Here is a 510690-nt window from a genome sequence, read left to right on the forward strand (position 1 = left end):
TATTAGGAGTTACATAAATACAATAAATATGGCTTGTAAAATTGTCTATAAAAGTAATTTTCTTTAATTCTTAACTCCCATAACATACTTAATCACCTTAAAGCACACTTGGTCCAAATTGACATGAACTTTTAATGGTCTTCTCTCATCAGCTGAAACTATGCGCTTTGGTGTATTAAAAGCATTCCAGAAATATTTTGTTTGCAAAAAAGCGTTGAAGGGCTTTACATTTTATTACTCATACGCAATGTTGCCTTTGATATAATAAGTGACTTAAAGTGACTTACCTAAATCATCTTGCACTAAATAGAGGAGGCAAATTTAAAATTTACAATTAATTTAATTGCTACTCAAAAAAAACGGAAAATTTATTATGTTATTTTTACTTTGTAGCTGGTACCATCTGCCCTCCACGTCGGCGCACATCTATATAGGAACGACCAGCAGCGGCGGTGCCGCGGGCAGCACTCCCTATCCCCCGTATCCGTACCGCAGCGTGGGCGGCTATTCCGGCGGCGGTTATCCGGCGGCGGCGCTGATCAACTTCGATGCCTCGCCCACGCCGCTGTTAGCGTCAGCGGGAAGCTCGCCGGGCTATCTGCCACCGTTGGCCATTCCGGCCGCTCTACCGCCACCACCGCCGGCGCCGAGTGTAGCCACCGACTATTATTTCAGCAGTCGCAGCACCCGGACTGTTCCGCCCCCCATACCGCCCACTCCGGCGGCCGTTGCAGCAGCGGCATCGACAGCAGCGGTCTCCACCTCGCCGTTCCGGGAGTACGGCGGAAGTGCGGCGGAGGAGCTGCAAGCTGGCGGCTATCGCTACAAGGCCACGCCCCGCAGGCGGTACGACGCCTACGACAACTACGGCTATCTGCCGGGCTTCGCCAGCACCACTGAGGACGAGGAGGACCTGCTCGAGGAGTGCCTGCCGCAGGCCCTGCTCTCCACGGACTGCTCGAGTCTCGAGGAACTGCGCTTCTTCCACCTGCAGGAGAAGGAGGACGAGGACGAGGAGGACGACGAGGAGGTGGCCACGCAGCTGGCGCACATCCTTGACCTGCCGGACTTTCTGCACCCCTACGGCAGCAGCGGCCGGGACAGCCTGCACAGCCACAAGACGCCGCCGCAACACGAGTACCAAACGGAGCACGGCTCAGCCGCAGCGGGTGGAGCAGCGGGATCAGCGGGATCGGCAGGATCGGCAGCGGGTAGGAGTGTCCAGGAGGACCAGCGCTATCAGCCCTACCAATACCAACAGCAGCAGCAGCAGCAGCAGCATCAGCAGCAACACCAGCAACATCAGCAACATCAGCAACACAGCAACACCAGCAACACCAGCGACAGCAGCAGCATCAGTCGCACTACCCACAGCAACACCAGCAATTCCAGCCGACGCAGCAGCAACTGCAGCAGCAGTCCTACCACTCCTACCAATACCCTTCGCAGGACAGCTGCGAGGGCTTCAACCAGTTCGCCACCAACGCCGGCAGCTGCCTGGGCAACCAGAGAATGATGGTTAGCAAATTGTGGAACAGCTGCTTCCCGGAGTTCACTCCGGACCATGTGCATCGCCACAACTTTTACCTGTGCCAGGTGAGCTCTTGAAAATTCATTATTGAATATCAGGAATAAAACTCCGCAGTCGGTTGATTTAATATACTTTATTATCGATTTCATCTTAGAAAATAACAGAATTAAAAATAAGAGAATACAAATTACCAAAACTAAAAATACAACTTTATTTATTAGACAATCTTAGTTTTATTATTAAAAAAATGAACAAAAAATAATGAACAATATTAATAAAATATAATTTCCTAAAGGATTACAAAATTGCAAGATATAAACCTCAAATAACGATTAAGTCAAATTTTTGAGTTACAAAGTAGTAGTCAATAATACATTCTTCAGCTAATTAAATTTTTGAATTGTGGTTCAGCCAAGACTTCCAGGGAATCGTGCAATTTTGAAAGCTTTTTTTCTTAATTTAGTGGCAGCGCAACACGCAGGTGCGCATCGTGTACCTGTTCTACCGCTGGATAACGGCCATCACCTGCCTGGCGGCGCTGGTCTGCTCTTTGCTGGACATCGGGCGCACGGACGAGCACTTCGAGCACCACTACGCCAAGTGGTGGATCTACCTGACCCACTGGGGCCTGCTCTTCTGCACGGTGCAGGCCTGGCTGGCCGCCTGGATAGTCACCCAGGGCATGATGGTGGAGCGCGAGGACTTCGAGATCGTGCGCCAGGCGAAGAAGAGCCGCCTGCACCACCTCTACTGGGTGCTCTACACCTGTGCCACTGTCTATGCTTTCATCGTCACCATGTGCTACTGGCTCTTGGTCCACAATCCCGGTAAGTGAGCCAAACTGTTTCTAAAGAAATCTTTTTCCATCAAGATTCGACCGAAAGTAAAATTTCGGTGTGCCAGGAAAAAAGTATTAAACCCTATCTATCCATAACTTTTATTTCCGGCATCCGATTTTCAAGCGGTATATCTTTAAAGTCTTGTGGCTTAAGCCTCTAAAAATCTGCATTAAAACTTGGTTTGTAATTTCGGGTCGATTTTTTGCCATTTTTATGATGTACCCCCTTTCTAAATTTCTGAAAAATGGCTTTGCAGAAAAAGGCCAAAAAGCTGCAGTTCTAATTCTATAACTTTTCTTATAGTCATCCGATTTCGAAGTGGTATATCTTTAAAGTCTTGTGGCTTAAATCTCTAAAAATCTGCATTAAAAACTTGGTTTGTGATTTCGGGTCGATTTTTTGCCATTTTTTATGATGTACCCCCCTTTCTAAATTTCTGAAAAATGGCTTTGCAGAAAAAAGGCCAAAAAGCTGCAGTTCTAATTCTATAACTTTCTTATAGTCATCCGATTTCGAAGTGGTATATCTTTAAGGTCTTGTGGCTTAAATCTCTAAAATCTGCATTTAAAACTTGGTTTGTGATTTCGGGTCGATTTTTTGCCATTTTTATGATGTACCCCCTTTCTAAATTTCTGAAAAATGGCTTTGCAGAAAAAAGGCCAAAAAGCTGCAGTTCTAATTCTATAACTTTTCTTATAGTCATCCGATTTCGAAGTGGTATATCTTTAAGTCTTGTGGCTTAAGCCTCTAAAATCTGCATTTAAAACTGGTTTGTAATTTCGGGTCGATTTTTTTGCCATTTTTATGATGTACCCCCTTTCTAAATTTCTGAAAAATGGCTTTGCAGAAAAAAGGCCAAAAGCTGCAGTTCTAATTCTATAACTTTTCTTATAGTCATCCGATTTCGAAGTGGTATATCTTAAGGTCTTGTGGCTTAAATCTCTAAAAATCTGCATTTTAAAACTGGTTTGTGATTTCGGGTCGATTTTTTGCCATTTTTATGATGTACCCCCTTTCTAAATTTCTGAAAAATGGCTTTGCAGAAAAAAAAGGTCAAAAAGTTGCACTTATAATTCTATTACTTTTCTTATAGAAACCCGATTTCGAAGTGGTATATCTTTAAAGTCTTGTGGCTTTAATCTCTAAAAATCTGCATTTAAAACTTGGTTTTGTAAAATCGGGCCGATTTTTGCCATTTTTATGATGTACCCCCTTTCTAAATTTCTGAAAAATGGCTTTGCAGAAAAAAGGCCAAAAAGCTGCAGTTCTAATTCTATAACTTTTCTTATAGTCATCCGATTTCGAAGTGGTATATCTTTAAAGTCTTGTGGCTTAAATCTCTAAAAATCTGCATTAAAAACTTGGTTGTGATTTCGGGTCGATTTTTTGCCATTTTTATGATGTACCCCCTTTCTAAATTTCTGAAAAATGGCTTTGCAGAAAAAGGCCAAAAAGCTGCAGTTCTAATTCTATAACTTTTCTTATAGTCATCCGATTTCGAAGTGGTATATCTTTAAGGTCTTGTGGCTTAAATCTCTAAAAATCTGCATTTAAAACTTGGTTGTGATTTCGGGTCGATTTTTTTGCCATTTTTATGATGTACCCCCTTTCTAAATTTCTGAAAAATGGCTTTGCAGAAAAAAGGCCAAAAAGCTGCAGTCCTAATTCTATAACTTTTCTTATAGTCATCCGATTTCGAAGTGGTATATCTTTAAAGTCTTGTGGCTTAAGCCTCTAAAATCTGCATTTTAAACTTGGTTTGTAATTTCGGGTCGATTTTTTGCCATTTTTATGATGTACCCCCTTTCTAAATTTCTGAAAAATGGCTTTGCAGAAAAAAGGCCAAAAGCTGCAGTTCTAATTCTATAACTTTTCTTATAGAAACCCGATTTCGAAGTGGTATATCTTTAAAGTCTTGTGGCTTTAATCTCTAAAAATCTGCATTTAAAACTTGGTTTGTAATTTCGGGTCGATTTTTTGCCATTTTTATGATGTAACCCTTTCTAAATTTCTGAAAAATGGGCTTTGCAGAAAAAAAGGTCAAAAAGTTGCACTATAATTCTATAACTTTTCTTATAGAAAACCCGATTTCGAAGTGGTATATCTTTAAAGTCTTGTGGCTTTAATCTCTAAAAATCTGCATTTAAAACTTGGTTTGTAATTTCGGGTCGATTTTTTGCCATTTTTATGATGTAACCCCTTTCTAAATTTCTGAAAAATGGCTTTGCAGAAAAGTGTCCAAAAAGCTGCAGTAATAATTCTATAACTTTTCTTATAGAAACCCGATTTTCGAAGTGGTATATCTTTAAAGTCTTGTGGCTTAAATCTCTAAAATCTGCATTAAAACTTGGTTTGTAATTTCGGGTCGATTTTTTTGCCATTTTTATGATGTACCCCCTTTCTAAATTTCTGGAAAAATGGCTTTGCAGAAAAAAGGCCAAAAAGCTGCAGTTCTAATTCTATAACTTTTCTTATAGTCATCCGATTTCGAAGTGGTATATCTTTAAAGTCTTGTGGCTTTAATCTCTAAAAATCTGCATTTAAAACTTGGTTTGTAATTTCGGGTCGATTTTTTGCCATTTTTATGATGTTACCCCTTTCTAAATTTCCAAAAAGTCGTGTTTGCAGAAAAATTACCAAAACCCTGCACCTCTAAATACATAACTTTTCTTTCCGGCATCCGATTTCCAAGCGGTATATCTTTAAAGTCTTGGCTTAAAAATCTGCATTTAAAACTTGGTTTGTAATTTCGGGTCGATTTTTTGCCATTTTTATGATGTACCCCCTTTCTAAATTTCTGAAAAATGGCTTTGCAGAAAAAAGGCCAAAAAGCTGCAGTTCTAATTCTATAACTTTTCTTATAGTCATCCGATTTCGAAGTGGTATATCTTAAAGTCTTGTGGCTTAAATCTCTAAAAATCTGCATTAAAAACTTGGTTTGTAATTCGGGTCGATTTTTTGCCATTTTATGATGTACCCCCTTTCTAAATTTCTGAAAAATGGCTTTGCAGAAAAAAGGCCAAAAAGCTGCAGTTCTAATTCTATAACTTTTCCTTATAGTCATCCGATTTCGAAGTGGTATATCTTTAAAGTCTTGTGGCTTTAATCTCTAAAAATCTGCATTTAAAACTTGGTTGTAAGTTCGGGTCGATTTTTTTTTGCCATTTTTTATGATGTTACCCCTTTCTAAATTTCCAAAAGTCGTGTTTGCAGAAAATTACCAAAACCCTGCACCTCTAAATACATAACTTTTCTTTCCGGCATCCGATTTCCAAGCGGTATATCTTTAAAGTCTTGTGGCTTAAAAATCTGCATTTAAAACTTGGTTTGTAATTTCGGGTCGATTTTTTGCCATTTTTATGATGTACCCCCTTTCTAAATTTCTGAAAAATGGCTTTGCAGAAAAAAAAGGTCAAAAAGTTGCACTTATAATTCTATTACTTTTCTTATAGAAACCCGATTTCGAAGTGGTATATCTTTAAAGTCTTGTGGCTTTAATCTCTAAAATCTGCATTTAAAACTTGGTTTGTAAAATCGGGCCGATTTTTTGCCATTTTTATGATGTACCCCCTTTCTAAATTTCTGAAAAATGGCTTTGCAGAAAAAAGGCCAAAAAGCTGCAGTTCTAATTCTATAACTTTTCTTATAGTCATCCGATTTCGAATTGGTATATCTTTAAAGTCTTGTGGCTTTAATCTCTAAAAATCTGCATTTAAAACTTGGTTTGTAAGTTCGGGTCGATTTTTTGCAATTTTTATGATGTTACCCCTTTCTAAATTTCCAAAAAGTCGTGTTTGCAGAAAAATTACCAAAACCCTGCACCTCTAAATACATAACTTTTCTTTCCGGCATCCGATTTCCAAGCGGTATATCTTTAAAGTCTTGTGGCTTAAGCCTCTAAAAATCTGCGTTTAAAGTTTGTTTTATTATTGTGAGTTGTTTTTTTTAACGATATAAATCCATTAATTTCCCATAAATAGCTTTGCAGAAAAGTGACAAAAAACTTGCAGTTTTAATTCTATAACTTTTCTTTTAGGCATCCGATTTCAAAGTGGTATAACTTAAATGTCTCGTGGCTTAATCTCTAAACATTGCATTTAAAACTTGGTTTGTAATTTCGGGTCGATTTTTTGCCATTTTTATGATGTTACCCCTTTCTAAATTTCCAAAAGTCAGTGTTTGCAGAAAAATTACCAAAACCCTGCACCTCTAATACATAACTTTTCTTTCCGGCATCCGATTTCCAAGCGGTATATCTTTAAAGTCTTGTGGCTTAAGCCTCTAAAAATCTGCGTTTAAAGTTTGTTTTATTATTGTGAGTTGTTTTTTTTAACGATATAAATCCATTAATTTCCCATAAATAGCTTTGCAGAAAAGTGACAAAAAACTTGCAGTTTTAATTCTATAACTTTTCTTTTAGGCATCCGATTTCAAAGTGGTATAACTTAAATGTCTCGAGGCTTAGTTCTCTAAAAAACTGCGTTTAAAACTTGGTTTGTAGTTCGGGTTGATTTTTTTGCAATTTTTATGATGTTACCCCTTTCTAAATTTCCAAAAAATCGTAGTTTGCAGAAAAATGACCTAAACCCTGCACCTCTAAATACATAACTTTTCTTTCCGGCATCCGATTTCCAAGCGGTATATCTTTAAAGTCTTGTGACTTAAGCCTCTAAAAATCTGCGTTTAAAGTTTGTTTTAATATTGTGAGTAGTTTTTTTTTAACGCTATAAATGCATTAATTTCCGATAAAATAGCTTTGCAGAAAAGTGACCAAAAAGCTGCAGCTATAATTCTATAACTTTTCTTATAGACATCCGATTGCGAAGTGATATATCTTTAAAGTCTTGTGTCTTAAGTCTCTAAAAGTCTGCATCTAAAAATTGGTTTGTAATATGGAGGCGATTTTTTGAAATTTTTATGATGTAATTATTTCAATACATTAACAAAATTAACCATTACATTTATTTATGAAATTTCACAAAAGCTAAACTAATAAACTATAATGTAAAGCAAGGAATTCATTAAGTCAATTGCTAAAAATAAACACGTGACAATTTAATGAAATATGCACAGCATATAGAAAGACTTACAAAAAACATAAGAACCAAAAGGATCAGCACCAGACCCCCATTGATCACTCAAATCTTGACCTGATAATCCCGGCTAGCCGCCGTGGGCATCCAAAGTGTCCACAGAAATGCGGTGGGCAAAAATAACGCCGCTCACGGTGCATGCAAAGTTGATGAACATTTTGGCGGCCGCCTCCAAGTACTGGTGGGCCAAGTAGCCGGTCCGCCTGCTGGGCAGGAAGAGCTTCTGGGAGTTGTACATGGCCCAAGGTCCGAAGAAGACCAGGCAAATGCTGGCCGGAACATAGTAGCGCATTTGCAGGCGGCAGCCCAGGGCCACGGAGGAGACCACGAAGACGACCATGCTGGCCAGGATGAGGATCCAGAGGTTGGCGGTGAGGAAGCCGGGCACCCACAGTCCCAGCAGCGTGTACACGACCAGCACTCCGATGCCGATCAGGATGAATGGCCAGGTCAGATCCTGTTCGAGGATGTGCAGGCACACCACCAGCAGCGTGAGGCTCTCGAAGATGCAGCCGAACACTATCCAGTTGAGGGGGAAGGTGAACTGCAGCCGCCGGAAGCCGACGAAGGCCAGCGTCAGGTTGATCCACGAGAGCAGGAGCAGCAGCACGGACAGGCTGCGATTGGCAGGATTCAGTTGCGGTCGCCAGCGGTACGTGGAGCCCAACCACTGCAGCGAGGCCAGTGCCACCTGGATGCCCAGCAGCAGGCAGACGTAGCTGCGAAAGAGACACTGGGATCGCTCCCGCCTCGGCGGGAATATGTTGTACGATGTGCCCGCCTCCACCACCGAATCCTCCACATCCGCTTGACTGGACTCCGTCTCCACGTATCGAGTGTTTTCGGAGAGAGAGGATCCAACGGATCGCACGCTGAAATTCGGGGCTGATACTGATCTGGTTATACCTGACATACTGGCTGTCAGGCCGAGCTCTCACCTTTGACACTTAAAAAACAGGCCCTGGAAAACACCGATAACCAAAAGAAAGAAAGGAAAACACCCACATCGATGAGTGATCAGGAGCCGGGAGATGGCCTCCAGCGCCTTCGTCTCAGGGTGCGTCTGTGGATCTACGGCATCGCTATCGTGTTCATTGTCCTGGCCATCGGACTGCTCATCCTGCCGGACCTGATCAAGGGATATCCCCTGGTGCCGGACAGCGTGGCCACCTATTGTTTCTTTGGCATTGGCTTGGTTTCCCTGTGTGTCTTTGTGTCCGTGACCTGGCTGCGTCGCAATTCCCCATCAATTGGATTATGAGCTGCTCCATTGCAGCCTGTCTAGCCTTGGGAACCGTCTGTGTCCTGTCCGAGCAGCCAGCTGGACATGCTCTGCTCTTGAGTCTGGAAATCCTCATAATGATGGCCCTTCTACTGCTGATTGGCTCCCTGCTGCTGCCCCAGTGTCCCAAGTTGGCCTACCTATTCCTCACCTGGTTCATATTCGTGGTGCTGTCCAGTGTCCTCATGGTCGCAGTGGCTGTCCACCTGGAAGATCGCTTACTCGTCTACGAAGTAGCCGTTCACTTTGTGCTCTGGCAAGTCGGATTCCCGGTGGTAGTGTTCCAGGCTCAGGTGATCTCCGGTTATTGGGACAACCTGCCGCCGCTCCTCGACAAGCCGCTCTGCTCCACCATGCTGCTGTTCGACTTCCTCGCCTGCTACGCCGTTCTGGACTCCGCCGGTGACATTGGATACGAACTCTTCTACGTCAGCCGAGCGTCGAACCAGAAGTTTATGGCCAGAGTCATTGAGAGCCAAATGTGAGAAGGAGCAGGGACTTTTCAAATTGGAGAGTTCTGCAACAGCCTGCCCAGAAGGGGGAAATAGCTTACACATATAAATTTATGGAAATTACGAAGCGCTAGATAAAGTTACAAAGATATATTGAAGAGTAAAATGGTTAAACATTTTGAAAACAAGAACTTTCTAAACTGTAGCACAAGAACTACAAGATAGAAGACAACCTTTGTACGTACTCAATTTTATACAAAATTTGTAGTTTTTAGATTAAATTGAATGAGATTGTCTTCTTAAAAACAATGAAAATAATAAAAAGCTAGCAATAGATCTCAGTTTAAAGTATTATATTTTAAGAACAATCAAAATCTTGGGAAAAATACTTTACATAAGCGTACACTTGTTTCTATTTGAATTAAGTGCATTTTATATTAAAATATTAATATATTTAAAATAACTAAAAACCGCAAAGGATGAAAATATATACTAAACAAATTATAAACAATTAAATATTACTGCGGTCTAACAAAACTTTTACTCTTTCAGAGATTCACAAGATTGATGCGCTGAACATAATGGTGCATGTGCTCAACACGATTATAATGCTGATCGATTTGGCCATTGTGGGGCACCCGATAAAGATGAGCCACGCCTACTTCACCACCGGCATTGGCCTGGCCTATGCCATATTCACGGGCATCTACTTCTTGGCCGGCGGCACAGACAGGTGAGTTTGCCAGGTGGCTAGGGAGGATTGAGCATGGCTTACAATAACTAATACTCTCTTATAGGAAAAACCAAACTGCCATCTATCCGATGATGGACTGGACCAAGCCGGGCAAGGCGATCATTGTGACGGCCTGTGCGATCATCTTCACCTTTTTTGTGCACTTCTGCTGCTACCTCTTGTACCGCGGCAGGGTGTGGCTCTTCACCAAGCTGTGCATCCGCGGGCGTCACAATCGCGATGGGGAAATGGGTGAGGGTCTCAACGACGACTCCGGATCCCGCATGGGTGGCGCAGGCGGAGGGGGAGTTGGAGGAGGAGTTGGAGGAGTCGGAGGCGGAGGAGTATCCTCCAGTGGCGGAGGAACAGCTGGTGGCCTGGTGGCTGCCGCTGGCGCTGTGGGCAGCAGCCAGGACTACGCCCACCAGCAGCAGTATCCCATTGCCCACACGGAGCAGCCGAGGGCGGGCAGCCACAGCCACCACCACCAACAGCAGCAGCAGCAGCAGCAGCAGCCGCCGGGCAGCTACCAGCTGCCGCCGCAGTACTCCGGATATCTGCAGCAGCCGGTGGTGGCCGGGGTCAATGTGGGCGTGATCAGTGCCGAGGGCGTGTACCAGCCCATTGGCACGGACACTGGACGCACCAGTGGCGGTGGTCCGGACGGCAAGCACAAGTCATCCGCCTCGGTATCGGCCACTGGAGGAGCTGGTCCCGGATCTGGAGCAGGAGCAGGAGCCGGATCTGGTGCGGGATCGGGATCGGGATCGGGCTCGGCCTTGACGCGCACCGTGGCCCACCTGGAGGCGTCGCAGCGGGAGCAGTTCCTCAACCCCAACAAGATCGTCGAGTACAAGATGTAAAGGCGTTGCACCCGGCACCGGTATACGTTCCACTTGTCCATGAAGTTTCTGGAGAAGCACTGTGCCCAGTGCGAGCAGCAGCGCCACTTGGCCTGAGCATCGAGCACCGAGCACCGAGCACTGAGCACAGTGGTTAGTTCTTAGAGTATTGCTTTCGAAAGTCGTCTAGTTTTCGAATACCTGCCAGGCCAAATCGATTGATCGGATCGATTGATCGGCTCAAATCAGTATTGCACTTGGTATTTGCTTTTTTTTTTGGCAAAGTAGTTTGTAACCGTAGTAGTTTCGTAATTTTGTAAAAGCTTTGCCAATTTTTTGAATGTGTGTAGACGCTTTTCAAATGTAGCACCGCAAAGGTCTAGAAATATTAGAGAATGTTCCTTTTTAGCGAGGGATTACCGCTGAGTGTTTTCTGAACTTTTTCGTTATTTTTGTGGGGTAATCCTTTCGGCAAGTCGTTCCACAACAATTTAAAACATTTTAATGGACTAAGTTGAACATGATATTTGTATTTAACAACTCATAGCATTTTATTTGAAGCTCAGTTTTAATTATTGTCTTGATAAAACAATTGTGTTCACAAAATGTACACACTATTCAACAGTTACTTTCGACCCAAACAAACAACAGCTAGAGAAAACAGAAAACAAAATGACATACTGCCTACAATGATTTAAGTTAAGAACTTTTTTTACATAGCTAATTTAACCATTTATCCACAAAAATTTTATATATCGGTGCAGGTGTAAAGCCAGCTCATGCCTCGAAATCCGGAGAGAAATTATAAATTATTGATTTCTGAGCATGGAGCAATGGCAAATAAAATTGGCAGTTTTTTAATGGAGCTAAACGGCGCCGAAAAAAAGAAGTAGAGCAAAAAACATTAATTTAAGGATATGCTTGGCATTGGTTTGCTTAGTAATTAGTGAATTGATAACATAAAATACGTTTCTTTATATGAATATTTTCCCAGCTAGCTCAATCGCTGCTAGAACACCCTAATAAACATTATTCTACAAGGCACGACGTAAAGTATTACGGATAACAATATCAGAAATAAATATTTTAGCATACGATGTTGAAAAGTATGTTGCAAAAAGTTTTACTTTCGACTCCAAACTAAATAAACAGCCTACAAAAACTCAGAAGTTTTGCTTTTGTAGGTTTCTGCATGAATGTGACACATACTGCGATCAGTGATTAGATTTATAACCAACGGAAAGCTATATGTGTATACGGGTTTATGTATTATGTATTATGTGTAATGTAAATAGTTGATTTCGTTTATGTTGATCGATTTCTATCTATATTCAAATGCATAGGCAAAATTGAGGAATCTGTTGCAGAAAACTACAGATCACGTGAAAAGGTATAGCCAACTTGAGTAAAAATTCAGAAACAGCAATGAAAGACAAAATAAAAATCAAATGCATTGAATAAAACTCGTCAAGAGGAATGTGTTAACAAGCAAAAGCAAAAAATAACAAACTATTTAACTAAATATACAGAAACAAATGCAAAGCAAATAGCATGCCCTAACTATACTTACATAATACAGTATACATGTAAAGCATAGCAAGGTAAAGTAAACAAGCATTAATTTTTGATAGATTTACATAATTAAACACCTCCTCCTTTATAAAACAGATCATCCGCAGATCTTCGAGTATTCTTATTTCCCCATTATTTGAATCCAATTTCTTTTTAGAGAAATTTTACCAGTTTTGGTTGAGGAACTGAATTTGTGCATCAGTTTTGTGTCAGTTTCGCACGTTTCTCCCGTTTTGTTTTCCAAAAATTTAGTATAAATGTATAAATGAATGTTTATATAGACTGAATATTATTAACACGAAGATAAATCGAAAACAAAATAAAACCGAAATTACACATAAAAGAACGCGGTTAAAGTTCAACCTTTTCGGAAATGTATAAATATAAATCAAAAGAAATACCTTCATATTAGCCACAACATAAAACAGTAAACACATATCAACAATTAGACAAGATCATTATTAAAATAAAGATATTTAAATAGATCAAAACCGAAAGTTTCAAATAAAACAAATCAAGTTGACCTCATCAAGAACCACACATAAGAACAAAGTATGAAATTAAAACTTGCATAAAAAGATATGTATAAATGTTAAACAATCATTATAAAGTACGTATATGCAGAATATATTTAGCAGAGAAAAAGAATTAAAACATTATATTTTGTAGATTTTTAGTAAATTAGAAGTGAACGATTACGAAACCCGATGTCACACACATGCATATGTCTACAAAATATTTATCCCAAATATATACATCGCCCATACCCCTTCAAAGTAGCTCAGCTCTCTGTAACCAAGTTGAGAATTAGTGTTGAAATTGTTGATTGAACAAATGAGGAAATGGAAAAGCTTTAAGAAACCCAAATGGATGGAACTTTTATACACCGACATAAAAGTTGAAGAAAATTGCTCGAATGAGTTCTTAGCACGGAGTTGGCTCAACAGAAAGAATATAGATGGCTCAACAGAATTCAGTATTAGCAAAGGCAAATTAATGCGAGTATACAATGGAAATCAAAATGTTATTAACAAAGCACACCAAAAGTAAAACCTTAAAAAACTGCATGTGTTGATGAAGAAATAAAATTTCAATGTTGAGAAATTTGAACAAATAAAAAAAAACAAGCAAATTGTTTACTTCAAAAGTATTTCTGCGCATTTAAGCAAAATCGTAAAACAATGCTTCATCATTTCAAACTATAATGAGTCGAAGTTTTGCTAAGCAATTAAAAACAAAGTAACGAAACCAGATTTCAATAAACAACAAACAAAACCAAGCTAAGAAAAGAAAATACGAAATAATAAATTGTTAGAAAAACCATGAAAGTGTAAACGCTAATGGATGTCATGCATTTTAAAAGCATAGCAAAAGCTAAACTATTATATTACCAAGAAAAAAGACAACACAAAATTCATTAACTTACGTACGCAAGTATGTTTGTATGTGCGTACATGCATAATATAATATATTATTAAAATTATTATGTATTTCAAGCAAAGAATTGTGAATTAGTAATAAACAAAAACAAAATGTCAAGCAAATGGTAAATAAAAAATGTACAATACAAAAATGATCATCGTTTAGTGGTTTAACCTAAAGTTTTGTCCTTTTTTTTTAAGAGAGATTTGTCACAAAAAAACTTTTTGTCTAAAAATTTGATCTTACCTAGTTTCAATTTATGTCCCCGCATAATAAATCACAGTTTTTTACATTACTTTATATATGTTAATTTATTTATATTTTTTATTTCACAATTCAATGCGATTTTTAAATCCTTATACAAAATCTATTTTTTCTTTTCCATCTTTTTATACCATTGTAATTGATTTATTTTTTAGTCATAGATACATTTATTATTAATTTATTTTATCATTAAATAATTAGTAACATAATTTGGTTTTCTGCGACTTAAATATTAATCAAATACATTCAGGTATACAAAACTGAAGTATATTGAAACAGTTACGCCTCGAGTTTACAAATAAGAATCGGTTTCATTTAAATTACAATAATCGAATCACTTTGTCTCTTTTTTTTGTGTAATTTAACAAATTAAGCAAAAAATATCATCAAGCTAAAGTGTAGTGTCGAGGATGGGGAGTTTAACCTGATATCACGTATATTTGGGGTAAGTGCGGGTATTGGCAAAACGATGGACAGTTGTGGGATGGCTGCTCAGTTAAAAAAAACAACGCATCAAGTGCTTAATAATAAGGAAGTTTAAATTGTGAACAGAACGCATTGAAAACTATAATGTCTGAAGGAATTAATTTGTAAATTTTCTGCAAAGCCACCATCTAAGAGAGCTTCAAGTAAGAGGGCGGCGAACATTTTTTACGCAAGAACTTGATTATGTACAATGGTAAGCAGGAGACCAGGGTGATGAGGGAAACCTTCCATAGAAAATCGTACGACCAAATAAATTCCCAGTCTATAAAGAACAGAGTTCAAATTATATAAAATTGTGTTAAATTATTGAGTTTAAAGCGAACTTACCGAAATACTCATGTAACACGGCCAACGAAATGAGATAGAGCGCTAAACTGAATAGTTCCGCTAGCACCATTAACCTGCAAAGATATTTAATTATAAAGTTAATAAGATAAGCAAAACAATCAATGTTTTGAAAAGGCATTTTTAAGTGGATATCGAAATAAAGTTTAAAGTAGAAAAAGTGCCCAAGACTTACCTATGCCAAGTGCGCACAGTGAGAGCCACCATTATAAGCTCTGTCATGATCAAAGCCGAGAAACTGATTGCCACAATGTGGATAAACTCGTCCACAAAGAGTATCAGAGCTCCGTACATAATGACGCCGCCTTGGTATATGCTGATCAGTACCCATATAAAGAAGGTCTTGTAACTGAGACTGCGTCCTTTTGACAGATCCTTGTAAAGCTCCGGGTAAGTGACGGCCGTCTCGGATGTGATGTCCTGGTCTAGCACCAATGAGAACACCGGGAACATGGTGTACAGTGTCGAATATCCGACCATGAGAAAGCCCTGGTACAAGGCCACCGAGCTGAGGTAGAAAACCGCCGAGAAGACCGCCTGCAAGGTGGTTATGATCAGACCGCGGTGAATGACGAACTGGGAGAGGGCCGCCGAACGTTTGTAGCTGCGCCGGCCGTGGATGAGCAGCAGCTTGGCGATGTGCGAGAACTGCGGAATGCTAAAGTCGCCGGCCAGCGAGGCCTGTCTTCCCTCGCGTCCCTCAATTCCAACACCGGCGTCCGCCTGCTGAATCATGCTGACATCGTTGCCACCATCTCCCACGGCGCAGGTTCGCTTGCCTGTGTGCTTTTGGATGAGGGCCACCACCTGGGCCTTCTGCGTGGGCGAGCAGCGGCAGCAGACAACGGCCGGCGAGGCCGTGGCCAGCTCCAGGAACTCTGGTCTGTAATACTGCAGGCAGACCTCCAGGGATTCGCCCGAAATGACCAGGGCATGCCCTTGCTTGCGCCGGAAACTGTTCAGCTCCTGGTGGGCATCCGTACGAGTCTTCACGGAGCGCAGAACGTGCAGCCCCTGATTTCGACCGATCAGCTGCGATGACTTGGCAATACAACACGCAGTCTCCAGCTTGTCGCCCGTTAGCATCCAAACGCGAACGCCTGCATTGCGGAGCAGCTCCAGCGTGGGACGCACGTTCTCCTGCAGGCGATCCTCCACGCCAGTTAGACAGAGCAGTTCCAGCTCACGCTCAAGGGATTCCGTGACTGCCGCCACCTTGGCGACGCGATCGGTAATGCTAAGCCGAGCCGCATTGTAGCGCGTCTCAAAGTCGGAATACTGTTCCTCGGTGAGCACCTTCTTGGCCACCACAAGCGTGCGAAGGCCTTCCCGCGCCATATTGCCCGACTCCTCGCTCAGCCAGTCGTTGTACTGCACGATGCTGGACATAACCACATCGGCACCCTTCAGGTAAAACGTTATCTGGCCCGATTTGCTCTCGCGTACTATAATACCCATGCGCTTGCTCTCACTGGTGAAGGGAAATAGCTGCAGAATCTGGTAATGCAGCAGAATGTCATCTGCATAGGACAGAAAATTGTTTATTACTTGCAGTTAAGGAGTATTATGTAGGGTAACTTACTGTCCTCGCTGGGGGTCTTCACCTGCAACGTCATCGTATTGAGATCTCTGGCAATCAGGGTCAGGCCCACCTGCTCGGTCCATTTGACCAGAGCTATCTCATCTGGAGATGCAGCCTGATACTGATGCTCCGTGTCTGTGCTGCCAGGTGCCTCGATGTTTATCACAGATTTGGTGGGCGAGTTATTACCTCCGGTGACGGTCGACGCCGTGGACACGGATCGGTTGTCCTCGTCATCGCTCACCGGCGTAACATTGTGGCACAGGGCCAGTGCCCGCACCGCCTCCCATTCCCGCCATCCCTCCGGTCGACGCATCCTGTTGCCTGCGAACATAATCGGTTTGTTCGATTCCCCGCCGCTGCTCGAGCTGGACACGCTGCCCTGTTGCTGTTGGAGTATGTTGCCCGACAACTTCTGTATCATCTGTCCAATGTGATGGAAGGTGTCCGCATCGTGCGATACAATGCCTAAGTGGATCTTCTTAAAGACCATCTCATTCTGGGTAAGAGTGCCCGTCTTGTCCGTCAGCACGTACGAGATCCGGCCCAGTTCCTCTGGTATGGTCGTGGATCTCACAACAGTTCCCTGGATATTGGAGTCGTTCTGCATTTGCCACGAGTAGAAGGCCTTTCCCATGTCCAAATTCACGCGCAGACTGATTGGAATGATGTAGGAGAAGAGTAGCACGAAACGGAACATGTATCGGTACCAGGGACCACCGAATCCCTTCAGCATCATCATGACTAGCGAGAGGCCCAGCACGGCACAGAACAGAACCTGATGGAGATAATAAGACATAAGATTATAGTTTCAATTAAAGAAAATGTGTAGTTACTGATGACCACTGCTAACATATGGGTTATATTATTTACAGTGGATCATAGCATTCGTTCAATGAACCAGATTTGCATGCACATCTTCATTATTTTCAAGATTACTAGCTTATCTAACCACTTGTCTGATTAAATGGATAGCTACCTTGGTCAATCCGTTGATCTCCATGTCCAGCAGGCCCACCTTGGACCTCGGCTGTGAATTGTTCATCACACTGCGCGTTTCGCAGCCCGTGTAGATGACGATTCCGGTGGCTGTGCCGGCGGCTACCACGGTGTTGGCCCACAATGTGTTCTCCACACTGAGGCCGGTGTCCTCGCTGCCGTCCGCCATGCAGAAGGTGGCAATAAAGCTGTGTATATCGTTCTGTGGCTTCTCCACGTAGAAGCTGGCATCGATGCTGTGCAGCTCCGAGTCGCGACTGAGCTTCTGGGTGTAGGGAACGGCCAGACGGGGCTTCCAGTCCGTCTCGCCGTCCAGTTGATCTGTGCGCACAAAGACCGAACCGCTGCGATCGCTGGTGCGCAGCAGGATCAGATCCGAGGGCACACGCTCGTTCTTCTCCACAATTATAACGTCACCGACCTTCAGCTTGGAGCTGGGCACCATCTCGTAGCCACTGCCGTTGGTGGCCGACAGCCGCTTGTACTTCTGTGAGTTGACCTCGTGATCCCGCTGATGGCGGCGCAGATCGTCGACTGCCTCCCGGCAAATGGTGACCATCAGGACGAAGCCGAGCGGACCCCAGTAGGTGTATGGGTAGCCGATCCGGATGTCCGGAATGAACTGCGACAGCGCCATCAGCAGGAAGTACAGGTTAAGGAAGAAGCGAAACTGCTCGAACAGCACCAGCGGCAGGAAGGTGATGAAGTTGTACTTCTGGTTCCGGATCTCGTTCGGCGGGAACTTCTCCGTGTTGACCCGGCCCAGGTTGACGGTGCGGGCCCTCAGTTCGCGTGGCCGGAACCATTTGCGCCAGCAGCTGTAAAGACAGACGAGGATCAGTATCGCGCTGGTCTCGGTCAGAGTGTGAGCCAGGAACATCCTTCCGGCCGATCTCTCCAGTCGCCCATAAAACCGTCTTATGGTTGCAATATAAAATCATAAAACGGGCGGGGGACGAGCTTAAAGTTTATTTGAGCGATGTCATCAAACAAACGTAGTTGCTTATTGTTTCACATTAAATTTTTGTAAAATTTCAAAACATTACAACAAAAGGTGTCAAAAATGTTGAAATTACAAAGTCTGCCAAAGTCTTAAAGAAGTTTTACTTTAACAGTACGGGTTTCTAAGCCCTAACCGATAGTATGGTCTGGTAAATCAAGTTCGTAAGTAAAATTCATGCTTGAATTAACACATAAAAATAGAACACAAACTTAAAATTCTTTGACTTAAAAATTTAATGAAATGATTAAAATTGATTCATCAAATTAATTATTCTAAAATAAGCCGAAATTTCCAGTTTTCGCTGGATCTACAAAATATACTGCAATGAGTAGTGGCTAATAAATATAGAAAAAAATATTGATTTCCATATTTAAACAAAATCCCACGAACCACAAACCTTTTACGGCACTTTCAATTGTTGTTAAACCTATAATATTCATATTCTGATGTGAAAACCCTATTTGGCAGCAAGTGGTTCGTTAAGCGAATTAAAATTTCAATCACAAAGTCTGAGGCCATAAAAAGAGGAGGCGACCTTGAGTGGAAAATCAATAATAAAAACTCGAAAAATAAACAAAAGTGAAAATCCCAGACGACAATAACATCAAGGGAATGTGTATGCATCTGTGTGGGAGTGTGTGTGGGTGTAAGTTTGAGTGGGAGAGAGTGTGCGAGTGGAAGGTGACAAGCCTGGCTTTCCGTGTGTTAGAGCGAGAGCCCCCCAACACAACCGATTAACTGTAATTGCTTGGCACTGCAAAAAGTTGATAAGAAAACAAGAGAAAATGCCCCATAAAAGTGGGACAATTCTGATGATTCATACCTAAAAAGATACCAGCGGTTTCGCTGGCGATTCAGCAGCGGAATATTCTCTCGCGTCATGGGCGTTGCAGCCGAGTTTTGGGAGGCAGCATCATCCATTTTGGCTAGCCGAGATTTGCGATTCTTTTAGCTTTGCTAATTTACTTTTGTAGTCTATTGCTAGTGCAGCCTGTGCGGCCTTTGTTCTCTGCTTGTGCAGCGTCAATTTCGATTCGCTGTTTTCTGTCTGTGGTTCTCACATAATCACAAACGCGGCTCATGGCACACGCATTCACTCGCACGCCGAAATCAAAATTAATCAGGTGAAATTCTTATGCACAAAACAAATGCGAATGTGAAAATTCCGAATGAAAACTGCGTCGTCTACGCGTTTAACAACCCTGTTTTGGACCCCCAAGAGAAATCAATAAGCGGGAAAGAGACAACCATATGTGTACGTTTAGCCAGAGCTGCCACTAGGTTATTCTCCTTGTATCTGGCAAGGCTCCGGATGGCGCGTAATTTAAATGACCCATCAGGCGGATGTTCAAATGTATGGCCCCTTTATTGCTCAGTGAGCAATCGCAATCTTCTCGTCGCTTTCGTTAGCACTCAGATGTTAATTAAATAAGCTCTTGCCGGGCGACTGCGTTTCAGCTGCTTAGATCAGCGCTACGCTGCTCCTCCTATTTGTTTGCAAACAGCAAACTCGTTTTTCTCCAGCTTTTTATTACGGCCATTCTACTTGGTCGCTTGCGCTAGGCGTGTGCGAATAGAGCGCGCTTCAAAGTTTTGTCAATATAGCACACACATTCATTGGCGAGACGGTTTCGTGCCATGATCTCATAAGAAAAAGTTGCCAAAAAGTGCTCAAGCGAAAGTTCAACGACTTGTCTACAGAGGCAAAGACAAAACAAAAAGGGCCAGCAGAATAAGCTCACCTGAGTGACTCACGTTGCACTTCAAAGTCAGCGATTGTACCGTCAAAGCCTTCAGGTTTCTCCATAATCCCAAAGTGTGTCAAGCTAGTTAAATACGCCTAGATGCGTTTTAATGTATTTTTCCCTTTCGCAAATCGCGCTTATCGGTCGAAATGTGATTCAGCCGAGGCTTCCTGCATTCTGTTTGAGTTGAAATGCAGTCGCCATAACAAACAATTGCCGCAATTCGTTTCGTTCTGAGCAATTAACTGGAAATTTCAAAACGACTTGTAGACCTCAGCAGATTCGATTGCATAGCACTGCACTAGCAAATAACGCTTTCCGCCTTTCCCATTAAAAACAGCCTTTGAACAGCTGTCACTATTGAGATCTGTGAAAGTGTGCACTTTTACTGCATAATACATTTTGAAATTTTATAAACATTTTTGGTTTATTGAACGATCATAAAGACCTTCTCCCAATTATGATTGTTTTTTGAAAACACTTTGCCAAATATTTTATATAATTTCAAAACAAATTAAATAAACCCATCGATTACAGTCGAAAATATTAACACAGATTTAAGTGATTAATTTCAGGTAACTAAATATTAATCCATTTTACTGAAAGTAATACTCCTTCTAAAGCCAGGTAAATGAAAAATGCTTTTACAATCTTATTTCTCCATGGTTTATTACCAAGCAAAAATCAATCATTTCCATTTGACCTAGAATATAACAATAATAAACCATTCCGCAAATGGTTCTTCGATATAGATCTGATTTGGGAAAGATAGATAGGTGACTGATTGCATAAATATTGTTTAGAAAGAAACCCCAATATGTGTACACTAATTCTTCGATTAGTTTCATGACCTATAATATTTTATCTATTGACACAAAAATTGTGCGTCACTGAATTCGATAACAGAAGCAAGATTCTTAGTCATGTGCTATTTTACTATAACGCGGGCCTAATTTTATCAGCTTATTTACCTTAAATATACTGGCTTTAGTGAAGTAAAGCCAATTTATTCCCCGCGTTAAAAAATGTGTTAGTCGTTAGACGGAAATACAGTTTACCGCACATAAAGAGCAACGAAGACGCCTGAAACGGCAAAGAGAAAATTGTTTCTCACAAAAAATAGTTGTTTCCAATGAGCGATTGTAAAACTGAGCACATGATTTGTTTAATTTATGCATCACCTAATGGCGGTAACTCACTAAACCTCCTCCAAACTCACTCAAGCTATTTCTTTTAACGGCTGTGTGTCACACTTCAAATAAACTAGTTTAGAGCTTTATGCCAAAGATATGCGTTAAGTAATTTGTTTTTGAAGTTTATAACTAGAAGTTGGTTGTTTGAGGCATACTAATTGTTTCCCCTTGAAGTTTATTAGATATATTTACGTCATTAATTGCGCTGTACAAAATTATCAAGTTTCTAAATCTCTGTCCAATACTCGGCATTGACATATCGGGCACAGAAAAACTTAAATATTATCATCCCCTCGGGAAACAAAAATATCTTGTTTCATTAATTGTAATATTACATTCGAAAGCTTAAAAAAGGAGAATTGCTTGTAAGAAAAAAATGTATAAAATATTTTAAACCTGAATACAATGAGAAGCGTCACAGATAAATGATTAAGTTTAGTCGAGTTTTGTATAGAAAATAACAGAACAGTATTTTTATTTTATGCACATATGTTTGTTGCGGATAAAGACAAATATGGTTGCTTAGGGAGTGGACACACGTGTACAACATATACCCTTTCATGGGTAACCGGAATGGAAAGAGGTGAGCCATGAAAAGTGTGACTTGCGCTGCCTTCAGGCTTTTGGTTATTAACCCACATTGCCGGTGGGTGGAAAACAATGCCAGGCCAACTTGCGGGCGGCAATCGCTGTCGCATTTTACCGCTCAGCTCACTTCGCCACTTTTTTCTTTTTCCCAACCATTTGCATTTAGTCGCAACAGCAGCAACTAGATAAACAGCTAACGGCGAATAGAAAATAATAACACTAGGCGTTACCATTGACAGTTTGTGGCGTTTCAGGGATGGGCCAAGGGGGCGGATGGGTGGCGGTCTAATTTGCATGCGGTAAAGTGGAAAAAAAGCTTGGGAAATGTCTGTTGTCAATGGCCAATGGCTATATTTAATGAAATTTCAATCAGATCAATGATGATTGATTCAGACCGCTCAAAACTGAAATATTTAATTGAACTTTGAAGCAGTGAATTTATGAATTTGAGTTTAATGGTGTCACTTTTTAAAATATAAAAAAAAATATATTTGTATGTCCAAAAAACAAACAGTTATTTTAATTATAAACTACATAAAGGAAAGCAATAAACTAAATATTTTTTTACTATAATTGACACTAAAACTGGAACGTTATCAGTAGCTCTCCACTTAGGTAGAGTAATGGAAAAAACATCGTTTTGAGGGGAAATAGGGAAGTATAAACGCCGAGTTGGTTCCAAGCCACTGGCCACTGTGGCAGCAACAATCACACCAACGAACTGTGCCGCATGGCGCCTCACTTTGCAATTCTAATCGGCCTGTCGAAATCTTTGAGCCTCATATAACCGAAACGGCAATCGGAGTTGAGCGCCGAAAACGAAACGAAAAACCAGAGAAAAGTTTCAAACTGGCGAAAGGCAAGGCTCTTGATGAAGAAAACCTTCAGAAAACCCAAGCCGGGTGTCGAATAATTGAAGAGAGCTTGAATCTGTAAAGACCTCAAGTTATGTTCGTGGTCAGAGGGCGATAAGTGGTCTGTGAAGTATAAAATACACACTTTTAAATAAAAAGATGACATTGGGGCATCGGATTAGGAAACAAATTTTATTTAATGTTGAAAATAAACAGCACACAACACATATAATAATTAACAGGCGTAGTATGTGTTCAATATACCGCTTTTTAAGTAGAGTATTTTACCTACGACATTTAAGACTCTATAGCTTATATTATTTGTGAGTTCATTTCCATACACCAATATTAACTTAGACAGTAGATTTGTTACATGACCAATAAGATAACAACATTTACTTTTCCCACAATAAAGTCAGAATAAGATTTCCGTATACACAAGACTATTTCGTCTTTTTCAAAAGCTTTGCTTTGTCACAGTTTTTTTTTTTGCTCAATTGCAAATTCTCTTGAAACCTTTTTATGCTTAACGATTTTGTAAACACTTATAAAATTTTTCTATTTAAAAGAAAGTGCTGAACTCAGCGAAATGTAATTTTTGAGTTTAAGCTTTATATCAACAGGCCGATCTAATGACGCATTGCGGAGTTTGTGGCTTCGTTTGTTTTTGGTAGACAATCGACACTCGATTCTGATAAGCCACGACCAAAATAGCAGAGAAACTTTCAGTTTTCGACACAAAAAGCGAAGTCTGACCGAAAAAAAGCCCTAAAGCGACTTCTTCTGTGCAACTCGTTTGTATTTTTTAGAAACCTTGAAAACACAAACGTGTAGCCAAACCAGCTGAGGTACCGTCGGGAACTGGTTTTGGAATTTTTAGCATTTCTTGGTGACTTCTTGGGCCGATTTTTTTTTTGCTCGCCCACCAATCTGGTTTCAAGTAACACGGCAAACATCGATTAAAAATGCACAGGCAACGGGTGGAGTTGTGTGTTTTTGGGCAAAGTTTTGCGGCAATTAGAGTTCCACCATAACGCTCAGTGGGTGTGGGAAGAAAAATGTGGGGGGCCAACTATTGAGTTTGCTTTCTGCCTTGTCACCCGACTCGCTCGCTTGTCTTGGGCCACTATTTATAGCCGTGTTTTTGTTATTATTTTTTCCATTCGTACAAATCTTCCCCGCAGACCTGAAAGACGACTGTGGGGGTCCCGTCACGTTTATCGATTTGCAGCTCGTCGCGGAAACCGAAATGTTTTTAATTTTCTTTCTCCGATCCACTTACAGACGACGTGTGTGCTTGTTCGCATGGCTCGCATGTGCGGCCTTTCTCAAAAGTTCTCTCTGTTTCCCTCTCTAATTAGCTAAATTACAAATATATCTCGGAATCGCCGTATATGTATACAGATGCATTCATTGTGTTTGTCATGTGTGGCCCATACATCAGCACTTAACATTATAGCTAGAAACATTTTCTTGGAAATGTGTTTCGTAAAAGATCCTATTTAAAAGTAACATAAAATTGCAACACAACAAAATTTGGCTTACTCCGTCGTACAAACCTCTACCAATAATATGCGCCTCAAAAAGATTTTGCTCAGGCCAAAAAATAATAAACAAATTCCAAGTGCCAAAAGCGAAACAACAACTTGTTCGCTATAATTCTGTTGAAATTTGAATGTGATAGAATGGCTGGCAGAGGTCAATGTTTCTCTTCATTTCTTTGGCAAATATTTAATATTACAAATTTATTTATAGAATTATTATGAAAACTATTTGTAAGTTTGTACAGCTGGGTTTAAAATTAAAGTATTACAAAAATGCTTTAAAAAACTAAACGAATTTCTTGTAAAGTAATCTCAAATATTTATGTATATGTGGAGCACTTAGAAAATTTAAAATGTAATTTTTATGCAATCAGAAGTTATTAAATTTTTAAAACCAATTCTAAATGTTTAGAAATGAGAAATTGTAAAGTAGTTTGTCAAATGCCGATTAATTATTATTACTTTTTAAGAAGTTTATAAATCGAATCTTTAATTCTCAAACCTACTTTTGTCCGTTAATCGATTGGCATTATTTTTAGAACTGAACATTATTTTTTCTCACTACTATTATTTGTTGGTTTTTTAAAGACAGAGCCAGTAGGTCAGGAAAAGAATAGGTTAAATAAAATATGGTTTATTTTATACCTACAACTTTTGCTTCTTTTCTCTATGTATGACTACATTTTTAGCAATATTTTGCTGGCTAGTGAACAGCTGTTGTTTTGTTATTTACTTTCCCACAACTCCCGCACTGCCACTGTTGCAGCAGTGAAATGGAAATGTTGCGCATACGCAGCGTTGGCGGAGGGTAACGGATCGCTCCGAAAGTGGACTCACCTGCAGAGGCACAACTTGCAGACGTTGCCAATGCTGCGGCTCTTGCTCTTCCGCCGATTGTGCTGGTAGAAGACCGTGGAGGAGCCGTTTTCCGGATCGACGACTGTGCTGTGCGTCCCGCCATTGCCGAGATCCCCAGAAGCGGCGGCAGCTGCCGCAGCAGCTGCACTTTCTGCAGTGGTTACTCCATTACTGCCACCGCAGCCACTACCACCGACCGCTCCCGTCCCGGCCCCCGCGACGCCCGCTGACGTGTGCGTTAATTGCGCCAGTTTCGAAATGCTGCTATAGCTGCCGTTTGAGTTTTTGGCGCGCTCGCGACTCCGCTCATTTCTATAACGTATCTGGCCGGCGGCAGAGCCAAAAGTGTTGCCTCCGAAGAGATTGCCCAGAAAGCTGCCAGCGCCGATGCCGGCGTCGGCGTCGACGCCGCTGTAGCCCGTCGAGCTTTTGCGCCGCCTGCCCCTGTGACTGCTGTTGTTTTTGTTACCGCTGGGGACATCGCGGCGTATGAGCAATTCCGTCTCAGAGTCCGTTTCGCTCTCTTCGTCGAAATCGCGTAGCGGCACATTGCTCTCAGCCATTTCTCGGAGCAAAGAGAGTGCAAGCGTAGTTAGCTTAAGTTTAAGTCAGGTTAAGAGAGCGTTTAAGAGAGCGGATAGCTTAAGTCAAACTAAGAGAGCGTAGGCAGGTGTTGACTTCTGGCGCCTCAATTGAACTTATTTCACACTTAATTAGAAATGCACTTATCTTCACACTAATATTTACTTCTTATTACCCAAATAAAAGTAAATGCTGACTACGTTTATTTAACTCTATTGCCACGTTTCCATTGAGCAATTAGGGTGTAAAAGTCACCTTATCACACCTGAGTTTTCTGTTTGAGCTGTAAACAGGTAGGGTAAACAATATAAACGCATAAATCACAGGCATTCCCCGTAGTGGAATTCCAACAGTCAGTCCCGCTTATCAGTCTAATACAGTTGCCGGCTACTCAATCGTCACCAAGTGCTTTTTATTGCTAAACGTTTTAATTGATACGAATTCGATAAATATAAGGCCAAGGCCCGGGCCAAGTACACACACACTCTCACACCTCATCTGCCACTCGAATTTTAAGCTTTTCGCGTTGTCACTCATCGAAACGATTATTGCTCTACTTCTGGCCCCGCTTTTGGCCTCTGCCTGCACATTTTTTATTTATTATTAGCCAGGATGTCGCTCGAATAACTTCCAAATCCCGGACGCAAGTTGCCAGCGAAATAATTTTGGCCAAACGATAATCAGCTGGCTTTACAGAGTACTGTTAACGGAACAAAGCGGTGTGCAACACTGGCTATGTCGTGGCTGTTTGAATTTTGAATTATAATTTAAATAGTATCTCTCTAATTCATACTTGAAGTAACACCATAAAAATAAAAAAGTTTATAACAAGACTATGTACAACGTTTGAATTATTCAACCAAAAAAATTACCTCCTATGTAATGAAGCAACAATTGCTTTCCAAACTTCTCAACACTAATTGGCGGCACATTTAAGCGTACAAATGTTGTGTAAAAAACTAATACTTTTAAAGTAGTTAATCAATACCTCTTAGAAAGAAAAGTAACTGCGCATTTTACGTATATAAAATATTAATTGTTTATTCGTAGCTTACAGTAGCAAACAAACAATAAACGGGAATTTACATAGAGATCTTAAACTACTAAAAATAATATGCCCGCAGTGGACGCGTTTTTTTTACCTTACCGTTGACTTTTATAATTTAAAAGTTTACAAATTATTTCCAACTAATACGGGACCAATCCACAATAACAGCCGCCAGAGCAGGCTGCTGATTTCTTGGATATTAGATATTTGGATAAGCTGCACTAGCTCAGCTACGCTCCGTCTGCAGCGTTATGTTGGAGTCCGAATTAGAATAATTGTGCTCCATCCGGGGCCGAAATTCGTCCTCACCGTCCGAATAGGAGCCCACCGAACGACAAATGCTGCAAGAGATTAAATAGTTAATTTAAAGTTTTTTTTTTTAGGAATTTTGCAATTTAAGAATATAACATTTTTCGTCGCCTGATACGATTTATACATAAGAAGAGATTGAGCTAATGATTCATAAATCAAGTCATTTCAATAACTATATATATATGAAATTAACAACTATATTACCGTTGGGTTGACGCATAGCCCTCGATGGCCAGGGCTTGACTCACGCCCGGAGGCAGCAGCTGCTGGAGCAACGCATCCTTGACCGCATTGGCGCTGGTCGGCAGTGGCACGTGGTTTATGTCCACCGACGAGTGCGACTGCGAGAGGTGCGGTGCAGTCAGGCCGTTGGCCAGGCGTGCTCCTCCACCACTAGCATCCACTTTATCCCCTTCCCGTTCGTCGCTCTCATCCCTCTGCGTTCGTTCGATGTAGCGAAGAGTACTAAACAGCTCCAGTAGATTGCCAAAGGTATTGCGCAGATCGCAGTGACCGGTGATGTCGAAGCACAGCTGGGAAACATTCTGACGCAGCAGATAAATGGCATACTTGGTCTGCTGCGACGGCAAAATGGAGCGCGTGTACAGGGGAAATCTGTAATGAGATTCATATGGTTTAGAGAATTCATTTATGCGGTTAATGAAATACTAGCTGGCTGCACTTACTCCCTGGTGGTGTAGGTCAACTCCTTGATATCGTCCACAATCCTTGCCCTCGATGGCTCGTATACAATTCGGTTCCTCAGCGGCCGATCCATGATGATGGCTAGCATCTGCACCAAATGGGCCACGTAGCCTAGGGCCGCACTCACCGCCAGCGGCGAGACGTTTTCCAGCAGCTGTGCGTTGGCCGCCTGGCGGGACTCGCTTGTATATTGTTCCATGTGGGGGAAGGCAATGCCGCAGATGCTGAACTGCTGTCCGCCCACGTTCTTGATGTTGTAGATCTCCTGTAGCTCCAGAACCAGTGTGGACATTCGACGCTCCACCTTTATAAGGTAGTTATTGGCAGTTGTTATTTATACTCGTTAAGCTTTTAAGTTATTTTCCTCACCTGCCGAACTATCTGTCGTCTTTGATCTCGCTGTGCAATATGTTGGGGTGCCAAGGTGCGCAGTTCCAGGCGTTCGGACTCCAGGCTATGAAGCTGAAAGTGAAGCTGGTGCTGCAGTGCCTCACGTTGTTCCCGCATCTCTTCCAGACGTTGACGCGCCCGCTCGTTGCGCTGGCGAAACGTCTCCCGTTCCGCTTGTAGCAGTCGTTTCTGGCTGCTTAGCGCTTCGATCCTTCTGGTCAGCTGCTGGGCATTGTAAAGCGTGAGGGGCGCGATCTGCTGCTGCTCGGCAAGCAGCACGCTCAGGGCGCGACCCATGGAATGGTGATGGTGGGCGGAGTGGTCCCCTGAAAGAGATGTGGTGCGGGGCTTCAGGCGCAGTTCGTTTCTGGTCACACAGTGGACACTAAGACGGGCGATTTCCCGGCCGATTTCTGTCATCTGACGTTGTTTCTGCTGCTGCAAACGCTGCAGACGTTGCAGCATGAGCAGTTTCTCCAGGTTGTTGCTGCGCCGGATCTCCTGCTGTTGGCACTTTAGCTGGGCATAACGCATGGTGCTCATCCGCAGCACGGGACTGGAACTGCGACTGACGGCCGGGGAGTTGATGCCCTCATCCTGCGGCTCCTCCCGCTCCTCATCAGCCGCATAGTTTTGATAGTGCAAATGCAGCTGCGACTGCAAACCTTGTTCGCTTATCATCGACGGCGAGGCAAACTGCTCGCCATTTAACTGGAAAACCAGACAATTTGAGCCACACTGGGCCAGGGTGAGGGGTGACAGGGGTATGAGGCCGGAGAAGTAGACGCCCCAGCTGAAGAGCAGCTCAGGTGGGCGTGGCAGCCTGCTGGGCGTTAGTTGGGACCTCCTGGAAACAGGCGAAGTGTTAGGGAGGTTAAGGTTGTAAGCCAGGCTTTGTAGATACCCGCACATCTCCTTAGTCCTGTGGTCAGTCTCAGCCGGTTGGCCATCTCTCCTCTCCGCCGAAAAATGCTTCCAGACCTTGACGCACACACACTGCGCATTGGTTTTCCGCCAGGCCTCGTCATCCGCACAGATCTCCGCCCACTTTTGCTGCTGGTGCCGCAGTGGCAGCTTTTCGCTGGTGTAGAATGCCTCGCTGGCCTTGTCCGTGTGCAGAGTGTAGTAGAGGAGCACATCCTCCGGTTCCACCTGCTCCAACGACCGTTCCTGCGGCTCGGACACAATGTTGAATCCCTGAATTCGCGCCAGGTTCCGCAGTCGAAGCTGCTGGGTGGCCAGTGGCAGCCACTTGCGGCAGCGCGGCCGCAGATTCATCTCGGTTCGCGGTGCCTGGGGGGCGTACGGATTACGCGGAGCCCGCAGCTCAGTTCATGGTACACTAACACTACGTTTGTTGAAGTTTTTCCTTAAGAACTTCTCACAAAAAAAAACTATTCGCCCGAACAGCTGTTTTCTAATGCAGAAAGTGGTGTTGGAAAATGCTAAAAACCGTCAACAGAGGTGGCAAGTCTAGAGTTGATTGAAGTGCGTGCTATTTTCTAGCTGAATTTAACTATTTTATCCTATTTTATCAATGAAACTTTTGTTTGCTTAGTTTAGTCAGCCGGTTTTGGACAGGCTGAAATTATACGTTAGGGCCTATTGGAGCTATAGGGTTGTAACGAGTTGATTGCAAACGTCTGAAGTTCTTTTAAACTGAAAGATAAACATTAAAACTTTGGCTATTTAAAGCTAGAATTTCCACGCAGCTTGAACCCATATAAGACGCTGCCCAGCACACAAAAATAATCTTCCCTTACCCAACACTGGGTACTTCATTTATTTTGCTTTGTCCGCTCAAAAGGAAACTTGCTGCAAGGACTTCACTCCAAAGTTGACTTTACTATGAGCCAGCACGATGCTCAACTACATTAGAGATGCAATCATGGCTCCGACGACACGCAGCAGTCCCAAGAACAACAACAGCAGCAGCCAGAAACCAGGAGTGGCTGTCAAGGATGTGAACTCATCCGAATCCAGGCAAACATCAAGTGCTCCAATGCGCGGCTACAAGGTTACTGATAACGAGCGGACCAGAAAATACGGCATTGGAGCCAATTCCCTGGAAATGCTAATAACCAAGGCGAACAGCAAGTTTCCGGTAAGAAAAACAGGGAAAAACTCCTGCGTAAAAGCGCGCAGAGTGATACCCACCCACTCATAATGTGGCAGCAAGTCCCTGTCCCTGACAGTTTCAAGGCCACGTCCCTGGCAGTGGCTTCCGCGTTTGTTTGGCTCTCTTTCAATGCCACTACGTACGACCATTGCGCATGTCCTGTGCTAGGAGCTAACAACCTGTTGCATCCACCCTTCCTTGTCCAGCCAAAAAAAACACTTGCTGAAGGCCACTGAACCAGGAATTCGGGCGAGACTCCGTCACCCTGGCCTCGTTATAATTGGGCCATGTCAAGGGCAGTTCATCTAATTCAATTTGTTCCTTTTAGCTGCTCGAATTGCATTTGTATTTGGCGTCCGATGGCTTTGAAGTGTCCGATGACGAGTACTTGGACAGCCTGCCCGCCCAAACTCTTTTCATTGCGGCTGGACCGGATGCTGTTATCACAACAGGTGAGTTCGAATGAGATTACCAAATCAGTCCCTTACTTATCACTGTAATTCTTAGATGCCGACTTTGAGTTTGAGAAAATGAGACAGCAATCGCCCCTGCTGAAGGTGGCCGATATATTCTACGAATTTATCGAACAGCATCCGGAAAAGTTCCGCCGCATGATCACGGAGTATGAGCACCAGAAGCAGCGACGTGTCCTCGACAACACCAAGGCCCACCTCAGCCTAAAGGCCGAGCACGTGGAGTGGTTCGAGGGCGGAGAGGAACGCTTTCACTCGAAGGAGGAGGCCATGGCCATGCGGGCTCAGACACGGGTGCGCGGCTACTACTATAAGGCCAAGGAGGAGCTGACCCGCAATCCCCTGTACCGTCAAAATGCCAAGGCACGGCAGGTGATTAATTCGGTGCTGGAACAGTTTCGATACCTGCTCATTGGCTGCGACTATTTTTCCATGATGTTTGACAGGAAGTGCCAACAAAAGCACGAGTTCCTGCAGCAGAAGCTGGGCGAGGAGGAAACGGACGCCGGCAGTCTGCCCAGCAAGAGACTAAGGCAGGTGATCAAGGAGTACACCAAGGAGAACTGCATACTCGACGAGTGGTCAGTGTCCTTGTGCTCGGACCTGGGTGACTTCTATTGCCAGGGCTCCTTCTCCGAGAATGGCAACTGCTGCTCCATGCAGCACACTATCAATCCGTACGCCTCGCGGGAGAATCTGATTTTGTTCCAGGTCTGGAACCTGGACCACCAAATTGAACTATGCCGCACGATTCTGCCCGCTCTGGTGGTCAATGTGGAGGACCTTGTTAGCAATCCGCAGCGCAAGTGCTCTCTTCACAAGAAGCAAGTCGTCGACATCTCTGTGCTAGAGTATTTCCTGGAAATATTCTCGTTGAAGAACCTCAAACTTGTTCACATAGTTTGCCACGAGAAGGTTCAGCGCTCAAATCGTTCCAATGGTCGTTTGCTATGTCCAGACTGCCATGAGTATCGGATTGTGCAAGAACTTATGGAAGTACAGGCTGACAGTCCAACTATTTAAATGGTATGTTATACACATTTAGCAAACAGTTACCTAGCCAAGCAATATTGTAAACAATAACTATACAAACATACATTTGACTTTAGTTGTCCTTGTTTTCCAAATACTATCTCTATTAGTTTTGGAGCCTTTATATTTCTGATCTCAAATGAGATTTGTTGTACAAATGAAAATTATCTCAAAGTTAACTACAGAATCGTACTGTTGAAAGTATTTACATATAAAATACGTAAACTATTAACATACTTATAGGTATGCATTTAATGTTAAAAATGCTTGTCAGAATATTAGAATTATGTGGCTATGCAATATAACGATATAACCTAGATTTAAATGTTTGTTGTATGTAACGCTTGTAGCTGAGAATTCCAAATGTTTTGTTGGCGTTACATCGATCAGCAAGTCCGAACAATGAACTATTGGTATAAACATATATACTACACCCAGTTTTGATTAGAAATAAGTAATATGAGAGGTTTAAATACTTATTCCATGTACCTCGGTTTAAACAAAGGTAATATAACATATTATGTCGAATTTACACTGAATTTAAACCTAAACTAAACTGGATAAAACATGTTTTGCTACACTTGGCTTCTCTTTACCTCTACGATTTTTCTATAAGCGTCTAAGGAATAATTTCTTTCCAATATGCCAAAGCCTCAAAATATATACAAAACCTTCCAAACGCCCGAAAAAATGTTTGGTTCAGTCCATTGATTGATTTTACTTCTCTTTATTTACTAAAAATGTTTATTGCATAAAAAATTATACAACACAAAATATATTTTAAATATATATCAAATAATAATAATCAAAAATATTTAAATTTAAAGAACATTCGTATGCATACGAATTGTGTAAATGAATAAATATTGATGAAAAACATAAAAGAATCTTTAAGAATGAAATTATAATGTTCGCAAGTAACAAAAATATTGTATAATATGTTATTAGTCGTGTTTGATGTGCGCTTTCGTGTTATCCGGATACATATCAAGCATAGTCGGTTTCTTAGATTTTGTTTCGTTTCGTTGTTACCTCATTGCACCTGCATTCTTCATCTTAACGTTTAGGATTAGTAAATATTCGCTTTCGCTATTTGCTTCGTAATTGTGTTAGAATTCTTTTGTTTGGTTTTAGTGCTGCTACCAAATCGCGTTAAACAAAAAAAAACGTTCCTCTTCAGCTACAATGGTGTTGTTTAGTGTAAAGAAATTTTACTAAAAACTTGTTCCCGTTCCCAAGTTATTTGATTGTGGCGATCCTTAGAGTGTCTGGTACTTAAACTAGATAACTATAACAAGCAATCTGATTGATTTTCAGTATCGTTTTCTGTTTGCTGCTGTTGAGTTGCTATAATTGATTTCTATGGCGTTGAGAAATAATTATAGATCCGATTGTCCAGGTCCTGAAAAAGATCAAATCGAGAAGAGTGTTACTTTGGATTGACTTTGGCAAGCAGAAACAAACAGATAAAGCTAACAATAAGTTGTGGAAACTTTCAAGTCTTGACTTGACCATGAACACTGATCCAGGTTCAGACTTACATATAAAGAAAACGTCAAAAGTAAATAAATAAATATATAATAAATAAAAAACTGAAGCGGCAACTAAAAAAGTGCAAATGCCAGGCAGCCAAATCAATTTTGAGAGAAAACTTCACCTTTTTTGTTCAACTTTTGTTTGCTTTGTTCATTCAATTCAAGTCAGTTCAATTCAATTTAAGTTTTGGGGTAAAAGCCATTCATTGTCATTATTAAAGTTAACGATTAATTTTTGTTAAAAATATATATATTTCTTATTGTGTGTATAAAACAAGTTAATTGAGTATAAGAGAAAGAAACATTTAATTATGCATTTGTAAACTCATGAATGGTTAATGTAACGAACGACTTTTCGACAAGTTATATTGTACAATTTTCCATTTTATGTTTTTCCACTCAATTATTTTTATTGTATTTATTTATAGTCACAACAACAAAAAAGTAATCTTCATTCGTTGTTCTTTGCAAGGTGGAGTTTGCTCTCCAAGCTCAAGTTTATAGGGGAAAGCATTTGGGAAAGGAACTACAATAATTCAATAAAAATATTTGCGATTTAACAATATGTGTTGGGAAATGTTAAACATTTAAATTGCTACTTTTTACTTTAATTTTGTGATCATTTGCTTGCATACAAACCTGTGTTAGATTTATTTTAAATTCTATCGCAAATATTTTTATGGACAAATTAAAAAGAAATACGGCACACAGAATTAAAGTCAAATAGCAGCGAAAATAAAAGTAAATACATAGATAGAGGACAATTTTTGGAATATAATGAAAACATTCAATTAGTTAAAATTTGTTTTTGGGTAATTTTTTTTTTGTTTGGTTTTTTAATAAAATTGCAATTTTTAGGTACCTTAGGATTTTGAACGAGTTTTACAAAATCATTGAGTTGAGATGAAATTGGTTTTTATTTTGTTGTTTATTGGTGCGTTTGATAGATTTTTTGTTTTCAGTTTTATATGCTTGTTATTATTTGGTTCGATTTCATGAGTTACTGTTTACAAATTTTGAAATACTCATGTAGTTTTAGAAAATGATTTTGGTTGGTTTTTTTTGTTTTGGTTTTGCGCTTTACTGAGGTAACAAACGAACGAACGAATGAACGATTTCCTTTCATTGGTTTCAATTGGTTTATTTACATGTTTAATTAGATTTAGTTTTAATAATGTATTGAGTGTATTCGATATTCATAATGTACAATGTTGGATGATAAGGGATGATAGTGATGAGAAATGCAATAACTGGCTCTATTATATCACCTCATTCCCAGGGGCAGTGATTATCATGGCCAAATGCAGAAGGTGCTTAGTGTTACCAAAAGTTCGGGAGTGAAATCCGGTTCGGAAATGGACTAGCTTCAAGCTTTACCGCCTTAATACTGGCTATACTTTAACCAGAAGTAGGGTTTACCAAATCGATTTAAGTTCGCTTTTTATGTCGTTCGAATTTATGGGCTTCTCTTGGCGAGATTCGATCTCCCATTTGAACCGGTCTCACATCCCAGCTAAAGACTATAGACCCGCCCTGTTATGTACAATAGGCAATCCTTTGCCCTATCCTAGACCCTGCGCCAACTGCTCACGGATCGTTCCCGGGACTGTGAGTGTGAGTTCTGGCGGAAGCACTCCGGACTCTTGCTGCCCCGTCCGTTGGCGATTTCCGGTGACTCTGTGACCCGAGCCAAGTCCCGGTTGATTGTCTTCGAGCTGAGCACCCGCGGACAACGCACTGTCCAGGGACTACGACGCGGATCCTGCAGCGAACGGAAGCTCTTGGAGGCCACCGCCTCATCCCCGCTGGCCTCGCACCAGCTGTTGTAGTAGTCGGAGTACTCCTTGTCCTGCTTGGGCGTGGGCGCCGGCGTGCTGTCCAGCGAGCTGTTCTCCTGCGCCGAGTCCATCTCCTCCACCAGCGCTCTCTTGGCGGCCGCCTGCAGGCGTTCCATGGGCAGATTCCTCAGGTGCGTGCTGTCGCTCTTGAGGAGCAGACTCTGGACCAGTTCGTTGACCAGCTTGTCGCTCACCACGCGCTGGTTCTTGGCCGAAGGTCCCATAATGGGTGAGGCCGGACTATTTGGCGTCGATGGGTTGTCCGCATCGATGCTGGTGTTCTTACGCAGCGGCAGCGAAAGGCGTTCCCTGCGCTGTGTCATGGTCTCCGCATCATTGAGGGCTCCAGGATTCTGCCTCCTTGTGATGGACACATTGTGCACGATCTTCCTGCGGCTGGGTTTCAACTGGAACTCATCGGCCGGTTGGGCTCCCGCCTCGGGAACATCGTTCTCGTCCTGCAGCAGCTTGAAGAGCCTGGAATGTGTGGCCGCCCGCTGGTAGCTGGTCATCTTTCGCAGCTCCGGGAAACTTTCCGACTCGGTGTCGGTTTCGGAAAGCTGTCGATTCATGTCTGTCACCCCGGAGTCATCCTCCTCAATCTCTGACTCGGATCGCTGGGTGCTGCTGTTGCGCGAGAGGGTTCCCTTGCCATAAGCACTGTCAACGGACAGGGATTGCTTGGTCAAGCCCTTGGAGCCATCAGTTCCCGGCGTGGGTATAACCTCAAAAGCACTGATCCGATCACGCACTGAAATCTTGGGCGCGTCACTGAACTTCTCCACCTCCAGATCGGGTAATCCATTCGACAGGCGCTTAACTTCCGGCTCGGGTTCCACATAGACCTCTGGTAGTTGTGGCTCCATGTTTGTGGGAGTTGCAGCTCCTCGCTCCTCTTCTTCGGTTTCGGTTATTGCTTGCCTATGCTCCTCCACGATGAGGCCATCCTCGCCCACTAACTGGTACTCACCAGGTGGTCCCAAGTCCACTTCTTGTGGTTCCTCGACTTCCAGGATAACACTGCTGCGATTCGGACTGGAGTTCTGTTGTGGCGGCGTCTGCTGACCATCGATTGAGGTGTTGAAGAAGGCCATGGCCTGGCGGTAATTCTGACGTTTTTGCTCGGCCTCCTCGAACTGCTCCTTCGTGGATCGTTCTTGTTCCATGTCCGCCCAGAAATCGGTTTCCTCCTCGGTGTCTTTGGTGTCCTGCGGTGGAGGAGCCCAGGTGTAGACGGTGGCTGGCTCGTGCATCGAAGCCAGGGACATGGTGTCCATGTGACTTAGATTGCTCTCAAGGATCTCTGCATGGGGTTTCTCCACAATCTCTTCAATTTGCTCCTCCTCTTCCTCCTCCTCAGAACTGTCGTGTTCGAGTTCCTCGAATTGCTCGGCGAGAACTTTTTCCTCCTCCACCACGGGATCCACGATTTCGGGCTCGTGACCCCTGGCTGCCTCCAAAGTAGCCCATACATCAATCTCCACAGCTGCTTCGTCGGGTAATTTGGCCCTAAAAGCCTTGATCTCGACGGGCTTGTAAGGTGTCTCCTCCACCGAATTCTGGCGTTCTTTGCGGGCCCAAAAGGTGGCTGACTTATGGAACGTGACATCCTCATCATCGTCTTCGCCTGGCTTGCGCTTGGCTTCGATTTCGGCCCAGAAATCGATCTCTTCATCGGTATCCACTTCTCGTGGTTCCTCGGGGTATTTAGTTGGATCGTATGTGTACTCGTTGGGTTTCTCTTCATCTTGGTAGCTGGTAGTTGATTCAATTTCGGCCTCTGCCCAGAATTCTTGTTCTTCTTGGGTTGGTTCCTCTGTCACTTCCTGAGCAGCCCAGATATCAATTTCCGGTTCATTCTGCGTCTCTGAATTGTAAGTTGTGGGTTCCCAGCTTGAGCTTACTGTGTTTTCCACCTTGGTTTGGTTTACCGAGGCCCAGAAGTTTTCCTCTTCGACCTGATCCTGATCTTGTGGTTGCACAATTTCCTTAGGCTTCTCCTCAACAACAAAATGCACCTCAGCTTTTTGAGGAACAGGCAGTGATTCCACCTGAGCACTGAGCGTTGTTGTCCAGTGCTCCACTTTAACGACTGACTCTTTTTTCAGGGGAGTATAGGTTACGGTTTTCTTTTTCTTGGTCCACTGCTTATCCTCCTCATCGATGGTTTCTTTCTTTTCTAAGCTGGCCCAAAAGTCGACTTCCTCAGTTTTTTCCTTCTCCTCGGCTTCAGGTTCTTTTTCTTTAGAGGTTGTAGCAAAGGTAGACCAGAAGCTATTTTTGGCTGCCTCCAGGGAAGCCTGAGTCTTGGACATATCACCAGACATGGGTCTTGGTGGCTTGGTCGCAGATATATTCTCCTTGGGTCGAAGATTTGGTGTTTCAGCTGCCGCCTCCTCTGGCTTAGATTCAGGAGTTTTCCAGAAGTTTTTCGACTGCTCCATCATTTTCTGAGCCTGCATTTTGGTGGCCATTAAAGTGGCAAAGAAATCGAATTCTTCTTTTGGGGAACTTGCAACTTCTTTAACTTCTGCGATGTTTTCCTTTGGTTTATTTTGCGAAATAATATTGGTAACATCGTTGGCTATTGTTTCGCTTATGAATTTTTACGCATGCCTAGTGAGAATGAAGCAGAGACATCTTCTTCACTGGCTTTGAGGGGTGTACTGATCTCCTCCACGGGATAGGCATTGGAGGGCTTGTACGGCTGCGTTGACTTTTCGACTGAGTTTGAACGCGAAGAGTTCGACAAACTGATGGTCACACTGACCTCACAGTCATCGTCTTCGTCCTCACTTTCCACTTTGGCCACACTGAACGTGCTGACAATGCTGGGTTGCTTTTCTTCGATTTGAGTGGTATTGCCCACTTCAACAGTGGCGATGTTTTCATCATTGGAGCTGCGGCTGAAGGAGAAGCGAAGTGGCAGTCGAACTGTTACCGAATTGGACTCCTCATCGTCATCATCATCATTTTCCTCGATTTGTTTTTCAATATCATCGACTATGGTGGATCTGGAGTCATCCCTTCGAATGACTGTCTTGGCGTATTCACTGCTGCGTTCCAGTTCGCTCTCCTCCTCGTAGATGACACTCAAATCCTCCTCTACAATGTAGTCATCCTCCATTTCCTCGACCAGGCCCTCCTCTTGCTCTTCCTCGATCTGTTCCTCTTCATCGTACATCTCATCCGCCGTGGTCACATCATCTTCGTCCTCACTGCTCTCGGAATCCAGATGCTGCTCTAAGGTCTTACCCTTGTAGACTTGGACATTGGTCACCGATTTGATGGACTGCAAGGCAGCTGGACGAGCTCCAAGCTTGGGGGTATCCTCTTCGTCCTCGTCACTGCTCTCCTCCTCCGATTCGCTATCGGAATTGGAGGCATTCTCGCTGGGGGATCTCTCGCCCAGCTCCTTGGACTTCTCGCCTGCATAGTTTTTGTGCAATTGCTTGGAGAGATTGGCCTGGGTGTTTCCACTGGCAATTTTGTTGATGCTCGCCAAACGTTGGCTCAGCACATCGATGACCTGGTGCTTGGTGGTGCAGATATTCCGGGCCTTTGGCTTGCTGACCAGCTCCTCGATCTCCACGGAGTGCGCCCGTTTCGGCGGCTCTCGGGGCTCCACTCGGATGTGGTGTTGCATGATCACCTGCGAGGGAATATCGTCGGTACTGGGCGTGATGATAATGTCCGGCAGAACACTGCTGGCTCTGCTCTCCTCCGTGGAACTCTGGCTATAACTGGGTGCCACTGGATAGGGATAAGGATGGCCATAGGGTGGCATGGCATGGTACTGGGGATAGCCAGGGGATTCACCCGGCTGTTGTCCATAGGGTGGCATGGGTGGTGGATAATAGGGGTAGTAATATGGGTAAGGGGCAAATCCCTCCGCCGGTTTGCCGTCCACCAACGATTGTTGTGGCGGCGGTGGTGGCGGGGGATATGAATAGGGATATGGCCAAGGCGCCGCGTCACTATTCATAGACGGAGGAGGAGGAGGCATGTACCAGGGATATGGGTAGCCATAGGCATAGGGATAATGCGGGGGCACCGACTGCGAGCGAGGGGTCTGCGGGGTGGAAGAGCTATCCGAATTGAGGGATGAGTTTGATGAGTGGGTGGTGGGATCTGTGCAGGATGGTGGTGGCGGGGGTGTAGGTGTAGGTGTGGGTGTGGCTGATGTGTAGCTATGACGTTTATTGGTTTTACTGTTAATCTTATTATGATTATTATTATTGTTTTCAGTATTTCCGTTGTTGTTATTATTATTATTATTATTATTATTTGGGGTTTCGTTCAATTCAACATTTTCCAAATCCGAGTCCAGCTCGGTGTGAATTTTATGGTCTGAGGTCGGTTTTGTGGTACACGGTTATCAAATATAAAAGAAGAAAAAGAGAAATAGACACGGTGAGAGTGCGAACATAATGTTGTTATTTGTATGTGATCCTTTTTGTCAAATTGCTCCAAACAAATCCGATCTGATTGATTGTTTGACTGATTGATTGGTTAAATGGTTAAGCAAGCTATGTACAAGTAAGTGGCGCATGTGGAATGCAAAATGGTGGCTCTGAAGGATGCTCAAGGTTAATATCAAATGCCATTGGGATTAAGTCAAACTATTGTCTGGACACCATACAGCCAAAAAAAGGTGAAATCTCTCAAAAAGGGTTTTTCATTAAAATTACGATCCTTGATGCAATGCTCCATGTGCTTGTGTTTTGGATGAGCGTGAGATCGTTAGGGTTAGTGATGCGCAATGGGTTCTGAGTGTATATATACAGCCATGATTTCTGTCTGATGTATGTATTGGATTCAAAACTGGTAACTAAATATCCGAGAACGATTTCTCCTTCCAAGTGCTCTTTCGGGACACTGAGTTCCTGACACAGCTTTACTTACCGGCATTTTCAGGTGTTGTCATTGCCTGTAGAATTTTGAATGATCGACTGGGTATAGCGCTGCCGGTGTATTTTTTGGGTTCCGGAGCCTGCTGTTCACTTGGCGGCACATATTGCTGTTGCTGGGGTGTATCTATAGAAAAATAATTTATTATATTAAAAGTGGTAATTTATAGTTTTTAATATAAAAAACTGTATTTATTTTCAAACAAATCCAAAAGTATTTTTTTCTTTTACTTCTCTCTAAAGTAGATTGAAAGACAAACACATTCATTTCTTACCATATCGTTGTTGTGTGAATCGATTCTGTGCTGAGACGCCATTACCTGAAAAAAAACATTAAGTTTGTTAGATTAAATTAAATTGATAAATTGGCATTTTAACAATTTTAATTATTAGTTTTCTACTTAGTAGTGCTGCAGAATTAAGTGGCACCAATACTTGTAAATCTATTCAGGACTGACACAGGAAGCTCGTTAGTTTCTGTCAACCAAAAGGTGTTCTTGTGGCTTAAAGCGGCTTTATTAGTATAGATTCCCAAGTTTACCCAAGGATAAGGCACTTTCACCACGACCAGACTCTTACCCACCGATAGATACGGTAATATGGAAATGAGGGATCTGAGGATGGACCAGGGGCAATGAGGACAACCTATCAGATCTCACCTTGCGGGGACCAAGCTAGTGGCGTACCCGACTGCTGATGATTATTCTGCTGATCCTGGGCGATTTGGAGGCGTCGCATCTGCTCGATGGTCGGACTGTTCCTGGCCTGCTGGGCACTCATCTGGCGGGCGAACTGCGGCCTCTGCAACTCCGCCTCCTGGGGCGTCTGCTGCAGGTCCTGCCGCGACTCCTGCCGCAAGTCACCATTACCATGCCCGCTGCCATCGTCCACGGTGTCGGTTATCTTTTGCAATATTCTAAACGATTTCGATTGGATGGGCGGTGAGCGTGGATCGCTGCAAGTAGATATAGGCGTGTGTTAGGTTAGGTTGTTGGTTAGCATGCCGTCGAAGATGTATTGAAATTATAACCAAATTACAACAATTTTGTTTTGTGCAATAACGAAACATTTGGATTAATGGTTAGGCTCGATTTGGATTGGATTTGTGATGACTAAACGAAGCCAAGTCTTATAAAATTTTGCAAAAATGTACGAAATTGTACTTTAAGCCAGTATGCGAATGCAGTGAATGAGGGGTTAAATACAATATTTACTTATTATATATTTTAAACAACTTTTGTAACCATCTCTTCCTTTTTAAGCTTAAGACATAGAAAAAATATTTTTTTGTACATTTAACACATCTATTAACTATACTATATTACAACTATAACTATATTACAAAGAAAAAGTTGTCTCTGCTAAATATGTCTAAATCTTTTTGTCCAAATTTTAAAATAAGAATTTTAATAACAAAATTACAAAATCACATACGTATTTAGAATTTAAATAGATATATCTATCTATATATATCACTTTGCCTTTATTAAATCCCTTAGGTTTAAAAATTTGTTTGAAAATACTTTTTCAGTTGGTTTAAATATAATTTTAAAAGATTTATCTACCGTTTAATTGCTGTTCTTTTTGGTTTTATGACAACATTTAATAATGCATGGCATGAACGTTTGATGTTATTCGAGGTGCTTTCGTGGGCACAGTGATCTAGAACTACCTGAGACGATTCTTTCGGTAGAGAATCTCCGCCTCGAGCGGACACTGGTGCACATACAAATTGTAATTGGCACTAAATAGTCGGTTTAGTTGGTAGAAAAGTACAAAATTAATACGCATTAGTGCGGGCCAATTATTTGGTGTTTGGTAAAGCACAAAGATAGCCAACATTTGGGGTACTAATCCACTGCAAACAAAAGTCTACTTACTTTTGCAGCAGCACCGGCGACTGGGAAACTGGACCGCCGCGTCCTCCTTCGATTGCAATGGGGATTATCCTGGTGGCATTACCATTTCCATTACCATTGGTGTTGTTCATGTTGTTGGCACTGGTGGGTGGCTGATGGGTGGGCGACAGGACTCGCTGACCTTGAGCTGGGTAATTTTGGTAACCTTGATCGACAAATTGATTAGCTGAGCGTATTATGTGACCTGCAGGCGCTTTCGTGGGAAAGAAAGAGTATACATAGACACATGGTGATGTAGAAAATTGGAGAGTTTCACATTTTGGACGAGAGCAGGGAGATTGGGAAAATCATACACAGGTGGAGAGTCATTCCTTTGGAGCGGAGAGTGCACGGGGATATTTGGGTTTTGGGTGGGAACAAACTACGTGGGGTTTTAGTCACAAACATTTAGGAGTTTTAAGGAAAGCGCCACACATATCGTACAGAACACATAAAAGCAAGAGGCTCTCTCTTAAAGACTTACCACCAAAGTTGGGCTGGGCTGCGGCATAGGTCGGCGTCTGCTCTAAGGTTATGGGTATGATACGCTCCTAAAAAATTAAAATAATAAAATAAAAATTATAATAACAAAATAAAATTTACAAAAAGGGAAACAAAGTTTAAATTTAAGTTTTACCATCTCTGCTTTATATATAAATTTTGTAACTTAAATAGGACACATTATTTAAAAATAATAAGAAGTAGAGCTACAAAGCTGACTATATTTGAAATACTTAATGCAACTTCCAAGACTTTTGAACAGATATCTAAATATAGACGAAGTTAAATAATAATTTGACTTTTAAATTTGTAAGCTGCTAAATATGTGCTCAAATAAAATAAAAGTTTGCATTATCATACTCAAATAAAACCTATACTTCTTAAAAAATTATAAAAAAGTAAACCAAAACCTGATTGTGTTTAAAATACTTTTTTATAATTATAATTTTCCTAAGCAAATTTCCTAATCTTAAGATAAGTTTCAAAAACCAGAACTTACCCTTGGAGCACTTTGATTTCCATTATTGCTGCTGCCATTGGTGTTCAAATTGATCTGCAAACGCAGTCCTCCAGGCTGGGGATTGGATCCGAAATTCTGCTGACTAATAGAAGCAGCCGAAATCGGAGTTTGTCCAAAGCCATTTCCTTGGACCAACTGTGGCTGATAGAAGGATGTCTGCTGCTGTTGCTGCTGTGGCTGCGATTGAGGTACGACTTGGGGCTGCGGGGCCGGAGTGGTCTGTCGCAGAGTGGAGGGCAGGACGTTGCCGTTCTCCTCGGGACGAGCCCAGGGAGCCTGCTCCTTGCTGGCCGGCTGGGAGCTGAGCCATCGCATCGGCTGGTTGGCCTGCGGCTGCTGCTGCTGCTGCTGCTGCTGTGGCAATTGGCGCATCGGGGAATCCCGGGCAGATGCCTGCTGCTGCTGCAGAAGAATTCGCTGAGCCTGTGGCTCTGTGGGCTGGGCCAAAGGAGCTATGTAGAGCGAGCCCACATTGGTCTGTACACAAAAATATATGGAACAAAATTTAAATATTTAGTTTAGATTTTGCTAATCATCATTGTTTTCCCAACTTGTTTATTCAAATTTTTACAATATTTTCCCATGAATTTTCTCGCTTGCCAATCGCCTCAAGTTCAAAATTCGTGTTTGGCCTTTGCAAGTGCCTAATTTTAGACGCTGCACTTGGTGAATGCATTCAATGTTCGGTTTAATGTGTGAATCGAACACTCTCGCTCAAAGTTTTTGGTTTAAAAATATCTTTATGTACTTCCGCGCGAAAATTGCTTGTCAGACAGTTGACTTGATTTGAGGCATTCCATTAATTTGGATATTACTCGTGGTAAATAGGTGTTTTAACAATTAGCAGTGACCAGTTTATTTGAGTATTACTCATTGGCCATTCAGGGGCTTGCTCAATGAGGCGAATGAGTAATAAAGCTAAAGGTCAATTCGATATGGAAATAACACAAAAATTAGTGGGCCAATTTGCATGATGCACATATGCAAATATGCGTAATAATATTGCTGATCTTGAGTAACTTGTTAAAGATTTTTGGTAAATTTTGCGAAATTCAACAGGACTTACTTATATGGTATTTGCATTAAGTGAGTAATTAAATTAAATAAAAATAATAAAATAAAATGGATGGTCTCTGTTTTGGGACTCAATACATAAATAATATTTGACTTTACTTAAACTCTTATTTTCTAAGTCACTCACCGGCTTTGTTGCTCCTGCAAATTGGTTTTGTTGAGTGCCAAAGTTCTGCTGTTGCTGCTGTGAATTGAACGTGTTTGCTGCTGGTGCTTCAGTTCTTGCCGGACTGAAGACATCGCGAGATCTTTGTTGCTGCTGCTGCTGCTGAACATTGTTGTAGATGGGCTGCGGATGCAATTCCTGTTGCTGTTGTGCTGCAGGCTGAGCGCGTTGCGTACGCCAGGGCACAGATTGAGCTGCCTGTTGCTGTTGAAGCTGTAGCTGCTGCAGTTGTTGCTGCTGTAGCTGTTGCTGCTGTAGTTGTTGTTGCTGCAATTGTTGTTGCTGTAGCTGTTGCTGCAGTTGCTGCTGCTGCAATTGCTGTTGCTGCTGCTGCTGCTGCACCTGAGCCAGTGGCGATATCGCAGTTGGTGGACGTAGCTGTGGTGACTGTTGCTGTTGCTGCTGTGCAAATCGGAAGGGGCTTTCAGTGGATCGCTGTTGTTGCTGCTGCTGCTGCTGCTGCTGCTGCTGCTGTTGCTCGAAGGGCGATCTAGGACTGTCCGTCTGACGAGTGTAGACACTTACAGCCGGCGATGTGGGCATGGCCACACTGCGGAACTGTGTTGCAGATTGCTGCTCCGACTGTTGCTGCTGTTGCTGCTGTTGCGGCGGTGTTGCCGGCGGCGTTGGCTGTTGCTGTGGCACCGTCACCTGCTGAGTGGCTGCATAGGGGCTATAACTGCTTTCCACCGATGGTTTTGGTCCTACATTTTAAAGAAAATATCTTATCAATTAACTAAATTTCGTTTTATATATCCAAAAATATATTTTAGTGCAGTTAGTGGGAGGTTTGCCGGCCCATTTGTAGGGCCTTTGGATGTCGGGTTAGTCGAATGGGGTTTTTAGAAGAAGCAACCTCAACCGCTTAGTAAGAGCTGGCGATGTGTGATGAGAGTCGGTATTGTATCGAATCGGGATCAGTAGCGGAACCAAAAAAAACACCCAAAAGTAAAGCGAGCCAAATCCTTGGGGGCTCTGCTCACCATCAACGGCATCTGCTCCATTCTGGCCTCCAGATTCCGCCGCGGGCAGCGGACTCTTGGAGCGGTCCTTGCGGTACTCGTCCTTCCAGAACGTGTTCTTCTCGACGGGCGGCGCCACCTTGCGGAGTGCGGCCATGGGATTCGGCGGTATCTTGATCTCCGGCCGGAATCCCAATGGCGGTGGCTCAAAACGCTGTGGCGTCGGCGACTTGCGGGCCGTAGCCGGCGAACCGGGTGCACTGAGTCGGCCGGCGGCGGGTGGCGCTAACGAGCTGGGTGGTTGTTGTGGGGGTGGTGGTGGGGGTGCAGCACTAGTGGCACTAGCAGCACCGGGGGTGCCATTCTTACCCGACTGCATCGGTGGCGGCGGTGGTGGTGGCAGCACCTGGAACGGCATGCCCATGGCAGCGGCACCCATCGTACTGGTGGCCGTCGGTGCAGCGGCACCGGCACCGCCACCGCCTGGCGACAGCGGCTGAGCGGGTCTGTTCTGCTGGGCCGCTCCGGTGGCCCCCTCCGACTGGGCGTTGCGCGCCAGCCGCTTGGCCATCCGCTCGGACCGGATCTGGGAGAGATCGATGCCGCCGGGCGTGTAGGTGAAGGGCTTCTTGTCTTTTGTCATCATCGCGTTCTGCACGCAGGCTGGCGCCTCGTAGCCGCCGTTTCCGGATCCGCCTCCTCCGCGCTGTCCATACCTAAAAAGATGAACGTATAAAAATAGCATCAGAGAGATAAAAAAATAGAGCTCTATACTTTTTAAAAAGTAAAACAAAATATTGTAGTTCAAATAAATAGCTATAAAGTGTTTTACTTTTTAAAACATTTCGATCCTGTTTTTTTTTTCACCTAAAACTTTTGCTTGTTTTCTCTATGTATAAAAAAGTCATTGTAACGACAAACTTCATTTTAAAGAGTTTGTGCTTAAAATTTAAATATATTTATTTTTATAGTTTACAGATTTTTTCTTTTTTTCCCACATCATATACGAAATATATATTATATATATATATATATATCAAGCTTCACAAGTTTTTTTAGTAAGATACATGATTAAATAGTAAATGAAGCTAGCTTAGATTAATCATGGTATGTGGTTGTTGAATTATGATAATTAATCATTGCAGCCAGCGATCTCTAAAATGTATAGAGGTTTTTTTTTAGTGTACAGTTTCATTTTCGCAATGCCCCCGGGTCATGCTAATCTGGCTTCCATCTCCACTTTGTTTCGGCTATTTATCATATTTTTGGTTAAATCTTTTTCTAATTTATTGTTTCGCTCTTGGTCGCCTGCAAAAGCACTCATTTGCGTTTGTATTTTCCTTTCTTTGCTGCTGCTTGACTAATGAGTCGCTCATCGATAGTTCAATGAGCCAATGTTTTGATTTTTAAACGATCAAGGGGGAAAGTGAGTTGAAGTTGTTACGGACGACCGGCCATAAAAGGTGAGGCGACCGATGAAGTGCCAAATTTGAAAGGTTGAAAGTGAGAAGTTATGGTATCATGGCAAAAAATGAAGGTCTATTGAAAAAATTGGCTGAATTAGTTTGATTAAAATAAACTCAATAGAGAAATTAAGTAATCATTTTGATGTGCAAAATGTAAATTTATGAAATTAACTGGTGGACAAATCATTTTTAATGTTATTTTTTAATGTTTGACTTTTACAAATTGTTTTAAAGTTAATTGCTTGGACTTGAAGATGTTTTAATACTTTTTAAATAAATTGCAAATAAAATTAAATAGAAAAGTTAAAAAAATTAAGCGCCGTTGTTAAACAACTACAACATCTCTTAAGATTACTGGTACATCTCTGAAAAATAAAAAATGGTAATAAATATAAAGTATAATGCCTGTCACGTTTTTATGCCTTGAATTTATTTCATGTAGTTTTTAGCTGGGAAAACTTTCCTATTCGCACTTTCTCAGTACCGTTGAGTACGTATTTATGAACATACAAGTACATCCCACTTGCCAGTTAGTGTCGACTTTTCTCCGCATAATTTGCTTATTTTAAATGCGCTAAACGTTAACAATTCGCTAATTAAAAGCGAAAATCGAAGATGGGGTTCTCGTTTAAGTTGGCTCAGCCCGAAAGCCTGAAAGCCTGAAAGCCTGTTATGTCGAAAGAAAGTGATGGAGTTCGGGATCGGGTTCTGGAAAAAAGTTGTCAGGCCTGTTGTGATGAGTGTGCGTGTGCGTGTGTGGATGATTCGCATCCAAGTGGGTCAGGCGAACAGGAACAGGTGATGTCTGCAGTGATCAGTCGTTCCATAAAGTTGACACGGCCAAAAGGCTGCAATCTGCAATCTGCGGTCTGCAGTCTCGCCAAATCCATTCAATATTGGGCCAGAGACACAAACCGCAAATGCGAAGGCCAAATGATGTGGGAAAAACGGTTGCGAAACTCCCCCACAACTGGCTTACATGCAAATTGGAGCGCGTGCATCAAAGTCAAATGCAAATGACGTAACTCTGTCGCCGAGTCTGCGGTTAGATGACAGAATCGCATTTAAATCGCAAAGCAAAAGCAAAACAAATCAACTCAGAGCAAATCATTGATTGCCCCCCATATTCGGTGGGATCGAAGAAATGCCGTCCAGCTCCTTTTAAATGGCAGGAAAAACTATGGTTAGATATTGCCCGGACAGGTTTTGCCTTGAACTTGCCATTGATTATGTGCGAATTAAAGGCTTGAACACAGCTTCCATAATTGCCGAGCCAAGCCCAAAATTGTGAGGTCGTTCAGTTCAGTTCAGATCGGGTGTACAATGTACCCCGCGTTTATTGACTCCATCGAAGTGTTTTATGGTCGGGTAGGAAATTCAATTTACACAACCGTTTTGTTAACTGTTTTGCCCGCCTTATTCGGCTCGGTTATGAAAGTTATTAAAACACACCGTGACAAGCCTGGAAAAATGTCACTTTTGTGCATTAAACATTTCCTGCAATATTGCTAGTTCAATCCCATTCACTGTTCTCAATTCGAATAATCGCCACGCATGGCTGAACTAAAAAATTCTTTGCCAAAAAATATTCGCAGGTCGAAAAACATTAAAAACTAAAAAATACACGCGCTAAAAGCACAGATGTCGCCTGATGACGTCAATGGCTGGGACATGGCGTCAGTACTCGGGGTACTTGGGGATTCGGCTGGCCAGTAATTGACCACAAGACAAGACCGCCAACTGTTTGCTCCTCTGACAGATTTGGCAATTAAAATGTCAGACCCCAAACTGCGTGGAACCAGGAAGAGTGGACCAACATAGTTCGCTTTTAATCATAATGCAACATGACTAATTAACTGGCACATTTTGCATATGTATTGCTAGTGAATCACCTGTAATAGCGATTGCACTTTGCGCCTTAAACTAATAAACTTTTCTAGATATATTTATTGAATCTGCGGAATTTTACTTATAGTAAAATGCAAAACAGCTCGTGCGTGAGTTGAAAACATGCAACGGTAACAAAAAAGCTCAATTTAAAAATGAAATGATAGAAAAATATCTGTGCAATTCGCATTTTCACTTTTCCTATTTGCTTTTGTTTTTGATTTAGCCTTTTCGCATGCAAATGAGCGTGCAGAAATGTATCTGCTGAGGCAACTGACACTAACTTGGAAACTGGTGGATCCGCAAGATACGGGAGAATGTTTGTATCTGTGAATTGTAAATTTCGACTTTTTGTATACCCATTTATTTGTGTGGGTTTGGCTATTAATGATATATGATTCCTTTGTCGTATAAATTAATTCAGTTGATTAAACCTCAAATTAAAACTATAAAAGAAAAATAATTGTTTCAATAAAAATTACGGCTGTTATTAATAATTATATATAGTTATTAATAAATATTATATTATTATTATATGGAATATAAAAATGAAATTATATTTTTCAAAACATTTTAATAACATTTTAAATATATATAATTTTATGAAAGTTATAAAAATGCATATATAAATTATTTTTCTGAAATCTTGCATTTGCAGTTGCAGTTTTAATACATTTTATAAAGGGTAATATTTGGCAGTTACCGTTCACATTAAATTTTGATCGATTAAATGAACTAGTTATTAATTAACAATTTTTTTAAATAAGATAACAAACAACTTAAAATAATGCAATATTATGACAGTTATATTATAAATTGAAAACCCTTGAAAAACCAAATTCCAATTAAAATCAAATTTAAATGTTTTAATATCTATTCCAGGCCCAGTTCCATCACAACCCCGATTACCCTTTAGCAAAAGCAAACTTGTTGCCTAGAAGCATCTGCAGTTGCAGCTGGCCGCGCATATTTCAAGATCAAGGGCAGCCAAGCCAGCAACTTCAGCAACTTCAGCACCATCAGCAGTGCAGCAGAAGTAAGAACTTGAAAGCTGCCACATGCAACATGACATAATGATAGTCATTGTCCGCCCGTCTCGGCTATAAATAGCTGGATGGGATGCGAAGATCCGCAGATCCGAAGACGGGGTACAGGGTGCTCCATCCAGCCGCCCACATTCCGCAGTTGAGCTAATCTAGCGATAAATATTTACTTTGAAATGGCTTTTGCCCTGGCATTCCAGCTCTTTACTTTTGCTCTGGCTATTGCGCGTTAAGTGTTTTGTGTTTTGTGTTTTGTTAGGTTTGGCTGAGACTTACGACGATTCCAGGGCCATCTTGGCATCCCCATTCGCGGCCAGCTCTGACAGCTGAAATCCGCGATCCTGACGAACCATATAAGCGGGCAGCGTGTCGATGATGGCATTGGCCTTATCATTGTACGACCCGAGCAGCTCCCGATACTTGGAGTAGACGACGCGCTTCAGCTGCGGATTCTTGGCCGACGGCGACGGAGATTGCAGCGTGGAGGTGGCCATTGCTTGTGGTTTTTCTTATATTTATTTATTTATATATTTCTTATTTTATATTTTTCTTTTTCTTATATTTCAGTGCACTTTTTATCTTAAGGTTGTTTTCGAAATTACACTGGCATAGCACGGATGTGAGTCAAGTCTCTTTAGTATTCTGCTCTATCTGCGGATGGGCCAAGCAAATGATTTTGTAAATGGAAATAGCTTTTCTTTTTGAGGTCAAGATATTTGTTTAATTTGAACAGCTTTTAAATATCTGCCTTTAAAGGGTGGCACAATTTTTTTTGTTGAAAATATCTAATAATGAAAAATTATCTATCCTAACAATATTTGGTTCAACTTATTTTTAATTTAATATTGACAAAAAATTGTATTTGATAGTAACAAAAGCATTAAGTTACCCATTCAGATAACTAAACTACGTAGGAAATTACTGATAGCCTCTAAGTATGTCTACATTGGTTACTTTAATTAATAAATTTATGACTTTGTCTGCAATCTTTGTTGTCTAGATCTGTTTTTAATCGATTCAAGAGTTAAACAATTGAAAGAAAAATATTAACAACACATTTGCCAGGTTACAGTGCCCTTATCAGAGAATGTGCACTGAATAAGCGAAGCCAAAACAAAGAGTGTCAATAGAACCAGCCACAATGGGTTGTACAATTGGTTTACAAATGTTGGAAAACAAAGGTGCTGGCTTGGAAGCTAGGCTGTGGAATGACTCAACGATCGATCGATCGATTGCGGGCAGTCAATTTAACCTTTTTTGACACAGGGCAGCCGGCAAATGCTCATGTTGCCGATGACTCACAACGAATTTTCGGCGGAATCGAATACAGAATCAGTGTGTGAGGACCAGCTGTTTTCCATCTGCAGAGAGATACGCTCACGCACGTTAATTATAATTATTTTTAGGTATGAGCTAAAGAGTTGCTCTAAATTAGACAAACATTTGCTTGGCCTCCGCGGGGGGCGAGAGATATCTAAAAAATTGGGACTTTTCTCGGAGCTTTAATCACACCTTGGTCACTCACTAGTTGAAAACACACGCGGCGCGAGAAAAGTATCTCGTAGGTTCGTTTGTATCTGAGGAGCGCACTGGGGCGACTGAACGCAGCGGACTCTCGAGGCGCATTGAAGTCGGGTTCGCTGGAGGTTGGACGGCGGAGCTGAGTCGCGCTGATCGGTCGGCAACTTGTTGCAGATACATTTCCAGCCGTTCAGCAGTGCCGCAAAAGGAAAACCAAGCGAGCTCTTGACAAACGGTCGACTGGCACGCGGACTGCGCAGCAATTTATACGTCTGTCAATGCGGTTCGATGATGGCGACAAATTTCCAGCCAGCAAACGCAAAAAGCAAAAAAACAACAGACGCTCTGGACGCTTTCGTTTATCTGTATCTTTTCGGCTGTATCTTTTGGCTGTATCTGCATCTCTTATCGTGCGACTAATTGTTTTCAGTCTGCTGTCATGTCGCCTGCTTATTAGTTTTGTCGCTTTTCATAATTAAACCGAAAATGATGGCAGCCACTATCTTGGTTTGGCGGGGATTTCTTTATCGAATCCGCACTCGTTTTTGCTCTAATTAACTCAGCCGAACAAGCATCTGCGGAAATGTGGCCCACTAGCCTTGACAGACAAATAAGTTGTTATCTTTACTGCTGCTTTTGGCGACTGCTTTGTGCCCTGTTAAATAATAATTGGCAAGAAAGCGTTAAGGAATTTAAAACGCAGAATGACTGAGCTGAAATCATTTTTTTTTGCAGTTTGACAGCTACAATTTGTGCGAATCAAGAAAAAAATAAACTAAAAACAGGCACAAAGAAGGGGAAAGTTAAGAGACAACATCGAAAAGCTCATCGGCAAACGGTTATAATAGATGGTTCTGCTCATCAGAAAGACTTTCGTTTGATCCCATTATTGGTAATTACAAAAATAGTTTATGGTTTGGTCAAATATTTCATTTATCACAAGGTCTGTAGATAAACCTCTTAAATATTTTTTGAATAAGTCATTTGCGCTTTCAGTTGTTTTACTTTTCTGGTATGGTTTTGTGTACTCTGCTTACAATTTTATATACTTTTACTTAAATGTCTTAGTGACAGAATTTTTGAATTTAAAGTCAATTTAAAAGAGTTCCCTTTCACTCACTGGCTTAGTTTTCAGTGATAATTGTGCTCTACTATAAACTGACGATATCAATCCTATATCCGCTGCTATATTCAGAGAAAACAATTAAGGCCAGTCCGAAATTATGGTAAGTTAGAAACAGATCGAGAAAAAGCGGTTTGGCACTAAGCATTCCATAATTCCCCGTCTAGAACAACCGGTTGGCCCATTTGGATCTGGAGGCACTCTTTGGGATTCCCCTGATGTGTCCAGTGGCAGAGTGCGAGTCGGAGATGTCGCCGCTCGAGATGCTGACCCATCTGCTTATGCACCACAAGCCGCAGGATTCGATGACCGAGATTGGAGCCGAGTTGCCGTTGCAGTTTGAGGTCGAGCTGGATAAGCTGACGCCGGGAAGGAACCATGTGGTGGGCGTGATTGCCTACGGGGGATCCCCCAAGACGGGACTCAGCCGTGCGGTTACTCCAGAGCTGCAGATTGTCCACAATTTGCCCATCATCCTCATGTTATATGTGAGTCTGCCTGTGCTCAATATGGGTCAGGTCTATATCTTCTATCTGGTGAGTCCGGTGGCCTCCAGGCGTGTGAATGCCGACATTTCACTTCTGGATGGATCACATGGCCACGAGACGCGTAGATTTCGCTTCTTGCGGAATTCCCTGGACACTCCTCTGAACGACAACGATGAGATGCTCTACTGCAACATGAACTTCCTCATGTACACGGCCATCGATATCCGGACACTGTGCCTGACTGGCTCGCCGATGAGGATCTTCGTGAAGATCATCCTCCACGGCGAACCCGACCTCTTCGATGTGGCTGCCCAGCAAAAGGTGGCCGACTAAGTGACTCACGTGGCCCATTGCGATAAACACTTAAGTGCTGCGCCGCCAATTGACGCACACTTGAAATTCGAGTGGCTGTCAATAATATTCTTTCCTCAAAGAAATGTCCGAAAATTTGTCTTCCCCCCATTCATTCAATAATTTTGTTTTGGCTCGCGTGAAACTGGGTCACACCGATAGATATTCGGTGTTGTGAAGACATCAATCATCAGGGCCAAATAATTAGTTAGCCACAGGCCTCTTATTGTGGGAAATACTAGAATGATTTCTTCTAAACGTGAAGAATGGGATTTTTAATTATGTGTTAAATGTGGCTCTGGTCTTTTTGAAAACAAAATTTAAGTTTCTCTGTAGCTCTTTTCCTTGCGTTTTATACATTGACCCACTTTGTTGCAGTGGGATAAAATTTAATTTTAATAATTCCATGCAACGACATTCAGTGCAATTACATGCTATATTTATTTTGTAAATTATTTGGTCAATGTCAGAAATTTGTCATTACTGTCATTAACTGCAAAGATCTAGTTATGCTAAAGCTAAAAAGTAATTTATGCCTCTATTATGCAGACTTGTTTAAAACAAAGGTATCCTTTTTTTTGCCACAATTATAATTTGCTCACACCAAATGCCGAAATTAACGCCTGTGGGTCTGGCGATTAATCTCATAAATTAGCCTAAACTATACGGGCATCAAAGAGACGCAAACAAAAAACATAAATACATACATATACAAAGATACGATGCTATTTATACGAAACTTAAATTTGCAAACATAAACGAACTAAATTTATAGCCCATTAGATACAACAACAGCAAAGCAATCTTTCGGGGAAAAAAGTAAAACAAAAAACAAAGAAAGCTAATCCAATAAAGTAGCTTTTCCCCTCAACACCCACTGCCAAAGACACAAGCATGTGTAAAAAACTATGATATTTTTTGTTGGAACTGACCTTGAAAAACTATCCAAATGGCAGGGGTAAAAACATTTTACGTATAAAAGAGGGAGAAAAGACGCAATCAGGGAACTCATTCATCACTTTCTACGACTACTTGAGTGTGCAACTCGTTTTGCATTTGTCATTTGGCTTTGCCGCTGCGTTGATTGCATGACATGAGCACATCAGACAGGGATTGGGTTTGGGTTTGGTTCGTACCCGTTCCCGTACTTGCACTCGTAATTATTTATATTAATCTGGCCCGCGATCCCAGGTGAAAGCGAAACGCAGGCTCTGCCCCAAGCCCGTTGCACAATCGATGGCGGTAATATTTCTTCTTCAGCTGATTGCGGGATATATGCGCATACAAACGTGAATTTCTGTACATTTTTCCTACCATGACCACATGTCGTCATTTATCGTTTATGGCCAGATAGGCAACCGAATCCCGCCAGCGCCTTTTTTCGATTTTTACTATATTTTTTTACAGTCCGAATTGGTGCTGGTTGAAAAATTGCCATGGGTATTGATTTGTGGAAACCAAAAAATACAGAGGCAGGAAAATGAGATTTTGGCATGGAGAAAGTTACAAAAATTAAGCCATTTTCCGAGAAAAAAAATTAATAAGGAAAATAAAGATTAAGAAATAATGTAATTATTAAAATGACTTAAAATGTTTTCATTACCTTAAAATTGTATGTTAATTTCTATTATTTCGTTCAAAAACTTTTGAAAACATTTTCCAAACACTGAAGTTAATTTATTTTGGCGGCGAAAAAAAGACGATTTCCAAAATTCTAGCTAATATTATGAGTGTACAAGAGAAAAGGCGCGAAACAAAGTAAATCATTAAGTCAACTATCATGGGAACGATCTAAGTCCATTCACATGGCTGCCCAATAATCAATTCCCAATGCTGTTGAACTGTCATATGGGTGTGGTTTTATTTCTTCTGTCTTATCCACTTGGGAATCTTCCTTTAATTTTAATTCCTTTTCTCACATTCAAATTTCACGGTCAACTGCGACCAACTTGAACTTCGGAAAAAAATCTGTTTACGAATTAAAAAAATGCAAAAATGTATTAAATAAATAAACTCACACCTGATTTACGCAATCAACAAAACGAAAAAAACCGACAAAGAAGTGTGAAAATAATTGTCGTTGACAAAAATCAAAGTCATGTCTGGTAATGCATCACAGGCCGAGACATTAAAATGCGAAAAATAATTTAAGCTAAAATAAACGTTAACACTTCGGTATACATGGTCAATATTGATTTCAAGTTCACACGTAAAAATTGTAAGTGCTTGTAGTTTTTTGAATGTCTTTCTTACAAGATAATTTTGAAAAACTGTGTACATTAAATTAAATGTATACATATATAGCAAATAATGGAAAGTTTTTGTTATTAATCTTTTATTAAGAACATAAAAACGATGAAATTCTTGTAAAATCTAATTTTGAAATGCTTATTATAAACGTGGCGTATACTTAACGTTGGGTTGTAGAGCGCAGGAAATTTATTTGTTTTTCTATGTGTAATGGCTTTTTTATGTGTAGGTTTTTTATTGCATTTCCTAAATAAGTCATATATATGCTCGACTCTTTTAGCAGGGCGTGGAAAAAGGAATTTTTGTCGTTAAAAGTATTATGTCAAGTTTGATAATAAAGAAAATATAAACAAAGTAAATAAGACACTTCGAAATTTAATATTCGCGAAGAGGTTCTAGTTTTTTTCAACACAGTAAATACTTTTTTTTGCAGTTTGACCCAATTTTCTCAATATATTATCGCAGATTTCCGTGGGTGCTTAAAATTTATGCGCCACACATCAACGTCAACAAAGAAATGCAAAAAAAAATTCAAGTGTCTGAGGAAAGAGATTTGAAAAAAGAAACTCAATAATGAATAAAATGCATTTTATGCCAAATTCTTTTGGCTTTTTGTTTTGAAAGGTTCTTGAGAATTTGTTTTATGATGTGCGTGGTGGCTTCGAGAGAAACTTCCGGTGAATGCCGTCAGCCGTCTAAATTCCCGACACGTGTGCCAATTGCCACTAGACAAAGCCAAGAGACAGCTGCTGGCCGGGGCTAAGACATAAAATTGTGCACCACCACAGGCCGAGTAAAATGTTGTTGAAAAATAGGAAATTTAATTAATTAATTCGCTGCGCAGTGGGGCCAGGAAATGGCAGGGCAGGGAAGGGAAAACACAGAAAGTGTCGCCTGCCAAAAAGCGCGTGCAGCATGGGGCCAAAAGAGATTTGGATGTGGGCGTGGGCCAACGATGGCCTTCAAAAAGCTCATGAGTGAGCCTTAATTGTAGCAGAGATCATAAAGATGTTCAGGGTATATGTATAGGCATATATAGCACAGCTGTGATCAAAAAAATAGCTGTGGGCATAGTATTTTTAAAAAACTTTTTAACGAACTCAAGCCAAGAAAATGATTTTTAAGATTAAATAAACAAAAAGAGATTTCCTTTGAAAATAAAACTGTGTTATCGTTTCGATTAAAACTATTCTTGCTGGCAATGTATTGGACATCCAAATATCACTATTTAATTGAACTCATCTGTATATACATCTGCTTTATTTATATTTGTTCATTTTAACAATTTTCCCGGCATAAGATTCGCATGTGTTTTTTATTAGTTTTCGAATAACACTCGAAAAGTTATGATAAATAGTCAAAAAAAAAAGAAAGGCAGATGCCCTGACAAGTATTTTACTGAGATCCATTTTTGAAACTTGCCAAAAATTATTTTCTTAAAAATTTTAGCTTAAATGTAATAATAAAACGTAGCCTATTATTTTGAATTCAGTAAGACTTGAGGTTTAAAGGTGTACACTACTTTAATGTTCGTTGTAGAACATGCATTCTTATTTTTTTACTTACCCAGAACTCATTCTAGCCGCTTTCTATGTATTTCAAGTTCAACTCCAAAACACTTTTACACACCGCCTACACACAGTCACCAGTCGGAGGAAATCGCGTTTTTTCGATTTTGTCGTAGGCGTTGGTTTTCGCCAAACGCACGCAAGTTCTATGAAAAGATTTTGCAAACGACGCCTATGCACACAGAAACACTGAAAAATTTATGGAAATTAAAAGGAAATTATGAATATAATATCGAGAATTGTTTTGCACCGAACATCACGCGTTCTTATATAATTTGCGGCACAGACACTAGAAATCCATTTGGAAATAGTTTTTTCACATGTACATATACTATAAGTTCAGAATCGTTATGATACTTATATTTGAAAAGAGATTACTGTAGCTTATATTTAAGGGTTTTGCACTGTCTCGAAAACTAGAAAACCCTTTTTCACAAATGTTCTTTTGAGAATTTTGTAATTTGCTATTTATAAAACGCGGCACGACGCATTGCTCACTTTTGCCAGAGAAAATACTCGTATCTATATCTATATATATATCCGTATATATAGACAGCCCAGCTAGATGGTATAGATGTATATATCTATGTGTTAGTTTCTAGTTGAAAATTTCTTTATTTCGGATGGTTTTCTCGTTTGCAACGCGTTCAAGTTAGCAGCCCAAGTCGCACTGAATTCGCACACGAAATTTTCTCGGCCGAAAAGCCGAAAAGCACATTTCACATTTCGAAATATATTCTCCTTCTTTCTTGGTACATATTCTTTTCGACCATCGGTCATGTCCGTGTCTATATCGGTTTGTATGTGGTGGTACTTGCGAGCATGTGTAAAGTGCGTCTGCTTGGAAAATTCTATGAATTTTGAGTTTATTTAAAAGAAATCTAAATGTTGAGAAAGCCCGCGGACGTTTGTACTTATTGTTTTCCTCTTTCCGATCAGCCGAAACATTTCTAATGTATTTACAACAAGGCAAATGCGTAATGCAATCAGCACATTAGATATATTATTGGTACTCCTATATTTTGATCGTCAGCACATAGTATCTATAAATTTACATCGTTTTCCTTTTGTTCCATTAAAAACATCAAACCAATCGTCAACTGTATGGAATTATGAATGAAATATATAATTTTGGTATACAAATTAAAATTTTTAGAAATATTTTTGGTTACTTTATAATCTAGTAACAAAGACTGAGACTGAACAAATGTACTTATTAAATATATTGTAGGAAATTTTCTAAAAAAACAAATAGTTCTCCAATGCCTTTAATACTCAGACAATTTTTAGCTATGAGCAGCACTTGTGTTCAATTTATTAAGTGCCAAAGTAGAAAACTGCATCCTGAGAGTTATATGTACCCCATTTAAAGTGTTATCGCAGACAAAAAGAGAACAGACAAGACGTGAATGATACCATTTGGTTGTTCTAGCCCTGCCTTGTGGGCAAATGTGATGATAAATCATTATAAATCACACATGCTTGAAAAATAAATAATAGAAAAAGACCGCTAAACAAACATCCAGTGTATATGTGTAAATGTGGAATATATATGTACCCTAAACAAGGGAAAAAGAGCTATACTGGGGAATTAGCAAATCATTTATCTTTTAGGCGGCTAGACGATTTTCATATTTCGCTCTAGTATTTTACATTAACAGGTCCTCCATCATTTTGACTGGACCACCTGTCCAGGCAGAAGGAAAAACATAACAAAGTTGGCTGATGCTCTCGATTATAAATAGATCTCTATGCCTCCTTACCAATATAATGTGCGCTTACATATAAATGTATATATATACATATAAAGACAAATATCGGCTAGTACTTTTATTTATTTTTGTGCAAAATGCGCCATTAAATTGTATAAATAGATCTTTGAAAAGCGCACAGGGCGCTGAGTCAACGAGTGCCTCGAACATTAACCTCATTAGAGGATCGAGAAATAATTTTCGATTCTTGTGCGCGGAGGCTTTCCACTGTCCGGTTTTATTATGTTTATCGGGAGTGGTCTATGGCCACCAGAAACCCTGACAATGAACCGAAGAAATAAATTATTTTTCATTCAATTTAAAAGCCAATAAAGTATGCGTACGAAACGGATTTTGACAAATGCTTGAAATTTAACTTCAATTTCAATTATTCAGAAAGCATTTTTTTTTTCAAAATGTCTAGTTTTCGGGAGATGCGTTTCGATGATTTATTCAAAATTAATTCTTTAGTTTTCGATGCACAAACCGAGGTTTATAGCTTGACCTTGTTTATCAAGCATTTGCTGGAATTTTCAGGACTTACACAGATTGCTGAGGCTCCTGATAGCAGACGAATTGGCTATATATTTGGTTACCTGGCTGAGCATAATAAAGAACCATATACCCATGTGGCCTCATTGACTGTATCTGCGGAATATCGACGCATTGGTCTGGCCACCGCATTAATGGACTGCTTTTTTCTGAAGTCCGATCACAAAGGATCTTCTTTTGTCAACCTCTTTATGCGAGCCGGCAATGAGGCTGCCCATCGACTGTACTGTTCCTTGGGCTATGCTCATTGCAAAACTTTAATCGACTACTACGCGGATCGCCCGGAACCAGAGAATGCCTACGAGATGATAAAGTACATACCCCGCTCCATGGAGGTTTAATACGAAGAACTTCCGCGGTGCCAACACCATGTGTTTTCAGTATAGATTTTAGTTTCTTTCAAACTAAACAGCTAATTAAAGAAATTCAATTGAGGTGAATTTTAAGGAAAGATCAGTTTCCGTTGACGCACAGAGGCTATTGGTACAGAGCTATTGGTACGAAATTAGACAAAATATTTAATAGGGCGAACCTCAGTAGTATGAAAAAGCGATTAGGGCCACTTATTACTCATACGTAGTGTTGCCATTTTACTTTGGCTTTTGCAAAAAAAGGTTAGAGCTCTCATAACGAAATTATTAAGAAATAAATTAATATGCATGCAATTATAAATTGGTATTTAAAGTCTATCAAAAACTTTAGCCTCAAGAGAGCTACCATTTGTAACGTTCCCTTAACTAAGGTCCACCCTAATGTTCACAGTGCATATATTTTCCGCCAAACGCATTGATGTTCGTCTCCTTTGCCAAACAAATCCAATTGCAAATTTCCGTTTCGAGATGGTCAAGGCTTTCGTTGTTGTCTTTTTTATTAGCTACATTTTTCAAAGCAAACAAATTAGAATATATATATAAATATAAAGTGTAGTCTGGTCGGGGCATGTGTCTAAAGCACACGCGCAATGATTTTCACAATTTGGCATTTTGCGCAACTTGAAACGCAGAGCATTTGAAAATTCTGGTTCAATGTTGTCATATAAACAAATCTTGTTTCCATATGCTTTCTGACATCAATTTTCTAGTTTTCATTTTTTATTTTGAGCGACTTGCTCAAACTTTTAGTTGAATTTCGCTGGCCGAGTGCAATGAACTTTTTCTGGGTGTTTCCTAAATGGCATAATTTATATTTTTTTTCTGGCAAACGAATAAAACATGTGGTTTTATGGATTAAAGAGTAGATATTGACTAGCAATGTGATTGGATATTATATATTTATAAATCGAGCCCTTTGTCACTGCCACCTATCAAAAAAGTCCCAATAAATAGTGCTCTAACATAATTCCAAAGCTATAGAGCTTGTTGACCAAAATTCCCTCCAATGATTTTTTGTCCACATCGCGGTTTAGGGGCAGCCTCATATTATAACCATGATCGTTGACGTAGAAATGTGGCATCCAGCGATACTTTACGTATCCCAAGGAGTTATAGAGCCTGATGGCGTTTTCATTCTTCTCCCGCACAAATAAATCAATATACCAGTCCCCTTTACGATCCATTATATCCCTAAGAGTAGTCAATAGACGAGTAGCCAGTCCCAGTTTTCGGTAATCCTGAGCAACAGCTAGAGCGGAGATGTGCCCATTATTCCAACTTATGTTCCTTCCATCACCATTGTTGCCTTTGGCATCCACTATACGTGTTCCCAAAATGAAACCAATCAGACGATCGTCAGGCGCATCAATCGCAAGAACCAGTTCCGGATATTCCAAGATTTTTGGTAGAAAAAATGGCAGAGAATAAACTTCCACCAAAGGATCCAACACAATGTGATTAAACTTAAACAGATCTTTGAGAACAAAAGCTCGTGGGGAAGTCATTACTTGATTTGAATTTAGCTTGGGAGCAGATTTTAAATCGCCAACTTGAGTTAATGTTTAATACTATTGTTGTGTTTTTGTTTTTTAAAAATATAAGATTGGTAAAAAATGCCCATTTAATATTTAAAATACTCCCCCAAATGAATGGCAACCAAAAACTAAAAAAAGTTTCTTGTTAATAAAGGCATACTTTTAGGCATTCGAAAAAGTATCAATCGATAATGGTTTTGTCATTTTATTAAATCGTTCGCTCTTATATTGCTGCATATCACGTCTTAGACTAATCGGAATCCTATGTTTACTTGATATTCTTGTAGATCCAGGGCAGCAGCGAAGTGACACGAGTATACACGCCAGGATATTGACCCTTGCCGCAGCCAATGCCCCAGGATACGATTCCCACCTGAGTGTAGCGTCCGCCTTCGTTGATGATCATGGGGCCACCAGAATCGCCCTATAGATGAAACCAAAATCATATAAGTGTTATATCAATTTAAATATATTCAAGGCGGTATAGCTTACACTGCAGGAATCCTTGGCCGCCTGACCAGCGCAGATCATGGACTCAATGATGCCGCCTGGCGCTGCTCGTCCGTATTTCCTGGCACACTCGGCATTCGCCCAGATGGGAATGTCCACCTTCTGCAGAATGGAGGGCTGGGGTCCGTTCTCCCGCAGACTGCCCCATCCGGCCACGGTGGCCACCTGACCACTATACGAGCGGGATTGCTGCGCCGGCGAGGTGGGCAGGCAAATGGGCTGGATCTCCCGGGTGAAGGGGACCGCCTCACTCAGCGTGAGTACGGCTACGTCGTTGTGCTAGACAAAAATTTGTAAATTACACAGCTTTGTTAAGAATTTTATATCTGGAAGAGCCCTTAATTCAATATTTCCAGATATACCATCAACACAAATAAAATCCATAGTGATTTTATAACTTTAAATTCAAGGTGAATGTAAAATGTAAATGTAAAAAAAATTGTACAGATCCTCAAATGTAAAACGTATTTAAAATTTGTTTAAATCCATTTATAAAAAATACAAATTTAATATCTTTGAATTATAGTACGTCTTCTTGGTAATTTAATACTATTGAGTGTATAAAAGTTTATGAGTATATAAAAACAAATGTTAACCAGAGAAAAAAATGTAACAGGTTAAGATACCTAAAAGTTTTGTTAATTTTTTAAAACATTTATAATAATATGTTTTCTTTAAAATAAATAACTATTAAATAGAATAGAAAATCCCTTATAGGCTACTTCAATATTGGTATTTCTTGAACCTAATAAACCTTAAGTTTACTTACCAATGTGCTAAATTCGAATCCTTTGTGACGCACCAGTCGCTTAATCCTGCGCGAGACATGTTGGACCTCAAAATCAGTGCCTATATTGTAGTCACCCAGATGGGCAGTCAAGGCCGCCACGTCCCAGGAGGTCATGCTGGAATTAAAAATTAAAAAAATATTAAAATAAAACAATGTAGAGTAGTTTCACCCATTTTACCGTGCCACACAATGAGCTGCGGTCAGGATGTGACTGTTGGTAATGAGACTGCCGCCGCAGAATTGTTTGCCCGACTTGAAAAGCACTGCTATCCAGGGAAACTCATGCGGACTGGCATTGATGCCCCCGACAATCCGCTCCTGGTCGGGCGTCACGGGATTCTTGTTGCCGCACTGCAGCGGAAGTCCTTCGGGACTGCTTCCGCTCGAGGGACGCCTCGTGGTGGTCGTGGTGGTTGTGGTAGCCGTGGGATAACTAGGATAACTGGGACGTCTGGTGGTGGTGGGCGGTCTGCTAATAATAGTGGGTCTCAGAGTGGTGCGCTTTGTACTGGGCACACCACCTGCGGTGGGATGCGTGGGATAATGGTGATTCGGCGGATGGGTGGGTAGCGGTGGTGGCCAGCCGCCAGTTGTGGGTGGATGTGTGGGCAGAGCCGGTGGCCACTGGGCCACTCCACCAGCAAAGGAGCCAAATGGCCACTGGTAGGGGTTAATGGTAGAGGCTGGCTGGGCGGGAATAGGTTGCTCCATCGGTTGCTCCATCGGCTGCTCCATCGGTTGCTCCATCGGCTGTTCCATCGGTTCCTCTTCGGGTTGGGACTCCACTTCTGGAGCATGACCCTCGATAGTGTTGACATCCTGAAAATCGGGCATGTCCTCCACACTGTTCACATTATCAATGGGGTCCTCCGGTCGGGGACCTTCCATTAGGACTTCCTCCTCTTCAGGATTCACATCCACCCTATCCTCCTCATCAGCTGCCATCGAAGGCTTCTCCGTTGTTGTTGTTGTTGTTGGTGTTGTGCCCGGCAGTGGAAACACTCCAAAAGTATTGGCATCAATGTCCGTACAGCAAATTCCATTATTCACTCTGCCCAGCAGATCGAAAAAGTTGCACATATTGCCATTTAGGCCAAGACCATTTTGTGGCCATTGGCGCAGGGTGATGATGGAAAGCTGGCGGGCCAGCCTGTAATACTGCCGACAACCATCGATGCGGACACACACTCCCGGCTGGCCACGAGATGTGAGGCACTTGGACCCCTCGCCAGGACCCCAGCCACCTGGTATTCCAGAGCCACCAAATCCTCCCTGCCACAGCAAAATACTCGGATCGAAGAAGAACTGACGTCGCTGGCGGCTCAGATTTGGCGGAGAAGAATCTACGGATTATTACAGAAATGTTGTGTCTTAAATAGCAATAAATTATTTGTAATAATTAATTAACTAAATGTTGATCGAAATAAAAACATTATATATTATTATATTATATACCCTCAAATATTTATATTATATACAATAAAATATTCGAGTGGTTCACAAGTTCAAGAAAAAAAATAAACAAGTATGATTTATTACAGACATATATTTCTTACAGGGGCTTAATCGAAATTATCCACCTTAAAAAAAAAAAAAAAACAAAATTGAAGTTTTAAAAACATATAATTAAATGAATAAAAGAAATATAAGTTTAAAAAAATGAATTATCAAATTATGGACAACAGATAAAAAGTGTAAATCTGTATGGCACTCTGGAGAACCACACTTAAGATCAGAGTTTGTTGACCTCTGGAAAGATTTGAGCTACATACGCAATGGTCTAGCCAAAACTGTGGTACTTTACAACCCATTTTTTTTGGCAATCTGTTGCGCTATTGACAAAGCACCCAAATAACAAAGAAGAACAAAAATGAGCGGAGAAAAGACCAAGCCAATATTTGCCTAACATTCGTTCACGTTTCGAGTTTCGGGTCCACGCTTCTCCGCCAGTCGAGAGTGATTACTCAATATTTTGACATATTTCGTTGCCCAGAATATTGACAATAAACTTAAGCCTTTTCCACACGGAATGACAATTGCTGTGCCATTTCGGAGATGCTGGACTGCGACTTGCCCCCCACTGCGGCAACTTTCTACTGTCAATTGTCATATATTTGTCATGTCCGTTGGCAGCTTCTTAAAATTGGTCTAGGCTTTTGTTTAGTTCTCCTTTGATTTGGTTTTGTTATTTTTGTTTTGTTTTGTGTGTGCTGTGTGACGGTTGTTGTTGCTATTTAGCATGAACTTGCCATATTTTTAATTTATTACGAATGTTTTGGTCTGCTTTTGGCCCACATATACAGTTGAATCGTTCGGCAGCGCATAAAATTTGACTAAATAAGCCATTTCGCCGTTTATCTTGGACTTTTATTCTTAACGAGCCATTTGCTTTTGTGGCGATTAATTTTTAACGAGCTTATTGACAGCCTGAAACTTTAATGCCTTCGCTAAGGTGTAAGTTTTATTGATTCTAAATCGAGTATTAAAGTGATTTTTCAGAGGAAGCGCTGCGAAGACTCACAAATCTGCACGTGGCTTTTGCTTCACTGACACAACTCGTAATGAAGAATACGTTCAGGGCGTGCTACGAATCGGTAATGAATATGCATATTTTTGGCTTCAATTTTCATTTTACAAAGTAACGCGTACACCCAGCGAAAAAATGTTAATCCACTTGTGAGTCACTCTGCCTTCAATTGTTAGCCGAAATTTATGTTATCCCAAAAGAAAGTCATCGAAGTATTACTCATTTGCCCCAAATAATGTCTTAAATTGGTGCTTTAATGTTTATGGCTTATTGGGCATCACTTTGATTCTTTTTAAATTGTTATGACAAGCTGTCAGCCGAAAATCAGCGCAACAAATTTACTTTGATTGATCGATGGAATTTGTTACACTTGACAACTTAAAAGAATACAAATTGTATAATATTTTATTGCAAAACTAAACAAAATTGCAAATAAAATATATTATTATAGTTTGTTGCCTTGGCTAAAATAAATATATCTTTTTTTCTTGGAAGTTCTTATTACTCTAAGGGTCCCATGCCAAGATGCAACTGGTTTTCTCTGCTCAGAGCAAACACTTGATGCTAAAGATTCGCAAAGCATTTATTAAGAATCAGGGGCAAGTTACAAGTTCAAGGTCTGCAAGACCGTTACAACCTGAATGCTACTGAAAACCGGAATTCCAACGCAGGATCACAAAAAACTCAAGTAGGTAGGAGGTCTACTTTATGGCACCTCTTAAACTTTATATGACCAACAGCCATATAAATGATATTTACCGCGATTCCGATTGCAAACGTTGTTAACAGCGATCGAGCAAAGTGGACAAAATGCTAATAAAAATTAATTTTTAATGAATATCGCTGGTTAAATCTGTGAAAGGTGTCGGCTTATTGTTTTATATATGGTGTATGTTTATGGGCCAATCTGCGAGGCATCCCAAATTAATAGGCTTATGTCGTCGGCCCGAAAAGACATCACCATCGGTCACGCCTCTCCATCAAAAGTGCTGTCTAATTGTTTGGCCATAAATAAGAGAGAATAGATTGGCGGGGACTTTGACAGGCGACAGAACACGATCGACAAGCGATGAAGTTGATCTGAAAATTCACGCCTACAAGAGTTCTCGATTTGATATGCGCTAGAACGCTTTCTATATCTGGCCTAAAGGGCCGGGCCTAACAACAAGCCATCGCATTCGGAACTATAAGGTAAACAATGTTGAGAACACTCGCAGAACCGAAATTCGCATTTCCCCTCTAATCCTATAAACAATTTATAGATTTGTGAAGGTCAAACAAGTAATGCTCGGTGCGTGCCATGCATAAATTCTACTGTCGAATCAGAAAAATGTTACTTCGATGTCGTTGAACTTAAATTTATAATAGTGACGTATATAGAAGACGAGCTATTGATAATGCATATATCTATTATTCAGACGTATTTTTTTCTAGACTTTAAGCTAATTTGTTTGTTGTGGTATTTAAAGTCTATCATGTATATGTTCTTAAGAAATTTTCTAATAAAAAAGTTTTAAGTCGCTTATTTAATGTTATTTTCTTTAACAAACAAAACATGTATTCATTTTGTGATAAAATCTAAATATTATTTCATAAACTTTCTAATTTGTTTTTATAATGCTCCTAACCTTTTAGTGTTTTTTAACGTTACTAAAATTGTTTTTAAATATTTACAAATTATAATGATTACATAAAAATATTCTTAGGTGAACTATATTTACATCTAAATATTTAAAAAGTTTGTGTCCTAAGTCTTTCGAACCGAATTTAATCAGACATATTTTTTTCACAAAGCTGCCTGAATCCAATAAATTAACTTACCCTCCGCAGCTCCACCAATGTTTTCCTCAGCAGTGGCATTCGTCTTAAAAAATCCTGCCTGGGGTGCCGCATTTAGTTCACCATTTTGCCACACAGGAACTGGAGCTTGTGGCACTCCCGAAACGGATGGCAGATCTACTCCAGAGATTATTTTAAAATGCAGCAAATGCACACAAAGTAATAAAACTGGCAAAAATGCAAACATTTTTGACTTTTGTTGCTTTCGCTGCGGTTATATCTTCCCAATTTGTTTTCGTTTTGAACGGGGCAGACCGACCATATATAAATTGGCTGCTATACACGAATCGCGGATTAATATATCGAATATATCTTTGAATGCCAGGCACGTTGCCCCGATGGCATTCACCTGACCACTACGACTACGAACGCGAAGAGGCGAAGTTCTCGGACTTGGACTTGCTCTGGATCTCAGTGCTCGATACTCGATTCTCGGGACTCGATTCTTGATTGTTTGCGTTAGACGGACAGGACCGTCTGTTGGGCTGGGAGGTCCGATCGCTTCTGAGCCAACAGAGGTTCTGGGCTTTGGTTAACAGCTCCGTTGCCAAACGACGACGGCTAAGACGGCAGCAGAGCCGGCGACAGCGACGCCGGCAGCAATGTTGTTTCGGTCGGAGCAGCCGAAATGTCAATTATGAACGCGTTTCGTACGCTGGATCACTTTTGGCCAACATATTGGGCCGCCTTCTAATGCACACGCGATGCTGGCCGCTATTAAACTAGTTCCAGCAACGCCTCCGTTCCGTTTGCCCACCAGGCAGCCAGCAGGCATAGAGTCTTCCTCCAATTCCAACCCGAATCCGATCCGGAACACGCACCAACTCAGACTGAACAGGGCGGGCTACTCTACTCTATTCCACAGCAGCCGCCGGGAAGTTGTGCGACTACTAATAAAAGAAAAATCAAACTGCGGTTGCATCTTCTCATTGGCTATTATTATGCACTTAAAAAAAATTAAGGAAACAAAATTTGGAAATGAATGAATGAATAAAAACTCCATTTGGTAATGGCATGGTAAATAAAGGGACAAATTTAAACGGTATATTAAATATTTATATACAAGTCATATGAAAAGGATATAATTATTATTTTTTTAATCATTTATTACTGGTTGTAATATTGTTACTTTTTAAGATCGATTAAATAGTGTAATTATGTTGAACTCTATAAAATAATGATATTACTTAAATAAACAAACTCTTGTAAAAAACATTACCAGTAAGATTTTATTTAAATATAAATTTAAAACCATCTTTTACCATATTTACAACTTTTTATTAACTTATAATGCCCATAATATTTTTCTTAACTTTTATTTTTCACTGTTCAACCAGATAGAATTTCCATTTAAATTCCATGGAGCACATTGCATTTGATACTTCATTTTCCACTTGGCCAGTTGAAGTAGACCCGTTTGAATTCTCCATCTGATGTAAGTGTTTTTACCAAATAATATGCAAAACTTACTACGTCTGGTCGGGCCAGTTCGAGCAATGAACTGGTGACAGGAACAAAGCACCTCTTGACTCAGGATTCAATTAAAATGGACATTAATCAGGGCTCTGTTCCAATCGCATTATCCACGCTGAGATCAGGCGGCGCCCTGGGTGTTAGAAATATCACAAATTAAGTCAATTGTTTCCTGAGAATCGGTCAGATCATTTCAATAAAGGCACTCGATTCGTTGATCGATGGAAAGTTAAGTGTCACGGCCTGGACCTTTTCGCGGGATAATTGTATTTCAATATTTTGCCAACTAATTGTCTGTAATTGGGAGCCTTGGGGCACATTGGCCCCTTTGATTGATCGACAAGTGGGAGTGTTGAATATTATTCTTGAAAAGCATTTCAATGGCGTTGGTATCGATCGAGTTTGCAGTTCTCAGCATCTTCAAGCTCATTCAGTTTGGGAGTCAATTGGATGTTCTGACAAGGGAACTTCGCCCACTCAGTGTTAAGTTAACCACTTGAAATTTGGAACCGTTGAAATATTTATTTATAGGACAATTAGCTGCTTTTATTTCTTTCTGGCTATTCATTCACATAATTTAAGTCTATTTCAACGTAGGACATTGACTGCCAACTTACGTTTTATGCATTGTAAAAATAATTTATTTATAAGTTTCATAAGTTTTAATATTTACCTTAATAGTGCCACCAACTTTAAATGTTTTTAGTCATTTGTATTGGGGAATAAAAATCTTCATGCCCAGACCGAATCTAAAAATACATTTATTTTACCTGGCAAATGTATTTTGTAGAATGCGGTAATCTAAAAGAAAGCATACTTTTAGGATGCATTATTAAAAAAATATAAATTCGAAATAATTAAACTGCGGAAACACTTTTTGAAAAAAACATTTATTTTGAAATTTTCACACGTTTCAATTTTTTGTTCAGATTGGATGACATAAATAAATACAAATTGGTTATGTTGAAAATCACTCCGAATGGTTGCCAAATCGTTTGTGCATAGAAAATTATTTGGAGACAGCGCTTAAGATATATTTGTAATTGTACACATTAGGTTAAAACTAACTAGGAGCTAAGTTTTTCTTGAGGATAGATTAAGTGCATCATTCAACCAGGAACTTTTCGATGGGAACCTTGGCGAAGAACTCGTTGATGTGGGCAATCAAAATGGGAGCCCACTGTTCGCGGGTGGCGGGAATTCCAACGCGAGTGATTTCGGGGAGGTTCTCATTGACCAAATTGAGAATCATGGCATCTAGAGTCGAAAGTCTGTCAGAAATGCAAAAAAATAAGAAGGGGAATAGTTAACTTACTCAGGTTGCGATCGGAGAAGATGCCATTGGCCACCACCTTGGCATCGCCGATATTGACATTGGCATTCAGGCGATGTAAACTGAGACGCTTCTGACCACTGGGCAGCTGTTCAATGTGGCCGTCGGTCAGAATGGTGGCCTTGATGTTGTCTGGGGAATGTAAAAGTGTCAGGCAACTGGTGCACTATTCGGAGCACGCTGCCACTCACCTATGGTGATGTTGAACGGTCCCTTGGGCACCAGACGCAGTCCGCCGAACTTTACGTCCGCCTTGAAGTGTCCACCTGCTTTCAGTTGCGGCAACTCAACGCCCAACTTAATTATAAAGCCAGTGTCCGTGAAATTGGCAGCCACACTGTTGACCTGCAACTGGCTGATCCCGTAGATCTCCATGTTCTTGATCAGCAGTCCTCCCTGGATGCCATCGTTGGTGTACCGGAAGATGCCCCGCTTGTAGAAGTATGGGTCAATTGAGTCCATGTTGAACTCCGGCACTCCCTGGTATCTCAACTTGGGCGCAAATGTTTGAATCAAGCCGCGCACGCATTCGTTCAACTCCGGCGAGCTGAGACTACAGGGTGTCACCTCATTCGAGCCACCAGACAAGACGGCTGGCGGTGGTGCAACTGCAAGGCGAAAGTTATGGGAGATTAGTTCACAGCTCAGTTAAGTCATGGTTAACCTCAGTTGTAAGGTTCATCGAGGCATGGCATAGCATAGCGTCTGACCAAGGCAGATTATAACTATTATAACTATATTTATTTCATTTTTCGGTATTGTGCCAGCCAACCGGGCATGACAAAGTTCACGTGTCCCTGTCACCACCTGTCTTCTGTCACATGCGAATGGGGTTTGTGTCAGGGTGATGCCTGACTAGGTCTTGGGCAGTTGTCTTCACGAATTAGGAAACGTATTTAAAGCCTAATAGATTCTACAAGCTAACGTACTTAAAATGTATTTATTTCTCACCAGAAACTTTTTTGTAATATATGAAACAAATAATTTACATATTTACTGATTTTTAATTTATTTGAGCTTGGTTGCCTCAAATTTGATTTGGAAGATTTAAGTTTATTTTATTACAAAGAAGCAATGCAATTAAAAAAAAAAACAATTCAAATCGATTAAAATATTTAGGCACTGGACAGCTATCTATAAAAAGGTGTACCTTTGCATATACGTTTATTTCTGTTAAAAAAAAGTGTTGCCTATTCCCTTTTCTGAATTTGCCAATTCTTTGTTTTAAACAGCAATTCTTAGAAACGAAGTCAATAGAGCCATTGAATACTAATTAAAAGCAAATACAAAAATAAAATTTTTCGTTATTGTTTGGTCTTTAGTCTTTTTATACAAATTTTTCACTAACCAAAGTAATTCTACAATATTAAACTTAGGAACTTTTTTCTCATTAAAAACTTGGTACTAAAAAATAATTTTATTTAAAATGATATTAAGTCTCGCCACTAAATGTTTTTATCTTCGCCTTCTGATGACGAGCGAAAAGCAATTATTTAAATGTTCCTTGGCAAGACAATCCAAAATTTAAAAGATATAAAAACGATTGTAATTAAGCTTTTGAAGAATGAGACAAACTTTGGTTAATTCAGAGGCGAATTAGGCACGTGAACAGCGCCTATTAAGTAATTTGGCTTGAGTGCCCAAATTTGTTTCCCACTGTTTTGTTTTGCATTTTTCACTTTGTTTCGCCCGACAAGTTCAATGTCAAAGGTGAGCCGAACCGCATGTTATAATGGCATGAAGCAAATCAGCGCTCGAAATGTCAAAACTGAGAGGTGACAGAAAAGGGTTGGTGTCGAAGTGAAGTTCGTTGCCTAAGTCCTTCGTTTGCACAAGCGCATGTAAATAAGTTTGCTGCCCGTCATGTGTTTAGTACTTGTTGCTGACGGTTTTCTTTGCGCAATAAGAGGCAAGTTACAATTGCAGCTTTTAGTTTGGCACAAGCCCAGCAGCGCCGCTTACGCATTGATGTAGGTCAGTTTTTCAGCTTCAGCTTCGGCTTCAGCTTTTCGCTTCATGTCAGCAGCTTGGCAGTAGTAGTCTTGGTAGTTTGGGTAGTCTTGTTGTCTTGGTAGCGACAGCAGCCGGTTTCGGATCGGATTTAAGCCTCGTTGTTGGCTTTGTTGACGCTGAACTCTTTTCGCAAGAGCACAAACAACACACCGATAAATAAAGCACGCACACTGGCCAACACCTCGTGCTCGATTATATTAATGTAATTGGCAATATTTCAAAGTCTGCATTATCTCGTGTTTATTCTGCATTTATTACTCTCCGCCTCGACTTGCGTCACAATTTCTATTTGCCCAGAGTTTTGCGCCTCGGCGCTGCTTTATAACTTTTACCCAAAAGCAGGTGTAAGTGTGTCAAGTTCAAGTGGCACAGGCGATGACTTGCTTGTCGCTTTTTTTTTACATATTCCACTTGCCATTTCAAAAGCGTTAAAAAACCAAATAAATAAAAAGATTTTACTGCAAATCCACTTGCTAATTTCTATTGCAATTTAATTTTCTATAGCTCGGCGGACTTGGCTCTTAGCAAATCTCATTAAAAAGTACTCTTTTACGATTGCAGTTTCTCAGTATTTTTCCCAATTTTGTTTGTTTCTGAAGGTTACAGGCCTATAAAAGCGGTGTTAAGTGTATGCATAATACACGTAAACATGTTCAAGAAGCTTACAATGAGTAATCTGGGCGGATTGGCATGGAAGGCACTGCGGACAAGGCCTGTGCTGAATTTAAACGAAAAAATCAAATTGTTGGTAAAGAGTATAGAGAAAATGAGTATGATTGAAAACAGGAAGTTAGCAGTTTGTGACGAATAAGTGAATAACGTAGTTTGCAGATAAAATTTCCGAGACAAACAACATTAAAACATATTATTTGAATATTTTATGACTTTTATTTTCTGGAGGGAACTAAAGTTTCAATAACAACATATACATTTAATGTTCTTTTTGTTAGTATTTTGTGTTTGCTCATTTATATTTTTTCTGTACCTACTTAATAAATATAAAAAAAGCCCTAAGAACCAAAACAAAACATTTATCTAAATTAAGTTGTACATTAGGAAATACTAGAATTAATGAACAATTCAACAAATAAAAAAATTAAGTTGAGTTACATATGCCTTTTTGATAAAATAAATATAAAAATAATATTTAATTTCAGTCACATATGCATTTTTTGTTTGAATGGCACACGCTGCTGAATTTTCGCTTGACACAACTTGGCAAACAAAAGACTTAGACAACGAACTTTTTATCTTGTGCTGCTCGAGTCACGTCTATTTACTTTTGAGGGCGTGGGCTGGGAGTGACATTTGGTTTGAATATCAAGTTCTTGTCTTGGTTGCATAAGCCACCTTACCTGCATCTGCATCGCCGAAATCGATTGACCCTGCGGGCAAAGCCAGCTCGCTGGCGGAAAAGCTGGCAGGCTCCGCTACGACATACTCCTCGCCCGGATTGGAATTCGGATTGGGGTTGGGATTGGGATCGCTGCTGAACACACTGGGTGCGGAGGCTGGCAGCGTGGCCGCATAGCCACTTCCGAGTGCCAAGGCGGCCAAAATGGTTAGCGAGATGCAAAGCAATTGCATTTTCGGGACTGGCTTTTTTGGATTTCCTCTGCACAATGGGCCGATGCCGATGTCGATGCCGATGCCGATGCAAACTCGTTTCAATTGAATTGACTGGACTTTTTCTATTGACTATTTTCGTGTGACTCGATTTAACGAACGAATACAGTCCAGACGGTAATTTGGTTGTCTCCGTTTTTTTCTTTTTTATTTGCGTAATTTTTTGCAAACCGGCTTCACTTTTATTTCTTCACGAGCGCTTTTTTTACAGTTTGCTTTTTTGTTGGCTTTTCGGTTTTCTCGGTTAACTGCAATTGTTGCTGCAATTGCTGCACACACGGACACAGATATGCACACAACCTCAGCCAGCTAATTGCCAAACTTATCCGCAAAAAAAGTGGACAAACGAATTTTTTGGGTTGACGCCGCGATGCTAGCAAATCTTGAAATGAGCGCTGCATAAAACTCACGTTTATTTATAGTTTTCGAGCTGTCCGATTTTTGAGCTCGTTCAAAAGTTTTTCCATGCGGCTGCCGAAGCCCAAGCAAACAGCAACAACATATAGCTATAGACCCCAACGAAATCGCTCGTTTCGAAGGCTTTAGGCCGTCACCGAAGTTAAAGCCGAACTCGAAAGCTCATCCGGCCAAAATTAAAAGCTTATTCAGGAGAACCACTGAACGGCAGTTTGAGAGTCACAAGTTCCAGCATATTGATATTTTAAAGGGTTATCATACAATAAATACTTAATTATTACGTCAAAAACGTTTAGACAAGAATTAGGATTACAACAAAGTTACCTTAATATATTTAAGAATAATAATAAGAATAATAATAATAATAAGAATAATGCAAAATACAAAAATTTGTATTCCATTTTATATACTCTTGGCAAATTTAATTAATTTTTCCTCACATTCTTTATTTTTTTGGTAAATTCTATAAAATTTTTCTTGTTACATTTGACAATGTTTTTGTTAGGGATATTATTAACCATGAATTCATTTGAAATACCGTCTGTATAAGTAAAATTCCTAACCCTATAATATATATGCATCCGTAGATTGTTCCCACAAATCTGTCAAACAGAGCCAACAATGAGGAAACTGTTAAAGCATTTCCCATTCCACATTCAATCCAATCCAATCCCTGTTTTCTGTCAAAGTGCAGGGCACGTTTTCAGTTTGAGACGCATTGTGGCAGTCGAAGTGAAGCCCTCCGAGTGTTCATGTAAAATGTGGGTCAGTTATAAATCTTTGCAGCTCTTTATGCCACATAAAATTATTCATGAACCTGTGACTTTGTGGGTGTACAAATCGATGTTCAAGGTTGTCTAGTACGTGACATCTTCGGAAATTTTGCTGACCATGTATGAAACCTTAGAGCAACTAACTAATGTTAGAACTTAGCATCAATTAAAATTTGTGTACGGAAACAATCTAATCAGTGTGCACAATTTTTCTCTAAAAGATATATAATTAAATAGCTAAAAATACTCAATTAATATGATGGGCTTGTCTTCGGACAAGCGACAGTCGCGTGTTTATTTGGATATTGTATCCAACGCTGCGCTACTGTTTTGCATGCCCAGCACGGAACAATCCAGTCACCATAGGCATTAAGAATATTTAATTGACTGCAATATTATAGACCGATTTATGGCATACTTAGCGCCGACAACGGTTTAAGCTAGAGTCAAGTACAATTTCATCACTCTTAAATTAACAAAAGGTAATTCAATCTAGTAAATTATGAAATTTATTCCTTATGGCCCGGCAACCGAAGCTACGAGGCACTACAAAAAATTATTTTAGACTCATTAGAGTGCTCCTCTCCACGGAAATCTTTAGTAAAAGGCGAAAGATTTATTCGACAATTGAAGAGAAACCAGAGTGACATTGCACAGTAAACAATCTACCCTACCACTTATGGCAAGCTATAACCAGTTGGGAATTATAAGATACTTTCTTAGCCCTTAAACACCCCTAAAAATTTTCCGCCCTATCAATCGTCGACCTGTGACTAGACTATGACTACCTTAAATAAATAACATGTGATTCTGAACCCTTAAAATAGGCTAACAATTTCTCCCTACAGATAAAAAGTACTCCCCTACTTTCACAATTAAAATTCTCAACTGGTTCTGGCAGTTTGCTTGAATAGAGCCTGTTCAATTTGCAGTTCTAGTTATCGCTTCTCGGCCTTATGGCTAAGATCAAAGTGTAGTATCTGTTCTTATCAGCTTAACATCTGATAGTTCCTCCATTGGAGGACAACAAATGTTAAACTGATTTTTGGAATCAGACGGAGTGCTAGGAGCTTGCTCCACCTCTGTCGCGGGTTGGCCCGGTATTGCAGTACCGCCGGGATTTCGGCCCAACTGAATAATAAATTTCCCACACTTCACAACTTAAAATATTGTTGTGCTGTTGAGTCTTGCTCAATTTCACTGAAATTGCTATTTCACCGCGTGTCAAGGTCAAATGTCGGGGTGCACTTAACCTATTAACGCTATTATCATTAGGTCAGCTGTAGCGGGCATAGTTTTACTACAAAAAGAGTGTTACATTTGCGCTTAACTAGGGCATGACAAATCCAATAAAACTTGAACTTAATTTCCAATTCATCCCATTAAGAGGGCCAGTCAAATGGCGCCTAGAATAAATGTTTATTAATATAAACAAATATTACCATTTAATAGCAAGCTATGGAACCGTTTATGTTCTATTAAACAATCATCACAAGTTAATTGAGCTACTCCTTGAGAAACTGGTCGATGGGAACCAGTTCGAAAGCCTCGTTGAACATTCGTAGCATAAGGGGTTGCCAAAACTGTCTGGTCTCGGGCAACATGATGCCGTAGATATCGCGCCAATACTGATTAGCCACATTCAAAGCAATTTTATCTGTAATGAAAAGCAATTATAAGCTTAGATCAGTGATCAGATTAAATTGAAAAAGTTGTCCATAAAGAACTACAGTTGTTTGTGGTTTGCCTTTAGAACAATTGATTTTAAATCTGTTGTACAGCTTGCGTTACAAATAATTTAACTATTTACAAATCGATCAACGTGCTTGTGTAGAAAACTTATTTGATGATCTCTGTTTATAAACTTTACAAAATAGTAATGTTTTATAAAAAATACTTAGCAGTTTTCCAAATATTAATTTTAACGTTTATATTCCCTTTTAATTATATCAATGGTCAAAAAAAGTTTGTATCAATAATGTCAAGTTCAATAACAAATATATGTTTGATTTTTAAGTTTTAAGAGGCTTAATTAGATAATCTGATATTTATTCAAGCAGAATACATTGCCTAATTAAATTGATTATTGGAAATAATAATAAAAATGAATAAAAATGTTTTAATACTAACAAAAAAAACAACTGATTGAGTAACTCGCCTTAAATAAAAGCTAAAATAAAGCTAAACTCACCGAGTTCTGGATCTGCAAATATTCCATTGGCCTTAATGTCCAAATCTCTAACCTTTGGCTTTGAATCGATATTCTTGAGGCGGAAATACCGGTGACCATCCTTTTCGTAGATTTCACCATCAGTGACAGTTGTTGCCTCCACGTCGACTGCAAAAGAATTGATAAGTAAACATTTGTAGAAGCAAATCGATATACTCACATAGCGTTACGTTGAAATCTCCCTTTGGCTTCAATTGCAGCTGATTCACCTGCATATCGGCCTTATAGCTGCCCACAATATTCATCTTGGGCATTTGGGTAACCATGCGCAGTTTGACCTTGTCCCCATTTAATTTGACGGACACTTCTTTGGCCCGATTGGAGGCGAATCCGTAGATCTTGGCGTTCTTCATTGTAATCCGGCCATTTACGTTGCCACTGGAGTACTGGAAGCTAGTGCGATTGAGGATCAAAGGTTCGTAGGGCTCGATCCTCAGCTCGGGATTGCCGTCCTTGAGACGAGGCGTCAGCGTGTTGAATATCTCCTTGACGCATTCCCCCAGCTGATCCTCATCCGTCGAACACTTTGGCAGGTCTTCAAAGTAGAATTTTAGAGAAATTCAAATAGCAAAAATATATATTATATTTACCACCAAAGAATTTGGTGTCAGCGGGGGCTGCATTGACGCCCAAGGCCAGCAGGCTTAGCAATCCAATTATGTAATGCATTCCGTTTAGCTATACTATACTACTACCAAACTATAATTCCTTTTTGGGGGTGTCCGACCGCTTTCAACCTGCTGCTAGAACGTTAGAGAACAACTGAAGCTCCCAGATTTCAAGTCAAGCTATTTTATTCTCAAAATTAGCACACCGCTGCACAATGCAAGTCAGAAACTAGCTTAGTACATTTAACTTGTAAGTCAGTAAAACATTAGCCGGCAAACAGCTAGACTTTGACTGAACGCAAAACCGGCTCCGTCTGTCTGATTTATAATGTCGTATTATTAAATGGAAAAAAATGTATTGAAGGTATGATTCTAGATAGCAGCGATGATTTGCCATAAATTCTTTTAATAATTACCCAGTACGTGTACTAATTACGGAATTCTTATTTTGGCTTTTTGGTGGGTCGCACAATGACAATGTCGAAGGGCTGCCAAATCGAGCCTGAAGAGTATTCCTCATCAAGTGAGTCAAACTTGAGTTAGTTATGAGTACTATGAACTTTAGACGTTAATTATCTAAGAGAGCTTATTTAAGTTTTTACAAACCAGAAACTTAAATAAGCTTCATTTGTCTCTGAGGACGTTACGTTCTACAGCAAGCACTTTTTAATGTCCACTCAAGGTACAAACAATTGATTCAGTTTATTATTAATGCGAGCTCAATTTTCTTATTTAACACCATTAATCTGTTGATTTATGGCTAATGGAATAATTGCTAATTAATTACTTTTAAATTTCTATCCACAGGGAGAACTAGTACCTTTCTGAACTATCTATAACAGAAACTCATACTTATACTACAATGTCAATTTTATTGCAAAGTTTTCCCTATTTTTATTAGTCTTTAACTGCAATCGCACGGAAATATTTGTTTGCTAAAGTACAAAAAACAATTTAATTATTTGTGCAGTAAATACCCAAAGTTCATTCAAATTTCCCTATGGTCCGGTATTAACTACTATAAGCAAAGGGAATTTTGGCAAATATTTTAAGAACTTTTATCTTTATTTCAGTACAAACTATGTTAACACCTTGAGTAGAACAGATGGAACCGGAGGATATAAATAATACAACAATATAAAAGTCAGTAATATCAATTCTTGGTCACAAGTATATCGAATGGTAACGCAGCGAAGAAGTCATTCGTGGACTTCAAGATCAGGGGCTGCCATGTGGCCAAAGTTTCGGGAAGCATGGCCTGATAGAGCTGACGCCAGTACTGGTTGATGAAATCCAAGATGACATCGTCTAAACAGAAATGAAGAGTTTAGTTGGAATACTAAGATCAGAGATTGGCAAACACTTACTAAGCACCGGATCGGGAACCAGTCCATTGGCGTAAAATTTCAGGTCACCCACCTTGGGCTCAGTCTCCAGTTTGGTCAGACGCAGATAGGTGTGACCATCACGCTCATATAGCTCGCCAATGGGTCTCGCCCTCATCGAGACATCAGCTAATGGTAAATTAGAGCAAAATAAATAATTAAATAAAATCATCAAAGCATTATAATGTTATCATTGGCTCAAAGTGCAATTAAATCAAATTTATCTTGCATTCAAAAATATAAAATCATAACAAGTAAAAGGAAAACTTTTCAATCTTAAAACCAATTTATATGTTTTATATTTTTAATCCCGTACTCATATTTAAAAGTGCGAAAGCTTAAACATCCTACAGCTCCTGTTTTTAATAATAGAGAAATTTATTTATAGTATAATAAATTCAGAAAAATAAATGAAATTGTTAGGGCTTAAGGGAAAATTAGTTAAGTAAACTTATAAGATGATTGCTTAGAACACATTGGAGTATAGGAAAATACAGGCAATCAAGTCAACATAATTAAAAGCAAATGAAACATTCTTCAAGGCCTACACAAGAAATTAATGGCTATTTGGTAATTTGCCAAAGGGGTAAAGCAGGTGCTCAAAATGGGACCAGTCTTGACGGTAAACATACGGAAGCGGAACGAGTTTGGTTCGGATTCTAAGACTTTACTTACTCATGGTAATGTTGAAGGTTCCTTTTGGGTTGAGTTTGAGGTCGTTGAGCTTGATGTCCGCCTTGTAGAAGCCCTCAACGAACATTTGCGGCACATGCGAGAGGATCTCCATGCGGACACGGCCGTTCTTCAGCCGGAAGTCGACCTTGTCCACGATGCCCTCGCTGAGTCCGTGGACGACCACGTTCTTCATCGAGATGCGACCCTGGAGCAGGCCAGAATTGTAGCTGTAGGAGCTCTTGCCCATCTCGAAGGGATCGAGGGGCGGGATGTTCAGCTCGCTGATGCCGTACTTCATGCGTGGCGTTATCTGCTGGAGGCCCTGCTTGATGCACTCGTTGATGTTGATGTCGCCCTCCCGACAGGTCGGAATATCGTTAGCTGTCGAATGCCAAACAAGTTTAATTAGTGCGCACCAGCCTTGACATATTTATGTAGTTCAGCATAGGCGTTAGTCATATCGCGTACGATCTATGTGCCTATGCTCAGAACGTGACATATTTCTACACCAAAAAAAAAGGATTAAACTTTATAAGCCTTAAAAATAAACTTAACGTAGAATTAGTAATTAAATGTTAGTTGGATCTAATGTTCTGAACTCGTAATTTCCTAAGTCTCTTTAACTCAAACTGGTATAATTGGCATAAAAAGTATAAATATATCAGTTTTTTAACTCGAACTTATTTTATTGAAAAATGGTGAGTCGTGTTTTTGGAAATTCGATTGTTATAAAAAGCCTTCATTTTGTTCTGGGGTATAAATTTAATATCTTAGGTCCTATTAAAAAAGATTCATTTAATATTTGTTATTAAAAAGTTTTTAATTTTCTTTTACTTCAAAAAAAATTTTTTTTTCGGTGTGGTTGAGAACTATTGTGTTCGCTTAAACGTTTTGCTGCTCACATAATTGTCAACGTCATGCGCAATTTATTTGTTGATTAGATTTGATTTTGTCAACGAGTTAAGCGAAAATTCCTGCATTTAATTAAAAGAGTTTTGTACTGTAGTCTCAAGATCGTTTCGGTTTGAATACGCTGACAATTAAAACTTTTTCCATTGGTCTACCTTGGGAGTGGGTCGTTAGCGGAAGTGACAAATCCGGACAAAAGACTAAAGCGGCGAACTTGTCTTTTATTTTTTATATTCTCCCATAAAAATGTTGTATTTTTATCCACAGCAACATATGACTCGGTCAGTAAATAACGTTTAAAAATAGCATGTGCAATTGTTGTTATGACAATGAAGAAATTCAAATGGCAATGTTTTGCCACCAGTTTTATTTTTGGCTAAATCTGTTTGAAGCCAAGACTTATCAGCATGACAATCAAAGTTTTATGTTTGTCATGGTCTAAGTATAAAACTTGAAATCGATTTAAGTAAAGCTAAATATATAATTTCTTAATTGAATAGTAACTTATATTATACTAGAAGTACCATTTCTATATAAGATTTTATTAGAGAATTATAAACCGCTCACGGATCCAAGTATTATTATACTTTGAAGAGTAGAATATAAATTGTTTTATTATACATCTATTTACAGCTTTCTGAGTATAGATTGTATAACTCATAAAAAAATCCTTAAAAAGATCAACCACGATATGTCGTTCTAAATTCAAATTTATTCCAAAGAAAATTTCGTGTAATTTGACACAATTTATTGCAATCTATTAAGCATTGTGCAATGCTATTGTTTTAAAGAAATCTGGGTTTGAACTTTGACTCTCAGATGTTTAAATTGCTTTGTTATAAAATTCACACAAAATTGCGTGCTTCACACAATTATTGCTTTCGTGATATTCTATTCTGTGTTACTCAAAATTTTTTATTTAGCTGATAATATCACAAATTAAATAGCTACGTCTCAAGAGTCTACTAAAGTGTCAAATGAATAATTTGTATTTTGAAAACTAAAATTCTAAAATTTTCTTATGTAATGTATAGTTCTTAAATAAAAGGTAATGTAATGTAAATTGTCAGAGAAGCCTTTTTTTTTATATTTTTATAGTTAAAACACATTCCAAATAAAAAAAAGTAAGTATTTATATAGCTTTAAATATAATTTTTATAATGTAAATAAATAAATAAATATAAATATTTATATAAATTATTTTTGAGCACAGAAATAAGCTATTCCGTTTTCTTAATTTAAATATTAGTTTTTTTTTCCACACTTAATGGCTTTCAACACTCACGCAGTTCTCGGACCGGCTTAAACTCAACTGGAGGCAACTCAGCTCCAATATCCGCTGCCAGACTTAAGCCCGAAATCGAGATTAGAACAACAGCGCAGAAGATTCGACCCATTTTTAGAATGTGTGTTTTCTAGTTGCTTTTATTAGTTTAACAGTGCAATATATTATTGGCTTTTACTTTCGGTGAAATTATCTACGAACTGACAGGTAGTCGGAACCTGGCCGATGCAAATGCGAATCAACGTCTGAGAGCTGCGGTGGGAGCCGGCCTTTTATTTATGGGAAGAAAACAAAACAAATCCAATCAAATCGAAATTGCAAAGGCAAACGCAAAAAAAAAATAAAAAGAGGCACAAACACAGATGCTCAGCATTAGCAAATAATAGGGATTTGGGGGCGGAGCGGTGGGCGGAAAACAAAAATAGCTTGGAACTAATGACGACTACGTCGCCGTTGCCGTTGCCGCTATAGAAAACAAAGCAAATGCAAAAGTCAATAGACAGCAGTGAAATACAAACGACATTATTAAATTCCCCCACAGAGTCGTGAAGTGGAAGCCACCCAGCCATCCGATTTGACTTATCGCGACCCAAGTCCGACCCGACTTACCCATCACAACCTGAAACTACCGGCAGCTGTCCCAAGTGCTCTTCCAAGCCGCTTTTTTTGTTTCCTAGTCTTGGCTCTGGTGACTGGAGATCTTGCCCAGATCTTGGTCCCAATTCCCTCCCAGCCGGGTAATTAAAACAGGCCACTTACTAACTGGATACTAGCCAGACTTTCCAGTATATAGTGGAATATCAACACTAATCATTTTAAGAAACACCTTTACAAAGTCTTTAGAACTTTATGTTCCCGGACTTAAAAAAAAAAAAATTTATTCAAAGTTTACCTAATTTAGATATTAAATAATATTATTTTACCTTAATTAATACAGTATAATAAATTCGATCAATTAAAATGTCAAGACAACTATAGGGTTTTTGAAAATCGTTTTTTGCACACACCCTTAACTAAGTAATGAAAATATAACCCAAACATTTGAACTCAACTGTGGACGTGTTAATAGCTAATGCTAATTCTGGTTTTTGCACTCTAAAACAATATTTAAAGTACTTGATTAGTGGATGTTTAGTCACGTGTGTCTAGTAAGCAATCTACGAGGAAACTATAAAATCTAAACCGCTAAAAGTGAGTTCACATTTAATGAATTTATTAGTTACATTTAAAAAATCTAATTTTTTAGGGGCAAAGCTAGTGTATTAAGTTACTTTAAATTTAATTGTAGTTTGTATTTTTCTCAACATTCTAGTCTACCTGATTGGCAAATCTTATCTATTTCAGGGACAGTATCAAGTCAAGATGTATTGGACCTGGCACAAGATACATAGATATAAGCCTTATCGGTAGACGTACTCTGCCCTTTTGCAACCCCAAATAGAAGTCATCTTATCAACATCTTGGGCAGTAAGGTTGCAGTAACCCAGGATTGGCACTCTCAGTTCCAAGAACCGATATCTTTGGAAACTAAAAAAACAACTGAAGAACAAAAGATCAGTGCCACACACACCTTATCAACAGCAGAGAACAAAAGGAGTTGGACAAATGAGCCCGCAAAATACTTTAGGATGGAAACCAATTGAACAAGAGTAACCCAACCCAAAATACCATGACTTCAACAAAAGGCGGCGACATTGAAAAAGTCTGCAGATTATCAGTTTTGGAAGAGGAACAAACACGAATTGAATGAACCAGACAATCGATGGGCGCGTATTTCGCCACCTACTGACTTGGATGGTATTGTATCTGTATCTATAGCTGTATCTGTATCTATAGCTTTGAAGATCCCAACGGAACGCACGCAAGAACAAACACGATTGGGATGCCCAACGGGTGGGCTTATGTATAGTGGCTTATAAGTAGGTAAAGATGGGGTGGCGTGTACGCGTGCGCAGGCAAATCGAGCGGTTTTATGATCTTGTTTTCGTTTTGCAAAAAGAAAATTCGGCGTCGATTTGTGTAAACAAAGTTATAAAATTGTTGGCGGATTATGAGGCGAAGCCAGATAAGACTTTCCCCCATATAAACCAGTGCGAAAGGCCACAGGATAGCATTCAATCCAGACACTTCGAGCAGAATACACATAATCAGCCATGGAGAACCATCATATCTATCGACACAAGAAGTTCGATGTTGGTCGCAAAGTTGAGAAAGACGAGCTGCTCCTCAAGGAGGAGCTCATCTCACGGAGCGGCACACCCTACACCCAGGCGGATCAGTCCATCAGTCTGAGCTTCAGTGACCAAGATACCGATTTTCCTCCTTTGCCAAAACGCCGTCGCCTGGGATCCTCCTCCTCCAGCGTTTCCTACCACTCGGCCAGTCCGATCATCACCGAGGCCCTCCAAGACATCTTTAAATACCACGTCAATATGGTAAGGAAGTTTCCCAAGAAGGAGCGATCGCCAAAGGATCAGGAGCGCCGGAACAAGAACACCATTGCCTGCCGGATGAGTCGGCGGAAGAAGAAGTTCGATGACCTCCAGATCGAACAGCAGTACAAGGAGTGCTCCAGCGAGCATCTCAAGATCGCCGAGCAAAGTCTGCGGGCCAGGGTCTATCTGAATCACCTCAAGGAGCTGGTCAAGCAGGAGGACCACCCGCAGCCAACTCCAAGGAACAATTTCAGCATCGACTACCTGATCGGTGGTATAAAACAGGAGCATGCTTAAGTCGACCTAATGTAAAGATTGTATTATATAGTTAAGTATTACCTTAATACTAAGTTGTTAAGTTTCTTCAAGAAATTCTAGATATATTTAAAGGTACTTTAAGTTGAAGCAAGTACTCCTTAATAAATAAAATTAACTTTATACTTAAAGAAAGTTGAATGCGTGTTTTATTTCCTGTATGGATGCTATGAATGGTAATACTTACCAAAACTCCGTGACAAAAACTGTTCAGTCATAGGTCAGTAGCTCAATGACTCCAATGAATCATAAGTTATACATAGTTTTAATGACGTTATGCACAACTAAAGTTTGCGGTTGATCGCTTTTTACCATGCATTTACGTGATTAAAATTAAATTTCCTTTACATCTTAACACTAAGTCGTATGGGCTGCATTGCAATGCATTTTTGTTACGTGTTTTAACTTTTTGTAAACATATTTAAAATTATATTTTAATATTATAATTGTGAAATCTTGTTTACCTTACAGTCAATATATTTTAGTTTATTTTGAAAGGAATTTAAATATTATAACCTAGGTTTTATGTTATTATTTCCCAAACAAAAATGTGAAACGTAATACATAAAACTTTAGGCATTTAAATTTATCGCAATTTTTATTAACTTATCGCAGTCTTTTATCATTATTAAAAGTATTGTTTACATATCATCCGGATCAACTGTTAATTGGCCATATCGACCGGTGGCATAGATCTTGTACTCGTCCACCAGAGCAAAAAAGAATGGATGTGAAGCATAAAAGTGGTTCTGGGTCTCACCATCATGTCGAACTAGAGTTTCTGTTGAAATTAAAAGTATACAATTAATAGAAATTAAATTAAAATACTATTTTCCGAAGTGTGAAAATCGATGTGAAAACAAATATGCGGAGGTATTGAAGTGTTAGTTACTTAGCAATCAAATACCTTCAAGTTGTTTGATTTTATTATTTTGAGTACCAGGAATATTAAGTTAATTTCCCATAGTATAAGAAATCAAACTTACTCAAGTCAAATTTATGAAAATTGATTCCCTGCTCGTTCAGTTCGAAATGGGTCAAATGTGAGAATCGGCGCACTCGGAGGTGTTGTTTTTTACCCGTGATTCGACTGAGATCGGCTTGCTTGGGATTGAAAACCTTGCGGATGCCCAGAAAGCCCAGATTGTCGGCCAGTTCAATGTTGGTCACGACATTCATCACGGGCAGACGAACATCGAACCTTCGGGTGTCCATCTTCTTTCTGAGTAAGCTGCGCAGATCCACAAATTCCAGTTCTTTTTCGAGCTGTCGCAGTCCATTGACTTGATCCGGCAACAGGACCATGAACTTCACCCGACTTCCTTTCAGTGGGAGAAGCAGCATGGTGGCTCTTAATTCATGCAAATGGGCCAACTGACGCCTCTTGGCCAGGCTGTACAGTGTATCCACATAGGTGCGTCGTCGCTCGTCCACATTGAACTCCCTCATCCGCCGATTCTCGTTGTGGAACTCTGCATCCGCCCAAACCGCTTTAAAGGAGGCGGCTGTCACAACGAAGACTTCGGGATGCTGTTTCAGTTCGTAGGGCAGATCATCAGAGGATGTGGCGTCTTTCAGCTCGGAACTGATGGCTTCTAGCTTCTTCGAGAGCGTTTCCAATGTGTTGTTGCGAAGCGCAGGCACCAATTCCACACCCATGTCCCTAATTTTGTCCTCATAGTCCGGTCTTACACTCAATTGGGGTGGTATATAAACGCCTGAGTAGCTGAACTCCTTGAATTTATCCGATACTGGTATCAAATGACGGGGTTCTGTATTGGCAAGCCGATCCAGAGCTGATTTCTGGGAAGGCATGGGCACACTCATGGCCTCCCCGATCTCATCCGCCGTGGAGCCATCGGAACTGGCCAGCAGGGCGCCAAAGGCTGTCATGAGGCTGTCATGGGCGATCATCAGGCCATTGGGCACTTCATTAGTGGCCACTCCATCCACAATCGCCCGGTGGAGCGTTGTGGGATATTGTCGAGCTGGCCAGCCAGCCGGGTAAAGTTCACTGGGGATTAACCCTTCACCCGGGGCGATCCACCACTGGCACACCAGCAGCAGTAAGCCGATCGAAACCGCAACTACGGGAAAATGTGAGCTTAAAAGCTAACTACTACCACTCCGGTTCCCGGTCATCACTCACCTGCCATCGTCCCACTTAAAGTTAAACTAACTAGACACTTTAGCTAGTTGCCGCTACGACATTTTGTAAGCCATTATAATCGATTTGGTCACGCCTAAGGCTCTGACTTGCATAACACCTAAATATATAATGAGGATTTTAATCTTTAAATATGTCAAGAAAATACTAAATAGTGGTATTCCAATTATTTAAATCGGATTAGTTTATTTAGCACTTTCAGGCGAATTCAGCTTTATAATTATTTAACAGAATTCAAATTTAATAGATGTGATATCAGCTATTGACAATTCCTTCAAAATCGTGCAAGTATTTCTTACATAATTTAAGTATTTAAAATAAATTTACTCTAATATTTAATTTAATAATATAACATTAAGGATTTAATAGTTAGGGTTTTTTTTACTGTTCCATTTTTTTGTCAGTGTATACATCTTGTATTAAGAGAGTTAAAATAAAAAAAGAAAAGTGTATTAACAAGAGAATTTTTTAAATATAACGCTTTAATGAAAGGGCCCAGAAAACTTTTATAACATTTATAACGAAACCAACAATTTGATATGATTTTTGAGTAGCATTTCCTCTCATTGGCGTGCTTAATGTCCACCTGTGGAGGGATTGGTGTCAACATCGGACGCATCATTGCCCGGCATTCCACTGCCACTTGGTCCCTGGTCCATCAAGTCATCATCGCTCATCCCATCAGCCTCAGTCAGAGCATCTTGATCCCCGGTAAATGGTTGACCCAAAACATTGGCCATATTAAGATAGCTCTGGTTCTCGGCATCGGTGAACATTTTGAAGGGCAAGTCCTTGCCCACAATGGCCACGTTGATGGTGAGATCGGAGCTGTCATCGTGACCCAAAGATCCTCGAATGGCCTGAATGCCGTGGCAGATCAGTTCGTCCATGCTGCACTCCTCGAAACTCTCCATGTTCCGCTCCAAATAGGTGCGGGCACTCTGCGAACGTGCTCCAATGGCCATGGCCTTGCAGCTGAGCACATTGGCCGTGGGCATCACCTGGAAGATGTGCGGTCCCTGCTCGTCGTAGCCCGCCACCAGCATTCCCACTCCATAGGGACGTCGATCGTAACGCTGGGTGGTGGCCTGCAACTTGTTGCCCAGATTGCCCACCAAACGACGCACTGGAAACTCCGAGTCGTAGGAGTGCCGGTAGGCCATGCACTCGGTCCTCATGTATTGGCAAACTTGACGGGCATCCGCCGTCAATCCGGCGATGGACATCCCCACATGACCGTCCACCGGCATGATCTTCCTCTGCAGCGTGTTCGTCTCCTTCGAAGTGCGGCACAGGGCAATGAGCACTGCGAAGTCGGTGCTCTTCAGTCCCACCGTTGCCGCTCCCTGCTTCACTGCCTCCATGGCGTACTCCACCTGGAAGAGGCGGCCCTGGGGACTCCACACCGTCGTGTCGTTGTCATACTGATTCCGGAACATCGTTTAGGTTTGGATTTTAAACTTATCTTATAAATATGTTAGTGGTCTTGAAGGGATTTTTTCGGTAAATTATAAACGGGGATTTTATTATGTTTGATTTAAAAGTATTGGCAAACTGATCTACTGGCAATTTTCAGACCTCGAAATCTGTATTTAAACATTTATGAGGCCGCGATGCCTATCTGAAAAAAAAAACAGTTTAAATAAAGTTATTTATTTAAAAACTTTAAATTTTATTTTTACTTCCAGCCTATTTTCTGTTTTTATGCAACATATCATTTATGCTAAATAAAATTTTTAGAAATAAAAAAAATAAAAACAGGAATAATTGTATTCTTTATTTTTACGTATATATAAATCAGTTGCTGATTAACTACCATTAATAGCCAACGATACTAAGTGAGGTCGCAAACGTACGGCAATCAAAAAAAAACTTTTAGTTTATTAGCATATAATGAAACCTAAACATATATAAAATAATTTAAACCTTTTATGTTTATTTATTATAATATAACATCTTTAAAAGCCACCAAACTTATCAATGTGGAACAGTTTGATAAATTGGAAAGTCTATTGTTTAGGTACTTTTCACAGTTTTTCTATAATTTTTTTTAATAAGGTCAAAAAAATAAAAGTACAATTAGTGTTAAAGACTTACAAAATTGATTTGCAGTCTATTCGTATGTCTCACAATGCTTTCACTCTAGTTAACGGCAAGGCTCTTGGCCAGCCCAACTTGCATAATGCCTAGCCAAGTAGAAAATCAACGGTCTACAAGGAAGTTCAACTGATCAGATGAACAAAACATAAAGGCATGGACAAAACTTATGTTTGACTTTGAGTGCTCCCGCCGAAAAGTGCAGCCAACTGAATCAGTGAGTGGAAAAAAGAGCTTTAAGTAGGGAAAATCCCCTCCATATAATTAACTCCTATTTTTTGCATTGCGCAACCGCAGTTAATTACTTTTAATTTTCATTGATAATACTTTGGCAGACCGACTTCCTATGGAAAATGCAACTGTTGAAAATTCCGTCGCTGCCACCAACAACCCAGTAAACCACTTTGCACTTGTACCATGCAGCCAACATGAATTTCAGTTAATTGTCAGGTTTTTTAGTAACTCTTTTTGCCTTTTAGCTGGCCTAACATTGAAAATTGCACTTCTGCGCTTTGAGTTTTGCGGTTGCAAAACTCTGTTTCGCTGCCCAACTGAACTTGAAGCTTTGTCGGGCTCTAAAACATAAAATCTCTGGGTGTACTTTGGCCATATCTCCACATCCGATCTCTGTCAATATTTGCCCAACTCGTTGAAGGCGATGGCAAAAGCTCAGCCCAGTCAAAAAATATTGTTCTTTGTGCGAAGTTGAAACCTTGACGAAAACTGCTGCGAAATGAGAACGCCATGAAAATTAGTTAGACAACAATTAGTTGAACTTTGCTGGGTAATGGGCTTTGGTAAATGGTTTCTGGGAAATATACCTAGCAATGGGTGGCTAAGAATGACATTGAAATCTTCGTTACCCAATAATAAAAAAATATATAAAAAATTATATTGTTTTCTCTTTGCTGAGAGAAACAACCTTTTAATTTGGATGCATTTGATAGAGTACTTGAAAATCGATTTCTGTCTTCAAAAATAAAATAATATGTATAAAAGAAGATATTTGCTTGTACCAACCAGATTGTACCCTTAGGTATTTCATTTTCAGTAATTTATTTTATAAGTTAAAAAATTTATGCTTACATTAAAAACCTTAATTCTAATCTCGCCCCGGGAGTTAGGAGTTCTTTTTAACTATTTACAAATGTTTTAGGTATATACATATTATATACATATATGTATGCAAAATCAACCGGTATGAACCCGTTCGACCTTTCGGACGACTAGGAGTCCTACCAGGCATTTGGGAATTCCGGTCCATCGTCTTCGGTCATAAGTCATGGTCAGACGCTTTGAACCCAGTTGCTGACCTTTGGCCTCGCGCTATGCCATGGACTTGTTGGGAATAGGATCCTCGCACCCCGTCTTAATTATCGTTTCTTGGTCTTCAGGCACAGTCAATTCTTCTTTAAAGCCAGGGTCACAAACCTAAAACAAAAAATTTTATTTTTCTAGTAAAAAATACTATAACTATTTTTCTTAGTTTGAAACATTTGCAAAAAGTTATAAGATGCAATAACAAAATTACTTTTTTTTTCATATAAATCTGCCTATAAATCGATTTTTTCCCTTATGCGGATGTAATAGGTGTTAAGCAATATCACAACATGCAATCTGTCATTATCTAATAAATATCAAACATGTTATTAATTTATATAGCGCTCGTGCGATCCCCTGACCTTTTGTAATCTTTTGATCTTAAGTTGCCAGCACAGAAAGTGCCAAGAAAACGAACTGGTAAATTTAATTAAATGCTTATTCATTTTATTTCAAAGTCAACAATAAATAAATTAGTGCTTATAAACTAAATCACATTTTAGGGCTATCCATAGTCGCTGATTATGATATATGATGTATGATGGGTCGGTGGTCAGAGGTCAATGCTGGCCACCAAAGATGAGCATCTGCTGAGAGAGGGCCATCTGCTGGAGGAACTGCTGTTGCTGTTGGGGCAGGACATGACCGGATGACGGGGTGATGGCTCTCTGGAAGACGGCCTGCTGGAGGATCTGGCGGTAGTAGAGGCTCAGGCGGATCTGCTGCTCCAACATGGCGGCATGGTGGCTCCTGTACTGCTCGTACTGGCGACCCACCTGCTCCTCCTGGGCCTGCTTGGCCCGTCGACTGAGGAGGCAGGCCAGGGTGTTCCGATCCCGACGCAGCTGCTCCTTGGGGCTGCGCTGCCGCCTCGTCTGGCTGTGACGCACCATATTGGCATGGTACTGACTGACCGGCGATCCCTGGCCACTTGGCTTGTCCACTGGCAACTCCTTCTGCTGATTCTGCTCATTATCCAGCCAGGGTCGGAAGAATCCCTGTGTCTGGCGGCGCTTGGTAATCGGTGGCTCCATTTCCTGTGTGAAGTTCTCCTTGTCCTCAACCAAATCTCGCTTCCTTTTGCTCACGGCAAACTTCTTGTGGGTGTAGCTGGTTGTATTCTCCATTTTGTTTAGGTAATATAATATTTATTTGATTTTAACACAAATAATATCACTGCTGTTGTGAAGTGACTCGTTGGACGATCGCTTGCTGAATGATTGGCTCTGAGATTGATATCCTGTTTATATGGACACATGGGCTGACTTCACAGGTAGCCAAAAAAATAAGGGGAATCCGCTTTTTTTGGGTCTGTCAACACAAGGGATTAGCGCATCCCGTGTTAGGTAATCGTTGTGGATTAAGCACTATTTTATGACCTGCTCTATCACTATCGCTAATTGCCGTCGCAGCATTGCCTCATTATCCTTTTTTTGTGGATTACCTGGATTATCGGACTAAGGTGGCCACCGGAACAGGAAAGTTCTGGACTGTGGAGAGCAACTGTTATGCAGACTAAGGGTTTTTTATTGACCTGCATGACACAATTCGTAGTGAGTGCGTGTGTGGTGGTCCCTTGGCTCCTATTTTCACCACCACAATTTGTTTCAATTCCCTGGAAATTCTCGAGGGTCCTTTTGCACACATTTTCACTGAAGAATGACAATGGGAAAAAAAATGACCTGATCGCTGGTTAGGAAATGCCGTCGATCTTTTAAAACTTCTGCCAGATGTGACTTACGACTATAGAAAAGGAATTGCATTAATGAAAATCGATCTCAAGGCAGTTTATTATATATTAAATATATATTATGTTATATACTAAGTTATTTTTTAAATTTAAACTAAATGTATCACGAAATACTTTTTTATTAATAATACAATAGCTACGTTGAAAAACGTACAAAATGCAACATTATGTATTATCTAATCTAATTAATAATCACTTTTATTTGGAATTTGAATATAGAATATATATAACAGATGTTTATTATTTAAGTTGGCCTAAAACTGAAAATATTTCAGTTTTCTCATAACTATGATTAACCTATAATATCCCTGGTAAATATTCAAACCCCCCATTAACAATTTTCGCAGGTTGTAATATTTATTGCGTTGTTATCACTGTCGCAATAGGATGATTTCATTTTTTGGAAAACCACAAAGGCGGATCTTGTTGTCACAATCTTTAAATATTGTCTCTATTCGTTTGCAATGCAGATTTGATTATAAATTAGGTAATTGAACTTATCTTAAATAAATAGGTATTTTGTTCCTATAGTATGTCACTTGAGTTTAAACAATTCAAACATTTTACTCTTAGTATGAATCACTTGCACTGTGATGTGTACAATAGTATTTATTTTAAATTAGCATTGCAAATTACACTTCCAAGAATTTGATTATATAATTTTGTGTTGAACAATGAAAATTAACGTAATGATATAAATCTGATGTAATTTTGCTTCCGGTAAATTTGATCTGCAATAAATCAACAAGCAACTGAATTTATTAAAAGAAATGTTTTTTTACTTTTAAATTAAAGTATGAACTGCCATTGCAAAGCGGGAAAACAAATGTCCTTTTATCGAGGTTTTTGATATTGATGTTTAGCAATGTGAAACCAAAATTCCAATATAAAAAATAATATGAAAATTTTAGGCAAAACATGCATAATATCGTTTAATTCGACGATGTTGAGTTAAATATTTTACCTAATCTTTTTTATGGAAGGTATAGTAGTTTGATTGTCCGATAGAGGGATTTTCAAAGCTTAAAGTAAATAGCCTTGAACAATTATGACCTGATGATGCTGATTGATAATATCTTGTGTTCAAAATTGTGTCATGATTATACAAAATAAATAATGTAGGCCCATTAAGTAAAGAAATACCTTTTCAATAAAAATGTCAATTAATTTCAATAACAATTTTAGCGTTTATTGTTTAGTCAACCAAATAAATAAATTCAACTTTAAAAGTAATCACAAGGCTATTCTAGCGGAATACAATAATTTACAATAGTTTAGAGCGCTGGTAGAGCGCCAAAGTCGAGGGTCCACCCTTCAAGGATGCTGGGTGGTGGTCTGGCGAGGCGGAAGCACCGGCTTGGGCTGCGTGGGAGTCAGTGGCTCCATGGAGGCCATCGACTGCTGCAGGAAGCGCACGTAGTAGAGGCTCAGGCGGATCTGCTGCTGCAGCTGGGCCTCGTGCTGGATGCGACTGCTCAAGTACTCCTGCTCGATGATCTGCTGCTGTTGCTGCTGGGATCGCCGATGGCGCAGGCTGGCCAAGGTGTTCCGATCGCGACGCAGTTGCTCCTGGGGACTGCGATGGCGACGCTTGTGGTGGTTGCGCACCATATTGGCATGGTAGGCGGTGTCCTTTGGTGGGGGTGTGGTGGTCACTATCTTTCGCGGAGGCTCTGGCTGAACCTCCTTCTCTGCAGGCTCGTCCAGCCAGGGTCGGAAAAAGCGACGCTTGGCCTGCGGCTGCTGCTCCGGAGTTCGGTGAACTGGCTGCTGCTGCTCCATGACGAAGACCACATCGTCATCCGATTCCCCATCCGTGCTGCGCTTGCGCTTCAGAGCTCCAGTGAACTTCTTGTGGCTATAGTTCTCCATTCTTTGATCTTGATCGATTAATTTATTGATTGATTGTGAGGGAGTTGTGTGTGCTTTGCTGTCCTTGAGACGACTGTGCTGCCCCTCCTCCTGGCGACCATTTTTATGCAACATTAGGTAATCACAAGAGGAGCTAGCCCGCAATCCCTAAGATTTTCCCACCATTGGTACCTGGGGCAGGTATTTCCCCAAAGCAGTTCATTCATTGCCGAAAAAACATGGCCCAAACTAATCGGATCGGCTTGTTACCTGGGGTATTTCGGCCATTGGAAAAGGGAGTCCCTAATCCGCCGGCTGCTTTCGAGGGTGTCATAAACCAGTTGTTGTCCTTCCTCCGTCTGTTTACATGGCCTGCGATTTTCGGCGGAATTACCTGTTGAGAGCGGACCGTGTCGATCCAGGATCTCTGTAATCCTGGCGCTCAATTCGGCCAGGCTGTCTGCCGACCCGCTTTTGTTTCGGCTTTCTCTTTGTGGCACCTGAATAGCCGGCACCGAACCAAGGCAGAAACAAGCATTTATGACTTCAGCTTGGCCAGCTGAAAAACGGTCTGGTCTGGTCTGTCTTTGGTTCGACCCAAATCCAAAGTGCCAGTCCCAGAACCTCGGCAATTACTGAATGCTCCTTCTTCTCCTGATAGTTGTCGGCTGGCATTATGTCGGATTTCTTGTTTCATTCAATGTCTTTTGTTCATTGATTTATGCAGTCAGGCAATGTATATATATATATATATATGGTAGAACGGGCTGGTTCTCACATTTCATCGTTACCTTCCACCGCCTAAGCGGATTTATTTCAGGTGGGCTTGAGACCAGCCCCTCAAGAAAACCAAAGTCAATAAGCAGGAGCAGGAGCAGGAGTGGGAGTTGATATTTGTTCAGTTGAAGTATTACAGTGAAAGATTGTCGCATTGTTTGATTGTTTCCCCCTATTGTGTATTGATCAATTTCCATCTGTTCTGGAACGGAAAGAATCGATTGCATGGGGCCCTCGAAGGTGTTTCCTTTTTGGCAGGGGGAATGACCTTAGAAGGGATAAGATTTGTCAATACCCTACCAGGAAGTGCTTTCACCGATGATACAATTAAATTTCACATTGTATCATTTATTTGGTGCATGGGAAACTTCATCCACATACATATATAGCTTTAGTGAAAAAAAAACACACATAGGCGTATATCTGTTCAAGGATGGCAAACCGTTTGTTCTTGATTTTTTATGTATATATGATTAATCTGATTTTAAGATTAGAAAAACTAGTCTTAATGTAATTAAATTATTATCACACATATTTATTTATTGATCTGATTTATTTACGGGAATTATTAAAGAGACAATAAAAGCTCGTATATAAAATTAAAAGTAAATTATATGTTATATATAAAAAATTTAAAAAAATCAATATACACCAAGATGAAAAAATCATAGAATAATACTAGCATATGTTGCAGGTTAATTCTTTTAAAAATATTAATTTGATAAACTAGTTTAATATGCTTTTTACCATGGCCAACTAAATTACAAAATGGAGTTGGAGCTCATTTAATAGTGAACTCAGTTACAAGAAGAAATTTTTATATGAAAATTACCAAAGGTACCTTTTTTATTTTCTTTTAAATCAAGGTAAACAACAAATATAGTATGGCAAAATACCATTTTAAAAAATGGTTTTAATTATAGTTCAGTGCCACAAATTTTTTAATTAAATGAGTAATTAAAAGATTTAATATATAAAGATTTTGTTGATCTTGTATTTCTATTAGACCGCTTGAAATTCTGCCGTTTTTCATAGAAAATCGGACTTTTTTCTTATGAATGACAAATCAATTATATGCAACTAGAATACTAAAATCGAATCTGTCTAATCGCATAGATCAGTAAATGGTGAAGAGCTCAAGCTGGAAAATAAAATAAACGCGAAGAGAAGCTGAGACATCGAATTAAATCCCTCTGGCGGACTAGGACGAGCACACACGCAACATTTCGGGAAAATCCCAATAAATTTCCATTCAATGACCATTGTGACTAAGCAGCGGCTGGCACTTTCTGTTTTCCCATTTTCTCGAAGGCATCCCCGAATACCCTGGACGAGAACTTAATGAGCCAGATTAGCGGTGAGCGAGATAAGCATCCAGATTCCGATGCGTCGAGCCAACTTGCGACCGATCTTCAAAGAGTGGCAAGCGCAGGCGCTGGATGAAGATCTAGAGGTAGTGGATTGTTCTCGGGAAAAGTGCCGGGGAAAATTCCGAGAAAAACCGTAGAGACCTGGGCGAAGACAAAAGAAGGTGCGAGCCCGTTGCAGCAAATGAAAAATTAATTACAAAGGACTTTCGAGGCGATGGCAGGTAGTGGTAGTCGCTGGCAGGTAGTGTAGGTGTTGCCCAAAATCCTTTTTGTCCCTACGACAATGCCAACCTTTTGTCAACGAAGATTTTCCCATAAACAAGACAGCCGTCGGCCTTAATGATAATTTCAGGTAGGACATCGGGGTATAAAAGCCAGGTTGCGCAGCAGCAGGAGCAACAGTCGAGCCTTAACAGCCGTCGTGACAACATCAACCTTAACGAAAACGAAACTCAGAAGAGCAAGTCTTAAAACACCAATCATGGCACCTTCGAACATGGATTACCACAACGAGTCGGAAGTCAGTGAGAGCTACACCCACAAGAAGTTCAAGACATCGGCCTATACGCACAAAAAGTTTGGCAAGAAGAGCGGCAAGGAGTTGGCCCCCACACCGGTAGCCACGCCTCTTTTCCGGCCATACGCCCTCAGCGAGAACACGCCACGAAAGCGTCGCCAGGAGACGGAGCGGGAAATCCAGCAGCAGCAACAGCAGCAGTTTCACCATCACTCCCTGCCTCCCACTCCGCCCACAACACCACCGCAGCAACAGTACCAGCAATATCATTCCGGCACACTTCCGGCTACCCAAATTCCAATGACACAACTTCCGGCCGCCCAACATACCCACATCACCCACTCACCGGTTTTCAATCACCAGGCCTACGCCTACATGCTGCAAAAGCAGCGGGCCGTGCTCCAGATGCGCCAACTGTTGAGCATCAATCCGGATGCCAACACCTGGCCACTGGAATGGAAACAGGCCCTTCAGGCACTGCTCCAAAAGTAATCATCGCAATGGAGACTGACAAAGAAGTTGAAGAAATTCTGAACGGAGTGATTTGCCTAGCAACCAGTGATATAGACCTTTAAGTAACCGCTGACAGATTGTCCAATATGAACGGAAGCGCAGCCCTAGCACATAATTGTACATAACTCTAATATTAGGCAAAATAAATAAGTACTTAATCATATATTTAAAGACTTTTGAATAGTTTGCAATGGATACTAAGGGGAAAGATTAATAGGAACCTTGACTTTACATTTCTTAATGGATATATTGAATCTAAGTCAACAGAACTGTTTATAAATTCCCTGGTTGTCATGGTGCCCTTTCTTCAATATAATAGAATTTTAAAAAGAAACCACATAAATTATTCCTACTGATAATTTTCTGTCTCTTTTTGGAATATTTGAAACAGATAGCTGATTGAATTCGAACATTTACTGGTTAATTAGGGGCATTGAACTTAAAACAAATTTAAGAGGGACACATTACATATACTTTACATAGAGTTGTTGAAGCCTAGGCGGTCAAATACAGATCCAGATTGATCTCGCGGTTTATTATGGCCCGCATTCATGCTGTTGTACCGCCTTGGCGGGATGTACTTCTTCTTTTGCTGCTCCGGTCGCTGCTGACGGTGCGGCACTGCTGGCGGAGCTCTGATGGGGGCGGAGGACGAGTTGTTACCCAGCCTTTTGTGGACGGGTAGCGAGTCCTGGCGGGTCATCAGGTCGTCGCTTCGCATACGGATGGCCTTGCCCTTGACTGGACTGAGGCGACCCTGCGGTTTCTTCGATGGCGATGCCTTCAAATTGTAGGTCTTCTTGGTGGCATGAAGTTTGGATACTAAAACAAGATAATACATTGAATGTTTCGTAAGCAGGAGTTGTGATCCAAACATACCCATTCCCAGCCTCGCTTTGATGTTATGGGCAAAGTTTTTGCCTTGCCTGGCTTTGTAGGACGACTCCGGTGCAATTTCTCGAACCTCGGCTGTGGAGGCGAACTTCACAATCTTCTCGCCGGACCCCATTTCGAAGTCTTCGCTCTCCCCGGTGGAGATATAGTCGTCCTCATCGCTTCCAAAATCATCCATGCTCTCATCCTCATCGTCGCCACGTTTTAGAGGCACCTTGTGCACGAGCATAACCTTCTGCTGCGGCACAGCGGACGTGGCCACCTTCTTGGCCTTGACAATGGGCGAGTTCTTGGTGACGCCGCTTGCCACCGTACGTTGGGTGTTCTTTAGGATTGACTTGATTCCTTTGTTAAGAGTTACATCATCAGAAAGGCTAGACTGCTTGCCGCCGAGCCGCGCGAATACCGAATGGTTGCTAGAGGTGTCTGCCGCCTTTGACACACCGGTGATGTGGACGCGAACATTGTTCTCGCCGGAGCTGGAGACAATGCCCTCCTGGGCCTCGTCCTCGCCGGTTTGCAGGCGTGAGAAGATGTCCGACTTCTTGGAGCTGGTCACACGATCGGAGTACACTGAAAGGGTTAACAGAAGGGGTTAAATTTGGATCTCAAAGTTGGGTAAACTTTGATCTTACACTTCTCCCGCTTGGCCAGTATCTGTTTGCTTCGCTCGGTGGTTCCCGTGGGCAGTGTCACCTTGTACTTGCCCTCATGCTCGGGGAGCACCCGTCTCGCCGGTTTGGCGGGCGGCGAAGCCTTCGATTTGGCTGGCACCGGTATCTTGACCTTTGGCGACACCGGCCGGGCAACTGGTTGGACCACCTCGGTGGTGAGAACCTGATCCCGGGCATTCTGCTCGCAGACGGTCTTCGAGTGCCGCAGGATGGCAATTATGTCACCCATCAGGGTGATGCCCATTTCCCGCAAATACTCCTTGTTGAGATCCAGTAGCATGTCATCCTGGATCCGGTTCTCCACGAAGACGTGGGCGTAGCCGGCGGCCGCTGGAGATGGTATTCCCGCCGCATTGAAGAACTTTACCCAGCGTGCTGTGAAATCCGGAAGCATATCGGTTATTTTGAAAGAGTTTTTTTTTTGAGTCTCTATTTTTGTTTTGCGATCACCCGGAAGCGTCTGCTCCGTTTGATCGGTTTTTCGCACTGATGCTAACCCACCTGCACTTGACTTAGACATTGTGCGGCTTTGTGGTGCTATTAAGCACTATTTTTCAAACAATTCAAATAATATTTATCTACTTTATTGCCATAAATACAGAGTTTTTGCACTCAGCAGCTATTTATATATTTTAGGGTTGCCACTTTAATGGACACTTATCGATTAAATAATATCGATAACCGATTCCCACCGAATTTCTACCAGTGTTGTTAAATGTAAAAAGTAAATATCTAGTTGGGGTACTCCAGAATATTGCAATTATAAAATAAAAATTGAATTGGAATTCATTTTATATATAATTTAATATTTAGAGTTTTAAAAAATGTGAAATTTTTTGTTTGTTTTAAGTTGTTTCGAACGAAATAATATGTATATTTTTTCTAAGAAGACTGAGGTAATCGAACAATGTTTATAAGTAATGTGTTTATTATTTTCATATTTTAATACAAACAATATACTTGTGTTTATTAATTAAATTAACTATATTTACAGTGTTAATAGGAGATTAGGTACATGTTATTTAGATTGTACCTGAAAAGTAATAATTATGTGTTTACCATTACTGGTTTTGTATCGCCATCCTCATCTTCCAGCACTGCCAAAAAAAGTAAACAAACCGCTCCGCACGTGCATTGTTTATATATATTAAAAATAGTTTTATTTTGAAAGCCAGAAGAGATGGCCAGCAACTTTGAACTTCTTAGCGAGCAGGGTCTGCGTCTGGACGGACGTCGTCCGCACGAGTTGCGCCACATCAAATGCAAACTGGGAGTTTTTGAGCAGCCTGATGGAAGTGCGTACATGGAGCAGGGAAACACCAAGGTCCTGGCCGCCGTTTATGGTCCCCACCAGGCCAAGGGCAAGAAAACGGAGTCCAACGACGTGATCATCAACTGCCAGTACAGCCAGGCCACTTTCTCCACGGCGGAGCGCAAGAATCGCCCGCGCGGCGATCGCAAATCCCTGGAGTTCAAGATGTACTTGCAGCAGGCGCTGAGTGCAGCCATCAAATCGGAGCTGTATCCCCGCTCCCAGATAGACATCTACGTGGAGGTGCTTCAGGCCGACGGGGCCAACTATGCTGTGGCTCTCAATGCCGCCACATTGGCCCTGATTGATGCAGGAATCTGCCTGAATGAGTTCATCGTCGCCTGCACCGCCTCACTGAGCAAGTCGAACATCCCACTCACGGACATCTCACACTTCGAAGAGGTCTCCGGCGGACCCAAGCTGACGGTGGCTGCCCTACCCACCGCCGAGAAGATCGCTTTTCTGGAGATGAGCGAGCGGTTCCACATCGACCATTTGGAGACGGTCATTGAGACCGCGATGGCCGGATGCCGTGAGATCCGGGATATTCTGGAGGCGGCAGTCAAGGAGCACCTGCTGCACATGGGCAGCGCTGCCGATTGGGCAAGAGTTTGTTGAAATAAACTAGATGTTGCCATTGATAGAGTAGTTCTTCTTTCTTCTTTTTCAATCGCAAACGTATAAATGTATTAACAAAATAGATCTAGTTCTTTTTAACGGCCTCCTTTGGTGGTTGCCACGTTTCCAGCAGCTCCTTCAGTCGTTCCTTTCGCTGCTCTAGTTGCAGCTTCTCGATGAGTCCACTGAGTTGTTCGCCGCCCTTGAGGAAACCGTTTAGGTTGTGCAGCGTGCCGCCCTGAACCCTGTGGTCTGTGATGCGGTCTTGGACAAAATTGTAGGTGCGAATCTTTTCGTTGCGGTTGAGGCTTCCCTGTTGGGCCTTCTTGGTGGCCATTTTACTGGCCTCCGCGCTCTCCAGTTGCTGCTGCACGAGTCGTGAGCGCAGACGCTTCATGGCCAGCTCCCGGTTCTTCAGCTGCGAGCGCTCCGATTGCGCCTCCACTGCCAGACCGGTGGGCAGGTGGACAATTCGCACCGCGGAGTCAGTGGTGTTCACATGCTGGCCCCCAGCGCCACTCGCCCGCTTTGTTTCGATCTTCAGATCCTTCTCGGCAATGTGCACCTGAACGTCGGCGGGCCGGGGAATCACGGTGATCGAGGCGGTGCTAGTGTGCATCCGGCCAGACTTCTCCGTGGCTGGCACCCGTTGAACCCGATGGACGCCCGCCTCGTAGCGTAGCCAACGGAAGGCGTCCTCACCGCTCACCATCAGGCTGGCATGGCGCAGGCCACCAATGTCGGTGGACTCGCTGGCAAACTCTTCCCAATCCCAGCCCATGTGCTCAAAGAAGCCGGTATACATATCGTACAACTCCTGGGCGAATAGCATGGCCTCCTGGCCACCGGCGCCGGCATTCAGTCCAAAGATCAGTGCCGGATACACCTCGTCATCCGACAGGGCGAGCAGTTCCTGCAGCAGAGTGTGATCCTGCTTGCCCAGCAGATCTACATAAACTTCGTTTTCTTCTTGCATCAGTTGACGCATATCCTCGTCCTTCTCCAGTTCCATGTCCTTGGCACTCGTGATATGGCGCTCCAGGACGCGTCGCTGCTCCAAGGCGCTGACCACGCCCTCTAACTGAGCGAGGCGGGCGTAGGATTTGCTGTTTCCGGCGGCGTTTACCCGAACGGCATAGTACTCCTGACGCAGGGACTCCAAATACGCCTGCAGCTTCTCATTCTGGATGCTCAGTGGGTCTGTGCTGTTCCAGCGGCGTGCCAGGTGGCCCAGGCGGAGGTTTAGTAATTTGCGCGATAGCATTTTGGAAGATTTTTCATTGAAAACCAAGTAAAGTTAAAAATTAAATAACAACAAGTTAGAGATGGCCAAGAAACGATAAGGGTAGGATTGTGTTATCGAAAAGTGCAAAAAAGTTTAAGCTATCGCTCACTATCGAAACTTAATCCCTTCCAATGTATCGATACTATCGTGGGTGGGTAGACCAGCTCTACTACCTGGGTCAACACATACAAAAGTGCATTGAAAAGTTTAAAGAAATATGCCAGTTTGTAAATGTTTAACTTTCTGTTTAGTTGTAATTGGCAAATAGAGTAAAAGTAGTTTTCGGTTGCTTGTGTACGTGAAATGTTAACTCCATTTGCCTGCTTTCGTTTATATTGCGGGGTGGGTGTGTGTGTGTTTGTTCGCCTTCTGATTGGAGAAAAATGAACGGACAACAACAACAGCGGATGAAGTGTGCAGAGTGCAGCAATTAAGTTTAATTAAGCCAAACAATTGGATGTGAATGGTCTGAGCTGTGCTGTTGCCCCCGAAAAGTGCATTTATTAAGGCGAGTTCCGATCTGTCTGTGAATCCAAAGTGAAGGCATCAACGCCGCAGAACAGACGAAATGCCACCGTTGAAAACATACCAGATACACCACCACGAATACAATGGCAATTCCAGTCCGAACGCGAACACGAATGCCAATCAGAACGCCAATCAGAATCCCACCGGTGATGGCGATGGTGACTTCTTTGGCCAAAATCTGGGACTGGGCGCTACGGCGGCCAGCCATCGCACAAATCTGCCCTCCTACTGCAACGCCCAGTATCCGTTTAAGGTGCTCTCGAATCTCAACCAGCTGCGCGAGCAGTCTCGCTTCTGCGACGTGGAGATCATCGCCGGAATGGCCACATTAAGTGCGCATCGAGCTGTTCTGAGTGCGGCCAGTGCATACTTCGAGGCCATGTTCCGACCCGAACTGGGACTGAACGAGGTCAAGCAGAAGTCCGTGGTGCTGCACACCATCGACGGCGACATACTGCACATTCTGCTCGACTTTATCTACACGGGTCGCTGTGAAATCACCCAGGTGAGCCTGGATTTCTGCTCCCAAAAGACTGCCATAATCTTCAATACCCCTCCCAATTGCAGTCCAATGTCCAGGAGCTGCTCGCCGCCGCCGACATGTTGCAGCTGAACGAGGTGGTCGACGGGTGCTGCGAGTTCCTCTGCCGCGAGCTGCACGCCTCCAACGCACTGGGCATTTTACGCTTCGCAGAGGCCCACAACTGCGAGTCGTTGGCCAAGAGTGCACTGAACTTTGTCCACGCCAATTTTCCAGCGGTGAGTTGGGTGCACTTAAAGGGCTTTGGCTCACAAGTGTACCAGTTAAAGACAAAAGAAAATCGGAGGAAAAACACAAAAGCTTTGAAATTATACAGTTTTTTCTTGAAACAATTACAAATACATTAAATATACCAAATATAATAATTGGTTTGTTTAGGAAAGAAAAAATCACATCTTTTCTAACTTAAAATAACAATTTCTATACGTTTGATTTACCAACTATATAAAATTTTATTATAATGCATTTAATAAACTGTGTATCCTTAAGCTATAATCCTTTAATCAAACTCCTCTAAAATATTTGTACTATGTTTCCTTATGTTCTCTATTAAATGCATTATTGTGTATGTAAAAGTACATAAATTGTTAGTTTTGTTCTTTATAGTTTTCACTATAAACAATGTAAATCCAAAGTAATTGTGATGTAAAGTACACAAAAATGGTTATTTGTCTTGTAAGCTTTTGATCTTGTAGTTTTACCAAGAGGAGAAACAAATAAAAATCTATACTCTTCCGAACAGATAACGCTGGAGGATGAGTTCCTAGAAACGCCACAGACTCTGCTCTCGCAGCTATTGAATTCGGAGCTGCTGCGCGTCGACTCGGAGTCGCAGGTGTTCCAGGCAGCTCTCCGCTGGATTAAGCACGATGTGACCCAGCGCCGTTGCTACGTCTTCGATGTCCTGTCCCACGTTCGCATGGCCCTCGTGCCGGTGAAGGTGATCGACAAGGCTCTCAAGGACGACTGTCGCGACATGTCGGTGAAAATAGCCTTGCGTTCCATTTGCCGGGACATTGCCTCCAAACGAGGCCAACTGGTGCCGCTGCGCGTCTGTCCTCGGCAACTGGCCAAGAAGAACATCTATATCATTGGCGGATCTCATCGGGACACGCCGCGCACCTGGAACTCGGCCGATTGCATCTTCGAGACGGTAGCCAAGTTCGACATATTCCGGCGCGAGTGGACGGAGACGGCGCCCATGGAGGTGGGCCGCATCCTGCCGGGCGTGTCGGCTTTGAATGGCAAGATCTATGTGGTCGGTGGAGAGCGGGGCTCACAGATTCTGGCCAATGGCGAGGTATACGATCCACAGAACGACGTGTGGCAACCGATAGCCCCGATGATTGTGCCGCGCTGCGAGTTTGGGCTCTGCACCATGGGCGGAAATCTGTTTGCAGTGGGCGGCTGGATTGGTGACGATATCGGCGGCTCCATGGAGTGCTATGATCCAGAGCAGGATCTCTGGAAATTAATGGGTAGCATGCCCCAGCCTCGATTCAGCATGGGTGTGGTTAGTTTCGAGGGTCTCATCTACATTGTAGGTGGCTGCACAACAACAACCCGTCATCTGCCGGATCTTATCAGGTATACTTAACGATTTAATTTTGCATTGTAGCTATAGCTAATGACATCGATTACAGCTTCAATCCGGTGACCAAAGAGTGGACCGAGCTGGCTCGCATGCAAACGGCCCGCTGCCAAATGGGCGTGGCCGTTCTGGATCGCTACTTGTATGTGGTTGGCGGCAGCAGTATCAGCCAGGACATTCTCAGCTCCGTGGAACGCTACAGCTTTGACGAGGACAAGTGGACGACTGTGTGTGCCCTGAACGTTCCCAGAGCCATTCCTGCCGTGGCCGCTGCCGATGGCCTACTTTACGTTGCTGGCGGTGATCAGGTATTAAAGATAAATTCTCAAGAATGTAGTAAAAGGATAAAAATTCAAAGTTTGAGGTGGGCTAACCCCTTATTGATATCATAAATGGTTTCTGTGACTAGTTTTTCCTTTAATTTCGGTTATAAATCAATCAAGCCAGACTACTTAAAAATTTAAATTTTTCAATTTGATTTGATCAAATATGAAATATTTAACCTCTAATATATTATATACTTCTTTATTTATAGCCCTGTGAGGTGAACTTTTACCGAGCACAAGTGACTATTAATGCTGTCGAATGCTATGATCCGCTATCGGACACCTGGAAAAATTGCCCCGATCTACCAGTTAGTCGTTCGGAGGCTGGGGCAGTGGTTGTTTAAAAACTGGAGGGAAAATGGTCAAAGTCGAACACAAAATCTCTTGTCGTTTTAAGCATAACCACCCACATGTAAAACACTCTTTAACTGTAGCTCTATGGCATTGTATACGTTACACACTCATCACAAGTCTCTTCCCTTTTTTTCGATTTAATTGAACGTAGTGGTCTCTCGCCAAAGATATGTAAGCGCGTTGTTACGGTTGATGTTGTTTGTGGGAGCATAGCGCAGCTATTCACCAGTTAGTACACATGCTAATAGTTAGCCACGAAAGAAGCAGCCAGCCTCAGATTGTTCCGTAGTTGAAGTTGTCGACCTTTATAAAAGCGAAACCAAACACCGAAAACTAAGCATTCACTTTGACAAAAAGTCTATTGAAGTATCGTAATTGCTGAACATTATTTGAATTGATTATTTGTTTACTTTCCAATTATGTATTTACTTTTATTGTTGAATGCTGAATGGAGTGTTAGGAACAATGTTTGAGGAGCCCTTGAGAAGAGCGTATCTCCACTGAACTTTGTAATTGTATGGATTTCAGGGCCGTTTTCTCATCTTCCTGTTAATTAAATTGCAGTATTTTTCGCACACTTCATATATTTACACTCATACGTTAGGGAAACTTATAGACATCCGATAATTCTTTGTTGTAAGAATTAATTTTCAATATTGTCTCCCTGGTTTTTCATTATATTAAAAAGTATAACATACCTTGACGGTTTAATTATCATCCCATCAAACAAGAATCGTTAGCCAGAAGATGAGAAGAATCCCTGTCTGTATCAAAGCAAATTAATACAAACAATCAAAAAAAAGCGAACTGTATTCATAATAGGTGTATTATCGAAATAAATATACGAATTATTAACTAACAACTTAAAAGTCGTAGTCTTAATAGGGGGTGATGGGTTAACTCTGCTGACGAGCGCAATCTTTATCAATTTTTTTTACACGAAACATTGGACGAAACTCTTTTGTCCACCTTCGCACATTACTTCATAAAATTTTGAAAATTTGGTAGATACTCCTACCAATTATTTCAGTTTTGATATTTATTATTCAGTTGGGCCGAAATCCCGGCGGTACTGCAATACCGGGCCAACCCGCGACAGAGGTGGAGCAAGCTCCTAGCACTCCGTCTGATTCCAAAAATCAGTTTAACATTTGTTGTCCTCCAATGGAGGAACTATCAGATGTTAAGCTGATAAGAACAGATACTACACTTTGATCTTAGCCATAAGGCCGAGAAGCGATAACTAGTACTGGAAATTAAACAAGCTCACCATTAGCAAACTGCTAGAACCAGTTGAGAATTGTAAGTACGCGCACACGAAAAAATATTGAGACGCAGCTGTTATTCATTTTTCGTAGCCTGCTTTTAGGGGTAGCTGTAATGATTTTCTTTAAAACTCGAGCAAGAATCGGTTTCCTTTTACTTTGTAACGGACAACAATAGAGCAAACAACCTGCTTAAAAAAGGAATTACCGACAACATTTATTTTAGTTTTTTCACTCATTTTTAAAGCTTAAAAAGTTAAGGTAATTTTATTTGATTCTATAAAATGTATTGATAATTTTAATAGCAATCATGTTTTTAGTGTTTCATCCTAATACTAGAAAAAATGTAAGCAAACCCCAATGAAAATAACAAAAACCCTCTGTTAATTTACGTTTAAAAGCAAGAAAGTGGGGCGACAACTGGACATGCGCCAATGTAGTATCTCTGTTAACAGTCTGGTAAATGGGGCAGTACAAAATTGGAAAAACAGTTGATGGATATACGCCGAGGTCTTTAGATGAATTTGTTTAGCACCAGCTTTTGGCGTGGCGGTATAATAAATTTTTATTGTTTCTCTATATCTGGTAAGCCAACAAAGTGCAGCTTTCTAGCCACGGCCAGTGTCAACTGCTCTACACGCCATTTGCCAGCGTTTTCATTTGATACCGATGAAAAGAAAGAAAACAGACAAAGTGGCCTTGAAGGGGTAGTCCCCTTGGGTAAGGTAATGGACGCCATGGGAATTCGATTTCATGCTAATATTGAGGGGGAAATTTGGGTAATTGAAAATAACAAACTTAGCACTCAGGATAAGTTTCAAATTTACAAAATAAGTTTACACTCTTTAATTTTATCAAAGAAGTAATAATTCGAGCATTTTCTTTGTACCTTATAGGATGGATTTTGACGGCCAAAACTTAAATGACTCTAAACATTGGACCTGAAGAATAATTAGTACTATAGTTTAGATGTGCGACAAACAATAACCCAGAATAACTGGGAAAGAGCTAGACCTTCCGTTCCTTAAAACCACTCAATGGCCAACAAGCTTAGCTTCAATCCATGTAGTCTTTCCTGCAAGCACCTGTCGCTACTCCTATTGAAATCCTACTGTTTGCTACTCATCCTTCGATGTGCCGGTGCAGACTGGCTGATGGACTGCGGAAATTGTCACTGCAAGTGGAACTCTGGCAAAAAGACGGCCGATTGTCGCAATTTAAGCCTGAGTGGAGTACCAGAGTACCTTAGTCCGGAGGTTCAAGTACTGGATTTATCACACAACCACATATTTTACCTGGAGGAGAATGCATTTTCGATCACCCAGTTGCAGAACCTGCAGAAGCTTCTTATACGCAATGGCACTCTGAAACACATCCACCAGCAAAGTTTCAACCAACTGCAGATTTTGATTGAGCTCGACTTGTCCAATAATCTGCTGCGAGAGTTGCTGCCCAATGTTTTCGACTGTCTGTCCAAAGTGAGGGCCATATTGCTAAATGGCAACCTGATTCAAACAATACCCCAAGGAGTCTTTCGGAACCTCAAGTATCTGCACAAGATCGAACTGAAGCGCAATCGCCTGATTAGAATCGATTCTCGGGCTTTTGAGGGCGTGCCACTGCTGTCACAGATCTATCTGGACAACAATGAGCTCACAAAACTAAAAGTGGATAGTTTTCAGAGCCTTGGCAAACTCACAGCCCTGTCGCTGGCCGAGAATCCTTGGAATTGTACCTGCGACCTTCAATTGTTCCGTGATTTCGTCATAGACATGAACCTATATACCCCGCCAACATCATGTCATTATCCCCTGCAGTTGCGTGGTCGCCTGTGGATCGAGGATCAGCCAGAGGCTTTTGCCTGCAAGCCAAAGATTGTGTATCCTGCACTCAGTACTTCCATTAACACTTCCAAGGAGAATGTCACGCTCATATGCCGCGTTCACGGATCTCCCAATACGGTCATTGCCTGGGACTACAATAATCAAGTATACGAAACTCGCTCCAAGTCGGTACAAGGTCTGCAAAAACAGCGCGTTTATATAGAAATGTTGCGGGAAAATGAACCAAAGGTTCCAAAATTCGGGCATAATGTGTTTGTGTCACGTCTCACCATAGTGAATGCCAAGAAAACCGATGAGGGTGTCTATACATGTCTAGCGGAAAATCCGGGAGGCAAAGATTCGGTTCGAATAAGTGTGGTGGTACAAAAGGACCTTCAGCGGATACCGCTGATCGACACGAACCTCTTTGCCATAATCTGTCTCATAGCCATGGGGTTCCTCAGTATGTCGATCCTATTGTCATTGGTTACGTGCTTGATTTTCAAGCGATTCAAACCATTTCATCCCATTCAGCATTCTTTTATGCAACCAATAAGTTATCCCAGCCAGCAACTTGGATGCGATGATGTTGCCGGGACCGGGATCAGCGCCTTAAGTTCGGGTGTTGCCCAGGGCAAGAAGATTGTGTTGGATCCACTGAGTGCCGCCAATGGAACAGCAAGTAAAAATTACACATTATTCAAAACGACCAGTAGTAATGAAAACGAAATGTACCTAAACGAGCCCAATGCAACGAGAAAATATGAAGACGTGAGTTTGAATAGCAATCAGTACTTTGGATACCTTGACAATCAGGCAGGCCCTACTTCATCGCGGGATCAGGGGTTCTATACCGACAATAAACAGAAGTGTAAAAAATACCATTTAATTATAATACGTTGTTATTAAACCTTCTTACTTTTCTTCTAGATAAGCTCGATGAAAGCCTACGACATTTTGATGTTAAGAGTTCTTCACATTCCACTGGCAGCTCAAAAAAGAACATACAAATTGAAGAACAGCCAGACCTTTTGCCTTCCACTGACCCCGCTGCCTTTGTAAAGGTTAAGAGCAATGATGAAAAACAAGAAACGATTAATCCTCGTAGCAAGTACAATACAAATGTGCAAAAGTACCTTAAGGAGAAGTACGGCAGCGTTCGAATAAACGGCAAGAGCACTAAAAGGACATTAGTGACCAGTGTGAATGGCAGTCCCACAATGGTAAGAATTTCTTATATCAATATTAAACAATCTAATATTATATTTATTTGTTATTACTTAGCTGACATGGTAAAACCACCGACAGCTGCAAAGCCACCGTAACCTAGTGTCTCCCTGGATTTAAAATTTTATTCATCAACGGTAACCCTACCTCTATAAGTACTCGACGAGAAAAAAAAAAAAGAATTCAGAAGAATTACATCCCTTGAAACATAATCAAGAAGAAATGTACCTCGCCTTATTTCTGTCAGTAAATTCTGTATTTTAAAACTACTTATAAGAATATTTATTTACACAAATCTCAGTGTTTTAGCCCACGCACTTTAAGTGAAAAGATTTAAATAATAAAGATTTAAGTGATGCCTTGAAATTATAAGTCCATCAATTGGGAACTTGAACCTAATTGAAAAGCTAACTTTAAATAATTTAAAAATATTTAGATATAAAATGGTTTTTTTTTTAAAAATGTCAACATGCTCTTTTTGCTGTGGATTATTAACGATATTTCCGATGGTTAGCTGTGGTAAATACAAAATTCCCTACTGCATCTCCAGGTAAACTGCACATTCCCATGCGCAAAACTAGTCCATCAGCATATGCTTACAATTCCCAACTGGTTCTAGCAGTTTGCTCATGGATACCTTGTTAGTTTTCTATGTATAGTTATCGCTTCTCGGCCTTATGGCTAAGATCAAAGTGTAGTATCTGTTCTTATCAGCTTAACATCTGATAGTTCCTCCATTGGAGGACAACAAATGTTAAACTGATTTTTGGAATCAGACGGAGTGCTAGGAGCTTGCTCCACCTCTGTCGCGGGTTGGCCCGGTATTGCAGTACCGCCGGGATTTCGGCCCAACTGAATAATAAATATAAAAAACGAACATACATAATTGGTAGAATATCCTACGAACTTAATGATGAAGTATTAGTTGAAGAGCTATAAAACAAGTTTGTGGCCAAAAGAGATTTGTCCATTTTTCAATGCGCTCGTGCAGTTACCATCCAACACCCCCTAAGAACACTACGACTTTGAAGTTGTTAGTTCGTATGATTGTTATTTATTAATACAGTTTAACGTACATGGGTATTATTAATTTAGCTCTAGCTTGTTTATGCTTTTTAAATCAGAAGTATTTTAACATTTGTAAGTGCTAGTTTCACATTCTCATCAAAATTATGTCGTTCAATTAAAGCCTAAAATCCAACTCAAAACCGACCATGTCTTCTGCCGCCTCCTCCTCCCAATCCAAGCAGTCCCAGGCTCAACCCCTGTCCACCAATGGATTAAGCCGCAATAGAAAACGCCAGGAGCGGCGGAAGCAGCGCCTGCAGGAAATGCAAGGTCTGCTGTACTCCAAGCACTTCTCCAACTGCCGGCTGCCTGTGTCGGTGGCCTCATCCTCCGAACAGCAGCTGCTCCAGCTAAAGCGCTTCGAATCGCTGACCGAGCCGCCGTCCAGCAGCAGACAAAGTCCGCTCCTCACGAACCCGTCCAGCGATTCGCCGTGGGCTCGACTGCGCCTGGTGGCCTGTCCCTGTCAAGGATGCCGCTGCTCGTTGGAGCCCAGCGCTCTGTTGGGCCACTATTTGAGTGACCATCTGCCGGGCATGGGGGTCCCCTTCATCGAGCTGGAGGCGGGCAAGGTGACATCCCTCACCTGCCATTTCAGCAGCCTGGAGAAGGATGTCAACACGCTGCTGGGCGTCTATGGCTATCGGCGCACAGGCCTGAATCCGCTGAAATGCCACAGGAACACCCATCTGCCGGCGGAATACCGCCAGTTCTCGCAGCACAGCCCCCTCATGATCTTCGCCTGCCGCACCGAGCACTCAATGCTGTGGCAGAGGAAGCGGGTCAAGCAGGAGGTGCTGGCCATCTGGGTGGCCACTCCCCTGCAGGGTGTGGTCATCACTCTCCGCCTGCTGGTCCAACCGGCCAAATCCACACGCTACTGCTCCAAGCAGATCAAGGCACGTCCTATACTTCCCTGGTCAGCGAATCAGCCCTGCAGCGAGTTCATCAAAACGGACAGCAATGCAGTGCTGATCAGCCTCGAAGATCTCTGGCAGCTAATGGATCTGGATGTGTGGCAGCAGTTGGTAACCGTGGAACTCAAGGTGATCGGCGAGGCAAGGATTTAGTAAAGCAATAAATTTACCAACAACTTTGGAGCTTGCAGTATTTTTGGCCATGTATTTAAGTCTAAGATTAAACATTGAAACATAAAACTTGAACTTGCACTAAGAATATATGTATTAATAAATAAGGACAAAGTATCGGAGATTACATTGGATAAAAGCAGTTAAATTCCTGATCCGGACATTCTTCTTGCGTTACATTGCCGTGCGTGTATATATACATTTCAATTTTTGCCAACCGTTTTGGATAACATGTCACAGTTTATCTTTGTTATTCTCGCCTTACATATATGTCGTACAATTTTGTAAAGTTCTCATTTCAATCATGACTTGGGGTGAGTTTGTTTCTCAACACTTACAACATATACAAAGTAGAATTTACAAATTTTGAGCTTAGATACATAGAATTTAGATTTTAAATACGCTATATTAAGGTATTACAAATATATATATGTATATAACTTTATATCATTAAGGCTTGCCAAGAGCCGCCTGTGCGACCCGCAGCTATTCAAAAATTGTACTAGAAAACGAGCGAGCGGCACGCTGGGTCCGAGCCATTCTAAAATTTAGCGGCTGTACGTCATCTGACAGCGTCGCATCGCTTTGAACGCAACATAACAAACAAAAGCCGGTAACTAAACGAAAACGAACTAAAAGAATGCAACTAAAACATATAAAAACATCCGTCTCAGTGTGAGCAGCAGACGGAATCGGGTTCCGGCTAGCCCGCCTTCTGGGTCTGTTTTTGGCGTTGGAGAGCCTCGAAGGCCTCGATTTCCTTCTTTTCTTTGGCCTGGTTGCGACGCTCGTACTCCAGTCGATGCGAGATAATGCGCTCCACAATGCGCTCGGTAGTCATCTCGTTGCCGGAGTCGATCATCTCGAAGATGGCTCGCGTCTTGGGCACGGCATACGGATCGCTCTTGCCGTTCTCCAGCGCAATGGGTGTGCTGCCGTGGCAGACGACATCGATTTTGAAGTGTTCCAGCAGCTCCTCGGTGACGCAGTAGGGAGCCCCAATCACAACCTCATTGACAAACTAGGGGAAGGGTTTTAAGATTTGTGTTTAAAGATGCAATCTTTATGGATTTAGCTCTCCAATCTCACCTTGCAGGCCAAAACGCTGAGCACACGCTCGTGCAGATTCATAATTGGATAGTTGCTGCCCTTGTAGGAGTTCACCACGGGATCTGTGTGCAGGCCAACAATCAGGTAGTCGCCCAGTTTGCTCGCCTTCTCCAGGAAGTCCAGGTGGCCCACATGGAACAGATCGAAGGCACCAGCCACATAAACCTGAAAACATTGAACTTAGTCATTTGTAATTCACAGCCATAAATGGTAAACTTACAATTTTATCGCCAGGATTTGGTGACTTTCCATCGCTGAATTGTATGATCTTTTGGGTGGTGGGCAAGAACTGACTGCAGCCGGTCCATGGACTTTTGGCCGCTGAATCTTGACCCATGTTCGAAGAACCTGGATGGGATTTTATTTGTCGTTTTAAAATGTTCACTGTTTTGTTTTTTATTTATCGTATTTGGTATTGTAAAAGCAACACAGACAAATGAGCAGGTGTGTATTAAAGAGCAAAATTTACGTTTAGGATTTGTTTTGATTTCGATTTGGATGCGGATTTGGATATTTTGATTGCAGGTTGGTCGTTGGGTTTGGCATTTTTGCATTAATTTCGCGGGCGCGCACACGCACAAGACATTTCGCATTTTGAGGTTTTAGCATATTTTTCATAGGTTTCATACATTATACATTATATTTTGGTTAGTGGTAAACAGTGCGTACATAGAAATAAAAAGAAGAGAAATAGTAAAGTTGTAGAGAGCAACATAAACCAAGGAGTTATTTACGTTCAACTATTGCAAATAAAAAGTCAAACGGTTGGAAAGGAAACAAATTAATTAAAATCATAAAACTAGCGTGCGTGGCCCAGGTATAAACTCTATATATGAGTTCTATATTGTTTATACTTAGAGCTGATTGATCGACTTTTGTTTATGCACAGCATGCAGAGCAATATACAAGATCAACAGAAAGAGATGAAAGACAGGGAGAGTGCAAAAAAAATTATATCTTACAATTAAAGTTAGTAATTGTTAATTATTAGACACTAAAAAATAAAAACTATGAATATGGCGCACAAATCTGGAATTGTGCTCGCTGTGGTATTAGGACATTAAAATGAAACTTATATGTGCAAAAAAAGCATTTGGAAAAGCTGAAGCTACCTTCTTTCTCGATGTCGTATTCGGCGGATCCTTGGCGGAAGTGGTTGCGTGTCAGGAGCAACATGCGACCCACAAGGTCGGTGGTCGAAACGCCAGCAGTGCGTCTGACTTCCCTGCGGACGTCATAAGAAAATTGAAAGTCAGTATATATAGTAATCAAGTATAATCATTATACTAAAGACATACTGGCAGACATAAAAGTTAAAACATTTCAGGAATATTCAGAATGATATGTAAAAAGAAAACAATGTTAGGAATTCCAAACATCTTTAACCAGTCTATTACTTTACTTAACTCAATAATGCGACAAAATTATTTATCTATCAATTTAGGTTACACTTACTTATAGCGATTGGCCGACTTGACCAAATGATATGTGTCTACTCCTTCCGCTGTCATTGTAATATCATCTGTAAAGATTATAAATAAGTATTTTTGCCACCATAAATAAGTAATCATTTTACCCACCTCCATGCACACAGAAATCACAGTTGTTCTGGTCAAGCACCTCCAGTGTGGTGACATACGGAGCACCGAGCACCACCTCGTCCACCCATTTGATGCCCTTGACCATCTTGACGCGCTCCTCCTCGGTGAAGACAGGTGGTCCCTTGTGCTTGGTGATCTCCTCGTCGGTGTGTATGCCCACAATTACCTTGTCGCCAAGAGCTTTGGCTTGTCGCAGGGAGTTGGCATGCCCAAAGTGCACCATATCATAGCTGTTCGGAACAGATAAATACAATTACTTAATGTGTCAAGCTGTATCTACAGAAGCGTGCCCGGAGAACAAGCTAGCAAACTCCATTTGTTTCCCCCTTATCAAGACATGGCCGGGAAATGTCATCTCCTTTTCGAAGAAGTTGAACGATTTCTGGCAAACGGCGGCCTTGACGATTAGCTAATGGCAACCGATCTTGGCTCTACGAATATGACTCAGAAAATGGCATATACACTCTAAAATAAACAACTTTGTAAAGGCCGCGAGATAAGGCGCGTTAGAAGCCGAGCCTCGCGAAAGAAAAAAAAACAATTATCGCTGGGAATTTACCATGGAAAAACTCCAAAATAAGTTGAGGACAGATAGCACAACTATGTACTATAGTTAGAACTGCTTAAGCCCTGTAAAAATCCATATTTTGCTTAAAAACATGCAAACGCAACAGATATTTTTTGGTAAAGCAATAACTAAAGATATTTTGAATGCTATTACGCTCGGCTAAAATCTTGATATTAAAGTTAATGGTGAAAACCAAGTAACTTGAGATGAAACCTTTGCTCATGCAGTACCGCTTTCGTATGACCCAGACCAAAAAACAATAAACTTGTTCAAGCAGCCCATTTACATAATTTACATAAAGCGCTGTCGAGTGCGCTTAATGACCAGTAGCTTACTGGCTGACTGGCTGACTGACTGGCTGACGGCTATCCCCAGGCGGGTTTCGTGCTCCACATTGGAACGGAGCATTGGTCAAGATTGATCTTTGGACCCGATCATCAGAGTCGGTGCGCCAAACAGAAAAGCAATGTTGATATTGAGAGATGGTGCAACCTGAGCGGGATACGTTTTGCAATTCTAATTACAATTATGAACAACGCTACGTCAGCGATTCAGTGGCCACATATTCGCAAATAGCGCCATTCCATTCCACATTCTCGGTCGATTCTAGGCATTATGGTTATAGGCACACGTGCCCTGGCCTGCTTTTTATTTGGCTTGGGGTTGGGAAAGCGATAATACTTGTACATCTGGGCGACGTGAGGTGCTGCTCAAATTGCATTTAAAACCAATTACAGACGTATTAACTGCGGAACGGAATTTTTGCACCCAAACTAGTCGCACTTGTGGACATGGTCTTTAATAATGTTAATCATTAAGATTGTTTTTCGTCAAAGCGATTGATTGATTGCTATTCAAATACTTAATTATATTTGCTTGTAGGATATTTATTAGCTCATTAGCCATTTATATTGATAATATATTAGCTTTCTTTTTAATATGGATCCCACAATCTATGCTTATACTTTACATTTCATGTATTCTGTTATTCACAATATATCATATAATAATATATAGAAATATATTATGAAATTATTTTCGAAATGGGTCACGCATAAACCTATTATAACGTATGATGCAAATGGTAACACTTTACTAAATTGTTAACGATAAGAAGTGAAAACGTCATCATTATCACGCCCGTCTAAGCTCACTGTTATCGACTGTGAGCGAAATTGAAAATGGGTGGACGGAAACTAGTATAAGGACAACTCCCATTAAAGATTAGAGAACATACCTAAATAAAGATTAATACACGAACAAATTCGTGAGAATTTTAAGTGTGATTCTCCTTCACGACAAATAAAAGGTAACACTACTATAATCGGCAGCTACAAATCGACCTAGTATTCGCCTAAAAATAAACAATCGATTATGCAACAAAGTCCTATGATTAGTCCGATAGTAACAAACCGGAGACTGGAAAGCACCTAGTAAAAACGTGGATCATTCATTAATCGAAGCGAAAAACCTTTGCTCCCGGAGATTTTTGCAATAGAAAGAAATCTGTGCCGAATGTACATATATAGCATTGTACTCTATATGTAGAACAGACCCAGGGGCCGCTTAATCAATTGAGTGGGCAAAAAGCAGCGACACAAGCGACAGCAACGCCGACGCCCGTTTGCTGATTAAAAAAATATCACGCGATTCTCCGTAGAATTTGTGCTCTGACGACGGACCCCAGGCCTGACTTCCGAGGGGTAAACGTAAACCGTAGACCGTAGACGATAGACGGTAGACGGTAGACCCTATGCGTGAGGCCCTCACTGAGCTCTCTTACAGTAGTCCCATTCATTTGTTTTTCAACTTACTGGCAGCCAGACCAGTTCATTGACTTTGGTGGAAAGGAGGTAGCGAGTTCGGGAAAGACAAGTGATCGCGCACTTGCTTGCGTCAATGATCAATCTCTGCTGATTAGAATATTTGGGTCCAAGTCATACACATGTGCTGCTGCCGCCCATCTGCTGGGTTAATGGGCAGATTCCACACAATAATATTGTTTATATATTTTGTTTTTGCCGAAGAGCAGCTGATGTGGAATTTCAGAGTTTTTGTTAATCTGGTTGGGTTTGGGTTTGGGTTCGGACTCAGCGGTTTCTCGGTCGGTCTTATCGCATTCAGCTGGAGGACTTGCACACTGGCAAGGTGTGACCTATTGACAATGGGGCTAAGGGAGAATTGATTGCCAAAAATACCCGGAAATGCCTATGAACTTGATGGATGTATATTAGTTTAACCTCTAATTGCTTATCGTATAAATTAGGTGACAAGGGAGGCAATAAAAACATAAATAAATGGGCACTAAAGATTGTGATTGACTGGGAGTACAGTTTTCAAACTATACAACTACTAAGCTTATCTTTAAGGGTGTTTATTTAAATTTCCCATAGGACTTAAAAATTGTTGCACTATTATAAAATAACAAGTTATTCCAAAAATACATCCCTTTAAATTATAAGATTATGCTGACAGACGGTCCGGCAGATTGACCACTCTTCATGGTCATACGATGATACTGATTAAGAGGATTCAAATTTAGCATGTAATTCCTTTTCAAATGATCAGGTAAACGAGCAAGATGCTGGCTAAAAGTTCCATAAACTTTTTTATGGATTTGAACATATATAAACAGCCTTGTCCGGTACAAGTAGCGGCAATAATTTGAATAACCCCTAAAATAAGCCGGTCCCTTGCAATAATTCAGGGCAGGGGAAGCCCAGCGAAATGTCAATTAAATTAAGCACATAAAAGACCGCCAGACGATGACGACAATGCATTGTGGGTCAATGGCGATGGCGATGGCAATGGCAATGACGGCGGTGCTGCAGAATGTGTGTGGGCTTGGGGGCAAGAGGCAGATGTGGCAAGGCATGCGCAGGCCTGAATCACGTGATGTTTTGGGACAACCGCTAGTGGCAGCCACAGTCAACAAGGGCCACGTAAACGCAGCCCTCGAAAATCTAAGGCTCCTCGAAAATAAAATATGAAAGGAAAGCGGACGCTGCTGTTCCGATACAGTGGGTAAAGCTAGAATATATACACACATTTAGCTCTCGCGTGTATATACAGAGAATCGTACGATGATTTTATTATTGTTTGTTGGGCGTGTGCCATTGTTTATCGCCGAGTAGGATATATAGAAACAAAAAATAAAGAGAGAAAGACGGAGAGAGGTTTGAACATAAACAATAGATGTATTTTTATTTATAAAACGTTTGGCGGAAGCCACAATTGAGGAAATTTCAATCGTCTGATAGAGCAGACAAACTTGTTATGGTAGGCCATCTGTCCATATCGTCAAACGTCTAATGCGTCACTCCCGATAAAGATAAACCGGTTCTCGGTTATGCATTGCTTGGCATCAAATGATAATAGAGAATGAAGAGCGCAATGCTGATAGAACAATTTGATGGTCATCGAAAATGCTAAAGTGATTCAGTGGATATATATACATACATACATATGTATATCCAGCCCCCAATACTTGTGAACATTTTGTGTACAAAAAATTCTAGTTAATAAAATACTACGATCATTTAATCTACAGGCTAATTTTTGGATAGCTTTGCTTCTTATTTATAAGCACACAGATCTACACAGTTCTTAAGGAGCCTATTGTATATAATTTTAGGTTTTCTAATAATAGTTTTTGTTTGCTGAAGGAGGGAAAGGTTTCTAAACAAATCCTTTCTATTTCTTACATTTCAAAGTTCTTAAAAAAAAACAAAAGAGCAACAATGAGACATCAATTACACATCAATTTACAAATTTGTAAATAAATAGTATATAGATAATGCAAAATGTTCAGTCAACCGTGGAGCGTATAAATGTATATTTCGGTGCAGGTCGACCTTGAACCTGAAGTAAACATTTCAGCCGGACGACAATGGATGTCCATTAGAGCGGGAACTGATCGTCGTCAGTCCAGCAACACACATTCGCTAATCAATTCAGAAACCCTGAACACTTCTTAGCACGCCCCAAATGGGGTGGGCATAAATCGGTCGCTGATTAGGGGCGTATTGGAATTGCGTGGAATTGTTTGGAATCAATAGGACCGACGTGGAATTGTTCTGCTTTGACTCACTGTACATTCTACCGCTGAGTAACGAGTGACGTGACCCAATGGAAACCGTTATTCCACCGCTGGTCTGTTCTTAACGTATTCCCCAAGATTGTGACTCACCAGCCGTCGCACCAAACGCGAACATCCTTCTGCTTGGAATGGCCGTTGCAGGCGCTGGAATCGCCATTTGCCCGCTTGTCCTCCATTTCGCCGACTTATTGACTATTGACTATTGAATTTTCCAATCTTTAATTTTAAACCGGGTGTTCTCGACACTCAGCAGACGCACATTTAAAGAGGCGAGAGTGAGAAATTTATGTTATGTTGTTTTTTTTTTTCAAGGCGGAAACTGAAACTCGACGACGTTCACGCTGCGAGAGCTGGGTGTAATTTGTTCTGAGCTACGACGACGCCCGCTATATATTTATTCCCCGAGCTACTCAGTTTTCGGATTCGGATTCCGATTCGGTTTCTTTTTCGTTTTCCTCAGATTCTCAGACTGGCGTTATCAGCGCGCGGGCGCATGGGAACTTCTACTTCTGCGGGGTGTAAGTGCGGTGTACTTGGGTTTCGTTCGCCGTTGCCGTTGCCGTTGCCTTTTTTTCGATTCTTTCATTTCTTTTCTCGCAATGGCAAATACTGTGAGAGCAGAGTGGCCGTCGCGGTCTTCGCTAAAAATGCCAAAGACCGCGGTACTCTGCGATGAATACCAACTATCGCGTAATTGTAAACAAAAACAGCTGATTGTGCAGGCCACTGCAAATTTAAATCCTTTTTGATAAACGCTCATTTAATTTTATATTTATTAAAATAAAGTTAGCAATGTAGCAATTGACTATATAAACAGACGAATAATTTAAGGAACATTTGACCGTTATAAACGTTTCTGAAATTAAATTATTATTAAAATATGAATTTAAATTACCTGGGACGTATCTTAGCTTCATTACATAGTAGGTTAATTGGAAGGTCTGCACTCAAATAAAAAAAATAATGGGATACCAATCTAAACAAACAAAAGGCATTCTGAGAATAATTAAAAATAATGTGTAGCTACCAGAAAATTTAATGAGTCGGACATGATTATACTTTCAATATATTAAATAGATATGATCTCTGTTTTTTAACTGACACTTGCGTAAACAAAATTTTAAGTTTTCCTCAAAATTTAAAAAAATATCATGGATTTTGCGCGCGCTAAAAGCCATTGCTAATTTCTGTGGTATATTTATACGGTATTTTCTCTGAGCCCGATGTGGTATATTTGTACGGTCCGGCGACGGTCACACCGGATAAAGTAGCTAATCAAAAAAAAAATAAGGCTGCTTAATAAGAAATATACAACAAAAAACAAGCAGAAATACATAAAATAACAATCGAAGCAACCGACCAGGCCCCGATAATATAATCATGCACGGCCACAATCAGTTCCGGCACTGTTCTGTAGACAGCATCAAGTATATTTTTTAAATTTCACGTGCTAAATTCAGAAGAATTCTACCACAATTGCTACACAAATCGACCATTTGACCACCGCGGACTAGGGCTAGGGCTAGTAATCCCATCCAATCCAATCACCGACGGGATGTCCAAGAGAGGCGCCGGTCTGATGGCCTACGTGACGGCGGAGGAGCAACTGCTGAACTGCTACTCGCCACTGGAAGGCGACGAGGTGGATTCGGAGGTGGTCGCAGGTCCAGCCGCCGGATCGGGCGTGGCTGATCATCGAGTGGCGCGCCCAGATTCAGAGGCGGAACCCCCCGAACCGGAATCGGACCTGGACCCCGCCGTAGACAGCATGCTGCACGTCATCTCCGACAACTCGGACATCCACAGCCTCATCTCCAGTGGCAGTGGCTTCAAGGGCTGGCCGGAGGAGCATCCGTCCACCAGTTTTGTCAGCGCGGGAGAACGCCTCATCTTCGGACTCTGCCGGCACATGATGACCGCGGAGGAGGCCGCTCCAGCGCCTGAATGGACCACATGCACGCCCGCCAAGCGTCCGTGCAGCAGCCACGATGTCATTGAGATCAATGGTGGGTTAAGGTTTTAATGGGGAACCATATTACTCGTAGGGAAACTATACATACACTGTGTACAGTGATAAGAAAAGTAATTCTTTCATTACATCATAGTCGGGATAATTTAATTCGAACTTTTATAGATTATCTTTGTGATAGTTTAAAACTAGTGAGTTTTATGAGAAAAAAATGCATTGAAAATATTAGAAAAAGCAAGTGCGCAATATAATCGTTGACAGCAAAAGTGGCATATATCAGGCATACAAAATCAGACAATTCATTTAAAAATTCTTCTCTTTACACGTAGTGTAATACCAGAATTAAAGTGTTTTATAATCACTTAATAGTTAAAATGGTTCAGATATGTTTTCAATCTTTTTCAATAAGCCAGGGTTTGCAATATAATCTATGTATAACAGCCAAGTTAGCATTTCTTAAGCAAAAAAAGTCTCACATTTTGTTTTTTTTCCTAACTCTACATTATGATCTGCTTAGAAATGTGATAAAGCGTACAAATATAGTTTTCATAATCAGCTAGCATTATAACCATTTTACAATACAAAATCCTTTGTTTCCGTGTTTTACAGACTCGCCTGAATCAGCACAGGATCCGGCCATTGCTCTGATGCAGGCCGTGGTCAACAGTCCCGGCATCCTGCTGACCAACGGCAACGTCGACCAGTTCGCTATGGAGCAACATGGTGACGATGAGGAGGATGAACATGATCTTCAGGTGGCCGAGGAGGGAGAACAGTGCGTGATCTACGAGTCCGTGGATGGCGAGAATATGGTCGTGCTGGCGGAGGAGCACTGCTGCGAGATAATAGTGGCCACCCAGGGCGTGGCCTGCGAGCAGGAGTTCGCCAGGGCCATCCTGATGGCCGGAAACGGAACCGGGGCATTGCTGGGTCTGCTGCCGGAGGAAAGTGGTGGTGCGAATGATGAGTGCCTCAATGGGGCTGCCTACATTGAGGAGGTGGTGGAGGATTTGGGCGAGGACGAGGCACGTATGGCGGCTGGAAACAATGTGTACCTCAGCGATGCAGCGCTGGAGCAGCCACTGGTTCACCAGGAGCTGGTCGAGGACGAGGCGCCTGAGGAGAACGATAACGCCACATTTTTGGATGATACGCCCATGGAGGAAGAACGGCCTGACATTTGTCAGGTGTATGATCACGAATTGGAGGACCACGACGACGAAGAAGACGAGGACGGCATCATGCAGGCTCAAACACCAGGCCACCAGCCCATCGACATCAGTGTTCTGGAGGGGCAGGAGCCACCGCCCAGTAACAATGCGCTGAGGAAGTTGCCTCGCGAGCACAGCAGTCCCACGGAGTTCCCGGTCAGCTCCTCCTCGATGCCCAACGCTAGCTACAACTATGAGTTCGAAGACGATTTAATGGGCGGCGGCGGGCATTCTCCGTCCAAAGTGGCGCCGCTGAAACGCAAGTATCCGCCACTGATGAAGAACACACTCCACGGCGAGGCTATGGATCGCAGGCTGGCCAGCATCTGCCAGGCTCAGCCGCAGATGAGTCCCGCCGAGAAGGTCTCTAGTTGGGAGACGGCGGCCAGCGAGGAGTGTGCAGCCGTGGAGGACGTGGAGAGCTTTGAGGCCGCCTTCGACCAGTATGAGGCTGCCACGGCCCCACTTAAGCAGCTCAACTTTCTCGAGTTTCGCGAAACGCTGGCCCGCAACCTAGAGAAGATCAGCCGCGAAATCTTGCAGACCTCCGACGAATCCACGCAAGAGCAAGCTAGCTCCCAGTCAGCGGAGCGTCCGGTCCATCGACGTTTCCTGCACATCATGCCCACCGAAGAGACCATTGTGCTGGACGACGACGACGATGATTGCTATGAAGTGGTAGGCATGGAGAACGCCTCCGTCACCACATTGATTCCTGAGGAGGAGCTGCAGGTGGATCAACAAGCGGAGGAAGAAGAGGTTGTGCTTCACGATGCCTCCGATGTTAAGACCATGGAGACGCAAGCCTCTGAGCAGCGACAGCTTACCAAGGAGACCTCCACCACGGATTTGGAGAGCAGCGCGGCTGCACCAACAGCAGGATCATCCGCCGTCCATTTGGACCTGGTTGCATCTGCTTCCAATGCTCCACCTTGCCCCGCTGCCCCAGAAGAGGTAGTTGAGCTCATGCAGCCCAACTCCAGTGATCAGGTGCCCTCGGAGGGCCGGCAACTGGCCAATGCTGTCTTGGATGTGATGCGTCAGCAGGTGCAAATACAACAGCAGCAGTTTATGGAGCACAAGATGCAGCTGCAGCAACAACAGATGTATCGCTACCAGGAACAGCCACAAGCGCCGCAAGGTGAGATTTTTACTCTCCCAAAAATTTGCCCAAATTCGCATAAAAATCACATTATCAATGTGTTATTCTGTATACATCGTTTCTGCATTTTTAAATTAATGTTTCAAAGCTAAATTAACGCCTGCATTTAAGTATCTTACAATTATTTTCCTAATTCGTATCAAAATCAAATGAAAGTTTTAACTTCTAAGGTTTTATTCAATTTGGCATTGTTAGATAAATGTTCAAAAGTCAATTAACGCCTTAATTGAAGTACTTTGCAATTATGATCTCTAGTTTATTTGATTTGACCCATTTATTTATCTAAATCCAACTATTTCTTTCAGAGATGCCCATGCAAATGGCTGCGAATCAGGAGCTTACTTTCAGCTGCCCCAACGACAGCATGTTCTACGAGCAGCAGGAGTTCTGCAACTATCTGGGTCTCACTGAACTGGCCACGGCCAATGCGGTAGCTACTGCGATGCGGGAGCTGGCCAACAGCACGGTGGCCCGTCGATCGTTGCGGGTGCGACCCCAACAACAGCTGGACAGGATGCGCAGCGATGTGCGCGGCAAGCGGCGGGAGAGGGAACGCGATCGCCAGCAGGACAAGGAAAAGAAGCTGCCGCTGACCACCAGCAGTGAGCTTAGCACTGACAAAGAAGAATCCTCGTTGCCTCAGGTAACTGAAGCCGTTCCACGGGCGGATGGCGAGCTGAGTTTCATCTGCCAACTGCCTGCAACGAATGTGGAAGAGCAGCGCCAGTCCAAACACTTGTACGACACCTTTTTCCAGGAAAAGGGAAACCACTCAATGGTCACCCAGTCATCCAGAGAGAAAGAGCGACCCAAATCCCCCAAAGAAACGGGGACGCACCGGTCTTCAAAGGAGCGGGAGAGGTGCAAATCACCCAAGCAACTGGAGCACAGATCCCCCAAGAAGCAGGAGGCACACAAGGAACACGAGGATGATCGTGTGCACTCCGTTGAGGCAGCGTTTGCCAAGGTCTACGAGGCTGCCGCTCCTGCCCAGTCCAAGCTGCTGGAGAAGATGCAGCAACGCTTGCGCCAGGCGCGCGAGACCAAGCCATCGATCTACATCATCAAGGCAACGAGTAATGCCTCGCCGCAGACTCCATCGCCGGGAAGACAGCAGGAGTCACGCATTTCACCGGCACCCGCTCACTTGCTGGAAACTTTTGGAGGTGTGGGCGCCCCGTGTCCGTCTGCCGTGATTCCTCGACCTGCTAAGATAAATCTAACGAAGACCAGCCCAGTTAAAGATGTTCCATCACCCGTTATGGCAGCTGATTCGCCAAAAACGCCGAAGCATAGGAAAACCCATGGCGCTACCAAGCCAGCGACTGCCACAAAACGACGACGCACTACTGTGGGAGCTCCGAGCTCCGGGAAGCCTGCTCGCATCCGTGATCTGGTTACCCGTTCCACCACGCACCTCAACTCGAAGCTGCTGCGAAGCCGCAAGGTCAGTCTGCTCAAGAGCTACGCCCTCTCCGACGAAATGGCCCAGGGACGAGCCAAGCGGCTGAGCGGTGGCACAGCACAAGGTGTCAAAAAGGTTCAAATGCCCAAGGTTGTACGGGCGAACCTAAAGAGACCCGAACCCGCAGACAAGAGTCTTCCCGAGCAGCATCGCCTGCTGCAGCAGCAATTGGCTCCGCCGAACAGTCCGCGCAGGAAGAACAATGCCACTGTGACGACAAGTGCAACGAAATCTGTTAATCGACTGACTAAGCGCACCAAAGAGGATGCGTGCTAAATCTCTGCCTAGTAATCTTGAAGCAGTTGACCATGCCCCAGTCGCCGCTCCCAGGATCACAGATCCAGTGCCACTGGAAGTTCCCAAAGCTCTTGTGGATCCCCACAAACATGTGCTTGACTACGCCGCCGTACAGGTGGCTGCAGAACTGACCCACGTCCATTCCCCTGTGCCCGCTCAAACGCCTTATGCCCAGCCCGCGCTTATTTATCCGCCTTCGCCCACATCCCCGCCATTGAACTCGAAGCCGCCGCCGCATCGCCAGCATGCAGGACAAGTGGATCCTGCCCAAAAAGTGCTGGCCACGCCCCCCGGCGGTCTGCTACGCCTCAGCGAGGGCTCATCGACGCTAGCGAATCCACTTTCCGCCAAGCACGGCAAGGTCCTCTACATGTACTACGAGCTGGAACAGCTTATCGTGCTGCAGGAGAACTGCATCACCTTCTGGAAGTACTCCAAAGTGTTCAACGTGCTGCACCAACCACGTCGGCAGCCCTCCTTCGATGGTACGAGGAAGTCGCCCGCGGCACAGCTTCATCATCCATATGCACGCAACTCCAAGGATGAAGAACAGGAGCTGCAAGTTGGCCCGCGATGGGTGTACTTGGGTAGAGTGCGCCGGCTTACTAATGGTGGGTTGCAGACATTGAAGATTGGAGCCTTTAATAATTTTTTTTCTGTGACCCTTTACAGAAACTGAGATCTTTACACCGTTTGGCAGCCGCATCTGCGTACACAACTCCACACCGGTGTACCTGGAAATGAGGAGCAGACCACTGGATCACCACAAGCGGGAGGTGAAGCTGACATCGCTGCACGTGAATGTGTACTACTTCTGCGAGGAGGAACTAAGGCCCAGGATGCACTCTGTGCACTTGGACGCGGTTAACTGGTGAGTCCTTAAGCAAATTACCCCTGCAAACTTTGTTTAAAACACAAATTCCTGCTTTTAGCGAGTGGCCCAATGTCATATACACTACCATCACGGAGTCGCGCTACTTTGTGATGGCCTGGCAGCAGGAACTGGTGATGGGCAAGCCGCGCTCGGGCATCTGCAAGTACTCGCTGACGCCCACGCTGGATACGCTGGCCTCCATTCGGGAGTTCAAGCAGCTGCGCCACGAACTGCGCCACATCGAGTGCCTATCGGAGGATCGCCTGATCGGCTACGGACAGACGCGGGTCACGATTTGGGACCATCGCAGTGGTGACACTCTAATGAACTACGATCTGGGTCGTCCGCTGGGCAGCAGCCTGGCAGCCATGCACTATCCCAGCATTGACATTGACCAGAGCAGTATGCTGGTACTCTACCAGCATCTGAAGGAGCCAAACCGACCGGCTGAGGTGCATGTAATCGCCTGCGAACTTTCGCATGCCACGCCCTCGCACCGCCTGCTGCAGGTTCATCGCCTGCCATCTCCCCAGTTCGACGATACCACGGAGGCCATAAATACCGGCGACCATCTGATCATCAAGTCAGCAACGAACGACGAGGCCTGGATAAGTGCGGCCGATCCACGGCAGCTCACCTATTTGGCGCCGCAGGGCAATGGAGTGCAGCGATTTTACGCCCGCCACAAGTCCCAGGTGATCGAGATGTCGCCGCAATATCTGACGGTGGACAGCATCGCCAATCACATGCTGAAACTGGCTGTCCAACAGCAGCACTTGGCGTAGAACGTAGAAATCGAAAAGTGGAGTGTGTTAATGACCCCCTGAGCCAAGTTTTTGTTTTCTCACCATATAATCCTTGTTAAAAATCACCCACAAGACACAATACGAACAACGCCTTTAATGTAAACTCTAAGAACCCCTGGATATGCTTTGGCTGTCAGCCCAAAACATATAGTTCAAATATATACGAAACTATGTTTAATAAGTTGCGTATTAACCTAATCCATCATAAAATATCATCCAATAATATCGACATTTCGCCTAAGTCTTAAGTAAGTCAGACCCGATAAGCCTTTACTAAGCTGTCCGCCTATCATCGATTAAGTGTTTTTGTTTCTTTGGTTCTTTTTATTTTTTCTAAAAGAAAAACAAAACCCTAGCTTAAGGTAACATAGTGTTCTAGACCTAATTATGAATTCAAATATTTGATTTAATACTATCAACTGCAGCAGTGGATGTGTCATATTTTTAGTTCAAACGAAACACCAAAATGGAAACAAATGAATGTCATTAAAAGGAAATCTGTTTAAAAATATCATCCTTGTTTTATGAGTTGTCTTTAATTATTGATGGTAAGGTGTTGGAAATGGAGAGATTTATCTACCTAGTCAGTGATTCAAAATTTAAAATTGATTTGAAAAGAAGGCGACAATTGTCTGTCATTCTACATCAACAGTTCCTGAAAAGTGCCTTAAAAGAAATGTTTTTACTGCGAGTAATCGAGCTTATAGTTTGGCTCTTTTCATCGGTGCGCACAGAAAGTTTGTTGCTAATTTCAACACCGCCGACGAACTCACCCTCCTACTTCATTGGCTACGAAATCCCAGAAAACATGTACGAAGCGGCTTTAGCGGAGAAGCGTAAAGAAAAGCCATCCGCACCGTTGGACGCCAACACCTCAGTAACCAGGAAGATATCGGTTACTGTCAGTGTGGATAAAGAGTTAGTCATCCAGTCGGAAAAACACTCCACCGCCCTCGTCCTGTTCGAAAGGCTGGAGCCAAGTATGACAATCGATTCCATACTGGACCTCTTGAACAACCTCCTTTTGGCAGTGGCATTACCGATTCTGGCGAGCGAAGCATACGACATACTCCGCAGCACATGGAAGACCAGTGGAACTGAGTGTCAAGACGAGAAGAAGCAGGGCATTAAAGTGGAAACAGTGTCAGAGAATAGAATACCAATGGGATTTCCGGTGGACAAGATAAGGGAAGTATTCGCCCTTCGGATGGAGGACAACATTTACTACGGCTTAGAATGCAGGTTCCTTCCCGATGCGGAATGTCTAGCGCCACCATTGGATACCATTGGTTAAAATTCCTCAATCGAAGCTTAACCTTTTAACAATTATATTTGTAATAATTTTTCCTTAATGGATTTTTAGTAAAATTTTCATCAAGCTTTATGAAATTCATTGAAAGAATATAGCTTTCTGTTGTTTCATTATTTTTCATATATTTTAGACTACTTTTATAGTTGTATAAGAACTAAACAATTTCAACTACACATTTGTCGATCAATCTCCTGACTTGCTACATTATCAACTAATTTTTACTTAAAAATTAATCATTAATTAGTTGTTTAATTAGTTGCTAGGATCTAATGGTTTATGTACACAAGTTTTGCTTACACGAAAAAGTAAAATCCGTCTAAAAAATTGTGAGGTGGAGCAAATATACAATTAGAATGAACGCGAATGCGGATATCGGATGCAATTCGGTTATCATATTGCCACTAGGAAGCCAATTGCTAGCCTGAGAACCAACCACGAAATGCAAAAATCCCTAAGCTGAGGATTCCATCGTGCTTACATGTCTAGTAAAGTACAAGAATTTCAAAATTAGTTGCGATCGCTTACTGTACACTTTGCGAATATAGAAAGTATATCTATATTGTGGCGTTAACCATACTTTCAAGGCAGTTTCAAGCAGCCCCAAAACGATGGTTAACGCTGAGGGCGGTCCAGCAGCAGCAGCAGTCCACTACAACTCTTTGTCCGGTTTCGGTGTTGCCGTTGCGGTTTGATTCTGCCGCTGCGCCTTGGCCAGCTGCCATCGCTTGAACTCCACCATCTGCATGACACGGACGCGGAGCGGTTGCTTCCGCCGCTGCATCACCGCCGACAGCTTGCCGAACTCCACGCTGTACATGAAGACGACCGGAATGAGCACGTCGTCCTTGCCGTCGCCGGACATGGCGAACATGGGCTGCGTCTCGCCGGAAGAGCCCGGTACATTATCACAGACAATCAGCGCCGCCGCGCCCACCTTTTGGGCCAGCCGTGCCTTGCTCACGAACGTGCAGTCGCCGCGCTCGGCCACCAGGACCTTGCCCTTGGCCTCCTCCGCGTTCTCCAGCAGCTCATCGCAGGCACGCAGCGGTTTGGCTAGCACCACATCTCCCTGGACGAACTGGTCGCCGATTAGCTCGGGGCTGAAGTGCGAGGGCCCTGCCATCAGGGCGATCCATTCCTGAGCCTTCTCGTCGGTGGCATAGGCCACAGCCTATTAAATGGGTATTAAAACATACATGTTAAACATAAATTTATCATCTTCTTTAACGATCTACTAACCTGCAGTTGCGCCAGCTGATTTATGCTCTGCATCTTGGTCAGCTCAAGCATCTCCTGCATAAACTGCAGTCCCATTTCGCCTTCCTCATGGCTTTTGGCCTGAATAAAAGCAGATAAATTGAATATTGTGGGATTTAGTGGGGTAAGAGTCGTTGATGATGATCATGATGATGATGATAATGATAGGGTGATGGAGTTTGAGACAGCGGAAGAGCCAGGAAACCAGCCATAGTGTCAAACGAAATATGCAAACGAAACCAAAAAGCGGAACAGAAAAAAACTTACATTATAGAAACTATGAAACAGTCGCACCTTGCCTTGGCTGCGGTCGCCTACCGAAACCATGGTAATGCCCATGTCGTAAACAGCTCGCAGATGATCTGCATTGCTTGCCTGAAAATCCAGGGCGCTGAGTCGCTTTCCGGCGGTCGTTCGCGGACACGAGCCCGTAATGAAGTTGCGCAGTGGTTTGCGTACTTTCTCAGGAAAAAGCTTATTTGAACTGGGGCAGGTGCGCATGAAGTCGAGTACGTTGTGTTCGTCCGACTGCCGAAAGCCTGTAAAAAGATAAGGAATTTATTAAAAAATCTTGTAAACAATTATGCTTATGTTTAAATCTAGAAAATTCAGTTTCCCTAAAGCAAATCTGTAATAATAATATTTATAGGGCTAAACTCTTTAGCGACCTTATCATTCCAAAACTATGCAGAAAAAAGTAATTTGCTTTGAAATTAAATTACTTTATGACGCAGATAAGCTTTTAGCAATTGTTCAAATTCTCCAAGGGCTGTTTTAAAGTTTCTTAGCTAATTTTGTGATAAGGCAAAGTGCTTTAACGTTTTCAAGGCAGCAAAGATTAGAAAATACAATTTAGAAAATTAGTTTTAATAATTAACTTACTAAGGGAAATTTTTTTAAAAAATGTTTTTAGAATTACGACTAAACCCTCTATGATTTCGTGTAAAACACTTACTAAACGTGGCATTCCCTAGTTGGGCAATCGATAGGGGCAGCAGGTGAGCTTCGGTCGTGAAGACAAACTCATCGACGTTGATGATCAGATCCTGGGGATCGGCGAACATCAGGAAGAGGTACTTGATTGTCTCGGAGAGCACAAACGAGTCCATGCGATCCTCGTGCTTGCCAGTGCGCACATCATTGACGGCGGCATAGCCGCAGGAGACCTTGGCGTACTGCTGCAGTGTTTTCAGAGCCCGCTTGCCCACCTGCAGGTAGTGATGGTCGCCAGTGGCGCGGTAAAGGAAGTAGGTGGACTCGATGAACTCCGGGCGCAGTGGATGCTGGCCCCAGTGTATTTGGAAGTCTACGGTAAAAGCTTCTGGAATGAAGGTGTGCATCTGCATAACCTGTATGACAAAAAATATATATTTATAATATGTGAGAAATTATATAGGTTCAACTTTACCTGGTAGAGCATTTCGTGCGTCTGCACGGCTGGCTTGAGGTCGCCGGAAAGCACTTGCAGGCCAGGCCAAAAGGCCAGGAGTGAATCCATGAAGTTCTTTGACTTGGCATGTGGCCTGTGCATCAGGACGTCCAGCAGCATGGGCCCCTCGCTGACGTACTTCATCACGGCGTTGTAGTGGCGGTTGAAGCGGGCCAGGTACTTGTCGTCGCCCAGCAGGACGTACGACTTGAACAGGTACTCGTAGTAGCTGTCGATGCCGGCTCCGACTCCGGAATCCCGGCGCACCCAGTCGCCTGAGTGGACATTGAGCACTGTGCCCATGAGATCGGAGCCACGATGCCGTAGCTTCCATAACGCATCCATGGCAGCATGGGCTCGCACCTCAAAGATGGGATCGCCAGTAAGCCGCGACAGAGCTGCGAATTCAAGCAGAATGGTTCCCGCGCATGCAGTACAAGTCTCACGGGACTTCTTTAACTGGGGATCCTTCATGCCCAGTCGGAGATTAACCCGTGCATGCGGTATACCCGTGGATGTGTTGAATGCGGGCAACAATCGGTAGCCCAACTCGCGGGACATCTCCAGCAGCTCGCCCTTGTACCAGTGCATCGTGTCCGCATGCTTCTGCAGATACTCCGCCAGGATGTGGGCCGACAGCAGGCCACCGACCATGCGAATGTTCGTTTCAAACACCGACACAATAATGTCGCTGTCAAACTGAACGTCGCGGATAACCAGCTTCACCGCGTGCTCAAACTCGGTGAAATCTCCCAGCAGCACCAGGGTGTCCAGAGTGTCCACCAGAGTCATGGAGAAGCTGAAATAAAGTCTTGGTTAATATCCGCCTAAAATAGAACTGAATTGAACTCACTTTCCGAGGATATCGTCCATATCGCCTCGTGAGGGCGTCACTCCGCGATAGCGTCCTTTGCAGGAGAGCGGCATCAGCTCATCAGCCGGATAGGCGTTTTCCATGTAGGCGTTATATGCATGATAGAACATATCGCGGGCCTCTTCCCTGAAACCAGAAAAAACACACAAGTTTAAGTCTTAAATTTATTATAATATAAAAACTATGAATCTATGAGACTATTTTTAAGGTACTGTCCTACAAACATTTAAAGTAAAATGTTTATTATGAATATTTAATTTAAACAAAATGCAAGTATTAGGAAAATATAGAGGAAACACTGCATCAGTAAAATTTAAAAAGCATTGTAAAACATTGTAGAAAACTACCCTAATTTAGTTTAAATGTATGGTTACAACTATATAATATAGTCGTTTGATTCAAAAAAGTTGTAACATCCTCATGACTTTGTATAGAAAGGTCATATCTTAATTGATATGCATTTATATTTAAAGCGAGTTATGTAAATTTAACCTGCATAAGGCATATATTGGATGTTGATAAACAAATTGTAGTTATTGGTTTAAAAACCGTAGTAATGTTGGAAACATCATGATCATTTATATAATTATTTTGTTATATTAGCCGGGGATTTACCTGAGTTCAGCCCGCTCCTTGTTGGACATGTTCTGCGTGGGCATGGTGGTTTCGGTGGTCAGGACTTGGGCCACCAGGATGAGCAGGGCCACCAGGTTGGCGAGCATCCATCCTAGCCGCTTATTGGGAGCGAGGAATGCGGGTGAGGTGGATGCGGTGGCCATAACGCTGGCTTTGGCTATCTGGAGACGGAGGAGAGTACCGGTGTGGATAGTGGATCGCTTTGTCTTTTGGTTTCGGCCGCCAGACTTGCCGCTCCAATCGTTGTGACGTTGACCTTCACTTTGAACGTGTGCTGTTGCGCTGTTGAAACTACATATGTATTTTGTGTCTTGTGTTTCGACGTTTCTTTTGGCCGCTTCTTTGTTGACTCCGCTTTGGGCCCGTGGTTCGTCCGCTTGATTTAGCTGCTAAATCAGCGACTGCAGCTTAATTGAAACAGCCAACTCATAATTAGCTCATAATTTAACAAATTATTTCTTAGAGAGTGAGAAAAAGTCACCCGAAATATGCTTACCACTGTCCGAAATGTCGACCTAAATAGTTGATTTCACCCGGGTTGTGCGGTACTACGTAGTATGGGTAGTACTAGAACTTAAGGGGGGGGGATTCGGATTCCCCGGATAACACTTAGACGCACTGTATCCGCGAATCCACCTGCACTTGCATCCTCCCGAAACCGACACACATTTTTCGTGGCCCGTGCCTATTTATAATCTCGTTTGTCGTTTTTCCGCCCCAATAACAAAACACCACGACTGCAAAGCGAACGTCAGAAGGTTACTGCACTGCACTAGCTCTCTTCCAGCCGATCGGCGGGGCATTACGCTATATATTCTATATCCAGCTGGGCCTGGTGCTCCGCCTGCCCGTGGAGTGCTTTGCTGGCAATTATCAGATCGCTTATCAATGCCGAAATCGCGTTTCCTTAATTTTATCACGAAAAAACCACTTGCCCGCAGTTTAAGTGTGACCGGGTGTGCAGCGGGCGGATTAGGGTGGCCATTTTAGTTTAGCATTACAAATGTTGGTATATTTTGATGCGGTATATTTGAAGAGTATTCTTGATGTTAAATGTGTCCCCTGTGTTTAAAGTAATGGAAAAAGCGATATTACAAATTTATTTTTTTGAACTCTTAAAACTAAAAGCATTATTTTCAACATTTGTATTTAAAAAAACCATTGATCGACTATCAAAATACCGTTACCGAGGCAGAAAGTAATCGACTTTGTATTCGATAAATATTAGATGTAGCCCCATCGATTAAAAATCACCCGCGAAATTTGAAAACAATGGTTATGTTCTTTATTTTAAAATGTTTAGACATACACTTTGTTAAGCATACAAGTTACAAAGTTACAAATTACACAGGGGATATTACAAAAATAACAAACAGCACTACTCGGTGCTCATCCGGTAAATATAAGTGACAATTTGTAAAGCTCGAGAACTTGCTACGGATTAGTCGCTCAAACGATAAAGACTTCTTACTTTGATAATACCATTAACCATGTTAGAGTTGCACATATGGAAAATTCTTTGTATGATTCGGCTAACAAATAACATATCTAAATAAATTGGTACTAAATATATATAGTTATGGTGTGTGTGATACAAAGGATCGGTGGATCCAACAGAGCGCTCGTGTGGTTTGGTGGACTCACATCGGCAACAGCGAATGGCTGACACTGCTCTCGTGGGAGACGGGTCGCTCGATGGTCATGGACGACTGCGGCACCTGGCTGTCGGTGCTAATGCCCAGGCTGGCGTAGATCTCCTTCATCACGAAAAGGATCGTATCTTCGGAACCCCTGTGCGAAAGAAAGCATAATAAATGATTAGTAGGTCTATATGATAGTTGAAGACCGAGATGATCACTCACCAGTAGCACACATGGCTGCTCAGGGCAAAAATGTACTCGTTGATGAACTCCAGAGGCGCTTCCTGGAGTACATAGTCCACTCGCTTCGAATCGTTCAGCTTGCCCAGCGGGAAGTCAAGTTCTATGAACTCTGGTTCGGAAGCCGTGGTCGAGTTGGAATCGGTTCGATTTCGCAGTTTGCCGGAAGAGCTGGCCACAGAGAGCTCGTCCTGATCCTCCATTTGCTTTTGCAAGGCCTGTGAAGAGGTCTGAAATAAGGATGTTGCTTAAACTGGTCTGCGATGATAAAGATGTATGCATCCACCTGACTAGTCTCCTTTTCTAGCGACTCTTCGGCTTCCTTCTTCACCTTTGTCACTGTGGCCAGGAAGTTGACACTGTCCAGCGTGGTCTTAAACGTGTCCATGAACCTCTGCTTGATGTCCGCTCCCACCCGTGTCATCGTCTCCTTTAGCTCCAGATGCATCCGCTTGCGTCCCTTGTGGTGGGGAATCAACACCGGCCGAATGCCATTCATATCCGGATTGACGAGCGCCTCAATCCGATAGGCCACCGGATCGAAGGGATGGAATATGTTGTAGAAACCCGGACACGTGGGCAGGTGGAAGTCGAGGCCAAGCTTATCGATACCACGGATTGTCACAAACATTCCAATGGGCGAGCCCAGGGCAAAGAACTTCTTCGGGTGGAATATGAGCTGCGTGTACGTGATCACGGGCTGGCCCGTGCCCTCCGGTCCCATGGCGTAGCTGACTTGTTTGGGCAGAAGGTCACTGGTCGGCAGCTGGACCTTCTGGCTGACTTGCTTCTGCGGCAGTTGATCGGGATTCTCCTTGATGGATAATAATAACTCGCTTTAAAATATGTATAGATCGTAGCTAAAGATAAACCTACTTTATTTTCCTCCTCGCTTTCCTTGAGCGGCTCCTGATGGCACAGCAGATCGAACAGGATCAGCGAGCCGAGACTGTGTCCGGCCAGCGAGACCCCTCCGTTAAATTCCGGATGCCGCATTCGGTACTTTAGATAGACATCATTGAGTGCATCGGCCACTGTGTTCATGATCTTCTGGCAGTACTTTGGACTGGTGTAGAAGAGCACGTCGAGCAGTGTGTCGTTGGTGAAGTTTCGCAGGCGTGGAATCGACTCCAAAGTGATGGACTTGAGCTTTTCGTCGATGCCCAGCTCCTCGGAGTGCAGGTGACCGTGCCAGGAGATGGGCAAGACCTCAACGCGACCCACCAGGCCCATGTCCGTGGAGTTCTTATAGTGCGATTGAACCAATTGCTGGGCAATAACCCGGAAGTCGTCAACTGTGAAGTAAAGTAGGTAAAAGTTAAGTAAATGTGACACGTATTTTCCTTTATAAAAACCTACCAACTTCCTCCACCGAACGCATTTTCAAGTCACAAGCCGATCCAATGCCATGGACCATGAAGAGCAGGTGATCCACTCGCTGCGATTCGCCCTGTTCGATGGTGAAGTCATCCAGATCCCGTTTCACCACCCGCGGACGCATGGAGCCCTGCGTGCTGGCTCCCCAGGTGTCCGCATTCTGTTGCGGCAGGAAGTGCACGATGACGGTGGGTCCGTGGAAGACCACCTGCTCGCCGCCGGCCAGCATGATCTTCTGATGCCACTCGCCAGTCTCCGCGGATCGCTTGTACTCGGCCTCCAGCAGAGCGGCCGTATCCTCGGTGTAGGGCACGTACTTGGAGTCGACGCCCTTGTAGAACCAGGAGCAGCGCCTTACTTCGATGGCCTTTCCCTCCCAGTAGACGGGTGTCTTCGTGCGCTCCTTGATGTTCACATCGTAGCGGCCGCCCTCGACGGGAATTACCAGTGTGGAGTCGTCTGAAAATGAGGTCAATCTTGAGATGATTTCCTCCAACTATTTTATAGATGCTTACCCAGATTTAGGCCTGTTTCTAACAAGGCTGAATCATAGTGGCTGAATGGTGTCCAGATGAATTTCGTGTCCACACTGCGTTTGTAGAACCAATGAACCACCACTGGTGAGTAGGCCTACAAAGAATGATGATAAAATACCTTGTTCTTGCTTTTTTCAATATTTCATCAACTTACGATGGCCACTGGAGGTGTCGCCACCTGACCCTTATCGCTGCTGGCATTGGCCATCCTGAGTTCCCTGAGGATCTCCTCGGGCAATTCACCCAAGTGCTGCTGTAGTAGATCCTCGCCTGTCTGGCGATCGGTTTGCGTGGGAACAGGAGCAAGCGTTGAGAACTCAGAGCAGGCCGACGAGGGCGGCTCGACAAGATTAGAGATGGGTGTCTGCGAGCGCTCCTGCAGCTGCCTCACAGCCACTCCGCTGTGCACAATGTCGTACTTGAGTTCACCCGGACCAGCAGGTTGATCCTGCAATGGCGGATTGTTGAAGAAGTTCTGGATGCGCTGATCCTCGTTGGCTTGCTGGATTTGCGACTGCGTCTGGGGCACTTGATCGAAGAAGTTAACCGGATCGCAGTTCAAAGCTGGAGCAGCAGGTGCTGGAGCTGGCTCAGGTGCAGCGGATGCCGGTGGAGGGGCACTGGGGCCGCCAAAAAAGCCGGTGAAAGAGTTGACACTTGAATTTGGATACGAATTTTCGATTGAAGTTGGTGCCTGGTCTTGCGCTTGCTGAGATTGGCTCAGCAAATCGAATCCCAGAGGAGCTGTGGCAATTCCTGAGCCAACAGCCTGCGGAGGTGGCTCCTGGGCCAAAGGTGGCGGTGCAATTCCTTGCTGAACTGGCAAGTCCGGAAACGCACTGCTTGGTGCTGGAGGACTTCCAAAGAAACCAAAGTCCGCGGATGCAGCTGCTCCGGGTGCCGGGTTAAAAAAGCTTTGCAAGGGCGATGGAGCAAGTGGTGGGTGATTGGGTGCTTCGACCTCGGTCGGCTGTGCAAAGAATCCAATTGGAGGTGGAACCAGTTCCTGTCCCGTTTCCTGAATCAAAGGTGTAGCTTTAGTTTGCGCAAATGGACTAAAAACTGTTTGTGTTTCGGAGTTGCTCTGGAACAGATGTGAGGTGTTAGCCTCTGGTGTTCCAAGGAAACCAGGCGGAGCATCCACTAACTCAGACGAGGATTGGGTTGTTGATATAGGAGCAAACAACGTAGAGCTCGTTGATAAAATTGAAGAATTTGCAGCTGGAGGCGGAGCAAATAAGGAAGTAGTCGAATCGACTTGAGTGGGGGCAAAAAACGAAGAAACAGTTGAAGTTACAGGATCAGTAGCACTTGAAATTGCTGGTGGCGGAGCAAACAGACCGCTGCGATCGTTGGATCCAGTTGGTGGTGGTGGATATAAGGGTACACCCTGACTTTGTCCCGATAAAGCTGGCACTGGCACGAACAATGGAATCTTGCTTCCAATGGCGCAGATGGAGCTGTTTCTGGTTCTGATGGAGCACTCGTTTCCGAGATGGTCGGTGGAGTATCTTCCGAAACAGGTTCGATAACAGCAGGACAATATAATGGAACTTCCTGGGCCGCAAAGAAGGAACTGCTGGGAGTTGAAGATGGTGGTGCAGTTGACGAAACAACACTTTGAGTGGTTTCTGCTGGTGGTGCCCCTGTAATCTCTGACTGCTTGGATTCCTCTGTTGATTTTATATTCTCCTGTTCAATTTGCGGTGTAAAAAGATTTATACCCGTTGTCGCTGGAGGCGGTGGTGCAAAGAATGGGATTCCTTGAATCGATAATGGTTCTTCGATCAGTTGTTCACTTGCAGTTTCCTTTTCAATCAGAGCAGTTGGATACTTCTCCTTAGTTTCTGTCAACGGTGGAGGATTAAAGAAGGTACTGGCCGAGGATGTTGGAGCAAACAAGGGAATTCCTTGGTCTGATGCAGGCCCTTGGACCAGTGTTTCCAAAGCTGTCGAAGGTTCCTTTTGGATCAAAGCACTTGGTACTTCTTTGTCAATCGATTGGGGATTGAAAAAGGGAATGGCCGAGGAGGATGTTGGAGGAGCTGCGAAGTGGGGAACACTTGCAATGTCAACTGATGGATTAGCAACACTTGCTATTGATGTTGCTGGCGGAGGAGCAATAGATGCTGCTGGTGGAGGAGCAATAGATGCTGCTGGTGGAGGAGCAATAGATGCTGCTGGTGGGGGAGCAATAGATGCTGCTGGCGGAGGAGCAGCACTTGCAATGATAGCTGCTGGCGGAGCCGAGAATCCTACACCGATTTCAGCTACTTGTTCTGCGGTAGGAACTGCGGGACTGTAAACCGGCGGTGTATAGAGTGGCACTGCTTGGAGGCTTTGGCTTTCCAGTTGTGTACCTGAATTAAATGGTCCTCCAAATGGATTGAAAATTGCCGATGGCACAGATGTGGTTGGCAATGGAGCAGCAAAGCCAGTGGAAGCAGCAGTTTCCTGTGCCGTCAGTGGACTCTTGTAGAGACGAGTGCCCTTTTGCAGGCGATATGAAGCCTGACCAGCAGCTGGTGGTGGTGCAGCTGCAACGGGCGGTGCTCCTGGCAAGGGATTCGGATGTGAAGATGCTGGGACAGCAGGCTGCACAGCTGCGGGAGTGAAGAACGCTCCAACTGCAGGTGCTGGAGGAAGGTTTGCTGGTGGTAGTCCTGCTGTGGTTGAAGGGGGAACAGCTCCTGGATTGAAGAAAACTCCTACTGCGGACGTGGAAGGAAGATTTGCTGCTAATACTCCTGGTGTACTCAAAGGTACTGTTGGAACAGCTGGTAGGGCAGCTGGTGGAATGACTCCTCCAGTGAAAACGGAAGGATCTGTTGGCGGTACTACACCTGGGGCGATTGATGTCGCTGCAGGTGTAAAGAACCCTGCCACAGATGATGGAGCTCCAGACGGCGGAACAGGTGGTGCAAAGAAATTTCCCACAGAATTGGGAGCTACTACCTCGGTGGCGGCACTCGGCACGAAATAGTTACCTCCTGACGGCGGAGCTGGAGTAGGACCCCCAAATAAGTTGGTCGATGAAGTTGGCGCTCCTGTCGAAATGTCAAAGTAGCCTCCTGTTTGTGGCGGATTGGGTTGCGGAGTTGGCTCACTGATTAGACCAGTGGCGGATTGCACTAGGCCTGAGATGTTCTGCAAAACTCCCGTGGGCACAAGGCTGGTCAGTGAGAAAAGTCCTCCTTTGCGTTCCTCGACGGGATGGGGAGCAGGCTGAGCTGATATGTCAAAGGGAGCAGGAGCAAAAGCAGGGTTTGCTGCAGGAGTCGGCTGAAGCTGCGGAGGATACGGTGGCGTTTGGAACGATGGAGCCGCTTGAGGAGCCTGTGGAAGCTGTCCAGCTTGTCCGGATTGCTCGGAAAATCCGGGAATGGGAGCGTATGTCTTCTTTCTGGCCGTTAATCGATAAGTATTAGGATTTCCCGCTGCCGGCGTTGGTCCAGGAGGAAGTCCAATGTTCGGTGTCGGCACCTCAGTGGGTGCGTAAAACTTGGGCGGCTCGGGGGCAACCACTTCATGCGCCGCCGCTGGTGGAGCAGCGTAAAAGGGAGCCGGTACCGGAGCTACTGGCGGTGCGTAGCTAGCCTGCTGAATGTAATTGGGCTGGATTTCCAATCTGGGCTCCTCCGATGATTCCCTGCTGCCGCCGGCGTAGATTCGCTTCGAGAAGGTCGAGAACACGTTGGAGGCCACTGCGGGCAGGGCGGTGAAGGAGGAGGCCGCCTGGCTCAGCAGCGAATCGTTGCCCGCCTCCTGAGGTGGCTCCAACAGAGGATTGGCGTTCGGATCGCCTGCTCCTCGATATGGACTCGATCCTCCTCCTGCGCCAATTGAATCGTCGCTGCTGGTGTTCAAGTTAATCTCGTCGAGGGCTTCGCTGTCGTCGATGCTCGAAGGCTGGCCAACGGTTACCAATGATTTTGGTTCTGAAATATGAAAAAGAAATCTAAGATTAGAGTGGATTAAATATATAAGATACTAACACTTAGTTTAAGTATTTTTCGCTTTACTTTTCTTCCATTTTATATTTATTTTTATATTTTGGAAAAGATTTTGATATCTGAACTACTTAATTTCAATCTAAACCAATATTTTCAAACTAATTGAAAAAATTACCATTACCATTAAATTATGCGTATTATAATTTTATAGACACTTTTATTTTTACATGATATTGGGAGTTCAATAGCCACTCCATTTTTTTTTTGTCAGTAAAATATTAACTTATCCACAGATCTTAAGTCCTGCTCCATCGTAATACTTAATCGACTTTAGGTGCTAACTCGAAAGTGGTTTAGGTGGGTGGGGCCAGTTCCCCACTCTCATCATCATCTCATTGTGCACAGATAAACAACAAACATAAATCAAAACACAAAAGTAATGGGCTGTAATGAATGCAAATTGAAATCGACCAGTGGACAAACACAATTAAAAACGGAACCGCTTCAAACTGGTTTACGGGTTCGCACTTGGAACCAGAGGTGGATTTAGACTTGATGATATAGATTAAGAGGTATTCAAAAAAAAAAAAACAGCCAAAGACGCAGAAAATTCCGCGTCATTATAATTAGGCTACGAGCGCTCCCCCATTTACTTGCTTTTCATACTCTTTTCATTTGATATGCTCTCTAAAAATTGTTTCCGCCTTCAATTTTAAATGATTTTAATGGTTCAACCATTTGATTAACCCATAATAGACAGCAACAACCATGGGGGAGCAGGCAAATAAACAGGTCAGTTAACGTTTTGGAGCGGGCTTAGTCCACACACTCCAAATCCTCCAAATCGGGTTTTTTTCTAATGCATTCGGGGGTGTCATAAAAAGCCAAATCTTGACATTAGCGGCACCAAATGCCATGGCATTTGTTGGAGCTGAACTGCAAAGTTAGCGGATGAATGCGAAATGAAAGCAATTGGCCGTAAAACATGGCAAACGTGTCATCTGGCTAGCGAATACGTCAAAGAATTCACCTCGATCTTGAAACGTGATTGGATCCGAAGCGGGTATTTGCTGCCGAAAGGTTTTCACACCTCGACTATTTTAAGAACTGCATTGTTCACATACTTAAGAGCGAGTTTGGAATTTTTTTTGCCGCAGCTGCATAACCAGATTTGGCGTAACAGGCCATTGATTTAGAATTATGAATATGCTAAATTATGGGATTTAAAATGCGATCTTTGCATTAACAGATAGAGCTGAACACTTTAATTTCCTTTCTCCCGAGCAATTTCCATTTAGTTGAGTATAATCAACTCTATTAATCAATTTAATGAGTTAGTTAGTTAGTTACTTAAAACCGTTGTATGCATCCTATTAATATGTTAATATTATAACTATAGAATTGAAAAATTATACATTTTATAAGTGCATATTAAAACCTATGGATTCGTTGGAAATATGGTAAGAGTTCAAATAAATTATAGTTCTATTAACTTATTATCAATCATTAAAATAACTTGAGCACAAGGTACTCATAGAGTACAATTTCTGTGTACTTTACTACAGCGTTCATATATGTTTTAAATGTAAATTGAGTCATTTTTTTGGGTTTTACACTTTTGCTTTTAGCCTAATCTTTAAAACAACTCGAAAGAGTCAAATATTAACTTAGCCATGAAGGTTAATACAAATATTTTGTTTTTGTTGGAATTCCGATAAGAAAGTGATGAATGAAAAGTGTTATGATGCAACGTTTTAAAGCAAACAACAATTTTCAGATTATAGCTGAATGTATTTCTTATTTTAACTGATTAAAGCATTGTTGTTTCGATTTATAGAGAAATAAAAAGTATAGTTTTTCATTTCTTTAAACAACCGCCAAGTTAAAAAACTTAAAACCACCACTAACTTATTGTGATGTATTTTTTGCCACTTTAAAGCACTTGACATTGTCGACTTTGCTAGTTATGAGCGCGTCTCGTGAATTTTTGTTGTCACTTTTAGGGTCGTCATTTGTAACGGCTAGGCAAAGATTAGCTTTGGCAACTGCTTGGGGTGGGGCTTGGAAAATATTATTTAACGACGAAAAGTTTCCAGTTTTCAGTTTAGAGCTTGAGGTGGTTTTTTTTTTAATATTTACAAAATGCTCGCAATGACAATGACGCATTACAACAAATGTGTTAAAATAAATATAGACGGTCGCTTCGTCTAACCGCAAAGGTGGAAAAAGTAGAACAGCATAATTCATTCAAATTGCTCCCCCCAACAAAAAAAAAAGGCACACACATAAAAAAATGGAAGAATTTTTTTGTTTTACTTTTGGGCATGACATCATAACCAGATTTCGGGCACTTCAGCGCTCAAAAGAAGAAGCATCTGAAAGATCTTCAACTCCAACTCTGGGCTCAGTCCAGTCCGTCTTTCTGTCCCAAGTGCCTGCACATAATGGCACTCAAATAAAACAATTAAGGCCCACATGAGCACGTCAAGCACGATGAATCCATTTGCAGGATACCCAAGCATAATATGTATTCGACAAGGCAACAACAAACAATGCCACTATGCCCCCAAAGATTGCCATCAATTTGGGAATTTAAACGCTTGGCCAAAGGCTCGTGCAGGTCGCATGCCAAAAACGCGGTCCAAAAATCTCAAACAATACAAAAAAAAAAAAAAATCAAAAGACGGCAAAAATGTTTGGCATTGAACCCCCAGGCACAAAAAAAAAACAAAAATCAAAGATATAACACAGAAAAAGAGACCGAAATTAAATCAAAATAAATCTCAATAAAATGCGTGCTTTTTGGAAATTGCGCGACGCGTCGAAGATGCTGAAGAAGCTGCTCGAGACGACGGCCAGTCTGCGTCTGCCGGCGGCTAAATAATATAAATAAACTGGGCTCGACTGCCGATACTCTATCCCAAAGGTATTCCCGTTTAGGCCAGAGCATTGTTAGCCAACCAGTAATTATAGCGCTTTAAAATATTTATCCAATGTATTTCCTAACACAATTCTAAGAAAATAAAACTATTTTAATAAACAATTTTTTTTTATTGATCAAGTTGTTAGTCTATAATCTTCTCATATAAAAACCTTATGTTTCATGTCCAAAAAGATATTGTCTACTTCTAAAAATTGTTTTGCTGAATCTATCATCCAGTTTTTCGGAAACATTTATAAGTTTTCTGCTTAAGTGTGTAAGTTTATCTAGGGTTCTCTTAAATAAATGAATCATATTTTTCCCCAAATAAGTGTGAGTACGTGTTGGTTCCCTTTTGGCATGCATTTCTTGGTATTCAATAAATTCAAGGACGTACTGCATTTGTTCTTTTGTTGAAGAAATTGTCTTGGCGCGATCTAGACAGCTTTGAAGAAATTCCACTTGAGAGGCACATTTTTCAGAATATGATGCACGACTGATGGCGTCTTCCAAAGATTTCCTGATATTGTTGAATATATTTAACCATGAATCGTCTGTATCAACATGTTCCAAGAGTTCGCAATTATTTTCCAGTTCCGAGGGAAAGCCACTAACGAGACTCTAGGGTTATATTTTTAAATTAAACCTAATGATTATACTTTAATAGAAAAATTCTTACCAACAGAGTTAGCGAAATAAATATGAAGCAGAAACGCATATTTCAAAGTGTTTAAAAGAACTGAATACCCAAAGTAATATCCTTTCTATTTTATAGGAAGTCCTAAGTGTAGACTTTCGAAAAGGTCTCCAAATGTAGGTATAAATTACCTGAATTTGTTCCCAAACCTTTCAGTTCCTCTTACAAATTACTTCACCATTTAGTCCTTCATTCAAGGACAAAATAACAAAAGATTTAGGCAACAATAAACAATAAATAATAAATATTTAAAATTATATATTTAATATTTAAACTAAATATAAAATCACTATATCTTAGGCAATGCATAATAAATTACATGATTTTATATTTTTGTTAATGTGAACAAATTTTAGATTTAAAATAGTTTTAATTTAAATGCATTCAATCAACTCCAAATAAAAAATTAAAAAAAAAAATTTACTGTTTTTATATTTAAATTATTTGGTGTAGGCTAATTATACGTTTTATGACAATGTATTGATATAATTTTCGAAGGGTTTGAATTAAGTTTTCACAAAATTATAGTCTCAACCCTTAACAAAAATCACGTTACCCTTTAAGGGAAGTTTCAGGACCGACAAACAAAAGACTTAGGCAACAAACTCAGGTAGCCGCAGGTTCAGGTGAAAAAAAGGTGACGGGACTCGCATATTTTCGAAGGTATTATTCGGTTTTTTTCCCCGGGGCACATGAGGCACTTCGAAATATGCTAATTGTGTCAGCCGCCCTCTGCCACGCCCACTGACCCGTGACGCATCTGCCACAATCTCGCTGGCTCCGGGTAATTCCGATTGTGGACTTCTATGACACTATCTTATCGATTGAAGGTGTGGTGTTCCTTTTCAACTTTATCTACCTCCATTTGCAGCCAATTGTTCAATATTTAAACAATTTATGAGCCACAAAAGCACACACCACATTCGACTGCGACAAGTACAAAAAGGTCAGTAATTAGTGGAGTTTGTTTTAGTCAGTCGACATTCGTGCTCCAGTGAAAAACAAGTGCTCCAGTGAACTCCCAGTGTCAGTGAAATAATACCGAAAGGATTAAGGATAACAGTGAAGTAAAGGACTAAGTGAAATCATCAGCATTAAAAGTCTGAAAACAACCAAAAGCTGACACCGCCTTGCACCAGTTCGTTCTTCGAGAGGCTCGTTTGACTGCCACTGCGAAAACAAGTTGGTAATTTTTGATTAACACTCTTGGGACATGCGTACGTGTTTATATATTCATCATAAAATTAAATCAGCCTCGGCGGCTTCGATATGTGAACAGCAGCACAAACCAAATCACAGGCCGGGCAAAGCGGCAAATGGAACGATAATCAAAAAAATCGACACAAAACGATTGCCAAATATTTAATTTGCTTTATTGAAAGGGGTTTTCTTTTGCGTTCGATGCCGGAAAGTTGTTAATTGTAGCAATGCCCGAAAGCAGGATTAACTGCTAAAGAAGGCGAGCAACAAAATTGATTGCATAATTATTAACGAAAGCACAATAAAAGCGAAAAATTCGCAAAGTGAAAATTGCGTGAGCTGCATAAATTCTCATTGCAATAAATTTGATTTTAAAATGTGGGAAACTCCTTGGTTGTCTGTTTCGAATTTTATATACCCTTGCGTCATTTTTTCGTTTATGAGAAAGCAGTTTTACAATTATTTTATGTTTAACGATTAAGAATTTGTTACAATACTTAAATAAAAGTTTAATTTAATTTTTCACCAAGTTACACGATATTTACAAATACTTTAAAACATACAACTCTTACCAAACGAAAACTTTGACCAAATGTCCATTGTCTCCGCAGTGAAACCACAAACTTAGTACTTAATAACCCAATTCAATACCAAATATAGAGTGGTTCATTGGTTTCTGCCTAGCAGCGCAGTATTAGGAAGGCACGTAGGTCAAGATGGGCACGATTTTGCATGAAAAATACGTCAAGTCAAGCTCAAGACGCTTAACAATTTGTCTTACAAGCTTAAAAGCACCAGAATCATTGTGCTTAAGCCTCGTAGTTGTGTTTACACATTTTTGAACCGCCAAAGGTTCTGCAAAAATAACAAGAAAAACATCTTGTTTAGTGCCACACATTATTCATGGTCAAAATAATGGCATAGTTTCGTTCTATTCTCGGTACACACAGGTACTAGAGTGACAAGCCCACAATAAACGTTTGGCAAAACTAATTTCTTTGGAATTTATAAGGCCCAGGTAAAGGAAATAGTGCCGCTTAACCCATTCTTACTCACAGAAAGAGAGGGAGGAAGCCTCAACGTTTCCGCATACACTATTTAAATAAAGAAATATACACACTGGCCCACTATATATGTACGCGCTTGTATTTATTATGATTTTATTGATGCTATCAGCAGCGACTGACAGTCTGAGTTGTCATATTAAATTCATTTCACGCTCCATTTTAATGCGCCGGCCAGTCGGGTAGTCGAACTTCCTACACAAGTTCAGAGTCGCTCTGTTTTGCCTGAATTTTGACGACTGCCGATACGATTATTTATTCACTTTGCATGCCTCCAATGCGGTTCATTTTTGCCATAATTATTCCCTCAAAAAAAAAGGTCAACATGCAAAGAACTTTGTCAGTACAAAATCGCAAAAGTTTAATAACTTTAAACTTGAAAACATTTTGATTGAGTTTTTTGCTAAAAAAATAGGTTTAAGGACACGGTAATTCAGGGGTATTCTTGCGATAAAACTTAAGTTCAGTTTGGTGACCCATTGAATCCTGATATTCCTGGAGTTGATAATTAATTATATATATTAATATTCATGAATTTCTATAAAATCAGTGAAAAAATTGTTCCCAACATTACAATACGTTAAAATACGTTGCCTTCGCATCTTAATTTTTTTTCGCCCTACTGGTTAGAATTACGTCTTATAATTAGTTATATTTAAATCAATTTTTATTTGAAATATAGACCTTTGTAAGAACGATTATGTGGACATCGACATGAAATTAGTTTGCGAGTTTTTCAAACAAGTTACAGGTATTCAAAACGGAAAGTGGGAAAACTCATCTCAGCATTAAAGGACTTTTTTGGAGCAAAGTATGGTGGAATATAGAAAAGATATAACAGCTTTGAAAGAATTTCTTGATCGTGGAAAATTATTGAACAATAAAGTTCCATGCAAAAAAGATGGACTATGCTTAGGGATTTTGAGGAGTTTCTAAATATCCTTCAGTAGTGTGATAGCCACAAACCTAATGACAAAAATAATCTAAATACGGACATAATTAATTCGACTTATTATGAAGTTATGATAAATAACTATAAAACATTATCTTATAGTTAAACAGCTGATGATAAATATGTTAAATTAAAATGATATGTATTAATTACGTCTTAACAAGATAAGATCTTGACATTTCAGCTGTGATATCAGCATGTTTAGTGTTGAGAATGATACTGGTAATGGTTGCATAACAGGTTGATGATACTATGGGAACAGCCAACTGAGCAAAGATATTTCCATGGCGCTGCCACCAAACAATCGTGTCATGAACAAATCCAATTGTGGCATCAGCTCAGCTGCTCCAGCACGTTGCTTTTGGGTTTATCAGTGGCACGCTCTTCTAGATTCCAACCTGTGGCCATTATAGCCATGGCTATATACCTGCTCCGTCGGCCGAGTAAAGAGAGTCGAAACAACCGAATCAAATCGAGTTGAGTTGAGCTGAGCCGAGTTGATCAGAGCAGAGTAGCAATGAGCAATGAGCTGCGAGCTGCTCCGCTGGCCGCAGCTTGTGTTTCTGCTTTCAGTTTCATTTGAGACGTTGACGCGATCGCAAGCAAAAAAAGCAGCAGCTGCCAAAATCGCAGCCACAAACAGCAAATACAAGTCGCGCATGAGAAAAATATATTTAAACGGGTTAATCCAATACACAGCCGAAAATCGAACGCTCTTAATTTTATACATTTTTTGTTTCGGTCGCTTGCAGTTTGCCGAGCGTAAATTTTTAGCTGCAAGTGAATTTCTGTGTGGTGGAGTTTTATTGTTGTTGTCGTCGACGCAATTTGCATAATCTGCAAAGTTAATAAACAATGCAAAGAAGTGGGCAAAACTCATAAATAAAGTGCACCGCTTAAAGTGTAATTAAAATTCATTGAGATTTTTTCGTGCACAAGCAGCAAGGAGAAAACAAGTTTGTTGCCTAAGTTATTTGTTTTGAATTTCAAAAATTTACAAAAACATTTAATAATAAGTATTAAAGAAAAAAGCTGGAGAGTTGATTTGAGCCCAGGCCACGTCGACAAGGAGTTCCATAAAAGGCAAGTGAAAGAATAAATTTAAGCAGCTACAACCAAACGTAGGTAATCGTAACGAAATCTATAATTAGATATAGATCAAATAACAAAAGCGAGCCGGAACAAATCAAGTTCAGCAAAGAATAAAATGTGAATCAATTTATTGCACAAATCAAAGATCACACCAACATTTTGTTCTACGAACTGAATGCTATTAGTTTTATGGTTCTTACTTGTTATTCCTAACCCTTCAAAAGGCCGTTAAAATCAACAAAACAAATCAATTGGTTTTTCAATGTCAAGAAAATCAACAATAAATGCGCGTGGGTTCTCTAAAGGGTCTGCCCCCCGATTCCCCCATCCACAAGTATTCATCGCTGATGATCATCAAATAAAGCTGCCACAATTAGAGTGCATTTCAAGTCGATTCCGCTGACACGAAGGGGCTAGTCAGAACGAAAAGGGGGAACGGAAAGGGGGGGGTTTGCCAAGCAAACGCAATTTGAATTTATAATTTTCGCAATTATTTTTCATTAATTTGTTGAGGCCATAAAAACGGCAGAGTATCGTCCGAGTGATATAAAAATCATAGCGAAAATAAATGCTTACGCGCCTGTTAATCACATCTCGGCGACTCCACGTAATTGCAAAAGCAACAAAAAAGCGAAAAGAAATATGTAAATAAATAAAAACGGACAACGTGCTCGCCTCTGTAATTTGTTTATAGAACCTTTTTGTTAAAGCTGTATATTTTTTTATGAGCCCCAGCGAATCAGCTGCTGACGGCTATTGTCACTGATTAATGAACTGCCACGGCGGGATTTGTTTTTCGGTTTTTTATCTAAGCACCTTTCCTTGATTACAAAAAAAATGCCTATAAATAATGAATAACCTCATTGCTATAGAGATTAAGGTCTAATCTTATCATGTCAGAGCTTTAATCAACTGGGATTTAATAAATTTTTGGTTTAAATTTAAATACAAAGTATTGCAAACTGTTCATAAATTAAACATAATTATTATTAGGTTTGTCAATTATTATTCAAAGTTAAACTAACTATTTTTAGTTTTATTTATCATTACTGGCAGAAACATTTGGGTTATTAATTGTATTTCTAGCTTTGTATATCTTATCTTCCTTTTGCACTAATAAATCAATTTTGTTGTCTAAATCAGTCAGTAAATCGTTCAAAATGGTATTTATAGACAAAAATAAGTACCCCTCTTAGAAAAGAAAGTTTTCACCGTTTTTTTTTTTTTTATCATATTTTCATTTGTTCTTTGTCAAAATGTATTTCCTAGCGAAAAACTTTCTTTCCCCGAACAACTTTCAGTTTTTTACTTTGAACTTGTTAGACTCTCTGGGTTCGAAGTAATCTTCACCAGAACTACGTGACCTGCAGAGGCTAAGAATCTTAAAAATAAACGCTGCACAGCATTCACCTGAAGATGACTTGTGAATGGGAATTGTGCAATGGTTTTTAACATTTAAGCCGATAAAAACCAATGATGGAAACGACAGACAAACGTGTCTTTTACGTATATATCATGGCTAAGCTTTGTATAAATAAAAGAGAAAATACGAATGGGTAGACCTTAAGAGAGGCCTAAGCTCTGGCCATTAAATTGCATGATTCCCCTCTGACCGCCAACCGAGTGACCTTGCAACGCACAAAAATGTACAAATCAATTTGAAGCTGATTCAGGCAGCCTGCCAAACGAGAAAAACGAACGCAGAATATTTTAGCTTAATTTATTTCCATTTTACGCATCAATGCGATATATTTTGGATTTTAACTTGGCTGTATATTTCATTTTGTTTTACTTGTTTCTTATTTTTTATTTTGCGGCTTTGCATATGGTTAATTAATAGCAGCTGCTCGTTTCAAGGGGGTAAAACGCCCCTCTTCAGAGCTCTCTTCACGCTGCAAATCACGAGACGAGAGCCAAGAAATCAATCACTCAAATTGATTTGTGGGTAATTTGTTATTCAAACAACTCCAACACAAAAACGCCTGCAAAAATGCAACAATAAGTTTAAATACACAAACGATGAATGCACAGCAAAATAGCATATCGTAAAAACGTTTGCATGGCGAATTAACCAATGTGTTAATTACATTTGCTTAATTAAATTTTATGAATTAAGCAAATTGAAGCTACAAAGTTAGCGTGTTCCCTCCGACTTTAATCAAGTTTAAACATTTATTTTTATTCATAAATGAATTCACATGTATGAGCTTTACACATCCACGAGAAGTCGTTTTTTATGGCAAATTTGTTTTATTGTCAACGTCGTCTTCGTTTTCTGTGTTTCTATTTCCCTCACCTGCAGCAGGTTTAACAAAACCTTGACCATATCTTTTTATATATATTTTAAATACCTTACCCGGTTTTTTTTCAACGAGCTGCTTGGACTGTTAGTTGAATTTTGGCCACACTTTTCATAACATACAAGTGTTTTACTTTTATTTATGCCTGTTTTCACTTAATAATTTAGAGTTCTGTGCAATAAGGCCTGTTTTTATAATTTAGCATGCTCATAAATATGCATTTTGTAGCTCTATTAAAATCTCTCAATAGTTTTATTTTACGAAGCTACATTGTATTCCTTATTTAATAAAATTTAGCCACTTATAAAGTGTTATCGATCAAATTTTAGAATCGTTTTTCAACAAGGTAAACAGCAGATTAGATCAAAGTCACTTTTAATATAAAAATCGAATTATTATTTAATTTATTTCCTGAAAGTTCTAGTTTCGTTTTGATATTTATAGAAAGACCTTTCTTACAGCTTATATTTAATTATAATTGGCTAGGAAATAGAAAGGTCACGATGTACTTATTTGCTATTTAAGCAAATAAATAAAATAATAGAACTTTTTTTTGGAAATTAAAAAAAAATGGAGCTATTTTATTATTTTATTCAATAAGTTCAAAACCTTTCAAACTAATAAATTTTGCAGAATTTCAGAGTGCAATAGAAATTTCCTTGAATTTTTGCTCTGTTAATTTGCTATAAATGTTCAATTTGTCAGAGTTAATTATTTAAAATGATTTTAATAACAAACAAAATGATAATCGCAACGAGCAGTCATAACATTTCACTTTTCCACATTGCGAAAGTGTTGAAAAGAAGACAGAAAACCTATAGAAAAACTAAAAATAACAGTTGAACAAAAGTGAACTCGAAATAATAATGAATAATTGCGTCAATTAAGTAAGCGAAAGAAGTCAGCCAATCAATCAATCATTGAACCCGCAAAAGCTTTCCAAAAATTGTATATTGACATGTGTCTCGGTTGTTTTTTTCCGCAGACTTTGATGGTGACAAGTGAGGATTGGCTAGAGGCATAAATATCGAACGAAATGATTTTGAGAACGCAGCTCTGGCTGGGAGTGCTTCTGGTGGCACTGCACCTGAGTCCCACAGTTTCTGGCCTGGATGAGGATTACGGCGGGGAAATGGTTGGCTCAGCTTTGGGAGGCAACGATGAGATCTACGACCCGGCTCAACTGGACGCCGAGGTGGAATCGGAGATGCAGCAGCATCGCAATAGTTTGGACGAGGATCAAACCGAAAGTTCACACACCATAGAGCTGGAAATGAGCACCATGAGGCCCATGGAGGGTAGGATGAACACCATGGCTCCCTACTCCGAGGAGAACACAGATGCCGAGTTGATGGAGGATGCTCCAACGCAGGAGCGGGTAACGAAGGTCGACAAACCTTCTCGGGACTACTATTATGAGGACGCGGCCGAGGATGCGATGGTGGCCAGCACCACAGCAAGGGTAGTCACCACCATGATCCCCGAGTATGTGCGTCAGGCCAAGGCAGAGAGATATCCACAGCGAGATCAAGAGCACAATTCATCCGACGAGGAAGAGGCCACCAAATCTGTGGATGAAGAGCAAGTAGAGCAACATGAACCCATTCCGCAGGCCCAAATCCAGCAACTGCCCAGTCAGGACAAGCCCAATTCGTTCAAGTACTCCGCCGAGGAGGATTACTACGATGAGCCGGCGGAAGTGAAGTCACCTCCCACTACAACAACCACACCTTTGCCAATTCTGAGGGCTCGTTTTGGTGGATTCCCCTGGGCCACCACTCAGGCAGCCCCCAAACCTCCAGCTGCCAGTCCTACAACCTCAACTACTTCAACCACCACGACCACAACTACGACAACCACATCAACAACCACGCCCAGTCCCAGGAAACAACCCAAACAAATCCAAGTGAGCGGTGGCTCAAAGCCGGAATTACTGCCGGCGGATCAGCTCCGCAACTACATCAAGGATGTATACATTCGCATGCCATTGGCCGTGATTGTGGATCCTTCTTCCGCATCCCTGGAGCAGGCCAAACGACTTTACATCGATGCTTTGCAGGACAAGAACATCGACATCAAGATTGTCTTGGTTACGCTTAATGGAGCAGGTGAGTCAATATAACTGTTAGTCCCAAAATGTTATTATATATTCCTATATTTCCTAAAGCCCTATATCAGTTTTACATTCTTGTAACTAATTAAATGAACTGTAAAGTAGTCATTATTAATGCTTGAAACTAGTTTTCATTTTTAATTTAAAACCCTAAACCAGAAAAGTTTCTCTGTTTTTACATATACTAAACTAAAAACATTTAAAGTTCATATTTAAATAATGTAGCCAATATATGTATGTATTTTCTCGTTATAAACCAAATAGCTTTAAAGTTCTAAATATGAATAATAATATACACTACTAATTTTATTTAAATTTGTCTTACACATAAGCTTTAAATCTATTTGGTTTATAACTAGTAAAAAAATCAAATACCATGCCTGAACTTTAACTAATGGAATTTTCCTATTCAGGGGCTCCCTCTGCCTTTAGTTTCAACAATACCCGCGAGTTTATTGCCGGGTTGAATAGCACCAAGGAGCACGAGGGCGGCAACTCGTTTGTGGGCGTGCTCCATGCCGCCGAGCTGGTTCCCTACGACAGTGCCGTTTTCATCTCGACAGCAGCGATACCACCACACACGGAACTGGTCCAGGATGCGGCCATCACACTGCTCAAGAAGAGGATCAGGGTGAGTTGATCTAACGAATTCCTAGAGATATACCTTTACTAGCTTGACTAATCTCAAAATCTCCTGAAAACCCCTTCATATTTTCAGCTGTTCCTTCTTTGGTATGGTGAGCGATCGGGCAGCGAGAATGAAACGGAGGACGCAGTGGGCGGAATCCTGGGCGAGGTGGCCATCCGATCTGGTGGCGAGATCATCCACATTGTGAGCACCGAACATGGACAGCACATAGCTGGCAATACGGTGAGATATGAGCGCGATGATAGCGCTGGCAAACCCGACCCGCAATTGGGGTAATTAAATTGTGCGGGCCAGAGCCAGATTCGGCGGGGAAGGCCTAAGTGTTGAGAAACTGAAAGTGGCAACCAGATCCAGCCGAGTGTTGCCCAAGCAGCCAACTGAGACGGAGCCACTTGGATTACCTCCATCGCCAGTGGCCAGGCGGCAACGGAGGCAGGTGGTGCTCAACTTGTTGTCGATGATGGTGCATCTTTTGTTGCTGTGCGGCCACTGCAAAACTAGGTTATGGAAAGAAAAGTGAAGGGCAAATCTGTTGATAGAAAGGAAGCCTAGACAAAAATGCCGAAACTTAGCCCACACAGCGAAAATGGCAAATCAAGTATTTTGTACTCGAATTCTTAAATGCGGAACCAGAAATTAGCATATTGTGAATTTCCTGAATTCGAGGTTTTGGAAAGCTTCAAAGCAAGAGTATTTTTAATATATTTTGTATTGTTTAATGCGCAATTAATTAATTAAACATTTTTTTTACGAGCCTATAATTTTGAATTAGGGGACATCTTGGCCGATCAAGCCGGATTTATACCGAAAACAGTCCTAATCATTTTTTAAAGTATCTCTGTTTTTTCAGCTCACCCTGGTGGCGGACGCGTATCAGGGCGTCCAAGAGTTGGATCTGCCGGTGGACACGACGTTGTCCAGTCTCCATGTGCGCATCGATGCGAATATGAGACGGGCCTCGATGGAGACGCCGAATGGTGGTTAGTCTTTCTCGAAAACCGAGTTACCAAGCACCGACTCCAATTGCTCTACCGCACTTACTAACGCAGGGTTGTATTTTAGTGTTTAGCGACTTAAATGTGTAGGAGTCTGTGCCAAGCCTACCTAGATCCTAAGTCTAATCCTCTTGATAATGGCACAAGCTTTCAATAACTTCCCAGAAAGAACGACAACTGTACTACTGTGTAATTTATGTCCTTAGCTCGTAAGATCCTTGACTAACCCCTGAAGACCCGCTGCTCTCTAATCCCAAGTCAGCTATGCTGATTCTTGTAAATAGCCGAAGTCCCAACGCTTTCCTTAACCAAAACGCTAGTATAATAATAATGCTCAACAAAACAACACTAAACACTTAATTGTAGTACAAAGGAATTTTCAATATGTATGTTTACTGTTTTACAGATTTAAAGTAATCAATGTTTTAGCTTTTAAGGGTACACAAATAAAACGAAAATGATGAAAAGTAAACTGGTCTAACACTTAAACCACACAAAAGAAAACGATTTTAAATTAATATGTTATCAGAAACTCTTTAAGAATACTTTTATATAAATAATTGTAGCACAGTCTTAATTTTTAAAATCGATTCTTTTGTGTGTGAAGCTATAAAATTATGAATTTTCTGACTTCACCTTAACACTTTCTCAGCACTTTGTGTTCTAGTCCCTTTGTGTTTCGTCCTGAGTGGTGAGTATAAATATGTGTTTGTGATCCAATTTAATCGTAGAGCACTTTCAACTGTCCGGCACAAAATGTTACTGTTGACTAACTTAAACCGTAGAATGGTTATGAGAATGGATCAAATAAAACAAGCGTTCCCCCTAGATTAATCATACGCCACGTCGAACGGCCAGACAAAGTCCATTATTGTATATATATATAGGCAATGAAGTGGAGATTGCACGGGGTCAGACAAAAAATAATTATGACTCAAAAATGATGGAACAAAACGTTTCGAGTCAAAACAGCGACTTATCGGACAAGCTAAAAAAAACAAGCGAAAGTATTGCAATCTTTTAATAACTTTTGGAACAGCCGATTATAAACAAAGTTATCTCCCGGAAGTTACCAATACAAACGCGTTACTATACATGTCCACCCTGAAGAAATCAATTTTTCGGGGCGGTTTTTTCATTGCCTGCCTCAACTCCAAACTGATTGTGACCTTTCCAGCGAGATATTTAAATTTAAAACTCCATAAAAATCGCACACACAAACATGCTTGTTAGGTATTTGGCAATAATATTTGCAAACTCAAGATTGACAAATTAATAGGGGTATGGAAACCAGAATGGCCATTTTAATGGCATATTATGCCCCTTTGAGTCTTGATTCTGTAATAACTTTTTAACTAGTTTTTAAAATGTGTCTTTTCTGCAAATCACACACTGACATACATACATACATACGTTTTTTAACAACAAAATTAGACAATCCGCCTCACTGTCAAGGGCAAGTTCACAAACTGCCCAGTTTTCGTTGGATTTTTACACTTTAGGGCTATGTCGTCAACGTTGACTTAGACCGGCTTTTAAAATGCCTCTTGGCTAACAATTCGGCGGCGTTTAATCGTTCGTAATTCGCTGGTTTCACAAGGAAAAACAATTGTTTTTGTCGCGATTTTTTGTAGACGTGTTTTCTTTCACAACAACTACGGCGCAGCTGCCAGGCCAGGGTTGCCAAGGTCTCGCATTTGCAGCCCGACTAACGCTAAATTAGTTTATTTTGTGTTTGTTAATTAATAATTATCATTGTGGTTTAAAAAAACGACTTTTAGTGTCCAGCAAATTAAATGTTTATTGCACAATTTCAATGATTTAATTAATATCGAAACCAATTGTGAATGTGTGGCAACGCCAGGCAAACACCTGTAACAGCTGTCCGCGCTGCGTGGTGAATGGCAAACAGCTGTTCGATTTTTGTTTATTTTTGTGTTTACTTTTTTTAGAGATAAATTTGAAGAAACTGGCAAAATTTGTCGGAGTTAATGCCACTGAGACTTCAAATCCCCAAGAATTGGATGCCTACGTACCACTTAACAAGCTGCGACGCGCGGCAATCTTCAAATTAAAACTACAGCCCGAATTAAATGAGAAATACAATGTCTTCGTGCGCGCCGAGAGAAAAGCGGATGTGTTTTTGGGTAAGTGTTATAGAAACTGAGAAACAAACAACCTGGCGGTATTGATTGCCGCACCGAACTGAGCCTCCGTTAGCTAATGAATTGCTTTTGGGGCTCTGTTTCGAGTGATAAGATCCCCGGGATCTGTTCGGTTTGCCCCAATGAATACGAATCTCGGCTGATAACCGTGCTTCAACCTTGGACGAGAACGTCAGCGTTGACGCCATCATCGCTACATTTCCATATAATGACAAAAACACGTGTGCGCAGCTGATTCCCATTTGTTATTCCTCATTTCCCCACAGGCGACATTATCAAACGCATCGATAGCTACTACAAAAGCGGACAAACAAAGGCCAAGTCGGCCAAAATCCAGTTTCCCGACAAAGAAAAGGACACCGAGAAGCTAGAGGAAGATGTGGACTCGCCGAAGAACGAAATTGAAACCTTTTCGGAGAAGGAAATCCAAAGAACTCCGAATCTGAATCAAACCCTATTGGGTGCCACCACCGGACAGCCAAGAAGCACCCTAAATGCCATGCTTCTCCAGCGATGTGGCACCAAAATTGAACTGGGGACACAATCCCAGCTTCTGGTGACTGCTGGGCAGACAGCCTCGCTGCTTTTTGAGGTCACCAACATGAAATCGGAGGCGGTTTACTCCACCATTCAGGTCACCGACGAGCGGCGCTTCCTGGTGCAGCTGAATCCCACCAGGTTAGTTTACTTAAAACCAAACTCAGCCTGATATTTATGCGATTTTATCCTCTTTAGATTGAATCTGCGCGCTCTGGAGACGGCTACAGTGCGTTTGACCGTTTTGGTGCCCACGGGCACAGTTCAGGGCACCACTGATCGGATTACCTTCACCAACTATGGTCGCGAAACATCCACCCTGGCCGTTAATCTCAAAGTGGTGAGCAGCATAGATGCTCAGGTTTGTCAGAGATCAGATTTAAAAAAAAAAATTGTATTAACCCATTGCCTTATCATACTTTTCAGGACTCTACTGGTCCTACGTTGTCCTGGGAGTTTGGCAGCCGCTGTGATTACCTAACGCCCGAATCCCTTAATTGTGGTGAGCGCTTTTGGACGCTGGACGTCACCGCTCAGGATTGGCAGTCGGGCATGTTGCGTTTGCAGGCCACTCCGCCCGAGGGTCTTTTCTACAGGAACTACTTTACCGCTGGGAGCACGGAGCCGCTGAAGGCCACCTACATGGCCTCTTGCTGCGAGCCAAAGGTCTCGCTTGTTGCTTTCGATGCGGCAGGCAATCAGAGGAGCCTCACCATCGATGTAAGGGATGTGTATTTGAACGAGGCCGCCATTGCAGCCATATGTCTGGGAGTTATTCTACTTATTCTGCTGATCGCGGCCCTCATCTGGAGCATTGTGTGGTGCTGCCGGCGGAGGAAAACAACGCTAGAGCTGCCCACATATAGATCCCACTCCACCAGGAGCATGGAGTAGATTGTTGTTATGTTATATTGTGCCAAATGCTAATGCAATTCGAAGATGACTTGAAGAAGTCTAATAAAAATGCCACGGAAGACCATATTAGGAGTTTCGTCTCAAATGGACTTAAATTTAAATTAAGCTATCAGCTGAGATAAACCAGGAACAATATACTTTATGACTACCGTACTCGTTCGATCGCAAAGAAAGCTTACTTTCAATATTTGATAGAAGAGTCATAATCTATTTATAGGAAAGTTCGTTCTAGGAACTTTACTAGATGTAGAGTTGCTGGAGCAACAAGCTGCATTTAAATTTAGTATTAGTAACTAAGACTAATTTAGGGATATTACTATTTCCAGGTTTCATAATTGCTAGTTTTCTTTATTTAAACCAGACCCACGATTATTTTTGATGGTAAGCAAACTTGGTAGAAATCAAAACAAGTGCTGACCTGTCTTATTTTCCTATAGATTTTTCTAAGCGTTTCAAGTTTCTTGTTTTTGCTGATGTGAGACATAGTGAACCAAAAGGGGTTGAAGGTCAAGAGCCTGTCTTATCAGCTTATCACTGGCGCACCCGAGCAACAGGTGACCCCCACCCCGCGTTGGATTCCCGAGCGAACCGTGACCCACTTACCGCGGTTCAAGATGCCAGCGATGAGGGCGGGCGCCGGCGCCGGGGGCGTGGCATGGACCACGGGCGGGGCGGCGGGCAGCAGTTGCGGCTTGTTGGGAAAGTCGTCGAAACTGAGCCCGGTAACGGAGGCGCTTAAAAGTGGATTTTTAACGACACGCGTCGGGTTTGCATTGTTGTTTATGCGAGCGGACACGTCACCTTTCGATCTTTCCGACATGTTAGCGTCCGATGTGAGACTTTAAACTGTGTTTTTTCAATGCGTACGAGTGCTAAGGGTACTCAGCTAGCTTATAAACTTTTTTCTCAAAGGATTTTTACACCCACGACTGTTTTTTAGGCGGAAAACCCGAGAAAACTTCCAGGCAGGCAGCTAGCTGCTTCTTCCCGCGTTTGACATTCACCACGAAAAGCTTTCGACCAGGGCTACAATGGCTGCACAAAGATATGGTACTTTTTAGACGTATTTATTCTAAGAATTTTGTCATTGTGGCTTGATCAAATTGTCTGTTTTGGTGAAAAAAAAAATAAATCAATTTAAACAATATATTAAAAGTACTTTAACTGAGTAATTATTTTACGCTTTCTAAAGATGTATCGTTGCTGGGCTTTTTTTAAATCGCACCTGCACTAGCCCTTCTTTAACATTTTCCTGTGAGTGCCTGTTTGGCTTGAAGAAGAGTTAACTGATGTTGATAACTTGCGGAAATATCAGGCAACAAAAGTAAATTAATTAGTTTGTAGAAAGAAAAGCCAAACAAATTGAGTAAATAACTCGAAGAAAAGTATCTTCCGTCATGCCATTGCCTTAGGAAAAGTAAAAAAGCCTTAAATTATTTGTTTTTCGGGGTGGAAACCACAACAAAGCACACCCACCAAAAAATCCACGATTACTCATCGCCGGAATGTCTGGGAATCCTTTCGACAGCGATGAGGAACAAAGCTCGGCGAGCGGGGAGATCCTGGAGGGTTTCCTGTGTCCCATCTGCCGGGCTGACCTGAAGTCAATCGATGTGCTCACGGATCATTTTGCCCGTCAGCACGCCGAAGAGGAGGCGGCCCTAAGATCCTTCAAAGACATCTTCACCAAGGCCAAAAAGAAGATATTGAACCCCTTTGAGGACGAAAAGGTAGCCGCTGCAGCCGCGCCAGGAGGCTCATCCTCTTCGACGGCTGCCAAGAATCCCAATGGCAATGGCGATCGCAACGGACCCAGCAATGCTCGCTCTCGACTCAACGTATTCAACCACATGGCCAGGCAGCAGCCGGGTGCCGAGTGCTCCCACTTCGAGTACTTCCAGTCCATCCGAAATCCCCGCCTGGAGCGATATGCCAGCGAAACGAACAAGTTGATTATACGGCTGCACCGACTGCTAAAGGATCTGCCCGCGGATTCAGTGCAGCGGCGGCAGCACGAGCAGCAGACTGTGGCCTGGCTGGATGGCAGTTCCGTGAAGTTGTGCCCCAGCTGCGCCAAGAGTTTCCACATTGCCCGGAGACAGCACCATTGCCGCTTGTGTGGGGGAATCATGTGCAACGACTGCTCCAAGTTCCTGCCCCTGGAGGATGCCAGTTAGTCAGCTTAACAATTCAATTTTATTTGCATGCTCATCTCTTTTTAATCTTGCAGTGCAACTGGCCAGTCTCTCCACCACAAGAAGTGAGCCGCTCCAGCAGCTGCATCAACATGAGAACGCCATCCGGCTGTGCGAACACTGCCTCTGGCTGCTGGACACGCGAAGGGACATGCACGAGAGTCGCACCTGTCGCCCACTCCTCACACAGGTGTACGAACAGATCCGGCAGCTGCAGAAGGAAGTAACCCCCGATCTGGACATGTATCTGAAGATCATCAACAGCCTTAACGAAGGGGACACTATCTTCACGCTGGCGGATGCGGGTGCTTTGCGCGGCAAAATTGGACAAGTGGCCGAGGCAATGGACATGCGGAGCAAGCGCATCCTGGCTATATTTTGTGAGCCAGGCAGCCGAGAGGAGGCTTTGAAGAAGGCCATTCGGTTGGGCTGCATCCAAGCCATCAAGGAACGCATGCTGTCGCTGCCGCCGCTTCCGGAGGAGGCGCACATCCGTCAGATGCAGGAGCGTCGGCGCATGGAGACGCAGCAGCGCATCCTCACCGAGCAGCGCATGGCCATGGAAGCCTACGAGCGAAACAATCTGGCAGCAAATCAATCGGGAGTTGCAATTCCGGGTGCAGAAAGCGGTTCCTTCGCTCAGGGGGTAAGTTACCTATGATTTCTGGCAAAACTTCCCCTATACTTTCATCTGCTCCCCAGTCGGATCTTCAATCCTTGACCAACTGGTCGGCACCGCAGGCGGCCAGCAAGTCTAACCTAGACGATCCGCTGATTGAGCAGATCAACATCATCAAGGGCTACATTAAACAGGCGCGCCAGGACATGAACTTCGAGGTGGTGGAGACACTGGAGCTGAATCTTCGCGAGCTGCAACGCGAGGTGTACGAGCGGCAGCGCTATTCCCAGGGCAGCACGCCCGCCTCCCCCACGGAAGCCTAAGCAGTATCCTATATAGTAGAATATATAACCATTCCCGCTATGACAAATTAAATGCTCTATGTTACGCGTTATAGTGGTGCATATTGTGCGTGTACACTGGAAAATCGAAAATTGTGCGTTTGACGACAACTGAGATTTTAAAATGCAATATCAATGCAGTATCCTTTGGAGATTAAATCTAGGACTTGAGGCCCACGGCTGCGATCAAGGCCTTGACCTTAGTAATGTAGGCGGCCTGGGCGTCGGCATTGCTCAATCCCTTGCGGTTATTCCATGCCTCCCACTTGGCCTTGCCCTTGAAATCCAGGAAGCCGGGTTTATCTGAATTGGATTCCGATTTATTATTGTTAAACTATTGTTATATGATTTCCAAGACCCACCTGTATTGCAATCCCCCACTGTGGCCTGTTTGTACAGGCTGTATAGCTCCAAAAGGTCATTGTCCGCGGGTGTGGTGTTCAGATTCTTCACATCCTCGGCCGCCTGGTTGAATTCCTGTGGAATTACCATTTAGAGGGTTACACTTTGACAACGAGACAAATTGCAAGTAGTTTTCCCGACTTACCTGCAATTCGGACATATTTTCTAGTATTTCTATTTAGCGGAAGTGTATCTTTGGAAAAATATTGCAAAAAGGTAGGTCTATTATTTGGTGTGACCAATAGTTGGGGAATTAAACATGCCACACAATTTTTCGTTTCAGCACTCCGGCAATCCAACGATACTTATTTTGCCGGTCTGGCAATCTGTATCTAAGATTTAACTTGAGATACTTGTTGAGAAATGCATGCATCCAGGATGTTGATTTTATCATAGAATCGTCCAATCACAATTATATTAATTATTATATTAGTTCAGCAGCCGCACCACTGATATCAATGTTATCTTTAAATTTCGTTTGAAAAGGTGTAGAATTCTTAAAGTTTTTCAATTCAAATTCTTTTTGTGCGACAAAGAAATAAACAAGTTTTAATTACTTTATTAAAAATGTTAACTTATGTTTAATATTTCTTGTAAATTATTTTACAATAAACAAAAAATGTTCCCATGCCACTCGTTTTCTCGGACTTGAGCGCAAAAGAGAGAGAGAGAAACTTACTCATTTATGTTTATGCACTAAATTTTATGAACTATAAATTTAAATATTATATCAGATGTTTGTCGAAAAGTTCCGAGGTTAAAATACTTTTTTAACGTAAAACTTTAATCTTCTTAATTCCAACTTCTTGTTTAAAAGAGTCTCTTCTTGTTAGTTATCGCACCACATTCCTATTGGATCGCTTCTTATCGATATTTACATAATGGTGTTACCTTATCTCTAATATAATATAATATTTAAACCATTTACATTAATTTATTTATTAACATCGAAAATGTTTATGTTATTAAGCAACATAATTAAAATTATTTGTATGCTGACACGTACTTAACATGAGATGGGCTTCGTATAAACGCATTAAAAGAGCGGGAGAGCGAAAGAGAGTGTTTTTGAGTCGCTCTCACCGAGGGTATAAAAGGCGCCCGCAACGCTCAAACACCCACTCAAATCGAAATGTTTTCATCCGCGCTGTACGTGTTTTCGGTGCTCCGCTAAAAGTAACAAAAAAGTGCACAATTCGCCGGGAGGAAATGTTACATTAACGCCATTTGGGGTTCCTGCAAAGCACACGGATACTACGCTATACAGTTCTCAACCCAAATCGGTGAGCAAACGCGGATTCGCGCAACAGAACGCGTCGCCTGTAAAAATCGAAGCCGATTCGAAACAATAACAAATGCGCTAAGTGCTTACCAAATAATCCAAAGTTTTTTTGCACCGACAAAAAAAAGCGGTGAAAAGTGAGCAAAAGTGATCGAAAAAGATCTGAAAAGGTCATTAAAAGAAAGAAAGTTGATGGTTTAGAGTGCGTAAGGTTGATAAATCGGTAAAAATCGTTTTCGTTTGTTTTTGTTGTGGTCTCCTTCGCAGAGCTTATGCAAATGTGGTAAGACACCGTGCAAGTTACATGTTTTTTTTTTTTGTTTTGCTCAACTCCAACTGCCTAGCAACTCGAAAAGAGCGCTAAAAAGTGAAGGCCTTGTCGCTGGTTAACATATTCGAGATTTACAATGAACAAGCGTGAAGATCAAGCAAACGACAAACCACATTTGATTTTCCATTCTGATTTCCCATGTTCTAGTTCTTTGTGTTTTCCTTTATTCCCTTCTTGTTTTCCCCTGTTTGCTTTTGTTTGACTTTTCTGGCTACTTTTAATCGCCCTGTCTCTCTCACACACTGAGTATTTTCAGCTGTTGATCTATTTTTAATTTCATTAACGAACTGCAGGTTTTTTAGATTCATTCCTACGCGTTTATCTGTGTCAATTAGTTTGAGGAATTAGCGCAGGCACAAAAAGTGTCAAATCAGCGTAAATAACTTTCATTTATTTACACTTCACCGGGGAGACAAGCAGTTGAGTAGTTACCCCCTTCTTAAAACAACTATTCCCTTTCAAATGCGCCGATAACGCCGCCCCAAAACTGTTGACCCAGTAGCTTTTAAAGCCAGATTACTCATGGTCACGGATGAGGCGTTCAGAAGCGGGCGATAATCTAATCATACGTTGGGAATGCAATTGCCAACAAAATAGAAGATTTAAAAAAGAGAACAAATTTTTTAAATAATAGATTTTAAATTCCAATGTTGATATATCAATTTTTAAAATTTGCCTTAACTGGCCGATCCGTTTGTTGAAAAAAAACAATAGAATATTTAAATTGTATTTATATAAACTTGGGGTAGGCGTAGACGTCTATAAGACAAAATTAAAAATAATGTCTTACCGTCCAAAATATAAATTGAATTTATTCAAAAACTGAACGTACCATTTTATTGTTGAGAAATTCTTGCCCCACTTTAACTGTTTGATCACGTTCTAATAAAGAAAAGAGTTGAAATCACAAACCTTTCCTTTAGAAAGTGTTTAATTTTTCTTATATTCTATTTGGTAAACTAGGTAAACAAAATACTAGTATTCTGACTGCAGCTGTTATCCCACATACGTATGTATGAGTAAGAATATAAAAACAGAGGGTTCAGCGTTATCAGTCTTGAGCGCGCAGTCTTGAGCATATGGCTTGAAGCCCACGACCTGCCACTTGTTATTAGGGGGAATGCAACTCTTTGCATTTGTTTATTATTTACACACTTGAAGTAGGAACTAGTAGTCAGGTGATAAATTAGAACTTGTTCGCTCTCATTCAAAGATTGCTAATTATTTCTGAAATTACACTTTGTAGACTTCTTCTTAGGGTTACATCAATTTAAAATTCCCTACTTATTGCCTCATTTTCAAATGATGCATTGCATCCGATTTGGTTTTAGCTTTTGGCTTTGCAATCAATAAATGACGCATTTCATGCCGTGGGACCCTCGACTAGACCTGTGGCATTATCACGGCTTGGGAATTTATATGTATTTGTTTTCTGAATAAAACACTAATTCCAGATGCTACTGATGACTTCATGAATATTTTTAAAAATTACCATTTGCCTTTTTATATTTGATTCTTAATCAGATCAATGAAATTGAACTTTGATTTCGGCGCGGTTCTTCAGATCTGTTTAGTTTAACTACAAATTTTACGTTTTTTTGAACAACATTTGTTGTGATTGGCGGCTGTTTGCCTTTTCAGTTGGTTACCGAAAAATTCTTGTCAAAATTTTAATGATGGAAACTCAGAGATGAACACAAAATAAGCCGTTCAACTTGGATGCATGGGAGGAGCAATAGCCACATTGATTAATTGCCAACAAGAAGAAGAAGATCTTTAGTTTGCTATCATTAGTTCTCATTTCATTTATCAAAGTAGCTTTTTTGATTACTTCTTGGCTGCAGAGCGAACGGAAATGTTGTTGCAATTAGTTTATGTTGCCTTAGTGCAACGTCGGAAAAGTTATCCACAAACTGTTTCAGTGTCACTGCCTAACAGTCGTTACCGCCGAAGAACCCACCCGCCGTCAACAAAATTTGGCACGAGAAAATTTCACTTTTATTGTGGAGAGCAAACCAACCGAGCGACAACAGACCAGTCACTTCTACCCCCTTCTATAAGCTATATACCATGTACTATATGTGTGTGCAGATAGGATAGGTATCTTTTTTGGATGGGTGGCGAAGGGAGTAGGTTTTTGGGGAACCACATTTATAAAACTGCAACAGCTGCATCTATTTTTTCAGCTTGTTTTGTTTGTCGCTCGACGATGCCGCTGCGATTTTTCTTTTGTGTTCTCTGGCCCTCTTTTAACATATTTGGCTTTCGATTTGCACATAGAACCCGTTGCGAAAAAAAATCCACGTGGAATATATTGAATTGGCATATGGAGAAAATGAATTCACATTCGATTTGATGCCTGAAAAATGGTGTCCGGCTTCCACTGAAGCGTATAGAAATGTTCATTATTGTATGCTGGGAACAGAGTGGGCTTTAAAGCTTTGAAATTTCAGAGATATGAAACTTTGGTTTAAATTCATTTACCAATTTTTAATGCTGATAAATCTTTTTTACTGTCATAATACTTAACGGTCTAATTAGTGAATTAACGAGATTTAAGAAGCTTCGGCTTAAAAATATGAAAAATTTTCCAAAATAGTAATAACTAGTGAGTTCTAATAGACTAAAACCCTTTTTCTAACCCACCACGTCAAAAACATGACTCTGTCTTATCCGCAGTAGCATCCTCAGCTTTCCGGTTTTTCGGCCCATGACCTACAGGTAAAAGGATGCATTTTAAGGAGGCGATATGCAGCAGATGTTATTGTTTCCTCCTCGTTTTCCTACCTGCTCTCTTGTTTTTGCCTTGTCGTGGCCTTTTTTGAACTAAAATACTTCAACAAAATGCTGCTGCCAGAGGCGAGCAAGAAAAACAATATAAAGCAAACGAATTCCTTAACATTTTATGCGTTGTTGCGTCATCGCACACGGAACAGTAGTGGTATATGTACCCCCAAACACAGAGTCATGTATAAGCGTCTATTTAGGTACAATAAAACAAAACTCTCACACTGTCTGAGTCTGGTTTTGTATTTAGTCATCTGCCGGTTGGCACCACAGAACTCGTTTTTGATTTAGCTATATTTTAAAGCTTTAAGCACATACCAACAACATATTTTACAATATTTTTAATGCATGAATTTCCTTCTCTTCCACTCTAGCTGTCACCGGTTCTAAATGCCTTAATTAAATTTTAGTTTTATCGCAGACAGTTTTATTTCTATCAGAAACAAAATTAAATTCTGCTTATCGTCGCTTTGTGGGTGTGGGGCCTGCAATCAGAAAATAAAATAAATATTCGCTTGTATTGGCACACCACACATTTATTTAGATATATAGTCGGATAGTTCTTAGTACGGTGTATTTGTAGATGATTTCTAGCTGGTTGACTTCTCATGCGTGAATGTTTTTGTTTCGGATTATTTTGCAAAGTTTTTGAAGGCCGTGAGAATATGACAGAGTCTGGGTTTCGAATTTTCATTGAATTTTCTTCTCAGTTATCATTCACTTTATGTACTGCACTCTTCATTTTGCGATCTTGAATGCCTTCTTACAAAGTGTGCAATGGCGCGTTTAGCTGGCTGTGGCCACGCTTCACTGCCAGTCGGGCATTTATTTATAAAGAACATTTTCTGCATGTACGGCATCAAGTTCTCAGATAAAGAAAGATGCCCAAAATAGTTTAAAGCAATGTAGACTCAATAAGGGCCCTTAGTTATTGGTAACATAAAAGGTTGGACAATGCTTGCAAGAACATAAACAATTAAAATACGCCTTTGCACAGCTCCCAAAAATGATTTAGTTTTAAGAGTGAAAAAAGTCATATTTCTATGGCAGAGTGCAAGTAAATAAATAGCTAAATAAATATCATTTGAAAAACTTTGACTTGCCCAAAAGTTTTTAGCAAACTTGTTAGATAACTTTCGACGTACTATGGCAAGCCCTACCTCCACTTAAATAAAATGTTTCCCCTAACCTGTTGACTCAACTGTGTCCCTGAAGTCAACTATTTGCAAGCATGTTAATGTCAGGTCATAATCCTAAGGACCGCCTGTCAGGACGACACTCATTTGACAGCCTGCCCCGCATTCCCTGCCCACAAATTTCCAAAGAAAATTGTCTGGAAAAAACTGTTGCGTGTCTTCTCTGCGGAATTAAAGAATGGAATGAAGGTTGGACAAACTATTTCGTTGATGTATGATGATGAATGAGGGGAATATGACATTTTGCGGGCTATAATGGTGCTTTCAGCCAAAAGAATCCTCCTCTTTTTTTAACCGGGGTCAGAGAGTAATGAAATTAGCAAGTAAAAGGCAAAGGCAACTGTCATAGACCTTATAAAAAAGACTTTTACGACAGGCCAAATGAAATGGAAAGTGAAATGGATGTGCCAAAGGATATAGTCGTGACCAGTCCATTACCATTTTGCAACATTTGTCACGATTAATGTCGCGTTAGCTGGACGCGACAATTTTCAGGGCGGAGTAATTGCACACATGTCGGCGAGTGTACGTGCTACGCGCGCTTTAGCCTTTCAAATAGATTAAAAAAGGGCAAAGGAATAAAAAATCCCGTGAAAACGACAGAGTAACCTAACTGCTTCTGTTCTTTTGCCCGAATGCATCAACCAAATTGTTTGTTAATGGACAACATGCCAGAAGCAATGCCTTAGCTCTTCTCCTCTCGTTTTAGACACACACAGCACACATGGCGGATGTGTAATATGCTCTGACAGGTCAAACAGAGAAGCGCGCTGCACATTTTATGATATTTGCACACTATGGAGAATCCACAGGCCGCATCGTTTATTACCCCCTGCTGTTCTTTACCCTTTTGTGCACAGCAGGTGCCGTTTACCATGGGCCAAAGTCAACAAATGCCTCGTAAAATTGTGTGGGATGCGTACCAGTTTAGAGTTTACACTATAAGGGAATGGATTTTTAAACTTTTCGATGTATCAAAATTCACAATAATATAAAACAAACAAAAAACTTACATAATTTTTTAATATTTTGAACAAACTTGATTTAAATGAAATAAATAAAAATATAACTCCACTTATAAAAACTTATTTGTAACAAAAACTGGCGAGTTACTATTCATTTATTGTATTTAAAGATTATCTTATTATTTGTCCACGTCGTGTGCGGTTTTTGGGGGGCTCGGTCGCCAAGATAAATGTAGGCCAAGACCAAGAGACGAATATGCATTTTGGTTGTGCCGCCTCCACAGCTCCTGCGTCCCGCTTCCCGCTTCTTGGCCATCTCCTGTCACTTTGAGTGAAACGAAGGCGTTGGCCACAGCTTGTTGGGCCATTAGCTCACTCTTTCTGCCCTTCGCCATAAGTGTATGTGTGTGTCTGTGTCTGGGGTCGCAACCACTTTGAAATTAATTTCCCTTGTGAAATTTACGTATACGTAATTGTAGGAACTGCTTTTACCCTTATGCTTTGCATAAAAGAGCAAGGAAAACAACGCTGCAAGTGACCCAAATCTTGGCAGATGGCGTCGCAACTTCTTCCGGTGCATATGAAACAACCGATTCCATTTGGATTTATTAACCATAAATTGGGTGATTCAATTAACCCTTGTTGATTAATGCGGGCTGGAATGATACTCGAAATATAATTAATTTTGCTTGACACTCGTAATAAAATATATTGTGACCTTTTAAGCTGCTGGCTGCTTCTGCTCAGATAAGAAAATTGGCTTTAAAATTAAGAATTTGTTTCACGAATTCTATACAATTTTATTTTATTTCAAATTTTTTTTTACTAAAAATAAATAACTGAAAAACTTTGTTTTGTATTTCTTCTCCGTACATTCTTGATAAGCAGTTGACAAAAATGTATTGTTTTTAAGCCAACTTTTTAATAACTATCTAAAACATTTTCGGCTGCTTTTTTCTTGCTTTTTAGTTTTTGTTCAACTTAATGTAGAAAACTGGCATTAGATGTTTTTTGCTTTTTCCGCTTTTTGCGCTTTTAAGGGGCGAACTTACTTGTCAAACGCACACGAAGAATGTCAAACGAAATTTGTTCATTTTTTCGCTACTCCCTGTTTTTAGAGCGATTATTGCGTGTTTTTAAGTAATTATGCTTTGATTCTCGGATAGGTTATTCTTTTAAAGCTCCAGCCCGGCAACAAGGGGTTAACAATTGCCCGTTCAGTGACATTGACAGTCGTCAAACAAAGTGACGTCATCATCCGAAAAGTGGAACCAGAATCAGAAGCGTGTGACATGCACCCGTGTGACATAAATGTGTTTATAGCAACAATTGCAGCAAAAATTAAAAAAAAATTCAGGGAGAGCTAGTCCAACCCTCCACAACAGTTCTGAGATTACGAGACTCTAAAAAAGTACTAAACCCCAACATCAAAAAAAGTGGACACTATAAATAGAGCAAGTTGAAAATGGGCGGAAAAAGAAATGCTCAAGCCACTCGTCGTTGGACATTTGTAATTAATGGTCAATTAATGGGTCTCAGACACGCGGCAAGGGATAGAAAACCGACTAACTGGACAGAGATTAGTAGACTTTGTCAACGTTTTTCCGACTTTTCCGTTTCGCCCACTGCACTTGGTAAGATAGAATTGCAAATATTATTGCAAGACTTGTGCCCGGGGATGCCAACGCCCGGACAAAGTTCAAGTGGCTGGCAGACTTGGCAATGAAGCTGCGCTAATGAATGCCAGAAGTGTGGTGCGGGAGCGGCTTCCAAGACGAGGATGAAGGTCGGGTTGAGCGCGAGATGATAGCAGACTGGCAATTGCCAGTTCTCCGCTTGCAGCTCAATTTCGTTATTCATGTAAGCCGCTTAAGATAAGACATTTCATTTTAGTTATTCAGAAACTAAATGAAGGATTTAAAATGGAGTATTTCGTTAGAGCATTTAAAAAATTTAAACACTTGAGAAAAAAGGGGATTTAAAAAGCTTTCATCTTAATAAATTAAGAATTTTTAAACGATAAACACAGTCAAATGTATACAAAAGTGTGAGGGATAAGAATATCTCAAAACAAGGAAATAAAAAAAAAATACACTTGTTTTTGTGGCACTTTGCAACATTTTTGCAAATGCAACATTTTAATGTTTAAAAGTGATTTATTTGGATGAAGTACTTTTAAATCACGTATACGCCACATGGACCGCACTCTAAGACATTTCGCCACCAGCTGTCTGCGTTCCATCTAAAGCAAATGTTTATGTTTGTTTTCAAGTGCCAGAACATGCATTTCATGTTTTGACCATGCATTGACCATGTCCAACAATGGCACATCTCAATACCGACAACGACATTGAAGTGTCCGTTGCAAATATGTGTGCCAAGTTAACCCAATAAAAGCACATGCAAATGCCACTTATGTTTGATATTCTTTCTCTGGCGAATCAAATGGAAAGACAATAAACATTTGGAAATGTGAATTTAGTTTGAAATTGGAATAGCAAACGAAAACACAATATGTGGCAGCAACAGGCCACAGATAAAGGCACCCCCATCATTGCGAACAGACAACGGCAGCTGGCCCCCCAATTGACATATAGATATCTGCGTATTCATATACATTATAATGCTTATATTATAATGCCAACCAGCAGCAGTAGCAGCAGCAGCAGCAGCAGCAGCAGCTCAGCAATCGGCGATGCGTGCATGGCAAATGAATTAGTAGCGAATAACACGCTGGTTAAAGCCCCTTCTTCTGTCATTTCGTATTCATTGTCATTGCGGGTGGGATGGGCCCCAAAAAAGGGGGTGTGTGCCTTTAGGCCCATAATCAAGCCTCAAAAAGCATAGAAGCAACACGTGTCTCATTCGATTTTGATGAAACGATTCGACGTGCCGCTCACATCTTGCGGTCGGAAGTGGAAAAAAGTTCTGATTATGGGCTACACCGTTTCGGTAATGCCCCCAACAGTGGGTAAAAAAATGATGAAACCACGCGAAATTCTAAGTTTTTACCCCAGACTATTAAGAAAATTAGTATATCAAATAAATATATTAAAGAGCGTAATACAATTCGTAGGAAAAGTGTTCAACTCTAGAATCTTCAAGTTTATGATTCATTGCTCAGATATTGTGAGTCGTTATGAATAACATCTGCTAGCATTATCTTTTATAGAACATTTTTGCAAAAATCATCAACAAACTTATCTGCTTACTTATCAAGCAATCTCAAATTTAGACATCAACATACTTTCCTTCAAAGCTATCTCTCCTTTATCTTTGGTACGCAAACTTTTTGCTGTAATTGTGTGTTAAACATCCATATAGACAGACGCATTTCCATCAGCATTATTGTGCCATTAGACATCTGCTCAGGCAGGAATACCCTGCATCCCCCCTCGTCAAAAAGCCCTAACAACCAGCATTTATTTTGCCGGAATAGTAGAGTGTTTTTTTTTTGTTTTTTATATGCCTACAACTACTTTTTATCGTCATTTCAGGCTCTGCCGTCTGGTTGTTGTGGTTCTATCATTCTTTTTTTTTTTTTTATTTCTGTCTAGCTGAATCTGTTTGTTTGCAAAAGGGCGGCGGGTGGTTGTGGGGTTGTGGGGTTAGGTGTGGCACCACTTGAGGTCTGTCGGCTCGGTGGCTCAACTGCCAGACCCGCTCTTTTTCGAATTTTCTGCCTCTCTTATTAGCTGACATTATGTCGGATATATTTACGTTGGAGGCGTGGGCGGCTTCTCTTTTCCTCTCGAATTGTCATTCGTTGTAGCTTTCTTTGTTTGCTCTATTGTTGTTCTTGTTAACCCAGCCAAAAAAATTAAGAATTAAAAAGTGTTTGTACATGCCAAATTACGTCATTTGCTCTTGATCTTTTTTCGCCATTCACTGAGGTGTGCGAAATTAGCAGTTTTGTTGATGTTTTTGCTTGTTTTTTTGCCTCGTTTTGTATTTTGCATTAGTAATACCATTGAGAATGTGAGACATCAGGTCAGGAATTTATCAGACTTTTATGTGTTATCCAACCGATCGGATGTAACTGACCGATTGAAACGAATATGTAAATAAGCCAAAGAATTTTTACTGATTGATTCAACGAAATTTCAGCGTTCTTTTTGCTTTACCATGGCTCCATTAAGCAAATTCCTTATCTTGAGTGTAGAAAAGAAGAAGTATACAAGAAAGCTGAGTTTTATTTTTTTTTTATTTTTCAAATATTAAATGAGAGAAACAAAACAAGAGAGCAAGAGGTTTTGGCAGACCTTCTTTAGTAATTTGAAAAAAAATCGTTTCTTTTTTATAATGTTGTGAACAATACCTTGAAATATTTTGCAAGATTTAATATAACATTTACAAATAGCAACAGTTATAAAATAAATACATTTCAATAATATTTATTGACTTCTTTGCTACCTTATTTAACTTAGCTATTTATACAGAATGAAATATTTTCCTCCTGAAACGTTTGTCATGCTCGTTCACCATTATCCCTTCTGGATGGCTTCCTTCCATTGTCCCAGCAGTTTCTGCACCATTAGTTTAAAGCGTATTCGAATAAATGCCACATTATGTGCCATCGAATGTCAATTACACATTTATCCATAAACCAACTTGTCGGTGACCCGCGTCTCCTCGATTTACTCCATAAAGCTCGTGCTGCGTGGCCACTCCTCGCTTCTTTAGGAGCTGGAAAATGTGGAAATCGGAAGAAAAAGAGGAAAATTGAAACTAACCCCACCCAAGGCGGGGATAGCGTGTGACTACCGACTGCCACGCCCACTTCTTAGCACGGGCTTGATTTTATTTTGTGTTTTTTTCAGGTTTAATTAAAAGTGTGTCAATGTTTATATCCGTAAATTAGTTGGGTTTTTTTTTTGGGGTTCGCTTAGTTAAGGACTAATAAACTTTAAGTCTTAAAGTGGATATCAACAGGCTCCCCACGGTTCCTTTGACTGAAATAGTATTCTAATTTGTTTCCTTTCTTACCTACCAGCTGCTCTGCGCTGCTTGTGGCAACAAATTGCACTCGAAGCTGAGGCTTTTATGAATGCTACTGGGTCGGAGTCGGAGTCTGAGTCCGGAGACGCTTCTGGAGGAGAACGGAGGCGGGAGCATCCGTCAAAATGGTCTTCAGCTATGCGTGCATGGTGATCCAGCGCATCGTGGTGCCGGCGGTCCTGGTCCTCGGTAAGTATCAATCGAGCAAAGTCAATTTTATAATCTGGACTTCCCTGAAATTCTCCAATTACCAAAGAACTTTTCAACTGCAATTAAGACTACAAATGAGTTTCCAACATTTTAATAATTGAAAAACTAAAAATATATGTGTTTATTTAATGAGCTTTAAAATTATATCACATTTATTTATTTAATATTTTATTATTGATTTTTTAGTTTAGTTTTAATTTAAACTGGCCCAAAAGGCAGTTTAATATATTTTCAAATTTTAGACTTTAATAGAACTTGCATTTATGAACATCTTTTAAATTCTAGTCACAGCCATTTAGGGTTATTAGTTATTAATGATAACAAATATATATTTAATTGTTAAAGCTTAAGTGATTTATTCCCATTTTCTTGAATTTTTCAGCTGCGCTGATGCGACCAGTGGGCATATCCTTTGTGTACCTGCTGATGTTCTTTGTGTCGCCCTTTGTGCCTCTGGCCACGCGTCGCAACTTCAAAGGATCTGTTACCGCCTTCTTCATCATCCTGCTGACGTTGAGCACTCTGGTTCTTTTGGGTCACATAACGCTGCAGATTCTGGCGGTTAGCCTTACCCTACCGATCTACAACTGTTCGTTCAGTGAGCGCTTGCTGCGGCACATTGGCTTCGTGAGCTTTATCGATCTACAGTGGGTATTTTGGAGGTCACAAACTTCTCACTTATTGATTCTACGTTCGGTTTTCCAGGCCATTTGCCATTATCGAGTGGCTGGTGCCAGAGGTGCTGGTTTTTGCCACTTCCCTGGGATCTTATCTTACGGTGAAGCGTGTGGCCTCACAGCCCGTCGGTGCTGAGCAGCTGGAAAATGGCGAAGTGGTCGATGGACAGGCGGAAAACGCCCAATCCTCGACAGCGCCTGCCCCAGATGCCAATGGCGGTGATGTGCAACAGGCCACGGCCACCACGCCACTGCAGCAGCAGCAACAGCAGCTGAGGAAACGCGTGTCCATGATCAGCCAGCACATCCACTTCGAGGGATTGATCAAGATCTGTGAGTATATGAGGCTGCATGGGTGTGTCTCAGTAATCACTACCAACTTTCTAAGATAAAAGTTTAAAATAATGCCTCCAAAAGCGATAACTCTTTTAAGCCCTTTTTTTTAATTTCTGTATGGTCAGCAAATTTAATAGTATATTATTTAATAGTATATTTATTTATAAAAAGAGTCTGGTACATTATTTCAAAATTTAAATCTCTCTCTTAAATCATTGCAAATATATATAGCATACCTCAAAAAACTCTTTCTGCCAAATTCTAACCCCAGAAACCTTTTAGTAACGGTTAGAAACCCCTTAGTTATGGTTTTTAAGCCAACCAAATAGAAGTCTTTGGAAAACTGTCAAGAATCCAAGCTGTGGCTCTAAAAATTCTTGTGTCACCGAAGGATTTTTTATGATAACAAACCAAATTGTCAACTAAAAAGTATCGTTCACTTAATATTTTCTATGAAAAGTCATTAAAACTTTATTTCAAAATTCAAATCCCAAGTGTTTCTGGGGCACCAATGGATATTTCAGTAGTTTTTTTTAAACAACCGTCTAGGGAGTTCTGCAAAAGCCCTTGAATGAGATGTTTTTCAATAAAAATTAATGAATCGTTTCCATCGACACAGCTCCTCTGTTCTGCCTGGCCACGCTGTTCTTTGCGGCCGTGCTGCGTCCCTCGGTGCCAGGCGGCTTCTACTTTCTCATTTTCCTGCTGGCCGGCACCTACTGGGCAACCTGCCAGACGCTGCAACGGTGCGTGCCCCATCAGCGCCATCAATGGCAACGGACACATTTCTGACTTTCCCTTTGCTTTGTTCTCGCACCTTTTTTTTTGTGTTTTTTGGTTTGTGCAGGGGCTTTGCGTTGTTGCTGCGCTGCGTGATGGTCGTCCTGGTGCTGCACTCCCTGTCCATTGTGTCCTACCAGACGCCCTGGATGCAGAGCCACCTCAATCATACCACTTTGACAGCCCGGTAAGTTGAAGGCAGGAACGTGGCTTAGACTTACTCTACCGGGAATCATCTGACTTTTATCTGTCTCTGGCCATCAGTTTGATTGGATTGGAACCGCTCATTGAATCCTACTGCTCGCCGGACATCCGAGTATTTCTTTACAATAATAAGCTGTCTCTGGACTCGTACCTCAATCCGTTTGCATTGTTCTTTGCGTATTTCGCTCTGGCCCTGACGACCAAGCATCTCATTAAGCCACGGGTAAGTTTCAATTACGGTGTGCTTGAAGCTCTTTGGTTTCCGAACAGCTGGTTTAGAGAAACAGGGATTACCTTACCTTAATCACAGGCTTTAATTAATAAGACTGAAAATAAATGGTGTAAAATAGAACATAAATATAAAGGGTAGTAACAATGATATCCTTTTGTATATTAACATGTTTAAAATATCGTTTCTCAGTCTTGTTAATAACCACCAACCAATCTGAAGACATAGTTTTATCTGCTCTCAATTTCTGCTCTTCTTCTGCTGCCATTTGCAACCGGATAAACTACTTCAATTTCAATTTTTCTAACACAACACTCTCCCTGCACGGCTACAAATAACATACCAAACACTTTTAACACCTAACACTAAATTGTCACTAACACGCCACAACTGAACACCCAAAACACTTGAAAACCCGAACATCTGAACACCTGAACACCTGAAAGGTGGAATTGAAATCCGCCACCGCCTTTGGCCAGCAGCTAGATTGCAATAGCAGCAGCATCAGCAACACCACCGGCAACAAGGTCAACCGCCAGCTATCGCTGCTCACCTCGCAGACCTCGCGTGGTCGCCGGGATGGGTCCAATCCTGGCGGAGGTGGAGCCACCACTACCACCACCACCACCACTACCACCGCATCGACCACAGTCCGCAATCAGCGCTTGAGTGTAAGCGAGCGAGTGGATTGGGATTGGCATTGGGCATTGGGAATTGGGGTTTTATTTCGATCTGGGTTCGGCGTGTGAATGTTGAATATTTTTAAGGGATTAAGGGTGCACAATATTGAGTATCAGGGACAGAAAATTTCCAATAAGCCGACTTAAGCATATCACCGGAAAAGTGTTATCCATTTACATTATTTGATAAAAACTTTCAAGGCATGAACATTTTTAGTTGCATTGGCCTAATTTAAATTACGTTTTTTTGGGATTTATGTCTGTCTTGACATTCAAAAAAACTCTGTTCTAAATTCTTTTTTTTTTCGTTTTGGGGGACATCTAATAATCCAACTTAATTTACACTTTAATTAATTCTTGTTTGTTGCCAAAAGAATATTTTTATAGGATTTACTATTATTATTTATATCACTTCTTCAAATATGAAAATAAAGCCCTTAATAATTCTGCTAGCGGTTAAAAAAAATCTTTAATAATAAATATAAAACTAAAATGCTGTTTAGTTTATGCAGGACATTGATGTATTACAAACACTGTACACAACTAGTTGACCCGACTAAAACCCAACTAAATGTTTGTCTGTGCTTTAACGTTTAACCCCAAAACTCTGGCCAACTGGAGCTGATTTGTGTGCGCTTTTGCTGAAATCTGACTACTTGTTTAGCGATTTTTTCTGCCATTTCTGCCATTTTTGTTTACGTATGTTTGGTTTTCTTTTGATTTTTGTTTATGCTCTCTCTTTTATTACTTCCGCTTTAGGTTTCTTTGCGCCGTGATCAGCGTGCAACGTTGAATGAACCGACTGAGACGACGCCTGTACGTAAACTAACTCCACTTTGCGCCAATACTGTGTATCTTTCTGCCAGCCTAACCCCCTAATCACTAGATAGCTCTGCCTTTGTCTTTCTATGTATCATTTGGCTTAAGCTCTCCTAACTTTTCCCATTTGTCGATGTTCAATTGTTCTCGTCTAACATATCTAGCTCTCTATAGTACTAATCGCCCTAGTAATACCATCTGAAATTCTAACCAAATTCAAACTAAACATGATACTAACCGCGTAAGTGTGACTGTACATACGTGTGTGTGTGTGTTCTGGGTCATAGAGCACCGCTAAAGCGATCCAAAAATAGTTTGCAAACCTCACCCGGATAATAACCTATCGACATTAACACCCGTAGTTGCCCTAGAACTCTAGAACTCTTTGTATGTACATATTCAAATTAGTAAGCTGAACTTTATCCTCTATGTATGCATTGGTTGCTTTGATCACTAAGCTAATTCATTCCATTGCTTTTTATATAGTTGGTGCGTCAAAGCACACGAAAGTCGCGCACACCGCAACCGGTGGAGAGTGGATCCTCGGTGGCACCCAGTGCAATCCAACGGGGCAATGCAATTCAGCTGGACTCCATGGAGCAGCGGTCGGAGCAGGAGAACACCACCACCTCCATACTGGATCAGATATCGTATGGGTTCGTCAGCGTGGGAAGTTTCATCTATCAGAACAGCTATATATTCACCAATATTCTGATGATGGTAAGTTCTGTCTAACTAACTCTTAAAGGGTTCCCTTATAATTACATAATATTATATTATTTCTAGGCCTGGTCCATAGTCTACCACAGTTGGCTGACTTTTGTGCTGCTGCTTTGGGCCAATGTGCTGTGGATGATTCCCAATCAGCGGAAGGCCATGATGCGTTCTAGTCCATTTATTGTCCTATATGCTGAGGCGCTACTGGTGGCCCAGTACATATACGGCATGGATCTGAACAACAATGAACTTCCTACGAAGGTTTCCGTACGACTGTGTCACTTAAAAACGAATTTAAATTAATGTACCGACATATTTGCAGACGGCGGGCATTAACCTGCAGCAAATTGGCTTCGAACGACCCATCGAGAACCAGATGCGTCCGTGTGTGCCGCTGATCGTGAAGACTGCCTTTGTGCTGATGTTTTGGGTGACGTCGCGGCAGTTCTTCAAGGAGAAGCGCGATCGTCGGAGAGATAGCACCCTGGCGGACATCATTGCACCACTGCAAATCACCGTGGGATCGGCTGGTTCCAGCTACCTCATCAACGACGGCAAGAAGACCTCAAAGTTCCTAAAGAAGGCCGGCGATGTGATCAAGAATCTGCTGGTGCGCTTGTGGATTTGGCTGCTGGTGCTGGTGATCTTCCTCTGTGCGATCACTGGGGAGAACATGACCGTCTTCCGCATCTGCTACATGGCCCTGTTCCTATTCTTCTTGCTGGTCTTTCAATCCTCGTCCAAGGCCTGGGTTAAGATCATGTACGGCTTCTGGCTGTTCCTGATCTTCTACGCCATGTCCATACTCATATTGATCTATACATATCAGTTCGACAAGTTCGATACCTACTGGAATGACTATCTCAATGTGTCCAAGACGCTGTAAGTGATGATTATATTAAAATAAAATTAAATTAAATCATGTTTAAAAATATTAGAGCTTTAATTGATTACCAATTTGATACACTTTCTATCTAATTATGGATTTTATTTTTTTTTTTTTTGTTTAACAAAACGAATTCTTTTATAAAATACAAATCTTAATAATGATTTTTGATTCTCAGGCAAAACGACATTGGTCTTAAGCGCTATCAGACCAAGGATTTGTTCCTCCACTTGGTCTCGCCCACGATAATTGTGATTCTGACCGTGATCCAAGTGCACTACTTCCACAAACGCTTCATTGCCTCACTGCAGCAACAGCCAGCGGCGGCTGGCGGCTCGGCACAGCAGAAACCCACGGAGACAACTGCCCTGGAACCGGCGCCATCCAAGCGTCGTGGCAGCGCCGGTTCACTGCGTCGATCGCAGGGTCCTTCGGCGGAGGCTGCTCCCGGAGCCACCACCGATTTCGAGACATCTGTGCGGGATTTGGTGCGCATTTCGTTCCGCAAGATCAAGAACAAGTCGGAGTACATTTTCAAGAACTTCAAGGACGTCTTCTGGCGCTTCCTGGAGCTGCACATCATGAAGGCTGTCTATATCGCAGCCTTTGTCTGTAGTGTCAGCGAAGTTTGCGTCCTGCACATTGTCTTCGTGGGCTTCTGTGTGCTGGGCGCCACCTCGCGCAAGGCTGTCCAGGTGGTGATCAGCCGCCTCATCTCGTTCATTGTCACGATCATAGTGCTGTCCAAGATGATCTATCAGATCGGGTACCTCAGCCACTCACAGTATAATGTGGTTTGTGTAAGTAGCTGCTTAGTTAATAGGTGTTTTTGATGTTTTAACTTAATTTCAATTGTATTTCTCAGTCGGACAACCAGACAGCCAACAATGCCGAGTGGATAGGCCTTACCAAGGCCGACAAGGTAACGGGTGGACTGATGAGTCTGCTGCGCACCTACATCATCTACATGGTAATTGTGACCTTGCATGCAGTGATCACTCTGCGTCAGCTGCAAATGCGCGTCAAGATCGGTGCCTTGAATGCACCACCCACCAAGCTGCTGTTTCCCAACATTATTCGAGCTGATGCTGAAAAGGATCTGGTGGGATTGGTGAAGTATCTCCTCAACTTTGGCTTCTACAAGTTTGGCATCGAGATATCGCTGATCGCCCTGGTCTCCACCATCACATACCGCCAGGACATTGTGGCCGTGGCCTATGCTCTGTGGCTGGTGGTGCTGTTGCTCCTCAGGAGATCGCAGTGTGCCAAAATATGGGGCGTTTTCCAGGCCTTCTTTGCCATCTCCATACTGACACAGTATATGGTTTTGGTTGGCCTGCCGCCGAGCTCATGTCTGGGTAAGATCTACATTGCTTAGCCTAATGTAATAGATTATAATAGTGGAATATGTATTTCAGTTTATCCCTGGGATGAGGGCACCTTTGGCGAGGGCATCCAACGCTGGACAATGCTGCCGGGAGCCCTGCACTTCAACCACGTGCCCAAGCTGATCTTCGACTTCATTGTGCTTGTCATCCTGAATCGCCAGAAGAGCATCTTCTGCATCGAGCAGCGCTATGCCAGCAACGATGACTATCCCGGTGGCAGCAACCGCAGTGTGATCGCGGATATCGCTCAACTGGGTCGCGTTCCCTTCGACAATCCCACCCACGATTTCTGCTCGTACATACGCAACTACTCGGACATACTGAAGAACGGAGTGCTGTGCGGCTTCTACTGGTTCACCCTGGCGGTGGTTTTCCTGGCCGGCACCAATATTGCTGATCTGCTGGCCCTGGGCTATCTAATCGGGGCTTTTATATTCCTGTGGCAGGGCTCTGACTTCTATCTGCGACCCATCCACACCATCATCTGTCGCTGGAAGTGGCTGCTGGCCTTTAATGTGACGAATATACTGATCAAGACGACCTTCCAAATGGCCGGCTGTCTGTTTATGACACAACTGACCACCGATTGCTGCTGGCTGGTGCACATGTTGGGCATCACCTGCACGAGTAATGCTCCTAAGGAGCAGGTAATGCTGCCCGAGGACACGGTTTCGGTACTTTCGCCCGGCGAGTGCCCCAAGATCACCCATCAGGTGGTTCTGCTGTGGGACACCATCTGCTTTGCCTTCATCATCTTCCAGCTGCGCATCTTTAAGTCTCACTACTTCTGTCACATCATCACGGACACCAAGGCAAATAATATCCTGGCCTCAAGGTGGGTCTTCAAAGCCTTTATGTTTTATTGTTTAACCGATTGGAACACTTTTTATTACAGAGGAGCCGACATTATTGAGAGCCTGCGACACAAGCAGATTGCCCACCGCCACGACCATGAAAAGCAGGTGCTGCACAAGATCAAGCGGAAGATGGAGCGCATCCGAGCCACGCAGCAGAAGATGCTTCGTCCCCTGGACAAACAGACCCACTTTGATGGTAAGTTATCCTTCAAACTTCTTGGGGGTATTCTCCCCTCCTTTCTGTCTTTTTTTTGTCGGCCATCGTATTTCGCGTCGCGTTTCTTTGCAATTTTCCATTTTGTATTTTGATCGTTGGAAATTGTCGCGTGTGTGTCATACATTAATCCTTGGAATTCCTGAAGGGCAACGCACGCCCACGGAGCAGGCCATGTCCGAGGTGGCGCCTCTGGCCCACAACAGCAGCTTCACCTCCTGTCAGGGATCTGGATACCTGACCCCCGATGAGCACAGCTCCTCCAGCTCGGCCACTTCATCGCCGGCAAGGGCCTCGATCCTCTCCAGCAGTGGCAGCAGTTTGGAGAGCGTGGATAGTGCCGATGCGGCAGTGATCATCGAACCGGAGATCAATGTGATGCCTTGTGAGGAGATGGCGGACTATGTGGATGTGCAGTCGGTCAGTGAGGAGGAAACAACTATGGCCCCACCTAAAGATTCCCAGGGAAAGGAAAGCGCATTTAAAAGCCTGGATTCTTCAAAGCCCACCACGCCAAGTACGGATGCCTTGTCCACTCTTCTCACCGAAGGATTTTTGGAACCAAAGAGAATCTCTCTGGGATTAGCTCCCTCTGAGCTTAGTGCATCGGTGGGCATGCAAAGTCTGGCGCCTCCTTTGGCTGCCTATGCCACAGCCATGGCCTCCAGTTCCCTGCTGACCTCCAATATGACTCCGAATCTTCGCCGTAAACATCGCCGTCAGTCGTCGACCAATGCTGCTGTTTCCTGGAACGAAACCGTGTCCATCAAACGATCACCCATGAAAAAGCAAATGGTAAAGTGGGAAAATCAGGGATGCAAGGCCTTAAAATTATGTCAATGGATGGGGAATTTATTGATTTTTTAATTTATAATTTATACAAAAATAGTTAACATAAACATCTGGCTATTAAAAGCTAAATTTTGTAATCTAATATAAAATTCTGTGATTTACACTTTTCTTACCTGCGTAATTTTAAGGGTTTAGTATTTGTTATTTTATTTCTTAATTTTTTGTTATTATTTGTAAAGTTAAAAAGTGTTAAATTCGGCTTGCATCCCTGTAGAACAACTTCCTGCCCGATCATTTATTTCTCCCACACCCAAAACAGTCGGCGGATAAGGAGGAGGTGGTGACCATGCGCCACAAGTCGCTGCACCGCCGTCACCAGAGCATGGGAAATGCCAGCTACTCGCTGGATGAGGGCTCCCAGTCGCAATCGCAGCGCAAGCGACTGTCCGGCAACTTGTCCGGAACCAAAGATGAGACCTTCTTGAGGTCCGCCCAAAGACCACATAGCTGGGGACCCGTGGGTACGGCCTCCTATATGGAGTCGCTGATGTGCGCCTTCTACGAGCCCGCACTGCTGCATGGACCATGTATTGGATGAATCTTTACTCTCAAATAATAATAATAATTTTGCTAATGTTCAACGAAACTCTGTACAAAAAACAAACTGTTCAATGTGCGTGTTTTCCAAGCTAATGAAAATAAAAACGATTGGGGTCGTGTGTAGCAGACCCCAAGCAACTGCCTCTCCGAGTCTGACCTGTAAATAACACCAATTTAGATCTACTTTACTCCCAATTACTTCTTTATGGGTGAATGAAGGCGCGATCAGAGTGCCTGAGCGCTTCTACAAGTGTATTATAGCAAAACCTCTTCATCGATCTTGATGTGATTTCTAGAATCAGTTTCTTAACGCTTCTGGGGGTTGTTTACCCATGTTGTAAATCAAGATTTTTGATCTGCATGAAGAATCTCTAAAACTTTTCTAAATTTTCCTCAACGCTTTTTCTAGTACTTTTTAAAAATATCTCATTTATTTATTTAAAATGATATGGAATCTAATTTTATAATATTTCATTTGATTTACCAAGATTATAAGCATATTGAATGCCTTGGGATCGGTTCAGAAATATACAATTTACAACATTTCAAACTTCGGCCAGCCGTTGTTAGAGTTATTTATATCTTAATTTCAATTAAAACAAAACTTCTAAATTCTATTCGTTTTTTTTTTAATATTATTTTTTGATTTTTGTTTTATATATTTATATTTGATTATTTTTTAGAACATGGTTATCCACTTCCTGCACCAACAGTACGCAGAAGGAAGGAAATTAAATTACATCCACATGGTAAAGTTTTTGTTTGTTGTGCCTTATTTGTTCGATATTAACTCCTGCTATATAAGCTGCCCCCATGCCATGTATATAAATTGTACCCGATTAACTGCATGAAGTTCTGTGTGCTGCTCTGTAAATTGAATGCAACAAGAAAAGCCTACCCCTAGCAAATATTTACTAATAACCATCTGAATGTTGTTTAAACACTATAATTGCTATATTTTTGGGAAGAAATGATGTGTGCTAATGTTATTTTTGATGATCACCAACAGCTACACGTGCTGGTGATTACTACATGTTTGAGGAGATGGATGATAAGTTTGAACTCGACTTGATACACGATGAGATTGACTTTTTGGAGGAGGAGAACATCACCGAAAGTGAGATGAAGATGCAGCGCCGCAAGACACTCTACGACGTGAGTTTATAGATCAATTATATTGGGATTTCCTTTAAGATTAGGCCATGCTGCATGTTATCCCCCTTCGCATGACTTTTGAACCATATTTAAATTCTTGTAAATTCCCAAAAAAAAACAAAAAAAACCAAAAACAAATCCAAAATTGCCCCCACTTGTGATCGAAGGTGTGGAAGGATCTCAATGATGCCGAGTACCGTCGCCACTTCTATATGCGTGAGCGTTCGTACGCCTCAGAGCCGGGCTCTCGCATAGCCCTGAAGTTGGACGACGAGAAGGAGAAGGTGGGCCACGACCTGGGCCTGGCCACCACCAGCGACGACGACGAGGACGACGATACCATTGAGTGCGATCTGGGCATGCGCACCTCGACGCTGTCCGAGCCACTAGACTTTGGGCGTCGCAGCCAGTCGCTGCTCGAGGTTGTGAGTCTGAAGTGCAGAGCTTTCTACTACATATATTGTCTTTAATTGGCGCACTTCCCGTTGATTTCACTTTTTTTGCTGCGCCCGCAATATCTGCCTGCCGACCAGCAGTTGGGCGCACTCACCTCAAAATACTGTACAAACAACAAACGATTTCTTGTATCTGCATTATGTATAAGCTTGGATTTTCGTTAAAACGTGTAAATGTTTATTTTTAGTTAAAAAGACAGATATAGTCTAACTCCTTGTGCTTTTTTGGCCCCACAGAAGTCGAAGGATGCACCCACTGGCGACTTTCCGTCCACCAGCAAGGGCATCTCCAAGGAACGCGATGCGGCCACAGCTTCCAGTTCGGCCAGTCCAGCGCCCACCAGGGATGTGGCTGATCTGCCCGTGATACCGCCACCTTCAACTGGCCCGGGGCGAGAGGCCACCTCCAAGGAAACCTCGGATAGCAAGTCCAAAATGGAAGTCGATAGCGGCGAGGTGACGGCCAAGGATTCCGATGAGGACTTCGACACCAATCCCATTATCAGACTGCTCGAGGGCTTCTTGGTCACGCTGACCATAAGACTGAACCGCTTCTCGCGCAACTATCGTTTTGTCAATCGCATTTTGGCTGGCGAGAAGAAGACCCTTAAGGTGGGTTGGGAAATCCATCTAGAGTAACCTAAATAGCATAAAGTAGCATAAATATTCTTGACCAGAATCAATTGCCTAGTCCATCGTTCGTCTGTCTGTCCTAATGAAAATCTCTATCAATCAAAAACTATAAAAACCCATCGAAAAAAGAGTTTTGGAATTCAACATGCAGATTTTAGTTATGCCTCCGCAGTAGGTATATTTTGAGGCATGGTAGAGGCCAGTTAACAAGCTATATATATATATTCGGTCAATATCTATTGACTCCCAAAAAATTTTTTCAAATCGAACCATTATTTTAGAAGTTATTACCATAAATCTACATTTTTGGATATCTAAAATTTCGCTCTTCTTCTTTTTGCACGCTCTTAGCCTGTAGTAGTAACCCCACCGTTCGGTAGATGGCGCTACCGGAAGACCGATTATTTTGCTGGGGGCATATTAATTTTGAATTTGGTTAGCTATGAAACGGGTACCCAATAATCGGCCACTCGACTATAGCGATCCTTTAACTTGTTTAACTTACACTCCAATTTTAATTGTGTTCTTTTGCAGGAATCCAGCTCGTTGAATCGCTTGGGACTGTCCAGTGCCGCTGCCATGTTCCACTTCCTCAAGTCCAATCTCGAGAGGTATTTAGAAAGCGATTCTGGAGCCCAGGTCCAGTGTGCGCCGCTTGCGTTGAATTTGTATTAAGTTTTGATTTTTGGAAACTGGAAACCCCGAGCGTCCCTAGAGTAGCGTGTTCTGGTCGCGTTACGAAACGTTGATTTTATTTGTATACCTTAATTTTCGTTAAGAGTTGTGTTCAGTTTTTGATTCAATATTTATTTCGTATTCTTTTTCTTCTTTTTATTTGCATATCCGTTTTACTTTTGTGTTCCGTGTGTTTGATACTCTGTACCTGCTTCCACAACATACTATATACTATTCTCGAATCGAACAACACACCTGCAACAATGTCTCACCACCTCACCTCCATCATTTGTGCCACCATGTTGTCGTTGTTGAACTCGAACTCGATCGATTTTGCTGTTGTTGCTGCTGCTGATGCTGCTGCGGTTGAAGCGATGAAAGCGGCCCGCCCGCCTCCACATCCACCCCGCGGCGGGTGGTCATCGCACCACCGAATGCCACCGAGCACACAGATCCTACCAGCACCACACAGAACACAGACACGACAACCACACCGCTATCACCACCCGAACCACTGCAACCACTGCAACCACCAACAACAACCAGTACACCACAGCAACAGCATCAGCACATTCGCGCTGTCGACGAAATCATCGAACTGCCCGTAGATACCGTCGATGCAGTCACCTCTAGGTAACCAAAACCACCCGAAATTATTTTGTTTTTAATGCAGGGATTCCAAAGAATTTCAGATTATAACTTTGATTTTCTTTGAGAAGATGTAAATCCTGTTTTCTTTATATTTTAAAGAAATTCCTGCTTTAAATTTACCAGTATTAAAAGAAAATACATAGATTTAAATTGGCTATGTCAGTTAAATTTGTCTGACAAATATTAAATTAAAACAAACTAAATTGACAAACGCAATTAGAGTAACACATTTTCATTTTATTCAACTTATTTATCAAAGCAACTTTATCAAAATTTAAAATATGTTAGTAGTTAAAAATAAATAGTTCCTTACTATCTAATTGACTAGTGCTAATTTAAACTGCACAGTAAAACGTTTAAATTATTTTGAAGCGTACCTACATTCTTTTATCTGCACAATTCTGCTCAAATTTTATTTCACATTTACTTTCATATATTATTTTAAAAATAATAAATTCCCCACATTCCATTTGGCTAAAATAGAGCTAAAATAATTCGATGTGTTTATGTGTATGTCGAAAAACCAAAAAATCCACAATGAACAAAAAACAGATCCTTACTAATTTCTTTTTCTTACATTTTGCATTTTTCTGCGCGCATTTCTCGATCATCTGAATAAATTTTTGTTTTGTTAGAAAACAATCAATCAATTCATCGCCGCCAGCCAAGGGGTAAGTAAATCGAAGCATACTACAAATCTAAGACTAATACGAGATCAGTAAAAATCGACTAACAACACAAGACATATGTAAATCCATGTGTCTGCTCTTTACGACTCTCTACTAAGATCTAATACTTCAGCAATTTTCTCTCTATATATATATATATATATGTAACCCCATCTAAACTGCATTGGTACACCAATTTTCCATTTCACTCCATTCCATTCCTGTCGCCACCCCACCATCCCTGCGATGTGTCCTATATAAATCGTATATATATAGCACGATGCTCAGTCGAAAATCGGACTGTGGCCTGCCCGAGATCCGCATTAAAGCTCCATCTCTCGAGCGCGGTGCACATTATTACCATAATCACCACAGCGGCGGTGGCTCAGGATCCTTGAGCAAGCACTGGTCCTACGAGCAGGTGGACAGGTACTGGTCCCGCCCACTAACTATGCGTATTGCCCACTCTATCCCTTAGCCAATTGATGTGCCTATTAATGTGTTGATGTCTTTCGGTTTGTGTTCGTAACGCTCTGTACTAACTCTCTCTAAACATGTGGGTCGATTTAAATTGAATAAAAAATACTTTTGACCATCTAATGACCATCTAATGACCATCTTCTTTTGGCATAAAGTTTTGCAATATATTAAGTTCCTACACTAAATTTCCGTACTATAAAAAAAACTAATAAACTTGAAAATAATTTGAAGTTTAATTGTTAAACTTTTAAAATAAATTCAAGAAGACTTAAATTTAAAATCATAATGAGTATTATATAAATTCAGCCAAGAATTTTAAAATTTAAATCGATCCACCCTACTCAATATCTATATGTATCTTTCAAGCTCATGCCCATCTTCATGATCATGGTCCAGCCTCATGACTCTACTAAAAACATCTATCACGACTCTTTGTCTCTCCCTCTGTATCTTTTGGTAATACTGTAACTGCATCTGTTTCTGTATTTGTATTTGTATTTGTATCCGTATCTCTGCCTCTCCACTAAGTTGTGTTCGCTGCTATGATTTAAACCTATCTCTATGCGTTCTTTGCTAGTATGTACCGTTGTTGTCTGGCTTCGATTAACCCTAGTTGATAACTAGTTTTGTGTTCCACCGAACTCCACACGATGCACTCGCATGTAGACTGTGGAGCATGCAGCGCACACATTCCCAAAAAGAACAGCACCCGGCATGTCAAGTTGATAGATTCCACCAATCTGTATGGGAATCTGAATCTATAGTCTAATTACGTTTTGTACGATCTTCCAGCGCGGGGGAATTCAACCTGGAGGAGGAGAACTTTGCCATGCGAGATCATCATATCATTGTGGAGTTGCTGATCTCCTCGTGGTACGCCTTGTTGGCCAACACGGATCTCATCTGCTATATTGTGGTGTTCGTCAATCAGGTAAGAGGTATTTAATTCCCACTAAAAGCCTATTTAAATTGATTTTCGTTTTACAGGTGGTTAATGCCAGTCTTATTTCGCTGCCGCTGCCCATAATGGTGTTCTTGTGGGGCACCTTGTCTCTGCCACGCCCCACAAAAACTTTCTGGGTCACTCTGATTGCCTACACCCAGGCCATTGTGCTGATCAAGTGCATCTTCCAGTTCAAACTGATCTGGTCCAACTACCACCAACTGCCCAATCAGCCGCTGGCACCAGCCAAAATCTTTGGCGTGGAGAATAAGGCACACTATGCCATTTATGATCTGATCCTTTTGCTGGTACTGTTCCTGCATCGCTATCTGCTTAAGTCGCAGGGCCTGTGGAAATCGGGCTACAAGGATACGGATAATCAGTTCACCAAACCCACCGCTAGCATGTAGGTTACCAGAGGTTCTTTAGATAATTAAGTTACATGTTTTATTCTTTTGTTTTCCTTACTAAGTGATGATCGCGATGATAGCGACAATCTATCGCAACCCGACTCCCGCCAGCTGAACGAAGATGCTGCTCAGAAGATGAGTCTGCAAGTGAGTCAGGCTTCTTTGCCTGGATCGCCAGAGTTTAGCAAGAGTGGCATCAACCAGCTAGAGTAAGTGTCTAACTAGACTTTAAAGTAATTATCAATGGTAATAATAATTTGCTTGGCAGACGCACCAAGTACACCTCTTCGCTGTACAAGTTCTTCTTTAGTCTGGTTCACAAATCCCGCCTAGCCACTGATGTCTATGCCCTGATGTTCCTCTGCGATTTTGTGAACTTCTTTGTGCTGCTTTTTGGCTTCACTGCATTTGGAGTGAGTAAAACTAAATATATTTTAACAACTTAGTTCATCTTATTCCCTGTTTTTAGACCCAACAAACCGAAAGCGACGAGGGTGTGCAGACTTATCTGGCGGAGAACAAAGTGCCCATACCTTTCCTGATCATGCTACTGGTTCAGTTCCTGCTCATCGTTATAGATCGAGCCTTGTACCTGCGCAAAGCCCTGGTCAACAAGATCATCTTCCACTTCTTCTCGGTGATTGGCATACACATCTGGATGTTCTTCGTGGTGCCGGCTGTCACGGAGCGCACCTTCAACTCCCTGGCACCGCCCATCATTTTCTACGTGATCAAGTGCTTCTACATGCTGCTGAGCTCGTATCAAATCAAATCCGGCTACCCCAAGCGCATTCTGGGCAACTTCTTCACCAAGGGCTTCTCGATGGTCAACATGATCGCCTTCAAGGTGTATATGCAGATCCCATTCCTGTACGAGCTGCGAACGATCTTGGATTGGGTGTGCATCGACAGCACAATGACCATCTTTGACTGGCTGAAGATGGAGGACATTTTCTCAAACATCTATCTGATTCGCTGCACCAGGCAGTCGGAGACCGATTTTCCGGCGATGAGAGCCCAGAAGAAGGCCTCACTTTCCAAGCTAATCATGGGCGGCACCGTTGTCCTGCTGATTGTGATTTGCATTTGGGGACCACTGTGTCTGTTCGCTCTGGGCAATGCCGTCGGCACCTCGAATGTGCCCTATCAGGTGTCTCTGTCGATCCGAATTGGACCCTATGATCCCATCTACACCACGAATAACTACGATAGCATATACGAGATCAATCCCGAGATGTACTCTCAGATGACTAATGCCTATATTAAGGAAAAACAGGCTCTGACGTTTATAGCTGGCTATGATGCAACGGATGTGGCCGCAGTTCGACTGGCTGGGAACTCGCCATCCCTTTGGAATATAGCTCCACCGGATAGGCAGCGGTTGCTAAATGATTTGAGAAATAGTGAGATCAATCTACAAACTAATTTATTAATATTAAATATATAATATATATATTTTTTTTAACTATTTTAGACCACACACTGAAGGCCCGCTTTTCCTATTCCCTCACGCGAAAGGCACCCGCCAAGGGATTAAAGGAGACTGTTGGCGATGAGCATGCCATTTCCCTGGACGAATCCTTCGAGGGACGCGCGGCTCTTATCCATATGCTTAGCGAGACTCATGATGTGGAGCCGGTTCCTAGCAATACCACCACCACCAATGAAACCACTACCGCTCCCACTCCCAAAGTCGAAGAAGTTGTTGTGATACCCGGCATGATACCCAAGTTTATCAAGGTTCTCAATTCGGGCGATGCCGCTGTGGTTAGTGTGCTGAGTGAGAAACACCACGAATACCGACCGCTGGTCATCAAAATGCATCGAGACAACGAGACCAATGGCTTGTGGTGGGAGATCCGGGACTTTTGCAACGATACCTTCTACAACGAAACGCTGTCCAAGTTTGCCTACAGCAACTGCACATCGGGCATAGTGATGTACACATTCAACGACAAGAAGTTCCCATCGACGTTCAGTTTCCTCACAGCGGGAGGGTGAGTGGGCAGAAGATTTAGCATGAATTTAAACTCAAAATATAATATTTCTCCTCACAGCATCATTGGTTTGTACACCACCTTTGTGTTATTGGCCTCGCGCTTCATGAAGTCCTTCATTGGGGGTCAGAACCGAAAGATCATGTTTGAGGATCTGCCTTACGTTGATAGGGTACTGCAACTTTGTCTGGATATTTATCTGGTAATTTAAATAGCTATGCCTGTGAATAAAGATTACTCATATACTACACCAATTTGCAGGTACGAGAGGCTTTGGAATTCGCCCTGGAGGAAGATCTGTTTGCCAAATTGCTCTTCCTGTACCGATCGCCCGAGACGCTAATCAAGTGGACCCGTCCCAAGGAGGAGTACGTGGACGATGACGGCGACACCGACTCCATTCCCAGCCGAATGAGTGTACGTCGGCCAGAGCAGCTGCAGCAGCAGCAGCAGCAACTACAATAACATAGGCCTAACCCAAACGCTTTTGTAATTTAGAGTTTGTTTACGTATCTAGTACGTATTGCGTTATCGTAGGTTTCATAGTCTTTTTTAAACATTTTTATATGAAGGAAAGAAAAAAAAAAAAAAAAAAAAAACACAAATCAGAAACACAAACAAGTACACATCACCCATCTATACAGTCTACAGTTCGTTCGATTTTTTGTCAAAAGTACTGCCCTTGTGTGAAACCGTGTATTTAGTCCTAAGTAAGCGAAAAGTGTTGCTGTTGTTAGTTTAATCACATGAAAATACTAGTGAATTGTAATTGCCTAAACAAGCAAATTATTAAATTAAGTTACTTTTAGATATGTGTAAAAATTGAAGATTAAGTACGAAAATACTAATAATAATGATGAGAACTCATATTCAGGGAATTTAGCATTTTACAGAAACCGTAAATATAACAACTAAACTAAAGCATCCGAGTTAATAGGTAATATTTTATATTTATACGAAACAAAAATTTCATGTAATATTAACCGAATTGCTTCGAATCGCATACATTTCTATGCTATTTGCCTGTGTGTGCCCTTTACAAAACTGATTAAAGATATTAGGTATATGTTATACTGTTTGTTATAAAACTAAATCGATATGTTGCATATATATAGAGCGTTGACTTTAGTTATAGGCATATCATGTGACATATTTTTGTATTGAATGCAAACATAATTTGCTTGATCAACTATTTTCTAGGCAAATTCATATCAAAATTTCCTTTTGTATAATGCTAAAGTGCGTTGGCTTCGAACGTAAATCGATGAAGTTCACAAATATCTCCCATATGCAATCTCTTTAAATTAGTAAGCGCCAACAAAAATCTGTATGTTATATTTTATATGAATCGAAACAAAATTAAATTAATAAATGTAGAAACGAATGAATTTTTATACAAGGAAACGAACAACTTAAAACGTATATATAATATGTACCTATTTTTTAGCGTCTAATTTCCAAATTAAGCTTAATAACTACGTGGAATACATACGAACTAAAATAAAGCATCAAAATTGAATGTCATAAATAAAATACTGCCTCTTTTTAATAAATATTTTTATGAAGCTAAACTGTAAAAAGCGATTAAAAAACGGAGCGTTAAGGACTAGAACTGTGGGTGTTAACAAAGCCTGCCAAAATAGTTTGTAAGTTATTGAATTGAGCGATTAATTTTTGAGGTAGTTCATCAGTTTTCAAAGATGCAATTGCAAGTAAGTGTAGCCCCTTAAATCAAATTAAGCAGTGCATCCAAACAAGACGCCCTTCAATGACCAATATAAAAAATAAACTTTTGCTTAGTGGTTCTATGTTTTATTTTTAACTTAACACAGATAAAAATTTACAAATATTGCAACGTAGATTGAACAATTCAGGGAATTCGCGTGGCACAATTTCTGTAGTGGGTGAACCGCAGCTCACTGTCCTCACTCGTGGCACTTTCGCTGCTCTCCTGGCGCACAAACTTGACGGCCGGATAGACCTCCTCCCATTCCGATTCGCTGCGACTGAGGACGCCTCGTCGTCGCGGCGTTGTGAATGAGCTCTCCTGCTGCATTCTGGCGGTGGCAGCGGCTGGCGCCGGAGGCATCGGATTGTTCAGCATTTGGGTGACGCTCTTGGACAGACGAATCGACTGGATGCGGTTGTAGCCACTGCCCGTGGGCTTGTAGCGTTCCAGTCTCGATGTGAGGCGCGCCATCTCAGTGCTCATCCACTCGGGAGCGCGCATGATGGTCAAGTGCGACGACGACGACGACTGGTGGTCAAGTAAACCGAGTGGAGAATCGGTGCAGACCTTTTATAGCCAAGTGGTGAGTGTGACATAAGTGGGGGTGCAGCAAATCAATACGGCTTGCATTAAGCGAGGTTAGTTAGGGCCCAGCGGCTTGGGTTTCCACCCCCAGTGCTATTGACCTATTAACTAATCAAACACTCGCCCATGTAACACCTTCGATTATTGCAACAAAAACTATACATAACATTTAATTAAGAACTAGGCGAACGAAGAACGGCGAGGGACACAGAGAGAGACAAGTTAAATAAGAATAACAGAATAAAAAAGCCACTAAATTCGAGCTAATGGTGGGTCAGTGCATCGAAGATATGCCAAACTGTGCTATGTACATAGTCTAATGTCGAGGGTCCCTGCGTTTAGGACACCTTGCAGTTGTCGTCGTGCAAACGATCGCCATCGAGCTGAACATCCTCCTCGGTGGTGGAGAATATGCCGCCCTGCAAAACCTTGTTGACGGCGGCCCGAGCCAAGTAGCCCGTGGTCTCCGAATATGGCAGCGAGTAGAACGCCTTGAGATCCTCCTTCTTGGTCTGCTGAGGCTGCGGCTCTGGCTGGAGCTGTATGTTGTTGTCCTTGCAGTACATGGCAAACGCCTCCGCCAAGATGCCGTCCAAATCAAGAGCTTGTTTGAAGTGCAGCTCAGGATTGCTAAAATCAACAAACAAAATTAATGTTTAAGCTCTTCCATTTGAATTTAAATTGTATAAATAATTAAAAAAAATAATAATCTTATAAACCGGACTTTTAAATAGATTTAATAATTTATAAATGTTTGCTAAATACAACTTTTATAAGTATATAAAAAATTTCTTTTTTAGAGAATCTAGACTTTCATAGAAGTAATATATAAACATGCTATTAATTTAAAAGAATAAAACCATGTTCTTTAATATTTTCTTTAAATCTTACCGATTCAGAATAGTGGCCACAATGCACAGCAGTTCCACGGTTATTTGACGCCTTTCCGGTCGATCAATGCAAATCAAAGTCTCTTCGACCAGCAAATTAAAGGTCAGCTCGCCGCGACTCATGTTGGTTAGTGTGGGAGTGGCGGGCAGGTGATGACCCTGGGTCAAAATGCCCTGAGGTGTTCTCTGGAGGATCTCCCAGATTTTGTTGTAGAAATGTTTTGGCACACGGCACAAGCAGCCCTCCAGCTGACGGCGTTGCAGGGTAGTTAGCCTTTTTACAAGATATTAATTTATAACTTATCTAAATAACTTGGTATTTCCACTTACTTTTCCTCCACAGCCCACTCGCTGACGGTTAGAACTTTCTGAAGCAGTATGCGGACTTGGAAGGGCGACAGATTGTCCACATCGATGCTCTGCTGACCCGAGATTTTCAGATAGATTCGCATGGCCTCCAGCACCCAGCCAATGCGAATTTTCAGTATGCCACGGAACATGGACGGATTGGTGGCTATCAAGCGGCCACAATAGAGAACCACTTCCTGCTGCAGCACCGCTTGGATGACGTCGTACGGCTGGACACTCGTGTACATGACATTTTGAATCTCCGCCGGCGTCATGGGCTTGTCGAACACCGTCTCCTTCTGTCCAATGATGCCCACGGTGAGTTCCTTGCCATTCACCAGCACAGTGGTAATAAACGGACTGATGGAGTCCACGATGTGGTGGAGTAGAGAGGAGCAGTAGCGAACGGCACGCCAGTAGCGCAGGGAACCAGCGCGATGGTAGAGCTGCGTCAAGGCCGTGCTTACATTCAGACCATTCACCTCGAAGTGCGGACCCTCGCGGTTCAGAATAATACCCCATAGTTGGCACAAGCAGTAAATGGAATCGGTGTTTCGCAGTGCATTTATAATATCCGGCGTGGGTTTGGTATCGAAGTGCTGGAATAAAGATTAAGGAATCAGGAAGTTTAACAATCGTAGAATTCAATTACTTACCGCAACGGAAATCTTCTCCTCCACGTAAGTCAAAGCTTTGGGAACATCTGTCAGGGATTGGTAGCCAATGTACTCGTGGTTTATCTGCGAGAATGCATTCTCATTGTCGGTCAGATCGCTCTGGTTCATGAAATCCAAGTGCTCGATGCAAGAGCTGCTAATCAGGTTCTGCAGCCGACCGATGCGAACTTTCATGCCGTCACAGTAGCCCTTCTTGAGCATGGCCAGCAGGTCGAGCATCTCCTTGAACTGCGGATCCCGCATGTGCTCCTCCCGGATGAGCAGGCACACCGTGGGTCTGCCCGACAAGCGCCAATACTTGCCCACGAACTGCAGCTCCGTCTTGATGTCATCGATCAGCAGAGCCATGTCCCGATACAGATAGAAATCGGAGACCTCGAAGATCAGTGGATAACAGAGAACGGTCATGCCGCAGATGCGATACACCTTGCTGGTGCCCAACGACCCCACCGGTCTCGATGGACGACCGGACAAGCCAACCTTGTTGTTGACTCCCAGATGTTGATAGACTTTGATGAGCTCCGTGGAACTCCAGATTTGCACAGGTTCCACCTGGCCAAAGAAAAGTGGTTAAGAATGCTTTTTATTCTTCAAAGTTGATTGCGACTTACCTCATGTGGCGTCTGTGTTTGGATGCCATAGGTGGCCATCATGGCCTGCAGTCGCATGGACTCGGCAATCAGGACAATCTGCACCACAAGATCAGTGGCAGTTCCCTGTAAGGAATACCAAAATAATGTTACAAAGCATATAAGTTTCTTAGATTATGGATTAAAAATGTTAGGATGCAAGAGGCCAATTCAAGATTCTTGGTTTTTAATCACATGACAAGAAAATTTTGACTAGCCAAATGCCAAAATGCAAAAACACACAAAGGGGAATACAAAATGGGAAGAGGATCTAAGGGATTACTAGCAGAGGGGTAAAATTGTTGGATGTGGGATTAAAATAAAAGTTTAAGGATTTTAACATGCCAAACATATATATTAGATGGCATTAAAGCCGATCATGAATTTTAAAAGAATTTACAAAAGAATTTGGAAAACATTTTAGAACCTTCTAAAACCTTATTGTTTAATAAGTTATTAAGTGCAAATTGTAGGTGGTTATTATGAATTTTCATAGAAAAATCCAATTAATATAATTTCTGCGAATTTGTGCCCTAACAAAATTAGAAGACCCAGCCCAGGCCCAATAGTACAACCACCAATTACCTTTTTGTCATCCAATATAATAGGTATGCGTGGTTTCTTTATACATAGTATGCAATTTTTAGTAGAGGAACATATGGATATTTAGCAAACAGCGGTTAAACAGTAGTATAAAACATTTTCTAAGGGCTGAAGCAAAGCTGCTGTCTTTTGGCATTTTATTTTCAAGCACTGCCCCAAATAACATTTGCAACTAAGAATGCTTTGCAAATTGGCGGGCGTGATCAAGTTTTAGAACGTTTTAAAGCCAATTCCCAGTGTTAACACCTTGGTAAAAAGACATTTAGCCAAATCAAGCTTGATCGTTCTATGGCTTTTGGTTAATTACATGAATTAGGAACTGCAAACTACGTAAATAAACCCAATCGTCTGGTGACAAATTACTTACAGTGCCCGGTTTAGCCTATAGAGCGTGTGTTTATGTTGATTTTTAAACAAAATATGCAGTATATTGATAGGTATATAGAGAGGAAAGAAAACCGAAAAGAGTAAAGAGAAAACTTTTGATTTAGATACCAAAAAGAATTTGTTCACTATTATACAAATAAAACGGGAGTACAGAAATAATAATTCATACTGAAAATAAGCAAATAATCATTTCTATAGTGTAGGTGTGTGTTTTGATCGTTAAGCTATATTTTTTCGATCCGTGTGTCTTGCCGAACATAAAAAAGCCACAATAATGTAACTAGTGATCTTTGGTGCAGATGTGTCTGTGGTCTAAAAAAGCATAATTTAGTTTTTACACATACGAATTCTAAATAATTTTGAATTTTGATTTGCAGTATTTATGTTGATATAGCAGGACATCTACTTACTTTGTGTTTTTCGTCAATTGCTTTGCCCTGTTATTACGAAACCAATTAGTTTATAATTTGGGTTTTTTGAAGGATTTGATTTTGTTCATTTTGGATATAAAGTTGTGTGGTAGCAGTAGTATGTGGTAGTGGTTGGTAGTAGAGAATGAACAGAATGTAGATAGAATTAAATATCAAGAGCCAATTATTCACTTAACCCATACATAGTACTAAGGCAACAGAACAGAACTAATGTGTAATAGTTTCCAATTGGGAGCGAACGCAGACACACACGGCAGACACACAAAACTCATCAGCGGCAGCGGCAGCAGAAGCGGAGGCACCCAAAATGGGCAAGTCCAAAACCCTTTTTACTTTCAAAACCCCACGCTATGAAATGTGTGTTTCAAGCACCATGTATACAGGCATAGGCTAAGAATTTAAACCAAATGTTCTTATAATAAAGAGCTAGTTTATCTTGACTTAGATAATGAAGAAGTTAAAATTGGAAAACTCGCCTTTAAATTTAAGTTACAGTTATCACTTCATAGCGTTCAACACCCTACACATTCCCTGATTGCAACTCACCTGGAAGGCAGAATACCGACCCGCCCTTCTGGGGCGATTATAGCTTGGCAAATAGCGACGAATTGGATCCAATTCGTTGATGTGCAGCAGTCCTGCGGTCAGCAGTTGGGCTATGATGAAGAAGGATTGTCCCCAGAGGAACAGCGACTGCGAGGGAGCACGCATGTAGGAACCATCTCCGTCCGGGGCATAGTACATCGTCACCACGGGATCACCATTGACATCGGTGCGCAAACAGCGTCGCAGGTCGTACTGGAACTCTTCGATCTGTTCATTGTTGTTCTTGAACACGCCATCGATGATCATGGCTATGAAAAAGAGCGGCCATTCGCATTCCAGGCCTTCGAATTCCTTCAACTCGCCAGAGTGATAATAGCGACGCGATTTGTCCTCGTTTTTGCTGAGAAATCCATCGCGGGTGAAGCGCTTGAAGCCCATTTTGCAGCGCAAACGGTTGACAACATTTTGTTTGGTCTGCTCCACCAGGCGGTCCTCATGCGAGGCAAAAGCTGGGAAGGAAAGTGTGAGCAGCAGTGAGGCATCCACACCCTGGAAAAGAAGAAAACCAATTTAAAGTTTACGCATTACAAAATACAAAGTAGCTAACTTTAGAGCTGGACTCCCTGGGCAGCATGGTTTCGAAAATACTACGATTGCGGTTGTGCGCATCAATGTCAACATAAACGACGCTCCACGAAGCTCCCTTCTCGCCAAACAGGTTGCAGCCATTGATGGCCTCCAAGGCGGACTTGGCCATGCCAATGGACGAGGCATGGATCTCGGGGGTGCCATTGTTATACTTGGAGCCACGCTCCCACATGCCAAAGTCGGGCGTACGGTAGGCCCGCTCTACATAGTACACCAGATTCTGGACAAAGGCCACCTCGTCGTGGGTGTAGATGATCTGCAGGCCAGAGGTTATCATCTGGACGAGGAACAGCAGATAGAGAGATACCTAAGAGGGGGATAATGATTGTTTTTAGGTATATTTTGATCAGCAATATTCCTGCACTCACGCAATCGATCTGCAGGTGGTTGTAGAACTCATCCGGGTAGATCTTCTCGCCGGTGTGAAGCTGGAACTTGCTGTGCAGAGCATGTTGGTTGGACTGGCGCTGCTTGAAGAGCTCCACCCGCGATGCCTGCTTCACCCAGCACTCCAGAATGCCGCGCATGCACTTCACCGTGCTCTGGCCCAGTTCGTAGGATTTGCCTCGGTCGTCGTCGATGCGCCGGTAGGCCTGGTACAAACTCCAGACGGCGGAGGCACAGTAGACGCTGTCCCGCACGGATCCCACCACCTGGTCGGTGCTCATCACGGGAAACAGCCCGGTGATGGGGCTCTGGTAGCGCAGCAACTGGCGCTTCACTGCGGGAATAGAAAGTGTTAGTGGCTGCTACCGATTATCGCCGCTTGATTGGCAGTGCAAATAAACAAACGATTCTGTTTACAATCAAGCTTGGGGCGTCGACATTTCGCGATGATTATTAATAGACGCCTTCAATTGGTGCTCAATTGGTGGCCGCCCTACACACAGACAACTGTTCCAAGGTTATATAAATCCTCACCGATGCCATAGTAGATGTCCAGCTGCTTCACAGTGTCCTCGTAGTTGGAGGTCTTCAGGAACTGGTCCAGATTGATGTCCTCCAAGCTGTTGTGGCGTCCGCTGTCCGGAGCACCCGAACTGCCGCCTGGAGTTGTGACCGAGAGACCGAGGCTGGGGGATGAAGATTCAGATACTTATTTACTTCTAAGGTACGTTTTCAATGTTTTAGCACTTACGATTTCGGCACATTACGCATTGTTTGGTCCTTGCGCTTTAATTGCGCTCAAGAAAATGTATCAAAGTCAAAAAAAAGTCAAATGCTTCTAACAGCTGTTTTCCACAAGAGCAGCTTTTTGGAAACATCTGGCAACGCTATGCGTTTGAAATTGAAGATGGAAGTTTAAGGCGGTTAAATTTGAATCGTAATTCGGAGAGTTTAGGCTCTCATAATTTAAGTCATAAACATAATCAAATGGTAGTGTACCTATGTAATTCTTACAAAAATAAGAGTACTTCATTAATATTTGATAGAAATTTGCAAAGCTCGATAAGATTTAGGGTTACCCCCTTGACTTTGAGAAACCCTCGTCAAAAAGTCTCAGTTTACTCCGCTATGGTCACACTGCTACCGGCTTTCTTGTTGTATGCGATTTGTTTTTGTGCTATTTATGCGTTTGTCCTGATCTTCCTCCTGTCAAAATGCGTGCGCCTGATGCGCTCCTGTTCCTCCTCGCTGTCCTGCTTCTCCTGCTGACCTCCGTCCAGGGAACTCTCGCTCCGGACAGTCAGAAACCGAAGAGCAAGCACAGGGAAAGTACGCTGCGTGGCGGTCCCCAAGACAGCAATGTTTTCGATCTGGGATTGGTAAATCACGAACCCTTGGCCAAGGACATCGTGGCCAACCACAGGGGCTATTTCAGGGACACAGGACTAAGACGCTTCAATGGCACCACCTTGGGCTATGTGACCCCAGTAAGTACTACCACTTATTGTGTAGGTATTGTTATTGGAACTGCTTTGTTTACTTTACGTGTAGTGGAACTCCCATGGCTATGATGTGGCCAAGATCTTTGCCAAGAAGTTCGACATCATCTCGCCGGTTTGGCTGCAGATTGTGAAGCAGGGGGATCGCTATTCCGTGGCAGGAACCCATGACATCGATGCGGGCTGGGTGACCGACGTCCGGAGGAAGGGAAAGCAGGCCCACAACCAGCGAACAGTAAAGGGTACTACTGTATAATGCTCTGAGTTTCGTTATCTTATCTTACGTCCCTTAAATTTCAGTGTTTCCCCGCTTCATATTCGATCACTTCACCGATCGGGACATAAAGCTGCTGCTTAGCGATGCCCAGGAAAGGACGAAGGTGAACGATGCCCTGATCAAGTGCTGCAAGGACAATGGCTTCGATGGCCTGGTCCTGGAGGTTTGGTCCCAGCTGGCTGGGCGCATTGATGACAAAATTCTCTATGCACTGGTTTTGCAAATGGGTGGGTTTTGTAATGATTGCCCTTCTTAGTTATTAATGAGTTAAGGAAAACTATCTTATAATTTTTAAAGAAATTTCTTACCTTAAATCAGGGTTTAAGCAACATTCTTTAAGCATATTTATGAAATTCTTTCTTTTTTTCAGCCAAAGAACTCCAGAAGCAGCAGTTGCGCCTTATTCTAGTCATTCCTCCATTCCGCAAGGACACGGGCAATCTTTTTGGAGAGAAGCACATGGACAAGCTGTACAAGCACATATTCGCCTTCTCCCTTATGACCTACGATTTCTCCAGTGTGCAGCGTCCTGGAGCAAATGCACCACTCTATTTCGTCCGCAAGGCTGTAGAGACAATCGCACCAGAAGGATGTTCTGATATGGCGGCAAAACGTGCTAAAATTCTGATGGGTCTGAATATGTATGGCAATGATTACACACCCGATGGCGGAGGACCCATCACCTTCTCTCAGTACTTGGATTTGGTGAAGCATGTGAAGAGGCATCTGACTTATGATGAGCGGGATATTGAGAATTTCTTCGAAATCAAGTGAGTTTTTATTTGCTTATGTTTAATGTTGAGGGGGCTTATTTTGGACAACTTTCAGAAACGAAGACGGTCGTCACATTGTTTTCTATCCCACTCTCTACTCGATCAACGAGCGAATAAAGCTGGCCCAAGAGTTGGGCACTGGCGTTTCCATCTGGGAACTCGGGCAGGGACTGAACTATTTCTACGATCTCTTTTAGTTAGCTTGTAAGCAGCATGCAATGCACAACACATATTCCAAATAAACTGTCCGCTATTTTAGCTAATGCGCTTCTTACAAAACAGATTATGTACAATATGTTTTAATCTGGCTTTAAACTTTATATATTTCATGCTGAACTTAAACAAATTGCAATCAAACAACAATTTTTGATGAAATATTTTCAAATTAAGCGCCCAACTTTTCCAGCCCTCGTAAGACAACCTGCCGCCGCTTTACAACACTGGCAAAATTATCGAGTGTCGCTAAGCAAACATGGTTATCGAGTGATTCTCTATTGTTTTTAAGCTAAATTTGTTATTATTTTTTTAGCCGGTTGAAAAACGAAAGATGCGATTTCTGTACGCCTGCTTTGTGATCGTTCTGTGCGCCCTGATCTTCTGCGAATACGTGGCGGACTTTGTGGTCCTCCAGAAATGCAAGTGGCCGGAAATTAAAAGGAAAAAGTATGTGGATGATCCGCTGAGGGCGATGATACTGGCGGATCCCCATCTCCTGGGACCGCACCGTGGCCACTGGCTGGACAAGCTATACCGGGAGTGGCACATGACGCGTGCCTTCCAGGCGGCATCCCGGTTGTTCCAGCCGGATGTGGTCTTCGTCCTGGGGGATTTGTTCGATGAGGGCGACATGGTGAGCGACAAACAGTTCCAGGAGTATGTGTGGCGCTATCTGAAGATGTTCCACCTGCCGCCGGGGATTCCACTGATCAGCGTCGCCGGAAACCACGACGTGGGCTTCCACTACAAGTGAGTCAATCAAATATACAGACTCTTAATTTCCTTTAATCACATTAATAATCTTCCAGAATGCATCCATTCTTTATGACGCGTTTTGAGAACTATCTAAACAACTCCTCGGTGCACCTATACACCATCAAACAGATCCACTTTGTGGTGATAAACTCCATGGCCATGGAGGCAGATGGCTGCATGTTTTGTGACCAGGCCGAGGATGAGCTAAAGAATATCTCGCGGACGCTGCACTGCATGAAGTATCCGCTGGAGGCGGAGTGCGCCCGCACCAGGCGGCATCCCTATAGTCAGCCCATCCTGCTGCAGCACTTTCCCACATACCGAATATCGGATACCATATGCGAGGAGCACGATGCCCCGTACATCGAGACGTTCCGCGAACGCTTTCATGTGCTCTCCAAGGACGCCACGGATATGCTGGGGGAACTACTAAAGCCTAGACTGGCATTCGCCGGCCATTCACATCACTTCTGCCACAGTGTAAATCGACTGGGCATCGATGAGTACACGGTGGCCTCATTTAGCTGGCGGAACAAAGTCAATCCCAGCTTTATGCTGGTGGGTTCTTTTGTTTGCAAACTCTTGAAACTTGATTTAATAATCACCTATTTTCAGGCCACCATCACCCCCGACGATTATGTTGTTTCCAAGTGCAAAATGCTGCCGCAGCAGTTCGTCTTCAACAGCTACCTAAGTGCTGGCATGCTCTGCCTGATTGTCATCGCGTTCCAGGTTCGCAAATGCATCAAAAGCAGACGACAGTCTTCGGCCGCTGATCATCGGAAGGTCAATTAGTTTGTATGTACGAACGAGCCTACACGAGGCGCATCCTCTTTTGTGATTTACGCCTGATTGGGGCTTAGTTTAGACTAGATACAGCCAGAGTCCAGACTCAGATCCCAGATCCAGACAGTGGTCATATCATTCCTGCTGCTTTGCAATCGCTTAACTATATTCTAGGTGTAAAAAATTCGGACAATGTGTGTATGATCTATTTATTGAATTTATCACAGACATTATGCTTGTAAAGTCACACGGAATACATAATGAGACACAGTCTGCTGACTACAAATCGAAAATGCCAAAGAATAATGCTTGAACATAAGCTGGAAAGTGAAGAACGGATACGATCAGAAAAATTAAATAAAGCTATATTATAATACAATAATTACACTACGCTAATGATTGTGCACTCTGGATATGGAGATGCAGATTCATAGGTTCCTGTACTTCGGTTTGTGTTCACCAATTAAATAGCTGGATCACGTTGTACTAGACTAGGATATTTTTAAGATAACTACCAAAAAGCAACTATAAACTACGTACTAGGCCAACAAGAAAAGTGTGTGGAATACAATGCCACAAGTATAGGAGCTCGATTTCTCGATTGGTTCCATTAAGTTTGGCACAGGAAGTTATAACTCGCCAATTTTAGGAGACGTTTAGGAGGTTTTTGTGCGCCTGCGCATTAAGATTGCGACCGTTAAAGCATTCTTCTGGAAGGAATCTAAGAAAAAGAAATGTTTCGATTATAATTATACAGGATATGATAATAAGGCAAGCTGTATTCGAACCTGTGAATCACTGGCGATATAAGATCGGGATCCAGAGTCTTTATATTCGTCGGTTTGGTCACAAGGGAGACCAGTGCACCCACCACGACGACAGTGGCCACTCCAATGGGATTAATCCAGTGGTAGGACAGCCGATACAGTGGGAAAACTTGCTCCTCATCCACCCATACATTTTCCCGAAGGGTTACATTACCCACGCACCCCTCCACCGACACGGGAAGTTTTTGGGAATTCAATTCACCCGCTGCAATGGTAAACTGCGTTCCGAAGGATATCCATCCGGCGAGCAGAGCACTTGCAATTCCGCCCACAGCAGTGCCCACAGTATTGGCCCAGGGAACGAGCATTCCCAAAGTGAACAGGCCAAAAGTGGTCCCAGCTGCGATGGCCGTCATTGAAGTGCAAATGCTCAGAATTCCACTCAGTTGTTCCAGGACAAACACCAGTGAAAGGGCCACTATACCAAGAACTATAATAGTTGACTTGACCAAAATGGTGGATGCTCTTTCACTTGGTTGCATCTTGAAGCAGCCGCGAACTATATCCTCCAGGATCACCAAGGAAGTGGAGTTGAGAACTACGGAAAGAGAACTCAAGGCGGCTCCGAATATCCCAGCTATGAACAAACCAGACATTCCATAGATGTGACCCACGCTCTGGACGACAAAGAGCGGCAGAAGTTGATCGTCGTGCTGAAGACGAATAAAAGTAAGTAAAGATCAAAAGTTAATTATTATTTGCTCACCGTTATTAGGCCTGCACTTAGAGGATCACAATCCTTGTACATCTCAAAGATCAGTAGACCCACATAACAACAAACCGAGACAAAGGCAGCCACTCCAATTGTGAAAATAGCCATAGAAGCACGGGCTTTTTTCAGCGAGGGGAGAGACATGTATCGCTGTACCATGGTCTGATTGACGGCATTAAAAGATGTCCAGTAGGAGAATCCACCGATGAGAACGCTCCAAACAGTATGACGAACATATGGTGATGGATTTGTGTTGTTAAAAATCAATCGACCACCCTTGGCGGCATCGTCAAAAAGAACATTCAAGCCGTTGGCATATACTGTTGCCAATACCGCTACTGCCAAAACGGAAAGAAACATCACCAGCACCTGCCAGGCATCTGTGTGGACCACTGCCTTGATACCTCCCTGGAAATATTTAATTTAGTTAAGTGGCTAACCATGTATCATACCCTCTTAACCTTACCACAAAGGTGTAGAAAACACACACGACCACAATTACCACAGCAATCACATGGAGATTAATTCCAGAAACTGCAAGATTAGCAAAAGATTAGAGGAATGGTTTAAAAAGTAACAAATATAGCTTACCCTGATTCAGAGCTATGGCTGGAACATACACAATAAAGGGCAGAAACAGAATCTGAAATCAGATCAATAATAACTTAAGTCAAGAGTTCCATATTAACTCGGACTTTGACTTACCTCATCTAGTATAAACATAAAAGATGCTATGCTTCGAATGACCGAATGAAAACGCATCTCCAAGTACTGAAAGTAAAAATGTCTTTAAGCTTTTAAATAATTGGCTTGTAAGATTGGTTAGTCGCACTAAAACGAACGTCATTGGGACTTTTTTTCGGGCTATCTAATAGTTCGAACACAATTGTCAAGTGGCAGCAAAATACTTTACAATTAATCAGAACGGACCCATGGAGACAAAGCAAAAGCGTCGCAACAAGTGGGCGAGAGCAAAGTCCAAGAAATTCCACTTGAGGAGGGTGGTCTCCGACTCTTAGTTAATTAAAATGTTCACTACGATTTCCGTCAGTTGACGGCAAATAAATTAAAAAGTAAAATAGTAATAAAAATCAAGTTCCCATTTCTTAAATATTTCCATAAAGAATAGCTTCACTTTTACTGTAACCATAAGCTCCCCGACTTATAAGACTGTAAATCAATAAATCAGTTTCTAGCATTTACGAATGTCGTACCTCATACGAAGAGCCTACTTGAAGAGCCGAGAACACGGGTATGTAGACATAGGAGACGGCAATGCCTTGCAGCACGATTGCGATGGCTATAAACCAATACTGAGTGCCATAATTGTAGATTTCAGAGGTAGTTCCCAGTATCGTAACGCCCGATATATAGCTGGAAATCAAATGCTGCAGATTACAGGGATGCTTAGGGGGTGGTAAAATATCATCAACAATACCTGGCTATTAAACTCATAGCAACAGGAAAAACTTTCAGATTGCGTGACCCAAGTAGGTACTCGCTCATCTTCTCCGATCCGAAATCGTTTTTTCGCCTTTCTGGCATTGTGGTCGGCAAAGTGGGTTCCACCTCCTCGAGCTTCCTCTTGCTCTTCCTGCAATTAACACAATTGTTTGCCAATGTTTTCGTGGAATTGAAGGTCACTCACTTGATGCAACCGAAATAGATGCCCGTGCCGGTGGATAATACGATCATGCCTAGGAAAACTATATAGTCCACACTGCCAAACCTGTAGGACTCCATGCCTTTCTTGGCCACCTGTTGAACAAAAATAATTTAACTATGGTTTTCATAATCTTTCCGTTCTAAATGTACATTTAAGGTTAATGACATGTTATTTAATATCAGCTGGTTCTGAGATTCTCAAACTTAAATTATATATTCTGTGTGAACAAGTGCGCGAAATGGACTTATAACAATATAATGATTTGCACGTCTGGGATTATGGGCATAAAATTGTAATTGCCCTATGTTATCTGAATGAGTTGTAGAACGCAAATTAGATACACCCAGCTCTCATGAACAGACTGTCGCAGACCTTATATGTTTTCTTTTAGCAACGTTTATAAACTTTGAAATACCATGCTAATGATAATTATCCCGGCTTTTTTTTATTACCCCTTGTAACTTTTTTATCTCTGTTAATTCTCCTCATTTCATTCATTTCCCTATCAAAATGTCACGCTATAATCAGATTATTTAAACGGGCAGACTTTAGTCTGTAAAAGCGAAATCCACCAATCTCCATGTGGAGTCATGGGAATCAGGTCTTATCAACAGCTGCCAGTTTATTACTCATCAAATATCAAATCAAAGCGGCCTGGCCAATCTAAATGGGCCAGTGACTTTAACCCTGTATTGTTTATTCAACAACTTTTGCAACCGTATACAAATAACAAAAAATTTTTGAAATAGTAAAGACAACACCATTGTCACTAATAGATGTAAATGACATGTTCAGGCTACTTTAACCTTTTATATTTTTATTTATACGTTTCTATTTTAATCCATAAACTAACTTTTTTAATAATAATAATAAAATATATAACATTTTGTTTGTGATTTCAGTTCATTGACGCCTGGGCAATCTGACGCCAGGATCAATCGGAACCGATCAAATCTCAGTTCGACGAGATGAGACTTTAACCTTTTACGCAATATCTCGAGCGGCATTATCGCCCTGGACTTGGACTTTGTAACACAGATGCCGGGTCCCCGCTCCCCAGCTCATAAATAGCTTTGAATATTTGGGACCGGCGAAAGGTGCGAATACGTACCGATTCCATGTTGCTATAAACCGGCAACAATGGGTATTACGATGGTGGGGGTGGTGATTCCCGGAACTGGAGCAGCAAACCAAATGGAAAATTGTGCGTCCCCCACGAAAATCAACACCAAAGCAACACACGATAAACGGGCAGCTGCAGCAGCAAAGTACCAACCAATTCGCCAAACGTAATGTGAATTGTCTTGTGGCACAAAGGGTCAACGGATTTGGTTTAATACCATGGGTTTATTGGGAATGGTTTTATAATTGCAAATTAATTACACAAAAGCACACAACATTGTCTGAGCATAAAAACAAAACTCGAAAATGTAAATCGCGGCGCGGAAAGCGAGAGTGAGGGGAAAGTTTTATCGTTCTATTCTGTGTCGGTTCTTTCAAAAGCGAAATATTCCACGTCCGAGCCGAAGCAACGCAACAACATCAACCGATTCCGTTCCCGAACTGCAACTGATGTGAACGAGTGAATCGAAAATAAGAGCCACTGGGCCAGCTGCTTGGCTAAAAACAAGTAGGAACACAAATACATCAAGAGTTTCGACTGGCTTATACCCTCTACTCAACATTTAATACTCGAAATCTGTTGGAACTGGAAATATAAACACGGTAAAGATATGTTTGTTTTGTTCATCTGTTTTTTAAATATGCCTAATTTTGTCTGCTAATCACAAACAATATAACGAATTAAGCATACCCCTGCTTTCTCCGAGTACGGGGTGCAAAAAAGCTTCCTCTCCCACCCATTTATTCAGCCCGAGGGTAGAGAGACTAAAAGAGAGGCACCGTGTAACTGTGGGAGAGGGGTTTTGGCGAGAGCACAAGGTGGGTGAGTGAGGTTGGGAGAGAAAGCTTCCCACGGCTTTTGTAATCTTCGTTGTATTATGTCAATGCGAGTGGTCAGCTTGACCATTCGATCAGCAATTAAGGAAACTTAGGAGAAGAGTGATGCATTTTTATTTCCGTTCACCCATTTTTATGTTTTTGAAAGTATTCAAAAACTTTCAAATAATCCAAAATGATGAATCCATTAAATATTTATGTGACATCATTCAAAAGTGGCACTCGATCTAGCCATGTCCGTCTGTCCGTCTGTCCGTCCGTTTATATGCAAACTAGTCTCTCAGTTTTAAAGCTATCTGCATGAAACTTTCCCAAAAGTTGTCTTTCTATTGCAGGTAGTATATAAGTCGGAACGAGCCGGATCGGACGACTATAGCATATAGCTCCCATAGGAACAATCGGAAAAATAAATGAAAAAAAATTATAACTTTGCTGTTTTTTAATTTTTTGTTTAGTTCTTCGACATATAGTAATGGTAAAATATTTCCGATTTACGGTTTAAATTTCATCAAAATCGGACGACTATAGCATATAGCTCCCATAGGAACAATCGGAAAAATAAATGAAAAAAAATTATAACTTTGCTGTTTTTAATTTTTTGTTTAGTTCTTCGAGATATAGTAATGGTTTAATATTTCAGAATTACGGTTTTAATTTCATCAAAATCGGACGACTATAGCATATAGCTCCCATAGGAACAATCGGAAAAATAAATGAAAAAAATTATAACTTGTTTTTAATGTATTTTAAAAATAAAAATACATTCGTTTTTCTAAATTAAAAGTTAGTTAATTACTTACTTACTTACTTCCCTTATAGTTACTATGGGTTTTCTTAATTCATAATAACTGTGCACTTGTTTTTCGTATTTATTTAATATTAGAATGTAACATTTTAACATTCTATTGTCTTTGATCTTTAAAAGGCAAAATACTAACTACTTACTTGATCTATCATACACGACGACTAATAGGTTTTAGCTCCAGGATGTTAAAGGATATTTCATAGTAAGGTGTATGAATTGTATGTTCGAAGACATTTTTTATGGTTTTCCTTTCGGTCAAATCGGCAAATAGTCAATCAATAGCGAGTGTCAAGACTTCATGAGAGAACTATTTACAATGAGAAAGCACAACAGATAATTGAACAATTGTCAGTGTCAGACTTTTACCACCTCTCCATTGGCACTGCGCCGTGAGTTTCCATTGCGGAATGTAATTGGATTAGGCAGCAACCAAGTCCGATACCCAGTCTCAGTATCAGTCCCAATCGCGACGGGACCACCCGTTAGAGCTCCAGATAGCTTCGAATCCGTGGCCAAAGCTGGAGGATTGGAATTGCATAATCTGGAAACATGAGCAGGGCGAACAACTCGAAAATCGTTTTCAAGCCGAAAACGAGCATCGGAAGCAAGAGTAGCCAGCTAATCGACTATGAACGCATCCAAGGGGAGTTGGAAGCGGTGGCTCCGACAGCCTCGCCTCCACCAGCATTACCTCCCAATAGTGGTCAGGGAAAACTCATGTTGAAGCTGAGCTCCGCCAAGATTTCGCTTGGCAAGATCTCGCAGATTCCGCAAAATAGTCTTCAAGCTTCTTCCGCGACAGATGCAGTGCGTCGAAAATCGGCACCACAGGTCTTAGCCTTTACCATTGCCCCCAAAGTGGAAGCGATTTCGGAAACGCAGCCTCCATCAGTGCCCAAGCTGCCTGGATTTGCGCCAAGCAGCGGCATTCGACGTTCTAGGACATTGGGTTTGTCAAATGGCGACCAAGCAGGGACAACTGGTCTACCCACTGAGGACCTTGGGCTGCAGGACAGGGAAAGTTGCAGTGGCAGTGAGCCCACCAGCAGCTTGGCCGGAGGTGGTAGTTCCACCTCGCCAGAATCCCTACTAGATAATATCCTCAGTGGCGCCTCCTCCGTATCCGTCCAAAGTAGCAGCAGCAGTCAGGCGAGTAATGCTACGGTGGCACAGCCCATTAAAGCCAAGGAGCAATTGCTTCCGAAAAGGCTACTGAGCTTGAAGGCTTCTCCGCAGTTAAGGATCTCGCCTCCCACGCCGGACACTAGCCAACCCAAGCTGCAGATGCTCCCTCAACTCCTGCTGGCAGCCTCTCCAAGGCCAGAGATCTTCGAAGCCCCATCGCCGCTGGTCATGAGTCCCTCCCGGTCGCCCGCGGTCTCCCCAGCAGTTTCCCCATCACCAAGTATTACCTTGAGACCCAGTACTCCCCCCGAGAACACCATAACCTTTACGGATGATCTCAAGTGCGGCATATGCCTGGATGTTTACACGGACCCCAGAACCCTACACTGTCTGCACTCCTTTTGTCTGCAATGCCTGGTCAGCGAAAATTTCAAGGACGAGTCGTTCTGGGATCAGGATCAAGCCCGCAGCGAGGATCCCTCTTGCTATAGCCTAAAATCGGAGATGGGTGGATCTAGTGCGGAACTCACGGCTACGGTTTCGCCCGCCAGGCAGCGAGGAACAAGTTTCAGTCTTAGAAGAAAGAAGTCTATGGATCGCCTAGTGATCACGGTAAGATTGTGATATAATAGAGGATCGATCTACTCTAAATAACCCACATCTTATTAACCAGTCCAAGAGTGAAGGCAAGCGATCGACAAGCTCCTTTGGGACCCGGTTGACCGGAAGCTTTGTAAGCGAATCTCACACTCGATGCATCCGCTGCCAAAGCTGCAACTATCCCACAGATCTCCCATTGGGTGGAGTGCGTCAGCTTCCACAGAACTATTTGTTAGTCAGACGCATCGAGGCCTTGCGATTGCAGGCTGGGGAGGATGTAATCTCAAAGGTCTGGTGTTCTCTTTGCACCGACGAAATTAGTGTAAGTAGCTTGAAGTCATTAAGTAAAATCTATGTAAGGTCTTATCCCATGTTTCTTACTCCAGGCCACCTATCATTGTATCAGCTGCACCCTGAATTTGTGCACCTTGTGCAAGGAGGCACACGAGAGGCAAAGGACCACTGCAAATCACCGGATGAGGAGCATATTGGAGCTAAGACGCGCCAGGAAGCAAAAGCAACAGCAATTGGGATTGGGAGACAGTAGCAAGCTAGTTCTTCGATGTGGAATTCATACCAACTTCGAGCTGAAGGCTTTCTGTACCCAATGCCGTCAATTGGCCTGTACCGATTGTTTGGTGCTACTCCATAAGGGTCATCGACACGAGACTATATCCCGGGCGATTGGACATCAGGGAAAACTCCTTAAAGAAGCTACAGATCAAACTCGTCCGCTTTGTCAATATGCGGAACACTCCATCGAAAGGTTGAACGAGATCGCCCGTGGAATAAACGCTAGGTGCGACGACATCCAGAATCAAGTGGAGCGTTACATGCAAGAGTACATCGAGGCCTTGGAGGTGCATCGTAGAACCCTCATCCAACAAATCAGTAGAGCCAGGGAGTCCAAAGTGGAGGTTGTACTCAAGCAGCAACTGGATCTGGGTGAGATTTTTTTGTAATTTTAATTGTTTTTTAGTTAACTGGTTAGTTCCATAGAGAAACGCACACAGCAGGCTCTGGATGCAGTGCGATTTAGCCAAGAGCTGTGCGAGATTGGCGCCGATGTGGAGATTCTGAGTTATGCGGCTATACTTCTTAGGCGTTTGGAGTATTGTCAACAATTTAAACCGCCAGTCGATCCGAAGGTAGGGTGACCATGACTTTGCTTAAAAAAATGTTCTCTCCACTTTCTTTTCAGATCTCCGACTCGCTACACTTCTTACCCAAAATTCGGGCTCCGTCGACGAAGGACCAGCGTGATATTCCTCTATATGGCATCATCACCATGCAGGTGGTGGAACCCGGCTTGTGTACCTTGGAATGGCAGGGGTTTTCCCAGCTGCGACTCCACAAAAAGGCAGATCTTCTGTTGCACTCCAGAGATGCCGACGGAGTTTCCCTGTGCCACGGAGGTTTGGAGATTAACTGCATGCTTAAGTACAAGGAATCGAGCTCCAAGTTCCTGCCCGTGGAGGTTTCGGACAATAGGGATGGAACCTACAACATATCCTTTACGCCGGATGCCCAGGGTTCGCTGATCCTAACGATCACAATCAACGAGCGGCCCATCAAGGGAGGTCCTTTCACCTTTCAGGCGCGTCAAGTTCGTCCGCACACGGGCATTTACCACTGCTGCTCCTTCTGCTCCGGAAAGGGCAACCGAAGTGTGATGTGCTCGTGCGAGGGTCGAATGCCTGGATATAGTGGCTGCGGTCATGGACATGCTGGACATCCCGGGAGACGCCACTGGTCCTGCTGCGGAAATGTGCTTGAGAACTCCGAATGCAATGTGGCCAATAAACTTCTAAATACCTAAAATGTGTCACTAAGTATGGATCTATTAGTTTTGTTTTAAGCTTAAGTTAATTTTAGATCCAACTACAATGAATTGAAAAGATTAAAGTCGCATAACTAAGAGAGTATTTCAAGTCCACGAATGCATTACAAAACATAAGTTGTAAAATACCGGAGGATAAGGACAAACCCTACATATGCCAAAAAACCTGGCCTCAATACCCACACAACAGCGCCTAAACCCAAACGGCGACCTTGAAAATTTCTAGTGGGCAATAAAGAAAGAACTATACCTTCCTGCCACATGGTCAGCATGTGCTTTCGACCTAATCGGCCGGAACATAGTTTTGTTTATTCATTAAAAATTTTAATCATAAATTCAAGCGTAAATCATTCATAAAGTGGAAAGGCTCTCAGGATTGTCGGTTTTCTTGGACAAGAAAATCAGCAATTCTAAAAGCCTTTAATGTGCTGACGCCAGCATTTTTTATAAAATGATGACTGTAACAAAAAAAAAGTGTATACGAAGTATGTTTAAGGACCCCTAGCCAAAGAGTATGCCATTTAGCCTATATATCCCTATAGCCGTGTAGATATAGACCAGACCTCCATCTAGCCAAGTGTGCTATACAGTTCAATAATAAATTGACATAGTCAAAGTCTCAGGAATTAAGCCAAGCTTGTGGAATATCGTGCAACAATAAATATCACCACCCTTCTCTGCGCTTTTCACGCTTCACAGCTAAGTCTATCAACGAAACTCGACTGTCATTGATCTTGTTTATATTTATTTATGTCATTTTCTTTTTTTTTCGTCTTTTATTTATTGAAAATTGTAAACACAAATACAAACATGAATCCTGGACAGAAACATAAAGGTTTTACAAGGCTTCATTTTTAAATAAATGAAGAGGCATAGCCTCATTCTCGTTGTCTGAGTACCAGGACAGGCGCTCCTCGTAGAAGTGGATCACCATCTGCGGGATTTTCAGGTTGGCCACTGAAGAGGGCACCATTTCTGCCTGGTCCACTCCTTTGAACTGTATTAGGAATGTCAGGCGGCCGTTGTTGTCCGAGGCGCCCAGAATTTTTTCGGCCTCCAGACCACGGTCGAATCCGGTAGAGCCGGATGACAAGGAATCAGTGCTTTCCTGGTCCACCTCTGTTGTACGTTTTGATTTGTTGCTAGCTGGCGCTAAAGAATGCCAAAATGAAAACACAAAATAATAAGTAAGAGTATTGATGTGAGTATGCAGGATAAGTTTCTAGCAAATGAAGAAAACAGGGTGCTGTTGCTCCTTTAGACTTCTTTTTAGAGCTGTCTAAGCTATGGAAGTTTGACTGTAACGTCAGCTTTGCCCCAACCAAGAATGAGGTTGGCTTAGTTTACGGTTGGTACTTTTTGCGCGGCAAAACAAATCTTAGTGTAGAGAAAAAACATTTTTGTAGGTACTCTCTGGGAAGGGAAATTTTAAGGTTTACGGCTTAGTTCTATTTGGGATAGTGGCCTACCTGTTGGTTCCTCCGACTTTCTCTTGCTCGTAGTGGCCGACGATGTGCTAACGCGTCCCGGAGTTTCCTTGGTCTTGGCACTGCTGTTGGGTCGGTCCTTTTTGGAAGCCGCCGCCTTTTCCTGAGGATTAAGATCGGCTGTAGGCGGAACCCAAGCGAGCACAACTGTACGAAGTATCGCATTGCACTTACCTCGTCCTTGCGGCTCAGCTCATACTGCTGGATGAGATCCTGGCAGTCGAGATTGCTCTCGGGCTCCCAGGTGTTCTCTGTTTCGGCGTAGCCCTTCCATTTAAGGTAGTACTCCACCTGGGGGTGAAAAAGGCCGTAGTGGGACCCGAAGTTGGGGTAATTCTGACGCGGATTACTCACCTTGCCCTGGCGGACCCGCCGGTCGATGATCTTCTCCACTGCGAACTCCTCCTCGCCATCGGAACCCTGGCCGGAACTCTCAGGATTGTCGGATTTCTTTCCATGTTGCTTGTACTTTAAAAACTGAGCACGGGTAAAAAAAAATTTGCGCAAGGAAACGCACACAAGCACATGGACTCTTTGAGTCGGTTTGACTTAAACAAATTCAAATCAAGAACGTTAAGATAAACTCAACGCCTACTTTACAATAAGCCAAGGAGAAAAATGTGACACATTCGTCGCCTGCTGCAATGTGCGTCGTATGCCACTAAATCAAAGTAAAAGCCTATATTCCCTATAGCCGTTAGATATAGACCAGACCGCGGACTTAAGCCAAGCATGCTATTTATACAGTGCAACTATATATAGTCATTATCAAATCCCCAGAAATATCACCACCCTAAGCTAAGCTTCTCAACGGAAATCGAACAGCTATTATCGACTGCCATTGATCTTGTTTATCTTTATTAATGAAATCTTTTTCTTCGTCTGGACATAAGATCTTTTATTCATTGAAAATGTTGTTCATAAATACAAACATGAATCCTGGACAGAAATAGAAAGTTTGTCCGAGGCTGCATGAGTAGGGAGGGGGGTTTGTAATCGCCTGCACGGAGGCCAGAGATAAATCTAGTGTTGTTTTCTTCGTTGGATAAATGAGCGCTCTTGATATTGATGATGCAACTTCAGAGCATAGCCTAATCCTCGTTGTCTGAGTACCAGGACAGGCGCTCCTCGTAGAAGTGGATTACCATCTGCGGGATTTTCAGGTTGGCCACTGAAGAGGGCACCATTTCTGCCTGGTCCACTCCTTTGAACTGTATTAGGAATGTCAGGCGGCCGTTGTTGTCCGAGGCGCCCAGAATTTTTTCGGCCTCCAGACCACGGTCGAATCCAGTAGAGCCGGATGGCAAGGAATCAGTGCTTTCCTGGTCCACCTCTGTTGTACGTTTTGATTTGTTGCTAGCTGGCGCTAAAGAATGCAAAATGAAAACACAAAATAATAAGTAAGAGTTAGAGGGAAAAAAACGATGTGCCCCTCTACTATTCCTGTTTGGCAGCTGGGAAATCGGCATTGAGAAGAATTTACAATTTAACCTATTTGTGTAGGTATCTGGTATGTATGTATACCACTTTTGCATAAATTATGGGTGTAGTAAAATGTTATACTCTGTAAATATAACTAGGAGGTTCTTTGCAGGGTTCTCTAAAGAATAAACTCTCACTTGTTTGAATTGTTTTCGAGTTAAATTATTATTATTTTATTGATATTTAATTTCTGTGATATCTCGGCTTGATAGTAGGTTTCAAACTTTAAAATTACATACGTTTCCCAGCTGAAGACCTAATTTGTCAACTAAACAGTATACATATTGATGTGGGTATGCAGGATAAGTTTCTAGCAGATGAAGAAAACAGGGTGCTGTTGCTCCTTTAGACTTCTTTTTAGAGCTGTCTAAGCTATGGAAGTTTGACTGTAACTTCAGCTTTGCCCCAACCCGAATGAGGTTGTCTTTGTTTACTGTTGGTACTTTTTGCGCGGCAAAACAAATTTTAGAGTAGAGAAAAAACATTTTTTTGTAGGTACTCTTTGGGGAAGGAAATTTTAAGGTTTGAGATAGTGGCCTACCTGTTGGTTCCTCCGACTTTCTCTTGCTCGTAGTGGCCGACGATGTGCTAACGCGTCCCGGAGTTTCCTTGGTCTTGGCACTGCTGTTGGGTCGGTCCTTTTTGGAAGCCGCCGCCTTTTCCTGAGGATTAAGATCGGCTGTAGACGGAACCCAAGCGAGCACAACTGTACGAAGTATCGCATTGCACTTACCTCGTCCTTGCGGCTCAGCTCATACTGCTGGATGAGATCCTGGCAGTCGAGATTGCTCTCCGGCTCCCAGGTGTTCTCTGTTTCGGCGTAGCCCTTCCACTTGAGGTAGTACTCCACCTGAGGGTTGAAAATGCCGTAGTAGGACCCGAAGTTGGGGGAAATTCTGACGCGGATCACTCACCTTGCCCTTGCGGACCCGCCGATCGATAATCTTCTCCACTGCGAACTCCTCCTCCTCCTCGCCATCGGAACCCTTGCCGGAACTCTCAGGATTGTCGGATTTCTTTCCCATTTTGTTTGTACTTTAAAAACTTCACACGGATAAAAAAAAAAAATTGGCGCAGCCACACGCACACAAGCACATGCACTCTTTTAGTCGGATTTACTTAAACAAATCTTGCGGCTATTTGCCACTAGTTAAAACTATAGAAAAAGAACAACTAATCTTCACTTACACTAGTTAATTAATTTGCAGCAGCCGCAATGCTGACGCCAGGAGAATTTTTTATAAAATGATAAGTCTGCAAAAAAAATGCGCCTTCCAAAGTGACGCCGGTGAAACAGTGTGCGAAAATACGCGCTGTTTGCCAGCACTGCGCGAAAAATTATCGATTGTTGAAAAATTCGATATAATTTCGACATTCAAAATATTTTAAAATTTGAATTAAGTAAAGTGTTCAAAAATGTAAGCTAGAAAGTATAAATCTATCTGTTAATATTTATTTCGTCCTATAATGCTAAGCTAAACGCAAATTGTAAAATGAGATATACAGATATCAACGAAAATAACAATAAGTCGATGCTTCTAGCTACCTAAAAACATCGATGTATTAATAACGGAATCGATTTTACTTCCGGTTCTTTTTGATACGATTAACAACACTGCCTAACAAGCGCGAATTTTCACGCATTCTTCCTAATATATCTTTGTCGTGCATTTTTATAAAACTAATAGAAATCATGCCCAAGACAAAGAAGAAGCAAAAGGCCTCTTCCTCTGAGAGCGATAGCGGCCCGGAAGATGTAAGTAAAGCTCGAAAGAATAAACAAACTGGTCTTAATCAGTATGCATACAACAGCGCAATCAGCCGCCAAGCAAGAAAGCGAAGGAATCTTCAGCCCCGGCGGAGGGTAAATCCGCTTCCGGAGATTCGGCCGGAGGTGGGGCCACCACTTGGACCTTGGAGGGACTTCGCCAGGTGCGAATCAACGAGTTCCGCGGCCGCAAGATGGTGGACATCCGAGAATACTACGAGAAAGGCGGTGAGACCCTGCCCGGCAAAAAGGGCATCTCCCTGTCCATAAAGCAGTGGAAGAAACTTCTCGAAGTGGCGGAGGAGGTCACCCGCGCCGTTGAGAATTAAAATGTGTAAATCCACACCAAGCTCTAAGTCCTAAGGATATATGTAATTACTCTAAACTTTGTTAGCCAGCATTTAAGTGGGAACTTCCCAGTGAATAAACTACGACGTTACACGGATATTGGTAATAACCATAATATAATAATAATAGTTAATATCAATAAGCATCTAGATCGGAGTACTTAGGGGATGCGAGCTGTAATGCCAGCAATCTAAATCTAATTCCAGTTTAATGATCAATTAAAACGCGTATTATATTTCTTATCTGCCATATGATATGAAATCATTTATTGCACTTATTTACATACATACATAGATAACGCGTTGATGCCAAACTATCCACTAAACTATGCTGTTTTGCCAATCCACTTTTTAATGGTTTACATTTCCTTTTTATTAACTACACACTTTAACATGAATTTAATTCGAAATTACATGAAGAATATAAAATAAACGTAGTCCTAACCACTAAAAGTAGACGCCTAGCAGAATGCAAATGGTCAGGAGAATGGCAAACGGCAGCCAGGTCTTGACGAAGCCACCGATTCCGACGTAGCGTCCGCAGACAAAGAGCCACATGCTGAGGATGAGCATGTTCCATCCGGTGCTGTTCTTGTAACGCATGTTTATGAGCGCGGTGGCCACATGCGAGTGGCAGTTGTCGCAGAAGATGTTGTGGATGCGGGTGCCGTAGAGCACGGATGCCTTGGACACGGCCTCGTCCCAGGCATAGCTGCCGCCCTCCACGTACTTGGGATGCAATCTCAAGTAGCGGGTGGGTCGCCCAAAGGCCATGTTGTCCTCGGAGACGAAGTAGGGGCCGGCAAAGTCACGGATCACTCCGGCCGAGGTGCAAATGCCCATGTGACCGATCATGGGCAGCAGCCAGGTGAGCACCGGAATGGGAGTCCAAACGATGCAGTACGGGAAGCGCTGGCCTTCCACGCTTATAGGGGGCAATCTCTCCTGCACTCCATCGCCGGAACCACCTCCGGATCCACCCATCGAGACTTGCACGTCCTGTTGTGGCTGTTGTCTTGGGTGCGTCGTCATTATTACACTGAATTGGGAAGAAGGTCGTGCGGGGGAAACCACAAGAACAGCCACTCACGGTTTTTCCGGTCGTAATGCCCACCAAATCGGTCGCTAACTTTTCCAATCGGTGTTGAATTATACGATAAGAGAAAAAATTAAAGCAGACGCAATTCACGGGTTGCTGTGAGCAACCTATGTGTATGTGCAAACAAAATTCACCCACACATCTATTTGTATATTTATTACATGTTGGCAGTGTTGGAAATCGTTCTACAGAGTCAGGGGCGTCTCAGAAGGGTAATTCAAATATTGGAAATTTAAAAAACTTAGTTGTTATTTTAGCCAATCGATTTTATCATTTTCTGTTCACACTCGAAAATATAAAACTGCAATTTAAGTTACATTAAAAAGAAGTGCTTTGTTCTAAGTACAAAACAAGTTTTAATCAAATAATTTCAAGTAAGACTTTTTCTTTAATTGAAAAAGTTTATATTTAATTTGAAATATTCTAACTTGAATGTTTTGGAACTGAGGCTAACATATTGTAGTTAAAAAATTCGGTTCAGCGTAAACCTTTTAATTGTAAAAGATTATCACAATTTTATAAATAGAACGACAAAAAAAAAGATAGAAAAACATAACATTTTTACCTGAGGCTATTAACCCAAAAAAAAGTTCTAGCGTACGCCCCTGCCAAAAACAGCTGCTGCAGCCACAGCTTTTGTGGTGGCAGTGAGAATTGGAAGTGTTTATTTGCTGAGCTGCTTTTTCTATTGCGAAATATCTATTAACAATCGTTGGCCATGACACAGGTGTTTATCAATGGAGCAAGAGACGAGCCCAATGTGCGGGAGTTCGAGAGCTTGGGTACAAAGTTGCTGCAAAAAATCTTGATCAATTATCACCCTAATTTGTTGACGATCCCGCAGATCCTTCGATTCAAGAGCTCATCCTGGCAGCCACGGAAGCCAGGAAGCAGGCTTATTGTCCGTACAGCAACTTTGCCGTGGGAGCTGCTTTGAGGACCAGCGATGGCACCATCTACTCCGGTTGCAACATAGAGAACGGGGCGTATGCCACCTGCATTTGTGCGGAGCGCACTGCAGCCGTCAAGGCCATAAGGTCAGTAGGTCAATAGTCTGGAGGGTCACAGAAATCTAAACATATTTATAAATTCTCCCTGAAATCACAGAACCTGTAGCGATTTCGGAAATTTCTATATATAATACCTTTAATATCCATTTTCTTACTTAAAAACTACATTTTGTTTTGTAGTCATACAAAATGTTTGTATTTCAATCAACTTAAAAAAAAATATTTGATTTCACTACATTAAGATAACCCCTGACAGTACTATTTTGCAAACAATACTAGTCTGTTATTAGCTGTTGCGTCTTATTTATGTATTTTAAATAACTTATTTCCTCTTAACTCAATACCCCGGGAACTACATTGAGAAATTATAAACAAATAATAGAGATATGTATGTTTTATGTTTTAGGACGGGTGTATATTTTTTGGTTTTACTGTTTGTATTAATGCGAGTTTTTAATTGAGATTTTATAGATAGTTTTTATTTTTTTAAAAATAACCTAAAATAATATGTATTTTTTTCAGCGAAGGCAAACGTGACTTTGTGGCCTGTGCGGTGGTGGCCCAGCAGGATAATGGCTTCACCACGCCCTGCGGCGTCTGCCGGCAGTTCCTCTCCGAGTTCGTCAACGGCAAGGACATCCCCCTGTACGCAGCCAGGCCGACCAATCTTCCACTGAGGGTGCTCTGCACCAGCGTTCTCCAACTGCTGCCCAACGGCTTCAGCTTCTCGAACGGAAAATAGGAAAGTGGGAATAGGAACCTGACAGGGTGCAAGCCCGCTGCAATCCATGTGCAATACTGTGAAATACTATGTGACTCCCAGTTTGTTTAATTCTGTAAACCCACCCCTCGTTATTTGTTGATTGAACTGCTTATACATGACAACCGCTCGCATCTGTTTGTGTTTTTCCCTGCTCTCCACGATCGCTGCTTATCAGGCGGCTCTGGTTTTAGTTCTCCCATCCGCTCCGAGTTGGCCAAGTGTGTTTATTTTTGTCACCACCGCACGACGGAGAGGGCTACCATCATAGCCAACTTCGCGCGGCGCCATCAACACAAACCGTCCATTTGCCAGCGGACGTTCAGAGGAGAAACACTTAGACACGCACTCGCCCCGCTAAAAATATAACAAAATATTAAAAAAAAGAGGCGTGCCTGCATTGACCAAAATTATTAAATAATGATGACAGATCTGACCAAAAACTTTGCACGCGCGGAGAAGGCGGAGGAGGTGGTCACTTATGGCAGTCTGGGTAAGATTCCTGTCTCCAATTGATAATAAGAATCCGATTGCTAATGTTATCCATAAGATATTTTTTAATATTATTTAATAATTGCTCATGTATTTCAATTTCTAAGTTATATTTTTATATTGTCACTTCTGTGACGTGGATTGTATTTGGTTTCCAGATTCCTCGGTCCAAGAACTATTAACAGCTGCTTTTGAAGTGCGTCAGCGGGCCTATGCGCCATACAGTGGATTCAAAGTGGGTGCTGCTTTCCGGGCCAGGGTCAGTGGACAGATCTTCACCGGCTGCAATGTGGAGAATGCGGCCTTTACACCATGCTCCTGTGCGGAGCGAACGGCTCTTGCTAAAGCCGTAAGCGAAGGAGCCACCGAGTTTTCCGCCGGAGCTGTTTTGGCCTACGAACCCGATGTTTTCACCACGCCCTGTGGCGTTTGCCGCCAGTTTATCCGGGAGTTCGCCACCGATGATATACAGATCTATGTGGCCCAGGCCAGCGATGCGAGGATAGCAGCAAAGGAGGAGCCCTTCCAGAGTGAGGATCCCGTCCTGTGCACCTCCATATTCAATCTGTTGCCCAGCAGTTTTCGCACCTATCGGAAGTAATAAAGGAGAGGGAAGGGAGTTAGTTCAAGGTTGCCCCACAACCTCTTGCCAATAGTAATCTATATAATTTTAATCTAATCACTTGAAATAAAGAAAATTACACTACTCAACAAAGATTATTATTTTTCGTTGAACAAACGTATGAGGAGATCGATGACTTATAAGATTACTATTTGGAAATATTGTGGATGAAGCTGATTACGAACTTATGATTAAATCTTTGAAAAAATATTATAAAAATTAAAGTCCAAATTAAGATTATCACAAATGAAAGTATGTACATATGTACACACGGACTTACCAAGAGATTTTAAGAAAGCCTTATACTTTTTATTATTAAAAAGACAAATAAGTAATAACCACTAAAAGTATTAAAAATTAGACTATTTAGCAAGGGTTATCAACTTCAAAAAAGGTAACTAATATCTAATTTAAATCTATGGGACCAAGCGAAATCGGAGGAAACCCAGTAGCATTTATTAGCAACAACTGACACTAAGAAATGTAATGATTGCATTATGGGGGAATAACAGTTTTATGACAAAGTGAAACTGAACACTACTTTTGTTTATATCAAGCGAAAAATATAAGCTTTAGATTTCTATACCGTCAGTGGCACAGTTAGATGAATAGTTTATAAAAAGATTTACTACCAGCTAAAGCTATATATTACTATCAGTATATATTATTTGTTTTAGCATTGTCGTCATACCTTCTGTAATTACTGCCGTTTGAAAATTACACTGTTGAGTATTCATTCATGAATCATGATAATAAAAAGCTTTAGATTATATTACAAAATGATTTGTTTTTTTTTGTTTTACTAAAAATCTTTTGAATTTTAGAAATCCTTAAAAACGACGTGACCTATCTTGTTTTTTTTTTTTGTTTTTTTGTGTCTTCTTATTTTAAACAAATTTATAAAAATTGTAAATCAGAAATATAAATTTCCTTCCCTTGATAAATGACATTAGTGTTTTACAGTTGGCCAACAGAATCAGTACTTTGTAACTGGCTTTCAAAAATAGGTCTCTTCTAACAAATTTTAAGTAGACAAAAATGGCTGAAAAGCAGAAGCTCCTCCATCGGTACATGAAGAACCTCAGCGACATGGAGGATGAGCTGAAGAAAAAGGAGCTGGAGAAGAAGATGAAGGAGCTGGAGTTGCTGCAGTGCGAGCTGGCTCGTCGCCAGGAGCGATCTGGCACCAAGTGCGCCGGCGGTAAGATCAAGGAGTTGCGCCAAAAGAAGCTCCAGAAGGTCCTGGCAGCCTACATGATGACACTGGAGGGATTGCTCTGTGAGGTGGCTCGCAGGGAGGCGCGTCTCAATGGAGATAGGGGTCGCGTCAGTGAATCCGAGAACCTGCCACATCCCGAGATGCTGGAGGAGTATACGGTGGTCTTCTGTGCCGTGGGTAAGTGATGATTTAATCTGTATCCCAGATCCCATTACCATAACCATGTCAATTTCCCGCAGGAGAAGATGGTCGTGAGCTGCTGGAGGCGGCACTCTCCGCCCGCAGGTGCGCCTATGCGCCATACAGCAAATTCAAAGTGGGTGCAGCTTTCCGGGCCAAGTGCGGCAGGATCTATTCGGGCTGCAACATCGAGAATGTGGCCTTTACAGGGGGCAACTGTGCGGAGCGATGTGCTCTGGCCAAGGGAATCAGCGAAGGCGAGAGGAAGTACACGGCTGGGGCTGTGGTTGCCTATCATCCGGATCAGTTCACCACACCGTGCGGCGTCTGCCGCCAGTTCATCCTGGAGTTTCTGCACAGGGACATTCCCATTTACATTGCCAAGGCTCCGCCGCCGGAGCAGGAGCACTGTATTCCCGCCATCCAGGACACTGACGAGGTGCTGGTCACATCCGCCTACCGCCTGTTGCCCTACAGCCTCAGATCATTTGAATGAACTAGCTGAATGAATAATCAAAATGGGCTGTCTTTAAATAATTTTGGATACAAAAATTGCAATACCGATTTTATTAAAAAGCAATTCTAAATGGTGCAATGTTTCATTTGTAGAGTTATCAATTAAAATCGGATTTTATACGCTCTATTTTGCTGAATATAACTTTCTTTATCACTATAGATTTTGTAAAAAGCAATTGAAAATAGTACATTCAAAAAATCATATTTTAGTTACCAATGCTCTTTGAATAATTTTGGATACATCAATTATATAACAGATTTTGTTAAATACAATAGACTAATTAATTTTAATATCAATAGAACTTTGAAGGATAGAAAATTAAGCACCCACCCATTAAAAAAATAATCGTGTATTAGTATTACCACATGCTCTTTATTTGTCTTAACATAAATTTAGTTAAATGTAAAGTGGTAAGGATTTAAAAGGAGAACTGCTAAACGTACTTGATGACGGGTTCTCCCGATCCGTAGATAGCGTACTCGCTCTTATTGGCAAACGGCGTAACCTCCGTGTGCACCAGAATCGGTTTGACATCCGGATCGAACTCCACCCTTCTAAACTGCGGATCCGTGAAGTTGGCGCGCACCTCGGTGATCATTCCCGAATGGGGCACTGGTTTGCTGAGATTCTGGAACTCGCAGCGCCGCTTGGGACAGACCTGCGTTGAGCCCTCGTCGCACATGATGGGATCCACCTCGCGGGACACCTTCCGCGTGGGCGGCATCTTCTCCGACCAATTCCAGTAGGTTATGTTGTCGTGGGCCGCTACTCCGCCACATAAATCCTCGGGACTCAAGCGCACGTAGGAGAGGTTGTAGGTGGTGGATGAGGGGTCCAGATACTTGCTATATGACGCCTGCGAACGGTCGACGATCAGTTTGGTGGCCACCACGGGTGTGGGCATTGTAATCGGCAGAATCTCCTGCTCCTCGGGCAGTGCTTTGTGCACAAAGGAGTCATGACTCACACTCGAGATGGGCTTCATCTTCCGCTTCACAAAGCGAAGACAGCCCTCCTCGAATGGCTTCATGTACTGGGTTTTCATGTTCAGCGAGGGATTCCTCAGGGTGTTCGGATTGCCGTACTGAAAGTGCGAAGGGGTAAGAGCTAAATTTCTGCAAGTAATCTCTTATCAATCTACTCACCTGCCACACATAATTGGCCATGCATTCAGAGGTCGGCTTCTCCGACAGCAGCGGATCCCTCACATAAATGCCCTTGTCCGTGAATTTGGGGTTCAGCTTGTTACCCATTCTCAGGTCCGTGATGTGACGATGGCCGCGATAGTAGGAGCTCCTCCAATCGGGATCCGTAGCGCTGGCCGGGCGCTTGTAATCGAAGACGCCATAGTCATCCATGGCTTGTGGATTTTAAAGGCAATAAAACAAGAAAAAAACTAGAGGAAGAACAAACTAAATTTTCAGCGACTGTGGAAAACGACTGTCCTTGGAACACTAAATTTGGGAACGCTTCCTGTTGCCTGGCTACCGAACCGATTCCAAGCAATACTAGTATACTGACTGCTCACAAACAGCCCGCCTTCTGTACAATATTTCTCGTTTATATTCTGCTTCAAATGCAAGTGTGTTTATACAATATAGTTGTAGTTTTATGCTTTAGAGAGGAATGCTTGTTTGACAAATATAAAAGCGCTCTGTTCACAAAACAAATGGATATTCGTTAATACAATATGTGGGCTAGGGAAATAATGTTGCACTCGATCTGGCCTGTGCAATAATAAACTGTTTGCTTAGCAATTAAACAATTGATTTACTTCGTCTCCCGGGGGCGTGTTTTCTCCATGAGGCGTGCGTTTCAATGTGAAGTGTGTAAACAATGTGCGGGTGACTCATCCTCCTACTCCTCATTCACTTCCGGTTCCTGTTTCCTCTGGTTCCGCCTCCGCCGGCTCCCCGTCTCAGGCAATTTCTTTGAGCGCAAGCAGAGATTGGCGCAAATACTCGTACTGGGTCTTGGCATGCTTGATCTCGAGTTCCGAGAGCTCCACAAGGCTAAAACGGGCAAAGCAAAGGCAATTTTGATGAAAATTAATTTTATACGAAAATGATTACTTACCTCTTCTTAAAAGCAGCCACCCTTCGGTTGCGGAAACCGATCAGCTCCTCCTTTCCACAGGCCGACATCGATTCGAACTTCTCACAGGCCTCCGCCTGGGCAGTCTCGGCCTAAGTGGGGGTAAATATACAAGATTAGCTACGCCTTAAACGAGATCTAGTAGAGCACAACAAGGACATGCTAGAGTGATTATGGGTGGAGAGCAACGGTGGAATGCATGCAGCAGTTACGTGGGGTGGCGACACATCTACTAAACCGACGGTTAAAACGTTAAATGCCAAATACCTCTTGCACCTCCAAAGGCTGCAGAAACAGAACCACAAACACGCACAAAGAGTGAAGAAGAGGGGACAGGCAGAGCAGAGCAGAGAGCAGAGCAATTTGGGTTGTGGACGGTAGAAATAAAGTACAAGAACGCAAATAATTTGTTTTGTTGTAATTAGTGAAGCGTGAGAATTAATTGCCCCGCTGGAAACAATTTTGTTTAGGGAATACAATTGCTCTTTAAACGATCTGATACACGAATATTAACCGACACCCAGACTTACCGCATGCACATCCTTGTTTTTGGAACGCGCCTTCTCCAGGTTTCGATTGGCCGTCTCATAGGCGGCCAAACATCGCAGTCGCCGGATTAGAAGAGCTTTGGCAGCGTCACTATCCCGCTGATAATAACGCAAGGTGTCGCCCAGCTTGAGATCCTGGTCACTGGCCACACGGGTCTCCAGATTCTACAAAAGCAGAGGGATATAAAGATTAGATAAGGCAAACTAAATGCGGAAATTTAAGCCACCCACCTTGATTCTCTCGAATATCTCCGCTGACTTGGCCACAAACGTCTCCACATTGCCCTTCTCTGTGGTGGAGAGCTGCGACAAAGCATTTGAAATCTTCTGATGCGAGTCGCCCACATCCTTGTGGCGCTGCGTCATTTTCTCCGTCCTGAGCGCTGCCTCACGCAAATGGCCGTGGTATTCGGTGAGGAACTGCAGCTCGTTCTCGAAGAAGTCATTCACATCCCGCACAGTGGCACTGAGAAGGATCTCGTCTGTGGTCTTGCCCAACGACTTGACAAAGCCGCCAAAGATGGCCATCTTCTTGCGGGGCTTGGCGCACAGGTCCTGGTCGTATTCGAGGAACACCTTCAGGTGCTGGTCGACGCGAAAGACGGGATGGCTGGCGAGGCGGCGCAGGAACACCTCGTGCATGGCCACCGTCTTCTTGAAGGTGGCCAGATACTCGCTGGCAAGTAAAAATGGGTAAGATTAACATAAAAATACCAATATTTAGATATATTAACACTTACGCCTCCAACTCTGACTTCATCTTTTTGAACTCCTCTTTGGTCATGTTGCCCTCGCCTTCGCCAAGGCGTTGTAGCTTTTCCCGGGAGGCATCAAAGTCGGGACGTGGTGGACAGGGCGGAATCTGAATGAGATCATGGATTAGCAATACGTTAATATGTTAACCGGAAACTCACAATGTAGCCGGCGTAGTCGTCGTTCTCCTCGATGCGGTCGTGCAGCCAGACGAACTCCTCGTGCTGACGCACCACATTGTTATCCTTTTTCGCGAATCCCGGCAGCGTGGTGCGGGTGTGCACTGTGAACTTGACCTTCTCCTTTTCGCTCAGCGCATCGGAGATCTCGACGTGGAGGGCGTTCTCGCCGAGAACGGCGGGCGTGGCCGGAGCGGAGGAGGAGCTGTCCGGCGATGTGGCCGAACCGCTGCCATTTGTGGCGGCACCACTCGCTGCTGGTGCTGGTGCTCCGCCTGTTGCTGGTGGATTGGCCAGCGGATTTGTGGGTGAGGCGATTTCCATTGTGGCTCCATTGTTGGTGGAGGGACTGTTCAGCAGATTTGAGTCATCTGTGCCGTCCTATTAGGGGGCAAAAAAAACCATTAAACCCGTGTATTCACTCTAATTACGCCCATTTTTTGATGATAAGACTTTCTTTGTGTGCAGGCGAGGCGTCATTTCAAATGCCACGAAAACCGAGTACTACTGGGCAATTTAATTGTTTAAATAACTTCCGGGTGGCACCAAGTAGTTAGGCTCTCCTCCCTACTTACCATCATTTTGCGGCCGAGTAAATAACAATTGAATTGGGCTAAAAACAATTATTACAAATTACAGAGAGCAACACGAATTTCTACTAGAGGTGACACTAAGCGGCCTATCGGACACTCGATAGTTTACGGCTTGAAAATCGATATCGGAGAGTTCGTTAATCAAAATTCAAATTGTGATTTTGTATTATATGATTTCAAGATACAACTGTTTATTTATGCAAGCGATTTCAAATAGTTTTAAGTCCAAAAATTGTAAAATCAATAAATGATGTAAGTTAGATTTATTTAACTGGCAAGGTTTACTTTGCCATCAGCTGGGCTTAAACCAAATTGTCAATTGTGATTTCCTTAATCTTGATTTAAAATGAAAATGTTAAGCCTCAACCAATTGAACAAGTCAACGCGAACAAGGGGCAAAAACTTTGCCGTTTTCGAAGAGCTCTTGCTGCTGGAGCTAATCAAACCTTATAAGCACATTGTCGACAACAAATGTTCCGATGCGACCTCTTGCCAGTTGAAAAAGGACACCTGGGAGAACTTGGCCCATCAGTTCTCCAACCAAAGTGGATTCGAACGCACTTGGAGAACCCTCAAGGACAAGTACAAGAACATGAACAGCAAACTCAAGACCGAGGGCACAATGATTCCACGGTTCTTCAAGACCAAAGAGTTTGAACCAGCCAGCAATTGTGTTTCTGTGGTTTATGATAAAAGCCCGGGACATGAGTATAATTCTGATAACTCGCCGGATAACAAACAACAGTATGATCAAGGTAAAGACGGTAGACATATATTTTTAATTGGGATAATTTAAATTATAAAAATGTATTTTTATTTCCAGACGACCGCATTGAAAGTCCAAAATTTGAAGAGGACTCAATCGATAAGGTTTGGTGTATAGATTGAGTAAATATAAAAACTTTTGCAGCTTTTCATTATTATAGGCCCTGGCTGAGGAAACTCCTGAATCCCAGTCTTCATTTTCCCCCATCAAGAAAACATTACCAAGAAAATGTATTATCAGTAAAAGAAATAAGAACAGATCATTGAATAATGAGAAAATTGCTTTAATTCGACTTCAACAGAGATTCTATTACTACGAAAATGTCAGATCTGCTGAGAAACATCGCCTGGAGCTAAAGTCAATTAATCTGAAGAATGAACTCATGGAATTAGAGCTGGAGGAAAAATGCCGACGCATTAAGAATGATGAAGAAAATTTTATCAAGACAGACAGTTTAAGTTGACCACTATTTATAACAAAGAACTTTTTTATATTGTTATGTTATACCCATTGTATTTGAGTAGTCGTAGGTACATGCATACACATTACAAGACAATCAATTTACTCAACTTAGATCTAGACTTAACTAAAACATGAAATGGCATTAATTAATAGTATTTAACATGGAGTGAGTGTGTGGTCTTAAAGCTATATCAGAATCTTGACAATGCCACTAAGTAGTATTGTATTTAAAAAGTCCCCTAAATAGATCAGTTGAAATTTAAATGATTCTTATCGTGCTGTATCGTGTTGCTTAATAATTTGTTTTCCTAAGATGTTCTAATGTTCTAATTTTTAAAACCATTTAAAACTCCAACTAAGCTGTGTAGAGGTCTTAGACTTAAGCTAATGGCTTGGGGACCTCCTAATACCTTCGCTGCTCGTTGACGTTGGACAATGGCTGGTAGCTGGGATTCGAGAAGGCTTCCGTGGGGGCAGCTCCAGCTCCAGCACCTCCTCCTCCTCCGCCAGTTGCGGTTTTGCCGGGTATATTCTTCCTGGGTGGCTTCACATTCACGTACGCATCGCTCAGTGACTCCCCATTGAGTTTCGTCTCCACATGATGGCGTGGCGAAGGCGTTGGCGTTACATACTGCTGCTTGAGGACCTGGTTGAACCTCCTGCCCTGCTCCGGACTCTGGTAGCCATCATCCGATCCGTCGGAGCGACGGTGCAGCATGGGTATCTCCTCCGGAGCCTGGTCCGCCGCATCCTCCGTGGGCAGGCCGTTCTTCTTGAGCAGCGGCTTGCTCGATCCGCTGTTCAGATTGTTACTCAAAGTAGGCGACTGGCGCGCCCCTGGGAAATTGAAAGTGGTTTCGCTTGAGAAGTCCGGAAAGTCGGATGCCTCGCCTTCGAGGCGCGTGGGTGAGAATATGGCGTGAGTGCTGGCATCGGGATCGTGATCGGAGTCCGGACTCATGGCCAGGTAATCATCCGGCAGCTCCTCGATGCCTGCGTTAGTGTGCCAGCATGGAAGTGGGTGCATTTCGATGGGTTTGCAGATTTGATATGGTTGTGAATGTGCTTTGTTAGTAACCTGATCAATGGCCATGGCTGAAATAATACTCACGGATATCGGGCACTATGTGTCCGTTCACATAACGTGGAGCAGCGGGTGCCAGCTCATCGGGGGATCCCATCATGGCCAGGTAATCCGTCGGCTGTTGCCTCCTGTACTCTATGTTGCTCTGCATGTACGGGTTGTTCAGGTCTAGATAGTGCTGTTAAGTATGAGTATACGTATAGAGTAGTGTACAAATTAAAAATTTACAAGTATTCCCACTTACATCGGCAACACCTTCACCAAGCATGCAGGCAAAACGTTTCTCCAAATCCGTGAACAAAGGTCTGCTCTCAGGACTGCAAGAAAAAGTAGTAAAACATTTAAAAAAAAACGTATAAATTTTGAATAACAATTAGGTACTCACTTCTTACGCCAACACTCCAGCATAATCTCGTAGAGCTCGCCGTTGGCACATGGCGGCTTCTCCATTCGGTAGCCATCGTTCAGTTTGTTAAATAGCTCCTGGTTGGATCTATGCCCGGATATGGGACCTTGGCCAGCGAGAACATCTCCCAAAGGACAATGCCAAAGGACCAAACGTCGCTGTAGGTGCTGAATACATGATCGCTCAGTGACTCCAGCGCCAGCCACTTGATAGGCAGCTTGCCACTCTCTTAAATATCAAAAGTAAATAAAAAACAAATAAAAATTGTATATTTTATGTAAAAAATACCTGACTTCTTGTAGTTATCCCCTCGGTACATGGATCGAGCCAGACCAAAGTCGCAGATCTTTACCACGTTGTCCTCGCAGAGGAGAATATTTCTGGCAGCCAGATCACCGTGTAACACCTTTTTGGAGGACAGATAGTCCATGCCACGGGCCACTTGGAAGGCCCAACTGACCAGGTCACTTGTGGTCACCGTCATGGCCTCCGTGGAGTCCGTCTTGTAATTGGAACGCCACGCGGGTTGCACCGAGTTGTTCGACATTATTTGATCGTCTGTTAAATGGCAAATTAAATTCATTAAATATGTGAGTACTAATAAATGAAATAATTATTTGCATGATTAATTATGTTCATGATGAACGTCACAAAAAAACCCTTGTACTTTTCTCCAGAAAGGGTGTACAAATCAAACCGAATTGGAAAACTAATCAAATAAAATAGTGTAAAAGTACAGGTGGTCTTTAAAAACTTAAAATCTCAAAATCTAATTTTGATTGATAAACGTTCTTTAAAGCTATACAAAATAGCCAATATTTTTTACCAGGTTTGATAAAATTTCATGTACATAGATCTAATCGGTTTTGCCAGGCGCAGTTTAATATCTACGTTTTGTGTAAATTTTACTATCGGTAGCAACCTACCTTCCGGCACGGTGGTCATCACGGTGTTACAGGTGTCCATCTGCCGATCGTAGCTGTAGGTGGCTGTTCCGGATCCTGGTCGTCCGGCTCGGGTGCCCGGTCGGGGATCATTGTCCGAGTTTCTGCGGTGAGGTGGCGGTTGGGTGTTATTGTTGTGCGGCGAGTGCAATTGATTCACGTATGAGTGGATCGGGAGACCGACACCGACACCGACATTGGCGTACTTCAAGCTACCACCACCATTCGCATCGCTGTTAGTTGAGTTTTAGTCGCCACACCGGACACAAGGATACACAGGGGGCACACGAAAACATGGAGCGGGGAGCACAGAGGAGGAGACCACAACCAGGAGCGGGATCATAAGCACAGGTGCAAATACATTCAGTTGTGTGGAGTGTTGCAAGAGTTAATCAGATCGTGTTTCGTGTTTGTTTGATAGTAAGTCGGTGTGTTAATTTTAGCATATACATATGTGTACCAAAACCAAAAAACAAAACAATATAATAGAGTTAGTCAACACAACGGCTATCTAATGTTAGTTTTTTACAATATAGAGTTAACAAACGCCAGGCTTTGTTAGTCACCTCATTGCCCCAAAATCACTTACCGGTGGAGTTCAAAGCTATCGGATATGCGCTGGGTCATGATGTTGGGATCTATGTGATCGGTCTCTGGATTGATTTGATTGATAAAGCACTTCCGGTTTTTCAGCAGGAAGTTCTGAATGTTGCCAAAGCGACAGTACTCAACAATGACCATGAGTTCGCCTATAGAAAATTATATATAGTTAGGAAAACTTATCTTAGTGATCTTAAAAACTTTTTAGTAGATGAGACAAATAAAGATTTTGAAATCACTTTAAAATATGCTTAAAAGAATGCAATAAACTTCGTCTAGTTTTTATTGCATACTTTAAGGCACCTCTATGGTTCTATTTTAAATGTCCTATAAAAGAATTTACTTAAAATAATATTAAAACTTACGTTTGTAAATGTTTTTGGTGACAGCTCCCAGTAGATTGACCACATTCAAGTGCTGTCCCAGATGGACCATTATCTTGAGCTCGGAGACCAGTGCCCGCACCACCTCGTTGTCGGCCGTTCGCTTGACCATCTTGACCGCCACCGTGGTGACGGGCTCCTCCTTCCGGATGCCCTTGGCCTCTCCCTTGAGCACCACGCCAAAGGCTCCGGCCCCCAGCTGCTTGCCCAGCTTCAGGTCTTCCCGTTTGAACTCAAACTCGCGATTGTAGGGCAACAATTCCGCCTGCTCGTCCAGGGTCAAAACGGGATTTATTTGTCCCACGGCACCCTCCTCGAAATTGGACAGACCGGCGGCCTTCAGGGCCAAATGACGCTTGTGCTCCTTCTGGTAGCGAATGGCCAGGAAAACGCACAGGCTGATCAGGAAGAGGAGCAGCATCGCACCGAACCAAATCCACGGCCCGCTAATGCCGGGAAGGTCTGAAAATATCGTATAATGTGATAGAAATGTCGTATTAAAACTATTTAAAATAATATAGACAAACATTAAAGTCAAGCATTTATTTTGTTTACAAATTATTTAAGTTTTCTTTTGTATTTCAAAACCAAAACCTATTGTCTTTTCCCTTAAAGTGTTAGAAATAGGCTTTTTTAAAAGAATATCAAACAAAAGTCAGACTCACCCGAAATGACCACCGTGAAGGAGCTCTCGATGCGGCCCAGTCGGTTCTCCACCAGACACCTGTAGACGCCTTCGTCTCCGGGATAGAGGTGCGTGATCAGCAACTTGTCGCCATTGCCCATAAAGTGCCTCAGCTTTGATTTGGCCAACTCCACGTCGTCCTTGAACCACCGCACCGAGGCGACGGGAATCGCCGTGGAGGCGCACTCCAGCTCCAGTGTTTGGCTCAGTTTTCGCTTGATTTTCGAGTTGGCACTCTGGCTGGGGCTCACCCACCTTGGAGCCGAGGGATCATGGACGTACATGGTTATCTCGCGACTCGTGTACACCGAGGGATTTGCGATCTGGTAGGCGCGGCACTCGTAGGTTCCTCGATCCTTGTCGGATATCGAAGTAAAGTGCACAGTGCTCTTGTAGGAGTAGTCAGTACGACTGGAGTCAATTAGAACATCTGTGAGGAAAAACAATTAAAATTACTATTAGTTTAATAATAAATTTCTAACTTACAAAAAATAAATTTATGAAAAAAATTCTTAAAATTTAGGGATTTGAGCCCACCAAATATAATCAAGAATAAATTACTTAAGTACTAAAAGGATATGCATATGCTTAATTTTAAAGTAATTTATTTCTAAATATATAATATGGAAGGCTCATAGCTAGTTAAGAATTTTTTTTTCTGGGTGTAAAAAAAGTGTTTTTTTTTTTATTATCTTAAACCTACCTTCAGACGCCTCCAAAGCCTCACCATCATGAAGCCATCCGAGATTACCGTCGAAGTGATAGGCCAGCGCCTCGCAAGTGAAGTTCACATTGTCTTCCTTGGCAATCTTTTGGTCCTTATCGAAGCCGTAAATGGTCATGTTCTCGGAAATGTTGCCCAGCAAAACGTGCGCCTTGGTGGAGGTCCTTCGCTCCGTTTCGCCCACCACATTCAGGGCAACGCAGGTGAGGATTCCTGGCTCCGTGGGTCGGAAGGATACCTCCACAATGCGTTCCACACTCAGTTTTCCGGGTCGCGGCTTGGTCTGGAACTGTTGGGTTAAGAACATGTGCTTAGAAGGGTTTAAAATTGGGCTGTTGATAAAGACTTTACCTCATATAACTCCTGTACACTTGAATTCTGTAGTTGGACAGCACCAAAGTTTGGGACAACACAGAAGCAACAAATTAAATATAATTAAGAGGACAGTACAAATACAGATAACTTAAAACTAAGCTTTCAATTTGTTATACGTATCTTTCAATATAATAATAATTATTAATTATTGAAATCAAAGTTAATTTACAGGAACAAAGCTCTGAAAATCAATTTTTATTTAAATTTAGGATAGCATATAAATTGATATAGAGAAATCAAAAATAAATATTTTTTAAATGACTTTAAATTCAAGTTAACAGTAAGAAGACTCAAAAGCTTCCAAATTCTGGAACTCGCTGATAGATAAACTTAACAACAAACAAACATAAGATGTTGAATATAATAGCAGGGCTCACTGCAAAAATTGTTATTTCTTTTATTTTAAATTAAATCAAAAAATGTACTAATTTACTAAACAAAAAAATTAAAATAAACAACAAAAAAATGCTGAAAAAAATTAAATAACCTTGTTTAAATCCTTTATGTTTAAGCCATTTAATATTGCATCTGATTTTTTTTGTAGAAAAATGACACGGATTCCATCTCCCTATGACAACCTGAATATACCCATAGACCGGAAACAAAAACAAACACCGAGGCTGTACTCACGCTGAAGTCCTGGTTGAGCACTTTGCATGTGGGCCAGCGTGGCTCCAGGCTGCAGGGCCGGAAGAAGAAGGTGACGGCGGCCGGCGGGAAGGAGCGCACGGTGCACTCCAGTCGCGCCACGGATCCCACCTGGACATAGGCATCGGCCATGCTGAGGACCGGGGCGTCCATCACACTCACGTTGTACTCGCGCTGCTTGGTGCCGAAGGAGTTGGAGCCACGGAGGACGTAGGTGCCGCTGTCCTGCAGCTGGGCATTCAGCACCATGAGCGTGGTGCTCAGCTCCGTGGACACGATCTTGAAGTTGTTCTCCGACTGGCGAACCTCGTTGCCATCCGGCTTAAACCAACTAAAGGCTGGCACCGGATAGCCCTCGAAATTGGCCGTCATCTGGATCGTGCGGTTGGCAAACTCTCGCACATCATAATGACCCGATGGCTCGTACACGTTCAGATAGCTCTCGTTTTGACCTTTGGTTTTCGGTTTTAAATTAATAAATTAATTAAATATCTCCCACATTTTGTAGTTTAACATCACTTACCCAAAACTCGAATCTTGTATGAGATGAACTGTATGGTAGACTTGGCATTTTCCGTGACCTTGCACTTGTATACACCGGAATCTGAAGGTTGGGTATTCAATACCGTCAAGGTGCTCCTGCCCAGCTGGTGAGTACTGTTCTTGGTCTTCAGATCGATTGTGGCCGTCGAGTATGAGATGCGATCCTGAGGGAGAGTGTTAAGATATCTATTTGAACCATATCCCATACACAACTTTATTTTATTATAGCTTTACTTATTTTATTGGAATTTAAATTCCAAGAACTGGATGCTCATACGGACAGATCGAATATTAGTTATTAAATTGCTTATACAACAACAAATAATTATACATTTGTTGCATCAATGGGTATTTTAATCAAGAACTGAATTTAAAGACTTTCTTTAAGATACTTTTAAACTTTAAGAAAACAATGCCCTAAAAGATGAGCTTAGCACACAAAACAAAAAAAAAAAAGACCAAAAATACGTAAATAAATTAGTATGGTCATGGCGTCATTTTTCCTAAACTTATTTTTTAGATCAACAAGGCTCATCGTTTAGGTTGTTAGTTGTTAAATAAGAGGCCATTTAGTCACGTTTTGGTTAAATTATTTAAATTATTGGGTGTTCTCTGAATAGTAGTATCAAAAAAACATATAACTGTTGTAACCCAATAAACATTTAACATTAACATTTAACTTACCTTGTCGTTATCTGGCGTCTCCCAATTCATGGTGTATGTGGCGTCAAAGTAGGCGGACTGTTCGCAGTCCAACGTGAAGTTGGTACCCGTGATGACGTGATGCTCCGAGGAGGACTTGATCACGGGCTTTGGCAGCGGCTTGCCGGCTTCTGTGGCGTTGGTAGAAAGGTTAGCTTTATTATTTACCCTTCGCAAAGGACTGGGCGTGGCCAGCATTGCAATAGCTTCATGCAGATGGGTGGGTTAGACATAGACGTAGACACAAATGGGTTAACGTTTCTACAGTACTTAGGTGGTAGGTGTTAGCCAAACAAGGTTAGTAAGTAACTACTGCAGTTTAATAAGTCCATAACCAACAGAAATCAAATCACAAATGGATGCAAAATATGAGGCACAGCCAGGACAAGAACACAACAACGAAAACGAGACTGGAAACAAGATCAACAACAACAGCCAGGACAACACTTACGCCCTGGTCTGGGTGAGGGCGACGCATTCATCGGAGCCAAACGGGCTGGACTTCGCCTTGCCCGATCCCGATCCCAGGATAAGACTCCATCACCATCACCATCACCATCACCAAAGATTAGTGCCACCTCACCCGCCGATTGGTTAGTAACAGTGAGGACTTCGTCATCGTCATCGGTGACACCCATGTTAGTCAAAGTCAAGGGTCCCGATGGCGGTGCGTGGGTACTGGGAATTTCCAATCCGGATTCTGGAGGAGTTAGCAGATTAACGTGACAGTGGGTACGGGTATTCAATCAAGTTTTGAACATGGAAGGTACAGTGGGTGGAACGCAGAGAAAGAGAGAAATACCATTGGTTAGGTTAGCACACGTATGTAATTTGCAAGCAGTATTGGTGCATGGTGGACATTTAACCAAAAATAAAGAGGTGAAGTTGTAAAATTGAAAAAAACTGTAAGAACACCTTAAATTTACGAATGCAATGTTTATGATTTAAGAAAGAATTAAGGGTTAGAAAAGCATACCGAAACAATTTACCACTTTCTAATTATAAAAAAAACCATTGCTGGGTGCCACAAAAATCACTTATGTCCAAAAGTATGCATCAAAAAATTAAAGTTTTTTTTTGAAATGATTCTAATGAGCTTGAAGAGTTTAAAAATATTGTTGCATACTTATATACACCTCTATAACTAGTTGCAAAACACTATTGATTTCTGTTTAATTTTTGGTGTTGTCTGAGTGTGTAGGTAAATGTGCGAGTAGAATCTGTAATTTTGTGTGACGGCTATAGAGTGCGATTAATTTGGAAGAGAATATAATTGCATAGTTTAGATCCTTGGCCACAGGAGCCCAAAACCGTAACCGATCCCTCAACCGCTTCAGATGATCGATTCGAAAAATAATTGTGGAATAGTGGAAAGCAATATTTACGACATTTATAGACGGAAATCACAAATCACAAACTTTGGGGTGCAAAAACTCACTATCAATGTGACCGTTACCAATAAAGCGCACGACAATGCTGGTCGTTTCCTCTTCGTTATCCGGATGAGGTGGATTTGGCCGGCAGTAGTAATCGCCGCCATCCGTGATGCTGCGGATTTCGATGGTGAATCCCCGTTGCGGATCGTACCGACCCGTCGATTTGCTGGAATATTCCTGCACACAGGTATTTTGTTTAGATATTGGATAATCAAAATAGAAGCCTAGAAAACAGCCTATCAATGCAGCTACGGACTTGAAACTGGCTTGTTAATACTACGCTATAATAGTTGAATATCTAGGAAATATATATTGTTTGTACAGCAATAGTATAGAATGTATATACAAGGAGCAAATGGGTTTAACTACGAATTTGGTTTAAGACAAACTGTGACCTACTGTAGTTAACGTCAATGATAAAGAATTTGTTCATTCCCTTGCAATCAATGTAACCAGACATATTCTCAATGACACGGAAGGTGAAGCCTCGCCAGGGTTGATACTTCACGCTATCGAAGAATTCGGGATTGCCCTGAATCTGACCTTTTGAACTGATTTTCCATTTTGGATCCTTGAGAAAGGAAAATCATGATTTCAAAGGTTATTTTAACTTAACTAAAGCTCTGCATGAATCCTCAAAAGACTGTGTACCCATATTATTTAACTCATGATTATTTTAGGACAAATTATTTATCTTTCTTCTTACTTTGGATTTTAATATGGGTTACCAGGGTTTTTAAATCATTAAAAATGGTGTCTAAAAGATACAATTGTAATTGGCTAATTGTATTTTAGCCACCTTTATTAGTGATATCGAAACCCTTTCCATGCCAACTTTAAATAATTATCGTGTGTGGATTCAAGCAGGCCTTTTTTCGATTGATCAAATTCGAAGTTTTTAAGCCGTTTTTAAGTCGTTACTAACTAGATCCTGTCCACTCACATTTCCATTGGTCTCCAGCAGCACTTCTGTATCGGGCATCGTTGGTTTGCAGGGTATAACCACTTCGCTGTACTGCACGGCAGTGACTATGGTTTCGCTGGGCACCAGCTTATTAATCGGGTCATTCACGTACACATAGATGGAGCTGGCCTGTCCCTGGTTCACCAGCTCGATCATCGTCTCCTCCGACTCCTCAATGAGTTTGCTACTAACCGAATTCTTTACGCAGTAATAGGCGCCCACATTTTCGGCCGTCACACCATCCAGTTGCAAACTGGTGCCGTGGGGTCGATCCGGATCCTCCGTGTTGTCAAACGTAGTCCCAAAAACTTCCTGGTGGTTCATCCACCAAGTCATCGGTTCGTCGGCCTCGCATTTCAGCGTGGTGCCGGTCCTGTATTCCAGAATTATTGAGCCCTTGCAGGGCGTCATTAGGGGGGCTCCATTCTCGCCGCCGCAGTTTGCGGTAAGATCATCGAAATCCAAATCGAGCTGCGGCCGGGGAACTAAAAAGGTATTAGAGAAAATATTGTTAATAATTTCAATGGAATTCTTCTAAAAAGGTTTTTAAGTAATTAAATAATACTGAAAGAACAATCATTAAATTGTAGTATTTGTTTTTAAATATTATTTACGATCCCATGTTAAAAATGTATATAGATTGTATTTGTTTATTGTTAAGTACAGCTTATTGATTTTTTAAATATGACAAATAGGACGTTTTTTTTTATGTATAGCAGAAGGTCAACTGTGCTAGTATGTGTATTGTTCATTGATCGCTCGAATGCCCTACAACAGAAAACTTCACATGCCGCTTTATCTATTGCCGAGTTCTAGCCTCCGGTTTCCAGATTCCATCAATCCCCAGCCACTGGTGGCGCTATAATAACGACTTTAAGTGATTTGCGGTCGAGTTGCCCCTTAGGAGGGACATGGGCGCAGATGCACTTGCCTATACCGATCCCATTTTAAATGTTTTATTGATCCCCTCCAAACACTACGCCTTTGCGGCGGGCTGCTCAACGAGTTTGTTTTCCCTCTTTGCTCCGGAATCAATTATTTGTTTACAGACGATAACAACAATAGAGTTGCCCTGATAGCAATATGCTCCCGGCTCCGCCTCGTGCTCTACATATAAAATACAAAAATGTACACAAGCACAGACATCCCAATATCACAATTATAACGTATATATGCACGACACTCAGAAGATAAATGCGGCGTCAATCCCGAATTTTGGAGGTTTATGAACTTCAGTTCGAAGTGTGGACCGACTGCAGCTTGAGCTGTGTCTGGACTAGTTGAACCTTGGGAGATGAACAGATTATGCCATTCCACTGAGAAAAGTAATAATAATGATTTTTATTTCAACATAGAATTTTACAAATATTTGTTTTTAATGTTTATAGCTCTCTACATAGTTTAAGTATCAATTATTTCTTGTATTACCTTTTATAAGCGTGGCGTTAATTGGTAACAATTTCTGAAGCTCTATATTATGATGCGGAAAAATATAAATAATTCTCGCAGTGCAGACTCAGGCTATATAAATTATAAAGAATGCGCGTTGACAGGAAGTTTGTGCCAACAGCATGATATGTATGTTTTTTTTTTTTAATTGTGCAAATTGAAAGCTTTAGCAATGGTGTGTTCTTCTGAGTTTTTGCTTTATCAATTTCATGGAATTGTTTTGGCATAAAATCGAATGTCAAGAAATATAGTTTTTATTTTATGAGATTGTTACTTACATGAATTGCTGCACGAGATTAAAGTTATCAGGAGCAAGGGCCGCAGAGTCCTTCTAAGATGCATTGCCATGTGGCTCGAATTGTTTGTTTGCCTTCTCGTAATATATTATACTAATTTGATTAGCCTAAATATTCAGTTTTAACACATCTGGCTCAGTAATGCCATGGTCACGCGGGAAGACACTTTGCTCACTTAGCGTTGCACTGCAAATAAATGTAAAATTGTTGTTTTGGTTAAAGTTAAAGATGTTTTAGTAAATATATTGGGAGTACAAGAAATACTTTCGGAGTGTGTTTAAAATTAATATTAATAACAAATTTCTTATTTATTTTTAATTTAGTCTATTTTTGATCACTTTATTTTTCTTTATCTGCTTTTCTTGTGGCTTGCTTTGAAGTCATACCATTAGTTCAGTATGTTTGAAAATGAATATTTCAAGGCTTGCAAATTTGTGATACATGTTGCTTAGCGATTATATATTTAGAAACAATGTTGCGCATATAAATAACTTAGATTAATCGCCAAAGAATATAAATATAAGCGTATATAAATACGCTTGCTTTATTTAAAACATGCATATTACGCAAAGTTACGATTTTGGGCTAGATATGAAAGTAGAATTTCAGTTTATTTATTTTTTCTTATGAACACTTAACTGTTATTAATTATTTTTATCTCACTTTTTGTTGCTACAAAAATATATATATTGTTTAACGGATTTTTTCACTGGAAACTCAATTTTCTAAGTTATGATTGTCTACTTGAAGTTATATTGCCACCGATTTATAGACGCTTCTCAAAAGCAAACGAACAGCATAACAGTCTGGAGTTGAATAAAGCTTTTCGCTGGGGAGTTGAGAAGAACAATTTTTGATAAGAACTGTTCCGATTATAAATGCTCATTTTTATTCAAGCGACCGTTGAGAACAACAAGAGAAGAAAACAAAAAAGAACGCTTCTGCCGACACTCGCGACTTTGAGATACCCATTTTATGCCGAGATACAAATGTTTATACGGACAGACAGGCCTCGCTAAATCGACCCTTCTGATGATGTTGGTCAAGAATATATGTACATAGTTTTTTAAACGCTTTTTACAAACCGTTCGACGAGTGCAATATACCCTTATACCCTACAAGCAATGAATGCACATAATGCTTTTTATCTCAGGCTGAAAAAATCGGCATGTTATCAAAATATGCGTTTGCGCATAAACAACAACACAATAAGCATACGTACTGTGGTGCAAGAAATTATTCTTGAGAAATTTTTTCTTCATTTTTTGGTGTCATTTCCGCTTTCGTAATGCCAGTTTCCGGGCGATACATATGTATATCTTTCTTTGGAGGATGGGGAGTTGGACACACCTACGTATGAGGCAACAGGTCACCCACGTGGCCATAATTCACTGTCGCACACGTTGAGCCAGTCTAAGCCACCAAATGACAGCGGGACATGCACAATTAAACAAGTGGACTAACCACTGCCCAATGCCATTACCCACTCGGCAAAAAAAGATAAAACGTAAGTACATAAAAACATTTCGGGTTTCATATATTCACTATCAACATATTCATTATCGCTTAGCTTGCTTTAAACTTAAAGGGACAGTGAAATTTACGAGAAATTTTCTGGAATGATAATAAAACCTCAATAATACAAACTTATTTTACAAACAAAATACTTTTTGAAACTTTGAAATATATATATATATATATATATTATTATATGCATGTTATAATCTTTTTGCTTTGAATTATAAAATATAATCGTAATTATATGATTTTTTTTCCTATTTATAAGTAATATATGCTTGTTTTTTAGTTCCCTAATTAATCTTTTTATCTATTGAATGTTTTACCTCTTTAAAAACTATCCATTATAATTGAAGTTAAATAAATTAATAGTATTACATTACAATTTTTGCCTGTGTGGGATACAATTTTCCGACAATTAGAGCAAACGAGCTGGCTGCTGATGGGCCACTTCCGTGGCCGTGTCGTTAAAATGTAATCCCCCCAGCCAGGCAGACAGCCAGAGAAAACAAGTGTCCCGGCTCTTCGCTTGACATCAATAAACTGGAATTTAATTTGCTGGCAAACTTTGAGGGCACACCTCCAAGCGCCATCGTGATGACATTTTGGCCTAGTCGCATATTGTGGCTAATTTCCAGTTAGTCAGCAAACAAAGCCATTCATCTTTGTCACTCCCAGGACCTGAGGACAGTACGTTTATTGGCTAATTGATATTGCTCTGGTTTCACCTGTCCCACATGTCCAGACCATAAGCATTGCGGATTAAACGCAATCAGCTGGCAAACATTGACTTGGCCGCTAATCACCTTTGAGGAGTAGCTAAGCCCACGATGAAAAGGCAGAAAAAATCCAGAAGCCGTAATACGCTTTCTTTAAGGATTACTCTAGTACCTATTATTAAACATTTTTAAAAGGGATTTTTCTTTTATTAAATTCTAATAACTATAATTTCTGTCTGAAGTATTGCTTCTTTAACTTTTTTAAAGAACAAAAACAAACAATTTTTGGATTTATCTATTGCCTTTTTTCTGTAATTTGTTTAATAATTTTATATTTAATTTTTTTGGTCAAAATTTATCTTTTATAATTTGAGTCATAACATGGGTTTTCGAATTCTAAGCTTATATCATAAAGCTTAAAAGATTTGTTTTCCGGTTCGGAATGCAGTGTAGTCTTCACTTATTCAACCATTCTTTTAAAAAACTCTATGATATCAGCTAAGAGTTGAAAAAAAATCAGGTTATGACTCAAATGAATTCTTAGAAACTGGAGAAGATAGCCATAACTGGCCCTGTGTTTGAAATTCGTTTCCCCTCAAATCCATTACCCCTGACTGGATCCGCATCAGGATTACGCAGGAGGATCGTAAATAAAACGGTGCCCAGTAGCCGACAGGTGATCAAATGTGTCTGGCAACATGTTGCAAGTTGCAAATTGCATGTTACTAGTTGCTACCCGCCAGCAATATCTTGGACTTTGACGAGGTGAGTTTGCAACTTCTCCAGCTCCAACGCTAAATGCCAGTCACTCACCACACAGGAAATAAAAATATGGAAAACCACAAAAAAGTTAAATAAAAAACTGCAGTCGACAAGAAATTTATATATTTTTTATATCAAAGGTAACGCTCTAGGCTCCAACCTTTTAATCGCATATTAAATGTTTTGTAATATGTTATAAAAAATGTATATATTCATCAACCTGCTAATTTTGATCTGATATCAAGCTCCTTTTTTCCGGTGCACTGGTTTGTGTTGTCGCTGGAATGCCTGTTGTCATGACGACACGCCCACTTTGCAATTTTCAAGGGCGACGCTGGGCTATGGCATATTCCTTCAGCCCCGATTCATGCTATTTATAACTTGGCCACAGTTTTTTCTGCTGTTTTTTTTTTTTTTTTAATTTCCTCACGTGCCCGTGACGCAAATTACAGGGCGCCCTAATTGCAGTCCCAGCTGCAGGCAAATTCCCTTTCTTAGCTCTGATGTTTCTCTGATTCTGATTGTTATTTCACAGCCCACGGAACTGAGGTCGTGCAATTAGCCCGAACATAATGAGGCCAGTTGCTGGCCAGGGGGATCTTTACATTATTCCCTATCTCCATGTACACAGTTCTGCACTCAGTCATTTTTCGTGGGCAAACATATCCCGATTACCACTCAAAATATCTGCTCCAATTTCGACTTATTTATTTATATATTCTTATTTATCTGGTTCTGGCCAATTTATTTTTTCACTTTTGTTATTATTAATACTTTTAATCTGCGCACTTTAGACCAGATATATGCCAGTGAAATTTAAAAGAATTTTCCATATGTGTTGTTTGCACAAAAGAAAACACACTTTCCCAGTAATTGCCTAGTCATTCTACTTAGCTTTTCCCCAGAAGCATTTCTCTTCACACTCTCTCAGATTTCTAAGTAGTTAAAGTAGTTTTGTCAGATAACAAAGTGAAATAATTAATCAAGGCTGTTGTAAAGCCTTCGAGTTATTTGGGTCGCTCTCTTCAATCCCCGATTATCGAGGCTCATATCGATATTCAACATATGTTTATCAGACAAATGTTTACGGCATCAAGTCGTGTAAATAATAAAGAATGACGTCATTCCATGGTCGAGTGGCGCCGCCTTAATTCGTTTATTCATTCACCGCTGTCCCCCTATTTAATGATCCAATTCCCCACCTTCTTGGTCACTCATGTGTGACGTTTGCACTCACGTTTTCATTTCAGACCCTCATCTGTAAATCTGTTTACATAAGTGACAATATTTGCGTATTTATTAAACTGCCTCGCACACAGCCAACAATTATCTTTCTGTTACATATATACATGCTTAAAATATTCAAATGGGTATATTATATACATTCCATATAGTAAGCAAACCGGTTGTCTGACTGCATTTGTAAGGGGAGAACTTTCCTTGAGAGCAAGTGCCTCCTTGCATTAATCATTACTGCATTGATCGAACACATATTGCATATTGCGAAATCTTTTGTTTTCAAGAAGCGATCTTGCAGCGGAATATAAATAAATAAAACGGGAGAATCATTGAAAAACATTTATGGAGTTTACAAGGTAGTAAGAACCCTTAATTTGGAAACAGAATTATATTATTATAGAATCAAACAAAAAACCGTAATTGTTTTGAAATTCAATTCATATTAATGATTTATAAAAAAAAAATTTATAATAAAACATAAAGAATTTTTTTTTCCTTATAAGATATAAAATAAAAAATATATCCACTATATAGTTAATTTTATAATAATAGGTTAACTTATATTGGTGTTCACTTTCTAGCTTAATTTGTTTTTATTGTTTGTCACAAAGTTCTGGTTATACATTTGTAACAAATCATAAAAATCAAAGCTTAAAAATGTGCTTACATCCAAAATATAAAATAATTATTATTAATTTGAAGCACCTAGTTCTACTTATTTAATTCTAAAGTATTATTCATATCTTATTATTCAAGTGATGCACCTGTGCACACTTTTATGTTTGGTTATAAATCTGATAAGTTTCAATTTACAAACATTTATATTACACGTTTCTAGGGATAACCCATTACTCATTATTGCTTTTGGTAATCTCCAGGTTTTATTTGCACTTAAACATTTCTTTCCCAGAAGCAAATGATACACTTAAGCACACTTTTGACGTAAATTTTTGCAATGCCCACCCGTTTATTTATGGGTAGACACGAAAATTCTTTCATGAGTTTTTGCCATAAAAAACGGCTTGCCATTTCATGTTTTGGCTCCATAAACAGACAACATTCTTATTAGTTCCATGTTTTTCCAGTCAAAAAAAAAAAAAAATCAGGAAGAAAATTCCACCAATTTTTTACGTTGAAACTTTTGACAGTTTAACGCTTTGCCGGGCAAGTCTTTCAACATCATTTGGTTCTTTATGGCCAATAAAGGAAAAAGTTGGCCAGCTCGTGCTTTTTCACTCGCTGCATGTGCAACAGATTCATTGCATGGTTTTTGTTTGCTTTCTGTGGTTTTCTGTCACGTGTTTCGCTTTGTGTTTCACGCCCCCACTCTCCGAAATTTTAGCAATCTACGTGCTCGGCATGCTGACCCTCATCTCCGGGAAATTTTCCTCCGTCCATTTTAATTTGCAACTCCTTTCCTTTCCTTTCACCAAATTGAATTTTCTATGGGCCACAATTCAGAGTTTATTTCTGCAATTATCTGGAGGCGAGAGAAGTGTGTCTCTTTGTTTGGATTACCTTTGTATTCTTTCATTGCGCCCAGGAAAATTTACGACTCTTTCGCCTGGGTTTTCCTGGTTTTTATTTGATTTTCCACGTTGACCTTTGCGCTCGGTGCGTGTATTTGTGTACAAGTCAAGTGGTGTTTTTTCCAGGCGCCTTTTGTTTTCCTTTTCAATTGAAATTTTGTCCGCAACATCTTAATGGAAAGTTTGGTCGTACACAAATTCTGTGATTGCAATTGCAAACATGCCGCTGGCTCTGGGCCAAAAATAATGAGCAACAACTCGAAGAAATGCGAAATATCAGGAAATATTTTTATGCATCTGGAGTGCCTGGAAGCGGGCAAACGGGGTGTGGGCTTGGGTTTGGGTTTGCTTCATTAAAAATTCAAAAAGCAGCGCACGCTGGCAAATGGAAATTCGCAATTTGGGCCAAGCTAAGATTTGCTGCCTCATAAATCAAACTATTTGTCAATTGCTATCGAAATCTGGGCCCAATCTGCCCACCCAGGCCAAAAACGCCGCGTGTGGGCTTTTGGCCAACTCTCGCTTTTCGGCCCAAGCCAATGTCTAATCATCGTTCTGCATAATGACGCGACTTTTGGCACAGAGTTTGCGTGTCTTTTAATGATGAAGGGAATGGTGACATGGTAATGTTTCATTACAGGCAATGTCAGCTAATTCCATTAACCAAAAGCCTTTCGTTGGTACAAAAAATGGCCATAAGTAGGCGTGTGCTATGCAGGAACGCTAATGAAACCCACGGATGTCATACAGAATGGTAGGAGCAAAGTATTTTATTTGGAATTTAAATGCTTTCTTTAAGCAAGAAAATATACTAGGAAAAGCATAGCCCAAATTACTTTTGCAGTGCAACTTATTTCACAAGAAAGAAAAATAACTTTCAACAAAGTTTCGGGGTGACATAATTTATAGTAAAAGAATTCTGACTAAAGTCAAGCTTGTTTTTCCCGCCTAATTGAAGAAATTGTACAAGTTTATTTGTCTTACAAAGACAATTGTTCGTAGAAAATATTTTAAATTAAATGGTCTCTAATAAAATTCAAGTGCTCTATACCAAAAATGAGATTTCTCTGTAAACGTTCTGCATAATTAAACATTAATTACTTTCATAAAAACGGACTATAAATTTTGTACAACTTAAGGTTGATGACAATTCCTAGGTAATTTGTTAACCCAATGTCTGAAGAATTAATAGATCTGGAATTGATTAATTAAGCAGACTTTTTGGCACCATAACATCGAGGTCACTTGAGTTGTGGGGGAGTTATCAGCGGGAGCAATTCACCAACATCTTGTTTTATGTCTCTTGTCGGACTCTAATTAATTGATAAATGGTCTCAGTCCCCTGTTTTTTTATTGACATTTTTTTTGTGTTTCTATTTTTTTGGGCAAGTGCAGCACCCGCTGTGAATTCCACCCACATACTTTGTACAACAGCGAGTTTTGCAATTTATGTGTTGGCTCTTTTTTGTGTTGGCCATGTCAACCACGCCCCCGTCCACGCCCCCGCTTTAAATTCCCAGCTGAGGATTAGAAATACGGGCTTCTGGGCTCAGATCTAATGCATTTTTGAGGCGATAGCAGAAGGCAGTGCTAATCTGCAAGACAAATGCATAAACAACATCTGCGAGACAAACAAAAGTGACGCCTTGATAAATTGGCAACTGGAAGGAGGCTGAAATCAGTAGTCAGTCCCAGAGAAGCTGCAAGACAAAACCCGGCCCTTATAATCGCAGTCAAGCTGTTGCTGAGCTGCGGGCACACACTCGAAGATACAGTATCTGGCAGATACTGATTCCCAGCACACACCTTATCAGCGGCCTGTTTAGACAAGCATTTCGCAACGCTCTATCTTTACAAGCGCTCTTTAATGGCGTTGCGATAAGGCCAGGAAATAGATATGTATATTTTCTGCCTTTGCCGCAGGTCGTTAAATAATACCTATTTTTTTTGGCAAACTTTACATAACCAGCAAAGAAAGTCAAATGAAATAAAAGTGAAATTACCAGAGCAGGTAATGTATCTCTTATATGAGTCATTTGGGAAACTTTTATATTTTTAGTTGTGTAACCCTTAATCTCTAGGAAAAAAAAAGATTTCTTTTGTTTTCCATGAACTGCGAATTAAATAAAAAAAAAATATAACGCTGCCAGTGAAATTGAATAGCTGGCATTCTGCCCAGAAATTATACAACTACAACGCGTGGCGACAACAAGTTGTTGGCCAGCTGCTGCTGCTGGGAAATAAATAGAAATGTTATATGCGCTCACTTAATAGCCGACAAGTGTTTAATTTGTTTGTTTTGGGTTTCGCCCGATTAATAAATAAATATATAGCCAAGTATATAGCTCATTTCTTGCCTTGTCGTGACCTCAATACACGCTGCCATCGGTGAAACGTTGCTCAATTTATTGTTTACCCAATGCATTTCTTCGTTGGACATAATTGGGTGAATCGGTTGCCTTCATTTTAATTTTATTGCCGGCTGCAAGAAGATTGCAGTTATGCATATATTTTTATGATTTTCTGAAGTGCAGTTGTGGAAGTTTGAAGGCAAAGTTTGCCAACGGGATTTGCAGAGCTAATGAATGGGTTCTATTCTACAGCTAGGGCTCAGGTGATGGCCAACCTCTTGCCGAGATTTATGGCCATGGCAATCGTTAAACGCTTACGCCCCATGCAGACAGTTCTCCGTTGGCCTGGCCAAAAATATTTGTGTCCGCTGCCCATTTATTATTTACGTTCTGCCACAGACAGCAGCGGATGTAAAGCGTTGAAGTCGAAGTCGAAGGTGTCCATTCATAGAATGCCAAACAAACCGCACAAAGTGGTGTGAAAACGTGTTCAATGTTGGGCGAGACTGTCGGAGATTGTTCACCGAATGGGTTTTATTTATGGCTATTGGTAACCGGCAAATTCAATTAAACAGATATTATCTTAAATGGTTATTTATGCGCCAATTCCCAAAGAGTTAGGCAGTTTATCTAGCGCTTTTCTCAAAACTCTTTTGAGGTTAGTCCACAAACTGAGGAAAATAGTGTATAAATTAATAAGAATCCAAAGAAATAAGCCAATTTAGAGCAATAGCTGTGTTTTATGGAAAGACTTTACAAACTGAGAAAAATTATGAATAAATTAAATAGATACCGTACTTATTATCCATGCTAGAATTATAGACTGTGTCATAAGAAAAGATTTAAAATATATTAAATGAATGAAAATTAACTCAGTAATTTTTTTTTAAAAGTCCAAATCCCTCGGGACAAGCTAGCTTCTTGAAATAAAAATGATTTATATAAACAAAATATACTCACTGAGATGTCTCTAGAGATTTAAAATTCTCACAGACATTCGATAAATTATGTAAAACTATGTTATAGTTCTTCAATCAATTGCTAATATTATTACATTTTCCCCCAGTGTACACATAATAATTTATACGTAATGGAACTCCTTAGTTCACCATAATCAACTGCAGTAAAGTAACATTAATTTGACACCTGCGGAAGTGGAGGGGATATGCGTATCTGGTGGATAGTTGGCCATTAGCCCCGTCTGATTAATGTGCCATGTGCATAAAGGGAAGGTGTGAAAATGTGAGGAACACGTTTTCCAAGAACCGCATATGGCCATTGATTTCTGCTGGCTTATCACAACACTTGTTAGATGTTGCGAATTGGGTTCGGGGGGAATTGCAGTAAATATTTATCCGCTGGATACGCCCGACTATGCTGACACTTTTATGACTCAAGCACGGCGGACTCCTGGATGCTTTCCTTTATTTTCCACTTCAGTCCGCAAAAGTGATTGACGGCCGGCAGCAACCATTAACAGCCTGGCCAGTCTTTTGAAGTGGTCCAAGGAGATAAATGGAGCAGTGTGGAACGGCAGAGGTCTGTATCTAATAAACAAATTGGGTGCAGTGAGCAATTGCAGTGGCCCAATTGGAGGCAATGAATTATGGGCCTTTGATTCGATCGCAACTTCTGGATCCCTGAGTCACGCGTTGAGGGAAATGTATCAACAATTCGCTTGGTCAAGAGACCAATGAGGCAGAGGAACCGGTTTAAGAAAGTCGCTACAGAGATACTCCAATACAGTCTCATCTGTCCGAAGCAAAAACAAAAGAAAGGTGAACTCTTCTCTTATTTTTTCACTTTTTTTACACCAATAATTCGGGAGTTTTGTGGAAAAACGTAGTGAGTAAGACAAATCGTAGGTAAACCAATATTTATAATCTTACGCAGCAGCATGGCAGCAACAGCAAAAAAAAAAAAAACAACAACATAACAATTACAGTCACGATCGGCGATGAATCACGATTTTGAATACCTGGCTCCGGTGTTTTTAGTGCCGTTCACTTGGAATGCCGTTGACGTATTCAACCTAGACATACGCACACACACGTTGTATACTTAACACTTATCAATGAACATTACCAGGCTTTGATAATACCACTTATTCACACACAGGCACACACGCATACACACACACCCAAAAAGGTCACTGATAATGGAGACACAATCAATACATATAGTATAAGTGCTATACATATATGCACAATGACTTTTTCGGTTGTTCAATTACATTGCATTGAATCGAATTGAATTGAATTGAATTGAGCAACAGCATTGACACGAGCACAAAATTCGATTTTTGGTTTACAATTCAATATCGCTTGTCAACCACCTGTAGCTGTATTTGTATTTGTTGTATTTGTATTTGCATTCGTATTCGTATCTATGTTTTTGTTATTTACTTTTTTTCATGAGGTGTGGGTTCTCTCTCATCGATATCTAAACTTTCGAGTGCGGATTCATTTGCTTAGCACCTTTGATGCATCACTTATATACGGCACGAATTGGTTTTCGGTTTTATATCATTTACTATATAATATCATATTTTAACCTTCCCAAAAAATCGCTTACGTTGTGAATTTTTGTTTAACACTTCTTGCTATTGGGGAACTTTTATTTATATTGGCTGCTGTTAAAAAACAAACTGCGTCGTCGGCAAAGTTTAAACAGTTTGCCACTGAAAACTGAACGCCGAACGCTGAACGAGTCGAAAGCCCGCGATTAAATATTCCGCTCGAACGTCTGAACAGCTCAAAAAGTTAACGTGAACTAAAACGCCGAGCTAAAAATTGAACGGAGTCACGCCGCCTTAGAGGCGATGCCAGCTCGTTTAAAAACGTTCACATGTGGCCAGACTGTGGAAAAAATATGGCATTGCTGCCAGAATTCCCCGTTGGCGTATGAGTTATTTAACATTTTCTTTTTTCGGATTTATATTATCATATTTTAAGTACTATTTAATTTATCTAAAAACCGTAATATATTTTTTTCATTATATACGGTAGTAATGGTTATTATTAAATAAAATATATAAAGTTAAAAATTTGTACCGACCCGAAATTACGAACCAAGTTCTAAATGCAGATTTTTAAAATACTAAGCCACAAGAGTTTAAAATATACCACTTCGAACTCGGATGCTTAAAAGAAAAGTTATAGACTTAAAACTGCAGGCTTTTGTCACTTTTCTCCAAAGTCATTTTTCGGAAATTACTTTTGGAGTTATATCGTTAAAAAAACCAACTCACAAATTCAAAAGAAAATTTTAACGCAGCTTTTTAGAGGCTTAAGCCAAAAGACTTTAAAGATAAGCCACTTGGAAATCGGATGCCGGAAATAAAAGTTATGGATTTAGAGGTGCAGGGTTTTGGTCATTTTTCTGCAAACACGATTTTTTTGGAAATTTAGAAAGGGGTAACATCATAAAAATTGCAAAATATCGACCAGAAATTACAAACCAAGTTTTAAACGCAGTTTTTTAGAGAAGCAAGCCTCGAGACATTTAACGTATACCACTTTGAAATCGGATGCCTATAAGAAAAGTTATAGAATTAAAACTGCAGGTTTTTTGTCACTTTTCTGCAAAGCTATTTTATGGGATACTAATGGATTTATATCGTTAAAAAAAACAACTCACAATATTAAAACAAACTTTAAACGCAGATTTTTAGAGGCTTAAGCCACAAGACTTTAAAGATATACCGCTTGGAAATCGGATGCCGGAAATAAAAGTTATAGATTTAGAGGTGCAGGGTTTTGGTCATTTTTCTGCAAACACGATTTTTTTGGAAATTTAGAAAGGGGTAACATCATAAAAATTGCAAAATATCGACCAGAAATTACAAACCAAGTTTTAAACGCAGTTTTTTAGAGAACCAAGCCTCGAGACATTTAACGTATACCACTTTGAAATCGGATGCCTATAAGAAAAGTTATAGAATTAAAACTGCAGGTTTTTTGTCACTTTTTTGCAAACATATTTTATGGGAAACTAATGGATTTATATCGTTAAAAAAACAACTCACAATATTAAAACAAACTTTAAACGCAGATTTTTAGAGGCTTAAGCCACAAGACTTTAAAGATATACCGCTTGGAAATCGGATGCCGGAAATAAAAGTTATGGATTTAGAGGTGCAGGGTTTTGGTCATTTTTCTGCAAACACGATTTTTTTGGAAATTTAGAAAGGGGTAACATCATAAAAATTGCAAAATATCGACCAGAAATTACAAACCAAGTTTTAAACGCAGTTTTTTAGAGAACCAAGCCTCGAGACATTTAACGTATACCACTTTGAAATCGGATGCCTATAAGAAAAGTTATAGAATTAAAACTGCAGGTTTTTTGTCACTTTTCTGCAAAGATATTTATGGGATACTAATGGATTTATATCGTTAAAAAAAACAACTCACAATATTAAAACAAACTTTAAACGCAGATTTTTAGAGGCTTAAGCCACAAGACTTTAAAGATATACCGCTTGGAAATCGGATGCCGGAAATAAAAGTTATGGATTTAGAGGTGCAGGGTTTTGGTCATTTTTCTGCAAACACGATTTTTTTGGAAATTTAGAAAGGGGTAACATCATAAAAATTGCAAAATATCGACCAGAAATTACAAACCTAAGTTTTAAACGCAGTTTTTTAGAGAACTAAGCCTCGAGAAATTTACCGTATACCACTTTGAAATCGGATGCCTATAAGAATAGTTTTAGAATTAAAACTGCAAGTTTTTTGTCACTTTTTTGCAAAGATATTTTATGGGATATTAATGGATTTATATCGTTAAAAAAAACAACTCACAATATTAAAACAAACTTTAAACGCAGATTTTTAACGGCTTAAGCCACAAGACTTTAAAGATACACCGCTTGGAAATCGGATGCCGGAAATAAAAGTTATGGATTTAGAGGTGCAGGGTTTTGGTCATTTTTCTGCAAACACGATTTTTTTGGAAATTTAGAAAGGGGTAACATCATAAAAATTGCAAAATATCGACCAGAAATTACAAACCAAGTTTTAAACGCAGTTTTTTAGAGAACCAAGCCTCGAGACATTTAACGTATACCACTTTGAAATCGGATGCCTATAAGAAAAGTTATAGAATTAAAACTGCAGGTTTTTTGTCACTTTTCTGCAAAGATATTTTATGGGAAACTAATGGATTTATATCGTTAAAAAAAACCACTCACAATATTAAAACAAACTTTAAACGCAGATTTTTAGAGGCTTAAGCCACAAGACTTTAAAGATACATCGCTTGGAAATCGGATGCCGGAAATAAAAGTTATGGATTTAGAGGTGCAGGGTTTTGGTCATTTTTCTGCAAACACGATTTTTTTGGAAATTTAGAAAGGGGTAACATCATAAAAATTGCAAAATATCGACCAGAAATTACAAACCAAGTTTTAAACGCAATTTTTTAGAGAACTAAGCCTCGAGACATTTAACGTATACCACTTTGAAATCGGATGCCTATAAGAAAAGTTATAGAATTAAAACTGCAGGTTTTTTGTCAAGTTTCTGCAAAGATATTTTATGGGAAACTAATGGATTTATATCGTTAAAAAAACCACTCACAATATTAAAACAAACTTTAAACGCAGATTTTTAGAGGCTTAAGCCACACGACTTTAAAGATATACCGCTTGGAAATCGGATGCCGGAAATAAAAGTTATAGGATTTAGAGGTGTAGGGTTTTCGGTCATTTTTCTGCAAACACGATTTTTTTGGAAATTTAGAAAGGGGTAACATCATAAAAATTGCAAAATATCGACCAGAAATTACAAACCAAGTTTTAAACGCAGTTTTTTAGAGAACCAAGCCTCGAGACATTTAACAAATACCACTTTGAAATCGGATGCCTATAAGAAAAGTTATAGAATTAAAACTGCAGGTTTTTTGTCACTTTTTTGCAAACATATTTTATGGGAGACTAATGGATTTATATCGTTAAAAAAAACCACTCACAATATTAAAACAAACTTTAAACGCAGATTTTTAGAGGCTTAAGCCACAAGACTTTAAAGATACACCGCTTGGAAATCGGATGCCGGAAATAAAAGTTATGGATTTAGAGGTGCAGGGTTTTGGTCATTTTTCTGCAAACACGATTTTTTTGGAAATTTAGAAAGGGGTAACATCATAAAAATTGCAAAATATCGACCAGAAATTACAAACCAAGTTTTAAACGCAATTTTTTAGAGAACTAAGCCTCGAGACATTTAACGTACACCACTTTGAAATCGGATGCCTATAAGAAAAGTTATAGAATTAAAACTGCAGGTTTTTTGTCAAGTTTCTGCAAAGATATTTTATGGGAAACTAATGGATTTATATCGTTAAAAAAAACCACTCACAATATTAAAACAAACTTTAAACGCAGATTTTTAGAGGCTTAAGCCACAAGACTTTAAAGATATACCGCTTGGAAATCGGATGCCGGAAATAAAAGTTATAGATTTAGAGGTGTAGGGTTTTCGTCATTTTTCTGCAAACACGATTTTTTTGGAAATTTAGAAAAGGGGTAACATCATAAAAATTGCAAAATATCGACCAGAAATTACAAACCAAGTTTTAAACGCAGTTTTTTAGAGAACCAAGCCTCGAGACATTTAACGTATACCACTTTGAAATCGGATGCCTATAAGAAAAGTTATAGAATTAAAACTGCAGGTTTTTTGTCACTTTTCTGCAAAGATATTTTATGGGAAACTAATGGATTTATATCGTTAAAAAAACCACTCACAATATTAAAACAAACTTTAAACGCAGATTTTTAGAGGCTTAAGCCACAAGACTTTAAAGATACACCGCTTGGAAATCGGATGCCGGAAATAAAAGTTATGGATTTAGAGGTGCAGGGTTTTGGTCATTTTTCTGCAAACACGATTTTTTTGGAAATTTAGAAAGGGGTAACATCATAAAAATTGCAAAATATCGACCAGAAATTACAAACCAAGTTTTAAACGCAGTTTTTTAGAGAACCAAGCCTCGAGACATTTAACAAATACCACTTTGAAATCGGATGCCTATAAGAAAAGTTATAGAATTAAAACTGCAGGTTTTTTGTCACTTTTTGCAAAGATATTTTATGGGATATTAATGGATTTATATCGTTAAAAAAAACCACTCACAATATTAAAACAAACTTTAATTGCAGATTTTTAGAGGCTTAAGCCACAAGACTTTAAAGATATACCGCTTGGAAATCGGATGCCGGAAATAAAAGTTATGGATTTAGAGCTGCAGGGTTTTGGTCATTTTTCTGCAAACACGATTTTTTTGCAAATTTAGAAAGGGGTAACATCATAAAAATTGCAAAATATCGACCAGAAATTACAAACCAAGTTTTAAACGCAGTTTTTTAGAGAACCAAGCCTCGAGACATTTAACGTATACCACTTTGAAATCGGATGCCTATAAGAAAAGTTATAGAATTAAAACTGCAGGTTTTTGTCACTTTTCTGCAAAGATATTTTATGGGAAACTAATGGATTTATATCGTTAAAAAAAACCACTCACAATATTAAAACAAACTTTAAACGCAGATTTTTAGAGGCTTAAGCCACAAGACTTTAAAGATACACCGCTTGGAAATCGGATGCCGGAAATAAAAGTTATGGATTTAGAGGTGCAGGGTTTTGGTCATTTTTCTGCAAACACGATTTTTTTGGAAATTTAGAAAGGGGTAACATCATAAAAATTGCAAAATATCGACCAGAAATTACAAACCAAGTTTTAAACGCAGTTTTTTAGAGAACCAAGCCTCGAGACATTTAACGTATACCACTATGAAATCGGATGCCTATAAGAAAAGTTATAGAATTAAAACTGCAGGTTTTTTGTCACTTTTTTGCAAACATATTTTATGGGAAACTAATGGATTTATATCGTTAAAAAAAACCACTCACAATATTAAAACAAACTTTAAACGCAGATTTTTAGAGGCTTAAGCCACAAGACTTTAAAGATATACCGCTTGGAAATCGGATGCCGGAAATAAAAGTTATGGATTTAGAGGTGCAGGGTTTTGGTCATTTTTCTGCAAACACGATTTTTTTGGAAATTTAGAAAGGGGTAACATCATAAAAATTGCAAATATCGACCAGAAATTACAAACCAAGTTTTAAACGCAGTTTTTTAGAGAACCAAGCCTCGAGACATTTAACAAATACCACTTTGAAATCGGATGCCTATAAGAAAAGTTATAGAATTAAAACTGCAGGTTTTTTGTCACTTTTTTGCAAACATATTTTATGGGAGACTAATGGATTTATATCGTTAAAAAAAACCACTCACAATATTAAAACAAACTTTAAACGCAGATTTTTAGAGGCTTAAGCCACAAGACTTTAAAGATACACCGCTTGGAAATCGGATGCCGGAAATAAAAGTTATGGATTTAGAGGTGCAGGGTTTTGGTCATTTTTCTGCAAACACGATTTTTTTGGAAATTTAGAAAGGGGTAACATCATAAAAATTGCAAAATATCGACCAGAAATTACAAACCAAGTTTTAAACGCAATTTTTTAGAGAACTAAGCCTCGAGACATTTAACGTACACCACTTTGAAATCGGATGCCTATAAGAAAAGTTATAGAATTAAAACTGCAGGTTTTTTGTCAAGTTTCTGCAAAGATATTTTATGGGAAACTAATGGATTTATATCGTTAAAAAAACCACTCACAATATTAAAACAAACTTTAAACGCAGATTTTTAGAGGCTTAAGCCACAAGACTTTAAAGATATACCGCTTGGAAATCGGATGCCGGAAATAAAAGTTATAGATTTAGAGGTGTAGGGTTTTCGTCATTTTTCTGCAAACACGATTTTTTTGGAAATTTAAAAAGGGGTAACATCATAAAAATTGCAAAATATCGACCAGAAATTACAAACCAAGTTTTAAACGCAGTTTTTTAGAGAACCAAGCCTCGAGACATTTAACAAATACCACTTTGAAATCGGATGCCTATAAGAAAAGTTATAGAATTAAAACTGCAGGTTTTTTGTCACTTTTTTGCAAAGATATTTTATGGGATATTAATGGATTTATATCGTTAAAAAAAACCACTCACAATATTAAAACAAACTTTAAACGCAGATTTTTAGAGGCTTAAGCCACAAGACTTTAAAGATATACCGCTTGGAAATCGGATGCCGGAAATAAAAGTTATGGATTTAGAGGTGCAGGGTTTTGGTCATTTTTCTGCAAACACGATTTTTTTGGAAATTTAGAAAGGGGTAACATCATAAAAATTGCAAAATATCGACCAGAAATTACAAACCAAGTTTTAAACGCAGTTTTTTAGAGAACCAAGCCTCGAGACATTTAACGTATACCACTTTGAAATCGGATGCCTATAAGAAAAGTTATAGAATTAAAACTGCAGGTTTTTTGTCACTTTTCTGCAAAGATATTTTATGGGAAACTAATGGATTTATATCGTTAAAAAAAACCACTCACAATATTAAAACAAACTTTAAACGCAGATTTTTAGAGGCTTAAGCCACAAGACTTTAAAGATACACCGCTTGGAAATCGGATGCCGGAAATAAAAGTTATGGATTTAGAGGTGCAGGGTTTTGGTCATTTTTCTGCAAACACGATTTTTTTGGAAATTTAGAAAGGGGTAACATCATAAAAATTGCAAAATATCGACCAGAAATTACAAACCAAGTTTTAAACGCAGTTTTTTAGAGAACCAAGCCTCGAGACATTTAACGTATACCACTTTGAAATCGGATGCCTATAAGAAAAGTTATAGAATTAAAACTGCAGGTTTTTTGTCACTTTTTTGCAAACATATTTTATGGGAAACTAATGGATTTATATCGTTAAAAAAAACCACTCACAATATTAAAACAAACTTTAAACGCAGATTTTTAGAGGCTTAAGCCACAAGACTTTAAAGATATACCGCTTGGAAATCGGATGCCGGAAATAAAAGTTATGGATTTAGAGGTGCAGGGTTTTGGTCATTTTTCTGCAAACACGATTTTTTGGAAATTTAGAAAGGGGTAACATCATAAAAATTGCAAAATATCGACCAGAAATTACAAACCAAGTTTTAAACGCAGTTTTTTAGAGAACCAAGCCTCGAGACATTTAACAAATACCACTTTGAAATCGGATGCCTATAAGAAAAGTTATAGAATTAAAACTGCAGGTTTTTTGTCACTTTTTTGCAAACATATTTTATGGGAGACTAATGGATTTATATCGTTAAAAAAAACCACTCACAATATTAAAACAAACTTTAAACGCAGATTTTTAGAGGCTTAAGCCACAAGACTTTAAAGATACACCGCTTGGAAATCGGATGCCGGAAATAAAAGTTATGGATTTAGAGGTGCAGGGTTTTGGTCATTTTTCTGCAAACACGATTTTTTTGGAAATTTAGAAAGGGGTAACATCATAAAAATTGCAAAATATCGACCAGAAATTACAAACCAAGTTTTAAACGCAATTTTTTAGAGAACTAAGCCTCGAGACATTTAACGTACACCACTTTGAAATCGGATGCCTATAAGAAAAGTTATAGAATTAAAACTGCAGGTTTTTTGTCAAGTTTCTGCAAAGATATTTTATGGGAAACTAATGGATTTATATCGTTAAAAAAAACCACTCACAATATTAAAACAAACTTTAAACGCAGATTTTTAGAGGCTTAAGCCACAAGACTTTAAAGATATACCGCTTGGAAATCGGATGCCGGAAATAAAAGTTATAGATTTAGAGGTGTAGGGTTTTCGTCATTTTTCTGCAAACACGATTTTTTTGGAAATTTAAAAAGGGGTAACATCATAAAAATTGCAAAATATCGACCAGAAATTACAAACCAAGTTTTAAACGCAGTTTTTTAGAGAACCAAGCCTCGAGACATTTAACAAATACCACTTTGAAATCGGATGCCTATAAGAAAAGTTATAGAATTAAAACTGCAGGTTTTTTGTCACTTTTTTGCAAAGATATTTTATGGGATATTAATGGATTTATATCGTTAAAAAAAACCACTCACAATATTAAAACAAACTTTAAACGCAGATTTTTAGAGGCTTAAGCCACAAGACTTTAAAGATATACCGCTTGGAAATCGGATGCCGGAAATAAAAGTTATGGATTTAGAGGTGCAGGGTTTTCGTCATTTTTCTGCAAACACGATTTTTTTGGAAATTTAAAAAGGGGTAACATCATAAAAATTGCAAAATATCGACCAGAAATTACAAACCAAGTTTTAAACGCAGTTTTTTAGAGAACCAAGCCTCGAGACATTTAACGTATACCACTTTGAAATCGGATGCCTATAAGAAAAGTTATAGAATTAAAACTGCAGGTTTTTTGTCACTTTTCTGCAAAGATATTTTATGGGAAACTAATGGATTTATATCGTTAAAAAAAACCACTCACAATATTAAAACAAACTTTAAACGCATATTTTTAGAGGCTTAAGGCACAAGACTTTAAAGATACACCGCTTGGAAATCGGATGCCGGAAATAAAAGTTATGGATTTAGAGGTGCAGGGTTTTGGTCATTTTTCTGCAAACACGATTTTTTTGGAAATTTAGAAAGGGGTAACATCATAAAAATTGCAAAATATCGACCAGAAATTACAAACCAAGTTTTAAACGCAGTTTTTTAGAGAACCAAGCCTCGAGACATTTAACGTATACCACTTTGAAATCGGATGCCTATAAGAAAAGTTATAGAATTAAAACTGCAGGTTTTTTGTCACTTTTCTGCAAACATATTTTATGGGAAACTAATGGATTTATATCGTTAAAAAAAACAACTCACAATATTAAAACAAACTTTAAACGCAGATTTTTAGAGGCTTAAGCCACAAGACTTTAAAGATACACCGCTTGGAAATCGGATGCCGGAAATAAAAGTTATGGATTTAGAGGTGTAGGTGTTTAAACGCAGTTTTTTAGAGAACCAAGCCTCGAGACATTTAACGTATACCACTTTGAAATCGGATGCCAATAAGAAAAGTTATAGAATTAAAACTGCAGGTTTTTTGTCACTTTTTTGCAAACATATTTTATGGGAAACTAATGGATTTATATCGTTAAAAAAAACCACTCACAATATTAAAACAAACTTTAAACGCAGATTTTTAGAGGCTTAAGCCACAAGACTTTAAAGATACACCGCTTGGAAATCGGATGCCGGAAATAAAAGTTATGGATTTAGAGGTGTAGGTGTTTAAACGCAGTTTTTTAGAGAACCAAGCCTCGAGACATTTAACGTATACCACTTTGAAATCGGATGCCAATAAGAAAAGTTATAGAATTAAAACTGCAGGTTTTTTGTCACTTTTTTGCAAACATATTTTATGGGAAACTAATGGATTTATATCGTTAAAAAAAACCACTCACAATATTAAAACAAACTTTAAACGCAGATTTTTAGAGGCTTAAGCCACAAGACTTTAAAGATACACCGCTTGGAAATCGGATGCCGGAAATAAAAGTTATGGATTTAGAGGTGCAGGGTTTTGGTCATTTTTCTGCAAACACGATTTTTTTTGAAATTTAGAAAGGGGTAACATCATAAAAATTGCAAAATATCGACCAGAAATTACAAACCAAGTTTTAAACGCAGTTTTTTAGAGAACCAAGCCTCGAGACATTTAACGTATACCACTTTGAAATCGGATGCCTATAAGAAAAGTTATAGAATTAAAACTGCAGGTTTTTTGTCACTTTTCTGCAAAGATATTTTATGGGAAACTAATGGATTTATATCGTTAAAAAAATCCACTCACAATATTAAAACAAACTTTAAACGCATATTTTTAGAGGCTTAAGGCACAAGACTTTAAAGATACACCGCTTGGAAATCGGATGCCGGAAATAAAAGTTATGGATTTAGAGGTGCAGGGTTTTGGTCATTTTTCTGCAAACACGATTTTTTTGGAAATTTAGAAAGGGGTAACATCATAAAAATTGCAAAATATCGACCAGAAATTACAAACCAAGTTTTAAACGCAGTTTTTTAGAGAACCAAGCCTCGAGACATTTAACGTATACCACTTTGAAATCGGATGCCTATAAGAAAAGTTATAGAATTAAAACTGCAGGTTTTTTGTCACTTTTCTGCAAACATATTTTATGGGAAACTAATGGACTTATATCGTTAAAAAAAACAACTCACAATATTAAAACAAACTTTAAACGCAGATTTTTAGAGGCTTAAGCCACAAGACTTTAAAGTCTTGGAAATCGGATGCCGGAAATAAAAGTTATGGATTTAGAGGTGCAGGGTTTTGGTCATTTTTCTGCAAAACCAGAAATTACAAACCAAGTTTTAAACGCAAGTTTTTAGAGAACTAAGCCTCGTGACATTTAACGTATACCACTTTGAAATCGGATGCCTATAAGAAAAGTTATAGAATTAAAACTGCAGGTTTTTTGTCACTTTTCTGCAAAGATATTTTATGAGAAACTAATGGATTTATATCTTTAAAAAAAACCACTCACAATATTAAAACAAACTTTAAACGCAGATTTTTAGAGGCTTAAGCCACAAGACTTTAAAGATACACCGCTTGGAAATCGGATGCCGGAAATAAAAGTTATGGATTTAGAGGTGCAGGGTTTTGGTCATTTTTCTGCAAACACGATTTTTTTGGAAATTTAGAAAGGGGTAACATCATAAAAATTGCAAAATATCGACCAGAAATTACAAACCAAGTTTTAAACGCAATTTTTAAGAGAACTAAGCCTCGAGACATTTAACGTATACCACTTTGAAATCGGATGCCTATAAGAAAAGTTATAGAATTAAAACTGCAGGTTTTTTGTCAAGTTTCTGCAAAGATATTTTATGGGAAACTAATAGATTTATATCGTTAAAAAAAACCACTCACAATATTAAAACAAACTTTAAACGCAGATTTTTAGAGGCTTAAGCCACAAGACTTTAAAGATACACCGCTTGGAAATCGGATGCCGGAAATAAAAGTTATGGATTTAGAGGTGCAGGGTTTTGGTCATTTTTCTGCAAACACGATTTTTTTGGAAATTTAGAAAGGGGTAACATCATAAAAATTGCAAAATATCGACCAGAAATTACAAACCAAGTTTTAAACGCAGTTTTTTAGAGAACCAAGCCTCGAGACATTTAACGTATACCACTTTGAAATCGGATGCCTATAAGAAAAGTTATAGAATTAAAACTGCAGGTTTTTTGTCACTTTTCTGCAAACATATTTTATGGGAAACTAATGGATTTATATCGTTAAAAAAAACCACTCACAATATTAAAACAAACTTTAAACGCAGATTTTTAGAGGCTTAAGCCACAAGACTTTAAAGATACACCGCTTGGAAATCGGATGCCGGAAATAAAAGTTATGGATTTAGAGGTGCAGGGTTTTGGTCATTTTTCTGCAAACACGATTTTTTTGGAAATTTAGAAAGGGGTAACATCATAAAAATTGCAAAATATCGACCAGAAATTACAAACCAAGTTTTAAACGCAGTTTTTTAGAGAACCAAGCCTCGAGACATTTAACGTATACCACTTTGAAATCGGATGCCTATAAGAAAAGTTATAGAATTAAAACTGCAGGTTTTTTGTCACTTTTCTGCAAACATAATTTATGGGAAACTAATGGATTTATATCGTTAAAAAAAACAACTCACAATATTAAAACAAACTTTAAACGCAGATTTTTAGAGGCTTAAGCCACAAGACTTTAAAGATATACCGCTTGGAAATCGAATGCCGGAAATAAAAGTTATGGATTTAGAGGTGCAGGGTTTTGGTCATTTTTCTGCAAACACGATTTTTTTGGAAATTTAGAAAGGGGTAACATCATAAAAATTGCAAAATATCGACCAGAAATTACAAACCAAGTTTTAAACGCAGTTTTTTAGAGAACCAAGCCTCGAGACATTTAACGTATACCACTTTGAAATCGGATGCCTATAAGAAAAGTTATAGAATTAAAACTGCAGGTTTTTTGTCACTTTTCTGCAAACATAATTTATGGGAAACTAATGGATTTATATCGTTAAAAAAAACAACTCACAATATTAAAACAAACTTTAAACGCAGATTTTTAGAGGCTTAAGCCACAAGACTTTAAAGATATACCGCTTGGAAATCGAATGCCGGAAATAAAAGTTATGGATTTAGAGGTGCAGGGTTTTGGTCATTTTTCTGCAAACACGATTTTTTTGGAAATTTAGAAAGGGGTAACATCATAAAAATTGCAAAATATCGACCAGAAATTACAAACCAAGTTTTAAACGCAGTTTTTTAGAGAACCAAGCCTCGAGACATTTAACGTATACCACTTTGAAATCGGATGCCTATAAGAAAAGTTATAGAATTAAAACTGCAGGTTTTTTGTCACTTTTCTGCAAACATAATTTATGGGAAACTAATGGATTTATATCGTTAAAAAAAACAACTCACAATATTAAAACAAACTTTAAACGCAGATTTTTAGAGGCTTAAGCCACAAGACTTTAAAGATATACCGCTTGGAAATCGGAATGCCGGAAATAAAAGTTATGGATTTAGAGGTGCAGGGTTTTGGTCATTTTTCTGCAAACACGATTTTTTTGGAAATTTAGAAAGGGGTAACATCATAAAAATTGCAAAATATCGACCAGAAATTACAAACCAAGTTTTAAACGCAGTTTTTTAGAGAACCAAGCCTCGAGACATTTAACGTATACCACTTTGAAATCGGATGCCTATAAGAAAAGTTATAGAATTAAAACTGCAGGTTTTTTGTCACTTTTCTGCAAACATAATTTATGGGAAACTAATGGATTTATATCGTTAAAAAAAACAACTCACAATATTAAAACAAACTTTAAACGCAGATTTTTAGAGGCTTAAGCCACAAGACTTTAAAGATATACCGCTTGGAAATCGGATGCCGGAAATAAAAGTTATGGATTTAGAGGTGCAGGGTTTTGGTCATTTTTCTGCAAACACGATTTTTTTTGGAAATTTAGAAAGGGGTAACATCATAAAAATTGCAAAATATCGACCAGAAATTACAAACCTAGTTTTAAACGCAGTTTTTTAGAGAACCAAGATATTTTATGGGAAATTAATGGATTTACAGATTTTTAGAGGCTTAAGCCACAAGACTTTAAGGATATACAACTTTAAAGAAAAGTTATAGACTTAAAACTGCAGGATTTTGTCACTTTTCTGCAAAGCTATTTTTCGAAAATTACTTATAGCCTTATATCGTTAAAAAAACAACTCACAATTTTATAATAAAATGTGGATGTATTGTTAGTAGACTTATATTTATTTTATTATTTTTGTTATTTTATGGTAAAAATCAAGAAAATTATTCGCTTAGCCATTAAAACTCCGTGACGAATCGAAAAACTCGGTACTCTATTTTCTTTTCTTAGTTTGCCGCAGCGTTTCAAATGAAGTGTGTATGTAAGTGGACCAATTAATTTCCCTCTGGAGTTTCTAGCAAATTTTCCCTTAGTTTTGTTGTTCTTGGCCATGTCAGTGGCCGGCCAATTCGTTAGTGATTTTTACAAACGTTTTGCCAAGGATAATTTAGACAAAAACATTTGTATTTCGCCTTTCTCCGTCGAAATCCTTATGCATATGGTCTACATGGGAGCCGGGGGAAAGACAGCCCAAGAACTGAGAAAAATACTGAAGCCGCCACCCAACGAATCGCAAGTGGCCCCAAGATTCAAGGACATTTTGACCAATCTCGAAGTAAATGAGAACGAGGTCATTCTGGCCAATCGCATATACGTCAACGATGAATACCAGTTAGTTTCGGGCTATAATGAGCTGGTTAAGGATTCCTTTAAGGCTGAGGCCCAGACTATCAACCTAAAAAATTCCGACAATGCAGCTTCCGTTGTCAATAAGTGGGCAATTGAAGTGTCCAGCGGCAGGATAAGAAATATAGTTTCACCCAATGATATGAAACCGGACTTAAAAGTGGCGCTCTTAAGTGCCATTTATTTTAAGCCCGAGTGGCTGTACAAGTTCAACCCAAAGGATACCTATATTGCCGATTTCCATGTTACTGCCCAGAAACGCATTCCTGTCGAAATGATGAGAATGAGTGGCAATTTCGGGGTGAAAATTACTTTTCGCTTAAATGCCCAATATATATATCTGCCTTTGCGGAACTCAAACCTAACCATGGTGATCTTTTTGCCCCTTGAAGTCGATGGCCTGGAAAAGGTGGAGAAGAGGATCTCAACCTATTTCTTCCGAACAATACACAAGGAATATGTGGACTTAAGGCTGCCCAAGTTTAAAATCGAATTTTCCGCAGATGTGAAGAACATTCTTGGGAAGGTGGGTGTGTTTTGATAAGCAATTGGTCATCATTATAATTTCTTCTCATAGATGGGCATACGAGATGCATTTGAGAGCTCTGCGGACTTAAGTGGTCTAGTAAAACCGTCAAAGGCCCCGATCAACAAAGTCTTTCAAAAGGCCTCTTTTGAGGTTGATGAGGAGGGCGACGACGAAGACACTCCTCCAAGTATCTTTTGTGTTCAGTGTTTTTAATATATTTATTTTCATATATTTTTATTCCGCAGTTGAGGAATACAACAAATGTGCAGGTTGCGGGCAATGGGAGTTCATCGCAGAGCACCCGTTTGCCTACCTCATTCGGGATCAGCATACTACTTACATTCAAGGACATGTCGTTAACCCGGGAACGTGAAATATAATATAATTGATAACCAAAAAAATCCAAAACAATTCCAAATAAATATAACATTAACTTCTTTTGTTTTAAGTTTTGGTTTGATTTAATTTCTAAGCCACAGTTTAAAATAAATATTTATTATGCAATTATTTCCTCAAAATTCATAATAACATATATGTGGCTGTTAAGTAAATATTTAAAGCATACTTTATTGTGTTCACAAAAACGGTAACATTCTAAAATACTGAGTAAGTAAAAAGTATGTTTTAAACCAATTGCATGCTATTAAATTTCATACAAAAGTTTTAGAAACCCGTCTCCTAATTCCCAACCACAAATCATCTATATCTTCTACTATTAAAACAATCAAGTTGGTGTCTAACTAGATGGCCATTTATCAATTACAGAGAACTGATTTTAACGGACTCTTGATGACTCGGCTTTTATAAGCATTTGGTTTTGGGTGTAAACAAATTTCGAGTGATCTAGAGATCAAACTGCATTGACACGCGAAACACAAACAATACCATGTCGGAGGGGCAATTAAAAATGGCCGGTCATAATAATTCCGTAATTCCGACATTAAGAGACCTCTAATGGATGACCATCCGCCCAGTGCTGGTTCAGCGATCAATTGAGCCGAACGATCGCTGATCGCCGCAGCCAAGTACCGCTTAATGCGCAAATAATTGTGAATTTCCATAAACGGGGCTAGCAATAGTTCAGTATAAATAGTGGCTTGGCCAGTCAGGAGTTTCCAAATCCATCCAAAAACGTCAAGTGTTCAGAATGCTGCGAAAGATCTGCTTTTTCCTGATCAGTTTTGTGGCCTTTGAGGCTGCCTTGGCTTGTGTAAGATTGTGAAAGGATCTGAATAGGACTCAGCTTAATCCTTTGGATATAACCCTTTTTCAGAATGGCTACAAGGCCAAGCTGGTGAAGATGGAGAACTGTGCCGGCGAGGATGCCATCATGACGGTGGGCAGCGACTTCAGCATCAAGCTGAACAAGAAATGCGAGCTGGTGCCCTCGGGTTGCATAAGCAATAAGCCATTTGGAACCGCCGTGGCCAAGTTCAAGGTCCAGAAGGATGGCATCGTGATGAAGGAGGGCAAGATCGACCTGTGCGCCGCCATCGATCAGGCCACCTCCGAGGCCAAGGACCTGCTCCGGCTCTTTGGAGCTCCATCATCCTGCCCAGTGGCCGAGGAGAAGGTCTGCGCCAACGATCACACCGTGGATCTCAGCAAGTACAAGGCCATGTTGGGCATGGCCCGCGGTCACCTGATCATCGACTCCGAGATCAAGCATGACACTGTAAGTTTGTTCTCATGACTTACTTAAATTTTATTATCAATCATGTGGCTTTTTTCCAGGGCAAGTCCTGCTTCCATGCCGAAATCGAGCTCACCAAGAACTAAGTGTGCAAATACGTCCTGATGAGGGTCTTATGTTTATATTATGAGTCTTGCAAATCTTGTAGTTGTAAATACAAAAGCAATTCAAATTGGTAATGAGGTGCACACAAAAAAGTAATAAACAAAATATACCGAAATCGTTTTTGTCAAGTTAGAATTTTTAAGATACTAAAGAGATAAAAATATTTATACTGTAAAGTATTCTGAAGTCTCAGATGAAAAATGTTTTTATTTTTAACTACGAAAAACGGAAAACTTTTTTTTAAATGTTTAAATGTCTACTACGAAAAACGGAAAACTTTTTTTAAATTTTTATATGTCTTACTCATACCATTCTAACTAACAGTTTTGAACAAAAGATTGATTTTTCAGGCGAAATAAAGGTGAATTTTGAACTATGTCCATTTTAGAATGTGTAATATATTTACCAAGAACTTGGCCCCTGAAGTAATTAATGTTTTTGTATTTTTTTGGAACTTCAAGCAGGTACTTTTTTCTCGACTTCCACCGCACTTCTTTCTGCAACTGCTTCTGTTGTAGGAGCTTCCGTAGGAGTTTCCGTAGGAGCTTCCGTAGTTTCTTCTGCTCCTCCAGCAGTAGTTGCAGTAATTGTGGTTGCTATTGCTCCTTCAGTAGGTATCTTCATATGATAGGCACAGCCATCTCTGCACTTTTTTAGAGTGTCAAACTCGTTTCTCTTAAAGAATTTGTAGCACCTTGTAGTCATCTAAATGATAGAAAGCTACGATAGATGTTCATTAGTATTTTAAATCTGGTTACCTGTATGCAATCAAACAGAACTCGATGGAACCTGTAGTAAACTCTACGGGGTCCCCTACAAACCTTTTCGTGTGCGTATTTGTGCTTCACCAAACAGTCTCTGTTCTTGGCTAAATAAACAGAAATTCAGGATTAAATTGGTGACTCATCTAATGAAATCTTACTCCTGCGCCTAAAACCCTCTGCAAGGAAGCAACTGACTGCTAAAACTGTCAACAAAAGTAGTAACTTCATGGCCGATCATCAGAGGGATTGGGACTAAGTAGACATCCAACTTGCTGAAAATGAACACTTAACAAATCAGGCATAGCATGAAAATTGTAATTTAAAATAATAATGTAAATGCTTGTATGCCTTTTAAGCTTTAAAACAGTTTTACAAGTTCCCAAAATAATATTATTGCTATTTAGGCTATAATCAGTATCAAATATTTTGTTTTTATTATTTCTTCACGCTATTGGAAGTTAATAACATATTTTTACCTCAGTGTATAATGTTTCACAACATTTTTTTTACTTTTAAGCTTTAAAATATTTGTTAAAATTCCCAAGCTATATTTATTTTTGTACATACTTACTTTGCCACTATACTTACCCTATTATCAGTGATATATATTCTTTTAGTTATTACGGTAAAAAAATTGTTGTATCTGTATTAGTAATATCTCTTTATATCAGTGTACACAATTGTAACATTCCACAACACTTTCGGCTTACAAATAGGTTTCAGAAACATTTAAAACTTAAGGTTAGTCCGATACGAGTAGCGAAGGTAGTGTAGTTAAGGTAAGGAAGCTGTTCATCGAAGACCGTCTTGGGCAGAGTGAGGATTTGGATGTGGAAGCGCGTTCAGCTTCAGCAGATTCCGGAAAAGCTATAGTCAAACTCGGAGTTCTTCTCATTCAGGCGACCCAAATACTGCGAGTGCTTGATTCCAAAGCTGTAGGCGGGCACATGGGAGAGGTTTATCTATTTGTGAGCAAAATCAAGAAAAAAAGGTCAAGCAAACACATCAAATACTGCGCTGATTTAAGGAATTTAATCGCAAAACTATGCCCAATTCAGATATGGTCGTAGGCCCTGTCCGCCCGATTCTCCAACAAAAATTGAGTGCATTTCTGTGGAACTGTGACCGGCAGGGGCTTCTTGAGGTAAGGGGAATGGAGTATTCCAAAGGATATGGCCGGCGGCGAACGTTTCTCCCAGTACTGTGGGTTGGGTCAGGTTGAGGTTAAATCCATAATCATAAGGATTACATCTCCATAAAAAATATGTGATGCAACAAAATAAACTAGGGTTTCGAAATCATTTCAAAAGGTGTCGTATATCATAATATATTCAACGGACTTTTATATTTAAAATACATGATCCTAAATACTTTTAATAGTGAAATGATGATTGTAGAATTTGTGAATAAAATTGTGATAAAACAGCAATAGCAGTGGGTATTTCCATGTAAATTATTTGTATGTCTATGCTTATAATTTCCTGCAATTTTTTAATTTAGGAAATAATAATATACTTATGTTATACTTGAAAATTTGTATTCTCCCCTTTAATAACCTAGTAGTGTTTTCCGCCCGCTTACCTTCTCCGGACAGTGGGCTCCGGGTCCGGGCTTCGCATCTTCGCTGCCCATCTTGTACTTGCCCCGCATCGAGTAGACCGGTGGCTTGGGCTTGACCACCGTGTACTCGCCGTCGTAGTATCCGGGTCCGGGGAAGATCATAACCGGAATCAGCGGCGGCTTCTCGCGACCCGTGATCGTGTAGGCCGGAGCCGAGCGGATCTTGCCCTCCTTGCTGCTGCCCATGACAGTGGGTATTTTGTAGACGTTAGGAGCTGTCAATGATTGGATGAAACAATGTTACTTGGATGTCAATATAAAGGCTAGTCAATTCGGAGGTTAATTCAATGGCTTGTCTCTTGGGCTGGTGTTTGAATGGGTTTCGGGTTAGTTTCGGTTTGGATTGGATTGGGTGATCTTGACATGACGTGCCTGCAAATAAACACACGAAACGGAAACGACGGACAACAAGGAAATGAGCAGACTTAGATCAGTTCACTTTCCAAAGAGTTTATGATTAATATCATTTCTGTATAGACTACCTAATTTTTAATATTATATTAATGAGATTTACTCTCTATAAACTATAAAAATTACTCATACGACTAGTATTTCAAATAAAATGTTTGTATTTTCTAAACAAAGATTTGTTTTACTATCTAATTATCTTTTTTTTTTTAAACGATGTCTTTGTTCATTTAAGTGGTTTGACTCGATGAAAGGTGTGTGTAAAAAGCCAACGTTGCGTATAAGTGATATTACTTCATTTGTTCTATTAAATATTAAAATTATTAAAAGAACAAAGAATTATCTTGATGCATAAGAAAAAATATGAACTTAATTAAATTAGTTAAAAAGATTTTGAAAGCTTTTCCCTTGTTTTAAAAAAGTTGTAATCTTTGAAAAGTTTACTGGCTTCGAGTCCCTCTGGTTACCTGATTATCTTCTCCTGCACGCTGCTGGCCTCCACAGCGTACTTGACCGTCTGCATCCTCGAGGACTGGCCACTGGTGACGATGGCGCCATCGGATCGCACCACCGTCTGGTGGCTCACGGCCGCCGCCTTGGTGGCACTGGCATCCGACTTACCGCTGGCCACCACCTTCAGGTTGCCCGTATCCTTCTGACCTTGAACCACCTGCTGCATTGTGGTGGTTTCCACCTTGGCCAGGTGGTTGCCATTGCTCAGTGGTGCTGGTGGTGCGGACTTAAGCTCTTTGTGGGTGGCGGTGCCATTCACCTGCTTGGTGGTTTGCTTTTGCTGCAGCTCGGGCTGCTCCACCCCATTGATGAAGGTCTTTGTGGTGGTGGTGGTTGTTGTTGTTGTGGTGCTGCTGCTGCTTCCAGCATTGTTGCTGTTGTTGGTGGTGGTGGTGGTGCATTCCGCATTGTTGCGTACTGTGCCAAAATTATGTTTTTTTTTTAGAAAATAAAAATTGCCAACAAATTGAAATAGATATGGCGATGCAGTGGTATGAATATAAAAAGCAAAAACTTATTACACATAAGCGTTTCAAATGGGTCAGTTGGTTTTTAAGCAATTTGTTTGAAAACTATAATATTTTTTACTGCTACTAATACCTGCCCATGGAAAGTCATCAGCTAGACTGTGGCCATTTAAAAATGCTAACCAAATTGTAGAAAATAAACAATTAACAGCGTAAGCTGGCATGGAAATTATAATTTTAAATGATAAGGTTTATTTTTAGTTGAAAGTTTTTATAGAATTTAGAATAAATTTGCATAGGTATTCTAGTATTTACTTGAAATATTTATAATTGAATAAATTCTTTTTCAAATATCTAAGGACCTATTTTAAAGATGCACATTTGAAAGGCTTTTAAAAGCAGCTTGTGATGGAATGGCTGGTATGATCCTGCAGATTCTTACCGGGACTGGCCAGACGGCGTTCGCGTCTTTGGACAATGCGATCTTCGATGTACACGCCCCTGGGTTCTAGTGATTCGTGAGTGTATTTACAGAGATTCGAAACGGATGAGAGCATGGCCAGAACACCAAGGAATGTGTGTGCGAGCAAACATGGAACAGAAGAAGACGAGACACAGAACAACAAAAACACAGATAGTACACATCCGGATCCGGCACCAAAAGTGGGAGGCGCTATTGGGGGTCACCTACCTGGAAGCGAAGCAGTGGGCACTGTCTTCAGGCCAAAACTATAGGCTGGCGAGCTGTCTAGGTTGCACTGCTCGGGATAATAGTGACCAGGGGCTATGTGGGTGGACAAGGAAACGCGGGAGACATGCAATACACAACAGCAACATCAGCATCAACATGCAACATTCATGGACAATCGTGGACAATCCCAGATTAAAGCCACTACTAATTACCTGGGGCATCGGTGGTCATGCGGATCTCCGACTTGGTGCCAAAACTGTAGGCGGGTGTGGAGTGCAGGTTGTGCTTTTCCGGCTCATAGGCGGAGGGTGCTGCAATCGTACTGATGCTCGTTAGGGTGGCTCAATTCTTTTTTGGGTTTCCTTCTGGTCAATTTATAGTCATTACCCCCACTTGAAATTTTTCTTTTTATTTAGCGCAACTTTTTGAAAAAAGGTCCTTGAGACTCAAAGTCTATCTTAAGGATATCTTCTGAGACAAGAGCATTGAAAAAAGAAATGCTTTACATATTTTGCTGAACGCCAAATCTGTTTCTTTGCAATATTTCTGAAATGTGGCTAAAATTTAAATTTTTAACTTGACTTTAAATCTATTTTTTAATATTAATACATTTTTGACATCCTCCATATAACCGCTTAATTGTGCTGGTTATTGATCAAGTACTAAAAATGTATAATCCAGTTGGCCACAATATTCCTCGTAATTTTAAAAAATGATTTAAAAAACAAAGTTCCTCAAGAAAAAATATCTGAAATGTGCTTAAATTCTGTGCCTACTTTTAGATACTATTATTGTGTGTATTTTTTTTTTTGTAAATAAAATGTCTTTGCAAGAGGGGGTAAGCGCCATGTCCGTTCTGATGCAGTTCTATAGCATTTCTAGTGGAGATTACTTGCCTGGAGTGTCGGAAATGCGCTCCCGTCCCAGACGCATGCCGAAGGTGAAGGCCGGAGTGCTGGCGCTGTCCACGTGGCACTGCTCCGGATGGTAGTCGCAGGGAGCCGGCGTCTGACTGACGGGATCGGCGGCTGGTCGACCTGCAATGGTGTAGGCGGGTGTATGGTCGAGGCGAACCTTCTCGGGTGAGTAGTCGCAGGGCGCAGGATGGAGGTGCTCCGGTTTGGGGTCGTGCTTGCCGCCAAAGCTGAAAGCGGGTGCTCGGTCCAGTCGCACCTTCTCGGGGCTGTAGTCGCCGGGTGCCGGGGATTCGCTCAAGGGTCTCGGATCGTGTTTGCCGGCGAAGGTGAACGCCGGATTGAAGTCCTGCCTGACCTTCTCGGGGTGATAGTCACCAGGTGCTGGGGTGTCATTGCAAACCCTGGGATCATGTTTCCCTGCCATTGTGAAGGCTGGATTGTGATCCTGCCTGACTTTCTCTGGGGAGTAGGCTCCCGGGGCAGGGGTCTCACTGGGCTTGTGAAGATCATGCCGCCCGGCAAAGGAAAATGCGGGCACATGATCTTGCCTAACTTTCTCGGGATGATAGTCACCAGGAGCCGGGGTGTTGTTCTCCGACTTCAGATCACTCTTAACACCAAAGCTGTAGGCGGGAGTATGATCCAGGCGAACCTTTTCGGGACAGTAGTCGCCCGGAGCTGGCGTACCATTGGTCAGCTTTTGAATGTATTTTCCAGCCATTGAGAAGGCGGGATTGTGATCTTGTCGGGTCTTCTCGGGAGAGTAGGCGCCAGGAGCGGGAGTATCACTTGGTTTCTGGAGATCATGACGGCCGGCGAAAGAAAATGCGGGCACATGATCTTGCCTAACTTTCTCGGGATGATAGTCACCAGGAGCAGGGGTATTGTTCTCAATTTTGGGATCATTTTTACCCGCAAAAGTGTAGGAGGGTGTATGGTCGTGGCGGAACTTCTCGGGACTGTAGTCACCAGGTGCGGGAGTGTCATTGGAAACCTTAGGATCATGCTTGCCGGCCATTGAGAAAGCTGGATTGTGATCTTGCCTGGTTTTCTCCGGAGAGTAAGCTCCTGGGGCGGGCGTATCACTTGGCTTGTGAAGATCATGACGGCCAGCGAAAGAAAATGCTGGATTGTGATCCTGCCTTACTTTCTCGGGATGATAATCTCCTGGAGCAGGGGTATCGTTCTCTACCTTAGGATCATTCCTGCCACCAAAAGTGTAGGCGGGTGTATGATCCAATCGCACCTTCTCTGGGCAGTAATCTCCAGGAGCAGGTGTACCATTTACCAGCTTTTCGATATGTTTGCCTGCCATCGAAAAGGCAGGATTGTGATCCTGACGAACTTTTTCGGGGGAATAAGCTCCTGGGGCGGGAGTTTCACTAGGTTTGTGAAGATCATGGCGACCTGCAAAGGAAAAGGCGGGATTGTGATCCTGCCTTACCTTTTCAGGGTGATAATCACCTGGAGCTGGAGTATTATTCTCCACCTTAGGATCATTCTTGCCACCGAATGTGTAGGCGGGTGTGTGATCTAGACGAACCTTCTCAGGACTGTAGTCACCTGGAGCTGGTGTGTCGCTGGAGATCTTTTGGCTGTGTTTTCCAGCCATTGAGAAAGCCGGATTATGATCTTGTCTAACTTTCTCCGGACAGTAAGCTCCTGGGGCGGGAGTATCACTTGGCTTTTGGAGATCATGACGACCGGCAAAGGAGAAGGCGGGATTGTGATCCTGCCTCACCTTCTCCGGATGATAATCTCCTGGAGCTGGGGTATTGTTCTCCACCTTAGGATCATTCTTGCCACCAAAAGTGTAGGCGGGAGTATGGTCTAGTCGTACCTTTTCAGGAAAGTAGTCACCAGGAGCTGGTGTACCATTTACCAGCTTTTCGATATGTTTGCCTGCCATCGAAAAGGCAGGGTTGTGATCTTGGCGGAACTTTTCGGGACAATAGGCTCCTGGTGCAGGGGAATCACTGGGCTTGTGAAGATCATGACGACCGGCAAAGGAGTAGGCGGGATTGTGGTCTTGCCTTACCTTCTCCGGATGATAGTCTCCTGGAGCAGGGGTGTTGTTCTCTATTTTGGGATCATTCTTTACCCCGAAACTGTAAGCTGGTGTGTGATCTAATCTAACCTTTTCGGGACTATAGTCTCCAGGGGCGGGAGTGCCATTGGCAATCTTCTGATCATACTTGCCAGCCATTGAGAAGGCTGGATTGTGATCCTGTCTGGTTTTCTCCGGAGAGTAGGCTCCTGGTGCGGGAGTTTCACTGGGCTTGTGGAGGTCGTGGCGACCAGCGAACGAAAAGGCGGGATTGTGATCCTGCCTGACTTTCTCGGGATGGTAGTCCCCAGGGGCTGGAGTGTTGTTCTCTATTTTAGGATCGTTCTTGACCCCAAAACTAAAGGCGGGCGTGTGGTCCAGGCGAACCTTCTCGGGACAGTAGTCGCCGGGAGCTGGGCCATCGCTGGCCACCTTCTGACTGTGCTTTCCGGCCATCGAGAAGGCGGGGTTGTGATCCTGGCGGACCTTCTCCGGGGAGTAGGCACCCGGGGCGGGTGTTTCACTGGGCCGCTGCAGATCGTGTCGCCCGGCGAAGGAGAAAGCGGGATTGTGATCCTGGCGGACCTTCTCCGGGGAGTAGGCACCCGGGGCGGGTGTTTCACTGGGCCGCTGCAGATCGTGTCGCCCGGCGAAGGAGAAAGCGGGATTGTGATCCTGGCGGACCTTCTCCGTTTCATAGGCTCCCGGTGCTGGGGTGTCGCTCGTCTTGTGCAATTCGTGGCGACCGGCGAATGAGAAAGCGGGATTGTGATCGTGCCGCACTTTTTCGGGACAGTAGTCGCCCGGTGCCGGAGTGGAGCTGTCGAGCCGCTGCTCGTGCTTACCGCCGAAGGTGAAGGCCGGCGTGCGGTCGTTGCGGTACCTTTCCGGGGCATACGAACCGGGCGCGGGCGTCTCGCTGATCGACCTGGTCTCCGGACGGCCGGAGAGGGTGAAGGCGGGCGTGTGGTCCAGCCGCACCTTCTCGGGATTGTAGGTGCCCGGTGCGGGCGTGTCGCTGCACTTGGCTAGCTCCACGCGGTGGCCAAAGGTGAAGGCGGGCGTCCGGCTCAGCACGCATTTCTCGGGTTCGTATGCTCCAGGTGCTGGAATAGGAGTGTTTACGATGTGAGTGTGGGGATGTCTGCTTAAGGTACTTCTAAGCCTTATAAACATGCATAAAATCTTTGCTTCTAAATGATTAATAAATATTAATAAATAATAGTAAATGTGTTTCATAACACACTTCGGGGTAAAAACATAATAGGATTAAAATATGTTTTTATATACTTATTTATATTTTTCTCCTTTTATTTTATTTTCTCGCCAAATTATTTGCTAGAAAGACAGTTTATGTATACAGAACAATATGAAAATATGCTTTATCAGCGTTATCCATATTCAAACAATAATAAATAAGAAAAACAGTTGAAAATGCTTACAAAAAAATTTTAAAATATTCTTTATCCTCGTTTTCCATGTTCAATCATGTTGGCAAGATAATAAATATTTTAAAAATGTAATGGAATAATAATATAATAACTTTGAAGAATTGTTGGGACTTGGTCTAATAACATTTCTAGCCACATATACAAAACAATTAACTAAAATGTTTAATGGAGAAAACATGTAAAGCTTCATAGATATTTGAGAAAAAAAAATCATGATTACTATTTGTAAATTTATTATGGTCTTAAATTTTTAAAATTTATTTATGGATCTTTTCAAAACATTGTTAACAACTCACCAGGGTTGCAATCGACGACATCGTGGGAGGCCTTTCCTGTGATTGAGTAAGCGGGTGTGGAGTGCAGTCGAGATTTTTCGGGGCTGTAGGCACCGGGTGCTGTTTTAAGGACATAAAATTGTGGTCTCAAGCTCAAAGCCAAATAACTACTCTAAGCCAAGCTGTAAGCTGCTTACCCGGTGTATCGCTGACCTGGATGTGTTTGGTTTTCAGGCCAAAGCTGTAGGCGGGCATGTGTTCTAGGACAACCTGCTCAGGTTTGTAAGTGCCCGGCGCTGATGAAAGTGCCAAAGTTGTGTAATTGTCTAATTGTGTATATATAAGTGTTAAGGACAAACCTGGCGTGTAATCTGGCCTCTGTTCGTGGTGCTTGATGCCGAAACTGAACTCCGGCGTCTTGTTGAGCTTCACCTTCTCGGGACAATAGGCGCCAGGAGCTGCGGATGGGATGGATTATCAGAATAAAATGCCACCAGGAGATTGAGTGATTCAAAAGAGGGAAGCGCAACAATTCTATAGATACTGTCCAATTGGGTTCGCTTGAGTAGGTGGTGCCTCGATTCAGATACAGATACAGTTACTGGGATACAGATTTGGGGATTATTACCTGGTGTGCCCCGATCGTGTTCGATTTTAGTTCGTCTACCGAACGTGTAGCGTGGCGCATTCTTTTTTGATTGCGTGACCTTTTCAGGGCAATAGCTATTCGGAGCTGTTAGTGTTAATAAAACATAAAAATTGGTACGGCCATTGTTTTAGTCTACTCGAATCAAAACTAGAGAACACTCTACACTATGTGAGCTACGACTAAAGGTGAGTGAAAGTTAAATATATATAGATACAGATACAGATACAGATAGTAGAAGTTATATAGTTCGGGAATTAGTTATGAGGTGGGCTTGAATTGGGGGTAGAAATTAGACAGCCAAGCTAGACCAACACCAACACCAACAAAAAAAAACGAATGGCAACAACAGACAGTTAGTTGGGTTACCTGGATTGTTAACAAAGTACACGTTAACCTTAATGCGAAAGGAGTATCGTGGGGCTCGCCGCTTGACGACATCAAGGGGCACCACTCGATAATGGTTGGGACCTGAGTTTCGATTTTGCCATGGCAATCATTCATTGAAAGAAAAAAACGTTTCAAATTAAAATCAAATCAGGCAACAAAAAACACAACACAAATTACTGAAACACTAATTTAACACATTTACAAATAACACTGTGTGGTGAAAGGGAGCTACAAATAGAGGAAATAATAAAGGAGAATTATACAAATAAACACCAACAAAATATTTTTTTGGCTATTAAGACTTTTAGATTCATGTTTCCTTTTCGGTCATATTTGGCAGCGGATATATTAACTCTTAAACAATTTACTGGCATTAATCACTTTGAGTCAAGTAGTGGACAATTTAAAAGAAGGTGGGCGGCTTAATAAAGACGTTTTCAGTTTAAGACTTATTTAGGAAATTAAAGAAAGTTTAAAAATCAAAATAGAGAATCAATAAATTAATTTTAACAGTAGACGCAAAGAAGAAAATTAAAGACAAATCCAATTCCCCAAAAAACTATGATATCTCTAGAATTTGAGCAATTTTTTATTCTCAAACTAATTTTAACTTACGAAATTAAACGTTTTTTAAAGGACTTTTCGAAATTTAATTTATTATAGCACAATTACATTAAAACATTAAATTACATTAACGAAAACCGTTTTATGGACTCAACATGTTTTTGGAGAAACTAAAACTAAATAAGCAAAAACATTCACGCACTTTACAGGGTGTTCACAACTACGATCGATCCAAGAGGATGTCCAAAGATACAGAGGAATACGAGAGAAAGCTACGGAAAGTGGCTACTACTACACTAGCTACTGAGAAAGTGCGAGAAAGTGGGGGAAAGGGGGGCGTTAGCAACTTACGCGCTGCTTGCAGGAAGATTCAACTGACATGGGTTCGGATTAGTTAATGAGTTCGCTTCTATATACAATGTGGCTCCATGATTGATGATTTCCTGATGAGTCCGCGCATGCAACAACAACAGCAGCCCGAAACACACACCGAATGCAACGCCGAATTCAAATTCAACTTCAAATTCAAATTCAAATCCAACTCCAACGCCAAAATCCAAAATCCATGTCCAAAACACCATTCAAACACCAGAGTAGGAGGCCTGAAACTCACCTGGAATCTGGAACGTCTTCAGCGTGGCCGGTCGCTGGCCAAAAGTGTACTTGGGCGTGGCATCGATCACCGCCTTGGCCGCCGGCACCACGTCGTATTCGCCGGGTCCGGGATTGGAGAACCGCGTCAGTTCCTTGGGCCTGCTCTGCAGAGTGGCTGCTCTGGGATAATCGCGGCCCTTCGCCCGCATCCCGGTCACATTGTATTGCGCCGGACCCGGTCCGGAGGTGTCGTACTTGCCGCCCAACTTGTGCCCAAAGGAGTACGAGGGGGCGGCCTTCTTCTTGGAGTCCGGTACTTTGCTACCTACAAACAAATATGATAGAAATTTAATTGTATTTTATGATAAAAACCCTATTATATCTATATGGGCTTGCGGAGTCGGATATATTTAATGGGCCTAAAAAAACACTTCAATAATAATTTGTAATATTTTAAAACTTGATGGCAAGACCCAGAACCTCGAGAAACACTTTTTTGAAAAATAAAAAGGTAAATATTTAAAATAAATTGGTAGATCGCAAGAAAATAAAAACAAATCGAGCTTTTCACATAACTTTATTGAAAACAGCTTGAGTTTTGTTCAAATTTGTACATATTTTATTTTTAAATCGAGTAAAACTAATAAATTTAAAAGAAAAACTTTATTATTTTATTTAAATTTCAATAAAATAACATTTTAAGCCCATGAAACTCTTAAAATGTTTGTTTTTTTATTACGATTTTTTGTATGCTTGTAATTAACTCATTATTATTACAAGCAAATATTAAATATTAAATGGTATCTGAATTTTCATGTATAACTCTTTATATTTTAATATTCTGCTGAGATCTACATATTAAGGATGTACAGTTTGTAAATTTTTACATCCATTAACTAGTAGTTCTTGTTTTAGGCCCAAATAAATTGTTGCAAAATTAAGATCTTAAAAATGCATAGATGTTCAAAGTAGTAACTTCACTTACCGATTAAAGTCGGCAGCTGGACGGTGGCTGGGCCTGGATTGGTGGTCTCCGCTGCGATCCTGCCAAGGCGGACTGTTGGCGTCCACGGCCGCTGCTCCACGTTGCCGCCCATGTTTATTGGACGAATCTTTCGCACGCGGGCACAGGGGCCTTGATCCTGTTCCTTTTTCTTCGCCGGTGGGACGACCTTGGTGAGAACAATAACTTTCTTCATCTTGCCGTGTTTTAGGTTTACAAGGTATCAAAGGGTCCAGTATAACTAAACTCGAATTTTATTCGAAATTCTAACGATGACATTTACATGTGTGAGTGGCTGACTGAAATGTATAGCTCGACCCCTAAATTGGGGTAACCTAATAATCCAAATTCCGCCCTACTCCAACTGCCAGTCGATGACACAAAAATCAATCGTCTGGGCTGGGTGTTCTTTCCAATTTTCTGGGCCAATTCCGTGGGGTGGCTTAATGGGCAGGCGTGTGGGCTTTTGGCCATAAAAGAAAGGGGCTTTTGGTGAATGGAGGGGGCGTGTCGTGTGGCGGCTGTCACTCTTTTCGCTGCAGTGGCTGTTGCTCAATTGTTGTTGCAGGTTGTTTCCTTTCGAGCCGCGGATTTGTTGCGCCGCGTGAAAGACAAACAATGGCAATAACTTTGCGGTAGGCTCGTCAATCTCAGTTGGCAGTGGTAGGGAAAACAATGAGAAAGGGGCTTAAAAAGACCCAAAAAAATAGGGAAACTAAAATTCTATTCAATTCAGGAATATGACTTTCATGGAATCAAATTGGACGCAACGAATAATAAAAATGTCTCAGATAAAAGCAAATTCACATACTTTTGTTTTGTAAAATGTCAATAATTTTTTTAAATTTTAATGATTTTTGAAAATGTCATAAAATATAGCATAGTGTTTGTTAGGATTTTAAAATGAAACTCTATGATAAATAATAAGCTTAAACTTCACTATACTTTAATAATTATTAAAATTCAAAAGGAAGTTTGTCAAGCTTATATTTCCGTATAGAAACAAAGAATGTAAATAGAAAACAAAGTGGATAATTTACATAATAAACAGGTAGTGGATTATACAAACATATGCTGACTCTCAGACTCTGACAAAAGAAATAATAAAAAAGTTTCCAGCTAGTAAAGAGTTTGGGCCATAGGAAAATATTTTAATGAGAACCCCCCTCAACAACATTTTATTCCCGAAACCGAAACCAAAACCGATCCGAACCGGCTGCCCTGGGTGACGACCTTCTTTTCACAGCTCAGCAAAACACGGGAAGCCAAGTGTTGCCCATCGACAGGCTGGCAGTCATCGTCATCCATCGGAAAACAGACGGTGCCGGCTGGTATCAGGAGGAGCTCCTGGCCTCCACCTCCAATTCATGCCATCTGGGAGTGTAATCGATATGGGGGCTGGAATTGGTCTGGACGGCAACTGAGATTTTGGGGAGAGCCCACTCCATGCCACAAATAAATCGAGGGCCTGGTCAACAAGGTTGCGCCCCGAATCGAAACGAAACGAAGTATGCTAAGTGCTAATGTTGCCCATTTTGTGGGGCATGTAAGCCAACAAAACGATTACTTTTAATGACTTATGGCCGACAATTGCATGACGGACAATGAAGGCGAACCTAAAACCTATAGTAAAACTAAAACCGAAACAAAAACAAACTCAAACTCGCAGGCGAACCCGAAAGAAAAGCGAAGCGTGCCACTTCTGGTGGCCGTGAAAATTCGCCAGGCTGTGTAAATAATTACAACTATGTTAGGGGGCGTGGCGTGGCTGTTAACAGGGCCAATAAAGCCGTCGCTCTCCTGCCAAGAAGAACTTTTTTTGCGTTGCCCCTGCCTGCTGCACTTGTTACTTGCCACTTTCAACTCCTGACCTCGCATGCAATTCAACGAAAAGTAAAAAAAAAACATTGTTCTGTTTGCAAGGCAGTCATCAGCTGGCTGGTTGGCTGGTCTTATAAGGCAGCTCTTACATCACCATCATGAGCTTGGCCAGCCCACACACGGAACATCATGTTCAATTGCTGTTCGAGGCCAAGATCAGCTAAGAAAACTGAAAATCTATCGGATGAATCAGAGCCGAGCCGGCAGCTGAGCCAACAGAAGTCAGACATCTGTCAGACAAAAGACTCTTAGGCCTTAGACTACCCACAGATATTTGCATTGGAAAAAATCAGTTTAAATAAATAAAGTGATTAAAGATCAATGTTCAGCAAGTGTCTTTGTATTTCAAAATCTATAAAAAATGAAACCCCATATGGTAATTGGTATTGTCTTCTTTTAATGGCAATATATTCCATACACAACTACAACTTTTATTTTAATCATATTAAAGAAAGTTCTATTTGACTAATATGCAACGTATAAGCCTTCTTAAATTGTCTTTGCATAATGTTATTTATAAAATTTAAATTGGAAATTTAAAATGTAATGTTAAATATTTGCAAATTTCCTGTTTCTAATTTGAATACAATGTTCATATGTCTCAATCCATTTTTATTTTATAAATTTAATTAGAGGTATTAGAACTATATTCTTCATCTCATATAATATTTTTCAGAGTTATATTCTTCAGATCACTTGATATTTTCCCAAAGTGTAGTTTCAATTGAACAAAGTCTGGGGAGACCCGCTAAGAGGTCGCATTTAATCAAGTTAATAGAGCGTTGGCTCATGCAATAAATTTGCATGTGGCGATCAGATTTCAGTAATCAAATTATAGATGGTGATGCTCGATAATCTATGGGGTCAGCATTAAAAAACCGGCTGCAGAGCAGAACAGCACCGCCCACACACTCGACTTTCTATCTCTCTATATGTTTCTCTATATATATTTTTTTTGTTAGCATTTATTTTTAAAAACAAACCTTGGCTCTCATGATTAGTTACAGAGATACCGATTGCGAGAGACTTTGCAATTTTTCAGCATTATCTTTATGACCTTCAGTGATTTGTTTATGTTGCTTTATTTTTATTTGATTTAAATTGATATTCACACAATTGACCCGACTGTGGACCCATGACGACAACAACAAATTTAGCACACGTCAGCTTTTATTAGTGATATCAACTTTAAAATTATAAATAAACACGCTTACTTCAGACATTACAAAAGCAGCTATACCCTGTTGACAAATTCATTGGATGTGTAATATTTTATTTGATAACGATTTTTTTGCTTTGCATATATTTAATATAGCAATGATGGGTAATTAAAAAAAATTCTTAATTTACAAAAAAAAATTATATATTAGCTAGAACCTTAAATTGATATACCCCATGCACAATATATATTGGGTATCGGGTATCTGACATGATCAACCATCACTCACTGAAAACGTTTTTATTTTCTTTTAACTTCGCTTCACGCTCTCCAAATGGCGAATTAAATATGAGCTCATTCCCAAAATTTAGACAATTTCCAGCCGTCCATCTCGGAGGCTTTTACGCCCAAATACGGCGGCCCAGTCGTTTCCTTTAGCCCACATCAAGTGGTCCGAAAAAGCCAGTTCGGAATTGGGTTTCCAGACGCAGACGGCTGGCCGACCCACGCAGAGCCGCAACTCCATGACTCCGCTATAAAGCCATATAGCCATAATTCGTCTTTGCTGTTTTGTCTCTATTAACTATTGACTTTTTCGCCATAGACAGTGTATAAGTTTAATTAACAGCGAACAAGTTGAGCAATTCCTCCCCAAAAGCCATGGACAACAAGTGAGCAGCCGGCAAAAGGCCAAAAACAAAAGTGTAGCGAGGGAAACAAACAAAACATGAGAAACATAGCCAAAACATCAGCGAAACTCTAGTCTGATAAAACGGCAAGAACAACGACTGACGTCAGCTGTGTGAACTAGTTAGCGATCTCCAAATCTAATTAAGTTGCTCAACATTCTCGGTTTTCTGCGGCGAACGTGTTCGGACTGTTAAAGCCAAGAGAAAGCTGGGAAATGAGGCAGGGAAAAATTGGCAAACCTTCTCTCCGGACAACTGGATCTTGGTTCGCTTCTCAAGGCACTATTAAAATTCCAAATGGCTTGTAATAACTACGATTCTCTGTGGTAAATTTAATGGGACATTCGCTTCCGCTCCAGCGATTTATGCGCCAAGTAAAATATTCTCTGTGAGCCTGAGATCATTTGGCTGACTTCAAATTTGCCTATTGAAACACATAAATACCTGTTGGATCATTTTATAAATATTTATTTTGCGATTACTGCAATTCCCCTCCCCGCCAGGGAGATTAACCTTTTTCTTTGGTTATTTTGTTATTCTTTGTGTGGTTAACGCTTTTTTTGTGCCTGCCATAATCAGTGACTTTGAAAAATGAGCTAAGTCGGGTCGACCGGTTATTAGAGTTCGCTGATGTCATGGGCGCTACGGGCTAAATAGACAGACATAAGGGTATCACACAAAAACTCCGGCGAGACGGCGGAAGGGTTACACATTTATGCCAACAAGTGACATCAATACGAGAGTGTCATTGACTAAACAATGGGAGGAGCACTGCGGATTGGGGGCGGAACAGCTGACTAAAGGCACTAGCCCTAGGCTCTAGCCCTATGCCACCAGGAAATGCCAATAGTCAGACAGTCAATGAACTTTTGGGTCGGGTCGGGTCGGGTCAGCACGCAATCCACTGGCTGGTTGGTGGGGTCTGGGCCTCAGAATTGGTTAACGCCTACTCCAGTTTTTATCCTTACCGCAGGCTAGTCCTCTTCCTATTGGGGGTATCTGTAGCTGTATCTGAATCGGATTCTCCTTCTGCTTCTTCCGCTCGATGGGTTGATTTTCGTAACTTTCTTTTGCACAGTAAAAAACTTCACCTTATCGGTTGGCCAATAACTTCGATGGCCAACAGTCCTTTGAAGGATTAGTCGCGATTTTCGGGGGTTTTTCAAAACATCTGTTCACTCGAAAGCACTCGAAGAGAGATTGCTATTTTCGTTGTTATTGTAGTTGGTTTCGTGGCTGATTTATTATTTCGTTGATTGGTTCGTTGATTGGGTTCAAGTGACAGCTGCTTTTGAGTGTCGGTCTCTGACTCGCGTTGAAATCTACTAGAGATTTCCAAAACAAACTACACTTAGCTGATTTATTTATGGCGAGTTTATTTAAGCTGAGTTTGTCTTTTTTTGTTTGGATTGAGAGAGAGCTAGAACCGAACTCGAGGGCTGTCGAACAGAAACTGCGGAACAATGTAGCTAACGCTCGCTTTTCGTTTCAAATTTTCGACGTAAGCTACTCCAAAACGTAACGTAAGCGTTAACAGTCAACGTAAGGAATAACATTAGCTTACTATGTTATATGGTCTGCAAGCTTTGCTTGTTAAATGGAATTTGAACTAGAATTAAATTTATATTTGCTATTGTTATTTAGAAGAACTTAGAAATAAGTTACTTTTATCTAGAATTTGTAAGGAAATCTAGCTTAAAACATTTCAAATGTTCTTATGTAATTGAAATAAATTTAAAAAAAAAGCACAACATAATTGTTGTTTCTTAATATTATTTTACTTTAATTTTGTTTATACGAATTATATTTTTTCTTTATATAAAGAAGAAAAGAAAGTATTTGTTAGTTAACAAAAACTATTCGGCTTTAATAGCTCTTTTTTCTACTCCCATAATTTTGATTGCCAATAAAACTAGTTAGACATCGAAAAAGAAGAGTCGGTTTTAAATTTTTGGATTTTCATATAATCAAAAATTTATAAATAAGTACAATCACCTAATAACATTATGGGAGTGCTAACGAAATTTATTTGCCTACCCAAACAAATCTTTCCTAAGAATGATTTCCATTTAATTGGGCTGTGGGGCTCATTTGAATATTGAGAAAGTCATATCTAGGGGAAGGTCGCCTTACATAGACAATGCCCCCGGACTCCTGCCCACAATTCAATCGTATCTTAATGGCTCATTGACTATCTGTAATTCGACTGGGTTTGCGCTCATCGGGAGGCCTATTTATGGCGGTGCTCACAACAAATAATGCCGCTTGATTGTGGTTATGTAATGCGAGACCGCGATCTTGCCTCCGGCAAATCTTACAGCCCCTCCAACCCCCCTCTTTTTTGCACAAATGGTGCGGTGGAACACAGACAGCCTTCACCCACACACGTGACTAATGGAGCATGACAATTTGTTTTGCACAGAAACCATGATAATCTTTATTTTTTAAAGACTCTAAAGAACTATTTTTCGTGAGTTCTTCAACTAACCATTTAAAAAAAGACATTAAAATTAAGATATATCAAAACTTAGTCGATTCTTTATTTTTTTTATTGTTAATTTAGTGGTACCCTAATAGTAGGCAATATATAGACAAAATAAGACAAAATCATAAGTTGAAAATCATGCATAAAAATAGTTTTATTTTTTGGCTATCATCTTAAATGTAGCATAATTTCGGGCTAAGTAGCAATGTTACCATGCTTAACCCAATCAATATACAAGATTTCATAACTTCTCTTTCTTTAATGTTTATTTATTTTCTTGATAATTAAAATCTTTAAAATCCTTAAAACAGCCCGATGTCAAGGAGATAGAAAGACCGCAACGCTCCTCAAAGCTGGCTGTGATATGAATATTGTTAACAACATGTCACCGCCACCTTGAAGACAGTTGCAGTTTTCACATATAATTTATAGTTTTAATGGACCCCAACTATTTATAAAACATGAAAGAGCATCATTATTTTCGGTTCTTTTATTAGCAATATCACGTTGATGATTTTTGGTTTTGGTTTTCTTTTTTTCTGGGAGTTGGGTTTTATGGCAATAAACGTATTTTGTAATCGTATGTTTATCGTATATATATATATATATATTTCTATATGCATAGGCGCAAGAAATCAACTAAGCCGCGTAGTATAAGTTAGTAGTGTAATTTGTAGATTGTATATGTTGACCTTAGTCTGGATAGTGGCTACTGCAAGGATTTTGCGGATGGGCAGGAGGAAACTGCATCTCCAGGCTGCCCTCGCTCGGCAAGAGGAATCATCATAGATAGGCATTATCATTGTTTGTGGATCGGCTAATGCTATATATAGTCGTACGAAGGACGCTTACTGGCTACCACATTCATATAAACATAGACAAACCTTTGCGGTTTCTGTGTATAGTTCGAGTCTCGTATCAAAATGCTGTATCAAAAGTTGTACAAAATGCGCTTTTGGTTTTGCTTGTTGGTGTTTCGGCTTGATTTGCTGTTTGATTTGGTTTCTGTTGGTGTCAGTTCTCGCTATCTTGTATAGTCTGGCTATAAGTCTATGTGAGTTGCTTCTATTTTGGTTCTGTTCTCATTGCTTCAAATTCTTTTCGTCTGATCTTGGCTCGCAAACATTTTTTTTGGTGTGAAACCGAGTTCTGTGCTCGCAGTCTTCGAGTTTCGCAAAGGAATAAAAATAAGAGGTTCCCAGAGGGATAAATAAATGTTTATCGTACATTTTATTTAATTTTCTGTTTTTCGTTTTCTCTTTTGTGTTTCTGGTTGCTTAATCAAATTATAAAATTAATTAAGTAAAACTTTCATAAAAATACGGTAAAATATGTGTATAGATAGATACCTATATATCTTTATATGGTGTAAGCATAAAAAAACGAAAGAATTCAGTTAAAATATAAAGCATATGGTATAAATTTCTCGCATTTATATCGTACTCGATTCATACTTTGAGAGTGGGAGAAGTCATCGCAAGATCAAAATTAAATAAAAATAAAAATCGTCTGCAAGAATTAAACAATAAATCACAAAACTTAAGCTAAGCACGTAAAAATCTAGTCTAAAAATTGTTTATGTTCCTTGGCGAACTTTTCCATAATCATCCTTCGGTTCCTTCATCCTTTATCAGTTGTGCAAACATTTCGCTTTCGACTTGAGGCTTACATTTTAGTGTTTAATGCTTAATCAGTTTTCTTGTTTGTTTGTTTCTATCATTCTTTAGAGATAATCATATTTTGCTTAGCACAGGGGCTCGCTATTTAAAAAAGCACATTTAAGTATCGTATCATATGCATGTATCGTTATAATTTTGTAATTCGCTTTCGGTATGTGAAATGTATCAAAAATTTGACTATTACCTACAGTTTTCCATACTTTAATGCATTTCCGTTTTCTCTTGTAATATAGTTGCTATATGTGACTGTCAGTTGTTGCGCTTGGTATCTACACCGACTAACAGTTAACGCGTTCATAAACATAATGATATCATTCGCTCAGCTCTAGCTCTAGCTCTATCAAATAATCCAAGTATGCCATAATCGTATGGTTTTTCGTGCCGTAATTGTAAACTGGCTCGCACTTAACTAAATCTTATGGTTCATATACATGTATGTATAAATCTAAATATATCATTCTTCTCCGCCGCATCTGTGTAACCTAAATCTAATGCCTTTAACGTTCTTCAATATCTTAAGATGCTTCAGTGTGTTCAGTGCGTGTTGATTCCAGGCGATGAGTGCCGCCATCTGGTCCGCTTCTTAGTCGGTTAGCGTCTGGGCCACAAGAGCCAGCTGGTCCATGAGCACACGGAACGCGGGACGCTCCTCGGGTCCATGGGACCAGCACAACTTCATGACCTATTGATAAAGATAGATATATTAGAAGAGGTTACAACTCTTAAGGGTATGTGAACTCACATCATAAATCTCCTTGGCACACGACTTTGGTTTCTCTAGGATAATTCCGCGCTGCACACGCTCCACAACCTCGGTGTTCTTTAGGCGACCGTACGGCATCTTGCCGCAGGTGAAGATCTCCCACATCAGCACACCTAAAACACATTTATTAGTCATTAAATCAATGGGCATTGATTGCAAAGACTCACCGTATGCCCACACATCGCTCTTGGAGGAGAAGCGCGTATAGTTGAGCACCTCGGGCGGCGCCCACTTGATGGGAAACTTGGTGCCGCCGGAGCTTGTGTACTGATCGTCCAGAACGTATCGGGCCAGTCCAAAGTCGGCCACTTTGACGACATTCTCGGAGCCCACAAGGCAATTGCGGGCAGCCAGATCTCGATGGATGTAGTTGTGGCGCTCCAGGTAGGTCATGCCCTTGCTCACCTGTATGCACATGTCCAGCAGCAGACCCATGTTGCCAATCAGGGTCTTCTCATGCCGGCGCAAGTAGTTCAACAAGGAGCCATGCTTCATGTACTCGGTGACAATGTAGATGGGTCGGTGCTTGGAGCACACGCCATATAGCTGCACCAGATTCGGATGCTGCAGCTTGGTCATCACCTTGGCCTCCTCAATGAAATCGTCCTCGGACATGGTGCCCTCCTTCATCATCTTCACTGCCGTGTCAATCGATCCACGCCACTTGCCGCGCCGCACCACACCAAACTGTCCCGATCCCAGTTCCTCCATCAGCATCAGTTCCATCGGATGGATCTCCCACTTGTCGTGGGACAATCCCGCCGTCGGTGGAACTGGACGATCGCAGGGCGAGGATTTGAGACGGCAGGCCAAGCCCCCAGAGTTGTGGCGATGGTAGTTGATCAGATCCGGAATAGTTTCACAGCAGTGCTTCTCGCTCAAATAATACTCGCAGCGGGCATTCTGCTTGATGTGATAGTGCTTCACATGCGACTGTGGACTGTAAATAACGTGGCATAAATATTTATATGTTTTATTTATTTATATTTTTCGACTTACACTTTGGTATGCAGCGATAGTGTGTAGAGACCCTTTGTCGATGACTTGCGGACCACAAAGCAGCCCTCCTTGTCGCCCTGTTTTAGCAGGGATTCGGCCCTCTGTCGCGACATGTCGCCCACATACCATCTAGAAATAAAGATTTACAATCATTAGAAAGGCACATAATATTGTTATCCAAAAACCTATGCTTTAAAGTAAGAAGAGTTTTTACTTATCTTCATTTAAGTTAAGAACTTGACATTATAGCTTTTATGTATGAAATTTAATATAGGTATTTAATAAATGGACAAGTTTATTTTCTCCTTATAGATACTTTAGATATCATTATGTATTCTAACCTTGAACATCAAGATTACAATAAACACATATTTTTATATAGCTGCTTTAATGATTTCTGGTTTCAACCGATGGCTAAGGCCTAAGTTTTGTTATTTTCACAGCTTGTTTTACTCACTCATAGCGCTCCAGGCCCAGCAGCGCCTTAGGCTTGACATAGTTGCTGGGTATATAGCCGACATTTCCTACGCCATCTTTGACCTTCCACCAGTGCTCCTGTGAGTCATCGATAACCTCGTATTCCGCATTCTGGAAATATATCAAAATCATTTCTTTACATTCATAAAGGATGGGGATTTGTGTAACACTTACCTTTTCCAGCGATAGATCGCCGCCTTCGATGGCTTTGAATGGATAGAGAGCCACCACCAATTTGACAAAGTGTGAATTGTCCTAACAAATAAATCAAAATTAATAACCACTTTCAATGTATAAAAATGCAGCTGATTCTCACTTTGGCTTTGGAATTCGGTGTTCCGGGGGTTGGTATACCGCCAGGCATATTGGCATCCAATAGAGTTCCGTTACCGTTCAATAGAGTTGGGGATTGCTTGAAAGTTGTCAACGAGGACTGTTCGTACCGAATCGAAAGTTGATTAGATGCTAGTTTTAATTATTGGGCGATGTCTGCGCGAAACTCACCTGAGGCTGCAGTGATGTGGGCGTGCAACTGCCGCCACCTCCTCCTCCGCCGCCTAGGCCAAGGCTGCCTCCGCCTCCCAATCCGCCGCCCACTCCGCCGCCGAGACTCCCCGAGCTGTTGTGCTGCAGGCTGAACTGACTGTTGGTCGTGGAGCTGTTGGGGCTGATGCTGCGCGTTGAATTCTGGGCTGGAGAACTGCCGTTGCCTGCAAGAATATAGAAAAAGAAAAAAAATGTTTTAGCAAACATATTCAAGTTCGTTGTCTAAGTCTTTCGTTTGCTGTGAAGGTTATTTGTAGTAAACCAGAACAGCGTTATTACAAACTAATTAAAAAAATCGTAAGAGTTCGTTGCCTAAGTCTTTTGTTCGGTGATAGAAATTACAGTAACATAATGTTTTAAATAAAATACATTTTTTTATTACTAACATTCATATAAATATGCATGATGAATTTCTGATTTAAGTACTTAAAACCTATACGAATCATATAAATTTTTAATTTTAGACACTGTTAAATTAATCCACAAATTTAAAAGTTTAAATATTTTGGGAAACGCACAAAGAATTTTAGAAATAACTAAATGAAACTGTAAAAACAAATTAAGATAACATTTAAATGTTTAGTAAATGTAATAAAACATTTTCATACCCATCTCAAATGATCAGCTCATAAAAATATATAAATAGTTAATTTTGAAAACACCACTTAGGTATTTTACATTAGTGACCCATGTACTACACTCAAATCTAAACTTAAACATTTTCAGGCCCCAGGGCTGCCCAATTAATTAGCCATCGACAAATATCGCAAAATCGCCTTATGTTTTTGTGTGGTAGTTTTGCTTTTTTTTGTGGCTTGCGATTCTTGTCAAGGTGATAATTAATTAGGCGCTGGCCAAGCGGTGACACTGAACACTGACAAGATTTTCAATGGTTCAAGGCGCCCGCTCAGTCGCCCACAATTCGCAGATAAATCAAAGACATCGGGGCATTGGAAAGCTTTTTGATGAGCTGGACTTTGCTCGGCTTATAGCGATTTCAGTGTTTGGCAACCGGGGTTTTTCGAGTGCCCGTCAATAATAATAACGTTAGCTCGAAGTGAACTCAAAGTGTAACCCCAATTAAAGAAAAAATAAATAAAGATAAATAAATGAAACTTAAATGCCAGTCGAGAGCAGTCGAGTTTCGGCATTTGAGTGGGCGTCTCTTATGCAATCGCCCTCAGCAAATGAGTCAACTTTGCGCTCATGATACACATTTTGTATTTTGCTTTTGTTTTCTGATATTTGGATTTTCTGTGCACTGCTGCTTGTGCTGCTGCCACTCGGAATCCACTTTGCATCGGATGAGCGGACGGAGAAGTGCTTCAGGTAGGCGCCTCTGCTCGAGAATCGCGAGCGCCGAGCGGCTAAAACAAAAGTGAAGGTTAATCGCAAAGCGAAAGTGACTGCCTACGGCTTTAGCGATTTCCCAACTCGCTTTATTGTGTATATATATAAATAAATCGGTACAAAATATGGTAAGAGAAAAATTGCCCTGCAGTTAGTGACTGGCTGCCACTGGCTTTCAATTGATAAGGCAATTTTCTCAATATCACAAAGCACAAAGCAACAAAGCGCGCACATTTTTCATGTGAAAACTTGTTGTCTCTGCTCCGCCCCGTTTTCCACCCATTCTCACAAACAAGTCAAGCCACAGCGTTACGAGGAAAACGTGCCGGCAAAAGATGACAAAAGCCTTGGAGGCAACACTCCAACTACGTACACAATACATCAGTTGGGTACTCGTGCCCCTGCATTGATGCAAGATTGAAACCCAAAATAGAAAGTTTTTCTTTCTTTCCCAGCCGAACGCACACAATCGCACACTTGCCGGTTGTTAAAGCCGTGTTCAAGCTTTTGTTTGGCCATTTTCCATGCAAATGAAAACCGCTTCAAGCATATCCTCAGCATACATATACTTATAATAAGAAAATTGCAATCTTTGATGTCTGACTTCTGCCGAAAGCTTGTCTTATTTGACTTAATTTGACTAAGATGGAAAAAGTGAATGAGATTTTTTATAGTACTTTATTTTGATTAGAAAAATTGTTCAGTTTAACAAAACGCTTCCAAAGCTTGGTTCAAAAAAGATTAAAGTTGATTTGAAATATAAAGTTTTGTAATAAATTTATAATTTTAGTTATGATTATTTAAAAAGTAGTAGATTTTAAATTTTGAAACTCTCTTTAAATATCAGTGTATTCATATTCATGAGTAGTTAACTGGGTTTTTCCGTTGCACCGCCATTTGAGTATTTAAATCACTTGAAAACTGCCAAACGGAAGTACATTTTTCATTTATGCACAAGTCAAAGCTCTTTCATATGTTGCTCATAAATGGAAAGAGGATTTACTGGAGGTATGCAAACTTAGTGTGAGTGAGTGTTTGCCACATCAACAGGTGCGTTGCATTTCCAAGCGCACTTGCAACATTTTGTCATTACCGCTGTACAGGTATTTATAGCTAATTGTGTAATTGTGCTTTGTCTTTGCTCCGCTTTTTCCGCCCCTCACCGCCCCCTTCTTAACCCTCCTCTGACAACAATTTGTTATGCAAATTGCTATTCTTGTTATTGCTGTTAATGCGAGTATTGTTATTGCAGCTGGTGCTCAACCTCGAGCAGAGTGTTTGTGAAAATCAAAAGCTGCAAGACTTTCAAACACGTGTTTTTCTGCTTTGTTCTCTATTAGTTATTCCAAACAGGTGAAACTAATCAAAATGTTTGGACGATGACTCAAAGACACCAGCGCAAGGAAAACGCCCACAAATGTTACAAACAAGATCAGGGTCTAAAACCATGGTTTACACATTAAAAAATAAATGTAAATTTGTTGATATCAAATTCTTTTATATGGCAATATGTTTGTATATTGGATTCTTTTGGAATTGTTTTCTTAATTTTTAAATAATATGTTTCGAAAGTTAAAGAACAAAATGTATAATCCGCATTCCCACTATTTTTCTATCCGATACTAGCTGACATTTTTTAATAAACAAGGATTAAAATTTGAATTTAAGACCTCGATTATCCAGCTTACCCAGCTTCAGAGCCGATAAAAGCATCATAGCTGCTTCAGGGAATATCTGTGGTGAAGACTTCGGAGACTCCACTCAGCAAAAATTCCACTCTTCGGCGATGTCTTGCAGTAATTGTGTCAATTCACTTTCACATAAATCGCTTGTTCGGTTTTTTATGTTTCTTCTTTTTCGATTTGCAATTCTTTGAACTACAGTTTCAGGTTGTTGGCAAACTGGTTTCTCGGTTGCTTCCTTTTTGCAATCTGCAGTTGTTGTTATTTGTTATTATAGTAGTTGCTGTTGCTGCTTGCTGCTTGCTGTTGACCTTTAAGCGTTCCCCATTCAGCGATGCTGAGCGGCTTTTACCGTTAACGCGGCCCTCGAATGAAAAAACTCAGAGCTTCCTGTGCTCAAGATTTTATTATTTTCTAGTAATCTCGACTGTAGCAATATATTTGTTATTAATTATTTTGGCAATATCTGAAGTCTGCTTTCACAGAATGGCAAATAGCGACGCCATCTTGAAAACATTTTCCATATACTATAACTAATTTGAGCTCTTTCTAGCATTAGTTATGTTTGTAAACTTTGTTTTTCATTTTATTTTAAACACAAATAAAATCACAACAACTTTGTGGTATGCATTTCTTATGGTTTTTTCTTTCTTTCTCCTTTAAAAAATGAAATTTTGTGCGCGACGCGAACTGTTTCAGTAAATGTTTAAAAGCCAACTGACTGAAATGGCAACTGAATTTTTTTTAGCCAGACAGCAGCAACCTGACTGGGAAAAGCAACAACACAAACAACTTCCAACACACGGAGGCCATAAACATAAAGTAAAACTTAATTGTAGCAGTGGAGAGCGGAGAGTGAAGAGAATGGAGAGCAAAAGCAGCAGGCTCAACAAAGCAGAAGCCGCCAAGCGAAACGACGAAAACTTGAGCAACATAAACAAACACTGTGAAAAATTTTATACAATGCTGAAAGCGAAGTCTGTAAGCACTGCAATGTGGAAATATAAAAGTTATCAAGAGGTTTAACTTGAAGACCCCCAATTATAATTATATTATCAATGCACTATCAGGCATTAGTTAAACTAATTAATAGTAAAAACACGTGTATAATATACGCATATAACGTATACGTACTTTTAAAAGTAAAGTAAACTAAATAGATCATCAAATAATTATTTTCTAATAAATTTATTATGTTATTCCGACTTATTAAGTGTATAAACCTAAGCTAGGCAATTAAAAAGTTTAATACTTTTCTCGGTGTGCAGCAACATACACATTCCTATATATATTACCGATCAAGGTGCGGAGTTGAGAGCTAACGATTCTTCTGATATTATTCAAGCTTGTGAAGCTGCAACTATGATTTTTTTTTTTTTTTGGTAGTATTGTTTGTTGTATTTACCAAGCGATGCGTCTTCAACTGTAAAACAAATTTTCTTTGAATGTTAACGGCAAAGTTGCCATAATAGCCACACACCAACAATAAAAGCAACGATTACAACAATTACATCAATGAAACGAAACAAAACTTTTGAACTTTTGCTTGTACGTTGAAGTTTTCGGAGAACAAAAAGCACGAAAACTCACTTGTATAATAGCAAAGTGTGTAGAAAAACAAAAAAGGGCGCAAGAGACAAGACCGAAAGAAAAAAACGAAGAGTTTCTTTTGCTATTTCTTCTCTGCGAAGATGAAGCAACAGGCGGGAAAATCAGCAGGCAAGAGCGAGATGGGTGATGTCTGCACACCTGTGCAGGTGTGTAATAGTGTGTGTTGCCAAGCCGGTAGCCAATAAATATGAAACGGTTGGCAGCAGCAACAAAAGTTGCTACTACGCCAGCAACATGTTGCTGATGGCAACATAAATAATAAATTATATCCATAACTTTATTGTTTTTAAATATTATTTAAATATTTATTTAATGAAAACTATTTTTGTTAGATCTATAAAAAGTTGTTAAGTTTTAAGTTGACTTGCCAATAATCTCATTAATTTATACTATCTCCCAGTCAAGCACCAACTTTCATTATCTTTGGCCCCATTTGTTCGTTTTTGTATTCTGCCTAAAAGTAGGCAACGGTTTTGCTTAAATATAACTTGTGGTCACAATGCAATTTTGTTGTAAAATGAGAAAAAATATAAAAGTTGTTAGTAAGAAAAGGATGTTGATTATGCTTAAGAAGAATTTTTACTGACACAAGACTAAAAATTAGTGGCTAAAAGACCATTTAGCGCTTTTAAAAAAAAGTTCGTAATAAATACAGAGAAACTCTGGAAAAACATACTAAAGAAAAGGTACGATTATTAGATAAATGCAAGCACTTTTTATACATAAAAATTTAAGTACATAATAATTTATAAAAAAAAAACGTAAGAGCAAGAAAACCTTAAATAGTAGAGGGAGTACTTATTTTATAAATCAAATATTGGAAGTGCAGAGTCATATCATGTCAATCATATTAAAGCCATACAAAATTTATGTCACACAAAACCAAATATATGTATGGACAAAAATTAAGGTTAAATGTTTACATCCGACGCTCATGAAAAAGCGTGTGAAAAATTGTTAACTAATTGGCAAGTTGCATGCGGCAAAGAAAACAAATAATTACACGCAAATTGTTTGAAAAATTGTGCAGTCAGCGACAACAAACAATAACAAAGCAGCCATAATAATCAAACAGGAAACGGCAAAAAGACAAACAACAAATTGTAATCGTGGCCGCATCGTCTCTGTTTTTGTTATTTGTTATGCAAATGTGGGTTAATAACATTTTAACGCATGCGCCATGAATACAAAACATTGCGGCATTCAAGAACCCATGGAATTCTAATAATTTTGCCAGCAGTTTGTTGAGCTGACAGAACCAAGTTTGCCAAGTTGATTGAAATGTTTCTCGCGATTATCTCGCAGTCTGTTTGTGGGTGTTCCTTTCCCCAATAACTTTACACGACTTGATTAATTGCCACAACGGTAATTTGTTTAGCCAATTTATTGCCGAGAATGCATCGAATTATGCATTCGATTCGGTTTCTCATTCTGGCATTCAATTAATGCCAGACGGAAGTGGGACTTGAGAGGGTAGTAATTGAACAAGGTTAAATTAGCCCATTATAATGCGAATTTTTAACAGCTTTGACATAATATATTTTAAGTGGGCACATTTATAAACATCCCTAACATTTCGAAACATTTTCCAAAAATCGTACTTTTTTTCATGAGCATATAATCATATTTTAAGCTGCATTTTTCACTCGTTTATCAGATTTACAAGCCAGTTTAGAGGCACAATTATGCAACTCTTCAAACTCACATAAGTTTTAAGTCAAATTTCCCCTGAAAAACTATATCCCCAGGCGATTGACGCCTTAAATCACTTCCAAATGCAAACAAAAGTTTTGGGAAACAAACCCCGAACAAAGGAAGAAATAGTCGCCGGGCAAAGCGAAATCAATCGACCCAATTTGCATATGAAAAATGACGTCGAAAATAAAGCGGGCGTTGCTGCTTGATATTTTGTGTGATATACAATATTTTTTTCAATTTCTGGTTAATTTTTGACAGCAGCTTGCAGCGCGGCGCGTAGGGTTTTGTTTTATTTTTATGCATTTTTAATGAAACCATTTAAGAGGCCACAGCCAGATGAAAATTGTATTTATGACAGCGAGAAACCCCAAGTTAAATGTCTTAAAATTCAAAATCATAAAGTTGATAAGCAACTTTTGAGCTGCTTTCTGACCTTGATGTTTTATGGTTTATTTTTGTTTTTTTTTTCTGGGCTGTTTTAGTTTAGTCAGAAAGACATTTTTCCATTTTCAGGCAGACTTGTCTTGTCAATAACTTTATGTTTCGCATCTCGATGCAAATTGAATTTACAATAAATTAAACTTGGCAACCGGATGGTAGGAGCTTGGTTTTAAAAGATCTTCGGCTATTTTGCATGGCAACCCAGAACTACTGAACGAAGAATGGAGTGTAAACCAGGTGCAGCAATGCACGTAGCTTCGTGCCCAGAAGCAAAATGAAACCCCATGCCATGGTCTGAAGAGTCACCACCGATTGCTTTGTCGGGCCAAAGACAATTTACAATATTATTTAAATACGCTTTTTGCAACTGCTTTGACTTGCCAACTGGTTTGGCGACTGCCCAAGTTAACTTAACTTAACTTAACTCGACTTGACTTGAGTTTTGTTGAGTTGAACTGAGCTGAACGTGCCATTGCCGGTTCACAAGATTTGCGTCTCTGGGGTTTCTGTTTTCGGTTTCGTTTTTAAACAATTTTTACGGAATCCAGTGAAGGCTATTTCGGGTAAATGGGAAATGGAATCGGAATTCACACGCCACTGGGGTATATCCCATTTTGTTTTCATATCGATAATGCGGTTAACTTTTAGTGGAACTTGACTTAGATTCATTTGTCGACTTGTCAAGCATGGTGGAGTGCATTGGTGGGACAGGTGTGCCGCCACAATAATTAGCATCTGCGTCAAGTTTGCGGTGATTTCGCATTGTGACACGAACTTTGTTATGTGACGTCATGGCAATCACACGTTTTTTTATTTAGCAGAACAGTGTGAGGAAATTCTAACAATCTTGAAGTAACCCAAATAAATACCCTTTAAAGTACAGAAGTTTTAAAAAGATTACATTTTATTAAAACAGTAAGTGGTCTTGTAAAATTGTCATTAAACTTTAAGAGTGTAGCAAGTTAAGAAATGAAATTGTTATTTATATTAAATCACTATATGGTTTTACAATGATAATAGTTTAATAGGTAAGTTATAAAAGGTTTTCTTAACTTTTCCAACAAATAACACTGACAGTGTACGTTTAATACCCCCTAAAAACACTCGAAAAACGCAGCTTGACATGCACATGAAATTCTACAACTACAAAATAAATTGAATGTTTCTGGTCAATTGCTTTGGTCAACTTTAAAGCACCGAAACCGCTCGACAATCAACAAGTGGCTGTGAAAGACAGAGACAGGGACAGAAGCTGCTGCCAATGGCTTGTGCTTTTGGCTCAAATTGCAAATGCAAATTGCAAATTTTTGTGGTCATTGTTAAGTAAAGGCCATAAATAGGCACACACAGCATACACAGCAACAAAAACAACAACAGGGCAATAATTTTATTGTCAACTTTGGCATGCCAATCAGCCAAAAGAAAACAAAGCGAAATGAACACAAAAGTAAAACCGAAAGTCTAGCGAGAAAAAGGCGCACAAAACGCTCAAAGTGGGGCGTGCTATAAAAAAAAAGATAAAATGGAGGGGATAAAAGGGGGTATAGAAGGGGGACTAGAGCAAGCATGATGGAACAGCTTTCAATCTTCGTCTTTCATATGAAATTACTATGCAAAAAACCGACTTATCGTTTGGCATTGATGCATCTGCCTGCAGAGCATCGTAGAATCTACAATTTCCCCTCCCTCATCTGGCACTTTCGGTTTTATTGCGACTGGATGGATGGTTGGATGGATGGATGGATGGATGGATGGATGGATGGATGGATGGATGGATCTTTGGGATCTACGTCTTCAGGTTTTTCTTCTGGGCTTGGCCGACGACTGCTAATTGATTTCAATTATGCAATTGCCATGTCTCCTCCTGCATCTCAGCTCCTCTTGTTTCTCCGCTGTTTTTTCTGCCTTTCTTTATCGTGTGCCTGGCATCGTCTCGCCCAGCTGCTGTCATATGTTCTTTTGCTCCTCTGCCTGCCCTGCCGCATTGCTGACGTTCATCTAATAACCGCCTGCCATCTGAGCCATGGCCATATAATCATGATAATTGTCAGGGAGCGGAGATCCAAGAGCGGCCAGCAGCGATCGCATCGGCAGACTGTCGCTAAATGCTGGCTTGGCTCAAGCACTGGGAAAATACAGTTCTAAAACTTTTCATTTGTCCCAGAAAAGAAAAATGTGTTTAAAATTTTCCATGAAAGTTCAAAAATTGGGAAAAAAATTTTTATAAAACTTCTAAATGAGACATTGTATAAATGTTCCAATTTATATTAAATATTTATATTACAGCAAAGAAAAGGTTTTCGCACAGAAGTACATTTCTTCTACAAGACCCCAGCTTTTTTATAATAATTTGCAAGTAAGGAATTTAAAGTTGCTCAATTTAAAGTGACTTTTCTTCCAGTGCAAGATACGACTTTCCGTTTCTTTCAAAGGCAATAATCGCCAGCGACGCCTCTGCGGGATGACTCGGCGTCATCATCTATGGGAGTTGAGCTTTAACATTGCACGCAATGTGGCAATACATATCTGAATTGGTTTATAGATCCCCTATCAGAGGGATTCGTGTTTACAATTGGTATGGCAAAGCCTCCAGAAATGTTTACGCTGCAATACATTTAGGTAATTGAGGCACTCTTAGTATTTATCCAGGGATTGGCTGCACAAGATTAAATCATTTGTTTGCGTTGTGAAAACCGTCGGTTAAACTAACAAACAATGGGCCCAAGAAGTTCCCCTTATCAGAAAATATTTTTAGAAACAATTTTTTGAAAAGTACTTGCTAGTAATCACACATATCTAATGTCTAGATTCCACCGCAGATAAATTTGTCAAATATGTAATTACAGATGCAATTTGTTTTATTAAGATACAACAATATAAGAACGACGTTCATTTTGCAAGCAGTTTTTACTTTGCATAGTTTCAATCCTTATTCAAATAATGTCTTTTACATTTTGTTGTGTTTGATTAAGCAAGCTCATATATTACCTTGATGCGCTGTCTTGTTTAATTGGGATTTTAACAGACAAAACCTGTACTCACAGCAAAAAAAAAAGCTATATTATGTTTGGCGGTTTAAGCATGGACTCCGACACAGAAAATAATATTAAACAAATACTTGACATAATTCTTAAGAGATTTGTCTTAATTTATTTAAAACCCGAATCACTTGTTTTTTGCTTAAGGTAGGACTTTTATAGCACTTGTGTTAAGTCTATTGATCCGCTGGTTGGTGTTTTGATATTTACCTTCTTTGGCTTTGGAACTGGTCAGGCTGTGACCAATGTGGTTCCAGAAGTTGAGCCGGCAGCCGAACACTTTCATTTCCTTGACCCGCTCCTTCATGTTGCCAATGACGCTCGTTTCGGCCAAACTCACGCAGGGAATCATTTGGGAACGGATGAGATGGCGACTAAAAACGCTGGCGCTGCACACGCGTTTTCAAACTCTGTTTTCCCTATTTCAATTTAATTTTTATAGCTGGCAGGGGGAGAAATAGATTTGTTTAAACATTGGCGCGTTGTGGGTCATTAAAGTTGAGTTGGGTAAGCGGTTTTGAAGCCAGTCGAAGCGATTTGTGTTTATTTTTATTTATTTTTATTTTTTTTTTTCATTTTGCACTGGTTTGTAATTGCGATTTTTTCGAATCACACATAAATACATTAGGTTCACAACTTAATGAGCTTCTGCTCAAGTACAACGTTTGCGGAAGCATACTACAACACTACTTGAAGTCCATCAATTTTCATGGATGCTATAATTGCCCAAACCCAAATGGCTGACCATTGAAACAATCAATCAAACCAACAAAATACCCAACAGAGGAAGCCGACGAAATTTCAATTCCTGTTTTGGCAATTGAATATAAATATTGGAGGCAGGCTTTTAACTACCTCGTACACATGAAACTCTCATAAATCAAACACACTTTGCATTTGATTTATGCTTTGTTTGAAGAACATTTAAACGTGTCTCGTTTTTTTTTTTAATTCTTCGAGATGAGCTCGAGAATTTCCTTAAAAATGCTTGGCACAGATTGCAGCCAAGCTAAGCTAAAAGCATCTAAACAATCGGGGTTAGACTGCTGCAAAAGCTAATGATGCTGCAGCCAAAGTCGGTTGAGGTTGCCCCCATCATTATCGACAATCATCATCAGCTTCATTGATTTTCGCATTGTAATTGTTCGAGTGAAGCGCTGCACAGCAAAAGATTATTAATAATTTTTCTGCGGTAGAAGCTAATGACGGATCCAATCTTTAAAACCAAAAATTGATTTATGAAGCTTTGAACTAAGTAGAACAGTTTTCATATATTTACAAGATGGGTATACTTCATTTAAGGCAAGTGAAAACCTTGAAGCAAACAAAACGCACCCAGTGAGGAAAAAAACGACATCAAAACCAATCTTAGACAACAATCTATAGCCGTGGGCAGAGGAGACCTAGGCGCAGTTCATTGAGCTCTACTGTAACGAACACACTCGCTTGGGTGTCTCTTTTTTTTTAGTAGCAACTGTTGGCAACATAATTAACATCAATTTCAAGTTTTTTTTCACCCCGTTGGTTCCTTAATTCAGTGGAACAAACACACGAAATCTAATGAACTTTCAAAATGATTAACGACGCTCGGCTTGCGGTTTACGCACAATGGGCGTGGCCCAGTATTAAAATTAAAGTCTATTTACAGACTGATTGGTAGAAGGTTAATAAACAGTTAAAACGATATGGAAGCGATCAGGTGTGGACTGAATTTATTGGGAAGTGAATAAACTGTGACACATGAATAGGCAAAAATTGTTTACTTTCGAATACCTATTAGATGTAAGCATAGAAACATGACATCAATTTTAATTGCTTTTCCAAGAAATAAAACAAGGTTATTCTTAGGCTTGCGAAAGTTATAAAGTAAGGAAAAACGGTGTTATGCTAGGAAACAGAAAATTCTTAGTTCATTTTTTTAAAAAGATAAAAGTTCAGTATATAAATGTTTTAATACTATAAACTCCCAGCTTAAGTGCATAGCCCAAGGGCGGCATATAGTTTATTTGAGAAAATTAAAGTTAAAAGCGTGATGAAAAGTCGTGGGAATTATGGAAACAATAGAGTACTTTATAGTTGATTGAATCGCAGTCTTAAGCCAGCGCTCTTTGTTGTTTATTTGCTAGTTATAAATGCTACAGATTTCAGCTTAAAACTCGTGTCGAATTGGGAAAAGTGAAATTTTCACGCCTTACACAACAGCCATTAAAGTCGCGACTCTAATTGCATGTGAGTGCTGACACCAAAACGGAGAAAAAAAAAACACAGTTCAACTCTTACTTGTCGTCAACTAAAAAACACAACTGAATAAATGAATATGTAAAGCGGCGACATATGGACGTCTTATTGACCTTGCCTGACCCAGCATAAATCAAAAAAGAGTTAAGATGCGATGCCCCGGGCGAAAGGAAAGCGCTGCCAAAATAAAAGATTCAAAATAAACCGTTTGGGGCGTGGCAAAGTGAAAGAAAGCAACCGCTTTGACCTGATTCCGAAAGGTAAATGCTAAAGCCGAAAAAATCCAACAACTTGAGGAGCGTGAACAAAGCAAATCCGCCAAATAACTTAAAGCGGTCAAGCGGCGGCGTCGAAGGGAGTGAAAGAAGCTATAGCTTTCGCTTGTCATGTTTTTATTTTCCCTCCTCTGTTGTGGTCCCGACTTCATCTACGTCTTTCCCCCGATATTTCGGGGTTTACGATACGGTGTTAAAAAGTCTGGAAATGAAATGGCACGTAGCTGACCTTGACCCGCTGTTTTTGGGGCTCCCATAAAATGCAATTTTTATGAACAGGCAGCCGCAACAGCCAGCAAATTGCAATTGAATCTTTGGGCCAATTTACTTTTGGCAAATTGCTAACGGAACCGAAAACAAAAAAGAAAAAAATAAGGAAAAAACTTAGTGGCTTTCGCAATACGCAAAAGAGTTTTAACCAGTTTCAAAGAGAGCTACCTACAGACAGAATGAGATGGGGCGAAAAACTTGTTTCCGATTTTTATTTGCAACCTTCGAAGAGGCATCCGAAAACTACCTTTTCGTATCTGTGTCTCTGACTATCTGAGCCAGTGTGCGTGTACTGCCACAACCGTTAGGCGGCGGATCCTTCGATTTTAAACCTGGTTTGCATTATAAATTGAGCCAAGCAGCCACACAAGTGGTTTGGCCTGTTTGAGAGTGGAAAACATACAATTTTCCTACCGATAATTAACATGGACAATGAATAACTCTCTTAGGTACCTGCCACACATAAACACATACCACACAGCTGAGGTGAAATAAATAGTTTAAGGATCTCGAAAAATAAGTTACAAGAGTTATGGTAAAAATCTTTTGATTTATCGTTATCTAGGGTCATTAAAACAAAAACTAGTTATGAATCGATTGTCATCATTTAATAATTTTAATTGAGCTTTATCAATAAAAAACATCAATTTTAAAAATTAAAATAAATCTAAACTAACTTTAGTGACAGTATATTTATAGAACAACTAATGGAAAATAATCAATAAAAAAAAATAATCAATAAAATACAAACAGTTTAAGTGTAATTGTTTTGTAAAGTTTAAAAAGATTGTAACTCTAATTTTTAATGAGACGACACTAATATTATGAAAGCAATTGTATGGAAGTACATTACATCATGAAGAGGATTTTACTGTTTGCTCATTTGTTAAGAACATCTTGCCTCGTTTGTTTTATTTACTTTTATGGAGAGGTTAGAGATGCCAATCGCATTTACCAAGAATTATCCACACACTCAAGAAACCTGCCTCCCGCCTTGTTTAATCGGCCTGCCATCAAAATATTTGTAACCCAAACATTAATGACTCGGTAGTTACATTTTGGAGTTACAAATTTAATGCCTCGCCATCCATGTATGGAATTTTATATCTTTCACTCACTCTACCTCTGGCCTTTTGTTCGGCTTATTTCTCAGTTTTTAATGACAATTTCAAGCTACCTTTTAATGACTTTTTGGTTTGTTATTTTTATTATTTTTTATGGACCCTCTTCCCATGAAAAGAACACCATGAAGAATAAAGATGGAAGCGGATATGAGGAGAAATTTTTTTCTATAAACAAAAGCTTTACGAAAGCTGAGAAAACACGATCAGACTTAAATTGATTTCTATTGAAATTTGAAACGGCACTTTTAGTGCTGCTCTTTGTAATTTTTTACTGCCCTGGGATCAACGATAGCCAAAGCGATAGGAGCCCCAACTGATAAGCCAATCGAGAGTTGAGAGAAATGTGTATGGACAACTAAAGTGTAAGTTCACAAATGCCCATAGGAAATGTGGGGACATACCCCCGATTACTGGAAAACATTACGAGAAAAACAATGACAACGCAAATGGAGTCAAGATGTTATGAAAAGGCTGTTTTACGAAGATTCCAGATCTATGAATTAGGTATTCCTTGACAATTATTAGGAATTTATAGTTATAGTTTGCAACTACTATTTGACCCCTTTGTTAGTTTGGAATTCCGAAAAATTATTATAGCCTTGGGAAAATATTAAAAAATAACAACAAAAAATAACGGTTTTTAAAAAAAACTGGAATTACGGCATATGATGAAATACCCATGAGACCCGATGAAGATTGATACTTCCTTTATAACCACTCCCAGGTAATATCTTTCATTATAGAGTGAGTGCCTTATGGCAACACTCGGCTCTCGGTTTTAAGTCGGTAGTGTTATTCCACGGCTTTCCATGGGTTGTTTCTGAGCTGGGTTACGTGATAAGCAGGCTTAAGTATTTAAGCGTTTGCCTGAACGTGCTGGCCTCACAAGAGACAACAAAACAACGACAAAAATAAACATAAAACAAACGGCGAACGGCGAACAAATTCTCGTTAAAGCAAAGTGACCTAAACTCAAAACTCAAGACTCAAACGAAAAACAAACGAGGAAAGAAACGAAAAGAGAGCTGTTGTTCTGAGGATCCTGTTTTGAAAATACACAAATATCTACAAGAATAATATTGAATTACACAAGAGTGAAGGATTTCGGCTACCTGCTTAGGATTTTTCTCAGGTTTTTAGAGCCATAAAACGACTTTGAAATTGAAGTTCGTTAGGATCGGAGGCGCCCTCACTTTGTGCTAATTGATCTGGTGAGAAAGGGAGGGGTAAAGTAAAAAAGCAAAAGGAGACAGGGAAATTTGTTCATGGGTAGAGCTCATCAAAAGAGTTTTTTTTATAGAAAGAAAGTGCGTTATTGTCAACGAAGTAAAAGTTCGAAAATGTAAAGGTTTATTTTCTAGTAGCCAAGTACAAAATTTACAAGATAACATAGTTCGCAATTTCCTTAGCTTTTATTTAAAAAATAAATAAATCAAGTTGATTAATGGGAATAGGAAATATTAGTTAATGGTTTTATAAAAATATACAATAAAAATAATCATAATTAGCTTAACAATATATTTGTGATATTTACTTTTGTAATTTTTTCAATTAAATTAAACAAAGCCTGGCTACCGGGGAACAAATTAACCTTCTTCAGAATAATAAACCTTTAAAAACTCAATGAGCTAAATCTTGAAAGATTAAAATCTTTACACGTGCCTAAATCACAAATTAACGTTCATTTATTTATGCCCATCAGCATGGATTTGGCAAAACCAAAAAAAAACACAATAGAATACGATAAACTAAAAATAAACCTTTGAGGAGATTCTTTCGCATGTAAGTTTGTTGTATTTTGTGTGTGCTTTTTTCGACAAGTTAATTAAGCAAATGGGCAGAAAAAATAATGAATTTCTGAGAGGGGTGGCAGGTGACAGGGGGGCTGTTAGAAAATGCGCAAAAGATAAGCACGAAAGCAAAAAGCAGAAAAACTGCTGTGGCACGCCAAAAAGAAACAAGTTAAACAACTTTACTCGGCTCCCCAGAGTTGCCAGATTGGTCAACTAAATAGGGTTTGAACGCAGGTACATGTATGTTTCTATAGTTGTGTGTGCCGTGACATAAGCAACTTTTACTGTTAGAAATGAGTTTTGGAGATGAGTGAGATCTCCAGCGGTAATAAATCAAGAAACCCAATTTCTTCGCTTCGACTGGCTGCAAACACTTTGTTATTTAATTATCTTTACATAGATATTTACATTTGGATTATATATTCGGGGGGCTGAGAACACTTTTGAGCACTTTGAGAAACTTCACTTTGGCCTGAGCATTTACATTTTGTCGCCGCCACGCGTTTTGGCCGTAAATAAATTTTCAGATTTATTGCACTTTTTGCGGCTTAACACGACCGCCAGTGATCTAGCAATTTGGTTGGCGTTGATTTCAGTTAGTAATTCTATATATTTTGAATGGCACACGCGACAATCGAAACAACAGCTAAATTCGAAACCGCAATCCGCTTCCCGCTTTGCGTTGTGCACTCGACGACGATTCAAAAGCGACTCAAACGAAACGCGCAGGCGTCGAGCGCTCTTCGGCAGCTCAAGAAGTTGCTGGCGCAAGAGTGGGAGAGAGCGCTGCGGCAGAGTCGATATTACACTTGCAAAAATACATTTCTACATGAAAATAGGTATTTTTGAGAGTGACTACATATGTGTTTTAAAAAGCAAACACTATTTCAGAGAAGTTTTTTACATCATTTAAACAATGTCTTAAAAGTCAAATAAAAGATTTTGTTGTTTGTTGGAATCCAATTTACATCTTCTAATCATTAAATTAATTCATACCGCTTTAAATTATTTCTTTTCCTGAATCAAAAAATTATATTAAAAAGACGAATCTTTGCTTAACCAAGTCATACAAATAATTTATAACGATCGGAAAAATATTTTGAGATATGTTAGTTCCGTTTTCTCTGTAGTCGGTCCCCAAAAAGTATGCTTTGACTATTACACTCAGAGGGTTGGCCTTTTTATAAATACGATTTTTCACTTTTTGGGTCGTGTTTTTGTTCCGATCATATATTATATGGTTTTTAAAAATTTTCCATGTGTATAGAGAGTATGTATGGAAGAAAGATCCTCTTAAATGAGGAAGGGGAAGAGCAGATGCATATCTTAAGAGAGCCGCCAAGTAGGGGGTAAAGCAACCACAAGGCGGGCCAGCAGAGTGGAGCAGCTGAGAGAGAGAATAGTGGAGCATCAGAAGAGAGAATAATATGAAATCAAAAGAGTGGAGCAGCAGAAAGTACAATGGAGCAGCAAAGTGCAGCAGATCAAAAGAGAGGAGCGAATATAACCGCAAATTTTAGTACTTTTTGTTGTTTCTGTAGCCCAGTCAAATCGATGAGCACTTGTGCACTTAGCCACTCACAATTACAGTTAGAATCTGTTAAAAATTAGTTACATGCGTAACTGCGAGTGTAAAAGAGACGGCAAAAGACTATAATATAAAGTTCTTAAGTTTTAAGGAAATGAGCACCACATGCTCAAGAGCAAGTTTTTTTTTCGTGTGTGTCTTTATTTTTTTTTTTGGGCAAGGCAACTTGCAATGCAGCACACACAAAAAGAGAGGGAGATAGAGATATTAAGAGATGGAGAAAGGGGTAAGGTGGAAGAGAGGGGATGGTTGCTGCTGCATCTTTTGGCTGGCGGCCAAAATGGAGTTGCCAGTGTAGAAAGAGAGGGATATAGAAAAAGAGACACATGGCTAATATAAATTTTAAGGCACAATTAGGAAAAACATTTTTGGAGCAAAACAAGAAATCCAAAAGAAACTGAGGAAAATTTTAATCAAGGAAAAAAGAAGCATCCGATATAAATAGATAGGATACATATTAATATTTAGCTCTAATATTTGGAATCAGTCTATCATAATGTAATTTGTATTCATATTCTGTGCTCGTTATACATATGTCTTTTTTCTTATTTTTTCAAATGGTTAATGGTAACATACAAAACATTTACTATGTAAAAAGTAATTTTATATTCAAATTTTATAGTAGGAAATACTAAACAAATACTTATTTCGTAATATAAAGTGGTATTACAATTTTATAGTAGGAAATACTAAAAAAAATTTTATACATTAATATTTGAAAGATCCCGATTTTTAGATTATCGTGTAAAAAATAAACCAAACATGTAATTAAGTACACGTTTTTTATAATTTCCTCATAATAAAACCCCTGCCATAGACAACTTTCTTAAACTAGTTTTCAAAGCAAAAAAAAAGTAATGTTTATTTCAGAGAAACATTTGTATACTAAGAAATCATTACCATACCATCTATCAAATGTATTTGACGCAAACCACTCAATATCCTATAATTAAATGCCTCTAATCAACTGCCAAACCTGCTTGGCAATTTATAGAAATTCTTTCTTCATTTCACTTCGATTCTACAGACATGAGTTAATCCCCGGATTAGCATAACAAATCCTGCCACAAGACCATGCTATTATGTAATATCAAATGGCAGATTATGGGAAATCAAACACTTGTCACACGCCAGTTCTTCGTGAAAAGAAACTAATTGGTTGAGAAATTTGCTAAGATATTATGTATGGCCAAAAATAATTATTGCGTGGTCTTTTTCGTCGAGATGGAAAGGTTAAGAGAATTGAGTGAGTTAACAAAGGAGAACGGGTGAAAAAAAAGAAGGGTTCAAAGCATTCGAAAGCTCGGCTTCTGCTGCCGATTTCCCACGTTTAGAACGAATCACAACAGAACGCATCATTAATCATTGCAGGACGACCAGGGGGTGCGGTGGGGATACCGCACTCCAACCGCGAGGCGGCCTAAAACTTTTTGAAAGATCCGACCAGAACAGAACAGAACAGAACAGAACTCAAAATGAACCGAACAGAACCCAACAGAATGAAGCTAAGACCGAGGCACATTGGGCAGGTCGAAGGCATCGAAACCAACAGCCACCAGCCACCAGCCACTGAAGATGCATGAACAAAAAGCAGCAGCAACAACTAATACAAGGCACAAAGGCGCGTTTCTTGTCTGGTGGATTGGTTTTCAAGAACGGGAACAGCGACGCGGTTCAGACAACATACACTGGAAATATTTTCAATCACCTAAATATATAATAAGATACCAAGAACTCAAGGATACCTATATTAAATCAATACAATATCACTCTGTTTGCGATTCCATAGCTCGTATAAGTTTAACATAACATGAAACTTGATTGTTCAGCTGTTTTAAAAAAATCAACTTCCTAACTTGAGTAACCATTTGCTGAAGAAAACAAAAAATATTGTCTTGAATTTCTTCAAAATATTTACAAAACAAAACCAAAACAAATACATATTTAAACTTACTCTTATTTTAAGAAAAATCGGTTTAAGCGATTAACAGATTAAGCAAAATGTACAGAATTTCTGTATCATCATCTTGAAATAATATAAATATAAATGTAAATATATAATTATAATCTTTTTCAAGTGCACTGTGACTTTTTATCGGACTGCGACTTAAGGTCCGTTTTCATGGTCAGTCACCCGACGCATTTTGGTGTTCTTTTCCGAGCTGCAGGAGACAACAAGGGGCACCTAATTACAATCAAATGGAAGGGGGCGGACGGCTGGCCAAGATCGGCTAATAGCGAAATTAATCAAATCATCAGGGGGACGGACTGAATTGATAGACAGGGCAGTTCCGCCCTTCGGTCTTCTGTTAACTTAAGAATTCAAAGCCTGCGGCCAGAAAGGAAGCATCGCATCTCAAAGTCCAGCTTCCATCCTAGTTTTCTTAGCCAAGTTCATTGCACGTGCCTAGGCACACTCACACAATGGTGATGCCGAGATACTGGCCAATTGTTGTTGTTTACTTTTTCCATTCGAGATTCGAGGCTTTAACAATTGGCCCAAGCCAGAGCCAAAATAAAAACCAGTTTGTGTTGGGTTTTTAGCTTTTTTTTTTAGTTGGTTTGCCTGGATTTGAGTTTGTTTGGCTGCTGTTCTCTTGAGGTTTGCTCTTAAATATCGAACTGGCTGGTTGCTTTTTTTTTTGGATACATCCGAGCAGGCTAAAAACCGAAACCAGTTTGGAGAACTGGCCAAAAGGAAACCCTCCCTGCCTGCCTTCGGTGGGGGTGTTTGGTGTTGGTTTGTCAAAATAATAAAATAAAAAAAGAGGAGACAAAAAACGAAAAAAAAAAAAACCCAAAAAAAAAGTGCAACCTAAAAACTCAAGTTTATTCTTAATAGAAAAACTTTTTTCAACTCGCTTCTTTGCTTTCGGGTTCACTTTTTTATGGGTTAGATTTCCCCTGCCTTTTCACTCTTTATTTTCCTTACCCCGCGCGGTACCCAGATAATAATCACAACATGAAACTATTTTTGAAGCACTTAAAACGAGACCCATAAATCTCTGTTTTCGGGCATATAGTCGAAAAGAACCAAAAACCAAACTAGAAAACAATCTGGAGAAAGAGCAACGACATCGTTAAATTGCAGCTAGCGGACCGTTCTTTCTGCGTTTCGCCTGATTATTCGGTTTAGTTGGGTTTATTACTTCATTTATTTTCATCTTTCAAATGAATCGGGGAACATTCCGACATTCTTTGTCGTCTTGTGAGGATAATACTTTTCTTTGAGTTGTTTTTTTTTTATCTATTTATAACAGGTAGATACTTTGCTGTTCTTTATTTTTGTGATTTATTCAACACATTTTTTACAATTTAAAGTTTGTGGTTTATTTTAATAGATTGTACATAACTATAGCTTTGTATAACTATCTAAAAATGTTGTTCTTATTAATATTAGCGTATTTTCAATTAATAAATCACAGCAATGTACCTTATTGCTTGTCAGAAGCTTAACACTTTTCCTCTTACTCATTTTTAAGAGTCTTTCTTTTAATTGCAACAATGCCAACACATCGCGATGTCGATGGCACGCGGCGAAAGTCAAAATGTGGATAAAAAGGATTTCGGGCAGCATAATTAATTTCTGAAGACCTCGAGGCCTTTGAGGAGTGGTGTGGTGGGGGAGTGTAAGATAACCGAAGGAGAAAATTGACAGGCTAATTTATTGTAACGGCAACTGACAAGCTCCCGCAATCGCAGGCCAAGTCATTCCACTTTCATTGTCTTCGGCGGTGATAAATGAAGATGAAGTCGACCTGATTTTTATTGTTATTTCCGCTTGGCTCCTTCGAGATCCCCATGGAACCGCCGAATGACTGGCCGAAATTGGCAGACTTAACGGCAATTTAAAGTGACGCCCTTAATTGATGTCCCCACCGAATCAAAAAAAAAAAAAAAAAAAAGTGTGGCGAGAATCCTTATGAAGATATCGCCAGCAGGGGGAACTGGAAATTTGTTGGGCCCTAAATTCGGTAAAACTGTCAAACAATGAGACACAATGTGGTCACACATGGCATCTAGGGGTCTGTGTCTTCTGGTTCCCACTTTCGTTCCCATTTACCAATCTAATCTGATGACACAAATGAGCAATCAGAAAATTCAGCTTGACATCTGCGGGCTGTCGGCGAATGGGAAAAGTTCTGTCCAACAATTTCAGCTGCCTGGGGCGGTCGAGGGTTAAGGTTGAAGAAGGTGCCGGGAAAATTGGAAATCTAGATCAAAATATTTATGACAGCTGATAATGAGAGCAAAGGATTTGGGTAATAATGCCAGCCAAAAAGGCTGTTTACATTCCCAACGCACACATTAGATATTGAACAAGTAAATGAAAACTATTGTAGAGCATTTCTTTTGGAAATTTGTTTTGGGTTTTTTTTTTTAAAGATAATAAAGACAGATTTGCTGTACCCCCTTTGAAGATTTCCTGTAGAATTTATTATCTATGCTAACCAAAGATTTGTTTTGATGACTCAAAACAACCTGACATAATCTTACTCGATTAAACAATGAGTTTCGTGGGGTTGATAAAAAGGGGATACCTATTCTTATTATAACATTTGAAGTTCAATTCTCTTATCTATCAAGTTACTTTGTTTTCCATTTCTGCTTTTATAGTTTGTGGAAGTAAAGCCTGTTAGTTCCTGAAATCTCCAGGCAAATATGCAAGACAAACTTTGCTGACCACAGACGCCTTATGTGGAATTCGCACCCAGTCAATAAAAAACTTGCCATCAGGTGCCAACTTGCATTAGACTTGTATACCCAGACATATTTCCATTTTGTGGTGGTATTTGTTCCGGCCACACACATCCAGACGTGTAAGTATCTGCGTAACTCTCGGATTCTTCTCGCCAGCCTCCTTTCGAGCCTGCTCATTAACGGCTTAGAAAAGTAGAAGAGCTGCACTTCAGACACGCACACACAATTTAAAATAAAGAAGAATCCAAATGGGGAGCCAGTTGGCACCGCAGACAATGTGTCAAATAAGGCCTGACGACAGGAAAAAGGAAAAGCGTTGCGAATGCAGAACATGTGTGTGAAAAACCGGGGGCAATAAGTGAGAAAAAATGTGCAGATACAAAGGAAGATACCCGAATGGGGCGGGGCAGTTGGACCCCGGTGTTCGTCGGAGGATCTTGGGGGCAAGGCAAAAAGGCAAAAAAACAGTGTGGGGAACTCCCACAGTTGACAATGACATTTGCCTGACACGGCAAGGAAGTCGCCAGTCAAGGCTAGCCTCAAGAGGTTCTTCAACTCCGGCGGAAAGTTGGTGCCCGCATGGCACTTAAAGATAGAGTCTTTGGAGGAGGACATCCAATTTAACAAACAGCTCTAGGTTTTATATTTCGTATGGTAAAACTTAATAAGCTCTTAACAAGCATACAAGCTTATCCCTATCAAAACTTTACGTTTATCAATACAAAAAGGAAAAAATATAAATTATCCTGAATGTATAGACATGAACATTAAATAAAAAGTATATTTTTAAAGAATAGTTTCAATTGATTTTATAAAAGCCTTTTCTATTTATAACATGATTATGTAACACAAGTTTATTAAAAAATTATGGCAACTCACTTAAACTTTAATTTATTTTATTCTTTTTTTAGTAGCCTAAATAGTATACCCAAAAAAAAATAGCCATAGGAACTAAACTATTGTTGCATGAATTTTAAACTATTAGGTATGCAAAATTTATTTATAAGATAACACCACGAAAGTATTAAAATAAAACTTGTGGCTTAAAAATAAATCCTCAGGCTACAGTTTAAGACTCTTTGGTAAAGAAATGAAACTTAAAAAGATAGTGCTTATATATTTACAGTTCTTTAAACCAAACATTCAGTTTTTTTCTTTATATAACCTGAGTTTTTAAAAAAATCATGAGTACTTACTTGGATTATTGTTGGCCTCACGCCAATGGGCGGCAGCTCTGCAACCAAAGGTTGTTCGAGATAATCCCTTGCAGCAACTCCACTTTTTTCCAGACCACAATCCTGGATGGTAGCGGTACGATTTTGGCGTGTTACTATCCTCACAAACTGAAAGGGGAGTCAATAATAGAAGTTAAGATAGTTACTTAGGGATTCTTTGGGTTTAATGAATATCTATAAAGTTTCATAGGGGTTCAGAGGCATGTCATTGAAAATAGATTCATCTGCCCTTTTAGCCAATTAATACTTGTTGTCTTTTTGTTTCCTAATTTTCAGGTATATCATTTACTCAATGCGGCTGCTTTTTGTTATCGATTTCAATTGATCTGGCCAAAAACAGCTGCAGTTCTTCTCCCATGTTTTCTTTTTGGGTCATCACCATCGATCGAGTCAAAGGGGCTCACCTTGGCGGATGGCGCGGATCCACTCGCTGCGCTCCTTTTCGCTGTTGGCGATCACGTAGAGTGTGTACTGTGGCACCGCTCGTCCACTCTGTTGGCCCTCGACTGCGACTCCGATTCCGCCCCCGTTGCCGTCCTCCAACTGCTGCGAATTCGCCGACGAAGAGATCTCACAGTAGCCCACTTGGAACGGATAACCCTGGTTGGAGGAGGATTTCGAACGTTTGTTAATGAAACTCTGCGATTTATTTTCTCAACGATTTCTGGCTACTCACATCCGGTGCAAAGGGATCGCCGCCCTCACCGCTGACCGTCGCCTCCTCCACCAGGCGAACGCCCTTCAAATGAATGCGACCGCGTTCGCGTCTCCGCTGAAAGTGAAACAGATAGATGGGAAAGTCGAAATCAAGTTTTTGATAAACCAATCTAAATACAGGGCACAAAACAAAACCGTTTATTTTACATTTTGGGGAAAGGAAATGGCAATCGATTGGTGGCCTTAACGGTTATTATCCAAAATATATTAAATCTCTTTTATAATTGAGAAATAAAAGCATGAACAATGATTTTCATACTACTCCAGAATATTCATTTAAAATACATTACATTAAATACATATTAAATTGATACTTATATGATTTATCAATAAAAATGTAAAAAAAAACTGTTAGCCTTTTTATTATAGGTATATCCAATTCTTTTCCATAGAATTTAATAAAATTTCTTCCAATTATAATCAATTTAAAATAAATGAAGTTAAATTGGATTTACTTCCAAACGTATCGAATTCACTAATAAAATCGTTCGTTGTAAACTATACAAATCGATTAAAATTGTAGTTCTGCTCCAATTCTTTTTAATTAAATTCCTCAACGAATACGGAAATGTGTTTTTTGTTTTCTACAAATGAATAAAAACCACTTCGAGCAGCAGACTTTCCATTACAGCATACCCTCTTTAAATTAGCTTCTTCAATCATCATCATCGGACCCATTAGCAGCCTCATGTTCGTCGGCATTATCATCTTTTCCCACTCATCGCACAACCTCACACATTAGCAGCGCCAATTTAACGGATCGTCTTGTGGATTTTCCTGCTCATTTTCGAGTGGAGTGCGAGTTTCAATTTCAATTCTCAATTGGCCGCCAAGTTGGCTTTTCCTGCCACACTCACACACACATTTTTATTTTCATTTTCATTAAGAATTTGAAGTTGAATTTGATTTTCTGCTGGCTCATGGTTCCGCCTTATCCACTCGTTCCTCTTTTTACCTCCCACCGCTTAGCTTTTGGCTTAACCCAAATAGGTTTTGACTTTTTATGCACAAGTTTTATGTACACAAAGAAAAAGGGAATTTACCTACTATAAAATTATTAAAAGATATATTTGTTTCTTTTATTTTTTAACATTTTAGACCTTTAAAAATGAGCATACATATATCACATAGACTTTTTCGTAAAAAAGGTATGGTATTTTGATCTATCAATTTACTCAACTTTAATCGTATATATTTACTATTTGTCTCTCTGTACTTCTTTATCAACTTCAAGTCTCGAAAACCCAAGAAGGAAGTTCAATTTCTTTTCTTGAATTTCAGTTTCTGTTTTTTTTCTTTACCCTCCCCTTTTTCTTAATGTTTTTTCCGTAAAGCTTTTGTTTTTATTTTTTTCTTATTTGAAATTGCTGCTTGTTTATTTGAGGTCTTTGTGTCAACGCTGTCGTTGATGAGGTTTTTATGTTGCGTCTGTTGTTGGTTGCCTCACTTTGTGTTTGGATAGATCTTTTTTTTTCTGGGTTGCTGCGATAAGTCGGGGCCAAAAGCTAACCCGACAGCCAACAACGTGCTTATCTGTTGGTCTTAAAATTTCACTCTCCGAACTGCCTGTGTGTTCCACAACAGAATACCCACCTCACTCACGCCCCGAAAGTTATGTCTTAGATGGGATGGCAGCAGCCTTTGTTGGCCGTCTGAGTCAATTAGGCCAATTACGTTTACTTAATTGAGCTGGCAGCGCTTTAAGGTCTTCCCCAATTGTTGCACCGTCTTTGCCGGGAGGGGAACCTCTTCTCTCCTTAATACCTTATCCCCTCCAAAGTTTCAGTCAAGTGTCGGCACACGTGCAAATTTTACCCCTGGCCAAAAAACAAAAAAAAAAGGACGATGACGATGACGATGACGATGACGATGACGACGTTGCTCAAGTGCCGTCAAGTGGAATGCCAGGACGATGCCGAAAAAAGGAGCGATACGTATTTAAATGGCGCACATTTTTCGGCATCCAGTTAACTGAGTTTATTAAGCCTGTCAGGGTACGTGAATGATATGCCTACCCTGGTATTTTAATTTAAAAGTGGGTATATAGGATTTGAGGGGATGCCTAATAATACAAGAAAGTTTTGCCAAATAAGGAAAAATGTTCCATTAATCATTTAGGTATATAAGGCAAAATGTTTGAGATGTTGTTTTAATATCTAAACTTTTTTTAATAAAAACCCAAATTTTTCTAAAAACTAACTTCTGCTTTATTAGCTAATGTAGTTCCTTCCCCCCCGCGGCAACCAAACTTGCAGTGAATAGCACCATCAATTGGAGAGCATGGAGCGGAAAAGAAGGAGGAGGCTAGGAAAATAGTCCGACAGCTAGATGACATCCGGCGTCTGTCAGCCGAATTCAACCCAGTTTCTGTTTAGTTCGCCCCGCCAGCCAGACGATGCTTCCTGAACACGCCAAGTTGGCTCAGACGAGGAGGTTTCGGTGGCAGGAGGTGGCAGGAGGTGGCAGGAGGTGGAAAGAGGAACATGTCGTGCCACTTTCTCGTGAATAGCCAACTGAACTGAACTGAACCGAAATGGATGTAGAAATGAAAAGTAGAACTACATAACTGCGAAAAGAGTATGACGGCTAGTTATGGTTTCTGCTTTGATATCAGCGGACAAAGTTCTGCCTTCCCCTTTGAGAAAAGGTCGACGAACTGGCAGATACAAATGTATCTATATCTAAAGGTTGCGCAAATGTTCAGCATATGTCCCGACATGTGGCATCAATAAGCGAAATGGAGATGCAGCTGCCACTGGTGGTTCACAGAGAAAACGAGCTAAAAATTGCCGGCAATTAAATCGAGATCTTTGAAACTCGAATGGAAATTTCCTTTGACTAAAAATGGAAAAAGAAAAGTGAGAATACCCTGTAAAACTGGTTGGCTAAATTCTGCTTAAAAGTTATATACCCTCATTAAACGAAATGGAAAGGCCCGAAAGAAATGAAACTCCACCAAGTGAAAGTCAATTAGGGCAACATTAATCAAACTGATTAACCAAATGCAGTTTCGGTTTCGAACCTCTCTGAAATTGCCCCAAGCCAAAAACAAAAACCATAAAACCGGAGAATGAATATGGAAATGGAAAGGTTAAAGACTGGGTTTTGGGTGTCGAAAGTTGTTTAAACAAACAAACTGTGGATAGAACACAAAGAAAACTTCCTTGGGACTAATTCTATGTGACAGTAGGAAATGCCTTTGACATGGGAATGTTTTACTTAATTATTCTCTGCTTGTTAAAACTTATTTTTCTTGCATAATTAATGCGATGAAAAATATACCTTTTCTTACTTTTTCTGCTGCACTCTCAAATGGCAAAGGAATTTCCGGAAGCAAGTGAATGAAAAGGAGGCAAGGGACCAAAAGTAACACAATATGCTAAAAAGGACAACAGGTTGAAACATGAAACGCACCTGTAAGGGCACACCAGTGTGTATCCTTATTTAATTCTATTTTGAAGGGGAAAAACGAGCAGGGAAAGGAAAAGAGCGTCCTAATGGCACGGCAATCACCTGTGCATAATTGAGAGAGCTGTCAAAGCAAACTGCACCTCAGGTAGGCAAAAAAAAATATACAAAAATACAAAACGAAAAGAAAATGAAAAATAGGGGAGCCAGCGATGGAAAACGCAACAAAAGTCCCGGAAAATTGAGTACAAGCAGCATAAAGGCGAAACGATTAAGTGAAAATTGCCATTGCAGAGGGTCAAAGTGGAGTGGGTTAGCAGAAAGATAAAGCATGGAAAATAAAACGATAATTGAAAAATAGATGAAGAGAGTAAGTGAAGAAAATGCAATTAAAAGTACAAGCAAATTTTATGAATATTGCTTCATTTTTCAATAAACACAAAGTGATATTGAAGCTTTATTAATTTTTTTAAATTCATCCTTTGTATTAATTATCTTTGAACATTTATATTACAAAGTGAAGTTAATAAAATGTATTTATATTTTATATATTTTTTTGCAACATTCTTAATGTTTCAGTTAAGTTTTTAATACTTTTAATGCTAAATTTTCAACCATTGGAAATTTTTCCCATGTAACTAAAATAGGAATTATCTAACAATAGCTAGAACACTCTTTAAAATGCTTATTCCCACGATGGCAACCCGTAAGTGCTCTTAAAATTATATTGATAAAAACACGATTATAACGCTAGATGCACTCTATTGAACAGTAAGTGTATTCCCTCCCACTCTTTATCCATATCACCCACTCAAGTGCATCCTCAAAGTTCAAGAGTAAAACCTTTACAATGTTGATTAATGAAAACCAAACTGCCTCATGTGGCATGTTAAAATGCCATTTCGGTTCGACTTTGAGCTGCGTAACGAATCGGGAAAGAAGTGTACATATGTTCCCTTCGATTGATCGAGGGGAAACTATGGAGATTGGAGATGGGAGATGGGGGAACCCCCTGACAATTCCCATGATTGATTGCAACTGGGAGGGAGTGCTTCTTGAACTGACCGCATGTGGAGTGCGATTGAAAAATCGCCTCAAATAAATTATAACTGTAATAAAGAGAAAACCAAATGTACAAACGTACAAAATGCTCCGGCGTAATGGTTTTTCAATTTCCCCGGTTTTTTTTTTCTTGACTATAATTATTACAATTTCACGCGTAGGAGCGGCGTAGAGCGATAAATTTCAGTTAAAAGAAGAATGTAAACAAAGACAGCCGTTGTTTCATTTGCCTTTGGCTGGCAGTGGAAAATTTATGCATTTTTCCAATGAAAACGAAAATTTTCCTATGCATAATTTTAGTTGTTTTCGCTGCTCTTTCGGTGTTGGTTCCCAGCCATCAAAAGGACATGGTTGGTTGGCTGGAATGTTCTGGTCAAGCTGAAGTAATTAATTTTAGTGTGGGTAATTTCTGCTAAATCACTCCCAGTTCATCTAGGCTGTCTTCGCCTCTTCCTGTCAACAGAAGAACACCACTTCCGCTGCGTATTTTTATCGCTAAATTTGCATCAAAGCCAAAGTTCTTAAACTCAAAACGTACACCTCATAAAAAGTTATGGCTATGCATTTTCGGATTGTGGGAAAAATTTTGAAATAGTGTTTTACATTATGTTAAGTTATGAATAGCATAATACTTTATTTCATTAAATTCGTTATTACTTTCAGTATTATTAAATTAATTTAATTAATTAATGAGAAATTGTAAAACATACGAGGGTAGTTCTTAAACTCAAAACGTACACCTCATAAATTATAGCTACGCAAATTTTTGATTGTGTAAAAAATTTTAAAAATAGTGTTTAACATAATAGTTATGAATAGTATAACAATATATTATATATAAATATGAAAACACAAGATAATATTGCACAAAACATGTTATTAAAAAATAAGAAACGGTCAACTTATGCATTATTTGTTTATCTTTTACTTTGATTTGTTTTTTTTTTTTTTTTTGGTCTCTAGTTCTTAACAAAAACTATAATTTTCCGCTTGCGTCCTGAGAAAAGCCATCAAAGCATGAACTGCGATTTCGTTGGAATTCCCCTACACATGGGAGTGATCCATCATTGGGTCGCAGAAAGAAAGAAATACCAGAGGAAATCTTGGGAAAAACGAAAAAGCGTTGGCGATGTAATTAACGATAAGACAAAGTTCAAAGTTGGCTTGCACAGCACAAGCCTATTAATTAAATTTATAGAAAAGAAGAGACAACAACGGAGCAGAGAAGAAAAATCGAATTCAGATAGGCATCAAGAAGAGCTTGTACATCCACATGCATATATATAGCTGATCAATCAGCGATCCCATCCCCTCGCTTTTCCATCCCACCTCTATAAATATGAAAATCGTGACTTGAACGCTTAAAAAGCGCTTAAAACGTATTAAGCAAACACACATATGGAAAACTTGTCTGCCGCGGAGACAAAGAAAGAGGAATAATTGAAAAGTGAGTGGGGAACAAAGTGCGATAGCAGGGGAGCAGAAGAGATAAATGTGCCGAGGAAATTGTCAGTCATAAGGTCAGCAGCGAGTGGATCCGAAGAAAACCGTATCCCAAAATTCCTATCCCTTGAAATCTACCCAATATCAAGTAATTACATGCCAGAGGAAAGAGTATTTCTTTGACAGCTGTGAAAAAGAAGGAAAAGCCGATGTCGAAGTAGTATACCCCTACGCCCAGGCATTTTCGTCTGCTTGGCTAGCTGTTTAAATATATACACACTCCTTCCTCCGATCTTTTGAGGGAAACATTTGGTCTCAGTGCCCTTTGTCTATTTCTGAAGCAATTCGTGTTTATTTTTATGTTTTGATAAATGCATTTCTCCAGCCGCATCCCATTCACAAGGCATCAGCGAAACGTTGCGGAGGTCGTTCACTGTAGTTCTTCTACATTTCCATCTGTCCTGAATGGGAACTCTAATTGGTATATCAACAACAAATCGGATTAATTTACAAATTCGATTCGAGACGGAACATTTTTTTCCAATTTCATAGCATCGCTTTTTGTTAAAGCCTCTTCATATTAAATACATATTACTGAAAAAGCAATTCTACAAAATTCCTATGCATATTACATTTATTCACTTTGTAGCGGAGGATTTTCATACTCTTTTAATTTAGTACTTAATTATCATTGAAAATTTTAGTTACAGCTTTTATAGTTGGAGTATTTGATTATTTGATTTCATAATATATCACAATGGTTTTTAATTACGTAAGTTAATTTTGATAAGCAAGTCCCGAAATTATAATCCTATTTGTGTGAAAATATTGTTAACCTATAATATATAACTTATGACCTAAAAATATAATTTTTTCAATAAACAAGAATGCAGCTTTGATAATTTTTCATTTTTGGGTTATTTTTATCTCAAAACATTTGCTTGCCAAGTTTTCTCAAAAGACAAGATAAGGCCTGCTATACATTATTTATATACATTTAGGTAAAACAAGCAAAAACAACCTACCTGGTTTGTCTTTATTTTATATCCTAAAAAAAAACACTTTTATTCTTAATAATTAAAAAACAAAATGTTTTTTTATAATGTATTTTAAAAAATTGTAATGTAAAATATATATTGCAAGCACTAGAATCAATTCAATTTACATATAAATGTGTATAAAACACACCCACGTCAAACTACAAATGTACAAAATGAAATTACAAATAATCATAGAGTTTATATTTAGAACAAGCAACTTGAATTGGCAAATTTAGAACAAGCAACTTGAATTGGCGAATTGCTAAACTGTTTGGGAACACACTTTAGTCAGAACATTTTACTTTGAGAGAGCACAGAACGAGAGCCGCGTCAGAAATGTTCTCTCTTCAGTTTCGCACGCTTCGCTCTTATTCGGTTTTAAGCGACCCTGTTGCCATGTGCCCGGGTAGCTCAGTCGGTAGAGCATTGGACTTTTAATCCAAGGGTCCAGGGTTCAAGTCCCTGCTCGGGCGATCCAATTTTTTTTTTTTTAATTTAACAAATTTTTTTTCAACGCCGGCAAAAATATTTTTATACAAATTTTCATTCAATTAAATCGCGTGGGAAAGAGCCGGAGGCTGTGATTCATTCATAAAACTGCATGTGCAACAGCATAATTAGGGCAGGAAGAGGGCGGTCAGTTGGTTGGTTAGCTTGGATTTAAAGGAGAACCTCGATATAACGAACTATCATTAGCCATATCAAATGCTTAAGCCTTGGACACTGTCTCTGAACCCAACGCTTACGATTATTTGGGCTAGGACATTTATTTATTCTGGTCAGCTTTTTTTCTTTATAATTTAATTAAATTTACCAATTTAAAATTGATCAATTTTGTTACTTTTTTTTATATTTTACAAAACTATGCAATAAAAACGTTTTATGCAAAAGCAAATGTTAGACTATAATAAAGATGGAAACACTTTCAAAATATGCTTCCTTTGGTTTGGCTAGAGCCACTAATAAAAGTAACACTGTAGCTCGGCTTGGATCACGGGTTACTCGAGCCTATACAACCAGTAGAGCACACAAGCAACGCCCGCCGGGCAATTTGTCTGGGTCGAAGCTCTGGAATCCTCCTCCTTCTGACAGAAGCGCAGTGTCTGCGCCAATTCCTGACCGATGACTGCGAAACGCCTCCCAAAACTAAAAAATGGAAAAAAGAAAGAGCCAAGAGGTGACCAGCCCAAATGCCGAGTGAAAAAGCTGCCTGGGAAACTGTAATGGAAACCGGAAATGGGGTAGATGCCAAGCAGATTGAATCATTGGCCATGCCTACATGTGTTCCTATGCTGCATGCAGGAGAAGAGTTGGCTGGCTGCATTTCATATCGGGATCTTTTACACGACAAATTCAAGGGAATTTTGATTTGGCGAAATTGCACTGGAAGCGGAAATTAGCCGAGTCAAAAGTGGCGAACGGCGAAAGTCATTTATCATTTTGGACATTTTTCAGGCAGTGTGTGAATTATTTTTTTTGCACGACTGCTTGGACAATTGGCTTGATGATTTTACAGTTACGCCTTTAACAAGAATGGGTTAATAAACAGTGGAAATTTTTTTTTTTATTGCCATTACAAAATATAATAAGAAATTCTTAGGAATTATAATTGAATAAAACTATTGTTGCTTAACTAATAGAAAAATTCTATAGAATTTATTCAGTTTAATAAATTAAATCAAATTTTCTTTAAATATATGTACCTAAATATATTTTGTTGCTTTTCTTATTTGGCAAAATGGCACACAACAAATGAAACTGTAAGCTCATTGCGTTAATGATTTATTGCCTAGTCGTAAATGTTCACTCAGTTGCAAAAGTAATTATTTTGAAAATTTATTGTAATTACATTTTTTCCCACAAGTTGAAACATCTCTTTTAGAGGTCCAAGACTATTTTTTGTTCCATAGTACTTTAGCAACGGCCTTTGTGTGGGCCAAAAAAAAAACATGAGGAAAGTAAGTCTCGCACGCAGCTTAAACAGAACCAAAACGACAACCCACATTGAGTTATGAAGCTAACCCCCCCTTTATGCGCACCGCCGCCCCTATTTTGCCGCCAAAAAGCCATAAAGTACAAAACAGCTAACAACTTATGGCGATCGCTGCTGCTGCGGCTGCTGCTGCTGAAGAAGAAAAATATGTGTTTTTTATGATGACTCACGAGGCGAGCGGCTCGCGATAAGATCAATCATCAACCACAAAGGGGGAAAGGGGAAAGGGGGGAAGCGAGGAGCTCTCAACGATCTGGAACTCGAAGACCCGGACAGAGTTTGCGGTCTGCGTCTGACCATTCAGACCATCTCTCATGATAACACTATTGAATACGAAAGTAGACAAGTTTTTGGAATCGCTTTCCGATACAGTGCGTTTCGAAATTGTAAGGTAACCATGGACACAACAACAAATTCATGTAATCGTGTTGCTTATATATAAAGTTTTTTGGATCTTAAAAAGTACAAACTACTTGCCATAAATTAAGAATTTTGAAGGAAATCTTTTATTTTAAACTATTCTATTATAATCAAAATTGACAATTTATACTTTCGAGCTGCACTGTCCTACACATGCTCACACATTTAGATGGAACCGGCTTTGATTTCTAATTATTGGGGCTCGGTTTGTTTTTCTGGGGTTTCGGTTTTTTTCTTTTTGGATATTTGATTCGATGGCTCGTGAGCTTTGAATTAACAGCGGAAATAGCTGAGACGATAATGCCAATAAAAACGCTTAAGACTTTTAGTTTTTCCATAGAAAGGCGTTTATTTTCGAACATAATTCCAATTAAACGATGGTTTATTGTCTCTGCCCGATAATAAGGCGTAAAAGGTGTTTAGGCTTAGGCTCACTTGCTGTGGGAGCGACTTGATTGGAACTGGGCTTTATTTTTACGGCCAACTTGAGGGCAGAGTCTCCGTCTGGATGTAATAACTCAATGTCAGCGCTCGTGGGCGAAGGAAAACAAAGGAAGACAGGGGGACAGGAGGACGAATGGGGATGAGATAGACAAGAGCGGGAGATTCATTCAAGGCAGCATAATGACGCATGAAAAGCTTAAGCTCAGACAGACAAAGCGACGTCTGAAGTCCAGGCACAAAAGGTATGATATATACATCAAATATATGTATATTCCTAGACCCGCGGGCTCTTCCTTCAGGGATTTACAACTCATTAGACGCTGCAAAACCTTCATTTGGCATTCAAGACACGCCGGATAACACCCAAAACTCTTCCATTCATCGCATGAATCATCTCGTGGTCTGAAATCCGTTAATAGGCAAATCATGTACGAGCAGACCACCAATTGTCCAACAGGTTTTCCTTATAATTTTATTACTATCATGCTCGGATTCGAGTTCCAGTTCGAATCCGGAGTTCGAGTGTTACCTTTTCGATTGTGATTCATAATTGTTACAAGTGCTTACGAAAAGGGCTTGGTCTCTGCACAATTGAAATGTATCGAGCATATGCACACAAGTTAATGGCTTGAAAAGAGCTTGTAATTAGTCAGCATAAAAGTCAACTGTCATAGGGGCGGGCTATCGAATTTGTTACTCCTTCTTCTTAGAATTTGTAATGCCCAGTTATATTTTTGTTAGTCTATTACTATTGTATCTCGTTGGTAACAAATGTAATAATATTACAAATATTATTTTATACTAATGGGAAAATATAGGACACATTTAATATATAACATCGCATTTTTTAAAAATAAAAAAAAAATGTATAATTATACTAAACTATTTTGTTCAAAACTTACTTAAAAATAAACTTTTTAAATTGGTTATTATGCACATATTACATATTAATATGATATTTTTATTTTAATTGCAATTTATTTGTCTGTTCTTATTTCAAATTATGCTAACATACCCCACAAATCAAGGGGTATCAATCTTAAACAAGTAATTGTAATCAGGCTTAAACCTTTCAGTCATTTAGCCTGCGGTTGCAACTGCAACTGCCAACCGCAAAAAACGTCAGGTTGTCTTCCAAGGTTCAGGAATAAAATCGAGGGCAGAGTCATGCCATCCGCTCGTTTTGGGATCTGAAAAACACACGACATATGTCAGAGTCAAGATTCCCCCAACCCAAAAAATAAAAACAACAGAAGACGAGGCTTATCAAAAACATTTTGGCTTTGGCGCCAATTTCGTGTTAAATAAAATGCAGCGTGAAGATTTATAAAGGCATAAAGACAACGATTGGAAACGGGACCACCCAAACAAATAACAAAAAAAAAACATTCAGCCTCGCTCGCTAATTTGTCAGCATTGGAAAGAGGGGGAAAAAGAGCGATGCGGGTTTTGTAATTCTACGAAATCAGCTTTAAGCCATTCGACGGAGGCCTCCCAAAGGTGTCAATTCGTGAAGAATTTTAAAATGCATGCGATGAGTAATAATCCCCACCAGAGACATATTTCTCCTTCACCGAAGCGGCTTAAAAGCGAGGAATAATACGAAAGAGGTTGCGGCGACCGGCAAAGTGATAAATTTGAATGTCTAATTGAGAATGCCTCACAATTGTGGGAGATTGATCAGCAGCTCTAGTCTGGGCCAACAAACTCCAAAGTGCGAGTCGTAAAAAGCTGGAAAATAACTCCCCGAATAGTCATAAAAAAATATTTCTTTGCTCCAAAGAAGCGTTCATGTTCAAAGTGGCTACCGGACAGGATTAGTATTAGTCCTCTCGCACACTCTCACAGGCCAACATCAATAATGGGGAAAGCATTTACAGCATTTACATTTACGAGCCAAGGTGGCAAGGAACTCATGCCCAAGCAGATGGCACCTCCATTAGCCGAAGGGCATTGGGCATTGGCGCGGAAATAGATATGGGTAAAGGGTATGCACATTATATATTTATCTGCCAGAGTTATAAATACATCAAGCCAGAGGAAGCCAAGGAAATTATTATTGATAGGAAGAGCGTTTAAAAGGTGGGGACCAACTTTACGTACAAATACATTTTAAAGGTGCTGTACCTTCATACAATTTATAGATATATTTCAATATATGTTTAATTTATTTGGCATAATTATAGACTAACTTCTTTACAAAAATTGGCTTTATTTCCATTTCATTATTGTTCTATATATATATATAGAACTCTCCGCGAAAGTGCATTCCCACATTCGTTATTCACACTTCGCCCCTTGTTCATTTTTCTATTTAACGCGGATTGCATGGCTACCCGCCTCCTTTTGGAAAATTGTTATTTACAGCCTTAATCTGTGCGAAATGTATTAGAGAGCAGAACGAACGCATTGGCATGGAGAGCGTTGAGCGTAGAGAACTGCAAAGTGTTGGCAAACAAAAAGTCCAGGTTCAATTAGCATACCACGGCGGTGAGCCATAGAGGATGGTCCCCACACACTTCACTTCACTTCACTTTACTATTTTTTAGCACTCGTGGGACTGCTGCGACTGTAACTGGGACCTGGCCCAAGCTGCGATTTTTATGACAGGTTAATGACACAACTACGACAACGACGGTGGTGTGGTGATGATGATGAAGCCTGGGCGGGATTGCATTGGCTACACCCTGGAAAAATTAATAAAGTTCTACAGCATTCTTTTTCAAATAAAGCAATTTGTTACAAATTTATAGCACATTTAGTCTAAAATGGAAAGAAATAGCTCTAAAATGGCAACTAGCTTTGAGAAATAATTTTAAAAATAAAAACACTTTGAATGTTTTTTTTTTTTTGCTAGTGTAGGAGTGCAATGACTAGATGGCTACGGCTCAGCTTGTTGCTGGCTACCCATTAATCAGCACGCTCTGCGTCCAAGGGTCTGACCCCAATAAACTTGACTGGCTCGGACAGTGGATTACAAGGCAGGAACCAAGCAGCTGGGTATATCCTCAATTCAACTTTCCAAAAGGGGTGGTGGGATCGGACCACACAAAGAAGCCACCGCGAATCAATCAATTAATGAACATTTTCTACACGAGTTCATCGAACCCCCGATCACCGCAGCAGCCCTCAAAGCAAGGACAAAAAGAAAAGCGGCGGTGGTGGCAAAGGAAAACCAGTGAAATGAATAAATGAATGGCAAAATAATGGGATAGAGTGACAAGAGTGATTGACACCCGGTTGTAGGTTGTCTCCTTAATTTTGAAAGGAGCTTATGTTCAATTGAGGTGCAAGCAAAGTAAATGCCTTATTATAATATTTGACAAGGAAAATCTATACACTTTAGTTTTTATTTTAATTGCATTTGAAGTTTGCTTATCAATTTGTTTACCCACATTACCAAACTTAATCAGAACTTTTTAAGATTTGTTTTACATCTTTAACGAAACAAAGTAAATAGTAAAGTAAATAAGTTGTATGATTTTGCATTGTTATTGGGGTTACCCTTTCTTATTTTCATGAGTTTCAATATCTTTGTATTTTTATTCAAATTGAATTGCTAATATAACATTTCCATAATAAGTAAACAATGAAACAGTTGCTTAGGCCTTTCAAATTCAATCAACCGTAATATGTATATTTATTGCATAATTTTAGGCGTATCCCCAGAACAAAACCCCATAATCTAATTCAATAACTATATTCAAAGTTGGCATAAAAAATTATAGTTTCTCCCAGAGGAGTTCATCCTTCTCCACATCCCGCTGCTTACCAAGGGCTACAAATGCGTCCTTTTTTGGCGTCAGGATAATCCTTTTAATTTAGGCACAGGCACACGAAATTCGAAATTTTGGGGTGCGGCAAAAGCAGCGAAAACAACAACAACACAAGCGCTGGGACTCACGCACACACACACACGCAAACGCACCACTCACGCACACAGAGGCAGCTGGATACACTTGAAAAACTTTTGCCTTGGGTGGGGCGTTTTCTTCTCTTTTTTTCGGTGGCTTTCGGTTAGATTCGCAAAAAATTTTCCAACGACGCCATGGAAGGGATTTGCGATTTAAATGTTTTATTTGGGTGGTTTCTTTTCGGCAATCTATAGCTTACGCTGCACTCTTTCAATCATTTATATGGTTTATTTTTTGCTTTTGACATAAACACAATTTGTTTAAATAGTGAGTAATAAGAGAAATAAGGGTGGTTTCACTTTTCCGCTGAAAACCAATCAAATTTTCAAGGGTAGCAGCCGGCGCTTTAGAAAACTGTTTGTTTTTTTTTTTTTAAATGAATGACAAATAACTAACTTTCAAAATGGTTAAATAAACTTTTATATATGTTTAAGTGTCACGAATATCAGTTGGATTATTATTGAAAACCATTATTACAGCTTTCGGCGAGTTGGTACATGAATTAAGCGAAAATCTAACGCACGTCCACACGCGACGAAGCCAGGATTGAAACTCCTGCCACGGTTACTGAACTTCATCCAGGATATTCAGAGGGAAACTCAAGGGAAACTCCGCTTCCAATTGGAACGGCATAACGGGATAGGACGCCCAGTCAACCCAGTCTACACCCAAGGACTTTGAGGGTGGGTTTCGGGCATTGTGCCGGCTAACAGCTGCTTATTTGTGTGTGTATTTTCCATCCCCCACAGTGGTTAGTTTCCAGCCGGAGACTGGATGGCACATGCCCGAAGCCGACCGAGCCTGGAGACTTTTCCCAAACCGAAAAAGCGGGCACTTGCGACAACGACATTTGTTTTGAAACGAAAGCAGCCGGTTGCCGGAGCAGAGTAACTTTCACCGCACGGTGGCGGATGGATGAAAATTGCGAGCCGGTAGGTGCCGCAATAACGACGCAATAAATGACGAAACCATGACGACTAGATGAGACGCCCACTTGAACATGAATAATGAAACGACCCTTCTGAATTCATCCTTTTCCCATTTCCCAGTTTCCAGTCTCTCGAATCTTAAGACGTGGTATTCTCAGCCTTTCAACTGACTAACCTAACACAACTGATCTTTTTGAACTGAATTCAAAGCAACCTGTGATCTAGATCTAGATTTGGGTTAACGAGATCTAAAAGATCTTAAGCTTTAGCCATATAGTTTTAAATTAATTTAAAATACATTTATATTGATTTTCAAATCCCTTCATGGCTAGATCTATTAAGAAGTAACAAGCATGTTCTTAAAAGTAAAATAAATTTGTGTACTTAATTTTGAGTGTAATTAAATGCAACCAAATCGTTTACATTAATGTAAGATTTTTATTAAAAATGTCCTAATGGAAGAATCTTCAAATTTCGGCAAATATATGATTTGTTTTTGTAACCTTTATTCAATTTGAAACAGTAAACCATTTCTAAGTTTTTATTAAAAAACTATATTTATCCTTCTATTTTTAAAAAACAGTATAATGCATTTGGACATTTAGATTCTCTGCGTATCCTTCAGTAACCAGGTATACAATCTTGTAGCTTTGTATCAACCGCGCTCTACAAATTATCATACAACTTTTCAGAGGTTCCCTCCCCAGATTTTCAATTAACAATGATAGAGATATTTCATGGTAAAGCTCTGATAATTAAAAGGCACCCATCCAGTCATTGTGTTTTGGGATGACATTGGGAAACACTTGTTAATATACGGCGACTGGTTATGCGGATGTGCGTGTCTCAGGGGGGCGGTCACCAGTTATTGCTCTGGGCTCGTCGACCGGCTCGATTTTGTTTGCTATTCCATTAAGTGGAAAAAATCTAATAACGATCGCGTTTTGGCCAATTAGCCGACCATTGCAAAGTTCGCTAAACGATGTACTACCATATTATTTCACAGCCGAGCGAGTTCCTGTTGCGGGTATAAAAGCGTGAGTGTCATCTGCAGAGGGCAGTTCAGTCCGCAACCACAGACACAACACACAACATGCAGCGTTCCCCAATCTTGTTCATCGTGGCAGCCGCCATCCTTCTGGCCATCGGCCTGGTCCACGGTTTTGACGAGAAGGAGGTCATGGCCAAGTTCATGGAGTCAGCCGAAGCCTGTATGCCGGAAGTGGGTGCCACCGATGCCGACATGCAGGAGGTGGCCAAGAGGATGCCCGCATCCACCTATGCTGGCAAGTGCCTGCGTGCCTGTGTGATGAAGAAGTGTGGAGTAATGGACGCCAATGGCAAGATGGATAAGGCAGCCGGACAGGAGAAGGCCAAGCAGTACACCGGCAACGATCCTGCCAAGCTAAAGATGGCCATGGAGATCGCTGACACCTGTTCTGCCATCAGTGTGCCGGATGATCACTGCGAGGCCGCCGAAAGCTACGGCGCCTGTTTCAAGAGCGAGGCAACCAAACACGGACTTGTGTAGTCCCTTCCACAACCACTGACCTGGACAAGCAATCACCGTTCCCTGGAAACGAATATACCTCCTAGTTCGATAAGTCAAATGAAATAAACGTATTCCAAAAATCACTTCCGCTCTTTCAGTTTATTGTAGCAAAATGTTCTTCATTTGTTTTTTAGTTATTTGTTTTTTGTGGGCCCAGAATTCTTGAAAAATAATATTGTTCTGTATTTCAAAATATTTTTAAATAACTAAAGGAATACTAATTAAAGATTTTTTGGTCTACACTATTTATATTTGCCGACTATTTTATCTGCAAAATTTGAGTTTATTATACTACTGATCAGATTAAAATACAAATTTACTACTGAGATCTTATCTACATTTTCGTTTTGTTTTCGCTAATTCAAATCAGATAAAGTTGATTCATTCAAATAAGTGATTTAGTGTTACCAAATGAAACCTGTTGGCATTTCAATAATTAAATGACTCACCTCCACATTTTCCACATCGAAATAGCAGAAAGTTCGCTTGGTCAACTCAAACCATCGGTGTTTATAATTTACCGGGGTGAATCGTTTCTTGTTTTGAGCCCTTTTGACCATCGATCCGCTTTTGACGACGTCAAACAGCCTTTCTGACATTCTATCCATTTTGGCCTGAAAGGATTTGCTGCTCGATCGGAGCGATGATGATGACTTGATGCTGCCATTGACATGTGGATTTCGATGCTTTGTGCCCAACATCTCGACAAGAAAAAGTGTCTGCAAAACAAGATAATACATAATAAATAAAAATCTATGTTAATTTTTACAGCGAAGCAAAAAGGTTGTTAACCCTTTGCTTTATTTGAATATTAGGTACCTAAAGATTAAGATATACCATATAATATTGACTATTGTAATTTTCAAAATATTTAATCAACTATCTAGAATCAAAAACTTGCGAAACAAATCGTTGCAAAGTTTGAGGAAACATTTTGTTTTGAAAAGATACACAAAAAATGTCTCTTATACTATGTTTTGAAATGGAATTTTGGGTATGATTTGATAACAATGTTCCAACTAGCTAAATAAAGATTTTTAAACAGTTTTATGAGCCATTTTGTGGGACGTCAGAAATATTGTCGCATCGGTATACAGAGGGTTAAAATTAGAAGCGCTCACACAAAAAAAATTGGTTACAACACACTCTGAAGACAAGGCCATAAATCTATTTTTGGGGGGCGTGGGCGTGCGAATCTTTTGAGCGCCCCTCGAGCCATTGACCGTGGAACATTGAACCACTGAAACATTGGAGCATTGGGAGTTACCTGGTTGACTAATTGCCGTGGGCGTTTCGTCTGACATCAATCAGAATGGGATAGCGAAAAGTAAAGGAAAATATACTTATGCTTTTACAGATCGGATGCCGAGAAGAGCAGAGTGGAAAAGGTGGAACCAGAGTGGACAGACAAGTTAAGCAGCAAATCGAACGATTAAACGGACAATTAATTAGCCCCTGAGACTAGCAGGAGATATACACTATATGCATATACTTGTACAGAGATAACTAGCTGACCTTGAAGCCGCACACAGCGGTTTAAAGGATTAGCCCCCAAAGCGGAATATTCCTTATCCCGTTTCCCTTTTTTACCCTCGTGTACACAAACAAACGGCTCGTTGAAGCTGAGGCTCCAGCAAGAGAAAAAGCCACAATACGATCTCGGGAATTATCACACTTCAACAAAGGCTAGCAAGAGGCAAAAAGGACACAGGAGCGGAGTGCGGGTAAGTCGCTGCTAGAAGAACGAACATTCATTTTTATTGTACCAAAAACAATGCAGAAAACTTTTTTTAAAACTTCAGAAATTAAATTATTACATACCTACATACCTATATTTGACCAATATTTATTTAAGTTTTAAAAATTCGTAAATAAGTATTTTATCTTAATTAAATTCTATATTATTCTCTCATCAGAATAAGACCCAAGTTTTAAACAATTATGTATGTTGCTCGATTTCTTATAAAACATTTATGTTATCCTGCAGGTCCTCGAATCCGCCCCTGGTTTTTTGAAGAACATGAACAGACGCGACAGAAAAAGAGGGAAACAAAACAAAAGCGACAAATGCTCGAGCGACAACAACAACTGGCTGGATCACCTAAACTACTCCTCTTCTTCTACCGGTATTGCTCCTCCGCCCACCCAGCCCCCTCACTTTAATCAAGCACAGCCGCTACAAAAACAGGGGCGGAGTGGCGGAGTGGGGGAGTTAAGAGAAAGAGGGGCCCGAGAGAATCTTGAGGCCAACGCGCATGGCCATAAGTAATAAAATAAACACGGACCGAGGAACAAAAAGGAAAAAAGGATGGCAAAAAGGCAGAAGGCGCAATATGTACATAAATCTTTTTGGTGGAGCGAGAGACCCAAAGACCTGGGCTGCACACATACGTATATATGGATGTTTAAACGTATACATATGTATGTTCATATGGAGATACATATACCCATATAGCGGGCGTGGCCTGGCAACTCGTTTTTGACTTTGAATTTCGCCACGCAAATGGTTGCGCTTAGTTTGTATTCTTCTCTGCATTTAATTTTTGTTTATTGTCGCACTTTTTCTAGACGTAAAACGATCAAGAAGAAGAGAGGACAATCTGCGACCTTAGCAAGAATTTCAGTCTAATTGGAAATCAAGAGTTCTTCTGTTTGATTTGCCAATAAGCTTTATTAATTTGAATATTTTGTATAAAAAGTATCTTTTAAGTTCAATTTAGTTCGTTCTTAATTCTGTTTAAATTGCAGAAAAAAAGAGGAATAACAAATATTAAATTTAAATAATATTCTTTGATTGCAAAAGATTTATTTGTTTTTTGTTTATTTGGTAAATACAATTTTTTGGTTTCATTATTTTAAAAAAATGTTTTGAATAACTTACAATTAGCTTTGCTTCAAAAATAGTGAAGTGTAAATTTCTTTTCTATTATCTTTATTCCTATCTTAGCATTAACAGGAATTAAAGAATTTAAAAAGGAAGTGTTGCTCAGTCTCACTTGGAATTATTTGGAAATGGTGCTAGGCAGCATAATTGCTTAAATTGACACTGATTTATTTTCTGCGTTACAAATTGTGTTCTCAATTGGAAGAGGAGAACAAACAAATGCAACTCAAGTAAGAATTTCAGCTGCCGTGTCTGATAAGAATTCATAGAATTTAGAGACCTTTTTTCTTATCAGCTCCTAATGAGAATCCAATAGTTTCAAGCGCAGCTTGCAAGGCGATCGAATTAATGCTGATAAAACAAAGAAAAGACGAAATTCGATAGCGATAAAGCAGGGCAAAGAGAAAAAGAGAGAGCGCAAAAGAAGGAATACAATTGATAACTGTGCCAGTGCTTACCACAAGTGCCGTTGATTGAGCAATTTGAAGCAATGACCCGACCGCATAACAACAACACCAAATCACAATTCTCCAATTGGAGACAGACTGAGTAACAAATAGCAACAAATAATTTCGTGTGCGCGGCGTTAAGAGTAAATACGAAAATCAACCGACCGGCTTGTTCAGCATTTGCATACTGCGAAAAAAAACTTTATAAACAATTTAATATCGCCAGGCACAGCTGAGACGCTCACACAGACGCACAAACACCCGCACACACCCGCAAAAAAGAAAAGAGAGCAACAGGCGACGTAGGATTCCTGGAATTTTTCACTTTTATTCCTCCTGTTGCAGTTGCACTTTCACGATTTTGTGGCTTAACCAGAACTTGTGGTGTATGTTCATGTGCCAGCTGTTCCTCTCTTTCCTCAGTTTGTTTACAATTAGGAACTATAATTAAATAATAACGATTTTATATGAACCGAAACAAACGCGCCGCCGCAACTTCGCTTCAGTGTGACCGAGTTTTGAGTGTAGAAAAATACCACAGCCAATTGGATTTGCCCCAGTAAAATATACCAAGCACATTCGACAATATACCATAAAATATTCATTTAACTTTAACTTCCCGCGTAAATTATTTTAAATTTTTTCAGCAAAACTGTTATTTCTAAATAATAAAAAAAATAGTTTAGTCAACTTTTGTTTTAAATCTATTTTAAAAAGGAATTCAGACAATCAGTTCACTTACTGATTTAAAAAGAAAATTTCGCTTACACTTAAGCCTATCTTTTTAGTCCCCTTTTATGTTGTCTCTTATGATATTATTCCTTTCCGAGTCCCAAGTTATTTAGTCAGCCACTCTTATTAAAGAAATTCATACATTGATACTTAGTTATATATTTAAAATACTACTTTTTAACATTCTAAAATAAGTTTTCGTGTGCCATCTTATTCGCAGCTTCGTTGCCAAAAGAAGTCTTTTTTTATTTGAAAAAATACTGTACTTAAGTACTTAACTAGTTAGTATTCATTACACTTTAACATGCCTACAAAAATAGAGTTGAGAGTTGTAAAGAGTTTTGGTAATGCACGACAGCGAAGCAGTTTCGACACAAAATGCTAGTTAATATTGGGACTGAGATCCCCTCCACCTCCACATCAGTTCTCCTTCTTCTGAATGGAGGCAATTCTCCAAGCGCCCACCAGATAGCGCAGCCAAATCATGAGCAGATCCCTGCCCATTTGTAGCCACGACCAGAACGGTGTCAATTTGGAGCCATCGATTTCGGTCCATCGAACGGCCACCTCGGACATGGGCACCTTTAAACTCTCGGCCAGGTAAAGCAGCTCCACATCGAAGGCCCAGCGTTCCACATGAAGACTGGTGAAGAGTTTTCTGGCCGTTGTTCGGGTGAATAACTTGAAGCCACACTGGGTATCGCGGATGGAACGCACGGCAAAAAGCCAGACAAGGAAATGGAAGCCGTGCATCAAAATGGTTCTAGGTGTAAAAGTATTTTTCAATAATATTGTAAATAATAAAGCTTGATATAACCATGCAAGGCTATCAATGTATAACGTACTCAGCCGATTTCGAAAAACTTTTGCAAGTGCTTAAGCTCGATTTTTTGTCATTTCTTACCTAAAGAAACTCCTCGTGGCGATCGCATCGTTTTCCAGGTGAGCCCTTGATCCTATGGCAATACCATCGTCTCGCCACTCCGGAGACATTTGCTTCAAGGCCACCTCCAGTTTGTCATAGTCGGGGAACTTGGTGGCTCCATCTGCATCGGCAAAGAGTAGATTACGACCTCGCGCACTCAGCATGCCCATGCGAACGGCTCCTCCTTTCCCCCGATTTTCGATGAGTTCCAGAACACGAACCTTCTCAGCACCGTGCTTTTTCGAGTATCCCAGGGCCACTGGAACTGTGGCATCCTGGCTGCCATCACTCACCACAATCACCTCGTAGGTGAAGCTGGGATTACCTCCAGATTTTTGCTCCAGGAAGGCCAAACACTCGTCCAACATGGCAGGCACTGAAAGTTGATAGTCATGTGGTTATTAATTAAGCTCAAACTACTGGAATTGCAGACAATATTATAATATTTAAACTTTGAATAAAATGTGAAAAAAAAACATTTTGAATTCAAACTTTTCAGAACTGAATTTTAGATTGGCATAAACAAATCAGTTAGCATTACAATATGCTTTCAAATGCAACTAAAAACTTTAACTTTACATTTAATAAATTAAAATCCTGATTCAATCTAAAATGTAGATTAAAATTTTATAGATATAGTACAAACATTTCAAATTGTACGCCAATTGTTTTGTGAATCTGGGCAATCGAATTGAAATGCCTGCTAAAAGTTTAAACGTCGTGGAAAAGCAGTTTGAATGTCGACAATATATCATAAAAGGGGATAGATAAAAAGTGGAATGTGATTCATCAAAAGCGCCAACATACATCGCTGCTCCTCATTGTAAGCTGGCACAATGACACTGAGCTCCAAGCTTGGGGAATCCTCGAGGCTGGGAAAAGCCACTGTTTTGATGCTGTGCGGGTCCAGGAATGTCTCCTCATCCTTGTGCCTCTTGATATTGGGATAGGGCTTCGTCTTGTAGAGCACAAAAGCCACAATCTGAGCGATCGGAATAGGCGGTTATCAATAGAACGATAATGATATGGGAGTGTTTATGAATTTACGTACCGACAAGGCCGCAACTGCAATCGCAGAGAGCAGATAGAAACACAGCTGACACAGACAAGTCCACATCGTGGGGCTATTTTAATGGGTAGTTTAATTGAACAGGTGCACCTGCTACCTGTCAGCAGACATTACTTCTCCAAATTTGTGCGTGATAAACGGAGCCACGTATTGAATTCTAAGAATTTTAGCCCGAATTGCGAGGCAGCTGATTAGGGTTGTTCACTTAACTTAGAGATGGCACTTCTCTGAATCCAGTGATATCGATAAAAAATGGCTATCGCAGTAAGAAATGCAAGAATCCAGTGACAAATTTTAAACGGAAAAATATCTGCTTCTTTTTAAAGGCCCTTTTTTAAATGCTTTTTTTCAGGTGGCATGTTTTTTGTTATTACTTAAAATCTTTAAATAACCTGTAAAGAGTAAATAAATCATAGATTTAAAATAATAATATTGTTTAGTTTATTGAACAACTTTATGAAATTGCCGTCATAGGAAAGATAATTTAAATAACCATTTATAAAAGCCAAATATTAATAAAAATAAAATTGTAAAATAAAAACACCTATTGGGGCAATATCAGTACCGAAAATATTTAATTCAAAGTCTACAAATTAGAATTTACTAACATTTTATGTGAGTGTATGTATGTATGCACATTAGGGTGGTCAAAAAAAAACTTTAATTTATTCATCAAATGCGATAAATATAAGTGTGCAATAAATGTATTCGAAAACCAAAACATTTCTCAAAGGTGTCGTAAAAATTACTCATACGACATGTGTTGTCAGGCAACAGTACGTACATATAAGTAATATATTTTAGAACGAAAATGTACCTATAAGTTTGGACCAAATTTGTATACAAATTGTATGTAGTAAGGAATATAAAAAACAACGTTTTAGGGTATAGATTCAAAATTGGTCAGTCATACGTATTGTTGCGTCTGATCCACAAAATCAAACGGTGAGACTTTGGTTATTTTTTGAACCACCCTAATTTATGGGGTAATCTGTTCTTTTTAGATTTTTGGGCATCTTAGGACAAATTTTGTCGGACACGTACTAAATGTATGCCTTATCAGCAATATTTGTAGGCTTCAACGTTGCTTTAACCAAAAGCTCAGTTTCAGTACGTTTCGAAAATACTACTCGGTTGGGTACAAAATTAAAAATGCTGAATTTGGCATTCTTTTTATTCTGCTCCCTGATTGTCCTGGACTTAGCCGGATCAGATCTCAGTGCAATAAACAGCCGGTGTGTGATATCCACTATGCACCAAGTCAGAGAAGTTCCTTTTGCCTGGTCGCACTCCATCACAGGGCGGATGGAGTGCGGCTAGGCAAAAGGATGACTTGGTGCATCGTGGAGAACACACACCGATTGATTACCCTGAGAATCCACCAATGATCCCTGTAAATCCCGGACAACTAAGGAGCAGAGTAAATACAGTGCCAGCTTCAGCATTTTTACTTTTTGTATCGAGCCGAGACAGACAGCTAGAAGACCGGAGAGGGAGCACATGGAGCTTACTTACTTAACAACCTGGAGAGGAAGCACATGGAGCTACAGGAATCTGTGACCTCAAAAATGATACACTTGGAGCTACTGGGATCTTTAAAAAAGATACAAGATCCAAGCTGCTACAGGAAAAGCTGAAGACCCTCATGTTTCTAATGCAGGGTGACTTTGGTGATGCAGCTGGTCTTTTTCGTCACTTGGATTGTTGTTACTTGGATTTCGGTTTTCGTTAACTGATTTTTACTCGTCCACTGTAAATTTAGCTTACTAATCACAAAATAAAAATGTCAACTTAAGATATACTTGTATTAAGCTATTTAAAATAACAACGAACAGTAAAAATAATAACATTAATAATAATCGAAATTGTAAAACAAAAAACCTTTAATCATTTTCTGAGTACGCCAATAAAATTGTATAAAATGTATTTGCAATTTATTTCATTTATATGACTTTTTTTTTAGCAATGAATTGTTTTCTTAAAGAAACTTATAAGAGGCTTAGACAAGAACCTTAAAATTTGGACCACCTTAATGTACACACACGTATATACAGATGATCTGGTTTTTTCTAGTTTTTGGGCAATAAAAAAGAAATTTGAACGGCGACGTAAGGCTAAAGCCCCTTATCACCAAATTTTAAAGCTTCATCTTTGCTTCAACCTTAACTTAATTTTAGTACGCATCACAAATTCTCTGGAATTATAACTATATAATAATTTAAAATGGGCAATTTTGATTTCGGTTTCTCAAGCTTTCTCATAATCCTTGGATTGCAAGGGGTGCTCGTCAATTCTGAAAGTATCAGACGTTCGGTGTGCCTTCTTGAGGATGCACCAAGTCAACGTGGCGCCTTCTGTCTGGCTGCACAACGACCGCTCTTTGATCATAATAATAACATCAGTACTAGGATGGATGAAATGGATGTCTCTTTTAAAGAGACACTTAGGAAACTTGGGAACAAAGTGGAGCAGCACCATACAGAGCACCAGGCCAGACTAGAGCGGACGGAAAAACAGTTGCAGTTGCTCCAGGAAAAAATGGATGGCATGCATAAGCTCTTGGCCAAAATGGTGCCACAACAAGTAGACCCCCTTCGTACGGGTAAATATTTGGCTGCGATCAAAAGCGAAGGGGAAGCCATCTCGGCGCAGTTAAGAGACAGAGCTGCTTACTGGCTTGGCCGTTAATGAAGAAGGTGGACCAATTCATTTACCGAAAAGACTTTGTTCCCTTGTCTAATGGTACAAAGTGTACATCAATGCATCAATTCATTTGCCAATCAGACAACGAAGTATAGAAAAACAAAAAGCAAAGTTTATATACTCTTGTATCTATTACGAAAATAAAATACTCTATATTTATACGTACACTATTAAAAACAATAAAGCTATGTTGATCTTTCCAATGACTGCTGAATGTTTATTTATTTTTTTTTTTTTTTAATAAAAACTGTAATTTCAAAATAGTAAGCCGTCACATCAAAAAGATTTAAAAGTAAAAGTAAAAACTTATTATTATTTATTTTATTTTTATTTTTTTTATTTATTATTTTTTTATAGTAATATTAAAAATTGGTTTTCCTGGAATTAAATATATTTACATATAATTAAATAAAGATACTTAAGTGTTGCTTAGGGATTATCTCTGATTTCAATTTTCGGAAATACTACCATTTATAGCAATAAAAAAATTGAATATTAGGGGGATCCAAAGAAAAACTTAAGTCTTACCGATTAATTTGGTAGATTTTTAAAAGCCAAATAATAGTATTAAGGGTTTGCACACTTATACGACGCTTTACGTCAGTTAGAACACATTTTTAACCAATGTCTTGTATTTAAAACTCTAACAGATGTTTTATCCTAATAATGTCTTATGATGTGCCTTAAATGGAGCAATGCTCATACTATAAGCGGGTTAGAGTAGGATCTTACAATTTCCATACAAACATGGTCCACCCTAATGTTTATACTCTTATGTCTGGTTTTTTTTTATGGTTTTCGGCTAACAAAAAATAAATTCGAACGGCCACGTAAGGTTAAATCCCCTTATCACCGAATTTGAAGGCTTCATCGTTGCTTCAATCATAGCTTAATTTCAGTACGGCTTAAAAATTCTCTGCAATAAGTTATAATAATTTAAAATGGGCAATTTCGATTTCGTTTTCTCAAGCTATCTCTTAATCCTTGGATTGCAAGGGGTGCTCGTCAATTCTGAAAGTATCAGACGTTCGGTGTGCCTTCTCGAGGATGCACCAAGTCAATGTGGCGCCTTCTGTCTGTCTGCACTTCAACCGCTCATTGACGATAATCAACAGATCTGTACCAGGTTAAATGGAATAGAAGCGGAGCTCCAGGGTAGACAAAACCGGACGGAAGAACAACTGCAGTTGCTCCAGGCAAAAATGGAAGATCTGCTTCTGGTGCTAAAGGACGGCATGCAGGTGCTCCTGGCCAAAATGGCGTCACAACAAGTAGACCCTCTTAATACGGATGGATATTTGGCTCCGATCAAAAACGGAGCAGAACTTGCAGCCATCTCGGCGCAGCTAAAGGAAAATGCTTCTTACTGGCTTGGCTTCAACGATCAGGCCGAGAAGGGCAAGTGTTAAACTGAGGACCTACCGTTTTTGAAGAGGGTGGACCAATTAATTTTACCGAAGGGACTTTGTTCCCTTGTCTAATGGTACAAAGTGTACATCATTTCATTTGCCAATCAGACAACGAAGTATAGAAAAACAAGAAAGGAAGTAAGCTTCGGTTCTCATACATATATTTTATAGAAAATTGTTGTCTTACTTTTAAACCTCCAATCAGATGTAATGGAAATAAAAAGCTCAGCACTGACCTTAGTCACAGGTGTCTTGATGTTAAAACCAAAATGCGCAGGCGCTCTCTTTATAAATAAAAAAACAAGCAGTTGGGAGAATATCGTCATATTGCCTCTCCCATTCAGATACACACTATCGGAATTTTTCAATGCCTTTGGGCGGAATAACAATTTGTTTATAGTCAATTAAAATGTGCTTGTGAATTGCCACGAAGAAGTAAAAACAAAATGAAGTTTTTAAGCTTTATAGTGTCGGTATTAGCTTTAATCTACAACGAAGTGGAGGCGATAAAATTACAGGCTAATGTGGGGGAGCTGTTTACGTATAAAATCGAACCGCAACTCTTCAATTGGACACACCAGGTGATTAGCCAGCAGTTTCGCTATAGACCCACCTTGAGGAGCTATCCCGATTTGCCCAGTTGGATGCGATATATGTACAGTCATGAATACCATGCCGGATTTCTGTACGGAACTCCGCCAGAGTCGGCGGCCGGAAAGGATCTCAGTCTGGATGTGGTGGCCCTGAATCGTCAGAATTACGAAACCCGTAACGTTGTGGTCTCAATGTTCGTGGCCCGCAAGTTTCCCACGCCCAATGTTGTGCAGATGAAGATCAACAATCTGAATTGGGTCCACCTTATGGATCCCGGTAGGGTGGAGAACTTACGCAATATATTCCGGAATGATTTGTGGCCAAACAGTAGGGAGGACCTGAGTGTGGTCTTCATGGAATCGGCTGTGAATATGGGTGGGCGTCTTCCACTGCGACCACAGCAGCGTGAGGGGTACGTATATATACTTAGCTAGTAGTCAACAAATCTGTTATGAATTTAATTCATTAAAAAAGGCTGTCTAAAAGTATGTTACAATTTATTATGATATTCTACATATTCAATATATTTTTCGCAGCATACTTTTGAGCATCTTTTTTAAATGGTTTTAAACCTCTATACATACTATTTATTCCATTACAGAGTCATTGTCCATGTGGGAAGCTTTGCCCAATTCTCACCCCGACTGATGGAACTCCAGGAGGAAGTGCGTCCTCTGTATAAGCTGCCATCCTGCACTTATAAGCGGACATCCGTCCAAAAAATTTTCGAGAATGTGGGCTTTAAGCTGGACTGGTGCGCCTTTCGCATGGTGGGCATGGAATCGCCCACGGAAATTCTCTTCCACAGCGGCAAGCAAAGTGAACAGCAGGTGACGGAGGATCAGAGGCAGCAGGAGGATCGCTGGATTGGCATCGCCAGGGAGGATGTGCCCGTGCGCAACTACATCGATGAATTCGCCTTTGCTTTCGCCATTCCGGGCATGATTTTTGCCATCTTAATCGGGATGTTATCCGCTGTTTTGTGCTTCCAGCACAATAAGTTGTGAGTTTCTCCTTTGGAGAGATAACAAATTAATTTGTTTAATTTTACTTTTTATAAAATTTGTGTAACATTGTGTTTTTCATTGCTCTTCAGTTCCGATCCGCATTCTGAGTTTTTCTTTGCCAACATTTTCCACATCTGCGAAGAGTCCTGTGCGCCAAGCGCGTCAAACGATTCTGAGGCGGATGATGGATCTGAGAGGTGATTTGCCAATATAAATACTTTTTTTATTTCCCCCACTTCAATTTGTTTCAATGAAATTAATTGTGAAACTTATTTTTTAGTTCTTCAAATTCGGATTATCCCATGGCGTCCACGGTTCAGATGGTCCAGTGTTCGGATACCAAGTCCAATCAACCAATTACTACCTTAAAGAGCCTTAAGGACCCGAATTTTCTTCTGGACAATATCAGCATGCGTTCTCAAAGGTAAGCAAAATATTGAGACAAATTTTCATTATTAAATATTTGCATTTCATTTGCAGTCCCAACAACAGCTTTTACCAGTTGGACTGTGGAAACTCCAGCATTTACGCCCGTCCCAAACCTCCGCCGTACAAGGGCGGCACTTTAGGACGAAACGGAGTGGATATTTGACAAACATCTCCCCGAGTGCTCTACTGCTGAAAGGCGTTGGCCCTGAACCTTGGAAATCTCAATAAGCAATATCGAGGAGCGTTATATCAATTGCATAAATACTCACACCTGCCGAATAGACAAACCATATCGTAATTATCAATTTATATACATATGCAAGCATGAAACTGTAGCCAATTTACTTTGCCGTTCGAGAGTGAAGGCAATCAAATAAAGGAACATTTTGTAGAAAAGTACTCAATAAATTGTAATCATAATTATTAAACGGGTATAAGTAGAAAAATCAATATTGACTATAAATATTAAAAACCAGAAAAGATAACTTTTAAAAATTTAACACAAACTTTTGATTTTACAATTTCGCGCCTATTTTCAAATTTTGTTTATTTAAAATCGATGTTACAGAAACAACCTAATTATCGATGTATCGATAAGTAAATCGATTTTTTTGCCAGCTCTAGAATGAATGTTCCGCAAGTTTTCGGTTTTTGGAGAAAGTTTTTACAGTTTTTGCGCGCTGCATTGTGCCAGAATAATTCGCAATGGCGCCGGACAACATTGGGGTCCTCGGGATCGTTGAAAATCTCCTAGACCGGTACAAAATCAACCTGCTGCAGATGATATTCGGCACCTTCATCGCCACGATCGTGTTCTTTGGCGGACTGATGACTTTCGTGGAGAAGTACCTGCCGAATAGTATACGTCAGTCCTTTCGGTATGGAAAACACAGCTTCAAGGGCGAAACGGATCCGCTGGTGGCCTGGTTGGAGGTGCCCAAGTCCTGGTTCAAGCACTTCTACGTCTTCGCCTTGTTCTGGAGCTGGCTGGGCTTCTACCTGCTCGTCTCAACTGTCCGGGAACAGAAGGAGGCGCCGGAATATGTCCTGCGATTCCTGGACATCATGGGCGGTGGACGGAGTCATCGGAAAGTGGAGATCGATTCCACGACGGCCTGTGTGGGCACACTCATGCTGACTTTACAGTGCACCCGGCGTTTCTACGAGACCAACTTTGTGCAGATCTTCTCGAGAAAGAGCAAAATCAACCTGTCCCACTATGCCGTGGGCTATGTGCACTACTTCGGCGCCATCATAGCTTTACTATCCAATACGTCCGGCTTTGTGCGCGGCTCCCAGCCCATGGAGTTTAGCCTGGACAAGCTGACGGGCCAGCAAATACTCTACCTCGTTGTCTTTTTCCTCGCCTGGCAGCAGCAATATGCCAGCAACATGATACTGGTGAACCTAAGAAAGGATCCGCAGACGGGCAACATCAGAACGGAGAAGCATCTCCTGCCCAAGGGTGGCCTGTTCAATCTGCTCTCGTCGCCGCACATGTTCCTCGAGGTGGTCATGTACTTCTGCATCGCCGATCTGTACATGCCCGTGAGAATTTGGCGGCTCATCTTCCTCTGGGTGGCCAGCAATCAGACTATTAATGCCCTGCTCACCCACAAGTGGTACAAAGAGACATTCAGGGAATATCCGAAGAACCGGCGTGCCATCATTCCGTTCCTGCTCTGAGCCCGAAGACTGGAAATATTTCGCATTTTTGTACAAATAATTTAGTAGTGGAATTTATTAAAGTCGTTTTACACGCACGAAAAATGTGTGCTCGCTGGTGATTTTAACTACAAAACGATCTAGGGTGAACTTGAACTGGAACAGGACCTTCAGTCGATTCTATTTGAACAAGAAACTGTGGGCGAAAAATGGATGGAAGTCAAGTTAAAGAAGTTTTGTATGTAAAGTTATAAAAGCTCACCTATAGGGATAACCCTGCGCCTTCGAACGGAAAACGGACAGCAGGAAGGAGAAAAAGACGGTGAGCAGCACCAAACCAGTCATCGCCATTATCCTGTTCTTGTTGTGGCTCTTTGGGGTTCCCGATTCGATCAGCAGAATCATGCCCAGCACAATCATGGCATCTGAAATAAAGATATAATGTTTTTATAATCTATGTTCTTAAGGGGCTAAGATAAATTTAAACTAATGACTAAGTAATTAATTAGGTAATTAAGTTTTTGGATGTATTGATTGTGTCGATTTTATGGTTTAGGGACTTAACTAAGCCCCGTACTTACTCAGGAACATGACGATGTAGGTCTCCACCACCAGTTGGCCCTGTGAGGAGCCGTGGATGTAGGCCACGCCACCGTTTTGCGACTTGTGCACCAGCGGCGGTCCACGAATGTGATTCCACATCTGGCCCGAGATCATGGCGAAGCAGAAGAACACGGCGATGGCGCCCCACAGGTTCTTGTTGTACAGGAACTCCAGGTTATTCCGTCGGATGTAGAGGAAGCTGCCAACCAGGGCAACCAGTGTGATCATCGCCACGGTGCCCGAATAGTTGGGCGGACGGAAGATGCGAATGGTGATATCCGTTCGTTCGGCCACAAATTTGGCAATGGAATCGGCGGCAAAGCCCACGCGATGGATGTCCATGGTGTCGGCGCCCTTTGGCTTGCCCTTGGCCGGGAAATGCATGAACACGGGGGCGGTGTTCAGGCGCAGGAGCTGGAAAACCTCAGATCCATCATCGAAGTCGACCATGGCGAAGAACAGTTTGTTGGAGTAGGTGGAGGAGAAGCGGTACGAGTTGGCCACGATGGCAAACTCATCGTGGGCGTGCCGGCATATCTGGCATTGTCGCGAGGGCGCCAGAGCCGTAAGCATTACGATCATGGAATAATTTCGGGGGGCACTCTTCACGTACTCCCGGAACTTGGGGCCATTGAAGCGGAGCAGCGGTTTCTTCATGTTCATCTCCACCAGGTTTTGTACTTTCTCCGACAGCGAGAGGCCCGTCTAAAATGTATTTGATTTCCATTAATAACATGTTGGCATTATCTTTAGCCGGCATTTAGCGGAGTGGAGCTAGAATCTCCCAGGGAAAAGTGACGTGGCCACAAACAAACCTTCGGTTTTGCCTGCGCGGCCGCGTAAATAGCGAAAATCGCCACTACCAGCAGACCGCTGAGCAGCGTCTTGTGCAGCAGCTTCATCCTGCAGGCGATTTGGTCAACAATTTCACTACTTTAACCCAAAATCACCGAAAAAAACGTTTACTCAAAAATATTTCTTCCGGCGCATGCAGCTAATTGTGAATGGCAAGCGGCACCTGTGTGTCGTTCGCTGTGAATGGACACGTTGTGCGATTTTTTAGAGATGTTTGAGAAAAGAAAAATTATCGATATTTATAATTTGCTATCTTTGAAAAGCTGAATTTGAAAAAAAACATATATTACTTATTGTTCTGTATAAATAAGAACAAGTTGTTAATATGCTGCGATATAGTTAGCTTTTTAATAACGATCTGGCTTACCATATTGTATCAATTCACGAAATAAATATTTATTAAAGTTTAATATTTATTCAAACTAATAGTTTATAAGTGGCAACATTTTTCAAATTTACGATGTCTTGTCGATATTGTTATCGATACCGCTATTATCAGTGTGCCGTCGCTAGACGGCGAATTTTGTTGTCTTTTATTTTAGGTTTTCTTAGAATTACGATATTTAAACACATTTTACTACGTTTTTACTGCATTTACAAATATGAGCGATGTGCTGAAGAGTTCCCAGGAGCGATCCCGCAAAAGGCGTTTGCTTTTAGCGCAGACTGTAAGTTTCCATGCCACACAAAAAGAAAACAGTGGGTGCTGAGTTTAACTCATAAATTATGTATTCCTCAGCTGGGTTTGTCCAGCGTGGATGAGCTGAAGAAGGTCCTGGGCAATGCGGAGGACATCAACAGCAGTCGCCAGCTGAATACCGGCGGGCAGCGCGAGGAGGATGATGGTGGAGCCTCTTCCTCGAAAAAGACGCCCAATGAAATCATCTACAGGGACTCGTCCACCTTCCTCAAGGGAACCCAGTCTTCCAATCCGCACAATGACTACTGCCAGCACTTTGTGGACACTGGACAGCGTCCGCAGAACTTCATCCGCGATGTGGGCCTGGCCGACCGCTTCGAAGAGTATCCCAAGCTGAGGGAACTGATTAAACTTAAGGACAAACTCATCCAGGACACGGCATCCGCGCCTATGTACTTGAAAGCGGATCTTAAATCGCTAGACGTCAAAACTCTGGGCGCCAAGTTTGATGTTATATTGATTGAGCCGCCGCTGGAGGAATATGCCAGGGCAGCGCCTTCGGTGGCCACCGTGGGTGGAGCTCCTCGTGTCTTCTGGAACTGGGATGATATACTTAGTAAGACACCAGCCCTACTTTGTTTAATTTGGACTAACAAGCTTGGTTCTTTGACAGATTTGGATGTGGGCGAGATTGCCGCTCACCGCTCGTTTGTATTCCTATGGTGCGGCTCCTCCGAGGGCTTGGACATGGGTCGCAACTGCCTGAAGAAGTGGGGATTCCGCCGGTGCGAGGACATCTGCTGGATACGCACCAACATTAACAAGCCCGGCCACTCCAAGCAGCTGGAGCCGAAAGCCGTCTTTCAGCGCACCAAGGAACACTGCCTGATGGGCATCAAGGGAACTGTCCGCCGCTCCACCGATGGTGATTTCATCCATGCCAACGTGGACATTGATTTGATTATCTCGGAGGAAGAGGAGTTTGGCAGCTTCGAGAAGCCCATCGAGATCTTTCACATCATCGAGCACTTTTGTTTGGGTCGGCGACGTTTGCATCTGTTCGGCAGGGATTCAAGCATTAGACCAGGATGGCTAACGGTGGGTCCGGAACTGACCAACTCGAACTTCAACTCCGAACTGTATCAAACCTACTTTGCTGAGGCCCCGGCCACGGGTTGCACCAGTAGGATTGAACTCCTGAGGCCCAAGAGTCCACCGCCGAACAGCAAGGTCTTGCGAGGAAGAGGGCGCGGTTTTCCACGTGGTCGTGGCAGACCCAGATAACCAGATTTTGACTCAACAACTGCATGTATTCTAGTGTCTAAGATCAAAATTTGTTAGGACTAAGAATAAGATTAAGATTAAAGGCTAAAACTGCAGATAGTTGTGTATCCTATGGATTTCTTATGTGCCTCCCTTAACTCTTTATAATTATCTTCTTTGACTAGTGCTGCAGACTGTGGTGATTGCTTAGATGCCTCATGTAGATGTCCAGCTCATCCTCGCTAGATGCTTCCTTCGCATCCGTTGAGAGCTCCCCCAGTTTTCTCGTCATCATCACTGTCCTCAAAATAGGCATCCTCTTCATCCTGCTCAATTTGCTTAAGATCATCGAGCAGGACATTATCATCCACGGCTGTATAATCAAAGTCCTTGTCCTCCCCACTCAGGAAGCGTTCCTTCATCACACTAAGGAACTCATTTCTTAGCAGTTCTCGCTCTCCAGGATTATAGAACTCTGGTGTGGAGATCTTAGCAATGTTTGCTGGAACTCGCGCTTCTGCATTTCGACTTGTGGAGCAGGCAATGGGTTCATCATCCTCAAATCCGCCCCATTGTTTTCGGCAAGCCACGGGGACTTCAAAATCTGCAGAAGGAATTGATTCACTCCTGGCCTCCACTTTCTCTTCGTTTTCCTGTTGTGTTTCCTCCAGCAGTTCATCCCTTTGCTTTTTTTCCAACGTGTGCATGAGTATTCCGGAGAAGCTGGTGTTTTTAACATCGTAACTATCCCGTGCTTTTTTCTCCGCCTCCGTTAGGTATTGACCCACTAGCTCCTGGTAGAGATCGGGAGCTCTCTGCATCATCTCGTGCTCGCTGAAGTACTCTCCCTTGTCCAGGAGCTGCTGCATGGCATGGTACCTTCGATTTTTAATGGACACTGATCGAGTGCTAAGTTTCCTCCTGAAATCCTCCAGTAACAGGCACATCTCCTCCAGATTCTCGTCCGGTTTAATAGGCTCTTTGACGGCCAGGTCCTGGAAGGAACCGAGTTGTCGGACATTCAGGTAGCCTCCAAATCGAATGAGAAAGCTCTCCCGGTTCTTCTCGAATACTTCTCGAGCTATTACTTGTTTTTCCTCGAGAGGAATTTCCGGGTCATCAATTTGCTGAGACTTAAAGACGATTTGGTTGTTCTCTGCCAGGGTTTTGAAGATGTCCATTAGTTCCGGGGGCAGTTCCGGTTGTTGGATGGTGCCTGCGTTGCCCTGGTTTTCATCATCTCCTTCAACTTCGGCTCCAGTCGTCATAATTGTTTACGCAAATTGCACAAAGTGTGAAATAAAATGTAAACAAATGCTTCTTCTTATTCGCTCTTAATGTCATTCACAGCGAGTTGGCAGGGCCATTCTTGCTTACCGTTAAATTTTTGGAGATTTTAAAATCGGTTAATTTAAGAACGGAATATTTTCAGATTTTAATGAAGAGTATGAAAAACAATTTCGTCGTATTTATACATAAGTTTTTAGTTTTTATTTATTTGGTTAATTGGTTTATTTGGTTAACTGCTTTAAATTATAATTTAAAAACGTCCACAATTTGAGAAATCAAAATCGAGAACCTTGCTCGCCGAATGCTCATCAACATTTCGCAAGTTGGCAACCCTGCGGCTCCACATAGCCGCTGTATTTTCATTACGAACTTTATCAGAAGTCGAATTGTTGTGTTTATCGCTTTGTTTAACGCCACTCTCGGTGGTTCAGCTGTGGTGCAAATGTGCAGCCAGCGATGACTAATTAATCAAGACTAGCACGGAACACCGAGGAATCCCCCCGTAGAAGAGTTCGAGTTCGATCAAGATGTCGACTATTGATTGGGGCGACTTCGCCTGGAACTGGACGCAATTCTGTCCCACGGGACTGAAGCCGTTCGCCAACGAGACCAACGATCTGCTGCCCTGCTTCCAGAAGATCCTGCTCCAGCTGCCCATCTACACGATCTTCGCCGCCATATCCGCCTACAATTTCGGCAATCAGTCGCGGCCCGTCGTCCGCAATGGACTGCAACTGCGGATGTTGTACATCCGGGCCTTCCTGGCCATCGTACTGGCCCTGCTCCCGGTGGCCAAGGTGTTCGCCTTCCACCAGCAGGGCGTTGAACTCTACGCCGTGGATCTGCTGGTGGTTAGTGCCGAGTGCATTATGTGGGTGGTTCACAGCGGTGAGTGTGCGGTTTGCCTTTCTTCGTCGGGGTTTACCTCGATGCAATACCTTAAGTAAATATCCATACGGACGCGTTCGGGGCTTCCCTTTCACACATTTCGATTGTTTAACTTAAGGTTAAACACAATGGATCACTGCACAGAAATAAAAATACATATTAAAAAGAATTTTGGGCCACCTACCCACCTCCACCTTTCAACATTTTTGTCTCAATTAAAACCTACTTTTGTGGTTAGTATTTCCGATTTAAAAAATGTTCTTTGGAAGATTTTTGCAAACAAAAATGTTCTGTCAATTGTATTGAAAATAAGTTTTTTGAAATTTAATTTTCCAAAATTGATTGTCCATATTATTTAAATTATAATTTTCTAAAATCAATTATAAAATACGTTTTTTTAAATCGGAATTGGATCTGGCTCAATTATCATTTTACTTAGTTACACTAGGAACATATTAATATTAATAAAATAATGTGGTAATCTAAAGAACTAAAAAAAAATATACTTATACTTAGAATCTATTAAATTAAAAATCCTGCCTTTTTGGAATAACGAGAGTTTTCCAAGATTACGTTATAACACTTTTTTTCTTGATGTACTATACTTAACAAAACAATTAAAAAAGTCTCTCGTCTTTTTTAAAACCTTAAAACATGGTTTTCTGTTGTCTGATAAAGACATTCACGACTTGCCAAGAAGAGGACATTTGTTGTTTAACAAAAGCACTTATTTGACTATAAAATGATAACACTAAAACAATCATTTATGACCCCTTCTTTAATCAGCTTTTCCCTTCCACCCCCCACCCACAGGTTTCCTACTGACAGCCCGTCAATATGGAGAGCTTAGTCATCGCGGATCGCTGCTAATCAATGTCGTTTGGCTGACAGTGGTGGTTCTGGATGGGGTTTGGTTGCGGACGAGTCGCCACTTCGACTGGTGGCCCTGGAGCCTGGCCACGCTGCTCTGTGATCTGTTATTTGGAGCCACCTTGATACCCAAAGGAAGTGCTGTTTATTCCAGTTTGCCCAGAGGAGGAGCATCCGGCAGGGAGGATGAAGCTCTTCTATCCCAGCGATACACCTATTTCCATTTCGACCTGAATGAGAGCCACTTGGGTCATGCCCAGGATGAGGCTAATATGGGATCGCGTTTCCTCTTCCAATGGGTACAGCCCCTAATCTCCAAAGGAGTGGCTGGAAAGCTGAAAAAGATTGAGGATCTGTTTGATCTCCCTGATGCACTGAATATCACGCGATTAAGCGAAAGGTTGCACTTGGCTCTGTCCCAATCGCAGAGTTTATGGAGAGCACTGCACAGATGCTTTGGAGTGGAGTTTTATCTCATTGGAATCCTTAGACTAATCGCCGATCTGAGTGGCTTTGCAGGGCCTTTGCTGCTCGGAGGACTTCTCAGACAGGATCACACGGACCCCAACCAGGTGTACTACTATGCCCTGGGACTATTTGGCAGCACCTTGCTGTCGGCTGTTTGTGCCACCCATTTTGACTGGCGCATGGCCATGGTTTCCATGAAAATGCGAGTGGGAGTGGTGAACTCCATATACAGGAAAGCACTGGAGGCGAGAGGCTTAAAGGAATCCAAACCAGATATGCTCAATCTCATGTCAACGGATACGGACAGGATTGTGAACTCTTGCATCAGTTTCCACTTCTTCTGGAGCATTCCCTTCAAGCTGTTCACCACATTGTACCTGTTGTATCTTCAGTTGGGAGCCGCCTTTCTGGCTGGAGTAATGTTTGCCGCCCTACTGATTCCAATTAACAGATGGCTTGCCAAACGAATTGGCATATATTCAAGTGGCTTGATGACGGCCAAGGATGCCAGGCTGTCTGCTACCACGGAGACAATGCAGGGTGCCAAACAGATCAAGATCAATGCCTGGGAGGATATATTCATTACCAAGATTCGAGGTCTGCGACAGAAGGAGCTGCGATTCTTGTCGAAAAGGAAATACCTGGATGCCATGTGCGTTTACTTTTGGGCCACCACTCCGGTGCTAATGTGCCTGCTTACTTTTGGAGTATCCGTGCTGATGGGCAATCAGTTGATAGCTTCAACGACCTACACCAGTGTGGCCTTGCTTTACATGCTCATTGGCCCATTGAATGCCTTTCCATGGGTGCTCAATGGTTTAATCGAAGCCTGGGTATCCATTAAGAGAGTGCAACAACTGATGGATGTGCCCAACTTGGACTACTCCTCCTACTACAATCCCATAATGAGAGGAAGCGGAGGATCGGGAGGAGCAGGAGACGATGCCCCCTTGGATGCTCCCAAAGCCAGTGTGCTGCAGATGAAGTGCGCTAGTTTCTGTCACGACGGTGATGAGAACACATCACCCACTTCTTTCCGCTTAAAAGATATAAACGTGGATATAAAAACGGGTCAGCTCGTTTGCATCGAAGGTCCGGTGGGAGGTGGTAAGAGCAGTTTTCTATCCGCCATAGTAGCTAATCTGCAGTGCATCGATGGCGAGGTCTGCGTCCAGGAACTGACCACCGGTTTTGGCTACGTACCGCAGTCACCATGGCTACAAAGGGGAACCATCAGGGATAACATCGTATGGGGCGCTCAGTTTGATGAGCAGTGGTATAAAACTGTCCTGCATGCTTGTGCTTTGGAGGAGGATCTCCAGATCCTTGGAGGTGATCTCGTTGGCGTGGGTGAGAACGGAAGAACCTTGTCCGGAGGTCAAAGGGCAAGAGTTGCATTGGCTAGGGCTGTCTATCAGGATAAGAAAGGTAAGTTAATCTTTTTTTTTACCGCCTAATTTCTTATTTATATTATCTTATTTCTCATTTTTTCATTCGACAGTTTACCTTCTGGACGATGTGCTCTCCGCTTTGGATGCCCATGTGGCCAGACACATTATCAAGCACTGCATTCTGCGGCTGCTTAAGCACAAAACCCGTATTGTGGTCACACGAAGCATCCAGCTGTTTTTCCACGCCAATCAGATTCTCCAGGTGAAGGATGGTCAACTTCTACCCAGTGAATACATGACCCAGAGCATTGATCTAAGTCTGGACGAAGAAGTGGATGATGACCAGGACGAAGCAGTTAGGCGACGTTCAGTGGAGTTGTCCAACCAGGATGACAAGAAGAGTGTGGATAGTCTGCTTTTGGAGGAATCTCGAGAGTACGGACATCTTTCAGGGGATGTTTTCGCCTGCTACTGGAAGGCAGTGACTTCTCCACTAGCCATTACTGTATTGCTGTCTGTATTGCTTATGCAATTGACAAGGAATCTAAGTGATGCCTGGCTAGCTTATTGGGTCACAGAAACAACTTTGGATCCTCATCAAAATGATACTTCCCTGGAGCATGAATTGCTGGGATCTGCGCTGGGAAATGAAACGGGATCGGGACACACGACAGGATTCTATCTGAGCATATTCACAGCCATAGCAGTGAGCAATTCCTTGGTGACCCTTGCCAGGGCGTTTCTCTTTGCCTATGCTGGCATAAAGGCAGCCATCTTTATGCACGAGAAGCTCTTGAAGAAGGTCATGTTTGTAAGTAGTTAGTGGTTTAAAAAACTAAGGAATCTCGTATTAACAAGATGCTTTGCAGGCCAAATTCAATTTCTTCGACATTACCTCTGTGGGTCGCATTCTGAATCGTTTTTCATCGGATACCAACACGGTGGACGACTCCCTGCCCTTCATTTTGAATATTCTGTTGGCGCAACTTGCCGGCTTAGTGGGAGCTCTCTGTGTCAGTCTGTATGCGATGCCTTGGCTCGGGCTGGTGATCATTCCTATGGTACCGATCTACCTGAATCTTCAGCAGCGCTACCGACACGCCTCGCGGGACATCAAACGGCTATCGAGCAATGCCATGTCACCGCTCTACACGCAATTCACGGAGACACTTCAGGGATTGACGACGATAAGGAGTATGCGTGCTAGTCCGAGATTCCAAAGGGATTTCCAAGTGAAGCTCGAGGAGAGCATTAAGGCTCAGTTGACACAATCGGCTGCTCAGCAGTGGTTAGCTCTTCGCCTGCAGTTGCTGGGAACACTTCTGGTTGGTGGTGCAGGTCTCCTGGCAGCAATTACCGCCTCGCACACCACAAATCCTGGCTTGGTGGGACTCTGCATCTCCTATGCTCTCTCCATAACTGGTCAGCTGGGTGATCTTCTTCATGCTGTGGCTGAAACGGAGCAGGAATTGGTCGCAGTGGAGCGCATAGACCAGTATCTTCAGTTGGATGAAGAGCAGAATGCCTCCGGCAGCGCTGATCCTCCATTTGGATGGCCCACCCAAGGAGTTCTGAGTTTCCGGGAAGTACAGCTGAGTTATAGAGAGCACTTGGCACCGGCTTTAAGAGGTGTTACCTTCCAAACGGAGGCCTTCGAGCGGATTGGCATCGTGGGACGCACTGGAGCTGGTAAAACATCTGTACTAGCTGCCCTCCTGCGAGTGGCACCTTTGTCGCAAGGAGAGATTCGATTGGATCAGGTCAATCTTAAAACTCTGGCTTTAAGTGTGCTTAGGGAACGGATAGGTGTTATCACCCAGGAGCCCTTCCTCTTCGAAGGTCAGTTTGCATGTTATTTATTATGATAAACTTATTGAAAACTTGCACCCATTCCTCCAGGCACTGTGCGGGAAAACCTGGATCCGCGCCATAGCTTCTACGACTCGGAGATTTGGAACGCCATTAAAAACTCGGCGGCGGCCACTCTGCTTGTCCAGCAGTTGGGCGGACTGGATGGCAAAGTGGAGGCCTGTGGCAACAACCTCTCCGCTGGACAAAGGCAACTCCTCTGTTTGGCGAGGGCGCTGCTCAAAAACGCCAAGGTGGTGGCCATCGATGAGGGTACTTCCAACCTGGACGATGAATCCGATTTGAGCATTCAGCAGGCCTTAAGGAATGCCTTCAAGAGTTGCACTCTGCTTTTCATTGCCCACCGCCTGCGGGGACTTCACGCCATGGATCGGATAATAGTACTGGATGATGGACGGATTTGTGAGGAAGGCAAACCCAAAGATCTGGCCTCCAATAGCTCAACCATTTTTCATGGAATGCTACTTGCCCAGGACATTGACCCAGAGGATTTCTCCAGACCGAACTAGGACTAAGTCTAGATTTTAAAGATCCAATTGTATATAAGTCAATCGTTATATGATTTAATTTATTGTTCTTTTTTTAATTTGTATTCTACTTGTGTTCCTAACTTATGATTCCATTTTGAGTTTAACAAATAACAAACGAAAACTAACATCCGTTGTTCTAGCTTTATTTAATTGTACAAATATGAATTTGATTGACAAACTATTTTTGTAGTGAAAAGTAGTTAGCTCCGTACAAAGTTGTTACGCTAAAACAAATATATATATATATTGTATTATAAAATAGATGCTTTGTTTCAATCACATGCTTGACTAGTTGTGGCGACCAAAACACAGTTTTTGAAATGTTGAAACTTAGAAATAAGGTAATTTTAACTTATGATGAATCAGTTGTTTTGGTTGAACACTAAATTGGCGATTTTTCCAATACAGTTTAAGGCACTGATTGACTCTGCATAGATATCGCAATCTTTAAATTAGTATAGCTAAGGAGGCCGCTTGAATGAGCCAACTTTCAATCAATAACCAACTTAAAAGTGACTGTTGTTTCTTCGATTAGATTTCATAGTTGAAAAGCTTTTCGCCTGGCATGCCCGTAATGTGATCAAATTGATTGGGAATATGCGGTGGCTTGGACAGCATTTCATTCACAGAGCGCTCGTAGAGATCGATGTAGTGCTGGAGGTTTTCATCCGAGTATACCTAGGATTTCAATGAAACGGGAGTTAGTAATCAAAGCTATGGCTGTTCTGATAATTGTTAAATGGCTTGTGCTGGTTAATGAGTGTTATATATGAGATTAGTGCCCGAATGAGACCAGTGATTAGTACATTAGTCCATTAAATGGCAAACTCATACTGATACCTTGACTTTGGATATATAATATTTCCTTGACCTATAAAACAGCAGCGTAGGATATTCAAAAACAAGCAGAGTTTAGAGTAAGGCAGACGGGTGAGTGGAATCAAACCTTCAATACCTTCAAGTAGCAGCGCCCCGCGAAGGTGATTCGTCGTAGATCGTGAATCGCCTGGTAGAGATGATGGTAAGAGGCACTCTCGCACCTCAGAATAATGGCACGTACATCGATGAACTCGTCCTGGCAGATTTGAACGAATTCCGGGTACTAAAATGGTAGTTGTGAGGTAATAATTTTAGTAAATAAGACTTTAACTAAGTTTACTGACATAGTTGCGAGTGAACTGCTTGCGAAAGAAGCGTTCCAAGTGCTTAAGCTCCATGAGCCGGTTGCCAAACTCGTACAGCTGGCGAGTGACCTCCCTTCCGATCAGGCTAAATGGATTTGTAAAAGATCTAACATCATTCAGATGCTCCGGTTCCGGAAGAGCTTTTTCCGCCACCGGGGCTGGAACTGGTAAGGCATTTTGAGGAGCATTCCACTGATGATTGGATTCCTCATACGGATCCTTGGGCTCCAGTTGCGGCATCTCCAGTTGTTTCATCTCTTTTTGTAGTGGCTGATAGGTTCCAGTTTTTAAGTAAGTACCATTGGCATCCACATTGCGTTGCGTTTCCTCGGAGTCCTCGATCATGGTGTACAAGTAATTCAAATTTAGTCCCCCCTGCGGTTTGTATAGAGCAGGGGCTGTTGCAGTCCCGTCCCGTGACTCTGGACTTTCTGGAAAGGAGATGCCCACTCCATTCTGAGTCCGTGGAGTGCTATAGGCACTGGGACCTTTTCCTGGGCCAGTGGAATGACCATTGGTCACTGCTTGGTTGTTTGTGACCAAACTGCTGCTATCGTTGCTGTCGATTAAAATCCTTAAGGAGCTGCTATTATTCAGGTTCATGAGAGCGCCTGCATCTTTGCCCCCAAAGGTGTTCTTCTGTTTCTGCAGGAGTTCATCCAGATTGACGAAGGATTTTATAATCAACTGTACGAGGGACAAGGTCGAAACCTGCCACGAATCAAAGGTGGCCATGAAACCGGCGGGCAACTCATCCTTGATCTTGTTCAAACCATCGGGCGTGTTGTAAACATAGCCTTTCAGTATAACCCAGGCATTCACGATGCGGGTGAAGACGAATATGAAATCCTTAACAGCCCAGGCGATTCCCTGGGAGTTGATGTTGGGCAGCACGCCGTCCGGACGCAGCAGATCCTGCTTCAAGCGGGCACAAAGGGTATCGATCTTTTTGAAGCACGGACGACTCCGATGGGCGCTGGCCAGACGTTCCGCTATCTCGCTGCCCTGCAGTGAAATGCTGGTCATGTCGTGGAGGCGCTGCTGGAGCAACATCACCTCCGAGTTGCGCCCCACATTTTGAACTCGCAGGCCATCGCCGGCACCGCTTTCCAAGGAACTGATACTCGATTCATCGGGGACAAGGCTAAAAAAATGTATATTATTTAAAAAATTGATTTTTGCTTTTGAAAATGTACCATTTTTTTAAAGTTTTTGTTACATACATAAAATAAAAAATAACGGTAAGAAATATTTGGAACTGAGAATAAAAAAAAACCCAAAACAAAAGCTTTGGCTTATACCACGTTATTAACATGTATTTTAATTAAAAATGAATATTTAAAGGATGTTTTAATAACAAATACAAAAAGGTTAATACTTCTTTGGAATGTAGAAACTTTAGTGTTCAAGACCAAAAGAAAGGACACCATATTAGACTTACCTGTCCGAAAAAAGAGCAGTTCCTGGCTTCTTTACCTCCGAACGAGAAAGCTCGAGGCCCACATCCACTTGGGTGGCCACATCGCAGCTGAGTTTGATGGGCTCTTGGGTTTGGGTTAGGACGGAACAGAACTCCTTGGGCGGCGGAGCATGATCACCACTGGGATAGTAGTGGGGCACATAGAAACCATCCATGTTGCAGCTGCTGGTGGCCGAGGCACGAGCGGAATACACCTGACCCTGACCGTAGGCGTTCATGGAGGCTGATGGAGAGCAAAGGGAATATAGTGAAATCCACTCAAGTTTGGGCTACCATAACACACCAGAACTGCCTGCATAGTACTGCATACCCGGCATTGGCATATATGCCATATAAGGAGGATGATGATAATGATGATGATATGCAGCCGGTGGAGGTGGAGGATTCGCATGCCAATTGGGATGACATGCATTTCCGGTCATGATGGGGCAGCTGCCAGTGCCGGGAACAAACATAGCTGACACACGAGGCGTGGCCACTGACCACGAGCTCTGTGAAACATGTTCCTGCACAAAAACGTCGGTGACCACGCGATTGCGATCCAAATAGGTCTGCTGGTACATCGATTGCTGGTGCATCGATTGCATGGTCACCGAGGGCAGTTGGAAGATGCGAACGTTCATTATCCTGCCACGAGTCGAGTTTTAGGACTACAAAAAAAAAAAAAAAAAATCACCAAAGCAAACTGAAAAGCTGTTTAACATAACGGCAATTTTGAGGTTAGCTTTCAATTACTAAGCGCACGTGGATTGCTTAATCCTGTCAAGAAACTTACAAAGACAAAAGTGTTGGTATCTCCGGATTATCCAGTGGCTGGTGCCGTAGTCTTGGCCAAGAGAAAGAGCAGTCTGCTCCCTTGGAAGTCAAAAGACGAAAGAAAGTTTCATTTAAAAACGGTCACCAGAGTTGTCGAGCTATCGGTGGAGTTATCGCAAATCGACTGACTATGGTGTGCTTTTAGTGGGACCATATAATTTAAATAGAGGTGGGAGAGGAATATTTTACTGGGTATTATAAATAAATTAATATGGCATGGTAACAGATAAACCTAATGATGTCAACTATTTTAAGTAAATTCAATCTTAAATTTAATGATATTTTAATAGTTAAAAGGTTTTTTAGCTTAAACACATTCTTATTATACACTTTAATTATTTAACAATAGAAATTTGAGTAATTGTTTAAAATCAACAAAATGTTGTTTTGCTTTTATAAATTCTTAAATGTGGGATCAAAACGGCAGAGTTCCTTATTTTTGAATTTTTTGTTTAACGGTCCTAATAGTTATCGACTATCGATAAGGCAAGTGTGACCGTTCAACGAATTAGTGTTGTTCAAGGAGAAGGTCCGAATTCTTGCGCTGTTTAACACTACACTTTATGCATTTCGTTTAGCACAAAATTAAGACAAATCTATAAAAATGACGGAGGTTATTGATTTTAGTGAGCAAATATCCGATGGAAAGAACATATTAAATGTGCGTTGCCAGTTCTGCAACAGTTTGATGCTCAAGGCCCAAGAGGGAACCTACAGCCAGGAGGAAGTTAGTGCCGGGGTTTGTCATTCCATTCCAATCAGACTCTAATTGTTTACATTTATTGCTGCCAGGTAGAAGTGCCCCTGATGATGCAAAAACAGGACAGGACGGCGGACAGTCTGAACAGCGAGCCACTGAAGGACTTTTGGCTGGTCAAGGACATGATGATGTTCGAGAATATTGGATTCTCCAACACGGTGGATGGCAGGAAGTTCCTGGTTTGTGCGGATTGCGAGCGAGGACCAGTGGGCTATCATGATCTGAGCACCCGCCATTGTTTCCTGGCCCTCAAAAGAGTGGTACACAAGGACTCCTAGCTGCCCATGCCTTGAACACTTAGTCCCGGTTATTGTACTTCAAATCACATCTATCGAGTGGAATGTACAATCTATTTCGCAAAGTTGCTTGTTTAGGTATTTATTTGAGAAGTTTTTTTTTCTATACTTCATGAACATTTAGTACGACCTACAAAGGGATTCTGTATTTACCTCGAACTTCCTTGTCTTGATGAAGATGCATAAAGAATTATCTAGTAATCGTTAAAAACTCAAGGCAAAACAAGATTTTCTTACATTTTGTTGAATTTAAAATCCAGGGAAATAAAACGCTTGTTTCTGTATAATTTTTATTAAATTTAATGTTTTCAACTAGCAATAATACCAAAAATAGCAGTCATGAATTCGTAAAGATAACGTAAAGCTAATGTAAGCAAATTTTTCAATTTGTTAAAAAAACATACCATGGTTAATAAAGCATAGTCAGGCAATTTGCTTCATTTGTGCTGTAATTTTCAAAGATATGAGGAAAAAATTTAAAAATTAGAAAATTTGTGAGGGAACCCTACTCTTCGTAAGCAAATTTTAAAATGAACTTCATAATAGTTTAGACAATAATCTCTGGGCAATAAAAACATTCGAATTTTGTATTCATATTTATTGTTTTTCACTTTAAACATTTTACAATTTTATTGCATTATAAATATTGCATTTTAGAGGAGATTCTTAACTAAAAAATTTTCACTATAAACTGTTATTTTGCTATACGAACTAAAAGTGATGTATTTGTTGCTTTGGTTTCTGTAACGTGTTAAATGTTTTACTTGGTATCTGCATTTGCATCTGCATTTATTGCTACGTTGGACAAAAGGTTTCATTTGGTATTTCCTCTACTCAAATATGAGATATCCCATAGATTTGGTGTATCCTTGCTGGGTGTTGCCTATGCGGTAGATGAAACGATTTCAAAGTTTTCCGTTTTTGGCAGTTGGTTACAACAACGAGTGTTTTTTTAATCCCTTGGGAGTGCGATAGATATGGGCGTGGGCGTCGGTCCTAAGCGTGTCACAACTATCTTTAGGTTTTCCTCGGACGACTTTCCTCCTCTCCCAATTGCTTGCTAATTATTCTATGAAGTGTGTTCTCCTCGTTGAGCTTTATTTTCAAATACTTTATTTATTATTTTTAGCTATGGCCGACACTTAGCTTGTTTGTTAGAAATTTGGTTTAAGTCTTATGAAAATAAAAAAAAAGAAAGAAACTTAGGAGAAGAGTGTTAACATTTATAGTTTTATGTACTACTTTTCATTTTGGTAGCCTTAATTTTTAACATTTTTAGCTTTTTGTGGCCTCCATTGACTTATTGGTTTATTTCGATTTGTTAAATACTTTCAACTGCGGTAGGTTTTAGTTTTATATCGTTATTTGCTTCTGCATTCGTTTAATACGTTAGTTTCAAAAATTCAGTTAATGTAAATAGATTCAAACGATTATATTGGCCAATTGTTACTTGCTCTCTTTGGTTTTTATATACACTTCTAATTAGGGAATTATGTTATTATTTAATACTTTGTATAAAGCTTTTACGGTTCTCCATTCAAAAAATGTTACAAAATCAGGCTGGGCCAGAGCTGAAATCGGTATGTTATCAATAATTATATTAACTTGAGGGGTATTATTTTATATTACCAGACTCTGGAGCAGCTCTGCGAGTGGACCTTGTTTGATGATGGGGTTTGGGGGGTAAGTGGGGGGAAGAAAGCGGTGAAAGTGTCACAGAAGTCAAAGAGTCAGCAGCATATACGAAAAACGAAAACTGGGTGGATGCATCGATAAAACAAACAAAAACAACTGAGGGATTCCCTCGATTCCGTCCTTAACGCTGTAGATATTGGCGGGCGGTCAGCAGGAGACCCACCATGGCTGCCACGCCCACTGCTGAGGCGCCCATCGCCCCGGCTCCGTTGCAGTTATCCGTATCACAGGAGCAGACCACCTGGCGACCTCCGAACCCGGCCCGCTGATAGCAGTAGTTGGTGGAGGTTTGGTTCTGATAAGCACAGGTCCTTATCACACGGCTATCCGGGGGCACTGCAATGCGATTATCCCGAGTAACATTGGTTTTTTTTGTGGTTTGAATTCCGCTTATCTACTCACGGCTGTTCACGGAGAACTCAATGATCTGCGTGATCTTGCGGCAGTACGTGGGAATCCCCTTGCCGCGGGACGAATACTGCTCATCGCAGTCCTTCAGCAAGTTGTCGGGCGGTATGTCCAACGCACAGTTGGCATCTTTGTGGCTGTTGCAGACAAAGCACTTGATGGCATATCCTAAAAAAAATATAATATACACCAGAAGTGGGTTAAAAATATTTTCAAATAAAAAATTACATTTTAAAATACTTTTATTATAAAAGCAAATATTTTATAAACGCATTGAAATCTTGAACATAAAATTATTATTTTGGTTTTCTATTTGACATAAAGTCTCTACAAGTGATGTCATATCTTAAGGTTGCGATCGTCACTACTTTCTTAGCTCGTTAAAAGGTTTTATTTAGTCTATAGATTGATAATAGTTATTTGCCATAAATATAAAGCTAATTAATTAATTAATTTTTAATAATATTAAATTAAAATGTAAAGAAAAATAAAATAAGAAGTGCAAAATAAAAACAGCAAATATATCGCTCTCTTGTTTGTGGCCAGTAATTACAAGTTTTAGAAATGCGTATGACATCGTTGTTAGTTACATTTTTGTTTCTTCAATAAACATATATAAGTATTTTGTATCTTTAAATTAAATTATATATCAATTATGCCTTTTAATTGAATTCCCTAATTAACTCTACATATTTTTATTAAATGTCCTAAGTCATATATCATTCCCTTAAAAGCACTTAGTTTTTGTAATTGCTTCTGCAATCTAATACCATAATTGCATTTGCGCATCCTAAGTGCATATATACCTTTCTTCAAGCTTCCTTTCGATTGCCCCTTTTTGCTTCCTTTCAATGCAATCTTTCACTTAATTGACCACAAAAGCAATAGTTAATGTCAATTAGAAAAAATTCCATTGGCATCCTATGTTTAACCTTAATAGTTTCACAAAACAAGTGAATACGAAGGAAACAACCGTGTAAACAAAGATGAGAGCTTTGCCCAGATATAAAGAGATTTCTCGGGAACTTGTGATCGCTGTCGCTGCCTTAGCTAAATTGAATTTAAGGTCGTGCGCGACACGAGATTCGCATTATTTAATATGCGGACTGGAAATACTATACTGTGTACCGCCTGTCCGGTAGAATGCCACCTGCCACCGTCCCCTCACCCGCCCCCAAATGGTGCAACCTGCGATGCGCTTTTGCCTCAAGCTGTGCCAAAAATGGCACAATGGCATGGAGATGTCAGAGATTCCGGCGAATCCATCGACGCCTCCATTAGTGACAGACTGCGAGGCTCTTCGGAGTGCCTCGCTAATTGAGACATCGACATTGCTAATGGACTCGAATAACTTTGCCTCACTTCACATCGCCTCTGAATACTTCCACTGCCCATTTTGTCTTCGTCAACTTGGGTTACATAAGCGGGGCGGAAAAGTGTGTTGCCTGCTTCTGGGCGAAGAAACTTGAGAACAATGGAAAAGGCCGACTGTAAGATGAACCACTCTGCGGGGTGGCCCATAGACTAGATACTCTGAGGGCTAGAAGCACATCATCAAGACAAAAGCATGCAGTATGCTAAAAGGGAGTCCCAAATAGAATGGGTTTGTGTGAAGAGATGTGGAAGATTATTGATTCATATTAGTTACTTTTCCTCTCAGAATAGCAGCATATGGATGCGAAAAAAGTACATCTTAAAAATTAAGGAGCTATGATAATAATTTACTAGGACCCTAACTAGCATTTATAAATAAGAAATATAAACCAAAACATATGTGGGGCCTTCGAACAGTATAAAATATATATTTATTGGTGACACAAATAATTTAATAAATTTTACAAACTACTTTAAAACCCTTCAGCATTGACACAAAATTAGAACTTTTTAATAAAAATTACTTGAAAATATAACAAACCATACTTTTTCTTTGGTTTCTTGTTGAAAAAGTTTTGAGGAAACCTTCAGAAAATGTTGCCACAACATAGCCAATTTTCCCCACTGTTTACACTTAGTCATGACCAATTAAGGTTTGTTACAGTCTATAAATAGTCGTAAATTGCATTGATTAAACTGCATAGAACGCGAAAAAGATGGAGGTAAATATATATTGTACAAAGAAATTCCTCAATAAAAACGAATACGAAATCAAGCATTTACTTTACAAAACAAAGATTTAGCTTAAATAAAACATATTTTTATATAAGTCTGTGAGCGGATTTGGGTTTTGGGTATCAGATAACTGCAACTGGCCCCCAGGACCCTTAACCACATAGAGTGCGCATGTCCTACATTATCCTTGCACATACACACATATGTGGGGAAAGCATAAAAAAGGAAGGAATTTTCGAAAAAAGAAGGAAGGAAGGAAACTTGAAGTAACACGAGTTCGCAGGGATTATCCTTTGCGAAAGGATAGTATAGTGTTGGCTAATCATTATCTGTCTTAATTAAGCTGTCAACTGGCAACGACCCCAGGGAAAACCCCTTCCTCCTCTTCGTTTTCCAAGAGCCCAGGAAAAAGCTATGGGCAGAGAGCCAACAAATGAAGTAGAGAAAAAAGTCCTTTTTTCTCAGAGAGCTCAAGGAAGCAACCGACTTGATATCTATTGAATGCAAATATTACTCAGTGGGGTGGACAAAAAGGCGCCACGGCGGCCGGCTTAGAAACTCTAGATACTCTGGTTTTCAGTGGCGTCAGGACGGCGCCAGCAGCTCTCCCAATTCGCAGCACCCCAGGAACCTGCCCCATTCCAAACTAACTCCTATTATGTAATCGTAATCGCGATGTCGGACGTCCGTTCTGCGATTTAAGCGAAACTCTTACTGTAGTCGTCTCAAATCCTTTTACCTTGCTGCACGGCGATGGCCAAAATCAGCGCACTAATCACATAGATGTACTGCATTTTTGGTTTTTATGTTATTTTATAGACTTGAAACACTCTTTAGTTGGTCACTAAATTTTATTTTGAATTGGATTTCTTTTTTTCGGGCGGCGCTCACAGACGACTTATATTCACAGATTTTCGTTTCAGGTATTATCGCTGAGCATGGGCTGGTTCTAATATATATATATATATATATATTCCTTGCGCAAAACTAGCGCTCTCGGCAAAACGCTGGCAAACGGTTGGCAAACGGCAAACGACTGGGCGAAGCAGCAGCCGCACTCGACAAATGTACCACGAACACGACTTGCGGACGGCCAGTCAACGGGGCGGATGAGTCGGATCGGATCGGGTGGCGCTGACATGGGCTGTACTATATGTGTGTGCGGTCTTTTCGGGGGGAGTTTAGTGGGTGGCATCCTCAGCCTCAGACTCAAATTAAAATTCAGTTCTCAGCTTGCAGCCATCGAGCTTTCCCCGCCGAGCTTTCGAGTGTGCGTCCTCCTTGCGATTTCCACGGTGTGTGTATTTTTGCAGTCAGGAGATACCAATTTGTAGCTGCAAAAAAGTGTCTCAATCGACACTAGTTAACAGGGCTTGGGTCATACAAAAATATTTATTTTATATTTATTTATATTATTATATATAAGCAGCTGCTTTGAAACTATTCTTCAATTCCAGAAAGTAAACAAAAGTTTAAAAGATTTTTAACTAATGCTCAATTAAGAAAGATTTTGTAAAGCTTAATCTTTTTTATGTTATTGCTATCGATTTTTTTCAAGTATTTATCTTGAAGTTAAAATTGTATTTATATTTACTTGTTTTCGTATATATAGTAATTATATATTATTAAATTGAAAAAAAAAACATACTTCGATAATAATCTATTTAATCCAAATGAATTATTTACAAAAATTTACATTTCTTCAAACATTTATTAATTTGTTTAAAAGTGTTTATTATTCATAGCATAAAGTTCATATGCTGATAGTATTTACAAATGTTATTTCGAAAATTTATAATTTATAGCTTAATTGAAAGGGGCTAATTGAAGATTAAAGAACTGGGCTAATCGTGGGTCGAGAGGTCTTGAAACATACATACATACAAAGCTAGTGAGGAATTAAAATCTTTAAAGCAAGCTTAGAAATTTCGAATTATTTTCCTATCTGTGAATCGGTTGAAAAGCTAATCTGCTTCCAAGTATATAATTACCAATGAATTTTCAAAGAGGAGTAGTTTTTACAACTTGTAGTTTTAGTACTATGCCTAAAAAACAATTTGTATGAGGAAGAAAACAAATAAAAATAATGATTGAAAACAAACACATACATATTGACATTCTATTTGAGATAAATTTGTTTGCTTTATGTTTTATTTATGCATATTTAAGTACTCGTAATTAGAGCCTGCAATTAGACGAAGGCAGTGCACTGGATGGACCATCCACATACAACCCTGAGCGCCATTTCAACTAGGCGTCCAGACACTTAATCTATAGTTAAGACCTCTGGAGATCGAGACGCACACGTGAACAGCCGGAGAAGTCGCACAACCTAAGCATAAATCTGGCCGGTGCATTAATTAAGCTTAAACGCAGGCTTCCTCTTGGAGCTCATCACAAAGTCGCACAAATTGCTGCCCCAAGACGCTGGTCAATTGAATTAAGTCTCTCTTTCACTCACTAAACTATATATGAATATATATATATATATTTTTGCAGATCGTTTTGGCTTGCTTTTGTGCTCCAATCAGTGCGCGAAATTGAAGACAACCATGGGGGAAGATTGCCCTTTGGGGAGATTGTTTTTACCCAGTCTCCCAGAGTAGTTTGTACTTACACAGAAAATAATTAATAAAAGTAATAGTTATGGTTTAAAAAAGGTTGGACACATTAATAAAGGTTGAACACATTACACCTTATATCTCAAAGTTTATAATCCAAATTAAAAAATATGCTTTATAGATCCAAATGTTTGATAAACTAAATCTTGTAGTAATAGACCTTACTAAAGTCCTATTTATCTTTAATTAAATATTAATTTACTTCAGATAACCTAAGTAAAACCAAGAAAAACATTATTTAGTTCAATATTTAATTCTTTACAGTGGAATCTTCCTCAATTGATGTCATTAAATTATGTTTGTGTCTATAAATAGATTTAGTGAGAAAAGAGTTCTGTCTTTGATTTGGGGTTAAAGTACCAGTAATCAAAAAGTGGACTAACATATTAAGCAACAAATTGCTTAAATTTAAAAAACATTGAGACTAACTTATGCTAAAGCTTAAAAATCTCAAGCTTTAAAGCTAGCTTCTAACAAGTTGTGGAACCGACTAAAAGCTTTCTCTAACAAAATATAGGTTTATTTCCATTGCCTTTGAATTTCCCCTTGTTTTGATTAGAGCATTAACCCCAAAAAAACTTCGATTTTTTTGTTTGTTTTGGTCTGGGTAAAATTTAATTTTATATTTTTATGCGCAATTAATTTTTTGGTCTGACAGTTGAAATGAAGGGCAGGAGACTATCGTCTCCAGAAATCATTTGTTAGAACAAAAAAAAAAACATCAAACCGGTTCCAGCAAACCAGAATCTGTTTGGATTTGTTCTGTACTTATGTAGGTATATTCGAATCCCAGTCTGACCTTCCAATAATGCTTGCTGATCAGCTGATTTCTGACTTCGATACGATCCCAATTTCATTTGCCTAAAGACGAAGACCTCAGTTACCCGTTGGATTTGCAGCAGTTTGGTTCTACGGCCAATGGAATTCGGAAATTACCAATCAGAGTATTAACAAGGAATAAAATATTGTAAGTTTTGCAAACTGTTAAAGCGTATTAACTTAATTTGTATAATACAAAGCAAAGAGTTTTATGTTTTTGAATCACAATTATTTTACATTTAAACGCATAGATAATTGATTAAAAGCATTTGATTCCACGTATTTACAGAAATCATTTTTTGTTGGCTATTCATAACAAGTTTCCATGATAGTTAAACAGTATTTGGATTTAATTTTTCAAGTTTTTTAAGAAAATGTATTTTTTAAATCTTTTTTTATTTTGTTGCTCTTAAACATTTTTTTTTAAATGTTGCACTATTTTATGGCCATGCAACCGCTTCAAACTGGCTAAAACCGACCATTGAACGGTCGACCACTGAATTTATTCGGTTTGGTTTGGCTCTTCACACAAAGCAGCGTGCAAATTTCAAATTAGTTGCATTGCTTGCAGAATCGGACACCTAATTAATGCAGCAAAGTAACGTAGACTTTAATGAGTCAAGAATTCGAAACTGCTGCTGCCCAAACTGCCTTGAACTAGGACAGATAAGCTCGAGCTCCGTCCTCCCTATCAACACCACTGTTTTCCTCAATTAAAATGAGGATGAGTCTAGAAGTCTGACTTCGTCACCGATGCGGACTAGACCAAACCACCACAGCTGAGTTTTTGGAGGTGCGAACCAGTTTTAACTAATCAGCTCCGTTGATAAGGAAATCGCTTTATAAAGTGTAGTACTCGTACAGTCCATGTTATGGAACGTGCTCCTATCGCCAAAGCTCAGCTCACCGGAACCAAACTGATCACTCAATAGCAAAATGTTTTAGAGGCAATGACATCGCTGGCCGAGCCCAAGATTTGATTTAGGACTTCCGATCATAGTCCCATTGACAAGGAAATTAAGTTTTTTATGAAATTTTTCTACAGTTTTTATATTGCTAGATTAGGATTATTGATATTGTCAATGAAAAAGGTTCTTAAATACACATAGATTTTATTATATTTTAATTTATGTTATTCTTATTACTGATACTGGTTTGGATATTAAAGCTTTTCGATTTTATAATTGAAACGTTTATTTATATAACAACATAACATTTTTAATTTTTGCAATACCTATAAAAGATAATTTGGATAAATATCTTAATTTAATTTCTATTTATTATAGAAATATATAGTATAAATATATGAAAATATATATTCTATTGTTTTTTCCTTGCAAAGGCTAATATTTTTAAATTCAAATTGTTTTTTACTTTTTTTTGTATTACTTTAAATATAAAGTTTATAAATTTTTCTCTCTGTGCCTTAAATCCCTTTAATAGAACCACAAACAAATCCTTTCTTCGGCTGTTAAAAGGTTTAAAAACATTTAAATTGAAGTCTAATCTCAGATAATGAGACATAATTCGGTTAATACTTGATTACATTATTTATTTTCTGTTTGGCAGTGACGTCACGTCGGACTTAACCGGTTCAAGCCGGTGGATTCCATTTGGACTGCGTTTTGTTTTTGGGTTAAGAACCAAGCTGAAACCAACCGAAGCCAGAGCTTATCAATGCGGCGAGCGAACTACCTTGTATAGCATTCAACATCCCCCTCTCTATATATGTATATATGCATTATTTAATATAATAATAATACGACCCCGTAGAGACGATCGAGTGACGGAAGTTTTTCCATTTTTCCCATTTGCCGACTCTAGGGTCGATCTTGTTGTTGAAGTCGCTCTTTCTTCCACTCGCTCTCTTCGGCTCTCATTTGTGGATGAGCTGAGCTGGCTTTTTGAAAATTCAACGTTTTTCGAAATGTTAAATACGAGTTTTCAGATTCATCTCGACGGTGCTCGCGTCAAGTTGTCCCCTCGCATTGAACAACAATAATCCGATTGTGTGTGAATACTTGTGTGTTGTAACATTTTGTGACCATAAAGAGTTCTGTGGCCTTCAATTCAACTTTTCAAAGGTGATTAAAGGCATAACGAAATATATACAATTATTATTTTAATTACAATTTTATTTAAAACGGATATTAAATAAGAATATTACATTAAAGTTAAATATATTTAGTGACATTTAAGCATTCAGCGATAAATAACAAAATGATTAACATGAGTGAATATAAATTTAATAATTTTTGCCAAAGTAAACATTGTGGTAGCTAAATCTAGGAATTACTATTACTTAACTAAACTGAATCAATTGTAAAGCCTATTGATCACCATCGAAAATCCAATCTTCTCAATCTTTTAAGCATTTTAAAAAAATATTTTTTTTTCACTTAATAAAACAAAATATGAACAATTTAAATATTTAACATAAAGTTGTATTAGTACAATATTAGCATTTGTCACGTTTGCCAGCCACGTTCTGATACCGGTTTACTAGTGTAAATAAGAATCGTATACAATGTGATATAGATTAAAAATTTTTACTGAAGTAATGCTAATGAACAGATCGCTGTGTTTAACGCTAATCGAATTACAAACACACCCAACACAAAAAAAAAAAAAAAATCAGATAAATTAAACAGAAAATTCTACTACTTGTTACAGCATCAGCGTTGGATAAAACCGAAAGGAAAACCGCAAAAATGTCAACAACTATCTTCATCTATGCCGTGTGCCTTGCATTAGTTGCCAATTTCATGTCAGGTGAATATCCATTGTGTTTTTAAGTAGTCTATACAATTATATATATAACCTTTGGGTTTTTTTTGTATTTTTAATTCCACTTTCAATTTAAGCCAAAACAAAAGTTAAATTGATTTGCCAACACTTTAGATTTGTTCAGCATTTAGTTTATGCCAATTGAATGATTTTCTATTTAGCTTAAATCGTACTCAACCCACCGCAACTTATTAAGCTACATGATCACTGAGGTGGAAACTCAGGCCAAACACTTTTCCGAATAAAAGAAAAAACCTCTCATGAAAACGAGACTCTGTCAACTCAAGCGCCACGTTAAATTGAATTTACCCGGATTGGATTGCTTTCATTTTATTTCTGACAAAAATGAGCGATAAGTTTGTTGATTGAAAACGAAAATCAAAATCAAATTAAAACTCAAATGAAACTTATTGTTCTTTCAAAATTCTCAATAACTATTTTTAAAGCTCCACTTTAGTGACACAGATATGACCTATTTATTTATCAATTTACGATGCTCGCAGTTTTTGTAGCAATTAACTCATCTTACTGCGTCTCACTTTACCGCCTACCATTAAGTTTACTTTTAATTGTTTAAAAAATCCGAGAGTTTATTCTAATTAGCCAGTGGATGCCCACACGCACACACAATCCTTTGTGAGCCGCCGCCACGGGTAAATTGATTGTCCAAGCAATTTCGCGGCTCGCACTCACTTGTTAAGGGAACATTAAATGGCGTTAAATAATATTGAAAGTATTTGCACACGAACTTATGTACCTACTATGTATAATAATCGTTTGGGCAAATATGCACGTTTATGGACATTCCACATCGACGAGTGAGTAATACTTCTCCCTTTTCACTGGCGAACTTGAGAGCGCGTTTCATTAGCGAACAATTGTCAAGCAAAAAGTTGCAACAATGGCAACAGTTGAGAAATATTTCCCTCTCCTTCCCCGTTTTCCCCTTGCTTTTCCGCTTTTCCTCTGAGTTACTCGCTGAACAGCCGCATGAATATGCAGCACAAGTTAAATGCAAATGGGAAATGCTTAAAATGCAAATTCTCAATAGCAACTGCCACTGTGGATTTTTTTACGGCAAGTGGTGACTTTTTATTACTTAATGTTTGTTTGGCCTGCCCTGAATTCACTTAATTGCCAAAAGGTCTACGTGAGTGGACACCAAAGTGTTACAATATAATGCATACGCCTCGCAAAACGTTAGACATTTATAATCCTGACAGCCCCAGACATATTTCGAATTTTCCAGTACGAGCTCCAGTCTGCGTGTCCTTGCCCTTTGGCAACGTAATTTTTTTTAGCAGGTTCAATGGGGAAATTCTCCTTTGAGTGATGGCTTGAAGGCTTCCAATTCCCTTCCTTTCCTCGGGCTATAGTTTCTGTCAAATGTTAACCAAATTGGATGGAGACTGTCAAATAAGCTTATGGGAAATCGGATATGGCAATAAAAAATGTAATAGAAAAGTGCAATGGCTGAAAGCTATTGAAATATTAAAATATTTTCAAGAAGCTTAGAAATCGTTTTCATTTAAGTAAATTCATTTTTAAAGTAAACATTTCCTATTTAAAATAAATTAACAAAAATTTATGAGCCAATTAAATATAATTTATTAAGAAAAAGTGTGACTTGAAATTTAATAATTAAATAATAACAAATGATTTTCAAATCAAAGATTTTTATTTTAAAAACCTTATAGCTTTCAGATAAATACATTGACAACGCTAGTTTTTTTTTTAATAAATAGCTAAAAGAACTTACATTATAGCATCAACAGAATACGAACATATTTTCTGTCTGATTATTTTTAAAAGATGTATGCCATTTACATAATATATTTTAGTTAGGGCTACTAATCTTCGCCATAATTGAAACGCATATTAAGCCTAGTTTTTGTCGGGTTCTCGAGGGTTCGCGTGCCAAAGTCTGGATGTTTCGGCATTTTGTTTTTTTGGCCCCAAGCAGTTGACATGCAATTATTCAGGTTACTGCAGTCGAATCGGAGTCAGTTTGTTAGTTTGTCAGTCAGAGGCCTCACCTGCCGACAGTATCTGGGTTTGAATATGGGTGGCAATGGGAGGCTAATAAAACAATTTACTGTCAGTGTGTTGGCCACTTTGAAAAGGGCGAATTGCGCGGCATTTGAATGCAATTAGAGGTTGTACGTATCCAATTACCTTCGAGGAGGGAAAGTGTGGTTTAATTAAAGCAAATGTCGTAAATAATATTAAGGGGTTGCGATTTATTTCCGAGTAAAGATAAGCAAAATTTATATTACTTCTTAAAAAATTTGTATTTATAATAAAAGTAAAAAAAAACGGCTTTTTAATGACATTTTATTTAGAATTATAGTTAATCATGATTGTCTAGCACATTAAAAGTAAACAAAAGAAACTAATAAACAAAAGATTCAAACTTTAGATTCTTTTAATGTTTTCCACTTAGATTATCTCACTTTTTAAAACAATGGTAATATATTTGGAATTTCGCAAATTTATTGTGCTATTAATTTATAGAATTTTGATGCTACAAATTGTCTAAGATTTATAATTAAATTCCATTTACATTTTTCTTAAATTAATCTACAAAGCGATAACTACAATTAATTGTCTAAATATTTCACATATTAAATATTAATTGTGCTTTTTTTCCCAAAAGTTGTCTTTCTATTGCAGGTAGTATATAATCGGAACGAGCCGGATCGGATGACTATAGCATATAGCTCCCATAGGAACAATCGGAAAAATAAATGAAAAAAAATTATAACTTTGCTGTTTTTTAATTTTTTGTTTAGTTCTTCGACATATAGTAATGGTAAAATATTTCCGATTTACGGTTTAAATTTCATCAAAATCGGACGACTATAGCATATAGCTCCCATAGGAACAATCGGAAAAATAAATGAAAAAAATTATAACTTTGCTGTTTTTTAATTTTTTGTTTAGTTCTTCGAGATATAGTAATGGTTTAATATTTCAGAATTACGGTTTTAATTTCATCAAAATCGGACGACTATAGCATATAGCTCCCATAGGAACAATCGGAAAAATAAATGAAAAAAAATTATAACTTTTCTGTTTTTTAATTTTTTGTTTAGTTCTTCGACATATAGCAATGTTTAATTATTTCAGAATTATGGTATAAATTTTATTTTAATTTGTAGAATTCTGAAACTACAAATTGTCTAGGATTGATGATTAATTTCCATTCATATTTGTTTTTAATTAATCTAAAAGGCGATAACTACGGAAATTGTCTTAATATTTCAGATATAAACAATATTTCCTTAACTAAAAGAATATATAAATTTTAAAACCATATATATTACTGCAATTGAGATAACTAAGAATCCAACTAACTCTTATGAATTGTAAGGTGTGTTAATAACCTTATTAGTTAATTGCGGGTTGAAATAATAAAAATGCACGTAACTAATGCGTTCCTGCCTTATTCGTTTGCCATTGCAGTGAGTGCCATTCGGTGCCACCAGTGCAACACGCACGACAACGAGGATTGCGGTGGTCTGGTGGTCAACACGCCCCGTGCCCAGAGGGACAACCAGTTCCTGAAGGACTGTGCCCCGCCCAGTGGCAAGGAGGCCTTCTGCCGCAAGACGGTGATCAAGTTCGAGGCGAACAATGAGCACAGGATCGAAAGGAGCTGCGGCTTTATCGAGGAGAAGATACAGAATGCCTGCTTCACGGCCGACAACGAGGGCTACAAGCAGATCATCTGCACCTGTGCCGACGAAGGATGCAATGGGGCCAAGTCCTTGATGGGAGCTCGCCAGGTGGCCTACAGCCTGGTTGGCTCGGTGGTCAGTCTGGCACTGGCCAGCATCATCAGGCATTAACTTAGCAACTCCAGCAACCGCATCCCGTAGCCTGCATTCATAAAAAAGTACCTTAGCCCAACTGTTAACACTAAGTCTTTAATATTCTGCACTAAGTTCTTTGATGTTTGCCATATCTTTAGCTATGTACACATCCCATCTGTCTTGGCAACTGTTGCGCGTTTAGTCTCGTAATTTGTAATTGTATTTAATTTCTATGAAAATATAAGCATTATATTTAACTTAAATGGCTGGAGTTTTACTGGGAAATTATAGGGAATTGTACATTAAAGGAACTGTGCTAAATGAGAATAATCTATTTAAAATTTAATATTATATAAACAGAAACACTAAAACAAATAAAAATAAAATCACAAAATATAAAATACAATTTAGCATAATGTCTTAAACATTAGTTAAAGGTAAAAAAAAGTACTATTGTTAATTTAATTTCAATTTTAAATTTGAATTGTTACAAATTTAATTTATTTAAAGCTTAAGTGGCTGAAAATCTGAAAATCTTTTGCTTTAGCTGCAAATTATTCTGGTTAACCAAAATGTTGACCATAAATTATCGATGCATAAACACATCGGCCTGCAGGAATTCAATTATTTATATTTAGCACTTAAATCACTTTGCTCAATAATAGAAGAGGACGCAAAATTTATGCGTTTGCTAAATGTGTCGGCGGCAATTATATAAAATCGAAATTTTCATATGTGAAAGCGAAGGACGAACGCTGAAGTTGACCAAGGACTCGCCCACATATTTCGGCTCGGTCCCTTTTCCTGCGGTCTGTCGCTGTCTATCTCTTTGATACTTGCTGCCAAAATGTCTGCAGAAATTGTTTTGTGGCCCAGAGTCAAAGTCACTGTCTACGCAGGCCAAAAATAATAGGGCAACTTTGTTAGTTTTATTGTTGAGGATGAGCATGAGAACCCTGACGACATGTTGGCCCATTAAGTCAAGCACGCACACAGTTAAACAGAATTACACAATGAAAAAATATAACAAAATAATTAGTTCCTAAAAAAATGATTTTGAAGTAGTCATATTTCTGTAATTTTCAAAATTAAATAAAAACTGTATAATATTTTCCATATACATACATAAAAATTAAGTGTTTTAAAAGCCTTGTATATTAAATGCGTAAATTACAAATTTTAACTTTTATTTAAAAACTCTTTATGTTATAGAATCACTACAAATATTCAGGCAGTATTTTGGTTTCGTTTTTAAATGGACACAATTTTTTAAAATTCAATTGTAATAGCTGGTAATTTTAAAAACTAGAGATTCGAAATAATTATATATTTATATTATTACTATTTTTGCTTAAGTGCTTAAACAACTTTAATAAGGATGATTTCTCAGGGTGTAGCTCATTTTTTTTGGCTCTGACCACCGACTTTAATAACGCAGCCAGTTGCTGTTTGTCTTCTGCACACAAACAAACGCCGAAACACGCTCTCACAGATACGCAGATAGAGATACAGATACAGATACAAAAACAACTTTTGGGTCGACCTACATGCGTTAGCATTTGTGTTCTGTCGTCGCCAGCTCAAATGGCTCTGCAGCTTTTGTCTATGGGTGCGTACTGTCGACATAGTGGCGCCTTGCTGCCACAGCAACAGCATCCGCCTTGCCCCGCCTCTTCCGCCCAACCACCCACTGGCTCAGCCACGCCAACTTCCTCAGGCTCATTGGCAGTCTTGTCTCTGTGTGTTCAGTCATTGGCTTCCTTTTATTTTCGCCGACATTCTGTCGCCAGCATAAAAAACATTGATTTTGAATTCACTGAGCGCCATCGCCAAAAATATTGTCGAAATCATTTATTACTGTTTTTGCCGCTTGCTATTGGCCTTTATTCAGTTCCGCATTTTCTTTAATTGTTTGATTTGTATTTATGAATTGGCAAACGCTTTTAATAGCCTACATAGCTTAAATTTTGAGTCAGAAATTAGCTTGACCTTTGCTTTTATTTATTTAAGTGAGTTTTCAAAAATTATTTGAATGTAAGCAGTACTTTGTTTTAAAATTTAAAGTATCATATTTTTTTCAATCACATTTTTTCCCATAGTTGAATAGCTGAAAGTTTTTCCAGGTAATTGTTTTTGTTAAAAATTTCACACTTGAGAGGTACTCGAAAATATGCATCATAAAAGTAAGCTAGCATAAATGTCATTACGCGCCAAATCGCGCATACGAAGGGTGGGTCGAGCAGAAGAAAAACAAAACGCCATCAGGCTATAAAGTTATCATTGTCTGCGAGGTTGTGCCATTTTGTTATTCATTCCAAGCCATCGCGCAAATATTTGTGCAATGCATAAACCTTGTATTTGTTGGTTGAAATTTCCACAAACATTGAATTTCTTGACTGTTGATTCCAGTGATTTTTTGCGTTTAAATGAATTTAATTTGTAAAAATTATTGTATGAACATAAATAAAACTCAGCTTTGATTTTATTATTTATACACTAGATAGTAAATGCCTGTGTTAAGATATTTTTTCTTCTCTTTAAGTTATATTTTTTAAGGAATTACATGACTGATGATTCTTATTCTTTTCTTAACTACAGCAGTTTTGCTAGCGGTAAATCTCACAAGTCAACATTTGTCTTTGGAATTTGCTAGCAATTTAGAGACATGCAGATTTTGTATGTTAATCAGCTGAATGATGTATACTTGGCTTTCTTCTTGCAAACAGCAAATAAATATTTGTATTGTTCAAAGAGAGCATTGAGTCACGTTTCGTTTGCAACCATCGTGGCGTATACGCAATGCGGAGTAAAACTTTTTACTAGCTGCCTAAAAGTATGCCATGATATTTTGTATATGTCACGCCCTCTCAGAAGCTGATTGCTGTTGATGGTGATGAAGATGCTGCTGCTGCTGCTGCAGTTGCATTCCTGTGGCACGTGCTGCACCAGAGATTCCCACAAATTACAGCCATTTCTCTACCAAGTTCCACCGGTTTTCCTTTTGGCTCATTGACCTGTGAATCGCATAAAAGATAGGGGGTAAAAAGGCACGAAATCTCTGCCTTTTATTTCGGTGATTTTTCTTTAGTCTTTGGCCCACCTGAAGCTGCTCGAAAGGCGATTGCAGTCAAGTGCAAGTGATTGCTGGAAAAAATTACGTACTTTGGCATTGTTTGCCTGGCAAATTGATTTTATGTGCTTACCATTCCTAAGATGATTGTGCAGATGACTCCAATGAGACTTTGGAATAGGATTGAATGAAATTGCTAGCTTTCAAAGTTTAAAAGTGGTACTTAAATGGTGGTATGTGAATATGTGTGTAAATAATAATCATTATTTAAATTTAATTCTGAAACAAATTCAAAAAAATATTATTTAAATAAAATCTATTTCAAGCTGAAGCTTGTATAAAAATATTGCTGTACTTATACATCCTAGTATATTAATATATACTGCCACTGAAAACTGATATAAATCTCATTTTAAGGCAGTTAAATCCCCTAACAGCTATTTGTATGCAACCATAAAATAACTTCGCTGGATCAGCATATAGTATTGCAGAATAATCCCTCCGAACTGTGTGTGGGATTCGCTTTTTCATTGTACCAGCACTTTTTATATTCCGATTCCCCTGCAATTCGAGGCTCTGGCATTTGCAAGCGCATTTGTAGCGATTGATTTACCCAGAAGCTGCAGATATAGCCAACGATAAAGTTTAATGTTTATTGCTGGCATCGGAGCTGCCTCGGATTGGCTTTCCCTGCGTCCTTGGCAGCTGCTAGCTGGCAAGTTAATTGGCTACGGAAACCCAAGGCGATGTGTGTGGCCGACACGGTGCGTATACGTAACAAAACTCAATTAAACCCGAGTCAACAGAAGTCCGCCGTTTACCCACTCGAGCTCTTTTGTGACTACCACTTTTGCCGGGTAATGGGATAGTCTGACACACTTTTGGAAAGCCACCGTAAGCCGTAAATATTTCATCGCTGTGGCTGCACTAGAAAAAAGTTTTTCAATTAGCATGCCAAGCGAAAATTTAACTAATTAAAGGCCATTTTGTGGGCGGACATTTGCAACAGCAGAAAAACTGTTGACCCACAAAATGTTGTTACATTCTTGTGTTTTTTTTTTGCAAAAACAAATTTATAGCCATGGTAAAAGCGAAAAAAAAAAAAAAAAAAACCCGTTTTACGGTTTCCTCGGTTCGATGCAGAGATAAAAAGGTTGTAAACCAAAAGTCGAGCACGGACGAAAATGTGTCAAGTTGTAAAAATCGAAAGCATAATTCACGGCTGACCTTCAAAAGTATCCAGCGTGAATAAATGCCAACAGGAAACAGGAAACGGGAACGTGTGTAAACATTTTTAATTATGTCCTGTCGCATTTAGCAAGTGAAGTGGCGATATGCGATGTGGAGTGCCCTGGAATTATGACATCAACACGATGACGTCATCATCACCATTGACCAGACATCCCCGAATGTGTCCTTGTCACGCGGCAGTGGAATTGGCCAGGCTCTGATTTAATTTCCCTTTTGGCTTTGGGCAACAGGCTGCAGTTTTATGGCCCGCGGCCATGAAAAACACTGGAAATGGCCGGCTCTAAAGGGTAATTGAAATTGCCGCTGAATCGCATTTTCACCAGAAGAAATCGTTGCTGTGGGCTACCCCTTTTTTACAAGGATTGCGGCAATTAAAACTTCAATTCCCCCGGAAGTTTTGTTTTGCGAACTGGCATAGTTCTCTTGAAGGAAATTAAATTAGTTGTTTTTTTTCAACTTGAATGGTCAGCGCAGCCTATAATCCCTTGCTAAAACAGCAAGCTTGCTTACTAACATTACTACATGAAACTTTCAAAGCTAAAAGTTTTCTTATGTAGGTGAACGATTAATAAGAAGAAAAAATAAAAAGTTAAAGAAAAGTAGTAAAGATACTTTAATAAAATACTTTTGAATTCATATAAGGTTTAATATATATTAAATGGAGTAAAGTCTAAATATATATATTTTTTTTATTTTTAATTAATTTTTATTTCAATCTTTTGGTCGTATTTTGTTTACTTTTCATACATTTTTAGTTTTTATATGGTTTATAAAGAAAAAATAATATTTAACACCCACTGTGGCTTTCTAGGAGATTGGGTTAACTATGTTTTAAACTACCGCAATGTAAGTGCCTCGGGTTTCTCCACCACACACCAGCCACTTCGAAAATCCCACCTACTCCATTATGGGGCACCAGAAACAAGCGGCCACATTAGCTAACCCTTTTGGCGGGTTTTTGGGGCCAGGGCCGCGACCTACACCAATCACGTTCTGCATTGTTTATGATAAATGGAAACGCTTGCCAGCTGTTCTGGCCCGCGAAAGATACAAAAGGATTTAGGGATGGGAATGGCGAGTTCCTGAATCTGAGGACAACCGCTGGCTGGCGATTAATGAACGCCCACGCCCAGAGGATGTCGTCTGTGGAAGCCGCAATACAGAAAAGCGAATGAGTTTTTCGCTCTTGGGCGCCACTAATTGCTCGGCTTTGTTGCTGCTATCCAGTCCTCTGGGCACCACCACCTCCATCACCATCTCCATTTCCATGTCCTTTTCACCCTTTTGTTTTTTTTAACCAACTCCCAGGACACTCATATTTTAACAGACTCTCGCGCGTATTCTCCTCTTTCGTTTAAATACTTAATTTCATTTGAGCTGCAATGGTGAGCTGCTGTCGTTAAGCTAATGGGTCAAACGGGATGGTTTCCTGGGGAAGTCCTCAAAAAAAGTGATTTAAATTCAAGCGATTCAATCCTTTTGAGTAATGTTCTAAGAAAAAAAGCGTAGGTTTATTTAAAATGTAGTGCAAATTCGTTTGAATTATATTACACTTTTTTAAATTAATCAAGAATTAAATTTAACTAAAAAACTTTTACAAGCTGTGTCTTGGGTTTTTTTTATATTAAAAAAATAATTCTTAGCTTTTTAGATTAGTTTAGGTTTTAGAAATAAAATATTTTTGTAAGTTAAAATTGATTGATTGAATGTATTTAAATGCCTAGTTAAATATAAAAATAGTAAGTAAATATATTTAGCTTCAATGTTATCAAATTTCACTTTTACAAATTAATATTTTAATATCTTTTAACGAGAAATTGTAAGTAATGCTTTTAAATTTTTTTCATTTAGCTATTTCTCGAGTAAAACTTTATTATTATTCAAATTATGAGATTTTTTCGTATTGTCTTTGGTGTTGAGCCGCAGAGTAGAGGCCAAAAGTGTTTGGAAACAGGGAAATTGCATTTTTTCCGTCGCGGTTCTGCTGTTCCTTTGACAAGCTCCCCCCTTTGGCTGGTGCATTTTGCAATTTAAATAATTTTTGCCTTTTTCTGGCATGTGGGGCGGCCAAGACGTTATTACTGTCGGCATCGGGAGCCACTCGAGCGACGCACCCACGCAGAAAGAGATCCCAGGACGAAGGACGAAGTAACCGCCCATGAAAGACAGCTTCGCTTCTTGTTCGGGCCAAAAACGATGACGTGGTCGTGGCGCACATCCTTTTTGCAGGCAATTGTGTTCGCCTAGCTGGTTTCCAATTTCAGTTTGCCTTTGGCCAACGGCAGTGGCGGTACCTATCTACAATCTTAGAGCGGAAAATTCGAGTAAATTCGCACAGTGCGCGCGAGTGCCAGAAAATTTTTGAAAAATCTCCATCCAAAAGGGAAATAAATCAAAGAAAGAAAATAACAGTGCGAGTGATGTCGGGAATTTTATTGCTTCTGGCCCTGGCGGCCTTCTTTTCGAATGGTGTGTGTGTGTGTGTTTGCTCTAATGTTGTGAAATAAAAATGTATATTGCATATCCCATAGGCGCAGCTATCAAGTGCTTTGTCTGCGATTCGAGCGATAATCCCAGTTGTGCCGATCTGGGCTCCAATTCCAGCATTGTGCCCGAGGTGAGTGAAAAGCAGATTGCCCCTAAAGGCATCATCCATCAGCGGATTGATTGATCATTTGCCTATGACCTGTTGTTGGTGGCCAGGTCAAGTTGTCTCAACCTTTTGAACCGGCCTAATCTAGCCCAGGGTGACCTTAATCAAAGTGCAGGTCACAAATTAAGACTACATGGCACATAAATCCTCGCCAGGCACAGAAATAGAGCCCACAAAAGCGGAAACGGAAACGTGCTACGTCGTCGTCCTCTTGTGGGGTTCCGCCCATTCCGATTTTCCCATTTCCACGCTAAGTGAATTTTCAGTTACTGGCATCTTTAGACTTTTTTTTAAGGGGACTGCGGTAGGAAGGCAACTTAACCCGGCCACGTGCCAAAAAGTAGAAATACTTTCACAAAAGTCCAACAACTTAAATTTCAACCTGACAGGTTCTTGTAGAAATCTAGTTGTTCGTTAGAAGAATTAATTTGATTTAAGGTGGGCCACCTAAATGGTTTAAATATTCTTTTAAAACATTTTAAAGTATAATCTTATAGATTTAAAAACTTTCTGTACGCTCAAGAAATTTATTTATTTGTATCAAAGTGACAAAACGGTGTTTAAAAAAAAAAATAAAACATGTTTGGTCCAGTAAAATGCATATCATATAACTTTATTAAAAGTTAAGCAAGTAATTTACTTACTTTAAAAGTGAATGAATCATGTCGACTACAAGCTTTACCATAAAAACTACAATTTAGTTGAATATTTAATTAACAATAAATTATGGAAGACAATAAACTCATTGTGCTTATCAAAAAGTAAAGTGACAAACTCGACAAAATCCCCGTGCAGCCGTCATTCTTAAGAAAGATAAGCAAATATTCATTCAAAGAAAATAATTCAACACAATGTTTAAAGAAGTCAAATTAATTCTTTAAATTTATTTCATTTGTCAAATCAAAGGTGTGAATTTGCAATAACTAAACTGCAAAGAGCGTTAAATGTTCTGATTATTTTGTAAATAAATTAACGCGTTATCTTTTATTGTCTGCGAAACTAAGTTTTGTTGTCAAAATAAATAATTCAAAATCAAATTAGTCGTACCAAATAAATCTCACAAATTTATGAATGTTCTCAATAATAAACTTGTCTAAGAGTTCACTGATTATTATGAGATAGACTCTTATCTTTTGTTATATTTGCGAATAAGAATTAAGAAACGTCAGATTTGGGTTGCTATTTTATTTGCTAAAAAAAAAACTTTGATTAGAAAATAATAAACTGCAAGCACACGCAAGTTATATTTTGGGTAAAGTTTAAAGATCATTTTTATGTTGTTTGTAAATAAATCCGTATTTTAAGTGATTGTCAGTAGATTTTTGAGTTTACTCAGACCTATTCACAATTTCTCTAACTATTTAAAGGGTGTTCCCCGATTTTTATCAAGTAATATCTTTAATGTCTATAACACTTTCCCCTTTAAAAGAGTTATTTTTATATCTTACTTATCTGGGTTATATAAATGGAGTTCAAGTGCTTTTCGTCTGATAACCAAGACTGTTTGGAAAACGCATTGTTACCGATACCGATGAACTCTCATGTTGATAAGATAAATTAGTTACGCACAAAGTGCAACATCAATTAATAGTACAATTACAGACCTGCGACAAGATTGTAGATCAACAACCATTCATTGTGCACATTGTTAATGAAAAAAGAACACGTTTTTAGCCAAAAGTAAACAATGAGTAATGACATTTTATTGGGATTATTTTAGGAATGCACATTGGACAAAATGAAATCGCTGGACACTTGGCTTTTCGACCTTAATAAATTCTCCTATTTCGATAACGGCGCCAACAAAAATCCGCTTATGAATTGCCAAAAAGTTGTGGCCAAAGACCGTGAGTATTCGCACGTATGCTATGCATCTTGAGAGCAAACAATTTAATGAATTTCAAATGTGTAGTATATATTTATTATATAATTTCAAATATAAATAATTAACATGTGTTTGTCTGCTGACTTACATTTATGAACATTTCAACTAATATTTGCCTTGGCTTAGATATGAACGTTATCAGGTAGATAAAGTGGCAATTTGCCAAGCGAGATATACTTTATGGCAACATAACCATTCTTACAAATAGCTGCACAGATTTAAAGTTTCAGGAAATGGCATTTATTAAAAATGCGAAATAATCTCTAATGAGTAAGAAAAGGTAAACCTTTAAAATCTTTGTTTAAAGTCCTAAATGCCTTGGTACCTGTTTTTTACAATGTTGAACAAGCAATTCATATGTAATTTAAATTATTTAAAAAAGACAAATAGATTATGCAAACTGTATGGTATTCAATACCATGGATTAAATATGTAACTGAACATCATAGCAATTTAGAGTCGATCCAAAAACAAAACAAGCTACCTAACTAGTTATTTATAAACTAATAAAATAATTAATTAATTTATTATCTTAGCTGACACTAGGAAAGTGGTGACCGCTCGCTTCTGCCAACTGGACACCGGGGACTCCGACGCCTGCCAGATCCTGAGGACCAAACTGCGCATCCCGACCGCCGAGGAGCGGGAGCAGCGCAATCGCAACCAGAACAAGCGGCGGAAGAAGGGCCAGGATGCGGATGACGAGGAGGAGCCCTCGGCGGAGGATGCCTTCTTCTGCGACATTTGCAAAACGGATCGCTGCAATGGAGCGGCAGCCATAACGCTATCGATGGGTTCGGTTTTGGCCCTGATTTTGATCCAACTGGGCCACTAAAGTAAAGGAACAACACACAAGGGATATATTAGTATACCGATGGAATGTGTTGGTCGCATTTAGGTTGAGCTACCGTTAGCGTTACCCTTGCCGTTTACTTTGTAAATATTTGAGTGCAACGTCGCTGGTTTGTACAAGTGTTTCAATGGCACTCACTTAACCCCCCTACCCCTAAACTTTCCCCTTAACCCTAGAAATGTAAGCACCCAAAACACCGATACAATACACACAAAGAGGGAAAACTCACACACGAAGTCGCTTTGATTCAAAACAAATATGAATCTTTCAATTTCAAAAATAAATACCAAAAAATAATAGTAGGAATACCCAAGGTACTACATCCTATATAGAAATATCAATGTTTGGGATTCTATGTCATTAGCTCTTACTGTCTAGCTTAATTATGTTACTATTCAGAATTGTTATTTGTAACTGCTAGGAGTGATGAGTATAAGAATTCACCGATTGCCTTTAATTTTCATCATTTTTAGAAAGCAATATAGATGTGAATTAGTATTCTTAGGTAAATTCAAAAATGCTTAAAGTAAATTCGTGTTACAAAATTACCGGATTTTTAAATACTTACATCTTGAACGGAAAACATAAATTTGTCATAAAAGCCGCAAGCAAAAACAATCAGCTAAATGCAAAACGCAAATTTAATAATAAAGTAAAAAAAATGCAATAAATGTTAGATTGTGCAATTAGACGAAAAGTTACTGAAAAGCAATGCAATAAATAATCTGTGAGCTTAAAATCGCCTAAATGCCGCACACTATATAGTACTATATGATTTTGCGCCGAGTCGAGCAATAAGTTCTGCTTAGTTCATAAGCGAGTTTTGAAATGGAAACAACAAATTGTACATTCAAAGCACACCAATAAATGCTGTATGACAGTATAACAGAGTTTTGCGTACGAATTTATTACTATCAGATAACGACGGCAGTAGCTGTATAACAGTTTCTGTATCACTACAAAGGGTATCTGAGATTTTATCAGTGTTTGGAAATGCTTTGCAATAAAATAAATATTTTAAATGGATTTGTTTGGAAGGTAACTAACACAACATATTTTATGAAAAAAAGTATTATACTATACACAATTAAATATAAATATACTCACAACCCTTAACTGAATATTTTAAAATTGGCACAATTATAGTTTTTTATTTTTTTACCTTTTCTAGTAAATCAAATATTTATTTATTTCATAAAATATTTTTTACTGTATATATTAAGTCATTTACGGTATTAAACTCTTCGGTTTCTTAGCCTATACCTCGTGTTTTCCCCATGTTATGTTTCTCGCTTTTCTTTTTGGGATGTATTCAGCAATCAAAGATAATTTTCCCATTACTCATGTAAGATGCTTCAGTTCTTCGCCCCCATTCCGCTTATCAAATATGTCCACCTCTGTCGCTCCTGCAGTCTATCTCGCTTTTTCGCATTTAATTTAAAAGTCTGGGGCGATGGTATCGATTGTCGCTTGTAGTTTTTGTTCCCACTTCCAGGGCACTACATGTTTCCTCAATGCGGCAAATTATTGGCCATCCCCTCAGTCCTCCAGCCCTCAATTATAGCCAAGAAATTCAGTTTTGATAGAGAAACAACAGCCTCCGGAAAGTTATTTGTGTCAGTACAATTTGAATTTTCGGAAGCAACTGCTGACACGACAGCAGAGCGGAAAAAATAGAAGAAAAACGCCACAAGAAGGAGTCACAAATTTTCACCAGTCTAAGGGCTCCTGGAAGTTCTGGAAAAGTTACCGACCATCTTGACACCTTGACGTTTTGCAAATTGAAAGTTTTTGAACTTTCACCATTTTTCCAATCCATTCAACCTGCCCGAAATGCGTTCCTTGTGGTTTCTGCTGTTGGTGGCTTTCATTTTGTGCGGCACAGGTGTTGCAGGTATGTCATAAATCATAGTGATGTGTAAGCCATCCTCACATGCTAATTGATTGACCCTGAGACAAGTTGCAAAAGTTGCTCATACGCAACGTTGAAACCCGCAGAAGGGTGCGCTTATTGCCTGTGTAATCCAGCTGATAAATGGGAGCTGATAAGGTGCACCCTAATTACGCACACTGGTACACAAGGGTGCGGGCTTGCTCAAGGTCATGGGTGCTCTTTTCACTTCTGGAAGTTATTGCAATACAACAGGAATTTAATAATATTTTGTTAACTATCAGAAATCATATAGCTTTCCTTAAAACACACAGTTTATTTGATTTAATATTTTAATAGTGAACATTTTTAAATATAATATAATAATTTTAAACTGATTAATAACATTAAAATGTGATTTAAAAATTACAAATATTTAAATCTTATTTGTTGGTTCAGAAAATTATTAAAGATAAACTTCTTTTAACGGTAAGTTAAGCTTACCCAGCAACTTAATAACAATAACGATTAAATTTATCTGGTTTAAAAACCTTTTTGGAAACATGTTAAGTAAATTAACATGGTAAATAAAAATCAAACTAACTTGATGTCAAATGTTTAAATTAGGCTTAAATTAAAGAAATTTGTTGTTTTATGTTTAATTTAATTTTATTCAAACATTTAATACCATTTTCACTCTGCACAGCTTTGCGTTGCTACAAATGTGAGGACTGCGATGAGAATACCCAACTCGGCGACATGGAAATGTGCGATGGCCCACTAATGAGTGGCACTGGACAGGGCACACCTGCCACTTCCATTTCCAGTCCGAGTCCAAGTCCAAGTCCGAGTCCAAGTTCGAGTCCAAGTCCGAGTCCAAGTCCAGGACCAGGACCAGCTGCTTCTCCAGCTCCTGCTGCATCACCCGCCCCCGCAGCTCCTTCCGATGTCAGCGAAGAGGAGGACTATGAGAGCGAGGAGTCGTCCACCATAGGCATCATGCCAGCCGGAAATATTGTGCCCCAGAAACCCGGAAGCGGAAATGGTGCACCACCAGCAGGAACTGGAGGAGCAGCAGCAGAAGGAGCATCCGAAGGAGCTGTCAGCGAAGAGGAGGAGGAAGAGGACGAAGAGGAGGAGGAACGGCGCAGGCGGAGATCAATCGGCCGACAGGTCGACCTCGACATGCCAATCCCCTTCTGCTACATAGTGAGGCTCCAACGTAAGCATCTGCCTTCGATTCCCATGGCATCACATTGCAAAATTCATAAAACGCTGTCTGGTGTGATGCTTCCACCCGCAAACGATAAGTTATCTATTGTTGAGTCACCCATGAAAAGATAGCAAAATTTAATGCACTAAGCAAAAAGTGTTGAAAAACTTCAAGGGAAACTAGTCAAAGCATATTTTGTATACCAATTTAATTACAATTTTTTTACTTTTATGTCATGTTTATTTAAATTTAATTCGAGTATTGTTATTTTGCGAATGAACCTTTGTGTTTTAACGACATTTTTTATATTGCTTTGTTAATCATAGATGATTATCAGTTTGAAAGTCAAACTTTTCCTTTTTTTTAATATATTTGCTGAACTCAAAGGTTTTAAGAATGAACACTTTCCTTTATATAACTATCAGGATAATATTAAATAGCAAAGGGGTGAGCCTAAATATTATTCTTTAAATTAAAAATTCTTTTGATTTTTTCTTAATATTTCAAAATAAGGCAACATGCAGATATAAAAAAAAATAATAAAACAAATCATTATTAGTTGGCAGTAAATAATAATGATTTTATTTAATTTTTCTTCAAAGAATAAAGAATAAGAAAAATTGGTTAGGAATTTCTCAGCAAAGATGTTCGTACGTTTTTATTTTAGGAGAATTTGGTCCTCGTTGTCTATTTTTTAAGTAACCGGAAAACTAAAAATTGTCTTTCAATTCTATAAATGTAAATAACAGTTAAGAAACAATATTAAAAAAGTATTTTATATATTTTAAAGACAGGCGCTTAGTCAAAAAATGCTTATCTGTAGATATATTTCCAAAAAGCTTTAAATAATATTAATTACTAATTGAGCCTCCTCCGCAGTCAATGAATCAGTGATCACCAAGAGGGGTTGCACCACTGCCAGGATGAGTAATGACACGGGAGGATGCGACGGTCTCTTTGACAACTGGACCGTGGCAGGATGTCATCTGTGCCCGGACGACGGATGCAATCGCCCCATCAGCGGATCATCATCCAGTAGAATTATGGTACAATTCCGGACCATTCTAACGCTCACGCTAATGGCATTTATGGCCCGCTATCTGGGCAATTGACTTGGTTTATAGAAATACATTAATATATATGGCCCAAGAAGTTTGATTTCGACTTTGGGCGTCTGAGCTCATTTTATTTTTGGAAGCGCTTGTGTGTTTTTTAAAGCACATGATGTGTCTATTAATGGGTCGCTTACCACTCGTAATGTTCGGCGGCAATGAGCACACCTGAGCTATTTTCGCATAATTGTTTAATTGGCATCGATAAGGCATTGTCCCTATTTTTTTGCGCGCGAACACAGGGGAAAGTGCTCGCTCATTGAGCCCGTTCATTCAGTTGCAGGCGTATCGGAATCAAATCAATTAGTGGCTACCGATAAGTGATGACGAGAAATATATGATATAGTCGGGTGCTCCCGTTCAAATACAATATCATGACTTCATGCCTACAACCGCAAACTGATAAACTACTGATATACTTGATACACTGATCAAATGGCCAAAGCATTTAGGCCGATAAGCGTTAGGAAGTCGAGTGGCAATTGCTGCCTTAAACTTTGCCGAGATTTACGGCATTATTTCGGGGGTCCGGAATTGAGCAGCGTTCTTAATACAGCGATGAGGAAACGCGCCCGATAACAAGGTATCACTTTAAGGAAACTTGCTCTAAACTGTAAATGCCACTGCCAAATTCGTTAGGTTGATATAAAATGTATATACTATATATACCTTTTAACTCCTCGATTTGTGGGCTCGCATTTGGGGGCTTTTAAACGCTTCCCCGTTTTATTTTCGTCGGCTTCCGGGACGGTGAAGTAAAGTAACTTGAAATGACGATCATGCCCAAAAGCCTTTCAAAAACCCGGCTTTCAAATGACGTCGGAAGAGAATCGTCAACCAACGAGAATCCAAAGAGAATCCCAATGAGTTTAAACAAAAACCCCAGAGAAAGAGAATCGTCATCGCCGTGTGAGCACTTAGCACTTTACGTGATGTCGTCGACACTTTGGAAGATATGAATATGCAACTTTTTGTCTCCGGGGAAATTACAGTTTTTTATCACCCGTCTGCGCTTTTCAGATGATGCGTCAGTTAAAGCCAGGCGGCACTAACCACATTCACTCGACATTTGGCACGATCCACGGCCGGTAAATGATGAATTATATACCATTTGGGAACATGCAGATGCCCGATTTACGAGCTGCACCAGTTAAGTTTCAGGGCCAGGCATTACGGAAAAAGTGACAGTTGAATTAACTAAACTATGCTTTGATTTGCGTGCTTTATTTGGTCATACAAAGCTGCCAACCATTTCACATCTTCTAAGACTTAATATCTAAAAAAACTAATTAATTTAATATTGTTGTTCAATCATTTAATATGTCATTGTTTCAAAATGAAAGAAATAGAGGAATATTGTATTATTAAAATGTAAAATGCAAAAGCTTATTAGTTTATTTTAATTCGGTTAAATTTTGTTGCTTACTAAAAATTGTAATAATATATTTGGTAAACAAATTAATTAAATACTGTAGTTCAATCATTTAATATGACAGATTTACAAAAAGAAGAAAGAAATGAAGGAAAATGTTAATATTAAAATGTAAAATGGATAAATTTAATAGTTAATTTAAAGCTATCAAAATTCGAATATTCTAAAAATTAAAAAAAAATTCTTTTTGAATATTTTTTATGATAGCTTTTAATGTTTTAATCTTATATTTAAATGCAATGGGTAATCTATTCAAAATTGTATTAATTTATACAATTACAAAAGAATTTTAAGTTATTAATTGTAATTTGTTAAGTACTACACATTTGTTTACTAGCTCAAAATAAAATTTTAAAAAGTAACAAACAACAAGTTTAATTTTTATTAACCTACAAAAAATATAAAAAACCACTCAAACTTAACAAAAGTTGGGCTTATCAGTTGACCTTGCGCCCAGTCCTCAAGCTGTTTTCTGGGTCAGCCGGCGAATTGAATTAAGGTTCGTGCAAAGACGACCTTGCGGCTTACCCAACTGGAAAATTTCGTTAGGCTATTGCGAATCCAGAGTTCTAAGCTCGCACAATACTATTGGATGGGTGCAAATAGGGTGAGCAAATATGGGCCACAACAAAATCTCTGTTAATTGTTTTGGCTCTGCCTAATTCGCATTTGTTTGCTCCTCGTGCTCTGATATTGGAATGATAATCATGGGACATCCACATCCAAAGCGATATATACAAATGACGAATGTTATGTAAATGGGCGGGCAGGCTATAAACTTAACAATCTTATTCAGATTGGTTAGGGCAATTTCGATGTTTCAGTTGCTGACTAAACATCAGCTGTTTAATTAGCGGTCAACAAAGAAATTCTGGAATAAAAACAAAATACAACAAAGGGTGTGAAAAATCGTACAGAAAAGTGAAATGAATCCCCCAGAACTGAATCATTATAAACGGAGGGAAAACCAAAAAACCTAAGATCTTATCCCAGAATATCCCAGTTTCCCACATTAACATATTAAGAGAAAACATAATTAAGAGCGTGCTCTCTTCGATAAATCAAATTCGTGCTCGCTTAGTTTAGTCGGCGTTATAAATTAATTTGTTATCAATAAGGAAAAGGTTAACTTGTTTTACGGCACGCTCTTCACTACTCGCCCCCTCTCTTTCATTTTGGCTCGTGCCATCTCTCTCCGGCGCTCACTCTCTTACGCATTGAAGCCGCAGTAGCTGCGCAGTCCGCTTTTAAACAAACTCTATAAAAAGTCTCAAACAAATCACAAGATTTTCAGTTAAATTTCAGAATTCGCAAACTGCGGTTGCCCCCTCTAATATATATATATATAAGTTTACCAAGTGCGCGCAAAACCAAATAAACAAATAGCCCCAGTTAATTAGTATAAATACTATACTCGACAATTATTTAAAATATATCTGAAATATATATTTCAAAAATAAACAAACCCATACAACATGTTCAGCAGAAGTCACATCGTTTTGGCCAGCTCTTTGCTGTTGCTAATCGCCCTGCCAGGTAAAAAGCATTTTGGGTATTTGAGGCCATTAGAATATCGTGAAAAGTGTCGTGATAACTTTGATGTGTCTTATTTCACCTTAAACGGTCTAAATCATAGGTGTATCAGATAGCAGGCAAAGGCATCGGAATCATACGATCTGATAAACATATCTTGAGGATTTTAATTTGTGGCTGCCGCTAAAAATATACACTCGTGTGTCTCAAGTGTCCGTTCGGTATATGCAGTTGCCAAAAAACAAAAAAGCCAGCAAAATTAATTCAGAATTCAAGATCATGAGCATTTCGCCATAAAATTTTGCATATCAAGCAGCGGCGACAATGGCGACATTTAAAATGCTCAATTTATTTGTTATTATTTAACTGTCATAAATAATGCAAAGATTGTTGCCAATTTGCGGGTATGGTTTTTTATCGCTTTGTGATGCGGAAATGTCATCCAACCAGTCAGCACCCACCCTTCAAAATCGGTTTGGGTCCACTCTAATTTATGCCTCAGATGAAAAGGAAAAGTCAGCTGGGGAAATGGAGAATAATGAACAAATATTAGTTGACATTGAGCTGGCGAGCTGGCGACTGCTAATTGGAAATGTTATAGTTATACTTAACACATTTTGCATCAGAGGGCCCGAAATGGAAAAACTTGTCTGGCCATTAGCACCAACTCAGAAAATAACCGCACAAAACCTGAATTTTTGATATTTTTGTTCACGATCTTTTGACGCAATTGCAAATGATTTAATTTGTGAATCGAGAAGAGTTACGTATATATCTATTCAAAGTGACTTGGAAATACCCACTTTTTTAGCTTCTGTGAAACTTGTTTTCCCTATTTAAAGGGGGAAAAAAAGAAAGAAATCGTCTGGAACGAACTTTGACTTAAACATTTTAAATGATTTTCAATTACATTTGCACAAACAGCATTTGCATCACATGGATTTTTATTGACTTACCTAAGTAAATATTTACCCAACCAGTGGCACCTTTGTTTTTACAACAACAAAAAAAATGGCAATAAACTTCTGAGCTGCATTTTGTTTTAAATGCGAAAATAATAATAACACTTAAAACCAAATGTTTCTTATTAATGAGAATGCCAAAAGTGCAAAAAATCCAAATGGTGCGGTGAGGTGGCGCTTATCACGTGCCATTAAAGTTAAAAACCCAACAATACTGTCATTACCCTGGAGAATTTAAGACCTGCCTTCAGCTCCCAAAACTTGCCCATCAATCACATTGATTTATGATAAATTTAAAATAATAAATCAACAGAAGTTAGGCAGAGATGTATTGAAGCATTTGATTGTTATATAGGATGGTGACGATTTTATGGAACCCTTTTAAAAATATATTTAAAGATTTGAAGTCTTCTATCGTTGGGAAAAGATCAATTAGTCAAGAAGCAAGCGAATGGTAATAATTAATATCACCTTTTTTGGCACCAAGTTCGATACCGATGCTATCATATGAAAACCCGTCAAGTGGAGATTTACTACTTTATCGGATTATCGTAGCTGTCAATTGAGATGACTCACTACTCCACTGATAATTCGGTTTGGTTGAGGGAATGTATCCGCATCCAGCGATAAGACAATTAACGCAATTATGCAAGTGTACCCATGCCCATACGTTTAGTATACTCACCTGTTTGCTTTTGGCAAATATTTGCTAGTTGTTGCGCTGGCGATAACATGCAAATGGAATCGATTTTCTGTGGGAGTGCGCCCGTATAAAATCAGATAAAAACGGCTACTTGCGCTTGATCAAAGGCTGTGCTAGAGCACTTATAAACTAATACTAAAGAATCGGCAAATAATACGGCAAATACTTTGCATTTAAATTGATATATGGTGCTCACATGTCCTTTGTTCTTGTTGTCATCATTTATCGACTATCACGGTTTCTATATTTGCCGAAGCTATAAATTGAGCACTTTTAACTGATAGATATCTTGGCGTCCAATAAAATATGTATGCGAAGGGCAAGGCCTGGCAAAATATAACAATTATCTACGATAACCGGGGAAAACCGGAAAAGATGTGCAAAAGTAGGTCCAACACAGAAAAAAAAATTTTATGTTTTTTTTTATAATATTTATTTAAAACTCTCCCTAAAAACATTCAAGGATTTTTGTTTGGCTTTGGGAAAGTATTCTAAAAATTTTATTATATTTAACGAATACCTTGAAATCAAAAAATATCAATCAAATTTAGGTCAACTTAAAATTAGGCATTATAAAAAATAAGACATAAAACCAAATTGCTTATATGAGCTCATAAACAGACCCTAAGACTTTGTATTTAGGTCGATTTATATGGCTTTCGAGTTATTTATAATGATATGATATTGCAAAAAAAAATAAAAATAGTCAAGCAGATATTAATAAGATTATGGGGTGAAGTATTTTTACATATATTAACTTTAATTTTAATTTCAGTAATTCGCGCCGATCTCATGTGCTATGTGTGTGACGATTGTGCCCAGCTGCCCAAGGATGCACCCCTGCTGGCCTGCAATGAGGATTTCTTTAATCCTGGCGGCAGCACAGAAGCCTCCACAGTGACCACCACCACAACCACCGAAGCGAGCACCACCACTTCGCAGGAAACCACAGTGACTCCAGAGGAGACAACCACAACGAGCACGAGTATTGAGACGGATCCACCGACCACGGAGTCCACTACTACCACAGTGGAGACCACCACTACTGAACTGACCACCGAAACTATCCCGAGTACCCAGAGTACCCTGAGCACTGAGGCCCCCATTCCCACGCCACCCACCGTCGGACCCGTTGAGACAACCACCGGAGTGCCCACGCCACCCACCGAGGATCTGGCTGCTCTGGCGGTGGCCTTGAACACCACCCGCCTGGTGCCGGTGGAGGCGGAGTCCACCACCCCCTCCCTCCCTCTCCCTCTGGCCATCAGGCAGCGGCGGTCGGTGATCGACACCGGATACACCTATCACTGCTATTCCGTCCAGGTTACAGGTGAGTTTTTTAAGAATGCTTTAATATTGATCCTTGAAATCAGTAAGTCGCCTTAAATGGGGGAAGCAAACGATTAACAATTTCATTTTAATAATTTAATTTAATTTTTAAATTTCTTTCGTATACAAAATGGTTTACCCCTTTGTATTCCTAATTTTCTATAAGTATAAATAAAGTAAATTATACTAAAAAAAAACAATATTTACACTTTTTCTTAATCTCATCATATATGCAAAATTTAAATATCATGAAAAGCCTTAATATTTATATATTTATATATTATATATATATTCAATATCTCAGAAATTTTTGTAAGAGTGTCTTCTTACAGATAAACTTAGCTAAAGGTTAATTTCTGCTATTTTTTTTATTTTTAGATGCAATTGTTTTAAGCAAAACTAACCTATTTACCCTTTTTAATTCACATAGTGAACGGCTCAATAACCACAGATCGTGGCTGCTCCCGGGTGACCACCTTTGAAGGTGTCTGCGAGCAGTTGAAGATCCAGAACAACAACACGGATCAGGCCAGCTGCGATCCCTGCAGTATGAATGCCTGCAATGGAGGATCGACGCTTCAGAACTCCGTCCTGGCCTCCCTGCTTTTGGCCTTTGTGGCCTTTGCCCTGCAGCGCAACTAGGGTCCAGATCATCATCCTTCACCCGGTGCTTAATTCTAGTATTCCTCGTTTCTTTGAGGCGAACACACACTCATCAGTCCGCGCTCATTGTTAAGTGATACGAAAATTTATATAATTCTAAGATATACACAAACGCACATGCACACACAACCGAATATCGAAATATATACAACTGTAATTGTATACAAACTTAATCTAACCAAATGTAAAGCTTCAGGCGACTTAATAAATAATATGTAATTTTTAAATCAAGAAAAGAAGAAAAGAAATTTCTATTAAAAAAGGGCTTATTATACACACTTAGAAAGCTATATGGCATCCTAACAAATGTCTCGTGATTTTTTGTCTTGGCAACAAGCATATAATAAAACCATCAAATCTAATCTTCAAAAATAATAATTTCTGTTAATATTATATCTTCAAGGAAATTTATATGGTTTTCCTCGTTTATTGGGGAAGATAAGTGGTGTTCATATCCTGCATCATTCAAAGTTATACAATTTAAAAACAAACAAAAAAAAGCTGATTAGTACTAGAAATATTTTAGCAAAATTCTGGAAATTGATTCAGAAATTTAATAACTCAATTAAAAACAGATAACTGTATAAAACATTCATATGATCAGATTCCTGCAAACTAAACATTGTATGCATAAAACAAATATAGACGAAGTAATCGCTTTGCACTACCAATGCCAATATCACGTATACGCCTAGTGATACGATTTCATTTGTTGAACAAACAATCGACGTTGAAAATAGGCGGAGGCATACTTTTAGGCCATTTATGCTAAGCAAATTTGCTCAAGACAAGCCCAAAAACAAAATAAAAAACGCAAATCAAACACACAACAACAACATTTTCTCATTGATTAGATAAGATATCATTAAAATTTGTGGGGCTTTTAAAAACACCAAAGGAAATAGATATGCGGCCACGCTTTAATCAAATTATTGATTTTATAGCGCCAAATAAATGCAATCATAAAGTGATTGATAAGTTCAACAAAACTATTTAACGCCATCTTACGAGAGTCCGCTACTAACTGGTACTCAGCCTTATCTCGGCTTATCACAGATCTCAATAGAAAAAAGAACCTATTACATTAGTACTGACCTGCATGATGGACGCATTGATAAAAGCTGTTATCAAAACCAATAGACATGATGACTACTTCTGAGAATTTCGTCACTAGATTATAAACTAAGTCTGTTAACGATAGTGTTGTCATAGATTAGCCTACTGTATCACCTGTAATCGTTTTTTCAACAAAGTCAACGCGTGAAAAAGAAACATATTAAATAATAATCTTTATTATTGCGCAGGTCACAAGCATGCAATAAAATGTTCAAAGTTTCAATGTCCGAAAAAAAGTACACCAAGTTACGAAGACGAAGGTGCTCATCTATTAGGCAGCTGTCCAAAATAATATGAATCATGATAAATAAATGTACATATAATAAAAATCGTTATTTAACCACACTGAAAATGCATGAATCATCCTTAATATATGTATTAAATGGTATTTATTTATCAGAGTTAGGAATTCATTTGGCGACTTGAGCAGACCACACTACGTGCAAAACAATTAGGTTTTTTGCACTTACAGAAAAAAAATAAGATAATAATATAAATTTTTAAAATTTTACATTAAATAAGAATTTTTTAATTTCATGTTTAAATATAACAAATAAAATTAAATTTATTAACTAAAAAAAAAATATTTATTGGTATTAAAGCGAAACATTTTATATTTATTGTAACTCATTTCTAAATAATTTCCAATTAAAATAATTGTTAAGTAAAATTGTTTAGTTTCATCTAAACAATTTGAAAAACGAATTTAGCATTTAGTTCAATTTTTATAACTGTTTATAGTTGCAAAGTTCAAACACAAATTTATACAAACAACAAGGCTTATTACTCAGGCAAAGACACCATAAAGCCGGGAAAAGTTTAAAATGGATCGGGCTGATTAGAAATGGATCCCAACTGATTAGATTTCTGCAGGACAGACATTGCCAAGCAAGCAATAAGTTGGCTGAGAGCCTATGCCAATGGGTCTAGACTCTAAAGAAACAGAAAGTGCTAAAAAAATAAGCAACAATTCTTTTCAAATCAAAAGTGCAATATAATGGGCTTGTCCCATGAGCAATAACCAAAAAAAGGAAAACAAAGGGGTCTAAGACCCCTGTTAAATTGAATAAAGCAGTTAGCTGATATCGTTTCGATAAGCAGGCAGTTCTCGGAACCAAGTAGATGCACATCGCTATTGGCCACATAACTGGCCATAAAAAGCCAATAGCCGGGCATCCTGAGGAAGTGTATCCCCTGGACTTCCCTGTGCGACCCCTCACATGCCTTATCGAGGCAATTCACTTTTATTGGGCCAACCATTCCGACAGGAAGACGAACTACAAAAGTGGGCCTAAACAATGCCAGTGCTCGAGTGCTCTGCTTTTCCGCTGCCTTCGTTATCAGCGACTGAAAATGATAAAAAAGCCAGGTTAACATTATATTTAATTGGTAGTAACCATTCAACCGTCGTGCAGTACGATTCTTGCCTTTCATACGCTCTGATCCTCGGTAAAAAAAAAAATCTATTCGTTTTATATCCTTTTGGTCGAAAAGAAAAGGAAAAATGCGTCTGAACCCGGTTAACTTTTTGCTGATGGCATTTTGTGCCTCCTTCACCGTTTGGCCAGGTTGGATTTGTTTATCACACTGTTTAAATATTAAATTATTGATTGATTAATCGCGCGTCAGACGTACAAACGGAATTTACCTAGAATTTATGAACTGTTTTAGTTAGGCGAAAGAAAATTAACATTGGTTCTTATCAGCCGTGTCGACAGCGAATTCCAGTAAGACTAGAGCCATGGCCAGTTCCATTATTGAAATTAGTTTTGTGGCCGCCAACATATTTTTAACTAAATGTTCGGAGGCTACAAGTTATGAAGAAAAAATATATTTACTTACTTTATAAAAAGTTGAAAGAGCTGAATATCTAAAACCTGTTTTTGAATGTACAAAAAAAGGTCCAAGTCCAAACAGTCCGTAAAATATTTATTCTAAAACATTTGGACTGCCCTTCAGTTCTCAAGTTTTATATAAGGATCGAATTTTAATTGAGTTTTAACGAACTATAGGCATTTTTGTCTATATAAATTTTAAAATTCAACTTGTCTTTCAAGAAAACTTGTTTTATTCTATTTTTAAATGTTTGGCATATAATTTTTATATCCAGAATTTAAAAATTTTTAAATTATATAAAATTATTAAAGATATTTTTTGGTAAACCTATTTTATTGATCCTCAATACTCATTAAAATTATCCGACAAAATTTTGAAATAAAGGAAATCTTTTAAAGTACCGAATTTACCAATTTATCTGATTCATTTTAATGGTTAGAAAATTTATAAATTGGGACTTTGCCTGAAAATTGGTATCTTGATTCATAGAATTAAATGATAACAACATCACTGTGTGTGCATAAGCTGCCTTCTCACAAGATTAACCTATTATTGGTTAGTAAATTAAATGAAATAAGCACAGCACATTTATTTTATATATTTATATATACAGCCGTGGTCTAGATAAAACAGGCAGCAAACTTCAAGTTGAAAGGTTATCCGATAAGGAACGAATTCAAGTACGTTAACCTAAAAAACCCATGATGTAAGTGTAGAAAGTTGTCCGATTTGCGTGGTGAGGCAACCGTGCCGATGTTATCTCGTATTTGATTTATCAATCAGACTTATTGCCTGCTCTCGACCGACGAATTTTATCTCGTTCGGCCTTCAAGCACCCAGCCCCTCCCCTCGCACTCCCCCTCACCCGTCCACTGACTCACCTGCCACCCACTTTTATTTCCAGCGAGTGCCCTGCAATGCTACAATTGTGTTGGAGACGAATGCCATTTGGAAAATGTGGCATTAGAAACTTGCAGTGTGGATGACTCTTCAACATTTGTATTGGATACAAGTGCCATTATAAATCGATTCAGGCGGTCGGCTCCAATGTGGCGTCAACAAGACATTGAAGCTTTCGTAAGATCTAATCTAATAACCATCCTATAAAATATAGAATCAAACTATAATTATTCAACAGGATGATTCCACAGCAGCAACCACAGACTCTTCATCGGTTTCTACAACTGATTCCGCAGTCACAGATTCTTCAAGCGATTCTACATCAGGTTCTACGAATGCTGATTCTTCATCCACTGATTCTAGCAGCACTGATTCTTCCACGGACTCGTCGTCTGTCACAACTGACCAATCCACAGATTCTTCATCTTCATCCAGTGGTACCACAACTGTCCAAACAACAGATACATCACCTACCTCTACGAGTGATTCTTCAAGCACAGATTCTACAACCGATTTCTCAACTGTCGACTCCACCGACTCCTCTACTACTTCCAGTTCAACTATCACTACAAGTGATTCTTCAAGCACAGATTCTTCAACCGATTCCTCAACTACAGAATCTTCAACTACGATTGATTCTTCAACCACAGATTCTTTCACCGTTTCCACAACAATCGTGTCCACAGACTCGACTACCGACTCCACAACCACCGATACCTCATCTACTACTGTTTCTACAACCACAGATTCCACAACGTCTTCTTCTACAACTGATTCTAGCAGCGATTCTAGCAGCAGCTCTACAACCGATTCTACGTCTGATTCTACAAGTGATTCTACAACCGAAATCACTACAATTTCTCCCCCTATTAGTTATAAGCTTGCCGCCTGCTACAGCGTGTATAAGGAAGGAGGTGAGGTCTTTGTTTTAATACACCTTAAAGCAAAAAGCTTACTTTCAAAATTATATGGAACTAATTTGAACCAATTTTTTTCATCTTCCCCAAAAAGTGATTTACCGTGGTTGTGTTAAGGTGCCCACAAACGAATCAGCCTGCACGGCTGTGAGGAATAAACTTGAAATAACAGAGGACTCTGCCGATCAGTGCGACATCTGCTTGACAGAAAAGTGCAATGGAAGCACTAGGTTGCAGGTCTCGTTGGGCGCCATGATCCTGCTTTTGGCGATGGGACTGAAAAACCTGTTGTAAGGAATAGCCCAAGATTGGAGTGCCGTTGTATTATATAATTGTTAGAAGTTTGTATTCATATTTAATAAATAAAACTATTATCAAGAATCAATTGACGATTTCCTACCAAATAAAAAGTGTATTTTGTTTTAAAAGATCGAAAGCGCGTTTTTGGCCATTGATAAAATTGTATGCTAGTTTTAGGAATGATTTTATAATATTTGAAAAAGAGCTCGGAAATTGCCGACAACCTATTTCTCCCATTAAAACTTTTTGGACTTAAAATTTGATATTGTAAAATAATATAAATTTATTTTTACCTTACCTAGGATACCCTTTAATTGCTTTTATTAACGGTATTCATTATCTCAGAACATAATATGTGAGTCATTTTGTGTCTTATTGTCACCATTAACTTATCACCATCATAATGCAGCTTAAATTGTTGCGTATCAAAATGATTGACAAAATAATCGCACTTCAATCAAATCAAGGAGTTTACCTAAAATTTGCAACTATATCATGTTGATGAAAAGCAAATACTTTTAGGACCTTGTCTTAAGCGTTGTCACTGATTTTCAAAAAAAAAAAAAGGGAAAGTACCAAGATTGTTTGCTAAGGTCACAATTCAAATAAATGAAAAGCAATGGAAGTTATCTACATGGGTGATTTCATTTATTTTTCTGCAGGAACTAACGCTATAGTCGTTGTTATGATGAATTTCTGTTTAAATATATTTTTGATAAGGAACTTCCGTTTTGCGGATCTTGTCACAATTCAAATAAATGAAAAGCAATGGAAGTTATCTACATGGGTGATTTCATTTATTTTTCTGCAGGAACTAACGCTATAGTCGTTGTTATGATGAATTTCTGTTTAAATATATTTTTGATAAGGAACTTCCGTTTTGCGGATCTTGCTAAGTTCACTTCCCAAAAACAAATGTAATATGTGCATTACTATCAACGTGAGTGTTTGCATTTCAAAGTTTGACATGCACTGGTATAACAAGAGAAAAAACGTTGCTCTAATTCTATTCTGTGTTGCCTACTTCTAGGCGGAATTGATTTTAGTGAATTTAATATGTATTGGTATTTTAATGGGTTTAATTTAAGACTGGTCTAATATAATAAATATGAAATTATTTCATGGCTCAAAATCAGTTTTAAGCACGCACGTCTTCTTAAGTTAGAATTCTTAGTAATGAGAACCCCTAATGATAAAATTTGTAGCGAGAATTTAATATACATAGATACAAATAAACACAGAAAATATTTCATTTATTTTTAAAGGCACTTCTTTGCACTTAGTGAAAGTTAAATAAATACAAATAGAAAATTAGACAACGGATTCTTATACAGTTTTTGAGTTATATAAAGTATTCAACATGCACACGAAACAAACATATTTACATTCACACGAAATACCACATTCAAATAAAATGTACATTAGTTAAACTAAATATACCCAGCTAAAGTTTCGGCTTAGTTCACAAGAAATAGTTCACATAATAGCAGAGTCTCATGAGGAAAGACTGCGATTCTGGGCGCTTTCAAATGCCTAAAATTACATTTCCAGAAATTAAATAAAGTATTGAGTATTTATGTCAAATCAAGGAAAACTAACCTTTTGTGCGATTTTCAGCAGACCCTCGTAGGTGGCATGACCCGTCTGCTTGACCATGCCGTGGAACACCTTGGTATCCGTCAGTGTGAGTAGCTCATAGGGCGACCCAAACTCCACAGCTCGTCCGGCATCCATGACCAGCACCTTGTCGGAGTCCATGATGGTGTGCAGGCGATGGGCTATCGTCAGCACGGTGCACTCCTTGAACTTGTTGCGAATCGTGGTCTGGATAAGGCCGTCCGTCTGGGGATCCACGTTGGCCGTGGCCTCGTCCATCACCAGGATGCGATTCTCGCGGAGAATGGCCCGTGCCAGGCAGACCAACTGGCGCTGACCCACGCTGAAATTGGTGCCGCCCTCGGTGATCTTGCTCTGCAGGCCACTGGGCAGATCCGCCACCACCTCCTTCAGCTTGACCTCCTCCAGGGAGCGCCACAGCTTCTCGTCGCTGTACTCGTCGAAGGGGTCCAAGTTGTACCGCATTGTGCCGGAGAAGAGGACGGGTTCCTGGGGGATGATCGAGATCTTGCTCCGCAGGTCGTGCAAGCCCATCTCGTTCGTGTCCCTCTTGTCTATAAGCACGGATCCGTCGTTGTAGGACAGCCGGAAGAGGGCGTTGATCAGCGAGGACTTGCCCGCCCCAGTGCGTCCCACGATGCCCACCTTTTCCTTTGGCTTGATGACAAAGCTGAGTGACTTGAGCACATTCTCCGACTTCGGATCGGGCGTATAGCGCAGGCTCAGCTCATCGAACACGATTTTGCCCTTCTCTGGCCAAGATTTGGGTGGCTTCTTATCAGCCGGCGCCTCTAGGGCTCCTTCTGGCTCAATGTCCTCGTACTCAACCACCCGCTCCACGGCCGTCATTGTGTTCTCCAGCTCGGCGGACTGTCGCATGCCCCACTGCACCATGCCGGTCATTCCCATTGCCTGCAGAAGACATAAAGGTTGAGCAAGTCATGTGTGAGGACTATTCAGTGATGACTTACCTGGGTTATGGCCAGACCCACATCGCCTCCGTTGGCCGGAGGAAAGATGAAGAAGCTGAGTGTAATGATGGCTATGTAAATCACACAGAAACAGTCTAGCCAATAGCCAAAGGCACGGGAAGTGCTAATGAACATGTAAAATGCGGAGCTATGCATGTCTTGGTAGTTGTCGAATTCAGACTCCAAAACACGCTGAGCTCCAAAGGCACGGATGGTGGACAGACCAGTTAACGAGGCGGCCAAATGCGAGTATACTGGAGAGCGAGCTAAAAAAATATTGAATTGAAATCAGTACTTTATAGTTCAAATATAAGAGAACACTTACTTATTGCTTCCATGCGCTTTATATCCCTTGAGGTCTTCAAGTAGAAAGTACGCAGTTGATAGAAAATGATGCCCAGCGCTACGGTTGGGATGAGGAACAGCGGATTGACAATCGCTACGACGATCACAATGCCAGCCAGCGCTAGGAAGATCTGTATGACATCCATCATCACAGCGGGCAGTATCTCGTCCACCTGACCCATGTCCTTGGAGAATCGGTTCAGGATGCGGCCAGATGGATTCGTGTTGAAGAAGTACATGGCCGCTCGGGAGATGCCTCGAAACATGGAGTTGTGCAGGCTAATAGAGGCTTTCATGGCCAGATTGAAGAACAGAAAGGAGCGCGCCACGGTCACCACAATGGTCAGTACCGTGATCACCGTGAATATGTAAGTGTCCAGCATTTCAGCGTCCACGGACCATCCCAGTTCCTGCAGCCATATGGAAAGGCGGGGCTCCAGTTCCTTCGAGTGGTTTGTGTCATTAGTCACCGCCTGATCAGCCACTTTGCCCTTTTTGGTTACCCTAAAATAAGGAAATATTACATATTATATTGATTCGGTTAAACTAATAGTAGTGGTACAACGTAAAGTGCACAAAACCATACCTTATATGACAATTTTTCAATTACTTAATCATAATGCTTGCTTACCAATTAACAAAATAAGATTTAAAAAAAAACTTTGGTTTTAGTTCTTAAAGAAAAATGAATACTGTTAAAATTCACTTTGCAATATACTGTAGTCAATGTTTTACAATATCTTATCCATTTTCAAATCATAAATTTAGAAACTTTTTTTTATCAATTTTTTTTTTATATTTTAAATATACCTTTTGATAAATGCGAATTTTAATATTTGCCCCATTTATTGTATTTTTTTAATCAATATTTTTTTTTTAATATTTTTAGATATATATATAATAAATGTGGGTTTTAGTTTTTGACCCATTTAGTGTTTTAGTATTACCTTCTCAAAAAATATAAATTCAATTGATTGGTAATTCCATTATTTAAAATTCTTCCAAGATTTATATCTTACCAATACGAGAGAAAGTAGTCGCCCAGCGAGGCCAATCCTTGCGAGAGCACACAGAAGCCCATCATGACGAAGAAGGCGAAGAATCCACCGCCCGCCTTGAAATACTTGCTGTACAGACCCAGTCCGATTCGACCCTCCACCTGGCGCTCCTGGTTAATGGTCTGCTCCGCCTCCGCATCCAGGCACGACTCCGCCATGGACAGCAGGGACTGCTCGCTGTTGCGTCGCTGGTCCGAATGGCTGTGAGTGTAGCTGCCGGATCGCGAGCGAGATCGCTCCTCAGATTGCTCATCCCGCTCCGGATCGGCCAGCATGGAGGCAAAGTCCAGTCCAGACTCTCGCAGCGATTCGTATGTGCCCACGGCACTCACATAACCCTTGTCCATGATCACAATCTGATCGGCGTGCTGCAGGAACTGCAGCTGATGGGTGGCCAAGATGACGATCCGCTCCCGCAGGTAGCCACGCATGCATTGCTCGAAGAGATGCCGGGCCACATGGGTGTCCACCGCACTGAGTGGATCGTCCAGCAAGTAGATGGCCGTCTCCCGGTAAACAGCTCTCGCCAGACTGATCCTCGCTTTCTGGCCACCCGATAGCGAAGCTCCGCGCTCTCCCACAATCGTTTTGTCCTTGAAGGGAAGCAGCTCGAAATCCCGCTCCAAGGCACATTTCTTCACCACCTTGGCGTAACGCCGGCGATCCATGGGCTGGCCAAAGAGGATGTTTTGACGCACGGTGCCGGAAAAGAGCCACGGCTCCTGGGAGGCATACGACATGGTGCCATTAACCTTTATCTCGCCCGACTCTGCGGGCAGCTCACCCAGAATGGCCTGAATGAGGCTGGATTTACCGGATCCAGTGCGTCCAACAATGCCCAACATTGTGCCAGGCTGAACTCGAAGGTTAACTCCATTGAGTGAGTAGTCGGGGGAGTTGATGTCCCACTTGGCCATCAGACCGCTGATGGAGATGCCCGCCTCCGACAGCTTGGCGTTCTCATTAATGGTGGAGAGTGATGGACCCAAAAGCTTATCCTCGGCTTCGTCGTGATCCTCATCGCCATCTGCATGGACAGTCGCCTGATTGCTGCCTGGCGGATCCTCTGGAAGATCCACACTCTTGTCCGATACATCCGTCTCATCGGATTGCATGTACTTCTCCACGCGCTTAATGGACACCAGGGTCTCCGCCATCTGGGAGATGCCCTGGGGGAAGAACACCGTCATCGTGGTGCGCAAAATGTTGTAATAGGCCGTAATCAAGAAGGCCACTTCGGGGGTGAGGAACGTCCCGAGCAGCACATAGCCCACCAGACTCAGGAAAATAGAGACTCGCGTCAGAAAGATGATGAAGGAGAGCAGGATTCCCCGAATGTAGGACACATGCCGGATGGCATTGATCTCCTTCTTGCGGGCATAGGCCACCATATGCTCGAAGGGCAGTTCCCAAGCGTACATCTTGATCACCTGGATGCCCGAGATGATCTCGTTCATCATCCGCACCCTCTCGTCCGTCCGCAGAGCGGTTCTAAGTCGCAGGACCGAGGTCTTCTTACCCAGATACGCTTGCAGGGGGATGAAGAGCAGCATGAAGGCCACACCAAACACGGCAGCGATTCCAATCTGTAATTAGAGATTTCAGTTTGTCATTTGGGGATTGTTAAGTTCACAAGATTATCGCATTGCTCACCTCTCGGTACATAAGGTATGTGATGAAGAGGGTCTCCAGCGGTCCCACCCACAGGTAGTGCACGAAAATGGTGGCCAGATCCAGACGACCCACGTCGTTGGACATAAGGTTGACCACATGCCCAGCCGTAGTGTCACCCAGAGCCGATTTGCTGAGACGCAGGGCTTTGCGGTAGATCATGCTGCACAAGCCAACGCGCATCTTAAGACCTTTAATATAATAAATATTAAATATCCGGATATCAGTTAGATAATATTATTAGATCAATTAAGAATACCGAAATAAAACCGCTAATATAAGGCTAAGATAAAACTAATTGTTATTGTCAATTAAACTGACACAAAATAGTTTCCAAAGTTAAATCTGATACTTAATCGAATTAGCTGAAGACCGCAGACCGCAAAGTATAAAAATAATACTAATTACACGTGTTTCAGGTTAATTCCAATTTACTACCAAATTGACAAGCATCCTATTACAAATTGTGTACCTTCTTGTTTAAATATATTATTCATATTTCTGAGGAAGTCTATAGAAGTCTCCCGAGCTCTGTAAATTAAGCTTAAAACGATAATGATTTACCTTTTTTCATCTAGTTCGCTATTATATAAACTGGGAAAGGGGGTTTTTCAGCTCTACTGTAGTGGTAGTTATTTTACACTAGTTAATAAGATTGGTGCAAACAAACGTAAATCTGCGTAAAGCTACATTTTTGAATACAATTTTGTTTTTGCTTTAAATAGTTATGCCCAGACAGGCAAGTTAATTGCAAAATGTATGTATATAAAATTCCTTTTTTATCTTGTTTTGTTTTAGTATATTTTTACTGTTCATAAATTTATATATTTATATAAATAACCATATGAAAAGAGACAGCCTTGACTCACCCACATGCATTGTGCCCAGCATATAGGGATGCATGATGATGACATTGAGGGCACTGCACACGATGACTCCACCAGCATAGTAGTAGGCCGCTTCAATGGATTCCGAGCCATGTGAATAGTAGGAGATGAGTTTCAGCAGGAAGATCGGTTGCAGCGTTCGGAGGCCCAATTCCAGCAGGAAGAGCACCAGACCCAAGAGGGCGAAGTACCAGCCAAATACCCGCAAAAGAGCCCTTAACAGATTGGGTTTTCCTTTGGTCTTCTCGAGTTCCAGCTCCCAGGAGGCGCACAATTTGTTGCCCAGGGTCTCTGGAAAAATTGAACAAATTAAGACAATTTAATCACAGATGCGAGACTCAATAGGTTCGGATTAAGAAAACAATGATTGCCCAGAGACACAGTTATCAATTTGGGAAAAATAAAAACACAGAATCATGAGCGCAATTGAAGAAAAAAAAGCAAACCAATTGAGACGGTCAACGAACATACTATGTACTTGCATCGATCAGTCAAATTAATTGTTCTCGTGATAACTTCATATACAGTGCGGTTGGGAAATGTAAGGCTTTTGGAATTATCAGTCCATTATCTACAAATGGACTGATTGTCAACTATGACTTGCACCGATTTTCCAACTGACATTGATATGATGTATTTATGCTTAAGTCAATTTAGAATTTCGCAATTCACCATTAGGTGAATCATGATCATAATTTCATCATACCCGACTTGTGTTCCTTTAAGGCTCTATACAGATCCTTGGTATCCAATGTGTCCTTCCGACCCTTAATAAAAGTGGGCATGGTGTACCTATAATATATTTCAGTATTACAACATTTTTTTACGGATGAATTTAAGAATATATATTCACCAGAAGCATGCTGCCGAAATAAAATTTGATGTTTCCCGGGGATTTTCCGGCAAATCTGCCGTCTTTACCGACTGCATTTTGTACTCCCGCTAAAGAAACTGAAAAACAGTGCAAAAAGTATGCCATAAGCTTAAAGTATAAGTAATTGAGCAATAGCGGATAGCGAAATATGTAATTCTGCTGAGTGGTTTTCGAAACAAAAGTCGATATGAGCAAAAACAACAACGTCACGTCTTAATCAAACAAACAAAATGCTGTTTTATTTATCTACTTATCGTATTGACGTTGGCCTGACGACTCGGAGAAGTCAGCGTAATATTTGTGGAGGCACCATAACTATGGGTTGGGAATTAAGAATGGTGGTTGTGTCACTGCTCATAGTTTTGTAATTCGTCATTATTAGGGTTAGTTTTAACGACAAGCCCAGGGAAAGGGGCAACATTCGAGAAGAGCTTAGTTTCTAAAAACAAAACACACTTCGCTATACGGTGAATCAAGTTAATATATGTACTGATGATTACGGGGATGTTCTACAGTAAAAATGCATCAAAGCTCCATTTAATATTATCCATGAAAACTAAGAAAGATTCTGCCAAATTAAGTTGTTTAATTCTTGTTCGAAATTACTATAAAAACAATTTTTTTTTTAATATGATTTTTTTTTTTTTTACGTCTTGAACTCTTTCAACCCCATATGGTACATATGTAGTTATACTTCCAACCAAATTTCGTTCGTAGGGGTTTCTGTGACGTCCCCAAAAAAAGCCACCAAATGTTTGTTTGAAACCGGTTATTTAAATCATTCTATGAGTTCCTGGAAACCCAATGTTGAATATGTTGGTATCCACTGTAGTTGTTTCTTCTTCTCCGCCGGTTTCACTTACTCCCGCTGAGAATAAGCACTTCGGGCATATACCGTTGCCCATTTCACATGTACATACATATATTTACTTATATACATATTTATGTATTAATGTGCGGGTGTGTGAACCGTACCACGTTGTTGCTAGCAAAAAGGGAAACTTTTATCGAAATGTAAGCAAATACATTACATTTATCAGCCAACAAACAATAATTGCCAACAGATAAAGGCCGCATCGATGGTTTTTCGTTTGTCTGTAAATTATCTAATCACATGGATTTTTTCAGGCACACAAATTACAAAGCAATCGGCGGCGAAGCACAATTAAAATAATTGCTTGGTTGGTTGCGAATTACGAGTACGTACATTTGTTTCAATATTGTTTACATTCAACAAAGCCCCAAGTTGGCGAACGTGAGAAAATCGCGATAGAAGACCGGGCCCAGCTGGCGGCAACGCGAAAAATAAATAAATTCAGTAAATAATAAAACAAACTTCGGTCCGAGCGCCGGAAAGGGCGGCAGGCTACTGAAATGAATGCTGAATTCGGAATTCTGAACACTGGCGGCTCGGTTTCGCTTTTCGGCGGCCATCGGCTCTTCATACGAAATTCGCCCCCCAACCCCAGACGCACACAAACTACAGTGGAGCCTCCATAGCTTGAACAAAAAACTTTCATATTAGTTTTTAAATTTGTATATACTTAGACCTTCAAAAACACGACTAATTTGCGCTTATAAGCAAAAGAAAAATATTCATTATAAGCTTTTAATGAATTTTCTATTTCGAGATACCACTGTGTATAATAAAAAAGTTTTTGATTTTCATAAACCTATGAAATTGACCACCGCATACATATATGTATGTATATACACTTCATAGTACAAACATAATTATTTGCTCCTTCAGTTAGCAAATATTGAATACATTTATTTCTAAATTTCAACTAATTTAAAGTTTAAATAGTCGCTATATAATTTTTGACTTTCATTATTATAACAAAGTATTTTCTGCATATTATATTAGTTGTGTCAATAGAAAATTCAAATTCATTACGTTAGAGAAAGCAAAACAGTAGTAAATAATGATGTAAAAACCTATAAATGAAATATAAAGGGAAATCTTCAAAAGTAAAGATTTCCAAGTAAATATAATGTTTGTAAAAAAAAAAATATTTTATAGATGAATAGATCACGTTATAACATAAACTTCTGATTTTGCAGTACAAAAATTACTTCCTAAAAACTAGAACTATCTAAAACACTTGATTAGGCTTTGTCGATTTCTTATCATGTTTGTTAGTAATATATAATGATCCACTAAGAAGCATACTATTTATAGAAGTAAGACTGTGCACTCTGTACCTGTGCGCAGGTCGGAGTGTATGAACGAATGTACATTGCAATTTCTTGCTGAAAATGGTGCAACAAGTGCAATTAAAGGAATGGCATTCAACTAATTACCAACAGTTAAATCAAAGAATGAAATTTAAAAATTATTTGTAAAGATATAATTTTAACGGATATTAATAACAGTTTTTTTTTATCGAGTCACAAGCGTAAACAAAAAATAACAACAAATTGTTTGTCTCCCATTTTTATGAAGCTCCTAATCTCCAATTCTAAAGAAGCTGACAAGCAAGTGTTTGTTTATCAAATAATTGATTTTGCTAGGAGCCGCGCTAACATCAATACTCTTTTTTAGATTTAAAGTAAACATATCGGACAATGGATTGATTTCAAAACTGGCTAATAAATTGCAGTATTTTCACTTTGCTCAAGGAATTCTTGTATTTATTTAAAAGCGACACTTTCTTCCAAGTTAAATAAAGCTTTTGGGCAACCAGTAAATCATTTTAGTTCAAATTTAGATAATTCTGAGAAACACATTTGTTATAGAATACGTTAGCTATTAAATTAAATGTTCGTCAATACATTCCATTGTATTTACCAACGGCACTCGCCTTCAAGTGAAATAAGTTGCACTGCAATTGTTTAGAGTCTACAAAATAGTTCCGATTTCCAGTTTTATTGTTGGGTTTATTGGTTGTACATTGGTGGAAATGTAGGCCCCACAAGACTTGAAAACAAACTACCAACTAGCGAATCGAGGACGTCGACGACTTAGGCAACCAAGGCGGAGGCGGTGCTCGACTCGTATTTCCAGTTGGGCGGCAGGACGCTCTTGGTCTTGTAGTAGCGGGCCAGGCGGTGGATCCTGGACTCGACCAGAATCAGACGGAACTTGCCGTCCTTGTCCTTGCGGTTGCGCTCCAAATGCTTGCGGATGGCCACGGCCTTCTTGATCATGTGGTACAGATCCTCGGGAATGTCGGGCTTCAGACCCACCGACTTCATGATGCGCAGGATCTTGTTTCCGTTGACGAAACGCACCTGGGCCACTCCATGCGAGTCACGGAGGATGATGCCTGCAAACAATCGGTAATCCGGGAAACTCGGTTAACATAACCTCAAACAACAACACGTAGGGGGCGCGCACTCACCGATTTTGGAGGGCGTCAGACCCTTCTTGCCCAGCTTCTTGATCTGGTCCTTGACATCCTCGGCGTTCAGCTTCAGCCAGGATGGGACAGTGCGTCTGTAGGGGAGGGCTGATTGGGAAATACCCTTGCTGTGAACAAAAAACCCATATTGTTAGTACGCGTTTATGGCGGCGCCTGTCAAAATCGAAACGTCTGCACCATGTGCTTGCCTTTGGGGACGATTTTCAACCGACGTAACCCCCTTGGAAACGCATTTGTCACATTCATTCGCTTATTCCGCACGGCAGGCACATTTTGCAAACATTCAGCTTTGGTCAGTTGCATCGGAAACATTGAAAAATCGCATTTTTACCCAGGAGCGTGCATACGACCCATCTTGATAGTCTAGTTTTTGACACCGAAAAGAAGGTGGAGACTTTTAGCACGTTGACAGCTCTGCGATTGTGGAGACCTGTCAAATAGGCTATCGATAGTGGCGATAACAAGCAGGCTAGCCGATATATTAAATAATAAGAGTATAATTATGAATAATAATAAACAAAATAAACGAACTAGCTAGCTTATCATTTATTAAAGCACAATTATTTTTAAAAATTTTAAAATTTGGTAAGGTAAACTATCGATAAACTCTACAAAAAAACAGAGCTGCTTGGGATAGGTTTCATTTACAATCCCAGGCTAAACGGTCACATTATTGTTTTCAGACCAAAAATTTAGCATCAAAAAATGCATTTAAATAAATATAGTGAACTGATGGAGCGACTTGAAAGCGAGGAACTGGAGGTGAGGTGGAATGTAAACTTTAAACCACATAAAACATTAAAAATCACCGCTTTCCGCAGCAAGTCGAATTGGGAGTTGAAGTCTACCAGCAGTTACTGGCAATTTATCTCTACCAAAACAAACTGTAAGTTCTGCATATTAAATAGACCAACAACAATAATTTTACGCTTAATATGATATAGGGCTGATGCCAAGTTGCTGTGGATGCGAATTCCGAACAAATTAAGGGAAGACAAAGAACTGATCCAGCTTAACCTCCTCAATCAGGCATTGCAGAACAATAATTATGCCGACTTCTTCAAAAACATCAAGTACGAGTGGTCCGAAAGGGTTAAATCACCTGTTGAAGATCTCTTGAGTAAGTTTTTCCATAATCGTTTCTTAAATAAGGTTTACAAAAGAGTGTATTCGTAGTTAAACAACGCGAGGAGCTGTTCAAACTGATGGGCACCGCCTATGTGTCCATCTACCAGCATAATCTGTTAGAAATGTCTCTGATGTCGGAGGAAGAACTGAAGAAAGCCTATGCGACCTTAAATTGGACTGAAGAACTAGATGGCGACCGGGTGATCCTTAAGCCCAAGGTCCAGGAAGCGCCGCCCAGTCGCGCAAACGATGATCAGTTGCTCAAGCTGACCGAGTTTGTAACCTTCCTAGAAAATTAAGCTTAAATAAAGTTGAGTCAATTTAATTTCAGTATTTCTTTTTTTAAACTGCTTATTTTCTTGGTTTTAAGAGTTATCTTTGCATACAAATCTTTATTTAAGTGCCTGTGAATTACAAGTGTTGCATATTAAACCATATAGAAACATTAACATTTATCGGCATGTTTTAAAATCATTCGGTTTATTTAAATATATTTTAGAGATAATTAAAAACAACTGAAATTTGGTTTAAAAATTCCAATAACTTGTTCTAGTTTTATTTATATATATTTTTTAAGTCCCATTTTTAAAATCCATCGATACTATCCCATCTCTGCAAACATCGATAGTATCGAATAAACATCGATTTTCGTGTCAGCTCTATCGTTGTGTCACTTGGGAAAAAAATAATTTGCAAGGAACGACGACGTACGATTTTCATTGGAAAAGCAATCAAAGAATATTGTGTAGAACACTGGCGAATCGGAGCAGACGAAACGGAGAAACGTGCGAAATTGTTTTGTGATCCCAAACAAGCGAATTGCGAATTGCCAGTGGGCAAAATTAAGTTGCCTGCCTGCAGAATAGAAAAACCGATTTTCAGTGCGTGTGTGTGAGCGCAGCAGCAGCAACAGCGGAAAAAATGGCAGCGAGCGACAAATCGGTCGACGATTCTCTATATCCCATTGCGGTCCTGATCGACGAACTCAAAAACGAGGATGTTCAGGTTAGTACTGGGCTGATACCCCGCCCAAATCTCGATCTAAATCGGCAGACCTTTCCCGAAATTGCGAAATATTCTAGTGCTAAAATGGGGAAGCGTGCCTGGATGCCTGTGTATTTGTGCAAAAATGCGTCACTGTGTGTGCATGGCTATTTTTGTGTGTGTTTGGGTGAATGCTGAAAGTGTACATCAAAAGCCCTATATAAATTATACTAAATTTCGATATACACAAACTAAATGTTTTCTTGAACAATATTAAGAAAATCAATTAACTAACATTATCGCATAGATTCTTATCTGATCTTAAATTCAACAAATGTGATATTTTATTTTCTAACGTTAAAAGTGTATGAAGGTATTTTTTTCTTGAGACGTTTAATAGCACGAACTATGTATTTGCTAATACAATTTGCAACTTATAAATGTATAAATATATATTCGGGACTTATTATTGATTTAACAGACTAATCAGCAAAAACTGAATGCCATTTTTATACCTACATACTTGCTTAGAAAACAAACGTTCTTATCCAAGTGACAATCTAATCTCATAAGAAAAACTGTTTTTAACCTTAAAAGATGCTAGAAAGCTATTTAGTTATTTCGATAAACTTTTGTAATCCAAAAAATGCTTTAGTTCTTCTTTAAAACATAAATTAAAACTATTTTTAGTAAACAAAAAAAGGAACACATTGATTGACCACAATTATTGACACAATCAAAAGATCAACTATGGTTGTGTTTGGTTTATAAATAAATGATTGATGACCACACCTTAAGTTATTTTGCTCTGGTGCGAAAAAGAGCGTGTAAACAAGTAGCAATTTGGTAATCGACATCATATATTTAGTGTAACAATTTATTAAAGAGGCAATTTTGAAATTTTCCTTATCAAATTCCACCAGGAGTAATTTTCTTTTATATTTTGTCTACAACTAATCCCGTTTCCTCCTTCTGTTTAACAGCTCCGGCTTAACTCCATTAAGAAGTTGTCCACCATCGCCCTGGCTTTGGGCGAGGAACGCACAAGATCCGAGTTGATTCCCTTCCTCACTGAGACCATTTACGATGAAGACGAGGTGCTGTTGGCACTGGCCGATCAACTGGGCAACTTTACAAGTGAGCAAAAAAATTGTGATTATTTTTATGAGATCCCCCCAATCATTTCCCATTTTTCGTTGACAGGTCTTGTCGGCGGACCCGAGTTTGCCATGTACTTGATCCCGCCCCTAGAGAGTCTGGCCACCGTGGAGGAGACTGTGGTGCGGGACAAGGCCGTAGAATCTCTGCGCACCGTGGCCGCTGAGCACAGTGCCCAGGATCTGGAGATCCATGTGGTTCCGACCCTACAGCGTCTGGTATCCGGCGACTGGTTCACTTCACGCACCTCCGCTTGCGGCCTCTTTTCGGTCTGCTATCCGCGGGTCACACAGCCGGTGAAGGCCGAGCTGCGCGCCAACTTCCGAAAGCTCTGCCAGGACGAGACCCCCATGGTGCGTCGGGCAGCTGCCAACAAGCTGGGCGAGTTTGCCAAGGTCGTGGAGACCGAGTATCTCAAGTCCGACTTGATTCCAAACTTTGTGCAGCTGGCACAAGATGATCAGGTATTTACACAAATAAAACTTATTTACTGCCCTTTGTTGCAGAATTTGATTACATTACTAAGGAATTGTGTTTCTAAGAAATACAAATACTTGTAAACAAAAATAATTACACACAAAATATACTAAACTATTGAAAAGGTACTTCTTTAAGAAACATTAAAAACTCAAAAAATTTATAAAATATTCTAAGCTTTATTAAACTGTTATTGCTTAAAATACACTTGTAAATATGAACAAAGTAAAAATTAAGACAACTGAACAATCCAGCTTGGGTGTGAAAAATCATCATTATTTTATTCTGTTGACCACTTACTTATTATACTAAACTTAACTCCCAAATCAGGACTCTGTTCGTCTGCTGGCTGTGGAGGCTTGTGTCAGCATTGCCCAGCTGCTGCCCCAGGACGATGTGGAGCACGTAAGTGGATAAGCATTGAAACAACAGACACCTTGACTTACACAATTTTCTTAATATTTAGCTGGTTTTGCCCACGCTGCGGCAGTGCGCCAGCGACTCTTCCTGGAGGGTGCGCTACATGGTGGCCGAGAAGTTTGTGGACCTGCAAAAGGCCGTGGGTCCGGAGATCACCCGAGTGGACTTGGTGCCCGCCTTCCAGTACTTGCTCAAGGATGCCGAGGCCGAGGTTCGCGCTGCTGTGGCCACCAAGGTGAAGGACTTCTGTGCCAACCTGGACAAGGTTAACCAGGTGCAAATCATCCTAAGCTCCATTCTGCCGTATGTGCGCGACCTGGTTTCGGACCCCAACCCACATGTCAAGTCCGCCCTGGCCTCTGTGATCATGGGCTTGAGTCCGATGCTGGGCGCCTATCAGACGGTGGAGCAGTTGCTGCCCCTGTTCCTTATTCAACTCAAGGACGAGTGCCCGGAAGTGCGCTTGAATATCATCTCGAACCTGGACTGCGTGAACGATGTTATCGGCATCCAGCAACTGTCGCAGTCGCTGCTGCCCGCCATCGTCGAGCTGGCCGAGGACTCCAAGTGGCGCGTGCGTTTGGCCATCATCGAGTACATGCCCGCTTTGGCCGGTCAGTTGGGTCAGGAGTTCTTCGACCAGAAGCTGCGCGGCCTCTGCATGGGCTGGCTCAACGATCACGTATACGCCATTCGGGAGGCGGCCACCCTCAACATGAAGAAGCTGGTCGAGCAGTTCGGTGCTCCATGGGCCGAGCAGGCCATCATTCCCATGATCCTGGTTATGTCGCGCAACAAGAACTATTTGCACAGTGAGTGATGGGCATAGAAATGATCAAGGCTTTTGAGGCATCTCATTGGTAACGTTTCGTTTGATAGGAATGACCTGCCTGTTCTGCCTGAACGTTTTGGCAGAGGTCTGCGGCACAGATATCACCACCAGGCTGCTGCTTCCCACAGTCCTCCTGCTTGCCGCCGATCCCGTGGCCAATGTGCGCTTCAACGTGGCAAAGACCCTGCAGAAGATCTCGCCCTTCCTAGAGGCCAGCGTCATCGATGCCCAAGTGAAGCCCACACTCGACAAACTGAACGCGGACACTGATGTGGACGTCAAGCATTTTGCTGCACAGGCCATTGCCGGCATCGCAGCAGGTAAGCACTAATTAATCTAATATTCATTGGGTTTTACAAGGCGGGGATAATTTGACTAGCTTTTTTCATCTTAAAAAGTGAATAGTGCGAAAATCAATTTATACTATAAGCTGCACTAAAAAAGCGATGAAAATAATTAAATTTAGGTATATATGGGAAATTTCTAGACAAATATTGAAAAAATATTATTTGATACAATATTTTCTTATTCAACCCATTATGTTTGGTATAAATTCTCAAACGATTTTGATTTTTACCATAGTTTTGATATTTTGTCTTGTTTATTGATTTATAAGGTGTCAGAATCTGAACAGATGTTTAAATTTCACTTGGTATAGAACATTAATGTTAGGGTTTCACAAATATGTGCCGCAATTAGCAGCCAAATATGAAATACACAATGATACACCAATTAATCTTAAACATGATCACGTCATAGGGAGTACCTTTAACATAAATTGCTATCCTGCTGTAGAAATGGAACTGAATGTGTTTAGAACGGCGGTGCCGCCTTGCATGGGTGCGAAATTGGAGGCGGCAATGAATTCGAAGCTGATCGTAGAGCCGCCAGCACCGCCGCCGTCTGAAGATGGCATTCTGCAGGAGATGAACGGACAGGCAGCGGCGGCAGTGGAGGTGGCCGCCAAGGTTGAATCGGAATGTTAGAGGATGAGTAGCCAACCAGCCATAACAAGTGTGATGTGTGCCTCCCGCTGTCTCCAGCCAGTTTCACACCCAATGTTGTTCAATTCCCCTCTCAACGTCTCACATCTCATTGTTTGTTCAAGATAACGAAGCTAAATGAAAGATTAAAGTTTAAGTGCAGTGGACCTAGTAATAACCGATACTAATGTTGTGCCAACTTTTTCTGTCTCTTTCCCGGTATATCATCTCCACCACGTGGCCGTCTCTCGTGTTACCACTCTGTGTCCGTGTGCAATAATATATTTGTATAATTGTTTACAGCGTAATCAACCTTCTTGCATCTTTTTTATTCTATTTTTAAAACTGTATGTATTTAACGCCGGCAACAAAACATATTATGTAGCAACAACACTTAAGAACGGAAATTTGTAGTGGATCCCGGGAGGTGTTCAACGCTGCAGCCGATGCTGGATGATGGATAGAGTTTGGATTTGGAAATTAGAGGATTAGAGGAGCGGACCGAAGAAGTGCCACCATGGCCAGCACGGGAGGGAGAACCACTAAACGCGACACAGCTAAACATTATTACTTACATACTTATATTATATATAAATTACCACATAGGCATAAAGATCATTATTAAAAAAACATGTGTAGAGTTTGGAACATTTGATCGCATCTGAATGCAAAATAAAATTGTAGTGAAACAACAATGAATTGATTTTTTATTTTATCTTATACTTAGAACGGGTGAACTATGAATCAATTGTTTGGTATACAATAGATTTTTATATTTATTAATGCCAATTAAATTGTGTTTTTATCACACTTTCTAATGCTGCATTTAAATTCTATTCAATTTTGTTGATCTGTTATTAATTACTTTAAAATAACTATGATCACATCTGTTATGATACAGATTTCCCCATTTATTGTTTTGATTACTATTTCACTGAGAAAACACTCTATATGACTCAAATGATACATTTTCCCCATTTATTGTTTTAATTACAAACAATTTCTACTGAGAAAACACTCTGATAAATTAACAAGCAAGTTCTAAAAACTCATAAATCAAACTCCTAAATTCAATTATATTTTTTTATTTATAAAAAAATAAATAACAATTTTAGAAATACAATTTGGACTGTTTAATTAAAATTAAATATCGATAGTCCCCCCCAACTGGCACCTGGCGATAGTTGGGGTTTATTTCTTGTTTGTTTGGTTTGCGGCGGCGAGCAGTTTTGAGCGAGAGATCAGTTGAATTTTTGCGACGGGGCGAAGCGTTCGTATATATTTTGTCGGTCCCCAACGCGTGGGCAAATGTTTGTCTAACTAACTGGCGATTTCGAATCCGGTTCCCCTCGCAGCTCGTAAGTGCCATTGAATTAGTCGTCTGGCGCTCGAGCCTCAAATCACCGTGGAAAGGCGCGTCAATGGGGGAATCAAATGCAAATTAGAGTGGGCAAATATGGGTGGAATCGAACCGAAACCAATCAATTATGTGCACATGTATATACGGAAGCACTGGTGTTGGTGCGCCCAACAAATACAGAAACACAGGCGAGTGCCGACCATTATCAATTTCCCCACTGGTGTCGCAATCTCCGCGTCCGTTTTCCGTCCACTGACCTACGATCTGCGGGGTTCACCTGCCCCCGGACGACGCAACAAGTGTCCGTGTAATTATACATTATAAAATACGCTTTTATTACTCGCATACATATGTCAAAAATGCTGAGCTGTAACAACAATTATTGTGGTATTATCTTGCTATATCATTTTTTTATTTTGCCTTTTGTCCCCAAGTGGCGCGTTTTGCTAAGCGTTATTTTTGCCTTTGATTGGCGCCGTATCCCTCCTCTCTTCTCACCCATTAATCGGCATTATCTGACGGCTAATTTTCCACCGATAAGCTGGAGTATAAATTGAAGTGCCTTTTATTTATGTCTGTATAATGGCGGCAAAATAAAGGCAAAAAAAAAAGGCCGGTACTTAAATTACGATTGCGTTGGGAAGATATAACCAGTAAAGGGGCTGCGATTTCCACACAAATGTACACACAGTTTTACAGTGGAGCTTCCCTAAGTCGAATATTTTCTTTTATTATTAATCGAAAAATTATATAATATTTTCTCTTTGACTGTAAAATTTTGTATATTAACTTTACTATCACCGTGTAAATACAAATTAAACAATTTGTTCAAGTTTATCTTCCAAACAACATTTTCATAAGGCCAAGCTTTGATAAAAAACTAATTTATAAGGACCGAAAGTAAAGATATAATTTTTATTCCCCTATCAACTCGACCTTCTTCATTGTTAACAAAAAATTTAAATTACTTATGCAGCCCAATATGGAGATAGCAGTTCTACATTTTTATATTTATATTTATCAATTCCAAATTTTTCATTGTTGTGAGTGTGATCTTTTAATTTTTATCTCTAACTTACTCGTGCACTCCAATATAATAGTTTTCTCTAAGGCCACACGTATGTGTGCTGGTTTAATTTAAGGTAGTTAGACTGTAGCTTACACGTGTGTACCTGGCATTGCTGTAATTTCAAGTCTGCATATTTAAGCATTGTAGTTTGTTCATTGAGACCCGGGTTAATGTAATCTTTGGCAATAGACAGTGGGCCCTAAAGCTTGTTAAACTGACACCTGACAGACATATATCTTTTTTTTTTTTGTAATAGCTGCTTTAGATACAAGTTTTATTGTTTTTTTTAACGGCCCATAACCAAGGCTTAATGGCTAGGTTGACTACGTCATTTTATATTATTATTTTTATTTATAAGATGAGCTTTTAATGATTTTTTTTATTAGGCATAAATCAAAATGGCAGGATAAATCATAACCGGGGAACGGATATTGAAAGTGTTGTAATTGTTCAATTTTGGTAATTAAAAATTTTAAAATTGCTTAACAAATGGTAAAAGAAAAATAATAGTTAATTGTAATGGGCAAAGCTAATAGATCATTTCAAAAGTTGCAATTATTTTTATTGTAATTGAAAACTGGGTAACTTTGTTGGACGAAACCGTTATTTTGATTGAATGGGAATGACTACCTGACGATTATACTTTACTGCTTTCATTTATTGATTTCACCCAATCACGTTAAAATGACTTCTCAAGTGGGATTAATGGGATTAACGTTCGATTAGACTTGTTCAGCCGCTAGAAGTGGGTGATTAATTTGGGGCTGGAAACATTCAAGTGCCCAAAATCGGATGTTCCACTGTAGGCACACATGAATGATGCATGGACAGGAAAAAGTTTGGACCTCCGCCGGACTTTGCCGCCCTTGGTACCACTCATGTGTTTCACGATGCCGATGCTCACGATGTCGCAATGCTCGCACTATCTTATCCGACAAAAATATTGAAATTTAATTAGAGTTATCAATTTCGATGGGTTTTAGGCCACGCCACACTAATCCGGCTAACCGAGTGTCCGGCCCAGTCGTTGCCAATCACCGCATGGAAGCAGAGGATATCCGGACAACCACTGGCCACGTAATCAATCATTTTATGGACTAATAGCCGCCAGCCCCCCAAGTAACATGCACAAGGCCATTAAAAACAAATCCAGTAAGTGAGTAGGCGAAAATGGAAAATTCCGCTAATACAATTTGGATAATTATCGCTCAGGGTTGCTGTGTGGGCTCAAGAACTCCAAGGCGGATCTGACTACAGCGAAGTTTATACTATACTATGGGTAAGTATTTGAAATATTAATTAATTATTAAATCACTGCAATAAACTTGCAATGTTACACCAACAGTATCTTTAATTGTTATCCAACAATTTATTTAAAATTTTATAATCTCATCCACAGACCCACGGTAGCAGATAGCGATATCTATGACTTAACCGATTTCCAAAGTCTGTTGGACGATGAACACCTGGACATGTGCAAGAATACCGTGCTCTATTTGCATGGCTACCTCGAAGATCCGGATGTGGAGAGCATTCACGTCATAGCGGAGGCCTATCTGGAACGTAAGGATACCAATCTTATCGTTCTGGACTGGGGCGAGCTGGCCGATGGCAACTATATGTTCGATGCCTTCCCAAACCTTAAGCAACTGGGTCCCGAGTTGGCCAAGGTCCTGATCCAAATGTTTGAACATGGCCTGGACATTGAGACGTTTCACCTCGTCGGACACTCGATGGGTGGCCAACTGGCTGGAGTTCTCGGCCGGGAGATTATCAAACGCACCAAAGGTGCTATGAAGCTTAAAAGGTGAGAGTTTTCTTATACAGTTTCTGAATATACATTCAATTTTTAAATTTTAATCAATATTATTTAAACTGCACAAAAAATGCTATAATATTAAATATTTCCTAAAAATATTACAAAGCGCAATATAGAATATCTGTTGATTAGATTGCTATTTTAATTTCTCATATTATCAATGAATAAAACAAATCTAACTGAAATTCTTTTAGAATTTCCGCCCTGGATCCCGCCTTTCCGCTGTTTTATCCGGGCGCCCACCTGTCCGCGAATGATGCGGAGTTTGTGGATGTGATACACACGGATGCCTGGCTCTACGGTGCTCCCACGAGCACTGGAACGGCGGATTTCTGGCCAAACGGAGGAGGCAGCTTGCAGCCGGGCTGTCCCAAACGGAACTACAAAATGCTCAGCGACAACGATCTGTCCAGCCATCGGCGCAGTTGGTGGTTCTGGGCTGAGAGTGTTTCGGATCGGTATCCCATCCGTTTCGATGCTGTGCCCGCAAAGAAATGGTCGGACTTTAAGCAAAACAAAATTGGGGAGTCATGCCCGCCAGTGGTGATGGGTCATCATTGTCCGACGACGTAAGAACTCAGTCATAGTCATTCACGATACAGCCGACTTTGGATCTAATCATTTGAAATTGTAATTTGCAGAATACATGGCGACTTTTACTTACAAACCAACGGTCAAACACCATTTGCGCGAGGCAAAGAGGGCGCTGTGTACGTTGACCCCAAGGAGCTGCTAGGGAATACCCACAGTATCACCTGTGACTGCCCTCCGCAGCAAATAAATTAAATAGACCATTAACAATTTCACTTGTACATTATAAAATGTAGCTAAATTTATGTTGCCTCTTTACCGATTTGCATCACATTTTGTTTTACAAGAAATATATACTTAAATTTTGTTGTTGACCATATAATGTGTTTTTATTCATTGACAAATGCATGGGCTTGTTAAATATATATTAAAATATTATAATAATTTATAATGGTTTTAATATTTCTATATCCAAACGTTGACCATAAAATTTGTTTTTATTCATTGGATATGTTTTGAGATCTTAAATATCTAATAAAGTAATATAATTATATATAATTGTTTTAATACTTCTTTAATGTATATCGTTAAACTATATACAATTTGTTATTTAAAACCATTTAAAAGAATGGTTGTGCCACATTTCTTATAAAGAAGTTTTGACTGCCCTATAAATTAATTTTCAATAACACTTTGGTTTAGTTGTTAAACTTGAAACAACCGTTAGTGTGTAGCTAGCTTTTCAAATATTTTAAATAAACTGGTTCATCCCGGAACCATTTGCAGCACAGTTGTTCGATATCGATAACGCAACCACCAATCGAGCCGTGGCCATCGCTAACAGAGCCTCGCGTCGAAAAAAAGATTGAAAACAAAACAGAATCCGGCGGATCAAAATGAAGATAAAACTAATAGATTCGGTGGTGCGGAGCTTCAAGGTGGCCAAGATCTTCCGGGAGAACACGGACAAGATCAACGCGATCGACTTTGCGCCGAACGGGGAGCACCTGATCTCGTGCAGCGAGGATGACCAGATTGTGATCTACGACTGCGAAAAGGGGACGCAGTCGCGCACCGTGAACTCAAAAAAGTACGGCGTGGACTTGATCCACTTTACGCATGCCAACAACACGGCCATCCACAGTTCCACGAAGGTGGACGACACCATCCGGTATCTGAGCCTGCACGACAACAAATACCTGCGCTACTTTCCCGGCCACACCAAGAAGGTCATCTCGCTGTGCATCTCGCCGGTGGAGGACACCTTCCTCTCCGGCTCGCTGGACAAGACGCTGCGGCTGTGGGACCTGCGCTCGCCCAACTGCCAGGGCCTGATGCACCTCTCCGGCCGCCCCATTGCCGCCTACGATCCCGAGGGCCTGATCTTCGCCGCCGGCGTCAACTCGGAGAGCATCAAGTTGTACGATTTGCGCTCCTTCGACAAGGGCCCCTTCGTCACGTTTAAGCTCAACCAGGAGAAGGAGTGCGACTGGACGGGGCTGAAGTTCTCACGGGATGGCAAAACCATCCTGATCAGCACAAATGGCTCGGTCATCCGTCTGGTCGACGCCTTCCACGGCACTCCGCTGCAAACGTTCACCGGCTATCCGAACAACAAGGGCATCGCCATCGAGGCCAGCTTCAGCCCGGACTCGCAGTTCATCTTCTCGGGCAGCACCGATGGACGTGTGCACATCTGGAACGCCGACACGGGCAACAAGGTGTCCGTGCTGAATGGCGACCATCCGGGGCCGGTGCAGTGCGTCCAATTCAATCCCAAGTACATGATGCTGGCCTCCGCCTGCACCAACATGGCCTTCTGGCTGCCCACATCCGAAGAGGGCTTGTAGTGTGTGTTTTCCGTTTGCGTAGCTTATAAGATTACATTTTAATTTATAAATAACAATCGAAAACAACTAAAACATAAGCTTTTAACTGGAGGTCTTGGACTGGTCCTTATGACGGTCGTATCCTTTGCGTATGCTGTTCAGGAGTTGTCCCAGATTGTGACCCATCTTGGCACTGATGCCCAGCACGGGATTCTGTAGTCGGCGCTGCAGCTCCTCGAAATTACCTTGTCCCTCCTCCACGTCCAGTTTATTGGCCACCACCAATTGCGGGCGACTCGCTAGGCGACCGCCAAACTGCTGCAGCTCGTGCATGAGCTGCTCGTAGTGTGTCCAGGGCTCCGGAGCACTGGCGTCCAAGACGAACAGCAGCAGCGTGCAACGCTCGGCATGCTTCAGGAACTGAATTCCCAGGCCCTTGTTGCGATGGGCATCGGGCACGAGTCCGGGAAGATCGGCGATGGTAAGCTGAACGTGGTCATCGTACTGCACAGTACCCAGATGAGGACGCAGCGTGGTGAATGCATACGGAGCCACCTTTGGCTTGGCCCGGGTTAGGGCATTAAGCAGGGTACTCTTCCCCGCATTTGGATAGCCAATTAAGCCGACGTCTGCCATGCTGCGCAGTTCCAGGGTGTAGGAGAGATCCTCGCCACTGGGGCCATATTCGCAAACCTTCGGACTGGTTTCCTTGTCCGTGGTGAAGAAGCGATTGCCCTTGCCACCGGCTCCACCTCGAGCGGCCACAAACATGAGGTCCGCTTGGCCCAGATCTCCCACAATGAGTCCCTGGGCATTCCTGATAACGGTGCCTATGGGCACCTTGATCACAGCATGCTTAGCATTCTTGCCATGGCAATCCTTGGAGCCACCCCGCTCTCCTTCCTCCGCTTTAAGTATACTGTCCACGTGGTTGAAGTTGCGCACATCGTTGGAGGCCTGGAACACTACATGGCCGCCATGGCCACCATCGCCGCCATCCGGACCGGCCCTCTCGTTGCACCACAGTTGCAGGAAGGACACGCAGCCATCGCCGCCTTTTCCGCCGATGGCGCGAATCCTCTTGGCATCGGAAAAGTACTGCGCCTGGATGGGGAATCAAAAAGAATGGACAAGTTATGTAAAATCTATTTAGTGCTGAAGATCTTACCTCTTTTCGGGTGGATTTCGGCTTCTTTGGACGCAGGGCAGTGGCTGCCTGGCAATAGTTGGCTATAAGTCCAATTGGTTTCACATTTTTGGATATATCTAAGGAAAACCGCCCTAGGAAAGATCTGCCGGTTATAAACAACATTGCGAAGAACGGAGAACATAGGCGTAGTCAATAGAAATGCATTGGAAAGAGAGGGATTTGTTGGTAGTCTTGAGATTTTTGTTTGTTTTATAGCGAAGTAAATCGAATTATAAAAATACATTAGTGTTAATAAATGTTCAAGGTAAAATTTAACAATATTTGAAAACACAGAATAAAAATCAAAGTAATTCAAATGGGTCTACACAAAGTCTACACCCATGGCAAATCAACCTGCTGATGCAAAACCTATCGAAAAGTCTATCGGAAAATTATCGAACCAGCTGGAAATTTGCAAATGTTTTTGTTCTTGAGAGGAAGCAGGAGCTTTACAAGGATGTCCATTCAAGCAGCCCTCATCGATCTCAGTGGCACCTTGCACGTGGAAGATGAACCCACTCCGAATGCGGTCGAGGCTTTAAAAAGGTTTGGTATTGACAAGTAAAACCAAATATTTGTTTATAACATAACTGGTGTCCTGTGAAGATTGCGTGATGCTGGCGTCGCGGTCAAGTTCGTTACAAATACCACAAAGGACTCGAAGGCCACTCTACATGCAAGACTCTGCAGGATTGGCTTCCAGCTGGACCCCTTGGAGATATACAGTTCCTTGAGTGCTGCAATCGCGTTTGTGGAGAATGAGAAACTGAATCCGTACTACATTCTGTCCGATGATGCTCGCCAGGATTTTCCACCGGAGGATACCAGGCGCTACAAGGATTCAGTGGTGATTGGCCTAGCACCTAAGGCCTTTAGCTATGACCGGCTGAACGAGGCTTTCAAGTGGGCATATTGATGCAGCCATCTTAATTTACCTAATAATGTTCTTTCCTTTAGTGTCTTGTTGGAGAATAAGAACCACAAACTGGTGGCCGTGCATCAGGGTAAATACTACAAGCGTGCCGATGGACTGGCTCTGGGTCCCGGATGCTTTGTCAAGGGTCTGGAGTACGCCACAGGACGAACCGCCAAAGTGATTGGCAAGCCCAATCCGTATTTCTTCGAGGGAGCTCTTGCTGGCCGGGATCCCGCCTCCTGCGTTATGATAGGAGATGTTAGTTGGCCAACTTAATATTTTATAGTTTCTGTTCTAACTTGCTGATTTCAGGATGCCTATGATGACATTGTGGGCGCCATGAGCGTGGGCATGCAGGGAATTTTGGTCAAGACTGGCAAATACTTGCCAGATGTCAATCCATCGCCACCACCAACAGCTTTGGTGGAAAACTTTGACGCTGCAGTGGATTGGATAATACAGAAGAATAAATCTTAGACTTACATATTATGTATTTAAATAATTATGAAAAGAAATAGTTATTGACGAATTTTTAATTTATTGTAATGTTCTATAAGAAATTACTAATATCAGTAGTGTTTGAGAAATAATTAAATGTGCTTAATGAGTTCAATTCATGGCTTAAACTTTTATTGTGATAATCATAAATCATTAAACTTCTATATTTTCCTAAAAATTGTCAATTTTATTTAGTCTTTTTCCCTCAAATCCAAACGCCAATAATTATTATAAGTGTATAAATGCATTTATTTTATAAATAGCCGTAAAACTCATCTGAAATGCTGTTTGAAACAGATCAACGGATTAGAATTAAGCATAAGGGTGTATCAAAGTTGTGAGTAATTGAAGGTTAGTGCTTGATGCATTTAAGACAGTTTGGACTGGGCAAACTGGCTGGCCAGTTCGACAATCTCGTCCACCTTTTCGTAATTTGTGCCCGAAGCCTGGGCGGACTCTGGTTTACCACCTCCCTTGCCACCCAGAGTGGCGGAGACGTGCTGCACCCACTCGTTGGCCTTCAGACCCTTCTCCACTGCGCTCTTGGGCACCGAGCTGAGGCAGAAGATCTTCTTGGAGTCCGCGTCGACCGACAAGAACATGGCAGCGGCATCGGGCAGCTGGCTGCGCACCTGCTTGAGAGCGGCATCCAGGGCCTTGGTGTTGTTGAAGGCTTCCAGCTGCTCAACCAGCACGGTGGCCTTGGGATTGGCCTCGCACAGCGCCTTGGCGCGCTCCACGACGGTCACAGAGACGGCGGCGCGCAGGGCACGCTCCTTGTCGTCCAGCGTCTTCTTCAGGCCCTTCAGCAGGTTGCGCATCTCGTCCTTTTTCACGTACGGAATCGTGGCATGCGAGATCTGTTCGGTCAGCTCGACAATCTCCTTGACATGCGACTTGGAGTCCTTGCCAGACTTATCCGCATCGATGGTGGCCTTAAGTCGGATGATTTCTTGTTCAAAAGCCTCCGATTTCTTCAGTGCCTTCAAAGCTTCGGGTCCAGTAAGAGCCACGATGCGACGGATTCCCTTGGCAATGGCCTCTTCGCTGCTGATGACAAAATCCATGATGTGTCCCGAGCGCCTGAGATGAGTGCCGCCGCAAAATTCCACGGAGGTTTGTTCGCCGGCCTCAGAATCGGGATTCTGCTCCAGTTCGTCCACGGACACCCCGAAGGAGATGACCCTCACGGGATCGGGGTAGACTTCGTCGAAGACGGATCGCAGACCACGGATCTTCTTGGCCAGGGCCAGTTGCGACTCCTTAGCGTAGATGGGCACATTTTTGTACACCATATCCTTGGTCAACTGCTCCGTCTTGGCCACCTGTTCGATGGTCATAGCTGCCTTGCTGTTGAAATCGAAGCGCAGCTTCTCTGGCACCACCAGCGACCCCTTTTGCTCGGTGTCCTTACCCAGAACTTGCAGCAGGCAGTGGTTGAGTGCGTGGGTGGCCGAGTGGTTCTTCATGGTCAGCCAGCGACGCTCCACATCAATGTGCAGCTCTAGCTCGTCGCCCACCTTCAGTGTTCCCTCGACCACGCCGATGTGAAGGATGTAGCCGCCGCGGTTGTAGACACGATCCACCAGGAATTCGTTTGCCTCGTCGTTGACCTTAACCAGAGCACCCTGATCATAGATCTGACCACCGCTCTCGGCATAGAAGTTGGTCTTGTCCAGTACAATGCCCGCCTTCTGTCCACTGCTGATCTCGTTCACGAACTGATTTTCGAAGCGCAGGGCTACGATCTTGCTGTTGCACACACCGTAGTTGTAGGCCGAGTCCCGCTCCTCCGAAACAGCTTCGTACTTGTACTTGAAGCTGTCGTTGGTGGGGGGCACTCCTTGCTCCTGGAGTTGGGAAATGCCGTGCACGTCCAGATTGATCTCATCGATCTTGCTGGCGCCCTTGCCCTGTGACAGCACATATGAATTCTGCTTGGCTGCCTCGTAGCCATCCATATCGATTTGCAGGGATTTCTCCTCCGCCATCAGCTGCGTGAGATCGACTGGGAAGCCGTAGGTGTCGTACAGCCGCCAGGCAACATCGCCGGGAATGATGGTCTGGTTGCCCAGCTTTTCGATGGTGCGGTTCAGCAAATTGCGACCGCGCGTCAGTGTCTTGAGGAACTGTAACTCCTCCTCGTTGATGATATCAATGATGTGCTGGGGATCCTTCTTCACCTCGGGGAAGGCGTCGCCAAGCAGATCCACAACGGTGTTCACCAGGGTGGCGAAGAAACCGGGTTTAGCATTCAGCTTCTCCGTGGCATAACTGCAGAAAAATAATTATGAGTTTAAATATGTATTAACTAACTAATATGTAACTACTTACCGCACAGCACGTCGGAGGATGCGTCGCAGGACATAGCCACGACCAGTGTTGTCCGGAGTGCCGCCATCAGCCAGCGCAATGGTGATGGTGCGGGCGTGGTCGGCGAGCACGCGGTAGGCCATGTCGATGCCGTCCACATCGTCGGCGCCCACGCGTCCCTGGTAGGCTGGGGCACCAGTGCCCGCCTGGATGGCCTCGAAGAGGGGCACAAACAGATCCGTGTCGTAGTTGGAGCGCTTGTTCTGAATGACGGACACCAGGCGCTCGAAGCCCATGCCGCAGTCGATGTGCTTCCTGGGCAGCTGCTTGAGGCTGCCATCGGACTCGCGGTTGAACTGAATGAACACGAGATTCCAGATCTCCAGGACATCGGGATCGTCCATGTTGACCAGCTCCGGCACGCTTCGTCCGCCAATGCGGTCAAAGTGCAGCTCGGAGCAGGGACCACAGGGTCCAGTTTCGCCCATCTCCCAGAAGTTGTCCTTCATGCTGCCCGGCAGGATGTGCTCCGGCTTGAGGCCCAGGTCCAGCCACAGCTGCTTGCACTCCAGGTCGGGTTCCAGACCGCTGGCCTCGTCGCCACCGAAGTACGTCACATACAGGCGATCCTTGGGCAGGCTGAGGCGCTGGGTGAGGAACTCCCAGGCCCAGGAGCAGATCTCCTTCTTGAAGTAGTCGCCAAAGGACCAGTTGCCCAGCATCTCGAAGAAGGTGTGATGGTAGACATCCTTGCCCACGTCGTCCAGATCGTTGTGCTTGCCGCCGGCACGGATGCACTTCTGCGTGTTGGCCACGCGCACCCACTTGGACATCTCGCTGTTGGGGTCGGCGGTGCCGAGGAAGATGGGCTTGAACTGATTCATGCCGGCGTTGGCGAACAACAGCGTGGGATCGTCCAGCGGAATCGTGCTGGAGGAGTGGACGTAGATGTGCTTCTGCTCCTTGAAGAAGCCCAGATAGGCATCGCGCACCTCCTTGGCGGTCAGGTATTTCATTTTGCTGGTTCTGCAATGGGCAAGTAGTGGGTGAACTGAATATAAATCTTGCCACGCGACAATTGGGGCTCCCTAACCCCTTAAAATGGTCTACAAATCGGAGCAGTGAAAGTGCAGACTGCACAGTACGTGACAGAGTTACACAAGTGACAGGAAAATTAAGTAAGAAGAGTATCCATCTGTTTATATTTAAGGTTAGGTGCTGCCAAACCAAAACAAGCTATGTATTACTCACGATTTCAACAGTAAATGCAAATGCAAAACAATTTCGTCAGCCGACTGCAGCAACGTGTGAGGGACTCGCACCTTTCGATAGTTCCGATAGGCAATGCGGCAAGTTTGCCGGGCTATCGATAAGTTCAGGGATGGTAAAAAACTTTTTTTTTAAATAACAGTTTTTTAATTTGAACATTTAGCACTCAGCTTAAAAGGAATAATCAATATAAATATTTTGATGAAGTATTCGAATATTAATGGAATTCAATTAACTCCCAAAAAAATTACATTTGGATACATTAGATTCAAAAATGCGTCACTTTTAATAAGCTAATAAAAAAAAATGTAAGCAATTAAAATAAAAATAAGCATTATTGTTCGAAAGATATGGAATTAGGTATAATTCCTTTGGCAACTTTGTGCCAAATTAGCTTCCAAAACCGTAACAAACCATTAAAATCACAAATAACATTTAAAGTAAACCAAAAATGCGTCTCTATTTTAGCCAGTTAACAATCTAACAACAATTAAAAGTCGATTCGCTGTGGCAGGTGTTCCTCCTCCAGCTGGTGTTCGATCTCCCGCATGCGCAGCATCAGATTGAAGTTCTGCTTGTCCTCCTGGCCGGTGAGGAACATGGTGATTAGGGCTTGAAGGCAGATGATGGTACCCAAAGCGGGCACAATGGGCCGGGTGATCTTTCGCCACAGCTGGAACACCTCGCGCGGACTCTCCGTGATCGAGGGAATGCGGTATGTGTAGCATCTGGTGGCAAACATAAAAGCGGCGAATGGAGCCAGGATCGTGGGATACACAATGCCCAGGCCGGTTTGAAAGAAGGCGCTGCGCACCTGAATGCATACCGGGCATTCGCCCAGTGGATTCAGCAGAATAGGTCTCTGGATGAAGAATTTGTGCGCCAGCATGGTGAAAATGGCGGGAACAGCGACAATGGGCAGGTAGCTGGACAACCGACCATGTCCTCCCAGTCGCAGCTTGGTGCGATAGTGGTTATTGATGTAGGCGCCCGTTCCGGCGGCCAAGGCACTAAGAATTCCGGGACCGTAGCGTAGGGACCACCTATAAGAAATTATTTGGGTTTTGATTGTTAGGTAAGCGGTTTGTTTGAAGGTGTCTTGCACTCACACATCGCCCATTTTGTCCCAGGCAGTTATGATCTTCCATTGGTACTTCAGGGCCTGATCCTCTGTTATGACAACGGCATCTTTGGGCAGATCGTCAGTTTTGGCTCGGGATAATGCCATTTTTCGGATAAATCAAAATATTTGGTTCGAGCCCAACCATCAGCTGCAGGTGGAGAGCAGTGTTGTAAAACGCAAGAACCGGCATTGCTGTGCTGCTCACAGTAGCTATTGGAAAAAAAGAAAAGTAGAAGTTATTTAATATGTACAAAATAGCATATATATACAATTTTTTTAATATGTAACTATAAATACTCTTCGAAAATAACAAATCTTTTAGTTTACAGTGCAAACTGGAAACTTTTTTCTTAATTAGATTTTACACCTTAAAATGTATATTATCATAATAATAAACGAAGACCAACACTTTTCTGATCCCGCTTTCTGGGAATTGGGAATATTGAAATAAATTAACACTATTTAAATCCAATAAAAAACTGATGATTAACACTTTTGAATCAGAAGCATTACTGTAGAACAGCTGTCTCCACCAGTGCTGCAAAATTCCCCCATCAGTGTGGCGTGCTGTTTAAAATCAGAGTGACTTGGAAAGGTAGTTTTGTAGTCCTTGCGGCTTTGTTCAAAATGCCTCACAAACGCAAGTCCCGACTTAATGTGAACCAAAAGAACTCCGCCACGCGACGTGTCCAATCGGCCATCCCGTCGACAACTCGGCCTCATGTCACAACCGAATCCTGCTTTAGTATAGACGTGGAGATCCCGATTCCGGACAGTTCTAAGATAAGAAGTGGCGGCTTGCCGTTCAGGAGACACTTTCCGGTGCACAAGCTTGCCGTGCCGCAGTACAATTCGACCGTCCGCAAGCAGGACGAGATTCACTTCATAACCCAGATGCTGGCAGACACTAATGTTTCGCCTGAAGCTGCGGCAGCCATTGCTCCAAAGGTATGTCCTGGCTTCAACAACATAGAACAAATTTTAAGGCGATTCTATTTTACCCCAAAAGGTAACCCAGAAGATGAACTTTCCGCCGGACAAGACTGTTTTCAAGGATCTGGTGCCTTTGAATGTCAACGACTCCGTGCTGGAGCCGCTCAAGCTCAAGCGCGGGGCCTCAAAGGACAAGCAGTCCAAGGAATCGGAGCCAAGCAAGGTCAGCAATGAGCCCCAACTAGCCGACTATGTTGAGAAGGTGGAACCCATTGCAATGACTATTAAGGAACCCGAGTTACGATTGGACTATACACAGGAACCCTTCGATTTTCTCGGCGCTTACAAGAAGGTCTACCATTAGAGTTACATTTTTATTATAAATATATCCGAGTCGCATACAACATGGCTTTGTGTTAACCGATGAAGTTCATCACCACCAGATGCAGGATCACATGGGCGAAGATGAAGTCTGCGAATCCGCGCTCCGGCGAGATGCCGGCAAATACGGTCTTGTTCTGGGGATTGGCCTGCAGCCGGAGGCACACGGCCAGGACGAAGCAGCTGACGGTGCTGATGAAGCCCGACAGGAAGGAGTTGAACGGGAAGGTGCCCACCAGGCAGCAGTAAACAAACTGGATGATGCCGGTCAGCAGAATGTAGCCCAGATAGATGTCCACCAGCTTCAGCTTCTTGGGTGTGTTCTGCACGTAGTCGTTGTAGAATTTGGAAATCACGCTCGACAGCTCCACCATGTTGCTCTTCTATAGGCTATTTCTCCGGTATTTTAAGGATAAAGGCGATTTTTAATAAATGTACCGCAGACACGTCACGAAATGGGAGAGAACACGCAAGTGGGACCGTTGCTGGAATGTGAAAATAATACCGAAAAGTTTGAAGATTAGGCCTTAAAGTACAGTGGGCAGTTGATACCTTGGTTGCTATGAAAAACTATCGGTTTTACATTTTTTAAATTTGGTTATAACTTGATTTGCCTGACACAAAATTTTGTCTTTGAAAATGTTAAGCTGATATGTGAACAAATTTTGTTAGTTGTTTGATTCAGGTTAAGATAAGCCTTAAGTATATTTTAAACCTAAGGCAAGAATTTATATATTATTTTTAGCTTATAATTATAAATGCTAAACACGGATTTAGTTATAAAGTTCGTTAAATAGCAAATCATAAGGTTCCAAATATTAAAATACAACATTTAGGGAACAAAGCTGATTTAAAACTACATAAAAAATGTAATAAGAAACTTTCTCCTTAAGTATTAACTTGAATGTTTGGAAATTGTTCTTAAAATTTTGTTCTAAAAATAGTATTTTTACGGATGTAATATCCATCAGTTTTTAAAAAATGTAGTTTCAACTTTGTCTTTATTTTGAAACTTATGATCTTGACGTTAAAGAGATTGAGCATGTTCATATTTATTTCTTATTTGAGTTTCACTGTACCATCTAATCACCAAAATAATCGATAGATACGGAAAACAACCAAACTCGATTACTAGTGTTTTGCTTTGGTTTTGCTGCTCAGTGCTGTTTTGGAGTGAGAGCCAATTGTTATTGCGAGTTAAATTCGAGGAAAATTGTAACGTATGTGTGTGAAGCAGTGGCAACAATAAAAGGATAACATGTGTTGCAACACAATAATAAATACTTACTATCAGTTAGGCGACTGTAACTGCTGTTAATGAATGAATACAACATGATTCATTGTTGATGTCTACTCTGTTCGATTCGCAGACTGGGAAAAGATAATTGGCATCCGTGGTCTCCTCCACCACGCACCCCAATTCTGTAATTAATGGAGCTTTGCACGTCTTCTGTTCCAACTTGATTTGCTTTCCACACTGATAAAAAGTAAACGCAATCGCGCCACAACGCCGTGACCTTCGCAGGAGCACCAGCACCTTTTTTTCATTGTCAGTGTCAAGCGGGAAAAAATCAATGGAGGACCTGACGCCACTGACGAACCTTCAACAGGTAGCAACACCCATCCATTTTAAATCCATCCATCCAAATGCGCATGCTGAATGGGTTTTATTTGCTTTTGTCGTCCATCTGTTAATTATGGTTTTTTTTTACAGTTTTGAGTTCCAAGATTATTATTTGCACAACTGACCAAAAGCCGAGTACCGACACGACTACAACAAATCAATATACTTATAGTACAAACACCCACAATCTCACTTTGGGATCCATCTAATTTGCGATATTCTCTGTAAGTGAAAACAAGATACAGATACATATGTATCTCTGCAATGTCGCACTTTGTTGTGCAAGTCTGTGATGCAAGATAAAACAAAAAAAAATAAGTTAGAACTCTTAATGCTTTGTTTGAATTCGTTATTGCGCTCCAATAAAGGTTTCTTGACATAAGTATGCTGTTTGTCAAGATTTAAGACGATATAATACCTTTTATCTCGTGAAAATACTACACATTTGTTCATTATATAGAATTTAGGTCGGCTAAAAATAGATAGAAATTGTTTAAAAGAAAAACTTGAACTTAAAATTTATCAAAGTTTTATCTCACCTCAAATTTATATGATACACACTTATTTAATGTCTTAAAGATTAAGATTACTTGCACATGTTTTTATATGGTATTTTCAAACCCAAAATTTGAATTAAACCATTATCCCCATTTTGAAGAGGTATCTTTTAAAATTTTGTTTAGTTATTTTACCTTAAATTTATTTTTATTCGAGTTATATAAGTTTTCTCCGGATAAATCAAAGTATTATATATCACATGCACATATTTGTTAAAACTTTGTTTGTTTACAAATTGATTAGCTTCGAAAACATATCTAGTTTCCACATTGAAAGTATTAAATATCAGAAAAATGAATAATACGGGCATGTAACTTCAGTAACTCTCTCACTGCTGAGTCACTAATTCAATAATCAGAATATAATGGGTGGATATTTGATTCACCGTCTAGATATATAATAAATATATAATTGCGATTCGTGGTATGCTCGGTGGCTTTGCAGGCTTACAGACTGCCGGTCTTATCGCCTTGTATAGCTTGTTTTTGCGACTCGTCTCCGTGTTTTCGGATTTAAATCTACATATACTGTAGTACTCGCGAATTTTTAATATCGACTTCGGAAGCAAGCTTAATCGGAGCCATATGCAAAGTAATGTAAAGATCAACTTAATCGTGCACTTTGAGTCAAGTCCAAGGCTGAGTCCGACTATCAGCATGGTCGAAATTTTCCACTTCGCCCCCGGCACGCGTTTGCTGTCCACTATCCGGCGCACTATCTGCACCTCCTATTGTTATACGCGTGGAAATCTGAGTCAGCGGAAAATTTCCGAGGCGAAAAGCGGGCGTCTCAAGTCTCAATTTTAGTGCGTTTTGTGCAGGCAGAGAGGTCGCATCTTATACAGCATCGCTCTTAGTTCATTTCGTATTAATTTTTCTAGTTTTCCGAGGGTGCGCCGCGCAAGAAAAAGATGACGGAACGCCAGCCGCTGCTCCTGCAGAGTGACGCCTCCGACTACGAGGGCAGCCGAGGATCGGCGGCTCGACCCGTGCGGAGCTCTCCGCCGGACAACACGCTGGTCAACGTGCACAGCGAGGACAGCCTAGCAGGTGAGTTTGGGATCCGCCTTATCAATAAATCTTGTTAAAACGAGGCTTATATGCATCTTAAATTAATTTTATTTAAAGCTAAATTTGAGTGTTTTTACTATTTGACTTGAAAACACCTGTTAAAAATGTTTAAAAAAAATTGTTAAACATGGGTCAATTAAAATTACATATATAATTAATATTTAGCTTTAATGTTGGATATATATTCTATGTGATAATGCGTGTATCACTAACTTGTAAAGGGTTAAATGACAAAGTCGCTCTATAATTTTTATTTTTGTCAGAATATACTTCTTCTAACCACAGGATATTTTAAAATTAATATATAAACAATGCCCAGCAAAAAAATTTCCCTCTTAATCATTTTTGAGTCAATCTATCTGTTAAGTTAATCACTGGTGTTTCATAAATCCAACATCTCTATAAATTCTGGACAATCCAAAGTTGTCACAGTAATATTTATACATTTTTCTTTTGATAAATGATTCCAAACTAAATTTCGATTTTTTATATTTTTAAAATAAAATAGCTTAAGAACTACAAATTTAATTTTAATAATTTTTAATATTGAGTTACGATGTACTTATATTTGTTTCGATTTTTTTCCGTGAGTGCACGCAGCAGCCTCGGGATCTGGAGATGAGGAGCACGGCGCGACGGACAAGTCCAGCTACAACCCCACCCACCATCGCACTTTGGAGCACCCGACGTCCAACTTCGACACCCTGGTCCATCTGCTGAAGGGCAACATTGGCACGGGCATTCTGGCCATGCCGGATGCCTTCAAGAACGCCGGTCTGTACGTGGGCCTCTTCGGCACCCTGATCATGGGCGCCATCTGCACTCACTGCATGCACATGCTGGTCAAGTGCTCCCACGAGCTGTGCCAGCGTTTCCAGCAGCCGGCCTTGAACTTCTCGGAGGTGGCGTACTGCAGTTTTGAGTCGGGACCGCTGGGGCTGCGCAGGTACTCGACTCTGGCCAGACGGATCATCACCACGTTCCTGTTCATCACCCAAATCGGCTTCTGCTGCGTCTACTTTCTGTTTGTGGCGCTGAACATCAAGGACGTGATGGATCACTACTACAAGATGCCCGTGCAGATCTATCTGCTCATTATGCTGGGCCCCATGATCCTGTTGAATCTGGTGCGGAACCTCAAGTACCTGACGCCCGTTTCGCTAATCGCCGCTCTTCTCACGGTGGCCGGTCTGGCTATTAGCTTCTCGTACATGCTGCAGGATCTGCCGGATGTGCACACGGTCAAACCGGTGGCCACCTGGGCCACGTTGCCGCTCTACTTCGGCACCGCCATCTATGCGTTCGAGGGGATTGGCGTGGTCCTGCCCTTGGAGAATAATATGCGCACTCCCGAGGACTTTGGCGGCACCACGGGTGTCCTCAACACGGGCATGGTGATTGTGGCCTGCCTTTACACAGCGGTCGGGTTTTTTGGCTACCTGAAGTACGGCGAACATGTGGAGGGCAGCATAACCCTAAATCTGCCGCAGGGCGAAACGTAAGTCCTTAAAATTTCCAGTACTAATCTTTAGCTTAAACGATCTTAATTTGTGGATTATATATGTATACCTAGCTAAGCATTCAAGTATTATAGGGGACATTTTTCCCACCTATCTCATTTAGTACCACAACCTTTAATAAAATATATATCCAATTAAATTGTGACAAAGTAGATATAACTTTAAATAATACAGTTTCTTTATAGACTTCTCTTTAAATCACTTTGTTTTTGGATACCTGATATAACCCCTAACTTATTTCAATATATTATATTCCTTACCTTTTAGACTTTCCCAGTTGGTGCGCATTTCCATGGCGGTGGCCATATTCCTCTCGTACACTCTGCAGTTCTATGTGCCCGTAAACATTGTGGAGCCCTTTGTGAGGAGTCACTTTGACACAACCCAGGCCAAGGATCTGTCGGCCACTGTCCTGCGAGTCGTTCTAGTCACGTTTACCTGTAAGATCTCAACTAAGTTCATATCCAAGTTTATTGTTTGTATTGACTTGAATTCTTTCCTAGTTCTTTTGGCCACCTGCATTCCCAATCTGGGCTCCATTATCTCGCTGGTGGGAGCTGTGAGCAGCTCAGCTTTGGCGCTCATTGCCCCGCCAATCATCGAAATTATTACCTTCTATAACGTTGGCTACGGGCGCTACAACTGGATGCTGTGCAAGGACTTTCTCATCCTGATCTTCGGACTCTGTGGCTTTGTCTTTGGCACCTGGGCCAGCTTGGCTCAAATCCTAAACGACAGGACCCACTAAAAATGATGTGGGCAAAAACGAAAACGAAAACAGGAGATTTGGCTAGTTCTGCCTACAAAATGTGTGCGAATTTATGACGAAGGCTTTATGTAGTAGCAGTCAGACTACAAATATGTTTACCATTAGTTGTTTCCCTTCTTCAAAACTGGTAACGGTCCAGTGGCGGTGCTCTAGTGTCTTTAATTTATTATTATCGCGATTTATTTGCATTTTTGTTGCTTTATCAATTTAGCTGCAATCGTACCAGAGACAATAACTAGCATTTTAAGTAGAAAGTTTTACAATGTATGTTTGTTCAGTTCGTTAGTTGGGAGAATATTTCTGTGTTAACTCGAGGACCGCACAATGCCAAAAGTGATTTTACGTAGTATTCTTAAATAAATTATTATTTAGCTTTTACTATGTAGTCTAGGTCGGGGCAGACAGAACATTCCAAAGCAGCTGCCGAGAATTTCCCAAAAAAAACCGAAGTTAGCTAAAGTTATCTGCATACTTTTATCGTTCTTATATTTGTAATTATTGTAGTATATGTACTCAGCCCGCAAAATGATCTTTTAAAGTACATCAATTTGGTGTATCGACAAATGTTCTTTAATGGTTTAACGGATAACAAAAGACAATAATTAATATAATGTTTATAAAAATAATAATCAAGTGTTTTCTACCACAAAGATTGAATCGGTATTGGAACTGGGATTGCATTGGAGTTGAGCAGACGGAATGGGCTCGAGGATAGCAGTATCAATCCTTGGGATTGTGGACGATTCCTGATCTGCTTGGTCAGACGAGCAGGAGCCTGCTGGCTGGGCTGAACCTCCTCTGCATCCGGATCGGGTGTAAAGTCCTGCGGCTCCTCATCCGTGGGCAGCTGCTCCACTGCATCGGTGGGCGGAGGTCCGTAGGTCAGATCCGGCGGACCATAGGTCTGATCGGGCTCCGACTGGGACACTCCCTCCTCGAAGGGAACCTCTGGCTTCAGCTCCTCGGCGGATGGGTATGGTGCTGCCTGCTGCCTCTGTAGCTGCTTTCCCAATCTGGCTGGTTGAGCTGCTGTTGCTCCCAATGCCAGGATCACCACCAGCAAGGAACAGAAAGTCTTTATTTGATTGCCCATATTGTATTCGATAGTAAAGATAACCGAACTGTTGATGGAATCGTTGATGATTGATAACCTGCTGTTCGCAACATGTCTTTTTATATGTTTCTCGGTAAATACGTGGTTGGGTTAACAAATTTTCGGTGGTAAGACGTGGTCATATGGTTAATGACTGGGTCACCGTTGGCCCTTGTGGCCATTCGGAGTTGTCGTCAATGTCACGTTGCAGGTTTCCAATACGGGAAGTCAATCAAAGCCATTAATTTCAGTGTCAATGCTAGCAGAGTAACATATGTTTTATTTAAACTAAAATTCCACTACTTAAATAAGTAACTACACATAAAAAAAGTTAGTTAAGTAAGTTATAGTCGAACAAATGCACTCTCCTTCAAAAGCGGTTGGCTTAAAATTCCCAAGTGCTTATTCCGTGCTGCGTACCTATAAAAGGCGGCAATCAACACAGATTACTGTGTTGTTTGGAAGGAGAGCAAGTTAGCACTCCCCTAGACAAGGATGGAACACATATACGGTCGGCTAGGCACAAGACAAAGCCGTCCACAATTTTTTTGTTTACTAGCCTTTTTTTTATATTATTATTATTTATAAAAATTAAATAAAATGCTGAATTGTCAGAAGTTGTCCACTAGAAAAGTAAGAAACGTTTGAGCCATCCACAATTTAAATTATTATTTTTATTTGCACCAATTAAACAGCAAAGCCTTTAAGTGGATATAGGTAGACAAAATGCGGAAACATTTTCAAATTATTATTTTAAAAATTATTATTTTATAAATTTTATTTTTAATTTGAATTTTTGACTGCCATTATAAACATTAATTTGTTGTTAGCTCCCTATATACATAAAGAGGAATGTGTGTTGACATTTAATAAAAATGTTTAGCTAATTCAGTTACACTGAAATTTGAAAGCGATTCAGCTCCCTTGTCAAATGGTTAAAAATAATAAAGAAAATTTAAAACAAATTAATTTCGAATAAAAATAAGTGAGCCGATTGATATCCTATTTTAGAGCTGATATTTTGAATGAATATCACCTATAATCACATTTATCTTTTCCAAACAGAATGAAACCATCTAGGTTCAAAGATGTTCATTCTATTTGATAAGATATATATGAAATAATATGGGGTATTAAAAAAAGCATGTAAAATAGGAAGTTTAACTATTTGGAGCCAACTATTTCTGTGCCAAGTAGAGACTCAAGGTGGGATCTCTGTCGCTGGAGCAGCTCGGTAGATATGTGAAGAAGGTGCGAAGGAGTCCGGAACTATTGTTGACCCGCAGATGGTGCTGCGCCTGCCAGCAGAGTCGCGTTTGCTTGAGGATGATCTGCAGGACGTTCTCCCGGAACGATTTCTTGAACTGATTAGCCACGGCCATGATGTCCTCATAGAGGGTATAGGGCACGGGCCTTGTCTGCACCGTCCGGGGATCTATGTTAGCCAACAGCGGAACCAATTTCCTCTCCATCCCGGCCAGTTTCAATGTCTTTTGCTTAGCCCTTTCTGCCTCCGCATCGGTTTGTGGACCATATCGCTTGCCATATCGCCGCCGTATCCACTCCCGCAGCTCCGGCAATTGGTGAGCATCGGGCAGGCTGGCCAGCACAAGACTGCGATCACGTTGGAGAACCAGGAAGGCATCGCTCAGCATCTGGTCCATGAACTCCTCGTCATCCGGATCGACCCGTTTGCGGTCATAGACGAGGCGTTCCTGGGACCTTTTGGGCGTGGCCACACATGGCACTGCCAGCAAACTCTTCTCAAAGATTTTCCGCACACACCGTGAGATAGCTTCGTCGATGTGGCCCCTCCTAATTGTCCTGGGCACAGGCCATTCCTCATCTTCGTCGAGGGCTTTGATCACGGAACTCCCAATAGGCTCTTTGCCGTCCAAAGGTTCGAATATCCGTGGATAGTTAAAGGCATAGGGGCTGTGACTCCTGGTGGCCGTAAAGTAACCAGTAGTCCTTTCTTTCGGGGACTTTCGGTTCCCATCCTCACCCCCACATAACCGCATCTTGGGCCCACTCCTGTCGTACAGTCGTCCCCATTCACCTTCGAGGAGCAGCACCTGGGGAGGAGTCTCCAGGCTCACGTGGACCAGTTCACTGCAGGCGGCACAGCCGGGTTTCCGCATGGCAGGCACTCCGGGACTCCAGCCCTTGTCGCCGAACTTAAGAAGGTACTCATCCACGTCCCGGTTCAGGTGATACACAATCCGCTCCCTTGTTAACTTTTTGGAGGAAATAACAATATATAAAAATTAAAAAGTAATATATATATATATATAATATATAAAAATTGTATAATACTCTTTAGATACAGTATCAGATTATTTTTGATTATGCAAATAAGATGAAATAAGAGATGGGTTTAAGGAAAAAAAATTTAAAAAATGAATTCTTCTTTTAATAATGAAGTATAAATATTGTATATAAATATAAAGTATTAAATAAATCAAGGGCTTAACAAAATGTAATAAAACAATATTTTGCTTTTCACTTTACTTAAAATATTTAAAAACTTCTCAAATTTTTAAAATGGCAAACGCATTAGTATAATTTGCTCAAGACTACCCAACTCACCCGCTTTTCTCTCTTTTCCATGTCGATCATATCCAGGTATCTTTGTTGCTGTTCGAGGAGGAAAGCCTTTCGCTCCTGAGATCGGGTTTCCTCATGGAACTGGCACAGATTCCTTGGTTCCTGATCCTGTGCCTCAGGATCGCTGGGTGCCTCGTCTACTTGATCGAACAGGTGACAGAGCTCGTGGTTGATTACCGCCTTCACTGTGCGCTGGATCGGATGGAGCTCAAAGTCGGCGAACCATCGGTCGTCATCGTCTTTTGGATCCCCCTCCTCGTTGGGTATCTGCACCTTAAACAGCGGGAAATTCGCTGAATAATAGGTGGATGGGCGGGATGATTTTGGACGGGGCTGCTTCTGAAAGTAGGGCTTTGCTTTTTTGCGAGATTCACCCGTCGAACGACGAGTCTTTGTTTGTGCCATTTGTGAGGAAAGCACTTTGTCGAGTGCTCGAAAAGTGGCCCGTAAGTCCAGAGGCATCTCGTCTTCCATCTCGTTTTGCTTATACGATTCATACATGGTTGGATTTGGAGTTACGAAGGAGGGCTGTCGAGACTTCTTCTGTAAATTCAACAATAAATTAGAAATCTATAGATTTACTGTATTTTTTTTAAAAGTATATTTGTACTTAAAGTAAAAGTTTTAGTTGTAAAAACAGAATTATTTTAAAAAGTATTTTTAAAAGTAATTTGCTTAAACCTACTTTAATAAATTTATTAGTTTTACAAAGTTAATTTTTTTTTTTGATTGGTTGGGGGTTTTTGACTCCCAATTCAGAAATAGTTTCGAACTCAAGTCCCCCTGTTTCTTTACTAACCTTTTGTGGGCCAGGTGTAGCATTTAATAATCTGACACGATTCCAGCTTAGTGGTAGAACTTTGTCCAGCGCTCGAAAAGTGGCCGGCAGATCCAGATAGGCGATGGCCGAAAGCAGAAGTTGTCCATTAATCGTGTATTTTCCACATGGACCGCTAGATTTGTAGTGTTCCTGGTACAGGAAGTATAGAAAGGCCAGCTTCTGACCACGACTTAGCTGCACAATCCTGAGGAGTTGCTGATTCCTGACCAGCGGACGCACTCCCAGGCGCAAAAGACAATCCCGTGTGCCTCTGATATCGTATGTCAAGGTATTTGCCAACTGATCAGCCGCCTGCATTTGAATGAGGGATAGACCACGATGCCAACTGGCTACTGGCAGCTCCAATTCCTCTCCTAACTTCTTACCCATGTCCCTAGTTAAGCGATTTGTTAACAACAAATAAAGTAAACACAACAAATTTAAGAAACTATGAGAATTTTGTGAGTGTCACATAGGGGTTCTTTATGATTAATAATTAAATTAGAAAGAGGGAATTCAGAAATAAGACTCAGTGCAGAGCAGTCAGTTCATAATAGATTTTAACTATTTAAACTGTTATTTACCCGGATTTAAAAGATTTTAGTTGAAAGTTCCTATAAGTTACAGGTTCGAATCCAACGGCTTCGAGATTTTACTTTTCATGCAATCGAAAAATACCAACGTTAGTCTACATCTGAACAAAATTATTATTATAATATAAGTTTTTATTATTATGAAACAAAAATTCATTGTCAGAAACGTATTTTTCAGTGCTCCGCCTTTTTTTTTTTTTTATTGATTGTAATACTGAAATGTATATCATATATTTTACAAGCCAAGTTCTTCTTAATTTTGAGCTGTCTTTTTTTCTCAGTTTGTGGTCAGTGATCTCCATTTGAGTCTAAATAAAACCCTCAAGTCAGAAAAGAAAATGAACAACGAATAGTGTGCCTCAAAGTTTATTGCTCAAGTGGATGTTTCGGGACATGGTGGATACCACTGCCAAACGCTCCAGTGCACACATGCTCCAACCTTGGGATCGAATCCCGTTTCCGACTCGCAAGCGGTGAGCACGGCTTTGCCGGAGCTGTTGCATTTCCAGTAGTGGGTGGGATCCCAGAAGTCGCGGGATACCTGTCCGGAGCGACCCACGCAGTCCGGTTCGCCATCGCCATCGGGATTGCAGGCCAGGTCGGCGTGGACAGCCACGTAAAGGGCCAGGAACAGAAGGACTACAGCTGAATGCGGAATCCTCCATAAGTACTTCAAATTTTCAGGAATGTTAGGTCTCGCAAAAAACTTACCGGCTTTCATTGTGCTAGTTCAGGTGATTAAAACTGAATGACATCCGTACCCAACTTTCAACCATTTATAACACTCTGCTATCTATCCCTGCAGCATTGTACCACTATGTACTATTGACATGATAAGTTCTATTTTGGAGCGAACATGAAATCGTTTAAAAATAATCTCATGAGTTGACGCCACCAAGAAATCATACCTATATTTCACCAATTTCAGCTGGTTTAAATTGATGATTTGGCTAATGATGTGACTGATGCAATTTCTATTAAATTAAATAACATTGTTTAGGATTCGAATAAGTCTTTGTTGAGTAACTATATTAAAATTTAATATGTGTAAGGTCAGACTAAAAACCCTTTGAATTTAAAAGAAGATGTTTGAGTTAGCCTGTCACAAAAAAAAAATATTCTGTAAGTTGGACAATAACGTTTCTAAGTCATGGTTAAATTTTTTTAAATGAGGGGAATTTGCACAGGAAAAAAGAAAATACAATTAAACATTTGTTTCAATTCAAAGCTTTATTTTTATATTTATAAACTTTTAGGAAATACATTTTTTTCCCACACACAATACAATGATTAACCAATCTTAAGCCCATAACAATAATCCCCTTTTTTCGCTCAGATTGAAAGCTTTAACAGTGAAAGTTATCCAACTTTTGATTTATTTTTAACTTAATAAGACTATAAGAATTAGTTTTTTAAAAATATATATAACAACAACATAGCTAAGATTCAGTAAGTCGTTTTTAATTTCTTTTGTTATCAAAACATTTCCTTAATAAAATGTTAAGCTGTACATATTACTAGCTGACTGATTTTACTAGCACATTGACAATTCAAGTAGTGATTAATATTGCAGTTTATTTATTTATTTGAACAAATGAAGGGAATTTAAGCACAGGGCCAAGTCCATGTCCAGTTTTTCCATGGAACGCACGTCCTCAGTGTGGTGTCGAATCCGGTGGGTTCACCAGCATCATCCTCGCACGTGATGGCGACCGCCGCTTGGGATCCAACGGAGGCGCACCACCAGAAGCGGGTGGGATCCCAGAAGTTGCGGATCTTGACCTGCAAGTTGGTGGAGTTCCTGCAGTCGGGCTGGTTGTTGCCATCGGGATCGCAGGTGTAGACGCCGGAGAAGAGCGCCATGAAGAGGGCGAGGCTGAGTAGAAGTAGGGCTACGAATCGGAGAAGAGTCCTTTAGAATCTCATTTTATTTCCAGGAGGATTCGCAGATGGCTTACCGGTCTTCATGGTTGAGTTGTGACTGCTTCCGTGACTGTGCTTTGACTCAATCAATTCGCAAGTTTATATACCCCAGACCCTCTGATACTACACTGATACTACACTGATACTACCTTCCAATAACAACAGCTATCTCCCTGGTTGAGAAGCCTGTGCAAAATTCTATTTTGGCAGCGACATGAAATGGTTTCAAAATAATCGTGCCGTGTTTCGCCGGCCGTATCTGAATCCCAATGAATTCTCGAGCCCCTAAAAGTGCAAAAGCAATTGCAAATGGCTTAATAAATTATATAAAATTAGAAAATATATGACTCTTCTAGGTGATGCTGAAAACTAGAACTAGACAAACTTCTCAGGGGTATTATTAATACGCAGTATTAATTTTATATTTACAGGTCAATAATGAGTAATGTAAAATTTATATTAAAACTCAATCAATTTTTTTGCCTGTTTTTTCTTTGGTTAGTTTTGTAAATTCTTTTATTTGACTAGACTATAGACTAAAAGGGCTTCGTTAAAAGGACTTTCAATTTTGCATTACAATAATGTAGGTTTTTGCTTGGTTATGGATCCTCTGACTGTTTTACTGCAGTCAGGGATGAGTTGGGGGATGTTGGGCCAGAAGTCTCTGTACTTTTAGCTTGAGGGAGCTTTTCCGTGGGTAACCTTCTCCTTATCGAGGCACTCCGGTAATCTTCAGCTGCAACCAATGCAGAGGCTTGATTTCCGACTAAATGTTTCCCTGCAGAAGTTAATGGCTTTGCCAGGACAAGACCAGCTCGCTGGCACATACTGATTATATTGCTATTCCCGATGGGAGTCCTCCCAGTTTCCAAGGCACCGGAAGTCAGGCGGGAATGCTCTGACGCGGATCCATAGGGTAGGTTCACAGATGCCCGAATGAACTCCGGTGTTGGTCTGGGTGTTTTGGGATATTCCACGCGGAAACGTCCATCAGATAGAAGTGAAGGTATCGTCAGTTCCACCATCTCCTCCGAAGACTTTTCACTAGCAGTCAGCTTTCTTCCTACGAGCACTGTTTTCGAAAAGCTGGTTTTTTGCTTGGATGTGCGATGGTCATCATCCGAGAAAATGTTCTCACCCGCTGATGGTGTTTCATCACCTGTAATCTCCGTTTCCAACTGTTTCTGCTTGGTTTGTGAGGGCGATGGTGTGTGCTCCTGAAAAGTAATATTGGATGGGTCCTTGGGATCAGGACCAGTACTTCTACTAACGAGTGTGGGTTTTTCCAAATGGTTTTTCTGGGCTGATTCCATGGCTGCCATGGCTGCTGCCATCACAGCACGTCCCAAGGATTCGCAGATCGTCTGTAGGTTCACCAGATCCGTTTGCCCATCGGTATTGGTGGCCTGATCTCGGCGACCAGGGTTCTCTGTCTCTTCTGGTGGAGGAAGTCCCGAAGTCTCCTTTCCCGGAATCATTAGACCGCCACAGCAAGGACACTCCCTTTCCATCCGCCCACCCCGCACATTGCCCACAGAATTGCTGGCAATGCGAGGTGGAGGAATGTAGATGGGGAGCATTCGGTCCGCTGGACGGACCACGTAGCGCACCGGCGGTTGGTTAACTCCACTGGAGGAATACCGGGGACAGGAGCACTTGAACTCATTCTGCGAAGACATCCGCTTGGGTGGAGCGCACATTTCGGGTCGGATTCTTGAGTGCATTCGGGGAGGAGTCTTGGCCGGAGCTCTCATATTGGGGGACATGGAGTCCGATGGCCGAGACTGCTCGTTGGCTGTTTGGGAACCGGGAAACAGGGGAATCGCCTGCACCGAGATGGGCATGGCCTGCGCATGTCCGCTGGAGCTCGGCTGCTGGGACACCAGCTGGATCATAATGGTATTCGGCTGACCCCCACTACTGGCCACCCTCGACTCCATCACTACGGGTCGATCACAAGGAATTTGGAAGCATTACTGTGCGGAGAAATTAGATGTGTGCCACTTGTGTGGCCTACTGAGATTTCACCTCTTGCCATAAATAAATATCTGTTAATAATATATTGTTTCTTGCTAATATTCTTGAGATAAATTGCCTTTAGCTTTCTATTGCATGTCCCAAGATATACCTGTAGTTAGATCAATCTAAGGGTTAGATATGAACTATGTAACTGCTTTCAATTTTAAGATGGCAATAGAAGTGGAAAAATATCAACAATCGTGTTTATATTTTGAAGATAATACAATCTTTTAAATTAATTAGTGGAAAAATAGCGGAATTTACATACTAATGTATAATAGAAGAGCTGATTTTGTGTGTCATTGAAAAAACTCTATTTGGCATTTAAAATGAAAACATTATTTTGTTTAGGAATATACAAATATTTTGGGTATAAAAAAAGTATTTTTTTATTTATATCTAATTAAATTGGTTCTGCGTAATATTTTACGTAAAGCTTAAAGAGTCTGTAAATCTTAATCGAGCAAATACTTGTATAAGCAGTAGGGTGTTGCCTTTATAAACAATCATTTAAGTTAAGAGTTGTACTTCACGGTTGAAATTCCCACCCTTCTTGGGCAGCAGACTGCCTGGCCTCCCAAAGACCCCCATCTTATCAAGCTATTGCGTCAACTTAAAACTTAGGGGCTCGAGAATTCATTGGGATTCAGATACGGCCGGCGAAACACGGCACGATTATTTTGAAACCATTTCATGTCGTTGCCAAAATAGAATTTTGCACAGGCTTCTCAACCAGGGAGATAGCTGTTGTTATTGGAAGGTAGTATCAGTGTAGTATCAGAGGGTCTGGGGTATATAAACTTGCCAATTGTTTGAGTCAAAGCACAGTCACGGAAGCAGTCACAACTCAACCATGAAGACCGGTAAGCCATCTGCGAATCCTCCTGGAAATAAAATGAGATTCTAAAGGACTCTTCTCCGATTCGTAGCCCTACTTCTACTCAGCCTCGCCCTCTTCATGGCGCTCTTCTCCGGCGTCTACACCTGCGATCCCGATGGCAACAACCAGCCCGACTGCAGGAACTCCACCAACTTGCAGGTCAAGATCCGCAACTTCTGGGATCCCACCCGCTTCTGGTGGTGCGCCTCCGTTGGATCCCAAGCGGCGGTCGCCATCACGTGCGAGGAAGATACTGGTGAACCCACCGGATTCGACACCACACTGAGGACGTGCGTTCCATGGAAAAACTGGACATGGACTTGGCCCTGTGCTTAAATTCACTTCATTTGTTCAAATAAATAAATTAACTGCAATATTAATCACTACTTGAATTGTCAATGTGCTGGTAAAATCAATCGGCATGTTTACTTTAGATTATTGTTTCACTTGGTTGCCCTAGGATTAACTTCAATATTTTGTGTTTTAACAAGAAATTGAATTTAGCATTGCAAATATGGATAAATTTGGCTAGTTCGATCTCATACCTGATCCAAAATTACCATTATTTAAATGAAAATAAATGACATCCTATTTATCATCACTGTGGACGGGTGTATATATATATATATATATATATATTATATATAAATAGGACGTCATTTATTTTCATTTAAATAATGGTAATTTTGGATATATATATATTGTATAGCTCTCTAGATTTCGCAATCTTTTCATTTAATAAGAGATCAATCTAAAATATATAGTTCGGAAGCTATTAAACAACAAAACTAAATAGTTAGGTGTTGCTTATAACTAAACAGTATTCTTAAATTTTTAACTACAGTTAAGAAATAAATGATCTAGAAATGTTGTATATACTTATAATAATTAAAAAAAAATTGATTTTTAGAAATTTGTCACAAATTTTTTCCCAAATTAAGAGGCATTTTGCTTGATAAGAGCTATTACTAAAATACATGTGCACTCATGTTAGAAAAACTTTAAAACATAAAATGAATACATTTAATAAAAATTGCATTAAATTTTATAATAACTTTTTTATGAGTATTTAGGTAAAAAAAAGCTTAAGGACCCTTTACTTGCACTGTTATTGATAGCAAATATTTTTACTTATTGCAAGTTAAGCCACTTAGGCTACAAAACAGTGCAGCTTAAGTGCCCTTCAGTGGCACTGAGCTTAAGAATTCGCGTACTCTAGCTTTCACAGTTATGACATAGTGCAGATGAAGTGGGATTTACTTGCACTATTACTTAATTATACGTCAAGATGTCTATATATATGTCCTTACTCATAATGCAATAGAAACAATAAGGTCGCAGACACATTAGATTAGATACAAAAACATTTGGCTTAAGATAACATTGGTGCACCGTATGTGTTGAACAAAAACTATTTGAAAAAGTATTCGACATGTTGCGATAATTGGCGCAATGTTTCACATTTAATTTCCCTGCTTTGCGGAGATAGCGAAACTCCGCGAAATACCAGCGCAATTCCCAATAAGCTGATAAGGTGACACGTTTCCATAGACATCCATTTTTGCAATCGCGTAGCTTCTGCCGGAAACACAAGACATCAGGGGCGCTACCATTTTAGATCGATTTGCATCTCGCTTCTAAAATTAGACATATATCTAATAAATTGGTCATGTCTTTCGGGTAATGTTGCTGCCGTTTTTGTCGGTTGCAGCCAACGGGAACGGTGATAATTTCTTAACAATTCTTGACTGCGTTTCGATCTTTCATCATTTTGCGATGGGGGGGGGGGGGTTCGAGTAGTTTCCCTTTCGGATTTTTGCCACCATGAACCCTCACATTATGAATGCCGGTTACCACTTGGTAAGTGCACTTAAAAAAAGATTATAATGTTATTTAAATTGTTTTGTTTTATTAAGAACTATACTGGGAAGAAGAATGTTTTTAATCAGACTCGATTTTTGGGCTAAAAAACCTGTTGCATAGCAGATTAATATATTTTTAATGGCTTCAAAAAATTATCTATATAATACCTTGATATAATTAAGCATTTGATACAACTAAAACTTTTAATCTATAAAAAAATGTAACAAAAGTGTCTTATGCATTTAATCCATTTTTTTAGTTTTTCAGTCAATAACTTTTTAAAAATTCATACAAAATTAAAGCTTTTGGTTTTTATTGATCTAAATAAATTATTATATAATTTATTGATTTACTCGCATGTATGTATAAATATTTCTTTAAGGGAATTATGAAATAATTTTTTTTCAGTGCACTCATATAAGGTCTAGCATTGCAGTTCCCAGAGAGGTGCTTGCTTAGACGCAACCTGCTAAGGAAAGTGAAATTCCCCGCGAGAGTGGCGCAACTGATGGACTCAACGAAGCGGACACTTTTAAGCCCAAATTGCACAGCACAATTTGTCGCCAGTCGCCAGTCGCCTGCAATCCCTGAGCTGGGGCTTCATTATAAAGTCGATGACATGGCGCCGGCGAGCTTAGTCATCATGTTTGCCTGCAAACGGAAGCTTCGGATCGCACTTGGTCTGGCCTGGTTCTGGATGAGTCTCGTCGTGGCCCAAAATGCCAGCGATGTGGGGGTCAGCAGTCGGGCAGGAAATCAACTGGACCTGGCCGGTTCGGCCACCGCCAAAAGTTTCGAGCCACCACCTGAATTCTACAGGGGTCGGGGTCCAGGATCCGGAGGTGGAGCAGGCCTGGAAACGACTCCTTTGAGTGGTTCCAGCGGTCATCCTTCGTTGGGAAGCGTGGGCGAAAGTCTCAGTGAAACCTACAACAAGTGGCGAGCTGGAGGTGCTAATCTCCAGGACCGAATCAGTGTGGGTGAGTATGGTCACTAAAAGGATATCTTCACAAATTAAAATTTTCTGTAAAATCAGATTTATTATCTAATTAGATAATTAAAGAAAATATTATACGTAAAATCGAAACTGATCTAATGATTGACTGGTCCATCAGAAATTTCGTCTTAAAGAAATTCACTTGTTTGAAAGCCATTTATGATATTTTAGTAAATGATGAACAGTTTATGAGGTAATTATTTAAAAGTACTTTCAATTACTCATTAAAAGACAATAAAATAAAAATTACGAAAGGTTATAACTAACAAGTACAAGTTGGTACATTGTATATCTATACGAAGAAATTTATTATATGCAAATTACCAGATTTGATTAAGGGTTTAACAACGTAAATTTGGTTAATTTAATAAACCTTAAAGATTTAAACATTTTGATATTAAATTTATTGTTTCTATCTTTAAACTTTAACTGTTAGTAAATTGTGTATCCAAACAAAGAAATTTTTGAATTTATTAAGTCATTATAGACTAAACTATTTAAAATGGAATTATTTAATAATCATTAAAATATAAATATTTTTTTTTTATAATTTACAACTTATAAGGTTTATATTTTAAATTTGACTAAATATTACCCAAACAGTAGTCGGGTTTAAATTTATAGACCTTTGTACAGAACAAGGCTATAGCGCTTAATCGTTTTTATCATTTAAAAAACAGGTCCTTATGGAGCCGCTGGAGGAGGGGCTGCCCATGCACCGACCGTGGGCAGCTTTGCAAGCGATTCCCATCCGTATCCCTACGAGTACTCCCACAGCAGCGGAGCAGGAGGAGGAGGAGGAGGACCTGGTTTTGGAGGTGGAAATGGAAATGGAGGAGGAACTGGGGCCTATTTCGGCAGCTCCAGTGTGGAAGCGGGTATACCATTCGACGTGTATGGATATGGATCGCGTCCAGGTCAAGGTGCCGGTGTGGGCCATGGCCATTATTCCCCGCCAGAGTACGCGTATCCGTATCCCCTGGATCCGCATGAGATAGCCGCGCACAAGGGACCGGGTCCTGGCCACCACGACGTGTCGCCCAAAGCCCTTTTGGCCAAGAGCTTTCTTATCCCGCTGGCCAGTGCTGCAGTTTTGGGGATTGCCGCCGCCTTGGTTAGCAATCCCCTGCTCCTCCAGTTGGGTACTGTCTCCGGACTGGGCACCATCGTCGGCAAACGCAAACGACGTGCAACTGGTCAAAATCTGCTAGCCCATAAGCACACTTTATAAATACATATATGCCATTCATAACCATAACAGAAGTAATGGAAAATAAACATTTGCCTTCAATGAGTTTGTATCGATAAGTAGCTCTCCCTGATAAGATTTTATTTAAAAATGGTAGACAAATGTGCGAATCGATCTTCGAACTTCGAGATTAAATCAGTGAAAACGTAATCGTTATAAAAATAAAATATTTATCAGCATAACTTTTTTTTGGGTCTTCACCTAATAACAAAAACTTTTCAATGTGTTAACGTTTTTATTTTTCTTGTTTTCTCCGAAAGTTATTATGCATTTCTCGCTTTCAAATTTGTATGCGAGAATAAATTTATGGTGGTTTTACATTTTATATCTGCAGACTGTTTTATTATTAAATTGTTATTATTTTAAAACCATTTAAAATTTGAAATTTGTTTTACCACTGTCAAAATTAATGCTGTTTTTAACCTTTTTTGTAAAACAAAAATCTTTTTCACATCAAAAACTACATATTTCTCTTTTTTTTCAATTTAAAACGTTATTTCCGTTACCTTTTTTTTTCAAAAATCTAGCTAGTTTTTCTTGTTATGCCGCCAGTTTTCAACAAGAAAATATCGTTAGAGATGGATACATCGATATTCTCTGTCAAACATCGATAGAAGCGATATTTTGAAAATATCGATGACATCGCTTTGCCATCGATGTGTGTCCACCTCTAATGGTTAGCCTCTTTGATTCGAACACGTGGTAAACTTGGTGGTAATATCCAAAGCGTGCTCAAATTTTTGTCGAAATTCATGTAACAAAATGTCGGAAACTTCAGAAGACGAGCAGGCGCAACTGCAAACCAGTGACGAAGAGGAGGAACTGAGCGGCGAGGAGGAGGAGGACGTGGAAGATGACGAGGATGCGGAAGAGAATGGAGAGGCGCAAAGTGGCGACGAGGATGCTGATGCAGCCAGTGGCTCCGAAGCAGAAGAAGAAGGCGAAGCTGAGGATCAAAAGCTGACCTGGAAAGATCTCGTATGTGCCAGTCTCCGAAATTAATCCCCGGCGTCCAACTAAGTCTTATAATTTCCTTTTAGGGACTCAATGAGACTTTGTGCCAAGCCTGCGATGAACTGAAGTGGAAGGCGCCATCGAAGATCCAGCGTGAGGCTATTCCGGTGGCCCTGCAGGGCAAAGATGTGATTGGACTGGCCGAGACTGGTTCCGGCAAGACTGGAGCCTTTGCCCTGCCCATTTTGCACGCCTTGCTCGAGAATCCGCAGCGGTATTTTGCCCTGGTGCTGACGCCCACGAGAGAACTGGCCTTTCAAATCGGCGAGCAGTTCGAGGCGCTTGGTGAGTTCTCATCCCAGACCCTAATATATATACCCTACACTATGATGTTACACCTGTTTTGATTTTGTTTACCAACGAAAATATGAAATTATTATTTCTTTATTCGTCACTACCTCTGAGTCTTAAGCTCACTCCTTAGTTGTAATCCTTATTTAGACCACCTCATAGTAAAGCCAACTTCTCTGTTTTCCAGGCAGCAGCATTGGCATCAAGTGCTGTGTGGTAGTCGGCGGCATGGATATGGTGGCCCAGGGCTTGCAGCTGGCCAAGAAGCCACATATCATCATTGCCACACCAGGTCGCCTGGTTGATCACCTGGAGAACATGAAGGGCTTCAACCTGAAGGCCATCAAATACCTGGTCATGGACGAGGCAGATCGCATTCTCAACATGGACTTTGAGGTGGAACTGGACAAGATCCTGAAGGTGCTGCCGCGCGAACGGCGAACCTTTCTGTTCAGTGCGACCATGACAAAGAAGGTGAAGAAACTGCAGCGTGCCTCGCTCAAGGATCCGGTTAAGGTGGAGGTGTCCAACAAGTACCAGACGGTGGAGCAACTGCAACAGTCGTATCTGTTTATACCCGTCAAGTACAAGGACGTGTACCTCGTGCACATTCTCAACGAACTGGCCGGCAACAGCTTCATGATCTTCTGCAGCACCTGTAACAACACGGTTAAGACAGCCCTGATGCTTCGGGCATTGGGCTTGGCTGCCATCCCCCTGCACGGTCAAATGTCGCAGAACAAGCGTCTGGCCGCTTTGAACAAATTCAAGGCCAAGAATCGTTCGATTCTCATCTCCACAGATGTGGCCTCCCGCGGCCTGGACATACCCCATGTGGATGTGGTGGTGAACTTCGACATACCCACGCACAGTAAGGACTACATCCACCGAGTGGGTCGAACGGCAAGAGCGGGTCGCTCCGGCAAAGCCATCACCCTGGTCAGCCAGTACGACATTGAGCTGTACCAGCGCATCGAGCACCTCTTGGGCAAGCAGCTGCCATTGTACAAGTGCGAGGAGGACGAGGTGATGGCCCTCCAGGAGCGAGTGGCCGAGGCTCAGCGCACGGCCAAGCTGGAGCTGAAGGATCTGGAGGACACCAAAGGTGGCAGGGGCCACAAGCGGGGCGGGGACAACCACGACGACTCGGAGCACTTCACCGGCGCCCGCAAACGCATGAAGCCCATGGGTGGCGGCGGTGGTGGTAGTGGCGCGAGCAGAGGAGGAGGAGGCGGTGGTGGAAGGAAGGGCTTCGGCAAAAAGAACTGGAGCAAGGGAAAGCAAAAGAGATAATGCAGATTTACGTTATAGTTAAGTCTCGATTTTATTTAGTGCTACTCTATTGTCTAATAAAAAGTAATTGTACATGTAATTTTTAAATGCGTTTTTTAAGCACAACCTAATGTCGGTTTTAGAGATAATTTTGCCAACACAATTTGTTTTTAGGGTTCAGCAGAAAACTTATGCCAAATGATTTTCAAGAAATATAAAGTCCCATATGTCAACCATATACATTCAAGCTAAAAGATTCAAAATTTAGAAAAAACACAAACATGTAATTATGTTGAAATAAAGAACTAACTTTTCATTTATTGATCAATTCCACAATACAAAATAATTGTAAAAATGGCAAATCCTATTGATACCATCAATCAGATATGTTTAGTAATGTCAAGTGTGATGCAGAGATACTGCTAAATGTCAAAATGAGGGCTGAATCGATACCAGATCATTTGAGATATAATTACATTCGTTGGCGCTGCTTACTTAAACTGTTTGGATATTCACTGGAACTATGAAAACTATTTGTGCTTATTGGTGGATCTCTAAAGCTATGGACTGCGGACTGTCTTCTAAATGGTGGATGCTGTTGCTGTCCAGTAGAAGGGGCTGCAATAAGTGATGGAGGACCATAATCTGCTCCTTGTGGTCGCAGGTTTGAACTGGCATGCTCATTTTGCTTATAGCACTTTGATGTGCTTGTTAGAAACGACATAATAGTTTCATTCTTACACATAGCATTTGGTTGAAGCAGTATCAAGCTGGCAGCCTTTACAAATTTGTCTCCCTGTTGCACAGACGACTGAAGTATTGTGATCAAGTTTTCTAGCGGCAACGTGAACTTGAAATCCTTGTCCAGCTCCACCAGCTCGTCATAATACGCTTCCCAGTTGGCGCTCGACACTATGCGTAATATCATCAGTGTCAGATCCCTAAACTTGTGCGCCTTGCGTGGCAGCCACAGTTGCTCCATAATGCAGGCCACAGCCTCCTTCTGCAGGCCGAATTTATAGAGGGCTCCATAGGCGTGCGCCACCAGAGGCGCAGAGATGCCTCTGTGCAGACGACAGTCGGCCAACATGTTCAGCAGACGCTCCCGCAGCTGGCGAAGCTCGAAGACGTCCACAAACGAGGTGAAGAAGGTTTGGAAGAGCAAACGGCATCGCAGCGCGTTTCGATACATGTTCACCAAGGTCTCCTCGTCCATCCTTATCAAACGGCTCTGGACTTCGCCCGAACTGCTCAACGAGTGATCGCAGTTAAAGGCACGGCACTTGTCGTCCACAGACTGCATGCACTGGACGCCAAACACGACTCTGATCCAGGAATTGTCCTGTTGTTTGGGCGGGAACGCAGGCATACATGGCTGAATGGTGGCACTGACCATGGGAACTGCTTGGGATGGCACTCGATAGGGTGGTGCAAACACCGGCACTGGCTCTTTGGCCCGTCGAGATGCTGTTGCTTCTTCCCGCTGCTTGTGACTGAATGCAGCTACCGGGAGTTCAACCGATGGCGCTGGCACTGGAGTCTTTTTTTTCTTATCCAACTCCTCCTGCTCGTAGAGGGATCGCATCACGGACGGTTGTGTCTTCAGTTCTTCTGCGTTTAACTTGGGTATCCGAAACGGCTTTGTGTTCTGCACTTTTTGCGCTTTCGGTTCGACAACTGCCTCAAGAGACTTCAAACATGTATTGAGGTTCTGCTCCACAGCTTTCGGTTGCTCTATCGGTTTAAGCTCAGGCAAAGCCGTTGCGGCTTTTAGTTTTTCATTTGGTTTGGGCTCAGGTATAATCTCGTCCTTGAGCCCATCCCAAGAGGCAGCCACCGAGAGCACATCGTCGTCGTCGTCCTCCTCGTAGTCCAATTCTTCATGTTCGCCCATGAAGATGCCCACCAAATCGGACTTATTTTCCTCCGTCGCGGACAGATTCGGCAGCTTCTCGAAGAACTCCGTGGTGTGGGCCAGCTGATGGTCGATCTCGCTGGGCGTTTTATTGTTGAAGTTCTCCAGACAGCGCTCGATCTCCTCCCCCTCACGAAACAGATCCATCGGCGTGTCAAATAGCTCAACCTCATGGGCTACATCGTTATCGTCTTTTGGGAGGAATCCATGGGCGCTGGCCTCGCCGCCGCCCACGGGACTGGTCAGCTCCATGGCGTCGTCCACCAGCTGATCTCCGCTGATGGTGTCACTTTTGTCTGGCACATGGAGCTTCCGTCTCTGGGGCTTACAGCCGAAGCTAGATTTATTGTAGTTGTGCTCGTCGAGATGGCTGTGCCTTCTGTTCGACTGACTGTTCTTGCGACTTACGTTCTTCCTCGGGCGATCATCTTTAGCTGAGCATTTCAAATTGATCGGAGTCGGTGGCATGTGGGCTGGCATCGGCAGTGTTTCGGAGCTTATCTGTGGCAACAAAAGGAACTTATTAAGTAATGTAAAGTCCATGTAACTGCTTACTGCTTTTACGCCAACGTTTGATATGGTCCTTTTCTTGGGAGGCGGTGAGTTGTAGGCGTTTGGCTTGGTCCCCTGAAGTCGAGATTTTCCGGGCTGCTTTCCAGATGATTTTTGCGGGATCTGAATGGTCTTCTCGTGCGTCGATGTCTTAACGTGTATCGGCGGCGTTTTGTGCACTAATTGTGGCGATGCATTTTGCTGCGTTGGCGCCTTAAATTCCTCCTGTATCCCTTTGAATTGCTTTTGCGCTGCTTTCTGCAGTGATTTCGCCTGCGTCTTTTGCTTTTCGTACTGGGATGGCCGTCGCTGGTTTATCAAACTAGGCTCCCTAAGCGCCTGCTCCGCCTCCAGTCGGGCCAGCTGCTGCGCTTTCTCGTGGAGCGAGGGACGTCCTCTTTTGCGCTTTACTGGCGGAGGGTCAGGTGTGAAATGTTCGGCAGGAGGCTCCCTTTTAATAGAGGCATCTAGTGCTACGGGTTTTGGTTTATTGACTTTATTCTTAAACAATTGGGAGAGCGGGATATGTTCATCTAAGTCGTCGCTTGATGCCTCCGAAAGCTGCAAAAAGTTATTGGGCTTTGGCAAACCATTTTGAAGCTTGGACTGTGGCAAGGCATTTTTATTCTTGGGCTGAGAAGAATTCTTGGGCTGCTTAACAGGATTGACCAGTGATTCGCGTACCTCGACAGGATCGGGTATTGTGAATTGTGGGTTGTGTGCGAAAGTACATGTATTACGGCGCTTGTTGAAGCTAGCTGAATCTTTTTGTTTAGTAAGGACAACGGCTGGACCACGCGTAGGAAAACATGAATTTCGACGCTTGGGCGCCTGGAAAGCACCTGAATCCCATTGATTTGTGGAGTTCAAGTAATGTTCATCTCGGGAGGCACACGAATCTCGCCGCCTGATTGGAGTTAAGATGGGAGCATCTAGGGCACATGTATTTCGGCGCTCAATGGAATTCAAGACAGACGAAGTGGACTTAGATGTGGAGCCACTAGCACTAGACTCTCGTCTTTTGTTGGGCTTCCAGACGGAAACATCTTGCGATTCGTAGAGATGCTGATGCTTGGAACTAGCAGTGGAACTCCTTGAAGCTCTTCGATCTTTAGCAGGAACAGTAGGAGTTTTAGGTGGAGCAGAACACACTATGGATTTCCGACGGCCGTTGGGATTATTAACCTTGGCGTCCTGACGCTTAACGGAATTGGCGGGTGGGAGGAATAGTGAAGTCTTCGGACCTGGGGCCACCGATTTCGGAAGGATTTCCCTGGGTCGAACCACGAATTGGTTCCTAAGCGGCAAATAAGAATTCTGTTGGTGAAATAACAACTATGAAAATCGTACTTCCTGCCACAACAAAAAACAATGCTTACAATGTTGCTTCGGATGCAGTACGGATTGTGAAAGCTTTCAAGGAAATTTTTGTAAATTTCTTCCCATTCCGCCGGTGGAAACGAATCGGTGTGCAATATGGTCAAAATCTGCTGCCAGCAGGACCTTTTGTCCCGCATCCTCATTGTATTTTCGGTTTTTAACGATTCACTAGAAGTTTCATTGCGATGGACACGCGTTTGCAAGTTTGCGGTTCTTTTCAGTGTGACCAAGTGTCCAACTGGTCGCTTACTAAATACTAAAAATGGCTTGGGCTCTGAAACGGTTCTATTAAAAGTTCTTGGATCTTTTTATTTTTTTAATGACTAGGTACTTTTGCGTACTCTTGTATATTTTTTTTTTATTAATTAATTTTAATTTTTTAGCTTAAATTGTTTACCAAACCAATTGTGATTCGGGGAAAAAAATTATTTTTGCATTCTTAAATAAACTGAATAGCATTGGAGTTTAACAATTAATAAGTATATTTGATCTTCTATTTTCAAAAGTTAAAAAACAATTTCTATTTTGAAAAGCCATTTAGGTTTTAAATGACAAAGAATCGCATCACTTGGAATCCATTTGCGTATTCTTGGCAAGATAGTCATCTATACACGTTTTTTTAGCTTTGTTTTTAAAAAGATAAAACCCCATTATTCATTTTATTTTTTCCTTACAAAAAACTACTGCCCATCCACCAGTTAAAGTAAAATTACTCTTTTTCGCACCGTGTTAAGTTTAAAATATTTAAACAAACACACACGCTACATTGTGTGCGTTTTCGAATTTATTGGTTTTGCTGTTAGTGTGGCGAAATTACAGGGTATTAAACTAATTAAAATTTCTAGGCGATATAGAGAAACCAAAAGTCAGAATTGTACTAATCATAAATATTTGCACAACGCACGCGGCCAGTTGCAGTGTAGCTACAGTCGTAAGGTGTAATTTCCGTCCCGCAGTTAGGAGCACTGTACGTCGAACAGCTCGCAGATGCCTTCGTCGCTTTTTAACGCAAAGTTGAAGTCTTCCTGGGGTGGATTTAGCTGCACCAACGGCGGGTTTTCTGCAAAGAGAAAGGGGACAAAAACAAGTTAGTGAGAAGCACTTTGCAAATTGCAAGAAAACGCCAACCTAGATTGGGATCATCGGGATAGAAACGCCGCAGCGAGTGGCCGGACAGGTAATTTTGGAAGATGATCTTTGCCGTCAGCTCATTCTCCAGGAGCTTCATCTCCTCCTTCATCTCGGGATTGCAAGAGTAGCCGTGCTCGTCGGTGACCACGTTCCCCGTGCCTCCTGGAGCGTTACCATCCTCGCTGGAGTGCGACGACGTCGAGGGCGAGGGCGTGTCCAGGCGGCGATAGTCGAAAAATCCGTCAGCGTCGTGCGGATTTGTGGTGCTCTTGCCCTGGTTCGTGACCAGGCAAATGTCGATCGTGCTGCCATTATCCAGCGATACGTTGAGTTCGTACTGCAAAAAAAAAATGAAGGTCTTAATAATAATTCAGATTTAATGATAATATTTACGAATAGAAAACGGGAAAGGAGGTCAGCTAACTTAAATATAGGTCTTAATATTGCAAAAGTAGGTTTTAGAAAAACATGCAATAATTCGAGTTTAGACAAAGATGAAGTAAGAAAACGCGTAAGGGTTTATCGATCAAAATAATAACAAATAATAGGCAGTCTTACGCACATGATTACGTTTGATATCTACTTCCTCGTCATAGTTTGGTATGGTGAATACGGAATCATCTCCAAATATGTCCAGCAAGTCGTCTCGTGTCACATAGGCATAAGACCGATTAGATGGATCCTGCATTACGTAGCGCAAATTGCGCTGTGCGTACTCCAGTTGCTTGTCCAGGTCGTCCTCCTGCATTTTCAGCTGATTGGTCCTGCTTCGTGCTAAGTCGTAGTCTTTCTGGTCCTTTTCATTGTTAAAACCCCCTCCGCTAATAAAAATGAAGGTTTAAATTAATAAATACGTGTTTAAACATATTTTGCAGAAAATTTATAATTTAAAGTTTGTCTCATAAAGCTTTGAGCTAGAAGTCATTAACTTGAAAGGTAATAAATATTCGAATTAAAAAAAATGTAGTATTTTAAAATATAGTAGTACATTTATATGATTTTTACTTCAACCATTAAAAGATATTTTTCCAGTTTAAGTTTGTCTATTTGTTTCCCCCCAACATTGTGAAGTTAGGGAAAAACACCACCTCTTTGTACAGTAATTGCTGTATTTTAACCCACTCTTTGCTGAGTTTGCCCCAAAATGCAAATGAACACCTACCGCCAGCGCACTAAGGAGCAGTGCCTGCCCTTATCTATTAGTCCAATGCCCTCCAGAACATTGGTGATATCGTATATTCTGCGCTTCTGGACGTCCAAGATTTTGGTGGCCTAGGGAGGGAAACAGAAGTCTGGTTTAAGGAGTAATCAAGGCAGGTACACCCGGAACGTACCGCTTTCAGATCGATGGAACCGCCGTTGGCCTTCATGAGTTCCACGAACTTTTGGGTGAGCAGGACCAGTGAGCCCACGGAGCGCTGTTGTCCCGGCAGTGGCAATAGTGTCGGGGACTTGATCGGTGTGGGCGGATCCGGCGATGTGTCCATTCTGACGGATACGGGCTCGTATGCCTTGGACAGGGCCGGAGATTCATCCGGTTCCACCACGTTGCCAGCGTTGCCCATCATCATCATCTTTGAGGAGGAGGTGCCCGCTGCGGAGCTGCTGTCTCTTTTAACAATACTCGCTGTTTTTCGCTTGTACATGGTCCCCAATCGATTCGACTACTCTTTTCCCGTTCTGGTAACTCTTTGTGTGCCTGCACTTGATATGCACTTGCCGAAAACAGCGAATAAATTGTGCTTTGGAGCGAAAATTAAATGAAAATACGAATGTTGGCGCTAGGTTTGCTTTCCGCCATTTATGTCACTTTTTTCTATTCTCTTCTCATTCGTAGGGCACAGTGTGGCAAAGCGACGCGCCTTTGGGCGATACTTGGTTGATTAATCGATATGCGCGCACTTTCCAACACTAGACCTTGGTTTTGAACTGGTCAAAGTGGAATTCTTTATTTACTGCTGTTCTCATTTTATTTTATTAACAAGTGCAGTTTTATTGTTCTATTTCGATTTCGGCCCTATACTGCATCTCTGTTAGTTTGAAAGATTCTCTTTGACTAGAATTGGTTTTTAGGAATACGGCTAACTTCCCAATTGGATTTGTCAAAATATGTCGGTAATCCTGGGATACACTGGGATTAAGTTCCTCTACTTAAATTGAGACTTATATGAATATATTTTAATTTACCCATTAAAATCGGTTTTTTTAATAATTGGTACAACATTTTTACAAATCTTTGAATTAATATATTTTAAATGGCAAGAGTATAATATTAAAAAGGTTTTATAGTGGCTTTATTAATAGAAATTTCAATAACTTTTTTAAATATCGCATAAGCATGGGCGCGCCACGTTTTCTTGGCCAGCCAACGGCGCTTTGCAACACTGCAATTTTTGCCCCTTTTGTTTTGTTCCCTTATTCTGCTTTATAAAAAAAAATCAGCGTGTTGGAGTTCAACCTTATATTCAAGGTAAAAAGTTAAAAACAATTGTGGTTAAACAACACACCGGCAACATGCCATCCAAAACAAAACCGCGATTGTCGCGTGGTGTCCTGGACATGAAGTTCATGCAGCGCACCAAGGTCAAAGTGGAAAAGGAGGCGGACGATGAGCAAAGTCGAGCACTGTACTCCAATGAGATCAACCAGAAGATGCTCAATTCCAGCTCGAACTTCTTGGTGGAATCTAGTTACTCTATATGCGCTGGCCTGGTCGACGGGCGCCTTAGTTTCCGGGGCATGAATCCGGAACTGGAGCTGCTTATGGAACAGGAGCTGGCGGAAAAGCAGGGCCGCACGAAGCCGGAGCAGCCCAAGGAAGTGTCCGACCAGGACATGGTCAAGGCCTACTACGCCAACAAGGCGCCCACGGTCAGCGGCAGCATGGGCAAAAAGTTCAGCACCAAGAAGGACTTCAAAAGGAAGCAGAATGGCGACGAGAGTGGGAATAAGCATCCCAAAAAGAAACAGCAATTCAAGAAACCACGCTCGGATGACGATTAGTTTACTCCTTAGTTGTTACACACTGACCTAGCTAATAGTAAAATAAAATATACGAATTCAATTGGATTCTCTCAGTGGTTGTTTCACCGCCTGCAGGGCATAGCACATCTGGGTGTTGTTGATCCAGCGCCAGGTGTTGCTCCAAAAGTCGTAGGTGCTTCCATTCACCAGCACCGTCTGGCAATTCACTGCAACGATAAAAATGGCTATTAGTTATCCTTATCTATAGGTGACTAATAAACCTACTTGTATCCAAAATACGCTGGACATCCAGTGGCGATATCATCTTGTCCCAATGATGCGTTCCCTTGGGCACCAGATTTAGCACGTACTCGCTCAGGATTACGCCTCCGAACCAGCTGGGTATGGTTTTGTTCAGGGTGGTGATAAAAATGGATCCTCCTGGCTTCAGAGTTCGCACACTGGCCTCCAGCAGACTCACTTTATCGTCCACATGCTCCAGCACTTCGGACACTATCACTGCATCGTAAACTTCACAATTGGCCTTGGCATGCTGGTCCACTGGCTCCATTTTGTACAGCACATTGCTGGACAACTCCGGACTGGAGCACTTAAGGTGATCCCGAGCGGCCTCTATTAACTTCTCGCCGAGATCTATGCCTGTGACCTGGGCGCCCAGACGTGCCAGTTGCTCCGTGAGCAGCCCCCCGCCACAACCGACCTCCAGAATGTTCTGCCCCTTGAGCACTTTGGTGGTATTTACGTAACCAGGCTTCACTGTGCCGCGCGAAACGATGCCATCTCTAATGAAGGGAACCCTGAAAGGGGGAAAATGGCTCTTTATTAATACTTAAAAATGACCTAAGAATCGGATGTCTTACCTAATCTCGTTCAGGGCATGCAGAGCGCCCATGGTTCCATTTTGATTCCACCACTCGGAGGCATGATTTTCATGGTGCCTCACTTCCTTCTGGGTGCCGGCATCCAGTGGAGTCGCCGTGCTGCTGCTTCTGGTCGAACTTCGCAGCAGAACACATGCCAGCGATTGTCTCAGCTTTCTAGAATGCCAGAGTGTGTAATTTGATAAATTATTGCAGTTTTTTTTCAATTACCCGGTTGCAAATAGCGAGTTTCGCAGCATTTTTGAAAGCAACAACAAACTTTGACAAAAACAGCTGACTTTGTTTAGCTGCAACTTTTGAAGGCAGAGGCGTAGTCAAAAGCTTTTGAGGGGTGCGATATATAATTAGTAATGCACGAAATTTGTTACACCATTAAAATGTGCAATCAACATGGATTTTATATGTTAATTTTTATTTAAACAAATTTATCTAAATTTATCTTACCTACTTACCTAAACTAGAAAATTCTCCCCTTTGGGACGTTCTCTTAACCCTTTCGCCTCCACCCCTGAAAAGTAAATAATGGAATTAAGCAAACAATGAGAGAAGAACCACTGGAATGAACCACTCTCTGAAGTTTTGGGAACACAACAGTTCCGATCGTTAGTTCTTTATTATTCTTCACTTTGCTAATTCAAGAGAGAACCGCAATCAGTCAGCTCGCATATCGATAAAGATAACAGAAGCCTTTGTGGCTAATCGCCGATCTTGTGGTTTTGTCGACATGACGGAATACAAAAAGCTCGAAAACCAGGAGACGGATGTGGAGAATGGACAGGCCAATGGCCAGGACAACGAGGAGCAACAACGGCCGGCTGCGAATCAGCAGGCGGCCCAAATGGTGACGGTGTCCTTGTTCATGCTCCTTTTCCTAGGTAGCTCATATTTTCAGGTAATCTATTATAGCCATTAATACGTTTATATTATATAAACGACTATTAATCCTGTTTTTAGCCTCGGCCCCGACTCCACAACTATAGTGGAGGCAGGGGTCATGGACTCTTGCAGAGGCAAGACTGCGACATCCAGCTGGTGGAGTCTATACCCATTGGCCTGACATATCCCGATGGCAGCCCGAAGTTCCTGAGCACCCACGAGGCCTGGCTGCAGTTGTTGGACAGCGCCAAAACCAAGCTGGACATAGCTTCCTTCTATTGGACACTCAGGGCCGAGGACACGCCCGGGGAAACGGATAACAGCACGCAGCCGGGGGAGGAGATCTTCGCCAGATTGCTGGCCAACGGGAACGGCGGCAGTCGGACACCTAGGCTCAAGATACGTATTGCCCAGAGCGAACCATCGAGTGTATCACCCAATTTGGACACAAAGATGTTGGCGAGTGCCGGAGCTGCAGAAGTAGTAACCTTATCGTTTCCCAAATACTTTGGCAGCGGAGTCCTCCACACCAAGTTGTGGGTTGTAGACGACCAGCACTTTTACCTGGGCAGCGCCAACATGGATTGGCGGGCACTCACTCAGGTCAAGGAGATGGGGGTGCTCGTCCAGAACTGTCGGCAACTTACACAAGACGTGGGAAAGATTTTTGAGGAGTATTGGTATCTGGGCAACAGCAAGGATTCCGAGGTTCCCAATTGGAACTACAACTACGAAACGGATTTCAATTGGCGTGAGCCTATGCAGCTCAAAGTGAATAAGAACATTAGCATGGATGGCTTTCTGTCCAGTTCACCGCCACCTCTTGCGGCCAGGGGACGAACCAACGACCTGGACGCCATCCTCAATACCATCAACTCGGCCATTACTTACGTGAACATTGCAGTTATGGATTATTATCCTTTGATTATTTACGACAAAAACCATCAGTACTGGCCGTTCATCGACGATGCACTGCGTCGGGCAGCTGTGGAGCGCGGCGTGGCGGTGAAGCTGCTCATTTCCTGGTGGAAGCACTCCAATCCCAGCGAGGACAAGTACCTCAGGTCGCTGCAGGATCTGGCCTCCAAAGAAGACAATATTGATATACAAATTGTGAGTACAGAAAGGGAACAGTTATTCTATATCAATCGTTATAAACTCAGAGAATCTTATTCTTATTTTATTTTCTCATTTTATTAATGATTATATCGTTACCGTTCTGAAGTCAAAAAACATTTTTAAAATTTTTACAAAAAAACTAATCTCCTTTTCTACTCTTCGCCAGCGTCGCTTCATTGTGCCCGCAGATGCGAACCAGGAGAAGATTCCCTTTGGCCGAGTGAATCACAACAAGTACATGGTCACCGATCGAGTGGCCTACATAGGCACCTCCAACTGGAGTGGCGACTACTTCACCAACACCGCCGGCATTGGCCTGGTGCTAAGCGAGACCTATGAGACAGAGTCCACAAACACCCTGAGGAGCGATCTGCGCAACGTCTTCGAGCGGGACTGGAATAGCAAATACGCCACTCCGCTGAAGTAAGCACTCCATGTCGTTATTTTATTCTTACAATTTTAATCCGATCCCAATGTTATTTTAAAATTTTCACGCTTTCTACAAATTGTTCAATTCTATTCATTGCTTTTATTCATTTTTGATTATGCGTGAGGGTAAATAAAAGGCTCGTTTCACGGCCATAACAGAAAATACAAAATAATACATGTATTCTGTGAAGTGGAATAATGTAAGTGTATACCGTATGTACAGGTGAGCAAAAAAATATATAGTAATCAAATTCATTATTTCATCTTCGGTATGCAGCATGTACACATGTTTCGCTTCTCATTTGTGACATGTGTGTCTTAACTGCATTTAACCAAGCTGCCTGCTTGTCACTAAATATACGTTAAATACTCTTTTCAACTTTAACTTTTGAACTAAGTTTAGGTTGGGCAAACGCCTTTGTCGTCGTCTACGTGAGAATCGGTATCCATCTGAGGGGTGTTCATCTCCATCACTTTATATTGGCGCCGCGTCTGAGGAAGTTATTGCTAGCAATGCTCTTTTCAATTGCCACGTGAATGGAGGAAACACGGGCCAGGAGCGTATTGTAAATTAACAGCAGACAGCGAGCATCGATGGCTGGTAAGGAAACTATATTAGCCTGGCTCGATTTAAGAATGACAATCCCCAAAACTCACCTGCATAGAGAATCTGCTCGCGGCGCAGCGGTCGATTGGCCCAATTTGAGCACTGGTTCGACTTGTTCAGCTTCTTGCCGAGACACGCCAATGAGAGATCCGTGAGGGCGTCCCCGGTCCGGTTCACATTGCCGTAGGGAAGCTCAACGCCGAAGCGCTGTTTCTTCAGCTCGAGCCAGAGATTACGCAGATCCAGATAGTGGTTAGGCATTTGCAGGCGCAGCTGCAGCGGCAGCGAACGCTGCAGTACGCTGAGATCGCTGACCATGGAGAAGCCCACCTTGAGGATGTTCACATTGTTGAAGATGTTCGCGCCCAGCAGCCGCCAGTGCTCCGATCGCAGGCTCTCCCTCGCCAGACAATCGATCAGATAGACATTGTGGCCGGTGGCGATCTGCAGGACGCACAGCTGGCTATCTCCGCACACGTTTTGCATCCACTCCGAGTCCAGGTAGATGATGTGCTCCTGCTGCAAATGGATCAGCATGCGATCGAACTGTGCCGCTTTGTCCACAATTATAAGGCACTCGTCGGGCAGGTCCATGGTCAGGTACATATCACAGCCACTCGCCGCGCCAATGGCTTCCTGGCTGTCGGATTCCCGGCCTGCCGCTTTCCCAGCACCGTTTTGCGAGACCTGCGTCTTGATCTCCGGCGGACAATCGTTTGGGTTGAGATTGAACTCCTTGTACCAGAAGATGGCCTCCGAATGGGCCCCCGCCGAGGCAATGTAGCTCACAAAGTCCATGCGTAGGGCGTAGTCATAGGCATGGACACTCACCAGCTCCCGGAAACTTGCCAGGTTGATGCGCGCCTTCTCGTACTCGCGGTACAGGTAGTGCAGGTAGCTGCACGTCTTGGTGAACTTGTAGTTGGGCGTGACTGCATCATCGAAACCGTACTTTTTGGCCAGTCGCGCCACGATCTTGGCAATGGGCCTATAACTGAGTACGTGGTGGGAGATTTTCAAGTTCTTGTAGCGCCTGAAAGGATATAGTTTAGAGTTAAACAAGTTGGAGGTTAATCTGGATTAAGCTTACCCCAGCAGATGCTCGCAGAGTTGTATGACCGGCTTCTCCTTGTGCAGAAGGGAGTCCAAGAACTTGACGAAAGGCAGGCGCTGCTGTGTGGCATGGTCCAGATACTCCTCGGCCAGCGGAAGTTTCTCGATGGCAATCAGCGGAAAGGCAAGCTCCAGCATGTCGAACTCGTGCGTCAGCTTCAGGCTGATGGACCACTGGGTGACCTCCTTGTAGTGGCCGTCGTCCAGGAGCTCGCGCAGCTTTGGCAACAGAAGATCGCGGACTTCGCGCAGACCGTAGGCATAGATCACAGCTTTGTTGAGGGCCAGCAAGCCGGAGGTCTTGACGAAGTTGAAGGCTATCATGCTGGTGTTCGGGTCACAGCCCTCGCCGAGATGCGGGAACTCCTCGTGGAGCTTGCACACCGTGTCCAGCACAAAGTGTGACAAGCTCTTCGGTTTGATGTTGCTGCTGTCCGGGCAATTGGCGAAGATCTTGAGGGCCAGCAGCAGGGGGTCCTGGTGGCCCATTAGGGCCTTTCCGAATTCCTGACGCAGATGCGGCGACTTGTTCTTGCTGTACATGTTCCACTTCTCGCGAAACAACTTGAAGAACTCCTCCGCATCCGCGTCCAAAGTGGCATCAAAGTTGCGTCCGTTGAGCCCAGCACCTGTTGTAATGTCCTCCAGGCGCTTGATCTTCAAGTTGGCCATCAGGTTCTCCATCTCTTCCTCGTCCGACTCCAGGCCGGCGGGTACTGCGTTGTACATGTGGCTCTTGCGTGCCATTTTACACCAGCGCCCCTTGTCACGATGAGCAAAGCAAGTGCAATTGCCAATTGCAACTGCAATTGACAAGTAAAAATTTCGCCTGCGACTTACCGAGTCGCCAACAACAAAAAAAACGCTTGCAAAAACCGCCAATATTGCTGGCAATTTGGCGGTTTTTTTTTGGCTATAATGGTTTTCTTTGGTTGATTTGCAGCCTTGCGTTTATTTATTTATTGCTTAATTTAGTCACAATTTTCTTATCTTATAATAATTACTTAAGCTGAGTTTCTTCAAACATATATTATATATCACACTTTTAGCTTTATTTTTGTCGTTTGTTAGCTTTATTTAAAGGTAAATATACATTTCCCATTTTCAACGCGATGGCAACACCGCCTGCTCTGCGATCCGGCAACCCTGTTGAGCGGCACACGTGCGATTTTGTTTTAGTTTGCTCGTGTTAAAATGAAGTTGGCTTCTAAAAAAGTTAAGACCCTGGGCAAAACAAAGCTCGGGATCAACAAAAATAAGCCCGCAAAGGATGCCCTCAAGAAGCCGAAGACCAAGAAGGCAGTAAAGCCTTCAGAATCCAAGGCTATCACCAAGAAACCAAAGCAGAAGACCTCTGCTTCAGTGAAATCTGGAAAGCCAGCAAAGAAGGGAGCCAAGAAATCACACAAGGAGGAGCTGGAAGGACTCAAGGATATAGATCCGGAGTTCTACGATTTCCTCAAGAAGAATGACAAGAAGCTGCTGGACTTCAATCTCCTGGACAGCGATGAGAGTGATGATGAGGAGCAGGAGGAAGACAAAGGCAAGAAGGCGGCTGAAGAAAGCGAGGACGACGACGAGGATAACGAAGAAAAGTATCACAAACCCAGCGAGGACTTGGCCGTGGCCAGTGATGAAAGCGACTTCGATGATGAGGAAGAGGACGACGAATCCGCCGCTGGAGGCACCCAGAAGATCACTCTCAACTTGTTGCGTCAGTGGGAGCAGCAGTTGGGCAAGGAAAACGTCTCCATCGACATTGTGCGCAAGGTGATCCAGGCCTTTAACTCAGCCCTGGCCAGCATCTCGGCCGATGGAGCTGATGGCGGCGAGAACCAGCCCAATGCAGCTGCCTTCAAGGTTGTTGGAGCAGCCGCCTTTAATGGAGTCATCCAGCTGTGTGTGCTCCACCTGCAGCCCGCCATCATCCGAGTGCTGGGCGTCAAGCCCAACAGCAGTCTGCCGCTGCACAAGCACAAGAAGTGGGTCAAGGTGCGCGGCTGCCTGCGTTACTACCTCACCGATCTGATCCGTCTGGTGGAGCAGGTATCCAGTGCCAATATCCTGGGGGTGCTGCTCAAACATCTGCATCAAATGGCCGGCATGGTGGTGCCCTTCTCAGCGCTGGGTAAGACCATCTTGAAGCGCCTGATTGTGCTCTGGGCCACTGGAGATGAGACCGTCCGAGTGCTGGCCTTTCTCTGCATCCTGAAGATCACCAGGAAACAGCAGGTAACTAAGAAGTAAACAAGCTCATAATACATTTAACTTACTCCATAACATTATCTTGCAGGCCACCATGTTAAACCACGTTTTGAAAGCCATGTACCTGGCATACGTGCGCAACTCCAAGTTCGTCTCCCCCAACACTCTGCCCGGAATCAACTTCATGCGCCGATCGCTGGTGGAGATGTTCGCCTTGGATCTGAACGTGAGCTACCAGCACGCCTTCCTCTACATTCGACAGTTGGCTATTCACCTGCGAAATGCAGTGATCCTGAAGAAGAAGGACAGCTTCCAGGCCGTCTACAATTGGCAGTTTATCAACTCCATGCGCCTGTGGGCGGATCTCCTGGGCGCGAGTGCAAACAAACCGCAGTTGCAGCCGCTGGTTTATCCCCTTGTTACCATTGCCACCGGTGTGATCCGCTTGATACCCACAGCTCAGTACTTCCCGCTGCGATTCCACTGTCTGCAGACGCTCATTTCGCTGGCCAAGGAGACAAATACATATATTCCTGTGCTGCCGCTGATTGTGGAGGTCCTGAAGAGCAACACCTTTAATCGTAAGCATTCGGCTGTGTCGATGAAGCCGCTGCAGTTTACCTGCGTGCTGAGGCTCAACAAGGGACAGCTGGCGGAGAATGGCTTCCGGGATGAGGTGATCGAGCAGGTGTGTGGTCTGCTGCTGGAATATCTCGCTCATGAGTCCACCTCGCTGGCATTCAGCGACTTGGTGGTGCCCACTGTGATGGCCATTAAAGCCTATCTTAAGGATTGCCGGAATGCGAATTACACGCGCAAGCTGAAGCAGGTTCTTGAGAAGATTCAGGAGAGCGGCCGCTTCATAGAGCAGCAGCGCGGCAAGAGCAGCGTTAACTTTGACATTAAGGATGCCCAAGCGGTGGCCGCCTGGGAACAGCAGCTCCGCCTGAAGCGCACGCCCCTGGACATTTATTACGCCAGCTGGCTGAAGACGCACGAGACCAAGAAGCGACGACAGGCGGCGCAGACGGATGAAATCAATGCCGACTACGATGTGCCCAAGTTGAAGAAACTGCCGGCCAAATCGGGAGTGCCTGTGAGGAATGAGAATGGAGAGATCGAGCTGTTCCCCTCGGACTCGGAAGATGAAGGCGATGATGGCCTGGCATTAGGATCAGATGAAGATGAAGAGGAGGAAGTTGTCGAGGAGGAGGAAGTGGAACAACCAAAAGCCAAGAAGGCCAAGAAGGAGAAGCCCGAGAAACTGAAACCGCAGCCAACAGCGGCGGAAGATGATTATGACGAGGCTGGCGGAGCCGTGGATATAGTTAAGGACTTGGACTTAAACGATTGGTAGAACATTTAAGATCATTTAACTATATTTACGCAATAAATTCTTACAAAATACCAAGACATATATCACTTCTCTGGCGGCTCCTTGCCGGGTATAAACTCGTACTCCTTGTACTTGGGAAAGGTTCCGATGGTGGGTCCCTCCACCTGCTTGGGCAGCGCCTTGTCGTCCTTGCCCTTGGCGTAGGTGGCCTCCAGTTCGGCGGCATTTCGCTTCTTCATGTCCATGATCTGCAGGTTCTTGACCAGCTCCTCGCGGGTGGGTGGTTCCTCGCGACGCCCACGCAGCCACGCCTCCCACTCGGCTGTTAGCTCCTGGTCAAAAGCATCCTTGTCAGCCGGCTCAAACCAACGTGAGGGTTTCCTTTTGCCAATCGAGGGGTTTGCCGGAATCTCGTAGTACTTATTGCCGAAATAGTCCTCCCCAATGTAATCCCCACGAAACTGACGCGGCCGCAGGGACTTCCAAAAGTTCTGGAAAATTATACCGATCACATCGCGTGTCGGCTTGTTAGCCATGTTTTTTTTTTGTATTTGCTTTTATTTTGAGTGGCAAGAAATTTCAACTTATTTTAGCATTGAGAGATTCGAGGTTAGGTCTGACGTTTGTTATGACATGAACAGCTGATGGTTGTTGGGCAGTGTTGAAAAGTGCCGGTGGTTTTGATAGCTAAATTCAAATTCTTAAATTGGGTTTCAAAGGCAGCGCATAAGGACCAAACCAATCCCGCTGGAAAATGGCCAACAAGTCGGTACGCAGGCTGTTGTTGTTGTAGTCCATGTCTCGGAGGACTAGTCCAATGCCGGCTGAGTAAGTGAAATGTTCCCCCGACCAGCTGGAGGTGCCTATGAAGGCAACGCTCTCGGTGACCATGTAGGAATTGCAACTTACTCTTCCACCGGAAATCCTCTCCAGCTCGTCCGTGGTGGGCACCACAAAGCGGCGCTGAAAAATGTGTGGACTATTAACAAAATTTCATATCTTTCATAATATTAATGGTAGTCCTTACAATTTCTATATCCACTTCCTCCCGCATCTTGTTCAGCGCCTGCAGAGATCTCAAGAAGTGATCTTCGCTGGGATCCGAGTACTTCCACCAGGAAACTAGCAACTTAATAGCCACATTCCGCTCTAAGGATGCTCTGCGCAGAGCATTGTCAATAAAAGGCCAGTACTGCAGCTTGTCACTGCGCCGCAGCTGGGGTGAGTAATCCATCAGAGCGATGCTTATAAACTCGGTGGCCTTATCGATGGTCTCTACAATGGAATCCAGTTCATGGCTCCTTCCAGTGGCCGCCAGTTCAGGTGGCGAAATGGCCAAAAAGCTCCGCATCGTGTGATTTCTGTTTATGTTCAGCAAGAGCGGTCTTCGCTGATTGATGTGCGTGTGATAGATCCATGGCCAGTATTCCGGCACTTCATTGTTGCCCAGGAACCAATAGGCCTTGAAGATCTTGGCCAGATCTTGGGCCAGATGTGGACAATTCGTGGCCAGAACACCCAGTTCCTTGCGTTGGGTGAGAGATCGCCAGTCCATGCTGGCACTGCCCAGGTAGAAGTGCTCCCCATCCACCAGCCAGAGTTTGGAGTGGAGGAAATTGATGCCCACGACTTCGGCCGCTCCGTAGTTGGCCAGGATGCGGCCGTCGGCATGCCATAAGCTGTCCTGGCTGCGATTCAGCACAATCCGAAGACGCAGCTTGGGTCTGCCTGCATCTCCGTTGGACAGGAGGCGCTGGAAGAGGTGATCTCCCGGCCCAGTGCTGCTGTCGTTGATGTCCACCCCGCGCAGAGTCCAGTGCGGCGAGACTATGTCAACAGAGGTCCTAGCCCGACCCAGCAGCAGCTGCCAGGACTCAAAGGTGCTCTTCAATTGGGGGTGACTTTCCCCTTGGCTATAGTTCAACCCCACGGGCAGACTCTCCACCAGTTCGAGTTGGCATGGCAACGGACTGTCCACGGGAACGGGGCTGTTTGCGTTCGCATTTGGGTGGAAGGTCTCCCAAGGCAACAGCAGGACAATCAGCACCAGGACGAAGAGTATGAACACGGGTATAATGTAGCCGTGGCTGCGGCAGCAAACTTTACGCTCATCCTGGAGCCCAAAATTGCAATTGGGACGCCGGCAGCAGGATGGGGTCGTTGGAGTCGGCTCGTCCTGCGCCCTGGGCACTGGCTGGTATTCACCGGGTATCTCGTGCACTTCTCGACGATCGGACATGGCGAAGGGGTCAGGACTAATGCTGACTGGCCATTGCCAAACATTTTCCCAACCGAACTTATTTATTATTCGCACAGTTGTGGGAAATGGGCGCCCGCCCACGCAAGCAAACGAAACAGTGTTGAACAGCGATAAGAGGTTCACCAGTGCTGATGGTAAATAACTAGCGAAAATAGATAAAATTTACCTTTTATGTATGTACTCCTGATCAGCCCGTTACACTAAGGCGATTAACCGCACGAATACATGAAATACTCTGATGACATCTGGGATTAGGGCCATAATGTTATGTTAATTATATTAATAAAATAAATAATTAATTAAAAATTGAAACGTTTGTATAAGCATTGCGTTTTGAATCTAATCTAGCGGTAACCTAGCCAAAATGGCATCACTGGCGCTCAATCGCGACGCCCACGAACACTGGTCGCCGTGCGAAAGAAGTTAGTCTGTGTTGAAATCTTCCGGCTGAGAGGGCTGAAAATTTTGACGGCTTAAAAAGTTCCGCTGCAATATCAGTTCCATCGAGTTTCGAGTGTACTTTAGTATCGTTTAATTAGGACGCGAACAATGGCTGCGAGATTGATGAGCGCCCAGGCACAGGTACGTTCTGTTCCGGACCCTGTGCCTCCAGCCAATCCGATAAAACCCCGCAAATACATATATATAATCTGCGGGCAAAAAAAAAACGCAAAATCAAAGCTGCGATAATTACCGCTGGAAACACTGCGCGAAAGTTGGCGAAAAATTATTGCCAATATTGTGCACATTTAGCAGGATGTGGACATTAAAAAGTCGCAAATTTTTCGCACAGCATTTTCTAACCTAAAAACAAAATCCAAAGTTGTTAGGTAACCGACGACGACGAGAACGTAGTGTTTGTGATTCTGTAGCACCCCCATCTGCATCCAAAAGTGGTTGACTATATAGAGCAGTGATCCATGCGAAATCGGTAGTATCCAGCAATTAACACCAATTTGCGAGGGCCTGGCCCACTTGGCATTTATATAATCGCCCTGCCTGCAGTTATTTAACCAGGAGTCCCAGTCCCTATAGCATACAATATATCTTCGGGGAGGTTCGTCTTATCTGTGACAGGTTTACTTACACCCTGATAATGGCCGGACTAAATATTGCTTAATTATAAAGTCTGCTCTTCAAACTCCGGGTATCACGCGCCCTGGAGGATTTCCATTCAAGTGGGATCGTCGAGAATGGCTTCACTGTATTTGCCAACAAGTTAATGACCTATTTGACGTAATTGCCAGTGCAATTGTTTCGATTTGTTTGTGTGGGTCACGTGTTTCGTAAATTGCTAGGCGTTTCGCCGATTTGTAACAATAAAAGGCTAAACGTTGACATTATCTGCGCATAAACAAAATGCACTGTATTTACAGCTGCTTTTCCCGAAATAAAAAACCAATTAAAATCACCCAAAAATATCTCACTTTTGACTAATTCTTTAAGTTTTAATTTCTAAAAAATAATCAGTATTTATTTTTGTTTATTTTGGATTTCTTTTATTTGTATCGCAGGTCTTGAATATGACAATGTTAAATTTGTATAGAACCAAATCTTTTCATATTTGGCATCCAAAATTAATACTTATGAATGCCTTAAAATTAGATTGTGAATGTTTTTGAAACATTTTTGGTCATTCAAAAATAAACAACGTGATAAAGATACACCTTTTAGAGAGGTGCATATAAATGTATAGCTATAGATAAGAGATCTTAAAATAACTTTTGCTAACAAAGTGTCAAAAATACATACATATATCAACAACAATAAACTATGAAGAATATAGTATGGTGTAACACTGAGGACAAAAGAAAAAATCCATGTAGGTTAAATCTATTTTTTTTAATATTGTGAACTTTTGATAGCCCTTTTTTTTACATTTTTTTTGACAAAACATCACTACTTATTGAGATTTGTACATTTTCTGATAAAGCTGTGCCAATCTAATTAAAGTTGAGAGGCCTCCTGTCATGATAATCAAGTGTTTATTGCGCTACCAATCGAATCAATCAAATTAGCATGAGTACGGTTACCACTCAATAAAATCCCTGTTGATAAAAATCTCGAGATTGGGAAATCAGAGAGTCTATACTGTGATCATGACTGCTAAATTATGTTCTGACACGGTGCTAATTAATAGACCTTGATGTGTTTATTCAAGCACCACAAAAAATAAAATGTCCTTTTTGCTGTAAAAAATATATTTAAAGATAAATTGAATTTTATAAAAAAAAAATACTATAGTTATGGGAAATAAGAAAATATCCGTTTAGTAGATAGAAAACTTAAAAAATGTAAATTATTAAAAAAATTGCGTAAATGAAAAACACTTTTTTTTTTAATTTTTCAGGTGTGCCGACTGGGCAAGCATGTGGTGGCCGATGGCCCCGTGGTGCGCCAGTTCCACGCCTCCTGCTACACCGCCTCCAAGGTGGCCCTGTCCAAGTTCGACTCGGACGTCTTCCTGCCGTACGAGAAGCTGAACAAGCGCCTGGAGGTGGTGCGCGGTCGCCTCAACCGGCCACTGACTCTCTCCGAGAAGGTGCTGTACTCGCATTTGGATGATCCGGCCAACCAGGACATCGTGCGCGGCACATCCTATCTGCGCCTGCGTCCCGATCGCGTGGCCATGCAGGATGCCACCGCCCAGATGGCCCTGCTGCAGTTCATCTCCTCGGGACTGAAGAAGGTGGCTGTGCCCTCGACGGTGCACTGCGACCATTTGATCGAGGCCCAGGTCGGTGGACTCAAGGATCTGGCCCGCGCCAAGGATCTGAACAAGGAGGTGTACGATTTCCTGGCCAGCACCTGCGCCAAGTACGGACTGGGTTTCTGGAAGCCCGGCAGCGGCATCATCCACCAGATCATCCTGGAGAACTACGCCTTCCCCGGCCTGCTGATGATCGGCACTGATTCGCACACCCCCAACGGTGGCGGTTTGGGTGGCTTGTGCATCGGCGTTGGTGGCGCCGATGCCGTCGACGTGATGGCCGACATCCCCTGGGAGCTGAAGTGCCCCAAGGTGATTGGCGTGAACTTGACCGGCAAGATCAGCGGCTGGACTTCGCCCAAGGACGTCATCCTGAAGGTGGCCGACATTCTGACCGTCAAGGGAGGCACCGGCGCCATCATCGAGTACCACGGCAAGGGCGTCGACTCCATCTCGTGCACAGGCATGGCCACCATCTGCAACATGGGTGCTGAGATCGGAGCCACCACCTCGCTGTTCCCCTTCAATCAGCGCATGGCCGACTACCTCAAGTCCACGGGACGCGCTGGCATCGCCTCCGAGGCCCAGAAGTACCAGAGCAAGGTGCTGTCGGCCGACAAGAACTGCGAGTACGACGAACTGATCGAAATCAACCTGGACACCCTGGAGCCCCATGTGAATGGACCCTTCACCCCCGATCTGGGCCATCCCATCAGCAAGCTGGGCGCCAACTCGAAGAAGAACGGTTACCCGCTGGACATCCGTGTGGGTCTGATTGGCTCCTGCACCAACTCCTCGTACGAGGACATGGGTCGCTGCGCCAGCATTGCCAAAGACGCCATGAGCCATGGCCTCAAGTCGAAGATCCCCTTCAACGTGACGCCCGGATCGGAGCAGATCCGTGCCACCATCGAGCGCGACGGCATCTCGGAGGTGTTCGATAAGTTCGGCGGCACCGTGCTGGCCAATGCCTGCGGCCCGTGCATCGGACAGTGGGATCGGCAGGACGTGAAGAAGGGCGACAAGAACACGATTGTCACCTCGTACAACCGCAACTTCACCGGCAGGAACGACGCCAACCCGGCCACCCACTGCTTCGTCACCAGTCCCGAACTGGTCACCGCTCTGTCCATCGCCGGTCGCTTGGACTTTAACCCGCTGACCGACGAGCTCACCGGCTCCGATGGCAAGAAGTTCAAGTTGAAGGCACCCTTTGGTGACGAGCTGCCCGCCAGGGGTTTCGACCCCGGCCAGGACACCTACACGGCTCCCCCACCAGTGAGTTCTCGCAGGTCCCTTAGCTGATTAATAGCTTATTTAATAATTCGATTTGGTTACAGTCTGGCGACAATGTCAAGGTGGCTGTCGATCCCAAGTCGACGCGCCTGCAGCTGCTGGAGCCCTTCGATAAGTGGAACGGCAAGGATCTGACCGATCTGACCGTGCTGATCAAGGTGAAGGGCAAGTGCACAACCGATCACATATCCGCCGCCGGACCCTGGCTGAAGTACCGTGGCCATTTGGACAACATCTCCAACAACATGTTCATCGGCGCCACCAACTACGAGAACAACGAGATGAACAACATCAAGAACCAGCGCAGCGGCTCCTGGGGCGGTGTACCCGACGTGGCCCGCGACTACAAGGCCAACGGTATCAAGTGGGTCGCCGTCGGCGATGAGAACTACGGCGAGGGCTCGTCCCGCGAGCATGCCGCTTTGGAGCCACGTCACCTGGGTGGCCGCGCCATCATTGTCAAGTCCTTTGCCCGTATCCACGAGACCAACCTGAAGAAGCAGGGTCTGCTGCCCCTCACCTTCGCCAATCCCGCTGATTACGATAAGGTTTGTGAGGCCTTACTTTTGTAAGTTCCAGTTTTAATCCTTTACTTGTATTTAAACAGATCCAGCCCACGAGCAAGATCTCCCTGCTCAACCTGAACTCGCTGGCGCCCGGAAAGCCCGTGGAATGTGAGGTCAAGAACGGCGACAAGGTCGACAAGATCACGCTGAACCACACCCTCAACGACCTGCAGATCGGCTGGTTCAAGGCCGGCAGTGCCCTCAACCGCATGAAGGAGCTGGCCGCCCAGTAAATGATGCTATGGACGTACTTAAGACCCCCTGTCCTGAAGCCAAACACCCAGAAACCCAGACCTTACTCCTTGTAGGCAAAACACACTCAGACTCAGAACGCAAGCAATCGAGTTATGGTATTGTTATTCAATTTTTTTCAAATTGTTTATATTTTATTTCGAGTTAAATCGAGTGTGCTGTTTTAAAAGTGAATTATGTAACCGAACGATGGCGAGAATTTGTAAGAGTTTTATATATACATCTATATAATTATATACATTATTATTTTAAATTCTTGCTATGAATGTTTCCTTCGATTTTGTTCTTTTTCGAATTTGTCTAAATGCTCTGCAGATTGATGAATATGGTTAAGTGCGAATAAAACTCAAAGTAATACGTATTAAAGCGATTCTTTTATTTAACAACAATTACAAACAGAAAAGCGGACAATAAGAGCCCTCAATAAATCCCATGTCTCCTTTATTTTCCCCATTAATAACTTAATTGTATCAATTATAAGATGTAAGAAACAACAGTGAGTTGATATTATTATTATGCAGTGGAAAATAAAGTATAATATCAATAACCAAATGGTTTAAGTAAAACATATGGGAATGGGAGAAAATTTAGAAGCAAAACTTATTAAAGTTTTTAAATTTTATGTTTCTGGATAAAGTTTCAATTGACTAGTTTGTCACACTTTAAAGTGTTATTTAATGCAGCTTAAATTTTCTGTAAATCAAATTTCTAGTATCTAAAATGAATCGCAAGGGACGGCCTAGAAATTCATCTTCCACCACGGAATACTTTTACTTCGAAAGGACTCCTTCATTGGGGAGAAGCCGAGCCCTTCTGGTGGCCAAATTGAAGCGCGAAGAACAGAGTAAAACGTCCTTTGACTCCTCCACGGGCTACTATTCCTACACCGATGGGACCTCTTTGAGGAGAACCCCAATCAACTTCTCACCCAGTCCGCAGTTAAGGCAAAGCCCAAAGGTTAAGTTAAAGCTAATCGCCCTTTTTGAGGATCACAAGTGTTTGTGGAATCAATGTGATAGGGACTTTTTTAACTTTGAGCGCAAGGAGGAAATCTGGGAGGCGATTGCCCATGAAATGAAACCGGATTCCCCACCGGAGTTTTGGAAGCATATGATGCACAGGCTGCGCTATAATGTCGATTTGAAGCGCATCCAAGAGCAGGGGGCCAAACTTTTGGGCGAAACAGCGAGACCCAAACTATTCTACGAGGACAAACTTCACTTTCTCAATCGCATGTTTCACAGAGAAAGGAAAAGTTTACCTAGGGAAATTGTGAGTTAATCTATGAGTTAAAAGATAAAGGTAAACATTATGGTTTATCAGAAAAAGTAGTCATCAAATGAAAAACCATACCTTTTTCTTATTTCACTATTTTCTGTCTCAGTACAATTGTTATTATTCTTTAAAAATCCTATGCAGTTCAAGTCTCCGAGATTTACTCTTGAAAAGCTTCCCTCAAAGATGCTGCAAAAAGTGGCGGAAAAACCGAAAACCCACACTCCCATCACGGAAAAGATGGCTTCGTTCGAGAAGTTGAGAAACCACCAGAGAAGCAAGTTGGTTCTGTCCCGAGAAGCCTTTCAAAAAATGCAGAAGGTCACCAGTGGAGGACCTTATTATTTAACCAACTTAAAGACAAAGATTAAATCGTAATGTTCTAACAGGAGTCAATGCAGTACAACATACTTTTAAATCGAATTTTCGTTTTATTACATTTCTTGTATCATCAGAATGGTTTTGTTTTTCTGGTTTTGCCATTTTTTAAATATAGACGTTTTTATATAACAATTCATAATTTTAGCTTACAATATTTTTGTTTCGTATTCTTACAATCTTTTTTTGTTTATGCCTTTTGCCACGAAAACACTTTCTCTCTTGCAAATATACAACTTTCAGAACTTGGGTTTGCAATTATTTAATATCTGTATGTATATAATATATATATATTTTATGTATATAACTAAAAATGCGTAAATTAATTGTTTTTGTTTGTTACGTGGTTTGTGGGCACATTCCTTTTCACAAAAGGAACAAAACATGAAAATGTACATAAGTATTACCTGGCAAATAGTTTGCCGTCTGTGTTAGATCTCGCTTAGATTCGCTTAATTCCGCATTAATTACACATTACACACATGCATCATCGATATTATGAACCTGAATTGTTTTCGAATTTCCGAAGCGGCAGTTCCAGTTCTGTATTTGCGCCTCTTCAATTGCTCGTTTTACGTGTCTCTCTAAAAGGCAGGAGCAGCTGCGATGGCCTCGAAGGCTAGGATCGATCCATCCGCCGTTCGATCGTTACGCCAACTGACCGACCGATCGGCCATTGTCCTCCTATCGAGCGCCCGCCGCTTGTTGGTTGGTTGATTATTGTTTGTCTCATCTACTTCTATGAAATGGCTGTTGAAAGTTTTGGTTTGAACGCATCATTCCCACTCGGTGGTGCCCGGCGGCTTGGCTGTCAAGTCGTACAGCACTCTCGAGATTCCATCCAGCTTGGATATGTCGCGCACAATTTGATTAAGGACCTGCGCGCGAAACAGTGTTTAATGTGTATACTTTGGTTGAATTTGGAGATGCACTCACTTGCACTGGCAGTTGCACTGAGCCGGGCTCAGCCGGCACACCAGTCATAAAGTCATTCGTTATGAACGGGCGCAACACCACCGATCTTCTGCAGGAGGGCGTGCGATTAATGGGATCGCGATCGAAGTGCACGGGTATAAGGACGACAGGCATCTGTGAGATTTTTCGGTACAGACCAGCTTGCATTATGATCTAAGAACGATATACATTAAGACAATTTACTTAAGTCCAAGTCAAATTAAGTCCTACCTCATTGGCAATGGCATCCGCTTGCCTCAGCTGCGACAATACCACCGTGTTGAGTGTGGTGTGCGTGATATCCGTCACCAGATACTGCACGGGATCGCCGAAGATGTAGCACACTCTGTTCACGTTGTGCAGGATGCGCGGTATGATCTTGGCGAGGAAGAGTAGGTCCTGCCAGTTGGGCTCCTGACTCGTGGACAGGCCCACCACGTAGCTGTAGGACCGTTTGTCGCCCTGCACGCCCACTGAACGGATAGGCAGCAGGGTGGCCTGAATCTGAGAGTTGGCGGAGATTCGCAGCAGATCCTTCTGCTCCGCCTCGCTTGTGGCACCCGTTACCCTGTTGATCAGTGCATGGTTTTTCTGCAGTTTATTCTTATAGTCCACGATCACGCGGACAATCACCTGTGTATAATAAATCAATTTATTAAAGGTAACCCTTTGATAAAGAATTATTAATGGCCAACATGCCTGAGTCTCCGAGTAGTCCTTCTCCATGTATGCCTCCTCAGCGCAGAGGACGCGGATGGCCAGGCCAGGACCGGGGAAGGGCTGCCTCTCCACCAGCTCCGGCGGCAGACCCAGATCATTGCCCAGATCGCGCACCTCATCCTTATGGAAGTCACACAGTGGCTCAACAACACGTCCCGCATTACGAAGTTCTCTAAAATAATAAAATGCGAAGAACATTAGTATAGAATTCCTTGAAAAAAAGATTATTATCACATTACCTAATCAGATCCGTGTCATTGTGGTGCGTTTTGATTGTTTCTGCATTGGTGCTGACCATATTGGAGGCCGACTCGATCAGATCTGGTCGGAGCGTTCCCTGGGCCAGCATAACCTCTTCGGGCTTAAGCTTCAGCTCGGCCACCACGTCGTTGGTCACTTTGACAAATATATCACCGATTATCTTGCGCTTCTCCTCTGGATTGTAGGTCTGGCAGAGCATGGGCGTCTCCACCACGGAGTACTGGCCCGGCCGCTTGACCTGCGTGGTGCCTTTGAGGAACGTGTAGCCTTCCTTGCGGACGATCAAATCGATGCCGATATCGCGCAGTGAACGCTCCACCTTTTCACTTTCGTTCTTGCGCATGAAACCTTGAGTAGAATGCAAATCAATTAGTGTTGATTTTCATTTTAGAAAACATAATAAGATTAGTCTGTTTCAAAATTATGTTTTAAGGCATTTCAAAAACAAAAATTTTGATTTTGGGGGAATAGAAATTATTTTGACTACTAAGTTATCTTTAAATAACAGAGAAATTGTGTAATTTTTATAAAGATACTTATTTTAGTCAAAATGCTCGGAAGAAAAATATTACGTTCTATTTTTGGCATAGTTATTAATGTATGTACACGTTGCGCGGCTCTTATCTTCTGATTTTCATACCATTATCGACATGCACCGCAATTATCTGATTAGGATACAGGGCACGGCGAAGCAAAGCTGCACAGACACTCGAATCCACGCCACCGCTGACCAGCAGCTGTAAAATATAGATTCCATTTAGATATGCAACTATCTAGTGGGCATTATGGTTTTTCAAACTCACCAACACCTTATTGGTGCCCACTTTCTCGCGGATATAGCGTATGCACTCCTCCTTTCGGCTTCCCATTGTGAAGTTGGGCGTCAGTTCGCAGATCTCATACAGGAAGTTCGATAGCATCTGTTTGCCATTGATGGTTAGGTCCACCTCCGGATGGAACTGGACGCCGTAGATGCGGAGTACCTCATTGTAAATGGCCGTCACAATGCGGTTCGTGGACCAGCCACCGATCTTCAGATTCTCGCCCACCCGCTCTACGCTGTCGCCGTGGGTTAAAAGCACGGACTGTGTGCGACTGAGGCGACTGTGGGGAAACAAAGAGATTGATTTTAGTAAATTACAAAGCAAAGCTTAAGTAAAGCCAATCGAACTAATCATTTACATAATAAGAATGTTCGGCCACGTGTAGACCAGTTTGTAAACTGAATCAAACTGAACTGTTCTTGGCATTGAAATTGTTCTGGCAGCATTGTATCAGCGCTTAAATAAACTCAATTAACTCAAGCACTTTCTTGTTGCTGCCCTATCGAAAATAGCCTCCATTACTGGCTCACCTGAAGAGCGGGCACGAGGTCTCAATTTCGATGTTCTGTTGGCCATCCTCCCGCACATCCTTCTTGAGCACAGTGCCCCCGAACTCTTTGTTGATCAGCTGCATGCCGTAGCAGATGCCCAGCATGGGGATCTTCAGCTTGAACAGATCGGGGTCGTAGCTGGGCGCATCCTCGGCGTAAACGGAGTTGGGTCCGCCGGAGATGATTATGCCCCGATAGCCATTGTTGCGTATCGTGGCCGCCGGTGTGTCCAGTGGCAGGATGTCCGACTCCACCAGGAGTTCGCGTACCTTGCGGTCGATTACCTAAAAGGGGAGAATATACGGATTAGCCTATTATTTGAAAGTTGATTTGGGTATGAGCTCACCTTGCCGTACTGTGCTCCCGCATCGAGTATAACAATCTTATCGTGCCGCAGGCCATTCTCTGCTGTGCCCAGAAATATGTTTGAGTTCATTTCTTTATCGTTGCAGCACTGCAAAGAGCAAAAGTTTAAATGTCAGTCAAGCAATCGTCGAAACAAACACCGAATCTCTACTGGATGGTGGGGTCGTTTCTGCGGCTTATTTATGCTCCAGTTGTGGCTGCAATCGACTCTAAAGAGACAAGGCTAAAAGCTGGCTAGGAGGTGGGGGATTGGGGTTTAGTTTCGGGGCATTGGCGGGGATTGAGATTCAGGGAGGTGGTTGAGAGGACTCACATACCGGCAATATCTTGTGGAGCACTCGCAGAAACATTCAACATGCAGCTGGCCAGGACGCTCTACGATAGACAACAAACATTGGCAAAGATTTTCTGGTCACAGAAAGGTGGAATGTGCAATGTGGAAGGAAAACTCCAATGCGAAAACTCAAAGCGAAGAAAAAACAAGGCCAAAGAGGCGACGCCTACGAAAAATGATTTGAGGTGCGGGGTGGCGATTCTGATTTCTATGCCCTTACAAAAAGTAAATAAGTAATTTGGGTCATATTATAACACTTGATTGTTTGCATTTTATCAACATCAATGAATAAGTGCTTATATATTTTAAAATAGAAAGCCATAAATAATGATGTTTATATATAAAAATTTTAATTGTGTTTAAAGCAAATTATTATTATAATTGAATGACATAATTAAAGTATGGTTTTAGGGAAAATATAACGTCACAATTTCTATTTGTTAGTGATATATCCAGTTTTTGCATCATATGAGACTACCACAATAAACTTTTGTTTAGACATTAAGTTTAGTAAGTTTTGTTTCAATTCAATGACCATCAGAGTTAAAATAAAATTTAAATAATTTAGCTATTACTAACTGGAAGGGAATCTAAATTTCGGATTGCCAAAGTTATCTACGATTTTCGTATATTATAGAATACAATTTCGGATGCGAGAGGATGAGGATGAGAAGAGGAATCGGAATGCAATGGCATGATATGGGGAAGGGGCGCCGGCTACTGACCGCCAGATGACGGGCGAAAATGCAAGAGAGAGTGAGAGCGAAAGCATGGGAGAGAGCGAAAGAGAAATGGCAGGTAAACGAAAACAGAGAAACATAGAAAAGGAAAGGAAAAGAAAATGCGTAAGGAAAATGCATAAAAATAAACAACAAAAAGTCATGAGACAAATGGCTGTGGCAACTCTGCAAGTTTTCTTGTGTTTTTCATTTTGCAGCAGCAGCAACTCCAGGGGTTAAAAGTGCATTAGGTCACTGATGCGATTTGACGAAGCCTGTGATGTAAGCCTTGTTCTTCTTTTGGCTCTCTCTCTCTCTCTTATATTTTTGATAACAACAAGCTAAAGGTTATCAGAAACAACAACACAAGAACAACAAAAAAAAAGGTGGGAGGCCGCGTGCTTGTAACTCAATATACAAGTAGCTAGTACACACGCACACACAGACACACACACACAAACACACGTGGAGCCGCCTAAAAGCGGCGCTTATAACCACAAAATGGCCACGAGAAATGTTTGCAAAATAAATCGCATAGGGCGAAAAAATGGCAAATGCGGTTAAAGTTGAAGCATTTAAAAGGGGGTGGTGACTTGTGGGTGGAGCTGTGCCGCATGGCGATTTCTATTGGGATCGGTTCGGGCATCTTTGGCCATATAGCCTCACCTGCTCGTCGTTGTCACTTGGCAGGCGGTTTTTCCAGGGGGGCGGGGCGGTAAGTCCGTGGGCAAGGCCGTGGAAAACCGTGGCGAGCAGCGGAAAACTTAATGCCTAAACACTAGTTCGCGATCCGTTGTTAGCGGTCTCCTCTCTCTCTTTCTTTTTTGGTTGCTGCTACGGCTGCTTTTCCGCGTTTCCACGGCTTCCTTGGCACCGCTGGCAAAGTTTCCACTATGATTTTCACGGCTGCAACTCGGCTGCTTTCGATTGGCCTCTTCTAGGCACTTTTATTTCGCTTTTTCTGCAATTTTTCGTGAATTAAAGCCGAAAGATGACTTATTGACGAGCGTATGACCGTAACTTGGAAGCGAAAAAATCCGGAGTCTTGCGGCAAAAGAAAAATACCAGATGTGAGAGATATGGGTATTTTTTGGGGAGCAGAGTTCTAATGTCCTTAGTCTTTAGTTTAAATTGTTTCCATTGTGTGTAATATTATGTTTTATTGGCAACTTAACAGAACTTTGTGAAAAAGTAATATGTATTAATTTTTATAAAATACTATCGCACAGTTAATAAAAAAAAAATACTGCCATCTCTGTGCAGCCAGTGTTGGTTAAACCGCACAGAAAGCAGCATTTTAAAAATTAGCAACTACGGCCATACTGAGCCCGCCAAAAGTAATTTGTTTTTGCGCTCGGTTGGAAAACTCTGTGGAAAAACTAAGAAAAACGTGAAAAGTCGGGTGAAAAACCATTTGAAATGAGTCCCGCTAATAAGTCCCAGTCAGACATCAGCATCGACGATGAGGAGGAGATACTGGCCCTGGAGAAACTGCTGGGCGAGCCGGAAAATGATATTGCCGAGTCTGCAAAATCGGAAACACCAAAACCCACACCCACTTTTTCCAGCGCAGTGCCAAAACTGCGGGAAGACAGCAGTTTCGCCAATGCCTTCACCTTTGAGAAGGCCGTGAAACCAGCAAAGCAGGATAAAAATGCGATCGCCAAAGAACCGGAGCTGGACTCTTCCGACGACGAGGAAGTCAAGAACTTCCTGGAGCGTAAGTACAACGAGTACGGCAGTGACATTAACCAGAGCCTGAAGCAGCAGCGCCAGAGTGCCCACGAGTCCAAGGTGGCCCGGGAGGTGGACCAGGCGCTGAAGAAGACCACCCAGATGGTCACATCCACGCCGCAGCCGCTCAAGAATCCCCACAATCCCATCAAGCGCCAGTCGGCAGTGAGCAGCACGTTTCAAAGACCCCCACCGGCTGCAGCTGCCGTGGCATCCACATCCCAGCCTAGTGCTCCCGTCTCCGCCGTTTACACGGATCCCGTCTTTGGGTTGCGCATGATCAATCCCCTGATCTCGAGCTCACTGCTACAGGAGCGCATGGCGGGCAGGAAGGCGGTGCCCTTCTCAGGCGTGGCCTTCCACATCGAACGCGGTGATCTGGCCAAAGATTGGGTCATTGCCGGCGCCTTGGTCTCTAAGAATCCCGTGAAGAACACCAAAAAGGGTGATCCCTTCTCCACCTGGAAACTGTCCGACCTGCGCGGCGAGGTCAAAACTATCTCGCTTTACCTCTTCAAGGAGGCCCACAAAACCCTGTGGAAAACATCGGAGGGCTTGTGCCTGGCTGTCTTGAATCCAAGTATTTTCGAGCGGAGAGCGGGTAGCAGCGATGTGGCCTGCCTCTCCATCGATAGCTCCCAAAAAGTCATGATTCTGGGTCAGTCCAAAGATCTGGGCACCTGTCGGGCCACCAAGAAGAATGGTGATAAGTGCACATCAATTGTTAACACCACCGATTGCGATTATTGCATCTTCCATGTGAAGCAGGAGTACGGCAAAATGTCCCGGCGTTCGGAACTCCAGTCTGCCAACGCAGGTCGTGGCCTCAATGAGCTCAGAAACAAGGTGTTGGGTAAGTAAAATCACTTAAATCAATCATTTATTAGAGTTAACTTGCTTATTTTGTAGGCAAAAACGAGGTCTTCTATGGCGGACAAGCCTTTATGGCCGTTCCCGCCAAGAAAAGTGCCAAGCTGATCTCCAAGGAGCGCGATCGCCTGAGCAGCCTGGCCGGCTACGATGTGTCGCCATTTGCCCACACCGCTGACCATGTCTCCAAGCCCAAGACATCCCAACCCCCGCTAATTCCGTATGCAGAGCGTGGTGGTCCTGTTTCTCGTTTGGCTGGCGGTGTGGAAGCGTCTAGGAAGCAGAGGTGCCAGGACTTGGAGCGCTTGCGACAGCTCAAGGCGGAAAATGAGCGATTCAAAAAGGAAGAGGCGGCCAAGGGTCATGTTTTGGGCAGTGATAGTAAAAAGGAACCGGAGGCAACCACTTCCAGTATGCCCACTACACCCGTGCCGGATAAGTTCAAAAATAGGGGCTTCTCCTTCGATGCCAGTTTGACACCAAAACTTTCCGGCAGCGAAAACTTCTCATTCGAAATCAACGTAGGAGCTCGTCAGGCGCAGAGTGCCAAGTTGAGAGCAGCCGCCCTACTTAAGAAAAAACCGCTGGAGAGGATCAATCCCAATTCCACAAGGGGCAGTGAAACTGGCAAGAGGCGAGCCATCGACGAGCTCAACGACAAATTCTCCAGCAGTGCCAAGCGCCAGAAAATCGAGGAAGATGATCGCGAACTGATGCGAAAGTCTCGTATCGAAAAGATTATGGCAGCCACATCGTCCCACACGAATCTCGTGGAGATGCGAGAGCGCGAGGCGCAGGAGGATTACTTCAACAAGCTGGAGCGCAAAGAGGCCATGGAGGAGAAGATGCTGGGCACCTACAAGATGCCCTGCAAGGCGGTCATCTGTCAGGTGTGCAAATACACCGCCTTCTCCGCCTCCGATCGCTGCAAGGAGGAGAAGCATCCCCTGAAAGTGGTGGATGCCGAGAAGCGGTTCTTCCAGTGCAAGGACTGCGGCAATCGCACGATCACAGTGTTCAAATTGCCCAAGCACAGTTGCAAGAATTGCAAGGGATCACGATGGGAAAGGGCGGCCATGATCCGGGAGAAGAAGGTCCTCACTGGCAGGGAATCCCTCTCAATTAGAGGCGACGAGGAGACCTTCATGGGCAGCCTGGCCGGCAGTGCCAATCTCAATCTGTTAGTTCCCGACGAAGAGTAAAAACTAGAGCCCCTCGTTCGTTGTTGTAATTGGTATGTTTTAATTTATATATAAAATTTAAATAGCAAATGCAGTACATACAAATATTTACAGTCCTCTGGTTAATCGCTATTTGGCTTACAAAAAGGATTCGTATTCGTCGTAGATAAATAAGTACAAGGGATTTCCGATTACTAAAAATCTAAAGTGCCTGTGAGATTGTTTAGTGCAGGTTTTTCTATATAGAGATGTACCAGGTGTACTCGTTTTTATGATTTGTAATGACTTAAATAGCTGGAATCTTAGATTATGACTGAACATCAAAAGAATGATGATTGAAATGCTTAACAATGTTTAGAAATTATGAATCACACTTAGCAGCTCGTTCTAGCAAAATTGTACAATCTTAGCGAGTAAGTTATTATAAATGCATTATTTTTTTAAATAAATCCCACAACAAGTGGCGAAACCTTTAACAAATAGGCACATTTTAAAGTCTTATAAGCAGAAGTATACAATTCCAAAAATTATACTACTTTAAAGATGCGAAACGCATTTTTTCTTTTTACTCTTTTTTTTAAAACCTTTGTGTATAGCATTATCTGGAATATTTTAGGCAGAAATTGGCAGCATTTAAATAATTGTAATGTAAGTTTTTCATTCCAAACTGGTTAAACATGTTTTGTTTATTCAAAACTCTTTTAAAAATATTGATATTTTGTTTTTTTTTTTGGAAATAGGGTTTGGAATGTGGACCAATAGAACATAGTTTCTCTTTGGCTTTTTAATTTCTTGTATAAAATTTGAATTCGGTTCATTTACCATACATTTTTGGCATCAGCATAAAGCTACGAGACTAAATGTAAAACTAAAACTAATTAACAAACAGTTTGAACTGAAAAACAGGCGCAGATGAGAGACAGGAACTCGGAACTGAGTGATGAATGACGGGTGGAAAACTATATAATAAACTGGCATTCAGACAACATCCTCGGCCTGTTGACCTGGATCCGCCTCGGCCGTCTCCTTGAGATTTAGCAAGCTGGAGAAGCGAAACGAGATGGTCTTGGAGAGATGCTTCTCGAACTCCCTGCTGTCCAGGTTGTCGGGTATGAGGCTCTTGTTGGTCATGTCCAGGTAGGAGCGACCCCTCTTCACGGGCACCGAATAGTGTGGCAGCGAGGTGGCCGCCGCAGAGCCACTGGTCATGTTGCTGTAGCTGGGAGTGCAACTGGACTTGCGAATATTCAAGGGGAATCGCAGATCGTTTTCGTACCGCAAAACCTGCTCCTTGGCGGTGGCATCGATCAGTGGTCGTGGCAGATCGTAACCAGGCGGTGCCGCCGAAGTCACCGGCATCTCCTCCTCCGACTGATCGTAACTGGTGCCCTGGTCATGGATGTCGTAGGCTATCTTGGGCGGTGACCACAGATGCTGCAACGATTCCGGCTCACCGAACTCTGTGGTCATCAGTGCGGAGTCATCCCCGCAGTAGAGCGGATTCGAAACCGCATTCGTCTCCAGATCTATGTACTTGGCATTGTTGCCCAGCAGCTTCTCAAACTCAGAGGCCAGAAACTTGAAGGATGGTCGTCCATTCGGTTCATCTGCCCAGCAAGTGCGCACTATGGAGTAAACCGCCTCCGAACAATTCTCCGGCCTGTCCATGCGATAACCCGTCTTCAGCAGGGACCACAAATTCTGGGGAGCAATTCCTGGATAGGGTGAGGCTCCCAAGGTGATCAGTTCCCAGCAGAGCACGCCAAAGGACCAAACATCCGATTTGCTGGTATAGACGTGATCCGCCAGCGATTCCGGTGCCATCCACTGCAGGTTGGGTAATTGTTAATTGTAGTTCTTTCAAGACTAATATATAATGGTATACACTTACCTTGACGGGCACACGATCTCTAGATCGCTTCAAATAGGCATCGTCCTCGTAAACATCTCGGGTTAGTCCAAAATCGGAGATCTTGCATATTTTGCCATCCGCAAGGAGAACATTTCTGGCCGCCAAGTCGCGATGAACCAACTGCAGATATAATAGGATGTCAATGGGTTGATAGTTCAATTTTTGAATTAAAAATTTTTTTTATTACGAGATGCAAATAAAAAAAAAACCATTAACAAAATAAACGTTTTAAACAACCATTCAGTTATTTAAAAAAATTTATTTTTTAGTCGATTGCAGAAAAAACATTTTTTTAAAAATTGATTTAGAAATGGGGTTTTTCTGTTACACCTTGTGCTTAAATTCACATTTAATTTCTGTAATAATTTGTACTCATTGATAATCCACCCACCTTAAGCTCGGTGAGGTAGGCCATGCCCTTGCAGATCTGCCAGGCGAAGGTGAGCACCATCTTCACATTGACTGGCTCCACTCCATCGGCGAAGTCCACGCCGGCGCACTCGATCTTCCGGCTGAGACGGAGATAGCTCCTCAGCGATCCATAGCGGGCATACTCGATGATCAGGAGAGGAGCCTCCGAGGAGGTGCAGGCACCCAGCAGCTTGATCACATTCGGATGGGATACCTCCTGCAGCAGCTGGAACTCGGAGAGCAGGGCCATGTACTCCACGGAATTGGCGCCCTTCTTGAGCATCTTCACAGCCACGGTGGTGATGCCGGGCAGTCCAGCGATCTCCGTGGCATAACCCTTGAGGACCTGACCGAACTCACCCTCGCCCAGAACCGTATCCAGTTGCAGTTTGTCGCGTGGGAACTCCCACTTGGTGTCGCCACTCTCGAACTTAAAGCCACTTTGCAGCGGCATCAGGGCGAAATCTCCGTCTCCCAGTTCCGGAAGAGCCTGTTTGGCGGACGGCGTCATCGATTGTTTGCCCAGGCGACGTTGTAGCATCTTCCGCTGGGCAATCAGCAGGCACAGGAGCAGGAGGACGAACAACAGCGGGCAGGTGATCACGAAGAACATGCACGAGCGATCGCACTCGAAACCGGCCACATTAAGTACACCCAGCAGCAGGGGATCCTGCAGAGATGGATCAGCGGCTGGAGTGCCCCTCTTACCCGAGAGCAGTGGTTCCGCCTCCGTTTCGTTCTTCCGCTTGCGAGGCTTCTTCACCTTGGGCTCATCATCCAGCGGAGCACACGAGCACTTGCCATTGTCCTCGCACGTGCACGTTCCAGAGGCACTATAAATCCCTCTCTTATTCTCATTGCTCGTATGTGGACCCATTATTCTGCCAGCTGGCGTGCAATCCTGCGGACAGGCCATGGGATTCAGTTCCTCCAACGGATCGCACACATGATCCGGACAGTAGCGAGATTCGGGCACACAGGATCCGTATCGGGAGCCGAACATGGCCGAATTGGATCCCCGCCATTGACAAGAGGCGCCGCCAGTGGCCAAGCCACAGAATCGGCTGCACTGCGTCGGGAACTTAACCTGGGCACAGGTCTGCGATCGTGACTTGATCTTCAGCTCGCAACTGGTGTTCTCCGGTCTGCCATGAACCAAATGCACATTTATGACCCGCACATGCGACAGTCGCTGCTGATCCATCCAGGTCACGTTCAGGAAGTATATGGTTTCGGGAGCCTCCTCCAAAGCATGTGGATTCTTCACGTACACTATGCCCGATGTCGGGGTGATGCCAAAAGCCCCTATTTTATCCTCCACAATATCGAATCGTATCGATCGAAACCTCATCAAATCCAGAAAACTTTCTGGCTGAACTATGCGATAATAGGAAGCAGCTGTCCTATAAACGGACACATCCTTTTCGTAATCCACTGTCAAGGATCCCAGGGATCTGCTTGCAGCATCACCATTGAAGTCCTCATTCTCGAAAATTCGATGTTGTCGTGATCGCAGGGGCAGAGCCTGTGGCAATTCTTGGTCGGTTTCGTGAAGATTACCCAGGTTTATGCGGAAACAAATGTGGGCCGTGGCTGACATGGCATCGTTTTGGGTTTCAATGGTCAGATCCCGAGCTTCCAGGGAAACACAGTAGGGAGATTCCCGGAGGACACCGCTGCGGGAGAAACGCAGTTCTGTTTGGAGAGGGAATTTATCAGGATTAATTAATATACAGAAAGCAGGGATAGCTAATAACAATTGATATTTGTTATTGTTTGCCCAAAATACAACTTGTTTTAAAACTGCGGCTACTGTGTTTAAACCATATTTTTGCATTTTCCAGTAAAAAAATTAATAAATGAAATAAAATAAAAATGCATAAATTAATAAATAAAATTTCAGTTTGTTTTTTTTTTTTGTACCAAAAAAAAAAAAAAATTATTATTTTTGCAAAGTATTATAAGATCACATAATAATTATTATTTTGTTATTATAAAAACCCAAAAAAAAAATGATTTTGTGACTTTTAAAATAAGACTTATATTGATTACGGTTCCTGACAAAGGGATTCCTAAAATATATCTAACATGATATTCGCATCTAATATTATAGTATGTGATTAGTATATGAGTATACTCACGACAACTGACGATGGTATGTGGCCTGCCCGTGTGATCCGCCTCGTAGGCGTGGCAGTCCGGCCGGAACAGTCCGTTGGAGTCATTGTGCACGGCGTAGACCAGGTGAGAATTGGCCGCCAGCGTATCCTTGTCCACATAGATGATTTTCTTGCCCGCCTCCTCGTCCTGTGGGATTGGGAAAATCTATTAGCAGGTTGCTTCATTAGCATTTACTGACCAGCGCTAATTAAATTCCACTTGGCAACCCCTGCAAAACTGCAGAGCTGCCCTCCAAGGATGCGCTCTTGGTCAGGTGATTAGCATTTTAATTCGTGCACAAGGTCAGGCTGGGGTTTCACATCTTTGGGGACCTGACATTTTCCCAGGCAGGTGGTGTTTGATGGTGTATGGTGGACTCACCTCAACCCCGAAACCCTTTTAATGGATCCCAGGGGCAAGGACATTATCTAGGTGTCTTCCCTGAACTTAGGCTCAAGTTGGAATGGTGGCTTTTGTTAAGGTAGGATGGTCATTATATTTGAATAATAAGTGGGTTGGAGTTTCCTCCATAGCAGTTTATAATATTGTGTTTGGAAGAAACTGAGTATGTGAAAAGACGGGTTAATCTTGGGTGTGCAAATCTATTGGGAGAAGACTTGCTATTGTTATTTTTTAATTAGAAAAAACATTTGCCCAGTAAAAGTACCTGAATTCTACGTTTTTCATTCTCAGAAGTTAAACATTTTCTCGGGAAACAATTTGAAAATGCTATGGTATATTTTAATTTAGTTAAACTAAAATAAATTTCCTTTTTTTTCTTAATTTTATGTACTAAACATTAAAAATCTAAGCAACACAATTAAAGGTGGCACTTTATTGCTTATAATGACTGCACTACATTTCTTTATAAAGTCTTTATATTATCTAAAACTAAACATGTTTCCAATCCAGGCTGACCCACCACTATATGTATCTCAGCCACACCTTATCACACCAAAGTTTTGCTCATTTTATTATGGGACATGTCGCCAGCAATTTCCTCGAAATAAAATAAAATGTACATTATTGTGTGTACATTATTTAAATACAGAGCCACCTAGGGCAATTTGTAATGGCAGGACTTCAATTACTATGCTCTGGATAGAAAAAGCGGGAGGAGATGGGCAGTCCACTATCTGCACCTGAACTGACACAGTTCGCAGATCCTCGGGGATAGGCTTGGCTTGGCTTGTTTCGAACACGACAACATAATTTACTTTTGTTTTCTTTTTTGTTTTTGTGGCAACTTTAAGGGACTTCAATTCGCACTGAAGTCACTTGACGTTCCCCATTCCCATTCCCATTCCTGATACTTTTCCTTCCTGTCTGTCATGCTCCAATCATAAAAGCCCATAAACGTTACGCGTTTTTAATGGCAACATATGAGTCGGAATGGGGGGAGTTCGGGAGAGTTTCAGAAAGAAGTCGCGGAAGTGGCCAACTTTGTCTATCTACCCCAAAAAGGACCTCGGAACCAGACGTGGTAATGGCCAAATAATGGCAGGGTGACCGGACTTGGGTCTTTCAACAGAGGGGTCTTCAGATACACTCGGAAAATATTACTTTTAAGGGCTACTCTTTCTGTTTCATGTCTCGAAAATTTCTTTAACTCTTTGTAAAGATTCTAAAATTAATTAAATAATAAATTTAAAAAGTTTTTGCTAAAAACTTAAAATTGTGCGCTACTGTATGATTTTAAGCCCGAACCCGAAATATCAGGGATATATAAAATATTAAATAGTAATTAATTATATTAAATTAATATTATTTAGAGCTTTTGTTAAGGTGACATTTTTGGGTGTATTTTTACTTTGAGTATTTTTTATTTTAGACAGACCTAAATGTATTTCTTTTTTAAAAAGTTTTAAATTTGAAGTTGATATTTGGGATTTCATTTAGTAAAAATGATCTTTTAATTTAGGCAGTTGTCTTAAAAAAATATTTAAACCTAAGCAAATACATTATGAAAACATATTTGATATTTGCCTATAGTATAAATTTTCTCTGAATTTCGGCAGTTGTTTTAAAAAAGTATTTATATCTAAGCAAATACATTTTTCGTTGATATATGCGATTTTCCAATAAAACAAATTTTCAAAGCATTTAGGCAGCTGTCTAAAAAAGTTTCAACCAAATATAATTTCGAGTGTATCTGAACTGCTTGCGTGTCTAGGAGGCGTTCATCATGGGTGAATTCAATAAGCCCGCACCCAGTGAGCGGCCAGACAGCCGGCAGACGAATTGTCTGGGCAGGGTCTGGCTGGGATTGGGTTTGGGTTGGGGATGCCCCTCTACCCCTGCTATACCCACCCTCCTTCCAAATCCTTTGACCATTCCAAAACTCACCGCTTGAAAGTAGGGCTGCTCCAGGTAGAACTCAAACTTTGAATCGCTCTCCTGCAACTTTGGCCCATTATCGTTGCGATCCAGTAGTTTGATGTCGAAACTTCGCGTGAATTTCCTGTGATCCCTGGCCGACAACTTGACCGTGCAGATGATCCTGGCCTGCAGCTGTCCAGCCTTGGCATTCAGGCCATTGAGTTCGTCGTGATCGAGGGGTTGTCGGGTGTACAACCGATTTTGTTTCAGCACAAAGTGTGAACTGCCGGCATTGAGGGAGTACTCCAAGGATACATGTGGACACAGGTACTTGGCAGCCCGGGAGTTGAGGGCCCCAATGAGTACGGGTTCAAAGGAATCCCTACGTCTGTGTTCACCCTGCGATTCGGCTATGCTGTACTGGGCACTGCTCCAGAAGCAGATGTGCTCCAGTTCCGCACAGTAATCCTCCAGCGGTTGTGGCATCACCTCCAATGTGAGGTGCGTCACCGGCAGCAACTCATGATCCGGCTGATCCCGGGGAAAAGCCGTGACCACATATTTCACACTCGCATTGGGCGAGCGGTAATCGGTGCGCATATATATCTCGCCGGAGGAACTGTTGATCCGCAGCAGCGGATTCTCCTCCAGGCTGTAGAGGTAGTCGCTGGCCAGCCGGTTGCTCTCCGTCCGCAGCACTTGGAACTGGGCCAGCGGGATCTTCGAGAAGATGCTCTCCGATTCCTCGTTGATGGGCAGATTGAATTTCACCGACGTGCTGGGAAAGTAAACATCGACGGCTGCTGTGGGGTAAAAAAAAAAAAATAAAGGAAAGGCAATCAGAGGGTGGAAAAATCAAGTTAATGTCGATGGCGTCATGTGGTTGGGATTTTATATGCTAGGGGATGGAGGTCATTGTTTGGGACGCTGCCACAAGTGGCTGACCACAATTGACCCACTCAGTTGAAGTGGGCTTGCGTTTCCATTTGCGGATTAGTATATTCATTGCTTTAGTTCGCAATTTGCAGTGGGTTTGAGGACTAAAGAAATTGATAAGAAAAAGTTTGTCCAACAAAACTTCTTATAGATACTTCTAAAATAAAAAGTATAAAACTATTTTTTAATTGTATTTAAACTGTTTTTGATTGAATGTAAAAATTACTTTAATCGAGTTTATTTGCTGGCTCAATTTATATTATTTACATAAGTGTTGGGGATTTATAAAATTAAACATTTTTAAATTATGGAGGACTTTAGTTTTAGTGGTTTAAGCCCTAACCAATGTTCTAAGACCAAAAACCTTTATAAAAATATTAAGAAAATGCAACTAATCTCAAAATTTTAGAAAAGACGATTAACGTTTTAGTGGTTAAAGCCCTAACCACTGTTCTCAGCCCAAATAAAATATATTCCCGAGGGTTGTTATCAGTTTTGGGTTTATTTACCCATCATCAGCATCAGTGGGGGGACACACGCTGACAATCGTCATCAAATCCAATCAAATGATTCAGTTTAATAAGCTCGGGTTGACCTTAATAGTGGTGGCCATAATTCCCAATTCCCCACTACCACCCCATATCTACCAAATTGAACAGGGCGTATGCGTAATTTGATAAGAGCTCCATCCTAATGACACACGATTGTTGTGGTCGTGTGTTTGCATGCGAGCCAAAGTCCAATACAAGCCATAAATAAATATAATACAGATATTGGTTATTAGCATATGGGTTATCAAAATGACGCCTTTTCCCGCCCTCTTCACCAAAAACTCCCCTCGTTGTCATCCCAGTTGAAGTGTCGGCGTCATCAAGTTGCGTATTGATTTTGTGATAACGATAAAGTTTTTGTTAGCCGGCAAAAATACAACCCCAAGCATAATTGGTTACAAATTTTCCTCGCCCTTCGCCTATGTATTTCCTGCGCCCAATTTTATGCCACAATATTTGGAGTAAACATTTTGGGGGAACCGAACAACTCTTGTTATGTTATGGTGTAAATAGGTTGGCGTATCGTGTTAAGTAAATAGAAATTAAATGCATTGAACTATAACTGATTTATTTGCGGATAAGTTGGGAAATTTATTGATCAAATTGGTTTCAGATTTGGCTCTAATTTGGGAATGATGGCTTTCCGTTATCGCAATTTGAGTGATCTAATATTTCTTTTAAGGTTTGAGTATATATTTTTGATTTAGGCATTTAATAGTGAGTACCAAAAATAAAATAAATGGCTATTATATATATTTAAGTGATATTTATCAAATGATCAGGAAGTCAAGGTAACTTATAAATTAGTTTAAATATAATATATATTAAACTAAGTTATTGGGTTAAATTGATTTCAAGCTTGTCGTGCACAAAGTGAGTTTTTCAATTTATATGTATATATATATATCATTTAAACCAGTTAATTAATAACAAACAGCATTACTTATTTTTTTAAGTGCATCCAGCAAAGGGGTAAAAAGCCGCTAATTGGATGGCCCCAAAGCAGGCGGATTTACCTCCACTAAATGCCTGTCATAATTATACCCTAGCTTTCGAGAAGTAACCAAACAGAGACCCACAACACTCCACCCTCCACAAAAATGGTGAGGGAACATTTTTCCTGGTTACTCCCGCAAGCCAAAAAAACGATTGTGGGAAAATCGCTCCTTGATATGGCCTTTGCCATAGTACACACATTATAAATAATAAAATGTGTTCATTACAATTGCTGACGCCCAGGCATGCGAAAAATGCTGATAAAATATGTTGATGAGGGTGAGTATATATAATAGTACTCTGTAGAGTATGTGCTCACTCCAAACACGCTCGCATTTATAATGACATTTTAAATGCGTGTCCTTGGCGCCCAACGTGGGACTTTGGGGGCAAAGAGCAACCCACCAACCCACAAAAAATGTATTAATGCTGTCAGCGTTCCTAATGAAATATGCGGGGCTTACTAACGGGATTATACCGCCCCCAACTCCGCCGATTCCTGCCAAATGATGGCGCCAGTCCTGTTTATGGCTAAAGCGTTTTGCCCATGATTAAGTGCCAAGTGCTTCACTTTACAAGAACTCTAAAGAAGAAAATGTGCGTTGAAGCAACCCTACGATCCTGCTGCACACTAATAAACTCTCCTTAAGGTTATGCGAGGGGGAATTAAAAAAGATTTTTAATCAGAGATTGTATGGAAATTATGAGCCAGTTGTGGGGCAATAGAAGACCGATTATTTTGTTATGGTACATAAACATGGGGCTTTAAGGCGTTTTTAAACTTTGAAAAGAGCTAAGATATTTGTATATATTTTATAAAAAATCAAACATTAAGGTTGCTAACCATGAGTGAATTTTCACTCCAGGAGCTTCCCTTCTTTATTACATTAAATACAAAACTTAATCAATAAAAGAACTTAAGCCTGCAAATGCCACCTTTTTTCCTTAATAGGCAAACCCAACCCAAACCCAATCCCTTAATACAAAAGTCTTTAAATAATCTACCACCACCGATTTGTTTCAATCAGTTCCCAATTAAAACTAAACTTGACCTCGTCGATTCCCGGGAGACCAGAGCTCTAAGACCATTTAACCTGCGACAGGTGAGCGGGGTTAAGCTGGTGATTAAAAAAGGCCACCACCACCCACAAAATACTTACCAAAAGTCAACAACCGTAAAAACGAAAAAAGCGAAAAAAACGCGTAAACAGGGAAGGACTAAGGCTATTAGGTTATCTATTAGGTGGACAATTAAAAAGCCAGCGAATGGCGCATTAAAAACTCGAAGCAACACTGGTTACAACATGGCCTTAAAATTGAGGGAGGAACTGGATAACCCAGCAGAGCATTTCTGGGGTGACTGGACTCTTTGGGAGTTGTTACACTTTAAGAAAATATATATAAAAAAAATTGGTCATTAATACAAGAGATTCCTTAGACACAAAATCATTAAATAATTTAAGTAAAAATCTAGCCTAGCTATTAATATTAAAATACTTTTTATAGATATAAAATCAAATACTATGTTCGTTACCAATGTTTAACGAAAAAGTACGTTTAAGATAAATTCGATAAATTGAAATTATAATAAATCTAAAACGATCTAAAAGATAAAGTAGATAAAATAAACATGTTTAAATATGTTTTGAATTTTTAATGTAATACCACACCAATTCTATGGGAATAGTTTTGTTTCTTTTAAGATAGTTTAATGTATTACAATTTCTCTCAGTGTAGAAAAACTGCTAATGACAGCACGGTCAACAATTGATGGGCGGCGACTGGGATCCCGACACGGCCATTAGCTGGGCCTGCGTACCTAAACTTGGTGGCCAGGTGAAATGGTGAAATGGAGACCCGTATGAGGTGCGGTCGCCGGATGAAATGTCAACTAGTTTCGCATAAACTAATTAATCTGCCCGAATTAATTGACTTGGCATCGAATTGGGTCGACAGTTGTGTTTGCCTGTTTGATTGTTGCCAACTACCAAACCTTCCGGAGTTTATTGTCCTTGTTTTTTTCTCCGTACTCCAGGATGACTCACTCACTGGCTTTTTGCTTTGGGTGTGCGGATAATTTTGTATTTTCCAGCATCCGACTCACTTAATGTTTGTCTACTGCTGCGTAATGAAAACTTTTTCTTTGTTTGTGTCAGGGTTTTTAGTTTTTCCTGTAACGCTTTTCCCCATTCTTTTCCCCTGTTGCATTGTTTTGTTCATTACTCATACGTCGCGTATGCCAGACTTGGTTTGCTGTTTTTCTTGGCCCTGACTACTGCAATTGCCCGTTGTTGTGGCTTTTTCCTGCAGGAAACGTTGGCATTGGCCAATCTCGGGCCCTGGTTATTGCTCGGATTCGCATTATTAAATCCACTCCATCCTGTCTTTCTACTTTCACTCGATCGGAGTGTGTAGACAAAAGTGTCTTGAATGTTTTTTCTATTTCCTGTCCTGACTGTCCCTGAAATTTTCTCTTTGCCAGTGCCAAAGCAAATTCAATTGAAAACAAGTCTCGTACAAAGATCAAATGGAAGTTAGAAATACTCTTTCAGTAGGTGCAAAATGTATAATGTTAAAGTGATAAGTAATTTCAGTCAGAGAATGTTGAAATATATAAAGCATTAGTTTATATTTTCTTTAATAAATTAAAAAATTATTTTGACTAATCATTTTTTACCAGGATATTATATTAGTTTATTAATTTTAAGGTAACGTTTTAAACTAAATATTTCCTTCGCTTAAAAAGTAAATTTACCCTTTATGATAGTCAATAAGGCAAGAGTATCTCCATCAAGTAGAAACAAATTGTTGTTATTGATTTAAATGTAATTTTCATTTAAGTTTTCCTTTTTTTCTTAGTCTGGCACAAAGAAGTGCACAGTCACAGTAAAAAAGAGATTGAGAAAAATAAAGGAAATTACAGAATAATCGTAGACTAGAAGTCACCAGGCGAACTTCAAAGACTTTGTCTTTGGCATTGAGTGAGGGATGACACTCCCGTTCAGACAACTAGGACCGCAGCCAGAAATAACTGACACTGGGACGGTGATCGATGGGCGGGCTTGCTAATTGTTGCCTGTCATCAAATGGAAAACATTTGTCAAAGTCATGGGTCTCCTAAAAAATATGCTAATTACGTCTAATTAATAGGGGCACAATTAGTAAACTTAAGTTGTAAACTGAAATGTTGTTATTAAGTAGGCGGTACTTAAAACAAAAATATAAAATACTTATAATAAACTAATAACTTACAAACTTGTTAAAAGTCTATCCAAATTTATTAAATTCATTATTTTTTGCACCATTTGATTTATGTAAATAAAATAAAAAATAATTTATTTATTAAAAAACTTAGCTTTTCGTTCATCTAACGATAGCTGTATTTTGCAAACAGGAAAGCAAACGCAAAAAAAAAAAGAATCCCATTAATAAATGCAGATTTCAGACTCCCACTTGAAGGAGCTGAATGGAAGTGCATTATAAACCCAATATCTGTAGCTGAATCACTCTATTTCTGGGATCTTAACCTGGGTGCGACAATTGGACAGACAGTGGCAGAGACAGAGCTCAAAACTGCAAATGGATTTTCGTGTTGTTATTATTTTGTTATGCAAAGTAGCCTAGAAGACAGCGTACCAACCTTGAGTCTGATAAATGTGTCAAACTGGCTCATAAATCTAGCCAATGTGTGTGAGGAAAATATGAAATACTTTGCAAAAGTTTTGTGGCAGACAAAGTGATTTGAGATATGTCATAAAATTAGCGATATTTTAGAAGGAAATGGAGATTGGTTTGAGGGAGTTTAAAGTTATGGTTGCCGGTTCAATGAGTCTCTAAAAAGGTTTAACAGTTTAATATAAAAACTAAATATCAAATAATAATTTAAAAACCTAATCCCAAAATTAGCTATTAATTATTTGAGTTAAATATAGTACACGTAAATGAAATAAAAAAAATAGAATATAATGGAATGCCACTTAAAACTAGTTTTTTATATTTATAGCACATTGGAAAATATGGCAGTAGTTATCTTGTGAAAATCGATTGCTTTAATGGATCTTCTATATAATTTTCTTATCGCAGTAAATAGCTGAGGGCAAGTTTATGTCTTTTTCTGAAATAACTGAGAGTCAGTTATTAAACAAAACACTTTAATTGAAGTCATGAAACAGCCGGCGGTTATTTAAGAGTTCGCAGAGTGCGAAAAACATACAGAAAAGCATAAAACGAACGGAGGCCCACACCTATTGACTTAATTGATTGCACATGAATTCATGAGTTTCTGGCGGGGAAGGGGATCGCTCAACTGGGGACAGCTGGCGGGCATTTCAACACCTTTAACCCGGGTGACTGATTGACCGATGGAGGAGTCACCTCACCTCACTTCAACTCTCATATGAGGTGCATTCAACTTGACGGGGACAAAGTACAGGGCTCAGCAAAGGAACCTCTCTGGGTGTCAGCTGTGCTGGAAGGAGGCGGTGTGGCAAGTCATCCCCCGAAAAAATTTGATATGTCTTCACAGCGTGATGAAATAATTTTTTGGGCGTGTGCTTGCCCGGCACGTCATACACTGTGGGATAAAATGGGTTTTTTATAACTGGTAAAAAATTATTAAGTTCATTTTTTATTGCCCAATTTTAGGGAATTTTTAATCAAATAAAGGAAGCTAGAAAACTTGTTACTCATTATTAAAGTGATTATTATTATTAAACACCCAATCAAAATATAACAGCTTTTAAAAACATTGAACCTCGTCTTCGATAAAAATAGTTTCTAGTTAAGGTTTAAAAAATGATTTATAAAATATTTGTGAGTTTCACTGATATATTTAATATGTAATATTGTATTATGAATGAGACTAAATTTTGATTGAATTCTGCTTCCGCAGATTCTTGAAACTATATTTTTATGAACTAAAACAAATAAAGCAATGCCTAGTACTAAAAAAATATATTATAGAATTAAGAGATATTCTATAATATTTTTTTTAATAACCAAATATTATGTATGAGACTTTATGTTGTAAGAATACATTTTTTAAATATTTTTGTTTCCGTATAGCACATTGATGTTGCGCCTCTGGGGGTTAGTCGGTAGTCCAGTCCATCACCGTCAGTCAGTCGTTTGCAATGCCAAAAGCCAAAAGCCAAGGCGAAAAGCCAGGCCCACATATCGCTTACCAACTTGTCAAGACGTCAGTTCACACCTGTGGCAGTCGAATAAAACCCTGTGGGTCGCATAGAACGCACTGGGTTTATAATTACAATAAAGAGTTAAGCAGTGCATCATAGGGCACATGAAAGACCGCCGAATCCACAGGTCCCCCTCCTTAAAGAGGTCATAAAGGGGGTTCGCACTTTATTACTCCATATCTTCGGTTGCGTTCCCAGGGCGCGACTGTTTGAGTTTCAGCTATCTGTGGGATTTGTTCACTGCCACTCGATGCAAATTAGTGTAATTGTCTTTTACGAACCCTCTATTTGCCCAAGAAGCAGGTGGAAAGGGGTTAATGGGCGCACTTTTTCACTGATAAGTCGATCACATATTTACCGATTTTAATACCCCTAGTAATTGAAGATACAATTGAATAAGCTTCACCTAAAAAGCTAAACACTTTCATTGCATAAGCTTTTAATGCCTTTTGCAATAAGTAAATTAACTTTCAAAAATAAAATTGGAAACAAATTAATGGTAAACTTAAGTAGATTTGGTTGCTTTCTTAAATGGAAAAATATAACCAATGAGTAATATTTGCAAAAGTTTTGTTTGCTGAGAAACACTTTAATGGGGCAGAAATTTGTTGGCAACATTTTTAGCACAGCTTGCGACTGTTAAAATACCATTTTAAGAGCCAATAAAAGGGGTTTATTGCTAGCTCATATTTTTGAAAATGTATTTTGTTCTAACCAATTTTTTTTTACACGAAATTTTAACTTTTAAAAAAAACTATTAGCTACAGCGCCGGCCAATTATTTTTCATATTAGAAGAAGAATCCATAAATTTTAAGACCCTCAAAAGGTCATACAAAATACTCTTTTTACATACAAAATACTCTTAAGTATCATAAATTCAAATTGAAATGGCCATGTGATCAAACATTGGATTAAGAAGTTACCCAATACCATAACCATATTGTGTGTGATAATTTTTGGTGTTTTTTGTTTTTTGTTTTTTGTTTTTCATCTTTTAATTGTTTGTATCTCACTTACCCGCACAGTTGTGTTGCTGTTGTGTGACAATTGTGAGCAGCATGACAATGATAATAATAAAAGACTCCATCGTTGTTACTTTTGTCGCAAAAAGTCAGTTATCGTTTGGCAAATTGTGGATTTTTCTCCCCGTTTCACTCACTCGTGTACGCACATTACATATTTACACATTTTAATGGCTTTTCACTATGAATTGTTTTTGTTTTTTCGTTTTGTCTTTTATAATTTGTTTCGTATTTGTCTTCTTTTTTCAATGATGTTGGCAATTAGCCACGTACAATTCGTCCACAAACTTAATTACTTTTGATCACAAATTGATAAGTAACATTTATCAATTAATGTGCGAAAAGCAGAGCAGGAAATGTGAAAAAAAGAACAATGAGTATTGGAGATATAGAGACCACGAACATTAATAGTTTGTTGTTTTTGGGACAGTACTATTATTCCTATATATGATAAACCGAAGTTTTTATACCCTAGCAGTTATTGGGAACATATTTTTAAACCTGTGTTCCGATACAAAATTTGGTAAACCCATAAATGTTTATTTTACTATTTTTAAATAATTAACAAAGCTGTAAATATTTTTTTTCAATTTAATAAATCTAAAAAAACAGAAGTAAAATGTATTGCATCATAATACCCTTTAAAAGGGTATGAATTATAATTAATATTATTGATAGCGGCGCCCACACTCTCGTTTGTCATTTAACCAATCTAATTTATCATTCGATTAATTTGCCACAAAACTCCCGAGAGCCCAATTCTGATTGTTGCAATTCAAAATGAGCTTTGAATTTGTTTTCCTTTTTCGGCATTACAATATTATTGATATTGTTATTAAATGGTTTTCGGTTTCTATTTTTGGCCAGCGCCAGTCGAAGAGCTTATGGTCTTTACTTTTGACTTTGCTTTGTTTTGTTTGGTTTTGGGATCTTATTCCGCACACTTTTTTTGGGAGGTTCTAAGGCCAAACCCCTCGGGTGTGTTATTTTTTTGTTCTTATTGTTATTAATCGTCATTTTTGCCAATTCACTTTGTGTCGAATCGCTTTTGGTTGGCACAATCGGTTTTTAAATGGAATAATTTAATTAAATTATTTGGGCAAATAAGTGGTTGCTGTCTGAGGGATTACTTCACAGTTGGTTTGCTTGCTCTGCTCGAAAAGTTGATGGGTTTTTGAAATAATACAGATATTATTCAATTTAAATTAATGTTGATATAATAAATTTGTTAGAGTATAGCGTTTTACCAATTTAAATTGCCAGAGTTCAACAAATGCTCTTAAGTAATTGCCTGAAACCCGACCTGCTCTTTGTTTTATGCCGAAATAAAAGTAAAAAAGCTGTGAATGTGGTTAACCCAAACTAACGAATTCTAAGCAAGTACCAAGGCAAACACTCGAGGAGGACGTGCCATGAAAAGAGCAACACAAAGTGGAAGTACGTGTACTCTGCCACTAAATAGAGTAGGTATTCCATGGAGTAGGTACTGGTACTCGTACTGGTACTGGTACTCCACTCCACATCCACATGGTTTGTGTGTGGTAACCAGCGGTGCACGGCAGGTGTGATAAAAAGAACCCGAAAGAGACAATTGCGGCGTGAATTACCCGCTGGCCAGGGGAATGGCAATGGAAGATAGCACGCATAATTCAAACGAGCCCCAAAGTCAAACAACGTGATAAGCAATTCACAAACACTGAGCGAAAAATTACAATTGCATTTTAATTTAAATTTTTGAATTAGAACCTAGATCAAAAATAGTATTAAATAAAAAAGCCTTTGTTTTATTTTAGTTTATTTAATTTATTTTATGTTACCTAGAAATATAGATGTTCAGAAATTTGTAAAACTACACTTTTCAATAAAGTGTTTGATTCGTTATTTTTTTATGGTAATCAATAGCTTTTATTCTAGAGACAAATATTATCTTAACTGTCATTCAAAACATGATTAAAGGTTGAGGTAGGAATTTAAATTAACACAAATATAATATTTTAAGAGTCTGGAAATACTTGAAGCCAAAAGATAATTAAATTGAATTGCAAGATTGAGCTCTTTTATAAAACAAAGATTTGTATTAAAAGCAACTATTGATTTTACCACGATTTTGTTTGCAGTGCAGGCAATAGCCGACCGACTGACTGACTGACTGACTGACTGACTGACTCTGACTGGCAGTCCGAGTGTCTGCTGTCTACTTTTCGTCTGCGGGGCTCTGGAGAGTCAGCACCTGAGCACTTTAAACACTTTAAAGTTCAAATCTTTTGACACAGTGGGGAGCTCAGTTGGCGGATGCTAATGACACACGACTGACACAAAGAGGCTTTTCCAGCCGTCACACACACGGAATCAGAAACATTCGCTGCGACTGGGAGCCAGGCAACCGGTTGCCAATTTGGGAGAGTTTTTGAAAGGCCCATGGCGTTTCCCCTCCACCAATTAAAGGTTATGCGACCCAGGCCAGGCGATCCGGGCGCACTTTTAAGGTGCGTCTCCTACAGGCCGTCCTGTTGCGCCAAAAATGGCAATTGCCATATAGGAAAAGAATTATTCGAAGCCGGCGACTAACGATTTACGAACGACCGACGACCGCAAGAGTCAAAGTACGACTGTGGAGGTTCTTCAGTGTCAGTGACTGCCCCCGACTGTTTTTTAACTGCACTGCGACAAATAATAGGCTCTAAGATTAATTAATTAATAGATACCCGAAATTACTACGACCCGAAAATGATCCGTTTCCTGGTGTAGCACAAAACAAATAATTTAAAAAAATAATTCAAACGTGATATTAATAAGAGATTTACTTTACAAAACTAAAATGTTCAATTCAACTGATATCAAGAATTTACAATTTAAAAATTTTTAAATAATACTTTAATATTTTTCACAGCAAATGTATCCAAATTTTGTAATACTTAAAAAGAATTTCAAATAAATTAAAGAAGATTTCAAAGAACTTAAATACAAAATACTTTTCGCTCAGTGCCTTCGCCTTGTTAGTTGTCTTTGTTATTTTTTTCGTTCACAGACATCGGCGAATTGGAAAAGAATGCGAGTGTAGCATCAATAATTTTGGCCTGGGAGCTTAGAGTTCTTGTTTGGTTTCCACGAAAAAGGGTTCAGGAATGCCAGCCGCTGTCAAGGTGGCGTATGCGTGATGTTACCATTGAACCAGAACAAACACCAATGGCAAATATGAAAACAAACTCTAATTGATCTCATTGTTTGAGTTTTTAGACCGGATCACTTGTAAAGGCATTTGCAATATGTATGTAAATTAATCTCTTGACTGGCATTTGCATATGCTTCTAATTAATCTTCTGCCACCTAGGTAATTAAAAATAAACACTATTTAATTAAAATCACATTTTATAAATATCTACATTTTAATCAGCTTTTCACCGGTGCTAATGAAAAACACATTTAGCCATCAACTCTGACATTTTTAAATTGATGAATTGCATACAAAGTGTTGTTAATTCCATAGAATGGTTAAAGTTGTTAGGAGCCGTAGACATTATTATAAAACCTGTATAAAAATAAAGATGTCTGCAATTTTTTAGCTCGCTAGTTTTATACCGAATTACGAATTATATATTTAAATTAGGTCTATATTTTCTATTTGCTGTAAGTAATTTAATTTTGCAACTATGTCAGAAACTACCAAACAAGTAATAAAATAGATTCCAGCTGATTATTATTGTGAAAAATGTTGTATTTACATTAGCAACTATTTTAGCAATTATATTTTTCAACATGCTGTCTTCAGTTTCGACATATTACAATATTTCCCCCAATAAACTGCAATTATTTGCAGTCGCAAATTGTGTAAACTAATCCAACTCAGACACGCACAACTAAATCACAATTATCCGGTGGCGATCGACACGATTTTTCGTATTGAGTTGTCAGTGCCACTCGACGTGAGGATATTGGCTGCATTTGGAAAACCAATTGTGGCCAAATCTGACCATAATTCGCAAATAAATTTTGTAGCGCTCGCTACATACGTAAACACGATCTTGATTTTCCTAGACACGATTTATGGATGTCTTGCAGCTGCTGCAGCTTTTCGCTTTTCGCAGACTCCTTAATTGTTTGGCTCGGCTCAAATAACTCGAATTATTTATGGGACAGTTCGGCAAGGTAATTAATTAGCCACCTTAACGCGACTTTGGCCAGCTTTTCCGCGGTAACACTGTTTTGGCAACTGACTGTGGGAAATCGCTGAACAACCGAACCGCTTTGCACGAGCTCCGTTTGAAAAATGAAACTGAAACCGGCAACAGACGACCGGCAACTCCAAAGCCGCAGAAACCCACAGAATCGTACAGAAAACTCGACTGACGAAGTGGCTTCGTGTTTTTTCGCCAGCCGATGTACATTTTCCACGATGACGACGATGGCACGAAAACACCCTCGCTGAGTTTTCCATTTTCCCCCTAATCAACGTCATCCCAACCCAAGTCCCAATGCCACCAACTAATAGGGTATATGAGATAATCAGATGTGCATGTTCTACTGCGGTGCATTTTATTTACCTTTGGAAACATGATCTCATGTCAGGCACTTTCCTTGACAGCTTCTTTCGTTTGCGGGTTTCTCAAAATATTTGCCCTTCATTGGGAAAGGGTTTCGGTTCGACCTTACCTCTAGCTTATCACTTGGTAATTGTGGGAAATGTTGATCTTGGGCAAACATATTCTCTTGTTTGCCACAAAGTTCAGGGGCTGCATTCTAATTAAGATTATTTTGTTTGCTTGGAGTGCAGATTTAGCTGGATGACTATAAATGTCATATTAAATATGAATTGAAAATGTTTAATCAAATATAATACGTATATATTATTATGAAGATTATTGTGATTGCATTGGCAGCAGATTTTACTGAATGATTATGGACGTCATATTAAATGTGACCTTTTTAAAAATGCAATAAAACTAATATATCAATCTATAACATATATTAATTTAGTCTCGATGATTATAGCTTAAAAAAATCATTTCAAATTTAACAATCTAATTAATACTCAGCAAATTTACAAACTTTTAATCTGTATAATAAATTGGCATGTTTTTGTATACAAATTTCAAGAAATCACCACAAATGATAAGCATAAACGTACATTGCTTAGCACAGATTACTTTGAGCTGTTTTATACATATATTTTAATATCAAATTTAATGTTTTTCTCCATACCCAGTAAAAAGATAATTTGGGTTTTCATTTATTTTATTGGTCGAGTGTATTATGGTTTGATTTAGCAGTGTAAAGGATTGTTTAATTTAGTGAATGTGTTACTGGGATGCCTTTTAGCCTTTTAACATTCGGCTACAATTAGAACTATTGTGTCGGGAAACGAACGGCTAACTCGGAATGAACAATGTGGCGGCGAAGGGCTGTGGAGGCCATCCAGGATTGGGATGTGGATCCTAGGATCCTTGGATCATCAGTTGCAGGCGGGGCACACGGGCTTGTCGCCGTCGATCCTGAAGGTCTGCGTGGTGATGGGATTCTCGCACTTGTTGCACCGGAAGCAGTCGCGGTGCCACTTGACGTTCATGGCCACCACCGCCGAGTCCGTGATGGGCTTCTCGCACTTGGCGCACCTGGCGGCGAAGAGGTCCTCGTAGTCCTGCTTGCAGTAGGCCTTGCCGTCCCGCTCGAAGAAGGGCTGGTTGGCCAGCGGCCTCTTGCAGGCCCCGTCGCAGCAGAAGCAGTCCTCGTGCCAGGTCTGGCTCATCGCGCAGATGGTCCGCTCCAGGATCGGCTTCTGGCAGCCGGCGCAGGTGTTCGTGTACCGCTCCTCGAAGCACTTGCCGCACACCGGCTCCCCGCTCTGGATGTTGAAGGTGGCGTCCACAATCTGCTCCTCGCAGTGCTGGCACAGAAAGTGCTCCGGATGCCACGTCTTGCCCAGGGCGGTGATCATCCGCTTGGTGATGGCCTCGTTGCACTTGTGGCACACTATGTTGTCCGACATCTTGGGTATTGGGATTGCTATCTGCAAGTGGAAGATGGGTTTTTGATTATAAACTGGAAAAATGGATATATAATCGTTGAAAGAGCTTCTATATTTAAACGCAAATCAAATTCAATTAATATGTATATATTCTCATGGCTTACCAGTTTTTCTGCTTGCGATATTTAACCTCTTTATATATATATATTTATCTTTCCTGTCTTCACAAAATTTGTTTCTATTTTCTGTTCTTTTAGGAGATTCACACAGAAATGATAGAACAGAAAAAAGTAGTACTACAAATTCGGACAAAATTTACCACTATTTTTTTATATATTTTTAAATTTTATTTTGTTTTTTAGATAAATATAGAAACGAAACGAATGAAAACGTATGAATTTAGCAAGACTCAAAAACGGAATGAGATATTCGATGTGGACGCTAAGTACGCAGTTTGACAACTAAAAGTGCTACAAACATAACCTACTAAGGCTAAGGAAATTTTGAATTCCGTATCAAGGCTACTTGGTTGTACTAAAACACATTAAACAATATATCAAACATTTCAAACCACTAAATTGTTCCCTTTCAAAGTAAACTATTTTTTAGAAAAAGACTTAAGACAAAATGTTATATTGTTAGTTTTTGTGTGGTTGCTACTGAGTTTAAACATAAAACAAAGCAAATTAATTATCCTTATTATTATTGGTAATTTTATACAATATAGTTCAAATTCATTTTTGGTAATTACTTATTTTTTTCTTTATAATTTATAGCCGCTTTTTCTTTGAAATTCAAGCTCTTGAATTAGTCACACCAAAAACCATTAACAAATTGCCTTCAAAATAAAAAGAACAAGGGAACTGAGGGTGACTTCCTTCAAACAAACGGTCTGGGATTCCTTGAAGGCGCTGCTAAATATGTTTGCAATTAATAAAATGCTTTTCCTACGTATTTATTAAAAAATTTAATTAAAGCAAAAATGTTTGGAAACTTCCGCTTAGCCGGCAATTAACAACGGCTACACATGCGTGGAGGTGGCAGGAGATGAGGTGGTTGCTCCTTCAAAGGACTTACCACCCACCCACACAACCCCCAAAGGGCCATCGCAAGATACACTTCGAAAAATAACGACACGAAGTAAATAAATACAGCAATAAAAATTCAATATAGTTTTTAAATATTTTGATATGCTAACATAAAATATAAATTTAAGTAATCTGTAAAATGCAGGCAGCTTTCCACTTCGAAACACATTTTTTTCTGTTTTAGTTAGTTAAAAAAAAGACAAATTTTATTTCACTCAAAATAATTTCTTCAGAAATCGTTTTGCTATACTAAGCTCTTGTCTTAAAATTAAAATTATTATTATTGTATACATAGGATTGTTATTATAATTAAAAAAGAAATCTGTTTCACTTCAATAGATTTGTTTAAAAATCTTTTTTTAGACCAAACTCTTTTCTTAAAATTAATAAAAATTGTAAAAACCTTTCAAAATGTGCAATAATTTCAATATTTTATATTGAACAAAATAAATAATACTTATTTTTTAGATATTGACGACAAATTGATAAAATAGTTTTTTAGGTTTTTTTTGAATTTGTTCTCAGTGCATGTGCCACTTCTTTTGTTCCCCTTTCGATGGCCGACTGGTGGGGCATAGCATTGTATTGTGTTGTTTGTGGTCGCCACACAGTTGGTGGCATGGAGTGGTGGGTGGTGGGGCAGGAAAACTGGGAGTGGGTGTCCTCGGCGAGGACATGTCACAATTCGGTGTGCGCTTTGATGCGTTGCAAGGAATTCGAAATTGCAGCCCCTTTCGGGAGCCATTTGCTTTCTTTTCAAGCCAGTTGAGTTGTGTAAGTCGAAGGGGGAATTTGTGTCAGGCGTCTGTCTGCGTATTCCAAAGTGCGTGCCCAGCTCATATCCTCATCCTCATCCTCATCCACATCCTTGTCGTAGTCCAGATCTGCACTGCCATTCGCATTCCCGTAAATAGGTTGACCTGCTCATAATTATTTTTTATTAAATACCTTGTATTCCCCGTGTTGATGCGATAATTGCATTCGGTTTTCGCACTTTCTAATTGCTCAAAGTGGCGCAATATTTTTTGGCACGTTTCTAGGACAAGTTCAAAGAACTGCTCCTTGGGGCCCACATAAATATAGCATATCCTTCAAGCTTGCCCGTAATTGCAAACTCCAGTTGCATGACCCACAATAATTTATTCGGCTTTCTCGACTGCACTCGGGTGGTTTTATTTTTCGTGTGAGTAAATTTAATTAGTCGCTAGATTAGATTGGGTCCAAAAAAAAAGGGGTTACAGTTTATCACAAAACGTCAGCAGTTGGACAATTTGTCAGAGGAGATTTAGGGGTTATATTGTGACACACTTGGAGAGATAAACTGTCTGGGGATTATTGGGAAACTCTGTTTTTGGCTTGTAAATAAGTTGCAGAATTGGGTCGGCTCTTTGGAAGACAGTTTTATCTCACAAGTAAATTACAAAATGCAAAATAAAATTATGCATTTCGGTTAAAATTTGATTAAGGTTATTCTGTGTATTGTTCACAATTTTGTTAATGAAATAAATTACCAATCTGGACAACTGAATACCAAAGGGATGCTGTTTAAACTTAAGTTTAAAAATTGCTTAATCAAAATATTTTGTACTCAATTTAAATATTTGTCGCTTTGATTTTCATTCATTACTAAAATACTTAAATAATTAAAATAATAATAAAAATAAATAAATAATTAAATCAAACAATTTAACATTTATTGTAATGACTATTATAAACAAATGTTTAATGGAATTATAAAATATAAAGTTTTGGTTTCAATAGTCAGATGTTCTTTTTCCATTCAGTTTTTTGTCAGTATAAGTTTGTAATTTAAATTTTAAAAAGTACTGCTACTGT

At 40.9% G+C, this 510690-nt stretch overlaps 112 protein-coding genes, 1 long non-coding RNA gene and 7 other non-coding genes across 198 annotated transcripts; 59 read left to right on the forward strand and 61 right to left on the reverse strand.

Moving 5' to 3' along the window:
• The first annotated feature begins 373 nt into the window (after positions 1-373).
• LOC128263522 (uncharacterized) lies at positions 374-1215 on the forward strand. The gene is made up of 2 exons (XM_052998609.1): positions 374-1137; positions 1209-1215. Exons 1-2 carry the CDS (start codon positions 374-376, stop codon positions 1213-1215), a joined length of 771 nt encoding a protein of 256 aa, XP_052854569.1.
• A 13-nt stretch (positions 1216-1228) lies between these two features.
• LOC128262116 (uncharacterized) lies at positions 1229-11552 on the forward strand. The gene is made up of 4 exons (XM_052996186.1): positions 1229-1596; positions 1995-2358; positions 9750-9930; positions 9995-11552. The coding sequence occupies exons 1-4, from the start codon at positions 1513-1515 to the stop codon at positions 10791-10793; spliced, it is 1428 nt and encodes a 475-aa protein (XP_052852146.1). The 5' UTR covers positions 1229-1512; the 3' UTR covers positions 10794-11552.
• Positions 7483-8376, reverse strand: LOC128262117 (uncharacterized). Its single transcript, XM_052996187.1, has one exon. It carries the CDS (start codon positions 8374-8376, stop codon positions 7534-7536), a length of 843 nt encoding a protein of 280 aa, XP_052852147.1. The 3' UTR covers positions 7483-7533.
• On the forward strand, positions 8473-9375 carry LOC128262118 (uncharacterized). The gene is given in 2 exon segments (XM_052996189.1): positions 8473-8698; positions 8701-9375. Coding segments are annotated over 2 exon segments (756 nt in total). The 3' UTR covers positions 9231-9375.
• Positions 11553-14049: 2497 nt separating the features above from the next.
• LOC128262112 (probable phospholipid-transporting ATPase IIB) lies at positions 14050-26505 on the reverse strand. 3 transcript variants are annotated; one of them, XM_052996178.1, is made up of 6 exons: positions 25207-26505; positions 17423-18260; positions 16444-17221; positions 15037-16381; positions 14844-14917; positions 14050-14778 (listed from the first exon to the last, which is right to left on the reverse strand). In XM_052996178.1, the coding sequence occupies exons 1-6, from the start codon at positions 25788-25790 to the stop codon at positions 14645-14647; spliced, it is 3753 nt and encodes a 1250-aa protein (XP_052852138.1). In that variant the 5' UTR covers positions 25791-26505; the 3' UTR covers positions 14050-14644. The 3 variants fall into 3 exon arrangements, with proteins under 3 accessions (XP_052852138.1, XP_052852140.1, XP_052852139.1); XM_052996180.1 differs by lacking the exon at positions 25207-26505 and adding an exon at positions 20188-20361; XM_052996179.1 differs by lacking the exon at positions 25207-26505 and adding an exon at positions 19269-19666.
• Positions 26506-26823: 318 nt separating this feature from the next.
• LOC128262113 (UV radiation resistance-associated gene protein) lies at positions 26824-29705 on the reverse strand. Its single transcript, XM_052996182.1, has 5 exons — positions 29169-29705; positions 28244-29111; positions 27856-28178; positions 27374-27784; positions 26824-27198 (listed from the first exon to the last, which is right to left on the reverse strand). The coding sequence occupies exons 1-5, from the start codon at positions 29540-29542 to the stop codon at positions 27084-27086; spliced, it is 2091 nt and encodes a 696-aa protein (XP_052852142.1). The 5' UTR covers positions 29543-29705; the 3' UTR covers positions 26824-27083.
• A 307-nt stretch (positions 29706-30012) lies between these two features.
• Positions 30013-50046, forward strand: LOC128262114 (DNA fragmentation factor subunit beta). Of its 3 annotated transcripts, XR_008268314.1 has the most exons (5): positions 30013-30368; positions 30712-30835; positions 30891-31882; positions 49528-49681; positions 49948-50046. XR_008268314.1 is itself a non-coding variant. In XM_052996184.1 (4 exons), the coding sequence occupies exons 1-3, from the start codon at positions 30126-30128 to the stop codon at positions 31877-31879; spliced, it is 1356 nt and encodes a 451-aa protein (XP_052852144.1). In that variant the 5' UTR covers positions 30013-30125; the 3' UTR covers positions 31880-31882; positions 49528-49968. The 3 variants fall into 3 exon arrangements, 2 of the variants coding, with proteins under 2 accessions (XP_052852144.1, XP_052852143.1); XM_052996184.1 differs by having other exon boundaries at positions 49528-49968; XM_052996183.1 differs by lacking the exons at positions 49528-49681; positions 49948-50046 and having other exon boundaries at positions 30891-32599.
• LOC128262111 (protein piccolo) lies at positions 33003-51322 on the reverse strand. Its single transcript, XM_052996177.1, is given in 13 exon segments — positions 33003-33290; positions 34286-37869; positions 37872-39611; positions 40167-40298; positions 40447-40491; positions 40831-41126; positions 42052-42235; positions 42554-42620; positions 43070-43567; positions 44292-45034; positions 45662-46008; positions 49965-50339; positions 51214-51322. Coding segments are annotated over 11 exon segments (7149 nt in total). The 5' UTR covers positions 50183-50339; positions 51214-51322; the 3' UTR covers positions 33003-33290; positions 34286-34990.
• A 57-nt stretch (positions 51323-51379) lies between these two features.
• Positions 51380-55184, forward strand: LOC128262119 (uncharacterized). 3 transcript variants are annotated; one of them, XM_052996192.1, is made up of 3 exons: positions 51380-52152; positions 52345-52435; positions 52500-55184. In XM_052996192.1, exons 2-3 carry the CDS (start codon positions 52433-52435, stop codon positions 53151-53153), a joined length of 657 nt encoding a protein of 218 aa, XP_052852152.1. In that variant the 5' UTR covers positions 51380-52152; positions 52345-52432; the 3' UTR covers positions 53154-55184. The 3 variants fall into 3 exon arrangements, with proteins under 3 accessions (XP_052852152.1, XP_052852150.1, XP_052852151.1); XM_052996190.1 differs by having other exon boundaries at positions 51380-52101; positions 52338-52435; XM_052996191.1 differs by having other exon boundaries at positions 51380-52101.
• A 3736-nt stretch (positions 55185-58920) lies between these two features.
• Positions 58921-59732, forward strand: LOC128262120 (N-alpha-acetyltransferase 20). Its single transcript, XM_052996193.1, has one exon. The coding sequence runs from the start codon at positions 59157-59159 to the stop codon at positions 59631-59633; it is 477 nt and encodes a 158-aa protein (XP_052852153.1). The 5' UTR covers positions 58921-59156; the 3' UTR covers positions 59634-59732.
• A 458-nt stretch (positions 59733-60190) lies between these two features.
• On the reverse strand, positions 60191-61273 carry LOC128261993 (N-alpha-acetyltransferase 20). The gene has a single exon (XM_052995987.1). It carries the CDS (start codon positions 61166-61168, stop codon positions 60596-60598), a length of 573 nt encoding a protein of 190 aa, XP_052851947.1. The 5' UTR covers positions 61169-61273; the 3' UTR covers positions 60191-60595.
• Positions 61274-61367: 94 nt separating this feature from the next.
• LOC128261992 (serine proteinase stubble) lies at positions 61368-67673 on the reverse strand. The gene is made up of 5 exons (XM_052995986.1): positions 66847-67673; positions 62677-63841; positions 62478-62613; positions 61691-61987; positions 61368-61622 (listed from the first exon to the last, which is right to left on the reverse strand). The coding sequence occupies exons 1-5, from the start codon at positions 67049-67051 to the stop codon at positions 61467-61469; spliced, it is 1959 nt and encodes a 652-aa protein (XP_052851946.1). The 5' UTR covers positions 67052-67673; the 3' UTR covers positions 61368-61466.
• A 1521-nt stretch (positions 67674-69194) lies between these two features.
• Positions 69195-73771, reverse strand: LOC128262385 (uncharacterized). The gene is made up of 4 exons (XM_052996592.1): positions 73039-73771; positions 69862-70278; positions 69653-69802; positions 69195-69594 (listed from the first exon to the last, which is right to left on the reverse strand). The coding sequence occupies exons 1-4, from the start codon at positions 73268-73270 to the stop codon at positions 69443-69445; spliced, it is 951 nt and encodes a 316-aa protein (XP_052852552.1). The 5' UTR covers positions 73271-73771; the 3' UTR covers positions 69195-69442.
• A 1261-nt stretch (positions 73772-75032) lies between these two features.
• On the reverse strand, positions 75033-75146 carry LOC128263581 (U5 spliceosomal RNA). The gene has a single exon (XR_008268449.1). It is a non-coding gene; the product is annotated as a U5 spliceosomal RNA (small nuclear RNA).
• Positions 75147-75439: 293 nt separating this feature from the next.
• Positions 75440-75635, forward strand: LOC128263587 (U2 spliceosomal RNA). The gene has a single exon (XR_008268455.1). It is a non-coding gene; the product is annotated as a U2 spliceosomal RNA (small nuclear RNA).
• Positions 75636-75899: 264 nt separating this feature from the next.
• Positions 75900-77588, reverse strand: LOC128261342 (circadian clock-controlled protein daywake). Its single transcript, XM_052995001.1, has 4 exons — positions 77320-77588; positions 76890-77264; positions 76691-76837; positions 75900-76156 (listed from the first exon to the last, which is right to left on the reverse strand). Exons 1-4 carry the CDS (start codon positions 77396-77398, stop codon positions 76005-76007), a joined length of 753 nt encoding a protein of 250 aa, XP_052850961.1. The 5' UTR covers positions 77399-77588; the 3' UTR covers positions 75900-76004.
• A 793-nt stretch (positions 77589-78381) lies between these two features.
• LOC128262529 (uncharacterized) lies at positions 78382-81853 on the reverse strand. The gene is made up of 4 exons (XM_052996833.1): positions 81592-81853; positions 79398-79778; positions 78705-78851; positions 78382-78645 (listed from the first exon to the last, which is right to left on the reverse strand). Exons 1-4 carry the CDS (start codon positions 81701-81703, stop codon positions 78491-78493), a joined length of 795 nt encoding a protein of 264 aa, XP_052852793.1. The 5' UTR covers positions 81704-81853; the 3' UTR covers positions 78382-78490.
• A 1866-nt stretch (positions 81854-83719) lies between these two features.
• On the forward strand, positions 83720-84333 carry LOC128262168 (protein Mabiki). The gene has a single exon (XM_052996264.1). It carries the CDS (start codon positions 83745-83747, stop codon positions 84321-84323), a length of 579 nt encoding a protein of 192 aa, XP_052852224.1. The 5' UTR covers positions 83720-83744; the 3' UTR covers positions 84324-84333.
• A 609-nt stretch (positions 84334-84942) lies between these two features.
• On the reverse strand, positions 84943-86543 carry LOC128262519 (alaserpin-like). The gene is made up of 3 exons (XM_052996823.1): positions 86491-86543; positions 85328-86428; positions 84943-85122 (listed from the first exon to the last, which is right to left on the reverse strand). The coding sequence occupies exons 1-3, from the start codon at positions 86495-86497 to the stop codon at positions 84983-84985; spliced, it is 1248 nt and encodes a 415-aa protein (XP_052852783.1). The 5' UTR covers positions 86498-86543; the 3' UTR covers positions 84943-84982.
• A 435-nt stretch (positions 86544-86978) lies between these two features.
• Positions 86979-88077, reverse strand: LOC128262520 (proteasome subunit alpha type-1). The gene has a single exon (XM_052996824.1). The coding sequence runs from the start codon at positions 87945-87947 to the stop codon at positions 87084-87086; it is 864 nt and encodes a 287-aa protein (XP_052852784.1). The 5' UTR covers positions 87948-88077; the 3' UTR covers positions 86979-87083.
• Positions 88078-90410: 2333 nt separating this feature from the next.
• LOC128262521 (protein Mabiki) lies at positions 90411-91072 on the reverse strand. The gene has a single exon (XM_052996826.1). The coding sequence runs from the start codon at positions 91050-91052 to the stop codon at positions 90486-90488; it is 567 nt and encodes a 188-aa protein (XP_052852786.1). The 5' UTR covers positions 91053-91072; the 3' UTR covers positions 90411-90485.
• A 1917-nt stretch (positions 91073-92989) lies between these two features.
• On the reverse strand, positions 92990-93919 carry LOC128261935 (uncharacterized). Its single transcript, XM_052995890.1, has one exon. The coding sequence runs from the start codon at positions 93659-93661 to the stop codon at positions 92990-92992; it is 672 nt and encodes a 223-aa protein (XP_052851850.1). The 5' UTR covers positions 93662-93919.
• A 2062-nt stretch (positions 93920-95981) lies between these two features.
• On the forward strand, positions 95982-96976 carry LOC128262250 (probable serine/threonine-protein kinase MARK-A). Its single transcript, XM_052996405.1, has one exon. The coding sequence runs from the start codon at positions 96155-96157 to the stop codon at positions 96680-96682; it is 528 nt and encodes a 175-aa protein (XP_052852365.1). The 5' UTR covers positions 95982-96154; the 3' UTR covers positions 96683-96976.
• Positions 96977-97102: 126 nt separating this feature from the next.
• Positions 97103-98920, reverse strand: LOC128262249 (uncharacterized). Its single transcript, XM_052996404.1, has 4 exons — positions 98773-98920; positions 98233-98646; positions 97583-98170; positions 97103-97525 (listed from the first exon to the last, which is right to left on the reverse strand). The coding sequence occupies exons 1-4, from the start codon at positions 98789-98791 to the stop codon at positions 97179-97181; spliced, it is 1368 nt and encodes a 455-aa protein (XP_052852364.1). The 5' UTR covers positions 98792-98920; the 3' UTR covers positions 97103-97178.
• A 418-nt stretch (positions 98921-99338) lies between these two features.
• On the forward strand, positions 99339-100231 carry LOC128261336 (exosome complex component RRP41). Its single transcript, XM_052994987.1, has one exon. The coding sequence runs from the start codon at positions 99452-99454 to the stop codon at positions 100199-100201; it is 750 nt and encodes a 249-aa protein (XP_052850947.1). The 5' UTR covers positions 99339-99451; the 3' UTR covers positions 100202-100231.
• Positions 100215-101551, reverse strand: LOC128261335 (peptide chain release factor 1-like, mitochondrial). The gene has a single exon (XM_052994986.1). The coding sequence runs from the start codon at positions 101463-101465 to the stop codon at positions 100287-100289; it is 1179 nt and encodes a 392-aa protein (XP_052850946.1). The 5' UTR covers positions 101466-101551; the 3' UTR covers positions 100215-100286.
• A 76-nt stretch (positions 101552-101627) lies between these two features.
• Positions 101628-105695, forward strand: LOC128261333 (actin-binding protein IPP). Its single transcript, XM_052994984.1, has 5 exons — positions 101628-102519; positions 102582-102773; positions 103298-104142; positions 104199-104454; positions 104682-105695. The coding sequence occupies exons 1-5, from the start codon at positions 102055-102057 to the stop codon at positions 104814-104816; spliced, it is 1893 nt and encodes a 630-aa protein (XP_052850944.1). The 5' UTR covers positions 101628-102054; the 3' UTR covers positions 104817-105695.
• Positions 105696-105871: 176 nt separating this feature from the next.
• LOC128263592 (U2 spliceosomal RNA) lies at positions 105872-106067 on the reverse strand. Its single transcript, XR_008268460.1, has one exon. It is a non-coding gene; the product is annotated as a U2 spliceosomal RNA (small nuclear RNA).
• A 161-nt stretch (positions 106068-106228) lies between these two features.
• On the forward strand, positions 106229-109507 carry LOC128262570 (leucine-rich repeat-containing protein 24). Of its 8 annotated transcripts, none has more exons than XM_052996907.1 (5): positions 106272-106352; positions 106412-106437; positions 106988-108785; positions 108845-109137; positions 109199-109507. In XM_052996907.1, the coding sequence occupies exons 3-5, from the start codon at positions 107129-107131 to the stop codon at positions 109208-109210; spliced, it is 1962 nt and encodes a 653-aa protein (XP_052852867.1). In that variant the 5' UTR covers positions 106272-106352; positions 106412-106437; positions 106988-107128; the 3' UTR covers positions 109211-109507. The 8 variants fall into 8 exon arrangements, 7 of the variants coding, with proteins under 7 accessions (XP_052852868.1, XP_052852867.1, XP_052852865.1 ...); XM_052996906.1 differs by lacking the exons at positions 106272-106352; positions 106412-106437 and adding exons at positions 106628-106643; positions 106704-106870; XM_052996908.1 differs by lacking the exon at positions 106412-106437 and having other exon boundaries at positions 106229-106352.
• A 295-nt stretch (positions 109508-109802) lies between these two features.
• LOC128263593 (U2 spliceosomal RNA) lies at positions 109803-109998 on the forward strand. The gene has a single exon (XR_008268461.1). It is a non-coding gene; the product is annotated as a U2 spliceosomal RNA (small nuclear RNA).
• Positions 109999-110258: 260 nt separating this feature from the next.
• On the forward strand, positions 110259-111309 carry LOC128261554 (uncharacterized). Its single transcript, XM_052995300.1, has one exon. It carries the CDS (start codon positions 110356-110358, stop codon positions 111277-111279), a length of 924 nt encoding a protein of 307 aa, XP_052851260.1. The 5' UTR covers positions 110259-110355; the 3' UTR covers positions 111280-111309.
• Positions 111304-119280, reverse strand: LOC128261552 (ethanolamine-phosphate cytidylyltransferase). Of its 4 annotated transcripts, none has more exons than XM_052995299.1 (7): positions 118766-119280; positions 113988-114238; positions 113863-113929; positions 113520-113632; positions 112628-112728; positions 112387-112572; positions 111304-112318 (listed from the first exon to the last, which is right to left on the reverse strand). In XM_052995299.1, exons 1-7 carry the CDS (start codon positions 118849-118851, stop codon positions 112001-112003), a joined length of 1122 nt encoding a protein of 373 aa, XP_052851259.1. In that variant the 5' UTR covers positions 118852-119280; the 3' UTR covers positions 111304-112000. The 4 variants fall into 4 exon arrangements, with proteins under 4 accessions (XP_052851259.1, XP_052851258.1, XP_052851256.1 ...); XM_052995298.1 differs by having other exon boundaries at positions 112628-112734; XM_052995296.1 differs by having other exon boundaries at positions 112628-112791.
• Positions 119281-119907: 627 nt separating this feature from the next.
• LOC128263420 (uncharacterized) lies at positions 119908-126968 on the forward strand. The gene is given in 6 exon segments (XM_052998452.1): positions 119908-120681; positions 121254-122996; positions 123323-124740; positions 124742-125390; positions 125452-125650; positions 125712-126968. Coding segments are annotated over 6 exon segments (5187 nt in total). The 5' UTR covers positions 119908-120230; the 3' UTR covers positions 126439-126968.
• Positions 126969-127021: 53 nt separating this feature from the next.
• On the forward strand, positions 127022-127767 carry LOC128263422 (uncharacterized). Its single transcript, XM_052998458.1, has 2 exons — positions 127022-127439; positions 127491-127767. Exons 1-2 carry the CDS (start codon positions 127022-127024, stop codon positions 127751-127753), a joined length of 681 nt encoding a protein of 226 aa, XP_052854418.1. The 3' UTR covers positions 127754-127767.
• Positions 127768-127867: 100 nt separating this feature from the next.
• On the reverse strand, positions 127868-132940 carry LOC128263421 (ER degradation-enhancing alpha-mannosidase-like protein 3). 4 transcript variants are annotated; one of them, XM_052998455.1, is made up of 8 exons: positions 132464-132940; positions 131947-132368; positions 131311-131457; positions 130437-131256; positions 129984-130377; positions 129296-129567; positions 129011-129109; positions 127868-128942 (listed from the first exon to the last, which is right to left on the reverse strand). In XM_052998455.1, exons 2-8 carry the CDS (start codon positions 132108-132110, stop codon positions 128421-128423), a joined length of 2418 nt encoding a protein of 805 aa, XP_052854415.1. In that variant the 5' UTR covers positions 132111-132368; positions 132464-132940; the 3' UTR covers positions 127868-128420. The 4 variants fall into 4 exon arrangements, with proteins under 4 accessions (XP_052854415.1, XP_052854417.1, XP_052854413.1 ...); XM_052998457.1 differs by having other exon boundaries at positions 129323-129567; positions 131947-132374; XM_052998453.1 differs by having other exon boundaries at positions 131947-132374.
• A 289-nt stretch (positions 132941-133229) lies between these two features.
• On the reverse strand, positions 133230-158309 carry LOC128263157 (uncharacterized). Its single transcript, XM_052997899.1, is given in 9 exon segments — positions 133230-133758; positions 133830-134077; positions 134134-134661; positions 134724-135142; positions 135207-135683; positions 135740-135854; positions 135915-137200; positions 137203-139698; positions 157916-158309. Coding segments are annotated over 9 exon segments (5937 nt in total). The 5' UTR covers positions 158133-158309; the 3' UTR covers positions 133230-133607.
• On the reverse strand, positions 142746-143434 carry LOC128263160 (uncharacterized). The gene is made up of 2 exons (XM_052997905.1): positions 143313-143434; positions 142746-143254 (listed from the first exon to the last, which is right to left on the reverse strand). Exons 1-2 carry the CDS (start codon positions 143349-143351, stop codon positions 142808-142810), a joined length of 486 nt encoding a protein of 161 aa, XP_052853865.1. The 5' UTR covers positions 143352-143434; the 3' UTR covers positions 142746-142807.
• On the forward strand, positions 144335-157378 carry LOC128263158 (uncharacterized). 5 transcript variants are annotated; one of them, XM_052997903.1, is made up of 9 exons: positions 144335-144397; positions 150924-152046; positions 152465-152682; positions 152770-152922; positions 153551-153680; positions 155648-155842; positions 156127-156538; positions 156596-156758; positions 156824-157378. In XM_052997903.1, exons 2-9 carry the CDS (start codon positions 150975-150977, stop codon positions 157289-157291), a joined length of 2811 nt encoding a protein of 936 aa, XP_052853863.1. In that variant the 5' UTR covers positions 144335-144397; positions 150924-150974; the 3' UTR covers positions 157292-157378. The 5 variants fall into 5 exon arrangements, with proteins under 5 accessions (XP_052853863.1, XP_052853861.1, XP_052853862.1 ...); XM_052997901.1 differs by having other exon boundaries at positions 144375-144512; XM_052997902.1 differs by having other exon boundaries at positions 144387-144516.
• Positions 158310-158560: 251 nt separating the features above from the next.
• On the forward strand, positions 158561-160560 carry LOC128262061 (rabenosyn-5). The gene is made up of 3 exons (XM_052996090.1): positions 158561-159484; positions 159543-160153; positions 160210-160560. Exons 1-3 carry the CDS (start codon positions 158818-158820, stop codon positions 160447-160449), a joined length of 1518 nt encoding a protein of 505 aa, XP_052852050.1. The 5' UTR covers positions 158561-158817; the 3' UTR covers positions 160450-160560.
• LOC128262062 (acyl-CoA-binding protein) lies at positions 160511-161163 on the reverse strand. Its single transcript, XM_052996092.1, has 3 exons — positions 161015-161163; positions 160830-160944; positions 160511-160770 (listed from the first exon to the last, which is right to left on the reverse strand). The coding sequence occupies exons 1-3, from the start codon at positions 161027-161029 to the stop codon at positions 160628-160630; spliced, it is 273 nt and encodes a 90-aa protein (XP_052852052.1). The 5' UTR covers positions 161030-161163; the 3' UTR covers positions 160511-160627.
• An 841-nt stretch (positions 161164-162004) lies between these two features.
• On the forward strand, positions 162005-191455 carry LOC128262704 (piezo-type mechanosensitive ion channel component). Of its 15 annotated transcripts, none has more exons than XM_052997133.1 (31): positions 162005-162434; positions 172424-172617; positions 173021-173285; positions 173344-173648; positions 174271-174397; positions 174499-174618; positions 174696-174858; positions 175311-175535; positions 176304-176360; positions 176850-177083; positions 177150-177347; positions 177403-177962; positions 178145-178766; positions 178832-179324; positions 179385-180189; positions 180250-180407; positions 182501-182566; positions 182827-182972; positions 183665-184039; positions 184595-184671; positions 185108-185368; positions 186022-186057; positions 186331-186483; positions 187327-187465; positions 187522-187883; positions 187950-188096; positions 188156-188300; positions 188357-189290; positions 189362-189884; positions 189945-190086; positions 190146-191455. In XM_052997133.1, the coding sequence occupies exons 2-31, from the start codon at positions 172554-172556 to the stop codon at positions 190347-190349; spliced, it is 8106 nt and encodes a 2701-aa protein (XP_052853093.1). In that variant the 5' UTR covers positions 162005-162434; positions 172424-172553; the 3' UTR covers positions 190350-191455. The 15 variants fall into 15 exon arrangements, with proteins under 15 accessions (XP_052853093.1, XP_052853095.1, XP_052853108.1 ...); XM_052997135.1 differs by having other exon boundaries at positions 177150-177341; XM_052997148.1 differs by lacking the exons at positions 175311-175535; positions 176304-176360; positions 182501-182566 and adding exons at positions 180574-181220; positions 181537-181804; positions 183140-183397.
• A 219-nt stretch (positions 191456-191674) lies between these two features.
• LOC128262710 (uncharacterized) lies at positions 191675-192194 on the reverse strand. Its single transcript, XM_052997155.1, has one exon. The coding sequence runs from the start codon at positions 192112-192114 to the stop codon at positions 191755-191757; it is 360 nt and encodes a 119-aa protein (XP_052853115.1). The 5' UTR covers positions 192115-192194; the 3' UTR covers positions 191675-191754.
• Positions 192195-192339: 145 nt separating this feature from the next.
• Positions 192340-198646, reverse strand: LOC128262706 (probable phosphorylase b kinase regulatory subunit beta). Of its 3 annotated transcripts, none has more exons than XM_052997150.1 (11): positions 198496-198646; positions 198279-198430; positions 197726-198078; positions 197317-197664; positions 196710-197258; positions 195713-195727; positions 194725-194829; positions 194093-194665; positions 193419-194035; positions 193090-193362; positions 192340-192828 (listed from the first exon to the last, which is right to left on the reverse strand). In XM_052997150.1, the coding sequence occupies exons 1-11, from the start codon at positions 198513-198515 to the stop codon at positions 192537-192539; spliced, it is 3297 nt and encodes a 1098-aa protein (XP_052853110.1). In that variant the 5' UTR covers positions 198516-198646; the 3' UTR covers positions 192340-192536. The 3 variants fall into 3 exon arrangements, with proteins under 3 accessions (XP_052853110.1, XP_052853109.1, XP_052853111.1); XM_052997149.1 differs by lacking the exon at positions 195713-195727 and adding an exon at positions 196143-196169; XM_052997151.1 differs by lacking the exon at positions 195713-195727.
• A 209-nt stretch (positions 198647-198855) lies between these two features.
• Positions 198856-200572, forward strand: LOC128262708 (chitinase domain-containing protein 1). Its single transcript, XM_052997153.1, has 5 exons — positions 198856-199231; positions 199296-199485; positions 199544-199747; positions 199891-200290; positions 200349-200572. Exons 1-5 carry the CDS (start codon positions 198959-198961, stop codon positions 200488-200490), a joined length of 1209 nt encoding a protein of 402 aa, XP_052853113.1. The 5' UTR covers positions 198856-198958; the 3' UTR covers positions 200491-200572.
• Positions 200573-200742: 170 nt separating this feature from the next.
• LOC128262709 (metallophosphoesterase 1 homolog) lies at positions 200743-202433 on the forward strand. The gene is made up of 3 exons (XM_052997154.1): positions 200743-201259; positions 201319-201823; positions 201881-202433. The coding sequence occupies exons 1-3, from the start codon at positions 200841-200843 to the stop codon at positions 202058-202060; spliced, it is 1104 nt and encodes a 367-aa protein (XP_052853114.1). The 5' UTR covers positions 200743-200840; the 3' UTR covers positions 202061-202433.
• On the reverse strand, positions 202247-206506 carry LOC128262707 (sodium-coupled monocarboxylate transporter 2). Of its 2 annotated transcripts, XR_008268369.1 has the most exons (11): positions 206368-206506; positions 205239-205348; positions 205029-205184; positions 204805-204964; positions 204296-204361; positions 204182-204233; positions 204057-204124; positions 203585-203998; positions 202840-203531; positions 202592-202772; positions 202247-202371 (listed from the first exon to the last, which is right to left on the reverse strand). XR_008268369.1 is itself a non-coding variant. In XM_052997152.1 (10 exons), exons 1-10 carry the CDS (start codon positions 206374-206376, stop codon positions 202697-202699), a joined length of 1803 nt encoding a protein of 600 aa, XP_052853112.1. In that variant the 5' UTR covers positions 206377-206506; the 3' UTR covers positions 202247-202696. The 2 variants fall into 2 exon arrangements, 1 of the variants encoding a protein (XP_052853112.1); XM_052997152.1 differs by having other exon boundaries at positions 202247-202772.
• A 1527-nt stretch (positions 206507-208033) lies between these two features.
• Positions 208034-211919, forward strand: LOC128262469 (tripartite motif-containing protein 45). 3 transcript variants are annotated; one of them, XM_052996742.1, is made up of 5 exons: positions 208034-209757; positions 209819-210067; positions 210132-210690; positions 210745-210893; positions 210947-211919. In XM_052996742.1, exons 1-5 carry the CDS (start codon positions 208570-208572, stop codon positions 211562-211564), a joined length of 2763 nt encoding a protein of 920 aa, XP_052852702.1. In that variant the 5' UTR covers positions 208034-208569; the 3' UTR covers positions 211565-211919. The 3 variants fall into 3 exon arrangements, with proteins under 3 accessions (XP_052852702.1, XP_052852704.1, XP_052852705.1); XM_052996744.1 differs by lacking the exon at positions 210745-210893 and having other exon boundaries at positions 210947-211159; XM_052996745.1 differs by lacking the exon at positions 210947-211919 and having other exon boundaries at positions 210132-210662; positions 210725-210823.
• Positions 211920-212408: 489 nt separating this feature from the next.
• Positions 212409-213621, reverse strand: LOC128261681 (heterochromatin protein 1-like; the record flags this gene model as incomplete). The annotated part of the gene is made up of 4 exons (XM_052995476.1): positions 212409-212737; positions 213055-213175; positions 213247-213363; positions 213427-213621. Coding segments are annotated over 4 exons (747 nt in total), but the record flags the coding sequence as incomplete, so codon positions are not given.
• Positions 213622-213943: 322 nt separating this feature from the next.
• LOC128261677 (heterochromatin protein 1-like) lies at positions 213944-215893 on the reverse strand. The gene is made up of 5 exons (XM_052995472.1): positions 215743-215893; positions 215469-215598; positions 215288-215404; positions 215096-215216; positions 213944-214438 (listed from the first exon to the last, which is right to left on the reverse strand). The coding sequence occupies exons 2-5, from the start codon at positions 215577-215579 to the stop codon at positions 214164-214166; spliced, it is 624 nt and encodes a 207-aa protein (XP_052851432.1). The 5' UTR covers positions 215580-215598; positions 215743-215893; the 3' UTR covers positions 213944-214163.
• Positions 215894-216143: 250 nt separating this feature from the next.
• Positions 216144-216767, forward strand: LOC128261680 (RNA polymerase II transcriptional coactivator). The gene is made up of 2 exons (XM_052995475.1): positions 216144-216310; positions 216367-216767. The coding sequence occupies exons 1-2, from the start codon at positions 216248-216250 to the stop codon at positions 216649-216651; spliced, it is 348 nt and encodes a 115-aa protein (XP_052851435.1). The 5' UTR covers positions 216144-216247; the 3' UTR covers positions 216652-216767.
• A 133-nt stretch (positions 216768-216900) lies between these two features.
• LOC128261678 (transmembrane protein 222) lies at positions 216901-217919 on the reverse strand. Of its 2 annotated transcripts, XM_052995474.1 has the most exons (2): positions 217760-217919; positions 216901-217684 (listed from the first exon to the last, which is right to left on the reverse strand). In XM_052995474.1, the coding sequence occupies exon 2, from the start codon at positions 217651-217653 to the stop codon at positions 217117-217119; it is 537 nt and encodes a 178-aa protein (XP_052851434.1). In that variant the 5' UTR covers positions 217654-217684; positions 217760-217919; the 3' UTR covers positions 216901-217116. The 2 variants fall into 2 exon arrangements, with proteins under 2 accessions (XP_052851434.1, XP_052851433.1); XM_052995473.1 differs by having other exon boundaries at positions 216901-217906.
• Positions 217920-218388: 469 nt separating this feature from the next.
• Positions 218389-219672, forward strand: LOC128262411 (cytidine deaminase). Its single transcript, XM_052996651.1, has 3 exons — positions 218389-218550; positions 218613-218805; positions 219301-219672. Exons 1-3 carry the CDS (start codon positions 218487-218489, stop codon positions 219518-219520), a joined length of 477 nt encoding a protein of 158 aa, XP_052852611.1. The 5' UTR covers positions 218389-218486; the 3' UTR covers positions 219521-219672.
• A 128-nt stretch (positions 219673-219800) lies between these two features.
• LOC128262410 (cytidine deaminase) lies at positions 219801-220745 on the forward strand. Its single transcript, XM_052996650.1, has 2 exons — positions 219801-220031; positions 220189-220745. Exons 1-2 carry the CDS (start codon positions 219959-219961, stop codon positions 220629-220631), a joined length of 516 nt encoding a protein of 171 aa, XP_052852610.1. The 5' UTR covers positions 219801-219958; the 3' UTR covers positions 220632-220745.
• Positions 220746-221592: 847 nt separating this feature from the next.
• On the forward strand, positions 221593-222634 carry LOC128261468 (cytidine deaminase). The gene is made up of 2 exons (XM_052995183.1): positions 221593-222048; positions 222111-222634. The coding sequence occupies exons 1-2, from the start codon at positions 221691-221693 to the stop codon at positions 222545-222547; spliced, it is 795 nt and encodes a 264-aa protein (XP_052851143.1). The 5' UTR covers positions 221593-221690; the 3' UTR covers positions 222548-222634.
• Positions 222635-222918: 284 nt separating this feature from the next.
• LOC128261952 (uncharacterized) lies at positions 222919-223963 on the reverse strand. The gene is made up of 2 exons (XM_052995926.1): positions 223714-223963; positions 222919-223652 (listed from the first exon to the last, which is right to left on the reverse strand). Exons 1-2 carry the CDS (start codon positions 223924-223926, stop codon positions 223002-223004), a joined length of 864 nt encoding a protein of 287 aa, XP_052851886.1. The 5' UTR covers positions 223927-223963; the 3' UTR covers positions 222919-223001.
• Positions 223964-224108: 145 nt separating this feature from the next.
• On the reverse strand, positions 224109-226847 carry LOC128261945 (sorting nexin-32). Of its 2 annotated transcripts, XM_052995918.1 has the most exons (8): positions 226718-226847; positions 226125-226523; positions 225951-226072; positions 225442-225886; positions 225193-225375; positions 224930-224947; positions 224645-224754; positions 224109-224580 (listed from the first exon to the last, which is right to left on the reverse strand). In XM_052995918.1, exons 1-8 carry the CDS (start codon positions 226721-226723, stop codon positions 224487-224489), a joined length of 1377 nt encoding a protein of 458 aa, XP_052851878.1. In that variant the 5' UTR covers positions 226724-226847; the 3' UTR covers positions 224109-224486. The 2 variants fall into 2 exon arrangements, with proteins under 2 accessions (XP_052851878.1, XP_052851879.1); XM_052995919.1 differs by lacking the exon at positions 224930-224947 and having other exon boundaries at positions 226718-226846.
• A 138-nt stretch (positions 226848-226985) lies between these two features.
• Positions 226986-227964, forward strand: LOC128261953 (myb/SANT-like DNA-binding domain-containing protein 3). 2 transcript variants are annotated; one of them, XM_052995929.1, is made up of 4 exons: positions 226986-227490; positions 227559-227605; positions 227662-227731; positions 227803-227942. In XM_052995929.1, coding segments are annotated over exons 1-4 (528 nt in total). In that variant the 5' UTR covers positions 226986-227081; the 3' UTR covers positions 227805-227942. The 2 variants fall into 2 exon arrangements, with proteins under 2 accessions (XP_052851889.1, XP_052851888.1); XM_052995928.1 differs by having other exon boundaries at positions 227662-227964.
• Positions 227918-250081, reverse strand: LOC128261943 (vascular endothelial growth factor receptor 1). Its single transcript, XM_052995913.1, is given in 20 exon segments — positions 227918-228956; positions 229075-229225; positions 229292-229364; positions 229433-229535; positions 229538-229681; positions 229742-230011; positions 230380-230630; positions 230987-231146; positions 231363-231842; positions 232046-232495; positions 232769-233078; positions 233141-233167; positions 233795-234264; positions 234336-234519; positions 235040-235188; positions 235509-235757; positions 236514-236670; positions 237437-237942; positions 239185-239388; positions 249895-250081. Coding segments are annotated over 19 exon segments (4794 nt in total). The 5' UTR covers positions 239255-239388; positions 249895-250081; the 3' UTR covers positions 227918-228366.
• Positions 250082-263739: 13658 nt separating this feature from the next.
• On the forward strand, positions 263740-265049 carry LOC128261947 (serine protease inhibitor 42Dd-like). Its single transcript, XM_052995922.1, has 4 exons — positions 263740-263752; positions 263805-264643; positions 264695-264833; positions 264892-265049. Exons 1-4 carry the CDS (start codon positions 263740-263742, stop codon positions 265017-265019), a joined length of 1119 nt encoding a protein of 372 aa, XP_052851882.1. The 3' UTR covers positions 265020-265049.
• A 551-nt stretch (positions 265050-265600) lies between these two features.
• LOC128261954 (uncharacterized) lies at positions 265601-266559 on the forward strand. Its single transcript, XM_052995930.1, has 3 exons — positions 265601-265856; positions 265920-266321; positions 266381-266559. The coding sequence occupies exons 1-3, from the start codon at positions 265794-265796 to the stop codon at positions 266423-266425; spliced, it is 510 nt and encodes a 169-aa protein (XP_052851890.1). The 5' UTR covers positions 265601-265793; the 3' UTR covers positions 266426-266559.
• Positions 266560-266707: 148 nt separating this feature from the next.
• Positions 266708-267470, reverse strand: LOC128261956 (uncharacterized). The gene is made up of 3 exons (XM_052995932.1): positions 267367-267470; positions 267203-267312; positions 266708-267149 (listed from the first exon to the last, which is right to left on the reverse strand). Exons 1-3 carry the CDS (start codon positions 267434-267436, stop codon positions 266901-266903), a joined length of 429 nt encoding a protein of 142 aa, XP_052851892.1. The 5' UTR covers positions 267437-267470; the 3' UTR covers positions 266708-266900.
• A 586-nt stretch (positions 267471-268056) lies between these two features.
• Positions 268057-269014, reverse strand: LOC128263529 (outer dense fiber protein 3-like). The gene is made up of 3 exons (XM_052998624.1): positions 268790-269014; positions 268335-268409; positions 268057-268170 (listed from the first exon to the last, which is right to left on the reverse strand). The coding sequence occupies exons 1-3, from the start codon at positions 269012-269014 to the stop codon at positions 268057-268059; spliced, it is 414 nt and encodes a 137-aa protein (XP_052854584.1).
• LOC128261942 (uncharacterized) lies at positions 268901-283991 on the reverse strand. Of its 10 annotated transcripts, XM_052995906.1 has the most exons (14): positions 283492-283991; positions 278777-278963; positions 277811-278116; positions 276613-276714; positions 276226-276330; positions 275957-276055; positions 275795-275893; positions 275619-275717; positions 271804-274977; positions 271120-271218; positions 270908-271000; positions 270659-270724; positions 269704-270166; positions 268901-269043 (listed from the first exon to the last, which is right to left on the reverse strand). In XM_052995906.1, exons 2-14 carry the CDS (start codon positions 278886-278888, stop codon positions 269037-269039), a joined length of 4824 nt encoding a protein of 1607 aa, XP_052851866.1. In that variant the 5' UTR covers positions 278889-278963; positions 283492-283991; the 3' UTR covers positions 268901-269036. The 10 variants fall into 10 exon arrangements, with proteins under 10 accessions (XP_052851866.1, XP_052851862.1, XP_052851867.1 ...); XM_052995902.1 differs by lacking the exon at positions 283492-283991 and having other exon boundaries at positions 278777-279156; XM_052995907.1 differs by lacking the exons at positions 276226-276330; positions 283492-283991 and having other exon boundaries at positions 278777-279156.
• A 2223-nt stretch (positions 283992-286214) lies between these two features.
• LOC128261944 (tyrosine-protein kinase Btk29A) lies at positions 286215-333287 on the reverse strand. Of its 3 annotated transcripts, XM_052995914.1 has the most exons (13): positions 332781-333287; positions 329888-330157; positions 313193-313288; positions 312921-313116; positions 312478-312624; positions 289431-289636; positions 289243-289359; positions 289101-289181; positions 288907-289037; positions 288450-288578; positions 287618-288390; positions 287430-287563; positions 286215-287369 (listed from the first exon to the last, which is right to left on the reverse strand). In XM_052995914.1, the coding sequence occupies exons 2-13, from the start codon at positions 330137-330139 to the stop codon at positions 287271-287273; spliced, it is 2361 nt and encodes a 786-aa protein (XP_052851874.1). In that variant the 5' UTR covers positions 330140-330157; positions 332781-333287; the 3' UTR covers positions 286215-287270. The 3 variants fall into 3 exon arrangements, with proteins under 3 accessions (XP_052851874.1, XP_052851876.1, XP_052851877.1); XM_052995916.1 differs by lacking the exons at positions 312478-312624; positions 312921-313116; positions 313193-313288; positions 329888-330157; positions 332781-333287 and adding exons at positions 299503-299734; positions 305401-305717; XM_052995917.1 differs by lacking the exons at positions 312478-312624; positions 312921-313116; positions 313193-313288; positions 329888-330157; positions 332781-333287 and adding an exon at positions 292511-293214.
• Trnak-uuu (transfer RNA lysine (anticodon UUU)) lies at positions 320587-320659 on the forward strand. The gene has a single exon. It is a non-coding gene; the product is annotated as a tRNA-Lys (tRNA).
• Positions 328934-329521, forward strand: LOC128261955 (general odorant-binding protein 28a). The gene has a single exon (XM_052995931.1). It carries the CDS (start codon positions 328980-328982, stop codon positions 329415-329417), a length of 438 nt encoding a protein of 145 aa, XP_052851891.1. The 5' UTR covers positions 328934-328979; the 3' UTR covers positions 329418-329521.
• A 411-nt stretch (positions 333288-333698) lies between the features above and the next one.
• Positions 333699-335722, reverse strand: LOC128261950 (dolichyl-phosphate beta-glucosyltransferase). Its single transcript, XM_052995924.1, has 4 exons — positions 335480-335722; positions 335236-335410; positions 334408-334804; positions 333699-334266 (listed from the first exon to the last, which is right to left on the reverse strand). The coding sequence occupies exons 1-4, from the start codon at positions 335543-335545 to the stop codon at positions 333924-333926; spliced, it is 981 nt and encodes a 326-aa protein (XP_052851884.1). The 5' UTR covers positions 335546-335722; the 3' UTR covers positions 333699-333923.
• Positions 335723-339935: 4213 nt separating this feature from the next.
• LOC128261946 (epsilon-sarcoglycan) lies at positions 339936-342038 on the forward strand. 2 transcript variants are annotated; one of them, XM_052995920.1, is made up of 5 exons: positions 339936-340615; positions 340805-341206; positions 341300-341407; positions 341491-341634; positions 341691-342038. In XM_052995920.1, the coding sequence occupies exons 1-5, from the start codon at positions 340056-340058 to the stop codon at positions 341800-341802; spliced, it is 1326 nt and encodes a 441-aa protein (XP_052851880.1). In that variant the 5' UTR covers positions 339936-340055; the 3' UTR covers positions 341803-342038. The 2 variants fall into 2 exon arrangements, with proteins under 2 accessions (XP_052851880.1, XP_052851881.1); XM_052995921.1 differs by lacking the exon at positions 341300-341407.
• Positions 342039-342253: 215 nt separating this feature from the next.
• On the forward strand, positions 342254-343409 carry LOC128261951 (polyprenol reductase). Its single transcript, XM_052995925.1, has one exon. The coding sequence runs from the start codon at positions 342345-342347 to the stop codon at positions 343323-343325; it is 981 nt and encodes a 326-aa protein (XP_052851885.1). The 5' UTR covers positions 342254-342344; the 3' UTR covers positions 343326-343409.
• On the reverse strand, positions 343363-344945 carry LOC128261948 (tumor suppressor candidate 3). The gene is made up of 4 exons (XM_052995923.1): positions 344723-344945; positions 343886-344612; positions 343567-343729; positions 343363-343500 (listed from the first exon to the last, which is right to left on the reverse strand). The coding sequence occupies exons 1-4, from the start codon at positions 344807-344809 to the stop codon at positions 343485-343487; spliced, it is 993 nt and encodes a 330-aa protein (XP_052851883.1). The 5' UTR covers positions 344810-344945; the 3' UTR covers positions 343363-343484.
• A 303-nt stretch (positions 344946-345248) lies between these two features.
• Positions 345249-346781, forward strand: LOC128263496 (N6-adenosine-methyltransferase non-catalytic subunit). Its single transcript, XM_052998575.1, has 3 exons — positions 345249-345430; positions 345502-346018; positions 346076-346781. The coding sequence occupies exons 1-3, from the start codon at positions 345365-345367 to the stop codon at positions 346684-346686; spliced, it is 1194 nt and encodes a 397-aa protein (XP_052854535.1). The 5' UTR covers positions 345249-345364; the 3' UTR covers positions 346687-346781.
• LOC128263497 (coiled-coil domain-containing protein 97) lies at positions 346777-348064 on the reverse strand. Its single transcript, XM_052998577.1, has one exon. The coding sequence runs from the start codon at positions 347931-347933 to the stop codon at positions 346908-346910; it is 1026 nt and encodes a 341-aa protein (XP_052854537.1). The 5' UTR covers positions 347934-348064; the 3' UTR covers positions 346777-346907.
• Positions 348065-348307: 243 nt separating this feature from the next.
• LOC128263494 (ATP-binding cassette sub-family C member 10) lies at positions 348308-354232 on the forward strand. Its single transcript, XM_052998572.1, has 5 exons — positions 348308-348843; positions 349657-351609; positions 351683-352383; positions 352442-353411; positions 353472-354232. Exons 1-5 carry the CDS (start codon positions 348483-348485, stop codon positions 353948-353950), a joined length of 4464 nt encoding a protein of 1487 aa, XP_052854532.1. The 5' UTR covers positions 348308-348482; the 3' UTR covers positions 353951-354232.
• Positions 354233-354365: 133 nt separating this feature from the next.
• On the reverse strand, positions 354366-357560 carry LOC128263495 (protein mitoshell). 2 transcript variants are annotated; one of them, XM_052998573.1, is made up of 6 exons: positions 357411-357560; positions 356919-357285; positions 356597-356858; positions 355135-356299; positions 354927-355073; positions 354366-354649 (listed from the first exon to the last, which is right to left on the reverse strand). In XM_052998573.1, exons 2-6 carry the CDS (start codon positions 357256-357258, stop codon positions 354503-354505), a joined length of 2061 nt encoding a protein of 686 aa, XP_052854533.1. In that variant the 5' UTR covers positions 357259-357285; positions 357411-357560; the 3' UTR covers positions 354366-354502. The 2 variants fall into 2 exon arrangements, with proteins under 2 accessions (XP_052854533.1, XP_052854534.1); XM_052998574.1 differs by lacking the exon at positions 357411-357560 and having other exon boundaries at positions 356919-357359.
• Positions 357561-357976: 416 nt separating this feature from the next.
• Positions 357977-359224, forward strand: LOC128261618 (guanine nucleotide exchange factor MSS4 homolog). The gene is made up of 2 exons (XM_052995401.1): positions 357977-358178; positions 358244-359224. Exons 1-2 carry the CDS (start codon positions 358056-358058, stop codon positions 358487-358489), a joined length of 369 nt encoding a protein of 122 aa, XP_052851361.1. The 5' UTR covers positions 357977-358055; the 3' UTR covers positions 358490-359224.
• LOC128261617 (uncharacterized) lies at positions 359085-363751 on the reverse strand. The gene is made up of 4 exons (XM_052995400.1): positions 363459-363751; positions 360605-360778; positions 360137-360538; positions 359085-360078 (listed from the first exon to the last, which is right to left on the reverse strand). The coding sequence occupies exons 1-3, from the start codon at positions 363511-363513 to the stop codon at positions 360324-360326; spliced, it is 444 nt and encodes a 147-aa protein (XP_052851360.1). The 5' UTR covers positions 363514-363751; the 3' UTR covers positions 359085-360078; positions 360137-360323.
• A 124-nt stretch (positions 363752-363875) lies between these two features.
• LOC128261619 (uncharacterized) lies at positions 363876-365313 on the forward strand. The gene is made up of 3 exons (XR_008268269.1): positions 363876-364014; positions 364889-365163; positions 365219-365313. It is a non-coding gene; the product is annotated as an uncharacterized LOC128261619 (long non-coding RNA).
• An 883-nt stretch (positions 365314-366196) lies between these two features.
• On the forward strand, positions 366197-373024 carry LOC128261616 (uncharacterized). 2 transcript variants are annotated; one of them, XM_052995399.1, is made up of 3 exons: positions 366197-366307; positions 368833-368931; positions 372412-373024. In XM_052995399.1, exons 2-3 carry the CDS (start codon positions 368871-368873, stop codon positions 372795-372797), a joined length of 447 nt encoding a protein of 148 aa, XP_052851359.1. In that variant the 5' UTR covers positions 366197-366307; positions 368833-368870; the 3' UTR covers positions 372798-373024. The 2 variants fall into 2 exon arrangements, with proteins under 2 accessions (XP_052851359.1, XP_052851358.1); XM_052995398.1 differs by lacking the exon at positions 366197-366307 and adding an exon at positions 368000-368243.
• A 5968-nt stretch (positions 373025-378992) lies between these two features.
• Positions 378993-383551, forward strand: LOC128262549 (uncharacterized). The gene is made up of 4 exons (XM_052996874.1): positions 378993-379551; positions 379614-379699; positions 381456-381582; positions 382157-383551. Exons 1-4 carry the CDS (start codon positions 379503-379505, stop codon positions 382453-382455), a joined length of 561 nt encoding a protein of 186 aa, XP_052852834.1. The 5' UTR covers positions 378993-379502; the 3' UTR covers positions 382456-383551.
• A 146-nt stretch (positions 383552-383697) lies between these two features.
• On the forward strand, positions 383698-387930 carry LOC128262553 (dihydrolipoyllysine-residue acetyltransferase component of pyruvate dehydrogenase complex). Its single transcript, XM_052996878.1, has 3 exons — positions 383698-384367; positions 385050-385565; positions 386436-387930. Exons 1-3 carry the CDS (start codon positions 384307-384309, stop codon positions 386666-386668), a joined length of 810 nt encoding a protein of 269 aa, XP_052852838.1. The 5' UTR covers positions 383698-384306; the 3' UTR covers positions 386669-387930.
• A 1493-nt stretch (positions 387931-389423) lies between these two features.
• Positions 389424-393517, forward strand: LOC128262059 (integumentary mucin C.1). Its single transcript, XM_052996088.1, has 3 exons — positions 389424-389636; positions 392074-392628; positions 393058-393517. Exons 1-3 carry the CDS (start codon positions 389576-389578, stop codon positions 393267-393269), a joined length of 828 nt encoding a protein of 275 aa, XP_052852048.1. The 5' UTR covers positions 389424-389575; the 3' UTR covers positions 393270-393517.
• A 2267-nt stretch (positions 393518-395784) lies between these two features.
• LOC128261298 (uncharacterized protein DDB_G0271670) lies at positions 395785-398456 on the forward strand. The gene is made up of 4 exons (XM_052994919.1): positions 395785-395974; positions 397147-397319; positions 397381-398056; positions 398154-398456. The coding sequence occupies exons 1-4, from the start codon at positions 395911-395913 to the stop codon at positions 398351-398353; spliced, it is 1113 nt and encodes a 370-aa protein (XP_052850879.1). The 5' UTR covers positions 395785-395910; the 3' UTR covers positions 398354-398456.
• Positions 398457-399591: 1135 nt separating this feature from the next.
• On the reverse strand, positions 399592-407173 carry LOC128263285 (probable multidrug resistance-associated protein lethal(2)03659). Of its 2 annotated transcripts, none has more exons than XM_052998244.1 (10): positions 406990-407173; positions 405762-405859; positions 405615-405700; positions 404891-405199; positions 404004-404212; positions 402312-403936; positions 401273-401796; positions 400948-401213; positions 399959-400888; positions 399592-399892 (listed from the first exon to the last, which is right to left on the reverse strand). In XM_052998244.1, the coding sequence occupies exons 2-10, from the start codon at positions 405836-405838 to the stop codon at positions 399854-399856; spliced, it is 4065 nt and encodes a 1354-aa protein (XP_052854204.1). In that variant the 5' UTR covers positions 405839-405859; positions 406990-407173; the 3' UTR covers positions 399592-399853. The 2 variants fall into 2 exon arrangements, with proteins under 2 accessions (XP_052854204.1, XP_052854205.1); XM_052998245.1 differs by lacking the exon at positions 406990-407173 and adding an exon at positions 406814-406950.
• A 1462-nt stretch (positions 407174-408635) lies between these two features.
• Positions 408636-409613, reverse strand: LOC128263289 (40S ribosomal protein S13). The gene is made up of 3 exons (XM_052998250.1): positions 409479-409613; positions 409127-409254; positions 408636-409051 (listed from the first exon to the last, which is right to left on the reverse strand). Exons 1-3 carry the CDS (start codon positions 409499-409501, stop codon positions 408747-408749), a joined length of 456 nt encoding a protein of 151 aa, XP_052854210.1. The 5' UTR covers positions 409502-409613; the 3' UTR covers positions 408636-408746.
• Positions 409614-409769: 156 nt separating this feature from the next.
• LOC128263288 (COP9 signalosome complex subunit 8) lies at positions 409770-410600 on the forward strand. Its single transcript, XM_052998249.1, has 4 exons — positions 409770-409909; positions 409969-410033; positions 410092-410267; positions 410324-410600. The coding sequence occupies exons 1-4, from the start codon at positions 409853-409855 to the stop codon at positions 410572-410574; spliced, it is 549 nt and encodes a 182-aa protein (XP_052854209.1). The 5' UTR covers positions 409770-409852; the 3' UTR covers positions 410575-410600.
• Positions 410601-410924: 324 nt separating this feature from the next.
• On the forward strand, positions 410925-415824 carry LOC128263286 (serine/threonine-protein phosphatase PP2A 65 kDa regulatory subunit). 3 transcript variants are annotated; one of them, XM_052998248.1, is made up of 8 exons: positions 410927-411280; positions 412243-412396; positions 412463-412881; positions 413225-413299; positions 413361-414126; positions 414194-414466; positions 415433-415476; positions 415544-415824. In XM_052998248.1, exons 1-7 carry the CDS (start codon positions 411197-411199, stop codon positions 415435-415437), a joined length of 1776 nt encoding a protein of 591 aa, XP_052854208.1. In that variant the 5' UTR covers positions 410927-411196; the 3' UTR covers positions 415438-415476; positions 415544-415824. The 3 variants fall into 3 exon arrangements, with proteins under 3 accessions (XP_052854206.1, XP_052854208.1, XP_052854207.1); XM_052998246.1 differs by lacking the exons at positions 415433-415476; positions 415544-415824 and adding an exon at positions 414942-415373 and having other exon boundaries at positions 410925-411280; XM_052998247.1 differs by having other exon boundaries at positions 415433-415824.
• Positions 415825-416327: 503 nt separating this feature from the next.
• On the forward strand, positions 416328-420290 carry LOC128262348 (inactive pancreatic lipase-related protein 1). Of its 2 annotated transcripts, none has more exons than XM_052996536.1 (6): positions 416328-416487; positions 418542-418710; positions 418771-418837; positions 418958-419365; positions 419572-419946; positions 420019-420290. In XM_052996536.1, exons 2-6 carry the CDS (start codon positions 418683-418685, stop codon positions 420161-420163), a joined length of 1023 nt encoding a protein of 340 aa, XP_052852496.1. In that variant the 5' UTR covers positions 416328-416487; positions 418542-418682; the 3' UTR covers positions 420164-420290. The 2 variants fall into 2 exon arrangements, with proteins under 2 accessions (XP_052852496.1, XP_052852497.1); XM_052996537.1 differs by lacking the exon at positions 416328-416487 and adding an exon at positions 416778-416796.
• A 419-nt stretch (positions 420291-420709) lies between these two features.
• Positions 420710-421835, forward strand: LOC128263338 (WD repeat-containing protein 82). The gene has a single exon (XM_052998360.1). It carries the CDS (start codon positions 420805-420807, stop codon positions 421756-421758), a length of 954 nt encoding a protein of 317 aa, XP_052854320.1. The 5' UTR covers positions 420710-420804; the 3' UTR covers positions 421759-421835.
• Positions 421778-423216, reverse strand: LOC128263337 (mitochondrial ribosome-associated GTPase 2). Its single transcript, XM_052998359.1, has 2 exons — positions 422906-423216; positions 421778-422841 (listed from the first exon to the last, which is right to left on the reverse strand). The coding sequence occupies exons 1-2, from the start codon at positions 423047-423049 to the stop codon at positions 421840-421842; spliced, it is 1146 nt and encodes a 381-aa protein (XP_052854319.1). The 5' UTR covers positions 423050-423216; the 3' UTR covers positions 421778-421839.
• Positions 423217-423290: 74 nt separating this feature from the next.
• On the forward strand, positions 423291-424456 carry LOC128263340 (haloacid dehalogenase-like hydrolase domain-containing protein 2). The gene is made up of 4 exons (XM_052998361.1): positions 423291-423472; positions 423533-423829; positions 423884-424100; positions 424155-424456. Exons 1-4 carry the CDS (start codon positions 423345-423347, stop codon positions 424317-424319), a joined length of 807 nt encoding a protein of 268 aa, XP_052854321.1. The 5' UTR covers positions 423291-423344; the 3' UTR covers positions 424320-424456.
• Positions 424457-424565: 109 nt separating this feature from the next.
• On the reverse strand, positions 424566-428033 carry LOC128263336 (alanine--tRNA ligase, cytoplasmic). Of its 3 annotated transcripts, XM_052998358.1 has the most exons (4): positions 427905-427922; positions 427747-427848; positions 426675-427679; positions 424566-426614 (listed from the first exon to the last, which is right to left on the reverse strand). In XM_052998358.1, the coding sequence occupies exons 3-4, from the start codon at positions 427667-427669 to the stop codon at positions 424709-424711; spliced, it is 2901 nt and encodes a 966-aa protein (XP_052854318.1). In that variant the 5' UTR covers positions 427670-427679; positions 427747-427848; positions 427905-427922; the 3' UTR covers positions 424566-424708. The 3 variants fall into 3 exon arrangements, with proteins under 3 accessions (XP_052854318.1, XP_052854316.1, XP_052854317.1); XM_052998356.1 differs by lacking the exon at positions 427747-427848 and having other exon boundaries at positions 427905-428033; XM_052998357.1 differs by lacking the exon at positions 427905-427922 and having other exon boundaries at positions 427764-427854.
• A 323-nt stretch (positions 428034-428356) lies between these two features.
• Positions 428357-429226, reverse strand: LOC128261404 (uncharacterized). The gene is made up of 2 exons (XM_052995087.1): positions 429032-429226; positions 428357-428965 (listed from the first exon to the last, which is right to left on the reverse strand). The coding sequence occupies exons 1-2, from the start codon at positions 429148-429150 to the stop codon at positions 428413-428415; spliced, it is 672 nt and encodes a 223-aa protein (XP_052851047.1). The 5' UTR covers positions 429151-429226; the 3' UTR covers positions 428357-428412.
• Positions 429227-429561: 335 nt separating this feature from the next.
• Positions 429562-430382, forward strand: LOC128261405 (protein PPP1R35 homolog). Its single transcript, XM_052995088.1, has 2 exons — positions 429562-429993; positions 430055-430382. Exons 1-2 carry the CDS (start codon positions 429673-429675, stop codon positions 430340-430342), a joined length of 609 nt encoding a protein of 202 aa, XP_052851048.1. The 5' UTR covers positions 429562-429672; the 3' UTR covers positions 430343-430382.
• On the reverse strand, positions 430339-430844 carry LOC128261407 (dolichyl-diphosphooligosaccharide--protein glycosyltransferase subunit DAD1). Its single transcript, XM_052995090.1, has one exon. It carries the CDS (start codon positions 430731-430733, stop codon positions 430395-430397), a length of 339 nt encoding a protein of 112 aa, XP_052851050.1. The 5' UTR covers positions 430734-430844; the 3' UTR covers positions 430339-430394.
• Positions 430845-431463: 619 nt separating this feature from the next.
• LOC128261403 (proton-coupled amino acid transporter-like protein CG1139) lies at positions 431464-435911 on the forward strand. 5 transcript variants are annotated; one of them, XM_052995086.1, is made up of 7 exons: positions 431464-431579; positions 431730-431969; positions 432074-432207; positions 433422-433590; positions 434203-435109; positions 435399-435571; positions 435635-435911. In XM_052995086.1, the coding sequence occupies exons 4-7, from the start codon at positions 433452-433454 to the stop codon at positions 435877-435879; spliced, it is 1464 nt and encodes a 487-aa protein (XP_052851046.1). In that variant the 5' UTR covers positions 431464-431579; positions 431730-431969; positions 432074-432207; positions 433422-433451; the 3' UTR covers positions 435880-435911. The 5 variants fall into 5 exon arrangements, with proteins under 5 accessions (XP_052851046.1, XP_052851041.1, XP_052851043.1 ...); XM_052995081.1 differs by lacking the exon at positions 432074-432207; XM_052995083.1 differs by lacking the exon at positions 432074-432207 and having other exon boundaries at positions 434212-435109.
• Positions 435912-436378: 467 nt separating this feature from the next.
• LOC128261406 (uncharacterized) lies at positions 436379-437057 on the reverse strand. Its single transcript, XM_052995089.1, has one exon. It carries the CDS (start codon positions 436991-436993, stop codon positions 436541-436543), a length of 453 nt encoding a protein of 150 aa, XP_052851049.1. The 5' UTR covers positions 436994-437057; the 3' UTR covers positions 436379-436540.
• Positions 437058-437444: 387 nt separating this feature from the next.
• Positions 437445-437542, forward strand: LOC128263589 (U6atac minor spliceosomal RNA). The gene has a single exon (XR_008268457.1). It is a non-coding gene; the product is annotated as a U6atac minor spliceosomal RNA (small nuclear RNA).
• A 235-nt stretch (positions 437543-437777) lies between these two features.
• On the reverse strand, positions 437778-440931 carry LOC128262501 (uncharacterized). Its single transcript, XM_052996803.1, has 3 exons — positions 440400-440931; positions 439583-440143; positions 437778-439230 (listed from the first exon to the last, which is right to left on the reverse strand). Exons 1-3 carry the CDS (start codon positions 440808-440810, stop codon positions 438172-438174), a joined length of 2031 nt encoding a protein of 676 aa, XP_052852763.1. The 5' UTR covers positions 440811-440931; the 3' UTR covers positions 437778-438171.
• Positions 440932-441363: 432 nt separating this feature from the next.
• LOC128261747 (uncharacterized) lies at positions 441364-441784 on the reverse strand. Its single transcript, XM_052995592.1, has 2 exons — positions 441725-441784; positions 441364-441658 (listed from the first exon to the last, which is right to left on the reverse strand). Exons 1-2 carry the CDS (start codon positions 441732-441734, stop codon positions 441387-441389), a joined length of 282 nt encoding a protein of 93 aa, XP_052851552.1. The 5' UTR covers positions 441735-441784; the 3' UTR covers positions 441364-441386.
• A 784-nt stretch (positions 441785-442568) lies between these two features.
• Positions 442569-443090, reverse strand: LOC128261671 (uncharacterized). The gene is made up of 2 exons (XM_052995462.1): positions 442972-443090; positions 442569-442905 (listed from the first exon to the last, which is right to left on the reverse strand). Exons 1-2 carry the CDS (start codon positions 442979-442981, stop codon positions 442619-442621), a joined length of 297 nt encoding a protein of 98 aa, XP_052851422.1. The 5' UTR covers positions 442982-443090; the 3' UTR covers positions 442569-442618.
• A 337-nt stretch (positions 443091-443427) lies between these two features.
• On the reverse strand, positions 443428-444949 carry LOC128261389 (uncharacterized). The gene has a single exon (XM_052995066.1). The coding sequence runs from the start codon at positions 444874-444876 to the stop codon at positions 443536-443538; it is 1341 nt and encodes a 446-aa protein (XP_052851026.1). The 5' UTR covers positions 444877-444949; the 3' UTR covers positions 443428-443535.
• Positions 444950-445682: 733 nt separating this feature from the next.
• Positions 445683-446221, forward strand: LOC128261660 (uncharacterized). Its single transcript, XM_052995447.1, has 2 exons — positions 445683-445818; positions 445885-446221. The coding sequence occupies exons 1-2, from the start codon at positions 445809-445811 to the stop codon at positions 446169-446171; spliced, it is 297 nt and encodes a 98-aa protein (XP_052851407.1). The 5' UTR covers positions 445683-445808; the 3' UTR covers positions 446172-446221.
• Positions 446222-447619: 1398 nt separating this feature from the next.
• Positions 447620-450039, forward strand: LOC128261579 (forkhead box protein C1). The gene is made up of 3 exons (XM_052995350.1): positions 447620-447695; positions 448107-448678; positions 449376-450039. Exons 2-3 carry the CDS (start codon positions 448207-448209, stop codon positions 449924-449926), a joined length of 1023 nt encoding a protein of 340 aa, XP_052851310.1. The 5' UTR covers positions 447620-447695; positions 448107-448206; the 3' UTR covers positions 449927-450039.
• A 571-nt stretch (positions 450040-450610) lies between these two features.
• LOC128261862 (probable ATP-dependent RNA helicase DDX47) lies at positions 450611-452621 on the forward strand. The gene is made up of 3 exons (XM_052995778.1): positions 450611-450922; positions 450985-451243; positions 451437-452621. Exons 1-3 carry the CDS (start codon positions 450707-450709, stop codon positions 452540-452542), a joined length of 1581 nt encoding a protein of 526 aa, XP_052851738.1. The 5' UTR covers positions 450611-450706; the 3' UTR covers positions 452543-452621.
• A 139-nt stretch (positions 452622-452760) lies between these two features.
• On the reverse strand, positions 452761-456572 carry LOC128261861 (protein deadlock). 4 transcript variants are annotated; one of them, XM_052995777.1, is made up of 3 exons: positions 456368-456572; positions 455007-456305; positions 452761-454937 (listed from the first exon to the last, which is right to left on the reverse strand). In XM_052995777.1, the coding sequence occupies exons 1-3, from the start codon at positions 456509-456511 to the stop codon at positions 452994-452996; spliced, it is 3387 nt and encodes a 1128-aa protein (XP_052851737.1). In that variant the 5' UTR covers positions 456512-456572; the 3' UTR covers positions 452761-452993. The 4 variants fall into 4 exon arrangements, with proteins under 4 accessions (XP_052851737.1, XP_052851735.1, XP_052851734.1 ...); XM_052995775.1 differs by having other exon boundaries at positions 455001-456305; XM_052995774.1 differs by having other exon boundaries at positions 454995-456305.
• Positions 456573-457097: 525 nt separating this feature from the next.
• Positions 457098-459345, reverse strand: LOC128262428 (transcription factor E2F2). The gene is made up of 5 exons (XM_052996680.1): positions 458834-459345; positions 458662-458771; positions 458062-458320; positions 457497-457836; positions 457098-457428 (listed from the first exon to the last, which is right to left on the reverse strand). The coding sequence occupies exons 1-5, from the start codon at positions 459143-459145 to the stop codon at positions 457325-457327; spliced, it is 1125 nt and encodes a 374-aa protein (XP_052852640.1). The 5' UTR covers positions 459146-459345; the 3' UTR covers positions 457098-457324.
• Positions 459346-459894: 549 nt separating this feature from the next.
• Positions 459895-460568, forward strand: LOC128261292 (M-phase phosphoprotein 6). Its single transcript, XM_052994908.1, has one exon. It carries the CDS (start codon positions 460014-460016, stop codon positions 460500-460502), a length of 489 nt encoding a protein of 162 aa, XP_052850868.1. The 5' UTR covers positions 459895-460013; the 3' UTR covers positions 460503-460568.
• On the reverse strand, positions 460473-461686 carry LOC128261291 (ubiquinone biosynthesis O-methyltransferase, mitochondrial). The gene is made up of 4 exons (XM_052994907.1): positions 461576-461686; positions 461345-461521; positions 460749-461281; positions 460473-460690 (listed from the first exon to the last, which is right to left on the reverse strand). The coding sequence occupies exons 1-4, from the start codon at positions 461602-461604 to the stop codon at positions 460560-460562; spliced, it is 870 nt and encodes a 289-aa protein (XP_052850867.1). The 5' UTR covers positions 461605-461686; the 3' UTR covers positions 460473-460559.
• Positions 461687-461934: 248 nt separating this feature from the next.
• Positions 461935-463879, forward strand: LOC128261290 (5'-3' exonuclease PLD3). Its single transcript, XM_052994906.1, has 3 exons — positions 461935-462257; positions 462320-463354; positions 463527-463879. The coding sequence occupies exons 1-3, from the start codon at positions 462090-462092 to the stop codon at positions 463785-463787; spliced, it is 1464 nt and encodes a 487-aa protein (XP_052850866.1). The 5' UTR covers positions 461935-462089; the 3' UTR covers positions 463788-463879.
• A 73-nt stretch (positions 463880-463952) lies between these two features.
• Positions 463953-466380, reverse strand: LOC128261289 (exonuclease mut-7 homolog). Its single transcript, XM_052994904.1, has 3 exons — positions 465487-466380; positions 464447-465429; positions 463953-464387 (listed from the first exon to the last, which is right to left on the reverse strand). The coding sequence occupies exons 1-3, from the start codon at positions 466254-466256 to the stop codon at positions 464260-464262; spliced, it is 1881 nt and encodes a 626-aa protein (XP_052850864.1). The 5' UTR covers positions 466257-466380; the 3' UTR covers positions 463953-464259.
• Positions 466381-466639: 259 nt separating this feature from the next.
• On the forward strand, positions 466640-469125 carry LOC128263107 (nucleolar complex protein 2 homolog). The gene is made up of 2 exons (XM_052997824.1): positions 466640-467741; positions 467803-469125. Exons 1-2 carry the CDS (start codon positions 466704-466706, stop codon positions 469069-469071), a joined length of 2307 nt encoding a protein of 768 aa, XP_052853784.1. The 5' UTR covers positions 466640-466703; the 3' UTR covers positions 469072-469125.
• On the reverse strand, positions 469072-469607 carry LOC128263111 (NADH dehydrogenase [ubiquinone] 1 alpha subcomplex assembly factor 2). The gene has a single exon (XM_052997829.1). The coding sequence runs from the start codon at positions 469584-469586 to the stop codon at positions 469134-469136; it is 453 nt and encodes a 150-aa protein (XP_052853789.1). The 5' UTR covers positions 469587-469607; the 3' UTR covers positions 469072-469133.
• A 125-nt stretch (positions 469608-469732) lies between these two features.
• On the reverse strand, positions 469733-471491 carry LOC128263109 (5'-3' exonuclease PLD3). Its single transcript, XM_052997826.1, has 2 exons — positions 470078-471491; positions 469733-470013 (listed from the first exon to the last, which is right to left on the reverse strand). Exons 1-2 carry the CDS (start codon positions 471287-471289, stop codon positions 469744-469746), a joined length of 1482 nt encoding a protein of 493 aa, XP_052853786.1. The 5' UTR covers positions 471290-471491; the 3' UTR covers positions 469733-469743.
• Positions 471492-471724: 233 nt separating this feature from the next.
• LOC128263105 (probable aconitate hydratase, mitochondrial) lies at positions 471725-476686 on the forward strand. Its single transcript, XM_052997823.1, has 4 exons — positions 471725-471892; positions 473661-475298; positions 475361-475864; positions 475924-476686. The coding sequence occupies exons 1-4, from the start codon at positions 471860-471862 to the stop codon at positions 476113-476115; spliced, it is 2367 nt and encodes a 788-aa protein (XP_052853783.1). The 5' UTR covers positions 471725-471859; the 3' UTR covers positions 476116-476686.
• An 87-nt stretch (positions 476687-476773) lies between these two features.
• On the forward strand, positions 476774-477929 carry LOC128263110 (uncharacterized). The gene is made up of 2 exons (XM_052997828.1): positions 476774-477406; positions 477554-477929. The coding sequence occupies exons 1-2, from the start codon at positions 476855-476857 to the stop codon at positions 477785-477787; spliced, it is 786 nt and encodes a 261-aa protein (XP_052853788.1). The 5' UTR covers positions 476774-476854; the 3' UTR covers positions 477788-477929.
• On the reverse strand, positions 477821-483551 carry LOC128263108 (GMP synthase [glutamine-hydrolyzing]). The gene is made up of 10 exons (XM_052997825.1): positions 483183-483551; positions 481444-481551; positions 481077-481381; positions 480526-480826; positions 480363-480459; positions 479701-480070; positions 479441-479633; positions 478973-479374; positions 478724-478915; positions 477821-478665 (listed from the first exon to the last, which is right to left on the reverse strand). Exons 2-10 carry the CDS (start codon positions 481531-481533, stop codon positions 478564-478566), a joined length of 2052 nt encoding a protein of 683 aa, XP_052853785.1. The 5' UTR covers positions 481534-481551; positions 483183-483551; the 3' UTR covers positions 477821-478563.
• Positions 480912-481047, reverse strand: LOC128263591 (small Cajal body-specific RNA PsiU2-38.40.4). Its single transcript, XR_008268459.1, has one exon. It is a non-coding gene; the product is annotated as a small Cajal body-specific RNA PsiU2-38.40.4 (non-coding RNA).
• Positions 483552-483845: 294 nt separating the features above from the next.
• LOC128261412 (protein MCM10 homolog) lies at positions 483846-487334 on the forward strand. Of its 2 annotated transcripts, none has more exons than XM_052995103.1 (3): positions 483846-485103; positions 485160-486354; positions 487191-487334. In XM_052995103.1, the coding sequence occupies exons 1-2, from the start codon at positions 483936-483938 to the stop codon at positions 486320-486322; spliced, it is 2331 nt and encodes a 776-aa protein (XP_052851063.1). In that variant the 5' UTR covers positions 483846-483935; the 3' UTR covers positions 486323-486354; positions 487191-487334. The 2 variants fall into 2 exon arrangements, with proteins under 2 accessions (XP_052851063.1, XP_052851062.1); XM_052995102.1 differs by lacking the exon at positions 487191-487334 and adding an exon at positions 486416-486750.
• On the reverse strand, positions 486927-506211 carry LOC128261411 (proto-oncogene tyrosine-protein kinase receptor Ret). 6 transcript variants are annotated; one of them, XM_052995096.1, is made up of 7 exons: positions 505815-506211; positions 501800-502099; positions 493131-493906; positions 490766-490931; positions 488605-490319; positions 488193-488333; positions 486927-488128 (listed from the first exon to the last, which is right to left on the reverse strand). In XM_052995096.1, the coding sequence occupies exons 2-7, from the start codon at positions 501867-501869 to the stop codon at positions 487280-487282; spliced, it is 3717 nt and encodes a 1238-aa protein (XP_052851056.1). In that variant the 5' UTR covers positions 501870-502099; positions 505815-506211; the 3' UTR covers positions 486927-487279. The 6 variants fall into 6 exon arrangements, with proteins under 6 accessions (XP_052851056.1, XP_052851061.1, XP_052851055.1 ...); XM_052995101.1 differs by having other exon boundaries at positions 493131-493903; positions 505660-506211; XM_052995095.1 differs by having other exon boundaries at positions 505660-506211.
• An 807-nt stretch (positions 506212-507018) lies between these two features.
• LOC128261344 (paxillin-like) lies at positions 507019-508209 on the reverse strand. The gene is made up of 2 exons (XM_052995003.1): positions 507931-508209; positions 507019-507808 (listed from the first exon to the last, which is right to left on the reverse strand). The coding sequence occupies exon 2, from the start codon at positions 507785-507787 to the stop codon at positions 507254-507256; it is 534 nt and encodes a 177-aa protein (XP_052850963.1). The 5' UTR covers positions 507788-507808; positions 507931-508209; the 3' UTR covers positions 507019-507253.
• Positions 508210-510690: the final 2481 nt, after the last annotated feature.

The sequence above is a fragment of the Drosophila gunungcola genome, unplaced genomic scaffold, assembly GCF_025200985.1.
Source record: "Drosophila gunungcola strain Sukarami unplaced genomic scaffold, Dgunungcola_SK_2 000001F, whole genome shotgun sequence".
Classification (NCBI taxonomy): Eukaryota; Metazoa; Arthropoda; class Insecta; order Diptera; family Drosophilidae; genus Drosophila; species Drosophila gunungcola.

Bases quoted from the DNA above. Each gene is read 5' to 3' on its own strand.
- LOC128263522 (XM_052998609.1), top strand. From the start codon at position 374: ATGTTATTTTTACTTTGTAGCTGGTACCATCTGCCCTCCACGTCGGCG.
- LOC128262116 (XM_052996186.1), top strand. From the start codon at position 1,513: ATGATGGTTAGCAAATTGTGGAACAGCTGCTTCCCGGAGTTCACTCCG. The intron at 1,597-1,994 runs GTGAGCTCTTGA...TTCTTAATTTAG, and splicing joins ACAACTTTTACCTGTGCCAG to TGGCAGCGCAACACGCAGGT. The intron at 2,359-9,749 runs GTAAGTGAGCCA...TTACTCTTTCAG, and splicing joins GCTCTTGGTCCACAATCCCG to AGATTCACAAGATTGATGCG.
- LOC128262117 (XM_052996187.1), bottom strand. From the start codon at position 8,376: ATGTCAGGTATAACCAGATCAGTATCAGCCCCGAATTTCAGCGTGCGA.
- LOC128262112 (XM_052996178.1), bottom strand. From the start codon at position 25,790: ATGGCTGAGAGCAATGTGCCGCTACGCGATTTCGACGAAGAGAGCGAA. The intron at 18,261-25,206 runs GTGAGTCCACTT...CTGTCTTTACAG, and splicing joins TGCAAGTTGTGCCTCTGCAG to CTGCTGGCGCAAATGGTTCC. The intron at 16,382-16,443 runs GTAAGTTACCCT...TGTCCTATGCAG, and splicing joins GAAGACCCCCAGCGAGGACA to ATGACATTCTGCTGCATTAC.
- LOC128262113 (XM_052996182.1), bottom strand. From the start codon at position 29,542: ATGAATCTGCGGCCGCGCTGCCGCAAGTGGCTGCCACTGGCCACCCAG. The intron at 27,785-27,855 runs GTAAGTGCAGCC...ATCTCATTACAG, and splicing joins TTGACCTACACCACCAGGGA to ATTTCCCCTGTACACGCGCT. The intron at 27,199-27,373 runs GTAATATAGTTG...AATCTCTTGCAG, and splicing joins GGCTATGCGTCAACCCAACG to CATTTGTCGTTCGGTGGGCT.
- LOC128262114 (XM_052996184.1), top strand. From the start codon at position 30,126: ATGCTCAACTACATTAGAGATGCAATCATGGCTCCGACGACACGCAGC. The intron at 30,369-30,711 runs GTAAGAAAAACA...TGTTCCTTTTAG, and splicing joins AGGCGAACAGCAAGTTTCCG to CTGCTCGAATTGCATTTGTA. The intron at 30,836-30,890 runs GTGAGTTCGAAT...TGTAATTCTTAG, and splicing joins GGATGCTGTTATCACAACAG to ATGCCGACTTTGAGTTTGAG.
- LOC128262120 (XM_052996193.1), top strand. From the start codon at position 59,157: ATGTCTAGTTTTCGGGAGATGCGTTTCGATGATTTATTCAAAATTAAT.
- LOC128261993 (XM_052995987.1), bottom strand. From the start codon at position 61,168: ATGACTTCCCCACGAGCTTTTGTTCTCAAAGATCTGTTTAAGTTTAAT.
- LOC128261992 (XM_052995986.1), bottom strand. From the start codon at position 67,051: ATGTTTGCATTTTTGCCAGTTTTATTACTTTGTGTGCATTTGCTGCAT. The intron at 63,842-66,846 runs GTAAGTTAATTT...AATAATCCGTAG, and splicing joins CATTGGTGGAGCTGCGGAGG to ATTCTTCTCCGCCAAATCTG. The intron at 62,614-62,676 runs GTAAAATGGGTG...TTTTAATTCCAG, and splicing joins GCAGCTCATTGTGTGGCACG to CATGACCTCCTGGGACGTGG.
- LOC128262385 (XM_052996592.1), bottom strand. From the start codon at position 73,270: ATGCAATTGCTTTGCATCTCGCTAACCATTTTGGCCGCCTTGGCACTC. The intron at 70,279-73,038 runs GTAAGGTGGCTT...TTCGCCTTGCAG, and splicing joins TTTCGGCGATGCAGATGCAG to TTGCACCACCGCCAGCCGTC. The intron at 69,595-69,652 runs GTAAGTTAACTA...TTTCGACTCTAG, and splicing joins CTTCTCCGATCGCAACCTGA to ATGCCATGATTCTCAATTTG.
- LOC128261342 (XM_052995001.1), bottom strand. From the start codon at position 77,398: ATGCATTACATAATTGGATTGCTAAGCCTGCTGGCCTTGGGCGTCAAT. The intron at 76,838-76,889 runs GTGAGTATATCG...ATTCTTTTGCAG, and splicing joins AGATTTCAACGTAACGCTAT to TCGACGTGGAGGCAACAACT. The intron at 76,157-76,690 runs GTGAGTTTAGCT...TTTTCATTACAG, and splicing joins ATTTGCAGATCCAGAACTCG to ATAAAATTGCTTTGAATGTG.
- LOC128262529 (XM_052996833.1), bottom strand. From the start codon at position 81,703: ATGGGTCGAATCTTCTGCGCTGTTGTTCTAATCTCGATTTCGGGCTTA. The intron at 79,779-81,591 runs GTGAGTGTTGAA...GGCATTCGACAG, and splicing joins TAAGCCGGTCCGAGAACTGC to CTAACGATATTCCGACCTGT. The intron at 78,852-79,397 runs GTAAGTAAAGTC...ATTTACCATTAG, and splicing joins AACCTTCAACATTACCATGA to CTGATGTCTCGATGAGGGCG.
- LOC128262168 (XM_052996264.1), top strand. From the start codon at position 83,745: ATGGAGAACCATCATATCTATCGACACAAGAAGTTCGATGTTGGTCGC.
- LOC128262519 (XM_052996823.1), bottom strand. The intron at 85,123-85,327 runs GTAAGTTTGATT...TAATTTCAACAG, and splicing joins TTTTCATAAATTTGACTTGA to AAACTCTAGTTCGACATGAT.
- LOC128262520 (XM_052996824.1), bottom strand. From the start codon at position 87,947: ATGTTCCGGAATCAGTATGACAACGACACGACGGTGTGGAGTCCCCAG.
- LOC128262521 (XM_052996826.1), bottom strand. From the start codon at position 91,052: ATGGAGAATACAACCAGCTACACCCACAAGAAGTTTGCCGTGAGCAAA.
- LOC128261935 (XM_052995890.1), bottom strand. From the start codon at position 93,661: ATGTTGCATAAAAATGGTCGCCAGGAGGAGGGGCAGCACAGTCGTCTC.
- LOC128262250 (XM_052996405.1), top strand. From the start codon at position 96,155: ATGGCACCTTCGAACATGGATTACCACAACGAGTCGGAAGTCAGTGAG.
- LOC128262249 (XM_052996404.1), bottom strand. The intron at 98,171-98,232 runs GTAAGATCAAAG...TAACCCTTTCAG, and splicing joins ACTGGCCAAGCGGGAGAAGT to TGTACTCCGATCGTGTGACC. The intron at 97,526-97,582 runs GTATGTTTGGAT...ATCTTGTTTTAG, and splicing joins CAAAGCGAGGCTGGGAATGG to TATCCAAACTTCATGCCACC.
- LOC128261336 (XM_052994987.1), top strand. From the start codon at position 99,452: ATGGCCAGCAACTTTGAACTTCTTAGCGAGCAGGGTCTGCGTCTGGAC.
- LOC128261335 (XM_052994986.1), bottom strand. From the start codon at position 101,465: ATGCTATCGCGCAAATTACTAAACCTCCGCCTGGGCCACCTGGCACGC.
- LOC128261333 (XM_052994984.1), top strand. From the start codon at position 102,055: ATGCCACCGTTGAAAACATACCAGATACACCACCACGAATACAATGGC. The intron at 102,520-102,581 runs GTGAGCCTGGAT...TCCCAATTGCAG, and splicing joins GTCGCTGTGAAATCACCCAG to TCCAATGTCCAGGAGCTGCT. The intron at 104,143-104,198 runs GTATACTTAACG...CATCGATTACAG, and splicing joins CATCTGCCGGATCTTATCAG to CTTCAATCCGGTGACCAAAG.
- LOC128262570 (XM_052996908.1), top strand. From the start codon at position 107,129: ATGGCCAACAAGCTTAGCTTCAATCCATGTAGTCTTTCCTGCAAGCAC. The intron at 108,786-108,844 runs GTAAAAAATACC...CTTTTCTTCTAG, and splicing joins TACCGACAATAAACAGAAGT to ATAAGCTCGATGAAAGCCTA.
- LOC128261554 (XM_052995300.1), top strand. From the start codon at position 110,356: ATGTCTTCTGCCGCCTCCTCCTCCCAATCCAAGCAGTCCCAGGCTCAA.
- LOC128261552 (XM_052995296.1), bottom strand. From the start codon at position 118,851: ATGGAGGACAAGCGGGCAAATGGCGATTCCAGCGCCTGCAACGGCCAT. The intron at 114,239-118,765 runs GTGAGTCACAAT...TGTTCCGAACAG, and splicing joins CGCGTTTGGTGCGACGGCTG to CTATGATATGGTGCACTTTG. The intron at 113,633-113,862 runs GTAAGTGTAACC...TGACGTCCGCAG, and splicing joins AAGTCGGCCAATCGCTATAA to GGAAGTCAGACGCACTGCTG.
- LOC128263422 (XM_052998458.1), top strand. From the start codon at position 127,022: ATGGAGAGATTTATCTACCTAGTCAGTGATTCAAAATTTAAAATTGAT. The intron at 127,440-127,490 runs GTATGACAATCG...TCCTTTTGGCAG, and splicing joins GTTCGAAAGGCTGGAGCCAA to TGGCATTACCGATTCTGGCG.
- LOC128263421 (XM_052998455.1), bottom strand. From the start codon at position 132,110: ATGGCCACCGCATCCACCTCACCCGCATTCCTCGCTCCCAATAAGCGG. The intron at 130,378-130,436 runs GTAAAGTTGAAC...TTTGTCATACAG, and splicing joins CGCACGAAATGCTCTACCAG to GTTATGCAGATGCACACCTT. The intron at 128,943-129,010 runs GTTAGTAGATCG...CCCATTTAATAG, and splicing joins ATCAGCTGGCGCAACTGCAG to GCTGTGGCCTATGCCACCGA.
- LOC128263160 (XM_052997905.1), bottom strand. From the start codon at position 143,351: ATGCGTTTCTGCTTCATATTTATTTCGCTAACTCTGTTG. The intron at 143,255-143,312 runs GTAAGAATTTTT...ATATAACCCTAG, and splicing joins TTATTTCGCTAACTCTGTTG to AGTCTCGTTAGTGGCTTTCC.
- LOC128263158 (XM_052997903.1), top strand. From the start codon at position 150,975: ATGATTTTGAGAACGCAGCTCTGGCTGGGAGTGCTTCTGGTGGCACTG. The intron at 153,681-155,647 runs GTTAGTCTTTCT...TACTTTTTTTAG, and splicing joins GATGGAGACGCCGAATGGTG to AGATAAATTTGAAGAAACTG. The intron at 156,539-156,595 runs GTTAGTTTACTT...TATCCTCTTTAG, and splicing joins GTGCAGCTGAATCCCACCAG to ATTGAATCTGCGCGCTCTGG.
- LOC128262061 (XM_052996090.1), top strand. From the start codon at position 158,818: ATGTCTGGGAATCCTTTCGACAGCGATGAGGAACAAAGCTCGGCGAGC. The intron at 159,485-159,542 runs GTTAGTCAGCTT...TTAATCTTGCAG, and splicing joins CCTGCCCCTGGAGGATGCCA to TGCAACTGGCCAGTCTCTCC. The intron at 160,154-160,209 runs GTAAGTTACCTA...TCTGCTCCCCAG, and splicing joins GCGGTTCCTTCGCTCAGGGG to TCGGATCTTCAATCCTTGAC.
- LOC128262062 (XM_052996092.1), bottom strand. The intron at 160,771-160,829 runs GTGGGTCTTGGA...AATCCAATTCAG, and splicing joins AGTGGGGGATTGCAATACAG to ATAAACCCGGCTTCCTGGAT.
- LOC128262704 (XM_052997148.1), top strand. From the start codon at position 172,554: ATGGTCTTCAGCTATGCGTGCATGGTGATCCAGCGCATCGTGGTGCCG. The intron at 181,805-182,826 runs GTATTGGATGAA...GATCACCAACAG, and splicing joins CGCACTGCTGCATGGACCAT to CTACACGTGCTGGTGATTAC. The intron at 184,672-185,107 runs GTATTTAGAAAG...CTGCGGTTGAAG, and splicing joins CTCAAGTCCAATCTCGAGAG to CGATGAAAGCGGCCCGCCCG.
- LOC128262710 (XM_052997155.1), bottom strand. From the start codon at position 192,114: ATGCGCGCTCCCGAGTGGATGAGCACTGAGATGGCGCGCCTCACATCG.
- LOC128262706 (XM_052997149.1), bottom strand. From the start codon at position 198,515: ATGCGTAATGTGCCGAAATC. The intron at 197,259-197,316 runs GTTAGCTACTTT...CTTCTTTTCCAG, and splicing joins CCAGGGAGTCCAGCTCTAAA to GGTGTGGATGCCTCACTGCT. The intron at 192,829-193,089 runs GTAAGATTTAAA...TGTTGATTTTAG, and splicing joins GTGGCCACTATTCTGAATCG to CAATCCTGAGCTGCACTTCA.
- LOC128262708 (XM_052997153.1), top strand. From the start codon at position 198,959: ATGCGTGCGCCTGATGCGCTCCTGTTCCTCCTCGCTGTCCTGCTTCTC. The intron at 199,232-199,295 runs GTAAGTACTACC...CTTTACGTGTAG, and splicing joins CCTTGGGCTATGTGACCCCA to TGGAACTCCCATGGCTATGA. The intron at 199,748-199,890 runs GTGGGTTTTGTA...TCTTTTTTTCAG, and splicing joins TGCACTGGTTTTGCAAATGG to CCAAAGAACTCCAGAAGCAG.
- LOC128262709 (XM_052997154.1), top strand. From the start codon at position 200,841: ATGCGATTTCTGTACGCCTGCTTTGTGATCGTTCTGTGCGCCCTGATC. The intron at 201,260-201,318 runs GTGAGTCAATCA...ATAATCTTCCAG, and splicing joins GACGTGGGCTTCCACTACAA to AATGCATCCATTCTTTATGA. The intron at 201,824-201,880 runs GTGGGTTCTTTT...ACCTATTTTCAG, and splicing joins TCAATCCCAGCTTTATGCTG to GCCACCATCACCCCCGACGA.
- LOC128262707 (XM_052997152.1), bottom strand. The intron at 204,125-204,181 runs GTAAGCTATATT...CTAATCTTGCAG, and splicing joins AGCCATAGCTCTGAATCAGG to TTTCTGGAATTAATCTCCAT. The intron at 202,773-202,839 runs GTTCGAATACAG...TCTTTTTCTTAG, and splicing joins ATATCGCCAGTGATTCACAG to ATTCCTTCCAGAAGAATGCT.
- LOC128262469 (XM_052996742.1), top strand. From the start codon at position 208,570: ATGAGCAGGGCGAACAACTCGAAAATCGTTTTCAAGCCGAAAACGAGC. The intron at 210,068-210,131 runs GTAAGTAGCTTG...TTCTTACTCCAG, and splicing joins TTTGCACCGACGAAATTAGT to GCCACCTATCATTGTATCAG. The intron at 210,894-210,946 runs GTAGGGTGACCA...CTTTCTTTTCAG, and splicing joins AACCGCCAGTCGATCCGAAG to ATCTCCGACTCGCTACACTT.
- LOC128261677 (XM_052995472.1), bottom strand. From the start codon at position 215,579: ATGGGAAAGAAATCCGACAATCCTGAGAGTTCCGGCAAGGGTTCCGAT. The intron at 215,405-215,468 runs GTGAGTGATCCG...TTCAACCCTCAG, and splicing joins GGCGGGTCCGCAAGGGCAAG to GTGGAGTACTACCTCAAGTG. The intron at 214,439-215,095 runs GTAGGCCACTAT...TGCATTCTTTAG, and splicing joins AAAGTCGGAGGAACCAACAG to CGCCAGCTAGCAACAAATCA.
- LOC128261680 (XM_052995475.1), top strand. From the start codon at position 216,248: ATGCCCAAGACAAAGAAGAAGCAAAAGGCCTCTTCCTCTGAGAGCGAT. The intron at 216,311-216,366 runs GTAAGTAAAGCT...TGCATACAACAG, and splicing joins GCGATAGCGGCCCGGAAGAT to CGCAATCAGCCGCCAAGCAA.
- LOC128261678 (XM_052995473.1), bottom strand. From the start codon at position 217,701: ATGACGACGCACCCAAGACAACAGCCACAACAGGACGTGCAAGTCTCG.
- LOC128262411 (XM_052996651.1), top strand. From the start codon at position 218,487: ATGACACAGGTGTTTATCAATGGAGCAAGAGACGAGCCCAATGTGCGG. The intron at 218,551-218,612 runs GTACAAAGTTGC...ACGATCCCGCAG, and splicing joins GCGGGAGTTCGAGAGCTTGG to ATCCTTCGATTCAAGAGCTC. The intron at 218,806-219,300 runs GTCAGTAGGTCA...TATTTTTTTCAG, and splicing joins GCAGCCGTCAAGGCCATAAG to CGAAGGCAAACGTGACTTTG.
- LOC128262410 (XM_052996650.1), top strand. From the start codon at position 219,959: ATGATGACAGATCTGACCAAAAACTTTGCACGCGCGGAGAAGGCGGAG. The intron at 220,032-220,188 runs GTAAGATTCCTG...TTTGGTTTCCAG, and splicing joins GGTCACTTATGGCAGTCTGG to ATTCCTCGGTCCAAGAACTA.
- LOC128261468 (XM_052995183.1), top strand. From the start codon at position 221,691: ATGGCTGAAAAGCAGAAGCTCCTCCATCGGTACATGAAGAACCTCAGC. The intron at 222,049-222,110 runs GTAAGTGATGAT...AATTTCCCGCAG, and splicing joins GGTGGTCTTCTGTGCCGTGG to GAGAAGATGGTCGTGAGCTG.
- LOC128261952 (XM_052995926.1), bottom strand. From the start codon at position 223,926: ATGGATGACTATGGCGTCTTCGATTACAAGCGCCCGGCCAGCGCTACG. The intron at 223,653-223,713 runs GTGAGTAGATTG...TCGCACTTTCAG, and splicing joins TGGCCAATTATGTGTGGCAG to TACGGCAATCCGAACACCCT.
- LOC128261945 (XM_052995918.1), bottom strand. The intron at 225,887-225,950 runs GTAAGTGTTAAT...TTTACTTGCCAG, and splicing joins ATGAAGTCAGAGTTGGAGGC to CGAGTATCTGGCCACCTTCA. The intron at 225,376-225,441 runs GTGGGTGGCTTA...CTGCTTTTGTAG, and splicing joins AGATATTCGAGAGAATCAAG to AATCTGGAGACCCGTGTGGC.
- LOC128261953 (XM_052995928.1), top strand. From the start codon at position 227,082: ATGAAAATGTTAAGCCTCAACCAATTGAACAAGTCAACGCGAACAAGG. The intron at 227,491-227,558 runs GTAAAGACGGTA...TTTTATTTCCAG, and splicing joins CAAACAACAGTATGATCAAG to ACGACCGCATTGAAAGTCCA. The intron at 227,606-227,661 runs GTTTGGTGTATA...TCATTATTATAG, and splicing joins AAGAGGACTCAATCGATAAG to GCCCTGGCTGAGGAAACTCC.
- LOC128261947 (XM_052995922.1), top strand. The intron at 264,644-264,694 runs GTGGGTGTGTTT...TTCTTCTCATAG, and splicing joins TGAAGAACATTCTTGGGAAG to ATGGGCATACGAGATGCATT. The intron at 264,834-264,891 runs GTATCTTTTGTG...TTTATTCCGCAG, and splicing joins CGACGAAGACACTCCTCCAA to TTGAGGAATACAACAAATGT.
- LOC128261954 (XM_052995930.1), top strand. From the start codon at position 265,794: ATGCTGCGAAAGATCTGCTTTTTCCTGATCAGTTTTGTGGCCTTTGAG. The intron at 265,857-265,919 runs GTAAGATTGTGA...ACCCTTTTTCAG, and splicing joins TTGAGGCTGCCTTGGCTTGT to AATGGCTACAAGGCCAAGCT. The intron at 266,322-266,380 runs GTAAGTTTGTTC...GCTTTTTTCCAG, and splicing joins CCGAGATCAAGCATGACACT to GGCAAGTCCTGCTTCCATGC.
- LOC128261956 (XM_052995932.1), bottom strand. From the start codon at position 267,436: ATGAAGTTACTACTTTTGTTGACAGTTTTAGCAGTCAGTTGCTTCCTT. The intron at 267,313-267,366 runs GTAAGATTTCAT...CTGTTTATTTAG, and splicing joins AGAGGGTTTTAGGCGCAGGA to CCAAGAACAGAGACTGTTTG. The intron at 267,150-267,202 runs GTAACCAGATTT...TCTATCATTTAG, and splicing joins TTCTGTTTGATTGCATACAG to ATGACTACAAGGTGCTACAA.
- LOC128263529 (XM_052998624.1), bottom strand. From the start codon at position 269,014: ATGGGCAGCAGCAAGGAGGGCAAGATCCGCTCGGCTCCGGCCTACACG. The intron at 268,410-268,789 runs GTAAGCGGGCGG...CCCAACCCACAG, and splicing joins GAGCCCACTGTCCGGAGAAG to TACTGGGAGAAACGTTCGCC. The intron at 268,171-268,334 runs GTCACAGTTCCA...GCTCACAAATAG, and splicing joins ACCTCAAGAAGCCCCTGCCG to ATAAACCTCTCCCATGTGCC.
- LOC128261942 (XM_052995902.1), bottom strand. From the start codon at position 278,990: ATGAAGAAAGTTATTGTTCTCACCAAGGTCGTCCCACCGGCGAAGAAA. The intron at 276,056-276,225 runs GTAATAATCCCC...TCCCATCCGCAG, and splicing joins ACACGATCGGGGCACACCAG to CTCCTGGCGCCTATTGTCCC. The intron at 274,978-275,618 runs GTGAGTTGTTAA...CTCCTATTCCAG, and splicing joins TGTCGTCGATTGCAACCCTG to CACCTGGAGCATACGAACCC.
- LOC128261955 (XM_052995931.1), top strand. From the start codon at position 328,980: ATGCAGCGTTCCCCAATCTTGTTCATCGTGGCAGCCGCCATCCTTCTG.
- LOC128261944 (XM_052995914.1), bottom strand. From the start codon at position 330,139: ATGTTGGGCACAAAGCATCGAAATCCACATGTCAATGGCAGCATCAAG. The intron at 313,289-329,887 runs GTGAGTCATTTA...TTTCACTTTCAG, and splicing joins TCGATGTGGAAAATGTGGAG to CGGAGACGCGAACGCGGTCG. The intron at 312,625-312,920 runs GTGAGCCCCTTT...CTCCCCTTTCAG, and splicing joins GATCCGCGCCATCCGCCAAG to TTTGTGAGGATAGTAACACG.
- LOC128261950 (XM_052995924.1), bottom strand. From the start codon at position 335,545: ATGTGGACTTGTCTGTGTCAGCTGTGTTTCTATCTGCTCTCTGCGATT. The intron at 334,805-335,235 runs GTATGTTGGCGC...ATCAACTTTCAG, and splicing joins TTACAATGAGGAGCAGCGAT to TGCCTGCCATGTTGGACGAG. The intron at 334,267-334,407 runs GTAAGAAATGAC...TTTTACACCTAG, and splicing joins GCCACGAGGAGTTTCTTTAG to AACCATTTTGATGCACGGCT.
- LOC128261946 (XM_052995920.1), top strand. From the start codon at position 340,056: ATGAAGTTTTTAAGCTTTATAGTGTCGGTATTAGCTTTAATCTACAAC. The intron at 341,408-341,490 runs GTGATTTGCCAA...CTTATTTTTTAG, and splicing joins GCGGATGATGGATCTGAGAG to TTCTTCAAATTCGGATTATC. The intron at 341,635-341,690 runs GTAAGCAAAATA...TTTCATTTGCAG, and splicing joins ATCAGCATGCGTTCTCAAAG to TCCCAACAACAGCTTTTACC.
- LOC128261951 (XM_052995925.1), top strand. From the start codon at position 342,345: ATGGCGCCGGACAACATTGGGGTCCTCGGGATCGTTGAAAATCTCCTA.
- LOC128261948 (XM_052995923.1), bottom strand. From the start codon at position 344,809: ATGAAGCTGCTGCACAAGACGCTGCTCAGCGGTCTGCTGGTAGTGGCG. The intron at 344,613-344,722 runs GTTTGTTTGTGG...AATACATTTTAG, and splicing joins CCGCGCAGGCAAAACCGAAG to ACGGGCCTCTCGCTGTCGGA. The intron at 343,730-343,885 runs GTAAGTACGGGG...TCTTTATTTCAG, and splicing joins CTACATCGTCATGTTCCTGA to ATGCCATGATTGTGCTGGGC.
- LOC128263496 (XM_052998575.1), top strand. From the start codon at position 345,365: ATGAGCGATGTGCTGAAGAGTTCCCAGGAGCGATCCCGCAAAAGGCGT. The intron at 345,431-345,501 runs GTAAGTTTCCAT...TGTATTCCTCAG, and splicing joins GTTTGCTTTTAGCGCAGACT to CTGGGTTTGTCCAGCGTGGA. The intron at 346,019-346,075 runs GTAAGACACCAG...GTTCTTTGACAG, and splicing joins GAACTGGGATGATATACTTA to ATTTGGATGTGGGCGAGATT.
- LOC128263497 (XM_052998577.1), bottom strand. From the start codon at position 347,933: ATGACGACTGGAGCCGAAGTTGAAGGAGATGATGAAAACCAGGGCAAC.
- LOC128263494 (XM_052998572.1), top strand. From the start codon at position 348,483: ATGTCGACTATTGATTGGGGCGACTTCGCCTGGAACTGGACGCAATTC. The intron at 351,610-351,682 runs GTAAGTTAATCT...TTCATTCGACAG, and splicing joins TGTCTATCAGGATAAGAAAG to TTTACCTTCTGGACGATGTG. The intron at 352,384-352,441 runs GTAAGTAGTTAG...GATGCTTTGCAG, and splicing joins TCTTGAAGAAGGTCATGTTT to GCCAAATTCAATTTCTTCGA.
- LOC128263495 (XM_052998573.1), bottom strand. From the start codon at position 357,258: ATGAACGTTCGCATCTTCCAACTGCCCTCGGTGACCATGCAATCGATG. The intron at 356,300-356,596 runs GTAAGTCTAATA...ACATTTTTTTAG, and splicing joins ACTGCTCTTTTTTCGGACAG to CCTTGTCCCCGATGAATCGA. The intron at 355,074-355,134 runs GTCAGTAAACTT...CTACCATTTTAG, and splicing joins AGCAGTTCACTCGCAACTAT to TACCCGGAATTCGTTCAAAT.
- LOC128261618 (XM_052995401.1), top strand. From the start codon at position 358,056: ATGACGGAGGTTATTGATTTTAGTGAGCAAATATCCGATGGAAAGAAC. The intron at 358,179-358,243 runs GTTAGTGCCGGG...TATTGCTGCCAG, and splicing joins GAACCTACAGCCAGGAGGAA to GTAGAAGTGCCCCTGATGAT.
- LOC128261617 (XM_052995400.1), bottom strand. From the start codon at position 363,513: ATGCAGTACATCTATGTGATTAGTGCGCTGATTTTGGCCATCGCCGTG. The intron at 360,779-363,458 runs GTAAAAGGATTT...TATTTTTTTTAG, and splicing joins GGCCATCGCCGTGCAGCAAG to GATATGCCATCAAGTGCTTT. The intron at 360,539-360,604 runs GTGAGTAGATAA...ATCGCATTGCAG, and splicing joins TGAGTTCTCCGTGAACAGCC to TGCCCCCGGATAGCCGTGTG.
- LOC128261616 (XM_052995399.1), top strand. From the start codon at position 368,871: ATGTCAACAACTATCTTCATCTATGCCGTGTGCCTTGCATTAGTTGCC. The intron at 368,932-372,411 runs GTGAATATCCAT...TTGCCATTGCAG, and splicing joins AGTTGCCAATTTCATGTCAG to TGAGTGCCATTCGGTGCCAC.
- LOC128262549 (XM_052996874.1), top strand. From the start codon at position 379,503: ATGTCGGGAATTTTATTGCTTCTGGCCCTGGCGGCCTTCTTTTCGAAT. The intron at 379,552-379,613 runs GTGTGTGTGTGT...CATATCCCATAG, and splicing joins GGCGGCCTTCTTTTCGAATG to GCGCAGCTATCAAGTGCTTT. The intron at 381,583-382,156 runs GTGAGTATTCGC...TTATTATCTTAG, and splicing joins AAAAGTTGTGGCCAAAGACC to CTGACACTAGGAAAGTGGTG.
- LOC128262553 (XM_052996878.1), top strand. From the start codon at position 384,307: ATGCGTTCCTTGTGGTTTCTGCTGTTGGTGGCTTTCATTTTGTGCGGC. The intron at 384,368-385,049 runs GTATGTCATAAA...CACTCTGCACAG, and splicing joins GTGCGGCACAGGTGTTGCAG to CTTTGCGTTGCTACAAATGT. The intron at 385,566-386,435 runs GTAAGCATCTGC...CCTCCTCCGCAG, and splicing joins CTACATAGTGAGGCTCCAAC to TCAATGAATCAGTGATCACC.
- LOC128262059 (XM_052996088.1), top strand. From the start codon at position 389,576: ATGTTCAGCAGAAGTCACATCGTTTTGGCCAGCTCTTTGCTGTTGCTA. The intron at 389,637-392,073 runs GTAAAAAGCATT...TTTTAATTTCAG, and splicing joins GTTGCTAATCGCCCTGCCAG to TAATTCGCGCCGATCTCATG. The intron at 392,629-393,057 runs GTGAGTTTTTTA...TAATTCACATAG, and splicing joins CTATTCCGTCCAGGTTACAG to TGAACGGCTCAATAACCACA.
- LOC128261298 (XM_052994919.1), top strand. From the start codon at position 395,911: ATGCGTCTGAACCCGGTTAACTTTTTGCTGATGGCATTTTGTGCCTCC. The intron at 397,320-397,380 runs GTAAGATCTAAT...ATTATTCAACAG, and splicing joins AACAAGACATTGAAGCTTTC to GATGATTCCACAGCAGCAAC. The intron at 398,057-398,153 runs GTGAGGTCTTTG...TTCCCCAAAAAG, and splicing joins CAGCGTGTATAAGGAAGGAG to TGATTTACCGTGGTTGTGTT.
- LOC128263285 (XM_052998244.1), bottom strand. From the start codon at position 405,838: ATGCAGTCGGTAAAGACGGCAGATTTGCCGGAAAATCCCCGGGAAACA. The intron at 400,889-400,947 runs GTAAGTCATCAC...TGTCTTCTGCAG, and splicing joins TGGGTCTGGCCATAACCCAG to GCAATGGGAATGACCGGCAT. The intron at 399,893-399,958 runs GTTAGTTTTCCT...ATGTAATTTTAG, and splicing joins TGCTGAAAATCGCACAAAAG to GCATTTGAAAGCGCCCAGAA.
- LOC128263289 (XM_052998250.1), bottom strand. From the start codon at position 409,501: ATGGGTCGTATGCACGCTCCTGG. The intron at 409,255-409,478 runs GTAAAAATGCGA...TTTTGTTCACAG, and splicing joins GGTCGTATGCACGCTCCTGG to CAAGGGTATTTCCCAATCAG. The intron at 409,052-409,126 runs GTGAGTGCGCGC...GATTGTTTGCAG, and splicing joins TCTGACGCCCTCCAAAATCG to GCATCATCCTCCGTGACTCG.
- LOC128263288 (XM_052998249.1), top strand. From the start codon at position 409,853: ATGCATTTAAATAAATATAGTGAACTGATGGAGCGACTTGAAAGCGAG. The intron at 409,910-409,968 runs GTGAGGTGGAAT...CGCTTTCCGCAG, and splicing joins TTGAAAGCGAGGAACTGGAG to CAAGTCGAATTGGGAGTTGA. The intron at 410,034-410,091 runs GTAAGTTCTGCA...AATATGATATAG, and splicing joins TATCTCTACCAAAACAAACT to GGCTGATGCCAAGTTGCTGT.
- LOC128263286 (XM_052998246.1), top strand. From the start codon at position 411,197: ATGGCAGCGAGCGACAAATCGGTCGACGATTCTCTATATCCCATTGCG. The intron at 412,397-412,462 runs GTGAGCAAAAAA...TTTCGTTGACAG, and splicing joins TCAACTGGGCAACTTTACAA to GTCTTGTCGGCGGACCCGAG. The intron at 413,300-413,360 runs GTAAGTGGATAA...CTTAATATTTAG, and splicing joins CCCAGGACGATGTGGAGCAC to CTGGTTTTGCCCACGCTGCG.
- LOC128262348 (XM_052996536.1), top strand. From the start codon at position 418,683: ATGCACAAGGCCATTAAAAACAAATCCA. The intron at 418,711-418,770 runs GTAAGTGAGTAG...ATTATCGCTCAG, and splicing joins GGCCATTAAAAACAAATCCA to GGTTGCTGTGTGGGCTCAAG. The intron at 418,838-418,957 runs GTAAGTATTTGA...TCTCATCCACAG, and splicing joins AAGTTTATACTATACTATGG to ACCCACGGTAGCAGATAGCG.
- LOC128263338 (XM_052998360.1), top strand. From the start codon at position 420,805: ATGAAGATAAAACTAATAGATTCGGTGGTGCGGAGCTTCAAGGTGGCC.
- LOC128263337 (XM_052998359.1), bottom strand. From the start codon at position 423,049: ATGTTGTTTATAACCGGCAGATCTTTCCTAGGGCGGTTTTCCTTAGAT. The intron at 422,842-422,905 runs GTAAGATCTTCA...TTCCCCATCCAG, and splicing joins CGAAATCCACCCGAAAAGAG to GCGCAGTACTTTTCCGATGC.
- LOC128263340 (XM_052998361.1), top strand. From the start codon at position 423,345: ATGTTTTTGTTCTTGAGAGGAAGCAGGAGCTTTACAAGGATGTCCATT. The intron at 423,473-423,532 runs GTTTGGTATTGA...TGTCCTGTGAAG, and splicing joins GCGGTCGAGGCTTTAAAAAG to ATTGCGTGATGCTGGCGTCG. The intron at 423,830-423,883 runs GTGGGCATATTG...TCTTTCCTTTAG, and splicing joins CGGCTGAACGAGGCTTTCAA to TGTCTTGTTGGAGAATAAGA.
- LOC128263336 (XM_052998356.1), bottom strand. From the start codon at position 427,669: ATGAAATACCTGACCGCCAAGGAGGTGCGCGATGCCTATCTGGGCTTC. The intron at 426,615-426,674 runs GTAAGTAGTTAC...ATTTTTCTGCAG, and splicing joins ATCCTCCGACGTGCTGTGCG to TTATGCCACGGAGAAGCTGA.
- LOC128261404 (XM_052995087.1), bottom strand. From the start codon at position 429,150: ATGGCATTATCCCGAGCCAAAACTGACGATCTGCCCAAAGATGCCGTT. The intron at 428,966-429,031 runs GTGAGTGCAAGA...AATTTCTTATAG, and splicing joins TGGGACAAAATGGGCGATGT to GTGGTCCCTACGCTACGGTC.
- LOC128261405 (XM_052995088.1), top strand. From the start codon at position 429,673: ATGCCTCACAAACGCAAGTCCCGACTTAATGTGAACCAAAAGAACTCC. The intron at 429,994-430,054 runs GTATGTCCTGGC...TTACCCCAAAAG, and splicing joins CGGCAGCCATTGCTCCAAAG to GTAACCCAGAAGATGAACTT.
- LOC128261407 (XM_052995090.1), bottom strand. From the start codon at position 430,733: ATGGTGGAGCTGTCGAGCGTGATTTCCAAATTCTACAACGACTACGTG.
- LOC128261403 (XM_052995081.1), top strand. From the start codon at position 431,934: ATGGAGGACCTGACGCCACTGACGAACCTTCAACAG. The intron at 433,591-434,202 runs GTGAGTTTGGGA...TTTTTCCGTGAG, and splicing joins CAGCGAGGACAGCCTAGCAG to TGCACGCAGCAGCCTCGGGA. The intron at 435,110-435,398 runs GTAAGTCCTTAA...CTTACCTTTTAG, and splicing joins AATCTGCCGCAGGGCGAAAC to ACTTTCCCAGTTGGTGCGCA.
- LOC128261406 (XM_052995089.1), bottom strand. From the start codon at position 436,993: ATGGGCAATCAAATAAAGACTTTCTGTTCCTTGCTGGTGGTGATCCTG.
- LOC128262501 (XM_052996803.1), bottom strand. From the start codon at position 440,810: ATGGGTAAGAAGTTAGGAGAGGAATTGGAGCTGCCAGTAGCCAGTTGG. The intron at 440,144-440,399 runs GTTAGTAAAGAA...TTGAATTTACAG, and splicing joins CTACACCTGGCCCACAAAAG to AAGAAGTCTCGACAGCCCTC. The intron at 439,231-439,582 runs GTGAGTTGGGTA...TCCTCCAAAAAG, and splicing joins TGGAAAAGAGAGAAAAGCGG to TTAACAAGGGAGCGGATTGT.
- LOC128261389 (XM_052995066.1), bottom strand. From the start codon at position 444,876: ATGGAGTCGAGGGTGGCCAGTAGTGGGGGTCAGCCGAATACCATTATG.
- LOC128261579 (XM_052995350.1), top strand. From the start codon at position 448,207: ATGGACTCAACGAAGCGGACACTTTTAAGCCCAAATTGCACAGCACAA. The intron at 448,679-449,375 runs GTGAGTATGGTC...TTTAAAAAACAG, and splicing joins CCAGGACCGAATCAGTGTGG to GTCCTTATGGAGCCGCTGGA.
- LOC128261862 (XM_052995778.1), top strand. From the start codon at position 450,707: ATGTCGGAAACTTCAGAAGACGAGCAGGCGCAACTGCAAACCAGTGAC. The intron at 450,923-450,984 runs GTATGTGCCAGT...ATTTCCTTTTAG, and splicing joins AGCTGACCTGGAAAGATCTC to GGACTCAATGAGACTTTGTG. The intron at 451,244-451,436 runs GTGAGTTCTCAT...TCTGTTTTCCAG, and splicing joins CGAGCAGTTCGAGGCGCTTG to GCAGCAGCATTGGCATCAAG.
- LOC128261861 (XM_052995773.1), bottom strand. From the start codon at position 456,511: ATGAGGATGCGGGACAAAAGGTCCTGCTGGCAGCAGATTTTGACCATA. The intron at 456,306-456,367 runs GTAAGCATTGTT...TTTCACCAACAG, and splicing joins ACTGCATCCGAAGCAACATT to AATTCTTATTTGCCGCTTAG. The intron at 454,938-454,991 runs GTAAGCAGTTAC...TTGTTGCCACAG, and splicing joins CAAACGTTGGCGTAAAAGCA to ATAAGCTCCGAAACACTGCC.
- LOC128262428 (XM_052996680.1), bottom strand. From the start codon at position 459,145: ATGTACAAGCGAAAAACAGCGAGTATTGTTAAAAGAGACAGCAGCTCC. The intron at 457,837-458,061 runs GTGCGTAAGACT...TTTTTTTTGCAG, and splicing joins TAGATATCAAACGTAATCAT to TACGAACTCAACGTATCGCT. The intron at 457,429-457,496 runs GTTGGCGTTTTC...TTCTCTTTGCAG, and splicing joins TCCCGATGATCCCAATCTAG to AAAACCCGCCGTTGGTGCAG.
- LOC128261292 (XM_052994908.1), top strand. From the start codon at position 460,014: ATGCCATCCAAAACAAAACCGCGATTGTCGCGTGGTGTCCTGGACATG.
- LOC128261291 (XM_052994907.1), bottom strand. From the start codon at position 461,604: ATGCTGCGAAACTCGCTATTTGCAACCGG. The intron at 461,522-461,575 runs GTAATTGAAAAA...CTGGCATTCTAG, and splicing joins AACTCGCTATTTGCAACCGG to AAAGCTGAGACAATCGCTGG. The intron at 461,282-461,344 runs GTAAGACATCCG...TCCCCCTTTCAG, and splicing joins CATGCCCTGAACGAGATTAG to GGTTCCCTTCATTAGAGATG.
- LOC128261290 (XM_052994906.1), top strand. From the start codon at position 462,090: ATGACGGAATACAAAAAGCTCGAAAACCAGGAGACGGATGTGGAGAAT. The intron at 462,258-462,319 runs GTAATCTATTAT...TCCTGTTTTTAG, and splicing joins TAGGTAGCTCATATTTTCAG to CCTCGGCCCCGACTCCACAA. The intron at 463,355-463,526 runs GTGAGTACAGAA...ACTCTTCGCCAG, and splicing joins ACAATATTGATATACAAATT to CGTCGCTTCATTGTGCCCGC.
- LOC128261289 (XM_052994904.1), bottom strand. From the start codon at position 466,256: ATGGCACGCAAGAGCCACATGTACAACGCAGTACCCGCCGGCCTGGAG. The intron at 465,430-465,486 runs GTAAGCTTAATC...ATATCCTTTCAG, and splicing joins CTCTGCGAGCATCTGCTGGG to GCGCTACAAGAACTTGAAAA. The intron at 464,388-464,446 runs GTGAGTTTTGGG...TTTCCTTACCAG, and splicing joins CGAGCAGATTCTCTATGCAG to CCATCGATGCTCGCTGTCTG.
- LOC128263107 (XM_052997824.1), top strand. From the start codon at position 466,704: ATGAAGTTGGCTTCTAAAAAAGTTAAGACCCTGGGCAAAACAAAGCTC. The intron at 467,742-467,802 runs GTAACTAAGAAG...ATTATCTTGCAG, and splicing joins AGATCACCAGGAAACAGCAG to GCCACCATGTTAAACCACGT.
- LOC128263111 (XM_052997829.1), bottom strand. From the start codon at position 469,586: ATGGCTAACAAGCCGACACGCGATGTGATCGGTATAATTTTCCAGAAC.
- LOC128263109 (XM_052997826.1), bottom strand. From the start codon at position 471,289: ATGTCCGATCGTCGAGAAGTGCACGAGATACCCGGTGAATACCAGCCA. The intron at 470,014-470,077 runs GTAAGGACTACC...CACATTTTTCAG, and splicing joins AGGAAGTGGATATAGAAATT to CGCCGCTTTGTGGTGCCCAC.
- LOC128263105 (XM_052997823.1), top strand. From the start codon at position 471,860: ATGGCTGCGAGATTGATGAGCGCCCAGGCACAG. The intron at 475,299-475,360 runs GTGAGTTCTCGC...ATTTGGTTACAG, and splicing joins CCTACACGGCTCCCCCACCA to TCTGGCGACAATGTCAAGGT. The intron at 475,865-475,923 runs GTTTGTGAGGCC...GTATTTAAACAG, and splicing joins ATCCCGCTGATTACGATAAG to ATCCAGCCCACGAGCAAGAT.
- LOC128263110 (XM_052997828.1), top strand. From the start codon at position 476,855: ATGAATCGCAAGGGACGGCCTAGAAATTCATCTTCCACCACGGAATAC. The intron at 477,407-477,553 runs GTGAGTTAATCT...AATCCTATGCAG, and splicing joins AAAGTTTACCTAGGGAAATT to TTCAAGTCTCCGAGATTTAC.
- LOC128263108 (XM_052997825.1), bottom strand. From the start codon at position 481,533: ATGAACTCAAACATATTTCTGGGCACAGCAGAGAATGGCCTGCGGCAC. The intron at 480,827-481,076 runs GTGAGCCAGTAA...GTTTCCCCACAG, and splicing joins ACCTCGTGCCCGCTCTTCAG to TCGCCTCAGTCGCACACAGT. The intron at 480,460-480,525 runs GTGAGTTTGAAA...TATATTTTACAG, and splicing joins TGGGCACCAATAAGGTGTTG to CTGCTGGTCAGCGGTGGCGT.
- LOC128261412 (XM_052995103.1), top strand. From the start codon at position 483,936: ATGAGTCCCGCTAATAAGTCCCAGTCAGACATCAGCATCGACGATGAG. The intron at 485,104-485,159 runs GTAAGTAAAATC...CTTATTTTGTAG, and splicing joins GCTCAGAAACAAGGTGTTGG to GCAAAAACGAGGTCTTCTAT.
- LOC128261411 (XM_052995096.1), bottom strand. From the start codon at position 501,869: ATGGAGTCTTTTATTATTATCATTGTCATGCTGCTCACAATTGTCACA. The intron at 490,932-493,130 runs GTGAGTTTTGGA...CCAATCCCACAG, and splicing joins AGCAGCCCTACTTTCAAGCG to GACGAGGAGGCGGGCAAGAA. The intron at 488,334-488,604 runs GTGGGTGGATTA...TTATATCTGCAG, and splicing joins CCTACCTCACCGAGCTTAAG to TTGGTTCATCGCGACTTGGC.
- LOC128261344 (XM_052995003.1), bottom strand. From the start codon at position 507,787: ATGTCGGACAACATAGTGTGCCACAAGTGCAACGAGGCCATCACCAAG.